General features: G+C 39.0%; 3 protein-coding genes and 1 pseudogene across 4 annotated transcripts; all 4 read right to left on the reverse strand.

The window, feature by feature from the left end:
* Positions 1–31,234: 31,234 nt before the first annotated feature.
* LOC146323172 (histamine N-methyltransferase A-like) lies at positions 31,235–37,328 on the reverse strand. Of its 2 annotated transcripts, XM_084725416.1 has the most exons (7): positions 37,178–37,328; positions 36,916–37,058; positions 35,999–36,051; positions 34,960–35,067; positions 33,585–33,715; positions 33,079–33,172; positions 31,235–31,780 (listed from the first exon to the last, which is right to left on the reverse strand). In XM_084725416.1, the coding sequence occupies exons 2-7, from the start codon at positions 37,047–37,049 to the stop codon at positions 31,428–31,430; spliced, it is 873 nt and encodes a 290-aa protein (XP_084581542.1). In that variant the 5' UTR covers positions 37,050–37,058; positions 37,178–37,328; the 3' UTR covers positions 31,235–31,427. The 2 variants fall into 2 exon arrangements, with proteins under 2 accessions (XP_084581542.1, XP_084581541.1); XM_084725415.1 differs by lacking the exon at positions 37,178–37,328 and having other exon boundaries at positions 36,916–37,076.
* A 6,148-nt stretch (positions 37,329–43,476) lies between these two features.
* LOC146323173 (histamine N-methyltransferase-like) lies at positions 43,477–61,160 on the reverse strand. Its single transcript, XM_084725417.1, has 7 exons — positions 61,015–61,160; positions 59,150–59,296; positions 53,386–53,438; positions 51,486–51,593; positions 47,465–47,595; positions 47,189–47,282; positions 43,477–44,300 (listed from the first exon to the last, which is right to left on the reverse strand). Exons 2-7 carry the CDS (start codon positions 59,284–59,286, stop codon positions 43,939–43,941), a joined length of 885 nt encoding a protein of 294 aa, XP_084581543.1. The 5' UTR covers positions 59,287–59,296; positions 61,015–61,160; the 3' UTR covers positions 43,477–43,938.
* Positions 61,161–70,138: 8,978 nt separating this feature from the next.
* Positions 70,139–393,410, reverse strand: thsd7ba (thrombospondin, type I, domain containing 7Ba). Its single transcript, XM_084725418.1, has 30 exons — positions 393,189–393,410; positions 327,415–327,751; positions 319,737–319,913; positions 254,374–255,250; positions 245,906–246,154; positions 244,806–244,975; positions 233,209–233,367; positions 216,740–216,936; positions 210,138–210,141; positions 192,713–192,904; positions 186,765–186,996; positions 177,568–177,683; positions 176,021–176,153; positions 172,044–172,147; positions 153,106–153,297; positions 137,887–138,153; positions 132,707–132,885; positions 106,156–106,289; positions 104,359–104,515; positions 93,783–93,927; positions 93,004–93,119; positions 91,653–91,770; positions 89,867–90,012; positions 87,788–87,956; positions 82,310–82,483; positions 78,814–78,909; positions 76,558–76,640; positions 73,881–74,076; positions 72,283–72,370; positions 70,139–71,976 (listed from the first exon to the last, which is right to left on the reverse strand). The coding sequence occupies exons 3-30, from the start codon at positions 319,894–319,896 to the stop codon at positions 71,895–71,897; spliced, it is 4,935 nt and encodes a 1,644-aa protein (XP_084581544.1). The 5' UTR covers positions 319,897–319,913; positions 327,415–327,751; positions 393,189–393,410; the 3' UTR covers positions 70,139–71,894.
* On the reverse strand, positions 154,844–154,997 carry LOC146323175 (5.8S ribosomal RNA; annotated as a pseudogene).
* Positions 393,411–526,061: the final 132,651 nt, after the last annotated feature.

Here is a 526,061-nt window from a genome sequence, read left to right on the forward strand (position 1 = left end):
CATCACAGATTTTGGCGATTTTCCTGCTTCAGCACAAGACCTCACCCCCCTTGTAACCTCCCTGCACAACTATTTATTTGCTCGCATCCCACAAACATTTTGTCAAATTATCTTAGTGGCCTACACACAAGTGCCTTTAAACTCTGTCTGGGTTTTACTTACTGAAGCGTTATCGCACACAGCTGTCTCTACAACTGGCAGGTAAAGAAAACTGTACAGATTCAGGTGCGTCTAAAATCAGTTGAAGAACTCGCGACCGTTGCCGTGTCCTCTTTTGAAATATCAATTCTGGGCAGGAAAAACTGTTTTTGTTTGCCTGTTTCACATTAATTAGATTTCAAATTAATACATAATGTTTGCCAAATGAGTTATTGTCTGTTTATGAGTCATGCTTGTTTTACTTTCAAATTACCAATTCACACTAACATCATTTTGAATAGAGAGATATTTTAGTATTAATAGACGGCATCCAACCTCTGTTTTTTTTTACTTTTCCTGCAATTATTTTATGTAACATTACAGCTACCATAAGGAACTTTCATATTTTGTTGATTTTGGAGGCTTCTGTGGACAAAAGTGGTTGTGTTTCCATTGTAATAACGGCATAATATGACGTCAAACATAAAATAATCCAATCCTTTTAACTGGGTAAAGTGCCACTCATTGTAACTTTGCCTGGGAAAATGTAAACACGGGCTGTTTCTTCTGATTTCACTGAGAATTTGACCTGTTAGTGGGCATTAAAAACAACGATACAGACAAATGTCTCGCTGATGGCTCATGTAGGTCATTTGGAAGCTTCAGTATTAAACTGACCAGTTATAAACTCCTTGTGGTAGTTTTAAATGCAAAAAGAAAACAAATTTTTACCTCAGCGCAGCACAGGGTCGGTCTGCATCACTGCATCATGTTAGCTGTATCGGCTTATTGCCTCTTTTCAGTACTTCTGATATTACCTGCCAGTCTATTTTTTTATATTTTGCAAAAGACTGAACCAACCTGAACCAACAAAAGCATGAAACAGATTGTAGAACCCTCTCTGTGACAGTCCAGTTTTATTAACATTAGAGGATGTCATCACAGCTAAAATCACAGCCGTGTGTTAATGAGAAATTTCTGCGTGTATCATCTTTTAAAAGGGAGCCATTATCAAAAGCGGTAAAACAAATGTGACAGCCTCGAGAGCGTCCTTTCTCCCCGGACCCTCGTAAAGTCCCCACAGGGATGGTGTGATGAACGATTCAAGGCCAGCTCTGGCCCAGGGATGCTCCACTGAACCATGCTTTGATCTATCATCCGGCCTTCCCATATTAATGATGAGGTCACAGCGTTGAGGGTCACGGCATTGCTGATAAAAGCGCAAAGCCTGCTATTTGTTATGAGCCCAACTTGACTGATCATAACTCTTTTGATGAAAGGGGACATGATTTCACACCTCCGTGCTGTCACACCCAAGACATGCCCGTGTTCCTCATAATATAATGTCGTTTGAGGATCACAGTGAATGAGCCCTATCATAGTCAATGTAGAAGTAAATGAAGTGGTTGTTATCACTCATAGGACGTGGATTATGGTCTTCAGGGGGCAGTTTGCAACTCTGACCCTGCTGATATAACACATACTACCTACTGTATGCACTGTTAAAAGTTTCTACGTTGTGTTTTGTGTTGGGGCTCATTTACGCCCAAAGGTCCGTGCCCAGTTGCATGAAACCACTTAGGCTGAAGTTTACCTCAAATAAAAAATAGTTGCATTAAATTACCCTAAGGATTTTGCAAAGATCTGGAAACAAATTTGCCCAAAATAAGTTTTTAAACACTGGAAGAGAAAACAAAGGGGAACATTAAAAGTTTAGAGACCAACTTCCTGGTTGACTTTACTGTCACTGAACGTGAACAGTTTTCTTGTGAGCCATTATTACTGATGGTATCCAGTTGGTAAATCACCCTTTGCTAACACTGCTACAGTAGGGTCACGGCGGGTTATTCAAAACTTTACTATAAATATTTGTAATCCTGTTCTTTAGTTTGAACTTGTAAATGCTTTTAACCTTTGCCGATGCAGTTTGTCTGTGCAGCATTTGTTGATTTTGCACGCTGTTCTCTCTGACATGTAAAATAAATCTGCAGTGTGTTTTTTGACTGATGTTGCAGCAGTTTGAGCGCCGATGATCTGGCCTCTTTGGAGCTCTTTCAGATGTCTCACATTGCTTTAAAAACAAAAAACAACAAAAAAAACCCCTCACATATCCAGAGTGCTGTTTCTAGCTGACAAATGCTGCACACTGGCATTCACCCTTATTTGACCCACTTTAGTAACAGCCACTTTAAATGTGATTAAGGTACTTCAGAGTTAAAGTGTTTCTCAAGAGGTACTGTACCGTCATACAGTGACTCTCTGCAACCTACTGAAAAACTCAAAATTCAACTGTGCCACTTTGGGCTAAATGTAGTTTGTTAAATCTGTATAAATGCACCTGTTTGCATGGCTACATTGACGACAAACCTTATAAATACCTTATTTATTAGTTTCTGACTCTGGGGAAGTCCCCCAAAAATCCCCCTAAACTACTGGATCTCTGAACAACTTCTGTAACCAAATGTAATAACTCATGTAATAGTTTTTCCACTTCCATTCACTTCACTTGCAGCCTTCCATGAAACTGTTTGGAGGCCCCCTGAAGAGACCTGCCGCCCACATCGAAAGCCTCACAAAACATTTAAACTGGCAAGAAAAAGAAAAAACACAAGCATTGTCCCTGGCACTCCTGAAATCTAATTGGCCCCCTCAAGTGCCACCCCATTATCATCAAGTACGATTGGTTATTTGTCCATCGAGAAGTGGATTCTTTGTATAGTTTTACTTTGTATGTGGCCTACTTTTACTTTTACAAGGTTAATTTATCCGGTTTAATAAATTATTAAATTGTTTCAATAATAAATCAGAAAAACGGGAGTGTGGAGGATGAATTCTCACAGTCTGAGGACAGACGTGCAACAATTTCCCTTTGAGGACTTAAAGAAAAAAGTATGGAGGCTTTATATCATATCTGTATGGTGTCACTCTGTTGTGCTGTGATTAGTATAGACTATAATAAGAAACTATAATAAAAAACTTTAAGGTACGTCCATGTGTGCACACGCTTCATGCCACCCCTGCATAAGTCAGGGTCCCAGCCCTGTCGAAAAAGTCTGGAAACATCTGTGTTATTACTTTACATAACATCACCTGTACACGCAGTGTGTGAGAGTGTGTGTGCACGAGTTCTGATAAACTCTTTCTCGTTTTGGTACTTTGTGCCACAGTATTGTGCCTAATCAAGCAGCTAAAGCTAGTTGTGATTGCTGTCACATGGAACAATTACTGTGGAGCGAAGGATTCTCAGACAAAGCACTCAAGCTCAAGACTTGGGTCAACAGGACACTGGACAGCAAGTGGAGACTGTCTCAAGCTGGGACGCCTGAGGGTCCAACAGCAGCACCATCACCTGAGAAATGATTTCAAAATCTTTATTATTTACAGGCCAACAAAATAACTGTTCAAGTCAATGACACGCCTGTATCTGTGTCAGCTTGTTGCAGTTTAAACAGATAGTATTATGGTTAAATGTTTTAAATAGTAGTAAATATACTGATATTTATATTTCCAAATTGTCATGAATGTTGCTGTTTTATTATACAGCCCTTTTTCTGCCTCTAAATCACCTAAATTTGAGTCAAAGCACTAGAAAAAGATCACCGTCTTTGCTCATGTAGTTTTGATAGTGTGTCAGGATCATTTGTCATGTTCCTGAATCCTGCTGGAAGTTTATTTTTCACGAGTTAGACTGTGGCTGGTCAGCAAAACATGATCTTGGACTTTTTCAAACAGAGCCCTGGGTTTCCACCGAGCTTCAGAAAAATATCACCCTGATTTTCTGCAATATGGATTTTTTGTGAGGGTCGCAAAAACATCAACCTGATTATTCTGGAAAATACTGAGAACCACTGCCACAGACAAACCGTGCAGTATTGAATAATTTTGCAGTGTTTATAATCACATTCATCATAGCAGAGGCAGATGACAGTGACTGCTTTTTGTCTTATATTTAATAAAAAGCAAATATTAGCCATAAGTTTGCATGAGTGTGTGTGTGTGTGTGTGTGTGTGTGTGTGTGTGTGTGTGTATGTGTGTGTGCTGTGACAGACAGCAGTGTACCTGTAGCGCCTGCAGAAAGAGGATCCCTGCGGTTGTCTCTGAGTCACTTCACTGACTGTCCTTGTCCAACATATGGCCTCATCCCCGGGGAATCAGATCTCACCTGGACTGGTGATGAGATCTGCTGAAATATCCTAAAGCAGTTTAGATCAAAACAGGTATTAAATGAGAGCTAAACTGGACGTGTCCAACTAACATTTTGATGTTGAGTATGAGGTTGAATGAAAGCACACAGTTCTCTGTTTAATATATTTATACAATTATATTTACATACACATATCTCTCCTTAATATACATAAAGGATGTACACATACCAAATGTGCAATCCTCTGTTTACTGTCATTCTTGCTCCCATCTCATCATATTTTTATAGTGTTGTTATAGACCTACACACAAAGTGCAACACCTGTAGACATTCTGTATTAGTATCATTTATTTCATTTATATCTGTTTATTTTAATCTTGTTTTATATTTACTTAGTGCTCTTGCTGCTGAGCTGGACTGTTCTTTTCTGTCCAGACTGTACCTGTGTTTTCCTGTATATGAACTGTCTTAACATGACCAATAAATCGAACTTAAACTTGAAGATTTATTTATTTAGACATATGGAAAATTTAAAATGCAGCATATAATAATTACAAGGGAGTGTGAGGGAGAATTGCTTAAAAAGCCTCCAGGGGCTTACAAAGTGCCATTCTCCAGACAGCACATTACAGATAATTATTACAGTAATGTACTATTTACAATTATGTGTCAATCAGTAAATTTAAAGCTGAGACACAGTTTAGCATAGTACTTTACAAATGCATCCCATAAACACCAACCTTTTACACAAATACAGGGATTCAGTCATAGTCATGAGACACACACTGTCCTCGGTCAAGATTGTCAGATTTCCTATAGTTCAGTTGTAGAGTCAGAGGACCTGCAGAACGTCTCTCCCGAGGCTGCAGCTGCTGTCCAGCATCACCTGTCCTGATCACCACTTTACACTGTGAATGCAAACAGCAACTGTCCAATCATAGCTCAGCACATATGGATACATGATACATATGAACATGGATACGAAAAGGAGCAACAGCCAAAAATTACACATATTTCCACTGTGTAAAGTAGGAGCTAGTAATCAGGGAGAAAGTCGCTGTCTGCCAAGCCGGGAAAATTTAAGGGTTAAGACACACTCCAAGCAAATGCAAAGACTTGTGAAATTACACTGACACAAAACAGAAGATAAAGTGCAAGGTGCCAACACAGCAAACCACACTCAACTGTGTAATACAAGGAGTTGTTACTCCATGTACTAGACCCCAGCTCGAACAGGCTGACGATCTGCTTTCTGAATCACACTCTGGTCACACAGAAAGAAGCAGTAAGGTGGGCAGATGGGAATTAAAGGCACCTCTACTACTTTCAAACCTCTAGCACAAAAATAAAATACATAAAGATAAAAGTTCCGCAAAATAGTAGCCAGCAGTGCTAGGAAAGAGAAAAAGGACAAAAACAAACAATTACAGTTAACAAAAACTACTAAACAGGTATTAAAGGAGGGTTTCATAGGTTTTAAACGTCACAAATTAAGTTAAATCAGCGTTCACTGATGGTTGGAACAGACCGTCGATGCTTTACCATCAGCCATGAAGTGTGTTGGCAGTCAGGGGGAAATCTGGCCTGTGACATTAAAACAGCTCATAGAAATACATCAAATTAACCCACCATACGGACGAGGGTCAGTGTCTTTGCAGCCCGAGTGTTGTCCTGGTTTATAGTGGAGCATGAATGAGTTTCACCTGCTGCTTATTGTGACCTGATCAGGTCTAATTAAGGTGGACTGACCTTGAAGGTGGATTGGCTCATCCCACTGACCCTACTACAGTTTATTGAAATTAAGCACTTGTGTAAAAATGTACTTAGATAAAATAAGATAGATATATTTCGGTTAATATAAATTCGGTTTATTCAGCAGCAAAATACTGGTAGCTACAAATGATCTGTGAGTGCGGTTGGTTCAGAGGGATGGCACCTTATACCATCTGCCCAATGGTAACAGCTTGTATGCACTAAACAGGGGATGTGCTTCCTCTCTAATAATTGTCTGTCCCTTCCTCGCCACTCTGGACTCACACATCATCGTCAATAATCATCGTCATTAATAACTAACTAATGACTTCTGGTTGGAGAAATATTGGTTTCCATCACATTATTTGTGTTTTCCCAAACATCATATTCTGATTCAGGTACATCCCAACATGCAAGAATATACACTAACCTTATTTGACAGATTAAAGACAAATGAAGATGTTTTTTAAGTCTGTAGAATCTGATTTGTTGGACAGGACATCCCCGCCTTACGACAATCATTAATTTGAATGTTTTTTGATGCAGATTTTGCTTTTACCAAATATTGTACCTCCTGCAATTTGAAAGTTGCAGGAAGCCACATTGCAGTTTTGATAAAATTTTCGATTAACTGTGCAGCCCTAGTGTGTTTCCAAGAAAACAGAGGTAACAAGAGCAAAAAGGGTTTTTTTTATTCTGAGAGCAAATGACCCTACAATTTTATTTTATTTATTTTATTTTACCTTTATTTAACCAGGAACTCCGACTGAGATTCAGAATCTCTTTGAATAAATTTAGATTTTTTGTTGTAAATCTGTTGTACAATCGCAGTTTTACTCTCAAGGGTTAGCTGTAATGTCATTATTTACATTTCAGTGATGTTTACAGACCTCCATGGAGGAGCCTCAGTCCTGCTGTCGCTGTCGTGCTAATAATGATGTTAAAGCACACCCTCTTGTGTAATATTGCTTTAACAAACAATATTCATAGTGGGCCTTTAGACTTGATCTGTTTTGACATTGAAAATTGGTGCAAATACAGAACCAGTGTGAGAGTGAAGTGCTGGCCTTGATGCTACATGCACAATCTCCAAGGTCAGGACCTAAATGACTTCAAAACATAATCTAACATAATATGAATTTATATTGTGCCAGGTCATAATAAACCAGCTTGTATTATCAGAGAGTGTGTGCATTTCTCACACCAACTAGAATTTTAAATAACTGTGTCTAAAATCACTACTATACTAAAGGAAACACTGTGAAACACAAGAGACATTAGAGAGAATAAGCCACGCCAGCGTGCAGCTTTTATATTAACGCTCGAGTTAAGCTTCCTGCATCCTTCACTTTCCCTCCTCTTGCTGTGTGGATGGCACAGTAGGTCAGGTAATATCTGAATGCTGGAGTTACTTAGTTTCCTAATGAAAGGATGAACGCACCGAGCTCTCTAACAGTTCGCTGTGAATGTCAGCGGGGACAATAAATTAAGCTGAGACACAGCACTCTGACCCACACAGGCATGCCTTCCAATCAAGTGGAAGTCATCTAATGGGATCATAGCAGTTTATACACATTAACTCATTTATGTTTGGTATATTCTGCTCTCAGCATTAAAGGAGAAATCTGTAACATATTTGGTGCAATAAATCATAAAATGACCACGATATGTCATCAGAGTTTAAGGAAACATGCAAGCTGAAATAACAATTTTTCTGACAACATCGCTACGTCCCATGAAATTTATATTCTGGTCCAGATCTGTGTTTTGCCTGTTTCATGTTAATTAGAGTTGAGAATTACTCACACGATGTTTGCCAATTTAAAAGACTATTTTAAATGTCAAGAAGGTCACATTTGTTACAGAGCTGTTGAACTTTAAGGTCGTAAAGATACGTACTTAGAGCGACCACACACCTAAGAGACTTCAAAACCGTTAGTTGCTGAAGTTACATTGCCTGTGTGTTTTTGTACCGGGATGTAGTCACACAAGCAACGGATCTTATGTGTTCTTTCTCTTCCTGGCTGATAAAAGGATCGTGAGTTACTAAATAAAACACCTCAGGTCAGATAATGTTACAAAGGACGGCAATATTGTGCAAGATGAGAGATGTAGTTCACTGAGCGGCTTTACACAGAACTAAACTACAACAAACTGCGATCAGAAGAATATATATCAGCGTGATAGGAACTATCTAACATGACAAAAACCATCTTTGGGAAAAAAAACTATTTGATGTGTATTTTGATGTGTTAGTTTAGCCCGATGCGATCTATTAACATTTGGAGGAAGGATTTATGACCTATACTGCAGCCAGTCACCAGGGGGCGACCAAGATGCTTTGGTTTCACTTTCCGGGAGCAAAACAAAAGCCCACTGCTCTGAAAATACACACTCTGGAGTTCAGTGTCTGCCCGTCTCATTGCCTGTAATTGAAATGTCAAACAGGACACTGCAGTTGTTGTTGACAACTGATGGCATATCACTGTCTTTTTTATATTAAATTACAGTAAATATATTAACGATTTCTCCTTTTAATAGGATTTCAACCTATTTTATATATCGTCTATGGCTGAAACTGGCTATTTGGATTGCAGTACTAATTTTTGGACCTGTAATTTTCACATATTGCTCCTTTAAAGGCTGGGTTTTGTCATATGATTCAACTGATCTTTCTTGAGAAACACACGCCTTACATAGAGCTGTTTGACAACAGAGTCAATTATCAGCAGCTTATGTTTCTGTGTGCACACAAGCTTTACTAAAGGCACACAACATGGTTGATTCAATAGCCTGAGACAATGTTAAAATGTTACCTGCATCACTCTGTGAAATCAGGCACTACTGTAAATGTCTTTCTATCTATCTTAATACCCTTTCCGGTTTCTAAATCCTAATGTGAACTTTTAATGTAGCATAAAAAATGTGTTCATTTGAACTGACATTAAACTCGGCCACGTTACAATCCACTGAAAGTTGTTTCTTCACCAGCTCTGTATTACCTTTCTTACAGCATCATCTTCATACATATTAAACCCTGTCTATCAGATCTACCATAAACTGCAACCTACTCTCTCACCCTCAGGGATCTATTGGGGTTCACTGAATGAATCTCAAAACATCAGAGCAATCACTGCCTGTGCTGAGTGGCATTCCTCTCTGCGCTCTCAGTCTAGCAGCCATGTTCCGCTTCATTTGAGCCGACATCCGGCCGGAGAATGATCTGAGTGGCCAGAGGAATCTTCCCAGCCGTTTTGTGGGCGTCTGGACGTCCTGGGCTCCTCTGTATTCATTAGCAGGCTAGTCACAGCGGCGCGATGGAGCGTATCCTCTCAGCGGCCCGCAGGGACTGTCAGCAGAGTGACGGAGACGGATCGCAGGTGGACCAGCGAGGAGACCTGCCATAGATTAACTCGTCTGCCAGCAGGGGGACTCCGTGGTACCATTTGTTTTCAACTCAACAGATAATTTTTCTAATTAACCTTTAAATGCATTGCTTGATGTCGCATCCACAGTGTCAAAAGACCACTGAGCACCTGCCAGACTTTTATTCTGGTCCTATAAGAAATGTCTTCTGAAGTTTAAAAGACTAGTTCTTGAACTGTTTGTCTGTGCCATTGTAGGTCAGCCCTCTTATATGAACATATGTGCCCATTACTGCAAAATGTCATCTTGGTTTTGCTGCAAAAGGAAACAATCTAATATCGATCCAGCAAATATATTGAAGGACCTTTAGATGTCACAAATCTTGCTTGTCTGTTACTTAACAGAGAGAGAGAGTGTATCAACAGTATTCCAGATCAGTTCATATTAACACAACACTAACACTGTTTTCACTGTCATGTTGCAGTGATTTTACTGCAATGTGACATTATGAGTGCAGTAAAATTGCTGCAAAATAATGTATTAAGTGTAATGTTGCAGTAAAATTGCTGCAAAATAATGTATTAAGTGTAATGTTGCAGTAAAATTGCTGCAAGGTAATGTTTTAAGTGTAATGTTGGAGTAATGTAGCAACAACATAATATTTTAAGTGCAGTAAAATTGCTGCATCTAACATTTTAAGTGTAATTTTGCAGTAAAATTTTTGCAAATTAACATTTAAATAGTAATTTTGTAGTAACTGCAACTGCAGTTGCTGCAACCTAATGTGTTACATGCAGTAAAAATCGCTGCAACATAACATTTTAAGTGTAACTGTATCAACATTTTGGGAGCTGCAGTAAAAGTTGTGGTAGGCAGTTTAATATTATATTGGCCATATTGGTTAAAAGTTCCATAATTGCCTTCAAACATGATGTAATTCAAGTGTCCCAGGAGAAATCTAGACTTCTGCTCCTCCTTTTGGCTCTGATTTCGGGCATTAAAAAACACTAACCTGTGATAAGAGACTTTGGCCAATCACAGACTGGTAGGACAGTTGATTGTTCATCCCCAAATCGCTGGTATTTGACAACCTGGAAATGAAATTCGTCAATAAGTAATCTTTCCCCAGAATCATTCACCCCAGGTTTAATTGGTGGAGAGTGAGGTTATTAGATTGATGTCCACTCTCAGATCTGATCGTTAAATATGAAGCTGCAGCCAGGAGACAGTTAGCTTAGCACAAAGACTTGAACCAGGGGGAAACAGCTGGCCTGCTTTGAGCTACGATACAGTCACACAAACCATGAGCAATTGTTTTTTCCACAAAATGTGCCATGTTGAGCTTTAGAGGTGTTCATGTCCAGATTTTGTTTCCAGGTTTTGAGCCAGGCTAGCTATTTCCCTGATCCTGATAGTCTCTGTGCTAAGCTATGCTAACCAGCTGCAGATATGAATGTGGTATTAATTTTCTCATCTAATTCGCTGCCAGAAAATGAATGTGTATTTCCCAAAATGTCAAACTTTTGAAAAAAGTCAGTAATATTTAAGGATCAATATTTATGCCATTAAGTTTATTTTAAAGCTACCACAAGGAGTTTTTAACTGGTGATGAAACAGTCTGAAGTTATTATGGATGACTCTATATGAATTACATAAACAAACCAGACCATCAGTGAGAAGATCAGCTATTCCTGTAGTTATTCTTAATGTCACCAGGTTTGATTCTTCTTAAAATCAAATTAAATGAGCCTGTGTTTATATTTTCCCAAAGCAAAGTTACAGCCTCTCAAGTTACAGTTTATTTTCATAATTTTATTTTTGACTTTATATTTTGTGGTTATTACAGTGGAAATATTACTACATCAGTCCTCAGGGGCCTTCAGAATCAACAAAATATGAAAGGTCCTTGTGGTAGCTTTAAACTAACCAAAAACATAGTGATTATTTGTTCAAATCACCAGAGTTTGTGAGTTTGACTTATCTCTTAGAGTATAACCGAGTGGACTCAGGACATTCAATGTCAAACTTCATATTTATCATCAAATGTTGCCCTGAGGGCAAGAGACTGTCTCTTCTGCAAATAAATCCAAAATGGCTATCCCAAGAAGATTTCCCCAAGCCTAGAGAGGTCCATGCTTTAGATTAAAAAATGTGTAATTCCATAGCCATCTGGCTCGAGAAAAGGAATTTAAGAGCTGTGTGGATGCCAGCCCGATGCCACATCTTGGAATGGGCTATTGCTTTCCAAATGGCTCTGGGCTGTGGCCCCTTCCATGTATTTGTGCAATATCATTAGCTTGTTTTCTGCCTGCCCTCCCCTCTTCCCAAAGTTTAAAAAGTAATCTTTTCTCAGAGCATGGCTGTTTTTTGATAAGGAATCTAAACTGGGTCAAGGACTCAGAGTAAAGTCATTGAACAGTAATTAAAGCAGCCGCCAATGCTACAGTTCAAACTGTCTCCACCATGAGCTTTGAGATAGAAATCCATTCAAGGATTTGGAGAGCCATTGTTTCACTTTCCTCATGAGTAAAATCATTTTCTTGCTTTTTTTTTTTTTCACTGGGAAGCCGAGTCTGTAATTAAGAAAGCTGAGTTATTATCAAGCCACTGGAGGGAGTGCAGAAGTGCTGCCTGTTCACCTATAATGTGCAATGTCCACTCGATCAAATGAATAACAGTACGCTGGAGACGGTGTGGTCACTACACAACTCCAACTTGTACTTGAAAACAAGTTGACAAAAGGACTACATTTGAATTTTAGTACAGATTTATATGAAGCTCAATGGTGAGGTTCCAGATATTAAAATCCCATTCACATTCTTAAAATAGGATTTAGATTATTAGTCATAATGTCTTAAGTACGTTTTATTTGGAGAAAGACTACATTACCCACAATCCTTAAGTGTACCAGCAATGTCTCTGATTTGTGGAGTTTGCTGTTACCATGGAAAGCCAGCGAGCTGGATAGTTACGACATGAGTCATAATAATAATGTTATTATCTTGCAGTGAATTTGATATATATAAACACACAACACAAGATATTACTTGCTTTTTAATTACTTTACTTGCCCAAAGTAATTTTTTTCCTGCTCCTCCCTTGTTTTATTAGCGGCTATTAAATAACAACAAAAACTAAAGTTAATTGGCATGTTGAAAGTAGGGCTTTAACGTCTATAAAATGTCCTTCCAAATTTCTCAAAGCCAAAGTGACGTCATTTTGTCTAAAACTGAAAGATAATCAGTTTAATATGGTAATAAACAGGGAAAATGGGTAATCTCCATTTGAAGGAAAAGTTACTTTGCTTTTTAGTAAGCAAACAATCCTTCTTCTTGAGACCTGCAATGGTTTGTGGGATGAGTAGTTCCTTTACTCTTAAAATAATTGTGCACACAGCCATGCAGCCATACAGTCTTTTTTGCTCCAAATTAACTGCTTTATGGTCATGATTCATCTCGTAGTTGTAAGTCTTTATATATAAGGATTTTCTGAAACGTCAGTGGAGTGAATTAATGGAAAATTACTTCAGGAAATGGAGCTGTGGAAAAAGTGGGCGGTCACTATTGAGCTTTATTATCCTCCCACATTTACAACATAACAAGGCTGTTGAATGGCTCCATTTTACAGGGTTATATTTGTCTATGAAATTAAAGCTTTTTAAACAGCTGGTGTTGTGACATCATATCAGTCATGTCAAAAAACAAAAGGCACAAGTCAGTGATTCATTAAGTTTTCAGTTTCTGCAACATAATCATTATGTGGAAAATAGTCATTCTTATTATTATGATTATTATTATTATTATTATTATTGTTATTATGAATTCTTATTATAATTATATTTGTTTCTCTCTGTTTCGTGGTCTGAAGAGATTTGTTGATGCTATGTGTTTTGATTATTAAGGATTTTGAATGAGTGAGCTGCTGCATGTGACTGTAGACACGCTTCCAACACAGCTGTGGACTATCATGCAATTATGGGCTGTATTTAAGCACTGTGTCACTTTTTGATCGCTATGTCTTGACACTCCTTGACACCTTTTAAATAAATCAGTGCCGAGGTCATAAGTCTGATGGTGCATATAAAAAAGTAATGGATGAAAAAAGATACAAAAAGAAAAAAAGTGTGTGCAGAAATTGACTTTTTTTTCTTTTCAACATGAAAACATGGCCAGAATATTTTCAACCAGGGACTTAGTGGTATTGATTCCTTGTGTAAGTCATAATGAACATGAAGGTTTTATGTAAGAAATTAAAATTTCAAAACAGTCCGCACAATACAGTCAGAGCCCAACCAGGGCTGAGAAGTTGTGAAAGTCAGGAAAAGAAAAAATAAACAGAAATATATGCAGATCTGGAGAACAATATGTGAACTAATATTCTCACCAATGGGACCACCATTGCCTTGTGAAATTCATAATCCCTCTCTGTAAGAAGATGATATTTGGCAGCCACCTCCATTTACTGTAACATTGTGCCTGTGGTCTTTTTGTTTCTTTAGGAGAGCCTCTGGCTGAGCATTTGAAGTTTTTAATCTGGCGTTCCAGAGACTAAGGTCACCTTTCACTATCCTCCCCTCCTCCTCTCTCTTTTATTTGCTCTTGCTTAGTTCTGGCAACCCCACTATTTCACACACTATTAAAAGAAATCTCCTAATGCAAGGAGCAGGGTCCTTGGCTTGTGGAATGGAAAATGATGGCATTTCTGAATTCTGTCTCTCTACAAAGACCCTAGGCGTCTTGTGCAGGGTTTATGACCCTAAGATTAGTCACTTTTTGGAGCTGGATGTACTGCCTCGGGCTATTTCTGCCAGAAACTGATTTTCATATTGATGTGCGACGTTGAGCCCTCTCCAGTCCACATATTGGCTCATGCATCACCTGGACTCTGCAGCTGTCAAGCCTCAGTGATAGCAAGTGAAGCAGACAATTCCTCTGTTAATAAATAAACAAGTGAGACACTGCTAGTACATATTATATTCCTGAGGCTAGAGGCATCCGGCTACGCACCGCACATTTCATTACCATTAACATTGCATGATGTTCAATCTCAATTTTCTCCTGATTTCCTTTCACAAAGCACGATTATGACATTTTTACGGATTACTTGCACAGCATAAACACTGCTAATGAATAACTGAACAGTACACTCTAACAACAAAAAATTAACACAATAGTTTGCATCAATATTTCTGTATCATGACAACATCTAATGAAATTAAAGGGACTCTTTACCCCAAAATCAAAAATACAGATTTTTCCTGTGGGCTGTAATGCTATTTATACATCTAGATTTTTCTAGTGTGAGTTGCAGAGTTTTGGAGATATCGACCATAGAGATGTTTGCCTTCTCTCCAATATAATGGGACTAAATGGCACTTAGCTGTTGTGGTACTCAAAGAGCCAAAAATACATTTGAAATCAAGATTAGATAATCCTCAGACCTTGTTGTGAGTCATCTGATATAGGAACTACCTTATTTTTAGTAGGAAAAAAAATAGTTCTGGTAAATTCTTAAGTAGTCACGGTAGATTTTATTGCAGAATTAATAGAATTAACATGGACATCATGACGTCAGATGTTCATATAGTTAAAAAATAGAAGTTCAACGGTACATGATGCAGTTTTAATTTCATGTAATCCACAAAAGTAGACTTCATCACTAAAGCAGAAATCTGAAAAGGACTCGATCAAAACATTACATCACTTCAGCTACTGAAAACTGTGTATTAATTAAACACATGTATTATTATTATTATTATTATTATTATTATTATTATTATTATTCCCAGCATTATTATGTCAACACAACTCATCAAAATAATGTTAGCAACTTAAAAGGTTGATCAAAATCAATAAATTAGAATTTTTATCTTGTAACCATGCATTTAATTAAGTGGTGGTCCCCTAAGTTATTTTGGAGCTGCCACTGATTATTGTATTTTGGTCACCAGGGAACATTAGTTTTTATTTGGCTTGTCTTTTTAATCATCCAAAAAAATGGACTAACAAATTTAAAGGTAAAGTTGAAGTTCAAATCAAAAATCTATATTTTTCATTTGGCCTCTAATGCTATTTATCCATGTAGACTGTTTTTTTGGGGGGTTGCTGAGTTTTTGAGACATCGGCCGTAGAGATGCTCGACTTCTCTCAAATACAGTGGGACCAGATCAGCTTAAAAACATTTTTAATTGAAAAATTCAGCAGCATTGTCTATTTTCAGAAATCATGACCTTGTTACTCAAGACACCTTGTTGTGAGCAGTTTCATGTAGGAACTACTTTCTGTCAGCAGTAGAATCGACCAGAAGTAAATTCTTTCCTACTATAGAGGGGCCAGGGGGAAAATATGTATTTTTGATTTTTGGGTGAATTGTCCCTTTAACTATTTGAAGCATGATCAGGGAATGGGGGAGGAGTCTTGAAATCCTGAACTCAAGGTGGAGAAATATTAAGATATCTTCAAGATAACTTCAATTGACACAGAAATTTAAATCGCACACAATATTAAGTTTGCATTACTAACATTATTATGTCAATACAAGTAATCAAAATAACTTTTGCAACTTAAAGGGTCTATCAAAGTCAGTACATTAGAATTTTTGTCCTGCAACCATGCATTTAATCAAGAGTGGTCACAGATTTGCTTTTATTTGCTTCTATTTTAAACAGACTTAAAATGAAAACCTGTTCTTAAGCACCTTCTTGTACTTCTGTAAGTCTTGTTCTCTCTCACACTCATGTTTAAGTCACTTCTGCAACTCCTGACACTGGCAACATTACGAGTACGTTAAACAAACATGCAATATACTTCATGCCGCTGGCCTTTTTACCCTTCTCAGGGGGAAAAAAGAGCAGTTGAGGAATTACATGGAGCAGAGCTTTGCATGTATTACACAGTAGAAGACTAAGGAGAGATTATCCAAGGCCAGATGTGTCTCTCTCCAAGGAAAAAAAAAAAAAAAAAACATGCTGTCCGCTAAGAAGCAGCCATATCCTGCCGCTGGTAAGCGTCAAGCAGCAGGGCGTCGGCGGTCGGCTGTCTGGAGCATCACGCCGGCTGTCTCTGAATATGCAAGATTTCAGGTTTAGGAAACGGTCGCCTTTTAATGTTGTCGACACATCATCCATCATACTTAAACAAACATTTACCAAGTTGACTGATTGACGGTAATGCAGCATTAGCCTCTGTTTGCTCAGAGGCAAATGTCATGCCTGTTTATGCATTTCTGAGTGGGGAAAATGTGGAGTTCAAATTTGCTTGTGAAAAGACCTGTAAAGCAGCAAGAAGGAGTATGTTGCACAAGATACAAGAGAGCATGACAGGACTAAAGCTCTGTAAAACAAAGCTGATATATCACTCTTTATTCCTAATATCATCACACCCACTTTTTTTCTGGCTTAATTGTGAGGAGAAAACGTTCTTTGAGGAGCTTCCTAAGCCAACGACACCTCGTAGTTCATGAGCTATGACTCCAGAGCAAAGAAACCAGCGTGCTTCTCTCACTACAGATTGCGTTTTATTGAACCGGGGCTTGTCAGCATTTTTGGTGAGCTGGTAAAATATAATTGTGTCATCCTTTATAAAGCAGTGTTGGGGTGACAGCACCCACAGAAGCTTCATTACTCTGCTTTTTATTGGGGTGTGAAGAAGGGACATTCTCCTGGTGATGAATAACGTCTCTCTCGCATGAAGTCAAGGTAAAACACACTAGCAGCGGTGGCGTGCTCCACTGGATGTACATGGATCATTTAAAATGAAATCAATTCAGCTGAAGAATTAGAGCTGGTTGCCATAATGGTTTTTATCTGACGCCCATCAATACGTGTATTGATCCGCCGGTGGAATCGAACCTTGTGAGAACTGAGAGGAAAAAAATGCTAAACACACAAATATCTGAGCAACGCTGCAACAAATGGGGCGAGATGTGACATCTGTTAATCCATCATGATTTTCTTCATGCTGCTCGCAGGTCCAGACGCAGGGAAACCCAGCCTAAGTATTGTGCATGTTTAAAACCCAAATCACATTATGTTTTTTATAATAACATCAGATACATGCATATGTTCATAACTTGGTTGCCTGCGTTTATGTGCTGCAAACCATCCACCCTGTTTCTATGCAGGAACTTAAAAGAGGAATCTGTAATATATTTCCTGTAATAAATCATAAAATGATCCTGATATGTCATCAGAGAATAAGAAAACATGTCAAGTTGAAATACACAATTCTCTGACAACAACCCTACAGCTGCAGTGCCCTCTTTTGAGTTTTCTATTCTGGTCCATAACTTATGTTACTGTTTGCCTATTAATGAAAGTTAAAACGGAGTTAAAATTAATGCAGACAACATCAAAACTGATTTCAACCTAAATGGATGGAACAATAACACGTAGAAAAGACGATTCTAAGAAAAGACCTAACAAGACAACAAACGTGTAAAAGATGGAACAAGAAAAAGTAAATTATGAAAAAGATATAAGCAGACGAAAAACAATGTAAAAGACAAAAGAGGACGTAAAACAACTAACAAGACAAAACAGACAGCAAGAAAAAAGGCTTAACAAGATGCACAAGATATAAAATGTGAAAGGCCTAACAAGCAGCAAAAACCATATGAATTAGACAAAAAAAGTCAACAAGAAAAAAGGTGTATCAAAAAGTAAAAGACAACATGTAAAAGGCCTGACAAGCAGCAAAAGACATAAGAAGATGTAAAAACTTCACAAGACAAAAAGCCAGATAACAGGCTTAACTTTACATTGACAGACAACAGACTGTTTTAAACAGCTGATCAACTTACAGTTTACAACTTACAGACACGTCCTCTCTTGTTGTCATAAAATTACAGTGTTATGCTCTTCTTGCCCTCCTGCAGTGATCCTGCAACCTGCCTGAGCTTCCTCAAGTCTGGGGAGGAGGGGGTGCGGGAAAACAACTCATTTCAACCATAGATTGTTTTTTAAATCAGATTTCGACTCATTGAATATACAGTCTATGGCTCCAACTTGTTATTTGAACTGCTGTACTCATTTTACATATTGCTCCTTTAAACACCGATTCAAGCAGTCAAACAGCTCGGAAAAAAAATAAAACTATACAAAGAATATAGGCAATAAAACACCACTATTTGTGGTTTGCATTGATTCTCACTGGCAGTCAGTGATGCAGGGAAACTCCTCAAACTGCCCCAGTCTCTATTAGAGGTGAGCTAGCTTAAGAGTATGAGATCGCAAATACCCCCATCCACCTGCACAGTGAATTATCAAGTTAAACAACCATCTTTATTGTGTTCAGATTCTCACCAGGGCTGTAAACAGCCTTTTTTATGGATGGAAAACAGAACAGTTTGACAATTTAGCAGAACATTTCATTAGAATGGGTTTAGCTGGGAACACCGGCGAGGCGAAATAAAATGGAAGGACCCGGGGATCCTGATCGTAAGTTATTAAGACAGAGGGCTTGCTCCGGGGACCCGCACTTTAAATAGAGCTCCAAAGTTTCCAACTTCATTTCCTATGCACAATCAAGCCCACACCCCTGAGAGGGAGGATATTTAAGATCCAATGAATGGATGCGAGCCAGAAACGGCATTTAATAAAAGCAAAAGACGAGAGATACTAGTTGATTAATGCACTGAAGAATAATAAAGCCATAGCAGATCTGCAGGGAAATGTAAGGTCTTATTTTCTTTTTCTCATGACAGGGATTAAGTACAAATATCCCCGCTACTGGTATTAACTTCTGGCAGGACTGCTCTGTGTCATGATCAGTTTTTTTAGAGCAAGTCCTGTATCTGTGCACCAACATAGCTGCAGGAGAGACTGACATCATCCGCTGCAATAACAGTAATAAAAAACAGCTGATATCATCTGTGGGGTTTAACTGATAAGGATTTTTAAAGGCCTCTGCCGATACACTGGACTCACTGATAATCACTATGGCGATATTCAGTATTTTTAATTTGAGCATTTTTTTAATGCCAGAATACATTGTTTACTAAAGATTTCCATGTGTGTCCTCTGCAACAACATCACTAAACCACCAAACAAGAACTTTATTTTCCCTTGAATCTCAGACTAATTAAATTCTTGTTGGGTGAACAGCTCCTTAACGCAGACTGACCCACATCACCAAAGCAGTGATTAACTCTGGGATACATTAAAGTTAAATGGAAAATGACTTTGTGATAGTCAGCCGTGGGGAGTAACGGATTACAGGTAACAGATTTATGTAAGTAGGATACAAAAAAAGGTAAATGCATTACATTATAGGGAAAAAAAAAAGATGTAAACGTGTCAGTTACATATGGGGATTATTAGCAGGATTACAATCTTAAAATACATTTTCAGTTACAGATCGATACCATGCACACACATTACAACACAACAACATCATTCTGGTCTCAGTGGAACCAGCTAATCTTACAGTCAATTCATTATCATGGCCTCCAGAGGAAAAATGCCTCACTGGGTGGAATTTTTCACCATTATTTTTTTGGCTTTAAAAAGCTGAAGAGAGGAACAACATCACAGTACAGTGACAGTTCTGCCTGTTGGGACTGTAGGTGGTGATGCTGGTGACCAGGATGGTTAAAGGTTAAAGTCTGGGTGTGAAACATGGATGTCATACTTGACAAAGTACATTTAAAAGAGCATAATTATGGCTATTAATCTAAAAGTGCTTTTACACATAAGAGAAGAAGGAACTGAACTGAATTAAGAATTAATAAACCAAACAACGAACATAAAACCAACACACTAGGGTGGGGAGGCTCACTTTAAAATGTACTTCAACACAGTTACTAATTACCAGGGGTGGAAGTAACTAATTACAAATACTCAAATTACTGTAATTACATAGTTTTTTGGGCACTTGTACTTTAATGAGTAGATTTTCAAGTCAGTACTTTCACTCATACTTAAGTATGCATTACAGGATGTAATCTACTTAGTTACTTTTAAAATCATAGTTGAGTACTGAGCACTATTTGAATTAATACCCAAGCATTTCATCTACATTCTAGTAGCCAATAATGTGATCTGATTGCAAACAGGCTGAAGAAAACAATGACACATGGATGAAAAACAATATAACATTTTAAAAATTTGCAACCCTAGTTTGGAGAAGTGACTGTAACATCAACAGTTAAAAGTAACTAATACTAGTAGTTTTTGCAACGAATACTTTGTACTTTGACTGAAGTATACTTCTAACACCAGTACTTTGACTTGTAATTGAGTATTATTTTAGTAGTGTAACAGTACTTGTACTTGAGTACAGATTTTCAGTACTCTTTCCACCACTGCTAATTACACATTAAATGTAGTCACTAACCTAATTCTTGTATCACAGTGTTAAAGTAATGTAACTTAATTACATTCCATAACTTTCAGATTATCTCAATAACTCAAAATGCTGCAACATTTTGAATAAAAACACACAAAATATGAGATAACTGAAATTTAAGTTAAAATAAATTTTGACTTTCTTATATTTCTGTCTCAGTATCAGCATGCATGTAGCACGCTCGTACGTCAGCCATGAAAAGCAGTAGTTACGAGCTAAACTGTGATGGCAAAACAGTAAGCAGAGGTAAAATTAAGAGACTAAAAATAAGTGCTTCAAAAACACTGCAATCGTGGCTCCAGATGGGAACGATTACAAAGAGAAATGCAGATCAGGAGGAGATAATTTGATGCTGTTGTGTTGAAAATGAAGAGGAAGACAGTGAACTTTTACTTGTGTTAGTGGCTATTTAAGAAGCGCTAAGTGTTCACGGCACCCATTACCACCAAATCGCACAAAACAGTTAGGTGATACCTGGAGAGCTGAATGTTTTCTGAGGTGGTACACGGTATAAAACCTCTGAGGAACACTGATCCAAGATAGTGGTTGTCCAACAGTTCCTTCCTTTGTTATGTGTGAATGCATGTTTAGATTAATAGATGACATGTGAATTTAAATGTACATTGTTAAGTAACATTGTGCTATCCACACTTCACATTCAAACAAGTAAACTGATATAAACTTATTCTAGAGCTGTGTTTTTAACCACCTGTCCCGGTCACCAGCATCACCACTGACAGCCCCAAAATATTTTTCAATAGAAGTAATATTGACAGGTCAGCTAGCTGACTGGATTTCTCTGTAGCGAATGTTAGCAGTTAGTCTGACCTGTAAATCTTTAAATTAGACTAGTGAACTGACTTGTGAAGTGCTATAATGTGTGCACACTGCACATGTTATATAGTATCTTTGTTTTTTTTTAATAATCCTGCTAAAAATCCCCATTTTCACCCAATGTATGATTCTGTTTTTTTCTAACTGCAGAGGATTACAGTTCATTTTTTTTGCTTCCAGTTCATGTAATCCTGTTAATTGTAACCCATTACTCCCAAAGCCTGCATAACACATTATGTTAGGATGAACAGTGTCTCATTTGCTATTGAGATAATCCAAAAGTAATGGAAAGTTACATTACACTTATATTGTGATACCTGGATTAGGTTACTGACTAACTTTTTTAACAGGTGATTATCAGAAACACACATCTGCGACTGCAGAACTCCACAGATTTTAAACAAATAGAGATGCTGCTTGTAAAACTCAGAATGTTATCAAGCCCCCAGCCAGTTACTAATTAATGTATTTGTTTGTATATGTGTAGAAGTGGTAATTGTTGGGAGATTAATTATTAATGGTTGGTGGTTTTTCTCTCTCTGCTCCACGCTGAACGTTGTATTTTGATAGCGTCCTACATTGTATGCTGGTCTACTTATCCAATAAATGACTATAACTGCTGTAGATGAAAACGCCAGATTTAAAGGTTCTACTATGTTATATATTCTGTTAAGTTGTGTACTTTTCATGAACACAAACGCTCCAGCAAGTTGAAACCCAAAGAAAATCATAATTAATTCAAGGTAACAGTGAGTTTCCCTGCTAACTTTTGCTAGCTAGCAGCTAATTGCTATTATTATCATTATTATAATTATTTTAATCTGAGGGAGAGCCCTTATGACAAAATTTACATATTGCATGTTTAAATCAATATTTACAGAATACATTTTAATATATAATCATATTAATATATAATCAGGCCTAAATAAACATATGAAATTTGCTAAATTAAAAAACAGAGATTTCTTTAAAACTAAAAATCATATGTTTTTTGTTGGAAGCTCAATCACATCAGAGGTAACAGCTGATATCTGTCCGTTAATGAAAGTGCTCCATTCCTGATAACCAACATGTCGATCTAACCTGAGTCATCTGAGCAAAAACTACATGAGCAACACAACTGACACTGCAAGAGGCTTTTTTTTTTTTTTTTTTTTTTTTGCATTTTCTCCTCCATCCCTCAACAGTAAATGACAAGCACAGCCCCAAACACTGCAGCATGTGAGGGGAATTTGGGTGTTTAGCGAGGGTAAACGTCACTGAGTGTAATTAAGGAGGCTCTCGCCCTCAGGAGCTCTCTCAGTTGACAAAGTGAACAAGTGACAGTAAGAGTCACTGTCACTTTTATCAAATGAGCAAATATGGGCTTAAAAGAGCATGGCTTAGAGTCAATATCAAGTTGCTTCTCAAAATTGTTATCACCGTTTGTCAGGCACATGTAAAATTCTTTAGAAGTAGCCTATTTTTCACTTGAACTTTTCCTCTTCGACAGGAGAAGTTTCGCAGTTGCAGCAGGAAAACAAAAGGCCTAAATTAGAGCGCATAATTTATGAATTCTCTAAATGTGCCGTGTTATCTGTAATTGATCGAGATACGAGCAGAAGGGGTCAATTAGTGGCATTTTTGGCCTGGTTTATCTCTCACACGACTGGTGCAATATGTGGCACGCAGAATAAATACGGTGCCATCGCTTATCTGTGGCAATCCTCCATATTCACACCCACAGGAACCGTCCTGAAAATCTCACTATAAGGCCTCGAATCACTAGATTAATGAGACAGACAAAGGTAAACTTGATTAGAGCAGAGTCACTCCGTTGGACCCTTTCTGATTTGTGGTTAATCGCCTCGGATTGATTTAAGCCTGCGAGGCTATAGGATCACTTTTATGCAACACAATTCAACCTCAGTGACAGAAAAAGACTGAATTCTGCAGCTCAAATTTCCACCTTGTTTTATAGTGATTTAACTGACGTATGAAAGAACTTTAAAAAGGGGGGAAAAAAACTCCAAATCGTCAATCAAATAGCCTTATTCCGCCTGACTCAGACCTGTGGAGGACAGCTGCTATATAACAGCAGCTGCTAAACAGGACTAATTCTCCAGAATGAAATACGCCGCAGAGGCCGGCCATTTACAGGACTGGTATCAGAGCCATATTTCAAGGCCCGGCCGCAGCCTCGGCCCATTAAAGTGTGTGTGATGTATTTTAGGGCCAGTGTACGTCCTGCTCTGGTCTCAGAGAGGTCTGCACGCTGACATGATGGCTGATAGAAGACGCCTCTGCTCTGATGCTGCCGCTCCATGCAGAGGGAACCACAGGCGAGGAGGCGTATTAAAGAAGATAGACATCTGAAGAGTCAATTTGGTGAAACTGCGAGCTTAGAAACCAAAAATACCATCATCGTTTTGTCTTCAGAAATATGTGGGATGTAGGCATTCATATAATAAATGTGCAGATGATTGCCAGGATTAGCTTTACTGAATATTCAAACAATTTGGTAGGACAGGGCAACATGGCCTATAAATAACATCTCAATATTTTTAAGCTATTCTAATAAAGATCTCAACATACAGATTTTATCTAATATAGTAAACTATACCTGGGCAATATGGACAAAATCAAATATTACAAACATTTTGACCAAATGCGTCAATATCAATATTGCAACAATATTGTAGTGATGATAAATAATCAACGTTAATATAGATATAATGACTAAGTGTGCAAAGGTAAATAATATAGGAACTAGAACAGTCTGGTAAGTTCAGAAAATTACATTGCTTTACTGTAAAGCAGCCTTAAAAAACAGGAAAATAAAAGTCTTACATCATGATATATAGCAATATCCTGAATATACGACAATATCTGGTCTCATACCACAACATTAATATAATATCGATATTTTGCCCAGCTCTTCAATTTGGTATCACAATTTTTTTCGCACTTCTGAAGCCACTTTTTCAACACTCTTCATTTATCTTCACCAAACAGTTAATCTCACCTCCAAAATTCACTCAAACCACCAAAAACACTTCATACATGTGTCAAAACAAGATTGTTTAACAGGTGTTTAATTGTAAACTAATTATTGAGGTATAAGTACGATAAAATGTTGGAACATTTCGACAAAAGCACAGATGAAAAACAACGTTTCACTAAAATCTGTATCATGTAGCTACTACTGTCTGTGCACTACATTACTGTGTTTGGTACATGCATCCCCTGTTTGAAGCAGTCCCTACTGCGCTGACATTTACATATGTTTTGATTGGTCCACAGCCTGTGATGTGGAGGGACAGCTACAGCCAGGACCAGCTAGACGAAGACATGATGCTTAGGGTTTTTGTAATTCATGCCTTCTTTTTGTCTCCACAATAATTTTTGTTGTGTTAATGTAGCAAACTTTTTTCTTTTGTTTGTTGTGTTTGGTCAATATATTCATGCACTTTACTGTAACAACACCAGTAAAAAAAATGCACTAAAAGAAAAGTTGAAGTGTTAAAAATGTTGTAGGTTGATCACAGCAGTGTGTAACTGGTTGAAACAGAATCTGATCATATTAATCTTGCGTTTGCCATACGTGACAAAATTGTTAATTTTACAAAATAGTGTATCGTTTTGAATGAAGTGTTTTATTTTGCAAAAGATCTGAGGTGTTCTGCTACAATCATAAAAAAAACTTTTTATGTCTTTGCAGATAGTAATTTGCTTGTTACAAATAGAAAGATGAAAAAAACAACAACATTAATGAAATTCCAGCAACAATAACATAATTAGAAAAAAAACAGAACATCACTCAGTGTTCAGTACAGTGCACTGTCCGCTTCAGTCTGTTTGTTAATGAGACTAATACAAACTAGTACAAACAGCAGCACACCTGGGGTTTCAGATGAAGTTGCAATCAGGTCATTTTACTGACCATACTCTACTTTCCAAAATATGGTTGCTGCAGAAATACACAAAAATTTTCAAAACTTTTCAATCAGTCTGCATCACCAAAATGTATCTTGGCCAAACAGCTAATGTCACTTCTAAAACTGACTCAAACCACCAGAACACTTCATACACGTCTCAAAATGAGCTTGCTGGACCGAAACACTGTCAATAATTCACACCCAGAAAGCAAACACTCACTTAAAATCAGTTTGAGTCACTTCTTATGAAAAAAAAGTCAAAAGTCTCTGACTCCATCTTCGTAAATGTGAATATCTTTTGGTTTCTTTCTCTGACAGTAAAGTGAATATCTTTGGATGGTGAGCAAAACAAGACATTTGATGACGTCATCTTAGGTTCTGGGAAACACTGATCAACATTATTTATCAGTTTTTGACATTTTATAGACCAAACAATTATTAATCAATTAATCAAGAAAATAACTGCCCAATTAATTGACAGTATTTTATTATATAGAGTATAACACATTTTCACTTTGTTGCCTGTACTTAAGTAAGAAGAATGAACCAGAAACCGAGCAATTTGCTTCAAAATCCTTCGCTGTATTTTTTCTAAATCTTTGAATGTAGTAATTTACTGGTGAAAAAAATAAAAAGCCGACACAAGGAACCTTCCTGAAATTCCAAAGGTGCAACAACGATACAGTATGATTAAAACAAAAAGCATGTATCTAATCACTCATACAGTGCAGCACTGTGAGGTTTCTAGTCATCTCTCTCTCCTGCATTTGGCCACAGGAAGGCTCTCAGTTAATTATTATTTTATTTAACATTTGCCATCATTCTGAGTTGACTGTGTTTTTAACAGTTTTGAAAACAGTGTGTTAGCATTTGAAAAATGAAAAAAAGGGTTTGACTCCTGTTTTACCGACTGTGTGAAGGGTTTTGACAATGTGACTTCAGTTTTGACCAAAGCATGTCAGCAAATGGAAAAAAAACTGTACGGGTGGTAATTTATTTTAATATGCTTTGGACCTAAAGGATTATTAGGAGACAAGTTCACAAGTGAGGAAGGCAGCAGGTCATTTCAACCTTCATGTTTTTTGTTATATAAGGGATATCAATGAATTCTTTCTGCAGTATCAGTATCTATTCAGTGTCAAACCATTAGCTCTTGAGTCACATACAACATTTCTTCCTTTCATACCGGCAGTGGTTTTGTTAATCCAGCAGGCATTAAGGTGTTAGCTGGTATCAAGACGTTAATGTTAGTTGGTGTCAAGATGCTGGTAGTGATATTTTAAGTGCTGTCAAGTGTTGTGTTTGTGCAAGTTTTTAAAAAATAAACTGTTTAGATGTTGCTTTTTATAATAGCGTGTCTGTGTCCTTTTGATCTCAAACCTTGATCTTTTATTCATTTTTTTCCAGGAAACCTTGGCTTACCTGAAGTCAAGTATCTTCCCTGCATTTAGCCTCAGCTCTGAAAGACAACAAGCAGACAAAATGCAAAGAGTTTTCTAGGCTGCTGCTCTCAGAAAATCATACATTTTAAACCAAAAACACATTTTAATCAATGGGCCATATACAGCACAATTTGATGTTGTGTGTGCCGGATCAATAAAACCAGCGCATAATAACCTGTAAATAACAACACCTCCACCTTTTTACTTGTTTCAGTCTAAAGAACATTTTGAAAACATTCAAATATCATGAACAATCCATGAACAAAATAGATGATGCACAGCCTGCGACATCTTGAGAAAACGTCTCAGTTTTTCCACATTCAATCAGTCGATTGTCACTACATGACATACAATTTACAGATCACAGTGGATCTACAAATGCACAAAACATTTATATGTGTTCATGTCATGAAACTCTCAGTCATATATGTTTTCTTCAAACTAAAAAAGAAAGAGAGTTGTCTCAAGAGAGTTTTGACTCTTAATGCATGCTGGGAAGTCTGCTAAAATGCTGATCATATTTCTTAAGAAACCTGACTGAATGAGTTGATTGAACTCTGTACAACATTCATTCAACTCATCTTTTTAAATCAAAAGATTTCAAGTTAAAATGCTAAAACTTTACTTGATTTGGATAAATAAATCATGGATATTTAGGTCAAGTTAACAAGAAAAGATGAGTTGATTCCACTAAATTCCTGACTGATTTTTGTACAGTGTACTGAAGGTCTGTGAGCTGTATGCATGACAGCCCTCTTTTAAAGGAGCAATATGTAACAATCGCACGTCCAAATAACAGGTTGGAGTCATAGACGGTATATTAAATACGTTGAAATCCCATTTAATACACAATCTATGCTGAGGTGAGTTGTCCCCCCCGTCCTCTCCTCCACAGACTCAAGGAAGCTCAGGCAGGTTGCAGCAACAGTGCAGTAGCACAAGACGAGCGCAACACTGTACTTTGAAGATACCCACAACTGTCAATTGTCCGTCAATGTTACATTAAGCCTTGAATCATGAAAACAAAAGCTCACTGCTCTGAAAATACACAGTCTGGAGTTTGATTTCAGTGACTGCCTGTCTCACTGCCTGCCGTTTTGCTTAATTTAACCGTTATAAACATCTACTCCTTCTACAAAATTATTAATGTTTTCTTATGACTCAGAAACAGACACTTTCAGCAACATTCTGCACTGATTTGAACTCTTGCTAATCTGAAACAGGTAAACCAGAACACAAGTTAGATGCTGGAATAGAAATTTTTAAAGGACACCATGGCTGTAGCATTGTTATCAGAGTAATTCAGCAATTCAACTTGGGATATTTCTTTAACCTCTGATGACATATCGTGGTCACTTTATGAGTTATTACAGTACATAAACTACAGATTTCTCCTTTAAACTAAGCTATTTAGGCGTGCAAACAGTGCAAATTGCACATACAGCACACACAGACTGAACTGTTTTTACTGTGTGAGATACACTGAGGTCAAGACAAAATATAATAATAGTATTCACACTTTGAACACATGGCTTGTTTCTTCATTACACTAAAGATGAGTGAAGGTGCACTGATGAGCACCTCAGAGCCAGAGGCTGGAGGTTCAGCTCTGATAGCTGATGGACAGAAGAAAGTTACTTTCTTTTCTGCTTTTTCACAACCATGTCAACATTTTGGAAAAGCTGCAGCATGTGATCTGAACACAGTGGCAAAGAAGTGTTTACAGATTCAGTATTTCATGCGCAGAACACTGTTTTCACAGCGTCGCCAGCAGCGAGGTTCACATAAGGAAGTGTAAATGTACATCAAACACCCTGCAGAGATGTGGGCTGTCATTATGTCATCAGCTAATGAGCAATTGGCAGACAGTAAATAAAAACAATATGCAGCTAACAATGTAACAATATCCAGCTGTTCAGTACTTCTAAGTGTAATCAGTCAACTCAGAAACAAGGTGATGTGCGAACATTTCATCACATTTATCTCACAGAGAACTTCGTCTATGATAAGACACCAACTGGCATGTGAAGTAAATAGTTCTTGAAGAGCATTAGCGGCAAACAGTGTCTTGAGGTTGATTATCTCGGTGACTAATGCTCTGTCACTCTGTGGTATGAGAGGGCCCAGCGAGGACCCCTGGTAATGGAGCCTGAGCAGGTGCTGAAAGCCCACTGACATCAGAGGGGGGGGGCGCGCTGACAAGAATTTCTGATGAATTTCAATTACTGATCTATTAGAGCTAATGAGGTAAATGAGCAGCCAGAATACATTTGCTAGATAGCTTGAGACAAGACCTCGGCGGTTTGACGTGATTTTGTGCGCGCGTGCAGCAGGCAGACGCTGTGCGTTCGTGTCAGAAGTGTCTCTGTGTTAACCTGCTGAGTGGGAGCTTAAAGTACAGGAGACAAATAACAAATGGCTCCAGAGGAATCATTTCCCACACATTAAGCGTGCAGGTTTTGGTCATGTTTAATAAAAGTTGGTGTTTTCACTCTTGGCTGTAGAGTCATGTCTAACTGTAAGACCAGTGTGCCATCTGCAGGAGTTCCTGCAGTGGAGCACAGAGACAGCACCACCTGTATTATCAGACATGTAGCACCATCTGCTGGCTGTAAGCTGAACTGCATCATGAAGAAGCTCAGCTGTTAAATGTGTATGGTTTTTATTATTAACCCAGCTCTTTCCATGATACCGAACATCTATAATCCCGATATTTGTCAAAAGGAAAAGCAGCAACAGTCTCATCATGGTTATCTTTAAATCAAGTACTTTTGCTGTGAGCACTGCAAGAACATTTAAACAGTTGGTGTAGATTTGGCCAAACAACCAAAGGTGCTCCCAGCTTCTGAGAAAACAATCTCCAGTCTGGCACTCTGGGAAAATGGATAAGGTTTCAAATAATCCTTCAAAAAACTTCATGGCATTCTTTTCATGCTTTTAAGTAGTTTTTAAATATGGGTCAGTGGCAATGTGCCAGGGAGTCTGAAAAGTTTTCAGATTTACTTACTTAGTTTTACAAAAGCCCAAAAGCCCATAGTTCAATTAATATTTTAATTCTCCAATCTAAAAAAGATTAAATAAATAGAAATAAATAGACCAGGCTCTAATCTAACAATTTATTATATCTTTCAAACACATTTTTCTACTGTTGTTCTTTCACATAACTAAGTACAAGTGTTAAAAAATAAACTAAGGGACATATATGAGGCGGCAGCGGTCAGTCACTGAATACAAATTACACAGAATTTAGTAATGTAATCCATCTGATTACAAAAAACTGTAATTGATTTAATTAATGGATTACTTCTAAATCAAACACATACATACGTATACATTTTTGCACAAGGTTCTTTTTTGTGAAGCAATTGTCTAAGAAAGCAAGGTTCCGTTCCATTTAGTGTACCAGAGCATTTCCAGTGAGCCAACATTTTAACAATTTAGCCTAATAGACTCTGGACATGGACAGTTGTTTATTTCCTTCTTACTCTTTTGGCTTCTATTTCTTGTTTATCCACATTGTGGCAGACAGGTGGACAAGATTGAAAGACTATAAACAACTGCTCCTAAGTACCTGACCTGAAGTCTTATAAATCCAAGTCCAGTCTCCCTGTCCTGACCTGACACCCAAAATACTGGCAGAAAACACCTGAGCCAGCTAAATCCTTCAGTACACAGTGTGTGGACACAACACTGGCATCAACTTTAATGTTGATTTTGCAAACTTGTTAGTCAATATTCACCTACTTACACATCCAGCACATACAGAGCAAACAGAGCTGATGCAAGCAGAACTTCTGACCACCTGAATAAGTTCATTATTCACTTTACTTTTAGCTCTTTTTAAATCTAACAGGGACCAGAACTACTTTCTTTCTACAAGAAAGAAAGTACTTCCTACATGAAATTGCCCACAAGGTTTGTGGATGATATTGTGTAACCAGGTTATGATTAATGGAGAAGGAAACTGCTGTCAAGTATTTCAAATGTATTTTTTCACACTTTGAACATCACAAGCTAAGTGCCATCTAATTTCATTATATGCAAGAGAAGGCAGACATCTCTATGGCCAATATCTCGAAAAACGTAGGAACTCACCCCAAAACAATACAGATGGATAATGTCACTTACAGGCCAGAGGATGAAATGTCCCCTTAACACCTGAGGGAAAGATCTGGCTCTTTACAAGCTAAATCCTCCACTATGATCACCAGCCTGCCACTAACTATGTCTGTTTGCCATTTTTATAAGCAAGTATAAAAATTAACTTATATAGCCCTTTTGTAGATCCAACACCATGAAGTGCTTCACAACTTTATTGATCATATTAGTACAGAGTAACTGAGGTGGATACAGGCTGAAAAGACAGACAACCACAACACTTGGTAAACGTCATCTTAGCAACAGGCAAACACTATACTTTTGATCAGATGGCACGCTAAAGTGAATGCAACCAGTAAAATCAGAACATGTGAATAATTTTGGCTCAACTCAAGCATGAACAAGTATGCAGCTCAAAGTGCTGTTGAAGAAAACTTTGCCATCTTTTTCAGTACTGCACTTGTTTTTGAGCAGGTCCAACATGCCTGTTCTGATCTCTGGGGTGAAGGACTGGGAGAAGTGGTCTCTCCCTGTCATGAAACTTAGGAGACGTTCTCCGGACTGGCTGCTTGGGTTGAAGCACTCAGTGATGTCATACATGTTGGGAATGACGTGCTCGTCATACTTCAGACCCAGGCCTTTCAGGCAGGTGATAATCTCTCCTGATGAGCGGTACTCTGTGATGGCGTCGACGCAGAGCTCGTTCTTGTACGTCTTCCACAGGGTGTCCCAGCCACCGTTAGCTGGATGGTGTGAGATTAAACAATATATTTATTCCAGAAGAAATATATTCTTTGTTGTCTTATACAATATTAGAAATAAAGGTTCCAAAAGGGTCCATCCTAAAGGCCTGAGGTCCTACCCAGAACCATTTGCTTCTGTAGAACCTTTTTGTGAAAAGTTGGTTCATCAAGCGTTCTTTGTAAGACTAAGGATTCCATTAAAAAACATTTTCATCCAAAGAATCCTTCTTGGAAGAAGGAGTTCTTCAGGGATTGGTGAAATCCTTGAAGAACTTTCATCAAGGGTTCCTTGTACCATCATATAAATAGGTACTTGGTAGAACCCCCTGTGTGGGGTCTAGATAAAACCTGAGGAGTAAAAAAACCTTCTTGGTTGAGCCCCCTAGGTGGGTTCGAAATAAAACCTTTGGAATTTAAAGGGGTTCTCAGTATAACACTGCTAGGTAGGTCCTAGATAAAACACTTGATTCTCTGCAAAACTCCCTGGGTGAGTTCTAGATTAAACAATTGGAATGACAGGGGGTTCTCAGTAGAACCCTCTGGTTGGGCTATAGGCGAAAACCTTGGAACAAAAATGTAAAGATTTTCAGTAGAACTCCCTGGGTAGGTTCTAAATAAAAATTTTGGAATATAAAAATATTTGTAGTCGAACCCCTTGGGTAGCATCTAGATAGAACCCTTGGAATGTCAAGGGATTCTCAGTAGAACCCCCTGGGGAATTTCTTGATAAAACCCTTGGAATTTAAAAAAGGTTCTCAGCAGAACCAGGTTCTAGATAAAAACACTGAAATACAAAAGGGTTTGCAATAGAACAGCTTCATTGGGTTCTTGTTAGCACCCTTAGAAGATGAAAAGATCTGGATAGAACTGAGAGGGACGGTTCTTGGTGGAATTATTTTAGAACTTCTCATCGAAGGTTTTGGGTGGACCCTTTTACAAATGATTCTAGGTATAATCCTTTATGTTGGGTTCTAAGTGGAAGTGGGGTTCCAAATGGAACCTTTATAAAAGGGTACTCCTATAGGGACAATTACTTTATTGTTCTAGTTAGCACCTTTATTTTTAAGAGCGTATAACAGTTGAGAGCTGGTAGTCTTCAACACAGCATTTTTCTATGTGTGCTCCGATATCTACTGAATTTTTTACAACCTAAAAACCCAGGAGGGTGCGGTTCTTTCAGCACAGGCAGAAATAAATAACCATCACCCTGGATAAATGAATTAAAATAGACACTGATACATGGTTTTGCCCTTCAGTTAAGATTAAGTCAGAGGTTAGGAGGAAGAACTTCTACTTACCAATTTCAACAATGATCATGAGCCTGCCGTTGTTCTTCAGGAGGCTTTGGTAGAACTTGATCGTATCTGCAAGGTTATCCACATAGTAGATCATCTGTCACAGACAAGAGTTGTGGTTAAACTTTAATTTGACCTTTTGGATTGAAGCTGGCATCCATTCAAACCCACAGTATGGAGTGTTTTCACTCACTGTAGTTCTGTCAGGGACACTTGTGTCAGGGGATACTGTACACTGTATGACTAATAATAGTGGTAATTGTTATACACGTGTTTTTGAGAACAGCTCTACTGAGGCTCCCCAGTGAATTGAGGCAGCAGCGGGTTTAGTATGGAGCTAAATAAATCTCATTTACAGAGAGTGAGACAGTGACGTTCTACAAACAGTTTACAGTAGCCTAGTCATTCAGGACAACATGGAGAGAAACTGCAAAGTCCAGGGGCCAGAAAGTGAAACTTCAATGTTCTTGTCATTGTTTTTAAATGTCCAAAAAGCAAAGTCATATTACCTGAATCATGTGTATGAAGTCAAATTTCTTCATGTCTCCTTTTGCTTTGACTTGCTTCACATAGTCCTCACTGTTCACGATACGCCAACCAAATGGGATCTTCTGAAGGTTGGCAGTCTTTGCTACCAAAGCTGTGAGTTGGAGATAAAACAAAACATTTATATGCAAGTATATAACAAACCATGACCTCAGCACAGATTATGGTCAGGTATAAAACTAATACAAAGTTTGGCTGCTACCAAATTATTCCTAAATTGCCCCTCAAGGTGATGTGGGTACAAAAGTTAGCGCTACGACCAAAAACAAATGTTATAGTTCACCTTTTTTCTTTTCCTTTTCCCCAAACCATTTGGACCGGTTTCAATGACAAATAATAATGAGGTGTGGTCAAGCTGTGTGTTCTGAAAATGGCATCACTGTGAGGTTCACATGCACCCACTGGAGTAGTTAATTATGGGGTGAGTTTCTGTGTGCGAAGCATGTGGCAGCTGAATAAATGAGACACCATTTTTTGGAAAGCCCCGCTGAGGACACATTACAACTGCACCATCCTCCAGCTCAAATACTTTTTGTTTGAAAACCAGCTGCTTTATTTTGTTGGACTCTATCCAATACCAACCTAAACTGAACTGAAGGAACGAGACAGAGCCTGCCACTCATGAGAGCAGAGACCGGCGTTGATGAGGTTTGGATTGAGGACTGCTAAAATCAAATCAGAGTCCTGCACAAGTACAGTTTTGCAGGTCCACCCCCACCCACATCCACAAAGCTGAGAACCAGAACCACACCACCACCACAATTTGGTTTCCTCTGCTGACTGTTAGCCAGCAGCTAGCCTACATCACTGTCAAATCAAACAGTGATGTCCTACTGAAAAAATTAAAACGGCACCAGCTGTGAAACAGTGAAACTGATTCAACCCCCACATACAGGCTGTCCTTTGCAGCACCTGTGGGTTCAACTCTCGCATGTGTCCCTTTGCTGCATGTCATCACCCCATTTCTCTACCCCTTTCCTGTCCTCACTGCAGCTGTTCTGTCACATTAAAGGCATAAAAGCCCCAAAAATATTTTTTAAAAAGACGGCACTGTTTTCTCCATTGGACACTGCACTTCACCACATTTTCTCCACTGGTGGAGTGCTCTAGAGACAGCGCCTCTCATTAGCAGATATCACATATAATTTGTGTTCTGGACTGTGTTTCATGGCAAATTGGGAATTTTGACAGATATCATGGGTTTGTGTGTGTAAAATGTCACATACGTAAATCAGTGTTGTTGACAGGAGACTATTTCTACTGAATATGATACTGAAATGTTTTTTTTTAAATGCTTCATAAAACAAAAACTTTTCACTAGTGGTGTTCTGTCAATACCTTTGAAGTTGTCTGTGAGCTTGGAGCTTCCCTCCACAATGTCAGCAGTGATGGGGACAGCAGGGAATGTAGACTGCAACAGAGTGAGAATCTGGACGTCCACCTCCCCTGGAATAAACCAGGAAGAAGTATGAAAAAAAAAAAACATGCCTCAAAATTTATTTGTTTGCAATAATGCAAACATTTCTGAAACATGTCAAATACATTCAATTGTGTGAAACAGAGAGGCAGTGTGAGTTTGCTCCACAGTCTTATCAGTTTGGACATGAATATGACTTTGATGTTGCTGCTATGCAGTAATCAATGTAATCTCAGTCCTAAACTGACCTGTATTGAGTCCCTGTACAAACTGCAAGAGTTTTGACTTAAGTGTCCTCTTACAACTTATTAATGCCTCCTGATACAACCCTTTTAGTTCCATATTTTATATTTTAGTTCAGTGTTTGGATAGACTGAGATCCTGCGCACAGACTAATATTTTAGCATTTAGTTATAGTCCCACTCTTCACCGACTATGGACATTCAAAAACACCCAGAACCAATTTATCATCATCATTATTACTATAGAATTATTAATGGTTTGATTAAAATTTTGCATAACTTTCAAGTCTGTCTTAAATCATCAGGACTAAGACACAATAGATTAGAAATTGTGCGGTTTTAATCAGGATACATCTTAATGTGCTTCTAATGTAAGTGAAGAGGGATAAAATTTGCAGTCATACTTAACATTTAGTATATTGCACACTTATATTTATTTATGTTTTGAGACAACAGTGACAGATTCACATTGTTCAAAAAAGGGAACTGCTAAAACTAAGTGGTGGCAAATCAATGATGGGTCTATAATTCAACTTTGCTTCAGGTACACTACTATATTTCCCTCTGCTCGACAAATATAACTGCATTTTAAACATAAACCACACATTAATATAACCTGTTGCACTCATGGATCATTAGCATTGCACAGACTATACTGTACTAACCACAAAACATGTGCTCATACAACTGTTTCCAGTTGCTGTATTTCATCACATACCTCCACCACTTCCAACACCAAGAACATCTAGTCTGCTTTTATCTGCTCCAGCCCTGCATCAACACATGAGAGATGGAAAACTGATAATAAACAAATGAAAAGATTAAATGTTAACTATAAACAATAAGAAATTCTTCGTTTTTTGAGGTTTTTTTTTTACAATTTTAGAGCAATAAATTGGCAGTGCCTTGGCCAGATTGTTCAGATCTCTGACTTAAAATAAAATTCACTCTCCAAAAAGACAAAGAAACAAAAAAAAAAATCTAATCTAAAAACATTTTAAAACTAATATTTCAGCCCTAAGTCTAACAGCTGTCTTAATATGCATTATCTTCTTTGTAGACAACTATCTGACTTTACTTACACATATTAATCCTGCTGATGCTGCATGGAAACAAAGTACAGTCATCAAAGAAGAAATAACAGTGCATTACATCCTACAAGCTGTGGATGTATCATTATCACTCATTAATCTAAAACAGTGTACACTCTATTTAAAATTATGTTCTGTTTATCAAAGTGAAAAAGCCAAAGTGATAACAGTATTTTATTGTCTTTTCTGGCCACACCGCCCTCCTCGGCTTTATTAGGCTTGTCATGGAAAATAGGCACAAGTTCAAAAAAATGGACTTTTGTCCAACGGAGAGAGCATTACAGCTGTCTTGTAACATTACTGCTGGCTTTGAACCTGCACAAAATTATTTCATCTCCCTTTGAAAGGACATTCTCCAATTTTTGAGAGAACTCCTGGAATGAAATCTCAGTCAATGGAATAAAAAAATATATCCTCTGTATTAAAATTGCACAAAGAAGGCATCCACAACCTCTTCTGAGTCTGGGGAAAAAAACAAAAAAAAAAACCAGATAAAATCTAGCACACTTATGCCTTGTAGCACTCCCAACCTTTCCTCTTGTACCTTTTAAATTCTCCTGGCAAGATGTCGTGAACACACTGGAGAATAGCTTTGTGTTCTCCTGAATGTTCCAGGTAGAACTGGAAGCTCTGGACAGAACTGCCCTCATAACAAGTCTGCTTTGCTTCTGCAGCCATGACTGCTTCCTGCAATGCATTACACATGATGGTTCGCAAACAGACAAATAGCAATGAATTATGCATACAAAAACTACAGCAACAATTCAAAAAAAGGTAAACATCACTTGCTGTAAATATTCAGTTACCTTGAATGTGTAGAGAGTAAGGGCAGAGAGTTGGTTGTTCTTCCACTCTTTGAGTTGCAGTGTTGCTCTCCCCTCCTACAGTCCGGATTCCCTCTCTCCTCCCATGAGCTTTTATTGCGTAACACTTGGAAGGTGAACTCGCATGAACTTCACAGCAGAGCCAGTTGCAGCTGTGCTGCCAGATTCCTCTCCATGCATGTATAACAGTAGCTATTTCGACATCAGCCTTATCATGAGCCTTATCACTTTTCTGAGAATCCCAGGATCTCAACAGAAATTTGTCCCAAATGAGTAATAGTTCAACTTTATGGTCTAATGTGTAAGATTTACAGGGATTTATTGACAGAATATGGTAATGTTGGACTATAACATTTATAGCATGAATATAACCTCCCCACAAAATGTCTTAAGTACAGTCATTTGAGTGGTTTAATTAGTTACTTCCACCCCTGACCACTAGATGCCACTAAATCCTACACACTGCTCCTTAAACTACTTAACATCTCTTACAATTTTAATGTAATATATAGGCTACCCACTAGTGAAAAAGCACAGGCATAATCTACAATATTTAATTTAAAAAAACATATCAAAAACAAAATCTGCATTGTTTCACATAATGAGGAGTTATAATCCTCTGGCTGGTTGGAGCCTTTTCTTAGGGCGCTCCAGTTTCCTCCCACAGTCCAAAAACATGCAGATGAGGTGAATCAGTGACTCTACTTTGCTGGTAAGTGTGAGAGTGAATGTGTTTGTCTGTGTGTGCATTTCTTTGTACTGTGATGATACACTTCAGGGTCCCACATCTTGCTAAATGCGAGCGAGGATTGTTTGGTTTTAGATCAGTCTCTTTAGTATTAGACAAATGTCACGTTACATAACATGACATTTGTTTGTGAATACTAATGAGACTGTTTTAAACCCACAGGATTGGCTCCAGCCCCCGTGTGATCCCAAGTTGATTGTTCTGGATCCAGATCTGACACAGGGATCGGCAATCATGCTGATTGGCTGATAGCAGACAAGAATTTTAGAAGAATACTAAATCCTGCCCAGATTTATTGTAGCTTTGTAAATGTGCAAATTCTGATTGAATCATAGACTTCTGAGTTATTACCATTTCAAATTTATTACTAGAGCTGCACAATTATTTGCACTATTACCAAAATCGTGTACAGTATCCAAATCACAGAACCAGAACAAAATTGCAATTTTTTGAAAAATGAAAAATGTGTGAGAAAAGAGCATCATAATGAAGTACTATAATGCGGTAGAGATGACTGTGCCTAACCATCTTGTTCTCCAGATGAAATAAAACATTTTTATTAGCTACAGATCCCAACAAATATCACATCATCATGATTTTAATAGTTGTTTTTCAGTGAAAATGAAAATTATAATGCAAAAATGATCACTACCACCAATCAAATTAAAATTTTCTGTCAAAATAATCACAATATGACTTTTCACCATATTGTGCAGGCCTATTTATTAAAACAACAACTTCTGAAATATTGCAGTTGACTCACTTGATTAACTTTGATTACAATTTTGGACTTCAATGTTAATTATTACAAATGTTAAGCAGCATCTAGAATTGTTTTGTAACCAGTTATAGAAACATGGAATCTTAGAATCTACCAGGACTACTTTCTAATCCACCTGAACTGCATTCTTTCTAATACAAAGAAAGTAGCTCCTACATGAAATGGTTCACAACAATGTCTGTGGATTATCTTCAGTAACCAGGTCATGATTTGTGGAAGCAGACACTGGTTTTGAATTTTTTTACTTTTTGATTCTTGGATTAACATCCTATTATATTGGAGAAAAGGCAGACATCTCTATGGCCATTATCTCCAAAACTCCGGAGAAAATATGTACTTTTGATTTTGGGGTGAATTGTCTCTTTAAACTTGAATATTTATACATGAATCAGAACAAACAAATTAATTAATATGAATGAGCAAGGGAAAATATTACACACAGCTGCAAAAATCGTGATGCAAGATAAGATAAAATAAGCTTTCTTGATCCCACACTGGAGAAATTTGCATTTTACAGCAGCTCCAACAGTACAGATGGAAAAGGGAATGCGTGACAATAGAATACTAATAGAAGAAAGAGAAAATAGAGAAAATATATAAAAGAATTAATAAATATAAAGTACTACCTTTGACAAAGCTATGCACTCAAGACTATATACACGTTTCACTTAGACATATATATGGAAATATTTGGATATTTGGACATACTGTATGTGGTGGTATATGGTATCATGAAATGGTTTCAGTACCTAATTTAATTAGACCTAGATTTCTCCACTGGAAAGCTGCCTTGAGGGCATTTAATCGTGTTTTCTGGGTTGGACAGACACCTCTAATATTAACAAAACAAATCATGAAAGCTTGGGGTCACACTTAACAAACACAAGAAGACTTTATAAGCCTGCATGAAGCATAATATAGTCTTACCTTATGTTGTGAATTGTTAGTGGCTCTGCTTCATGCGGAATCATCCTCGGTATCATCAAAGTACAAAATATAGGTCAGTTGACACGCAACTTAAACGGATACAGTATCTTTACCGTTTCTTGTAACTGAAAAACGTTCATCACAGCATTTGCCACATAAGTATTTAGATTTATTTTCTTCTTTGTTCTGACTTTTATCTCTCCAGCCGTTTGTTTTTTCGTGTCTTTGTCCACTCATTTGTGTTTTTGACTCCATGCCTGCTCTCCTGTGTTAATTTCCGTTGAGTATTTTCCCGCTTCACCTCTGACCCGAATGGACTGGTCCACGTGAAGGAGCGGGGGGAGGTGACAACAGTCGGCACCACAGCCTGCACCTGCCTCACAGTAGTGAGACTACGTAACACCCCCATGAAATGGACTGCGCCAACATCAAGCGGACTGTGGTTGGCAGGTCAAATTTATTTATTTTTTCTATATTTTTTCTATTTTTCTTAACGTGGCAACCCCCTACATGGACAGGCCCATCTGACATTAGTTAGAATTGGCAGTTCCAGCCTGCATGTAGAATAAATGTCCTCTGTTAAACCCAAATCTACTATAGTACTCTTACCATGTAATTTAGGTTCTTATGTACATAAAGTAAGCATGTAACTCACTTTACAGCTGATCAAATATATTTGTATTATTTAATAATTAATATCCATATATTCAATATTAATATAAACGTGACCATTAAGAAGAATCACAGTAATGTTAACACTTTGTTGTATTAATGCTGAATCCATTATGGTCATAAGCCTTTTCATGTTGTTTAGGAGAGTGGGTATGACATGTCTTTTATCAATTCATTTCCATACAAAATATGGAAAGTCTACATGGTGGCTACCTTTGTCACTTTTAACTGACTTTGTAGACATCTGGAGCTTACTGAAATCATTTATTCATGGCACTTTTTCTTTCTGCAATTGCAAGAAGAAGAGCAAAGTTGTGTTTTTAAGTTTTTGCAACCTTAGAATGAGTTGTTCATATCTTCAGAGTGTCCTCTTCCATGGACGCCACCATGTTGCAACAGTAGCCAACAACAGACAAACTAAACACTGGCTCTGATAGGACCTTTCAGGTATTTTATGAGTTTTGCAGCCACTGTAGGTTCTCTTGCATGCTTGGTAGGGGAGAGTGATGAACGGTGTTTGCTTTCTGCAAGCTCACTGCTATACTCCACAAAATCCTACACACTGGTTCTTTGAAGTTTGTGCAAAGCAACTATATTTTTTTGTTTTTGTTATTAACCAGCCAAATCTGAATGTTAAAAAATAATTTAGTATATGAAATTAGGTCTAATTTTTCCATGGAAAAATGAGTTGTGTCTCCGCTTTGCAATGTTGGGGTCGTGTTCGCTCCTCTGTCTCAGTCTTGCAGCTTTATTGGACATGTCCAAACATATTCAAGCCACCAGAGCCAGAGGACAGTGACAGGATGGTATTTTTTTTTCTTCTGTGTCACATTGTTAGAACTGAAGCTGAAAAGAACTGCTGTGCTGATTTGAACTGAGAGAGGTGGTGTCGTTCCTGTGTCGGTTCGTGGGGTTTAGTGTTGAGGCGCCATGGCTCCGGCACATCACCGAGCCGTATTTCATGACCGCCAAAAAAATCCTGAACACGGAAATCCTGAGCAACAGTAACAGATGGGTTGTTACACAGATGCCAAATCCAGATGCCTCCCACGGTAAGAACAACAGTCTCCCAGTCTAACACACGTTCACATTTTCAGCACTCCTTTTCCTTTACACAGACTTTCAGGAGTTAATTAAGTTCAAGTCATATCAAGTCACAACTTCTCTTTTGGATACCTATACAGATTAAACAAATATATAAATACAATCTCATTGCAGTGTCGGTGGATTACTGTTCATTCATTCATGTGTAAATGAATGTCGTCACCAACCTTTAGAAAGAGGAGAATGACAGATATCAAGCTTGTTTTTAATGTGGTGCAGTGACAAGTAACCTTAAAAAAACAGAAATCAATCAAACAGGCTTAGCTGCTGCTACAGTTAACTGTAGATACGTCTGTCTGTTTGATTAGTGTGTGTGTGTGTGGGTGGGTGGGTGTGTGTGTACAGTTAGCAGAGTCAAGTAATTTCAGGTTAAAGACTGAAAAAACATGTTAATAGTGTTAGTCCTTTCCAGTTTAAATTTATTGCTATTACAGCAGCATTGCATTTAATTTTAGTATTTGGTGTGTGTGTGTGTGTGTGTGTGTGTGTGTGTGTGTGTGTGTGTATGTATGTGTGTGTGTGTGTGTGTGTGTGTGTGTGTGTGTCAGCTCTTTCTCAGTATTTTTGTGATGTTGTAATCAGTGATCTACTTACTTTCTTTATTTGTCCTTGCTCTGCCCACCCATCCATTTAACAGACAGTTACTAATGCTGCCCTCAAGATGGTGCCAACACTTCATACATCAATGATAATTATTTTGGCTCAAGATAAATCGTGAGACCAGTGGCGGCCACTGTGCCTGAGTTTATCTAACCATTTTGCTGCATGTTATCAGTATGTACCTACCACCGGTGCAGGTTGTAAAGCTGAATAGACATGTTTTATTAGAGTGTGATAACATTTATGTTGTTTAGACTTATCAGAGCTAGTATTAAAAATCCTATTGTACTTGCAAGGTTGGTTGATATGTTTAATTTTGCATTTATAAGCCACACTACAGCCACAAAATCAGTGACTAGTAAGCTTAAGTCATCGACCTGGAAAGAAGTAAACTAAGTAAATATCAATCCATTGTGTGGTTAGTAGTGTCTTATGTTAAAATTCTTCTGACAGACTGACACCAGTAAAAAGTATTGGTATAAGCTGCATAACAATCACTTGTTTGTATTTTAAAGTCTAACAACAATGAATATGGAAATGGGACTATATATTTTTTTTATCTGTCAAATGTTAATCCCACAGCAGCTACTATGCAAAATAGGAAAGCCAGCATAAACAGGTCCTGGTTTTTAATTTGTCAAGTTCTCACAGTGATGTAAATACAGCATAATTCAATGTATAACATTCAAAAGCCAAAGGCACAAAATTCAGACACTTCCACATGTGTGTTAAATTTATCTATGATTAACAGCTCAATCTCCATGGAAAATTAAATCTTCAATTTTCCATTTATTTTTATATTTCCACAGTAAGATGATCCGATGAGAGCAGGAGTGTAATGGGGTTGGTAGCACAGCCCCATTACACAGCCCATAAAATTTATATGATGGTGGAATCTGAAGCTGACGTCTGAAGCTGATTAAAAACTGATCGGCCCGGTCTGATCAGGTGACTCATGATAGTGAAGTAAAATGTGTTTAAAAAAAAAATACAATTGAGACGTTTTCATTTTACACAAACTTAGATAAAAGATTATGTAGCATTATTAAATAAAACACCTATTTTTTAGAAACCTCTATAATCTAATCCTGGAGATCAGGTTCAGGTTGTGCAGAAGCAGGTTTGTACAGAACCGATCATGTAAAACAAGATTTACCCCACATTTTATACCAGCTCGTCAATATATTCAGTCAATTACACTCTTAGAAAAAATGGTCTTTCCTGAAGTAATGAGGTTCGACCCAGAACCATTTGCTTCTGAAGAACACTTTTTTGGAAAAAAGGGTTGGTCAAGGGTTCTTCGAAAGACATCATCCAAAGAACCCTCTTTGAAAGAAAGAGTTCTTTGAGGATTTTTTTTAAATCTCTGAAGAACTTTTTTGTCAAGGGTGCTTTGGTAGAACTCCCTGGGTGGGTTCTAGGTAAAACCCTCAGCATATAAACAGGTTCTAGATAAAACCCTTCTAATATAAAAGGGCTCTCAGTAGAACTCCCTAGGTGGGTTCATGCTAGCACCTGTACAAGGTGGAAAGGTTCTAGATAGAACCTCCAGAGAGGGTTCTGTGTGGAACCATTACACTATAGAAGGGTTTTTTTGTAGAACCTCTCATTGTGGGTTCAGGGTGACACTTTACGCAGATGGTTCTAGGTACAACCCTTTGTGTTGGGTTCTAAGTAGAACTCTGAAAGGTTTCCAAGTGAAACCTTTATAAAAGGTTCAACCAGGAACCAAAATGCGTTCTCTTATGGGGACAAGCTGGTTCTAGTGAACACCATTATTTCTCAGAGTGTCTGAACAGGACAATCTGAAACAATCACCCAGTTTAAAATGAATTAATCAACAAACTAAAAAACATCCATGTTATTAATCAGCTGCAGATTTCACATCCGCTGTATTTCAGCCTGTTTTTACTACTGCTGATCTACGACGACCACCTCAAGGTTGTTATTAAAGATAACTTTTCCGTCGGACGATGTGACACTGCAGTCTGGGTGCCGCAGTAACTCCATAACACCAGCTTTCAGCTCAGGCGAGGCTGACTTGCTGAAGTCCAGCACCTCAGTGAGAAAATCCAGCAGCAGCTCTCCCTTCTCGTCGCCCTCGATGAAACACTCGGTGATATCCATTTGGGATGACAGCTCGTAGCTCTGGTATCTCACCCCTTTGGAGTCCAGGAAGGTTTTGATGTCTCCCGTGGTCACACACTGACTTATTTCTTTGTTACACAGCTGGTTCCTGTAAGTCCGCCACAGCTTTCCCCAACCACTCCCACCTGGAACAGATGACATGAGCACAAATGTCTAGTCTACAACCATGCTAGTAGTTCTGCGAGTCTGTACTTTAAGCTACTAAGGAGTTTTTAACTGATTACGAAACAGACTCAGTTCGTTACGGATGCCTCTATATGACCTACATAAGTTACCAAGACCATCTGCGAGAACAATACCTACTTTATATCGTTATCCATAATGTCTGCCACTAGAGTCTTGAATTGAAAATCAAATGAAACAAGCCTGTGTTTACATTTTGACAACCAAAGTGACAGTGAGTAGTATGCTAGCCAGCTAGTATGCTTTGAGCTAAATGCTAAGCATTCTAATATACTCACAATGACATTGCTAACATGCTAACGCAGAGCAGGTATAATGTTTTGATGCAAAAGGGTTTGTTAAGGGTTATCACAGGCAACTGGATTTGCTTTAGTTTCTTGAAGATATTTAATTTCTTATCTGAGAGGCTTCTTCATTTCTAACTGGCTAGTGGGGAGTTTCAGTTGAGGTCATTTGAGAAGGAAAGTAGACAAGGTCAGGCAGCCGCAACAGGAAGTAGAGACAAAAAGCTGCAGTCAGGTTGGACAGTTTCCAGGAGCCTCCAGAGAATATACAGAAAATTACACTAACATTGTGTTAGATCACCTGTAGTTTGCAGACCACGTTCATAGCTGAATAAATAAAGTGCGCTCTTGCACGCTGATTGAAGTTGACATAGATGATCTCCTTCCTGTCACATGATCCTCTGTTCTATTATCTGTCTTGTAAAGCACTTTGTAAGTGTTTGTTTGACAAGTCATATATATAACCTTTATTATTATTATTATTATTATTATTATTACCAACTACAAACTATATGCTTGGTAACACATTAAAACTTTATTGCACAACATAAGACTAATGTATCTAGTTCTAAACATGACAATTACACAGAACATCAGTACTTTATACAACACGAGGTGCTATCAAAATAAAGAGCCAATCAGAGCCAGTCAGCTCATCAATCAGGTGGCAGCCAGGCGCTTGCAGTCTCATGACATTATCACTGCCCACGTGTGCATGACGTCAGAGCAAGCCGGACACACGGTGATTGATTCTGTGCAGGCCTGGATCATTTCAAACGCACCTGTTGACTCACCCTGCCATCATAGGAGTTATTAGGGTCACAAGAGTGTAGAAACACTCAAACTGACCTTGACAACTCCAACTCACACCTTTACTCAGGTGACCCTCACAGCATACTTGATGGAGAACCTAAGCAGGTCCAGCTGCCTGTGATAACCCTTAATGAATTCCATGACCTGGATGACTGAGAATCTTCACAGACATGAAAAACAGTTGTACGTGCAGCAGTGTGCAGCTAAATCAGGCAGCACCACAAAACTTTGCATAAATGCAGCAGGACGATATATCTGAAATATCCCTTTATATTGGACAAACTAAAATGGCTTTAAAGGTCAGTATATACCAGCCCAGCATTCAAAAATGGGTGCTGCAGTCCAAATTCAAAATACCGGAGCAGAGTTCTTTCCTCCAACCCCTTCTCTCCATAATCAAAGCTCAGGCAGGTTGCCTGCAGGGACACTGAACCTACATGAGAGCAAGATGAACAAAATATTGTACTTGAGATGTGACAATGAGTCCTGTGTTCACCATGTTCGCCATGTTAATTTAACTTATTAGCATGCTAACACCTGCTGATCTGCATTACATGCTGAGGGGAACGTCATTAGTTTTGCAGGTTATAGAACAAAGTCTTGGGCAAATTTTTACCTGATGATGACATTATATGAAAAGGATCATCAAAGATATTTAAATTCATCCTGAGGGAAACATAAAAGGGTGAATCAAACTGTATGACAATCCATTCAATGGTTTAACATTTGATTCAAAACCACAAATACCAACCTGAGGCCGGTTCAAGAGAGAAAGTAGCATAAATCATTTGACAACCATGAATCTGTAAAAAAAAAATTTGGGCCAGTCCATCAACTGAATGCTGAGATAGTTTACTTGATAGGTTAAAACTTTGCCTTGTTGGCAGAAGAAAATCCAGGGGTCGTCCACAGTAAACACTGCAATGGACAATTATATTGTTTTTGTATTTCTGTTTGTGTTTCGGAAGTAAATTGGAAAATTACAGTAATTTTTATATTTGCAGCTACATTAAAATGTCTTTACTGGGCAGGATATAATATGATTAGATAAGCTGTTTTTCCTTTAGTAAATAAGGTGCAAAGAGCTGTAATAATAATTCATTTTTGCACTGTCTTGCTGAAGGATTTTTCAAAAAAATTACTTTTATTAGCTTTTACTTGGCTAACAGAAAGTCTGCCTATATTTGCCCACTGTCAGACATCATGAAGGACAATGGTAACCCTTGTTAGGTGCACCGAATGTCATGTAAATCCATTCAATTATTGATATATTTCAGTCAACAGACCAGCACTGCCATCCCTACAGCCATGAAAACAATGGAGGACATCTTATCAAATGAAAGCAAAGCCAAGTCAGCCACAACTGAAAGGATATCTTGTTAATAAATTAAATAAAATGACAATTTTATTCATAATATTACAACTGGATAACATAGTTATGTGACAAATGTGTTACTGTTATTTTTCACAGCAATAAATGTGGATCCAAGATTAATCTGTATAGTATGAACCAGAAGTCGAGATGAGGGTTTTGTTTACTTTTTTATACTAACTCACCACATTAACAGTATTTAATGTTAAACTAGATTTTCTTTTAAACTAGTTTTCTACCCCTGTATGTACAGTATGTATAAGCAGCAGGTACTGTACACTGACTGTACACACTGTAACTAACCCGAGAGAAGAAAAAGATGAAATGTCTTGATAGTTTAAGATTAGATCTATCCACTTACCAGACACCAGAATGATAAGAAGCTTCCCATTCTTGTCGAGGAGGCTCTGGAAGAAGCTGATGGTCGCTCCAGGATCCTTCACATAATACAGCATCTGTTGATTTCACCACAGATAATGAGCTGGTAACTGGATTCATAGAGCACCTAATTATAACGCTATGCTAGACAGATGTTCTAATGGGATTAATTGCTGTGGAGCGCCGCCAAATGAATATGACCTAAATGTGTCAAAAAATACAGTCTGTGGGCCAAGAGCGCCATGCTGGCAACACCGACCTGAATCATGTGAATGAAGTCAGCCTTCTTCGTCATCTTTTTCGCTTTCCAGTGCTCCTCAAACTCACTGGCAGTCATCTTGTTCCAATTAAATTTAATGTAATCCAATTCTGGCTTCTGTGACACCAAAACTGCATCACCAAACACAAAACAGAGTTGATACATCACTGCAATAATGTCCCAATGTCAGAAATCTGAATCTGTGTTGTTGCAGAAATAATGTACTGAAGTTGTCCTGCATAACTCTGTCAGGGATTATTTTGCAGTATTGACCTGCTGACTGTACATTATTCCACTTATTACAAGACCTGCCTACTTAAAAATCAATAATTTTGCACAAAATATTGATTTAAAACTGACGTTATTGATTTCAGAATGATTTTATTGTTCCTCCAGAGTCTATAATCATAACTGTGTCCACAGGAATGGACTGCTATTCAGAAAAAAGAGACCTTAGAATTCTGTAATTGATCAATCAGAATCAAGCGTTTAACAAAGCCATGCAATAAGTAGGGATGCATGATCAATACCAGGACAGATTATCAGCAGATATTAGCCTATCTAGCTATATTGGTCCATATCAGTATTGGTTGATATTAGTCAATAAATATCAACTATACAAATGTCTCATTTGATGGATTATGTCAAAGCAAGCAAAGTGCTCTATAAAAATCAAAGTATATTTTAAAATTTTTTCATTAAGTTAACTAGAAAAAATAAATTAATATTTCAAGAGTCTTTATTGTTCAGTTTTTTGGTTTGGTTTGGTCAGAGCTATGGGATATTAAATAAAAATGAGAAATTATCAGTTATCTTATCAGTGTCAACCAGATATTTCAGATACTTGGCATAAAAGATCACTTCCTGTGTCTGTGTGACAATCCCCTCTTTTCATTTCTCAGTTTGTGCAGCCTCGATTCCTTTCCTCGCCTCCTCTCCTCACGTCTTGGCTCCTCCCACCTGAGATACGACAGGAGGAGGGGAGGGAGAAACCTGAGGAGAAGGGGAAGCTGGGTAACAGGAACTTAACAAAATGAGACATCCTCGCTCTGGAGCCGTCACTGTGAAGCAACATCGATGAAATATGACGTGTGGCAGAGTTGTATTATCTGTCTGTTGTTTTGTTTTAGCTCGCCGCCGTATTTTATCATCTCTGTCGGATGAGCAGAACAGTGTGCATGACAATTTATATATTTACATCTGATCCAATTCACCACATGGCATAATGTGACAGGAATGTATGGATGTCATACATTTTTATTTTTTTATTTAACAAACATACTCATATATACAATAAAATGACATATATATATTATGATAACAAGAAATGACAAAGCTTATTACAGCTCCAGGTGCAACTGTCATCACAGGATTGTTCTTCTAAAATGACATTTGCACACTAAATAATGGGCAATTATGACTATATTATGTCTTGTGGTGGAAAATCTGAAAATAAAGACAGACACAGACTCTGCAAAGGACCAGTGTACAGTCACGCAGTGAAGTGTAGGAGGATGAGTCAGGACGTGCGTACGTGCACTAAAGGCAAAAGTTGTCCACCTGTTGAAGGAGGACAGAACTCATCAGTCCCATCCAGGAAAAGCAACTGTGTGGTCAAGGACGGGATTTAAAAAATTTACTCCTTATCAAACAATCCTGTGAAAAAACCTCCCTCATTTCAGGCTATACTAAACCAGTTCATACAAAGTTCAACATACAATTTTCCCACTACATTTTTTTATTATGAAATACAGCAAATAAGTGCTGAATGCAGGAAAATGTTGTTGCTGATATGATCACTTGTTGAGCAGCTGTTTGCACTTTTTGTCACATTATAGCTGTTGAATTGGATATAGCCTACGTTTAACAACAAAAACAGAAGTAATGTCAAGTGAAATGTCATGTAGTGATAAGAAGGCAGATTTTTTTTTTCATCTCTACTCTCTCTTTCAGATCCATTTTAGCAACTGAGACATCCTTCAGGACGGCACGCTCCGATCGATTTCCGGGTCACAGGCAGGAGGACGGAGGAGGAGAGAGGAGACGAGGGGCCACAAAACAGAGAATAGAGAGGAGCTCCTTCAGGTGTGACAAGTGTGATGAGTCTGCACCGGAGCTGCTGCCAGTCCTGACAAACGCTCATACTTTGCTTGTACCTTGCTTAAAAGACCCTGGTTCTCTAGTCCTGTGTCTTGTGTGAATGTGCCAATCTGCTAATTTCATAAAGCTCTAACATCTAATTTTGTCTCTCAGGAAACAATCATCTGATCAGTATTCATTATTCATACGTAATATACATGTTTATTTTGGTCACTAATCTTTTAGATCTATTCTGTACTGCTCTATATTTTAATATCATTCTCATAAAGGTTAGCAGGAAGACTAATTATCTTCATTATTAATATTCTCTCTCTTTTCCCACTTCCAATTTAGTCAGCTGACTGTGAGCATTTCACTCTTTCAGGTAAAACATAATTTGCCCAACTTCTGTGAACTAATCATCTCATTGCTTTCAAAGTTTAAGACATGACTTTTTTTTCCAATTTCATATTGGTAGTGGGGTTGTTCCAATCCCGATACCAGAATTGGAAAACACCTCCACAAAAGATACTAAACACAAACGCGACAAAAAAATACTGGACTGGGTGTCGGCAAGTATGCAAGTCTACGAGACAGTCCGATACCACGTGACTTTTTAGCCCCAAAACAGGAGCCTGCTAGGATGTGGCATACGCTTTATCTGTATCTGTTTAAGAAAACAGCCTTCTGAGTGCCTTTGCATAGTCATATTGGAGCAAAACTGGTGCACACAGAAAAGGCCCAGCTCAAAAATTCCCTATTTTGGCCACCATGTTGGTAATACGTGAATTTGTTCCCCTCAAATATTCCTTATCAGTTGGGCTTTAATTGGAATATAATGTTGCTGGCAATCTCTTAATATTCATTGCATTCTGCTAATTGCTATAAACCCTGTTGTATTCTGCTATTCTATTTTTTATCATTGTATTCTGTTAATTACTACATATTCATGCTTTTGCTAATTGCTCACATTCATCATATTCTAGAAAAGTTCTGTCGTATGCAGTGTAATCTGCTAATTGCTTCATTTTCATTGTATTACTGCATATGCATTCCTTTCTGCCAACTGCTAATATTCATCGTATCATGCTAATTATTACGTATGTGCTTTCTACCAATTACTCATATTCATTGTTTATGTTAAGTGGTGTCATCTTCAGGTCTGGTCATTTATTGCATCTCAGCACCACAATACTTTTACAGTTACTTACTTACAGTTTATAAAACACTGCACAAGAAGTCTAGATTCCAAATGCATCTTTGTATGTGATATCACTGCAATTAACCAATCACAATGTTTGTTTGCAATAACATCCAGGTAAAGAAATCCCTGCGTCATGTACATGCATTTTAATTGTTATTTCTGTATAACAGACCGTTGCTATGACGAACAGACTGTTGCTATGGATGCAGTTCTGATCCTAGACTCTGGAGGACCAAGAAAATAATTTTTAAATCACTATTTTTTATCAAATTACTGTGTTGTTTTGGTAAATAACCACGTAATAAGTACAGATAAAGTACAGTGAGCAGACCACTTTACCTACACCCTTCATTATTATAGTTGTTGCATATATTTTGTGTGTATGTGTGTGAATAATTGATGGCAGCAGTATAAGACATGTGAAACTGCTGGACAGAGAGCAGCAGACTTGGAGCTGCTAGAAATTCAGTGCTGACATGAGGGTTTGAATGTGGGACTGGTGCTTAAAGGATCATCCCCCTGCTAATACATGAATAACTGTATTATTAATGTATGAGTGAGAAAGCTAAGAGCAGCTTTAAAATGTATTCTCTGCCTTAGAAAATTCAATACAGGGCAATTTATAGCATATTTGCTGTTAAAATAAATATTGAAACATATTTTGGAGGGCATATGAACAGAGAAATACAGTATAAATTTGTAGAATTTGGGGTACGTGTGTGCCTATAAAGGCTGTACCTTTGTAGTTATGTAGCTGCTGGCCGCTGGGCTCCACCACCTCGTTATCCACCGTCACCCCTGGGTGCTTCAGATGGAGCTGGGAGAGCATCTCAAGGTCAATCTCACCTACAGGCACCAACACAGTTTTTGTTTTGAAAAACACCTATTTCTTACAGAACAAAAAACTGTCCAATAATAAAAAAAAATGACAGTACATTTAGTCAACCAGCATTTCATCACAATACTCTGATTCATATTTTCTCAAAGTATGGCATGCGGGCCAATGGCAGCCCTCTTAAACCTTCTGACTGGTTAGGAATGACAGTCCTTGTGAATGCCGTTAGCTAAAGTTAGCCATTTCAGTAGCAATAGTGCAGTAAGTGTTGTGGGAATTACATTCAATTAATTTTGCAAATGGTGTTGTCAGCTATTTCAGTGGCAACTAGTGCTATGAATGTCGTCGGAATTCTAGATTTTGCCAATTTTGCTCATGCTGTTTGCTAAAGTTAGTGATTTCAGTGTCGGCTAGTGCAAAGAATGTCGTGGGAATTACATTCTCTCATCTTTGCAAATGTTTTTACTAAAATGTAATAAGTGAGCAATTATTTGGACCAATATTGCAATTACAATATGATTTGTGATATTAGAGGGAGGGATAGTTTTTGCATCATAATTGTCATTTTTATTGAAAAACATAAAATGATTATGGTGTGTTTTTTGTGGAAATCTGTACCAAACAAAGACTTTTTTTCTTAGGCCTGTAGAATATGATGTGTAGACCAGGACGTCTTTGCAGTATTTGAATTTAAAATGCAGCAGTCTATATTGCAATGTCGATAAATTTTCATTTAATTGTTCAGCCCTGGAAGAGACATGGGAAAGCCACCATGGAAAAACGCTGTAAACCCCTCACTGGAAGATAAAGGTTAATTCGGTGCTCAAGGAATTAAATGTTAAACGCAATAATGAGACCAATCGCAAATCCTACGTCAAGTTCATGGTTTTTCCTGTGAGGCCCTCAATCATATTTTGGCTCCCTAAACTGTCCTTCAGTCATCAAAACTTTGAGAATCCCCGGTCCAATTCAAACTGTGATGAAAGTTTAATCAGGAAATAGCTCATAGCACTAGTCAGTCTGGCAGGAAATTATACATTTCACGTTGCGGGAATCTCAGAAAAAAAAAAAACCTTGACTCAAACCCAGAGAGTTTATCACTGTGATATTCCTTTCAATCTCATTTAGCTACAGGCAGGTGATTTTGTTCTAGTTCTTATTGAAGCTGACAAGTTTCTATGTATAAAGGGATAAATTTAAGTAAAGCAGCTCATCTGGACAGGCGCTGAATCTTTCTGATTAGATTGAATAATACCTTGCGGGGGAGTTTGTAGTCATTCTAATGGATTTTACAGTCCATTAGAGAATCTGTAACATCGCTCCATTACGATACTGACATGACAGCTCAGGTAAATTAAAAGGATTGGATTTGACATAAGTGAAGGGTAATAGCACTCATGGGCCGGTCGTGGGTTTGCTCAGAAACAAATTAGCCTCGCTGTATCACGAACGCTGTAAAATCAGTAAAACCAAGGACTGGTGAGGTCACTTAGTCTGCGACTCAAGTTAAAGATTAATCTGACAGCTGGACAGATGCAAACCCTTGACAGTTATAATAAGGGCGAAGGTTTTTACTGCTGCGGCCATAAATGACAGCGCAGCAATGGGAACAGTTATAGCAGGCTGATTCAACAACGCCTCCTCACCTTCGCTGTCTGCCGCAGCTATTTACTGTGTCACACAGCACATAAGGTAAGTTCAGCAGTTAAAGTGTCCCATAGAGAGAGAGAGAGAGAGAGAGTGTGTGTGTGTGTGTGTGTGTGTCTGTGTGTGTCTGTGTGTGTGTGTGTGTTCACTTCTTACCAGCTCCACTTCCAACTCCAATGACATTTAGATGGGACTTTCCATCTCCAATACTGAAGGAAAAGAAGAAAAAAAACACTTTTTTGAGTCAATTCTGGAAATTCACATCCTCCAACCTGCCAAATGTGGGTCATATTTTTGGGCTTGTAACTGTCAGTTCTGTCTGACACTCGAGTACGTGAGCTGTTCTGATCTGGTGCCTGAAGATTCCCCGACACGGACGCTTTGATTGTCGCAACACTCTCAGAAATAAAAGTCATAACTAGAACCATAAAGGGTTCTTCGGCTTGTCCACACTGGAAAATCCTTTTTGGCTCCTAGTAGGTTCTACCTGCAACCCAGCATACAGGTTTATACCTAGAACCATCTGTCAAAGGTTTCACCAAAAACTCCCTATGTGAGGTTCTACAAAGAACCCTTCTGTGGTGTAATGATTCCTGAACCACTCTGTCCTCTAAGGGTGCAAATGAGAGCCCAGCCAGGGGGTTCTACTGACGATCTTTTTAGATTGTAAAGGTTTTATCTAGAACACAACCAGGGGGTTCTATCAGGAACCCTTTTAGATTCTAAAAGGTTTTGTCTAGAATCTGTCCAGGGGTTCTAGTGAGGACCTTTTTAGATTGCAACGGTTTTATCTAGAACACACTCAGGGGGGTTTACTGAGATCCTTTTAGATTTCAAAGATTTTATCTAGAACCCACCCAACTGATTCTATTAAGAACCTTTTTATATTCCAGATGATTCGTCTGAGAACCTGCTAAGATTCCAAAGGTTTTATCTAGAATCTACCCAGGGATTGTGTTGAGAACCTTTTTAGATTCCAAGGGTTTCATCTGCAACCCATCCAGGTGGTTCTACTAAGAACCCATTAAGATTCCACGGATTTAATCTAGACTCTACCCAGGGGGTTCTACTGAGATCCTTTTTATATTCCAAGGGTTTTATCTCAAACCCACCAATGGTGTTCTATCAAGGGCCTTTTTGTGTTTCAAGGGTTTTATCTAGAACACACTCAAGGGGTTCTACTGATGAACCCATTAAGTTTCCAGTGGTTTTATCTAGAACACACTCAGGGGGTTCTGGGAACCTTTTTATATTCCAAAGAGCTTTATCTACAACCTACCCAGGGGTTCTCTACCAAGAACCCTTTTATATCATTATACAAAGAAGAACTCTTGACAAAAGAGTTCTTCCTTAATACAGAACACTGTCTTCAAAAAAGGGGTTCTTTTGATGAAAATGGTTCTTGATGGAACCCTTAGTCTTACAAACAACCCCTCGAGAAAGGGAAGCAAATGGTTCTGGGTAGAGCCTCAGCCCTTCAGGAAGAACTCTTGTGGAACCCTCACAGCTTTGAGTGTATGACATGTTCTGTCACTCACAGTCTGATTTTTAATAACACTAGTACTGTTTTTTTAACGAACTTGTGAGTCCCTGCAGATTTCTGTCTGTTCTGCGTCTGACAGTCACGGGGAACAGAGCAGGGATTTGGGTTTAGTTCTGTGCAGCGAGACGTCGGCCCTCTTTACAGCTCAAACTCAGACGAAATGCGAGAGGAGAAATTTCCATAAACACTCGCTCATTGTCATTCACACACACACACTCCCTTACTTTGTATAGCCGGTTAATCTATGTACATTTGTGTAGTCAAATATTTGGTTTTGTGGGCGTAACATTAGCAAACAGCATGATGTAACCCATAATATTTACACGCTGTATTGTTCTGGGATTGAGTGACAACAGTGACAAGATTGGACAAGTATCCACAGACACACAGCAGTGATTGGAGTCCATCACCAACAGTTATTCTTTACAAGTGATGTTGTTTTTTTTTTTTGCATGTGATTTTTATCACTTCATTATCTCTGGCAGGTGTGAGACTGCGCGTGTGCACGTGAATGTGCGTGGTCGACGGACCTGGAGCTTGTTGGCAGCTAATCTCACATACTACTGGACCGATCAGCCTCATTTTTTTTTTTTTTTTTTACACGTTCACGACTGTGTGCTTTGGAAACACATTTCCTCCAGTGAAAGAAAAAATATCCTCATTTTAAGTCATAACTGTGAGATAAAAAAAATCGTCCTAATTATAAGATGAAAAAGCCAAGACAAGTTATTATTATATAATTATAACTTTTATCTCATAATTTCAACTTTTTATTAATGATGACCTACCATGGGGAGAAGGACCTCTGTATTTCTTGGATAATCCCATTTTTGTGAACACAGTATCTTATGAACGCCTTGAGGGAATTTTGTCAAACTTGCTACAGATGACCACTTAGACTCAAGAATGAACTGATTAGATTTTGGTGGTCGAATGGTTTTGACCATAACTTAAGAATTCACATGCTAATTATGACTAAATTTCACACAGTAAAACGCTATGTAATTGTAATGCATTAGAGTTACTAAAGAAAACGATGTAATTAAATTACAGTTAGTAATTGAAATGTTGATGATTACAAAGGAGTTACATTCAAATATCCTTTTTGGGTTCCCTGGCATTGATCTGCACTCTACTGAGTGACCTCCTCTAGTTTTTATACTTTAATGGTTTGAGTGAGTTGGTGTATATACAGCACTCCTTTTTTAATTAAATCTGAAGAATTTTCAAATAGACTAATAAAAAATATACAGTATATTAATAACAAAACTGCTTTTACGATCAGAGCTCTGAGACTGTGGAACAACCTGCCTGAGGACATCAGGGCGACAAACTCTGTACTGTCTTTTAAATCAATTTTCAAAACCCACTTTTTAAAAAATGGCCTTTTTAATCAATTCTGTAGTTTTACTGTCCTTGTGTCAATAATGTGCTTATCTATTTTTATGTGTTTTAGATCACTTTCTTTTCCTTCGTTTTAAATGTTTTATTGCACAAAACTACGTTTTGAAAGGTGCTATATTAATAAAGTTTATACCTTGTCCTGACTCTCAGATTGCATGTTCTTGACACTATAAATGTTTACTAGCTAACAGCTAATAATGAGGCACAAATTCACTTCAAACACCTAACACTGTTCAAACAATGCATGGACAAGTTTCACAGATTTCTGTTTTGAAAGAATAAGACACTGAGTATGAAGCTGATCAGTCGTGTTAATTATACTCCAGAAGTTCATTTGTGACAAACTTCTCTTTTCCTGTTTGATTTCAGTTTCTCATTAACTATAATCTGTACTGCTTTTTCCCTCCTGACTGCTTACATGTTGAGACCAGTTCTTGCCTTAATGTAATAGATAATAAGCAACAAGAATGAATTATGCCACATATTTTTCTCCATTTAGTACTTTTACTTTTAATACTCACTAGCAGTAGTTTTAAATTTTCCTGAACATACTTTTACTTAATTAACATTTCAATGCAGGACTTAAACTTGTAACTAAGACTCGACTGATACTAGATATTTAGTGCAGATGCGGATATCGACGTAAAGGAGTAAAAAATATTGATATTGATATATCAGCCAATATTCTTTACTTATATATACCCAAAATGACACAAGGACACTAAAACAGTTAAGTTTACTTATATTTCTTATAATTATTTGAATTTAGAAAAAGTATATAAATAAAATGCTGCCAATAAAAATAAAAACAACATTCTGCATTATTTTCTGTAAAAAAAAAAAAAGATCAGATAACATATACACAGACACTAATACAGACTGATATAGATGTCCTCGGCCAATATTGGGCCGACTGATAAATCTGTTTGGCTCTACTATCTCTCTCACACACACACACACACACACAGGCCTCTAATATACACAGAGTGAATGCCGTTAATAATGATTTGCACAAACAGTCAAATACTGCCCACAGTGCACACACACACACACACACACACACACACACACACACACACACACACACACACACACACACACACACACACCGCAGTGGCTCTCCCTCCAGGTGAACGTTCCAGCTATGACTGCATAGACTATTAATCACATAATGCATATTTATTTGTCTCAGTTGCCTGATGAAGGGACAAACCAGCCTGCTGGAGTTCACCTGTTTTCATTTATGACACAAGACTAACTTGCTCGATGTTAAGCTTAATGTCGGGCTTTTGTCTAAGTTAGTCTGGTTGTATTGGGATGTTTTAATAATGATTTAATGAACAGTGATAAACAATGTTGAAGCTTGGTACAAACACTATTATTATTATTAACCTGGCAGGGTTAATGCCTAACAGCTGCCCTTATTATCTCCAACGTTCACTCTGAAAGGCAAAGTTTGTTTTTCCATATTTTCTGGTAATAACAACAGATCTACAGGAGCTTTGTTCCAAAGAGATATTACCACATTACCATATATGATTTCTACCTAATCAATACTTAATCACCAGCAAAGTTAAAGAAATCTCTTTTAAACTCACTGATAAATTTTATCCAGCCAAAGACTATGTGGGAAAAAAAGATTTAAGACAGACGGTGATGTGAATTGTGGTTTCTGTAATGGATGTCCAGAATCTTTTGTACATTTGTTTTGCCCAAAACAAATGCACAGTTATGAAAAAATTCTGGCAAAATGTGTGCATTTTTAGTGCTGAAAATATTGATGATGGTTTTGTTCTCCTCTTTAGTGTTTGGTCTCCTTGAAGATGGTGCACAGAGAGACTCGCCTTATTATTTTAATGGCAACATTTCATATTCATGAATGTAAAGTTACAGGTTGGAAGCTGGACTTTGTTGTACTCAGTAAGGAATTCAAGCAATACGTTTATTTAATTTGACACTAAGGCAACTAAATTATTTATTTATTTCAAACGCAGTGGTTAGACATTACAACATGCTTTTAATTTAGAATTGATGCAATAGGTCAAATTTAAAAACTAAAATGTAAAAATGTCTTGCAAAAAGGGCATTTATGTTGTTAGAGGCCAAAAAGGCAGATGCTTTAACACCACCTGGGTCTGTCTGCCTGTCTGTCTGCCTGCCTGCCTGTCTGTCTGTCCATCTGTCCATCCATCCGTCTGTCTGTCTGTGCACATGCCTGTGCTGGAAATGTTACTTTAATATATAGAAAGCAGGGTTCCAAAAGAATTTGTCCTGAAGGGCTGAGGTTCTACTCATAACCATCTTCTTATGATGAAGACTTTTTTGAAGAAACAGTTCCTCAAGGGTTCTTTGTAAGACATAGGGTTTCATTAAAAATCCTTTTGGAGGAAACAGTCCTTCAAAGATTGTTGAGATCTTTGAAGAACTCTTTTGCTGAGGATTCAATTTCAATGTAATGTAAAAGGGTTCTCAGTAGAACCTCCTGGGTGGGTTGTTGATAAAAACCCTTGTAAAATAAGAAGGCTTCTCAGTAGAACTGTCTGCGTGGGTTCTTTTTAGCAGCTTTTGACATCAGAAGAATTCTAGATAGAACCAACTGGGTTTGACAGGGTTCTGGGTGGAACCATTACACCATAGTAGGGTTCTCTGTGGAACCGCTCGTAGGGAGTTGTGGGTGAAACCTTTCACAGATGGTTCTAGGTATAACCCTTTACAATGAGTTATAGGTACTAAGGGTTCTAAGGAGAAAAAAGCTTCTATCAGGAACCCAAAGGGTTCTTCTTTGGGAACAAGCCAAAGAACTATAAGCCACCTATTCTGTTGTAATATTTTATATTTAATTTATATGTATTTTATTGTCAATGGTGTGGCCATGTGACTTTACTCATGAAAAGTGTGTGTGTGTGTGTGTGTGTGTGTGTGTGTGTGTGTGTGTGTGTGTGTGTGTGTGTGTGTGTGTGTGTGTTTGATTACCTGGCCAGTATATCTGGCAGCACATTGTGGATGAAGTCCTTCATACACTGATGCTCAGAGGATCGCTCCAGAAAAAGCCCAAAGGATTTCTGGTACCTGCTATCATCATCGACCAGACTCCTCAGTGAAGATGCCATGGCAACTTATCTGGCAAACAAACCCAGCAAATATTTACGTTAACAACAGCTGAAAAGGTCAGACTGGTAATCTGCAAAATACGTGTGCATGTTTCTTTTCAGTGTTTTGTTTATTTTAGCTTAAGCAGAGCTGCTACTGCAGATGAACACATCAAATATGATAAGACCGATACTGGATTTGTGGGCCTGATGCTGATACTGATATGAGGTGGAATAAAATCCACTATGATATATCGGCCATTACTCTATATATAGAGTATGATATATGGAATTTTAAATGCCTTGTTTTGTCTAAAACCTACAAACATTCAGTTCAATATGATGCACAAAGAAAAGCTGGAAATCTCCAAATTTGAGAGACTGAAAAACTGCATTTTCTGCCATTTTGCATGAAAAATTACCAACGATTAAAAGATTATCAAAACAGTTTAATTCTTTTTACCACTTGGCCTGTCCCACAAGTGAGTTGCCAGATTTACTAGCCTGACATGCTATTTTACTTCCCCCAAGAAAGAATATATATCAATATATATCTTGATATACTTATTTTACTGTAAGGCAGCCTTTAAAACCAGGAAAGACAACACTTAAGCCATAGTGGAATATAAAACCAAAATTTGAGACGATATTGAGTGTCATATCACAATAACAATATAATATTGATATATTGGCCAGCCCTAATGTATCCTGATACCAATATCCTGTTATATATTGTACTACAATAATAATATAATTAATAATAAAATAAATAAATAAAATAATTACTTTTTTAGGGGTACGTGTACTTTTATGAGTAGATTTTCAAGTCTGTGCTTATACTTGTACGCATGTACTTGTATGCAGTCCATTATGTAATCGAGTTAGTTACTTTTTAAAATCATGGTTGAGAACTGAGTGCAATTTGAATTAATATCCAAACCTTCCATCTGCATTTTAGGAACCAATAAGGTGAACTGATCACAAACAGGCCGATGAAAACAATGACATTCAAATAGAAAAACAAGACACACTTTTGGACTTTTGGAAGGATGTGAATGATTATTATTCACAATACATTAAACATCAACACTTAAAAAGTAAATAATTCTCTGAGTAGTTTATGAGATGAACACTATGTACTTTTTTCTGGCATTAGTATTTTTACTTGTAAATGAGTAATATTTTAGCAATGTAACAGTACTTGTACTTGGGTACAGATTTTCAGTAATCTTAATTCACAAAAATGTTTTAATTTAGTTTAATTTAATCTAAAAACACCCAGTCAGCCTTTAAAAACTGGTTTTCATAGTTCAGTCATGACGTGTGTACTGTCTGAAGTATGTTTGAAGCTGTAGCTGGACACTGAATGGCGAATATCCTCTAAACCTGACTCCAACACGACACCAACTTCACCCCCGCGGCAGAATGCTAATCTTCCTGTCTGCCGGCGCGCTGAGACTAAACCTGAGCCTCAGCAGGTCTGCAGCAGCTGGAGACACATCTGCACAGTCACGACAGACATGCCGCTCGTGTATTTATTGACAGAAACGTTTCCACGAGCAGCGGAAACAGAAACAGCCCCACGGAGAGCTCGTCCATCCGTCAGTCCGTCCGTCCGTCCGTCGACACGTTCACAGCTGATCGCAGCGTTCAGTCGTCGCTTCTTCACAGCCCCTGATTTATTTCTACTGTATTCACTGTGCGTGTGGCGTTTGAGACAAAACGCGACGTGTTTTTTTTTTCACTTACATGAAGGCCAACGTGCAGCAGTGAGTCTGTCCGTGGATCTGCAGGCTGGAGTGATAAAACCCTCCCACAGCTCCGTCCGTTTTAAGGAGGGCCAAAACGGCAGAGAAGAAAAATCAATCCAATGACAAAACACTTGTCACACTGTGGTCTCTGAGTCACAGCCCACTGCACACTCACAAATGTAACTGAACAGTGTGAAAACATCTGTTTCTGAATGTTGCACAGCATTAATAAGAATATATTAATAAGAACAGGGACAGCTGCACCAGAGGTGACTGCAAAATACCATTTATTTTAAAATAATAATAAGCTGTAACACAGCCGGTATTCAGGCTAACCTGTGATTTACCATTACAGTCATCATGCAGTATGCATACATTGGGGGAGAGTGGGGCATCTTGTCACATGGCTAAGTTGTCACACTCTCCAACACAAGAGGAAGCTATCTTTAAAGAAAAAAATCTTAACAGTTGCATGTGCGACTCTCTGTTCTGGAGAAATTTTGCTCTTGACATGAAGAATATGTAGCAGTAATCTGAGGTGAGAACAATATGAAAATTTTCCAACCACAAAAGTAGGAAAAAAGTAAACAGCACTATTTATTTAATGTACTTTGATAAGCTATCAAAAATGAATACCTGTATGAAATGATAAAATATATGTGGTGAAAAATGTAAAGAAAAGGTCACTGTATTATATAATTCTAAATTTTGTTTGGGAAAAAAATACTTAAACATACAAAATGCAACTTAATATAAGTTGATTAAATAAAAAAAACAGTGCAAATGTCATGTGGTAAAAGACCCAGCTATGACTCAACTAGAGGCTGAGAAACATTTCTGAAGCTGGAACAAGTGAACGTTTTTCTTTCCTGCAACGCAAATTAATTCCAAATGGTTACTGAAATAGTTTTGCGTGAAAGGTTCGGTTGTGCCGTGTGTGTACCAAGAGGTTTAATATCGCACCACTTGTTTTAGGAGTTTAGGACTGGAAGGATAAAGGTTTGCAGGGCAGATGAGTGAAGGTGTCAGAGTCTGAGGGCATCTGGTGGATGGAAGGAGACTGGCAATGATGACAAAAAAAAAAAAAAACAAAACATGAGAAGAGCGAGCGACTGAGGCGGACACTGTGACAGAATCTGGTTTCCATTCATTTCACTGTGAAGGATACAACTTACTTGACTTGAGCAATCCATCATGTCACTTCTGCTTTTGTCAAACATACATTTTTCGTCTCATATCAACACAATACAACACCGCACCTCTGCATCACCACACAGAAGAAACGTGTTTTTGATAAGAATGAAAACAGACAGTATTTGCAGTGATTTAATTCAAATCTCAGCAATCTGATACAGTCTCCTCACTGTGTGGAGACCAACGTCTGGAAAGGTCTTTTTAAAATCTATAAATTCAGCATCCTTTGATAAGGTCAGCAGAAATATACAGCATTGTAATATTCTCTGAAAGACTCGTATAAGAAGGACAGACTATAAGAAATATGATGAATGATGGTCAGTTTGGGATAAAAAAAAAAACACAACTATGTGGTTTAATTTCGAGGAACGAGAGTGAAGAAAATGCCACGTCTCCATGGCTCCCAGATCTCCCAGTTATTATAAAGTCAGGCAGGAATTAGGCCAAGAACCCAAATTAGATTGTAATTAGGCCACAGACCCCATCTGATAAGGTTTTAATCCAGGGAGTGAATCCCGAGAGGAGAGTTTAGTCAGATATGATTTAATAGCCGGTGGTCTACAGGGTAGTTGTTTAGATAAAAGACTAAATCAATATCAGTTTTTATAAATTTACTACGACGGTGAAAATACCTCAGTGAACCTCCTGACACTCACTGAGGAGAACTCACTGACCTTGTTGTGGACACTCTAAGAAATACAGGTTACAAAAGGGGTTCCTCCTGAAGGGCTGAGGTTCTATCCAGAACCATTTGCTTCTGAAGGATCCTTCTTTTTTTTTCTTTTTTTTTTTTTTTTGAAGTAATGGTTCCTCAAGGGTTCTTTGTAAGACCAAGGGTTTTGAATTATTCAAGGATTGTTGAAGTCCTCGAAGAACTATTTCATCAAGCGTTCTTTGCTCCACAATACAAAAGGTTTTGCACTAGAAGGGGAGGATTCTAGATAAAACCACTGGAATATAAAAGGGTTCTAAGTAGAACCCCCCCGTGGGTTCTAGATGAAACCCTTGGAAGATAAAACGATTCTCAGTAGAAACCCCGGGTGGGTTCTAGATGAAACCCTTGGAAGATAAAAGGTTTCTTAGTAGAACACCCTGGATGGATTCTAAATAAAACCCTTGGAATATAAAAGGGTTCTTGGAAGAACCCCTGGGTTGGGTTCTCGATAAAACCACTGGAATATGAAAAGGTTCTTAGTAGAACCCCCTTGTGGGTTCTAAATGAAACAATCAGAATATAGGAAGGTTCTAAGGGTTCTAAGTAGAACTCACTGAAAGAGTTCCACGTGAAAGCTTTATCAAATGTTGTAAAAAGGGTTCTCCCACTGGTACAAGCTGTAGAGCCCTTCATGGTTCTATTTAGCACCTTTCTTTCTAAGAGAGAACAGTTCTATTGCAGCAGTGGTTTGTCAGAGACAGTTTTTTAAACTGAATTAAAGAATGACCTTCATAAACACAGTGTGTTGTTCTTGTGTTGTTCTTGTGTTGTTTACTTGTTGTTTTAACCTTAAAAACTGACAGAAATGAACAGAAATCCTCATCATTCCTCCATGTTGAATATTCTGTCCTTTGTTTAAACATTAAACCTTCAGCTTATATAAAATATTGTTTCCAAACTAGGAAAGTTGATAATTACATCAATTTGTCCTCATTTCACGGGTTCAGAGTTCAGGCCAGACTGAACTTCAAAGTCTCTTTATCGATTACGTGAGCTCGCACCATCTTATCTCTCCAACCTCACTGTTCTCCATGTGCCACCTCCGAGTCCTCAGATCACAGGAGGCCGGACTTCAGGACAATCGTACCTAAACTCAGGGAGACAAAGTGGGCGGCAAAGTATTTTTCTACCAGACTTCACATTTTTGGAATCAGCTCCCTCTTGCAAACTGCAAACAACTGTAATTCACAGTACTCATTAAGATATCAAGGTTAGCAACTGTCTGTCTGTCTCTTACACACACAAACACACACTCATACACACACATTTTTTATCTGTCTGCGTGCAGCTGTATGTCTCTCCAACTGGTAAAAACATATTTCCGTGAGAAAGATGAGCAGAGTCTATTTAAAATGATTAAAATAAAAACCTCATTGTATCAGAGGCAATGCAACGCAGAGGAGCAACCTTTCTGTAAATCTAACAAATCAAGTGTGTCCACGATCCTGCAGTTAAAAAGATGCAGTTAATTAATTCAGTAACAGTTACTATAATCCTGGATAACCAACTGCATTATATGCACACCAATTGCAGACATTTCCTGCCACGACTGTTGGGACCAATAAACATTGAGGTTTGATTTTAGATTTTATTTGGATCTCTTTTAGCCACATAGATCACATTTTATGAGCAAATTACAAAACGACAGAGTTATGTATATTTCTTTCTTTCCTCCTGATGGTCTGAGGGACTCACTGGATTGGTCACTAGTTGCTTGTTTCATATATTAAATATTTTGGCGGTAAAATGACACCCATGGCTGTGGGTACTGTAGACAGTGGACCAAACCACTATGAGACATAACGAGGGGGAGCATGCAATCTTTCAAAACTTGAAAATACATTGTTTTGCATATATAATTATCACAGGTTTCTGATCAAAACTATTGCTAAAGACAATTCAGTAATCCCTGGATATTTGTAGGAAAATGTCCCACCATTCCCACTCAGTTCTACACCCTTGGTGCACTGGGTGAAGTTGGCGGAGGGCACTACTGCGCATATTCACTGGGCTATATAACCAGGAAGTAAACCCAGACGCTAGAAACCTCTTTCAGCTTGTTCACCAGGCGAGAAACTCTCATTGGACTGAATGGGTGCCATCTTGGCTTTCACTATCTCGTTCATTATATCTATGACTTTCAGTTTTGTTTGAAAACACAGCTGGCTCACAACAAAGATGTCTGTGTAGCAGGTAAACATCCCCCCCAACTCTGTTCCACCTGTGTGACGCATCTGTGCTCTTTGTATTTTGGCTGTAACCTTAAAACTAACCTCGACTGATCCAAAAATCTACTTTTTACTCCACTGGGTCCACAGCTTTTGTCTCCAACTTGACAGGCACCCTCAATGGACTGGTCTTTCAAGCCATAAGCCATAAACAAACACACACACACACACACATACACACACACACACACACACACACACACACACACACACACACACAGTTTATGCAGGACTCTTGAACCATGATTATATAATGCTTTGCACGACAAGGTCAGGACAGTCTGCTGTCACACTCACAGCTCTGTGAAGCTGTACTATGTACTAGTACTAGCTGTACTATATACAAACATAATGTTTACCCCAGTCAGTTTAACATTAATTCACTCTAAACTAAAGGAACCACTGAGTCTCACTTTGTAAGTGGACAGATGAGGTTTTGACCCGATGATGGGTCAGTAGAGTTGTTACAGTTCATCCTGAGGGGGGCGTGAATGTACATCCCAAAGTTCATGACAATTCATCCCACAGTCACAGACAAATGTCAACCTCACATTTAAAGGAGAAATCTGTAATATATTTACTGTGACTGATCATTAAATGACCAGGGTTGGTCATCACAGATTAAGGAAACATGCTTCTGGAACACAGCTTCTTATTCTTAGAAATAAGGTTCCAAAAGGGTTTGTCCTGAAGGGCTGAGGTTCTACTCAGGACCATTTGCTTCTGAAGAACTCTTTTAAGGAAGAAATTATTTGTTAAAGGTTCTTTGTAAGACTAAAAGTTCCATTAAGAACTCTTTTCATCCAAAGAACAATTTTTACATGAAAGAGTTTTTCAAGGATTGTTAAAATCTCTCTTTGGTCAAGCGTTCCTTGTACCTTAATATGAAAGGGTTCTCAGTAGAACCCCTTGGGTGTGTTCTAGATAAAATTACTGGAATACATATGGGTTCTTGAAAGGACCTGGGTGGGTTCTAGATAAAACCCTTGGAATAGAAAAGTTTCTGAGTAGAACCCCCTGGGTGGGTACTAGATAATAAAAAAAATGTTCTCAGTAGAACCCCCTGAATGGGAAACCCTCGGAATGTAAAAAGGTTCTTAGTAGCACTCCCTGGTTGGGTTCTAAAACCTTTGGACTATAAAATGTGTCTTGGCAGAACCCCCTCGGTGGGTTCTACATAAAACCCTTAGACTATAAAAGGTTTTGGTAGTAGCTCCTGGGTGGGTTCTTGGTGAAAGCCTTGGAATATAAAAGGGTTTTCAGTAGAACCCCTTGGGAAGGTTCTAGGTAAAATCGTTCTTGGGTGAACCCCTTGGGTTGGTTATAATAAAAGCCTTGGAATATAAAAAGGTTCTTGGTGGAACCTTTCAAGGGTGCTAGTGATCACCCTTGAAAGAGGACAGGTTCTGGAAGGGACAAGGTTCTAGAAACCCCTGAGTTCCCCTGGGTTCTGTTCTCTATAGAACCTCGCATATGGGGTTCTGGGCAAAACCTTTAACAGATGGTTCTGGGTATAGCTCTTTAATGTATGTTGGGTTTTACCTAGAACTCTCTGAAAGGGTACCAAGTGGAACCTTTGTACAAGGATCTACCAGGAATCAAAAAGGGTTCAAAGGACAAGCTGAAGAACCCTTTATGGTTCTAATTAGCACCTTCACAGACATCCATTTGATATCTGCAGCAAATTTCAGGACAGTGCGTCTCTGGAATCTTTTCTTTTTCTTTACTAAAGTCAAAGGCAGCTGCAGTTACTGTGTGATGCTGCAAACATTTCATTATTCGTCCAGCAGGTGACTTCTGTCGCACGGGTTCCCATTCCTGTTGTTCTCCACCATCAAAAATTAATGCTCAATAAAAGCTAAAATCCATAAATACAGTCCTAAAGATTCATTTCAGGAAAACAAAATATCACCAGCAAAGTGAAGAAAACTGTAAAAATTTCATCACTCTGCTCATGTGCAGACAAGCGCATAATAAATCTGTAATAAATTATAATAAACAGTCATTACTTTTAAAGGTTATGCATTGCTCAGACTAAATATTCATTGAGCTCTCACTCTGTTCTGCCAAAATACACATGCAGCATTTTATTAGAACGACCCAGCTCGTGATAACAGAGGAATGCTGATTAAAACTAGACGCCGCCATCATCAAACTGTTCACATATCTTCACTGAAACCTGCAAATATGTCCTGAGAGCTTCTAAAATGAGATAAATTAGACATGACAAGATCAGCCCACGTCTTCGCCACCGATCAGATGGCCATGACACAAGCGTTTGGATTCAACCGACTCTTAAACAAAAGTGACAGTCTTAAATAAATGAATTAGATGAGACAAAAGATTTAAACACTGTTTCCCCCCACAACCTGCGAGCATCCTGGGATTATCAGCCTGAGAATCTGACTGGAGGGCAAGATGAATCTTATCAGCTGCTTATATATTCTGGGCTCTGCCTCGGAGCCTGTATCAGTAATTACAATTTATCAGGGCTCGAGAGTCAAGGAGCCGATGAAAATCACAGCAGGAGCAGAGGAGCATCTCTCTTGAAAAGATTTCACTCAGTCTGAACTCTGCGACAAAAGAGGAAACGATGCAGCCTTTTTTACTTCCACATAGTTCCACAATTTATTTGCATTTTTGTCCAGCTCTCCATGTACACACAATAGTAACACAAATAGCATGGTACTGTAAACAATGAGTGAACATACTTTTAGATTTTCTTGGACATTACCCAATAGAATCCTTGTAAACACTTCATATAAAGGTGCTTGTAATAAGCATTAATAGATAATAAGGCCCTTATAAGATGCTTATTAAACATTACTGTGCACAAATTAAACGATATAAATGTTAATAATTGCATGTTTATTGTTGGATTACAAGACTTTCATAAGCAGTCTTATCAGAATCGTGTTAGACTGCTTGTGAATATTAATAAAAGCACAATGTAATTGTTAATAACAGCATTATAAACACATTTATTGATTTTTAACTATGATTTCACCAAATTTTTGTTGATTTCTACATACTTCATTATGTATTTATTAGCTGTTAACTATGCACAAATGAACACTTAACTACGTATTTTGGGGGTACTGGATCTACAATGTGAACAGTGCTTATTAAGGTTAATTGATCCTTTATTATGCACTTGTTAACAGTTACCTGGTTTTTTTCAATTAATTACTATTTACCTCTGCTAATAAATGCATAATAAAGGATGCATTTTTTTTTTTTACAACAAAAGCTTAATAAAGGTTTAACAGTGATATAATAGGTACGTTAGTTAAGCCCAAGAAATCCGTTTGTACTAAACATTTCTGAGAAACTCATAAGGCTTTTATTAACATTCTTAAGCAGTCTATAACCTGTTAACAAGTAATAACAGGTAGTAACAAGTGCTTTTAAAAGTCTTATAATCTAACAATAAACATTTATTATGCTATTATTAACACTTACATAGTCTTATTAACACATATTAACGTAATAAGTGTCTTATAAAGGTCTTATTATCTATTAAGTAACACATACTAGAGGCACATGAATATAAAGTGTTACAGAATCATCTTATCAGGTCAGAAGTTGGCTGTTCTTCATTTTATAATGGAAATGTGACCAGATAATTGTTAATTAGCTGATTGTGTTCATTAGAAATCATCAGTATTTCACGATTGGATTTTACATTGACTCAACATTTACCGTATTATGTCTCTTTGTTGGCCGAATATTAAAAACGCTGCCTAAAAGAAACTACTCTAAAATGTTCTGCAACTTGTAAAACAGAATCTTTGCAAGGCCACTCGGAGCACTTTCTGCCAAAATGGATCAAGCATGCCTACATACAATCAGCTGTTGAAATACAACCGCTACGACACGTAACAGCCGTATTTGCACAGCCATTAAGATTATAGAGTTACTGGTAAAATACATTCAGAAGGAGGTCAGATAACACAAGACCAAATCTTCAGTTTGTGGAGGCAGAAAGAGAAACAGCATAAACTCTGGTCAGTGCCAAAACCACCAAGTATTATTAGGACTTTAATTCTCCACTGGGTCGTATGAATAATGCACTGCAGGATTATAGGGGAGACCGGGGAGTGTTGTAACACTGGGTTATTTGTAACGCTGTCAGGAGAAGTAGCATGTCTCTGTGAGAAAAACTGTGGATTTTATGACCAAATAAACAGAATTTTCAGGTAAGAAAGTACTTTTTTTTAGTCAAAATTGTTGTTTGTCTGGTGTTCATTGTATTGTACATACAATAATTTGACTTATATAACCTAAAGTAGCAGTTTCTTTAGTTTAATTTGATGCTTTGCATTCATGCTACCTTCAAGCCCACATGCTAAAACAGATTGCTGTGTTGCTTGGGGTCGGGATAGTTGTAACATTTCTTTAAAAGATTTCCTCATGTGTATGAACGCTTTGCAAACTGAAGGCAAAAAGAAGTGTGGGTCAAGTGTGTACTTTTTAAGCTCTGAGCCCCAAACAGCATGAAAACCCTGATTTTTGGCCCCATAAATGCCCGCAAATATCCCTAATTCCTGAGGGTCCACAGCTGTTTACAGCCTGTGAAGTTTATTCTTTTATTTATTTTCTTATTCTTTTACAGATTTGTTCTTTTTTTATGACACTCCTATGACTCCATGCATCATATCATACTTACTTACATATGGGGGAATCTATTCAAGCTATAATTTTTTTTTTTTTTTTTTTTATAGTTTCTAATTATATTAAAGTGTGATCTGATCTACTGTATTTATACCAAAGATTTTCTCAAAATGGAGTCAGTACACTTTAGAAAAAGGTGTAATCTTTTTGATAATAGCTGAGAGGCAGAAAATATCATTTTCTGCAAGTTTTTGCACGAAAAATAACTTAAACAGTAAATCAATTATCAAAATAGTTAATTCTTTTCTACCTGGCAAGTGAGCTGCTGGATTTTTTTTTAGCTCAGTTTGACATTTTACTTGCCTTGTCCTTATTGTTGAGTCCTGTTATGTGACACACAAACACTCAGGAATTCAGCCCACAAACACACACATATTTTTCTCACTTTAAATTGTTCAATTTATCCAAAATCAGTAAAGTTTGCTCATGAATGTGGATCTTAAATCAGCAAATTACCTCTAATTGTTAAATCTATCCCCAGCTAGTGTTACAACTTACCCCAGTAGTGGGGTAGGCTGTAATAACTGTACTTGTCGTACAAAATCAAAGTTTGAGAGATCTAGCATGAACAACCACTGAGTTATGGGTGTAAAAAGTGTCACTACCGTCCCCAGTCTCCTCTACTTAATGCAAGACTGTTACTGCAAATGTAACTAAAAATCATGGAAACCTTGTACTGTGAGAGAATTTCAGGGCTGAATAAAAGAAAAGTCTTTATTTTTGTGCACGATTTAGAGAAACAGAAAGACGGCAAACTTAATTAATCACGTGCTCACAAATATTTGGTATTTGTTGTCTTTCATGTTTTGAGCCCTGTCTTCATGGTGCAAAAATAAAAAGAAGAAAAGGAGAAAACACTGTCAGAGACTATTTTCTCCTCTTGCTCTGTATCAACTGACCTTGTATTTGGATGTAATGGTGTGAAAAGAAAATGGTGTATTGGCATCTTTGTGAAAGAAATAAAGCATATTTGCTCCAGTGGATAATTCTTCATTTCTATTCTTGTATCTGTTTGGGTGATCAGTGCTTCTTTTGTTTTGCATTTGATGAGAATGTGTGTAGGAGGTATGATCTTTATCATGCTGGTATTTGATAATTTGCATTAAAGGTCTGTTTGTTGTTTTTTTTTTTTGTTAATTATCGACTGCATTTGTAGCCAAAGCAGTCTGCCAGGTTTCCATACAAATTCCACCATTTTTTTCTTTTTTGAGGTTGTTTCTTAATTTATTCCTCAGTGGCAGGGAGTCTTATGGGCATCAGGGAGAAGAAATTACTGCATCGTTGTATTGTTAAATTCAAGGCAAGCCTGCTTTTGGTTTCCACATATACACAACATATGGCATCATCAACAAAACACAATCTGACAGCAACAACTTGCATTACAATTAAAACACTAGAAAAGTCATTTGAAAGGAAAAAAAACATAAGTGAATCAGCACTAACGTAGTGCATAGAGCATCTTGTTTATTCTCAGAAATTCAAAAAAAGGCTGTTTCGTTTACCCAAAAGGCTTGTGACATTTGCTTTTACAAAGATCCAGCACTGATGAGACGAAGTCAAATGTCAAATGTTCTGTTGTTCCGCCTTTGAATGTCATGAGTGACTGCTGACTCGAGATGTTCCGTCTCCCTCACGACACGCCTCCCACCGATTCTTGACACACACAAAAACCTGTGGATCCGCTTTGTCTTCGCCTTTTTCAGGAGTCCTTGTGATTTGTAGGGTGAAAACAGCGCTTCGGCTCTGTGTTCACATTGCTAGCTGTTAAAAAAAGAAACCAGAGGTCCATTTATTTCCTGTGTCTGGGGACCTTTTATCTCATTTTCACCATGTTCGGCTTTGGTCCCCGCAGGAAGCCAAAATTCTGCCCTTCAGTAGCAAATCCTGTGCGATCACCGCTGTTTGTCCGCTGCATATTTGCAACACAATTGGCACTAAAGCGAATAGTCACCCAGCTCGACCTGGCCAACAATCAGTGGTGTGAGATGGACGTGCTTGCTAACAATCTGAACGCAGTGAGGAGTCTGTCTGAGGCCGGGCGCGTCCTTGTGAGGTATAGCAGCCTGGTTACATATCCATGTCACCGTCGTAGGCCAGGGTCAAGGGCTTCTGCGGAGGAGGAGACGTCTTAGTGGTTTTGGATGGCTTACTGAAAAAAAGAAGCACACCAGAAAGAAAAGCTGACAGTGTATCTGACATGGAGGGCCAACTTGATTTCAGCCTTTACAAAGAATTCCATTATCTGATAGCAGCAGCGCACAGCAGACCAAATATTGTGAAGAATATAACTCATACTTGACAAAGTTCTTTTTGGGGGGAAAGCAGATGGTTTGGAATTTGCTTTGCTTCTCTGTGTTCTCATCTACAATGTGTGTGACCTACAATGGAGCTTTTGTTCTTAAAAACTGCACAGTGCGCAGTGGGGAATCTCTTAAGAAAGTAATATGGTACATACCAGACCAGGAATGATAATGCAATAATGAAGAGTATTAAGATGAATCCGACGGCAGTCACGGCGTAAACCCACAGCTTTACTCTTCCATCTGTGCAATCAAAAAGCAGTTTTAATACAAAGTTTTAAATATAAGTACAATCGCAATCCCAAAAAAGTTGAGTAAAATGTAAAAACTTTCCAACCTTTTCAACTGAATTTGATGCCTGCAACATGTTCCCAAAAAAAAAACAAGTGTTTGGGAACTGAGAACACTAATTGTTGAAGTTTTGAAAATGAAATTCTTTCCAATTCCTGCTTGATATACGACTTCAGGTGTGCAACGGTCCGACGTCTCTGTGGTCGTATTTTGTGCTTCATAATCCACCACACATTTTCAATGGGAGACAGGTCTGGACTGCAGGCAGGTCAGTCCAGTACCTGAACTCTTCTACTGTCAAGTCACGCAGTTGGAACATGTGCAGAATGTGTCTTGACATTGTCTGGATGGCAGCACGTGTCCCTCCAAAACCAGTATGTACCTTTCAGAATTAATGGGTCATTCTCAGATGTAACAGCCATGACACCCCCGTACTGTCACAGATGCTGGATTTTGAAATTAGTGCTGGTAACAAACGTCCGTGATTTCCAAAAACAATCTGAAACGTGGACTTGCGTCTGTCCATCTCAGTTGAACTCGGGTCCAGAGAAGTCAGCGGCGTTTCTGGATGTTGTTGAAATATGACTTTCTCTTTGCAGGAACACAGATTTTGGAGCAACATATGCTGCCATCCAGACATCTTTTTTTTTTTTAATCAACTGTGTTCTGATGGTTTTCCAGTGGTCCTTAGTCCATGTTGTCTCCGTTATACAAGTATGTGGGTTTTTAATGCAGTGCTGCCTGAGGAGTCAAAGGTCACAGGCGTTCAATGATATTTTTCAGCCTTGGCCCTTATGTGCAGAGATTTCTCTGGATTTTCTTAATTTTCAACATTATGGATTGTAGATGATGAAATCACCTTTAATATCATAATGTCATGATACTGTCACCTCTTACCAATTAATCTGTTTACCTGTCGAATGTTCCAGACAGGTGTATTTGGAGCATTCCACTACTTTCCCGGGCTTTTCCTGATCCTGTCTCACCTTCTTTGAAACATGGTGCAGGCATCAAATTCAGAATGAGTGTGTATGTTTACAAAAAAGAGTAAAGTTTAAGTTAAAGTTCTGTTAGAACATTAAATATCTTGTACTGTTTTCAGTTGAATATAAGTCAAAAATGCTTTGCAAATCATTGCATTCTCTTTTTATTTATGTTTTACACACAGACCCACTTTTTTTTGGAATTGTTGTTGTAGATTTATTCTCTTTTCAAACATACTGCAGAGGAGCAACTAGAATTTCTTGACACTTTTTATGGTCCATTGAGTTTTCTTTTCTTTTCTTTTCTTTTCTCTTTTTTTTTTTTTTACAGCATATAATGATGAGCCCAAGTAAAAACGTTGACCTAGAACGGATTCCACCCCCGGCCCAGTGATCCTAGAGCTACAAAGACCGGTTCAAAGGCAGGAATGATCTCAGGCGCGCTGGTCGAGCTGTAAAGATGATTTCCATTTCAGTACCTGGGCCGACAGGTCGTAAGGTCCACTCGTTGAAGAGGTCCTGCGCCTGAGACGGCCCGGGTTTTAATCTTCCAGAGTTGGTTTTCACATCAGCTTTCTTGTTGTTGTCCACCCCCGGGGTCCTTGTGCAGTAGTCCAAGAAGCCGTGCGTGGTCATCACTTCAGTGTAACCCTTCTCACACCCACACACACCGCTCTGCATGGGGGAGGGGGAGAGCAAGGCCAGAAGAAGATCATTTACAGCCAACACAAGACGGTGGCGATCGTTACTTTGCCATTGATACAAAACGCTGCTGACAGAACCGTCTGCCACGTATAGAAACTGCTCTGCTTTACTCGACTCTTTCAAAAGACTTTCTGCTATCAGCGCAGGTTGATTTATCCCAGTGCTGACATTAAACTGTGCTCCTCGGGGGGTAGATTACACAGACACTTCCCCAGGAATCTCATCTGCATTAAACATCTATACTAAAAAAAAAAAACTTTATCGCAACCCCTCAGTTTTTCCTCCCATTTTTCATGAGTTGAGGTAAAAAAAAAATCAGCTTCCTCAGTGCACACAAAAAGGTTTACTTCTCTCCAAACTTTGTTTACAAAAGAAAATGTGTTAGACAATTCATTCCCTGACAGATGTAGCTGAGATGCTAATTAAACAGCATGATTGTCAAGGTGTGCTTTAATTAAAGGCCACTTTAAAATGTGCAGTTTTATTTTGAAAAAACACTTTTATTATGCGATCGGCTGTTTCACATATGGCTATAAATACTGTTCAATATATTGCTACACTGTGAGAAAGTGATATATTGCTATTTTCTTAATCTAATTTCTAGGAAATCTGTCACAGTATGAAGAACACAGCGCCATATGCATCAAATTTGAGTTTAAAAGTAATGAAAATGCAATCTGAACATGGAAAACAGACAAACACAATACAAAATGAACCACTTACATGAATCGTTTGTGCCAATGGTTCAATTTGGTAACAAAGTTTAGAGAAAAATAAACCTTTCGCTTGTGAAGAAGTCTTGTTTTTTTACTTCAACTCATGAAAAATGGGAGCAAAGAAAGTTGTGCAGTGATATTTTTGTTGAGCATAAACTGCTATTGAATAGAAATGTGGAATGGAAGAGAATAGAACACAACTTTATTGTTCGACAGTGTGAGATTTAACAAATGTGGCAAAACAAAAAAACAAAAAGCAAAACAAAACACAAAGACAAACTGAAAAAGTAAACTGACAAAAACAATCTTGAGTCTAGAGCAGTGGTTCTCTAACTTTTTGAACTGTGACCCCCCCAGAGAGATCAGGTTGGTGCTCACCCCCCCCCCCCCCCCCCCACACACACACACACATCCATCTGGCCGACATTGATCAGGGATTAATGCATCAAGCCAAGAAAATGTATTCCAACACTAACTGTATCACAGGTGCAGGCGTTATAATGTAAAAAAAGACATCTCCTGCTTGTGTTTGTTCAGAACATTTTGGTTTATGTTGTTAATTGTGTGCTAATTTATAGTTTTAAGGCGACTGTTGCTTTTCTTGATGTCAGCTGTGTTTTGCAGATTCTTGAGTGCTTGTTCCTCATGTTGAATGTCATCACGAGGCCGACATCATGTGTTGTTTACTACAGTTTTATCATTTTTTTAAAATCCTTTATTTAAACACGTAGTCTCATTGAGAACAGAATCTCTTTTCCAAGAGAAACCTGTGTACAAAAATAAACACATACAGTTTAAACAGACAGACAGATTATTTAATTCATTTCTTAAATGTAATCAGAGACAGCAGTTTTTGCAGTGGGGCTTTCTGGACGGCCAGGAATCATCTTGCGTCCCCCTTGGGAGTCCCAACCCCCAGGTTGAGAACCACTGGTCTAGAGTACACTACAGTATCCAAATAAAAACTAGAAATAAGAAACCTAAAGCAAAGCATTAAACATTAAAATAAAACACAAATGCTATGTTTTTGAGTTTAAAATGCTGATTGCACTCGGAATAAAAGAGTTATTATAAAAATTTCGGGTTGCCGAAGGCACCCTGCAGCAGCTTCCGGAGTTCTTAGTCTCAAACCGAGAAAAATAAAGGATGAGAGCAGTCTGTCAGAATACTTAAGGCTTTAGGGCTCTTTTGTTCTGACGGTATGCCGCTCACCAACCTTCATCTGGGGGCTCCCCAATTATTTTCACTGGCAATTCCAACTATTCCAGCCAGTTTACTCCACAGTCTGCAAGGCATGAAGTCAAGTGCAATGTCAAAACGCTCTTAATCAGCAAACAATGTTTCTAAGATCGACTCACACACTCGAAAACTGACGTGTCTCCTAAAAAGATGAAGCTTCAGTCACTGCTTTGCATTTTTAAGTGCAGTTACATGCAGGGTGCTCAGAGGGGCAGTAAAACTTCAACCTTCAGCTGTTCTTTGACATTTTCATGGCTGCTTGTGTGCAACCCCCCCCCCCGCCTCCCCCCAAAGCCAGGTGTACTCCCTAACTGTCATCGAGCCCACATTCATTGGTATTAATGTGATTATCCTTTAATGGCAATTAAAAATGTCATCTGTCAAAATCAATTTAACTCCTCAGCGAGGACGTGGCAGCAGCAGGAGACAGAAAAAAAAAAAACACAGTGAGAATTATGGAGATCACAGCAGCCTGATCAAAGTGCAATGATCTTACCGGTGTGCAGTGTGAGAAGGGTTTGGTGCACGGAGGATGGCAGTGTCTGACCGTGGTCGGCCTTTTCTGCGGGAAACACCCCCCTGGAGGAAAACAACAGGTTCTTATTTCTGTTCCTTCGCCCATTGATCACTAAATTAATGTACTGTCACACCTGATTAATGGGCTCAGTTGCCTATCAGGGTCCCTGATCAATCTGTGAACATTTTAATTCCAACATGGAAAATTGCATGTCAAAATATCAAAGAGTAATGCCTTGGGTTCTTGCCTTCTCTGCAGAGGGAGGTTATTCCTCCTGGGCTCATATTTGCCAGAAACACTTCCTTACAGCGATAAGATCACATTCACCCGCTATTTACAGCACATCAAGCTCGCCTAAAGCTTTCGTTCCCACAGCACTATTACCTTTGTTCTGTTTCTCTACGCCTGCTTTGCTTCCCACAAATACAAATGCATGATTATATTTATATGGATTGAAAGCCTCCCAGCTCAGAGTCTGGCTTATTGATTACTTATGTTAAGAGGGAGAGGAGAAATCAATAGAGGCTGCACTGAGAATAGGCAGATCAAATAAGGTGTTAAATTCAACTCGAACACTATACTAAAATTATTCTTTGTGTGTGTGTGTGTGTGTATCTGCATGCTGCAGGCTGTCAGGCTCGATTGTGAGAAGCTGCCATCAGATTTTTTTTTTTTGCAGCTGGGTGAAGCAACAGATCAGGATATAACCCGTATAAAGAAAGCTAATATTCTAGACTGAGATTAACAATTGTGAAAGACATAACATCCGTTTTTGTCTCCACCCGTCTCACTTGCTTCCAAATGTTTCAATTATCTCCCGAGCCAACAAGGACATCCATTCTAAATGTATTTCTAAACCACCTGCTGCAACCACCTCTGCCAACATCACCAGTGTGACAGCTCCCTCAGTTTAATAAAACAAGATATTACTGTCATGGTAATGCCTACAAATTTAGATAAAAAGCAGCAGCATGCACAACTCCAAATCTTGATTAATGTATAAGGTGCAGGCTCAAAACGAGGATTAAAAGCATTCAACATGGACTGTACGGATCCAAACCAGTGGCAGGGTCACACAGTTGACTTTTACATGATATCTGTCGTTAACCTTTTATAGCACAGTGCTGATTCTACTTAACACACCAGTTTTTGACCTTTTACCCTCAATTATGGTGCAATATGTCAAAAAAAAAGAGGCAGGACCCTAAGGAAAGTAAAAGCAGCGTTTTAATTTGTCACATGACTCTCTGGAGGTCATGATGGATCCCCTTCAGCTGGTTCAGACAGGGTCTAAAAATGTCTTTTTCTGTCATTTTACAGTCTGGACTTTAATGTACTTTGTGTGTTTAATTAAGTAATTAAAAACTGTTAAAATATAAATGTCACCTTGAAGTAACACTGTACCATTATGGATTCCCAACATTACATTAATGTATTTAGGTTCATCTTTTAAGACAGGTTGTAAAATGCATTGATAACTAGTTAATTAACTGGTGAGGTAACTGAGTATTTTTCATAACTACTCTGATGATTTTATTTAAATGTTTGATTCCTTACTGTTATGACACAATTTTGCTTTGGGGTGTAACACCCTAAAGTTCAATTGTAAATTTGTTTTTTGTTTTATGATTTCTTTAAATCATGTTTACTTGGTCTATATTTTGACAAAAAAAAAACATCACTTCTTTTTTTTGTGCCAACTGGCATCATAATGATTAGTACAGAGGGTTGCAGCAGTATTGACTCTCCTTTTCCCTTCTTTATATAACATCTTATCCTCTTTTCAACAATCGACTGTACGGGACTTCTTATGTTCTCCATGCATGCTCATAATACAAGCTTGTTTAAGCCTGGCTTGAAGTTAGCCTTGACTAGACCAGGCTAAGCCTTGAGTGGAAGTTGAAATTAGTTAAAGCCAGGCTTTTGTCACTGAAGCTCAGATTTCATTATCAGCCCTGATGGAAAACTATTTCAAATATCTGATATTGTGGCACAAATCCATGTGATCTCAACCGAGCTGAAAAATGTGACTCCATGCAGCTTTTTTCTGTTCACATTGATTCAAGTCATTGCAGGGGAACAGAAGCAGAACTGGGACACTTTCAGCTGCAGTCTGCATTAAGCCGGATATACACAGATATTCATATTTATATAAGAATGTGTGTCTGGGTGTGTTCCCATGAGCGCTTTTGCACATCCCCTCCGGGGTGGCCAGAGGACACAGCGACGACTCACCTGTGACGTTGACGCCGTCTGAGCGCTGACACCACACTGCTCTCTCATTGTTGCTCCACGCTCCCGTCCTCCACTGGTAACTGTGGCACTTTCCTCCTGTAGCAATGGCAGAGACGGCGCTCATTAGCAGTTTGTTTTGGGCACCCAGCCCTGTCGACAGGCTCCCGTGGACGTTAACCAGCACTTCTGTTGCTGCCCTGCTACTTCACATCATAAAGTAAGACATATTATGTTTGTGGGTAAAGGAAAAAGGGCACATTCTCCTCTGAAGCTTGAGCCATGAGACAAAGGCATCTTTGAAGGGAATGAGATGGTAGAAAGTGGTTGGAAATGAATGAAATGAATGAAAGAAACCTCTTACGTTCTAGGAGAAAGGCTCTTATTTTCCTGAGAGGGAGCTATAGGAGAAGATTGATTTGAAGAGAGAAACAGTCAGAGCCTGATTTTATGTGTTAAAGAAAATCTAGCTACATGTGTGGTGCTGAATTTTATTTTTTATTCTAAGATCACAAATAGACAAATCACCACAGGAAAGGAGTTTAAAATACAGTATCTAGATTAAAGGAGCACATTTAGCTGCACAGGTGTGCACTATTAAGATGAATGACAAGCACCGGACAATTACCATTTTTAATGCAACTTTTAAAAGCAGCTAATTAATGAGGGAAAAGAAAGCTGGCAGGAGCCCACATACTTGGCAGCTGATTAGGTACATGAAAGTATGCAGCAATCAAAAAGTACAGGATTATATAAAGAAACTGGGGAAAAGTTAAGAAACTTTGGATAATATATAGTGAGCTAAAACTAAAAACACCGCAGACAGAAACAAATAAAAGAAATGGACACAAAATGACTGTTAATAAGTGGTTCAGAAACAATAAATACACAGTTTCCCCCTGTGGAACACACTGAGGGTGTCGCAATTTCAATATTAAATCAAAAATCAATTGAAATGAGCTTTCAGTTTCAACAATCAAATGAAAAGGCAGAATCAGCAATTTTCCCAGTATTTGTTTGTCTCTCCACCCTCGCCTCTACATGCAGCATCCAGCGCTGCAAATCCAGAGAAAAACACACACCGACACACACAGAGTTTACCGGCTGTTATATCACACTTCGAAAGAATTTGAAAATGTAGATGACAGTTGTCAGGGTATAAAACCAATGATCTGTTGATCTTTATAAATTGACTTGATACTCTTACAATGGTAGAGCTGTCACATTTTTTTTTGAGTTCATATATAATAATATTTTCAGTAAATGCAACTTCACCCCTCTCACTGCGTTGTTAATAAAACTGAATAATCCTAAGTATAAAAATCAATTGATAACAATGATACAAATAATCAATTTGAGCATTCAGTTTTACAGAGTACATAATGTCTGATTTGAGCTCTGGCAGTGTGAGTTTTCTGTCACGGTACAAACTCTGCTCTCATGGATTTCCAAGGTAATAGTGCTCCAACACACATTGATAAACACTGGAGGTGCGGCTTCAAGGTCAGCAGGATGAAATTTAAAAATCTTTCTGTGGACCTCATGAGTAGATCTGAAGCTTATTGAACGTTTGTTAAGAAGACGTCCACCTCATTGATCCATCTTGGGGATCAGAGGCTTTCCCTTCTTCAATATTCGATATTCTAAATCCCAATAGATGCTGTGTAGCAGCAGGGAGGAAGGAGGAATTAAATGTGTTCTGAATTGAGGTAAGTGTGGGCCTTCGAGGTGCTTGGTATTCACATGATGTTCAGCTTGTGACCCTAATTGTTTGTCCATTTTATAGAGAGAACAAAGATCAAGTTAACACCAGTGAAAACCTTGTTTTTGCTGACCTCCAGTGATGTAAAAATGTATTCAGGGTGCATCCAGTACACTCAGACATCACAGCTGGGTGTGGTAACAGGCACAAAAGCCCTAAAGCATTCTAACACACAAGGCCAGTAAAACCATTGCAGCTTAGTGTTAAAGGGATAGTTTGGATTATTTGGTACTTATCAGCAGTCAGTGATTTACCCACAGTGATGCTAGTCGGATTGCCCCGAATTTGGAGAAGCAGAGAGGAGTACCAGCATGGAAGCTAAGCAATGTACTGCTGCGGCAGGGTCAGCAAACAAAAAGTATTTCAGCCACTTAAAAAAGGTCCACCGAAAAAAATCTATATCATTTTAATAGTATGCTGTACTTATAATATTTACTCCCACCTCACCTTTCTCTTAGACTGCCTTTTACAAAGGGAGGCCACAAGTTTAGTGTGCAGAACACGTGAGTTACTGTTCTACTGCTGCTTCCTACTCCAGAGCTCCTGCTGCTTCCCAAAACTGGTGGCGTGTTGACCGCCATCTTCTGTAATTAATACACTGACCTTTTTGGATGATATGATTAACATGTTAGCGAACGATTTATCATTTAAATATCAAGCACAAACAAAACAGCATTAGCATTAATTTGATCAGTCGTCCTGTTAAAATTCACTCTGAAGGAAGTATCTGTTCGTTAGCTGCTAAGTGCTCCACTATGTTCAGCAGCTAGTGGCTAACTGTGTACGTCTGCTGTTTGGTGCTGAGCAGGTAACCTACAGCGAGTTTGTCTGAGCTTTTTCCACTGAAACTTATCAGCCACTTAACTGATGATTAAAACTTTAAACCAGAGGAGAAATGAGAATTACCAACATAAAATCTGCATTTTGGAACATAAAAAAGCAAACTTAACACAAACTCAGTCCAGCACCTCGTTTGTTTAAAAAAGGTCACATTTAAATGCATGATGGGAAATGTGGGGCGTCGCTACAATATTTTAACCCACATTACAAACTGCAGCACAGAGCAGAACGCTCTGCTCCGCCTCAGCTGCAAAATGTAGATACATATATTTAGTCAGTGCCTTTGTTTTTTTTTTACTGGGCATCAACCCTGTGTTTATGTGCATATTGTACAAAAAAACAGACTTGTAGCGTAAATTAATGCTTCAGATCGTGGTTACTCCCATGAGACACAGCGTGCACAGTGAGTCACTGAAATGTTTTTTTTTTACCGTAAGTGTTGCGATATAGGGGCATTTCCAGGCATATTGCTTTGAAACAACATTACACTCATCCATTTTGTAATGCCTGGCCTGTCTTCAGTGGTTATTTTGATGACAGGATCACAAATGTCCTGTAAAACATTAGTCTACACGGACAGTAATATTGAAAAGTAATTTATTACTTTAAGATGAAAGTGGCTAGAAAAAGTAACTTGCCAAACACTGGTCATGATCAGCCCTTTCAAAGAAATTGTTTAACCCCTGAACATTTGATTCCACGTCACAAAAAGCTCTGCTCCGACAACAATGAAATCCTTCCACATATAAGAAGTCATGTGGTCCATTGTTGAAATAAAAATAATGATCATAGTTGCTTTAAGCAAGGCTCTCAAATCAGGTTATGTTAAGACCACTTCCATCACTCTCAATAAAGTAAGGTTTTCTGACATTTGTATAGAAATGGATTCTTCAGTACCTTTACAGGGCTGGGTCTCAAAGACTTGGTGTGGGCAGCTGCCCTGGTTCTCCATGACCTGAATGATCACAGCTCTGGAGCGAGCCTGGCGCCCGGTGGTCTCAAAGCTTCGCCCCTCCAGGCAGGTCAGCTGGCAAGAGCTCCAAGAAGACCACACAGTCAAATGGCAGTCTCCTGAGGGCGGAAAAGAGAGACAGAAAAAGCAGCGCTGAGAGGCACAACTTGGGTCAATAACACCGCCTAACACTTTCTTTTCAGATATTTCAGGATGGTTTATATCCAGTTTGCCGGCACTATTTCAGGGATCATTTTATTGGCTCCCCTGCTAGCTCCTGGAACATTTAAAAGACATCGAAAACAACTTCACCACACATCTGCGGCTGATAATGTACCAAATGCACAAACAAATTACCCAGACAGCCCAGTGGGTATTCAGAAGTAATAGACCAACCAGAGTTATAAATTATACAATACAAGCTATAACTCTGAGTCCAACACCCAATACTGAAACGAGTCTCTCAGGAGAAGCAAAACTCATTTGATTTGGGAAATGCTTTTAGTGGATAAAGGCTGGTTGTGTCTCCAAATAACACGCCAACACTTTCTTCTTGGAAGGTCAAGCATTAATATCCTATGTAATCCTTGATGGGGTCAGCTTGTTGTGATAATATCCACCCGCTGCCACAGCTCCTCAGCCAGAACAACCCTCTGATTCTCTGCCCTGAACGCCCATTAGTGACTGTCTGTGGATTGACGCATCTCATTATCTTTCATCTTTATACGGATCCACTCAATCAGCTCTTCCCCCATGCTGCTGTGGCTCTGGAAACACGCTGTGGCAAAAGCTGCAGAGTACAGCAAACAGCAACACCCATACACACACAGCGTGCATCGCATACATGTCGACAACCCCTCCCTTGGCCGCCTTACGCCTGCCACCTTCACACCAACACAAACACACACACACACATACATCTGCTCTGGCCATCAAACACTTCAGATCCTGAGCCAAGGCTCACAGCAAAGGCGAGTTGAGCGATGAATCAAGGCGAGGATCAGAGGAGAGCCAGAGACAGATGAGCAAAAGCAAGCAGTTCAAGATGGTGTCTCTTCATAGTGAAAGCTAACAAGAGCCTCGCTTGGCAAGAAGCATGCCAAAGGAGATCACAGTTGTCTTTTTATCAGATGATAATGATTGTGTTTCTCTTTTAAAAATGACACAAAAAAAACCCCAGATATATTCTGTGATACTGCGATAGCCGGCTCGCACGTCAGCTAAGTTTTGCCGAAGGACAATAAAAGGTTCATTATAGATTTTCAGCGTGGAAAGCCTGACAGTGACAAGCGATTTAGGTCATAGCTGTCAGCTGGCCAGAAGCACCCTGACTAACAGCAAATGCTCCGATCACGAGGTGGTCTAAAAATGGATTTAAAGGAAAAAACACTAGTTGGCATCATGGGATGTCAATTATGATCTGCTGGATTCTTGTTGCTGTGGTGATTTTTATAACGATGAGATCAAACGTTTCACTGTGCACAGACTCTGATATTTTAGATTTAAATTAAAGCTGCAACAATAAATCGATTATTAATCAATTATTAAATTAATCAACAACTATTTTGACTGATTTGATTAATCAGTTTGATATTTTTTTTTTTTAGAAAAAAAGTCAAACTTCTCAGATTTCAGCCTCTTGAGTGATAATATTTTCTTTATTCCTCTCTGACAATAAACTTAAAATCTTAGATTTGTGGACAAAACAAGTAATTTGAGGACGTCATCTTGCACTTTGGGAAACAATAATCAATATTTTTCACCATTTTGTGGCATTTTATGGACCAAACAACTAATCAATTAATAGAGAAAATGATCAAACATATTATAAGAAAACAAAACAGAATGTACAAGTAACAAATATAACAAATGTAACAAGTAAGAAATGTACTTAGCAGCAAACATAAAGCAGAAATAAATAATTCATGTGTGAAAAGGAGCAGGAAGAAGTGAGAACTTGTCAAGTCCTAACCTCTTTTTTGCACCAGTTTTCCCCAAACGTACCTCAATCAAATCAACAGATGTGAACATTCATAACACAGCAAGAGCAACAAAGCAGAATAAAATAAACAGAACAGCACAAATCAAAATTAACCTAAACATCTTGTCCTCTGTTCTTACTTTGCCAGTTCTCCTCTCCAATCATCCATGTCATATGTTCTCAGTGTGTTACGGATACAGTAAAATGGTTATTCTTCGTGTTATAGAACCCTAATTTCCTCAACAAAACGATCGGAGCAGTGGGTTTTTGTTTTCAGGATAACAGGCTTAACTTTACATTGACAGACAGCTGACAGTTATAAACAGCTGATCAACTTACAGTGGAGGACTCATAGTCACTTGTTATTGTCAAATTATGATCTTGCACCTGTCTTGTGCTCCTGCAGTGTTCCTGCAGCCTGCCTGAGCCTCCTTGAGTCTAGGGAGGAGGAGGCAGGGGGAAACAACTCGCTTCAACCATAGACTGTATATTAAATAGATTTCAACCTATTTAATATACAGTCTATGGCTCCAACTCATAGTACTCTCATATTTTGGACAAAGAATTGCTCCTTTAACAGTCTTCTTCTTTGGAGGAGGAGACTTAAACAACAGGAACAGTTAAGTTACAGTAGATAATAATATATTTTTAGAAGAAGTTTTCACTGTCAAGTCTTCACTGATAAGGTACAGGAAGTGCCAAGATGCACCGAGCTTTTTTTTCCCCTTTTTTTTTTCACAGCTACACTCCCGGCAGCACTCTGCGAGCACTGGTGCACTTTTATCATTATTCAACAGAAAACAGCGTGCATGTGGTGGTGTGATGTGTACCGCAGACTGCCAACAGTGAATGCAGCAACACTGTTAAAACTGCAAAAGAGACAAGTTTATCTAGAGCCTTTCCTGTCACATATCGACAGCAGTGGCTGCGGTTCAACAGTGTAGTTTAAGCACATGCACGTGGAATCTCTGTGTAATTAGCACTTCATTTACTTAGTAAGTATCAGGCACAAAGAGAATCAGTGAATTATTTTTGTCTTTTAGTTATCAGCGGTGTTTCAGACTGAAAATCTGCAGAATTCTACTAAATGTTTTTTTTTTTGCTTGAAATATGATACATAATGTTTATTTAAATTAACAAAGCAAAAATAATCACATAATTCAACCTTGACAACTTCAAATTCCACCAAGCAGGGCTCAAAGAAATATTTAGTAGCACTCAGTATATACAGTATACATCCTGAGCCTGAATTATTGCCCTGGACAAGTGATCTTCAAGGACCAGTGTGCAGGATTTAGTGGCAGTTAGTGAGTTTGCAGACTGCAAACACCTCATCTCACCCTCCCCTTCCAAGCAAGTTGGAGGGTAAAAGAGCCGCGCTCATTGAACGAGAACGAGAGCGCCGTTCACTCCTGAGACAGATAACGACGCTCGCATTGTCAGAGGAGAGAGCAGAGAGTGCAAAGTGTTGATGTGATATACAGTAAAATCTGTCTTTGATCATGCAGCATGAAGTGTGTGAACTAGTCTCTGTCACAGAGACAGTCAGTCAGACAGATCCATGTTACACACACTCGTCTCCTCTTCTCGTCTCCTTCGCAGTTCTCATTTATTATGGTGCGTTCACACAGCTGGGAAATTGGCATTTCTGAGTTTCCGTGTCAAAAATTTCAACAGTATGCTGGCGTGTTGTTAATAACTATTAGATATAAATTATCCTGGGCAGTCAAATTAATACAAAAATATGAATATTGCGCACACAGTTATGACATGATTTTATAGACTCCAGCTTCCATGGTAGGAGGAGGATCTTTTAAATAAAAAAAATAAAGGAAATAAATGTGAACTAGTTCATTTTTCAAATTCAAAATTAGGAACTATGAACAAGAACTGGTTCATTTTAATCTCTGTGAACGGAGCTTGTGAAGTGTAAATGAGCACAACACTGACCACAGGATTATCATACAGAACTAAAATGCTAAATTTAATGAATTACTGTAGAGCTTTGAATTTTTAGAACGTGTCAGTACTTCTTAGTGTTTTCTACCTGCATACTGCTTTAATTTTTCACGGTGTTTTGCGGCTTAATAGGCTTTAACACATCCCCTGCAGCTTTCATGACACAGAAATGTAATGAGCATAATCAATAACTAATTCCAATTTAAGCTAGTTGTTATTTGCTTGTTAAATAAGCTATTAAAAAACACTTATTTGATGACGAAGGAAGCAAATCTTTTCTTACTTTTAAGATGATGGGTCTCCCTCCAGGAAATCAAATTAAATATGATTAACTTTTCTGGAGACTCCAGTGATGCCTTCAGTGTTGGACTGTAATTTTGCAGATTTCAAATAAAGCTGTGTTGATGAGGTTCAGGAGCGACTGATCTGGCTGGTAGAGGGACAACACATGCAGCTCATTATTTTCAAGTGCCCCCAACATGTCACTCTTATACCTCTGGGTACCATCGCTGCTTTTAACACCGGCCCACACTGCTGTGCCGGCACTTGGTGCTGCATAATGATGTGCTGCCATCACCTTGTAAAATCACCATTCTCAATTAGCTTGCTATTGTGATGCTAGAGGAGCAAGCTAGAATAAACCAAATGAGATGATTTTATTTGGTTATCTCATACGTTGCTACCACACACTGTGTTTGCAGTAGCAATAAACAAACAATACATGTGATTAAACCAGCTCTTATTTAAAGCTACTTTCATTCCGATGTTGCATTGCTGCTGGGGGAAAATCATTGCTTTTGCACTGACACACAAACTCCCCATGCAGAATTCCTATCACCGGTAATTGCGCGGTTGTGAAAGGCAGAATGTTTTGTCTCAGCAGTGTGATCGGTTAATTGTTCCAGTTAGCACAGGGTGATTTTTCACTTGTTGTAAGCCTGGGCTGCAGCACAGCGTAGTGTAAAAAATCAATGTTGCTGTCGTAAAATCTGTCTCTTTTAGTCACTCAGTAATGACTTTTGCAGCATTTCTGCTCTTACAAGTACTATATTAACAGAAAGTATGAATTTTCTTTAATTATTTATTTTTAAGTGGACATTGTGTCTTTTTTTTTTCCTGGGTGTTACCAGACTTGCTCATCCAGAAAATGTAGAGCTAAATGAGTCATTAGTTAGTCTATGACTTCTATTGATTTTACAATAATTATTTAGCAGCTGAAAATGTCAATGGATCGAAAGAGGAGTGTTAGCAGGTTCCAGCAAATGGGTTTGCACTCAAAAACATTATTGATTATAAAGTAAGTGACCCAGGCCACATAATTATTGGCATTATGAATCCAGAATGACAACAGTAATAAATAATTCATGTCATCAGAAGATTACAAAACTATAATATACTGTATATTTCATTAATTATAACATTTCATACACTGAATGCCAACAAATGTGAAAAGCAGAGATGTTAATCCAGCGTGCAGCTTTACCTGGGCAGGGGACGAAACAGGGCTGCTCCATCTCCTGTTGGATCTGCCGCCTCAGTCGGTCTCCGCAGAGCTCGTCCTCCACCGGCTGAAGAGGAGACTCGGGCCAGTCGCCCCAGTGGACGACACACGACAGGTTCCGTCTCCGAAGCCCCTCACCACACTCTGCACCCTGCACGCACAAACACACAAACATGACCTATAAGAAGCATTTACTTGGCTTGATGAGAATGAAACGAACTGAAGCTAGGTGGGTGCTGCTCCTGAGTATTATTAGAATTATTAATATCTGATTCACACCAACTTCATGGGCTATCTAATATATAATTTATTGGAGTTATTTTTCCAATTCAGTGTAAAAATACCACATATATATCTTGCCTTTGGTCCACGTGGTGTTGACTAGAACACACTTTTCTGGGAGGTTTAACGCATCTCATCTCTTCACCATTTACAAACCTGGAGAGGTTAAAAGTTCCCTCCAGAATTTTCTAGCAAACAAAGTTTAAATTTAGTGTAAATTACAAAATGTATTGGCTGTATTTAAGCTCTAAAAACTTCTTCTAAAAATTTCTTCATAACACGTTTGCTGTTTTGGGATCATTTTGAAAGTTTCTGTGTTTACATCCATGTTTACTTGTTAGCAGTTTGTTTTTCCCCTGAGTTTCTCAGAGTGCTACCACCACCTGTACAGCAGTGAAATGTGAAACCTGAGACATATTTTTTAAACATTATATTTAATGGTTTTCAGTTGGTTTTCTTTTTGCAAAATTGAAAACCAACCCTGTGCTCCCTCCACCACCCCATCCCTATCAACTGTGTAGAGAATAAAGAATAATATAAATAAATTAATAAAAAATAGGTAATAAACATTTTTCTAATCAAGACCAATTATACATTTAGCTTGAACTGTACACATTTCTATAAGTCTAACGTTATTCCAATCAGCACATATTTGAAAAAAGTGATGCAGTTTATGCTTCTTTATTCTTTTAGTGTATTTTGCAAAGTTGTGAACATATTAATCGTAGAGTCACATGTCTGCCTTCTCTCCAGTATGAAGCTCAGCGTGACCATCTTCACACCTCATTCATTCACAGCTCTCTCTCTTACTCTCTTTCCTGCTTATTCTCTATCAGCTGATTATGGGCGTTCACTTGTCAGTTACCCAATCAGACGTAGCCGCTGTCTCCATCAGCCAATCATGTCGTTGCCGACAAACTTTAAATCTGTTTTGCTCTCTGCTGTTGTCAGCTGTCATTTCAGTGTGGAACTGTTGCGACCCTCCTCCACCCCGTTCACCTCCAGTTCTTCATATTCAGAGCCTCCTCATCACATCCTGACCTCCAGCCATCCCTTCACCACCACCGGTGTCTAGACTCCATCAAGGGGATTCCTACTTTAATCGCAGCTTCACTATATTCCCTTATACACGATGGGGTCGAATCGCCCAAAGACTTTCCACATTTCGCATCCAGACTGTGCACATGTCAAATAAATATATTTTGCACACTCAGACTGAAGTCTCTCCTGATTTAAACAGTGGGAGTAAACAGCATTTGGCTTGTGGTGCTTAAAGCACCAGCGTCTGCCAGTGACTCTTTCCAGAAATCATGATCCGGTTGCTCATTATAATCCGCAGACCTTGTTGTGAGCAGTTTCAAGTAGGAACTAGTTCCAGTAGATTCTACTGTAGATAAAAAGTAGTTCATACATGAAACTGCTCACAGCGAGGTCTATGAATTATCTGGAGTAACCAGGTCATGATTTTTGGAAGGAGACCCTGGTTTTGAATTTTTTAAAAATATCTTTTTTGTTGCTCTGAACACCACAAGATGAGTGCTATTTAGTTGGAGAGAAGGCAGACATCTTTATTTATCCAAAACTCTGAAACTCAAATCAAAACAAAGTAGATGGATAAATGGTACTACAGGCCAAAGGAAAAATATGTATTTTTGATGTTGAGGTGAACTGTCTCTTTAAAAAAAACAGGTGCGTGTGAACACCCTTTGTAAATCGATGGCAGCACATGGAGAAAGACAACTGTAACCTCAGATCTCACATTCACAGTGCAGGTCATACCTCTACAGCGCATGGCGACCAGTCACTCAGCAGCCACGTGTAGCAAGGCTTTATGGGACATGGCTTGGTCTGGGTGAGCTGGTTGGGACAGGGACGACCCTCCTCATGTGCCTCTTGCAGGATTCTTCGGGTGCGTGCAGACTGACCTGCAGGAGATGACAGCCGACACACCATCAGATCAGAAACCAAGGTGCATTAGCAAGCTGCATTTATAAAACTGAATTCTCTTTATAACCTTTGTATGTATGAATCTGGAAAATAGCTTTTTTTTCAGGGCCACTGTTAATATGACAAACTTTTAAAGAATAAATAATGTGTTGATAAGGAAGAAAAACACTGTGACATTCACACACTCACACTAAACCACATGAGAGTCAGGGTGAGAGAAATAACTGCACCACTGCACAAACACAAGACCCCATATAATAACACTTAATAAAATGAGTGGCTGAGATGAATGATGATCATTTATTTAGGAGTGAAAAGAGGCTGCGCCTTCTCTTTAGCCTGTGAAATATTTTCCTCACGACAAAGAGGAATTAGTGCAACAGTACCATACGTCTGTGTCACCGTGCCACTTTATGCTCGCATCTAAACGCTTCCTACACAAGTGCTTTGTTCAAGTGCGCCATTAATAATGTGTGGAAGAAAAAAGTTCTGCAAATGACAACAGCAGAAAGGACCGGCCACAGAGCGGGAGTGTTGTGTAGTTACAGCTCAGTGTCTGGGTCCTTCGTCAGCCATCCAGAGAAGACAGAAGCCGCGTGTGTTTGTGTGACGCCGGGGGAGATGCTGAGCTCCGCGGGCCCCAGGCAGACACAGCAAAAGGACGTTCAGCTCTGCCATCTCAAAAATCAAACCCAAAACATTAGCGCTCCCATGGCATCCTGACAAAACAAGATCCTTGCGTCGTCTGACACAGATACGACGCAAATCCCTCATCAGGGCTGACAGCTGTGTTTCACAATGTGCGAGAAGGAACTGAGAGGGTGGCGGTGATGGAGTCACAGCGGCAGTGACAGAGCAGCAAGAGAGTCTTCAGTTTAAATCCCCAGCTGAAAGCCAGAGTTAGTGTGAGCTGGCTGGAATGAGGGGTTAACTGCGAGGAGACAGACAGCCAATGACAAATTAAAATTAATGAACTTAAGAAGATACTGTTGAGGCTCTAATTAACAGAATAAGAGGCTGGCTCTCGGGGAGATTGGCTTGGGGAGGCCGGGGAAACAACGTATGCATCCGGGTTAAATCATTAACTTCTGTACACTGCATGAGGTTATAACATGGCAGCTCTCTCAAAGTGGCGCCGAGCCTGCCACAGTTTGGTGATTACTAATTGCATTTTTTAAATCATGCAGAGGAAGGGTGTATATTTTATTTACGAACACTGAATCATTTATGACGTCCATAAAGGTCAGCTGTATAAAATTTAGTTAAAATGAACCAGCTGTTTTTAAAACATAACCTCACAAAGCAAAGTTGCCTGGATTCATTAAAAAAAACAAAACAACTGGGCTTCATACAGAATGATAATGATGTGCGAATATTAATATATGTATATATATTATTGGGAAAAACTCACACTGTTTCGCTGTATAATAAGGCTTTGGATTACACATACTCGTAAATATTTTAATGCATTTAAATGTATTCATGCACAATTCAACATCTTGGTGAATGCCTGAGTAGACGGAATAATGAGGCGCCTCACATGTGGTCGACTCTGTGTCTGTTCATCAGGTTGGCGTTCCCATTGGATGAACTTAAGTTTGTTTGCTCGTATGTTTACCTTGGCTGCCGCAGGTGTGCGAGCATTCCGCCCACGGCGACCAATCAGAGAGTACACAGCTGACAGGGCAGTCGACCACGCAGCTCTCCGACAGCCTCCACTTGTTGATCAGACCAAACTGTAGAAAAACGAGAGCAGAGCTGTGAGGACGGCTGGTTAATGCTTTCCACTAACAAGAGAGAGGGAGCGCCCACATTTCCATATTTTAAAGAGGCTGCAGTTCATTTTCAGGACAGCGGAGACGCAGCAATTAAGCAATTTCACAATTAACCTTGCTTAGTTGTTCGTTCTTTGATTTTTTTATGGGAAGGGAATCACACAGAAGTCAACATCACAGCCTTTTATCCCCATGAAACTCCTCACACTCTGCATGGTAATAAAAGTCTGGATGTACCAGAAATGAACTGCAGGTTGTGGGACCAGACTGATATCCAGTTCACAACCCACCACTGAGAAATGTTTCAGCTACTACTGTTATTGAATTTACAGTAATTTGCAGCATCTTCAAGACCACCATCTGTCTTTGCATGATTAAGTCAACGCAGCAAGATGAAGTTGTGTTTGGCTTGGTGGCAAACAGCTTAGTGAAACATGAAGGTGTTAAGACATTTTCACTTAAATAAATTGCAACTGGGCTTTCAATAATGCATAAGGCAGTGGGAACAGAAGAGGATCTGGAGAACTGCTGCATAAATCAATACTTCATATTATATATAAAAAAAATCTCTCCAAAGAATTTGGTAGTAAAAGATTCCAATATTCCCTTTTTGGGGGGATCTCTGTCATTTGGCTCACTTCACCTGCTGTTGGCTCTTTCCCATCTGTGATGGTTAAAATGTCCAAGTTCTTTTCAAACAGAAATTACTCTGTTATTACTTGTTTCAAAGGTCAGCCTTCGGAAAAAACTTCTCTTTGTTGTGAAAAACAACAAAAAACACTGGACTGATAAAAAAAACCTGCTTATTTTTCTTGGTGCATAAACAAATATTGACTTTAAAATAATTATATGACTTCAAAAACTTTTGTACATTCAAGATTTAAAGGTAAAATCATAATAACAATAATATGCAACGTTTTCCACAACAACACAATGTACAGACTTACTGTGTATGAACCTAATCCCCTTCAATCATGATTTATAACCTTCTAGAAGCATGAGAAGGCACCTGTATCTGCAGACCCCCTGCCCTCAACCTGTAGTTTCCTAATTTTCTCATTATGTCGATGTACTCTGGACACTTTACCAACCCACAACGTTGATATTTTATGTCCTGGAAATGAGACTCAACTATCTCTCTAAACTAAATAGCAGACTGTCATTATGAACTAAAGGTCTGATGGCAGTGATTACCTGCTCGCACTTCTGCAACTCCACGATCTTGCCATCGCTGCGAATACAGTCCAGGAGACGCAAGCGTGAGCCCTGACCACAGATGGCATTTTCCCTCAGTTGACACGTACTCCAATCTGCAACACACACACAGACAGAGAGACACACACATTCAGACATGGACTTGTGTTGGTATAAGTGTAGGGACCTGTCACTGACATAATGCATTCCCTAGTCCCTTGCCTTAACCCTACGCATCACGACTTACTGCTCTGACCCTAGACCAGACACAGACAGTGTTACTGCTGTTGTGTTGCTCCTACCAGCCCTATCTTTCTGCGCTCAGTTTGCAGAGGAGTTGTGAAAAGACTTTTAACCGGCGAGCAGTTTGTTTTTCCTCTTGTTCAACAGAATTTTTAACACACAAATACTGCCCTTCTACACAGCCTTTGATTTTTTACACTGAACCCCACCATGCTGCTGTAAAGCCGCTGTGTGATGTGAAAGTATGCTGGGGTTGCAGAACTGAAAGGGGTGTGATGTAACACAACGGCTCGCTGGTCAACTTTTTATGTGTTCCTGGATAAACGGGGCATCGCCTCCTCTACATGAATTCAGTTAAAAAGATCAAGTGATGTCATGATCTGTAAGGAGGATTTCTCTCCTCTCACGCTCTTATTTTGGGAAACTCTACTTTTGTCAGCCTTGTCTTGGCCGAGCTCACGTACTTCACATTCATGCAGCTCAAAACATTTGCACTGAGATTAAAAAAAAAAGGTTTATACTGTCCGCCCTCGTACCTGAGACTCTGTACTGGTAGGTGAAGCAGGTGCTGTTGAGGACGCAGGGCTCTGACTGGACGAGCTCTGGACAGGCCGAGTTTTCTGCGGCTGGGAGTCGGAGGATGTGTCTGCTCCTGTTCCTCGCTGTTTCTTGGTCACACTGCTGCGCAACAATAACAGCATCAACAAAAACATGTCATTGTCAAGGGCACAGGTTTAGTTTCAGACATGATGGGGGGGGGGGGAGGAGGAGGAGGGGGGTGAGATGAAGCCAGCTGGAGTCCTTCAGCAGAAAAAAAAAAAAAAGCTGTCTCAGGCATTTACATTCAGTACCTACCCACCGGCTCACACATAATGATTAAATTCTCATCAATAATAGTGTTTCTTTTTAATATATAGAAATATTTGATTAAAATCCTAAGAGAATGAACTGATAAATAAAAAACAGTTATTCTTTATTGTAAAATGTTATATAACACGTTTATTATTTATTGTCTTTGAAAATATTTTGTTTCAACGTAATTATATATGTACAGTGTCAAATCATAACAAAGTTATCTCAAGGCACTTTGCAAACAGAGCAGGTCTAGACTGTACTCTTCATAAACCCAACTGAGTTTATAATCACTTTTACTATATGAAAAAGACCAAATTCATGCTTTCAGTATTCATTCTCAAGGATAAACTCTAGGAAAATGTGGTGTAAAATAAATGTTAACTTATATAAGTAACTGACTGCTAATGTAGATACATAATATTCGTAATGTTTAGTTAGCGCCGTCTCCTCTTCTTAAAACTTTAAAGTAAGCAGGTTCATCAGTCGTCTCAGCTTCACTGTTGCTGAGACAGGTGACTTCTGTAGACTCACTGTGAAGTTTCTGACAGCAGTGAAAAATGAAAAAGTTGTGGGGGAAAGTAAGAGGGAACAGGTCTGTGATTTCGCTATGAGCCGTTATTATTTCAGAGAAAAATCTGCGAAAAATTAGACTTTTGTGGACTTGAAGCCTCAGGGATGGCAGGAGCTAAATCTGGTACAAAGCATGCCCTCCTTCTTTGCCATAATTATTATTATTATCTTTGTTTGGCCCCTGAAAAACACGTTTAATGAAAGAAAAAATAAATCAAGTGTGTCACTTCAAGGTGAGACTCTTCTCTTCTCTTTACTCGGGTGCTATCAAAGCACAGATGTTCGTAACCTGACTTCCAACATGTTGTGTCTTCTTTAAACCAAATCTCTATTGCATTTTTGTGAAGACGGAGCTAAAACTACTGCCTCAATTGTTGCTCCTTGACAGGCCTTTTCTTGTTTTTAAGAAAAAAAAGCAGTATGACAATGACATTGATGGATCATGGATTTCAAGAGGGTTGATTTTTCTTACATTTCTGAGAAAATATCCAGTAGATAAACTTAAAAAAAAAAGAAAAAATGACAGAAAGTCACCAACGATTGTAAAGCGCCTCTGGATAACTGCTGCGGGTTTTCAACAAAAAGACGAGCTGCTACTCAGATCAAATAACACTGATTATTTTAAAGCCATGGAGAGATTATATCTTACTGGAAGGAGTAAAGAAACTTGTGGAAATTGTGTACGAGAACCATTTTGAAATAATTTTATCTTTCAATACGATCAAGTGGAACTTGTCTTTCCTTTCCCACCGTTCATAACCATAATCTGAGCCACTGAAAGAAGCAAAGGCAAACTTTGTACAGCAAGAGCAAAGCAAAGTGAATACTAAATGTAAAGAGGATATCTTGAAGCCTTATTATGCCTCTTTTGCCAACTAAACCTCATCATCCATTTCTTATAATAATGTTTTCAAATCTGGCATCTAGTTTCACTCTGGTAACCTGGTGTAACTGGTCAACGACCTGCCAGTCTTGTTTTCCACCTATAGAGAGCCATTTCTGCACATGGAAATACTAAAATATGAGATAATAGGTCTCATGCAGCAATATATTTACTCTTAATTTCTTGTTAAGAGGAAACTAAGAGAAGTCAACTCCAGATGCACCAAGCTGGTGTGCTGAATGATAAATCCCACTGATCGTAACCTGAAGGGGGCGTGGTCTTGTATCTGTAATTAGTACAGGTAACGCCTCCTAAACACTATATGAGACCAGGTGTTGTGCTGAATGCTAACACCTGGAACATGTCCAAGAACTGGAGGGACTCCGTGATTAAAGGCTGTACGAAGACGAACTTCAACAGTGACATGTTGACATGTTGTGTCAGCTGAGGAACAAAGAGTAACTGAAATGAGAGACTGCAGGAGCTAAAAAAAATAAGACTTAATTACATAATATCTTTTTAAAATAATTTTAAAGTTTTAAAGTTTTATTTTTATTTTGTTTGATCACATGGTTGGTGTTAAAGAAAAAGGAATTCAAAGCTTTTTGTTGCCAACTGATTGGTACTTAAACAGAAAGCTGCATGTCTTTTTACACTTTAAAATATTTAACAATTCTAAATTTAGTAATATTTTTGACTGATCATTTTTTTTTATTACATCATCTATCAAAAATAAGATGATATAAAAAAAGGCTCAGAGAGAGGAAATAAGTGAAGCAGGAAATAGCTGTTCTCTCTAATTTAGCAGAAGAACAACAGTAAGAAAACACTGGTGCTTCCAGGAAATCAACAGGCCTCATGCATGAATGTTTTCTTACTTTTCCCTCTTATTTGTCCTTAAACAAAGCACTAAGAGGTAAATACGAAAATCCTACGTGGGACTCATGAAATGTGTGCCGACAGCCAAACCTCTTCTTAGACACCTTTGATCTTACGTTGGATACTCATGTCAGGAAGTTTGTAATTAGCATATGGAAACACCCAAATTAATCAAGATAACGGCAGGTGATGATAAACTCAGAAAGAAAAAAAAAGAGAAAAGGATGGAAAATGAATTGACAACGAAGGACAGCAAAAAGAAACAGACACGGAGGAACGGATTGGAGCATCACTGAAGTGACTTCGAGAGGTTTCCCTGTCGGGGGGTGCAGCAGGTGCCGCCAGGTCACAACCACACAACCCCGGTCACCAAACTCTGTGTGGAGGGCCAGGAAATCGACAGCAGCGAGCGCTTGCAGTTGAGGTGGAGTTGATCGTTTTGTCTCTGGTCTAAGTTGAGGCTCCATAATCATCTTTAACAGTGACAGTTCTTCTGTGTTTCATAAAGTAAATGACATTTTCTTCATCATTATTAATATTTCACAGCCCAAAACACAAGTTGTTTTTTATGCACACTGGCTTACGAGTGGTCTGGAGGAATCTGAAATTTTGTTCTAACCTAAGAACAAATAGGAAAAAGTAGTATTGATGAGTGCCACAAAAGTTCTTAAACTGTTTGCACACACAATTTAAAATTAAATTTGTGTGTACAAATGATTCATGCATGAGGACCAAACTAAATAAGAACAAATCATGGATACGAACATAAAATAAGACAAAGTTTGTTTGTAAATGGTTTCTTGTGTGAGGCCAAATATCACAATGTGTTTGGTGTGAACAGGCTGAGCTTTTTCTGTGAAGATACTGCAAATTTATCGATACAAATCTATATAAACATCCTTTTACGTCCCCACCGAGGACGCGGAAAGAACTAGGACACTTGTTTGAACAGAATTCAACATTATTTGACACATACACGGGAACTGCTGCCTTCAGTGTGCTAAAAATACTGTGTTTTCAGGCTGAATGAATAAAATCCTGCGAAGTGGATCGACCTGAATTTACTGAAGTATTGACTTCAACGTGATGCACGTGAAGGCAGATAAAGACAAGTGTTATAATAACTGAGAGAGTAATTATGAGAACTGCAAAAGGACATTTGTCAAGCATCCACCAAGGGACAGTGGTGGTATGAGGAGAATTTGGAAAGTGCTCACTTCACACCACATGTGAATGGAAATCTGCGAACTGAGGAGCAAAAGATGTGCGAGAACGTGTGGAGGAATTGTCAGCTCGTTCCCCGAGGGAAGACGAAAGATGCGACTGATGAAGCTCTTTGCATTGAGCTGCGTTTGTCCCTCCGCTCCTGATGCATCACGACTCACACCTCGATCACTGTCACCTCATAATGAGGGACCTCCGTGTGGGGCTCATGAATCAGCTGCAGTCATTGTACCCGTAATGTTTTCACGCCACCTGTCATGCAAACGCACATACATACATTTGTATGCTATATTAAACATGAGCTTTTGCAATCTGCAGGCTCATTCGCATCTTTGGTTGCTGACAGATTAGAACCAGGTGCAGAACATTTTTCACACCGTCTTAAGTGGCACTGTAAAATAACAATAAAGCCATTAAGATCACAAAATCAATAAATTCAGTCTGGTCATTTGCAAGCTGTGTTACCTGAAGTGCTAAAACACTTAACATCATGCACAGCTTTTGCACAAGTGACTCACATTTTCACCTTTTCTCTAATCACACACACAATCATCCATACAGTAAGGCTGGGCAAAAAGGCTTATAAATAATATCTAGTATTTTTAAGGCTACTCTGTGATATAGAATATAAATCTTAATTTACACAAATCCTCAAATAGTTCAAGCATGTGATGATCTTATAGAAAATTAGATTAAACTACATTAAATGGTATTTAGAGCTGGGCTAATATGGATATTGGAGCTTTCATGAAATATTAATGCAATGAGATTTTTGATAAATAATCATCAGTAATGTGGATGTAATGAGTAAGTGGGTAAAGGCAACTAATACAACAGTCTAAGTTCAGAAAATTACATCACTATAATGTGATGCAGCCTTTAAAACCAGAAAAAGACAACATTTATATTATGTCACAGTATTTTAGTGTCCAAATCTAAAGCTATATTTAGTCTCATACGTAGATATCAATATAATATCAATATATTGCCCAGCCCGTCCGTAAAGAACTGTTCCTCATCATCCATATTTATAACTGGAAGCAACAGTGTGAGGCTGAGGGCTAATCCTGACCCGAGTTACAGGACCTCGCCTCACTTTCCTTTTCCCCTTAAGTTAACCCCAACCCTAACCCTCCCCTCCAGATTCTGAGAAATAATAATCAAGTAGCTCTTCAGCTACATTTGATAGATCAGTGGACACACCGGTCTGTTTGTGTCTTTGGTCCCATCGTCTCCTAATCTCTCTTGCTTGGAACAGCAAAACCCAACAGGGACAAGATACAATTACCTTTTCCCCACAGGGAGCTACAGTATGGCCTCTGACTTGAAAGTGTTGATTCTCATTCTGACCATTTCACATTCATCTAAAATCCACCACAAGCTGTGCTGGAGGAAACAGCTTATGAAGAGACGTGTTCTTGAATATGAATATAATGTTTTGCAAAGAGTAAATGTGTTAAAGAAACAGTCAGAAAATCAAAAATACATATTTTTCCTCTGGTCCGCGGTGCTATTTATGCATCTAGATTGATTTGGTGTGAGTTGCACAGTTTTGGAGATTTGTTTGTCTCCACTTGAATATGATGGGAGTAGATCGCACACACAAAAAAAAATACATTTGAAGAACTCAAATGCAATTTCTCTTTCCAAAAATCGTGACCCGGTTACTCAAGACAATCTAAAAATCTTGTTGTTTGTTTCATGTAGGAGCTATTTTCTTCATACCATACAAAGAAAGGTGTCTCTTCAGCCCAAAACTCAGATGAAAACACTGAGGCACACCTCAGGACAAGAAGGCTGTGGGTACGAATCCTGGTTCAGACACGGGGTTCTTTCATGTCTTCCCAGAGTCTGCATGGGTTTCCTCTGAGTCCTCCGGTTTCCCCCACCATCAAAAACATGTATGACAGGTGAATTCTCCAGTCAGTACCCAGACCACGGTGCTGACTAAGAACTGGAGTTGGTCCCCGGGCGCTGCGCAGCTTCTATTACTGGGATGGGTTAGATGCAGAGAACTGTGCTTTGTGTGGTTGTACATGTCACTATAAATTTGACCTTTACAAATCTACATGGATAAATAGTAGAAGTGTAACAATAACTCGATCTGGGTAGATTTAATGTTCAATGATCCAATATAATCGCTGCAAAGTGAAAATATCGATCTATACTGCCATCTTTAAGATATGCATTTCTTTTGAAATCCCTCAGAAAATTGTTGATTCATAATTTTGTGGCATTTTCTGGTTGAAATACATGAAACTAAATTTGTTAAATGTACATCTGATATTGATCACAGGTATCTTTGTCCAAAGAATCGATAAAAAGAAACCCAGCAGGACAGAGCAAAAGTATGTATTTTTGATTTTGGGTTGAACTGTCTCTTTAAATGTTTCTATATATTTTTATTCAGAAAGTCTATGGGGAAAAACCTCAGGTATACTCCACTGAAAATCACTGCTGTTCACAAACCAGTATTTTAACATTATTTTCAACCCTACAATTTGAGCATTTAGTTACATTATTGCCCAATAATTCCCAAAGCACATGGTGGTGATGTTCGCTGAATGTGTTTTCCTGCCTTCCGGGTCAAGGTTAGCAAATGTGTTTCTCTTGATTTCGGTTCAGTGTGAAATCTAACCTGAAGCCACCGAACTGCACGTTCACAAACGGATGACTGTTTTCTAAAATCCTCTCCGTGGAAATCATGTGACAGATGAAAAAACATCCACTTTTAGTGGCCAGGTGGAGGAATAATGTTACAAAGGCTTCATTTCAATGAACCTAAGAGAGAGTCAATGAGCTGTGTGCATGGAAATGCACTTCACTGCTGGAATCCTGTGTGCATAAAAACTTTAATGCAGTGTTTGTGCTTCACTATTAGAACTGCTCTGGGTTTATTCTGGATGCTATGTGATTTGTGTCTGGTTCAGAGGGTCTTGGAGGTAAATACAATCCCCCATGATTGCATTTTATTGACAAAGTTGGCTTTAACCTAGCTAAAACAAGGCTACGGGGGATGAACATCATTGGCCATCATGCCACTGTGAATGTATGGGGACAGTGTAGGGAACCATCACAGTGTTATTAACCAGGATGTTTCCTTTATCACTTTGCCACCTCTGGACCCCACAACACCGCTGATCTCATCACAATCCTGCACACACTACACAACATCCTCATTCCAGCTGAGTACAGGAATGACCCACGGCTATACAACTATCTCTGATTACAATGGACCAGCATATTTTACACTAAGCGCTGCTGTTTTGTTTTTGCCAACACTTAAAAAAAAAGAAAAAAAAAGTCTCCTACGGAATGTCAGGAATTGAGACATGTCTTTTGAAAATCTCCATCTCTCATCAGTGTCAGCGGAGCACAATGTCCCAGACATCCTGACAGGTGAGGGTGAGACATGCTTGTCTGAGAGGAAAATGGAGACGCAGTATCAAGAATGATTCAGTGACTGCAGGGGCATTGTGTATGAAAACATGGCGGGTTCATTCTGCTCCTCGCGAAGAGATTTGGCTGTGGAGTTTTGCCACCGGTTAAAGAAATTGTTGAATACTGCGAGTACTGTTCAAAACCTCTGACTTTCCTCAGTCGGATTTTGGTAGTTTGCTTCCAGCAGTGACTGCAAATCAGCTTAGAGGTGATATATACGACATTTACCCTCCTAGAGGTCGCTGTGGAGCAGCTGCATCTCAGGCAAAAACAAATGCACTCTTTGTTTTTTCAATAACAAATATAGATTTAAAAAAAAAAAAGTTGTCTAAACTCACACTACTCACAAAACTCAGATCAAACTGTGAAACTAGGCAGTGCTGACCAGATATGGATCAAGATTCTGTTACTCCATTGCCTATTTCTTGCCTAAAATGTTTTCAGAAACACATTTTAATGACTGTTTAGATGTAAAACAAGAAAGATTGTAACCTGGTGGCTGCCATTCCAGCTCCTGCATCTACAACAGAACCACAGACCCACGAAAGATCTCGCAAGAATTATTTTAACCCAAACTATGAGCTTTCTCTAACTCTAACCAAGTGTCTCTAAACCAGCCTAGATCTCAAACAAACTGTTGTGACATTAGAAAAAACAATGAGTTTCCGTGGCGTGCACAATGAACAAACAACGCATAAAAATCTCGCCAGAGGTTAACAAAGTTTCGCTTCTCGACACGACTGCTTCCAACGGCGACTCCTGACACTCAGATCAAACACGAGGAACTCGAGCACGACTAAATAACAACACAGCAGCAGGGAGCGTGACATCATTCTCTGCTCGGGAGGGCATCACTCTACACTATATCTTTACACTGCAAATAGTTAACACAGTTTCTCCCCCATTTAAAAAATGTATTTATTTTTTCATTATCATCGACCAAAATGTGTAAAATCTCACATCTCGACTTTATCTTCAACATCTCACCATTACATGAGTTCCTCTGCTTCCTCGTGTCAAAAAATCAATTGATGCAGCTCGACCATGTCAGTCTAAACCACTCTGAGCTCTTATTATAAGCCCTGCTTACTTCACACTTCAGACATTTGGGTTCCTCTATGCAATAAGACTACTTTTGGAAATGGTTGGTAATTAGGTTAATAATTAGGTTGCAAACACTTTATAGATTATTCATAACCAATTATAAACAAATCATAACACCCAAGTGTGCTCGGCAAAATCCAGTTAGTGCTGACTATTAATCAATCTTACTAATGAGTTACTGCCATTTATAATCTGCAAACAGGACCCTTATTATAAAGTGTAAAATACATCACCATTTATTAATGGCTTATGTCATATCAGCCCCTCTGATAATAACGAGGAAGGTTTCTTCCCAAACGCCACGGCCCAATTTGAAATTTGAAAATACTTTGTGGCCCACCCAAACACGAGCCTAAGACCCTGTATATGACCTTTTTTCATAAACAGAACAATTCTATTTGAATGTGGGAAGATGACAGCACGGCGAAAACTGATAATACTCCCACTGTGGTTGTGTTATCAATTTTCATCCACATACCATAAGAATTTGTAAACTTGCATATCTTTCCATTTTAACTCCTGACAAGGCAATGATGGAACCAGAAAGAACTATGATCACCAGCTACTTATGAGATGTATCATACATTTTGGTGTTAATGTGAGGGGTGTCATCAAATACGGTGTTATTAATCTGGTCATCTTTTTAAATGTTAACACTTAATTATAAATATTTTAAAATAATTTCAAACTTAGTTACGAAATTAAAGTTTTAATGACCTGCAGTACCGTCACGGTCCACCAGAGGGCTGCAGCCCGCACTTTGGGAATCCCTGAGCCGGTGTATGAATCAGGTAATTTGATATGCTAATTAGATATTCCAAATGAAACATTTTGACTATTAAAATATGATGACGCTAATTAAATGCAAGTTACTTATAAACAAACGTGATGAAGGCGGTGATGAAGGTATAAATGCTGCTGATGGAGAAGATAAAATCAGCTACACCAGCTCTGAGATCTGAGGCTGAACAGATAAATATGGGCTCAGTATTTAGTGAGCAACAGGTCGTTGTTTCTTTTTTCTCTAATGTGTTGTAAAAGCTTATTAATGACCTATAAAGTCTTTACAGCCTAATTATACAGTACATAATTTATAAATAAGGGCAGTCTCATAGTAAATATGATATTTGGTTGAATGAACGAACAAATAGAAATATCATCATCTCCACTCATTCCTATGGTGCTACATGAGTAAATGTTTCTTGGTTGATTTAACAGCAGAAACAACTCATCTATAACAGTTTTATGTGGCTGTTACAGTTTAATTGGCTTTCAAGTAAACAGTTTTTTAGCATTATTTTATCACCAAATGCATCTGACGGCTGGCATTGTACTGATGTTAATGGTGCTGCCAAGACTTGCAGATTGAATGATTGAAAGAGACAAAACGTCCGTGGAGAAAACTCAGTCTAATTAAGAAATCTCTATATCTCTTTTTCCTTGTTTCTGTTCTCTCTCTCACTCACTCCAATGTTCCAGTCCACTGAACTGTTATGTTTGACAGGAAACCTATAACACAGCTACGTGGCTGTGTGACCAGTAGCCTGTGTCTGAAAGCGCTGGGGAACATATGTTACATAGTTTTAGCCTGAGGGCTAAACTCTACCAGAAAATGGAAGCACATTAGGCTCAATTTAATTTGCAGCATGCAAGCTGTAATTTCAAAATGCACAAGGTTACAAAACAGCTGAGAGGATGCACACAAGAGCTCTTTATATTATCACTAATTCTATATTTAATGAGCTTCTATTACTAATCATACACTGATGTATAATTGGAGTGTGAATGTTGATGTTTTTATGCTATGTCTATTTTTTCAAAACTCAACGCTTTAACTCTGTGTTGGGTAGATATTTAAATATTACTGTAACTGCTGATCCTTTTAATCGATACATCTATGAATTTTTTTAACTAATGGAGTCCACAAAGGACATTAAAAATCATTAATGAGAGTCCAAACTGACCATTCTAAATACATGTATGCATGTTTATTATTGGTCATAAATGTCACACAAATTTTTATCAAATCTGTTATTAAATAGAAAAAATAGGAAAATCTCTATTCCGTATCTCTCATTGCAAATAGATGATGACAATAAATGCTCTGACTTAGTAAACAACAAGTCAACCGACCGAGAAAACAGCCCGCTTCTTACCAGAGGGCAGTTGCTCCACGGTCCCCAGGGTGTTGTGACGCAGTCGTTGGGGCAAGCCAGAAAGCAGACCTGGGCTCTGGGTGGCATTTCCTCCTGATCACACAGACTGTCCTCCACACTGCTGGCCTCTCCACTCGTTGTTCCCTTCTTCACACACCTAGCAGGGCAGCAGTGATACAGAGCAGCTGTGTAACTAGTCTCTGGGGCACTCCTAAGTTTCTGACTTAAAATAGATGACGCTCTCTTTTTTTTTCACAGGTGAGATTTGGCTGCTCGTTTATTTGTACTGGGTCTCTACAGTTTGTCCCATGTGTCTGGGTTCTCTAAACTTTTTGTTGTATAAAACTGAAACATGGATTCAAAAAGTATATTTTCTTGTTTTACTGCATAAATGACAGCATTGGCTTTCCAGAAATCATGATGCGGTGACTCAAGATAATCCACAGACCTTGTTGTGAGCAGTTTCATGTACCAGCTATATGACTGCTCAGGAGGAAGCATGAATCTACTCATATATGAGAGTCCAGGGCTGTGATGGTGACTGCATTACTCATGTAGTCATGTGATGCCTACCATGTGGCTCAGCTCACCATCATCATCGCAAATTTTCGCCTCTGTGTATCAGCACAGTCAGAAACAGAGCCTCTGATTGGTTGACCGACTCAACCCAAAGCATACTGAGATTGCCAGTGAAAAACTGCGGTGAGTTGAAGTGAACTGTTGGGCTGATTTGACTGAGAGAGTTGCTGAAGGTACATCCTTACCTGACACACTGTAACCTGTACTGGACATTTACTGACAGACTAACAGCTTACTGCTAAGTTTAAGTTTCTGCACCACGGTAAGAAAGAATCCAAACTGTCACAGACCTACGAGAGGCTTGTGCCTGTGACAATGCAAGATGGCATCCTGCTTGGCTAAGCTGTAATGTTAACACCACTGAGCTAGCTAGCATGATGACACAGTTTGGCAGGTGTAGTTCTGTAGAAAGAAAGTAGTTCCTGCATGAAACTGCTCATGAGAAGGTCTGTGGACTATCTTGAGTAACTGGATCATGATATTTTTTGGCGCTCTGAGCACCAGAAACCAAGTTCCATTTAAATGCATAAATAGCACTGCAGATAAGAGGAAAAATATGTATTTATGTATTGTTGATTTGGAGGTGAAATGTCCCTTTAACCATAAGGATGTAAGATCAGAAAACTCTCATGGAAAGTACTAATAAAGATTTTAGTGTGAGAAACTGTCCACAAATCTGAATGAAAAGAGTTTTGTCTTAGCAAATGTTTCCTCAGCAGTCCTTTTTCATTGAGTGAACAGATAAAACCTGAATGCAAATTCTTGAAATGGAGAAAAAATGGTAATTTTTAACTCCTAGGAAAAGGCCCTCTGTAAAAGAGCTCCTCTGAGCAGCTGACTGGGGCCAGTTTTAGATCACTGGTTGTGGTTTGCACTTAAAGGTAGGCTTATACTCAATGAGATCACTTCAGTTGCTTTTGACACTGCGACCCACTTGCCCAATTTGGCTTTTCCCGTTTCTGATGGTGCATGCAAAAAGTCAACACTTCACTGCTCTCCTCTGTGGCTATTTTAAGTACTGCTAAAAAGGCGCTGCAAAAAAAATCAAACAACACTCATTAGGAAGCAGTATTTTGTTTTGACTGTTTGTTTTCCCCTGGCATTGCAAGTGTCAGGACCAGTGTGAGTGCCAGCTACAGGACCGTTGCCAGTCTACTCCTCCCGGTGTGTGTTGCAGTGCCAGCCGAGCAATCTGCCAAGTCTAACCCGCTCACTGACCTGATCTTGCGGCTTTGGACTCCCTCCCCGCAGGCTGGCAGGTCGTCCACAGTGTTGATGGTACAAATGGACCAGGGCTCGATCCTCCACTCGTATTGGCTGCATTCGCTGTGGCACCGCACGGCCTCGTACACCTGTACGCGTGAATGTGCAAACACACACATACACACAAGGAAAGGGACACACATGAGGGATTATAGAGACAAAGCAGCTGAGTGTGTTACCTGATTAAATGGACTCGCATATAAATCAGCACACACACACACACACACACACACACACACACACACACACACACACACACACACACACACACACACACAGACACACAAGCATGCTACATGTATAAAGTTTGGGCACAGACTTGCAGGGAATGCAGAAGTTATTAGGGACTCTGTTACGTTTCATAGTACACTAATGAGAAGTCTCTAAACCAGTATTCCTTATGGATTTTCCTTTGGCAGATTTGTGCTTTCAGGTATTATTTCTTGCCTTAATCCAGGAGCTATACGTGTCAACATGCTGTTTTTATAACAAGACTCCAGCTTAAGAACACAACATGTGCTCGCATTATCTTCTTTTTGCATTTATTTTGAAACATCAAGCACTTGTGCAGTTATGGATGTGCATATTGCTTCCCTGGGATGTTTTGAAGTCTGTACAGCTCCCAATTAAAGGAGGAATTATTTAGCGTTGCCAAAGATGCTGGAGTAGGGGAGGCCAGGGAAGGGAGTAACACTTTTTATTTGAATATCAGTAAGTCAGTGGTTGTTCGCTCTAGATCTCTCAAACATTCATACACAACATCCCTATTTGTCTACAACAAATAAAACTCACGTGGGTGTCTACTGTTCAATCACAGATTATGTGAGTTGATGTCAAATACAGGGAGTCCTGCTGTTATAACCTACCCCACCATTAGCGTGAGTTGTAACACTAACTGGGAGAGATATAACAATGACAGGGAAGTTTCTATAATTTATCAAAGAATTTTACTGAAGAATAAAACAGTTTTGAAGAAACCAAACAGATTTCTGATTGCTGAATTAATTGCTTTTCATATGTATCACTTAGTCTGTTAGCTCAATGCTAACAGAAATGTAAATTATCCCTAAAGAATACAGGTCAGCAAAACTTTTTTTTAGCTTGAGTTGGGCTTAAAACTTGCAGTGAGTTGGACATATATATATTCTACATTCTGCACAAAGAAAATGTGCAAATATCGATATTATTTGTTTAACTAATATGGGTACTGACTTTGGCCCCCAAAACTTCTTACCTAAAAATAAGTTTTTTGGTCATAAGATCTACAGTGTTAATCACAGACACACGCCACACCTCCTTTGAGCTCAAAAAGGAAAATAGGAGTGTACAATATTGATAACATCACCAAAGTTCTTTTCTGTTTGGTTAAACTGAGAGCTCTTACAACAAACCCAGGGTTACAACACTCTCTAGTCTCCCCTATAATATCAGTATAATGTCCCTCATATTTCATACATTCAGAGTATAACTGCCTAAAAATATAACTTAAGGCATAGGAACAGATTGTGAATAAAAGACGTTAAAAGGTGTGTTCAATGCCTGAACTGAAGAAAGTGCACCTTTCATCACAGAGGGGCTCTGAGCTAACTGAAGGGTACTTAACACACCACCACTGCCAAGAAGGAAAAGAAATGATTAATTTCTTTGAGGCTGAAATACAATGTATGCATGATATGAAGAGAACAGCACGGGGTGCATAAAACGACAATGACCATGGCAATAGGCACTTGAGCTGAGGATGTAATTGGCTGGATGTTGAGCCTATTCACTTCTCCCCACTCACCCAGTGACTCTGGCATGTGTGTATAACCAAGGGAACAGCCAGCGCAATGCTCCTGTAAACACATGTTTACTCTCAATCTATGTAACAGTCTGCCGCAGTAAAAGGTATACTCCAGAGGACAATTTGTGGAAAAAGCTATGACAAGCTGTAATGGGTGTCTGTAAGTGTGTGTGTGTGTGTGTGTGTGTATGTGTGTGTGTGTGTGTGTGTAGACTAGAGAGAGGGAATGAGTGTGGAGTATTCCCTCCCCTACGGGCCACACAGATGCCTATTACACACCCTCATCATCTCCCATCTGTCCCTGCAGATGCCCCTGCTGGGTAAACTGGCAACTGCTCTGCTCCCACTTTCTCCACCACTACTGTAGTAACACAACCACCAGAAAATTGACTTTCGAGTCACTTTCCATGATATATGCACTATTTAATCTATTTACTTTCACTAACACTGTTTGTTCAGTGAGGAATCGCGTGACCGTAGCACTTACCAAATGGGTTACAGTGCTGCAACACAATGCGATGTAAGATAGATATTTTATTGTTTGCTGGCAGATTCAAGCTGGTGTGCTATGATACACACAGGCGGCAGAAAATACAGGATTTGCTACCAAGTAGATTGTAGGTCAGACACATTTACAACCCTGTTTCCAAAAAAGATGGGGCATTGTATAAAACGTAAATAAAACAAAAGGCAATGATTTGCAAAAAATTTTTGACTTGTGCTCAATTCAATACAGTACAAAGACATGATATCTATATTTAATATACACTCTTTCTGAATTTGATGCCTGCAACACATTTAAAAAAGTTGGGACAGGGGCAGCAAAAGACAAACTGTCAAACTGTTTTCCACTACATGTTTGGAACATTTCACAGGTAAACAGATTAACTGGTAACAGGTGATAGTATCATGTTTGTGTATTAAAGGGGCATCCTTGAAAGGATGCATCGATGCATGGATGGGGTGAGGTTCACCACTTTGTGAAAAATTGTGGGGCAAATAGTCCAACAGTCCCAGAACAATTTTTCTGAACACAAACCTGCAGGAATTTAGGGATTTCACTATCTACAATCCATAATATCATTAAAAGATTCAGAGAATCCAGAGAAATTTCTGCACATGGGGTGCAAGGCTGAAAACTAACACTTAATGTCCTCTGACACCCAGACGGCACTGCATTAAAAACTCCAAATTCATTGTATAAAAGGTACTACAAGAGCTTGGGAACACTTAAGAAAAATGCTGTCGGTAAACACAGTTTTTCGTTGCATCTACAAATAAAAGTTTAGACTCTAACATGCAAAATAAAAGCCATATATTTACAACATCCAGAAATGCCACTGACTTCTCTGGGCCCGAGCTCATCTGAAGTAGACTGATGCAAAGTGGAAAAGTGTGCCATGGGCTGATGAGTCCACATTTCAGATTGTTTGCAGAAATCATGGATGCCGTGTCCTCCAGGATAAAGAGGAGGAGGACCATCCAGATTGTTACCAGAGCAAACTTCAAAAGCCAGCATGTGTGATGGTATGGGTTTGTGTTAGCTCTCAAGACATCTTGGGTAACTGTCACATCTGTGAAGGCCCCGTTAATGCTGAAATGTACGTACAGGTTTTGGAGCAACATATGCTGCCATCCTGACGAGGTTTTTTTAAGAGACGTCCGTGCTTATTTCAGCAAGACACATTCTGCACACGTTCCAACAGCGTGGCTTCGTAGTAGAAGAGTTCAGGTACTAGAGTGACCTGCCCGCAGTCCAGACCTGTCTCCCATTTAAAATATGTGGGACACTATGGGGCAGAAAATATGACAACAGACACCCCGGACTGTTAAGCACCTGAAGTCGTATATCAAGCAAGAATGAGACAGATTTTCACTTTCAAAACTTCAGCGATTAGTGTCCCAATCAATCCCAACTTTTTCAAAACGTGCTGCAGGCATCAAATTCAAAATGAGTGTGTATTTCCAAATGACAATAAAGTTAAATAAACTTGAAAATAAGTCAAAATGTTTTTTGTAAATCACTGCAGTCTGTTTTTATTTCCATTTTACCCAACATCTCAGCTTTTTTGGAATTTGGGTTGCACAAGAGGAGGAAAGAAGAATAGTCGATCAGTCAGAATCAGCTGATACAGACTGGATTTTGTCACTGGTTATATGTGATGTGGGCGTTCTCTATCTTCTGCTCTTTTGTTCTCTGTTAGAGACTTCTAAGATCAAATATATTTTTTTTAAATATGAGCCATACAAGAATGATATTACCTGGCTTAAATTCTTTAAGCACACTCTCAAAAGTTTTACCGACATTTAAATGAAGTCCTGACGCTCTTTAGGAAATGTCACTCAGTCCCTCCGGTTAAAAAGCAGATGGAATATCATCCAAATGCACTTCACATAAATTATCTCCATCCATGTAGCACTCTCTGCAATCACACTATTGTTCTTTCTCTCGACCAAAAGGGCCACAGGAGTATATGTGACTTGGACAGATCTGGCATGCATTTTGTCCTCATTAGCTAAAGCAGAGTATATATGTACAGAATGAACGGCACTGACCTGAGCCTGCGTGGATGTCCAGATTAGCAGTGCATGACAAGCCAGAAGTTGGGCAGGGGAGAGAAGAACAATGATATGATCATTAGTTTAGATTTTGCCTGCAGTGACAGAAATGTGTAGTTTTGCTTAAATTGGATTTAAAAATACTGCATTCTGCTCTGTGTTTCATTAATGGGGGTAAAGGATGATTAAGTACTTCATCATCTACAGTGAATCTAGCAGTCCTGGATATTTTGCCAAACTGAATGATTCATACTGCTGAGAGAATTTTAAAGTGCTGCAGTTGGCTGCAACAGCTGTGCAATGGCCAGACCTGCAGCTGAAGGCAACTCCGAGAAATTAATTTGTCTGGAGATGGTGAGAGGGAAGTCGGCGTGAATGAGCATATGCTCAGAGAGGCTGTGTGCTCTGTATCCAAACAAGGTTACTAAAAGTAACTGTTAGGTTGTTGACAAGAAACCGCTAAGACTGTCCAGATATATTTTTCACAGTAAAACAGTAAAACATTTAAATAAAATCCCCTGACCCAAGACAGCCCTAACGTTTTCTGCAAACATAGATCTTTGAACTGGACTCACAGTATGCTCGTTTGAACCAAACACTGTATGCTTCATGTAGTGACAAATAGTCACAGCAAGAACAGGCATCCTTATTCGTTCAGTCCTTAATTCATTCATGACTTTGCATATCTGAATGTGAGAAGCTCAGGATCAGGTTAAAGCCACCTCCATTTAAAGGGTAACTTTAGTATATTTCAATGTAGACAATATGTTCACAAAAAGGATAGGATAAAAGGAGACAACAGTTTTTGAAATTGGTCCAGTATTGAGGGAGAATGTTGCAGCCCCCCAGAGGAGAAACTGAGCTACAACGTAATCCGTCTGGGCAACTGCACGTCAAAGTACGTCCACTAAAAGTGCCAGGCTCAGAAGAGACTGCTACAGAAGAAGTTGTTTTACTTAAAGAGTAACATACATTTTGTTTAACCAGGAACAGTTGTTTTATTTAACAATTATTTTGATTGTTGATTATTACTCAACTTATCGTTTATTTTTTTGGTCTATAAAATGTCTGAAAATGGTGAAAAATCCAGAGATTTTCAATTTACTGTCATAAAGAAATAAAGAAGCCAGAATATAATCACATTTAAGAAGCAGAGAATCAGAATATTTGACTTTTTTTCTTTAAAAATGACTAAAACCAGTTAACTGATTATCAGAACAGTTGGTGATTAATTTAATGATCAATTCATAATCGATTAATAGTTGCAATTCTTGTTTTATTGCTGTTGCCAAACCAACCAGACTCGCTTTGCAAAACTGCTATTTTACATTGTCATCTTTGGTCAGACAGAAACAAAACAAAATGCAACATAAATGTCTTTTCACTACTCAAACAATCACCAACTATGTACGGCATGTTCTTGCGGTACATGTTTTATCTCCTCTTCTTCTCCGATGTCTGACCTCCCTCTCCCTCCCTCTTATTGGAACAGTGGAAAGATGAGGCAGGATGGTTTTGGTGGGATTTTATTTTGTTATAATGTTTCATTTAGATCAAATGAAGATGATGATAATGCCGTTAAAATTATAGTTTTGCATACGGAGTCTGAATAGTTTGGCAAAAGCAAAAAAAACGGCTGTTTCTGGTTACGCAGAAAGGTTCTTACTCTTTAAAAAAGTAAACAGACTGCATTTATATAGTGCTTTTCTAGTCTTTCAACCCCTCCAAGGGCTTTACAACACATCACATTTACCAGTTCACACACATACTGTAGGATACTTGCAGACTCGAGGGAGCCGAGGAATTTAACTGCCATATATGTGGATAAAGGTAAATCATAGAACAACTAAAACAGTTTGATAAGTTCTGAAAATTACATCATTTTACTGTAATACAGCCTCAGACACCAGGAAAAGACAACACTTTATGCCATACGTTACTGATATATTGCCAAGTCATATTTCCAGACTTATAGAAAAAAAGGTGTGCGGTGAAACTGCCATATGCTTGGCACAGGAACTGAACTGCTCCATTGTTAAATTCCCTCAGTTGCTGTATGAGATAATGGTACTGCTTTCGTCCATAAACATACATACGTGCAAAGACTTGATGAGAACCCCATGCAGACAGACAAACATAAATGCATACTGTAACTGCCTACACAATGATGCATGTGCATATATTCGAAGAAAACATACACACACACCCATACACAAAAAAAAACAAATGGACACATCAAGTGCCAACAGACCCTCCTGCAGGGGTGCCATTTTATTGTAAACAGAGAGAAAATGGGACAGAAAGCCTTAAAGAGGAGCACTCGCTTCCATAAATCTCTCTAACTGTCATTGTGTGTCTACAACTTCAAATAAACTGCCCTATTACTGTCAGCAGGCCCATGGATGAGTTAGAAAACAATGGCTCCTCTGAGATACACAGTGGGATCTATTCCCATGTGATGATGACCTCTCAAATACACTCATGAGATAAGTTGAAAATGTGCCAACATATAATGCAGCCATTAGGATGACTGCCTTTGTCAGTGAGACATCTATTTGTGTTTTTCAGAAAAGATGTGCAACACTGCTGCAAAAAAAAAAACAATCTTTGCTTCTGCTGATAAAAGCTTGTGTAGATGATGAGAAAAAAATAAGGTGAAATGCAGCCACAAAGCCTAAAACATTTTGCAAAAAATTAGTGTGATGGCTGTCCAAATAACCAACACACTGTTCCAACAAAACAACTAATGCAAAAGCTATTAATTTGGAAAACCTAAATCACAACAACAAAATTGGCAAAAAACAACATTTGTGACTTTGGGCGACAAGGGACTCTGTATGAAGGCAATAAAAAGTCTAGTCTCTAGCATGAGTCATCTGCTCTTAAGCCCAGCTGACTCAGTGATCCCTTCACAACTCCTGACGATTTAAGACCTGTGGGCTAACATTGATGAGCTCTGGAGGGGGGCTACACTGAATGGGATCAAAGCAGTCATGATATTCTACATGCAACTTGAAATATCTTAAGATTTTCCTCTGTGTAAGATGGTGCTTGTGGCTGCTTACTCTCTCACTGCGTTTGAAGCTGCTGACAGCAAACTAAAGTCTAAATGCACCACCAGGTCTGGGCTTCACCCTGTGCATAATTCTGCAAAATGCTAAAAAAAACAAAAACAAAAGTGGGTAAGGGGCTGAAGAAGGGGCAGGGCGGTGTTGCACAGGACAATCAATATAGGGGACGTGAAAGGTAAGTCGGAGATAAGGAAACACCGACCAGAGTGAGACTGAGCAGCACTCAGTGGAGCGGAAACAGCCAAAACTAAGTAGCCATGAGCAGCTGCTGCTGGATTCTCTGTGCCTGCAAACAAGTAAAGCCCGCTGGAGCTATGACAGTTGCTATAAAGTACATTCACGGCTCTTTACTAAAGTTGTTGTAGGTTACCTGTGTTGCAGCATTGACGTATACAAAGTGAGCAACATGAGAGCATCCTTAAAGCGAAATCAATACGTCTCAATCGCCCCCTGGTGGCTGGCTGCAGTATATGTTATAAACCCTGCCTCCCCAGTGTTAATAGACAGGACATGGGCCAAACTAATAGCATCAAATAAATTTTTCCCAAAGATGGTTTCTGTTATTTTAGGTGGATCTTATCATGCTGATGTTTGTCCAAGTGGTAATTTTTCTCATCAGTTTGGTTTTAATTAGTTATTTGAGTCCGCCGGCTGTGTCAGCGGGAACTCGACAGCTTTGGTCCAGTGCTGATCCTCACTGTGCAGACTCTCCCTCTAAATTACATCACTAGGACAAGATGTGCCAAATCCGGGATATTTCGGCTTCAGGTTTGTGCAGCAGGAGAAAGTGGAGCCATCTTTATTTATGTCGATGTGCTGTTGTTTACCGGTTCAGAAGGGCTGAGAGGCTCTGTGTCTGTGGAGGAGTGTCATTACATAGCCATAGCCCTACTTTTTATTATTTACCATCAATCGAGAGGAGGAATGCTCTCTGGTGGTGCTTCATAGCCATCAAAAGCACAAGCCAAAATTTTAAATAAATATAAATATAGTAATAAAATAGCCTAAGCTCCTGTGAACGATGAGTCTGGATCAGCAAACATCTGAAAGTAAGCACAGTTTCACAGATGCTCACTGAAGAGCAGGTGATGGGGGAGGTGGGCAGTCCAACTGTGACTCTGATTAGGTAGCAGAGTCAGGAGACACTGATTGTTTCGCCAAACAGTTGTGTGGGCGGATAGCAACGGTTCTTTGGGGATAAAAGCAAAATTAAATTCCAAACCAGCAGTGGCCAGTCGCTATGCATATTTATAACACTACAGAATTCGAATAATTTAGACCAAAATGTCAAGATTTGGGCTTGAATCAATCAACAACACTACTAAATACCCACATACATTGGCTTTCAGCTGAAAACAAAAGTGTTTTGGGGGTTTAGTTGCTCTCTAAATTCACATAATATCCTTGTAGCTTCGTATCACCAATTAAAACTGCATATTTTTGTGATTTCATTGGCTATACCAAGAGTCAGCAGCACAATCTGCTCCAGTTGGCTCAGTCTTTATACAACAGAAGAAGTGCAGGCACTTTCTTTCCATGTGGACTCTATTGTAGGCTACGGACAAGACATGGAAGCTCCTATTGGGTCAAGTGAGGCATCAATCAAAAAGGTCAGCTGCCATTTTGATACCAAGATATAGCTAATGCAGAATATGTTGTACTATTGTACTGTAGGATTGTATTAAACTGTGTGTTGTTTCTCAATTATATAACAGACGTTGTGAACTTGCATTAATCAATCAAAGATAATTTTTCCATTTTCCATCGGTTTCATACGAACACCTACACATGGCCTCAAGGGACACGACTCTGACTGCTCTAAAATTGATTTCAATCTTTGACAGCTGAGTTAGTTTACATTATCATTATCATACTCTCTCCCTCCTACTGTCTTCCAATTAGGATTCTCACTATGTCAATGAACCAAAGGCCTCACAAGATTTATGTCCGACATCATCCTCGGACCCACAGCTGTGTTGGCTCGTCTGCAGGGCAATGACGTGACTTTCCATAATTACACATATTACTTGACCATCAAGCTCAACTTCCAGCTCTGGAATAATCTTCTTTTCTCATTTACTTTGTAATCTATTACCAGGAGACAGCTCAACAAGACAGGAATGCATTAGCGGGGACATTTCACAAGCACTTAACCCTGCGCCAGCTTTTAATGAAAGCTTTTTTCAAAGATCTTTTTCACATATAAGTGCTTGGACAAATATTTGGAAATAGGCTCCATGATCATACAAGAGCCAATCCCTCTCTTTCACAGTTCAAATAAGCACTGTATATGAGCAGGTTGCACATCAAGGAAAAAACACTTAAACACTGCTAAAGTCACTACAACACCTTGAGGCCCATCTGTGCCCTTTTATCTGAGGTTTCTTCCTGTTAATTGTTAATTTCACTGTTTGCCTCTTTGTCTAGTATTGTTATCTCCAACAGGTGTAAGCCCGGTGGGGATCATGTGATCGCTTGCATGTGTGTGCGTGTGCATGACTAATGGAGGTTTTCTGCAGCTATTCTCACATGCTACTGGACCAATCAGACTATTTTCTGTGCACATCCATGACTGTATGCTAAAGGACCTCTGTGGTTCACATTTTTTGAAAAACCTTTTATGCCTCCATACTGGTGACAGCCAAGGCCACAGGACTCATCTTTTTGCATCATCTCTTTCTTGTAAATACAATATCTCAAGAACACCTTTTAGGAATTTCTTCAAGCTTGGTACAAATGACCACTTGAAGGATGAAAGGATTAAATTTTGGTGGACGTCACTGTGACCCCATGTCCGTCCCATTCTTGCGAACGTGACATCTGAAGAACACCTTGAGGAAATTTCATCAAACTTGGCACAAATGACCACTTGGACTCAAAGACGAACTGATGAAATGTTGGTGGATAAAGGTTAAAGGTCACTGTGCTCTGACGTCCATCCCAGTCTCTTGAATGCAATATCTGAGGAATACTTGGAGGGAATTTCTTCCAATTTGGTGCAAAATGACCACTTCGACTCAAGGAAGAAGTGATTTGATTTTAGTGGTCAAAGATCACAGGTTAAGGTCACTGTGACCTCACAAAAACGTTTTTGGCCACAACTCAAGAATTAACACAAATGGAACTAGCACTTGGACTCAAGGATGAAGTGATTCAGTTTTGTTGGTCAAAGGTCAAAATCATTCTGACCTCATGTCCGTCCCCTTCTTGTGAACGTACCATCTGAAGAACGCCTCGGGGGAATTTAGTCATATTTGGCACAACTGTTCACTTGGACTCAAGGATGAACAGATTAAACTTTGGTGGTTAAAAGGTCACTGGAATCTCAGGTCCATCACACTTTTGTGAATGCAATATCTCTTGGGGCTTTGCGGGAGTTTCTTCAAATTTCCGTACAATGGCCCGCTTGTAATCAAGGATAAACTGATTAGATTTTGGTAGTTGAAGATCAAATGTCACAGTGACCTCACAAAACAAGTTTTTAGCCATAATTCATTCACTAATTATGACAGTTTCACACAAATGCCTAGCAGTGCTGGACAGTGTCTACTTACATGTCAGCAGTTACATGTAATTACAAAATGAATGTTACTGTAATTCATTACAGTTACAATAAAAAATATCTAGTTAAATTAGTTACTAATCAAAATGGCATTAGTTACAAAATGTTGGTTTGCACTCAACTGTGTGTGTGCCTCTAGTTCTAATAAGAAACATGTTTTTAAATAGAAATTGGGTACCAGACTGAAAGATAAAGAGGAAATGAATTGCTAGATGTTAATACACTGTAAAATAGAATGACTATGCAGTCAAATTCAAATAAATAAATAAAGGGTTTTTTATCGAACTAATGCAGACACAAGCTTGGTGGTTGCAATTAGGTTTTAGTAGATTACAAGGCTGACAGCAAATGTGCAGCAATTGTGTCTTTACAAATATCATCCCAGTTATAAAATGAAGAGCATGTATTTAATATTCACCCAGCCACTTAGTACAATTTGCTTTTCTAATTACCGATAGAAGCTGTGATTAACCTTTATATCTCAAGTAAATGCTAAGGGCCATCTGAGTGGCTGGAAGCTTTCAGCAAAGATATCGAGGCTTCAAAATGTAGCCTTTCTTGGTGGTAGCACTTCAGACTGCCTTAACAATATGCATGGTTTATAATGCAAGGAGACACCTCGCCTTTTGGGCTGGCGCTACAGGGAGAGAATAACACATGCCCAAGCACTGCTCTACCTTAATTACACTTCATTGGCCTCAGGAAACTCCATCAGCCGCTGGTTCCAAAAGTCTTTCGTTCTAATGAAGGGCAGAAATCAGTTTAGCACCTGGGTGCACTGTGCTAAAAACAAGAAATCTGATCTTTTATCTTTTCTCTGATATTGTGTAGACTCAACCCACTGTGCTAGAAATTATGTTTGTATATTACTAAATCATTTTCTTAATTACATTGTGGTAATAACAACTCCTGCCTGGATTATGTTCACAGACATTTGCTTCAAACATTATGTTTATATAATGCGCTGATTTTAGTAACACAGTCCAGGATCATGCCCTGACTCCTGCATAATTTTGGGCAGGTTTTGGCAGCAAAAGCACTTTGGTTAAAGGTTAGGGTCATTTTAGGAGAAAATTAATGAATACATTTTAAGTCACTGCAGACCAGTCACTAAGACTGGACAGTGTATTTCATGATCACTTAGTCTGGCAGAAAATAAATCAAATACACTGTCAGTAAACATTTTACCGATCAATATCAATATTTTTTAACAACATAATGACTGAGTTGAGGCGTGCTACTGTCACGTTGATTTTTTGGTGTAACCCATAATTTCCAATGCTTCTGAAAAGCTGCTCGTGGATGCTGCATCCCTGCAGAGCACGGATCAGAACCGTTGTGCAGGTGGAATCAACCGGTAAGGTGATCCTAAAACTCAGTCTGAGCTGTCTTTAGCTATTCTTTTACTTGTCTTGACATTCTGATAAAATTAAACATGTTCTGCAAGTCTTGGCTCATACCAATAGTGAAGTTCAGAGCAGACAGAAATCTTTAATCAGTTCATAACTATAAATATGTATTCAGTGTTTTGATGGCTTCCTTGCTTTTAGATTATGTGATTTAATTGTACAAATTAATGGGCCGGGCGGCACGGTGGTGCAGTGGTTAGCACTGCCGCCTCACAGCAAGAAGGTCCTTAGTTCGATCCCCCAGCTCTCCGGCTGTGCGGAGTTTGCATGTTCTCCCCGTGTCTGCGTGGGTTCTCTCCGGGTTCTCCGGCTTCCTCCCACAGTCCAAAGACATGCATGTTAGGTTAACTGATGACTCTAAATTGCCCGTAGGTGTGAATGTGAGTGTGATGAACTGGTGACTTGTCCAGGGTGAACCCCGCCTCTCTCCCAATGTCAGCTGGGATAGACTCCAGCAGCCCGCGACCCTTACAGAATAAGCGGTTACAGAAAATGAATGAATGAATTAATTAATGGGCCTCGCAAGAGCGAGGACAAGACCAAAATAATCAAGTTGTAGTCTTGTACTCTTGTAAATAGCGACCCTGCAAATTGTCTTTAGATGTTTGAGGGTGTCAGAGTGAAGTCTATTCAAATTTCTTCTATTGTATGATAGGGATTAGTTGTATAAAAAACTTCATTCCTCAAAAACAAGGCTCAGTCTGCACTGTTGTTGGCTATTGACAAAGGGACAGAATGCAAATGGATGAAAGAGACAGAGAACATTTTATTACGATGAAATTTGTTGTGGACATTAATGGTTCCAAGAGGATGCATTGTAATTTCTTCGGGAACCCCCGACTTCACCCACGCTCCAGCCTGCGATTCAGATGCAGTTGACGAGAAGAATGAAATCCATTGAGAATTTACTTCAAAGACTAATGAAACTGTATCAGAGGACCAGGTCAATTATAACGTAGGGTAAATTAAAAAGCAGCTACAGTACAGTAAAAGCAGTGAAGACACAGTAATAGGGAGTAATATACATAATAAAAGAAGCATTATAGAGTAATAAATACAAAAGTAGAACATATACAAGTTAAAGATTAAAATGATGACGTGGTTCAACAGAGTCTCACTCATTTTACTGTAAAAACCTCAAAACTCTTAGTGAGCTGGAAAAAACTGCAGTTTAAATCACCTGGATTTCGTACTTCAGGTTTATTGTGGTCCACTGCAGGTAATGGTGGTTGTAGAGCCACAAAACAGCAGGAAGGAGGTGGCTCTTTCATATACTTATAGGTGGAGCATCTGACCCCGAAGGAGCTGCCAGAAGCACTTATGGTCCTTCACAGTATGTGAAAGGTGTAATAGAAAGTTTTGTCATCACTCTTTCAACCCCACGTACTCGAGGGAAGACAGCCAGCCTCCCTCATTAATGTTTTTCTCTTTTTGTCTGTAGTCAAGATGCCGCTGTCCCAGCTGACCACAGCACAGCAGATAACTAATGTCACCACACATTTAGGGCTGCCTTGCATACCGCTTTGGTCTCCTCAACAAGTAGGGCAACACAGGCCCTTCTTGTGCACAGCATACCTATCCATGTTGCCAATCTAGGCCACTTGTTTTTTTGAGGAAACATTATGCTATTTGTAAGAGTGAATAACATGTAGGCCTGTGTGCAGGGTTTTTGAGGGAGTTTTATGCCCCCCCAACATAAAAGATGGAGGCTGCAACCCCCCAATCCTGAGGCAAAGCAAGAAAAAATGCAGATTTAAAACTGCCACTGACAACTATAATTGTAATTCTTAATATTTAAAGTTAGAGTCGGAGTAGGATTTGTCATAGCTGTTACCTTAAAAAAGTGCATTTCCTGGGATAGTGAGCTTCTACACCCAGGACAGAAAATGTCTAATTTTGGGAAAAATATTAATCCCTGCTCCTCACGACATCACACCATCATACATTACATAGGCCAACATTTTTGCCCCCACCAAAATCAACAAAGAGAATACAAAAAGAAAAAGAAGACAAGCATGTTGTTCTCCTTGAAGAATATGGAAGGCACAAACACATAATCTAGAGTAATTTTAACCAGGAACCATAAAAAATATGCATAAACAGAAGATGTGTCAAACAGAAACTGACAAAATCAAGGTGAGAACTCTTGTGAAATGAACTAATGAAGGAATATGAATATATTACTCTGACAGCAAGAAAGAAAATAGCTAAACTTTGAAGGTTATTTAACTTTTAAGAGACTGTTATGGCTCCCTTAAAATGTTATGAGGAAAATGGTTGCTTAGGACCTTCTAACAACGCAGACAGAAAACTAAACTAAGGGTTTTCCCTGACGGCATCCTCAGAAAGTCCTGATACTGATTTTCTGCAACTTATTTTTTCCTAAGGCATCTTTGGATGGACATTTAAGGGAAACCACTGTGGTTTTATGGAATCAGACACAGATGAAGACAGAGAATTGTAAAGGAGACAGGACTCCAGACCATCCTCATGATAGTGACCACTTCATTCACCCTGATGCATGGATAGTGGGAAAGCAGCAGGAGATACATAGCTGTGCTCACCATGCAGGGGTCTATGATGAGCCTCTCCAGACTCTTCATAAGCTTAATACTTAATACCATGTAGCCTTTCCTTAATAACGTACCACCAACAGTCAAGGGAAATCTAGTGAACTGAAGAGAATAGATCCGCCTGACATGCAGCTTAATGCTGAGCCACTTCCGTTTTGCAGTAGATAATTCATTAACTTATTCAAATTACGAGCTCAAGAGTTTTGGCTCGGAGGAGACAAACTCTCCTCTATGTAAAGCAGCACTGATAAACAGCAGATGGCCATGAGTTCATTGAGTGTGATCATAGTCCAACAGCTAATCCAGAGAAGTTTAACAAGAGCTCAGCTGTTGATTCCTAATTTATGGTATATGAACAGAAACGCAAGCTGTCTCAAAGCTCAAGGTTTCTTTAATGATGATGCTGGTGTGTGGACAAAATATGAATATGATGGCCTAAAAATCATGTTTGTTTTTTTTGCTTTGAAGCCAATTAAATAAGCAATAGGTCAGGATTAAGGATTAAGGGTTTAAAGCAAATATATATAATTCAAGGGTTTTATGTAGAACACACCCATGGGGTTCAACCAAGAACCGTTTATATTCTGTAGGTCTAATCTAGAACTCACCCTGGGTATTCTACAGAGAACCCTTTTTATGTCATATCACGGTATAAAAAATGCTTGACAAACTAAGTTAAAGAGGATTTCAACAATACTTGAAGAACATGCAAAGAACACTTGACAAACCCTTTCTTCAAAAAAGTGTTCTTCAGAAAGCAAATGGTTCTGGGTAAAACCTTAGCCCTTCAGGAAGAACCCTTTTGGAACCCTTATTTCTAAGAGTACCAGCAGGCACCATGACGTATGAAGGAATAAAAACCCTTCAGTACATTAGTGCCTATAATGAACAGTATTTGACTCTTTTCTCGTCTCTTCTAAAGAGGCACAGCAGAAAAGCTAAGAGTGCTCTGATAAAAACAGCCAGCAGCATCGTCGGTCTCACTGCTTTCTGACATTTGCCAAGAAGACAAACACCCAGCTGAACAGAGCCAAGACATCCGGTGATGATATGTGAGCAAGCACCAAATGCTTAATTTGGTGAAGTAAAGCAGCGAGCTTGGGAACTCACAACGGTGATACAAACGGTGAATAAAACCATTTGTAAGACTCGCAATGATCCCGAGCCTAAAACAGCACGGGCAGAAAAACATCGACTTCTGCTGTGAAGTGTGTGTTTTCGGGTGACCAGCAACGACAAATATTAGACTGGTCATTGCTCTGAGTCACACAATGCTGTCAGCAGCAGTGAGTGTCGAGCACACACATGACAATTTCCTCCCTGAAGTGGCACGGTCAAACTTTTGGCATAAAAGCTTACTGATTAAAGGCTATTTGGAGCATCAGGCACTACGTCAAGAACAAGAGTGAGGCAGCTTCAATAGTTTCCAAAAAGTGTGTTGCATATGCATTGTAGATAGCATCATACAGTAAGTCAGTTCTTGCCAGTAGTGCTATTTAACCATCTGGATAGTTTTGGTGTGAGTTGCAGAGTTTTCAAGATATAAGCCATATAGATGTCCGCCTTCTCTTCAATATAATGGAACTAGATGGCTACTAGATGGTTCCTGTTCCATCTGGAACCCTTTCAATGGGGTTCTTGCACAACACAGCATAAAAGGGTATACCTAAAACCAGCTGTGAAAGTTTCTACCCAGAACCCCCAATATGAGGTTGTACAACCCTTCCATCCTGTAATGGTTCCACCCAGAGCCATCTCAGGGGGTTCTATCTAGAACTTTTCCACCTTCTTAGGGTGCCAACAAGAACTCATGCAGGGGGTTCTACCAAAAACCTACTAGCTTCTAGTCTTTTTTCCACTAAAATAGCTCTTGTTCTTCAACCAGGTTTGTTCAAGATTCTCAGAACACTGATGCTATTGAAAGAACCAGTCCACGTTTCCACTTTAAAGTGGAACCATTGCAATCAAGGATGTCATCATAATGCCAACAACCTGGAGAATATGACATACATACATTGTTTTCCAGGAAAAACCTGGTATTTTTTCTTTTCTGAACCAATTTATTTTTCTTGGAAATACTCAAAGTGGTTCAAAATAAAGTGCTTGAACCATGACAGGACCAGTTCCATGTTCGTTGAAAAGGCCTACATGAGAGGTTCAATGGAGAACCCGTTTTTGGTGTAATGGTTCCACCCAGAACTCTCTCTGAGGTTTCATCTAGAACCCATCCAGGAGGTTCTACCAAAAACCCTTTCATATTCCAACGGTTTCACCTAGAACCTGCCCAGGTGATCTAAAAATTGTTAGGGTTAGGGTTTGACTTATAACTGTCTTGTCTTCTGAGGGGTCATAATTATTAAGTACTGATAAGTAGCTGAACTCTACTGAACTCTACTGTAGCTCTGACTCTTATGAGGACTATTTAGCAGAAATATATTTATGACCAAGAGGTCGCATAAAGGCACCACAATGCCTATTAAAAGCATTATAAAAACCTTGTAAAAAAGGTCGTCTAATTAAAGCAGATATGTGTGGCATTCACAACACAAAAGCCTTCAGTTTGAACAGACATCATACTCAATAAACCTTGTTTCATTTCTCCACTGATCTGCAGTTGCAACACATCAAGAAAAACACATGGATTGATTTTGTTGTATTCCATAAATAGGATAGTGTATTTCTATGGAAATGAGGATCTTACATTGACAGCATAGGGTCATATTCTGAGGCAAGAAATTCATATAACGTACAACCGGCTATTTGCGCCACACAACCCCAATTAGCAAAATAAACAGGACAGCGTGTGAAAACGACTATTCTACCAATACAGCACAGGCTTACAAGATCATTAGAGAAATTGTGAGTGTGTTCAAGCTGCTGGTATTGTAAATTGTCCAATTATGTACAGTGAGAAGGTCATTCAGGGTGATTCAACACAGCACTCCAGCATGTCAGGGGTTATTTCACAATAATGACCTGCTCACTGGACATTATCTGATTTCATATTATTACATGGCCAAACTAATTAATAATTTTAAACAATTTTATACATTAAAAAATGATTTTAATGCTCCTCCAGAGTCTATGTTCATAGCAACAGTATATTGTATTTCACAAGGTCACGTAATAAATATCAAGATCAACACAGAATGTAAAACCTGCAAGAACAAACTATTAGAAACAAACAAAAAACAAAACAGCACACTGTAATGATCTGCTGTAAGTTTACTGTGATTTTCCAATAGTATCTCTCAGTATTTCATAATTCAGCCTTTTCATGCTTTACATGTAAATTAAGAGTTAAAGCAGCTGTTTAACCATAACAGTAGATAACTGAAATTTATCAGCATAATGCAGCTCTCAGCCTTTTCAAGTCCTGTCACAATCCATCAACACTGTACTGATGATTGTAGGCTAAAGTTTCTGTTATGATACCAAAGATTTTTAATTAATCAAACTGCTCATTTTTCAGTACCACAATATGACTGTCTATTCCTGAATGTGACGTTGGACAGCACAGCGTCGGTGTGTCATCATCCTAACAAGAGCAGTCCATGTGGAGCTCAACGAAGTGAAATTTGGGAGCGTTCAGTATTGTTTTGTCTGCATGATCATTAAGCTGTTGACATTTCAAGTTTCATTAGGTCTGTTTCATTAAGTCAAGTCCCTAATGTTGGTAAAGCAAGCTCTGGAGCTAGATCGGGCTCAATTAACTGTAGTAATATGAGCCAATTATCAGCAAAGTTAAGGCATTAATGCAGACCTTTGTAAATTTTATTTAACATTACCAGTTTTCCAGTCTGTCATTAAGTATTTTTGTAAATGAGGTAGGGTAATATTATCCATGGACTCAACTGAAGCCCTAAAAAATAGCCAGTAAAGTTAAAGGGATAGTTCAATCAAAAATGAAAATTCAGTCATTATCTACTCTCCCTTACGCTGATTAAGGTTTGGGTTTATTTTGTTAGTTTGCAAAACTCTGCTGGAGTTTCACAGGAAAACACTGTTGCAGAAACTCAAAAACAATGGATGTGAAAGGTGACCAGTTTCAAATGGAAAAAAAAAACAACTGGAAAAGAAATGAAATGCCTCCGTACTACTTGTCTGGCATAATCCAAGTCTCCTAAAGCCCAAACATGCTGTTTGCACACCGTCACACCACATCGTGTGAACGTGGCTCTACGCTAAGGATCCACAGTGAAGATTCAGGCTAAAAACATGGTGTAAGTAACATTTTTTTTAGTCAACTTCGCATGTCGGGACTTTAGGAGACTTAGATTAAACCAGACGACCAGTATGGAGGCATTTTATGTTTTTTTTTTTACATTTGAAAACTGGTCACCATTCACTTCCATTGTTTGGGAGATTCTGCAACAATGTTTTCCTGTGAAACTCCAGCAGTGTTTTGTGAACTACATTACTAAACTCAACCCACAACCAGAAAGAAGGTGAGTAAATAATGACTGAATTGTCATGTTTGGGTGAACTATCCCTGTTATTAAAGCTAATTCTGCAGTGTGAAGATTCAGCCAACCAATATATACCGTTCACTCCCTCCAATAGCCTGTTTCATATTTTTATATTTTATCAAAGACATTGTGTTGCTCTTTTTTTTTGTTGTGTATTTTTTACAGACACTCATCTTTAATGATAGAGGGTAGCAGCCAAATGCAGTCTTGTCAGTTCTTGACACTGTATTTTAATAAAATTTCTGAGGTGGTGCTCATGAGTTCAGTAAAGCCTCTCACCTGATTGTTTTGCAGCCTGATTTTATTGGGGACGCCTTGTGAGTTTGTTATTACAAATGTTCGGTTGTATAAATGATTGAGGACTTACAATAGAATACAGCTCTATTCTATTGAAATCTGACATTGTCTGTTGTGTTTTCTACTTCTGTATGTGTCATGCTTTATAGAAATAAATACAAAAGTAGATTTAATTACCTTTTGTAAATAAACAGTAACACAAGGGTACATACTGTAAAATTATAGTAAATCCAATATACAGAAATATACTGTTCAAATAATTACAGTAGGTGCACTGTAAAATAGTGAAATTGTAAGCAGTGCACAAACAACACACATAACACATCAGCAAAACAGTAAAAATAGAACAATCAACTAAATCTACAAAATAAAGTTGTTCCATAAGTTGCTTGCATAAGTTGTTTTTCAGAAGCTGCATAACACTGTTTTTCATAAACTGAAAAACTAAAAAAGTGAAGTCACTGTCCCATACCAGCTCATCATGCCCACCAAGCCATCTGTCTTGTTCCCTTATAGATCTCTCTCACACTCACACAAGTCTCCCACCACACACACACACAGACACACACCATACAGCCAGAGCATCATCAGTGGACACAGAGCAGAGCCACAGTGGATGGAGTAGAGGCCCCCGGGGGTTAATAAAATGAAAAATAACTATCTGACTGGCACAGTGGCTGGCAGACAGTCAGGACAATTCTGTTGTATTATATGGAAATAGCACAGATACCACTTGATATCTCAGCATTTGGCAGTAAGCACTTGTGGGAGTTTTGATGAAATTCAAATGTCTCCTGTAATTATAGACCCAGTTTGTGTGTTTCTCTGCGAGCTCTGCTTTGGCATCTTTGAGCTCTCTGTAGCAGTCTCTCAGGGAATCTTGCATTCAGATATGGGCTCCAAAAAGCTCCACTGTAAAATCAATCTGTGAAGATCCAACACTTTATATGGATGTGGACAAAGTTTCTGCACACCAGAAGGTTTTATTGACAGATGCATGGGAAGAAAAGACCCTCCTGAAACTAGCAACATCCTGCACAACCTTCATCACATATACTCTCACTTAGAAAGTGTGCAGGAGTAAAACATCCTGAATATTTCACTAAGAAAAGAAGTAATTTATTCCTACAAGCAGGGCGGGAATTTTACACTTTGGCCTTATGCTCCTCAAACAGTGATATGCCCTGCAGCCACAGTGGCCTTGTTGCCCTTCCCACACTGCCCCTGCCTCTTTCAATATGGATTTTAGACACCAGTGTCTTTTGCTGAAATTCTGATCAAGTGAAACGCTGCGCACATAATCAGTGGTGGAGCCTAGTGAAAACCGCCAGAAAACCAACGGGATATTTAAATGTGATGACCTGAAGCAGAGATCGAATGTCCACAAACAATGTGAGACAGGGATCCTGCAAATATGGAAAGAAGAATCAATTTGATATAAACTTCTTTAATCATGAAGCCCGATGTTACTCTACAAGTCTGCGGTTTACACTGCAGACAGGAGTCTCTGTTAACAGTGACAAACAGCTGGATTCATGTTACCTACGCTCGTCTCCAGGTGCTGGTTCTGAGTATGGAAGCCCATTTCTGCCAATGTGATGGAAAAAAATGCAATAAAGTGATGCGATTTTCTGGCCTTACCAGATCGTTCTAATGTTCAAAATATAATATTGATTTTGTCCATACCTAACTGCATTAGTAGTTGTGTGTAGGATGTAGTGGCATCTAGCAGTGAGCTTGCAGGTTCCAAACACCTCACCCCACTCTCCCTTTCCAAGTGTGTGGGAACCTATGGTTGCAAAATGCTAGAGACAGTGTTTGGTCCATTCTCTGCTAGTGCAGAAACATGGCAGCCTCTGTGGAAGATGTCCTGTGCCTTCTGTAGATATAAACAGCTCACTCTGAGGGAATGAAACTGGATTACACTGATAAAAACATACTTGTGAATATTATATTCAATTTCTGCCATAATCTACCGATAATTCCCTATAAATCTCACACACTGGACCTTTAAAGTAAAGATGTTACAAGTTTGATATTCAGCAACATGAGTAACAGGTGCATCGAGTCAAACTTTCCATAATCAAGACACTAGACTTGCACTTTAAGAATATGCAGCTGTTTTTCTTCTACAAAGAAGCAGAATGAAATGTGAGTCTGATAATTGGCCGAGCAAGACAGTGGCTATGCTTTACGCCTTATTGTCTGTATTTGTATATAACGCTATTTTGGATAATGAGTTAGGGCGGGTCTGCTGGAGTGTGAACTTCACCAAATCTAATTAAGAACAGGCCAGAGCAGATTCGTAGTATAAGTCTTATTACGGAGTCATGCACGCCGCTTCAACATGTGGAGAAATCAAAATCTTGACAGGCCTGCTGTGTGTGTGGATTACAGCTGCTAAACTATGACTCCTGAAAACAGACCTGCAGCAAAATTAAAAACATTACACTGAAAAATAGTTCTTTCATTATTGTTTTCCCACTTTAACACTTGGTTCTTAGAAACAGAAATACAACAAATGGTTCTTCAACTTGTTCAAGAACCCTTTTTGTAGAGGTTCCACTTGGAAATCTTACAGAGAGTTCGACCTAGAACCCAAGGCAAAGGGTTATACCTAGAACCACACTGTGTAATGGTTCCACCCACAACCCTCTCTGAGGGTTCCATTCAGAATTTTTCCACCCTCTGAGATTCTACCCAGGGGGTTCTATCGGGAATCCTTTTTATATTACACGGTTTTCATCTAGAACTGAGAACAATAGTTTTATGTTCCAAGGGTTTGATCTAAAACCCAGGTGGGGGGTTTGACCAAGAACCCATTTATATTCTTAGGCTTTTATCTAGAACCAACCCAGGAGGTTCCACCGAGAACCCTTTTTTATTCCAGGAGGTGCTACTGAGAACACGTCTATATTCCAAGGGGTTTTATCCAGAAACCACTCAGGGAGTTCTACCAAGAACCAAGAACAATCTTCAAGGATGTCAGCAACAACATTCCGAGGGCTTTATCTAGAACCCACCCAGGGGGTTCTACTGGGAACCCTGTTACATTTCAATGGTTTTATCTAGAACCCAACCAGGGGGTTCAACCGAGGATCCTTTTTCATTCCGGGAGTTCTACTTAGAGCCCTTTTATATTTCAAGTTACCAAGAACCCTATAATATTCCATGGGCTTTGGTCTAGAACCCACCCACGGAATTCTACCAAGAGTCCTTTCATATTACGGTACAACAAACCCTTGACGAAAGAGTTTGTCAAGGAAACCAGACAGGGTTTTTCAAGGATCTCAGCAAACCTTAAAGAACCTTTTCTTCTTAAAAATAGGGTTTTTCCCAAGCAAATGGTTCCGAGTAGAATGTCAGTGCTTTTGGAACCCTGTCTTAATAGTGTAGGGGACCAAGAGATCCACAGTGACATGTTTCCAGTGAGATGATGCATGAATTAGTCATCTCGATTACACTTTCTCTTAAATGCATTTTACCGATGCAGAAATCTGACGGACTACCTAATTAACAGCCACAGTTTACTACATGGCCCGACTCCTACACAGTCTGTTCGACTGTGTGTTCGAATGTGGCCATTTCTGCTCGTTATTTTCATGGTGACACTCTTCCCTCTCTCTTTTCCTCCCTATCTCTCTCCCTATCTTTCTTGCTCACTCAGCCATGTGATGAGAGGATGTGTTGTGGTGCACTGTAAATTTCATCTCTGTCAAGCCAGTCACTTTCTGGCCGCGGCTCGAGGGGAAACATCTGCTGGTGGGAGCGAGGCCACACTTTGGCTAGAGAGTAGTTCACAGTGGGCGATAAGCGAGCAAGTGTTTGAGACAGAGCAGGGCAGCCATTAGGAATGTGAATATTCTCAGGCTAACAGAGACTAAATGAAGCATTAAGGGCCAAATGTAAGCACAAAGGCTGAGCGGTGAAGTGCACCGGCTCAAGAAGAAAGCAAGCTTTTTGAGAACATGTCAAGAAGTCACTTGTGACCGTCCAGGAGTTTCCACGCTTAGCATAACAGCAGCGCCTACTGAACTAGAATAGAGGTTATAGTATCTTTCCGCCCACACCTTGGCTCGGACAGATGTACTTCACTTTAAATGGCCAATTTGATAATGTTAACAATGATCCCCTGTCCACCCTCAGGATAAATCCACGAGGGCATTGGCAATAGCGAGCTCCAATTTCAGTGCCGAGAGTTATTGCAGGGTATAACTACAGGGGCCATATAGACCTTGTTAGTGGGCACTTAACCATCTGTACACAAATCTCCACTAGAACACACTGGACTATTTTTCACACAGCCGAGCCTCATTTTCACACTGACCTCTACAAACTGAAGTGTCCTTTCAAACCCATTCAGGCATACAGGCAGCATTCATAAAACACTTCCCCTCTTTAAACCATGACCCCATGAGAGATATGCTGTCACAAAATATTCGGCGCTACGGATAAAAAACCTGACTACGGAATATCAAAAGCTCCCATCTGTCCACTTTTCCCTCCCTGCCCCCCTCCTTCTTTTTGTTACTTAACGGCGGCCTGTTTTTATGTCAAGGAAAGGGCACGTCTTGCAAGGCAAATGATATGGTCTGACTGAAGATGCCAGAAAATGAACAGGTCACCCAGGAGTCCCACTGGCTGATGGGTAATAAACCTTGTCATTGAAATGTGAGCAGAATGCAACAACCCCACTGTGTATTTATGTGACAGCACTGGGCTGTGACACAACCAGAGCTGCAGGAAAATATATTCTAAAAGCATACAAGAGATGTGTAAACAATTAAGATGCAAACTTCCGCATGCACATAATGTTCCCAGTAAGAGAATGCTGTATGTTTGTGTAAAACATGGCGCTGTATGAGCACTACAGTGGAAACCTCTTGTAGTGATAGAGAAGCTTGAAATAGACGGATTCACTTGAGGTCTGATATTTTTGTTTAGAGACTTTTATTTTGAAATTGTATTGTGAAATTACGCATTTGTTTCCGCTTCCTGTCTCTCCAGGAGGTTCACGTTGCACAGTAACTTGATTCTCTCTCAGCTGTTCATGATGCTGCACTGTCCTGTCGATGTTAAGTGTATTCAAAGTACCGTTGTAATGTCGGTAAAGACACATTTCAGTAATTAGCCAACTGAGTAGCCCAGCTATAGAGTTGGGCACCGAAATTTGGCATGGCAGCACTTCCTATACAACTGGTACCTATTGGACCGAATCACAAAACAGATTATTTTACCGTCTACTTGAATCCTTGTCCTTCGGTGCGGACGTTACAGACGCACAACTAAACGTGTCTCATTAAAATTACAGCAACTCTACTTCTACATGGCTCTGGCACCAAGTGATCTGATGACTGGACTGTATAAAACAAATGCATTAAATATGAAAGCTGACTGTTTCATTACATTATATTCAGTGTGATTTAGATGTGATCAGCATGAGAAATAAAAAGAAAAACAATTTGGTCAAATAATGATCCGCATATTCTGATCAGTGTGACTAAGAGAGACATCACCACTGTAAGAGATTTCCACTGTATTTGGAATATGTAAACTAATTTGTCTACATTTAGCGTGGCTTTCTTATTGCATGTGCTATAGAGGTGACCAGTGTGGACTCGGAGTATAAATTGCCCTCATCTGCATTCTATTATACGTGTCCCTGGAAACAATCAAGTCTGGGAAGAAGTGACTTGAGGACAATGTAGATGGATGATGAGGTCAAACTTGTACTGACATATTTGCTGCGTCTCCATATGAAAACTAAAAATGCATTATTCTAATGTCCATAAACTATACATGGGTAACTGTATTTTCTTTCTTTGGTCAGTCAAACAATGGCTCAAAACAGCTCTGAATATGAGTTAATTTCCTTTCCACTTGGTAACATTCAACTTTAAGCAGTGTTCATAACACTGTCATAACCATGTTGTGACACATGTCATGAATATGAAGGAGTCTTAATGAATCTTTATGACTCTTGTCATTAAAAGTTATTCAGTCAAATATATCACTTTTAATGTAAAGTTGACATTGTTTGATAAGTCTTTCTTATGACAACTGGACATTAATCAAGCTAGCAATGTCTTTGTTATGAAAAAATTTAGTAAGACACCATAACCTGTCAGTGTCTTTAACATTATACACTGACATTATCGAAAGGAAACTGTTCAGCTTTATGTTTTCACATACAAACAGTTTCTTTATGTTTGATAATGTCAAGTTGTCATAACAAACACACTGACAGGTTATGGTATCTTGGTTAATGTCAAGTTGTCAAAACAAAGTCACTGACAGGTTATGTTGAATTAGTTAATGTCAAGTTGTCATAACAAAGACGTTGTCTTGTTTTACATCAAGTTGTCATGACAGACACTCACAGGTTATGTTGTCTTGGTTACTCAAGTTGTCATAACAAATATATTTTTTATCTTTGTTAATGTCAAATTGTCATAACAAAGACATGTTGTCCTGGTTAATGTCAAGCTGTCATAACAAAGACATCTCAAACAACGTCAACTTTGCATTAAAACTCATATTCGACCAAATGACACTTAATGACAACTCATAAACATTTATAAAAACTCCTTCATGTTCATAACAGACGTCATGACATGGTTATGACATTGTAATGACAGTCTTATGAACACCCCTTTAAATAAAGTGTTACCTTCCAGTTTGAAGATGGACTGATAACAGAGACCTCAGCATGCTGTCACAATAACAGTTACCGGCACTGTTGTACTGTTCAGGATGCTACGAGCACACTGGTGCGCGTCTTACCTGGTTTTTCAAGTCCAGTCTTGGACATGGGCGTCCCCCGTTGAAAGCTTTTTCTCTCAGCCACTTGGACCTGATCTTCAGCCCGCTGCCACAGGACGCGCTGCAGGCCGACCAGGCCGACCAGTCGCTGAGCTTACAGTCTAGGGGGCAAGGGATGTGGCAGACCTCCACCATGTAGCCTGAAATTGAACATTGGCAGACAGGAGGCGAAGGCCTGATTCAGACTTGGTCAGCGTCTGCAGTGAGGATCACATTAATAATGTCAGACAGACATGCCACTGGCCTGCGCTCCGCCAGACCTTGGACTTGCTCACCGTGACACTAAGAGCTAATTATCTGACTAATGAGTGTCTCATTCCTACACTGAGCCAACACGGCATACTGAAGCTGCTTAAGGGTTTTCACACTGTGTTCTGTATTTTGTTTGTCTCTGGATAACTTTATTAGCATCATTCAACCAGCTGTCTTTCACACATAAATATGCAGAAAAATAGGACAAAGATGCAGCAACTAAATATTTTTTTAAAAATTACCAACTAAACTCAACTTCCTAATCCATATCCAGACCATACTTGCCAACACTACAGATTTTTTCATAGCCCTCTCTTGGTTTCCTCCACAATTCTCCTGTTTTTCTCCCTATTCATGACAGAATGACCTTTTTTCCCCCTTTTTTTTGGCACTGCACAGTGTGCATAAGCCCCACGACTCTAAGAGTGTATTGTTCCAAGCCTCTTAAGACGTCCATGCTGGCTCCTTGTCCTCCAATTTCAGACATTCTGAAAAGAAGCGTTCCCATTTCTTACAGAAAGTTTCATAGGAGAGGGGCACATTCTTTTAAGAGCAACCTATGAAATAATATCAGGTACAGTTATATGTTATAGGTAATCAGTAGGGATTTATTTGAAAAAAAAAGTGCACTTATTATTTTGTTATTTTCATTCCTTAAGAGTCACCAGAATGCAGGAGTCTATGAAACAAATCTGTCAGGGAAAGGACCCCCAGACTCCATGGTTTGGCTTTGAAAATCCCTATTTTCGAGGTCTCAAGGTTGGCAAGTATGATCTGAACCAAACGGCAAGTCAATCTGAACCCAGCCCATACCTTAGACTATGAATATAATACATTAGAAAGTGTAATGTTTTCTATTTTTAAATAAAATGATTAATACAGTGCTTGTGATGTTGAATATACAGTGTGGGTGCTACTTAATTAACTCACTTTGAACTCTGGAGCAACATACATCCAACAGGCAATTAATTAACGTCACACGTCTGCCCAGCATGAAACCGAGGCAGACATGCTCAAACAGTTAGTTCACTTATTTCTGAGTCAGATACATATAAGTGTCTTGTTCTTTATTCTATATGAAGGTTTGTCATTTCTACATGGAACATCAGTTCTAGCTTTAACAAATGTAAACTAGCAGACTCCATACAGAAAAGAGATGCACTGTGTTTTTAGGCTGTTCAGGGTGACATTAGTTGGATTCAGTAAAGGTTCAATAAAGGAAAAATATGAAATTATCCAACTGTGGAATGGTTTGCTTAATATGTCAGAAAACAGGGTCAATCAGAAGGTAAATCACACAATTTTCCACGGATCAAAGAGATTCATGCTATTTTTGAGGAAGTTGAATTATAATGTGTATAATAACAATTTATCATGCAGTATGATCACCGTTAGATGAATTTTACTTAAATGGTATTTTGTAAAAACCAACATTATGAACATATTCAAATCAAGCACAATTATGCCTCTGAATTTTATGTTACAGCAAATGTCTTCAGCTGCAAGTGGATTTAAAAACACTCAGGAGGACGACAGGTCTACAATGACTGTCCAAAACCCAGATGACGTGATTCTGTAAGGACAGAAGTGAGTGGTTGTTTAACTTTAATGTTTGTAAGTCGGCTACCTTTGTTTCTTGAGCTTGGTAAAATGTCAGGATGGTCATTTATGTAGCTACTGTTTTTCTAAATAAGTGTCTTGTAAGCCTGTTTGGGCTGTTTGTGCATGTCACGATAATAACAAATAATGAAAAAAATTAACTCAAATGACAGATATGGGTTATTCTACATATTTCAAACCGTCTCAATCATGTGTATGTCCTGTTTTAGTGTTATTAATTATTTGTTTATGAACTGGATCAAATATACAGAATATGCTTGTTTTGTGTTCATGGGGCTGTGCATGTGTGTTTGTATTCCTGGATGTCTCCTAGAGCAATATTTGAGTGAGATAATAATTCATGTTGAAATGATGTTTATGCTTGGATGATGCTGATGTATTGTGCTGTTCGATGATGACGGGTTAACATGCCAGAACATTTTGTTTGTACTTGATGTGTCTGAATAATCCCATGAGACATAAAATTTAAATATTTATTTATTCAGTCATTCATTGATTCTTACAATTACATTTATGATGTGGACTAGATGAAGCAGAGCTGATTTAGGAGCTGATTATAACGTTTAAGTGTGAACTCGATCAGCAACGACACACAACGCTCTGACCAGCAGGTGATATTGCCATGACACGTCTCAGGAGCCGGAGATCAAATCAGTCTCGTCTAGGACACGATGTCTTCATCTACTGTAAATTTAATCTTGAGAATATATCTAAGTCAGAAATAAGTGGGCAAACTGTCTGAGCCGTCGGTTTCATGCTAGGCTGTCATGTAACATTAATTAACTGCTTGATGAATGTACAGCAGCACCTAACAACTATTTTTAAATGTTTCATCTATCGATTATTATTTATTATTTACAATGTTTCTTATTATTCAATGACATAACAGTTAATTTACCTAAAATACATATCATAACCTAATGTTGTTAATATTTAAATATTTTACTCAATCATAATCCTGGCATACTTTAAAATGTGTCTGATTTCCTCCCTATTTAATAGACTCCATGTCAGATGCCTGAGAAGAAAAATACTGGACCTCAAATTCAAAAGGAGCTATGATGCAAATGAATTTAATAACTACTCACTGTCAACCCTTCTGAAGAGTATTCTGGAGAAACTGTAGTTTGACTCAAAACTGGTTCTGACATGCAGTTATTTCATCACATCATAGTTTTTCATTTTTCTGGCGAATGAAATTAATTACAGACAGTCTGCAACGTTATTTTTAGCCGTTTCTGTCTCACACGTGGCTGATGAAGTGAACAGAATACGTTACGACATAATATGACATAAGACGGTGTAAAGATGCAGACATTACTTTTAACAAGGCAGTGATGAAGAAACTTGTGGAAAATCTATCTTAAGTGACATCTACTAACAGAAACATGATCCACGTGTTGATATTCCTCATATATCGTGTTTGGGTGCTGATAGAAAGTAAACAGGATGATGCTGCTGCTGCGGCTGCAGGAGGAGGACAGGTTCGCTCAGTGCTTTGCTTCCAGCACTCATCCAGACTGTTGCGTGTCCGTCTAAGACACTCGCACACTTCAGATGATTGCGGCGAGGCTCTCTGCAGCTTGTTCTCCGGATTAATCCACGCTCTGACCGGGTGCAACAGTTCAAAACGATGTACGATATGAAATTCAATGTATTTTCATAACCGTTGATGTCGATGACGTCGACGAATCGCCTCAGCCCTTGCTGAATATATGTTGACTCATGGTTTTAAGTTGATTAAATGTTATTTTGTTATCGTCAATCACTCAGGACCTCTGACATGGAACAAATCTGATGCAGACCTTTGATTAACAAGTTTGAGAATCCCTGCCCTACAAGATGACATTAAAATAAGTGTTTCACCAACATTACAATTTTATTTCTGGTTACTCTGACAACTAATATCTACTCTACATATGGCAAGTACTGAATATGCTGCGTTTATTTAACTAAATAGACTATAATAAGTGGTTATCTTACCCAAATTAAACATAAGGGTTTATTAGTCTCCAGCAGAGAAGTTTTCCATAAAAAATGCTCTGAAATGGCAGTGATTTCATTAAAAATAGCTGATAGCTGCTCAAAAAAAAAAAAAAAAAAGAGTCTGTAGGAAGCATCTTGCACATTTGATAAAGTCCTTGAAACCAATACAATGCTGTTATTCTGGTTCCAGACCTCTGAAATGCCGCCCACATCTGAGAATTGTTCAGTGATTTAAATATGTCTGGTGCTGAGCCCACTGATGGCTGTTTCAGCCTTGCGGGGACACAGTAAACTGCTTCTTTGTCAAGAGAAAATGATGAAGGACAGATATGTCACTCGCTACTGATTGGTTAGAGCAAAAACAGAAAATCAACCAAAAAAAGGAAATCACAGAACACCAACACCATGCCAGACTGAATAAATAAAAGTAAAACAAAATGCTGATTGAGTTGAATTATCAGGCTTCTTTTTTTTAGGCTTATCAAGGGTCGATATATGAATTTCCCATTTTGTGCAATGACAAAGCCCAGATCCCAAAGTTCTGATTTTCTAAAAAACAAATAAAAACACAATGACATGATTTGGAAAGATTGTTTTGACTTATATTCCGTTGAATATAGCACAAAGACAAGACATTTAATGTTCAAAGTAATTAAGGTTTCTGCAGTGTTTCTGGATGTTGTTGATATCAACTTTCTCTTTGCATATTAGTCTTAACTTGCATTTATACTGTAGATGCAGCAACAAACTGTGCACACTGGCAGAGGTTTTCCAGAGTTTTCCTGAGCTTATGTAGTATCCTCCATACAATTATGTGGTTTTTAATGAAGTGCTGCCTGAGGGATGAAAGGTCACAGGTATTCAATGCTGGTTTTCTGCTTTGACCCTTTACCTGCAGAGATTTCTCCAGATTCTCTGAATCTTTTAATGATATTATGGATTGCTGATGGTGAAATTCATAAATTCCTGCAGTTTTGTGTTGAGAAATGTTTCACAAAGTGGTGAACCAGTTACCGATTCATCTGTTTACCTGTCAAATGTTCCAAATTCCACAACTTTCTCAAGTCTTCTTTTACCCAGTGTTTTTAAAAATGTTTTTCAGGCATTAAATTCAGATTGAGCGTAGTGAATGAGTATTTACAAAAAACAATAAAGTTCATCAGTTTGAACAATAAATATCTTGTCTTTGTACTGCATTCAGTTGAATACAAGTCAAAAAGTATTTGCAATACATGCGTTCTGCGTTCATTTGGAGTTGGTGTTTGAATTTCTCTGAGTCTTACCTGACTCTGTGCAGAGTGTGGGGTTCACCAGGTGTCCCTGCTGGTCAGTGCAGGCCACGGCTCTGTAGCGCAGACCTTGGCCACACTCCTTTACCTCCCGGTGGCTCATCCAGCCCTTCAGGGACCCCAGTGCGGAAGGATCAGGGAGGATGCAAGCAGACCAGTTCCCAGAGGGCTGCGACAAAAACTCATCACAGGGACAAGGCTCTGTCTCCTCCAGAGGGTACAGCTGCTCATTCAGGCAATGCTCCTTCTTTTTACTGCGACCTGAGAACAAATGGACAAAACAACGGAAAGTTACTGAGCACTGAGTGGATGATAAACACTGTATGACTGTTTCCCACGCTGAAATAGAGTATGAGCTGCTGAATGCATCAATAGATTTTTCTTTGATTTAAACATACAGTTGATAGAGAGCCAAGAAAACAATTCATCAAACAAATGGCAAAAAAGTACTCTGATGAAAATATAAATAAAACTACACAGTACAATGGCTTCTTTTGTTCATTTATTTATGATCATTCATAATGCATTTATAATCTTACAATGTCAGCAGGTCACCAAACTAGATTACCAGCAAAACTGGAGATTAAATGGTAAATTTGTGTCACTGTGACAGCTGATGACAGAGGCCAGATACAGGCAGCAGCAGTCCATCAATCACTCTCACTGCCGGTCCAGCGACTTCTGCAAGGACTTCAGTCAACCAGGACTTTTAGTGAAGTGAAGAATGTTACATCTATATGAAGTTTTTGGTTCTCACTGGGAGATGATCCATGCCAGGTCATAGCTAAATGTCAAACAACCATGTATTCTGTGTGGTCTTAGCACAATCTAATATTCTGCCCTGTATAAAGTGCTGCGGGGGTGGGGGGACTAAGATGCCATTTATTTTCAAGCTTTAGTCATCTGAATTGTGCTATGCTATGTTTCGTTGCAGTTCAGCCACGCCAAGTGTTAAGCTAACCAGCTAGCTTACCCTGTATTATTGTGAACACACAGTTAACGTGGTTACTGCAACAGCTGTTTATTACTCACACAGTCCCGCAGAGGATATCGTGGAGTCATTTTACAGTCCTGACCTGCTAAAAAGCAGTAAAAAGCTGAAATCCAACTGATGACTCTGTTCTCTGAATGGAGCCCTGAAGTGGTCAGTCCCTTCCCACCCCTTCACAGCCCATCAGCATCCCTCCAAGTGTACAAAAACACTGGATTCATACTTTATCCAAAACACTTTTGGGTGAAAAACTGGCAGAGATGGCAGCAAATGACAGATTAACATTCAACAGTAGAGAGCAGCAGTATCCCCCGAAGGATCTGTCTGAAATCTCACACCGAGTGAGTGAGAGCTTTTTTATAGCTTTGCTTTTAACTCTGAGTGATCAAAGTGATCAAAGTGATCAAGTGATGACTTTATCAGGCCGACTAAATCTAACATCGCTGGGGTCACGCGAGTCGCACCAGCAGCCTCTGAACGCAAACAGAATACGGAATCCGTCTCAGCTTAATAGAATGACTTTGAAAATGTCAAATGACTTCCTTTAATGAATTTCTTTGTTTATACAATGAAGAATTGTTAAATATCACTTTGATGAGGCGGCACAGACAGACAGTGACAGATCACAGGCTGTATTTGGCATTTCATCCTCCCAGCTGTTGCGAAGTTAAAGCTGCATGCATGGTTTATATTCTGTTCATTGATTTATGTTGATGAATATAAATGGCATTCTTCTGCCTTAACTATTATTGATACCACCAAATAATACACTGAAGCAGTCAGCAGTCAGTCAACTCCTTGTTACATATACTGTGCATTCTTATACCCATACTACCATACTATTTAGTAGAGAAAAATATTAATTATGTCCATACCAGGATGTCCTGCTGGATCACATGTTACCATTTTACCATACGCCAGCCTACATTCTTTTCTGGCTATTCTGATCTACAATCCTTTGTGGATGGGTGTCTGTGCAAGAAGTCCAATCTTATGAGGAAGTAGTATGTCCTGAATACAAGCACAGTGCATGCAACAGTACATATTGTATGAGGGCGGCTGCAGTTCATACTAAATGGCAAAAGAAAACGTATGCAACTCACAAGTCACAATTTGCCTCGGGGTGCTTTACAGTCTGTACAGTATGCGACACCCCCTGAACTGTAGACCCTTGAATGATTGAGGAAAAACAATCCTCAAAAACCTTTTTGATCAGGAAAAAACATGTAAGAAACCTCAGGGAGAGCCACAGAGGTGGTGTCCCTCCCCCAGGATGGACAGATGTCATGTGTACAGGACAGAGCTGCAAAACTGTGACCATTTCACAACGTTAACCACTACAGGTTACCTTGTGCATCAGTATAAATAAGAAAGGCAGAGGGGTGTGACAAAGTAATCTGTATTTGATGGGGTTTGGGCTCTCTAAATGTCTGGTTACACAACACACATTGCTGCCACGATATAGAGGTTGAATTAATTCATTCACTCGTGCTCTGCTTTTCCCTATAGTTTGACTTTAGAGGAAACTAACATGAATTAAAAGCCAATCAGTCCTCCAAAGTGCTCCATGACCAGTGGCAAGGAAGCCCTTTTCTCTATAATGCATGTTCAGAAAGCACTCAGAATGACCCTGGGGATTGATTAGTGCTATTTGAAAGTATATTAAATTTTAATTTTTCTCTTATTCTGAGGCTCTTTTGTGCACACTTAATGTCTGTGTTACATCACTGCAACTACGCACTGTGAAGGTTAGACCTCTGTAATTGTTTTTCCACACAATATAGAAGACAACTCATCTGTGCAAGTAGAATGCACAATACAAACAAGATTATTCTTTTATTCAACTGAAAGACCATTTCCAACTCTTGTATGTCATTTGTATGCAAATGCACCATATCTCGGCAGCTTACACACAGCACAGACGATGTGTGTTACCATGAGAAAGACTAAAAACGGCCGCAGCTGTGTTCTCTTGCCGAGCAGGAAACACAGACAGACAAGCTCCCTTAAAAATCTTCTGCCTTTTTTTTTCTCCTGGTGCACATTAATTCCCTCTCGTCCTTTTTCATCCACGACTTCCTACCAGCACACAGTGGTCGCTGTTTATTATTAATGATCTACGATGCACAACCAGCTTTTGATTCAAAGGGATGACAACAGTGGAGAAATAGCAGACAATGGAGAGCTGCACAGCTGTCCACACAAGGTTATATCATTAGTCAGTGAAGTTCAGCTATGCAGGAGCTATTTTCTGATTAAACGCTGTAATTCTCTTTTTGGTGAACCCACTTTCCCTCTGCCTGCACCATCTCATTTTATATCACTTAATAATGTCATATTTTTCCCATAATGCTTTTGGTAACCTCTAGAAGCTGCAGGCTACTAACAGAGCAAGAGAATTTTTGCAGTATTATCTGACTAAAAAGCGAGGAATCTCTGTCTGTGTGTGTGTGTGTGGCTCATATATCTCAAGAAACGTTCATCTGATCTGCTCCAGACTTGGCAGGTGTGTTTCTGGGGAGCAAAGGAAGCACAGAGATGAATTTGCTGTAATTTGGACATGCAGCATGTTCAGTATTTATTTATTTGTTTGTTTAGATCCTCGTTAGCCACTACCAAGGTAGCAACTACTGAGACAAAAGGAGACAAAACAACAAAAAACTACAACAACTAATTAACAGTGAATAAACTACCAGTGACTACAGTAAGAATAATGGCATTACGTTCCTACATTATATCTAAAAAATAGTTATTTCATACAGCTCAAAGTAATAATAGTACCATTGTAAGTATCCAGTGACTGAGAAAATAATGTGAAAATAAAAATCATCGATATATTAATAGGCGAACATGTTCTGTAGTATGACAGTCCTGAAGAGTCAAAGAACGTCACTTATCAAGCTCACCTGGTTTGAGAAAATGCTGTAAAACATGGTGATAAAAAATGTCAGGGTGCTTATTTTTACAGACTCTAAATTGCCAGTTTTTACACCATCTTAACGCTAAAACACTGCTTTACGCCATCAAAAGCCCATAAAAAGTTGCTTTGTTTACAGCATTCTGGTGTGATACATTTAAAATGGCACTTTTTATGCCATCAGAAACTTGGGCTGCACAACATGGTAAAAGTCATATTGACTGTGATTAGGGGGAATAATCATTTTTGCAATGCATTTTTTATTTTTACTAGAAAAGAAATGATTAAAATTGTGATGATGTGACTCTTATTGAGGTCTGTACCAAACAAACATGTTTTCTTACATCTGGAGAACAAGAGTTTTAGGCCAGAGAACCTCTGCAGCACTACAGAACCACATTCTAATGCTGTTTTCTTACATTTTTCCTTTTCAATACATTGCGATTTGGTTCTGCGATTTGGATATAGCACTTGACCATACTGTGATTTCGATAATGCGATTAATTGTGCAGCCATAAAATAAAAAAAATTAAAATTTAAAAATACTGTGCTGTAAAGACCCCTCCCTAGTGATTTGCATGGCCAGTATGTCTCTGTAACCAATCAGTGAAGAGTAAAGTCAGACCAAAGCAATGCATCGCTGAAAGGTGTCTTCAGTTCTTAGGCAGCAAACCCGTACTTTATGAATTTTACAGCAGGTTATTAGAGGAAATATACTGATTCATGAGTGCATGTGGTATAAATAAAAAGAATGCATGTCTTAAATATGATGAAAATATGATAGATAATAGGAATAAAGAATAAAGGGTATGAGTGTTGTAAGATGGCGATACCATGAGAATCCTTGTTCCTTATAACCCACAAAATACAACATGTCTTTTGGGTTGCCACGTGATTGACTGAGGCATCATTTGATGGAGAATTTAACATGTTTTTGTGGTATCAAACTACACCAGAAGCATCATGTCATCACCATTTATCAGTGGGCGATGCACTGTGGACTGACAGCTATTGTTTCAGCTGTGACTTTTTTTCCCTTTTCCAACTCCTTTGTCTAATGACGGTGAAAATGAATTTTTTATTTCAAGCTGAAGACCTCCATTAAGACCTCCATTATGACTATTAGAGCTAACCTCTCAATGCAGTTCACTTCAGGCGTCAAATAATTAGTCCTGTCCATTATATCTGATGAGTATAATAGATGAGCATGAGCAGAAAAGCAACACAGCAGCCGAAAGGCATGTGTTCGTCTCAGACACTGTCACTTCTAATATCTGGACGAGTAACAGATACAGCCTGTCAAGATGTCCAACTGCTCAAAAATCTCTCTCATGATTGATTTGTCTGCTCCGCATCATTAAATAGTTTTATATAACAGATATGTGTTCTGTTCTGCTCAGTTATAAATACTTTGCTTTTATCAGCATACCAAAATGACTTCAATATACCGCTAAAAGAACCCCTGTCATCATGTATATGTCATTGCAAACCAAACAACACGTTTGATAAGGGCATCTACCACCAAGCAGAATCTGCATTCAATTCACAGCATGTAACAGAGGATGTAATAGAGAGCCCTTCATAACACAGAGAGACAATCCAAGCTACTGGTTGGACTGGAGATTGGCAGATAAGAGCTTTTACGTTCACAATTTTTGCAGAGCGACTGTTCAAATCCTTTGTTACTGTTTTGTTAATTTGGAGGAAATGTCTTTGAAACATTACTCAGATCATCATGAATAACGAACGCTGTCCCTTGAATCACTGATGAAAATTCCTTTATGTTCCTTAGTGTTTAAATGAAGAACATGCAAAAGAACTCAGGCAACTGAAGGAAGAGAAAGCAAACCTCAAGCACGTGACTGGTGATTCCTTAACTTTTCATCTAGTGTGCAGGGTGTCATGAAATCGTTTGTAGGTACATATCAACACATCATTGTTTTTATGCCCTGACATCTGTCATTTTTGCTTTTAGTAAGTAGACAGTTATAATAGACAGTCCTAAAAGTATGGCACTAGTTTAGTGGTTCACTGAGGAATAATTTAAAAACATGTAATCAAAATACTACAACATTTGAAATGAAAACAGATAAACTCTGAGATCACTGACATATCATTTAAAGTAAGTTTTGTCTTGTAACATTTGTGTTTCAGTATCAACCTGCTAGTCACATTCACGCATGTAACAAAAATAAACTGAATGAACTGTCTGTAGCTGAAAAGAGTTGGTCTACACTACTGTATTTTAAATTCAATCATAAAGGTGGTACTTGGAAGGCCTATTATTTTCTGGTGTAAAAAGTTCGAGACACTGGTCCACATGGCTACTGTGTAGCCTCACAGAGCCACTAAACCACTGTAGACTTCATGGACATACTGAATGTACGTAGATGCCTTTAGATCGTACTTCAACGTCACCTCCATAACGAAAAGTTCAAGACTGACCTGTGAATAAATACACATAAACTTGGGAGCTGCAGTTTTTCTACATGGAAAAAAAATGTGCCATTTTTGCAGATTATGAACCCCCAAAGTGGAATAAAATATCATCATCAGCCAGATTAGAATTAACAACACATTTAAAAACAGTCCATATGAATAATTTCTGCTGAAAAGTGGCCTGTTTTCTTTAATATTCCAACATGTTGTTCAGTTGCTTTAAAGACATCATAATTAGATGACCTTAATGTGTGCCATGTCTTCTGGTGATTTATGCTGTGTTTACTGTTGTGATATAAGCATTAAATTATTTATGTGACACGCTGACATGTGGTGTAACAGGTCAGCAAACTGGAAACTGGGAATCCCACGGGATGCGGGATTCCCGGGGGATTCCTGCGGGATGGCAGTCACTATTTATCACAGGACTGGGATGTGACAGGAGAAGAAGTCAGTGTTAGTGGGCTGTAATCAAAATGAGAATAGGTTGCTTTTTAAACATATATTTTCCCTATGAATAAACACTATTTTCTTTATTTTGAACATAATACTAGTTGATCTGTGTGCAGATGGTGGATTGATGGGAATGGGATGGGACAGGAGTCATTTTTCCGGGATTGGGCTGGGACACGCAGGAATTCATCTTTTCAATCTGTCATGGGACTGGGACGGGACGGGAGTATTTTTGTGGGAGCGGGATCGGAGAGGTGTGAAAATCCACTCCTGTATCACCCTCTATACCAAACCAAGTAAGGCTGCAACAGCAAGACCTGCCAGTGTCATGAATTGAGGAAGTGTTTTTATTGTGTGGAAATGAAACTTTTAATTTATGAGAGGAAGGGTATTATTTTCCCCTTTCAAAGGTTATAGTGTCTTACTTTAAAAGGAAACAAATATGACATAAAGTGCTGTATTTATCAGGAAACAGCTGGTACTATACTGCTTTTATGTTCATACACAATTGCTTTATAAGTGGTTATTTCTTTGTTGTTTGGTGAAAATGAATCCTGCTGGTCCCAACAGAGCAGAGCCAGTCATCGCTTTGTGCAACATCCCCAAGTGCTGCTTTAATGAATTGCTGTCCCAACAGAATAAGCAAATTACTATGTAATTGTCATAATTAAAGCAAACATCTTGTTTCTGTACTGTAAAATAAAAGTCACACACATCTGACGCACACAAACACAGAGCCTGGTGAAAGAGTTGCTGTGCAGCTCTACTAATCCTGCTACACTCGTACACCCCTATTTGTTTCATGGATCCTGGGTGTCCTCGGCGTCCTGCGCTTCCAATGAGCAGCCCATCTGTTTCTGAAGTGGGTCTGATTGCAAACATTCCTCACAGAGTGTGAACTCACTGCCACCACGCTGCAATTCACCAACAATCTGTTCAATCTACGCCACTGCTGGTGGTTGATTGAGGAGCGCCAGTGCAACATCACTTCACCCTGACAACTGCATTACAGGCGAAAGCAACACACAGGCCAGCAGCCACCGCAAACAATCTGCATTTAAAACCGCAGCCTCCAACTTGTTTTAACATTATGCATTTCAATTAAACATAACTTAATCTCAAGCTGATGCTCCATTCGCAGCCATAACACTGTGCAGTCTTCTCTGTCTCTGTAACTCTGCCACAAGTGTCCTCTAAGAAGAGTCTGCAAATGTTGCGTGAGTGATGGAGCTTCAGCTTGGTGCAGAATGGTCAGGCCACGGATGATTTAGCTTGACAAAGACGTCAATAGATAGACAAAAGTGAATAGTGAAATGTCAACATGACCCTTTCCTCCATTTAATTGGATGAATGCACCACGCCTTCGTCTGCCATCGATCGGACTCCAATTTTCAAACTGCTTTTAAAAAAAAAAACACACAGTGGCTGTTCTTGATAGAGAGTCATGTTTCGGTTTTCATCTGCAATGCTTAGTTTCTAATAGCTGGTAATTAGGTTTGCAAGACACATTATCACCTTAATATTTAATTATTGCTTGATGCATATCTGAACAGGCTGAATTGATTCATGAGGATTTGTTTCTGGAAGGAAAGAAATGAGCATGTGTGGGGCTGCTAACTGACAGTACAGTAATGAGTTTCAGTGCAGTAGGTCTCAACATGGAGAGCGACATACAGACGAAACTTTGACCCTTCAGCGTCTGGGAGTGTCCATCAATTTAAAATAATTCTCAGTCTATTAAAACATGTAAAACCAAGTGCTTTGTGTTGTAGACACTTTAAAGTAGTAATATGTAGGCACTGCAGGTCCAAAAATAAGTACAGCAATGTAAAGAGCAAGTTGGATCCATAAGCTGTATATTAAATATGCTGTAATCCCGTTTAATATACAGTCTAAGGTTGAAGCAAATTGTTTCCCCAAACAAGGCGGAGACAGCCAGGCTGCAGGAGCTCCGCAGGATCAGCAGATAAATTTACAATAACAAGCAAGGATGAGTCGCCCCCTGAAAGTTGATCAGCTGTTTCTAACCGTCAGTTATCTGCCAGCGTAAAGTTAAGCCCATTATCCTGAAAACAAAAGTCCACTGCTCTGAAAATAAGTGGCTGCTTGTCTCACTGCCTGCCAAACCCCATTAACATTTTGCTCATTTTAACAGTCAGTGAACATCTATGCCTTCTACAAGATTATTAATGATTTCTTACGACTCATGAACAGACATTTACTAATTTTAGGGAAAATTCTGCACCAATTTGAACTTTGATTAACTTGAAACAGGCGTACAAAACCAGCTATTCCAGTCAGAATGGAAAGGAAAAAATGGACAGGCTTCTAAAAACCCTTTCTGTATATATTTTCTTCTACTGTTTTTATATTTTTCACATATGATATCAGTTGTCTGTTTTTCGATTCATGCTTCTTGCTTCTTGGCCTTCATCTTTCCTTTACTTGTACTGTACTATGTTTATTCTTATGGACCGACATACCACAGCAAATTCCTTGTATGTGAAAACCTACTTGGCAATAAACCATGATATTTAGACCTTATATTGCTACATATTATAATATCTATAGTTTACAATACAAGTCAACAGCCCCAGAACAGCTGACATAAAAGTCATGTCATAAAAGAACAAGTTTCTTTAGTCCATTGAAGTTCACCTCTTGTGTAATATAATGCCTGCTAGTAAAATCCATGTACTGTGAGATATCTGTATAATAAATCCCAGAGAAATCCTCTCCCTGCGCTCAAGCCCGGCGCTATATGTTCAATTCGTATAATGTTGTTTTTTTTCTCACCTTTCTTGGAAGTTAGAGTGGATTTCTTTGGAGTGGAACCAATTAGTCAATCAATCTTCACATATAGTCGATAAATCTAATTCTAATCTATTTATTATCTAACATGAAATAAAGTAGAAATAAGTGCAAGTAATTAATTGAATGAAAAATGATACCGGGCATTTTAAAAACAGAACTGAAAAATGAATTCACAAGACAGAAAGCAGAAGAAAAAAGATTCACCTCCCTATAGCAAATTGACCATTAGAACTACTGTATTTCTATAAAGGCTAAAATGATACACACAGGGTACTTAAAAGCTTAGTCTGACAAAGAAGCGAGTCGGAGCAATTTTGAATGGCTGAGTAACAAAGCTGGATAGTGTAGCTAAACCATTTATCTGCAGTTAAGCTCTTACAGATACACACACAAACTCTGCTCTCTGATCTGTGGCAGAAATAATTCACAGAACTTAACGTCTGAATAACCGTACAACAGGCAACATGCTGTTCGAGAGAGAAATTAGTTACAACTTAATACTTGCCAATAAAGCGAGCAACATTTTTTTTTTCCCCCAGCCAAGTCAAGTCATCCTTTATTCTGACAGCAGGCAGATTCAGATTACAGCAGCGTCTGCCTGAATGTGTATCATTTAAGCATCAATAAATCATTACCTTATTAATGTTAAGACATCGGTATAATTAATGTAAACAAATTAGAAGACATGGCATCCGTTCTGCAGTTTTTTTCAGGGTAAACAGTTAAAGTTTTCAGAGCTCTCGACAAGGAGAGACATCATAATTGCGACAGTCTCTACAGAAAATGAGATCTTAATTTTGTGTTTTGATAGGAGGCTTTGAATCTCCATCAGGGTTGCATCTACTTATTGTAAATATAAACATATCAGGATCAGTTAAAGATGATGTATGATGTTTGAAAGTGTTTCCGTTAACATTTTCAAAGATGCAATCCTTCTGCCAGGGATCATATTTAGTAGGAAGATATCATTTTTGCATCATCATTCTCATTTTCCTTAAAAAATGTATTAAAATGAGTAGGGGTTATTTTTCTTTATTCTATATTTATTTTTCAATCTGCACCAAACAAAGACGTTTTCTTGAGTCTGTAGAATATGATGTGTAGACAGTGGGCCACTCCGGAAATCTCGCTGGCCTCTGCATTATCCTCAAATATATGACTGGTTATCTGTCCAATCAGAGGCAGGACCCGACCGGTTGATTCCACCCACCACGGCACGTCTGCACCATGGTTCTGATCCATCCTCCACACAGATGCAAGCCCCCCCAGCAGCATTTCAGAAGCATTTCAGCAGCGGAGCGTTTTGCCCACCTGATTTTGTCAATTAGGTCCTCTTTCTTTGTTCTTTGTGCTCTACCGTGTATAAGCAGGCTATGTGGTTAAATAGCTTCTTTTCTGTCTGTCTGCATGGGGTCTTTTATTTTGAAAATTAACCGGATTCTCCCTGCCTTTTGTGTCTGACTTCCTGCCTGTTTGATCTGCTGTGTGCTAACGCTGAGGCGCCGCTGATGGAATCACAAGCACGACACATGTTGATAATAGTTAACAATAATTGAAAAAATAACGCTATTACACAGTACAACAACAACCTAACATTTGTCACAATATTGAATCTCACTACGAACATATCAGCCACGTAATTATTTTGTCTTGCAGTAGGCCATGTTACGATTTTGCTTAAATTTTGATTAATTGTTCAGCCCTACTCAGGTCTATCTCAGCACGCACTGAACAACAAGCATGGAAGCAACATGCCAAACAGGAAGAAGGAAAGTGAGGTGGTGGAGGCATACAGATGGTGGGTGTTCTGGACAGGACAACAGTCCACCAGCAGACAGAAACACACAGACAAACATATTTACAGCTATACAGGCAATTTAGAATAATTAGTCAGCCTAATTCTGCTTGTCTGTGGGAGAGAATTGGAGCACCAGGAGGAAACCCGCAAGGGATAAACATGCAAATTCCTCACAGAGGGGCAGCAGCCTCCCTGGGGACTCCAGAACATTTTTGCTTTAAAGTGACAGTGACAGTGCCATCGCTGTCCTCATGTAAATACAATGTAACATATACAGTGTGGTCTCATTCGCACAAATGGGGCATTTTTCAGTGATTCACAGTATTTTAACAGCTGCAGGAAAACCAGACAAAGACGCACAGAATATCAAAACCCAAATCTATTGAGTGAGACATCTAAAGTAAGAGGTGTAACAAAGTAAGAGGTGTAACATCAAATCTGAATGTGTGCGTCTGTGTGTGAAGGAGTGGGGGGACAGGTTTGGGTGTCAGAAGCTGACAAAGTTAACAGTAACACAGTGCTGAGGCATGACACCACTGTTTTAAGGTGATAAGAGGCATGATATGAGGGATAACAACAAACAACATAACAGAATTACATTCCTGGTGTTGTGTGCTTTGTCCAGCACAGACAACATGACAATTTCAAACCTAATTTCCATGTATTACTGACGTGGCTGTTGTGTTTTTACTGTGACATTCTCAGCACTTGCTGATCTTCTTCTTCTTCTTCTTCTTCAACTTTTACTTCCAACATTTTAACACAAATATCTGTATTTTCTTCTTCTTACTGTCAAAGTTTGTGCCTTTCCTTCCTTCCTCATGAGCTGTTTTCCCCCTCCTCTTTGTTTCTTGTGGTTCCTTGTTTGACTCTCTCTGTGTCTGTGGATCTGGGCGTGGCTCTCATCAGTCCTGCTGCCAATCAACTCCTGCTGCCAATCAACCCCAGCAGTACAAACACCCCGGCTCTGCAGTCCAATCTCCACCAGGTTGTTCAGTCTGGCTTGTGGTACTAATTACGGCCTACTTGTTGCTTTTTTTTCCCCCTTGTTTTTTTTTTTTTTGTCTAAACCTTGTTTCTCTGTGCCTCAGATCCACACTCACCAGGCACTGTTTGCCTACCATTCCAGCCTGCCTGAACTAGAGAACTGACATAACAAGATGAAAAAAACATAGCAAGAGGAAACATGACGTGACGTAACATGACCTCAGACCACCAAAAATGATGAGAAGTAGCACAACCAAAAATGATAGAACGAGGCAAAAACCCCAAAAGACTTAACAAGATGAAACATGACATAAAAGACATAACAAGAAGAAAAAGATAAAAAACAAAGAAGAGACAAAAAAACAACAAGACAAAAAGACTTAAAAAGAAGAAACATGATGTAAAGACGTAACAAAGACAGAAAAGACTGAAAAATGACATAATGAACTGAGCGAAGACGAAACAGCCATACAGGGAGACTTGACTGTGGAGAAAAGCCAGGGTTACTCAGCTTTGCTCAGAAATATCCTGCAGAGGGAGACTTTTTACTTAGAGCCTGCACTTTTTCACTTTTACTTAAGTTAAGAAAATCAGTACTTCTGCTTTTACCAGTCTTATTTTTATACAAGTAGCTGTTCTTTGACTCGAGTAAAGAATCTTCTGGTTGTTGGAGCTTTCACTTTTTCCATCCACTGACAAGTACTGACTTTAGTTGATTAATTTTTTTTTCTTTTCTCCACTTGTAGGAAATCCAACAGACTTCTGGACCTTCAAACTGACTTTCAGTTTAGGCTCGAAAACTATACTGTTATAGTCCAAGAGGCTTTTCAGCACAGTTGTATTATCTAAGCAGGGGCTTTGGTGAGCTGCCAACCTCCTTAACCACATACCAGAGCTTAAAACCCGCAGTAGGTTTGCTTCCTATCAATTTACCTGACAGAGAAATTTAGGGAAGTGTTAAAGTCGGTGTAAAATTGTTGAAATACTGATCTATTATGACCATTACGACCCTCCGAACATGAGCACACACACTTTCCAAATAAAAACCCACCACTGAGCTGAGGCTGATTTCATGTGTTAGATTCTAAGAGCATTATAGAAGGAGACAGGGTATGTTTACTACAACCCCTCCGGCATCGGATCAAATATTCATGAAGACAAATAGTATCCAGCCTGGTCTGCAACCGCAGCATGTAATTCAGATTTTGCCATCTGCACTGAAATAAGGGATTACAAGCTGTGAGAGACCTAATTTAAGACCTGACATAACACTACAGGGACAGTACAAAGTTACAGTAACAGAACCAGAAGGAGAAAAGAGGTTGGACTGGATTCTGGTTTATTATGTCACAGCACAGCTTTTCAGCACACGAACAACACACTGCAACAACAACGACCACCCTGAAGATGAGGGACTGTAGTTACTTTTGGAATGAGTGCATAAGGTGACAACTTTATGTTACCATACTAATTTTGTTTGTAACGTTTTAACTGTTTATTGGCTTGCATTTAGCTTTTGTTAATGCAATTCAAATGGTTGTGGTAGTATTTTTATTTATTTATTTCTATGCTCCTGTAAAGTACTTTGAATTGCCTTGTGTCTGAATGGTGTTATATAAATAAACTTGCCTTGCCTTGGCAGATGGCAACATATTGTCATATAGTGTTAGATTTTCTATAGTTAAGTCTGAAATTTCTGTGAAAATAATATTACAACAGGATAAACAATATGATCCAAATCATATATATCATAAACATCCGTATCATTGCTATGGCAACGGCTGCCCACATAAGATGCAGCGGCTGATGGCTCCTTTTAATTTGCCCTTTTTTCAACTTTATTGACATGACGTGCAACAGAAATACACTCACAGGCACTGGAAAATGGAGATGTGGGGTTTGGATTAAGATGATGAGATGATTAACAAATGCAGTCAACATCTTTCAAACATGCAGTGAGATCTGCTGGATGTGCCGCTGCGGGTGACCGCAGGTGACAACCCAAGGAGAGGAGGTGAGCGGATAAGAGCGGTGCTACAGGTAGGACTTGAGGCCGCTCAAGGATAATGAAAATGAAACGGATGAAATAGGACTCAAGTTGGCCAAGCAACAGGAGATCAGAAACTACTGTGCCACATTTTACAGAACCTGCTCCTCAGCATCCTGGATCCGGCTGTTCGAGTTGACAACACTACCAGCACCTCCCCTTTAACTCAGCAAAAGAAAAAAGTTTTCTAAATCAAAATATTCTGTTTTGTATTATAAATAATATAAAATGTCCCTCAGTTGAAATCAATATTCTTTTTTTAAAGGTCTTTAACTGACAAGACAGCTTGTAGAAAGACAGGAAAATGTGAAGAGAGACAGGAGAAGATACCTACAGCTGCTGGCCCCTGTACTGTATGTGGGCCACATGATGCACCAACTGAGCTACGGGTGCCCGAAAGGAACAATCTTAAACTGCAGTGATGCTATGTTCACGTTTCTTGATATGTTAATCTTGCACTCCACAGTACTCACAATATAATACATGTATATTAATATTCTAATATATTCTAATATCAAAATTAAGTACTTGAGTCAAAATGTACTTAGATGTACATAAAAAAGTACCTTTAGCGTTATAGCATTACATTTTTTCCCCATATAATAAAAAGCAATTTTGGACAGAATAAATATCTGTTTCGATCACATTGTTTGTGCTTTCCCAAAAAATGTATTTGGATTTGGATGCATCCCTATGAGGAATTCAAACATTCCACAGATGAAGAAAGTTTTCACTTGATTTACTGTGAATAAAAGTCAAGTCTTTACCTGTGAGTGAGCGTTTGCGACCGCGAGAGCTGCCACATCCAACGCACTCAGAGAACTTGGACCACCCAGTTAGAGTGCAGTCATCCCTGCAGGCCACCCGGCAGGCTCTGATCTGAGGGGGCAGGGGACCGGCCCATCGCAGGCACTCTGTCATATTGGCCGACTCGCCGCTCTCTCCAACACAACTGACTCCTGTAAACACAGAGGGAGGCAAGAATGTCACTCCAATTACACAGACAACGCACACACAACAGATATCCAGGTTAAATCATTCAGTTCAGTCACTGGCGTTGTTTTCATGGTCACCTGTGCAAGAACAAGACTGACTTAAACATGAAGTTGCATTCATATTCACAGTTTGATTGACCAGGAAGAGAAAGGCAAAGATCTATTAACTGTTTAATATCGTTGTCAAGTTGTGGTTTAAGGGCAGGTACACTTTCCCCACCTGAAAGAGACTGATCCATCTACACACAAGTTTTTTTTAACCGGACTCCACTCAAATCCAAAAGAGCTTTTTTCTTTGCTTTTCTTTTGTTTTCCTTTGTAGCACTTCAATTTGACAGTTCCATTTGTTCTATCAGTTTCACTTGTCATAGGCAATAAGCAATAGGTGAAAAACCTTTGGATGAATTAAAGAAAACTCAGAAAATGATGTTTCTGAAAGGACATTTCAACCGTTTGGAAGAGCATATTTTTAGACTGTTAAAAAAACACACCTCTGAATTTTTTTTCAGCTTATATGAGGGATGATATTTAAGTCATCATGAACATTAAGATTTTTTTTTATCTCATAGAAAATTGTCAGTTTTAGCTTAGCGTCATTATGTTATCATGAAATAATAACTCAGCTATTTTGAAGAGCCCGTTTTCAGAAAGGTAAAAAAAAAAAAAAATCATACTTACGAAGTTATTTCAGTATAATGGAATAAAATTAAAGACATTATAACATCAACGGTGGATGATCAGATTTTTTTTTATCTTGCAGTAAATTTCTTGCATTAGGTTAGACTCCCAGCCTTTTGTGTGGCCCTCACCTGTTCACCTCTCAATGGCTTCGTGCCCTCTTGAACCCTCTCTTCAAAGTTCTTTTCAACTGTCCCTTAAGGTATTTGTGTTGGTATTAAGCCTTTCGATCGAGTTTACAAGCCTCTCTGGGCTGCACTCACAAATAAACAAGTCTGGGCAAACAGTCTTCCGTACTCCATGTTTCCCACATCTGCCCATTGAACAGGAGTTCGGTGGTGGGCTCTTCCCTCTTTGCTGCTGAGGAAATCCTGGTTAGTTTCTTTTCCTAAGCTTGGTAATATGCTTCAATTCAGCAGGTTTTCTCGTCTGATCTGAGGTCGTAGTTCAATGGGGAGCCCCCTGGCCCCCATTTGGGAGGGTGGGACAAAGAGCGTGGCGCCTGCGGCAAAATGGGAGGCTCACGTGCTCTGGAAAGCAGGAAAGCAACACCGGAAGCGGTGTGTGCCGTGTCAAGCTGGGGGTTCCCCCCTCACAACCGCCGACCCTGAAGGCAACCCCCGTCAGACCTCCGCCAGAGTGTTCCCACTGGACCTGAGGCTTTGCGTAACACGGGCAGCGCAGAGAAAGAGTTGTACACTGGCAGCTGCGCCTGACTCATGCCTGGGGGTCGGAACAGGAGGTGGGGAGGAGGGGGGGGGCAGAAGCCAACGAGGAGCACAGCCACCGGGCAAATTCCCAGCAGTCTGCACTTAGGGGGACGAAGGCAACAGATACCTGCGAGAGCCCCAGCCCCTGGTTCCTCAGGAGGCTGCAAGGTGCATTCAAAGTGTCGATGATGAATTTTTCCTGCAATTCACATTAGTTCTCTCAGGTAGCTGTGTTCCTCACTGACGCACAAGACCAGTGATCCTCCGCTAAGAGCTGTCAGAGTTTTTGTTTGGTCAGATTTTTTTGTTACATTATTCTGTCTTGTTCTTGTTTGGAGGCAAACTGAAAAGACATGCTCCTATTTAACAAAATTGTCAATAACATCTACTGACCCAAAATGTTCTCTACCAAATAGCTGAGCAGAATGTTAATTAATCTTTTTTTTATGTTTGGTTAAGTGGTCTCAAAAAGAAGTAGCAGCTCATCATTGCATAAGTCATAGCAGTGAAGAATATTTGTTTGCAGCTTTGATGTTCAGATCTAGTGAGATGCTAATTCAACCTTCAAGCACAAAACCTTTATCAGACTTCTAAAGATAAATATGATTTATGAATAAAAACAAAGCATTCATAATATCTGATTCACATGAAAGCTAAATACCTGTGACAGAATGATGTATGCACCATCTAATCAGAGTGCCAGTATCTGATCAATGAGGAATGAAGACATCACAACCCAGTACTGTAGCTGCAATATGTGCTAAAATGTGTGTGCTATGAATAATTACTACAAACACACAGCAAGAGCAGATGGGTTACTAAACACCTGATGTAGCACTCAATTTACTGGAAACAGACTTTCAGTCCAGTGGGGCTGCTTTTAACTCTGGAAAACACCCCTGAACACTTTTTTATTTTTTTCAATTCTGTTATATCTCTTACATCAAAATGACAAGAATCAAAGAAGTAAGGGCACGCTTTGTCAGAGAGGACGGAGCTGGCTGTTGTTAGGAAGAAAGTATACACTTAAATACAAATTGAGAACAGGAGGCAGGATCAATACGTGAGGTACATCAGAACCACTACACAATAGAGCGAAAGCTTGTCTTTAAAACATGAAAACACGCCTTGTTCTCTTTTGGATAAAAAAGAAATTGAAAAGAAAATGTGAATTTGGCATGTCACTTGCATGTGTGAAGCTCATATCCCGAGACTCCAAACTACCGTACAGTAATTCTTTCTTACACCACAGGTTCCCTCTGTAGAGTAGATGATTCGATTTTGGAGCGCCTTGCTGCATATATTTACATACTAATGAAGGTTCCTGTGACACTAGTACAATGTCTTTGCTTTAAGATATGTATTTTCTTAACACATTTGTGTCAACATACAAATATTTGTTTATTAGAACATTTTAATTAACCTCTTTGCATAGCGGGTTGGGTTAATTATACAAGAATAATTATACACATGTACTTGTTGTTTTGTAATGTAATAATTTATCCAGCTGTCTGTCAGGCATCCCTATTTGATGTCTGCAGACGCTGCTCTTACTTTCACAAAAACTGAATAATGCATTTGCTCTGGGCTTCAACATTTGATAAATTGTGCACCTTGGTCTAATGCCTGGCTCGACATGCAAGCTGGGGACACAAAAGATTTAAATTTCCATCTGTGGAAGGATATTTAACCAGTTTCATTTCAATAAAATGTAAAGTGATGAAGATCAGCCCGGGCCTCTGTATCCATTTTGGGGGGGGGATTACGTGTTACACGTTTTTGTGATAAGATACTTACACATAATTTATGAGACATTATGAATGGAACCAGTTTAAGAAGCGAGAGCGAGAGAAACATATGATCTCATCAGGTTTGGGGAATAACAGATTACACTATGTAATTAGGATACAAGAAAAGGTGGCTGTACTCTATTACAATTACAGAAAAAGAAGATGTAATCAGACTACAGGCACATTCAGTAAAAATTGGGAATATGAGCAGATTACAATTTTAAAATACCTTTTAAAATAAAGAATAATAAACTGCCATGGACAGCGTGTACATGTATAAAAACTTCATGAGACTCACGACACTGCAAATCTTACAGTCAGTTAATTATCATGACCTCCAGAGAAACCACGCTTTCACTGGGTGAGAATTTCAACATTATTTTGTCTTTAAATGAAAAAAAGAGGAACAGCATCATAGTATAGTGCAAGTTCTGTCTTCTGCTGTGAAAACACTGCCACCATCCAAGAACACAACATCTAAAGAAACATTTACAGGCAAGACCAATCGCTAATCTCAGCTACATAGACCAACTATTAATGTTAGCTACATGGACCAATGGCGAACATACACAGACCAACGGCTAATGTTAGCCACACAGACCAACTGCTGTTAGCAACATAGAACAACAGCTAATGTCAACCCTTTCAGGATGATTCAAGACCCCTCTGCGTTGCGTTGAGGTCCTGCATCACCCTGTCAGGGTTTATCTCACTGCTCGCTGTACATTATCCAGATTGGTCAGTTACAGCAGTTTCAGAACATTGCTATGAAGACCAGACCGTTTCTGTGGATGCAGTCCTGATCATAGTCTCTGGAGGAGCAATAAAATCATTTCAGTCATTATTGCAAAATGACCCCTTCAGGATGACTGAAGTCCTGCGTCACCCTGTCAGGGTTTATTTCACAATAATGACCTGCTCACTGTACAATTTCCTGCTTATTACACAGCTACTTACTTAGTGGTTTGATACAAAATATTAATGTAAAAAATATTTCATTGTTCCTCAGGAGTCTATAAGAACTGTGTCCATAGCAATGGTCTGTTCTTCATAGCAGTGGCCCATTATATAGAAACAACAGACCTTGGGGTGCTGTAATTGACTAATCAGAATCAAGTATATAAGTGATAAGAAAGATAAAATAGGGAAAATGTACAGGTCTTTATGAATAGGTAGGTTGGGGTTAATGAACAATCAAAGTGCAGGCGTTATCTTTGTGTACTTTTTAAAAAAAAAAAAAGATTTAATTATTTTCTGATTCATGATTTTTTTGGCTTATCAATATCTTGGTATACCTTTATCTTATGGTACTGAGTCTATTGTGGAAAATAGGATAAAAACTCTTGGCGCCAAGGAGACTCACACTAAGGTATCATAGTGACAAGCCCAAAAAAAGTGTTATTTTAGCATGCTTTGAATAGTGACAGTAATGTTGTGAATCAAGTGGCACACTTAACTCAAACACTCCCCAGGTAAAAACACTTTCCTAATTTCCAGCGCTGATGTTTCAGTCTGCGTGGTGCTTGGCATGGATGTTTGCAGGAATAATCATTTGATGAGTGCCGGAGCAGTGAGTCAGCCCTGGCTACGAGGGAAGCAACAAAAAAATAAAAGCCTCAAAAATAGCAATAAACCTAATTAAATAAATCAAATAAAAAAGAAAACAAAGAATAAATGAGTAGGTGTGAGGATGTTCTGTTTCTGCAGTCTGCCGGCTGACGAGAGAGGAGGAGGTGGAGGATCTGTCAGGTGCCACTGATCGGAGAGAAGCAGCTGATTGGACTGAATCTTTTTTTTAGGTCTTGTCTACACGCATACAGATATTTTAAAAATTATTTTTCATTTACACTCATCTACATTTTGGCCCCTCGTTCCACATGCACAGAGAGTTTTAGGTCACTGGAACAGATATTGTTGAAACCTTCTAAGGTGCAGATTATTCAGATCTCTGGTTTCTGTGTATCCATACATGCAATGTTCACGTACATGTGAAAGAGACCAATGATACTTTAACTGACATACAGACAGACAGAGACGTGCACAGACATTATGGGGGCAGTGCTCAAGCAAAAAAAAAAGCCCTCTTCTGATCATGATATCCTTCATTTATTTCCAGTGGAATCTAACTAAGTCCATTTAACTTTTTTTGGTACTTGTACTTTACTTGAATATTTTCATTTGATGATTTCTTCTTCTGCTCTACTACATTTTCAGAGGGAAATGTACTTTTTACTCCACTACATTTATCTGACAGTTTTAGTTACAAGGTACAAGACTTTATGAGAGATGATGTTTTACTGTAAATTAAGATACCCAACAGTTTATGCGAGTACAGTTGAAACAGTCAATCGGTTAATCAGAAAATCAGTAGTAGAATTAGACCTTAAACACTGCTGTGGGCATTACAGCAAACTTTTAATTGATTAATTAGGTAAAATATAAAATTGGAAAACAAAGGAGGAAAAAAGCAGCTAGCGAAAAAGGCGCTAGCGACCCTTTTCCACTCGCAGAACTGGCCTGGCTCAACTCGGTTTGACTCGCACTTGAAGGTGTGTCTTTTACCTGAAGATGAGCTCGAGGAGGCTCGAGTGGCGGTGGATAAATCGTTCATATACATCTCTGGGATAAAGACGACGTTTCCCTAAATTTTTCACAATAAATGTCCCGGGTTGTTTTATTATTTAAAGACTTAAAAGTGAATACAAAACGGTAAAATAATGCAGATACCTGAAAGTACAAACCACGAGAGAGGAGAGAAACTACATTTCAAAACATAAAGATTTTGTTAGAAGCTGCAAAAGACTTTAAGAAACGTCTTTCTCTCTGCTCTGAGTATCACAGCACTCTCTTGTTCGAGGGGAAGAAAGAAGGGTCATCACGGGTTAGCCGTGCCCAGAGAAGGTCCATGTCGGGGGCAGCTTGGCGTGCTGAAAGTGATAATGGGAATGCAATTCAGCACAGTACGGTTTGGCTCGGTGCCGCTGGAAAAGGCCCGTAAAGTCCAAAAAGTGCTTGAGAACCACCTGAGATCAATCTGTGCACGTGTCTGTCCACAGAGCGCTGCAGGAATGAGTCCTAAAATATGGATATGAGTTAGCATATCAGCACCTCATCCCTCATCCCTCATCCTGAATTCAGTGGATTTTCATTTTAGTTTCATTTCATTTCAATTTATTATCATACGGGAAAAAGATTAAAAGTAACATAATAAAATCAATTTACAATTACAATTAAACGGGCCTGACTCTGACTCTGAAACTGGTTTACAGCAGGTTTCTGTTTGGTTAGAACTGCTAGACTGTAAGCCAGAAGGGCTCTAATTCAATAAAGGAGAAAAAACAGATGTCAAAAAACAATAAGGTAATAAAAAATTAACTACTATTGTTTGTGATTTTAAGTTATCGCCAAAGGTAAATAAGTTCACAACACAAGCTCAGAATGTTCTTCTGTGGTACTTTATGTTTGATTTATGTAGATTTTACAGCCACCCACCGGTCCTGCATGCTGACAGAGTGTTGAAGTCGTTTTGGATTCTCGTCCGGAGATTGTGGAGGTGGGTGTGGTTGGCAGTCGGCTGCGGCAGAGAGAGGTGTGGGGACGACTCATGACAGCAGTGCCAGGTGAGATGATTGGCACAGCTGGCGCTTGTTTGCCAATTATACTCCCCCTTTTAATGCAGCAGTGTGCTGGAGCTCTGATAAATGCTGCTCACTATAAAAAGACGGCCCGTTGGGTATTGGCTTGCCGAAACGACTGGGAGTATTGTTTATGCACTGTGTTATTAGACTTAAAAAGTGACTGGACCCCGTGTGCCAGAGAAGTCGGGCAGCCAGAGGCACACGGTAAGGAGTCGTTTATTTAAGTGTTTATGAGCAACGGTCATAATAAAAGGACATTGCCTGCGAGCAGACTGTCTGCTCTGTGTTTTGTGTTTCGTCAAGCAGCAGCCCGACCTGCAAGACAGATATTTTGTAAAACAAAGACTGATCCATTTTCAACCTTTTCAAATGGACTGTCAACTCTTAGACTGACACGGCCCTGAGCAGCACATATCAGCTCGCACCATGCAGAAGTAAGGGAGAACTGAAATCCTAAAAGGTCTCATTGACCTGACCTGTTACATCACACACTACATAATAATTTCCCACATCTCCTGTCACAGTGACTCTCGCTCTGTGTTGGTGTTTTTTGTGTAGATGTGCCTGTTGGTTTGATTGTGCATTGGCAGTTGGCCAGAGGCATATTTGTTAATTACAGCTTGAGTAAAGTAGACTATATTTTGTGTATCCATGCATTACATGAAGTTGGGGCTGCTGCATTGACTGAATGCGGACACACGCAACATGGCTAATGAGGCAGAGATTTCACTGCATGTTACGGATATCCACATATGTGTAGACACGATTCCAAACAATAAATAAGAGCAGACAAACACAAGACATTATTATACTATACTATACTGTTCAAATACACAGTCCTCGCATGGACATTATGGAATTTAAAATAAAGCAATGCTCCCAGCAAAGGAAACCTCTCCTCCCCCAACAACTCAATGTCTTTGAGAATTCACAAACATGCCTTATCGATTTCAATTTGACTTTTAAAAATTAAACTGCTGATTTAAAATGAACCGATTCCTATTTTTAACGTGGTAAATGGGAAGCCAGTGCTCTTGTTGTATTCACATGACCTTTTTGGTGCTCAAGGAATAAAATATTTAGAGCCACTATCAGACTCATCATGGAGAAAAACACAAGAAGTCACAGGGACAACTGAGAACAGAGGAAATAAATGAATTGCTGGTTGCTTTGAGGAACTGTTTTTAGCCAGAGGAGATTAGCGATTAGCAGCTGGGAGAACTAGCTATCTTACTGCTAACGAAATAGCATCAGCATCAAATCCATAGTCTGAGGGTGAGTTTGTAAAGACATGCATGCTAAAGGCTACAGAAACTGTGTGCCCTGACAGTTTTTTAGTTCTCAGAATCAGAGCTCAACAACAAAGATTGCCTGCTCACCTGGGGCAAGTAAAATGCCATGTTGGGCAAGTAAATCTGGCACCTCACTTGCCCAACCAGGCAAGCGTAAAAAAAAATAATAATTAGTAGTTAAAGTAATTTTTGAAGCCAAAATGGCAGAAAATGGTGTTTTAAGCCTCACAAATATGGAGGTTTCACACTTTTCTGTATTTATTATCATATTAAACTGAATAACTTTGGATCTTAGACTAAAAGAGACACTTAATAACAGTACTTTGGAAATTAGGAAGGACATTTTGCACTATTTTCTTACATTTTATAGATGTTTAAGGCCTATATTTAATGTGGCGATTAACTTTGGTCTTTGTTATTTGATAACCACTAATAAATAAAACAATGTGTACAGGGCCAAGCAAAAAATATCCGACCTCAAACAAGAAATAAGAGCAGACAGATGCACAACATAGGGCATCACACAGTTCAAATACACGGTCTTCTCGTGGACACTATGGGATTTAAATAAAGCAATGCTCGCGGTGAAGGAAACCTCTCCTCCCCCAACGCCTCAATGTCTTTGAGGATTCACTGATATACAAACATGACTTTAATCCATTTTATTGATTTCAATTTGACTTTTAAATTTTGCCCTCTGACAAAAACGGTTGGGTTTCTACATGTCTGCTGAGAATGTGTGGGATGGTCATTTACATACAAGGCCTCTACAAAGGCCGCAAAAGGGAGATGATAGCTATTACTGAAGTGCATTTATGTAACATTCACAATCACAGCTGTAAAAAAAAACAGATCTTTCATTTTTCAGTGTGTGTATGAGGTTAAAGAGTGATCATATTATGACGAACCTACGAAGGTGAATCTTATTTTCCTCTTAACAAACCCGTGTAAAAAACAACAAATCATTAACAGCTGCAACACGATTAGTCCAATTAGCACCGCTGTGGGTATAATTGCACGTCGCTGTTGTCATTCAGTTCAGTCCCTTTACCTCGAATGGTCCTCTTGCTCTTAACCAACCTACTCAACCAGTGACAACCTCATTCTGTCATCCCCAGTGTCTTTTATTAGCAGAGCCCAGCACTGCAAGTCCTGACATTCAGATTTTGAACTGGATGGTATCCATTTTTAACATAATAATTTCAGCCTCTGGTTGCCCAAGCCCATTTGCGTGGCCTTTCACATCATCTCCTCTCGCACATTTTTGTCACGGTATCTCCACCGCTGACAGGGATCGTCTTTAATTATACAGTCACTTAGCAAGGTGAACATTTCTGAGGGTCAGATGAAAGGAGACGCTTTGAAGAGGATTGTCACACTCCAGATTTTTTAAATATCAATTGATAGCTTTTATCATTTCAACCCAGAACATGCTACATTTTATATAATTACTTTTAATGCTGGGTTTCCCATCCAAATAAATAAATAAAAAAAACTACCATCAAATATAATCTTTATGTTAATTCAACCATACTGCTTGTATACTGCTCTGCTTTGAGAGGGGTAATGTGGATCGGATTCATCACGGCCATTAAGTCTCATTTTTCCTGCAGCAAAAAATCATCAGCATGACTCATTTTCTATTGAATAATTTCAGAAAACAGTTCCAGTTCTACTCAGGGAGGGATATAACACATCCAGCTGGTTATGAGCCACAAGTTGGCAGAATTTAGACCCAGTGTGTTGTAGTTAGTGTGAAATCCATTAGCTCGTTGCACGCTCCAAGTTATCTGCAACAACTTTATACATGCTTTTCAGAGTTGCCTGTTCTATTTAGTGGAAGATTTCCTTTTGGCTATGTTACGACTCCTCTTCTCAAATCTTGTCTTATTTAGTAATGGCCTCTTATCCGTGACCTGCGGCGTGTCAGGTCAGCGCATGTACCACAGCTTGCGCTTCATTTTACACCCGGTCAGACATTAGCATTCGTTCAACATGCAGCCTTGCATCCGACAAGGGGCCAGACACACACTGGGATGGAAGGAAGCGTTTGCTCAAGCCAAGGGCATGTTGGCTCTGTAAACCACAAACCCAATCACATGGATGTGTCAGAAACTTGGCCCTGATTCTGACCGTACAGTACACGTCTGAGCCAATATATCCAGCGATCAGACAGCTCCTAGCTGAGCCAAACTGCTCTGTAACTGCTGTTTTACTGTTTCATCATCACTAGCCATCTACCAGTTACCCAAGGCTGTACAGTATTTCCAGCAAAACTTCCAATTTTCAACTGTAAGTCTCCCAGGAGAACCAGCATGGCCACAAAACTTCTTACCTCAGGTAAAACAAAAGTTGTGTTGACTGTCCATTAGTGTTAGTTAAAGGAGCGATATGCAGCAATTGTGTGTGCAAAAGTGAGCACTGCTGTCCACATAGTGAGTTGAAGCCAGATGATTTATTAAATAGGCTAAATATGGTTTATGCAAGTTGCAAAATGGCAGAAAATAATGTTTTAACCTCTCAAATAGGAAGATATCAATGCTTTTCTTTGTTTATTATCACATTAAACTGAATATCTTTTTATTTTAGACAAAATGAGACATATAAAGATATCACCTTGAACTCTGAAAACCAGGATATTTTTCACAATTTTGTGACATTAACGTTGGACCTTGGTACCATAAGTATACTTGTAATTACTGTAATGGCAGCACTGCCGCGTCATACATACACATGCATCACAGACTGTGCATAGGGCGCCATGTGCCGGAGGAGGGCAACATGACAGCCTCTCAGAGCTCTACCTACCACATTCATAAACTCGACGGGGACGTCCTCATCCTCAGCCAACATTACTGTGTTTCGAATGGTGCAGACGCACTAAATCCATTGACGTATGTCAAGTCAACAGATCCATTCCATCAAAATCTGCCATCGCTGGATTTGGTATGCCTGCACCATAAGAAGAAGGCTCGGTTTTGAAGGTTGTATCTGAAACTAGACCTCAGCAATCTGTTGGTATCAACCATGTGATGCTAGTTTATCAGGAAAAGAGCTACATAATGCTCCAAAACAAGGCTAAATTTTAGCAAGGTAAAAACTGGCATGGCTTTTCAGAGTTGGCTGTTCTGTTTAGTGGAAGATTTCCTTTTGGCTATGTTACGACTCCTCTTCTCAAATCTTGTCTTATTTAGTAGTGTCCTCTTATCCGTGACCCGTGGCATGTCAGGTCAGTGCATGTACCACAGCTCAGACATTAGCCTTTGTTCAACATGCAGCCTTGCATCCGACAAGGGGCCAGACACACACTGGGATGGGAGGAAGCGTTTGCTCAAGCCAAGGGCATGTTGGCTCTGTAAACCACAAACTCAATCACATGGATGTGTCAGAAACTTGGCCCTGATTCTGACCGTACAGTACACGTCTGATATATTCAGTGATCAGACTGCTCCGGCTGAGCCGAACTGCTCTGAAACTGCTGTTTTACTGTTTGGTCATCACTAGCCATCTCTACCAGTTACCCAAGGCTGTACAGTATTTCCAGCAAAACTTCCAATTTTCAACCAACATTCCTGTAATTCTCCCTCGAGAGCCAACATGGCCACAAAAATTCTCACCTCAGGTAAAATAAAAGCTGTGTCTCTGGTGCTGACTGTCAATTAGTGTATAAGGCAGAATGTGACAGATACTAACACAAAAACTACCCAGGGCTCAACAATAAGGACTGCCTACTCACCTGCAGCAAGTAAAATGCCATGTCGGGAAAGTAAATCTGTCAACCTGCTTTCACAACGCTGCAAGCAGCAAAAAAGAATGAAGCTATTGAATTAGTTTAATCAACTAGTTTTTTAGAATTTTTTCATGCAATGCTGTTTTTAGCCTCTCAAATATGGAGATTTCATTGCTGCTCTTCGTTTATTGTCATTAAATGTAATATCTTGGTGCCACAGACATAACAATTTGTACAGGGGTAGATAAAAATAGACTTTGGGCAAGTAGATTTCTGACCTACTTGGCCAACCTGGCAAGTGAGGAAAAAAAACAAACCAAAAAAAAACCCATGAACGTTGAACCCTGGCTACCGTAGGTATACTGTAAAGATGTAGGAATTACTGTAATGGTTATAATAGTTTTCAAAGAGGTCTCTTGAACTCACCCCTCAAGATATTCAAATGGAAATGGGTTCTGTGGATACCCAAGAGTCTCCCCGTCACAGACCAGACATGCTGACTTTATGCTAATCCGATGCAGTCTGGGTTTTCACTTGCTGTTATTTTTGCCCAGTCTAATAATGGTATTTGAGTATTTCTGCATGCTGATCTTAAACTGGAAAGCTGAGACTTTTGTGAATTCAAGGAGACCAAGTGTATTCATGATAGTGCCTACAGCATCTCTTTCATTGTAGTGAGACCATTTTTTGAAGCTTTTAGGTCTACTGACGAAAAGGGAGCCCCTGAACAATTTCTATCCAATTGTCGAAAAAAAAGCAGTTCTTAAAGAAATCTACAAATGTCAAAAGTTTTGATACCGAATAACAGCATTATTTTTATTTTCTATGGCGTTCCTCAAAGTCTTCTTTTGGAGGTTTTTAACCTTTTTGTTCCTGTAATAAATGGTATCAACCCAAAAAATTGCTGAAACAACTTGTGATACATATTTGATCACGGACATGACCATCATATACTCCCATCATAATGCTCTAAGCCCTTATCCTCTCTAAACTTTCAAAACTTGACTCAATGCCTAACCAAAACACAAATGGACAGCTGCAGCCCTGCATAACGCAGAAACAATATGGTCAGACCAAAGTTCAGAATAAAAATGATAGTTTATGGCTTGATGCATTTACATTCACTGCCTCGTGTCGATGCAAACCCCATTTTCAGAGCAAATGTGAGAAATTCAGAGACATTTGAATGCAGCATGAATATAAACAAAGCCAATGGAAGCATGCAAATGGGAAGCAGATGCAGAAGCAGCACAAACAGAGGCAAAGGTGAGCTGAAAATATTTTGCTATGAAGAGGAAGAGTTGGGGTTATCCTGAGGTGTTTGACTCCATGAATGAGCAGAGGCGGGAGCAAAACAAAAGACGTCCTCGAGGAAAATTTTTGGAAATTGAGGTTCTGGTAACTTCTGAAATCAGCCTGTCTTGAGCTGCGACACACAGAGTCACAGAAAATGTCAGAGCCGTCAGACAGAGAAGACTTCCACTGACTATTTGTTGCCAGAAGACAGACAGGCACACAGTAATTACTCCCTACAAAAAATAAAAATAAATATGCCCCTTAAATGTTTTCCTAATTCATTCATATGTTAATGTGTGGTCATTATTAACACCGAATCATCTGCAAATGTTTTGTTCGTATAATAACAAATCATAGTCATTTACAAATGTGTTAATTCCTCCATCCATCCATTATCTATACCTGCTGATATGAAGCGGTGGTACTGAGTACACAGACACAAATACGTGGACCCTGCATTGGCATTTGGATCATGTATCAGTGTGAACATATGTGAAGAGAGGAGCTGCCGTTTTTTTTGGAATAAAGAGCACTATGACATTCACATTTCTCAGCCGATTTCAATGAGTCATTTTTATAATCAGAGGTTCAAAATCTGTGTGGAATAAATTAAACTAAAAAAATCAACTTTTTTCCTCCCTACACCATGTAGATAAAAAATGCTAGAATATAACATGACTCATTGAAAGTTGGTTGAGAAATGTAAATGTTATTATACTGTAAAAGTGAAAAAAGTTAAGAAAACTCAAGAGAAAAGCGAAGTAAGAGAAACACAGAGTTCTGAGCTCAACTCAAACTCTGAAGTTTTGAAACTTTACCAACTAATGAAGTTTTGTTGAGATAATTTACTTTTCTCCTTCTGATAATCTTTGAGTTAACTCATTGAAGTGAACATCAATAATGGTTAATCATTTAATATTTTCAATTGCAGCCCCCAAATAATGATAAATCTGCCCAGCGCTCTGAATGTCAAAGGAAAGAAATTCAGTGACACCCTTGTAAACAGCAGGAGTAACTATGACTCTCTTAAGGTAGCCAAATGCCTCGTCATCTTATTAGTACTCTGACCTCGCCACCGACTGCAAGCAGGCCAGCTGGAAAACGGCTGGAACGTCGGAGATCGGTGGCGCCCGGCTGATGACCCTGCAGCCAGCCAATCTAACGGTGGAGGCGCATCACGCAGCATAGCCATAGCAGTATATATAATGGACGAATAAGATTCCCTTCAAACCTATCGACTATCTAGCAAAACCACAGCAAAGGGAGCGGACTTGGCAGAATCAGCAGAGAAAGGAGACCCTGTTGAGCTTGACTCTATCATAGTAAAAGACAACAGCTGATACTGAACTGGAATGTAGAGTTTACTGAGTGTTTGTGACAAGACATGTACAATTAGGTGGGGTGTGTTTGTAATGAGAATGGTTAATGACTAATGAAAAGAGGTAATGAGAATAATAAATGATATGTGGCGATGAATAATAGCAATGATGAGAGGATGTGTTAACCATATGAGCCAGTCACGGGCCAGTCTTGACGGGACCAATACGGCGGCGACATCGACGCAACGCAGCAGCGGGCCGAAGCAGTCAATGTTGGGTCTATGTCATGAGCCAGTCACAGGGCCGACACACAGACACACGCTCACAATCACACTGCAAATCAACATGGAGACAAACGCAGGCACACGATTGTTGATAATTACTAATAGTTATTATAATGTTGATTTACGACTTGTAAATGACAAAACAGTCACATATTGATATGAGAAACATTACAAATTGCTATGTAAGACACGTTTTACTAATTAATTTAATCATAAGGTTATAATTAAATTGTGTATTATTGGAAGAACAGCAGTGAACAGGAGTGTTACCTGTAATAAATGTGAGCCTGCAGTGATTTATTGTTTGACACACCATCACTTTGGACTGGGAGAAGTTTCTTCTATGTGAGGTGTTGGATCTGAATGCACCACTGACTTTTTAGTGCTAATATATATTCATATATATATATACAGTATATACATAACACAGAGAAGACATTGAGAGGCGGCCTACATTTTGCAGTAGAACAGGATGAATGTCTGACATGATAAAGCTGCACAACTTGCTTCTTCATATTCAGTTTCTCAATGAAGAGAAATGTTTGAAGTAGATACCATCTCTCACGCACACGCTCTTCCCACTGCTGTGAACGGAGCAACTACAGTGAATGCTGAGCGTATGGAAAATAACACGATGCTGAATATTATGAGCGTAACTGAAATTCATGTCAAGCAAATTTCAATTTCAAACAGCAAAACGGAGCAGCAAAAGGGAAAACAGAAAATGGACGAAGCGTTATGTGCAACTGGACGCATGATGAAAACATAATTATGGAAACGACACATTTACAAGAGTAATTACAGGATTATAATAAAAGGACATAAAGCTACATCATCTTATCAGTAGTGATAATATCTAAATCAGACTATTTGTGCTGAATGGGTAAATGATAACATATAGAGAGCCCTGGTCTGGTGATGCAGTATCGTTATAGGTCCTTGAATGACATAACTGTGAAAACCGTACCATTAAATCTTTGATATGCCCTTTTTCAAAATTTCTATGCCCCTAATACAGCCTTACTCCCAATTATCGTGTCCTAATTATACCCCAATTTGACATTTATATGTCATTTTCATTGAATGGGTTCAGCCATGCACAGAGTACAAGAAAACCCTGGACAAATTCTTTGTTGCTGAATATATATATTTAAATTCTGTATTTCTAGAGAGTGCAAATTTCAGACTTATACTTCAAATGTCACAGGTATTTAACTTAGTCATTTTCTAATCATATTCAAATAGGAAGCTCTAAAGGTCAATGAGGGCTGCTCTTAACCTGTGAACACTACAAGCACTTCTCCCATCCTCACCAAAAAGTCACAGAAACTCACTTGAGAAATGTCAGTCATAATTATACTGCCAAGTAAAAGTGAGCAACGGTGAGAGCAGAAAGTTCTCCAGGCAGCACAGAAAGCCACTGAAAACTTCACTTGAAATTGCATCAGTAAATTAGATAGAACAGCCAGTTTCAGGGATTTATTGGGACATTCGCTTTCCTGTAAACGAGTCTGAAATGATCCAATTAACACTCTGGCTTTTTAACGATTTGGGCCAGTGGCAGTCGTTTTCACAACTGCACTCACAGAAATGCGGTTCTTTACAACGGACAGTACACAGTCCAGAAAACACACAACACAGTCACACACTCGTAGAGCACAATCAATTACAGGCGGTAATCACAGGGACACAACACAATACTTAAGATATGCTGCCAACAGTAATGATTCTCTCATGATGCATTCTGCTATATGGGGAATACTCTGTCCAATCATCAACAGCGCCGGGCGCGATGCACCCGTGGGTGTTAGCAGCGTTGTGACACCCACACGTTCACAGAAACATGACTCCGCCGCCCCCACTTTTTCCTGATATAGTCATTGATGAAAGGAAACTACAATCTGGATTAAAATTTGCTGGTCAAGTTAGATTAATGGAACCCAGCCAATCACAAGCATCAGGCCACGGCAGAGTAAACAGCTGTAACTTAAGTGCATGCATTCAGAAACAGAGCTTCTGTCTCTCACCGGCTGTGATGACAGATTAGGGAAAAAGACAAACTGAAACAGATGTTTAGTTCGTAATGCAGACTTCTCTCCTATAACTTTGTCTTGTTATGTGATGCGTCAGCAAAAGCTCCTGTGAGAGTAACAGGAATGGCCGACTTTAGCTCAGTGACATTTTCAATAAATAGAGCTATACTGGGATATATGAGTTTAAAATGTGGTCTTCGTAACTGTATTCAGTCTTGTAAGTGATATCTCTGACCTATAAGCCTTTGAGGGGCTCATGTGATCACTTGCGCACGTGTGTATTAGTTTGCCATCACTTGTATTATTTTTGTTGTTATTAGTTTTGTTCTGTAAACGTCTAATCACACATACCAGCGACAGTCATGTCCAGAGGCATGAGGTTTTCAGGTCATCCAATTCTTGTGAATCTGATATTTCAACAACACTTTGAGGAAATTTCTTCAAACTTGGCACAAGTCACCACTTGGACTCAAGAATGAACTGATAACATTTTAATGATCAAAGGTCAAAGGTCACTGTGACCTCACAAAACACATTTCTGATCATAACTCAAGACTATCGTATCATCATCGTATCGTAACATAATTAAACTAAAATGACTTTTTTCATTTTGTGGTGTGAAAAAAGAAAAAATTATGAATTATTTGCATATGATGGTGAAGAAAATGCAGAAATGCATGGCATTCATTTTGATTTGGCATGTTGTGAAGCATTTTAAATTTGCTGCAACAACACATCATAATCAGTTGTATAATTTAGAAAAATATCCACAAATGAAAAAAAAACTCACTGTCATGCACAGCAGTGTGGGCTGGCATCGGTTTCACTTTTTACAAACACCAAGGACAAAACACAACAAAAAAAGACTTAAACTGTCAGCAGTAACAAAGGAAAAACCTATTAAAGTAGCAAATTACCTATCAAAAGAACAATGACATCTGTACCTGTTATTAATATACTTTATTTTTTTTTGTATAAAAAGCAAAGAGCAATACAGAATCCCACAACATTTACAGCCTAATTTTGTCCCCACTAATATAGAATATCTCAATGTACACACTATACTGTGTATTCACCTAGAAAAGAATAAATGCACGAGAATGAGTGGCAATCAAAAAATGTAAATAAAAATGTTTGGGTAAGAGGTGCTTGTCATGGCCTTGTCATGTCAAACCTTTTTAAGGTCTAACATGACGACGCCATGACAACAAAAGCATTTTAATTGCTTTTAAAGAGGGTGCCTTGGAGGTATTTTTGAAAAGTAAGTGGCAATTCATAATTCACATCCAGTAAACCGTATGTCCTGATATTTTGCTAAGAAAACATTTACTGAAACATTTTACAGTGGCTGTGTTTGTTTGTGGAAATGAAAACAGTCACTTGTGATTTGTAAAAATTGAGTCTAGGTTCCCCTAAACAGATTAAAATGCAAAACAATTAAGTTTATTTCTGTGGATTGTGAATAATTCCTGTTTATAGCTTTGCTCTTATTGTCTTCACGCGCCGTAAAGCACATATTCATCATTTCATCAAAAGACTCCGTTTGAAGGGCACTGTTGTGTGAGACAAACAGGTTTTTAAATAGTTTTTTAAACTTAATCGTGCGAGCTGGTCGACACATGTGCCTGTGTGTAACGAGGCCGATTGTTTCTTTCAACCTGCTGCTGTGATGTGTTTTGGCAATCAGACTTGGTGCATTCATTAATAAGAAACTGTTGTTGTGATGAGATCATCAAGACAACAGACGGAAAGGTTCATCTTGTTACACTCTCTGGACAAATTGCCTCTGTCTTTTATGTTTCCATCACGCGCTTGTTAAAGGAGCAGTTCTGAAAGGGCTATTAGGTCTCATTAAACAGGGATAGTAAATAGATGGAAGAACAAAGCTTAGAACGGTGATACAGCAGCTGCTGACAAGTGAAGAGAAAGAAAACACTTGCCTCTTGTTTCTAAACCATTTCCACAGGCCTCCTCTGGTCCAGATAATCCCCGTCGAACAGAATCTGGAACCAGAGTACAGCTGTGCCACTTGTGAGTCCTCCATCTGCATGGAAACACAAACACGGAAAGGCATCATTTACACAGCAGGCAAAAGTTTCCCCAATTGTGTTCTGTGTTTGTTCTGTAATAGACCTTTTTCACTAAAGCAGACAGGCACAATAGCAGCAGCCTGATTCTGTTTGACCCGAATGCTACAGAACAGTAGTTAGTGTGCTTATCCTACTATTTCATGTTAAAATGTCAGCTGTGAAAAAGGTCTGCTGGTGATCTGGACCACCTGCAGCCAACATGTAACCTCTATTTTAATGGATGATACACAACATTATGAATTCACTAAACACTAAACAAATGTATAAACATATAAACTGACTACACTGTAAAAAAAAAAAAAAAATGAGACAACTCGAAATTTCAAGGTAACTGTCCAGTTTTAAGTCCAATTCAAATTGGATTTCAAAAATTTCTCACATTGACTGATGAACCTTATCTATCATTATTTGGGTGTCTAAAAAAATAAACAGTTTACAATGAAAATATTTAAATATTAACCATTATTCATTTTCACTTTAATGAGTTCACTCATTTTCTGGGGTTTCTAGAACTTTTTCTAAACAAAGAAAAGTAAATGATCTCAACAAAAGAGTAGTAGTTGGTAAAACTTTTTCAAAACGTAAGAGCTGGGGTCAAAAATCTACTGCAGTAATTTATCATGAAATGTTAAGTTTTCTTAACCCCTTTCATTTTTACAGTGCATAAATTATACTTGTAATTGATCTACACAGCAATGATTGTGGAATGTCGATGAATAGTTATCTTGACTTTAAAAGGTTTGTGTTCTTGCTTGTTTTCCTTGATTTTTTTAAAGTGTTTCATACATTCTAAAAACTAAAAGGTGGTAAATTACTAATTTTGCACTCCTTATTGTTCATCATAAAAAAAGTCCCGCCCCTTTTAGCAAACCTGGTACCTGTGTCAACTTACTCCTTTTCCTGTAAAACTGTCATATAGGATCAAAATCATATAGGATTTAGGTTAGCTAGTAATAGCCAAACACTCGCTAACTAGATAGATAATGATTGGTGTTGTCATGGTAATGGGTTTTTGAAGTAATTTCCTGCTTTATTTTGTAGTCCTTGTCATCCCTTGTGTCCTGTCTCTACTTCCCGTCTTTGTTCCTTTTACCATCCTTTTGATTTCTGATTGTCTGATTTCTGTTGCACACAGCATATTTAAGCACAGGAAACAGGAAAGAGGAACGTTGACTGAGGTATCAAACTCGCTCAACTGTCATTGGAGCACTGAGTGAACAGGGGCGGGACTTAGGAAGGGTCAATGGCTTTATGATTAAATTAAAGCCTTCTGTAATTTTGATGTTGATTTATGAAACATTTACATATGCATGAATTTCTGCGGGGCCTAAGGCACCAAAGTTACACCCTCTATGGGATTTAATTTAGACTGATTATGTATTTGTCAGATCCTGATTAAGACCTGGAGTCGATGCGCATAGATCTGTTTGTTTGTCTTTGCTTGAAGAATAGATTCATAGCATCATTTAACCAGTGTGCATGACTTTAAATCAAGCAAGACTTCCTGGAACTTGTTAGCTTTATCTATATATTCTAATTTGAAAACTGAAAAAATGCCATTGTTTAGCAACAACAAGAGTTTAAAAACAGAAAACTGTTTTTTTCCAGTTTGCACATTCTTATTTTAATGTCAACAATTTCTTAAAGCTTTTTAGTTTATCAGTAAATTCACAGTACATACCATCCATATATTATTTAAAGTGTATACGTAACATGGTTTGTACTGGCAATGTCAAATGTTTGAATAAAGCTTACAGGAAAAATTGGAGGTCATTTATATTTTATAAGCTTCTAATTAATCATTAATTATTGATACTCAATTTCAACAAGGGAACACCATGAAACTGAATCCTCCAATACTAATAAAAATAAAAAGTGATATTAGTCGTGTTCTACCTGGGCCTAGTGTCAAGTGTCATAAGCTGTATTTTGTATTCTGAACAGCAGATATAACAAGTAGTTACAGTTCACCCCAAAATCAAAAATATATATTTTTCCCCTTCCCTGTAGTTCTTTTTTCTTTTTTTTCTTTTTTCACCTTGCAAGGCTAAAAAGGCTTCAACTTATCAGTTTGTGTCTGCACCAAAAGTGAGTGTCCTAAAGGAGGACTGCTGGCAGTTATGGGTGTGGGTTTTGGTGTGACGGCGGCAAGAAGTGTCCATGGAAGCGACTCGTCTCGAACAAACAAGGCTGACTCCTGGAGAGGTTAGCGTAGATACTGTGATAGCATCAGTTATATCAGAACTGGAGAGTATTTCTTCATTGAAAGAAGAACAAAGAACAGCACTGAAGACTTGTCTTGATGGAAAATAAGTTTTTGCTCGGCTCCTGACGAGTTTCAACAACAGTTTGATCTGATTGGTTGGAGTTAGCCTGTGTAAGTGACAGACGGATGGTTCATTCATCACTCTTCAAGTGTTTTCTGAAAGTGCCTGCCCTTTTCCAAACAGTTTCTAAGGAAGGTTCTGTGCAACAAACAATCTGGTGTGTCAGGCTACTACTATTGATCCATCTAGATTTTTTCAGAGTGAGTTGCAAAGTTTTGGAGATATCAGACAGACAGCATAAAGATGCCTTCTCTCCAATATAATGGGACCAAATGGCACTCAAAAAGCACCCCAAAAATACATCGGAAAACTTCTAAATCGGTGTCTTTTTCCAAAAATCATGACCTGGTTACTCAAGATAATTCACAAACCTTGTTGTGAGCAGTTTCATGTAGAAGCTACTTTCTTAATACAGTACAATCAAATGGAACTACTTTCTTTTCTACCATCAGCACCACAATTATACTGAAGAGAAGACAAGCATCTCTATGAAGGATGTCTCTAAAACTCTGCAACTCTCATCAAAACTATCAAGGAAATTACAGGTCAGGGCAAAGATAGTTATTTCTAATTTTAGGGTGAATGTTCTCCTGAACAAATACTTCAGAAAACCTCAATATATTGCTATCCTGAAGGTTTTGTGTCAGCTACAGTTTTTCACTCATTCATTGTCTGCTTATCCTTGAAGGGTCGTGGGAGGTTATCCCAGCTGACGTTGGGCGAGAGGCGGAGTTCACCCTGGACAAGTCACTCGTTCATCTCAGGGCTGACACGTAGAGACAAACAACCACTCACGCTCACATTCACACCTACAGGCAACTTAGAGTTATCAATTAACCAACTAAACTACAGCAACTCAGATATTCAGCCAAAACTACCATGTACCAGTGAGAAGGTTGTTAGCCTGTCATGTCAGAATTTTTTTGTTCGGCTTTACTTATTTATGGATCAATAGACTTTTTTCACTGCAGCCATATTGATATGACACAGAAAGGTAAACACGATGCAAATTAAGGTCGCATTCCATTTAGTGTAGGAGAGCCTTTCCAGTGAGCCAGCATGCACAGTAGCAGCACCCCGACTTTGTTTGACCTAAATGGAAACCAAACCAATCAGCAGTGTTAAGGAGCTGTACAAATGGTCGTGTTATATTCTAACAGCTTGTGGCTACATTTACATGTAATTTTGCATCTTTTTCCTTCTTCTATACAATGTGTCTCATTGAGCACAAAAAATGCAGCCATGTTTAACATAATAACGTTCCACTGTGAGCAGCATGAGAGTGTCAAATGTCATGGTATCTGTGGATGATGCTGTTATAAAAGCCTAAGCATGTGTCTCAAGTATTTCATAAGATTGCTCCACCTTTGTGACACTGATTATTCAAACACTGGTTGCATCTAGAATACACTCTCTTCACACACTGTGCTATCATACAGCAGATGCATGAAGACTTATCCTTGGACAAGAAAGGAAAATGGCTATAAAGTAAGCTTTTACCTATACACTGGGCATACTGGACGTGATTCACACTCCCTCTCCTCATACAGTGTGTCAGGACACTCTTGACCTCCATTAGCAGGCCTCTGAATGATGGTCCTGTAGCGAGACTGTGTGGCGGCGGTCGCATTATCTGTTGAACGAGAAACACAATCTTCACAAAAAAGGTTGCGTTCGGTGGCAGATTAGTTGCACAGTTGGAATTTAAGTGAATGTTTTCCGGGAGGTAGAGAAAGAAAAATGATACTGGGACAAACGGCTGACATCGGGGACACCAAATAAATGGTGGCACCATATCACCAGCGCAGACTAATATCTCGAGGAGGTGGCTAAAAAACAAGAGGTCTCAGAGTTGATTAGCTTGCCCTTGTGGCTGTGATGTCCTCCACTTGACTGCAGTCTGTTTTCGGACACACCACACTGTAATGGCTTCATTTGGCTCATGCTCTAAGGCTCATTACACAACACTAATTACTAAACATTGAAAATGGTGCAATTAAGAAAGTGATTACATCATCAGCGGACCCAATGGACTACAGCATATTTACAGAGATGCTGCTCAATTCTTTCAGAAACAATTACATACTTTTTGATTTCCATGATACTTACAGTACACATACTGAAACCCATTAAATATACATTTTCCTCTTGATGTGTCAGCTTAATGTAATGGACAGTTAACATTGTCATTTACACTTAAATGTAATCATTGAATACACTAGAGACGTCACGGTGGCATGTTTGCATGACAACATTTCAAATCTCTAGTCTCATATATACACATACTGTGAGCCTCTCACCTTATGAGGTTTTTCTTATACTATATCTGCTGTGCTTTTTTGAATATAAAATTCACACTTAACACTCAAAGTAAACTGAGATAAACTTATGATGGTGTTGTGAGACTCGTGAGGGGTTGTAATGTGTGCGCACTGCGCATGATAGCATATCGTTCTTTATTCTAAAACATATCTTAAAATTGTAATCTGATTTTTTGTAACTGTAACTGAATACTAACATGCACAGTGCACACACAGTACAACCCCTCACGAGTCTCACAACACCATCATAAGTTTATGTCAGTTCATAATAATAAAACCAACAATGAAATATACAATGACAATAAAATGCACAGGTGGGAGAAAAAAAGAAAGCCCTGAGGGCTCGTAAAATAAACCCACCTAACATTAAAATTAAAGACACCTACAATGTCACAAATTTATTTGTATTTCTAAATATTAAAACACCTAAAAAAGAGGACAGAATGCATTTTCACAAAAAACGCTACAAATAAAGAGTAGATAAAAAACAAGGATTATGATATCTTATATCAACAATATCTTTGTACTGCATTCATTTACTATCATCATACCTCTTTAACATAGTACTATACTTCTTCCTCTTAAAAAAACTGTTTCAGATTGTCTAGTGATGTTAACTGTGTATCTGAGACCTTGATTTGATTTGATTATGTAATCCCGATTACACCCTGGCTCTATGACAGGCATTCGTCCACTGAGTTCATATAAATTCATTAGAGGAGGTACCTGGCACACAGGTGGACGGGCAGGCTGACCATTCACTGAAGGGTGTCACGACGCAGTCTTTCTTGCAGGGGAGCAAACAGGGTCGGACGGTTTCAGGACGAGCAGAATCTGAACACCTAAACACACAGACAAACAGTGGTCTTAAATTCTCTTCATCCCTCAGGCGATGAATGATGAACGTCCTGAGCCTCGCTGGTAAGAGGACAGTGCAGTGAAACAACTGCCCTGTCCTTGACATCACACATCTCCCCACAGAAAACATGATTGATTACATGTCCCCCTGCCTGCACGCTCAGGCAAAGGTGGACAAATATAAGAATTTACAGTTTTCTCACATATTCAGTTGCTTCCCAGGGTACAAATATTGCTCTATGAAAAGAAAAATCCTCCTGCTATTCAAGTGCACAAAGTGCCTGTATTTTATGGTTCATGATACTTTGTCAGTTTTAAAACCCAATTATCTCAAAGCTGCACTAATAAAAAATGTTTTATATCAACTATGGATCAAATGCACTATGTGTAAAGTGAAAGGAGTGGTTTAGTCACGAACTATCGCCCAGCATTGCAGGTCCTCTCAGTTCTATGGAGCCTGTTAGTCTGTTTTCAATCACTGCTTTCAATTTCCATCTTGCAACTCACCATCCCTCCAAAATCTGTTTTACGGTAAAATCTCTGACTGACCCATTGTACACTACTAGACCATCACCATCATTTTTCTTACGAGAGATATAATCAGAGCAAATGAATCCAAATGAATGCTAAAATTGCTGCATGTACACAAACTGAGGTCAAATCTATTGCATCAAGATAAAGTCCTGGAGATGATTTGTCTCGTTTTCAAGGGGGTCACCGACAGCACAAGGCAGAACACACAACACAACAACACAAAGGGTAAAGTAACGTAATCTGCACAATAACTAAATCAGAGAAGAGCTAAAACTCTGGGATGGACATTAACACAAAAAAAATCACACTACAGTCAGTTATAGCATTACTGTGAACACATGCAATTTGTTTTAATATAAGAGAATAAAGCATTTTAAATGAGCCAAACTAAGAAAGACAATGAATATGCACAGGTAAATTATCCCAGCTGGAAGGAGCCAAAGGGGAAACTGGGGAAATTACCAGTCTTGTGAGGGAGTGTGTACCAAGCATCGGTAAACTTCTGAGGTCTTGTGAAGTGAATCTCTTTGACATTAGATGTAAAGCAATTGTCTGGAACGATACAGAACACTAATTTCTAAATTAGCTTAATTTATAATGTATTGAGTGTTTGAAATGTGTTTGAAATTTTTGAAGTCAATCCATATCCATAAATACTTAATTCTGTCAACTTTCTGGAGGGGCGTATCAGCTTAACAACCTTACACTTACATTTTGAATTCTCTTACCGGGGACCATTGTATAATATTTAGTTTTTCAGGCAGTAGTTTTGTTTGCTGAAAACCAAGCTTGTAGAGCATTAAAGTCAGATTGTGAGGCCTCTTGAATATGCGACTAAGACGATTTTGGTATAAATATAATAGTATCATCTACATATAATTTAGCAACACACAGAAATATATTAATAGTAGATAATTTAATATAAAAATGTAAAACAGAAATGTTCCTGCCTTGAGGCACAGCTTTGAAGCGAGTAAGCAAATGTGATTTACACCCCTACACAAACACACATCACTTTTTGTTATGATGATACAAATTAAGCCAGGATGCATGATGGGAAAGGCCAACAGCACGGAGCAAGAGAATAAAAACACCACTGTGGAAACGTCTGATCTAAAACTAAACTGAAGTAGGGTTATAATGATATAATAAGGCACTTTTAACATTTATTATAAATATTTTGTAATTTCTATGGTTTCTTAGGCTGGCTAACATACGTTGTGAGCATAAATCATCCGTGTTTGTGTGTCTGTATCAGTTCGTACAGATCTGATTTTATATTTTTGTCTGTTAAAGTGATTGTGGTGTTGCTGTTTGTTCTCTGTTTATTATCTTTATTCATGTCATGTTTTGTTAACTAACTGTCAGTAAAAGTCAGGTTAAGAAAGCAATACATTAAATTGCTGAATCATCATAAAGCCAGTCAGGAATTAGTAATTAATATCAATTACATTTAGCATTTCTGACTTAAATCTGGTTGATATTTCTCCGTTGTCTATGTGTTTATCAATCTTTCCTTGTTTGACAAGATTTTGTCCATCCGTCCTTTTGCCTAAAAACATATGAGTTGAGAGTTTATTCAAGGTAAATGTCTCTCCTTAACTTTTCAAAATTTCCAGGGGACATGTTTATTGACCACCCTGGTGAATTTGGAGTAGAAAAAAATCCCCCCGTGTTTTGACTATTAGGTATTAAATGGAATCTATCCTGATAAATATTTCTGCTGGATTCACACACAGATAATTCATTTGCTGACATACACCAACTTAATGAGGTGATAATTTGTCTGCTGTGTTTTCTGTATTGCTGGACTATAAACATTTAACAAAAACTTGCTGTGTATTGTATTTTTTCTTACTTCATTACTAATCAATCACAATATTTAATATATAAAAAATTACAGTATTTGCATTTATGGAAAGGTACACAATACATGCAGTGCATTACAATTACCATATTTGTGACCAGGACTGTGTTGGCAAAAGTAGGAGAAACAACTTTAGGTTCAGTTTAAACAAACAGGTGAGTGCATTTATCTCTCCGTATACATGTTCAAAGCAGCCACAGTTCTCTTTTGTTGCCACCAAGGAGACAGAGTGTTCTAGGAGGAAAAATCAATCAAAGTCCACAGCATGGCTGCTAATTAAACCTGAGAAAAGTGAGGATATGCAAACTGTTTACCAATGAATCATTCCTGCCACACCAAGGACACCATTACCTGGTTTTAAGGAGCATTTCACAGACTTATGTCTTCGCCTTAAAATAGAAAATAATCACGTACTTCCTCTTTATTTCAGCTGGTACATCTTGTGTAACATATCTGTAATGTACCCTTTGGCTGTGTTGCATTTTGTGTTGTGCAACCTTGAAGTGTTGCGGATTAATGCAGCTATGTAAAATCAAATAATTCTTAGCTTTGATGTCTTCATCAACACCCCCCCTCCCCGACACACAAACACACACGAGCACACACACATAAACATCCAAATTTTTTTCCTGAGTGACTGACTTCCTTTGCTCGACAACCCGATCCAGGTCTCACTAGAGACCCAGCGTGGTGCCACATCCTAGCAACTGCAGAAAGCCAGCACGCACAGGAATGAGATCAAAGTATGCCAAAGCATAAGGAGGCAAGATACATAAACCCATCCTTCCCCGGCTTTATCAACCCCGCTCTCTCTGCCTCTTTGCAGTGATGCATGCCAGAGGGCATGGCAACGCAACAGAGCAGCTGGGGGAATATTGTGTGTTATGCCCAAAATGAGGAAATCAGAGTTACAGTCAAGGCCATGGTGTTCAACTGAGACATGTTAGGAACATTAAACGTCTCTGACATGCTGTGGATATCTCTACTTCATCATTTTATCATAATGCCAAGTTAGTTGAACACACAGTATGTAAGTTCTGCAGCTAGCTATCACATTAAAGTAATAACAAAAGACGTAGTTTTATGTCATCTGGAGTACGGATGTGAGTGATTATTGAACTATTGTTAAACTATTTAGTTAACTGTTGCTCTAAGACGTTATGCAGCTGCCTGCCCTTAGTGAGGGGATGCACCTCTGGCAGAGGCAGCCCTTCTCTCCCTGCACTAATGCCCCTATGAGGCTGTGTCAAAATAAAGACATAAAGGTATACAGTATAACCACTGGACTGGAGCCATGTGTAACCACACACGACACAGGCATTCAGACAATAACCTGCAAGCTGGTGCTAGCAACGCTAATGTTAGCCTGTTGGAAAGGTTTGTGTCTTTTTTCAGTGTGCATATTGTACAAACTGTTTTATGATGTGAAAATTATTTGTTTAAGATCTAGTAAGGTTTAGAGACAGAAATACCTGGTTATGGTGAGAGAAAGCTCATAGTTGACTACTCTGATGAGACCTTTTGTGGGTCTGATGTGACTGGCGGACGCTCTCATTTTGCAGCTAAACAATCACTAAAATGTGTTGTGTCAACTTTTAAGCAAGACATAGGCAATGTAGCAACAGAATCTTGATCTATACTTGATCAGCCTAGATTGCCTAGTTCGACAATTTGTGAGCAGTGCGAGTTCAAATGACACTTTCGCCCACAACTTTGCAGAAAAAACAAAGCGTGCATTTGTTTTGGTCTGAGGTGCCGGTGCTCTACGGTAACCTCTGGGGTAAAAGTTGTGTACTGCACCTTCAATGAACTGTGCTCAGTTTAAATGTCTCCTGGTTGCTTTCTTACTTTTAGGCTCATCTAAATTAAAATTTCCATTTAATCGACGCAGAAATTAGTTTCCAAGAACATCCCTAAAGAAGATCCCCGAAGTAGCGTGGGATCATGGGAGTTGTTGTCTATGTTGTTAAACAACCATCATTGCTAATGAAAAGCAATCCCTGTCTTATTCACTTCATGTTTAGTCATGTTTGCTAGTAGGAAATGCATCGTTACCTTGAATAAAATTATGTATTTCTGTTTCTTTGGAAACATCTGGATAATCTAAGTACAAAGCTCAACACAGGAGTAGCATTTTTAGACAGTTCAATGACGGAATGTTACATATTATACCTTTTAATACTTACAGAGTTTCATATTTGAATAAGTATTTATTTGTTATTACAGCCCAGTACCCACTGAGGGGTGATCAGAAAATTAAATAGTCTATCTTATGTATCACAGATAATATTCCTTTTATTTTATTCTGATTTGGCCCAAATTAAAAGTGATTCCCATATATAGCTTTCCATTATAATGAACTAGCTGTCACGTGATTGGTCCATTTTGTATGGAAAAAGAGCCCCAAACAGCCCTTTTTATGTGAACGCACTCGGCGCCCGAAGATGAACGCCTGGATTAACAAAGAAAGCTGATAACCACCATCACGACACCCCTTACCTCTGCCTGGGGTTTTAGGGTTTTGTCGAGCCACTTCACACAAAGATAGCCTGACTGTGTTGAGCTTCTTTCAGAGTACAGCCCTGTGATGTGCTTTGTCTACTCTGAACAGAGTTAATCACAACAGCATGACGCGAAACAAATAATAAAAAATGAATATGAAATAATACTGTCAGTATTTCTGGGGACGATTTAAGTGTAATGAGTGTTGACATTATCATTTACAAGTGTCATTACACGGTGTTATTATGAAAAAAAGATTATTTGGTACCCAACTGTAATAGCTAGATTCTTATTTTCACTGCAGCAGTCTGTTAATGAATATATTATCTTCAATATGTGACAAGCAGAGATTAAAGTAAAAATCAATCTAGTGTTTTCCTGAGGGCTCTGTTCTAATACCAAGAAACACCTACTAACCTTTTATTGAGCCACTGCTCACTATGGAGATTATTGCCGAGCATGAAGTGCTTGGATGTTTACTGACTGAAGTGACCCCTCTCAAGAAGCTCAACAGCAAATATATTCAGAGAGCGTCTGATCCTCAGATGGGAGCGATCTAGAAATATTAAGGACATTCCTGTATTTCAAACACTTTTTTAGAGATAAACAGGGGTTAAAGTAATGGAAATAGCAGAATCTGAACTCTCCCATCAGTCGGGGAAACGTGTGGCCGTAGTGTATCTGTGTTCAGTCTTATATAAGGCTTGAGAAATTATGTAAAGTCTTCGCTGCTCTACGTGGACACGTGCACAGCACATGTTGACAGCAGAAAGGCCCAGAAACTTGTTTCTGATAGTCAAAATCACCTATGATGAATAGCAACATGCAGGGCTATGTGTTAGGTGCTGTTCCATTAAATGAACACTGCGGCGAGATATGAATAGCAAAGGAGTGATTGAATTCACAGCATACTGTACAGGCGAGATCTGTTGGTGGAGCAGAAATGACAGCTTTCATTAAAGCCTCTGTGGTGGGAGATAGGACGTTCATAAGAAAAAAGCCTCTCCATAATCCACTTTATGGCCCTGTCAATAATATATCGAGCTAAAGAAGGGCCAACTTTGTGAATTATTTATAAATCTATCTTCCTGGTGTGGGCTATAACATCATTACAGTGACAGCACAAAAGCCCTTAGCAGTGTTTGATATTGTATTGCTGAAAGAGGAGTAGATAATGGCGGAGCATAAGCAAAATCAATCTCAGGTTCACATTAAAAAAAAAAAAACCCTAAACATTGGCTGAAAGCACAAAAGAAGAGCTCAATGCACAAAACTCTGGGGATATAATTTCACAGTGCATCAAATCCTCTGGGTCATTTGTCAGTAAGTAAAAGCATACACAGTTTATATACATCGAGATGCTTCTGGAAACTTAACTTAATGATTTTTCTGCAAAAGAAACATGATCAGCTCTCAGCTCCTCCCTGAGATTGTGCAAAGCTCTTTTTCCCCTCACCCATAATTCTACCATTCATCTCTCTCGAGACACATTTTCTGGATTCTAAAACTTAGCAAAGCAGCAGTGTCAGACAGGGACAGAAGAAGAAAATATTCTGTCAGAGTGTTATTACACGAATGATCCAAGACTATATACTTTAGTTGGCATATTTTAGACATTTAATTCTTGTTCAGAACAGATAAAACACTGATTCAGCTGTTTTCTTTATGACCAAATGTGATATTACTTGGACATATTATTCTAAAAAACACCTGTTCAGTGCATCATAGGTCTGGTGTTCAAGTGAAGAGATGACACAAAGTTTGACACCCCCTCTGAGGACAATAAAAAAAAAAAAAATCTATCATATGACAAAAGTAGACCTGCAAAAGTCTTGTTACCGAAATGCGGCAAACATGTGAACACTTCCGACTCAACACCATCTGAAGGTAAATGGGAGAAAGGAAGGAGGTAACTTATTGATCTGCCTCCCAACAGACTCCGAAAAACATCCCTGTGACAATATGCTCACAGAAAAACGCATTAAACACAGAGTTTCCCTGAAAGACATCTCGCTTTTCATAGAGAAAACTCAAATATGAATACCTTGGTAACTGGTTTTTGAAAGGGTGTCCATGAGACTGATATAACACTGTCATAACCATGACATGACACCATGAATATTAAAGTTCCCAAGAAGTCCCAGAATCAGCTAGCTGCATGATGGGAAGCCGTTTCATGAGGAAGTTCTCACTTAACTGGGACCATACACAGCCTCTGTGGGTGACGAAGGCCCGTTTGACGAAAGGGAATACAGTACTGAGCTGGTTTTCTTGCCAGGTTAGGCTTCCGGCACCCCGGGGCTAAATCAGCTAGTTAGGCAACAGAGCTAACAAGCTAACAGCAGCTAATGTTACAGCTAGCAATAGTTCACGGTTACTTTAGCTTTATCAGAAAACTCCTTAAATTACCTCTGTACTATATCCCATGTTGTAAACGTGGCCTTATAACATTTAATGACATCTTAATGAAATGTTCCTGGTCAAGGGAATCATTAATGACACTGTTATAAAATCATTAGACAGTGTGCTAAAATTTAATGGCATCTTTATGACAAGTCCAAAATAGCAGCAGCTTAGTTGAGGTCAAGGGAAATATTCACGACAGAGTTATGAAATCATTTAACAATATAATAAAACTCAATGACATCTTTATGACAAGTCCAAAATGTCCCACTGTGGTTGAGACCAAGGAATAATTCATGACACCAAACCAACACAAACCAACCACATATGACTGCATTAAACATATGTCGCTAAATACTTATAGTTGGTCCTGCTGAAGTATATTTATGGTGCATTATGTTGTCTTGGTTAGTTGTCATGACAAAGACATTGTTGTCTTGTTGTTGTGGAAGTTCACAATTAAGAAGAGTTAGCTCAAAGTGTAGTGGGCAATACTCATGTTTTATTTTTGTGTCAATGTAAAATAGCTTTTAACTCAATTCAAATAATTCAAATCTTAGACAATTAGTTCATACTTCTGCAAGCAAAGAAATACAGTTTTACTTTGAATGCTGATGATACCTCATAAAAGAATTTGAACCACATACAAAAAAAATGACAGAAAATGTAAGTAACATTATTAGATACTACAGCAGTAATGTTTTATGGCTTACTCTGAAGAGTGCTTTTATTTGAAATACAGTGGGTCAATATATCTTATTTTTTCAGTGTTTTAACTGCCCCAAACAGCTGAAACAATTCTCCTCAAGGGGGGCAATGGAGACTTCTTACAAGAGATTTCATATTACAGTCTTGTCTTTACTGGTGAAAATATATCAGTCGTATTGATATTGCTCCTGGTCACCCCATCTTAAAATATTGAGGTATTATCTCAAAATAATGAGATACATTCTGAAAATAACAGCACCTCTAAACACTGACTTAATATGAAGATTCAAATTAGTTTGAGATATAGTGTTATAAAATTTTGAAATATCGAACCATTATTGTGAAATTACAAGACATTACAACAAAGTTTCTAATTTTAATGTCTTACAGGACGTTCTTGTTTCTATCATTTGGTGGAAATGGGCTTTCATGCCTACAGATGTTTGGAAACGAGTTAATAACACCGATCTGTTTCTCACTGCTAACAGACTCCAGCCTGCAGTGTAGTTCATACACTTCACTGATACACCACAGAATAACAGACAAACATGAGGCTTGTGTGATCAAAGTAAGTTTTAATATCATGTCAACACTTCTGTCCATATTTGCGCACTCTCTTTCTTTGTTGTGATCACGCTTTGTTTTAATTAGCTGACGATGTGAGCACTGTCATCTCTCTGAGAGCTGAACGACTCGTGTTCACGTTCATTAGCTGCAAAATGATTTGTTCAGTTCACAAAAAATATGAGTACATTCAGTGAAGGCCAGAAGTTGCCATAAGGATGACATTATCAGCTTTATTAATGCCAAATAGTCATTAGATTCCTTCGTGTTCATGACAGAGGTCATGATAATGTTATTACAGTGTCATATCAGTCTTATGTACACCCCTTTTGTTACCAAAGTCTTAATGTTTATAGAAATGCATAAGTGCGCAAAAAATCCCAGTTGTGAGTTATGATATTATAGAGTTGGAGTACATTGCATTCAACTTTGGAATATAAACAGTATGGATTAAGACGCTTCAGAGGTGCTTGTTCAAAGAGCGTACCTTTTACTTATGACAGGTCCAACATTCATCTTTATGCAGCTGACTTTGCGGATCTGAACACCCACAGCGCAGGTGGGGGTCCCATTCCAGAAGCTGGTCCCATTGAGATCCATGGATGAATCCTCAATACAGGGCCCCCAGGCTGAGGCCTCCCAGTAGAACACCATGCAGGGGTGGTCATTGCAGACTCTCCACTCCTCCAGGGCAGGAGCAGCTGGACACCCCTTCCCCTCTGAACACCAGCACAGAAAAAGAACCACAAGGTCAAAGACAAAGTTTTGCTGCATTCATAAGCTGGCTAATACTATACTTCGTTCAATACATCGGCATTATTATGCAGTTTACATATGATTTGCACGAAATCTAAAATAAAAGTAGTTTCTAGAAGTCAAATGCTAATATTATCATTGACCGCTGGCTGCTTAGCAACAAGACAAATGTTTGTTCTGGTTAGCTGAGCAGACATTTTACAAGTTACAACTTGTAGAAGTTTGAATTACAAATGAAAAGTCACAGTAAGGTCACTGTGATAGAATTTACAGGCCATTTTAGACACTGCCAACAGCTACACCATTACAATCTTTTCCAGTCCCTGCTCCCTGTATCCTGGGTGTCATATACAGTGTTTATTTATTATCTGGACACATGGAGTACAGTTCTATATCTGACCTCAATGACAGCGCAACAGTGAAAGCATGAAATCTGCGAAAACCTCTATTTATTCACCAATATGGTGTGTATGGCTGTGCAGTAGGGTACCACAGAAAAAACGTAATATCACAGTCCAACATTATTACTATTGTGTGACTTTTTCGCTCTCTATTTTCAGATGCTGTCAGTTGAATGTAACCATGGTGAGGCAAAAGCTCACAGAAGCATGTAGAGAGTGTGCAAAATGTGTGATAAACGAGCACATTATCACACATTATTATCACTGTAGAAATAAGTAATTGCAACCTTTAGTGTTTCATACTGTGTCATTTTTCAGTTTGATACTTTAACAGCCTGAATGTATTTTTTTCTCTATGTGGTTTTAGTTTAGTCCTACCGTGTCATTTCAGATCTGTGCCTTCATGTATTGTGTAAATATTTGCACACCCACACACGCACATAAATACAATCACACGTAGGTAAACATACTTTGTGTTTGTATCAAATATACATACAAATACAAATGTGTGTAACACTTGCACACATTAAAGGGCGTGCTGAGATTTAACAACCCAGCGAGAACCAACCTCAGTGTTGATATCTAGTTGGAAATTGAGTTATATGCCATTTCTGCATCCTGCTGTAATGGAGTTATGATATAAACATGTCACAAAACACAAATTTGTTCAATCATTTTGATCATTTGTTCAGTTATAGGTTGAAAGACAGACAATACTGATTAGTGTGATGGTGTCTCTTCAAAGTCATATTTCATGGGTAGGTTTAATATTTCATGTAAAATGTCATAAATATGGAGTCCTATAGGCTGTATGCTGCACACAAGAAGCTTCCAGGACATCATGATGCGAATTCCGTACATTAATATAAAATAAGAAGTTAAAAATACTGCTGTGGTCTAACATGCATGCACGGTACTTGGGTTACTGGTTACTACCTTGAAGGTTTATGCACCAGGACACATATATGCAACAGCCTTTCTGCCAGAAAGCTTTCACAGATGTGGTGGAAAACCACGTTAAACACAGAACTTTCATCCATGTGAGAGTCTGTGTCTGAGTGACTAACAGGGCTAGAGCTTATCTGCAACTAATCTTGCGTACTTCTCCTAATAGGCTTATTTTCTGTCCACATTTATATTCAGGGACCTCTTATGATTGTGAAACCTTGAAAAATAAAACCTACATACAACTAAAAATACCAACTGCTAACTCCTTTTTACTGGTAGGGGCGCAACAACTGCTAGGCTTAAACAAGGTTTACCTACAAGCAGTGCTGAGGAGTAACTAGTTACAATTTTGTAATTGAATTACAAAAGAAACGTTTAGGGGTGACACGATTTTCAACTTGACTTCACTTTTAAGGTCACCATTCTATTTGATTTTTCGTTTAACTATTTAAACATTTTTCCAGCACTGACAGCCGAGCTCAGCAGATCTTTGGTTTTAAGCTGACAGCTGTCATTTACATTTTCAGATTCTTTTTTTAAAAAGACGAGCGTGTAGGTGTTACCATTGGAAACGCTGCAGTGAGGGTTTGGAGCAAAGATCAATCAAACGAATGGATACATCTCTGACTCCATCAGCGAAACGTGCAGCTGCAGGCTACAGGTAAAGCTATGCTGTATCCTCCTTGAAGTTGATGTTTTTATTCCCTCCAGACATGCAAGGAGGCGGGGGTGGAGAAAAAAAAAAATACTGGAAGAATCTGATCCTGATGCTTTGGTTTGGATCCATTTTCAATTTAGAACTCAAATTGTGACACCCTGATACATGTAATGGCAATCTGCTGCAGTTACTGAACAAAAAAATCTGTAATTATTTTACAGTTACAAACCAAAATGTTGGTTATTACATCTGAATATTCTTTTGGGGCTTCCTGGCAGAGATCTGCATTCTGCTGAGTGCACGCTTCTAGTTTTTTCTGGCTTTCAGCTAAGAAATTTGGACGTGGTTCCTCAGGCTCCCAAGTGATGATAGGCTGTTATTTGCATATTGTAGAGGATGAAAAATCACGGTCAAATATGGTGTAAATGTGCACATTCAACCAACGTCCTTAAATGGTAAGTGAAAAAACTTTTAAACCAGTTCTGAACGTCTTTTCACCGGGGGCCATTGTCACATAATGTGCACCATGACTACATCGGTCAGTGCAGCGTCTGTTCAGTCTAAATTGAGGTAAAACAAGGGACAGTTCGCATAAAGCAGGTCCATAGGTGTCATCTGGAGAATTGGTAAGAGCCCTAAAGTGAACTGTGACTCACAGAAGGGCTGGAATGAGTTTGTCACTGAACCACGACCGAATAAACACCTGCACCTTCCAGCCTGTTTTGCATTCTCCAGCTCCTCTATACTGTCACACACAGTCTCACAAACAAGCAGGCATATGAACACAAATACAGCAGACGCACGCACACACACACACACACACACACACACACTCACAGCACCTCTGCCAAAAAGCAGATATCCAGCAACATGGTAATAAACAACACAGTTTGGAACCTGACTTAAGCTGTGAGATTCTTTCATCAGCTGTTATTGCAGATATGTGTTTGGTTACAGGGATTAATGGGTAGTAACTGGCTGCCAAGGCTCTGCTGTCTGACTTAAAAACACACTTGCAGAAAAATCCTGGCCAGAGAAAGAGCCCTCGATAATGGATGTTCAACTCAAACCTCAAATGTTTTTGAAATGAAAAATGTCTAAATAAGCCTCCGTCAGAAATCCACAGAAGTAACAGCCGCAGCGTTGGAGAAAGTGTTCTGATATAGACGTTGGCTCGATCAATCTTTTTTTTTTTTTTTTTTTTTTTATTCGCCGAGCTGAGCTTTGAGTTGGTCCATGGGATTCATAGTTATGATTCGACGTGACAATATAATACATCCTGCAGATTTTTAAGTTCTACATTTTGAAGAAACACCACGGTGCAATTTGTTTTCTCATCGCAGAGGTTTTTGTAAGTAAATTTGTTTTCAGTGTTTTTCAGAAATCATCCATCCGGTTTTCCCACACTCTCTTTTGGCATCCAGTAACAATATTACTGTGCTGTATATATGAAATATGTACCTTTTAAAATCACACTTGGTAGTGAGTTACTGAATAGTTTAAATTATTTCATTCCTCCCTAACCTCTTGCAGTCTTCAGGGAATATGTTTGTATTCAAACCCTGTGCACGCTTTATTTGACATGACAGTAATTAGATGTAACGAGCTGCACTTTTTGTTAAATTAGACAAGATGAGAAATATTTTTTTCTGGCTTAGACATTAAACAAACACAACATAGACACTATACAACTAAAGTTACACTAGCAAGTAACAAGTAATTTTGTATGTAATTAGATAAAAACTGACAATATGTTCTTTATTTGACAGTATTAGACCCTTTATTAGACTTTATTAAAGTAATTAGTTACAGTTACAGTCACAGTTACAATAGAACTGTAATATAAACTAAACTCTTGTTGATTAGACTTTTTTAGAGGGTAATTTAGGTCACATTACAACAGAACTGCACTGTAAACCAAAGTGAAAGCACATATCTGCTTTTTCCCTTGTTAAAGACAATATGTGAACCAGATCTACCAGGTAAAAGCCAACATTACAGAGGCTGAGGAGTACTTTTATTTGTCTTTAGGTGACTGCACAGATTTACTGTAATACTGTAAGCAGATAATGTGATTTAATCAAAGAAGTTGGCATCAGTTTTTGCAAATCTGCCAATTGTATGGGACCAGCTGCTGTGTCTTGAGTAGCAGATATGTGATTTCACTTTAGTTTACAGTACAGTTCTGTTTTAATGTGTCCTTAATTACTCTCTAATGAAGTATAATAAGGGTATAATAAAGGGTCTAATACTGTCTAATAAAGATAAAAAGTACAGCTTGTTATGTCATGTGTATATTAAAATAATGTATGTTAAGTGATCTGATCAAAGAAGCAGGAATTGATCTGCAAACTTTCCTATCAAAGGAGCAATTTTTACCAAAAAATAGAAAAATAATCTGCCTGTAGGCACAACTATCAAATTAACTATTCTCTCTATTAAGAAATGCACCAAGCTGTAGATGTAGGCCATTGGTTCCCAACCTGGGGTCCAGGCACACCTTGAATCACAGGTGGTCCCCAAGACTTTTTCTGCTCTGAGGTTCTCAAAATCAGATTTGCACATCAACAAAAATCACAGTTTCAGGGTTCAGACACTTTTTCCAAAGTCAAACACTTTTCAAGCATTTTCAATCTTTTTCAGCAACTTACAGCTGTGATAAAATTATTATTTCTCCTCTTTATCACATTAAAACAGATGTTATTGTACTATTATCAACCAAAATTGTGTTTTGTTGTAGAATTCCACAGATGGGTGTCAAACTAGAGAAGTTTCATATTTCAAAATGTGTGACTTGTCTTTAAGTAAGACTTTGCTTCCTAATTTTGTGCATTTTCCTAATCTTAATCATCAATAACTGATAAGATACAAAACACACATTTCTTCTCTTTTTTGTCTCATTTCTTTCTTGTTTTTTTCACTCTCTTTTACTTATTTAAATTTTTTAGTTAACTTCTTATTAAAGTTTAATTTTAAGTTTTGTTATCCACTGAATGTCTCCGACAGACAAAACAATGTCAAATGAGGCAAAGTTAATACCATTTCTAGACTACTGATTAATTATCAATTAATACATGTTTAATTGGTTGAATTCTTATTTGGCAATTCATCGATTAATGATTAATCATTAACTTCTTATGTACATATGTGAGCGTGTCTTTGGGCTGGGGGGGGTTCAGTTTTCCTTAGATACGACTAAGCGGGGGCTCCTCGGAAAAAAGGTTGGGATTCACTGATTTAGGCTATGATGCACATTTTAGTTGATGAAATATTAAAACTTTTATTTATTATTCTGTATTAGACTACACAGTTTTACAGTTGGAGAATGTATAAATCACTTTAGGTTGAAAAATTAAAATGATGATGTCAAAAAACAAGTGTACTGTAAAGGTAAACTGTAAGTGTGGCTGCAAAACTTCGAAATGTCCGCTCTTAGTATTTACAGTAATTGGTTTGCTATACTTGACAAAATTAAAAGCTGTAAAACAGAATTTTGATCTAAGTGTGTGTTCAAAGCAGTATTACCTATAAAAAGCTAAATAGAAAAATAAAACCCCAGTTGAGACATTTTATTTTCTGGGAAGGTCGGCATAAAAACAGCACAGCAAATAAAATAAAAATACATTAACACAGGGTGACGAGCCAAAGAAGGCAGAGCGAACACTGCATTACCTTTCCCTGGTAGGGCCAACACTGTGCGAGTGCGGCTCTGTCGGCCCTCCGCGTTCTTGGTGGCACAGCTGTGTGAGCAGGGCGACCAGGACGACCAGGAGCCGACCACACAGTCTGCAGAACAGGCAACCTCACAGGCCACCTCTGTGGGGGGAGGGTCGCTTTCGCAGTGGGCGGCGGGCGCGTCTTCCCCTGAGAGAGGCAAGTTGAGATAAGATACGACTGAAATGGAGACATCAGCTTTAAGGGTTTAAAATGAATCAAGATGGAGTCCTTTACACTTCATGTATCTTAACCTGAGCAGACAGCAATAAGATAGTGATACAACCTTGTGTAAATCAAACACACATTGGGGCTAACGTCAAATCCCAATCCAGGTGAAGGATGCATGAAATCCCAAGTGTATATGAGAAGGAGAGAGAAATCTTTGCGTTTGGATCAGATTAAAATGTACAGTTTGTTCGTGCACACATAAAAATACACACGTAGATGTAGATGGATTATGATCCAAACACAGAAACTATCTCCATCAGCGAGCTGGTTTTCATTCCGATCACACCGAAAGACATTTCTCATACCAGAAATACATGGTCAGCTACTTTGACATGCTGTGCTTGTCTCAGTCGTCTAGTGTTTCGGTTGTTTACTATTTTCTGTGATGCCTGCATTTTCCTTCAAGGGTAGAGAGGGATGTGGTCCTGATGAGGTGCCCAGTTCTGACATGGACATAGATCATGGTGGGATCTCACTGCTGACGCATGTTAAAGAGCAACTCCGGTATTTTTGCACCTGGATCCAATTTTCCATGTTGTTGTGTTTAAGTGACTAAAGTGGACGACAATTTGGTCCAGTATTGAGTGAGATCAATGCAACCATCAGCCAGTGAAAAGCGCTGCAATGCAATCCTTTTGGGCAATTGCGCGCCGTCAAACTACGTCCATTTCAGCTTGTTTTGTCACAGACAGGCGCAGATTGTTATTCTATTGAAGGGGTGTTATTCTAACGTTATGGGAACATTTGCTGTAGAAGTAGAGTAAAATATATTTTGTTTAACCAGAAAAAGATGTCTTATTGCTCTTGCCAAACCCACCCTTTACAGAAACAACAATTTTATCACTGTCATCTTCATTAAAATTCAACAGAAACAAAATAACTGTCCTCTTTTCAACAACTCTTACATGGTCTAAGAGTTTTATTTTGTTTCTGTCAATGGGTCAATTTGGCGAAAGCAACAGCTGTTTCTGGTTATACAAAACATATCTTACTTTTTAAATAAAAGTCTTTCTCTGAAGCGATCTTTTCCATAATGTCATCAGACACTAAGAATAGCAGAGGGAATATGTTTGTACCTTCGTTACTATCTTACTTTATCTATTTTTATTATTCTTAGGCTGTTTTATTCCACTGCTTATTACTGTTTTATCCTGTTGTTTACAATGTTTTATTCTACTTTTGATATTCTTATTTATTATCTTGATAGCATCGAAAGGAAGTTGCAAACATTATCTATGTATTGCACTGATGAAAACATGACATGGCATGGCAGAAGCAATGAAGGCTTGTCACGACTGTTTCGCTCTCTTTTCATTCACATGTGCATCAGCCCAGCATGGCAGAGTTTATACCTGCTTGAGGTTGCATATTTAACTGTCACATGTTTGTCTTCAGTCAAGCCTCTGAACGGTGGACACAAACAGGAAAACATTATCGGAAAAAAGGGTACAGGATAAAAAAAAAGAAATAAAGGAGCCCTTTAATGCCAGATGTAAACATAATTATAATCTTAATATGAAAACATGATAAAGCAGATGAATAAGAATGCCTGTGTGGCTGATAATAGTAGCAGGTTTAATTTTTTGTAGCAGATGAGGAGTTTTTATTATCCTAAAAAACTGTTTCTTCTATATTGACAAAGTTTGCCAATTGCAAGACAATTTTGATCCTTTGGGGAAAACAAATTTCCTCCTAAATAAAAAAAAGTCAGACCAATCTGGAGCAGACACCCTTCTAAAGTGTTGAAGAAATTATGTCAAACACAAATAGAATTTCATTTAAATCTAAAAAAAAAAATGGTAAGCCTATCCCATTGGTATTCTGAGCTAGTTTTAAAAGCTATCCTTCAGCCTTCATCTTGCAGTCATGTTATGAAATATTAATCAGAGCTCCCAGTTAACTTTTCTGTCAGGACTGAAACAGCAAAGGCAAAGACAGAGCCTTTTTTCTTTCTACTGTACTTCCATGATAATGACTCTCTTATTGTGTGATTAAACACTAAAATTACAGAAAAACATTCTCACATGAATGTTGATGAGTGAATAATACCCTTAGTAAAACACCATCCTCTGTATTTTCAGACTTGGCTCAGAGTTAGCACAGTGCCACAGTTTTCTCTGAGGTCTCCTGTCCAGGAGACACAGAGAGAGAGATCAATTTCAGAAACAGGGATGCCATCCTCATGTCAAAACAATGCCAGCAGCAGCTGAAGCATTGTTTTTGGATATAGGCTCACACACAGCCGTATCATTAACTTGGTTGAACTCTGCCACTACATCATGGAATATGGTTTAACAATAACAACCCCAGGGCAGATTTGTCATCAATTTGTCTTTTGTTTCTCTCTCCAAGTGAATACCCTTGATGCAGAGGGTGACAGTGGAGAGAGCAAACGTAGGTATCGCCTCATCAGATAGATGTGAAAGACTCCCCTGGGGAAGCTGAAAACCTTTTGCCCATAAAGTTAAAGCATCAGAAATCTCCAGCCATCAGAGTGCATACAGCAGACAACGTTAAGCTGCTACAGTCTGCTGCATTATTAATGAACATACTGGACATGAGCACAGGAGCTCTACAGTTGAAGTTCACAAACAAACTATTTTCAAGCATTTCATGCAACATATAGTCTCTGTATTGACAGCAAAAGTGTGGACAGGTCACATTAATTGGACTCAACTCGGACCTGAGTCACAAGTTTGACGACTTTAGACAAAATCAAAAAAAGACTTGCAACTTAGCATTTGACCAATGACTGGTGACGTCACTTGGACTTGAGCCTCTCGACTTAAAAATACTTGATACCTCAAGCTCAAGGAGAGAACTGACCCAACAAACCAAACCAGCCAACTAACTAGCCAACCAATGCATCCACCTGAACACTCTTCCAGCCACCCTATCAACCAGCCAGCCCACCAAAAAACCAACCAACCAGCCCTTCCACCCGTCCACCCATCCACTGAAACCATCAAACAACCAATCAATTTACCCACCAACCCCAACCACATGTTCACCCACCCACTCGACCAACCAAGCAACGTTCTGTTTCTGAGTGCCAGCTGGAAAAAACAGTCTGTTCTTTATTCGCAACTTGTCAAATACCAACCCTTTTTCACTTACCTTCAGAAACTCATAGAGGCACACACGGTACCCATTAGCAGCTCAAAGACACACACGGGGGCTTTCAATGTAGTGAAAAAGAGGGAGAAGGTCTGCACTTGTGACATGAAATACAATGACTTGGTCCCACCTTTGATTGACAGTGTGGGCCCTGTCTGACACCCGGTGCAAAGCTGCCCACTGGTGGCGCATGTGCCATTTTTGCCACATCTACAAGATAGCAATGTGTGTGGTTTGTGCAGCCATGGGCAGGAGGTCTAAAAATGAAGGCAAAACAAAGGCGTGGCCTGGTGCGTTTGCTACCTTGTGCTCAGTGCATTGGAGTAAAAACCACTTGCGCCTTAGTCCGGCTAAAACCTGGTCGATGTGCAAAATCAGGTCTGAATGCAAAAGACAGCAACCAGCGCGTTTGGCCAAGGCGAGAAGGTCTCGCCCTCTCGTTGAGGAGCGCACACACATCTCCATAATCATCATCTTTCATTGTGCGTCTGTGTGTATGTGTGTGAGTGTGTGTAAAATTATTCTCACTAATAAGGAACCAGAAATTATTATTATAATTATAAAGCCCAGTAAATCTCAACAGACCTCCAAAGTGCGCACAGGACGGAATCACAGCTGTCAGATCATCTTTAACAGATCAGTCAGCATGACAGCTGGAGCAGCTGGAGTGTTTCTGTCTGCATGTTTATTGGGATACAGAAAAACAAGTTTACACAATTATGATCTATAATAATAAAATGTACAAGACATTAAATCTGAATGCATGAGACCGGCCCGACCCAGAGAGAAAAAGGTCTGTATGCTTCTGTCAGAGCTGGTGGGATATACCCATGTGTAATTTTGCACACTTCAAACTTCAGAAACAATTTCTGATTTTGTCTCCAACACCCACAGCAGTGTTAGCAGGACAGAGGAATGAGGGTGGGAGGAGGAGATGAGGATGAGGAGGAAGAGGAAGAGGACAAGGAGAAGACGAAGAAGCACAGACAGCCGCATAACTGCTCCTCAGGTGGGCCATCTGAGCGAGATTGAGATGGCAGCTTTGCGGCCAGCCCGGATCGGTTCATTCGCCTCTCCTCTCGACCATAACATCTCTCTCTCAGACTCCTCACTCCTCAGCCAGCGGAGCAACATAATATGATGATGATAATAATGAATGATAAAATACTACACAATTTCAGGGTGTTTCAGTGTAAAGCATAACCAGTTTCATATCTGCATGGCATTTACTGTTCATTTATTGTACTGCTTTTTGCAGGCGTTCATGTAAAACACTTTATACATGATGCTGTTTATAGACTTCCTGCTCTCTTTATGCTGCGCACTCTTGTGCTATCACTTTTTGAACCAGGAGATCTGATTTTCTGTCTGAAAATTGTTTCTGTGCGCTGGTGGTGCAAGAGGTGGGACAGGGCAGGATACCCCTGTGCCCCTGACACAAGACGGCAAAGGTAGATTTGGATTTGAATAAACTAAATCCACTGCACCTTGCGCGTTCTCCACTCGCGCTTTAGATCAGCGTAAGATAGGGATCTTGGTCTGAGGGAAAGGGAAACAGTAAGGAATTACACTGTTGGTGATGAAGTTAGTTTTATAAAATGCAGTAAAATTACATTTAAAACTCTGAAAAGGAGTAAATTACTTCTGGGCAACCAGGAATAATTTTTATAATTATATATCTCCACATACACCAACTGAGCAAAGATCTGGAGGCTGCAGCACTTGAACAGGAATTGTGAGTGCTTATGCTTTACATAATTGTTTTGAACTGGCAGGGTGATTTTAAATCGTAGGAAATATATTGTCTTGGTTCACCATGGCTCCCATCCAGGTAATTATTTCAGCCGGCCGTGTTTTATACAAAGTGGGCATAAAAGGAAACGAGGTATGCACCATAGATTCTGTGAATCAACCTGTATGACCCACATTCAGAAGGACAGACGCTGAGTGCTGTATCCCCACCATCTATACAGTTTCTGTGTAAATGTTTTGGAGATAAGAGACCTATTTTGCACTTGGGATGTAAAAATGGACAATGAGATACAGCAAGACAATGTTTAAAAACTTTAAATGGGAACTGCAAAGTAGAAAGTTTTATAGTTTTATTTAAAGTTGAGGAAACATTTATTACTTACAATAGTTTGACAGGAGTGACTGGAGAATACCACGCAGTAAAAATAAATTATTTACTTAAACTTACATGGACAGCTCACCCCAAAGTCAAAACATTTTTTTTCTCTCGGCTTCTTGTGCTGTTTATCCATCTAAATTGTTTTGGTGTGAGTTGCAGAGTTTTGGAGATATCAGCCGAAGAGATGTCTGCCTTCTCTCAAATATAACAGGACTAAATTGTACTTGGTTTGTGTTGTTCAAAGCACCAAAAATACATTTGAAAAATTCAAAACTAGTGTCTCATTCCAGAAATCATGACCCAGTTACTCAAGACAATCCACAGACCTTGTTGTGAGCAGTTTCATGAGGGAACTACTTTCTAATGCAGAATCTACTAGAATAAGTAATCAAGTCATGATTTTTGCAAAGAGATACTGGTTTTGAATTTTTCAAATGTATTTTTTTGGCTCTTTGAGCACCACAAGCTGAGTGTCATTTAGTCCCGCTATACTGGTGAAAAGGCAGACATTTCTACGGCCGATATCCTAAAACTCTGTAACTTGCACCGAAAAAATCTAGATTGATAAACAGCACTACACTTTCAAAAAATTGGTGTCCGAGCTGCGTTAAATTTTTTTGACTAAAAAAGTTGACTAAATTTGAAAAGTTGAGGTTGAAATTATTCAAAAGAAACAAAACTTTTCTTATCAAATAAACCTGACATTATTTCAGTTGAACTTGAAAACATATTCAATAAGCTGCAGATATTTAGTCAAACCAACATTGTTTTAGTCAAACTGACCAACATTACAAACAAATTTTGATTTCCTTTAACGGTACGTTTTTGTTTTTTTTTGTTTTTTTGTTTTTTTACAGTTTGAGAAGTCAGTTCTTCATTTCACTCAGATAATTTTAGCTGAAGCTTCTCCTGCTGGAGTTAACTTTCTTCAATATGTGAAACTGCTCCCAGTGAATCCAATTATTTATTAATGAAAGGTTTAAGGGGATTAAATTCAATACTAACCTTCATCATGGTCTGCAGTGAATTTTTTATTTTTATGAAAACAAGCAATATCTTAAAACATATTGGAAACACAGAAAGTTTCCATATTTCTTTTTCTTCAAAACTATAAAAAAGAAGGTTCTCAGGAAAGTTTAAACCCTCAAATGATGCAATATGCTGCTAATATGCAGAACATGTTTCTTAATTTAATGAGTTGATTGAACTCTGTATAGTATCAACTCAACTCATCATTTCAAGTCAAAAGTTAGAACAACTCATGTTTAGAATTTCTAAAGTGTTCTGAAAATAAATACTATAAAATACAAAAAAAAACACTTGTATGTTATTAAGAAGAGATTAGTTGATTACACTAAATCCCTGTTTGCAGGGTTCCAACACATTTTCCATTTCAAAATTCCAGACTTTTCCAATTTCCACCAACCAGGCCTAACATTTTTTGCTTGATTGTCAAGCCCATCCTTGGAAAACTTGCATTTACACATTGTGGCTGTGCAGGATGTTGGACAGCTCTCCACAAACATCTCTGCCTAAAAAGGAAGTAAAGTAACCGCCACTACCTATACTTGGATAAATAATATTTTATAATTATCACCCCCATATCTTTTAGACTTTTAAGAAGAACCAAAAATGAGCTGAAAAAGGTTTAATAATTTAATTTTCACAGCGTCTGTGGAGCTTTCCTATTTCTGTGTCCATGGCAACAAGGATGAACTCAACCATAAAGGTAATATTTGACATGACTCCCTGAGGCAGAAAAAGAGTCTGTTTACTTTTGTGATAACTACATCACTGCATTACACATAAACAGGGATTTCTATTCCTTCATATACATTGATTTTTACTATCACATATTTTAATTTATTTAATTTGCCTAACTCATTGTTTGTAAATAGCGTTTAATATTTAAAACCACAGCTAATTCTCACTGATCAGAACTTTGGTAATTAAAAATCATTCAAACATGACTTGGGGTCCCTGACATTAACATATATAATGGGTCAATGGCAAAAAAATACGTAGCATTTTTAACTGTAAAATTTCAGTGTGAGGCTGAGGCAGAGCCCACGTTTTCCTTATACAACATAGACCTGTTACTTTGAGTTTGTGAGGTTTGCATTTTCTGTTGTTTGTCTTATTTGGATTATTTATTCAAACTGTCGAATCAATGCCATTCAAAAACACTGTATTGTAGCCCTGAGGTGCAAAGCCCAGCGCTATTGAATAAAACAAACAAACAAAACAAAACAATAACATTTCATAAAATCCATGACCAAAGAACAGGGATTTCAATAAAATTACAAAACCTAAAACGAATCTGAGCAAAATGACCTTTCCAAAAGACAAGCCAACATTTCATAAAACAAAAACATAACAAACAAAGAAAATAAAAACTTAACACTGACATTTCAGTAATTGGACGATGGCATATCCAATGCCGTGCAAATTTGTGCTTTTCATCTTATGCCGTACACCACAGTACATCATCTCTACAATACTTCAGATAACAATTCACTCTGACAAGCTATGAAATCTTCCACCCACTGTTCCCCACATGAGCAGTGAATTAGATTTACACGTAAGTATTGCTTTTTAATTCAAACTGTACCTGTGATTGCTAATTATAAGTCACACTTTATAAAAGAGTTCTCTTTCACCGACTTGGGAACACATGGTGAGTCATTACCGACATACTGTTATATAAAGTTTTATACTTTCAGCAAAATCCGCTACAAGAAGGAGAACAGAAGCCGGACAAAATCTCACAAGCTCACTCTTGTCTCTGAGGTATCATGTAGTCATGATGCAGAACCACCACTAAACTTATGGGTAGCTGATAATACCATCTGACTGCTTAAAACCTGATAATCTATTGGCTACTTCCTTTTTTATGGCATGATATAGTGTACAAACTGGTGTGGCTGAATCTCAGAGCACAAACAGACTCTATGTGCAAGTAAAACCTTATAATTTCGACACATTTACAATTATAACCTTAGCCTGTAAACTCATTACAGACCATTTCCATATTCAGTCTGACATTGTCTCCACTCTAACCAGTTTCCCTGAGGGAGGAGGGATTTGATTTTCCCTCTTGTAACAATTACAAGAGACCAAGGTCATTTTAAATCGACATTGGTGCGTTGTTTTGCCGACATACTTTGTTTTTGCCCCTACAGTCTTTGGTTTTCTGAGACAGTGAGGGATGGTTATGTTACTTTAGTTGTAAGCCATAACCGTCTACATAAGCTGTGTGTTGTTTTTGCTGCCACACAGAAGAAAAAAGAAGTCCCTGTATTGTTACCATGGTGTCTTCAGACTTCAGACTAGACTTCTGTCTACAGCAGAGTTGGTCCACACTGTGAAAAGCTGATGTTAGCTACTTAGAAGCAACGGGTCATGCTAAAGACAATTAAAACAGCCTAAAGCTGGAAGTTGCAGGTAGAGTAAAAAATGTAATCAGATGATTGATCAAGTTTTGTTTTGGTGGCAGTTGCCATGAAGTTAAGTCATAGCTGCTAATTAGCTAGCTCTGCTGCTGCATAAACACATTACATAAACAGGGACTTTTTATTTCTTTTCTGTAGCAGAAAACACAACACAAAGCCTTTCAGTAATTATCATGCTACAACCCAAGCTTAACTAGACACACCTCTTCTTTAGTCAATCTAAAACTCAACACCGGAGTCCCCCAGGGCTTTGAGCTCAGCCCCCTCCTGGTCACGCTGTCCCCCCATGACTGTAGCCCAAACACTGCAAAAACTCTATTGCCGATCCAGCTGGATTTCAAACAACCATGAGACTTCATGAAGTGAGGAAATCAGTCTTGCAAAGTCGTGCACAGAAAACAACCTCCTACTCAACATCAGCAAAACCAAGGAGCTGATTTTTGATTTTTGGAGACAGGAAGTGAAGACCTGGGAATCAACAGCACAGAGGACCTGTCATGGACATCACACACTGGTAAAGAAGACCACAAACCGACATCATGGGATGGACACAAAAACTCCACAGTGGGTCATTAAAACTGCCCAGAACATCATTGCTACCTAGGACTGTGGTATGGATTTTTTCTGACTGTGGTGACAAAGCCACATATTTCCATGACTCCCTTAACAATTGTGCTTGATCAAACTTTATCAGCACCTACTGTCATAAGTATGGTGCAGCTGCTTTAATGAATAGGGCAGTATGTAAGTGGGTGCAGCGTGCCATGAGGTAGAGAGAGAGGCAGATGTGTGACCGTGCTGCTCATAGCAGAGCAGAAACTTAAACTTTGCAGCAAAATCTTGGTGCAATCATATCCCTTCCAGAAGTTTTGTAATCCAACCTTTAACTGCAGTGTCTCTTTTGGAGACATGGTAAAATAAATCTGTAATGATAAATCCAACACCCACTGTCCTCTGTAGTCGTTTATCCATTTTTCCATCTTGAAAATAGTTGTTATTGTTGTTAGCAAGCTGTTAGCCGCCCACTGGCAATCCCAAGATGCCTTAGGTTGAGTCTGTCAACCAATCAAAATAAAAATGACGGCAGTGAACTCCACTCTGTGGCAGGCAGTATTGCGGTGATGTCATTATTGTCACAGTCCTATTGATACCCATCTGCAGACCATCAGTGATACTGGTGAGGTGAGTTGCCTGTACAAAACCCCAAAGGATACGAAAAGACAACACCCACCCCAACCACAGCTTGTTCATCCTGCTGCCATCAGGCAGGATGAACAGAAATACCTGCTGCTGTACCACCAGACTGAAGAGCAGCTTCTTCCCTCAGACTGTGAGACTGCTCAGTTCATCCTCAGCATCTCACCTTAGAAATTAGTTTAATCCAATCAATGAATCAAAGAGAGAACTACAACAAAATCTCATTTACTGATAAATAAACCACCTTGTATCCTTGTAAAACAGGCTTGATAGCAGCCTCTAGCTTATCGACAGCGGTCACCATTACTCCTCTGTGTTTAGTCCACCTGTGGCGGTCATTGAGCATTATTTTTTTTACTAAAAAAATGCTTTTACATGTCATGATTTCAGACCAGAGAATCAGTTGACTCAGTGGAGTGGGCGGATTCGGAGGTCTGGACCCAGGCAATTCCATCCTTAGATTTTACATTAAACAAATACACAGAAGAATATGGAAGTATGCAGCATCAAGTAAAATTCAGTGGGCCTCTTTGTGCTGGAGGCACATTTTAAGAATTGTTTAGATGTATTATAGCCGACGGTAGAAGTATTTGCTGTCTCTTTGCAAACACTACAAAATCAGTAATTATTCAACAATTGTTCTGCTTGTAAATCACAAAGGACTAATGAATATGTAAGCAAACAAAACTAACAAAAGACTCACAAAGCGTTGCCTGCCTGGAAACATTGCCTAAAGAAAAATGGTATGATAACATGAATCCAGAGTCACACACACTAATGTGTCTATGTATGTGTGTGTGTGTGTGTGTGTGTGTGTGTGTGTGTGTGTGTGTGTGTGTGTGAGTGAGTGAGTGAGTGAGAGTGAGAGAGAGAGAGAGAGAGAGAGAGAGAGAGAGAGAGAGAGAGAGAGAGAGAGAGAGAGACTCCATGTTGGGGGGGGGGGCTCTGCAAATAGATGGCTGCCCTAGGGGTCCTTTTGCATTATTAATACAGGGATCTGTAGTTGGGGCTCTTACTCAGATATAATATCACTGCCTCCTGCATACAATTTCAACATGATTTCTATTCTGCTCGCCCACCCGCCAATTAATCTTCTTCATTGTTATTATTCAGGTAGATATAGAAAAAAGACTAGAAGTCCTCGCCTTTGCTTAAAAGTTAATAATCACATCCACACTCTGCGGGCAGCTTTTAAGAGTACGCTGGTGGGCAAAAGCAACAAGGCAAATTGGACAAAATCGCTATGAATATCAAAGTGGCCTCTGACGAACTAGCCTGGGTCACTAATTAATGTTTTTGCTGTATTCGTCATTTCACCATTAGAGACAGTCAGGCAGGCAGTTAATCGCTGCCTTAATAAATATTATTAGCCAGCGGAGCAGACGTAGTTCAGGCTGGTGGTAAACATGCTGCTCAGTTATTGTTGTTTAGCTCTGAGATGTCATAGTGTCTGTAGGTTTGGGAAGGTCACCCAGCATGCATCTATAAGGAGTTAAATCCATCGTGTGAGCTGTCAGTCACAGGTTCACGCAGTATGTTGGAGTCAGCGTGCCCTGTGGTTGGTAGTTAGTTAAGGAGATCTGGTGTGAATGGTCACTGTGCAGCGAGTGGAAGCTGTCAAAACAACTTTACTATGCCTGAGGCAAAAAGTCAGTGGGTTAGGCTAACACAGCATTTTTCAAATTTATTTTTGCTGTGGTTTATAGCCCAATAAAGTTATTGTGGAATATAATAAGTGCACATTAACTTCCCATGTGGGAGAATCCATATTATTTTTAACTGATTTTGCACTAGATGCACTTCCTTCCAGCTTAAAATTGCATGCATGGCAACTTCTTATTCACAAGGCCAGGGCTGGCCCAAGCTTTTATGGGGCCCTAAGCAGAATTTGATTTGCCCCTGACAATAATGTCTTGTTTAATACTGAAAAACTAAATAAATATATAAATAAAATTTCAAACTTTTGTGGGGGCCCTCTGTTGTCCACAGGATTCTTAGTTTGTTTATGCTTTGGGCCGAATCTGCACATTGCTAACATGCATATTATGGTGATCATTGTGTTTTTTACGTAGTTGGGGTTTTCTTAATTTGATAGAAGAACCTAACTCTCTCTGCTGTCACCATAAGAGCTGCCATATGTCAGTCATAACCCAGTCAAGCTAACAGACAAAAACAAGCAAATGCACATCTGATTCTCAGAACTATGCACAGGAAATACAGCTAATATTTTACACACATACAGTTCTCTCGTTACTAAAGAATGAAAGATTTATTTTTTTTAAAAAAGACTAATTTACCAAAGTAAGAGAAAAACTGACAATATGAGCATTACATGAGATTGTTGTAAAACAGTAAGTAAATTCAAAGAAACAGACTGAATGCTGCAACAGTGAAATATAAAAAGCAACAATTAAATGAGCTTGATTAAAAGAAAAAAAAAGAAGAAGAAGAAATTTTAACGTGCTTTGAAATTAAAATGTAATTCCCCATGGTGCTGAACACATCAAACAGTCAGACAGTCTCATTAACTCCGGGCCAAAAATCTCTATTTGGTTATGCTATGCTTGTGCTAAATGTACTGCTAAATCACACTTCAACAATCATACTAATGTTATCACTGTCACATTTAGTCTACTGAAACTTCACTGCAAGCTTTAGAAGTACAGTAACCCACACTGATATTAATTTTAAAGGCGTCACTAGCAACAATAAAATATGACTTCTATACATACAGTGAACGTAGAATGAAGGCGCAAGTGCCTGAATTGTAATAATGTGTAATACTTACAGAGATTATTTCAATATTATGCTGTATACAGTCATCATGCTTTTTGTGGACTAGCCCCTTTTACACTGGACAAAATCCCCCAACTAAAGCCCATTAAGAGCTTCTGTCTAGATCTGATCGGTGGTGATCGAATTTTGACACGGTGGTGGACACGTTAATTTTCGCTCCTTTCCTGTCAAGGTAATGAAAGCTTGTCATTCCTGTGACTCTTTTACCCCTTTTTCATGAACATATGCTGCTCGACATGACTCAGTTTGACAGTTTTATGACATGCTTATCTTTAATCAGGCATATGAACGCTGTAGGATTTATTTCTTATAAATTCTTTGCAATAAAAGTCCCCTAAAAATCTAAAAACTTTAATTCTGAAGCAGCAAAATAAGGAAATGTTGGGTTTTCATCAACAGAAATTTAACAGAACTCTTACCAGCAGAACGCGAACATGAAGAACAGTATAGTACCAGAATGTACAACCAGCGACGCAGGACAGAAACTAAACGTCAAACCACAGAGATTCAGTTAGAAACAAAGAACTGAGAGCTGAACATACACACGTTTAAATACACTGTTCTCTCTGCTCTCCTGCACAGACATGAGGCTTGACATCACAATAGAAAAATGGTCAATCACCTATTTTTAGCCATAATTAAAAACCTTCATTTACAAACTAATTTAAGTGTAAAAATGGTATGTCTCTTATCTACACAACTGTGAGCGGACCAGCAGATTACAGGTGAGGATAAGGATAAACATAAGTAAACTGAAAATGTGTCCAGACTGTCTGAATTTTTTTTTGCTCCCTAAGGATCGATCCCTGCGGTTCATCCTCCGGGCTGAGCCCCAAAATGTCCTTGAACGCTGGTCTATTCAATACAATCCATACCTGAGTGGTTTTAGGAATTACTTTATGTATTTGCTAAGTAATAAAAGCTGGCGTTCAGGCAATAGAGATTGTTTTCTGATTGCTTGAGCAGGCATAGATAATAATTTAAATCCCCATTAGATGAACTTTGCAGGGAAAGTGCTGTCTCATGCTCTCTACAGGCGCAGACTGTCCTCGGCTGAGTCTTCAGGCATGAAATGCAGAGTAGTTTTTTTTTTCAGGGAAAATTGGAAACCAAATGCTTATTCAATCAGGGAGTAAAGTGGAGAAAACACTCCCCGTCTCTTGGGCGCCTGTCACTTCACTGAAGTTCACAATCTTAAATGTACCTGCCAGTTCAAACACCTACTTTGCTTATTGAAGTTCTAGAGTATAAATATACAGTATGTTAACATCAACAACAATTAAATTCTCTGTAATATCTCGATCCAACGCAGCTATGCACTGAGAGCATTTGTAAATCCATGCTCCAAGTGACTCAACACACTCCAGACAAAAAGCTGAACCATTTAAAAAAACGTCAGCGACTCTGACGTTCGCAACTTAAAAAAGCATGCTCCAAATGGAGAAACTCCTAATGGATGGTGAACAAGCTTGTCAGCTAGAAAAAGTCTGGCCATAGCTGACCTTTCCACAAGAATTGGCCCCAAGCAATCAATTAGAGTCGGGCACTTTGTACTGTAAGGGTTCATCGACAGAGACGTGTCTATTTAAGGATTTCAACACACACATACACACACAAACAAATCTTTCACCACCAACATTGCCAGAAATAGGGTCACAAATTTTGTGCATTTTCCTTCAACGAAAGTTGACCATGGTAAAAAATAATGAAACATGTTCAATTCAAACAGAGTAATAAAGCAATAAGGCTTTCTCTGGTAACAAATGGCTTAGCCAAACAAAACAACATCAAATGGATCCCAATTACTGCAGGGAGACCAAACCAAACTGTGGGAAAACCTGCAAGCTACAGACCTTTACTGTTTAATATATTTTATTCAGGTAAATCCTAAATGGAAATTGATTAACTAAACATTAATCATAAATATTCAAATTCACCACTTATCATTGTCATCGTAAACAGTTGATGTGAAACTGATAATATAAGCAAACAAGCTGTATTTGTATAGCAATTTAACAGAACTTAATTTCAACTAAATAGAAGAGAAAAAGCAATAAAACAAGCCAGTTTTTTAGGTGTAATTTGAACCCTTTTAAAGATTCAGACACTCTTACACACTGAGACACATTATTCCAGAGGTTAAATCCAAAACTGCAAATGCTGTACGAATGTACTAATGATTGGGTCGAGGTTTAAAGCAGGTTTTAAGTGAAAGAGAGAGGAAGGTTCTGCTTAAAATACAGACAGCGTGAAACTAGACCTGGGCTAAAGGCACTGACTTACTTGGTGGGTTCCTTCCAATTAACACCAGAACTACCAAGGCAGTCAATTTAGCTGATTTTAAATTTTGCAAAGTAGAAACTTTTTTGAAATAAAGCCCATGTAGCCAAGGGTTTCCTAAATTTGTGCATATTTTATTATAACATTGCTATTTTATTAAAATTACAAATCGGTGTTTCTACCTTGAATGGCCAAAGCAGCCATATTAACAGAATTATAAACAGTAATCATTTCATTCCTGCTGTTGAAGTCACCTTTGCAGAGCAACTTTTTTTCCCCTAGTTTTTTGTAGTTCTGGCAAAGCTAAAACCTAGCTTTAACTTTGAGCTAAAATCAAGGATTATAGAGAGCCTTGAAAATCAGAATGAAAGAAATCTCAGCAAGAAGGACAATGACCAACACAGAGACTTTAGCCGAATACGAATGAAGCTTAAATGCTGCACAGCTTTTTTTTCATGTCTGTTCACCTGATAATTCTGCTTCAGATAAAGATGAAGCCACATCAATTTTATAGCTGGGCTGATGCACAATTTGTTGAATTAGATGAAGTGGTGACTGCGTAGGACTGTTTTCAACTCGTGTGAGCCAACATTTCCAATAACTCCAGAGCACTGAAAAGTCAAAAACATTGAAAAAAGATAGATACTAGATAGACAGTAATTATTTCCAAATTTCACCACGTTTTTATCTAACGAAACATTCTGCTTATATAAAAGATTATTCGAAGATTTATTTATTTCTAAGGGGGGGTGACTTTATTAAATATGATGACATATTCAAAGCTTCAATCAAAAATCTGAACAGGTGTTTTTTTTGGTTGGTCATTTTAATAGTTAGAGAACTCTGGGTAAGACCGGTTAAATCAGGACGAGTTGGATTGCAGACGGTCTGTTTTTCTCCACCTTAGACCTTTCACTTCGTGTCCATAAACAGCTTTAAACTACGTCTGAAGCATCTTTGTTGAACCCTGGGAGCACAATTCAAATCATGTTTTTGCAGACAAACAGGTGGGTCAGCTAATTTATTTGTGATGATTAGAGGACCAGCTGCTATTATTAAAAGATATGCACGTCCACAAATATGACAGGTGCTTACTGTTTATGACAGCGTATCATATTATTGTAAACAATCCTTTCATCTTTGCAGGTATGTCACTCCTGCCTCTCCTTTCTCTCTGCTTGTCTCGCGCTGTCAAATTTTTATTTTATTTTTTTTGCACTTTTGGAAAAAGGGAAAGTGATTGAAAACAAGCCAACAGTAGCTACACACGAATCATCCGTGCTCTCTAAACATCCTGCTGCAGCAGCTCCAGACTCCCATGGCTCTCTCCACAGAACTGTAAAATACTGTAAAATATTATTGGAAAATCTTCACAGAAACCCAAAGATGTTGCAGATAACGCCATTAACAATCCACCTCCAGGGATGGATTTAGCTTGCTTTGATTGAAGCTGCAGTGAAAAATAATAATTAGGATGAGTTCAGTGCTTCATAACCATCACTAATTGTTTTAAAATATAAATACTGTATTGACTTCTGTCATAAATGCAGGCATTAGAAAGTCCAATAATCAAATTCTTGTTGACGTGAAATCATCTGCTTGTCCTATTTCATTTTAATCCACAATAGAGTCCACAATATACCAAAATGTCTGATTCTTAATGCTCCTCTGAGTATTTTCTTAAAAAATTATGCAATAAAGCTTTTTCAGCCATTTTGACATAAACTAGTCTGGTAAACACAGGTGGTACTAATGGTACTAATTAAGTTTCAGTTCCATTCAGGTCAAACTGAGTCAGAGTGCTGCTGTTGTGCATGTTGGCTCACTGGAAAGGCTCTGCTAATGGGACCTTAATGAGTATCACTGGTGACACCTGTGTTACTATTTCATGTTTATATGGATTCTGTGAAAAGGGTCAATATTTTCCTATAGTTTCTGCAGCAGAAGTCATGTGCTACATGATCTGAAGCAAATGATCCATTCATTAGCATTAAACATTTTCTTAAAATCTTATGTAATATACATTTTTCACAGCAGCCAGTTTGACATGAAGTAGTAGAGTAAACACAACTCTTACCAATCATACTCATTAAAGTTATGCTCTATTCAGGGTGCTGCAGTTGTGCATGTTTGCTCAGGCTGCACCTTAATTAGTATGATTGGTAACACCTGTGTTTACCCTCCTATTTCATAATAATATAGGTGCTGTGAAAAGGTCTACATTTTAAATAGAGCAGTTCTTGTGTTACATGATTTGATGATTTAATTTTTTTAGTGAGTTAGCGCTATTAAATCCTACTTTATATACAGTCTATGGTTGAGGCAGGATGTTTCTCCCCGCCCCCTCCTCCCCAAATTCGGGGAATTTCAGGCAGGCTGCAGGAAAACTGCATGCAACATCATAAATTTACGATAACAAACAATAACAACTTGAAGTTGATCAGCTGTTTATACCTGTCAGTTCTCTGTCGATGTTAAATTAAGCCTGTTATCCTGAAAATAAAAGCCCACGGCTCTCAAAACACTCACTCTGGAGTTGGGGTTCAGTAACTACTTGCCTTACTACCAGCCAGACCAAACAGACTTTTAACATGTTGCTCAATTTAACAGTCATAGACATCCACTCCTTCTAAAATATTAGTATTTCTTACTACTCACGCGGCAAACATTTAGCATTAATTTGAACTGTAATTAACATTAGATGTCCATCATCCATCTTCAACCGCTTATCAGAAATCGGGTCTATCAAGGGACCCCAGACATCCCAACTGGCATCCCAACATCCCAGAATCAACTGGCTCCTTTCTAGGAGCAGCGGCTCTACTCCAAGTCCCTCACACATGACTGAGCTTCTCACCCTACCCCTAAGGGAGATGCCAACCACCCCCCTGAGAAAACCCATTTCGGCCACTTGAATCCACAATCTTGTTCTTTCGATCATGACCCACCATTCATGACCACAGGTGAGAGAGGGGATGAAGACTGATCGATAGATCTTTGCCTTCTGGCTAAGCCCTCTTTTCGTCACAACGGTGCGGTAAAGCGAACGCAATACCGCTCCCGCTGCTCTGATTCTCTGGCCAATGTCACGCGCCATCATTCCCTTGCTCGAGAACAAGACCCCGAGATACTTGAACTCCCTCATTTGGGGTAAGGACTCATTCCCTACCCGGAGCAGACAATCCACCAGTTTCCTGCTGTGAACAAAAAATTATTCTGGCCCAGAATAGAAATTTCAAAGGGGCACACTGTGTCATACTGTTGTCTGAGAAGCGAGTATTTCACATTAAAGCATGTTTCCTTAACCTCTGATGACATATCATGTTCATTTTATGATATATTACAGTAAATATATTTTTCCTTTAAGGTTCTATTCAGGTCAAAAAGAGTCAAGGTGCTGCTATTACGTATGTTGGCTCACTTGAAAGGCTCTGCTACACTACAATGGAACAAGACCTTAATAAATATCATTGGTAAAACCTGTGTTTATCCCACTATTTCAAATCGATACTGATTCTCTGAAAATGGCCTTTATTTTCCTAAATTTTCCGTGGCAAAGGTCATGTGCTACATTTATGAAAAATAAAATGTTATTTTTATAATTGGAAATTAAAAAAAAAAAAAGGGGCTAAATGGATTTTCATTTGTCCCATTTTTTCTTCTTTCTGTTGTGATTTTCATAAACTTCATAAACTATTGATTTGTTTTCTCTCTTATGTCTCCTCTGATAACAGCCCTTTCACAAATGAAAAAAAGCACCAAACTTTGTAGACTGGTTCCAAATAAAATACTAGACACAGACAGTGTCCATCATCTCTACATGCGTTGAAGCTGACAAGCAGAGGTTGAATGCGATGAGCCTGAATGTGCAGACAGACCGGCAATTAGTGTCTTCTTTCACCGAGGTCGACTAAATTTATATGTCAAACATAACTAAAAGCATATCCTATCTAGAGAAAAACCTTACCACGATCAAAGAGGGTCACTAAGATGTTTGCACAAAAAATCTAATAATCATAGCAACAGACGTTATTCTGCCAGTCTAATTATCTAAGTTCCCATCTGTCCACCACTCGATTCATTACAGAAAACATAGCAATACTGGGTTTTAGTCTGCACATGGTGTGGTTTTTATTAGGTGTAATGAGCATGTAGATGGTGCATTTTGTGTGAATAAAATGAAGTGACACTGTTTGTGTCAAGGACTGCCAGCCTGCCAAACACAGCATCTCATTAAAGTAACATTTCATCAGAACTATTCATAACAAAAATCAAAAATAAAAAGTCATGTCTCCAGTAACATGTATTTATCAAATGATATGACACGCCATTTTAACATTTTTAAATAATTTTGCATTTGCTTTGTGTAGATATGACAAGCAAAGGTTTTTAGCCGACCTCATGGATGTGAGAAGACAATATGTAATGACAGGTTTGGCTCAATTCCATTAAAAATCGACCATTTATTTCAATAATTGCAAGTATCTAAAATGGAAATATTTCTCTTGCCATGTTTTTAATTGGTTTTTCATGCAAACAGCATTAGCTGTCAGATTGTGACTCACTGTAGTGCTCAGTGATGTTTGTAGTCCTTACTGACACTCTTAGAAATGAGGGTTCCAAAAGGGTTCTTTATGAAGGGCTGAGGTTCTACCCAGAGCCTTTCACTCCCGAAGAACCCTTTTTTGAAGGAAGTGTTCAAGAAGGGTTCTTTGTAAGACTAAGGATTCTCTAAAGAACCCTATTCATTCAAATAACCTTATTTGTAAGAAAGACTTCTTCAGGCAGTTGTTGAAATCCTTGAAGAACTCTTTTGTCAAGAGTTCTCTGTACCCTAAAATGGTTCTCAGTGGAACCCCCTTGAGTGTGTTCTAGCTAAAATCTTTGGAATATAAAAGGCTTCTTGGGTCGGTCCTAGATTAAACCCTTGGGATATAAAAGGGTTTTTAATAGAACATCCTGGGTGGGTTCTAGATAAAACTCTGGCAGAACCCCCTGAGTGTGTTCTGGATAAAATCTTTGGAATATAAAATGGTTCCTGGTAGAACCTCCCGGATTGTAGAACCCTCTGAGTGGGTTCTAGATAAAACCCTTGGGATATAAAAGGGTTCTCATTAGAACATTCTGGTTGTGTTCTAGTTAACATTCTTGCAATATAAAAAGATTATGGGTAGAACCCCCTTAGGGCCCTTTTCCACCAATTTAGCTCTGATTCTTGAACCGGTTCCATTTAAGATATATGGAACCTTGGTTCTGGGGATTTAGGGATCCAGACTAATGTCCCACCAGTTCTGAGTGGAACAACTGTAATCAAGGAGGCTCGTCAACAGAGAACGCTGCACAACGACCTGTACAACATGACACGTCCACTTTGGTTCTGAAAGAAAACGCTGCAGGAACCGTAACAGAGTTTTATGTTGATGGAAAAGACTGTGGGTCTGTGTTGAACTATTACAACATAGAAGGGTTCTCTGTAGAACCTTTCATGGGGGATTTTGGGTGAAACGCTTCACAGATGGTTTGAGGCATAACCCTTTATGTTGGGTTCTAGGTATAACTTCCAAATGAAACCTTTATAAAATATTCTACCAGGAACTAGAAAATGTTCTCTGATTGGGGCAATCCGAAGAACCCTTTTGGTTCTAGCTAGCACTTTTATGTTAAAGAGTGTACATCACTGCTATGGCGACCTTTGGTGCTATATTGTCTGAGTAAACAGCGCTCTTTACAGGATTTTGCATCACTTAACAACTTGACACGTTGTGAGTATGTGAGGAAATAACGTGCTTGAATGGAAACTCCGATAAGCCAATTAAGGAAGGAACAGTGAACAACGTGTCAACATTCACTAACAATAAATCCGCTGCAGATAATTTCATAAGCCTTTTTCCTCAAACCCGCCAAAGCTCACATTCTTCGTCGTCCTGTCAAAACTCATTAGACTCTCTTGTTGGCTAATACATTTGGACCCTCCACTGCCTTCCTGATAAACATACACATGATCCATTGTGACAGAATAATAAAACACAGGCAAAAAAGGATGCAATTAGGTTTATAATCTATGGAGATGAGCAATTAATGCCTGGTAGGAAGCTGGGATTCTGACTTTTAATCAGGCCAATGTTTTCTGTGCCCATAAACTCTGTGATGGACCCTCATGAATAATGCATGCTTCGTTAACACTGATGTTCCTATCATCTGACGTGATGATATGGCTGAGCACAGTGGATCACATTATACCTGATAGTTCATGCGTCACAATGTTACTGATAATATTACGTGTCTGGACCACAGCACTGATGGCTCTGCTATGGCCTGGTGAATTTTACAGCTACATGTAGATCTAGTCTAATTATAATTATGAATAAGTGTTGCAGACTATGGTTGGCACGTTTTAAGGTTATAAAATTCAACTCTGATACTGAGCAATGGCAAACAACTGTAGCTGTCACCTAAAGGAGAACAGAGACTTGCAAAGATTAATAAACATGTTTTAATTTGACTGCTGAGCACAAAGACTGTGGCTGAGACAGAAATTCTGGTGGTCATTTTTATAACATTTGTGAATTCATAGAGAATAGTTGGATATTGGGGGAAATATACTAATTCACTGTTTTGCCAAGAGTTAGATGGGAAGATCGATCCCACAAGGATGAAGCTACAGCCAGCAGCTACCTTAGCTTAGCTTAGCATTTAACAGAGTGTAACACTAGCCTGGCTCTTTCCAAAATGAACAGAAAGGGTAGTATCAGTCTTCTCAAGAAAGCAAGCAACCATACTTCCTAAAATGTTGAAAATGTTCCTTTAAAGAGCTGTAATCGAAATATTATTACTGTATTGTCACACACACACACACAACACACTGGTGTTAATTGACATTTCTTAAGAAATTTATAAAAATCTGTAATTCATGTGCCACCGACTCCTTGAAATCATCCTGAAACTTGCAAGGCCAATGCTGAGATAGAGCTGACCATTTGGGGGGCATTGTCATGAAATTTATATAAAAAAAAGTATATTTTCATATATATATATATATATATATATATATATATATATATATATGAAAGGGCAGCCTATCACCCTAAGCCCCCGTTCCTGAGGAGTCAAACATACAGTATGTTACGAGACTCATCGTTCACACAAGTTCAAACAATTTTTTGTTAAGCCTCTACCTTGTATTTTTATATTTGGGCACTTCTGACGGCTGTAGAAGCACCGCTAGGCTGCAACAGCAGTACTGCGGCTATGGACTGACACTCTCCCTCAGACAGAGACACACACCGCAGAGAGCAGCCGCTCTGAGCTACTGGCATTAGCACAGAGACAACACAAGTGTTTTCTAAAAGGGCCACAAATGTGCATCCAGTGACTGTCAACACTCCTTGCACCTCTGTTTGTTTACAGTGGCTCTCCGTGGACACAGAGAGTCAGACTGTGGCTGCCCTGTGCTGTGTTGGTTAGCTCTGACTATTAGCAGTATTCAGTCTGCCTCTCTGGTCCACAGTCTTATTACCTATGAGGCCACGCCCTCTCAACTGCTCTTTTTTTAAATTATTATTTTCCAAAATTATGTAGTGAGTGGAGTTTGGCTCAGACTTGAGGTATAGTGAACACTTTAATAAATTATCAAATTTTAGAAATATTTGCTGTCTGGATGCTGGATGACAAGTAGGCTGCAGTCAATCAAAGGAAAATCTAGGTTGACTGAACTTGGTTGACTTCTACGTGATATACAAGCAATCGCTTTGGGAAAAAACTGCATGTTATTTCTAGATTTAATAAATCAGACACTTAGTGACTTAACACTGTACACAAAACGGTGCTAATCAGAGTAATACAATGTTGACAAGCAAATGCATTCCTGCAGTTTGACCATTTCTTTTCCACATGTAGCTATATCATCACCTGTCTGTCAAGTAAATTAACATTATATACAGCTGCAACACACACACACACACACACACACACACACACACACACACACACACACACACGCACATACACACAGCATCAACCAGAATCACAGAACAGAACCAGACAGCTTCTCTACAACACCACAGCTAACACGGCTAGGTATGAAGCAGAAATTTTCACAAAACCAACACGAATAAAAAAACAAACAAAAACCCTGCTACAGCATCCAACCAACTGGTTGTCTTAAAAAGAGGCTTAACATTTACATGATTCTCTTAACTGTTCCTCAATATTAAAACATTAGTCCAACTTTGCCCCAGTCTGTAGGAGTAGCCACATTAGCAACATGCTAATGCCAAACTCAAAAAAAAAATTGCCAAATACTAAAGCAACATAAGACATGGCAAAACTTACAGCTTTAACTTTGAAGTCAGGTCATGAATAGCTGGTGTTTCTCCATCACTGAGCTTGAAATGTTAAAGTTTATCATTTCTGCATGTCCCGCCCCCAATGATAATGGATTAAGAAGCACTTCTGTCCTTATTAAAGTAACACAAATGGTTGTACAACCAATGAGAATTTTGGTCGGACAAGAGCTCTCGATTAGTACCCCACATAAGAAGGTTTAGGAGCTAGATTATCTTAGTTTAAGTTGGCATAACTGAGATAAAAGAGAACATGGTAGCCTGAGTCTGTCCAAAAATAACAACATAGGTTGTATCATATTCTTTTAAGCAGGCCTTAGTAACTGTAGAGTGAAATTGCACTAAAGAAAAACTCACTCTGTATTTAGTGAAAGGAAAAATCTCCATGGTGTGAGTGAGGATTTTAATTTTGATGCAAATCAAGAGTATTACCTGTCACTGCACTGACACAGGTCACATTCTGGACAGCGGTTCCAGGGCCACAGGAGCCTTTAGTGGGAACGCATCTTTCTTCCTGTTTGACCTGCCACAGGTAGCAGGCGGGATCTTCACAGGGGACGGACTCCACCAGATGAGGACAAGTCTCCAGAGGACTGCTGGACTCCCACAACACCTCTCTCCTCCTCTGTCTGAAGCCTGACAGAGAGGAGAAGAGAAGGGAGGGAACAGAGGAGGGTTGTCAGAGCAGCAGTTGACATTCCTGCACAAAAAAAAAATAAATAAATAAATAAGGCAACAGTAAGCATCTTGTCTCACAGAGAGTGCAGAGGACTCCTCTCACTAATCAATAGAATACAGTTTTAAGATGTTAGCTTCACTGGGCATTTTCTCAGTGATCAATTATTGAGGTGTTTCATCAACTGCACTTTTGTCAGCGGCAGCGCCTCCCAACAAAAGCTATCATGTCTCACTGACAACCATTAAAGGTGAATAATGAGGAACTTGAGTTAGAAAGGAGAAAAGGCGGAGGAGACTGTTTGTTTTACCTTTGTTTTTCAGTGCCACCCCACCATGGATCTTTACAACAAAGCTGTTCTTGTTTAAAAGGAATAGAATTTTGTTAAATTTCTTTCTTTTTTTCAGCATAGTAATGTTTTTGAGACAACATTTTTTTTGAACACTGAATGAGATATCTTATAATGGGAAATGCAAGCGCTACATCTATTTATTGGATTTCAGCGTTAGGAGCTGTCCACATTATCAGTGTTGTGCAAGTTCACGCTCAAATTCACAGAGATTCAAATGAACTAGTTCACGTTCATTTCATCCCTTTTAAAAAATAAAATAAAATAAACCAGAACTTCCTCCTGCCATGGACACTGGAGTCTATATAATGCTGCTGTACTAAATGGAACAGTACTGCAGTATTCATGTTTCATAAATACACACACATCAGTAGTGTTTTTCCCTCTGAAAGCCCTTTTCCACCAATAAGCTCTGGTTCTTTTACTGGGTCTGTTCAAGACTCTTGGAATCTTGGTGCTGTCTAGTGAACCAGCGCACGTTTCCACCAGTTCTGAGCAGAACCACTGTAATCGAGGATGCATCATCAAGACAGAGTGTTACACAATCTACAGCAACCTGTAGAATATGTCACACCCCCTTCTGTTCACAAGGAAAACCTGCTAATTTTTGGTTGGTTCCAAATGGGAATCAGCTTTAAAGATTCTGAACTACTTTAGGTTTGGTTGAAATGCTCTGAATTGATCAAAATTAGGTGCACAAACTGGAACAGGGACAGGTTCCATGTTGGTAGAAAAGGCTTAAATAAAAATCCGGATTGTGACTCTTATAAATATATATAAATATGCTGTAATAACAAATTCTTAAAACATATTAAGAACAATGATATGCCTAGTCAGGGACTTGATAGGTCTACATATTTGTTTGTGGAAAGGAAACAGTTTGTGTAAATAAGCAATGATTACTGAGCTAAGTGCAGGCTATAAGAAAGTTAACAGATGGATAAACAGATAAATAAATCATTTATAAATTATCTTGATAACTGAAATGAACTAATCTGAAAAATGGTCCCCCTGGCAGAGGGCCACAAACCCCAAGCTGAGAACTGCTGTATTAAATTGCTTGACGCTCTCTCTCTCCACATGAAAAGTATTAGTATTATTTTCAAAGGATTTGACTTGGTATTTATGTTGTTACATTTTTATGAAACTGTTGTTAAAGTTTTGGTATACCCAAAGAGAAAATTTTGGAAATAATTTTAAATGGTTTAATCAACTTTATCAGGCTCCTGTCATCACCATAATTCTTGCAAACTTTATTTATCTTGTCAGTGGTACGATCCGTGATAAACTGACTGATCTTTGCATTTGTTACATCTCACATTCTTCCACATTTCCTTTTTGTTTCCCACAATTTTTATCAGAATTTTAATATTCAAGACAAATACGGGAAAAAAAATACAACTGCACCAAAATTGATTATTAAATAGAATAGAAATAAAACTCCACTTGGATCCAATTTCTCAGGTGAGAAGACAGACCACAGGAGGTGAGGAAGATAATGACTCATATACGACACGGCAAAGGAGAAGGTGCTGGTGGAAAGTCGGACTGATCGGGGTCAAATTACAGTAGCCGGCGAGATTTTCACAGTGACACCTGTCTCTCCAATTACTGACTCTCACTGCCTCGTCGCTGAAGCTGCTGTTTCTGTTACTAAATTGGGGGCTGCCAGCGGAGGCTCTACACCGGCAGCGACTGAACATCTCTGTACCGGCAGAAGTGAAATGTTAACAGCTCATCTCAGCTCAATTTCAATCTTGGTATTCATTAACACAAAAGAGTGAATAGCCAGTGAACGGTGAGACAAACAGTTGAACACGAACATTTTGAAGAAGCTGAAATCACTCAAAAATTCATTCGTTTAACTCCTCTAAAACAGAGCTAATGCTGAAATGAAGAAAAATACAATAAACTCACTGTTGCTTGGTGCTACAAATGATCTCACACACTATTTTTACTTGTGAGACTCATTATTATATCGTCTAGTTCTTAGGTTCATAGTTTAGGCGTTTTATTTATCGTTCACCACATTCACATGACGGTTATTTTCCACTGACATCAGGCTCTGGGTGGGAAGCTCAAATGCTGTTTTCAGCAGAAGTGCAATGTAATTGAGTACAAATACTTTTTACTTTAACTCCCTACCTTTTAACACAAATATCTGTACTTTCCGCTACAGGCTTGTTACTTTAGGTTTGATGCATTTGAGGGAAACTGTTGATTTCTTTTATTTTGCGTCATTGTATGCTGCCTTCCCAACTTCAAGACTGATTTCAACCAAAGTGAATGGGACATTAACACATAGAAAACATGATTCCTTTGAGCACCCATCAATGCACATCACACGCGACAGATGTAGCAAGACGAAAACAAAGTAAAAGACTCGAAGATGTAAAAAAAAGACGTAAGACAAAAAATGGCACAAGAAGTAGAGGACATATTTTATTAATCCCTGGAGGAAATTACACTTTTTCACACCTGCATAAACCAAGCCTATAGACATGCATCAGAGAGATGTCAGAGCGAGGGGGCTGCACACATACATACATACATACAGTCAGGAGCCCCAAGCAGTGGGGGGTCTGGTGCCTTGCTCAAGGGCACCTCAACAGTGGTGCAGAGGCGGACTGGCGCCTCACCAGCTACCAGTCCGCACTCTGTACTTGAACCGGCGACCCATCAGTTCCCACAGCTTACAGACTGAGCTTCTCTGCCACCCCATAACAGACGTAACAAGACCAAAAATGACATAACAAGACAAAGAAGAGCTAGCAAGATGAAGATTGATGTGAAAGACGTGACAAGACCAAAAATGATGTAGCAAGACAAAAAAGACTTAAGATGAAAAATGAAGTAAAAGACATAACAAGATGAAACAGAGAGAGGCACGGCCGCAGAGAAAAGCTGAGGTTCAGGTAGCTTTGCTCAGAAACAGCCAGTAGAAACGTCCTTCAGAGGGCAACGTTTTATTTTATACAACATTTCAGTACATTTCAGAGCTTGTTCTTCACTTTTACTTGAATAAAGAAGTTGAATCAGTACTTCAGTTTTTTTTTTTTCTTTTTTTATACAAGTATCTGTACTTCTTGAGGAAAGAATGTGTGCTTTTGCCACCTGTGGTTATCAGAAGGTTAAAGGTGTACTGTTGTGTTTCAAGGTGCATGTCATGTTAAAATAAGATAGCTGACAAACTGTTAACTGTTTCTCCGCCTCCGGATTGATCAAGCAACTTACAAGACAATGGACAGCGAAAATCTAGAGGGACATCAGGCAATATTTAGAGCTGAAATAAGATATTTCTTAACCTAGATTTTACCTATTGTCTTGTCAGTTACTAATCATTTGAGTATGAAGTCAGAGGAAAGTGGCCACCATGTGAATACGGTGAATTATCATCACTTAGAATTTACAATCACAAAATCTTCTCCAGGTCTCGCAGGGCAGAAATGTCACACAGTGTATAATAAATGTAGTAGCCTTCAGCAGCCGTTAAGAATAGGATTAATATACACATCTAATTTCTCATATGATGTAATTTAGATATAATCTGACTAAAATCAAGACCCAAGGCTGAGCAGTTAACCTGATCTGATGGTAAAATATGAACCAAAAAAGTCCTCTTCTCACATTGTAAGTGAAAGAAATGATGACTTAATAGTAGTGCAGTGGCTTTGTGCTGAAAGTGGACAAGTGATGATTGCATGACCAGAGCCAGAGAAATAAGCAGTAAAGATCTGCAGTTTGAAGCAGTACGGAAACATAAAATATGCTCTCCCATGGGACAGTGTGGTATAACTGTGTAGCTTCCTCTCAACCTCTCAAAGTTTCTGTAACATGCGACTAAAACTGGGAATGTCACAGTTAGATGGGCAGACACGCTGTACCATAGACATATATACACAGACGCCTCATTGCCTTTGGATCGGATGTCAACGTTGGTGCCATTTTGGGCTTGTTTTTCTGGATAAAAGCACACCATCCGGTTGTCTGTTTCCAAACCTGTCTAAAATGTAAGGTCTTCAGCTGTGTATGGGCTCAGCGAACAAACAAGGTAATTCACCATTTCAGGATTGGAAATAGAAGGCCAAATTGTTGGGTTGTCATTCCAAGAAGAGGGAGCCAGCTCGTATGGACCCCCTGTTAACCTCACCAAGTCCTTTCCTGTTAGTTTCAGCAGCCTGCACACCTTTTCCTGAACTTTTCTGTGGTTTAGAAATCCTAAAGTCGGCTTAAACAACATAATGTAATCTATTCTAAATGGCTGCGCCTGACCAAATCATGAGGTTGGTGCAAACACTCAGTGGACAAGTCTGTGGACATCCCTACTCATTATTGAGTTCAGGTGTTTCAGCAACATCCATTTCTATCAGGACCATAAGATCCAGTACATATCCATGAAATCTCCATAGACAAATATTTAGCATTGAGAGTGGGTCATAAAGAGCTCAGAGACTTTGGCACTGTCATAGGATGCCCCCTGTAGAACAAGTCAGTTTGGGAAATTTCTGCCGTATAGATCTGCCTGTTCAACTCTAAGTGCTGTTATTGTGAAGTGGAAACGTTTAAGAGTAACAACAGCTCGAACAACAGCTCAGCCAGAAAGTGGTCCACCACACAAACTCACAGTGGTGGGCCAACAACTGCTGTAGCGAATAAAACTCTGTCATCTGGTGCATGACTCAATACAGAGTTCCAAACTGACTCTGAAAGCACGATCAGGACACAAACTGTGCCCAGAACTTCATGAAACAGGTTTCCATGGCTGAACAGCTGCATGCAAGCTTCACATTACCACAAAGAGCAAAACATTGGAGGTGGAGGTGGAGTGGTGCACAGCACACCACAACTGGACTCATGTTCCTTGGAGAGATGAATCACACTTCACTATCTGGCAGTCTGATGGACGAATCTGGGTTTGGCAGATGCCATGAACTCTGGTAGGTCGTAGAACACTACTTACTAGAATGCATGGTGCCTACTGTACAGTTTGGTAGGAGGGATGATCAGGGTTTGACGTTAACTGTGGCCCTGTGACCAAAGTAAGTTACTCTGTCGCCATAAAAGCATTCCATGTAGGTGGTCCCAAAGTTTTATGCTCGTGCTGTGAGCACCCACCAACACAACAGTACAGTTCCACAAACATCTTTGTTCCTTCGTACCTTTTCATTCAACGTTCTACGAAAACAGGTACTCATCACCGGCTAGGATTATGGGTTTACTAAGACTTCTCAAACTGCTAATGTCATTGTCACTGAAGAACCAGAAACACAGAAGTTGGTCCATGAAAAAACAAAATGGTGACAAAAATTTGGGGGTGAATGGAAGAATCTGACACATTCGATACAACATGATGTACTGTGTACTGTGTTTTCAGGGTTTGGGCTCCATAGTTCCAGTGCTTCATCATGCTACATTTTAGCCGAAAAAGGCCCCTTGCGGTTCCTGCATGACTGTACCTCTGTGTACAAAGTGAGGTCCATAAAGACATGGTTAGACGAGTCTGGTGTGGAGGAACTCGACTGCACAGAGCCCTGACCTCAACCCTACTGAACACCTTAGGGAGGAATTAAAACGCCAATTTGGCCTTTTCGTCCATCAGTGCCTGACCTCACAAATGCCTTTTTGGCTGAGTGGGTACAAATTCCCACAGACACATTTCAAAATATTGTGGAAAGCCTTCCCAGAAGAGTGTCTGCTGCTACAGCTGCAGAGTGGGGTCCAATCCATTGCTGATTTGAACGGGATATCCATTAACCTCATATGTGTGATGGTAAAGTCAGTTGTGCACTGACTTTTAGCCATATCGTGTATTTACTGAGCCTACTACAAATTGTTGTCAGGGGTGTGAAACTGCATTTTTTCAATTTACCAAGATAAGATTACAGATGTAAATGAGCCCAGCTGCAGTTCATTAGATTTGTGCCGCTAATCTATAAGATCTGATGCTGTGCATGTCTGGAATGCAATAGAATGAATGAAAGTCTTTACTGATGCTGGCATATTTTAACGAAAAGGCACTTTTTACTGTAGAATTACAATCCAATGATGTTGGAGAAAATATTAGCTGAAAACAGCTTGATGTTGTTGGCTCAACAAAAACAGTGAAATAAAAAGACCTCCTGGAGTTATGAAAAATCCGCATGGGAGACTTTTGGTTGTTCTTAGAACTTTGACGAGATTATGCTGTAAACAGATAAAAATCTCACACGCCTTCCTAATGAATTGGCTGATTCAATCATATCGCACTACAACAGACCAGCTGTGAGCCATTAATAATCAGGAGAAATACCACATTCAAAGAGGAGGGTAAGGAGGCAGTGGGAAAATATGTGTGAAAAACAACACAGTGTTGCCTCATTGCTGGACTTTGGACTTGTGTTGTGAACAGAACCTGAACAGAGCTCATGTAAAGTGACCTTACATGTATTGTACAATTTGCCATTTAATGTATAAATTTCTATTCTGTCTTTCCATATTTTGTGCCTACATTGTAATTTATATACTTCTGCCACTTTAAGCCATGCCAGTTGTCTTCCACTTACCTGTGCAAAGCCTCAGTGTGGACTTTTGGTAATCATGGAGAAAGAGAAATTGGGCCCTATTAACATGATCTATATTGCATGGTCTAAAGTGTATGGCGCAAGCGCATTTAAGGTGTGTTCAATTCCACTTCTCTATTCAAAGACGGCATAATTGCAAAGCAAAGTGCAAGTTGCAAAGAGGTTGTATTTAGCCTCTTATTTACTCAAAGGTTGGATGTTACATGAATTAAACCAACCAGTGTGTCATATCCCACTCCCTTCAACAGCCTAACTATTTAAATGGCAGATTCAGCAAGTTGGAGAAGTGCACAAGGATGCTGAAATGACCCACTTGTAGTGCTGCAGACACTGAGGTCACTCTGCAGGTCAGGCAGGCTGGGTCATAAAAATTAACATGATGATTAATGACAGATGGTTTGCAGGTGGGTTAAATAGGATGATGCTCTCTCTATTAAGAGAGACAACCTGCGCATTTACTCACAAGGCACAGCAGCATGACTGTTGTGACATTACTGCATGCATGAAAACATTTCTATGTTAATTACTGAAGCAGCCTATCTACTTATCAAAATAAACTTTTAAAGAAAACAGTCATCAGTTCAACACACAATAAAGAAATCACCTAGAAAGCTTCCGCTGATCAACATAATTTAACAGATGGTTCCAGGACAGAGGAAACTCTACAGAGGAAATATTTTTCTGGACAGCTCTGATGGAACTGAGGATTTATATGGCTGCTTTACTCCCAACAATTTCACTGTATGAACTTTAATTGCGTGAAAGACATTTTGGATGTGTAGAAGAAGACAGAACATTAATTAACATTAGATCTTGACCGATGCTGTCAGATTTAAACAATCTGCGAAGTTACAGCCGCTGTGCCTCATGCATGAATGTGTACGGAATCTGTCTGGGTAGTCGCTTCACCCTATTTCACACATCTGCAACCCATCTGCTACTAATCTGAATGTTAATTTTTATGGCCCGCGAGTTAAGTGTAGTTCCACATAAGTGTACATGAGAGTATGTGTGTGTGTTGTGAATCTGCCTAATGAGGAGCATCTTACTAGCTGAATAATGTGTCTTTTAAATAGCAGGAAAATACTACATCATTGCATTTAGACCAGGTTTTTGTTGGTCAATGGTCCAATCACTTTCTGTTGCAATAGCAGCAATAGTAATGCACCAACTATGCACCAGGCATCAACTAGTCTCGCATAGCCAGACCTCTCTCCACAACGCTCAGCACTAGAAGAGGTCTGGCTACACATACACACTTTGCTGCAGGGGACAAAACTCCCTACCTTGTTTGCATTTCTTTAAATCAATCACAAATGTCTTGGGCGGCGCTAAGTCCAGGATGCAGCGACCGTGATGATGAAACACTTGCAGGTCAGGAGGCGAGCTCTGGCATTAAAATGATTACATCACTGCAAAAGAAAAGCTAGCAGCTGTTAGCTTGTTTATGATGGTACCATTAACATCCCAGGTGCTAATTTGCTGTTTTCAGCGTGTATGTTGCAGCTCAGAGGCTTTTCTTGTTTCCCTGGGACTTTGAAAACATAGATAGCAGACGGTGCGATGCCGCTTGAAGCTAGCGACCAATGGCAGGATCCACAGTGTGCATCTGCTTAGTTACACTAGGCCACACCTAATTCTAAGACTAACAAGCCAATGGGATCACAGATGGGTGCAAGTACATTTGCTATGTGGGCACTGGGCATTAAAATGACAACTGTGTCAGTCAGAAAACAGCAATGGCAGCTGTTCTGCACTATGAGTCTCTTGCACCATGCAGAAGATCGAGTCCATTGACTGTTAATGCCTAAAGAAGAATTCTTCATGGAGTGGCTTCTTAGACCACTGATTACTACATCCCCCACTGCCATCTTTAATGGGATTTACCTTAAAAAATCTTGAGTGGTAGTAATGATATGGCTAGACAGACTCTATATTCAATCATCTGTGTCCATGACATGCTCAGTTTTTTTTTTTTTTTGTTCCTGTCTTTTTAGTCTTTATTTGACAGGACAGCTTGTAGATAGACAGGAAATGGGGAAAAAGGAAGGTATGACACACAGCAAAGGACCACAGGCTGCAATCAAACTCACAGCCATGACTGAGGACTCAGCCTCTGTACATGAGTTGCATGCTCTATCAACTGAGCTACCAGGGCACCCGATATTCTCTTTTTTTAATAGAAAATGACAATAGCACTGAGATCTGAAAGGGGATATAACATGACATGAACAATAAATAGCTCTTAATATGATTTAAAGATGCAATTAGCAAACTGTCCAATAACATGATCAACATTTTGACACAATCATTATCATTAAGCCAATTACCTAATGGATTACCTAATTGGCCCACTTTTGATTCATGTCCCTCTCTCTACAACATTGATTCTCTCAAAGCTGAATTTTCATAAAATATTTATTTCTTAATGAAAAGGTTTTCACCAAGTGGACACCTCATCTTCTAATCTACAGTCTCTATCGACTGCTGAGCCCTTACAATTCCCCGATGACACAGAAAAATCAGCTTCTAGATGAAAAATGGTAGGATCAAAAAGCTTTTTTCTAGGCTTCAGCACCTCCTCCTGTAAATGTCCATGACACTTGAGCAGCAGCAGCTTTTCTTTGGTAGCCATACTCATTTCACCACAGCTCTGACACTTGGCAGAAAGGTCCACCATTCTTTCCCTCCACAGGTCCACCTGTCTAACCCCAGGATACCCGCTCTACAAATTACATCCCCCGACCATCTACTGTTGTGAGGTGCCAGTTCAGGTGCCTGATCCGCGGAGCTGCCCGAGTGTGCTCTCCACAAACAGAGACTATGGATCGATTGCAGTGCTGCCCAGAGCACTTACTGCTACTCACATCCAAAGCACAAAAAACAATTTGGCATGGGCATGCCCCCGTGGATATTAATAATGGAAAGGTTTCTTGGTCATACCAGGTTTATTTCAAGGAAACAAGGGCCATCCAGTGATTTCCAGCACACTCTTATTCACAAACACCCCATCCTTCAGCTCCATGACTTCTAGTAAAGGCATTACTGAAATTCTATCCAGTAACCTCCCATGTTCAATTCATTTTCTCACATAGCTGTAAAATATGATAGGCCAAGATAACATAGGAAAAAAAAATGAAAAGCACATAAAACTACCGCAAGGCAATTTAAATTTGTAATTTTCCGGAGAGCAAAGCTGGGGCGGCATACGCATCTCTGCAGGTCGGCTCCTCTACCTGAACACTGGGATCCCACGAGCCTTTCGGTTAGAGACGGATCACAGCGTATTCTGATGTTGCGGAACATAAAGGCTAAGTGCACATTCAATAGGAGCAAGAAATTCTCTGCAGCTCAAGGACCACAGGCGGACGGCTCGGCTCATAACAATGCCTCTTCAACCACCATTCAACGCTCCCAGAACCTCCATGACAGGTTTTAAAGGGGAATCCTTCCATGTTACAATGTTTTTATCTAGAACCCGTTCTGGGGGTTCTATCCAGAACCTTTTCATCTTCTAAGGCTGTTACCAAAAATCCACCCAGGGTGCTCTATCATAAAACCTTTTGTATCCTAATGGTTTAATGTAAAACCCACCCATGGTGTTCTGCTGAGTACCGTTATCTATTCCAAGGGTTTTATTTAGAACCTAGCCAATGGGTTCTGCCAAAAATCCTTTCATATTCCAAGGGCTTTATCTAGAACCCACCTCATGGGGTTCTACAGAAAATCTTTGCCCATCAACCACTGTACAACAAGTAGAAGAGAAGTAAAGCTTGTTCTGCAAGAAAATCAGTCTTTTCTCATCCATTTGTCAACTGAATTAACTCAACTACAGGATGACAACAAACAGGTGTGCTATGAGTAGGGCGTATTTGGTTGCTTGGACTTTTGTGGATGATTGTTAAGCAGCGCAAACAGGGAGCAACCTGAAGAGGGAATCCCAAAGTCTTGGCTGAAAAAAGGTGAATGTACCAACTTTTAGTATATAGACAAAATTAGACGGGAAAGGTACATATTCATGTTTATTTTGGCCAGGAAAAATACAGGAATACAGGGTATGATTTAAAAAGTAATAAGTTCAAATAATGTGTAAGACACCATTTTAAAGCAATATTCGGGCACTACTTTGTGTGCTGCAGCAGGGTTGCAGCACATGGTGCAAATAGAACCCTATTTCATTTTTGCTGCATGCTGCAAACCTGCTGAAGCCACATCTGGTTTAAATGCACACAATCCGCTACCATCTCAATTAACAGATTTTGGCTGCTGTGGACGCTGTGCAGCAGACGTACAGCAGTTGTGCTTCAAACATGCTGCATATGGTGTAAAATGGGAGCTACAAAGAACCCTTGACGAACCGTTTCTTCAAAAGAATTTTTTTTCAGAAGCAAATGGTTCTGGGTAGAACCTCAGCCCTTCAGAATGAACCCTACAGGAGCCCTTATTTCTAAGAGTATGCAAGGGACTGTCTGTTGTTTCATACTCTTACTCTTATCGTACTCTCTTCATAATAGTCTGCTGTGGGCTGTGGATCTTTATGAATGCCATCAAAAGACAGTCTGCCACATGAGAGCTCTGTGCAAAACAGCATGCGCTGTGTTTTTTCCACTCCTCGAAATATATTAATGACACTGTCTGTGAGAGGAGCTGGCTCATCCCATGGAGATCCAGCGTCGGAGAGTGTGGGCACTGACCTGAACAATCCACACTTCAGTCGCTCCCCGGGGGGCTTTCATGCACATTTACTCACGGCAGGGGCGAGGTCATGCTGCCCTTTTAGCGCAGCGCTAACACACTAACAGCTCCGCCAATTGAAACACACACTGCACTACACACACACAATGCGTAGCAAAGCAGTCAGATATGACACGCGTTCACCTGTGAAAAAAGACAAGAACATTCAGACAGCACGAGCTCGCTGAATACTTGAGCACACCTACTCAAACACACACACACACGCACTAGACATAAGCATACACACTCAGACAGGAAGCATCTTGTCTGCTGATACTCCCTTCACCCTCCTGGGGACTGAGAGCCAAACTACAGGTGTGCTCTCTTTCTGTCTTTCGTCTGCTGCGGTTTCTACGTGTTCCGCCTTCCTCCAGAGCACACTTCCTCTCAGCCAGTTGCTTATCAACAAACAATTTGCGATTCAAACATCCACCGCCTCCCTCTCCTCTCCTGCTCTGACAACATCGCTCTCTCGCAGTGTCATTCTTGCTCTCAGCCTCCGTCAGCCTCAATAGCTCTCTCTCGCTCAGTTTCAGCGTTGCCAAAGCATGACACACTATTGTTTCGACATTCAAAACATGCTGCAATGCTAAATTGAAAACATTAAACAAGGTTAATATAAAGGCCCTTGTTGACCATATTGAAGGTACTCAGCTCTTCAGCAACAATTGATGTGAACAGCTGACTGTAAATGTACTACACGGCGATCTGCAATAAAACCCAACAGTTAATTGTTTTTTGACTGAGTGCCTGTGATTTCACCACTGCTCCATCTGTGCAACTATCAGTCTCAATTTTAAATCATATCAGCTTGTTAGCTAGCTATCCGTAGAATCTTTTGGATGGGTTGGATGTGTCCGTCCATCTGTCAAACATGATTCTGAGAAAACAGTATTCTGCCTCTCACAACAGTTGGAAGGATGATATATATCTTGAGATAATTTCATGGCATTTAAAAGAATACTTAATCTCATCTATTAGGGTTGTTACGTCCTGTCACAGCTTATTCAGTTGGCTCATGGTGATGACTGGAGCTAACTGTGGTCAGTGATATTAACATCAGTTACTTTGTTAATTTAATCCTCTGGGTGGTGTTTTAGGCAGAAGACTAATCTCTGACAGACAAGAGAAGATGGTTTACTATGTCACAGTAGCACAGAGTTACCATGACTCATTTCACACTGAAATGTGAACTACTACACTTACAACTGGGCCTCACTGACTAATTACAACTTCACAAATTACTGAAATTAAATTTTTGGCGGTAGTTGTTTCAGGGATTTTTTTTTTTACTCATACTCATTTAAAATCATAATTAGCTACTACAAAGAGTTTCAACTGGTTGTGAAACAGTTTCAGTTTAATACTGATGCCTCTAGACCTACAGAAGCAAATGAGACCGTCCGTGAGAAGATTGGATATTTCTGTTTAGTTATTCTTAATGTCTGCCACCGGGTCGAATTCTCCTTGAAATCAGATTAAAAAAGCCTGTCTTTATATTTTCCCTAGCCAGAGTTACAGTTAGTCGTACTTTAGCCAGTTAAAAAGAATAAGGAGGATATTTTTATTTAGATAATTCTATTTCTGATGGTTTATTTTGTGGTTCTGGCAGAGGAAACATTGCCGCTTTTGTCCAAAGGGCCTACAAGATCAACACAATCTGAAAGTTCCTTGTGGCAGCTTTAAATACTGAGTAGGCCTCGATATGAATTAGCTTTCCGTTCACAAACAGGCCAATGAAAACCATGGCATACCAAGGAAAAAACAAACAAACAAACAAAAAAGCTGCTGCAATTGAAGATTTGGAGAAACCCCTTTTGTGCACTAAACACCAATGGTTAAAAAGTAACAAAGAAAAATGAAAAATACTGCTCTTTCACTTGATTATTTTTGAACACCAGTGGTTTTCCTTATACTGGAGAAAAACCTACTGTTGATAGTTTTATTGTTATATGATCCTACCAGCAACATGGCACCACTCACTCAGTGTCTGTGTCTGCAGAATATATCACAGACATGTAAAAATAAGGTGAAGGACAGTATTTTTCAAGTGGTCTTTTTTCTTTCTCACACACTGCTTTCTTTCCTCTCTTCAGCTTTTCTGCAAACTCGAAGTAGAGGACGGGGCTGGCAGAAGCAGCGCTGCAGCAGTGTGGGAGCTGCAGCAGTTCAGCAAGGTAGCTGTCATGCACAGGTACACATGTGGCTTGTGTACATGTTTTTCAGCTGTTGGTTAAGTGCAAAGTATTGATTTGGTAATATTAGAATAGTAACTTTAAACTATGTGAAAACCATAGAGGTCTTTGGAAGTGAACATGGGCATTTGCAGCAGGGCTGGGGCGATTCGTCAACGTAACTGACTTGATCGATCATGAAAATGCATCGATTTGCATCAACATGTCAGTATGAACTGCTGCACCTGGTCAGAGCACGGATACATGGGTGAGCAGACCTCACTGCGATCATCTAAAATGTGGGAGTATTTCAGACAGAGATGCAATGGCATGGCTCTCTTAAAGCTCTGGCTCTATCATCTGGCAGTGGTTGCCATCCACTACAAAATGAAGAATGCCTCAAACTCCGCATGTCCTCATCTCTACCTGCATCACATAAAATGTCAAAGGAACCAGCACCAAAGCAAATGACTCTGGCGTCTTCGTTTGCCAATTCAGTCCCGTATGACAAAACAAGTCCAAAATGGAAAAAGATGATGACTACAGTGACAAAAGACAAAGACATGGCCCTGGTCAGTGTTGTGGAAAAGCCAGGATTCAAAAATCTCATTAAGACACTTGACCCAAAGTATGATTTGCCTGGTCACAATTTTTTTTTTTTTTTTTTTTGCAGAAAAAGCGTTACCAGAGCTGTACATTTCAGTAAGAGAAAAGGTGGCCCACCAGCTAACAAATGTGACCCACTTCTCCACAACTATGGATCTGTGGTCCAGCAGAACCTGTGACCCTCATCTCAGCTTAACAGTACATTACATCAACAACTGGGAGTTGAAAAGTTTGGGCTTTCAAACGAGCTTTTTTCCTGATGGTCATTCAGGAGAGCTCATTACACAGGGGCTGCAAGATGCTCTCATGGAACTTGTCAGAAACTTGTCAAGTGTGCATCACCACGGATAATGGGACTAACATAATCAAAGCTGTGAGCCTGAATGAGTGGAAAAGACTGCAATGCTTTAGCCATCGGCTGCACCTTGCAATTGGTGAGTAGGTTTGCCTCCCTCTAATGGGAAAATAACAATCACTCTTATTATCAACAATGGTAAATATAATTAAGACTGCATTTCATAATTTATCACTTGTAATTAAAAACTATGTCAAAACTATGTCTCGTTTTTCATGCAGTTACAGTATAACTGAGCATGTTTTTAATGATTTTTTTCATGCACTTACAAACTGTGTGTGTCCGTTTAATGCATTTATTAAGTATGTAATATGTGTAAAGCATATATTGCATATACACACATTCCCACTCCTCCTGTGATGTGACTGTTGTTGTTCAGAGTGGTTTTCGCAGTCACAGCCTGGACTACTGCCTCTGTGGTTTTGCTCACAATGCTTTTTTTTTTAAAATGATCTGTTGTTACAAACATGATCGAGCAGAAACGAGCACTTTAATTTATATAGATTTGAAATGTCTTTCTCTGGGATTCTTGTTGAATGCCCTTTTTTTTGTTGCTTTGAGCTCTGTTTTTGTTAAGGGTCTTTGAGAACCACAGTAGAAAGACTTACCATGCCATTATTTATTTTTATTTTCTTAAAAGCTTGTGAGTGCAGCAGCCTTGCTTGAAGGTTTGCTAAACTTAACTTGATTGTGATTTCACCCTTTTTGCAAAAAACTCCAATAGAAGGGTCGACTTGAATTATCATACTGGTGTCATTTTATGCATCAAATGGTTGAATTTAACATTTATACAGCGATTTAGAGGATATATCAAAATATCAAGATATATATTGTGTATCACGATATAGCCTAAAAATATCAAGATATTGGTTATAGGCCGTATCATGCAGCCCTAACTGCGAGCGCATAACAAAGCCTTTTTAAACAAGTTATAAATGTTTTCTGTTCATATCACTTTAACAAACACTCAGTGAGGGGAACATGTTCGTTCTGCTCTCAGTGAACATGTATTTTAAGGCACTGTGGTCTTTTGATGACATTTTGGGAGACCGTGACATTTCATTTGGACCAAAACTATTCATTTTACAGTACTGCTGAACTTTTACTGCATCAAGCGACCACAGCAATCATCATCATCCACATCCATCACGCCTGTATTCCACTTCCTCTTTCAGCTTCTTCCTATGGGGTGGCTACATCGGGGCTTGGGACCAGCGATTAGGAATGCACTGGCTTGTGCATCCCCAGTGGGTGAGGAGGAGGGTTCAGTGTCTCGCCCAAGGACACGTTGGCATGTGGACAGGAGGAGGTGGGGACTGAACCACCAACCCTCTGTAGACAGCACTGTCTCCTGCTGCCTTTTTCCACACTTCTGACAAATTTACATGTGGTTCTGCAAATCTCTCGAAAAGCCAAAACTTGTCCACTGTCACATCCAGTTTACTTCATCTTACCTTTCTTCCCCTGTGGTTCTTTGCAGTTGTCATGTAAGCAGGCGCCCCAGGGCGACCAGTGGGAGAGAGAGCAGTGGTGCTGGCAAGGGATGGAGCAGTGCTGGACGGCCGAGGGGGGCTCTTCAGCAGCGCACAGCCTGGCACTCACAGGCCTGGACACTGAACAAAGAGAAAAGGAACACAAGCAGGGATACACCGGGCTTAAGTCAAGCTCAGACACACACAGGCGGCAGTGAAGGGTATGCAAGGTTTTACCTGCCTATCTGACTCAAAGGTGGGTCACCTTTGTATTACTGGCTGCCACCTTTGTTGACAATTACTGTTGTCCATTCCATGCTAATATCTTTGGGCTGATACCCTCATATTAATTAAAAAGAATGACAAAACAATTGTACTTAACTGATCTCATGTAGCACATGATTGCTAATTCATGACATAAAGATGTGAACAGAAATTAACAGCACTTTTTTTCAATAGTTTGTGACTCAGTGACTCCAGATATCAAACATAAGTAAGGTACTACACTGGATAAAAAAGGCACACCTCTTTTTATTGGATTTTAGTGCTTCTTCTATGGTATATAATATTTTTTAATCCAAGTTTTGCATTTTTTGACCCACCTGTTGGTGGCTGTGCACTGTGTGTGTTTGCATGTTTGTGTGTGTGTGTGTGTGTGTGTGTGTGTGTGTGTGTGTGTGTGTGTGTGTGTGTGTAAGAGAGAGAGAGAGAGAGAGAGAGAGAGTGAGAGGGAGAGAGAGAGAGAGAGAGAGAGAGAGAGAGAGAGAGAGAGAGAGTGATTTCTATCAAGTAATATGTTTGGAATTGGAATACAAACATCAAATTAATAATCATCAGTTCATTATTTTACATCCAAAAACAGAAAAACTAAATATAGGATCTGAATTGTTTTCCATGTCCAATCACAGTAAATTGTATAAATCATATATTTCTGCTGTGTGTATTACACTGTAATTTATGGAAACACCTCAGTTACAGGTTTTCATGCTATGACGGCTTTAAGTACAGAGACTGAAACAGGCAGGCTGTAATTTACTGTACATATTTGCACAGTGCATACACATAGTTACTATCAGCAATAAAACAGGGCTGAGTTGGCCTATAATTTTTTTTTTTTTTTTATATTTTGCTCCATCTTGGTATATCATATATATATATATATATAATTTAAACCCCTATGGATAGTTTAGCCTGTCAAATCATGATTTTCTCACTTAAGCGCACCGTGTACACTGTGCCTGCCACACAAACATTCTCCAGCCTTTGCCACATTTATCTCAAAAACATCCTGGGAAAACCCTGGTGGTGTGCAGGGTGTAGCGTCAGTGCGATTTCTGTCAAGTAATATGTTTGGACTTTGAATGCAAACAGGAATAAATCCTGAATATATGCTGTGAAGAGAGTGAAGAAGATGAGGAAGGCTCAGCCTCTGGATGAGAATGTAGTTCTCATTGGGAAGACAGTGGTGTGTTCAATGGTAAAGGCCACATCTTCAGATATTGTATACTGTGGTGAGAAACACGGTAGATTTAGCAAAGCTTATCGTGGAGTAAAGAAAAAAAAAAGAAGGAGAAAACAGAAAGAACAGAAAGAACATTGCTCTTCTCATCTTGCGCCCGGCTCAGGAGAATATTAAATAGGGGGCAGCGGCCAGCTGAGGGAGTAAACAGGAGCTGAACAGGGAGATATTAAGGCAAGACACGGTATAACCAATTCACTGCTAAGCAAGGCTGGTATCATTTGTAGATCACAGAGAGCTCAGCCACCTGTAATGGGCTCTGACATTAGTCTCTCACACAGAATGAGGGGGTATTTTTTGCCTGTCCACAACATGGGGATTTATTCAATCTAATATTCCATTTTGATGCACCTCCGCACATCAGTGAGTGGCAAATTTCCATTTAAATGAGAGCCCAAAGAGGAATTCACTAAATGTCCATTGTGCATTTTGTCTTCTCACCGAAAGTAATTTACACGGTGTTTGATCTCCTTTGTAAAAATGAGATGCTTGCTTAAACACATTCATAAAGTGCGCAGTACAGATCTTTCTGCTTTGTTCCCTAAATTGTGGCTTCTCGTGTTTGTCAATGGTCTTACTGCAGTAGACATCCATCAGAGGCAAACTGTCCTCCACGTCACGCGATCTCTATGTTGTAGCCACACCTGTTTACATTAGCTGAAGCTGCGAAGGTCACGTCAAGGGAAACATTACAGTTGATGTATTGATCTTTTGTCCCTTGTATCTGTTGCCTCAAGGAGCTGCCCTCATTGATATTCTATATTCAGCAAACATATTCACCATTCATATTCATCTCTGCTGAGATAAAGGGACAGTTCGGTGTTTATGAACCATCCAATGAACTGTGTTTTTATTAGACTTTTTATGCAGCTGTTTTATTCTCGTCGGGGTATTTTTTAATATTTCCATGTGGATGCTGCTTTGAGGACACACCGCGACAAATTCCAATCAATGTCTCATTGAGATGGTAAAAAATTGTTCAATCTTAAATCTTGATCTTGAAAATCAAAATACATATTTTTCCCCTGGCCTGAAGTGATATTTATCCATTTATATTGTTTTGGTGTGAGCTGTAGAATTATGGAGATATCGGCTGTAGAGATGTCCACCCAGTATAATGGGACTGAATGGCACTCAGCTTGTGGTGCTCAAAGCACCAAAAATACATAAAAAAAAATTCACACCAGACAGAGTTAATCCACACACTGTGTTGTGAGCAGTTTCATTTGATTCGTGCCAGCAGAAAGAAAGTAGTTCCAGTAGATTCTACATGAAACACAAGGTTGGTAGATTATCTTGAATAACTGGGTCATGATTTTTTGTAAGAGACACTGGTTTTGAATTTTTCAAATACATTTGAAGGCCAAAATTTCTAAAACTCTGCAACTCACACCAAAACAATAAAGATAGATATAAAACACTACAGGGGGAAAAGGACTTTTGAGTTTGGGGTGAACTGTTCCTTTAACCAACCAGAGATGTATTTGGACAGTTAATCAATGAAAGTCCTTCCAGTAGATTCTACTGAAAAGAAAAAGTAGTTCCTACATGAAACTACTCAGAACAAGGTCTGTGGATTATCTTAAGTAGCTGGGTCATGATTTTTGGAAAGAAACACTAGTTTTGAATTTTTCAAATGTTTTGTCCCGTCATACTGGAGAGGAGGCAGACATCTTTACAGCTGATATCTCCAAAACTCTGCAACTCACATCAAAACAATACAGACGGATAAACAGCACTACAGGTCAGGGGGAATATGTGTGTTTTTGATTTTGGGTTCAACTGTCTTTAACTTTAAAGGGGCATCCCACAGCAAACACCTCAGCTACGAAATGAAGTCACCCCTAGACTAATCAAGTCGGCAATGTAAGAAAACACTGTTGAAGGGAGATTAATATGTTATTCTAAAATAAATGGTTATGTTTATTAGGCAGGAAAGAGCATGATTTGCAAAAGAGGACCTTATAGTTGAGAGCCATTAAAAACTACCCACTGTGCTTAATTAAAAAGATAAATGAAATACTTGGTATTCATGTGCTCCCAGTATTTTTTTTTCTTGTAGTGACTGATTTTATAAGCTGAAAACTTTCATTTTGTTTAATTTGAATTTTGTAAAAGAATATTACTTTTTAGCACGGCCATTTGGAGTTCACAGTAAAACTGGTTGCCTCGGTGATTCTGGCATGCGGTTTCATCTCTGTTTATATTAATGTATTCACAAAAAGTAATTAACTTTGGCTTCAAGTTAAACCTGGTTAACCTGTGGTGTTTCTGGGTCATTTACTCAGCTAATGATACTAAATCTTTGACACGTGGAGTACATGCTGTACTGTATATCTATGATGTTACTCCGCTTTTAGATTTTCTCTTTCATTCCTAAGTTTTAATGAATGTTCTCTCCAAAGAAAAAAACTCCCACTACAAAGCAAGTAATGAGTTTTATGATTCCAGCAGCACAAAGAGCAGTTTGTTTGGAATAAAAAAGAAGGAAAAAGACAGAGCGAGCATGCAGAATGAGAAGAGCCACCACTGCTGCAGCGACCAAAAACCTGAGAAACACGTTCATAAACTTTGCAGGGGTGGCAAATGTGAAGAAGGTTAGGTCAAAGTATCAGGATTATTTCCTTTATTTGTATTCTTTGCACCAAGTTAAAATTGGGTAGGGCCAAGTGCAGAAGAATGAAAACACAGTAATGCACGGTGCAACACAGCTGAGAGCAGCAAACAAACATAATAAAGGCATCAAGCTGATTTGGTTCAAGGGGGGGTTCAAAGGAACATTACAACACAGATATATTATATATGATACCTGCATGTTTTACCACATCCATCATGGGGGTTATCACAATGAAATAAATCTTACATTTGTGCCACTGGCATCACACTGTGATCTTGTTATTATGGAAACACCTTAGTGACAGATTCTGATTCATGCTATTATAGCTTTAAGTACAAAGACTGAAACAGGCAGGCTGTAATTTACTGTAAGTACTTGCACAGCATATATACATTTATATACACTATCAGTGGTAAATAGGGTAAATGTGGTGGTAAATCTGTGAGGGAGAGTGAACGTGTGTGATCAACAGACCTGCTAATCTTGTGTACCACTAGACCGATCAACCTGACCGGGTGACTGTTGTCATCAGGGGAGTTTGCCCCTTTGACGGACTGGGAGTAAACTAAACCACATGTTGATATTTATACCTCCTACGGATTACAAGTGATGGGTGAGTGTTACTCTGTTTAAGAGAGATAAAGTTATTGTGGTGTTTTAATTTTTTGTGGCTCCATGCCATGAAAAGTTGGAAATCTTGTTTCAGCTTGTTCCAAATCTCTGACACTGCAGTAAGTGCTTCACCATCTGTTACCTGGCGGGGATTTACATTCTACTGAATGCATGCTTCTACTTTTTTTTTCAATCCAGTGACAAAACAATGGAAGTTTTGGTTCTAAAACCTGACAACCATTTTTTTGATGCTTTAATTATAGAAATATAAACATGTTTTTTCCTGCAAAGCCGTTTACTTTTGACAAAAACCTAAAGTCGTCAAATAGATGTCTGAAAACAAGTAGCTGCCACTTGATTACAACTTTGACTGACTGTTTCATCAGCCAACGCAATGTGTTGGCGCATTAAGCCTTTGACGGACTAGGAATAAACTAAGCTATGTGCTGATATTTATACCTCCTACCATTACAAGTGATGGGTGAGTGAGTTTGGGCAGTAGATGGTGATGTTGTGGTTCAGCGTTGACGACACACAACACACATTTGTGTTAATGAACTGAAGGTGGTGCACTGATAATGTTGTGGCTATACTTTATCAGTTGGAGTTGCGCAAACTGGTGAACACTGTTACATTAACTGTGGATGCATGTTTTTGTGTCATGTGGTGTGTGTGTGTGTGTGAAATCTTGGTTGCTGAGTGACATAAATGAAGATCTGGTGGTGATGCTGCAGTGGCTGCTACACTGCACTGCGGTGCACACCTGTGCTGTGGGTTTTAAAGATCGACTGTCTTGAAGGTGTTTATGCAGCAGTGGCTGAGTGTCCAGTGGCTGGCTGTTCAGTTTGTTACTGAAGGCCCTGACTGAAACCCCACGGTACGCTACTGATGACATGTGACTCAAGTTCACACCTCTGGGTCCCATCCTGCAAGTTTCAAGAACTCTCAAGAACAGTTCATTAAACTTTGTACATCTTTCCCCTCACCTGTCCCCCAGCAGCTGTGACTTCATCATTCATCTCGTGGGATTTATTGAAAAAGAAGAAGAAGGAGCACTTTGGCTGCACTTAGACTGACTGTCAGCACTGCTGACAGACCAAAACCACAACATAAGAGCGGTTCACTCTGCTTTTGATTAACTATAGTAACTTTCATCTTCTCTCACTATCTCTATGTAATCCCCTACATTGACTGACTTTATTATCTTATGCCACCTGTCTACATTCTATTATAGCTTGTTAAATCTGCATGATACTGACTTAATGCATAATAAAATAAACATAATTCACAGGGGGGATGAGCAGGCTCTGCTCAATGTTCAAAGTAAACAAATTCATCCCCTTTTAGCTGATGTAATGATATTTAATTTAATGTGAAAACACACTGCCCTGCAAGTCTGCATCAGCTACATTTCTCAGCCTCGTAAAACTATTTTACCTGTTTTGTGAAAGTGCCCATTTTCTCCTACAATCCAAGCCAGACGCAATTACACAGATGCTTGTACAAAATCCAAGGTGTTCAAGCTGCTGTGTCCACCCCCACATTAAAGTGATTTAGTCGCTTAGACTTCCTGCACTAACATTAATGGGAGAGGTAAGACTGAAAACAGAAGAAATTAGACGCTCAAACTTTGGCTGTAATAATGTCTTTCTTTGTGTGCCTTAGATTATACATGTGTCACCACAATGGCAGAGTTTATGAACTACCAGAGATTTAGGTGACATTTCCACCCTGCCTCAGTTAAGAATCTTATGAAATATTTTTCCGAGCTAGTTGCTGGAGATGACCAAAGCCCACCAGCCAGCTGCTGGTTCACTTCCTCCTGCTGTGCAGATGCTTTGTGTGGACTCTAGCACAAAAACAGTGGGGGCGAGAAGGAGACAATAATAATGGTCTTGCCTAGAAGTGTTGGCCATATCCAATGTTTTGAACAACAGTGCACTCAAAGAAGAGTATTTTCACAAAGATGCCAAATAGATATATATAATAGAAATTTGAAGACTGATACAATAAAAATAGTCTTGCACAGCCAGACCTCACTCCACAGCACACAGAGCTGGAGAAAGGTCTGGATCCACACATGATCATTCTGCGACAGAGGAATAAAAGTCCTGCCTTGTTTGCATTTCTTTAAACCAATCACAAACGTTTTGGGTGGCGCTGAGCCCAGGATGTAGCAACAGTGCTGCTGCAAAGTAGTGTTGAGGAGGAACTTGTGTTGCTTGAACATTGTGAACTCTGGCATTAGAATGACTACATCACTGTAAAAGAAAAATATAACAGCTTACTTGCATTCAAACCATTACCGTCCCAGGCGCTAATTTTATGTTTTCAGTGTGTAGATTGCAACTAAAAGGTTGTTCTTCTTTTCTGTTGACTTTGAAAATGTAGATAGCGGATGCCATGATGTTGCTTGAAGCAAGCGACCACTGGTAGGGCTTATAGCCGCAATGTGCATCCGGTGAGTCAGACTATAATAAAAATGACTGTTATATTAATGTTAAAATGTTATTTCTCTGCAATCTATTATCATCCTTTAATAAACACTAATGTTGGTTTTATTCTTAGGATAAGGATCTTAGAACATTAAAGGTGCATATGGTCAGACTTGAGTCACAAGTCGCAAATTTGAGGCGATGACTTGAAACAACTCGACTTGTTTACTTAAATATTTTAATTTTTCTAGAGATTGAGAGAAGTTACGTTTTGCTTTTGAATAATGATTGGGTGATTTATGGTGCAATGTGCGTAACCCTGGCAACCTACTAGGACGCTGTAGACCAGCATAAGCTAACACAGGATGGAGTTATCATGGAGCAGGCTGGTTGAAAAACAGTAACATCATCCATTGCTATAAAACACTAAGAAGGGTACATGAATGTGTCTTTTTAGCTATTGGCTGGTCAAAATTTTGCTAGAAAGCTAACATCAAGTCTAAGCTATGTTAGACTTGGCTTATATTGTCACTTTCAAACCGTTTAGAGCTATAAGGCTATATTGCAATTTAAATTTCCTTACTCTCTATTGTTGATTGCCACAAAATGTCAAAGATAAGATGAACTTTCCTCCCTATGTGTACTGGAGCACATATGCAGGAACCAACTCATGAAGCTAAACTGGCTCCCCCGGGAGTCCAGAGTGACTCAGGTAAAACTCTGTGAAGCTGTAAATGGTGCAGCTCCAAATTACTTATTAAACTTTGTTGCACAAGTCAGAGAGGCTCACAGCCACAACACCATGTCCAGTTTAGTACATCTGACACTGCTAAGCAGCCAGATGGGTAAAGGTTCTTTAGATACTTTGGCACCCAGGATAGAAAACCAGGTTCTGAATAGCATTAAACAGACCACAAATCCAGGCATGTTTAAGATATAATTGAAACACTGGCTATTCGACTGACAGTTGTATTGGCAGGACTGATTTAGTATTATAGTAAGCATATATTTATATGTTGGTAAGTTTGCACAAGCACACGCACACACACACATCTCTACACCATCCAGTTCCAACAAGGACAACAATGGAAGTAAGTCCTGTGACTTTCTTGTTGTATCCTTGAGGCTCTTTTAATTGTACAAGTACTGGTGTTGCAACCAAAAAACTGTCCTTTTAAATGACGTATAAGGTGGAATTGGGCTGCAATAGTTTTTGATAATGTTGAAACAGATTTTAATGTGGAAACTGGGGCAGATCAACAGAATTTCATGCGACTTTCTTGACTTGATTTGACTTGCTTTACTTATAGCAGGGACTCGACTTGCTGGACCAGAGAGACTTGGGACTTGCTTGTGATTTGCACATGTGTGATCCCCTCTGCTACATGGACTTTTTAACTGGTTATGAAACAATCTCAGTTCAATGCTGACGCCTCCATATGACCTACATAAGCAAACGAGGTCATCAGTGAGAAGATCAACTATTTCTTTAGAGTTATTCTTAATGTCTGCCACTGGGTTGGAGTCTCCTCTAAATCAGATGAAACACTTTCCAGCTTGCAGACTGGAAGAGCCTGTGTTTACATTTTCCCAAGCTAAGTTACAGTGAGAATTAGGCCAATGTTAGCCAGTTATATTTTGTGGTTATGGCGGTGGAAATATACAGTTTTTGTCCACAGGGGCCTCTAAAATCAATGCAATATGAGCACAGCACTTTTCAACCTGAGCAGGAAAGCCGTTCACAGTGTCTCTTATTCACCTATGTACTCATGGATGGTGGCAGAACTGTTGATCATCTGAGGTAATTTGGTCTTCAGTGTTGTGCACAAATATTTTCTGGTGTGAACATTACTGCTGCACGAGGCCGCAAGATATCTTCCTGTGGGGTTACAACTGCGCTCGGGCCATCTGGTGTGTGATCCTAATTGTACATATGCATGTACAGAGAGGAGATGGTTGCACTCAGGAGTGATACCATTTAATAAGCTTTTACTCCTTCATGTCTGGCAGAAAGTTACACGGAACATTTTTGGCCATCCAACGTTCAAAGTCACAAATCACAAAACTGAGGATCTAGTGTGGCTCAACCGTAGAGCCTGGTAAGCCTGAAAAGTGACTTTTAAAATGGGAATGTGAATGTATTTAAGGACCTGAACCCTAAAGGCTCCAAAGATTTAGGTTTTCATTCTTGTTTGTGTGTTTATTTACTTTTTCATCCAGTGTCCCTGACCAGACGTAAACTAAAACAAGTTATAACAACTATCACAACGAAAAGGCATGCTAATTAAGTAAAACTACCTGTGGATTTAATTTAAAAAAATGTATACAAATCACTACAACAATCTGTAAAACATTAGGACAGTCATTCTCTTTCTCTAGATCAAATCAATAAAAATATTAATGTATTATAAATATTTTGAGATGATTTAAATAATGAAATTTGTAGTATTTAAAATATATCTACAACTATCTGAAAAAAATCTAAATATCATAAAAAATTATTAAAAATGTTTTATTATGTTGAATACTAGATTTCAGATGTAGCATGTAGTCATGGAGGACGTAACAGACACTGGGCTGAATGCTGATGACCAACTCACTCTATGTGAGAACACAGGGATTAACAACTTCTTTCACCTGGTAATTCACCTACTGAAGCAGTGATTGTATGCTTCTATGTGCACACAGCGATAAAGGCCGGATTGTCATAAACATTTTGTGTAACTTTCTGCCAGATCTGAGCAAAATATTTTATAGTTGCTAAAAGCATTTAACTAAACTCTAAATACAGCAACACACCTGCATCACATCACACATTTCATTTAATACTAACTTACTAATTCTACATTTTAAAAATGCAAAGAAAAAGTTTCTCTTCATAAATTAACTCTTAAGGCAAACTGGCAAAACGGATGCAGTGCTAACTGTTTAGAGTCTTGAAAATGTGATTACAGATTTTCTGCCTGATTTTACTCCTGGGTGCGACTGTCTTGTCTCTATATATAGTTATCTTCATCACAGTGATGTCAGGCACTCCAGGAAATGTACCACCCATACAACTGGATATAAAATGTGTTAATTAGCTTGTGTTTAAGTTTTAGAGGTGCTAATCCGTTGACTGTGTCGCCGTTGGATGTTTTTTCCCCGTCTTTGTGATGAACTGAGCTAACCAGCAGCCGGCTATAGCTTCATATTTACTGTGCAGACAGAACAGTGGTATCAATCTTTTCAGCTAAGTGAATATGAGTATTTCCTGCGAGGTCCAACTATTCCTTTAAGAGGTGTTGCACTGTTGTTGAATTCCTGGATGTCCTCATGGGACATGCAATCACTTCCATGTGTGTGTCAGTCAAAATTATACACAAATACCTAACAGGATAAAAGGATGAGGTGGTGACATTTTATTCGCAAAAGCTCTCAATAATAGTCTCTAAGTGTAGACAGCATGTTTCTCACTGGGAATTATTCACTGGGATCACACGTATTGTGAGAACAGAGTCAAAAAATACACTTGAAACCTTTTATTCAATTCCTTCACGACAGACATTATAAGTCTGTAAAATATAAATATAATATATAAACTGTAACTTGACTGGTTGAACAAACAACTATGAGGCAGTAATTCTATTTTTTGTCTGCTCTGTTTCATTTGACTATTAACAACTGATGTTCACTCTTGTTAACCGGCCACTAGGGGCCTCAAGTGACCGACAACTGCTTCAGTTTGAAAACTCCTTTCAGCACGGGACAACATATGTGGAGGTCATGTTAATTTCGGCCGAACTTTGCAAGTCTCTGCTGGTTGCACTCTGCAGTTGTGGTGGCATTGCAGTAGGTGCTTCACCTGCACCTTCATTTGCACTCTTCTGAGTGACCTTTTCTTGTCAAAACCATCAGCACGTCTTCTGCTCTGTGGTTTGCTGGGTCCCAACACGAGAATGTGAACATTTTCTATGAACCTGAGGTAAAGAAAATAACCTACTTCTGATGCCTCACCCAAAATGTTGGTTGCTCCCATGTCCTTGAAACGCAAAAAAAAAAAAATTAAACCTTTAGAGGTAAAATGAGCTACTTCTCATGCAGAGCAGCATAGTGGATCCCTGCTGTTCAAAGCCTATATTGTAGTTCAAGAAAACACAGACTGAGGAAAGTGATAATCCTTATTGTGTACTTGCACTTTGAACATGCCGAGGCTACAGCAACACAGAATTGTTTTTTCGCCTGCATAACCAACACAATGCTATGCTGCTAACTTTCACTTTAATAATTTATGCTTACTGCTTATATCAAAACGCACCACTGAGTTTACTTGGAATTTATTTATGGTGTATCTCTTGAGTCGCCGTGTGCTTCCAGCGAGCCCTGGGTCAACTGCGATGAAGGTGGATTTTCTTACCCTCTTTCCTGTGATGTGGTGCTGAGTCATCAGGGACTTGAACACAGTAGGTCTTTCTGGTCTGGATCCCCCCTCCGCACAGAATACTGATGTTCGCCAGCCGCCGGTCCTGCTGGCTCAGTAAGGGGTGGATGCGACAGTCTCCCCAGTCCGTGGTCCTCCACACATACCTGACAGAGCGCGCACAGACACACGAACACATATGTGATGTGAACAAGCAATTAAATGGAGCCACTGTTTGATATGTCTTATGAAGCATACAGGAGTACTGTTGTTATGTATTTTCAGAAACAAAAAAGAATAAATCAATGCATTGAAGAAAAGATCAAGTATTAGTATACACTCAGTTGTTTCAGAAAAGTAACACAAAGCAAAAGACAAATTAGCGCGAGCAGTCTCTGGCAAGCGTCTCTCTCACAGTGTGTCAGGAGGAGGGGGGCATGATTATTTTGATTTCAAAACTTCTAAACAAATGTTTGGTTTCAACTATGAAAAATGCAGTGGTGCATAAAGCAATATTATTGGAGGAGTTTACCAGAACAACAGCCTGTAGTAATCTATCAAATGCTTAATTTCCGTAATGAGTTTTCCCTAATCATGTAAATCCTCTGCTCTCAGGCACTCTGTGTAGATTTAGCAAATAAAACAAAATCTAGGGCCTACCAGCAGGGAAAATAATTCTCTATTGATTATTTTGTTTACTGCGTGTACTATCAGGCACCAGCCCAACTTGACTCAAACGCTCCTAAAACAATGAGCTTCTGTCAAACACTGTTTGTCATCCATGTCATGTCCATTGGGTCAGGAACTCCCAGCAGTACATGAGGTTATTGCAGGTGTCACAAGATAACTGAGGTAATGCAGAAAAATATGCACAAAGTAATTCAATGGTGAAATCATGAATATTTGCAGCCTCCAGGCTTCCTCTGATAATCATTCAGGTGAAAAAGCACAGAAAAGCAAAATTAAAAATGATTATTTGTTTTTAGACTTTGACATTTTATGCTTTTGCATCTAGAGATTCAGCATCAATGGAGCTTTTGTTTCTTAGGACTGTGTGCTCAAAATTAGATGATAACCACCACCGTTAAAGGAGCTACCTGGGGCAATTCGGAAGCAAATCTCCGATGATGTTGCAAGCCTCTTTTTCCTCGAGGGCAGGACATCGTTTGCCCCCACCAACCGGGATCTGCGTCATGATCCGTGACCGGAGGCGGTAACCAGGAGACAGGTCGGTGGAGCGGCAGGTCTTGGAGCAGAGACTCCATGATGACCAATCGGATGTCTGACAGTCTTTGGGCATCACGCAAGCCTGGAAGGTCAGGGGGGAGCTGCCCTTGGTACAGAGACTGCAGATTGAGAAGGCAGAAAGACACATCAAAGAAACTTTATTTCGTGACATAAAATCTTTGTAACCCCTTCACTGCTGAGAGTCGCTACAAGCAGTGTTAATTTTCTTGACACATTTTTTGTCTTAGTTTTCATCAGCAGCATATTTTCATTGACATAAAGAAAAGAAAGAGAAGATAACTGAATAAAAACAAATCTATGATGACAAAAACTGTGATGAAATTTACTGACAGTTGAATGAATAAAATGAATGAATAAAACACACAAAATGTTAGGGAGGGACAAGTTGGGAAAAGATAAATTCAGAGCTAATCTCTGTGTGAAAGTAAGATGCCACAATTAATTTATTATTTAAACCAACAGTTGAAAACTCTATCAATTGATTAATCATTAATCAGATACAAAACACACATTTTTTGTCTTGTTTTATGTTGAAGTTGAAGTTTCCTTACTTAACAAATGGCCAGAAAAGACGATGTCAAATAGGGATGTTCATAATGATTAATTATTAACATCCCTATGGTGACTTATGCTGAACTCATAACCTTGTCCACAGCAGGTTATGTTCAGAGTTTCAGATTAAATCAGCCGTATAAAGCGCCGGTCTTTGACTCATTCTTTTCGTGATGACGTTCTGTAAGAGCGATGAAGATTCTCAGCTGGAGGAATTGGTCATGTATGCAAAGTTGCTGAGTTGCATTAGTGATGCATTAGCGATGTGACAGAATGAAGCTGTGTAATGAAATTACAGCAGAGAAAACTGTATGCATCATGTTGCCACGGGAACCTCTGTTGATGATGCAGAAAATCTTTTTTACCCCCCCCCCGCTGTTTGCTTCAGGTCATATTAACACAGTCTATCATCCACACACTGATGAATGATGAACCAACTGCAGACACTCTGAATGATGTTTTCTGAGCTCCATCCTGATTTCGTTGCCAAGTCCTCTTTGCACTGCTCACACTGCTTTTCAGAACAGTGATTACAACATTGATCAGTCTCTTATTTATCATGGGAAATTTTCAGTCAATAAAATTCATTTCACCTCGATTTGGCCACAAAACTAAAACGATTTCCATGTCTCTGACAGTTGGACCTAAGTATCACGTTTAAATCTGCTGTATCAAGTCAAATTGTTCAGTGTGCTTTTGTCACATTAGAAATAAATGACAGGCATTAAGAGAGCATTAAGTCAATTAGTAATTAATTGCCAGCACTCTTTTCATGCCTAATTAATGCTTTTTGTTGTGCTGATTTTTGCTGTAATATCTTTCCTTACATTCTCCATAGCTCTCCGTTCTCAATTATAATGACTTGTTCCTCTTGACTGAAGTAGGCGTCACACACACACACACACAAACAAAAAAGAGACACACCAAATGCCTCTTTTTTATGTGAACACACACACAGCCTGTAGAAGAAAACCTGACTTAACTTGAGTTTTAGGTTGTGTCAAGCCAACTCATGCAAAGAAAGCCTGGCTTTGTAAACTAACTTGCACCTAGTTCACAAATTTTACATGAATGTCATCGCAGGAGAAAGAGGAACAGACATATGGACAAAGGAAAGAAAAGACCCTTTGTAAACTGTGTGGAAGGGTGAAGATAGAGATTTCTCCTGTGGTGGAAGTGGGGACCATGATTCGACTTTCAATTTTTCAGTTTGAATTTTCTATTTCTTTTAGCACTGATGGTTCTGACTTTCAAGTGTCGATTCGTAAAGATCAATAAATCACCGGTTTTATGCCCCGACAAATGTCATTTACGTCTTCAAATTATCTTTTAAACAGATATAACGCCCAGTCAACTATGCTGTGTCATCTTTAAAGTGTTGTTTTCCTTTTTTATCTTCACTCACTCAAAGCTGCAAGTAGGCGGGAGTGGAGGAAAATAAAGATACTGGAGGATCGTCAACTGTGCCTTTGATTTTATGTATTAAAACTAAAAGCTCATCTCAATCAATTTTTGATTTAATATTGAATTTGTGACATCCCAAGTGACTACAAAAGTGAATGAATTAACTGACAGTAAGGGTTTAAAGTTTCACTGTCCTTGATTGAAACAAATATATACCAAAACAAAAGAAAAATGCAGGTCAGAAGAAGTGCAGTACAGCTAATGTTAGACAAACTACATGATGGGAGAAAGGAGCAGAAATGCAGCATATGTAATGTTAATAATAATAGTTCTTTTAGGAGTATAATGAGCAGGAAAAACCAAGACACCTACTGCATTTAAATAATGCAATAAACTTAAAATAAACTTGTCAGATTTTAGTTGACTAAAATGTTATAATTTAATTTAATGAAGCAGAACTAGACTAATACTAAAGTAATCAAAACATGACTAGAACCGAATCCAAATCTGCTGTCAAAATTAAAACTGGCTACAAGTATAAAGAAAGTGTTGGAGAACAGAAGATGTTAGGCGCGGTCGGGATTTAAAAGGATTGGTGGAGAGATTTTATGAAGTAAAACTGACATTAATTGTAAGAAATACCATCTGCTAGGAGAACCTGCCAGTGGATGTACTGTATTGATTCCCTAATAAACAAAAGACCTTTGCTGTTTCTACTTCTATATGACAATAGTCTGAGCTGCTATAAATCATAATGAAACAGGTCTCAGACAGAAAGGCCATCCTTTACAGAAACGGTACAAAGAGCTGATACGCTCACTTAAAAATACAGAACAAGTGCATTCGTCATGTAATTACAGCTCCCATTGTTTAATTTGGACAATTTAATTAGTTAGGTTATTAAGATCTGAGTACAATGCTCATTTTAGAATTTTACTTTGTAATTAGGCTGTAATTAGAAAAGCAGAATGAGGCAGAACTCAGGTGGGAAATCCATATTCAAAAGCCTCTTAGTAAATACCATGCTAATCAGGCACTGTACTGTAAATGGTCCCTCCACACTCGAGCCATAAAGCCAGTGAACCTTGCGCGCCTTGTCGGGGGATAAAAAAAACATGCGACTACCAAACACGTAACAAGATACCCAATTTTAAGCCGCTTCATCCAAACGGCATGGGACAAACAAAACTCATCACTTCAAAGCTTGCATGATACTTAATTCAATACTGAACATGAGAGTCACAATCCCTAAAGCTGCCACTGCTTAGCTTTTATTTATCTGCAACTCGCACAGTCTTCAGAACTGGGACAAAACTGTATTTTGAGGTGGTTTTGACTTATACTCTTCAATTATGCTGGAAAAATATCAAACTCTCAGCTGTTAAACCTTGTAATGAGCCATGTGGCTGAGGACAACTCTGTCAGACACACAAAAAACAAGTAAGAAATGTTTAACGGTTTTTGTTGCATAAGTTTTTAATAACTCCTCATAAACAGAAATTTGACGAATATAAGAGAAAAAGCTCCTCTGTGACAGAGTTGACATTACTTACAGTTTTTTCACTGGTTGGCTCAAGTGTTTAATTTAATTTAATTAATTTACTTATTTATCTAATTGAAAGAAAATAATCATCTTCAAAGACATTGTTCAATTATGAAAGAGAAGTTACTTCACCTCCGTCAGCATAGATGTCAACTAGGGCTGCACAATTAATCGCAACATTATTGAAACTGCAAATAAAAGAAAAATATGCAGTACAAATGTTATAATGAAATACTGTAGAGCTTCAGAGATGTCCTTGCCTACAATTCTTGTTCTCCAGATGTAAGAAAACATGTTAATTTGGTAGAGACCCCAACAAATGTCACATCATCACAATTTTAATTGCTTTTAATTCAGTAAAAATTAAAATTATGATGCAAAAATTATAATTTCCCACTAATCATGAAACAGAGGTCCTTAGGATGCAGCTAACAATTTTTTATGCCTGATTAAAATAAAATTTTTGTAAGGATCTGAAGGGGTTTGGCACATTTTACTCCTATGTTATCAGTAGGTATTATTAGTTTTAGACTTTAAGGGTTTTTGACACATTTTGTAATAGTTTGAAGTTGTTAATTCTTGCAGACCAAAACATCTTAAAAATAATAGAACAATAAATTACATATATTTTGCATGTATGAATCCTTAAGAACAATTTTAACCAAGTAAATAAAATTAGAAGGAATAAATGTTGAGGTTTTATGGTAGGACGTGATTTGTCCCAATTCTCATGAATGGGTGGACCGTATACATTTAAAAGCAGTGTCAAAGAATAAACATGCATCATTCCAACAGCATATTATTGATAGGTGGTTATCTATCAAAAACTCAGAACAGCAGTCAACAGCTGATTAAAACAGTCAACTAATTGTGTCATTTTACACCGAGGAGATGGTGTAGTGGCATTTAGTCAATACAATATAAGTGAAATGATTTTCTCTCTCCTTGAAAAGAAAGCATGAGATGAAGTCTTGATTATTTCTGTGTGTGTAGGTACAGATGTGTGTGTGTGTGTGTGTCCAGTAATTGCTTGCTTTGTGTGCAAGCATGTGCAGAAAAAAATCCATTCTTATCAAATCCAAATACCAGAGTTTACTCAAACAGCAGGGACAGGAGGAGAGCAGCACTTGACATTTACCACAATGGCGCCTCACCACCATGCTAATATGCTGGAGAAACACCAGCTCTCACATAATCTAGTTATAATTGAATAAATAACCACCATCGATAAAAACCATTTTGTTTCAGTGAAAACACCTCCACGTGAAGCAAATGAGCCACTGGGAGCGTGGGGAGGGGGGCTGACCATTGATCATGTCCCTGTCATGTTACAAAACAATGCGAGCGCGGTGGAACCGTGAAAAACAATCAACTCCATTAGGACTATTTCACCTGACTCCCACGTTCAGCTGCAGAGCACTTTTTACAACTCACCTCATACACCGCACCGCTAGAAGAAGAGATTAATGTAAGACAAATCCAGTTATCTGTACAGGTCTGTTCCCCAGACAACTACGAACCAGCTCTTCTCACACAGCAACCTTGCTTTCATTATAATCTTGCAAGGACTTATCTTGAACCTTAAGAAATGCCCTGTTTTTCACAGTGTATTCGTGGAGTCATCTCAGGTTCACCTTTTATTCTCATTGTGTACTGTAAAATGAGCGGTTGACTGAATTGAATTAAAAAAAAAAAAAGGACCCTCCCTAAGTCCCGCCCCTTTTCACTCTGTGCTTCTGTAAGAGATGAGCAAGCTTGATACCTCAGTCAACTTCCTCCTTTCCTCTTTCTTGTACTTTAATATGCTATGTGCTCGGCTTGTCTATGTTGACAAGAAAAACTAATTTTGAAGATGGTTGAAAGATGTTGTGGGGGGAACCTGAACCTGTAAAAGCACTATGAAAAAAAGACATGCACACCCCTGAGGCCCAGTGGGTTGGGTGCTGGATCACAAAATACTGTATCAAAGTATAAAAAGAGAAGAAAAGATCTGCACACCAAAAGACTGCAGTCTGAGGAAGAGCTGATGGCTCGAAACCTCACGCCTATAAATTTTCATATGGGAGCTCTTTTGGTGTGCGGAACCTAAAAGCAACATATATTCACATCTTAAATTGGCTTATGTCAGAAAAATGCTTGTTAGTTAGCCTTTTGCTAATTTAAGACATAACAAACAAATCTGATTTCCTTTTACATTTTCTTAGCTTGAAAAGTCAGTTCTTCATTTCACACAAGAACTTCAGACTCATCTGCTCCTGTTGGACCTACTTTGTTCCAGGCCTGGATTTTCATCACTTCAGGGGCAAAGGCCCTTGGTTACTGTTTTGAGGGCACGAGAACCAAATTCCAGGGCAGCAAAGCCATCGAATAAAACAATGATTTTAATAGAAATAATTAATTTAATTCAAAGGTTAAGGATGGGATTATATAAGGATAATACTTTTATTGATTGTTTTTCCTTACTGGTTAAGACTAAGTACAGGGACACTTGAAGTCAGTCAGAGGTCAGTCTTTATAATGATGTCATACTAAACAGTGCGCAATAAATAATTAGTTAGTATCACAAAGTGAAGAAATATCTTAAAATTAGAGATGCACCAATTTCAATTTTCCTGGCCGATTCCGATTTTGTCTGATTCTGATTTTCAGTCTTTGTAAGAATTGTAATTGACAGCATTCACAAACATTTTTGCAACTTTTCTTGTAAAATTAAATTAGATCTTTACAATAAAACACTGACTGTCAAATACTCATTAAATACTATTTTACATTTTCTCCAAAAGTCCCCCAGGTTACAGCCAGGCCTTATTATATTATTATATTCTGATTATGTACTAGAGGGAACACAATCTTGCAACATCTCATGGAATCTCCCGGGACTTCGCTGAATGTAATTTCATGTGATCTCATGTGGAAGCAGATGTACACTGACACGGTGTGACAGTGAGAAAAAACAGAAGCAGAAGTTAAACGAGTCTGGATGAGAAAATGTTTGAGGAGACACATCAACACAGGTTGTTTATCTTCAGTCAGAACAGGAGGTGAGATTTTAACTGTCTCTCTGTGAACAGTAGTCTGCTGCTGGCTATGAAGAGCTAGAAAGTTTACAGATGTTCTGCAACATCATCCGCTGCTCTGCTGTTCCGTCTCCTTGTCTGTCCGTCTTCTCTCTATCCTGTTCTTGGAATCTGTCACTAACACTGACTTTATGTCAACATGTATCTGAGTGTGTGTGGCTGTGATCAGCCCTTTTGTGGGTGTGATGCTGCGTCAGTTTGTCTGCTGTGCGCATGATGTGACCATCATGCAGAACATGTGTGTGAATAAGACGGATATGTGAATCGGATATGTGACGCTGACCGCTGACAGCACGTTTAGCAGCGCACTGAGGAGGAGATGAGATTATAGAGGGATGACACAGATCTAGTTGTCACTGTGACTCCAGTGTGCAGTATAAACCACACGCATGTAGAGTAACATCAACACTTCTGTCCATATTCACACGCTCCCTTTTTTTACACTCGTTCTGACCGGTTTCACAGCAGTTCATAACAGGTTCAAAATCTAACCCACCACCGCGCGCAGCGTTTCTCTGATGCTGCCTAATCAGAATCTCAACAAAACTCACTGGTGTCTAAAACTCACATTGACAAGAAAAAGGCAGATGAAAAAGCAGTGAAATGAGTGAGGGCAGTGCGGCCGGTGCATCAAGGCCACTGTGGCTGCAGGGCAGATAATTTTTTGAGGCACATAAGGCCAAACTGAGGGGGGCACAGTGGCTGTGAAATTCCTGCCCTGTTGGGACAAATACAAGATGTGAAACTGCTCCCAGTGAATTTATTACATTTTAAGTGTAAGGGGGTAGGGACTGAATTCAATATGAACCTGCATCATGGTTTGCAGTGTTTTCAGTGTTGTGAAAACAAACAATCATTACTTATTTTTAAGTGTATTAGAGACACACTTCAAGTTTTCATCAGCTATAAAAAAGAAGGCTGTTGGGAGAGTTTTAACTCTCAAACAAGGCATGCTGGGAGGTCTCCTAATACGCTGATCATTTTTCTTTAGAAATTTAATTTAATTAGTTGATTGGACTCTGTCAAAAGTCCTCTGTCAAGTTATGAGATCTCATGTTTATAAGTTCTGATAATAAAAATAATAAGTCGTACTTAGTCTTTTAGCTAAATGATAACACAGCTAACACACAATAGGAATTCCCATCAATGTGCTAACAGACATTAGCATCACAGTAATATAACAAACAGATCCATTTTACTTCCTATGCTTAACATAAAATGACATGTGCTCAGACTTTAACCCATAAATGTCCTCTGCTCTACTGAAACAAACGAAGAGCTGCTGATTTCACATTGCTAACTCAGTCTGCTACTTAGGCTTCAACATCTCACGCTAACCAGCTAAAGCAACTTCAAACAGTCAAAAGTCAAACTGAAAAAAACACAGTTTCAAAGTTCAATTTAATATGTGGCTGAATGTTATTTTTAATGCTCTCTGTCCAGTGAGAAGCTAAAGTTTACTTAAAACAATTATTGTATTTACTACTTTTACATGCAGTATCAACTGAGGTTAATTGCATTTCTAAATATGACTCATGATACACAATCTCTTTTTTACTTTAGTGTTAAAAAAGCAAACAAAAATGAAAAATAAATTGTAATATCCAATCTCAAAACTTTTAGCCCTAATATATATATATATATAAAAATGAGAAAAGATGAGTGGATTTCACTAGATTTCTATGTGATTTTTACGGTGTATGAAAGGTGCAGCACCTTGCAGCACTTGTGATTGGCTCACCTCAGCATCGCATTCTTGCCGTCACTCCGTGTGCAGCGGACTTGTCTCGTCTGGTATCCCACCTCCACTTCCCATGACATGGGGTACTTGTTGTGCGCATGGAGATGGTGCTGGTGCTGGTGTGGGTGGTGGTGGTGGTGATGGGAGTGGTGGTGAGGAGCCTGTGTGTGCAATGTGACTGTGTTGTTCTCATTGGCGCCGGAACTTAAGTCCACTGTGGTCCTGCCACTTAACAGGGCGTCCTTGTGATGGGGTAGTCGGCACTCGCTCCAGGCCCCGACTTTAAGGCTGTACTGGTGCTCGCCCTCCCCAGCAGGGCAGTCGACAGGGCTAGAACAAGTCCTGGTCTCTGTCAGGTTGGGGCAGTTTGCACCTCCATACATCGGCGTGGCCAGGACATGTCGAGTCCGATGCTGCAGGCCAGCGCCGCAGGTTTTGCTGCAACTTGACCAGGAGGTGAAGTCTGACACTACACAGTCCTGGGGGCAGGGGATGAGGCATGCCTGCTCCACAGGTGGCTTCTGGGAAAAGAACTCGCATATCCGCGAGGTGACTGTGGTGCGGTTGGAGGTGCGTACACAGTGGACTTTGCGCCTCTGGATGCCATGCTGCGCTGTAATGCACTCCGCTGTCCTCAGCGTGAGCTCGTTGGCAAAGAAAGGGACGAGAACACAGCCCCCCCAGTCTGACACCTCCCACTCAAAGAGATCCTGGTGCCAGTCACAGACCTTAAAGCAGTGCCGCTGGCTCTCTGGCTTGTCCATGTGCTGGCAGTGACTGTGGTGGGTAGTCCAGCCCTCCATGTGGACGCACCATATCGTCCTTGTCTGAACCCCACCAGAGCCACACTCCTCGCCGATACAGTGACCCCACTGACCTGCAACCAAGACAAGACACATGCAGAGGGCATTTTCATTAAAACCAGAAGCTTTAGAGAGAGAGAGAAAAAAAAGATGATTTAAATTGCAGCTATCTGGCAGCTTGCAATCAAGCACAATTCAAGGCCATTCACTTAACCTCCATGATTGCTTTATTCATGAACTGAGGAAGAAAGGAACACAAAGTAATCAAACCACGAGCAGACATCAATATGAAAAAAATACGAGGTTAGTTTCTCGGTCACAGAGGACGAGATTCACAAGGGTTCTTGATCCCAAACTGATCAATATCTTAGGCTTTGTAAGACAAGTGCAACCGCAGTCTCTGTTCGGTCAGACAATATTGTAAGATATGCTATCGTTTTTACTGAACTCAATAATTCATTAATTTCAATTCAAGAAAGCTACTTCTTCAACAGTGGAAGCATCTTGTCTGCAAATATGAGACACGGACCATGGAAGAATTTTTTAGATTTTTTTTAACAAAGACTAGTACTATTGATTTTCGTTTAAAATAGCCCAAACCAACCAAGGACATGCCAGGCATTTTGCGGTGGTCTGACTCTCTGCTCGCAGCACAGAATGTGAGTTATCTTGAACGTGCATTACCATTGCTGACTGCAATAATTAAAGAACACAATCTGGACTTTCAGCAGTAAAGGGATGTCTGCAAAAGAGAAGAAACTTAAAATAAAGCGATGCTGCCCTTTATTGAGTAATTCTCAGGGTACAGAGCAAAAAAAATCAACAGCCAGAGAGAAACCCAATTTTCAGTTTTCTTCTTTTTTTGTCCCTCTGTTGATAACTTTTGGAACTGCTAACATCACAGTTCAAAAATGGCAACTGGCAGACGTGCTTAATTACAGCTCATATTTCACAAGTTCTGACAGCTGATTCAGTCAGGGCCTGATAGGCCTGTTTGCAATGTTCAAAAACAGGGTAAGTGGTAAATTATCAGTTCATTTGATAGGCTGAGCCATTTGTCACAACAGCTGCTTCGTAAGTACATGATCCTTGTAAAAACTGTCAAGTATTCTGAAGCAAGACTCTGAAATACAATATTGTGGACACAAATTATGAGAACATTTGAAGCCTAGACCACGGAAGTGTTAACCCTGTAGACCTGGAATGTTACTGCGGTTTACTGAGAATCCTCACATAACTTCTTTAACTCTGATGGATGACTTACACATACATACACTGCAGCAAAGTACTGTTCAAACTACTGCTGGAATTTCTAGTTTCTTTACAACACCTTGAAAAATATCGACATTAGGTAACATTTCCGATACCTCTAGGAAAAATCTGAAAAAACAATGAGGGCATAACATTTTAGATTTGTATTTAAATATGGATATAATAAAGTTATGACAACGGATATAGAAATTGAGATGAGGAAGTGATGAAAAGAAGAAAGCACTGTGGGTAAGTGAAGGGAAACGGGACTGTGTGGGCACAGCAGCGGTGAAGAGCAAAATGACAGTAGACTGAATATCTTTGGGTTGTAGACAAAACAAGGCATTTGAAGCAGTCATCTTGAGCTTTGTGAAACACTGATTGACATTTTATAGACCCACTAATCAATTAAGAGAGAATGATCGACAAATTAATTGATAATGAAAATAATCGTTACAGAAAAGACTTGAAAAACAGGTCCAAACACGTCAACACAGACGTACATCAAGGACAGACTTTAATTTAACAAACTTCAACATTCTGAGTTTAAGGTGTTAAATTAGCATTTTCCTACTGAACAACAAATATCTCTAACTCAAAAACAGAAAGAAACAGCCAAAACGACGATACCAACTGCATGGCATGTGTAGCATTAACACTGCTGTAAGTAGCTATGATGAGATTAATCTCAGTCTGCCTAAAAAACGAGAAAGTAATTTTTAACACACAACATTTCTCTCCGTTTGCCTCCTGGTTCAACATTCAGAGTCTGACAACAACAGATTCTGCACTGGATAAAGTGGGCTTTCAAAATAAAAGAGAAATGCTCCACACTTTACTCCGCACACACTCCATCTCCGGCAACGAGAGCCGCAGATGGAAAGTTCCCACTGTTAGCAAACAGCAGGACCTCCCCAATCCCACAGATCTCAACAATGAGTATTTCCAGCTCCAGTTTAATACACTGGTAATGATTTTAAAATGACGGCAACTATAGAGAAATATAGATTGTAGTAGCAGTCATTTATTTCCGTCATAAGTAACCAAAAAAAGTCATTAAATTGAACAAAAAGGTGTTGACTGAAGCTTTAGCTTATTATACCTGCCATTTTACATAACATGTTCTTGAAAGCAACACTTTGACTTAGATGAAGTATATTATTCTTATAATGGTTTACCATCTTATTTTTAAAGGTATAATCTGAAACATTTTCCTGCAAATAAAACAATGTACACAATCTGTTTCAGTCATCACTTGTGGCCCACCAGAAGTGTGTTGGTGGTGGCTGAATCTGCAGACTCTGCCCTCTGTCTGCATTTACTTATTTTTTCTCACTGTTTTGCTGTTTTTGGGACCCAGAACGTTGGTATTTGACGTCCTGATGCATTTACAAGCAGCCTGGACAAACCCCACTGACTCTACCTTTACACAACATTTAAATTTACAAGGTGAACCACATATTCTTTCTTTTTTTTCTTTTTTTCCACTGCTTTTTTAATGTCTGTTCTTACCTTTTGCTTTTATTCCCCTGAGCTCATACTGGCTGGCTCTGATTTCAAACCACTTCTGAATAAAGTTTGGAAGCTGATTTTTTTTTTGTGTGCGGTTTGTATATTATCTGCAGTTTTAACATCAAGCAAATCAGAATTTTAATGCATTTAAGTAAGTAAGTAATGCATTCTTTGGTTCACAATAATTTGATCTAGTTATAATTCTTATTGCTCTCCTCTGTGAGGTGTAGAAGGAACAACTAAAACTAAGCAGACAAGTTAAGCTGCAGTCACTAAAGTTTAAAATCCCATCTGCACTCTGCATGAAAATTCTCAGTTCAATACATTTCTCAGACTTAAGCTGTAAAAGAGATTGGCAACTTCATCTTCAGGTATTCCCTATTATATCTGAGTGATGATGTGGTCGAGCCCCGCTGAAACAGAACCACACTCTGCAGTCACTGCTGTTACATGAAAGTATGTGTGATAAAAAACGCAGTCATTTTCCACCTCTGACAAATATTGGAAAGTAGAATCACTCTGTGGTCAGAGAGGGAACAAAATTGCTGATAACTTTTTTTTTTCCCCGTTGTGAAAACTTGCATCGGCATCAAATTGCAGCTTTCGATGAAATACTTAGACGATTTCAAGCTGACCACAGCCTCTATTTCTGTGAAGAAAACTTTTCAAAGCCCCCTGCAAGTTTACAGATGACGTGATACTCAAAAAAATCGAACTTCAGGTGTTTCAGTTGATGTAATCCATCTTAAAAGAAAAGAAAGCTCACTGTTTTGTTTATTCATACGGAGCAAAAACTGTGTTACATGAAAGCTACTGCAAAGGAGGTGTCATAGTTTGTTGATTTTGGACAAAAGCAGTGGTGTTTCCACAGTAATAACCACAAAATATAACCTCAAAAATAAAATTATCTTAATAAAATTCTCCTCCTGCATCTCTTTTAGCTGACTAATGTCCTATTCACTGTGACTTTGCCTAAAAAAATGTAAACAGGCTTGTTTTACTTGATTTCACAAGAATCCCACCTGATGGAAGACATTAGAACTATACACAAATTGTGAGTTTTCTCAGCTTTTTTGCTTTTACGGTGTAGATGCAACCACTACCGCATACTGCTAGTGGGTCATAAGTGATGATTTAGAGGGATCGTGTTTGCATTCAAGTATGAGTCTACACATTGGGCCTCATGCAAGAACCGCTCATAGGAACAGATTTGTTCTTAAGTGGTGCAGACGAGTGATTTAGGAGAACTTGTGGCATTCACCATTTTTCTCGTATTTTGAATTTTCTTCCAGACACAAACACAATTTCCGAGTGGTCCAGACCTGTCGTGGAGTCATGTGCAGTCAGTCTGCTGGTATCCAAACAGTTTTTCTGTTTTTCACCAATGACTTTATATTTCATTAGTTTGAAGACATTTTGAGTTACAATTACGTCGACATGATCCTGTTTGACTACATTTCAAATGTAAATTTACAGAATTCATTCAGTGGTCTATTATGACCTGTTGTCAGGTGTACTGGCCATATATCTGCACATGCAGGTTTATTACCAGGCGAACATCCTCACTTATTCTGTTCTCTGTCTCCCAGATGAAAACTTCCCCTTAACCCTCTCCTATGGCTGCAGTCATCGGTCGCCCCCATCTGTGGCTGTGGCGAGTCGTTCATTTTCCCTGAAGTCATTTTCATATCGAGGCATTTCTTCTTTATTTCAGTAACAGTGTGACCCTTTGGTAACACGGCATTAAGAGCGCTCGCTTTTCCCATTTCTTTGCTTTGGCAGGTATTTTCATTCCACTGCGGACGCTGTTAATATGACTTTACTTTATGGATCTCTGAAAGCAGGACATCAAACTTCAAACTCATAAAGTTCATATTTTTTCTCTTTGATGCCATTTTCATGAATGAACACTTCCTGACATACAGAGCAGGAAGCACAGCCATATATGGTATTACTGGAGCGTTAACTATGCTAATTTACAAGTCTCATGCACGTGCAGTCAGGTGGATAATTTACACCGTTTGCTGAAGATACGAGCATTTTATGAATCTGATGTGGTGTGTTTGTATGAGCTTTTTATATGAAAAAAGTAAGAGAAATTTAAGACAAGAATATGAGGATGTTCTTACATGAGGCCCACTGTGTTTTTTTTGGAGGGGGGAGGTGTTCCATACTGTGTCTTTACAGTGACGGGTAAAGGAGGGTGTTATAGTTCAGTCTTTAGCGCTGTCACCTCACAGCAAAAGGTTTAAATCAATGAGCTGGCTGCATGCAGTGTGATGTGTACTAAATGTTGCTGTCAGACTCTTCCTACACACACGGCTTCACTTCCTTCTGCTGTAAAAGATACAACACAAACTGATGTTCAGTCTTGTGAAAACAGCTGTCATCATCTGTAGCCTGTTGTAACACAATTTGGTTAACAAGAGGTTCATGTCCCCGGCCTATTAAATAACAATAAATTTGGAAATTAAACCTTCATAGAGAGGCGGCTGCCACATGTAAGCAACCACATACTGCACTGTTTTCTTTGGCTATTTCTTTTTCTGAATCTAACTCCGCATTCTTGACATCAATACGTCCTCCAATCTGTATCAGAAGAATATATCATGATACAGTGTGAGCAGGATGTGTGGATTAAGGTTATTAAAAAAGGCTAATTAAATTGCAATTTTATGAAATGCTAAATTAATTTGTGATTCATAAAAACCTAATCCAAAAAAACGGGTTTGTGCCATGGTAATTTAGTTTTTGACCCTTTGTCCTCATTTTCAAAAGGAGCAGACATCTATCAGAATGAGAGAAAAATGAAATCAATTTGCTGATATGCGGTTATCTACGTCAGTCGCGTTCACTTCTCATCCAGTTATTTTGCCACATGCTATGAAAAGGATAATTTGATTCATTTCTTCTAATTGGAATTAAATTGATGTAATAATGAGATCCTACTGCTTCCTAAATTGCTTTCAAATGACAACTCGCTGAAGCTGTTTTATGCCTTTTCGTGCCGGAGAAATCTGTTGTTAACACTTTCTTCTCTGGCCAATCATCAACACGACGGAGCTGTTGCTTTCTGCTTAAGGGGGCAATATTTCAAACTGCTGAATTGTTTCATAGTTCACTGAAGCACATCATTGAGTTTATCCGTCCTGGTTTTGCAATGTTAATGGGGACTTGCAGTGTAACTAACATCATTATGTTCATATGATCTTTCTGTCAGCTGAACACACCAATGACAAAGCTCAAAGGATTAGAAATCACAATCATTACAATTCATTACTTTTGTGTTTCTTTTACACTGGAAAGGGGATTATTGGTTTATTCACTGGTTTAACTTCAGGACCTATATGGAACATGCAAATAAACATAAAGAGGTGCAGGAACTAAAAACATGACCAGCTATGTCTGACACAGTGTGAGACACATTGAGGCTACTCCAGCAGATGCACCATGTGGTGCCAGCCCGGTCTCACTCCCACTCGTCAGATGCAGAGTAAATGTCACCAGCCTTCGGCGACTCATACAAACGTGGAAAGTGCCCCTTTGTGGCCGTGTTAGACACCCCAGGCTGTTGGCGTAGTATAAAGAGGAGCGTCGAGTCCACACACGGAGGAGGTGGGGCGGAAGTGCGGCTTAAATAACCTCAGGAATTTCACCCAGGAGACCAGGGTTCATGTCCCATGTGAAACCAAAACATCTTAAAAAGTTGTAAGATGGTAACCTCAAACATGGTATTATACTAAACCTAAACATGTCGTTTTTGTGCTTTATCATAACTGTTTCACAGCATTGATCGCATGTTAATAAGGGCTTTCTGACTGCGTGAGACACTGCAGCTACAAGGTACCTTCTACCTTAGCATCAGATGCTGAGGGGAGGTAACATTTTATTGGAGCTGGAATGAGAACGCGTTTGTGGTGCTGCTGGTGCTCCATGTGGACGTCGACCCCCTCTCCTCCAGCTGCAACTGCATGGCTGGGACACCACTTTGCATCTTGCATCACAGCAGGATTTACAGTACAGGAACACCTAAAGCCAACAGCACAATAAATCCACCCGTATCTCAACAGCGCAGGATTTACAGGGCAGGTACACTCAATTAAAGCCAGCAGTTCATTAACAAAACGCGCGGCTCTCAACCACAAATAAGAGTGAGCCAATAAGTTTGAGTCACCTTTAATATGAACAAAAACACAACCCAAAAAACATTTCACAGCAAGCTGGCGCCACCTGACTTACAGTATAGGTTGCCTAAAGACAATTTTGGGACCCTGTCACCCCAAATCAGATGGGCTGTTCCCAGCATCAAGAGGGCCGGTGCTGTTTGGTGTAATAAAGGGAAGCTGTCGGCCTCGCCCCCCTACTTCAAACGTCTATGTGGATGCATATGTTGTATGTGGTGCAGACTGAATGTCACACCAATTATTACCATCCTTTTGTTTTCCTTTCTCATACAAGATCTACAATTCCAATCAGGATATGTGGAAAAATCTGTCCTACATCTAACTTGTATTGAGCCACTCAAGCTGTAGTTTTTCAGTGTTGCTGTCACTGTCAGCATTTATATTATTTACCTTTTACAGGATGTCATTAATCGGTTTCTGCCAGCATTGCCAATAACATAGAAAAATCCACATAACATCTTCACTGTTAATGTTACTTTATAGTCTCACGTCATCAGAGGCGTGCTGCTATGGGCAACACTGCCGATGACAGTGGTACTGAATGCAGATCTATTAAAAGGTCAAGGCGAAAAACATTTGGTCGCATTAGCCTTCTAAAACAAAACACCATTTTTAAATGAAGGTTGGCTTTTCAGTATAGGCCACGCTGAAAATGAGCGGCATGAAACAAATTAGCTGAAAATAGAAATACAGGTGCATGCTCAAACTCGAGCAGCTTCTGTGTGAAACATTTTATTGCCATAGCTCATTTGCTTTAAGTTCGTGCATTGCCAGAAGTGGACCTTGACTGAAAAATGCGCAATTTAAATGGCATATGTGCTCAGATTCCCTGCATATTTTCAGTCATTAATATTTTTTATTGTTGTGTTTTATGTTGTTGTTGTTGTATTTTATTGTTGTATGCATATTTAGGCTGCAGTAGGGTTGAGCAATATATCAATATTTTATTGATATTGTGATAGGGGACTGGATATTGTCTTACGTTTTGAATCATCATGTTGTAATGTGGCGTAAGTGTTGTGTTTTCCTGGTTTTAAAGGTTGCATTATAGCACTCATAGCACTTGAGAACTGGGACAAAAACATATTTATGCTGGGGAAATATATCCTAAAAGATCAAACTCCAAGATCCAACATCCAAGTGATGAATTTTTTTATTAAATGTAGACATCAAGTCCATCAGATGGAATATCTGGCAGAAGTGACATCTTACGGAGTTGACAAAATGTTTTATTTTTTCATTTCACAGCATAGTTGTATTGAGTAGCCCTTTTATTTATTTTTTCTAGTAGACAGAAAGTGTTCACATGAAGGTCTGTAGATTGTCTTGAGTAACTGAGTCATGGTTTAGAATTTTCCAAATGTATTTTTGAGCACTGCATGCCAAGTGCCCTGTAGTCCCACTACATTAGAGAGAAGACAAACAGCTCTATGGCCCATATCTCTAAAACCACCAAAAAAATCTAGATGGACAAATATCACTACAGATCAGGGGGAAAATATGTACTGTATGTGATTTTGGGGTAAACTGTCCTTTTAAAAATACATCATATTTATCATCCATATTGCCCGGCTCTAGGCTACAGCATGTTGTATGAGCTGAACTGACATGTTGAATTGACAGTTTGAGCTGTGGCTTAAGATGAAGTGAAGTGCCAGGCTATTTGTTTACAACCTGAAAGACACTTGAAGCACTTTGAGTAGGAGAGACACGTTGTTACTGTCAGAGAAGAGAGGCTACAGGAGATCACTCACTGCTGTGAAAACATCAACATTGGCTCATATGAAAAGATCTTAATTTGACAGTAAGGTATCAGTCAAATCTAATTTTAAAGCGTAGTCATAACCCCACTTCCAACATTCCTGCTCTGTAATGTGCTTTAAAGAGATGCTCTCAATTCACTCAAAGCTGACAAGACCAAAAAAACCTTATATGGGTTACACCCTAAAATAGACATGAAAAGCCCTCCACAAAAATAAGATATGAGCAGCAATTCACAGCTGAGCTTAAAGACCTTCAGCGTCAACAGTGAGCAGCTGAGTGCGGCGTGCTTGTGTGGTCACTGATGGCACTCTCTCCTGATAACCACTCTTTCATCAGCGTGGCCACCTTTGCTCAATGGTGCTGTTCCCACACTGTGCCAGGATATGTGCGCTTGATTTATGGAGGTGTGATTGGGAGTGATTCCGCTGCCAGGGGAGCCGGCTAACACAAGCACTAGTTCATCTCCAAAGCTCTGAATAATCACTCTCTCGATCTGTCAGCATCAGCATCTGTCAGCCCCTCAGGAGGAACCAGTCACCCACAGCTCCTTCATTCCTGTCGCACTTAGTCGCCTTGCTTACACCTCCGGGGGGCTTCGGTATCCCCGGTGGCCTCTGCTATATTTACTATTCCATTTACGTCCTGGTATGAGGCAAAAAAAGACACACAACTGACTTGGTAAGAGGCTGAGCGTCCTATACTACAACACAGGAAAAGACAGAAATTAAATTTAGCCGGTGTAGCGTGACTGAATACGTATTCTCCTTCTCAGCTGTGTTCAGTTCAACCCTTAAGTTGGACAAATGATAGCAAAGCTGTGCAACAATACCAAGGAACACAACAAAAGCAATCTCCACTATGCCCCGAAACCAGACAGACGGAGACAAAGAACAAGCAAACACAAAAGCAGTAAACTGTCGTTTAAACATCAGCGAACAACGTCTCCGTCTAAAGAAAACTCCATTCACCACCGTTAAATCATTTGCCTCTCTTGTCCCTTTAATTACATTTGGCAAAAGCATCCTTGAGTCAGGTCAGTGAAGTATACTGAACTTTCTTAATGCTGAACTTTGAAACTTAATGACACCATGGGGCTGTTTAAGGGATAGTTTGGATTATTTGAAGTGAGGTTGTATGAGGTACTTATCCATAGTCAGTGTATTAGAGGCTAGCACGCCTCCACTTTGGAGAAGCAGAGAAGAAGCTGAGCAATGAACTGATGTGGATAAAAGCAATCAGTCCAAAGCAATCAGTATCAGTGTAAGTGGTATTACAATCTACTAGGTTATTAAGACAATCCAGATAGTATGATTTTTAGCACTATCATAAATAAAGATGCTCTTCATTCTATTACACTGATTCCGAGATGTTGTATTGTAGTGCATCGGTTCCCACCCTGGGGTCCGGGCTCCCTTTAGGGGGGCACCAAAGATCACAGGGGGTCCCCAAGGCTCTGTCTGCTCTGAGGCTGTCAAAATTAGATTTGCAAACATTATTTAAATCGAAATTTATACAAATGTCTGTATACAGAAGTATTTAAAATATAAACTTCTGTCTTCAATCAAAAATAACAGACTACTTACTACTCATTATGAGCGTGTATAAGTTTACTCTGTTGAGTTGTTAAAAGAAAAAATGTTAGAAAAGAGACATTTACCAAAGGTAAAGGCAGAAGAAGTGGAAACAGTTATACCTGACTGTTAAAGTTTGGAAATAATAACTTATTCTAATTCTTTTTCCATATGTACAGGTGTCTGAGCTGTGGGGGCTCAGCTTTTCTTAAATTGCAGTAAGGGGGGCCTTCTAGAAAAAAAGTTTGGGAACCACTGTTGCAGTGCACAGGGGGGATAAAGTTACAGGGTAGTAAAAAAGAAAAATCTCTCTGCCCTGGGAGTATTTGGGACTTAGTTGTGATGACAAAGGTAAGACAGTGAATGTTGCAGACCACTGATGTCAGAGTAGCGTAGCATAGTGAGTGCGTTACTTTAGCAGGCATGAGAGAGGCCGAGTGGCATTACTGTCCACGGTGGCAGAGAGTGACGGTGAAAGTGTGCTGAGCAGAGGGAACGGTGAAGTTGTCAGTCTGGCTGTAAATGTACCGTGACGGAGCTGTAAATGTACAGTGAATGTTTGGGTTTGTGAGTGAATAAAAGCTGCAGCTTCTCAAGACTGAAGCAGAGCTCCTGGGTGTGTATGTTGTTTCCTAACTGCCACTGCCTAACAGTGTTGATATTGATGATCAGCTCTGCCGGCATTGAGGGAGTGCTACCGTTTAACACAAATACCGCCATAATACCACAAACCCTGTTAAAATGTTAAGAAGGTATGACAAAATAGATACCACCAAAGCCTGTGGTGACCACTTTGCCGTCAGACAGACTTTTCCTATGGAAAACAGCTGTTATGTAAGCTAAATATCACTCTCTCTAAACCAACTAAACTTCAAATCAGTAATTTTACTTCATTATAGAAGAGAGTTGCTGGTCTCGATCAGTTAGTTTGTTTGCGTTATTATGCAGCTTGGGTGAATGTGAACTAACTTTCTAACGCACTAATGTCACACATTAACACAAACAAACTAGCCGATAGAGCCAGTGTACTGGCCCCCCTGAGGCGGCCTAGAGCCACTGCAGGGCTGACATGGATGACTGGGGAAGAAATACAAAGTGAAATAAGGCTGACTGAAAATAATTTATGTCAGTTGATATTATCTAGCTATTTCACTGAATTCAACTTGAATCCTTTGCTTTTCCGATCAGTCGGTTGGGGTGTTTGGCAACCAAGAGTCCAGCTGCTTTGAAGAGAGCGATATTTGGCTCACATGACATTGGTTTCTTGTCGGAAAACAATGCCTGACAGCAAGGTAAAATGGTGACATTATTCTAAACACAATGCACGTTTAAATTGATAGGTTTTTTTTTTTTCGTGGCAGACCTTATTTTTAAGTAGCTAAAGTAATTAATTTTGTTGCTTCTCCGATGTGGGGGCGTGCTGACTTCCATTAACAGTGCTTAATTCACTATCAATAAATACATCATACCACGCCATTAGAATAATCTGAACTATCCCTTCAATGTGCAATATTTACTGGAGCAACTTAAAACTTTTACACACAACAGCTCGATCTGACACAGCCAAAGACACCACTGAATGAAAGGGTGATCTTTTTTTATCCATGACTCTTATGCATTCAATGCATCACAAAGAGCAACATTTTTTAAGAACATTTTTTGATGGTATTGATGTGTGTCTCTAGCTACTGAACTTGAATTTCATAAAAAAAAAAAAAAACATAAAACAAACACATCAATTACCTCAGTTATGGGGAGATTTCTCCGTCAAAAGCAATTAATACTCAAACTTGATCTGAACACCAGCAGCACCACACTTTTAATAATACTACAGTGACAGATGCAGAGAGTACATAATAACTTTCTCTCCACGCCGCAGCTTTTTTTGCATTTTCTTCACAAACATCTGCTGAGTTTACTCTCCATCCATCTTCAACTTCTGTGCCTGAGTTAAGTTTGACTGTTTGGATACATGCGTCTTTTGTCACAACACTTTTTAATTAAATGATACCTATGCCACTGAGCCTCATTATGCACAGAGCCGTCCCCCATGTCACACTTCCATCAGTTGTAATTTATGAGCAGCGAGGTGCATCCTCAATTACAACATTCATATATGCAGAAATTCATCAGATTATCATCAGGCAGTCAATCCATCTCCAGAAGGCCTGATTCAGCTCATTTTAACCAAGTGTTTATGTAGCAGGTTAGAGGGAAATCTGCGAGCAAAAGGAGTTAAAAATCAGCGCCAGAGGACAATTCATAAGCAAATTAAGTGACAAAAAAAAAACTCATCACCTGCAGCTAAAAATAATGTGTGGTAATAAAAAGGATGAGCAGCTACTGTGAGAAGTTTGACCTTCCTGCTTGAATATAAATCATAAATTTCCATAAATGCTCAATAAGTGAATGCATTATAGTATTTGTGTTTTGGCTTGACAATGAGATACTTATTGCAGCTTGCATTATCCCACGGCAAAGCATCAAATGCAGCTTCAATATCCCACACTAATGAATTACGTACCCCGGGGCTCCAATACCATACACATGGACCCACTGGGCTTTTGTTATAATTTAGCATTCAGCCCTACAGCACCAGTGCCAGTCCTACTTGAATACCTAATCACTAACTGAATGACCAGCAGTATAAACAAGACAACACTCACACATGTTGCATCCATTTAGTGATATAATCCTCATTTGGGCATTTGGGTCAATCAGTAACTAACCAAATAAGTGCTATAATTCAAACCCACTTCAGTCATTTTAAAGTGCCAAATACTCGTTTCCTTCCATTAATGAAAATCTGATTATTGGTGTCCGCGATAGTATGCATGATAAACAAACACAGAGACTGGGACTAATCAGAGTCTCTAGTCCTGATCTGGACACAGGGAGCAGATCTGGCCAACTGATGACTCCATTTGGAGCTGTATCTTTATTTACTCCCGGCTTTATGTCCGCGTGCTTTTTACATTGTTCTTCTTCTCCTCTCAATTTTCTGATTTTCCCCCTGCAGCTGAGCCACCATTCTCTCTTGGTGAAAGAATGTTAAGTCTAATGCAAGACATACCAAGACATATGGTCCACCTGAATTGCTTAAATTGTGTTCGAAGGTTGTGTTTGTCTAAGTTTTTATGAACACACTCAACCAAAACCAACAAACGTTTGATCTGGCTGACGTTAGCAGTATTAATTATGTTTAACACATTAAGATTAACATTAAAAAAAAAAAAAAAAAAAAACTTCTCCTGAAACCAAACTTTTAGGTTGTTAAGGAGCAGTATTTTGCATCTGGGTAAAGCAAATAATTCAGCTGAAAAACTGGAAAATTTGACGCTAACTTGCTTTAAATTTAAGTTGCATGAATGCAAATTGTTAATTTGAGAGCAGTCAGTTAATTAGATTAATCTGAATAATTCCTATAACTTGTTAACATGATTTGGAAAACTTTATTTGTTTGCACAACTTCTTCAAGTTGGTCCAGTTGTCTTTTTCTGTGTATACAGCACACTTCTACAATACCATTATTAGATCAGGCATTATTAGGAGTTTGCAGTATCTGTGTCTACCATTAATACCAATCCAATACTGAAATCTTATTTTTAAAAAGTAAAATGCTTGCTAACACCACAGCCAGTACAGTGGGCTCTGTTAATATGTCAGGTGTGGAAGATGCTTAACTGTATTGTACAGTAGCTGAGTGGCAAAGATAAGTGGTCATCAGAGACTTCATCCCTTCCACTGAGCAAACTAAAGTAAAAGCAACTAACTCTACTGCATTTGTGTCTGGCCCCTGGCAGCCTGATCTATTTCTCCTGTGGCCCCCCCATGGAAAATAATTGCCCACCCTGCTCTAGCCTGATTTCACCAGGTGTGACAGTTCAAAGAGCCGTTCTCACACTCTGTGTACTGTGTAAAAAAAAAAAAAAAAAAACACTACAAGCTCCTCTGCTCTGATTTATCTCAAATCAATACTGCGGTAAATCATGAAGTGGATCATTTTAATGCCAGCATGAAGACTTCTAAGTGAATAATCAATCATCTTTAGTCGGTATTAGCATGATTCCTTCAGAGAGTTATCACAGTGTGGGGCGGGGAAAGTGTTGCACAGCAGTCAGACAACACTGTCAGGTGGACCCACAAGAAATAAGCAATACTTTCTGATAAATTCACTTTCTGTTTTCTGGGGATATTTGCCTCTTCAGCCAGAGCAAAACAAATAACACAGCTGCATGAATATTCCAGTGATTCATATTTATATCCAATCACGGAAGGTGGCGATTCAGCAGCTTTGATATAACCAAACCCTGATGCCGGTCCCTTCGTCGCACTGGCCGCCACTTTGCCCAAACACACGGAATGTTATAAAACATAGCATCCAAAAATCAACCGCAGCAGAGAACATTTGATCCAAGCATCGGGATATTGATTGCTGATTGATTGAAACTGTGTCTACAAACCTCAGGCATCACCACAAAATACAGTACAATGAAGGTAAACAGAGATACGACTTCCATGCAGGTTCTTTCTGTGTCAGGAGTGTTGTCATGCAGAGCTGATTTGTCGCTCAGAGGAAGTTTCAGGCTATTTTCTAAACTGTAACAGTACTTGTTACTTGTGTGCCAAGAAAGACTTACTTTGCACTAACATCGATTCCAGATAAGACTACAAAAATAGATACAGCTGGCTTACAGTATATCACAAAATCAGCCAAAGGCAAATTATTGCAATATTACTGTTTATACTACAGCTGATCAGGTAATTTGATTGGACATGAGGCATTCCATGAGTGCTGATACAGCATATAACAACAGGACTTTTAACTGCATGTATCACTCCACTTTACATGTGAGCCAAAAACAGTTTAATTAACAGGTAGTATGAGGTGTCAGTACAGTCATGACTGTGGGCTTATTACAGTTGGATGGTTGCCACACTTTTTGATCTGACAGAGTACACAGAGTTTTAACAGCTTTTGAGCTGTTAATCAAGGGAAATACTTGTACTACTTGTACTTGTTGTCGTGGTTATGACATGATTTGCATGAATATACACGTGACTTATACAGATCAATTATAAGACTGTTTCCTGAATAGATTTCACGATCAGCAGATGGATTTATCTGTGGTTCAGCTTTTGAAATCATGCTAAAATCACATATCTGCCATCATAAAATCCTGTGGTTGGCTTGTTTGCTTAAAGACCACAAACAAGTCGCAGCAGAGCCCACTTGGAGGTGGACCAAGACCCTTTTCAAGCAGTCACAGTGGTTGTTCAGTCCACAGATCATGAGTGTCAAAAATATAAACATGGCCATTCAGTCCAATAAGAAGACCGAGCTGAATACAACAGTCCTGAGGCGGTTTTGTGGCTCCATCTGGACAACTAAAGGAGAGCTCTACTGCAGCAATGTGTAGACCTGCACAGAGTAGCTAGCAAGCTAATGTTGGTGTGCAGGAAAATGTTAATGTGTTGCTTGGCAACAGTCCAGTCCCAGTCAGTGGTGTCAATTTGTTATGACGGGCCCCAGTGCACATTAGTTCCTAGTCCTCCTGTCCTTTTCTCTCGTGTCTTTTCTTACTGCTGCTTTTATGTTTAAAAGGCCATGCCTGCTTGCTCAGCTTGCAGATTTGCTCAGCTTGTCGTTCTTGACAGACATACTAGCTACCATATATAGCATCACATTGTATTGCCTTGCCTAATCTCATCACATGATCAAATACATGAGAGTGGACAACATTAAAATACATATTACCCAGCAACCATCATTGCATATCTTACCAAAAATACCAAAAACAATATGTTTTATTTTATTTTTATTTTTATTTTTTTTGTTCTCCTGTATTTCTCCCGATTTCTGACAAACTGTTGCACCTTTTCTTCTTTTTCATTGTCTGGACAGTGTGTACCTGTATAAGCCCTAAACTCAAAGTCTTCCGTTTCCATCTGGACACCACAGCTACACCAAATCAGACTTCCTGAGAAAAATTCCTGTTCTTAAGGTTAAATTTTTTTAAGAAAACTAGCATGCATTTTTTAAAAACTGCCACATAAATTTTCTTTTAGGGGGGCAGGGACGAAAAAATACATGAATGAAAGAAAACTGATGAATGTTAATTCATGCCAGAGATTTATGCCAGTTTAGTTCGCATAAGAGGAACAAATTACTCTGTATTTTTGCTGTGTACTTTGTACTTTTGCAGTGTTACTTTGATGATTTTATTATTTAAATGTCACAAAAATGCAGGGAACAAAGTCTCTGAAATTAACTAGTCCCTTTACATCTCTGGTCCCAGTCCAGTTGCACAACTATTTGTTGTTATTTGCAGAGCCAAATGAAAAAAGAAATCATAATCTGTTAGTTATTACTGTTTACTAATGAATAGCACATGTACAAACTGTTGTATAAAAGCAACACCACACTCGAGGTCACTCAAATGTTACTCACTCTTTGGCACTCGGCCCGCGGCCTTGTGTCTACGACCAGAGCCGAGCTGATATTCAGTACAGCAGTGCTCCCTCTCATGTGATAATGCCTTAGATTTTTAGTGGGTACACATACTAACTGTGAAATGAATATGAATGTGTGCTAAATTCATAGATGTGAGCTATAGATGTTTAAGCGTACCCACTTTCAGCTGAAATGAAACTTTTGCACACTGGTGGCTTGAAACAGCTTCATACGAGTTCGTGTGCACAGATGAAGAATAAGCTTGCATTTCTTATTTTCTTCTCTGCTTGATTATTGTTTTTTCCGGGTCAGTGCTTGAGTCACATTTGTCTCTGTTTCTACCCTGTATATGCCAGCCTGCCCACAGCAGCGGGCTGTCAGAAAGTTTCAAATGGGTGCTGTTGAAAACACGGGCCCTTTTCTGTTAAGCCAGGACAAGGTAGGTGGATAAATAATTTAAAAACAGCCGGCGTGAGCATCATTTACCTGGGTTTCTATGCCTTCATGATAAAGATTCTGGACTAAGTCATTCCAGGTTACATATTGACTGGATTTCGTGAAAGAGCTCTGAGTTTTAGTGGAAAATTGGTGTTATTTTTCCAGATTTGCCTGTCGCTTCTATACATTTAGAAAACGCTTTCCTTTCAAATTGAATTGCTGATATCTGGGGACTTCAGGGACACTGCTGGAAACAGCTCTACTGCTAAAATTAGTTGCTTTGAAATACAGTTGCACTGGAAACTTACATGCTGAATGCTCATGTTGCTTTCCCCGTCAGACTCTGTTGTGAATCAATTAACTCGGTGAGTAAAATGCTATCATAGCTGAAAGGTGTAATGTTTAAACTGTAACAGCCTGACAAATGGTTCTCAATTATGTGTAACATCATGTCAGCACAAAACAGCAGGGCACTAGTTTTTCTGTACTCTGGTTCGACAATAAATCCCCTTCCAGTGACATTTCATTTTTTCCTAATAGTGCTTGTGGCATGTCCCGCTGTCTTGGTAAATATGCTCATGGTCAAATCTAGACAAGGCTTCTTCTCTCTGAAATCAATGTTTGCCTGTTCTATTAACTGTTCTATTAACTGGCCTTGAGAGCGCCAGTAGTTCATCTACAAAGCGGTTATTGTATTTCCTCTAAGATCTCGTTTATACATATAGATCCCACTTTGATTTTAGGCTGGAATACCCCTCCAGGGGCTTCTCTGTGAATCAATGTGTTTACACTTATAAATGCCATGGCACTTTAGTCCGTATCACTTTAAGACATGAAGACTACAGCGGGGGCCAGCCAGAGGTGCGCTATACCTCTGCGGTGATCAGAATCTTTTTCCATGTAATTGCTTGTCTCATGTGGTCTCCTCGAGTCTCTGCACCAGCCTGTGTAGAGGTGACAAGTAATTGGATAGGATGTCATTCACTCCTCTGTCTCACTGTCTTCCGCTGACCTGGGATTTCGCTCCCGTAAGCACAGGAGCAGAACTAATGGCCATATCTACAAGCAGCAACCTGAGGAAAGACCCGGGTGTTTTGATAATGCAGGTGACAAGGGCCAGGGCAGGACAGAGATAAAGTGACAATTGTATCTCTGGCAATGCAGCACAAACCGAATGATAGATCTGCTGATTATCCTCTAACAGAAAAAGGAAAAAAGTTAAATCCGGCAGTGAAATTCTAGCAGTTAAAGGGAAAATTCAGCACTTTTCATGTGGATGTCCAGTCAATGTGGATGGCAAATGAAGTCAGTTGAAGCAATAAATTCCTCAGTGCTGCTATACTGACTGAGAAAACAGAGCTGTACTTATGGTTGGGCAGAATGAATGATGCCTCACAGTTATCGACCACTGAGTCCTTTGCTATTATAATATCAGGTTTTAAAGCAGGGCATAACCTTCCACACTACTATGCACAAACAGCCCAAAATTAAGACCCTACAGGCCAAATGTGGGTAGATTTTGTTACTGAAAGTGTAATTAAAGCTTCATGAGTAAAAAAGATTGTGATAAAATTACTAATTTATCAAAAATTTAGTGCTTTAGAACTGATGAATAATGAGTGTCAGCCAGAGAGGAAAATGAAGGATGGGTTCATTATTTTAATTATTTTTATGGCTCCTGGCAACTGATTTACGAAAGGAAACCGTCTTATTTAATCATACTATTTATGGGCCTATGAAAGCATGTTTTAATTTAGGTGCAGACATAAAAAATATTTTTAAATCTACTATCTTTTTTGGCTTCATTGCTGAAGTGCCAAAAAGAAATTTCATTGATGGACGATGGATATTGTGGCAGTTTGGCAGAAATCTGTTATTACGCCCAGCAGGGATTATGCAATCGCTTGTGTGTGTGCGTGACGGCTGGACCTACAGCTTGTCCGCAGATAATCTCAAATACTACCGGACTGATCAGCCTAAATTTTTGTGCACACTCAAAACTCTATGTTGAAGGACCTCTGACTCAGAATTAAAAAAAAACAAAAAAAACAACTCTTTTTTACTCCTCCAGGCCAGCAGCAGCAATAGCCTCACTAAAGACATTTTTGGCCATAACTCAAGAATTCTTACTCTAATTATTACCAAATTAAAATTATAAATACCCAATTTTGCTTTTCTTAACTGGCCACAGGTGGCCGAGATTGATCAGATTTCAGATTTCAGTTAGGGACACCATATGTAAAGGTCATGTTAAAATCTCTCCTGGTTCTATCTGGCAGTTGTGGTGGCATTGTAGTAGGTGCTTCACCATCTGTTGCCTGATGGGGATCTGCCTCTTCTCTTTCTTCCTGCTTCCAGTGATGTTTCTAAACATAAGGGAGAACTGCAGGGAGCAGATCGAGGGAGCGTGCAAGATGAGTGTTTCTGTCACCTAACACTATGTTTTGGCGAACAAAATAATAACTATATGCTATAAGGTCACCTGCAATGCATCCTGGTACATGTAGGCATAGTTGCCCTGCTCCGTGAGCAGAAAAACTGTCAATATAGCACATACTGAGGAATTTATTGCTTCAAATGAACACATTTACCATCAAAAATAATGGAGGCCTTTGTCCCTGGTAATCTGCAATTTTATCCACCAAAAGAATGAATAAAAACTACTTATTTGCTTATTTACAATTCAGGATAATTGGACAGAAACCCTGGCAATTTATCTAATGCATTAATAACAATGCAGGTGAGTTCATGTAGGTCAATTAATAGACTTGAAAAGTTAAAATAAGAGAAATATATTAGGTGGTTTGGGAATAGCTGCATGAAAGAACTGGGAATAAACCGACTGTGGACAAGGTTATGAAGCAAACCTCCTCATATCTGTTTGCAGGGAGCCCTGACAAGGTTGCCTTCATGGTTGAACATCTGCTAAAACTTCATTTGAGCCATGATTACTGATGCACCCCAGAGGTTTTCCTTGAGCTGCACTCAGATCAAGCAGCGATTCCCGAAGTGCTGCTCTATTTCTGCTCAAGTGTGAGGTAAGGGCACTTCAAACTAAGGCAGGCAGTTCTCATCTATCAGAACAATGTAAACCATGCCTGGCAAGCGCTCATACCTAAATGACAAAAAAGGTTCGTCAGTGCTTAAAACAAACCACACCAGCTTGCTCTTATCTGCTTCTGCCATTACAAAGTTAGAGTTAGACAGCCAAAACTACTCAGTTAAGTTCATGGAAAGTAATGTGAAAGAGGTCACTCAATAGCGATGAACCCACAGAGAATTACCATCCAACTCCGCAGATTCCCTTCAGCTCTACAGAGCATTTCAGCCTCTTTTATGAGTTTTACCGTTTGAGTTCAGTCTGACAACTTCCATCTGCAGCAGGCAGCAATTTTTTTTTTTTTTACAAAAAATCTCTTATAAACCCATTGTACACAACAGTACCTGCTCAGCACCAAAAAGCAAACAGACAAAGTTACTGTAGCAACCAGAGGGTGAACACAGTCAAACATTCAGCTACTAAAGCCATATTTTTCTCAGGATTTTGTGGAAAGCAAAACAGAGCTACAAATTAATTCTAATGTTTCTCGGTGTCTGCTAAATGCACAAATAGACAATTGTGTGATAAGACATTCACCATAGCAACTATGTGGTGATAATATTCCAATTTGAGTTCACAGCTTGAGCTGCTGTCCCCATGTGACAAAAAAAAAAATAAAAAATCAATAAAAAATCAATGAATGAATAGTGTTTTAGGAAAGATTGGCACTGTCACTTAAGTCTAGAAATTACATTTGTATATTACTAAACTGCTTTTATAATTATGTAATTCTTGCCAGGACTATGTTGACAGATGTTTCTTTGACACAGTACATTTATTTATTACATGGCTTTGTTAAATACTTGATTCTGATTGGTCAATTTCAAGAATTTTACGTTCTTTTATTTTTGTGTAGTAGACCGTTGCTATGAAGAACATACTGTTGCTATGCACACAGCCTCTGGAGGAACCATAAAATCATTTTTAAATCCACAAAATCATTTCTAATTTCTAAATATTTTGTATCAAATTATTAATTGTTTTGCAAGTAAACATACAATTAGTGGGAAAATGTACAGTGAGCAGGTCTTATGTGATAAACCACTTCAAGATTATTCAAGAGCTGGTCTGAATCATCCTATCAGGGTTTATTTTGTGTACCGACCTGCTTACTGTATATTATCCCTTATATAACATGCTGTGTTCACAAGGAGGGGCCTTGGGGTGGATGGCTGGCATACAAAGTACAGGACTTTAACAATGCAGTCCAGGGTTCACATCCAGACTCCTGTACCAAAAGCGTTTTAGTTAATTTAAGGAATTATTGGGGTTTTTTTTGGTAGGTCAGGTCATGCCTCCTCTCAGGAGGAGAGGAGGCAAAAAAATGCAGACATGCAGACCCAGCTGACCCACCCACGGAGGACTCTGTGTTTTCATCGATGATGCTTTGTGCTCAAACACGGTCAAAGCTGATGGACAACATTTACAAGATGTCAAACTTTTTATGTGAAGATGTCAATCCCATTATCATCACTGTCTTGTTCCTGCTGTTTACATTCCAGCTGCACTACAAAATTATTTCCTGGGCTTATATACTTATATGTATATATGCAAATAACTGCATATATTGCTTGGCTTTCTATTGTGAATTTAATCAATTGTCTGTAATGTGTGTGTGTGTGTAGCATGACAGAACTACAGCTCTCATTTCGTTATGCAACCCTGTGTTGCGTAATGATAATAAATGACCTTGACCTGATTTACTGTACCAAGAGACATGACTAATGTGGAGGACTCCATTGTCAAAGTCTAATACCTCCACACCCTCATTTCACCCTCATTGTCACTGTATGTATGCATTGTTAAAGACAAACTGCCAAAGATCTGATTTCTGTCATTTTCTCTTTAATAACAGTAATTAAAGAGATGTTAATTAGTTAAACACTGTTCTACAGTTTTTTTTTCCAGCATTCCAACTCTTTAAAACACTTGTTATAGAATGTTATAGACATGCCATTTAGCTCAACTCAAAAAGCCTTAAGTGAAATCCAGAATTTATGTAACTCCAGTCTTTGTGCTCTTTCTAGCGAAGTGGTAGTTGAACCAGCATTCACATCATCAAATTACCTTTTTTTTCTTTTTCTGAGTGTGTGCAATGAGTAGATGGGAGAAGCAAGGAGAAAGTATTGTTGCTGTCCTAGATTTTAATTGGCTACTCTTCAAAATACTTCATTTTGTGATTCATTTTAACTACTTGTAAAAACAAAAAAAGCGTTTGGTATACAGCATTTCTCTAAGGTTAGATTCCCAAACGGAGACATCAGGATCAAAAGTGTTACTGATCTTCCCATCCAAACAAACATCTGCCTCGCTGTCACTGAGAATGGATGGCGAGTCATGAATACACTGCTGTTTTTGAAAGCATCTTTGTCCACAGGGTTTTCATGTTCTAGATTCATTTCATGGTGCAGACTTAAATCAGAGCAATTTGTTTTTCCCTTTAATCAACCACAAAATGGCCCAAGAGCTGAGCTGAGTTGAATTCAATGAGGACCCTGAGCCAAGAGAGTTTCTCTGACACAAGAAGCGATTACCTGAGTCAGGTAGCCTGCAGAGTGTGACCTGCAGAGGCTAAATACTTCACCTACCCTCCATCTGTCATTCGAGTTCCCTTCGTCCCTCAGTTATTAATCAGATGGTGCCTCATTTTGTGGTCATCTGTGGGAGGTCAAATAAACAATGACTGGACGAAATAACATTTACCATCATCTCGATTACTGCTCATCCAAGCTAAGCTAATTTCATCTAAATGGTAAAACAAGAAGGAAGGGTCGCACTTTATTTTACAGCTGTACATTTGTCAAAATAGATGAAAAATATAAATATGTTCATTATTAGACAGCATTAGAGCCTGTATTAGACCTTTTACTGAACTTTCTTTGAGGGTAAAATAGGGACACATTACAACAGACCTGTACTGTAAACTAAAGTGTATTATTTCCCACTGTTAGACCTTTGTTAAACTAGATCAGACAGTTATTTAGGATACATTACAACAATGGTGCTGTAAACTAAAGTGTATTTTTCCCACCCTTTATTAGACTTTATTAGAGGGTAATTACCAGAACTGTAAACTAAAGTATGTTATTTCCCACTGTTACACATTTCTTACACTAGATTATAGGATAATTAGGGACACATTACAACAGAACTGAACTGTAAACTAAATTGTGTCCTACTGTTAGAACCTTGATAGAGTTTGGGACACATTACAATTGTACTTACTGTACAACTGTACAGTAATCTGAAGTGAAATTTGTCCCTAATTTCCCTCTAATAAAGTGAGATAATGGTCTGATAAAGGGTCTAATACTAAAGTCTAATAGTCTAATAGTAAAGTACATATTACTTCTAGTATTTATGAACAGCTTGTTATATCTAACATCTTATTAGTGTACCATTTGGTATATGATTTCCAATTAGGGCACAGCTCTGTTTGTTTACTGACAAAGAAATAACATTATTTCAGATTTGTTTGATTTAATTCAAAGTACAGCTTGTTAAGTTTTATTATTGCAATGTAATAAAGTGCAAGGCTTCCTGATGCCAAAGCCAGCAAAGGCTCAGGGTTCAGCTTACAACAGATGCACCTGTTTTGTTTTTTTTCTATTTTTCACTTCATAGTGAAAGTACAACATAGAAATAATACAGTACGCTCTCAAATGTGAAATTGAAAAATCGCTCAATATACTCTGTAAGACTGCTGTATGCTGCTGTACATTGATACCCACACAATCACCTCAGCCAAAATACACAACACCACAGTCTCTAGCTCGTCTTTATCAGCGATCCAAACAAAGCCATCAGCCACTGTGAAGCCACGGTAGCTGTTATCACTGAGTCCATTAGAGATGTGACACCTCAGATCCCATTCCTCTGGGAGACTTATTGGAAAGGACGGAAAACTAATGGATAGTTCGGGAGTTCTGATAGTTGGAGGTGTACCTTACTTCATCTCCCTCAGACAACATGGAGGACACACCGACTGCGGTGTGCAAATACGGCAAAGTCAGATATATGGGAGGAATGTACTCACGGCATAAATGATTTCATTATTTTTGCTGGTATGTTGGTTGGTTTGAATTACTTGGTCCACCATTTTGGTCCTGAGTGAGATGTCTTCCTTCAGAAACAAAAATATCATGTTTGACAGATTACAACGTTTATTGTCTTTCAACTAGTTCAGTGGATTTAAATTTTGTTCATTCATGGTCACAGGAGGATGCTAATCACTTGCTAATAACTATTGACTTTGGTGATCCCTGACTTTCCATCAAGCGCCACCTGCAGGTTGAAACTTCACATAAAAAATTCTTAACAAATATTGCCATTAAATTTTGTACAGGCATTCGTGTTCCCATAGGGTGAGTTGTGAGAGCTTGATCCCCTGATTTTTCCTCTAACGCCATTATTGGGTCAATCGGTTTGTGCAGTACTTTGATTTTTAACCAAATACCTGCACTCTTAGAAATAAGGGTTACAAAATGGTTCTTCCTGCACCCAGAACCACTTCATTTGAAGAAAGGCTTTATGAAGAAAGGCTTTGTGAAGGATTTTTTGTAAGACTAAGGTTTCCATTAAGAACACTTTTCATCCAAAGAACACTTTTTTGAAAACAGAATTCTGCAAGAATTGTAGAAATTGCTGAAGAACTGAAGGGTTCACCAAGGGTTCTTGGTATCATAATATAAAAAAACAAGGTGGGTTCTTGATAAAACCCTTAGAATATAAAAGGGTTCACAGTAGAACCCCCTGGATGGCTTCTATACAAAATTCTTGAACTATTGAATGGTTCTCAGTAGAACCCACTAGGTGTGTTCTTGTTAGCAACCTTAAATTCTGGGTGCAACTATTAATTATTTAACTGTTAAGAAGCAATATTAAGTATTTGATAATTATTACTAATGATTATCTGCAAAACTTTTAAGCAATAATTACACAGTAACACTTTATAATAATTACTTTGGAAACACTAGAGATGTCTAATTAAAAGTTGCAAATGATTACAATTCCTTGGGTCAAGCCAAGAACCCTTTGTGGTTCTAGGTAGCAACTTTATTTCTAAGAGTATACAAAATTAAAGACATTCACTTCAGCCTAAACTGTGTGTTTATAGCTACTCTAACCTCATCATTCTGACCAAGTTAACATGACAACCATTGTTACATTTGCTTTATTACATCTGGTAAGGACTAACTAACTCTGGAACTCAAACTTTATTCATCCGTACACAAGGTCTATGCCGGCTGCACAGTGAAAACAGCATGTCAGTAGCACAGCAGCTTATATCCTTCATCGATGTCTATACAGGATGTGTTCAAGCACAGTGCTTGGTGTACTGCAGGTCAGCACTCAGAGGTTAATCACTGTAGTTACGAGTGGAAAATGGATGAAATGAAAATGTAAAATATGCTTCAGGTCACAACTATAAGGCACAAGTAAAATTCAAGCCATTATACAGCCTACGTACAGAGATATATTGGTTAAAAAAATTATCTTTTTATCTGTTCTGTTCAGACACATGTGAGAGAGACAACTGAAAAATGAGAATGGAATGCTCCCCGACTAGATGAGCCTTTAGTCTTATGGCAGTTGGTATCATGACAAGAGCACTTGGTGGGGGTTGTTTTGCTGTAGGGTCAAGTGTTCCTGACTAGACTGGTGACTCAGAGTCACAAAAGACCAGTCAGTCAGTGAACAGCTCAAAAAACCCCACACATATCATATGAAACACACCAGTAATCAAGGCTTGTTTGGTATCTGTAAACCAAGCTATCACACCTAACATTCACCTGTCACACTGTGATGCAGCTGTGTGTTCTGAGTCCTTGACTGATCTGTTGTCAGACGGCTCAGTATTGTTTCTTTCATTCTTGAATACACACAAAATAAGAAAGGCACTTATGTAAGCGTGGGCACACATCAGGGAGAGGCGTGGGTGTGATGCATGGATTTTAAACGACATTAAACCTGCTGCAGCCCACCCTGAGAAGCAGCTGCGTGGCTTGGATTTTGTGTCTCATAACTCAAGGCAGAAATTGAGACGAGGCATTCACTGCTCTGAGCATGAATTGAATATTCTCTGCTATGCACGGTGCTACCCGTTTGTTAGGTACACCTTCAATAAAATGTAACGCAATCGCCCAGCAGCAAATTCTATCTTTATGAATTATTATACATTCAGTTTTTGTTGATACTAAGTCAGTGAGGAGTGGATTCAGGTTTATGGTCATTTTGGATGCTCTGATGCTCAGGGCTGGATTTCATTCCAAATATTAAGATACCAGTACCAATACTGATACCTCGACTTCGATACCAGTTCCTGAACAAAGCTTTTTTTCTAAACAAAAATCCTAAAATCTTATCTAGAAAGGAAGAACCTGTTGAAAGACCTGAGAGCAGCTGAAGAAACTCTGCACGCTTTAATCAGTCCGATTAACTGGGCTAAAATGAACAAAATGAATAAAACCATATATATAAATAAGCTCAAAATAATGTCAGAGGGAGCCTTAATAAGAAACAGTTGTCTGACTAATCCAAAGAAGAACACAGGAATGACTGCATGTTGATGACATGTGTGGTGCTGGGAAATACAGCTCATTAGTGAGTTTCCAGAAATAAAAATCACAGTCACATTCTGAATATAACACAGTCCGCTTCAGCTCAAGGTTATCTATCACTGCGGTGGCGAAGAGAAGATGCATGGCGCATCGTGATGAACAAACTCCCTGACGAGCTAACAGGTTAGCTGCAGTGGGTAGTTAATAAGTGGCACTTAATTCACAGAGTTATATGTGCAGATCATTTGTGCAGATGAGTAGCATGCAGCAAAAACAAACAATAATCTTCATCTCTGGGCATAATGTCTGGTTTGTCCTGCATGCCTCAACAACGTGTAAGGCTGGCTTTACACAGTAAACTTTTGTGCAATTAGTTGTGTGTTGCACAGTACATGAAATATATTATTATAATATATTTTCCATATAACCTGGCAGTTAGATAAAGCAATTTTTCTAGTACTGTTTCCCGCTAGATTATATCAAGTGGGAAGTGTCTTTATAACGACTACTTATTTTGTACTATTTCCCTGTTTGATAATATCAATCCAGACGTGTTGTATGTTTTTTTTCTTCTGGCACTTCCTGCACAAGTTGTTTGATGGTGAATATCCCAGAGAATAGAAGTGGAGCAATCAGTGCATTCATGCTCATTGATATGCTATGAATAAATATATGATATAAATATGTATGATAAAACCTGACCTACTGGTTACTCAAAAGAGAGACCAATGGATCATTTCACATTCCATTCAGGGAGCTCAGGGCTCAACATTAATGTTTTCACTTTCCCTGTTGGGCAAGCGGGTCAGAAATCTACTCGTCCGAGGTCGATTTTTATTTGCAACTGTAAAAAATGTTTTTATTTATTCGAAGTTATCAAATAACAGCCAAGACTAAAGTTAACTGCCATGTTTAATCTCAGGCTGCAGCATCTATAAAATGTCAGAAAAAAAAAAAGTCCAGGGTGATGTCTTTCAATGTCTTGTTTGTCAGTCGAAAACCTAAAGGTAATCAGTTTAAATGATAATAGAAAGGGGAAGCCACGCCCCCTCTGGAGGACCTACCATGTGCTGTTTGGCAATTTAAAACATCAACTTACAAGTCCAGAAAGTCGCTGTCTGTCGTAAAACTGTTGAAGTACACAGTAAGACTGTGAAGATGTGTAATTAGAAAGACTACAGACCAAGAAGTTGCATGTGTGAGGTCATGATTTTCTCCCTCCAAAAGATAACATCAGCCATTGAAGCTACAATGCCTGTGTGTTTTTGTACCAGGATGCAGTAACACAACAACAGTTCTTACTTGTTCCTTTGTTCCTCAGCTGATAAAAGGACCAGGAGTTGCTGAATAAAACACTTCACGTAGGATAATGTTACAAGGAACAGTGATGTCGGTGCTGGTGAGTGCATTCACCATGTGATTCAAGAAAAATAAATAAATAGATCTAACTAAGCTAGCAGTAGCAACTGTTGCATGCTAACTGTAATGTAAACAAAGTGCTGAGCTCATATTTATTTGTTTACAGCGTTGCCAACCTCACATGAAGTCTATGAGGAAAATTTCCTTATGAAAACATCCTGTTTTATTATTTTGTTAATTTTGCTGATAAGCTGTTGCCAAGTTGAAATCAATCAGTATAGATCGTCTGATACTTTTGATGAATGATGTCATCATGTGACATGTTAACAGCATTTTAATTTAAAGTCATAAAACTAGTTTCACAAAGTTAAGGGGTTTTGCAGCTGTTGCAGCTTAGTTTCAAACATGTTTCAAGTGTGTTGCAGAGGGCTTTACACCACGCAACTCTACCGCATCATTAGATCTTGGTACAAGCGCACTGGATGACGCTGATACAGAACGACGAGGCGTTTTTCAATCCCCACTAGAATCGAAGCAACTCTGTTGGTGTCTTAAGAGTATCAAAGTTTCGTATCCAGCTGTAGTGGTTCTGTTGAATTTTATTGTGTCATACTGTTTTTTTTTAGTGTACAGTACAAAACTCAAACAGCAATATGACTTTTAAAATCCACATCCTGAGGTATCCAGCCTCAGCTGTGTGAACATAAATCTGGCTGTAGCCATGACACTGCCAGCAGCTACATTCACTTATCACATGCCCTATTGACATGGTACATGGTGGAAGAAATAAGGAGGATAAGTCTGTGTTGCTGAGGCTCTCTTGTGCGAAAGTTCTGCTCACACACTGTTCTCTGCACAGATCAGGCAAACAATATAGAGAATACTTTAGTACTACACTACAGAAGAAAACTATTGGGAACCTTCTGCTCTCCATAGGCATCCAAAAGAAGTAACAGAAAGCTGCACACAGACTGAATAATGTCCATCTTATGATGCCCAACTCATGCAGTCCCAAGACATTAAATATATCATATTTGCAGTGATTACTACAGTGCTAATTGTGGTCACAAAAATCAAATAAAATTTGTCAATATTTATTCTTGCAGCCTTGATTATGAACAAGCAATCAACAAACTCTTGAAACTGACTGTTTTGAATGTTTAAGGATGCGTTTTGCAGCATTTTTTTCTGTGTGGAAATTATGTACAAGCTATTTAATTAGCATAAATGTTAAACAGAAAAAAAAACATTTCAACAAGACAGTTACATTATACTTGGTTGTGAATGTGTGGAGACTGGTCTTGGCTGAAGTGAGGTGATTCCAGGGGCCTGTTGTATAAAAATGCATCTTGTCTTTGACTTAAATATAACCTTAAAGTAGGTCTGAGTTGCTGGTAGCATAAATCTTCCCTATGAGTGACCAATGAGTAGCCTGTCGCACAATGCATGATGGGTGAAAGACATAGAAGAGAAAAGGCAGAAGTGAAAGTGATCCTTGCAGCAGAGGATCAACACACACGCACATAAAGGCAGAAAACATGGTAAAAGATGCAAAGACAGAAACGTTCAAAGAAGAATTCCTAAAACAGGAGGAGGGCCACAGGAAAAGCTTAAAGGGGACCTATTATGCTCATTTCTAGGTTTATATTTTCATGCTGAGATTCCACTACAGTTTTCTTATTGTGGCCCTATATGGAGTCCCTCACCCTCTGAAGCATTTTTTTTTTATTATGAAGCAGCACAAACAGGAAATGTTTTCATTTGGGGGTTCATCAGCAGTAACTTAACACAACTCTGACACAACTGAAAGAAAAATTAAACAGTAAAATAATGCGGATGCCTGACCGTCACAGGAGAGTACCTATATTTCAAAACATAAAGATTCTGTTCAAAGCTATAAAAGCACTGACAGCTGAACATAAAGAGATTTTAAGAGATTTTCCCTCTGCTCTACTGCGCAACTTCAGTATCACAACACTGGCTTGTTCGAGGGGGAGAAAGGAGGCTCATCACGGGTTGGCTGCGGCTGGCGAGACGTCACTGCAGCCTGCTTGGAGGCGGGTCGGGTTCACTGCGGGTCCATCTCGGACGTGGCTCAGCACAGCTTGGCACGATTAAAGTGGTAATGGAAATGCAAATCAGTGCAGCATGGTTTGGCTCAGCATGGCCAAAAGTAGGTAGAAAATCCCCATTTAAGGCTCCCCTCCCTAAAAGCCCACTTTAGTCTGATTGGCCCTCCCGGCCCAGCCTGCAGTACCCACTGGTTGTGTGAGCACCAAAGCGACAGTTGTAGTGCGGACTGTTGGCTGCCGGGCTTTACTGATTTTGGTAAAACTGGATTATATTTCACTGAGAAAATTTTCTGGTCTTCAGTGATGTCCTCCAGCTGCTCTGCCTGAATTTTCAGTAATTTGTGCTTCATAGTTTTCTGATTGCCAGACAGATTTACATGTTGTTAGCAGCTACTTACCTGGTCTGCCTGTGTGGTACTACAGCACTCTGAGTGCTCCTGAGAACTGTCTTGCCATGAAAAAAGCAATTTAGGACACTAAATTTGATTAATTTACTGTTTATCAGACCACAAATAAGACAAGAATTAAACTGGAAAAACTGAAGAGGCAGCCAGAGTCGAGTGTTTCTAGGGACTGATTATTTTACACAAGCACACAATTTTAAAACTTGACAAAATATTTTCTGTTTCCCCCTGATGTCCTCAGGCTTTTCTGTCTCAACTTGCTGTGATTTATGGACTTTGTTCATGGACAAAGTTTTACTTGTGGTTAGCAGTTAGCTACTGCTAACTACTAGTTAGCTTAGTTAGCCACACAGCTGACTCTGCCTGGACTGGGAGCTCAAAACAGCGGGGGAATGCACAGCTAATTAGCTGCAGCTGATTGCTACATTAGCAACAAGTAAAGATACCTGTCCATCAGAAACTGTGTAAATCACAGAGAGCTGAGCAGCAGCAGCACATCAGAAGGAAAAACTTCAAACATGTAACTTCCCTTCAAAACTGAAAAAGCCCTTTCTGTAAGACATACTGAAAAAAAACATAATCCTGAGCAAAGCAGCCAAATGATGACAGACTGAGAGGGTGGGTGTGGGCTGCTGTGTACGCTGTGCTGTGACGGGAGCAGATGACCATAAAGGAATCCACGATGTGCCAACGTCAGCCTGTCACATCAAGTCATCGAAAGTAGAAAAAACTTTGAAAACGTTGCATTCAGAGCAGCATTTTTCTCCCAGGGATTACTATTACATATGTTTCCCTCCTTATTTGAAGCTTTGGATATGTTTAAAATGAGCATCAGACATTGTAACATTATAGAAGTGGGAGAAAAAGCACCACAGGTCCCATTTAAAGACACAGATTGTGCTGAAGATGTTGAGGGCAGAAGCCTTTGTTTGCTGACAGCAGCTCAATGAGTCAAAAGGCAGCCATAGAGGCTAATGACAGCCAAGATAAGAACATAGGTGACATAAGGCCAATAATGTCCACAGTGATTGTTTTAGAGGCATCACTCAAAACAAACAAATATTTTAGTTTGTGACAGTGGTTTTCATGTACTTATGTTGGCAGTGTCATCTCATAGGAGGGCCACTTCAACATTCAAGTACTGCAAAAAAGTGCAACATTTCTGAAAATGTACTTTTTTATTTCCATTTTTAACAGTCACTTTGAATTGGTCAATAATACCCCTGATGAAAATGTCTGGTTTTGTTTGTGCTTTCATCAAATGCCACAAGTAAGAGGTGGAAACTCTTTGTCGCATAAGTGATGGTAAATGTCACTTGATTACCTGCGAACTCTGCCACTGTGTTTGCCGGCAGAGAAATATTATTATTTTTTTATTATTAAAAGCTGTTCCTTTCTGGACAGAGAATATCAGCAAATTGCAACCTGCAATCCTTCAGAATACAATACATTTTTAATAGAACTGTGTTTTTATTTCAGTTGTATTCAATCAAAGGGGTAGTTTAAATAAAATAATCAAATAAAAAAAAAATTTAGCGGGCTGGATTTTATTATATTTTAGACATCAAGGAACAAAGGAGGGTGCAGAAATGGCTCCCTGGCATTTGGCAGTTTGAGACCCCTATAATCTGATATTCAGAACAAAGTCGTGTTTTCTGTTTATTTTTCTTAGCGACCCTGTCTTTGGACGGTCTGAATGAGACAGCAGAGGGGGAGGAGAGGCAGGGAGCAGGGGAGAGGAGAGGACTGGACGGGAGATGAGGAGACAGCTGTATCTGGTCCGAGCAGAGAGGTCTGCCCACCAGGGAACAGCTGCAACTCTGTCCATGGTGCTGGAGCTAAACAAACAATCCCCAAAAAACCCAAACTTAAAGAAAGAAAATTGCTGTGTGAAATCAAAGTCATATAGTTTCAGGGAGATAAATTGAAGTTGGAGATGGAGTTAATTGAGGAGCAAATATGTTTTGTGCTTCTAATACCTTGAAGTTTCTGTAATTGAGGCAAGTTTTAATGTTAATTTACTGCAGTACTATATTTCATTTTGTCACATTATTTAAAGAGTTTCATCTGCTACTGCTCATTGTTATTGGGGTTTTAATTGAGTACAGTAATTATTTATTAATTCATCAGAATAATTTATTGAATGAACATTATATATGTATATATGTTAATTGTCTTGTGAGAAACTTAAAATGTGTTCTTGAAATGCCTGAATTAATGAAATAAACTCAGACATTATTTCTTTAATTGCTTGTTTCTTATCTAAATTCCTTTATGTAACTGAATGAAAAAAACATTTTCTATCTTCAGCAGAGTACGCACTGTGTCCTCAGAGAGCTGCTCTCTCATCAATATACAAATGAATCCTCTCTTGTACTCTTTTGTTGCAAAAACAATCAATATACCTGCATCTTTGTGTCTTCTAACTTAAGTCCTTACAGAACGTTGCCATAGCAACAAAACTCTCACCTCAGGCCCAGCCACATGGTTCACCCAAAAATGAACACCCAGTCATTATCTACTCACCCTCAAGCCCATTGAAAGGCGGGTTTAGTTTTTTTAGTGCACAAAGCACTGCTGGAGTTTTACAGGAAAACAGTGGATGGTCACCATTCACTTCCCGAACAATGGAAGCGAACAGTGTGTGTGTGCACATGAACGTGGCTCCAAGCTAAGGGTCTACAGAGAAGATTCAAGCCAAAGAAACATGGTGTAAATGACATATTTCAAGTCAGCTTGGCATGCTGGGGCTTTAGGAGACTTGGATTACACCAGACGAGCAGTACAGAGGCACCATATGTTTTTATTCTGTTGTTTTTTTACGTTTGAAAACTGGTCATCGATCACTTGGGAAATTTTGCAATGCTGTTTTCCTGTGTATCTCCTGCAGTGTTTTGGGGACTAAAAAACTAAACCTGACTTTTAATCGATATGAGGGTGAGTAGATAATGACTGAATTTTCATTTTTGGGTGAACTATCCCTTTAAGGCTTAATCAACCTGACCAGTCTAAGGCCAAGATTAGTTTTAAACTAAGTCTATTCAACGAGCCCCTGGCCTGAATTATTATCCCAGTTCAGTCCTGCATTGGACTCAGTAACCTTTTAACACAATGATTATTCATAATTGCCTGAGAGATGCTATTATTTAAATGGCAAACTTGCAGTATTTATGTTTTTATAAAGCAAATAAGCACATTGGTGTCATGCAGAGATATAAACATGTCATCTGAGATGAAGAAAAAGTTATTTTTTTTGTATTGGTACCAAAACATTAACTACACTCTAATTAACATAATGGCAAGATGATCATAAAGTTCCCCTCCGGACATGTTTTAAAATGTGTAAAAATACTCCGTTATGATTGTGTTTAACATGTTTTTCCACGTAAAAAGTAAAAAAAAAAAAAAAAAAAAAAAAAAAAACCAACAACAACTAAACTCTGGATGTGGCCTCGCCTTCCGCCCACCACCGCTGTTCGCGCTGGGTCAGAGGTTTTCAAAGTGGGAGGCGAGCCTCCCCAGGGGGCTTCAAACAGTTTCAGGGGAGGCTGAGTGAATGGAAGTGAAAAAATGGAACATTTGGTCTTACAATAGTTATCAAAAGGAACTCACATAGAACAGCCTACATGTGTGTGATATGTTTAAAGAGACAGTTCAGACATACAGTACATGGCAAGTTCACTGGCTTTAAGAGTTTCCTAAAGTCAGAGTCTAACAAATGCTTAGGACAGACCTTTTTTATCTATCTGGTGTAATCTGAAGTGAAGTAAAACAGATACATTAGGCTATCTTGATTCAACAGTTAAATGTCTATGATATCAAACAATGCAATTTTGATCCTTTAAAGGGATAGTTCACCCAGAAATGAAAATTCAGTTGCTATCTACTCACTCCATGCTGACTGAAGGTCGAACACAATTTTTTAGTCCACAAAACACTGCTGGAGTTTCAGAGGAAAACAGCGCTGCAGAATCTCCAACATAAAATGTCACCATACTGCTTGGCTGATGTAATCTGAGTCACCCAAAACCCTACGCTGACTTGAAAGACTTTGTTTACATCATGTTTTTAACATAAATCTTCACTGTAGATCCTTAGCTTGGAGCCACATGTGCGTGCACACCGTCTGAACTGGGTGTGTGTGGTGTGACAGTGTGTGCATGTAAGGGCATGTTGGGGCTTTAGAAGACATTTTATGTTTTTTTTGTTTGTTTGTTTGTTTTGTTCCATTTGAAAACCTGTTTTTCCTGCTGTTTTCCTGTTAAACTCCAGCAGTGTTTTGTGGTCTACAGAACTAAACCTGGCATGAGGGTGAGAAGATAATGACTGAATTTTCGTTTTTTGGTGAACCATCCCTTTAAGCCTACTTTAGACCGGAGATTCACAACGAGTCAAAACCGTTTTAGAACTGTGCAGGGAAAAGTTGCAGCAGTGTGAGTCTCCGCTCGACTCAAGCCGGCTGATAGCCAGCTTGTCAAGTCGCCAGCGCCTGGCTTAAGGACATCAGCTCATAGCAAACTCAGCTGGCCAAGTCAATAACTGTCACTGATGGCAGAGTTTTGGACAGTGGAAGAAGAGAATCCTCATCAATTTCTATGAGGAACAGCTGTGTCTGTATGACACAAGGCTTTAGGTGATTAGCGCAAGGCTCTGTGGTGGTCTGAGTGGTGTTTCTTTGTGCTGAGAACGTAACCACTGTTAAGCAATCAGAAAGTAACGTTTTATTCTGTATTCTGATTTATAGGCTATCCTGTGACCAGCACTCAAACACACTCCCACATCTTTTTAAGTTTTCGCAGTTTAATCAATACTTGAAATCCAACTGAAACAGTAACTCACTGCCAATGTGCTCATTTACATTTTAAGATGCTACAAATGATATCCAGCTAAAAAAACAAAAAAACAAAACTGAAGTAAAGAGAGTGGTGATGGAGATGATACATCGTCCCGTTTAGTCTCGTTGGTGTAAACTGGCAGGTTTTCATAACATTGTAGAATGACATGTTGCCACTAGATGCAAGTTTCATCTCGTCTTGTTGCAAATCGTTGGTCTGAACCGCGTCCAATGTGTTTGAACTCAGTCTGAAGATAATTTCTGGCGGTGTGCTTAAGTTTGACTCATAAAAGATACTGAACATAAAAAATTTGGCTTTGTAACTTAAGCACCAGTGATCTATAAATCTCAAATCAAACTGACAGCACGTGTCTTACAATCAGTGATATAATGCAGCATAATGAAGGTTTAATCAGGAATAACCATGGGCCAAAAGAGAAAACTGACACCAGATAACACGGATTATACGGTAAACTATACAGTAGGTTGACAAACAAAGACAAACATGGGGCTGAGGAGTGTGTCGCTATTAATTCCTCATACTTTAATTAATAAAACCTATGACATTGTTCATAAAGCTAATGCAACGTTCACCACAAGCTGCAGTATCCTGACATAACCAGCAGGTAAATCACTTTAGTCAAGGCTTTGCTTAGAGATGAGATCATTTCAAAGTCAAAGTAAGGTTTTATAAATAACTACATATACATGGTTTTCTGCTTAAGTCTTACTTAAGATGGGGAGGGGGGAATAGGGTATGGTGACCAAAATGATCACTGTTATCATTATTTTTGCTGCATTGTTAAAATGTGCTGATTTTTTTCAGTGCACACACTGAAATCATATCACCAACTTTTACTTTGAAACCCTCCCAAAGATTTGAAATGGCATCATGTCCTTTGTAAAGTCAGTGTTTTCACTGACGAAAAACAAACCCACACTGCTGCTGTGCCTGCTGGACAGTATTTATGTGCCTTTTTCAAAGCTTGGTAATCAAACATAGTTCTTTCAATGATTAAAATTTGAAAGACTAATCGGTGGAAAATGTATCGTCGTTCATCCTAAAATGGATTATTGTTATCTCCCCCTTTAGCAGAGGAATTTGAAAACACCTCTCGAGTGACAAATTTTGCACAGACACAAGTCAGCATAGTTAGGGTCAGACATTTTAGGGGACGTAAGTAAAAGGAAAACACATTTTTGATTGGAGGGGAACTTTGATTAAATACCCAGCCCTATTGTTGGTAGCTATAGGAAGCAATCCCCCTGAAAACACATTTTGGGATTACCTTTGAGTCAGCGTTGTGCAAGCTCTTTGGATCACAAAGATAAATGCCTTTCATCTGTTTACAGCCAGGCAAGTTAGCACTCATTTAAAAGAATGCTGACATTTTAGGGTCCACTGGACGCTAATAAAGAGTATTTCCACATTAGTTTCTGAGTAAAAGATTAGAGAATCCCCCTGATCAATTTCCTCACTCAGCTGGGCAGAGAGTTTTAGAGCCAATTATGTTTTAGAGAGCTCGTCTACTGGGACGTTGCACAGATTCCACCTGTCCTCTGTTGGAAATCTGCAGCCGTCGTGTCAAAATAATAAGTCACGCAGATTCAAAGACAGTCGGATAAGGAAAAGTCTTAAATATCCCTTTCTGATTTAGAGGTAGCAGCTGCTATTTCCCAGTGGGTTGCCCTAAAAAGAACATGATTTGTCATTGTATTTTCAGTTCCTCCCCAATACACTGAGCACATTACACAAAAGGAACACTTGAAAACTACACAGCTATTATTATTAATGAGTTTCTGCAGACACAGAGAGGACTGTTTCTGGATCAAAGACTGAAAAATAAAATAATAAGACAGGACTCAACAGCTGAAAATCCAAGTTGAAAGAAATGACTGTCACTGCCTCTGTTCCTGTCCCCAGAAGACAGACCGTGCAAGGGAGGGAAATATGGGTCCAGGCACCCCCTCTCCACGACAAATAGACAGTTGTCCACCTCAACATTTAATAATATGCTCTGGAAGCACTTGTGTTGATTACAGACAAAAACAATTTTTAAGTTTAGAAAGATTAAAAGATAAAACTTTCTTTGATCACGAAGCTTGATGTTCCTCTGTAATTCCGGGACGTATCACCGAAATGTTTAAACTACACTGAGAAACAGACAGTGGTGGACAGTAATGAAGTACATTTACTTAAGTACTGTACTTCAGTATATTTTTTGAGTATCTTTACTTGATTATTTGTTTTTTTGGAAACATTTCAAAGACAAACCTTGTACTTTTGACTCCACTACATTTCTAGGAAGGTTGTCGTTACTCATTAGTATGTTTAGACTACGCACAGCTTTGAAGTCAGCTGTTGCTTTTTTTTCTTCTTTTCTAAAATGCAGTTGGCCACACGCTGTGTTCCTCATAGAAGGAAACTCATCACAGTATCCGCTCTCAACTTCGGACTGATGTAAAAGCGGAAATACGTCATCCAGGCGCACTCTGTAACAAGAGCAAGCAAGCTCTCCCTCTTTCATTCAAACAAAACCCAGTAATTGTGACGGCAAGAGAAAGACAGAATTAAATCTCAAGATGTTATTATAATTAGAAAAAGAGAAATAATTCCAGGTAGGCTTTTAATGTTGGGGTGGGGTGAAAAATACCACATAATTCATGTATGTACTGCCCCTGAGGCTGGAAAGAAATCTGAGTTATTTAACAGACTTGGAGAACTACTTACAGTTGGCTTCAATCTAATTTTATGAAGTGATTTTAATATAGTTACATCAGAAAATGACAATAGCTGTCCTTTATGTTTGTTTTTATAGGTGTTTCTATAGACTTTGTGTAGCAGAGTGGTTCTACAGGCAAGTTGGTGCATCATTAGGTGGTTTCAGAGAGTTACAAGATTCTGTAAATGCACTGTGAAAACAATACAGCAATGTACTGATGTTAGAAAACGTACTTTGTACTTTTGAATACTTAAGCATGTTTAAAAGCAAGTACTCTAGTACTTTAATGTGAGTAAAATTTGACTGAGCAACTTTCACTTACAGTTAAAAATCATCACAAAGCATCACAAAGTAGTTACGGTTAAAACACAGAAATGGGCGGCCCTGCAAACATCAGACATATATATTTATATAAAACGTGTTTTAAAAGTTATTGTAAGAACTTTAATGGCATTATTAAGTACTTGTATCTGCAAGTACCCAAATGTAAGTATTTGTACTCGGTCTGAAAAAAAGTGATATCGGTGCAACGTTTTATGGCTACTGCAAATTTATACTGAGACTATGTCCTTGATGGAGACAACACCCATATACGGTGTACCATTTCCACCTACTGGCCATTCTTGGTATTGCTGGTGGAACACACAACAGCCTTTATAGGCTATTTGACCGAGAACTCTGCTATTTTATTATTACCATTAACATAATTATTTAAAACATTTGAATATGCTGGTGCGACCCTTATCAATTATCAAGTATATAGTAGTAGCAAGGGTGTCCTCTACATACATTAATACAACAGTACTTTGGGGACACTTTTGGTGTCCCTCTCAGGAATTACTTTAGAGAATTTTTTCTGTTTATTGTCCCCCCGAACAATGAAATGAAATATCCACCCTTGAGGCCATGGGGATAACATTATATTATTCCATCATAGTGGCAGGTCTGGGCAAATATTGCACCTGGGTGAGCAATAATTCAACAGATTCGGTCATTAATTTGAACTCTCTGTGACACGAGGTAAAAGTTGTATGGTCATTAACCTCAAAAGGTGTCTTCCTGTCGGCAGCATGAATGTGCACAGCCAACGTCTGACATGCACAGAAATACAGAGGCCATCATATTACCTCGCCTGTGAAGGTAATAAGATCAAACGTCACTCCACAAAACCTAATTAAAAGTTCACCAGGCTTCTTTCCTCATGATTAAGGTCTGGGCGTTTAGAGTAGGAAAATGATGCATGGCATATCCAACTTATATTAATTAGGTGCTATGAGTTTTTTGCTCATTTACACCCTACATACTTACAGTTAAGCGTCTTTCCTTGTATAACACTTTTATAGTACACGCCAAAACATAATTTCAGCCGTTCAGGTGAAGAATGTGTGCTCATTTTTTTGTAGGGATTAATGAAAATGACTCATGTCTCAGGAGGACAGTGGGCTCTTTAGATATTCTGATAAACACAAGGAGAAACACCTCTCCAGAGAGAAACTGAACCGCATTATTATCATTATTTGTACTATTTGTACTCTGGTAGTTATGGGAGAGAACAGTACAAAACTGAAGCATTGTCTCTCTTCAGTTCAGAAATGTTTCCTTCAGTTTAAGTCACTGTGACATTCTCTAGTGTCTTGACACAAAGTATTGACTGCATTCACTGTTGCTTTTTCCCATTTGAAATTCAAAACAAAAAGCCTGTCAGTGGCAAATTAGACTGCAGGCTACACAGTTGGTACAGGATATAGTCTATCTCTGTCCTCATAATGAGTTCAGCTCGTTAGATCAGCGCACATTCACTCCCTGTAGCACCAACGGTCAGCTAATGACTAGGATGAGCTGATTGCCACCGAATCATCACAGAAGAGCTCTGCGCTGCTCTGGATGAGAGCGTCAGCCAAATGTAAATGTAATATTTGTTTTTACCTTTATAAAAAGAAGAAATCTGTAATATATTGAACACAAACTCCAGAGTGAGTATTTTCAGAGCAGTGGACTTTTGTTTTCAGCTTTTTTTTATTTACAGTTATGAACAGCTGATCATCGTACAGTGTGGGACTCATTGTATGCATTGCCCTTGTCTTTTTCTCTTTAAGTGTTCCTGCAGCCTGCCTGAACTTCCTCAAGATTCGGGGGGGGGGGGGACTCACTTCAGCCATGGACTGCATATTAAATATGATTTCAACCTATTTCATTTACTGTCTTTGGCTCTAGCTTGTTATTTGGACTGTGAAACTATTTGGACTGGTATGCAGTTTGGTGTAATCCTAGTCTCCTAAATCCCCAAGTTGACTTGAAAGACGTTATTTACGGCATTTTTTTTGCCTAAATCTTCGCTGTAGATCCTTAGCTTAGTTTGGATGCACACTGTCCAAACTAGGTGTGTGAGGGTGTGTGTGCACAGGCAAACAGGAGGTCGGGGCTTTAGAAGACTTTGATTACACCAGACGAGCAGTACGGAGGAATTTTGGGGTTTTTTTGCTGTTGTTTTTTTCTGTTTGAAAACTGGTCACCATTCACTTACATTGTCTGGAAGTTTCTGCAATCCTGCTTTCCTGTGAAACTCCAAGACTGTTTTGTGGACTAAAAAAACTACACCTGACCCTCAATCATGGCTTGGACAATGCCTGAATTTTCATTTTTTAGGTGAACTATCTGTTTAACCAGGCAATTCATTCAGAACAAAATCTTATTTACAATGGTGGCCTCACAAACAGCAAAAACCTGTTGAGGAAAATTGGATTTATAAGCTTTTAGGACACAATTCAAAGATCAACGGACTTTCTATTGTAAGATTATCCAAGTGTCAGGGAATATAATATTCATTTTTAAGCACGCTCACAGCAATGTGAGTGTGTTTATACATGTAAGAATAGGTTGTGTTTTTATGTCAAGGCTGTGTTTGGTTATCATTATCTGTGAGGTGAAAGTGAATGTTGACAGAAAGGTCCTTTAGGCTCTACACATATTCTTCATTTATAAAATGAATTCTTAATGCAGAAAAAAGAGTGACTAAGAATGTTTAACTGTGCTCACGATACATTTCTTATTATTATTATCTATGGCAGTCTGACATCAACTCTGCTGGGGACAGAGTGGTGGGTTGTTTTTCAAAACTGTTGTAAAATAATGCATAAAAGCCTCTGGAAATGTTGCTTTAAATAGTAAAAAGTACATATATGATGCCACAGTTTAGTTTCTGATCAAGCATCAACAAAGATATGAGTGAAAATAAATGTCTAAAGGCTGCTTAGACCATTTCCCAAGACTGTATGGATGTCGCAGATCATGTTTGATTGACAGCTGCCTCAGGAGTTGGTAGGTTTTAGTGGTTTAAAATGGACCGCCAGATTGGAAGGGTGTGATTGCGGTGCAGCTCGAGTTGACAGGCTGAACTAGCTTGCAGGCTTCGCTACATTAGCTGTAATTAGTCGCTTCAACCCTGGCAACTGGATTTTTTATGACTATTTCATGGAATTAACTGTATCATTTTCCAATTCAAACCCAAAACAAGAAAGTGAACATTTCAAATTTCAATTCAAACTAATTTCTAATACTTTTAAGATGAATGTTATTATGCACAAGATCATAAATGACATGGTGGATTGTGGATTTAAGTTTCCAGAGGCTTTTTATGGACTGAAGAAGTCCACAAATTTCTTGTAGAGCTTTAAACAGACTGATTATTAGTGATGGCAGTACACAAGCTTAGCTGACACATGAGGCTGAAATACAGCTTTAGCAACTTTCGAGTTTCTGCCTTTAACTAGCTTTTCAGGCCTCACTTCATTTGAGATGAGTAGCTCCTTTGAATATTCTGACTTTGTCACTGAGTTGCCGCTGCCATTCTTCAGCTCAGGCCTCACGCTGCCAAATCAGCCAGTCTGAGAGCATGATCCCTGATCAAGGGAAGCCCCCCAAGCACCCCTACAGCAAAACCCACCAGCGCCCTTTTCCCATCGCTGTCTGTTTATCATTACACTAGTGTTCTCTCCCCCTAGTTACACCTTATTGAAATGCAACTTTGTGAGCGCCTCATTTAAATCTCTGTGAACTGCACTCCCACTTGAGTTCCACACAAGTTCAACATTACAACTCCAGGTTTGTGAAACTCAATAATAATTTTTTCAAGAGGATCGAGGGTTTGAAGGCTGAGGAGATGTGGTCCTGAGGTAAAGTCACTTTGCTGGGATGAATAATTATAAAACCATTTGTGCTAACTCTCCCTAAAGACATTAAGAGACTTCTGAGGATCTGCAACGTGGTATTATTTCAACATAATTTCTGGAGAAGGATATTTTGGAATTACTCTTCTTATAATAAAATTAGTCATATTTTCACAGTAAATAAAACGACTACAATATTGTTACAGGGGCTTTTTTTCTCTGGGGATATTAATGCTCATCCGTCATTTGGTTGGTTGGTCAGTTCACCACTTTGGTCCAGACTGTATCGGAAGGATTCCATAAAATATTGAACATGCATTCATGTTTCCCAGAAGATAAATTCCCTGACGTTTCTAATAGCACTACCTACACAGGTTGACATTTATGGTATTGAGTTTAATTCTCATCAACTACTGAATGGTTCAACTTGAAATTTGTTCTAGAATTTCATGTCCCTTTCAGAATTAATAGCAATTGTTTTAGTTATCCTGACTTTATCCTGACTTTTTTTTTTTTCAAGAATACTTTACTTTATGACCAAATATCTGCAATGCTCATGTCGCCAACCAGGAGATTCAGCCTCTCCTCTTCTCTGTGTCTCTCTAGTTTGCATGATATCCCGTCTCCACCTCCCTCTGCATGTTTGTTTGTCTCTCTATCTGTGTAAATGTTGTGCCTGTCTCCTCTGCGCTCGTGTGGACTGTCCTTTTTCCAGGTTTCCACGGTGGAACGTTGCTCAACGTACTCATTTAGCCGTATTTTCTTCATATTTTCTACATATATCTGTATTTTTGTCAGCAAATTCTGTGATTTTTGTTGTTGCTGATCTATTCAGTACACATGAAATCTGTTAAATGTTTGTTCATCCTGGGAGAGGGATCCTTCCCCTGTTGCTTTTACTCATTTTCTTCCATTTTGCCCCATATGAAGGGTTTTTAGGGGCAGTTCTTTGTTATCTTGATCGAGGGGTGTAAGAACAGAGGGACTTGAATGGTGCACAGATTGTGAAGCCCCTGAGGCAAATTGTGATTTGTGATACTGAGCTCAATAAAAATTGACTTGACTTGATTCCCATTAGTCTCAGCTGTACTTTGTCTATAGTGCTAATTAGCAAGCATTGGCATACTAACATGCTAGACGCAGATGGTGAGAATGGTAAACATTATATCTCCAAAGCATCAGTACGCACTGTTGTGCATGAAGGTGCTAGAACATGCTCGTGTTTTTAGTGAATGGTGAACTGAACATATCCGTATGCAACTAATGAACATGAACGTTAACTCTCGTAGGAGTTAACAACGCTCACACACTGTGTTTTATGGCACCCAGCATGCCGGCCCAGCGTGGCATGTGCGACTGGCAATTCAGACGCTGCTACTGATACTGCTGAAGCCAATTCACATGAATATTTGAGTCAGTTTTATGAACAAATCAGTACATATTCCAACTGAAAAATCTCACATTTTTATGAAAAATGGGCCCAACTTGTCTGAAAAAAAAAAAAAAACATATCAGAATGTCAGCTATGAATCTGAAATGAAACATCACGTTGAAGCATCCGATCAGTCTTGGGGAAATATCTGAAGCGTATGACACAAGTTAACAAAGGATTAACAAAGGATATGACCGTGAGCCAACAGCTGCAGTTACTCCACCCAAGTCAAACTACTGTACATTTTGTGAAGGACCAGTTAACATGAACTCATTCATTTTGGGGAGCTCGCTCATTGTTAGCATGTTAGTGTTGTAATTGTGAGTATATCTGCATGCTGATTTTAGCTAACTGAACTGCTAAACATGGCTGGAGAAGGTGCAACAGTTCTTCAGTGAATAAAAGTTGTATTACTAAACTAAAACAATCAAGCAGTTTTGTTTTACATCTGACTGGAATAAACTCCTGCTTGTCTTGGCTTGGTTGAATTGTTTTTTTCTGACTGGTTGGAGGTGTGTATTAAAACCATTAAAGACTGGTTTAGTTTAATCACTACCCTAAATTAAAATACAGCTGTTGATTCAAGACTACACATTGACAGAGTTATCATTTTCTGTAGTCCACCCTTCACTCCATGTGTTCCCTTTCTGACACGGCTGCACTATATGCTGTAGGAGATGGAGGACATCAAACAAACAGCCTTTATTCTGTATAAAAAAAAAAAAGCATTAAAGTTCAGCTAAGGCTAATGCTGCATTCCGGATAACTCAGAACCCATAAATCTCTGACATACCACTAGAAAAAATACAATGGAATGCCAAGGTCCTACTTGTTAACTCGTCTGACATCACACAACAGTGGTATCATCAAGTGAAGCCTAAAGTAATAGATGCTATCATGTAATAAAACCCTCTCTGCATGTAAACTGATATCTTAATAAACTGCCAATATTCTAAAGTAAAATAAAATGTATAATGATGTCTGTTACCACAGGCATTGTTTTCCTCCTCTGTGTCGTTTGTGCAAGGAGGCTGCACTTCTGAGGGTTCACTTGTGTGTGCACTTGCCAAAGAAACTTATTAACTTGTCAAAGTCAGCCATGTTTTTTTGTTTACTTTTGGTGGCGGGCACCTGGAAGGCTTTGAGGTCAGAAGTCGGAAATTTCAACGTTTTCTCGAATGCAGCATTATAAGAGGCTTCAGCTGTCTGAGTTACCCAAATAAAACGACCTACCAATATTTATCTCCTTATTATCATGAGTACTGAATAATTATTGGAAGTGGTAGTGCTTATTTTGCCTGGAAATTGTCTTGTTTAATTGCTGCGGAATTTATTTCCTTTTCCCATTTAGGAAATGACACTCCCTCACCTCTTAAGTACTGTACAGAAGATTGCAAAGAAAAGTCCACGCCATGATTAAGAAGTCACTCACAAAAAATGATTCAACAAAAGCCAAGCATCGGCTGAATTAATTTGGTTTGGTGTGCTCACGGAGTCCAGCAGGTCAATCTTTCTCTGCCTCTACTCTCAACAACAAAGAATTATTTAGCTGCTCATCTCAGAGCAGGGTGAGTGAAATGAACAAGTGGTAAGGCTGAAGGGAAAACGTGACACACTGCAAGAGACTTAAGTGGATGGTGGTTACATCTCTGCATTCTGGCCAAAGTACAAAACGACAAACCCTTAATGCAAATTAATTTACTGCTGCATAAAATCCTCAAACTTCATTTATAAGTTATTGTATCAATCAAAGCTGGGATATGCATTGTTAAAGTCATCCAGCCTTGGTTACTTACTAATGTACCATCAGTCATTGGATGCCAGTACATTCTAATATCTTTTTCTTTTTATTTAACTTAGAAAGGAGGCTGCGCTTCAACAATGGGACTCTCAGTGCTAGACCAAAAATCCAGGGAGCATATTGAAAAAAATTTAAAAGGTAGCACATCTCAAGTCTTCAAGTCAAGGAGGACAAAACACTGACATTTCACTTATTTATTTGGCTCACATCACAACAAACAAACGCTTACACATTTTGGCACAAAGCCTTCATCAGAGCGTTTGTAGTTCTGTGCAGGTTCAATGTGGTGATATAAACAAGGGCAAACAAAGCACACAGCTGGGGGCTGGACCAAATTATTTAGGAACTTTTCTTTTTCCATGCCTCAAACTACAGGTACCAATCAAAGACAACCCCCTTGCATACACCATTAAGCTTCACAAAACATTATTACTGGCCATCATTTTTATTTACCAATATGCTTGATCGTCCTGGTGTTGGAATACCCACTGCATTTTTTTTTAACTGCAGGAAGCACACCATTTGTTAACAGCAAAATTTGTGTGACTGCACCTGCAGAGACGTCCTGGCCTATATTCATATTATATTCCACAGACTAAAGAAAAAAATCTTTGTTTGGAACAGAGTCCCACAAAAACCACATCGTAATAATTTTTAACAGGTTTTCCAATGAAAAGCAGACAAATGATTATCACAAATCATACTGCAATTGCAATAGCCGTCAAAACAATAACAATTAGATAATTTTTTTCAAAATTGCTCAGCCCTGGTACGAAGCATTCAGTGAAAATTGTGCCCCATGCTCGAAACACTTTATTGCAGCTAGTGTGAGAGCATTTTTATGACTCCCTGTATTATTGTTGTAAATCAGTGAGGAAGAAAAAAAGTGAATAATGAGTAATCCTGAGGTTACCAAAATATGCTATTTTGAGTGTTTTATGTTAACAACATGCCACTAAACTCTACAGTAGATGAACAGGATGAAAAATTAAACATTCATATATTGGTATCTTTAGTAATTGTAATAATTCTGAAGTTAAACAGACATGATTGGAGTCTCAGAAGATTCAGAAGACATGTTCTCCTCGATTTGAAAGGATTAACGTAACGCACATGCAAGACTCTGTTCCAAGAGTCAGGTTTATTAAAAGCCCTGAACAACCGTGGCAAATTCACATAGGTGATTTTGATTATTTGGGATGATTAGATCTCAGTTCAGGGCTGTGTTTGTACAGATTATATGACATCTGCCTGACTCGACTGTTAGCTTTGCTGCAACTGTCGGAGTGGGACAAATTATTTATGGACACACTGGATTTCTCTCCCCGTTGATTTCTATGTGGAACAGACATTCATTCTCCTCATCTCACATTCAGTCAGACTTTAACATGCAAAGTCACGAGGCTCTCCACTGTTCAGCCAGTCTGAGAACGTCGGTGGGATTGATCTGTCATTCAGGAAATACTGACTGTTAATATTCTTGTTTATTTAACTCAGTGGTGAAATAATACAAGCAGCAGAGGCTGGGAGGTGACGAGCGTACAGTAATTCACAGCTGTCACAAAGGGGGAAATTAGCTGTGGTGACCAAAATCCTTTTTTGTATCAGGCTGTAAACAGGTTTATTTCTGCTGCAAAGTTAGGACTTTTAATAAAGGGGGGGTTTGGGAGGGGGGGGGGGGTTCTGGAGTCAGTCTCAAGTTGCCACTCGTTTACAGTTTATGGTACTATCGCTTTGGCTTCACTTTTTAGACCTGGAGCTGCTTGAAAAACAAAAGAAAACAAAACAGAAATTCTAGTTATAAAATATCAATTTGTTTACCCATTAATATAAATGCTGCCTGGACTGCTGGGAACTTTTTTTAGATGAAAGAAGCATCTGTCATATTCTTGAAAATCAGATAAAGCTACAAGTTTTGATCACGCCACAAACGTTCCCCTGAAACACATTTTAGTGTACTATTAAGCGGCAGTTCGATAGTGCTAGTAGGTCAACATTTTGCATGTCTCACTCACTGTTCACACATGTTCATCACATGTGCCGTTGCTCTAACTGTTGTAGGTCTGTCTAATTGCATCTAAAGGCACTGGGCTCTACTGGCTGATAACAATCCTTGGTAACTGAACATGACCTGAGAGAGCCCAGACTAATTCAGTGGTGATGCCAGGCTGGATAGATTGTGGTATCAGTTTAACATCAGTAAAGACGGAACACATAATTTCTCATGCGAGTGATATCAGTACCTAAACATAACCTTAACAATGTCTAAATATGCTCTAGAACACACACTGCATTGTAAAAACTTGGAAGACATTTTAGAGAAAACAATTAAAATGCATAACTGGTGAACTGATACATTCAGTATCAAGACTTTGCACCTTACCAGATGTGTTGATTAACAGCAATTCCCTTTTATGTTGATTAAACACTCATCTATGCCGCATTACATTTTCCTCCAAAATTAACTTGCTGTTGCAAATTAGTAATTTCAAGGAGACGTGATTGGCACAGGGCTGCTCATCCACACGAGTCATCCAGATGACTCCTTACATCTGCTTCTCGGAACAGACACCCACATTCCATATATGCATGTTTTTTTTTAAGCCCTAAATTTTCTGTCAGATGAGTGACATGCAGTGTGTCATAATTCAAAACTTGTATTTTGCATCGGCTACCGCATTAATACTGGCAGGGTAACTCCACTGCAATTCCTCCCTCGCAGCTTCTCTCCTCTCTATTCCACTTTTCCCTCTTACATCCTCTGTTGTGACTAGTCTTTTTCAGCACAGTATTTGATCAAAGGGTAAAATAAAACAAGCACTCTTGATAGACAGTGCTCTGCAATCAGAAAATGACTCATATGGGAGTTTCTTCTCAGGTAAGAATAAAATCCATTTGGTTTCACCCCGCTGTCTCTCCAGTGTGTTCCCCACTGGGTCAAATACACAGTAAACAGAGTAGGCTATTTTAACAGGTCTCCGTAGAGGCTGCTGTTCAAACACAGAGAACATTATTAACATTTCCCTTTTTCTCTTACTGTGGGTAGAGCATCAGTAAGGAGTTCCCATCCTCCATTATTCTGACATCTTTTAAGTGAAGCGAAACATCCACCCCAGGTAACAAATATCATGTCATTAATTATCAAACAAAGAAGGATATAGTGATAGAACGGGAGTGGAACTTGCAAGAAGAAATGAGAAATCTTATCAGTTGGTAACCTATTTACTTCGAGCTCTGTCTGTAGGGGGTATAAGCACTTGTGCTGACAAAGACAGAGCACTCCAGCATGGAGAGCAGCTTGTCAAGGAAACTGCACCATGAAGAAGATGAACACAAAAGAGTTTTTTTTTCTTTCTTTTTTTCTTTTTAAGCGTTTAGGTTTTAGCTCTCCTGTGTATCCTGCAGCTTCTCCCTGGTCTCACACTGACTCAGTCTGGCTGAGACCTTCAGGCTTACAGTTTTTGTGAAGCTAAGAGGAGTTCATCTCATTAAAACTACTGTAATTATAACAGGCGTGTTATGTTTTGTTAAAGCAGCAAATAGCCTTTTTCTTTTTTTTTACAAACCGGAATTATGATGAAGCCGACTCACTAGAGAGCATTTATGGAGCATATTAAGAGCCCTGACAAAAATGAGGAGTAGAATGATAGAGTAATAATGCTATGTGACACTGAGGCTTAATTTATTTTGTAGTGTGCAGCAGAGGATGTCAGATGCTTTGTCCGTTCATTTCACGCGGTGACAAATTACTTTTACGGTCTCTTTATGTGCCTGACCTTCACACGGTCATGTATAACAACCAAAGTACAAGGTCATTCATATCAGGCTCGAAACTCAATACTCAGAACTTCTAGAAAGACATCAAAGAAGACGACATGTTCCTGCCTGGCTCTCATCGTTGCTGATTTACTGAAATCTTTTGCACTTGGGCCAGTTTGCAGCAGTGGAACAGAAGAATCTCCCGTCAGCAGGTTTATCTCATTAGCATTAAAGGAACTGAAGCTGTTGACTAATCACATTTGAGTATTGTGACTTCTTTTGCTTGTGAGGTATCCCTAAAATTCATTCTAAATAGCTCATATGGTTGAGTTTTTAATTCAACTAGACTCATTTAAATCGTATCAAAAATTAGTGCCCCTGATTGATCTAATGGGGTTTGATTCGTGCCGTAAGCTTCATTACAGACTCTGAATAGATTTAACTGTATGGTTGGTGCTGCACACACAGACAGACAACACTGACTCTGAATGTGTCTGTGTACTTCATGAAAAAGTGGAGACATTCAACTGGTGTCCAAAAAATAAAGTGTCTCTTTGCACAAACACACAACCAGAACCCTTAGTTTATTTATTATTATTATTTTATGTTTTTTTTATTGTTAGCTTCAGCAACAAAACCACTTGGTTAGATTGAGGCAACAAAACAACTAGGTTACAGATTTAAGAAAATGTTTGTCCACACCATGTGGATGTAAATAGCCACATTGGCTATTCTACCCTGGGTGCAAATGGCATTTAGTTAACTTATTAATTTATTATTTTCAGTTTCCCATCACCGTTTAATAAGGTTTAGGAAACAAAATTACATGGTTAGGTTTAAGCAACAAAACTACTTAGATATTACTTGTATGTAAATAGCCACATTGGCTATTTAGACCTCAGGTGCAAATATTATTGTTGACTACTCACACCTGGTTGCTTATTTCTGCCATCCTAGGCTATACACACCCGGGTGCAAATATCTAATTGCTGTCTACAGACACACACACATAAATAATAATTTTTCGACAGCCATCATATTATCCAAATTAATTTAAGAGTGATGTATTAAAGAAGGTATTCCGCACACATGAGGCTCTATCAAACAGAAATTAGAAGAGACGCTTTTATATATTTCAATATCAGTATTAATTGAAGCTGCAGGAGCCACTCAGTAATGAGATGACCTTTTATCTTTGATTCCCATCTTTAACACAATGGCTGGTAATTTTTAGTAGCTACAGGAGCTCTCTATAATTACTTCAGTGCCCAGTAGTCAAAGTAGTCATGGCTGTCTGTCTTTCCCTGTCCCCCTTCAAGCCTCTAATGGAAAAATTCAACTGTGGGAGATTTGACCAGAATTGGAACGTTTTGTATGTAAGGGTGATGTGAAAGCCCAGTGCTGCTTGAAAAGGACTTCTGAGCGGAGAGCTGCTCTGAAAGCTAACTCCTATGTGAGGATATTCTCATTGGATTAAGGATCTGACTGCTAGGGATCTCCTGCCTCGTGGCTCTCGTGAGACTAGGCGCCAGCTTTTATGACAACCTCAATCAGCTCCCTGCCAGTCAGACAGAGGGACACGAGTTCAAAATGAGAGCTCAATTGCATAATCAATGAAAAGGGCTTTTGAAGAGACAAGTCACATTTTGTCAAGGTCGCTTTGATAGCTGGGATACGCAGTTTGCCATTACAAATATGGTGCTTTCAGTGCTGATCAAATTTAAATTAAACAAAGCAGAGCATCCGTTTGTCATTCACTTTATTGGTAATGTTTTCTGTCAACGGTATGCCCAAGGCACGATTTTAAAAAGCACAGAGTGGATGTGGGATTTGCTTTTTTTTCCTTTTTTTAAAAAAGGAGCAAGAGATATAAAATATCTAACTGGTGAAACCTCTTTAAGGCTCAGATCAATAGTCAACTTTGAATTTCATTCACCTTGATCCTAATCAGGCTGACTCTGTGTACTAGATTTAGCCTTCCCAAGGGGAGATATGCATGGAGGCGGGTAACAAACCACATTTCTTTATTTCAAATTTTAATGAGACAGCATTTGTGCACGTTTGCAGGAATTTGCTGAATTGTAATGCCACGCTGCATAATTGATACTATATGGATAGAAGAAGGGAAACATCTTGAAAGCTTTACAGTGTTTACAAAAGGCAGGGGAAAAAACTTAAATCAAGTGTCTGTCACAACAAATGGTTGTGTGAGAAATAGGTTGCATGAAAGTATTCTATGAAACCGCCTCACAACTCCAGCGTTTATACTGAAGTTGCTGGTTTTGTCACCATTGTACAGAAAACCCAGGTGACTCTTTGATGTATTGTACATGCAAATGGCTCGCTAGCCCACTAACTAGATTGACAGATTTACAGAAATAAACTGATTCTCTTTGTTATCCGCCTTTTTTAGTACGCTAGCCTAAACATATCTGGAAGAGCTGAGAGTAAATCACACGTGTGCTCAAGTCTTAACCTTCACATCTCAAGAAGGTCCCAAGTTACTGTAGTGAGAATCAATCCAAGTCAAGTCATTCATTGTTCAGGTCAAGTAAGCCATAAGTCAATTTCAAAATATTCTCTGACTTAAGCTTCTTAAATGTGACTACTTTCTGTTTTCTTTACTCCTATATGACAGTAAATGGAATATTTTTGAGTTTTCTGCCTTTTTATAGACCAAACACCTAATTGATAAATTGAGAAAGCAATTGACAGATTATTTACTACAAAAATAATCAATAGTCGCAAACCCTAAAAGACAGTGATCATCAAAAGTTGAGTTGTATTCTCAACTCCTGCTGTCTATTTACACTTTATCAATCTTACTGATAAGATATTTTGTGGCATCAAAAGCCAAAGACAACTTGAATCTTTGGTCATTTTTAGTCAAGCAGGTCTTAAATCCTAAAACCTGTGACTTAAGTCTGGCTCAAGTCTTGTTATGTTCCCCCACCTGCGATATATCTGGAATCACTGTACATAAAGGTAATACTTGTATTTTATAGCTGCTACCCAAAGTATTGGGATGGAATTTTTGATTGTTGCATGATTATATTATCGCAAACATTGAAATCACAGTAATTAATGTGTAATTTCTTTGCTTTCTAAAGGTTTAATTCTTTCCTTTTCTTCTTCTTTTGTGTCTGATGGACAGAATCATTCAACAGTGATTTTAAAACAAAAATATTTTTACATATACATGTTAGAATGTGGCAGACTTAATGAGAGGAAATTGTATGATTTTAATGTGCATTTGCATTCAAAAAAAAAAACATGTGACTGTTCTGAGAATTTCCATTAGAAACAGAGATAATGGAACTCACTCATAATTATCAAACATAATAATACTGAACTTGAAATTTTAGCTCTTGTCTTTGTTTATTTGTTTCAATTTTACATTTTCTACAGCTACTGTTAAGTGTCTCTCAAATGACTGTCACACCAAGCTGTGACGTCCCCGATCGGTGTGTTGCAGAAGTTTTGGAGCACAGAGAGTAGTGCAGCGGCAGTAGTTTTCTGTCCTGCGTGAATCATCGCTTATTTATCTTTAAAGCTCTCTATGCAGCAGACGAAATCTCACTTTGACAGGGATACACAGCTGTTGTCAAACTGCTGACAACACCAGAGCCCACAGGACAAATCACCTGGCAGCAGTCATTGCTGTGATTACATTGAAATAAACAAGTGAGTGTGGAGAGTGCAGTTTCCAAAAAGTTGACAAACATGTCATCTCAAATACATCTTGTATCTTTCCTTCAGAGTGGACCGCAGTCAGTCTATTAAAAGACAAAATCAGACTGATGAGTGACTAAATATGAACCTTGTTATACAGCATCAATATGAGCAAAAAGCTTAAAGTTATTCCATATAATGTGTTGTCTGTCCACTGAGATATTTGGATCACTGAAGGGAAGAGAGGCCTGTTGTAACACTGTTAGATATCATCATGAAATAAATCATTAAGTAATGAACAATTTGAAAGCATGAACCATCTCTGATTGAGTGACTGAAATGTGAGCAAGCAAACAAACCTTTATACTCACACACATTCATTACTGCAGCAACGAACTAGCACATAAGACACACAAAGAAGATAGCAAGCATTGTTACTGCCACAGAGATACTGTTATATATTAACGTGGAGCTGATTTAACCAGTTTATCAGCACCAGGGTGGAATAAAAGGTGCACTTGCACATCCCCTGGATGAAGTTGTCAGGATCTGTGGCTTTATGGGGGTTGAAGTCTGATAGCTAGATGAAAGAGGGGGATCTGTTTCAACTTCACTGTAAAACTTCAACTAATCTTCTGCCATTAACCTGACATAAGTTTTTATTCCTTTCAAGTTGATTCAACTTAAAACTTACAATTCAGACCACTTCAGAATGTGAATTATGTTGTCTTTTAATTTAAAATGATGAACTGAATGAAAGTACTGCTGAGAGTTCACTTAACACATTAAATTAAATTAATTAAGAAACATGTTCTGTGCAACACTGTTTGAGAGTTAAAACTAGGATTGCAAATTGTAAGCACTTTCCTTAATTGATCACTGTTAAAATTAGTGATCAAACAATACCAAAGTAATTTTTCCCCTCAATCAAAGCTTTATTTCCACAGCAGCACATTGCAGCTGACAGCAATACACTGTCTGTATAATATATAAAGACATAAAGGCTTACATATTAAGCACAAATACTTGAATATGAGATGACAGGCAAAGCATGTTCATAAGAATAATCTATATATTTCTGGTGTTTATTGGATAGATTAAATTTTACTTGATCGATCAGGGTCTTAATTACCAAATAATTCATCATAGATTAGTCATTATCATCCCTGGTTAAAACCATTGACACGTCCCCAAAAGTGAAGCCAAATTCCTAGATCATCCCTGATGACTGGCCGCAGCATAGGTCATAAACCCCGCCCCCTTTCATGTTAGGACATGGGCCAAACTAAAAAAATCTAAATACACATCAAATATTTTTTTTTTACCAAAGATAATTTCACTAATTGTAGGTAGTTCTTATCATGCTGATGTTTGTCCAAGTGTTAATGTTTCTGATAAGTTTTAACTCGTTAGCGTAGCGCAAGAAAAAGCGGGTTTCATGTTATGATTGGCACCTGAGCCCTGCTCATGACTAAGTCAGCTGAGAGTAACCGCTGCTTTAACTACTGCGCAGATTCTGGCTCCAAATCCAAAAGTCACCAGTGCCAGATGGGATATTTTTCACACAGGTGTCCATCTTTATACAGTCAGAGGTTAAAATTCTCCATAGCCCCCTGTGTTTTGTTGGTTGACGAATATACATTTTGAAAACTTGCTACATATAGATATAAAACAAGTTAAGTCATTAATGTGTCTTTTCATAATAAAGAAAACAACGCAAACCATGAAGGTTACACATTATTCCAATGTGAGGTCACTTGGAGTGGCCTCACATGTCGCCTTCATAAAAACTCTTGTTCAAAGTGTCACCAACAGCAGCAGCCACAGCTGCAGATTCTTTGTGTCAAATAAAGAACTGAATCTTCAAACAAATGAAAATGCTCAACTTTTTTAAGGCAGCAGAGTACCTTATGTTTTTGAAATGAGCTCAGATGGTTTCACACTGGTTTGGAAACATCCTTGACTTTGATTGAGAACTCTTGATCAGTTAAACAAGCCGACCCACAGAGTGCTTCTCAGGTAAGCATCTCTGGGAGCCAGATGGGACGTCCCATCACTGGGGTTGAAGCAGATGTTAAGGGCCTGATGACGTTTGTCTATTCATTAGCTTTGCGTATGTTGTGCTCAGGGCTGCAGATGGTGCAAGATTTCAACTTGTTTCTTATTACTGTCAAAATAGTATTTTGTAATACTTGCAAACTTTGTGCAACATGAACACATTTTCTTACTTGAATTATTTTATTATTAATCTACAAGTTGTACTAATAGCATGTCTAAATAAAATCTAAAATCATCTGAAATGTATGTATGTTTTCAGTGCTATACATCACAGCTCCACTTTCAGTTCAGTCCTGGATGATCGACTCCTTGCGTAGGTGGTGTTAAAGGTGAATGAAGATGCCTATGCTCAGTTTCCATTACATGGACATCGTGGTACAGATTCTGACAACTCTTGTCAAGGCACTAGTCTCGCTCAGAGTGTGACTTGTTGACCAAATTACTGTATAATAGCAGCAAATTTGCCCGACAACAAAAACTAGGGATGCATCAATCAGCTGGCCAGAGACCAGAACCAGTTTTCAGCATGACTGGCCCTGACCAATGATCGTTTGGTCAGCATCGCATATCCAATTCTGTATTCACATACATGTGCCGCAGGATGGTCATGTTATAAGTGCAGCAACACAGATAACAACATCACAGCCACAACAGCGCTGGTCACAGCCACACACAAACATGCTTGTGCAAAGTCAGCATTAGTGATACATTCCAAGAACAGAATAAAGAGTAGGCAGAGAGTCTACAAGGAAGATTTAAGCTAGTTTAAGGGCTAAGCTAACCTGGCGTACATTCACGCTTGCAACTTACGTTAGAGCAGATAAAGTTAAAGATTCAATTTAATGCATTCCTGACACGTATGCTCTTGTGTTTTATGTTCTTAAAGGACTACAAAAAAGATAACCCCCTTCAAATTTCTGAAACATGAAGCATTACTCTTCTTAGCACCCCATGCACACAGCCTCAACATGTAGAGCAATGCCTAGCTTAACAGGCCTGCAGCGCCTAGTTACGGTTGCTAATCTGTGACTGGACAGTTGCTGTCTGGAGGAGGGGCTCAGCAAAGGGTCAATTCAGCCCCCATTTCTGTTGAGGAATAAGCTTATACGGAAAGGTTCTATTCTCCCCATTCTCATGTCAATACGAGACTGCTATTTTCAGATCAAGTCTGGAGAGCATTTTAGAAAAGCAAGTTTTTGAGGAGAGAAAAATGCCTTTTTAGTGTGAATGGAAAGCCAAAATAGAGAGGAAAGGATGTTTTTGTAAATTAAGCCGGCTTATACTGTGCACTTGTCCTTAATAGGACATTTCCATGACAAAGTTCAGTATGGGATCACTAGGACGGCAGTGCAGTGAGATGAAATGAAAGAACATCACTCATAGCTGTATAAAGATCTTTTCAATCCAATATTAGAAGGAAAGATGCAAAAATAATTAAGTCTATGGTTTACCGTTGGTCCCTTGTAACTTTCAGACTCATGCACACAGGAAAGAAAAACTGTGTGCTCATATTAAAGCTTGGATATGCCAGACTCAATTTGAATTAAGCTCCTTGCGAGTAATCAGTTATGGCAGTGCATGTAAACACAGTCTCCGATTTCCTACAATAACCTGATTTCTATTCAGCCTGTCATTTGTTATTTACAGCTGATCAGCTCTGTGAAGGATCTCTGTACCTACAGCACTGGTCACATGAGACCGACATTCATGAGTTATTGTTTGTTTTATTCTCTGCTGCTTCATTCAAAGCCTCAAATTTCAAATGAACACACCCGCTGGCCAGTTCCGTTCAAAACAATCACTATGCATAGTCAAGCTCCCAAGAGGAAGGGACCTGTTGGAGCCGGAGAGCGCTTGATTTTTCCTCCAGCACCACCGTCAGGACAAGCTTTGACTCCTTTTATAAAATCCATTTAATCGCCCACGAGGTGTAAGATTGACTGTGACAGTAACAGCTGACAGGGTGGTGAAACTTTGCTGCAAGAGGCGGCCAGTATGAGGGTATCTAGATGTTGTCCACTTACCAGAGGTGGGAAGCAATTACGTACAAATACTTAAGTCACTGCATTTTTAGACTTTTACTCCCTACATTTTAACACAGTAGTATTTTCTACTTTGCACATTTTAAAAATAGGCTGGTTTTAATTCTTCTGAGGAGAATTATTAATTATTTTTATTTTGCATCATTGTCTTCCCAACATCAAGACTGATTTCAACCGAAATGGATGGAACTAACAGAAAAAATGAACAACAGATGTAGTAAGATCAATAGAACGTAAAAGATGCAACAAGCTGTAATAAGATTTAACAAGATGAAAACAATGGGAAAGACATAACAAGACAAACCAACAAAAAAGATGCATGAATACAAAAAGAGACGTAACAATACATAACAAGAAAAAAACAGTTTAAAAGACGTAACAAGATGAAAATTACGCAACAAGACGAACACAACGTAACAAGACAAAATCAGTGTAAAAGACACAAGATCAATGTGACAAAACAATAATTCTTAACATGACAACCACGTCAACAATGCAACGAGATGAAAACGACACAAAAGAAAAGATGTAAAAGACACGACAAGAAAAAACGTCAGAAAAGACATAAAAGGACGAAAAAAAACCAAAAGATGCAACAAAATGAAAATGACATAACAATAAGTAACAAGATGTAAAAGATGTATCAAGACGAAACAGGTAGAGAAAGGGAGACTTAACCACTGAGGAAAAGCGAGGTTCAGTTAGCTTCGCACAGACACAGCTGATAGAAAAGTCCTTCAGATGACAACTTTTTACTTTTGTACTTTGAGTACATTTCAGAGCCTGTACTTGAAGTTCAATCAGTACTTCTACATAAACATTTTCTTAAACAAGTATCTTTACTACTTGAGTAAAGAATGTGTGTACTTTTGCCATCTCTGCCACTTATCCAGCGATGCTAAGCGGCAAAAAAAAAAATCACATTTGCCTAATGTGATTCTTTTCCTTTGTCACCGTAAAGTGAAACAGCCCTGTGTAAATTATTCAGTGCCATTTGGTTTAATGTGAAATGGTGGTAGACTCCATCCCAGCACACTGCCTCCTTTGAGCTTATTTTTCAGAAACAACAGAAGCTCACTGCAGCAGTGATGTTTGATTTGAGCTTTGATGGTGCAACAGTGTGGTGAAATTGCAAATAAATACACCCAGACCCTGAAATGAAATGTAAATGTTGCCTGGCTGTATCACTGCACTACACTGCACTGCACAGTCACAAGGCCCCGGGAAAGACCGGGTCCTGGGGCTCCAGCCCTGTAAGCTCTTTGAATAATACAGCAGGAGCTCAGATCCCTCTTTTTATGGAAAACCTTTATTGATTTCTCAATCTTTTGAAAATCATTGCCCGTCAGCTGATTCCTACAGCTCAGTTCCCACATAATTTAGATGAACAGTAGACGGCTTAATTATTCAATCCTCCAGACAGCCCAGGCAGGATTTATCAAAACAACGACACATATAATTTTATTTTTACAGCCAAAAATGAAATATGAATGAAACACGCATGTAGATGGGGAACAACAGTTGATACATAAAAATAAATGTATTCTTTTAATCATAGCGCTAACTACAGCCAGTACTGTCTCTCTGATGTATTGTTAAATTGTGTTGGAATATCGCATTTGTCTCCTCAGAGATACAGATACCTCACTTTCCCCAACTAGTTGGATTCCCTAGTCAAAAAAGGGAAATTAAAGTTTTTTTTTTCTTTTTTAGCAGAAAGAAGCTCTGATGCACAATACAGTCCCATCTGGGATGAGCTCTTGTATCTAAGAATAAAGCGGCTCTTCTTCTGTTTGTTAATCTACACCGCAAAGAAAAAACCCAAAATAACTTTTGATAGGTGAATCCCAGTGTTTTAAAGACCTTTTACAGAGAAAAATTACACTCATCTCAGAGATGACAAATGAAAACCTGGGAGAGAAGATCTTACTTCTGCAGTAGACTAAAGCTGACACTGGATGAGCACAGTGTCGCTCTGTCGTGTTTTAAATGCAGATGCTTATGGAAGTCGAAATAAATCCAATTTGAACGCTCTGTTTTGGAGGATATCAGCATCCTGAAGCTAACAGGGCTGTATATGATCTCCTGAATTTCAAAAACAAAATTTAAAAGGCAAAAGCTACAGTATGTAAATTCTTACTAGTCTGCGATTATATTCTAAAAATCAATTTCCTCTACACATAAACTAATTATATGCAATCTACAGCAGTGCAACAACCCCAACGTAATGAAGTAAAACAAACACATACAGAGCAATGCAAATCACACTGTGCAGTACCAGGCGACAGCACTGATGCGTAGTCAGGGTATTTGCAGCGGGAAGCATCCAATCCTTATGTAATTCACTGTGGCATTTTTTGCACACAGAATTTGACATCAGATGGATACAGATAACTGATTGCTACCATCTGTACTTGAGCATAAAGCCTTACAAGCTTTCTTAGTGCTTTGTGCCTCCTATCACTGCCTCATAGTTTGTGCTGTTCGGTCTGCAGTGAGTTAATGGTAACTGTGTAGTTCTCCGTTACAGTCGAGATTAAATGAAAAAATACCATTTTAATTTTAAACCTAGATCACACCAACAATCATATTGTTTATCTATTTAACAATATTTGTAAAAAAAAAACAAACAAAAAAAACAACATTTTAAAGTGGACTGTCTCAGTATCTACCGTTAGTTATATGAATCATACGATAGGCTAATTAACATTACCATACAAAAACAAATTCATAAAAACAAAACGTAATGACTTTATTCACTGATTTGGGAGAAATCGGTTTATATTTTATGGAGAATATGCTTCCTGCCTGAGTTTTTGCTAACTTAGCTGCCATTAGTGGGCAACCAAACCAGGCTCAGCAGCCTCCCAGTGCACACAGCCTCTAAGACTTACACAAAATAAAGTACCAGGGTCATTTACTTAGTTTCCTGACGCTCAGTTAGCTGTGCAGCTGATGCTAAGTTAGCCTAGTTAGCTGAACAAGCTGCAAGAAAACCACTGTTGTACTGTGTCTCCTGTCATCAAACCTCGATCAGTCGCAGATGCTGTGTTCAATCTCAGTCTTTCCCTGTCTGCTCCCTAATTAATTACTTACTAATTACCAATTACTTGTCAATGTACTCAGTAACCTAATCCAAGTATCACAACATCCAAATAGCGTTATTTGATTGCTTTCCGTTATTCTTTTTTCGATTACCTCAATACCAAATATGATGAAACTGTTGAGCCTAATAGAATTTTTTATGTTTGTTGTTAGGTTTATTGTTTAAACTAACATAAAACATCAAAATGTATTTTAAAATTATAGTCTTTAATCTCATTGCATGTTTTTTCTGTAACTGTAATGGATTAGTTACTTTTTTTTGTGTCGTAATTATATAATCCCATTACATGTAAGCCGTTACTCCCCGAGCCTGCTGGTCAATATGTGGAAGCGAACAGCCCCCTGATTTCCGTTTCATGTCGACTTCAAAAAGGGGCAAGTATGGCTGTTTAAAAGTGACTGTCTTTGAACAATCATATTAAATAGTTAAATAATAGTCCCATTAGCTGCAGTGTTTCAGCGCTCTATTCTGCTCTCCAAGACACTGATGAAGGTCAAGCTTAAATGGCTCCAGCTCTCTGTTTGAGCCAGAGACTCCCAGCTTAGCCACAGCTCTGGGAACCGGCTCACACAAAAGATTTACCCCACAATGCTGCTGGCCTAGATAGACCCACCAAACACACAATGGGGTGGCTGTGCATAATTTAGAGCACATCTTTCCTGCATTGACAAGTCCAAAATTAAAAAGGGAGCTTGTCAGCCAAATTGAGTATTCAAATATATTATGTCCATGGTCGACATGGGGAAGTTAAATCAATATTTGCCCAAATGAATGTAATACTTGTAACATAAAGCCTGGAACTGCTGCAGAAACTGTGAATGTGAAACAGATGTTTGGCCCCCAATGACTGTTTTCTCATTTTTATCTTAACTATAGCAAATCTATCCTTATACTGTAAATCAACACCTTTGCAACATACTGAAGTTCCTGTTGTTAGATTTCACTTCAAAGCGTTGTGTTACAGCCCCTCGGTTTCTCCAGGCATCTAACAGACATTAGGAAAATATATTCAGAGGTGAGGCATGTTATGTTTGAGATTTCCTTTCTTGTTTCTAAAGTGGTTTTCATTTCCAGTTAAGCAACAACTCATAAGCCATCTTAGCCCTGCAAGGATGTCAAATCCTCACACTTGGTGTCCCGGTTACGTTCCTTTTGAACATACGCTCTTTCAAGTGAAATTAATCAATCTCTTTATCACTTGGGCAGTGTCATTACCCAACCACAGAGTGAGAAATGAAAGTGCTAATCGCACAGCAAGTGGGGCTTTTGTGTGGGAAGGCCAAGTTTTCCTCCTCAAGCTGCTCTGGAAATGCATTTTCAATTGAATTTGTTAAGCGAGTGAAGGATGAATCTGGAGATTACTTCAAATTCCCTTTATACGCAGTCGAGGTATGATGTGACTTTCAATACAGCTTCCAAAAGGTGATTCACTCGCAAACATGATAACTGGTTTATATAAAATATTGCATGGGTGCATATAAAGGTTTTTGTGATGTATAAAAAACAACATTCACAGAACACTGCATACACTCAACAGAAATATAATAACACGTTTGTTTTGCTCCCATTTTTCATGAGTTGAAGTGAAAGATCCAAGACTTCTTATAAGCACGCAAAGGGTTATTTCAATAAGATTTTGTCCACAAATTTGCTGAAATCCGTGTTAGTGAGCACTACTTCTTTGTCAACGTTCTCTCTCCTTACCGTAGTATGCCTTGGATTGGTCACATTGAAAGGACGCTCTAAAATGTGCCGTTTTATCTTGAAAAAATACATTCTCCAGGCACTGAATTCTACTTTTATTACTTTATTATCTGTCACAGTTAAATACTTGATTAAATTAAATTATTATTTCTATTAAATTAAAGCATTCTAAGGTTTGTTATTTCTGTATAACAGACCATTGCTATGATAAACAGACCGTTGCTATGGATGCAGTTCTTATCATAGGCTCTGGAGGAACAATAAAATCAGTTTTTAAATCTGTAAAACCATTTTAGAATTTATATTTTGTGTCTAATTATTCATTTTTTTCTAAGTAACAATGTAATACGCAGGTGGATGTACAGTGAGCAGGACATTATTGCAAAATAAACTTCTTCAGGGTGATTTCAAGATCCCTGCGTCGCACTGTCAGGGTTTATTTCACAATAACGACCTGCTCCCTGTACATTGTTCCTTACATATTACTTTCATACCTTGTTGTTGAACCAATGATCCAGTGAAGTTTTACCACCCAGAAGTAAACAAGAAGTAAAGAAATAAGTAAATATAGTACAGATTTCTCCTTCAACATACATTTCAACAATCTCATAGTATTTTCATTTGAAACTCAAGTACCATCAGTGGTTCTTAAAACATTGTGATTAGTTAGGCCTTAAACTACTTGTTACTGGGTAGAGTGAAAGTGATGAGTTAATGAGCAGACATTACTGTCCAACACTGCTAACAAATGTCTTTTTTTTTTAAGATGAAACAGCACATTTTAGCATGGCTCTTTATTGTGATCAGTCCAAGGCACACCTGAAATAATCATGATGTATAATCAGCATCTCTGTGTGCCACACCTGTCAGGTGGATGGATCATCTTGGCAAAAGAGAGGTGCTCTCCAACAGAGATTTTAACAAATTTGCAAACACGTTTTGAGAGAGGAAAATTTCTGTATGAACAGAAGAAGTCGCAGATCTTTACTAAAATGCAAGAAAAATGGGAACAAAAACAAAAGTGTAGCATTTACAGTTCTGTTGAGTGCACATGTACGGTATGCAGCATGCTGTTCATTGAAACCATTCCAACCCGACGTAACTAGGGCAATAAATCCTCTGCAGAACATACCAACACATGATTATTTATTGTGCACCGATGTCTCATTAACCGTGTCACGTTACCACAGTATACACATCATTACGGCTCCGCTTGTCACCACGGGGCTAGGGATGGATAGTCCATCAGAAAGGAGGCATTATTATGCTAACTGCACAGGCGGAAGGGCCCTCTGGCTTCATGATGTCCAATAGCAGCCCAAGGTTTATGCTCCCAACAATGTGTGTCACACAGAGGAGGATTACTTTCCCAACAGAACTGGTCATACTGAGAATGAATGTAGTTGTACAGTATTTTTCTCCTATAATGAGAAGTAGTAATGACTGTCTGACTCTGGTGTGTGTGTGTGTGTGTGTGTGTGTGTGTGTGTGTGTGTGGGCCACCACACGCAGCATATCCAACTGTATGAACCATAACAGGTTCAAAGAGGTCTGTCTTGTTAAATTCTCACAGTTGAATGGAACACCATAGAAGCATCCCCAGCAAATGAAGAGAGAAACGAAGTCTAGTTTTATATCTGAATGTGAGGAATCATAACTGACCTCCTAAAGTGATGTTTCTCCAGAGATGAAAGAGATTTGACCTGGAAGATTCAATTTGTACGGTCAGAAAGGGGCGTTGATTAACACACTCTTAGAAATAAGGGTTCCAGAAAGGTACCTCCTGAAAGACTGAGATTCTACAAAGAATCTTTTGCTTCTGAGGAACCCTCTTTCAAAGGAAAGGTTTGTCAAAGGTAAAACTAAGGGTTCCATTAAGAACCCTTTTTGGAAGAAAGAGTTCTTGAAGGATTGCTGAAATCCTTCAAGAACTCTTTCACCAAGGCTTCTTTATACCAAAATATAAAAGGTTCTCTGTGGGACCCACTCAAGGTACTCTATTCTTGGAATATAAAAAGGTTACTGGTAGAATGTTGGGTGTGTTCTAGATTAAACCCTTAAAATATAAAAAATCTCTCAATAGAACCCCCTGGTTGGGTACTAGATAAAAGCATATGGATTTAAAAGGTTCATGAAACTCCCTCAGTGTGTTCAAGATAAAAGCCTTGAAAAAAAGGTTCTCAGTAGAACCCCATAAGTATGTTCTAGATTAAAGCCTTGTAAGGAAGAATGTAAAAAAAAGTTCTTAGTAGACCCCCCTGAGTGTGTTCTAGATAAAGATAGAAAGTGGATTCTACATAAAACCCTTGGGATATAAAGAAGTTCTAAGCAGAATCCCATGTATGGGTTCTAAATGGGTTCTCAAAGAACCATCTGGTTGGGTTCTGGCTTATACCCTTGGATTATAAAATGGTTCTCACAGAACCCCCTAAGTGTGTTCTAAATAAAACCTTGGGTAAAACTCTGAAAGGGTTCCAAGTGGAAGCTTTTAAAGGCTTCGGGACAATCTGAAGAATGCTTTATGGTTCTAGTTCTAGCATCTTCAGTTCCAGGAGTGCACATTCATAGCGAATATGAGTAATTAAGCATCGTACCTGCTCTCCATGAGAAGTGATGCTCCTTATGAAACACGATGTCTGACTGGACGGAGACGGAGAAGAGTGACAGGAGGAGGAAGAGGCTGAGGTAGTTCCCTGCTCGCCGTGTCCACGCAATGACCCCAAAGTCATCTTTTAGAGTCATAGTCCAGCCCATTGCTTCCTCTCTTACTCCTGTGGAAAGAACATGATCAGTCATCAGCTTCTCACTCACCAAAACAAATATGGAGACGTGGGCTGGATCGACCAGAGGAAGAGACGTGCGTGTCTTTAAAAGTGGGGGAAGCAAAGGAAGGTCTCAGACGCTCTGAGGCGGCCGTGCAGGAAATGTCCCACTGAAACCTCCAGCCCAGAAAACATGACATTCAGTGTCACCTTCCAGAGTGCATAACACTCATGAATCATAGTGTTGCATTTTGTTAAATCCGGCATACGAGTGCGATACTGTGCCCGCTTCCTCCTCCCACATAGACCAAAAATAATTAGTCAGAGAGGCTTGAGCATCTCCAGCCTCCCAAGGTAGAAGTGGAAACATGTATTGAAGGAAGGGGAGACTTTAAGCTTGGAGTAATACAGGGTATTAGTACCTTTTTATTGCAGCTCATTTATTCCTATCTCTTGCTACTGTGATTCATGTCCTAGGAGTGTTAGGGATTAGTCCTGGATTCACTAGGCCTCTAATTGTGTTGCACCAACAGCAAAATTAATGAATATGGAATTGAATCTGTAACACCTGATGCTTTGAGAGACTGATGTTATGGTGTTCATGACTACGGTGATTCATTTTCCAAAAACAAATCTTGCCAAACTGTAGCACTTGGGTATTGTGAGATTTGTTATTATTGGCTTATCATCCCACATCACTCCCTGCAGTTTTTTTTTTTTTGGTCATTCTGCAATCATCGAGCTTGACGTCAAATCTAAGACACTGTCTGATTCACAGCAAAACTTAGAATTGTACCAAATAACTTGGCACAAAATTAGATTGCTTGAAATGTGCTTCATAGAGAGAAAAAATAAAAAATGAACACCTGAAAAAGTTAGAAAGTTTATGCAAACTATATTTATTTACAAGATAGATATTTACAAGTTGGCATCATCGCCACATAATACATATTTTCCTCTGCTCTCTGGTACTATCTATCCAGTACGCATCTAGTTTGTTTTGGTGTATGGCTGCACTTCTTATTGTGGTGATAAAGCTACATTTTCCTGCAGGATGGCAGTTTACTGTCACTGCTTTAATAAATACATTTCATTGGACTTTACTGATGCATACTGTCATAAGGAATAGCAGTAACGGAGACATTGCGAGCAGCTGGCTGAAAGCAACAGTAAGGCAGTAAGCTGTCACTCTGGCAGTAAATGTACAGTTCAGGATACAGTATGTCAGAAAATAAACGCTGCAGCTTCTCAAGATTGAGAAAAGTCTAATCTGTTGTTTCCCAGCTGACGTAAAAGCAACTGGGTTAGGTCCAAATTAAGCTGTGCAGGAGAGGCTAAAGTTAATCTGAAGCAAATGCTAATGCTAACACTAATGCGTTGCACCTTGATGTTGGTCCTGGAGCGCCTGTATCCCTTTTGAAAGCTTTGTAATCCAGCCTTGAACTGCAGAGTCTTCATGAAGACATGGTAAAATAAATCCATAATGATAAATCCAACACTGACTGAGGCTTCATAATAAAATTTGAAGTGACAAGTTGAACTTTAGGGAGCACAAAGCATGTCCGTGGTGTCAGCAGCTGCCTGTGGAGTAATCCAGCTTTAATACCTATTTAACAGAGGACTGGGATATGCCTTGTCTTGCATAGACAGACAACAATCTGGACAGCGCTCAGTGCTGAAGAACCAGTTGCGGCGCTAAGGACAGGATGAAGAAACGTTCCTGCAAAATAGTGTTGAGAGGGATCTTGTGATCGTTTCTCTTCTGTTTCTCTCCATTTCTCTTCATTTGTTAACATTTGTACTGTTCCTATCACCAATTGCTCTCTGGAACATCTCAGTAGCCAGGACTTTTGCAGTTAAATTGGATTAGATCATTTTGTCTCCAAAACGGCACACAGGTTTTAAAAGAATCTGTCTCAGTAACCTAGTCATCTTTAAGTGTAAAAATTTAAAATTATTAAATGAATAAAATAAATTTTGTCTGTGATATGAATTACTTTTTTGTCATAATATTTCACAGTATAAACGCAAGTTGTTTTTTGTGCATATTGGCATACACGGAGTATGAAAGTAGTGATGAATGCCACAAAAGTTCATAAATTCTTTGCATGTGCAGTTTAAGATAAAATCTGTGTATGTGTTTGATTCATGCATGACGCCCAATGTATTTTTCCAAAAACCATAACTCAGTTACTCAAGATAATCCACAGCCCTTGCTTTGTGAGCAGTTTCATGAAGAAAGGACTTTATTTCTATGTTATAAAGAAAGATAGTTCCCATATGAAACCACTCACCTCAAGGTCTGTCGATTACCTTGAGTAACAGGGTCATGATTTCTGTAAAGAAACATTGCTTTTGAGTTTTTCAAATATATTTTTTGGCACATTCAGCACCACAAACCGAGTGCCTTTTAGTTCTATTACAATCAAACGGTCAATATCTCCAAAACTTGACAGCTCACACCCAAACAAACCAAATGGATAAAGAGGCCAGAGAAAATATATATATTTTGCTGATTTTCAGGTAAACTCTCCCTTTGGGTCAAGACGTAACTGTCAAGTGGTGGATTGTTTAAATTGTTTTCTTCTGTTTTTAACAAAAAAGCATTATTTTTACCTACTGCATTTAATCATGCACCAGGACATTATAAAAATCTGTTCTTAATTTAATTTATCTTTTAATGTTACAGATCACCACAACACAGTAGGTTCACATTTTATCTGGATAACTAAGTATCAAAGAGAGATTATGATGGGAGATTAACTACTGAGAGAGGCAGCAGGCATTTGAGATTTAGGATTATTTACACATGGTGTGTCTCTGAAAACGGTGGGCGCTAGATTATTTTTTGCTTGACTTCATTCAGGGAAATTAGATTTTTACTTTGCTGCTTTAGCTGTGTTTTGGTGGGGGCAAAATTTATTTAATGAGAAAGAATTGCAGGGGAGACGTGGCTTGGTGCCCAGAAGTGGGCTGCCAGATGCCCAGTTTTTTGATGGACTGTCCAATTTCCCTCCGGGTTTGATGTGTTATTCTATAGTTGTCTGAAGTGTTTTGGTCTCTTTGTGTCAGAGGCTTTTAAACTCAGAGCAAACACAAATTCAGGGTTTGGCATTTCAACATAGAGCTCTTATTCCTATCTGTCCTCCATTCTAATCGTTCATACTATTCAGGCACGTCTCATTGGAAATCCGTCAACCTGAAGTTAATTGTTCTCTGCTTTAAATAAATCCACTTTTAATGGAATGTATGCTCTGTTTTATTTTTATTATTATTGCTAAAGCGGCCTTTGTCTCACATGTTTTGATGGCCAGAGAATTTATTCTATTTGGATGAATGAGCAGAGTAGTCTGGCACTTACACAGCCATATGCCAATTAGACACCTCTGGTTGCTGATTACTAGCCAATCTCTCGGGCTGCACTGCTCTGGAAGCCATACCTGACTGCACCCAGATTACATCCTCCCTCCAGCCAGTCTAATTTGACTATTCATGGGACGAGCAGCGCTCTCCATAGGCTGACAGAACATGTCACAACTGATTGAAAAACACGGCCTTGAACAAGAAAACAAGCATGACCCCCGGGGGCATCACAGTATTGTTTTTCAAAGACGGACATTCGATATTACCATAGCGTTAGATATGGTTTGCAAAATCAGATGACTGGTTGCTTTTCTTCAGCCCCATCACTTTGAGGAGTTAGCGGCAATTGTGTTCACACAGCTCAGGCTCATCCAGTCTGTGCCTGTCAGAAGAGGAGGAATACAGGCTATCCTGAAAATCTTAAAAAAGAAAAGCTCTTAAGCTGCTAAATATCTGGGTCAAAGGAATCATGCCAGGCTCTCTGTGGCCACTGAAAACCTGGCAAACAGCAGCGGGGCTCAGATGCTGCTGTGCATCCTATTAGATACTCCATGATCTGATGGAATGCAATCTGCCTCCCTGTCTCTTGTGGTCCTTGTTCGGGGCTCACTCACTGGATTCAGAAAGTAAGGACCCTGCAGCGACCATAAGGGAACAGACAAGCAACACTCCACAGCCTTCTATTTCACAGGTGGTCACAATAATTAATGTTTGATTAGATCTCTGGCAAAAGCTAATTTGGTGTGCCAAGGCTCTGAACAATCACCATGCGATCCTCCAGCCTCTCTTTAAACAAGCCAAACAGCCAGTTCTGTCTGGAGTGGAAACAGAGGCATTTGATCCCAGCGTTTCAACCAGAGATGCCGCCCTCTTCCCCGGGTTTCCACACAATTATGTAGCCAACCAGCTTGTCCTGTCCTCACATTCTCGGCTCAAATTCCTGCCCGTATCCCTGTGCTCTTCTTTGTGTGCCGCATCCAGTATATTCAGGTTAACACAGCTGCAAGTGTTTTCTCCACGTTGTGATTCATGTAATTGTTTTTAATTGGGTTTGGCAATATAAAAAGAGAAATCTATCCTCACCCAAACAAGCTGATTTTTGCAGATGTTTTCATTGGCAGGAAAGACTGCACTGAAACAATCACAAATGCAACACACATCACAGTTTTTTTTGTATTCCTTTGATCACAGGCTTGTGGGTGCAGCTGCATTCATCTGTCACTGTACGGACTGATATTTGAGAATATTGCTGTCCATATCCATTTTGTTTCTGAATTCTTTCGACACATTTTGCCTTGTTCTAATCGACTGTAACAAAGACGACTTCCCAATTTTGTTGGCTGAACAGATGACGACATCCCATGTATTTGATGTTTCCAAAAAGGTTGAGCCTCTCCTTTTCATCAGGACTGTACAAAAAAACAGGCACTGCACACCAGGAATTACATTAATATTGGATGAATCCAGGCCTCACATTTTACATCCAGTACCAAACAAATGGCGCCAAAGAAACGTAGTGTGTCCTATACACAGCAAGGCGAACTGTAAGGATTTGTAGGTTGAGGTGGTGGATGGATGTGATGCGTGTGCTTTTCATGCAGGAGAATTGAGTTCTCTCCCATCATAGACGTGCAATTAACATTTGCCTTTTTAGCGACAATCACGATCCTTCCCTGACCTTAACAAGGTGTAACTTCATCTTAATGAGGCCATCTTTCCCCAATCTTAACCACACTGCAGCTGCAATGCAAAGACACTGAAGAAATTTTAAAAAGAGAAGAAAAATGCTGTCATTTAATCAAGGATTCTGCAGAATTGGTTTGGGACCAGTATTAACACCTTATTTTGATATTTTTGTGTGATATTTATGTTTTTTTATTCACTTCATTTTTGTTAGTATTTCTCATGTTTTGGCAAACAACACCTAACGATATTTTATCTAGTTTTCGTTCATGAAATCATAGGCCATTTTTGTTATGCGTTTTTAATTTTCATGTGCCTTGTTGCATGCAGTGCATGGTCTGAAGGGCATGCTGCACATGCATTAAGGGCTCGTGTCCAGTTCCACTTTGCTTTTTAAATGGCACATAATCTGGGCATTAAGTAAAGCACAAAGGAGTTGTATTGTCTCATAATTAATCATAGGTGCGTTTTCAGTGTAGGAAATAAAGGAATTAAATCAATCAATGTCATCTCCCATTCCATTTAAGAGGCAGGTGCACCTGCCTCTGGCGCACTGCAATTTAAAAGACAGAGTTTGCAAGTTGAAGAGGTGAATAAATGAAAACTGAAATTACCCAGTTGTGGTGATTGAGGCACTATAGGTCGTTGAGTTATAAGAACTAACATTCTGATTAATAGCAGATGATTTACACAAGGGTGAAATGCGATGAAGCATCTCCAAATGTCCAAACTGTGTGTGTGTGTGTGTGTGTGTGTGTGTGTGTGTGTGCATTTACACATGAAGCTCTGCAACATGACTCCTGTAACATTACAGCATGTCTGTAAATGTTTCTATGTTAAGTACTGAAAGCAGCCTCTCTAATCATGTAAGTAAATAGCTAAAGACAGAAAGCATACATCAATACAACAAACACTAAAGAAATCACCTGGAAAGCTCACATAATTTAAGACTGTTAAATGATTAGAGAGGCTGCTTTCAGTCCTTTTAAACATTTTCATGCACACAGTAATGTCACTGCAGCAAATACTGCTAATATTTAAGATGGAAAACTAAAAACTGTAGAGCTAAAGTTGACAGGACAGAGGAAACAGAAAATATTTTTAGACAACTCTGATGGAAGTCAGGATTTATACGGCTGCTTTACTCTGAATAATTTCACTGTATGAACTCCAACTGTGTGAGATGTTGTGGATGTGTAGAAGAACACAGGACATTGATTAACATGAGATCCTTTCAGATTTAAACAATTAATGAAATTACAGTGGCTGACTGTCATGCGTAACGGTGCACACAGGGGGCTGCTTCTATCCCAGCAAACCTTAGACATCTCCCAGACATGCAGATCGTGTCTATTATTTATCAGAATGCTAATTTTTATGACTCCTGGATTAACTGCCATGCCCCAGAACCAGCAAATGGAGGCATATCTTACTTCCTGAATGAAGTGTCCTTTAAATAGCAGGAAAATACTGTGTCCTTGACCAGGTTTTTGTTGACCACACGTCATATTAAGACAAATACACTTGGCGTGAAAATGCTAACTGCATCGTACAGAAAACAGCAATGACAGCTGTACTGTGCATCACTTTGCACCAGGCGGACAATAGAGCCCCATGTCCTCTAAGCATTTTGAGGCAACAGCTGCCTCCATCTTCAGTGTTTACTTGTTTGCACACACAGTGTCACAGACATTCTGATCTGCATTAATCCAACAGCCTGACTCCCCTCAGTAAATCTAGTTATCATTTTTAAACTCTTTGAACAGAACCACTGTTTCTCTGTTGTTCCCGCTGGCCTTCCTGCGCTCCCCCCTACAGAGCAGCAGTCATTTAGAAGCTGATTCACTTACTTATTAACTAGTTCAGTGTCTGAGTTTAGCTTGAGAGGAGAAGCTAAAAGGTCAGATCATATAGTAATATTTCTTTAGTGAACACATAAATGAAGATTTTGATGGTGGACAGTCCACACTAATCCTGGAACATAATCACCGTCTCCAATAGCAACACGAAAGATAGCTGACTGAAAGTATTGTTAACATCCCATCCACAGCACTTTTTTCTCATTAACGGCAGTGCAACAGGTCAAGCTGCTAAATCAATTTCTGAACAAGAAATATTTTGGGGCGGCAGAGGAACCTGTTTTATTAATCACAAGTTAGAGGCAGCAGTGTGTGACTTCACAGATTCACGCAGGTTAGTAAATGAGAGTTTGGATTAAAATAGGAGGCTAATTAGTTCATTAGTTCATTCATCTCCCCTTCACAAAACAGCTTAGCTTTTATTTGTTATTCATTATGTCACATCTCGTTTCCAAAGGGGACTTCTAATTCAGCTTTAGTCTCATTTCAGTTGTGTTTCAGCATAGTTTTTGTTGACAAAATGAACACTTGTCAGGTCAGATATGACAAAGGGATGTAGCTGCATTCTATAATAAAAGCCAGAAATTACTGAAGATACACCTTACCTGAGCAAGATGACTTCCAGTCATCCCTTTGGGCGATCTGCTTGGTGCAGTGGCAGATGCTTTTTACTAGTTCTTCCACAGAGGACAGGAGCAGGGCAGAAGAGGCCACCAAAGACGTTAAGTCTGACAGGGACGGTAAATCAGCTGCGCCAGCCCTCCCGCCTGAAGCATCATGCAGTGGCTTAATCCTGTGTGAATCAATGTGTAGAGGGCTGGGACTGTGTCACACCTCCAGCAACACTGAGTGGTATTAACTCCCTGGTGCTGGCTCTGTCAAGCACCCACCCACTGATGTTCCCACTGGGGTTGGCACAAGAGTCAGCCTGGGCTACAGGGTCTGAGATAGAGGAAGACAAAAAGAGAGAAGAAAAAAAAAAGACGCTGATGTAAATGTTGATACCACAGCACAGTAAAAACTGACAATTCACGCTGTGACATTCTCAAGATTATATTTCTTTCACATGATGTATTGTTGATAGATATCTTGCATCGCAGAGGTGTGCAAAAGCTACAGGCAGCAAAAAGGAATGAATGACAGTGTGTAGATGCAGGGAGGCTTCATAAAGATGCATGGTCTGCAGCGTCCTTTCACTTTATATACTATCAGCGGTCCAGAGGTATGACTTTGCTGTGATTTATAATCCATTCATCTGTTCTGTCATATTCGTTCTACTATTCATCTTAGTGGAAAGTTCTCAGAGAAAGTTTCTGCGCTTATAAAAAAGGATTATTATATTTCCCATAATTTGACTTGCTGCAGTTATAGAGGGGAAGGGCAACGTCACTTATGCATCATATTAGCGCAGGGTTGGTTGTTGTTTTTGAATTTTACAAGAAACTGCAAGGCTTACATGATTTGTCACCACCTGTGTCAAATTCTGACAGCGATATCAAAGACAAGAGTGCAGTCTAAGAGCCGCAGCTCGGGTTTTTGCTTTACTATGACATTCAATGATTACATGTCAACCCTCCAGCCAAGCCTGTTCCGAGAGCTCATCCAGAGGAAACTCTGATTCTATTAACACTTCCTGCCCTTGTCTCCCTTCCAACCCCCCAACCCCTTCACCACTGGTTCCACCTCTAAGATCAGCTTCCTTATTGACCTTCCTGGCCATGCTCCTGAAAACCCCCAGATCCCAGTAACCCAGACCTTTATTTCCCGAGGCCTTTAACTGCGTTGCCTTACCATTCCATTGTGGCTAAAATGAGCCTGTCTCAGTAGCTGCACTTCTCCTCTGGCCGGCTACTAAGTAAATAAAAGCCAACAAATAGGATGGAAGAAAGGTGTTCCTGGTGGAGTGAGCAAAATCAATTCCAAACATGCCGTTTCAGGTAGCGACAAACAATTCATTTAATCTTTATTCAATCTCAACTGAAGACTTCTATTACAGTCAAAGTGCTCGTGGTACCTCTTATTGTTTTTCACCCCTTGTGGATTTCTGTACGGAAGCCAAGAACGGCTGTGCAATTATTTTTTAATGCCATGTTATCTCTAGATTGTGAGTGAATTATTTCATTATCTTGAGATAGCAATGATTGTTTTCTCATGATGAGAAGCCAATTTATCCTGTTATCTTGAAAAAACCAAAGGCTGATTTCTCAAGGAAATGAGTTAATTTATCACAAGAAAACACAAAATCAAAGGTTAATTATGGCGAACCCAAAAAAATGAGTCTGGTTCATTTGATCCCACTTGACTTCTGCCTTCAGGATCACTGTTATGAAATTTAAGCATTGATACGAATTTTATCTCTAAAATAAAGACACAATGAAGGTTATGACTGTGTTAGACCTTGACTGAAGTACAGTGTGATGAGTTAATAAATAATGGGTCCTCCTTGATCTGACATTTTCAGCTTAAATCAGTTGCTGCAGTTGTCAAGATGCCAACTATTAATGCTGGCATGGCACTCCTGATGTCTGATAAACATTAGAGGGAATGACCTTTTGTTTTCTCATGATAATGTATTGATTATCTTGAGATAACAAAGCTCTTTTTTTTAATATAACAGCATTAAGAAAAGTAATTCCAAGCACGGCTCTGGTTCTGTATTTCTAGTGCAATACTTCTTGTTGTGTACCAAAAAAACAGGCAATGTCTAAGAATCAGAATGAATTGTTTGAACAGAGAGTATCTACGTTTTTGCAGGAATAGGGAAAGCACAATAATAAGGTATCTGATAATTATGGCAACTTTAGAAAGGAGTGTTTAGTGACAACACCATTTTTTGTTGGGCAGCTGTTGAACCGCTATGGTCCAAACTGAAATATCTCAAAAGCTATTGTACAGATTGCCAAGAAATTCAGCTCACACATTCCAAGTTCCCCCATAGGGTAGTCTTGAATAGCCAGACCCACTCTCCACGGCGCTCAGCACTAGACAAACGTCTGGCTCCATGCATACAAATTCTGCTATAGGCGAAAAAAAATGCCCTGCCTCGTTTGCATTTCTTTTAAACAAATCACAAACGTGTTGGGCGGTGCTAAGCCCAGGAAGCAGCGACAGTGCTGCTGCAAAATAGTGTCAAGGGGGAACATGTTTTGGAGGAACATTTGAATGTCAGGAGGTGAGCTCTGGCATTAAAATGACTACATCTCTCTAAAAGAAAAAGTAACAGCTGTTAGCTTGTTTGCATTCATACCATTAGCGTCCCGGGCGCTAATGGTATGAATTGCTGTTTTCAGCAGCTCAGAGGCTGTTCTTGTTTCCTGGGGACTTTGAAAATGCAAATAGCGGATGCTGTGATACCACAGCCACTGGCAGGACTTATACCCGCAGTGTGCATTTGTGAGTCAGACTACACATAGGAGGACTTTACTGGGGTTGACTTTTGGAGCCAGCCTCAAGTGGCCGCTTGAAGAACTGCAGTTTTGTGCACTTCCACGTTGGCACTTAACATTATAACCTTCATGACAGTAGCATTTATATTATAATGCAGTTATATTCGACTGGCATTCGTTTTATGCTTTATGATGTTCATTTATCCTACCATATCCATTTGGGATAGTGTCATATAGGCCTGTCCTCTACATCTTTTCCTGCTCCGCTCCTCAAAGTTCAGCCCAAAGACAGAAGTGTTTGCCAACCTCTAATGACTTCAACCTGCCTCATGCTTTGCACCTTTCTTCCTGGAGCTGGTTATTTCACCTGGCTTAGCACTATCTTCCAGTTCCACAGCCAAAAGCTCAACTACAGAGCTTTTTACTCGACATCACATGCAATGGTTTTCTTCAGTATCCATCCCAGACAGTGCATTTTGCCATGTACCCCGTCTCTGTGGTGTCTAGGCTGCCAGCGTCTCACCATCTCACTGCATATGCATTGTAGTTGCAAGACATTTCTTTTTCTTTTCAAACCTCCGCAAGTTAAAAAAGTTCAAGACATCTGCAAGCTGGTACAAAACATCCCAACAAAATCTTAAAATTACCCAGCTCAGATTTTATAATGACATGAAAACTTGTACTATTACAAAAAAAATAGTATAAACACTGAAGCAAAGTGAGAGTTGAGATTTCTTCCAGGGCTGCCGCCTGCATCATTCTGTGAGATCAAGACCTAGATATCTTGCTAATATTAGTTAGGACAGTTATATACTGTAAAATAATATTGTGGAAATGTTGTGCTCATGTGGGTGGATGTTGAACTTGGCAATCTCCAGCACATTACCATCTGTCAAATGATTTCTAGCTGCGTTCTCTTACAATTCATTGTTTATTTTTAAAAAATTATTTGGAACTTAGACTTTAATCAGATTTGTATGAATGAGAATTCATGGATGACATGAATGTGTCTCTAAATAAACTTGTTTTTTCATGAATAGGCATGGTTAGTATTCATAGATTTAAACATTTCTTATACATCATAAAACACTTTCTACCCCTGTAACCCATAAACGTCCAACTGTGGTGCTTTGCCAATAATGACATCACTAAAACAGGCCATATATTTTGCAATCCTTCCAGAAATTCACAACCATTTTCCCAGACTGTTAAGATGTTGTATGTGGCTGGCTGTATCTGAAAGAGAGAGGTATCTCGACTCTGCCAGCACCTCAAACAGTCTGGCAGCCCAAGCAGCTGCTCCTGAAGCCAGGGTTGTGAACTCAATCAGCTGCATGTTTATCGTCGTGGCACCAAACATACTATGGCTCTTTCTGCCTGCCTCCACTCGCTGTAGGTGCAATGGTATGGCTAGTTAAGCAAGCTGACAGGGTCACAGCATTGATAACGACGGAAGAGAATTTTAACTCAGCCATGCCCACCCAGCCTCGCCACACAAAGATCAGTTAAATGATACCATCCATCTACTCCTCAGTAGATTTTTTTCCTCACAAAGTTGGGGGATTGAATTGAGTTTGGTTTTAAATGGTTTTTAGTCTCTCAACTCAACTCAGCTTTATTTATACAGCACCTTTCATACAAACATGCAGCCCGAAATGCTTCACATAGCAAAATTAAGGCAACACATATAGGAAACACATAAAAACAAACAAAAAAATGATGCAACAACAAAACTTACAACAATAAAATGCTTTAATTTTGGGTACGGAAATTTGGTACTTTCATGGCACCAACCGAATTACTTCAAAACTATTGAGTATTCAAATTTATATTGAGAAATTTTAATACCTACTAATACAATATAATAAAGAATCATAAACATCAATAAAAAAAGAGCATGGGTATCAGTATAGTATTGGTATCAGTAGATATCCAATTCAGATATCAGCATTGCACCGAAACTGAAAAAAAAACTTCTGTAAGATAGCTTTTATGGCAGGGGATACTGGTCAGATTGCACCCACATGTAGTTCCTCATGCTTAGCCTAACAATGCCCCATAATGGTTGAAGGATGCCATTACACAAGTTATATGACACAAACTACATAAGCTTTCCAGGCTGAACTTCAGCTTCAGCCTCATGTAATCTTATAACTACGGCTACCACTACTAATAATATCAACAAATAGGTTTTAAATTTCCCATTATTGACATTTCTGTATTGATTTTTTCAATAGAGAATCAGGATGCATTGACGAATCCATTTCCCTCCATCCCTATGTTGTGAAATTTTCTTTTTTTTTCTCAGTCTTTGAATGCTCATAATAAACAGCTTTGGGTTGGATTGGAAATTAAATCATTGAATTAACTGGCCTGGAAGCACTTGCTTCTTCACAAGATTGCTGAATTACAGTGATTAATTGCAAAGCAAATGTGATCAGATGGTAAATTTTAAAAAGGCAAAAATGTGGCATCAGGATGTTTAAATATGGACAAGCTGCAGTGAATCTCTTAATCAAATTAGTTACGTCAGATTTTATTAGAGGGAGGAAGTCTTTACTTCACTACACTTAAGTGTATTTTTCATTTGAGTCACAAGCTGCAAATCCCTAAATAATCTCAATTACAGCATTTCTTGGAAAGTGATAAACATCTAATGAAAGGAAAAAATTAAACCAGGCAAAGCTGAAGCCCACAGCTGTGCTAACAAACAAGCTGTCCCACTATGTCGCTCAAAATCAAATATCTGATCCAGTATGAGAATCAGCGCTAAGTGATCGATCGCTGCTCAGCCTCATATGTTGATCAAAACGATCCAGAGCCGGTAAGAGACGAAGGCACGCTTAAAATGATAATTTGATGTACGGGCTGTTAAAAGACCCTCATGTTTAACAGAGAATGCCTTCACACATCAACGCTGCTTTAAGGATAAAAGGTGTTTAATTTCATAGCTCGATATTCATGCACCATTTACTCGCTCACACATTTCCTGTTCAAAGCGAATCAATAGCCTTCAGAGTAAAATGACGCTAATTGATGTGGTGCCTAAAACAAAGCCACAGAGCATTGTGTTGTTAGTCAGATAATTCTCACTGAATATTTTTATCACACCATAAATATTTCATCAAAGACATGAAGAGGGATATCAGAGAATGTCAAATTAGTGCAAAACAATGGCAGAACAAAAGCTGCAAAATGATAAGCCTCTTTCTATTTATTGGTGTGAACATGCTTGATAAGAAAATGACAAATCTCAGAGGGGAAAAAAAAAACAGCATAAATGGCTCACAACTGTTTTAAGGACATCTCTCATCTTACTCCTTATTTTAAATCGGGTAGGTTTCAGGTAGTTCATCCTCAGTGTGAAAAATAAAGTAACTACACCCCCTTGAGAAGCTGCGACAGCATGTGCAAAATAGAGCAAAAAAGGATTTGGAGCAGAAACAGACACCAAAAAACAAATGTCTCTGCTTTCTGAAGCGGAGCTGGGAAATTATTCCACAAAAAAGACAGAATGAGAGAGATGGAGAGCCTGAAAGAGAAACAAACCGTTTCCTGGATAATCGGATTTGTTTTGTGTGGCTGTTCCACCTGGCCTCCCAGCCTCTACCTCCCCCTTCATTAAAAAAAGCTTATAATTAACGCAGCGCTGGCTGTAATCCTGGTCACTCCGTCTCCCCCTTTTTGAATTGATAGCAGAGTCTCGTGGGGCCAGGGTATGCAGGTGAGCGTGTCTGAGTCCCAACTGCTAAGGGACCAGAGGGTTGGATTGTCGCCCAGAGAGAGAGCCATCAGAGTGAGCGCGGGGGGCGGCGTGACGGCGTCAGGATTAATTTTGAAGAGGCCTGCTTGCTGAGGCAGGCTGATAACATGGGTCAGCAGTTGCAGAGACACCTGGACCCTGAAGCCACGAGTGTCTCTCTGGAAAATAACTGTTAATGTACTGAGAGCTGTGTGTATTTATCTGTGCGTACGTGTGTGTGTGTGTGTGTGCAACTGTCTGTGTGTGTGGGCGGGGTAGAGGAGGGGTTGGTACCTGCCTAGCCTGCAGAAGATGTCCAGAGATGGCTGAAACCTGCAAAAAGTCAATTATATAGAGGAGAAAAAAGTGGAGGAGAGGGGAACCATGGGTGAAATTAAAAGCCTGCTCCTTGTGATAAGTGGCAGCGATGTGAAGTCTTCACCAAAAAAGTGGTAATCTGGGGTTTTGTAAAAAAAAAAATGTCAAAAATGTTCCACCACATTGGCGAAAGAAGAGTGTGTGAAAGAGAGCTAGAAATGTAGTATTGTAGCTTGGCACAAGACTGTGTAGCTACTCTAGTTTTAGTTATAAAAATCAATACAATATTAAAGGAGCAATATGTATCAAAAATGGGTACTGCAGACCAAATAACGAGTTGGAGCCAAAGACTGTATATTAAATAGGTTGAAGTCCTACTTAATATACAGTCTATGGTTGAAAGGAGTTGAATAAATAACCACAGAGATCATCAGAGATCAAGGAAACATGCTAAATTTAAATACTTCAAATGTTACAGCGGCTGTGTTTTTTTTTTTTTCATTTTGGACAGTAACTGTTTCGTATGTCAGTTTCCCGAATTAATAATGTCTGTTAATGAGTCTTAAGAAATAATTAATAATCTTGTTGAAGACGTAGATGTTTATAACTGTTAAATTGCAAAATGTTCAAGGACCTTGGCAGGAAGTAAGACAGGCAGCCACTTAACTCATCATCTAGAACGCTTTATTTAAGAACAGTGGAGTTTTGTTTTCAGGATGAGGGGCTTAACTTCACACCGACAGGTAACTGACAGTTTTAAACAGCTGATCAACTGACCATGGACTCATCGTTGCGTACATCCTGCGCTCCTGCTGAGCTCCTGCTGAGCTCCTGCAGCCTGTCTGTCTCTCCTGTGTCAGGGGGAAGAGGCGTTACAGGGAAACATTAATTACTGTTTAATATACAGGGTATGGCTCCAACTCGCTATTTGGAGTGCTGTAATCATTTTTGTACAGACAGTTACTACATATTGCTCCTTTAAGTAACTCACTGCCTGCCAGGTTCCATTCACATATTGCTCTATTTAACGGTTATAAACATCTATTCCTTCTACAAAATTTCTAATGATTTCTTACAGAACAGATGTTTACTCATTTGGTGAACATTCTGAATTTATTTGAACTCCAATTAACATGAAATGTACAAACAAAAGCAGTTATTTCCGCCTGAAATAGAAAGTTCAAAGGAGGATAACACAGCTGTAGTGTTATTGTCAGAGAAGCCAGTATTTTAACTTACCTTGAGCTGTGATGACATATTATTGTAATTTTATGATTTATTACATTAAATATATTACAAGGTTCTCCTTTAACAATTAACAACAAGCCTTCAGAGGTTTTATTTACTTTGAATAGATGAAGACTACAATAAACTGACCTATTCACCGTCCAATATGTGTTGCAGTCTGACAACAACAGATTGTAGGAGGAAATTATTAAATTCCCCTTTGCCACTTCAAAAAGGCTTTGCATAATAAACGTGTACAATTTAGTCTTTAAAGCAGGATTGCATATTTTTAGATCAAGGCGCAGTCGAGACATTGCAAAGATTTGAAAATAAAGTCTGTCAACAAGGCCATAACAGGTCAACCAGCACAAGGCAAGGCACAGACAGTCAAAACAAACTAAACTAGGTCTTGAAAAAACATAAGTTAGGACTTAACATTCAAATATTACTTTGCGGATTCTAAGAAGAGACTTTGATTCATGCATAAATAATATTTTGAGTCATCAAAAACATTATTATTATCTTTCCCACTCTCAGTTCTAAATGTCAGAACATTATGTTCACTTTGTTCACTGACCTTTCCAAACCCATCAACACTGCCAGCATCACTAATAACCCAGACAGGCACAGCTATGTTTCTATCTCATACTGTGCTATCTACATATTTGAAACAATGAGCCAATTGCTATGCGATGAACTATTGTGTTTATAAATGTGCTGAAGACAACATGTGTGTGTGTGTGTGTGAGATATCATCAACCCAAAGCTGTGGGGTGGATTAAAAGCAAGAAGGCACCACACATCAGGGATGCACAGTTGTTTTCCACCTAATTGAAAGGAGCCTTTATCAGAGGTCTGCCATGCACAGATACTCAAATCAGTTAATTTCTTTGGTTTATCAAAATCAAACATTTACAACACCTGCCCACAGGCACCAACAGAGTCAGAATTTCCCTTGCCTTAAAACACAAATTCCAATCGAAAAAACAACACAAAGTCATGCTAATAGGCACAGCCAGCTTCAACACAAACACACAGAGGCTGCACGATTAAATGTAAAAAAAAAAAAGAAGATGATCTTGATTCACACATCTATGCGATTTAATTTCTAAATGACGATGATTCACTCGCCCCTGTTCCCTGGTGGGCTGTGAAGGTACTGCAGGTGAGCCACTAGATATAATTAAAAATACAGTTTTTAACTTGTTACTAAAAATAACTGAAATAAATATTAAATAGTTATAATTAACATTTGCATTTAAAAAGTTTAAAACTAATATAGCCTTGAGATTGAAATTCTGTATTATTCTTCATTGATCTTACAAAATATTTGGTGACCACTCACATTAACTCTTTAACATATCTTATAACTCATCATTAGTGGGAAATCATAGTTGATGGAAGACTTAACCAAATCCCATTATAAAGCCAGCTGAAATATGAGCTACTTTTTGTCATGCACTGTGAATATATTACACAATTTCCTGTCTGCTGGTGAACAACACTGAGTGTGGCTAACATCTGCAGTGCAGCTGCCTGCTCTTCTTGCAGGTTGGCGTGCATGCCTCTGCGTCAGTGTGGTTACTCATTGTTCCAGTCAAGTGGTTATATGAAAGTTTATTCTGCCACAGCCTACATACACCCTTATTTTAATTTTCTGGATCAAAATGCTGATAAACCCCACTGATTGTACTTGATGTTATGTCCAACTTTGCTGTAAGAACATCCAGGCCATGAGGGGAGAGGGGCTGCAGCTCCAACTAGTGGCAGGCAGCTGCATAAAAGCTTAGAGACAACAGTTAACTGATGTCGTAGGTACAAAGACCATTGACAATTAGTTTAACCGGCTAGTATGTCTCATGCCGACTGGTGAGGGTGGCAACACATCAACTTATTGTGCACATTCCTAGCGGTAACATTATTGCAGCACCACAAGGTAGCAGAACAAATCTCTATAATCACCTCAAATGTAGTACATGTCTCAGGTGCGTTTTGTTTTTACTTGAGCATCTAAGAGGGCAATTTATGATTTAGTTGAAAAAATAAGAATAATGTGAAAGAATCATGACCTCAATTCTTAGGGAGAAAAACTGTGAGTCACATTTTAGCAACACACACGTACAGATAACCCAACCTAACACAAAGAACTTTTGAAGTCTGCTCCATGAAATGGTTAGAGTCTAAGCTCCAGTGCGTCAGAGCTCAAAGTTCACATTTTGAGGGGTGAGGGGGAAACAAGTTGGTGCTTTGTGCTTTAAGGAGGCACCGGTATTGTGCCGAGAGATAAGGGCTCAGGACAATAGAGAAAGGCTGCCTGGGAGACCGGATGCTGAGTCTGAAGCTGTCTGGATTATCAGAGTGCAGCCGTGGATGGAAAAGAGAGGAGAGAGGACGAGAGGAGGCTGGCCCAGGGTTCCGTGTAGAGGAAAGGCACTCAAACGGGTGACTTCCTGTATTGATTGATGGGCGTTCCAGGGATTAAATCTTAACCTCATATTGATCCAGTTCACTTTGCGAGTGTGGATTCAGGGGAATGGCACTAGTCTCAAGACAGCTGTTACGTTTCCCCTCGCTGGTTTCTCAAATTTAATTGTTGCTACCAATTTGTCCTGTTTGTATGTGCCAATACACCATTTTTGAGCCGACGTCATGATTACATCACTGTGTTCACTGGAGGCAAAACAAAGGCAGAACTGGATGCATACTAGAAAACAAACAAACAAACAAAAAACCCTATGGTTAAACATGATAAGGTCAAAGCTGGTAGATGTGTTGCAAGCTGTCACAAAATAAACAAAATGAACTTACAAAATGCCAAGGAAAGGACATAATCTCACAACTACTTTCCTTATTAAACAGAAAAATACCAAAATCACTTCTGAATTCAAGTTTCACGCTCTCACCAAACTAAAACAAACATTAATTGCCTCGTCACTTAAACTCTACAGACAGAAACAAAATAACTCACCAAAAAACGTCTCAGCTGGTTTCCATTATTACAATGAAGAACAACAACAATCACCAACTCTGGTTTGGTTGAAATAAATCCTTAATTCACCACATTAGATGTGAGAAACATCTGCTTCTGCAGGCTGTTTTCCTCTCGCTTGTCCTCGGGCTCAGTGGTTTGTGCTGCTGAGTGAGAGTGTGTTGTGGAGCAGCACCTGTCACTTGTGCATAACATTTAATTAGCAAAATAAAATGAAAAAATACAACCAGCAATTTATTTGTCCAATCGTTGTAAAAACTAACATTAATTGTCATGTTTAATATAGGGCTGCAAATGTCAGAAAATGGTTAAAAAAGTCCACCTCCATATGTGAGAGTCTAAAAACAGCATTTTCTGCTATTTTGCATGAAAAATTATGATTGATTGTCAAAATAGTTCAATAGTTTAATTCTTTTCTAGCATTTGCCCAGTCGGACAAGTGAATTAGCAGATTTTCTTGCCAAACATTCCACTGTACTTCCCCAGGGCAAGCAAACAATCCTTATTGTTGAGCTCTTACGTGTTTACATAATTGTTTTAACTCCACCTAAGCTCCACCCACAAAAAAAAGGCTATAACATATACCAAGAGAAAAGGGATCTATAGAGAGGCAAAGTCACACCCCTTCTGGTGGACCATAATGGGACCCTACTTTGGAAAAAATATCAATGTTTAGTCAGGAGACAAATGATCTTTTGATCCTGTTTGAACAGTGCCATGACTTGTAAAATATAATTTTACAAGTTTCAGAACGTTGCTCTTTGTTGAAAACCTGTTTAAGTATAACACTGTGAAGATGCATAATTAGAAAGACTACACACCCAGAAGTGACGTCATGATTTTCTCCACAAGCTAATGTTTGCTGCTACAATGTCTGCAACGGGTCTTTCACTTCCTGATTGAAAAGAGGACCAGGAGTCGCTGGATAAAACACTTCAGGCACAATAATGTTACAAGACACAGTGATGTTGGTGCTGATGACATAAATAGCACGAGATGAAAGATGTAGTTCACTGACTGGTTTCACACAAAACTAAACGGCAGCAAACCTGCCACGAATGGCGACTGCGTGTAATTCATGGCACAATTCAAACAGGAACAAAAATTATATGTCTCTCGACATTCATGATTAGTTAGGTCCCACGGGGCTCGCTGGAAGGTGAGGGACTTCGCCTCTCTATAGGCAGCATGCAAAAAAACATCTTGAGAAATCTTTTGATGACTGAATTGTGGTGCCGTAGTAAATTCTACCTGTCAGGTACTCCAGCAAAGAAAAAAATTATTATTTACAAACAATGTCTGACCCAGATCTGACAAGCAGCCAAACGCACTGCAAATAAGACAGTGCTGTTCACTCCCCAATAAGATAACTGATGTCACTCACAAGTGTTGGCGCTACACAAAGTTGATGAGCAGAAAATGGAGATGATAGAGTGTAATTTGTCAGTCACTCACTCACTTACTCCACGGGCGCTATGTAGGGTGTAGCATGAAAGGGAATAAGTGCCTACTCCAGTATCGAGTACACAGACAATGTTTTGGCAGCTGCAATTAGGCTCTTGGCTGAGCGTGTGAGCATTTGATAGGAACTGTCTTCACTCCTTGCAGCCTTTAAAAGAATACACAACAATTTGCGAAGATTAGTCTGTGAATGATGGCAACATAATGGTGACAAGAAAGGGCGACGCTCTTCAACGAAGGCAACATATACATTAAGTTGTTCAGGTCTTCCTGGTAGATGGTTGGCCCCAGCACTCAGCACACACTATGGCTGCATCTAATTTGCATGAATTAGGGCACTGATTTCCAACCTGGGGTCAAAAATTACAGCAGTTTCCTGAGGCTTTGTGTGCTCTGAGGTTGTAAAACTAGATGTGCACGTTGAGTAAAATCACAGTTTATACAAAAGCAAATAAAATGCAAAAGAAAAAATATTACTATTAATATTGCCTTTAATTTGAAATTGCAGTGGCATGTCTGTGTCACAAATGTTTGGAAGAGTTCAGTCATAAAATTGTCAAATCATAATTTAGCTGCTTTTTATGCGCTGACATAAATGTAGCTGATTGTATTAACGGACATATATCATCATCTAATATCGATCACAGACCCCTGAACTGAATCTAATCGGAATTGTATCGAGGCAGACATAGGCAGAGGTGATCATGATTTTATATGTGGCCTTGTGTCTGTTCTGTCTTCCCCTCTTCCTGCTCTCCCATCTGAAAACTCATTTATGACGACCGTTTTGAGAAGTGCAATATGGAGTTTTAGTGCTACAGCCTAGGTGGAAGAGCTCTAAATAGCATTGACTTTACTCTCTCTGGTTGTCCTTCATCACTCCATATTCTGTCCACAGAACCAGATGTCTTATTGGCGGATGCACAAGAACACAGTCAATACAGAAATGATCCACTGTGTGAAAATGTTGAAGGACTCCTGCTGCATTCTAGCATTGTCTTCTTCATATTGCTTGTGTTCTTGCTTGCTAAGAATCTGGCATCTTCCCCTGCAGACAAATTTAGATTTTACGGCTGACAAAGATGGTGGCGATCAGCACATTAAATCCAGGCTCATAAATTCTAATCTGTCATACTTGTGTCTATATAATTATAATCTTTAGTAAATTAAAGCTCAAACGATCTCAAATGTAGACCATTATGTTGATGGAAACTTTTTAAAAAGTCTTATTCTACCTTGCCCTAATTGGACAGGATTAACGGCATAATATAAAAAAAACATCATACAAACATAATACGTGTTAATCTTCACTTATGACCAACTAGAAGTCTGTGGTGGTGTCTGTATCTGCAGAGACCCTGTCCTCTGCATTTAACTCTTGTTTTCTCATCATATGCTGTGCTCCATACACTTTACCAACCCAAAAACGTTGGTATTTGAGGTCCTGGAAATAAGACTTCACAACCAACTACTGCTCAGGAAAATCCTGCTGACTCTACTGTTAATATTCCAGAGGAATGTCCACAATAAAATATTTACCCAGCTCCTCTGTAACTGAGGACCTTGTTCAGGACGGCATTGACGTTGCCAAAATATAAAGGGTGGTTCCTTAAAAGACGAGTCCCACAAGAAAGGAATGGCTTTCTGGCTTTCTGGCCTAACCCTATTAGGATTTGAAGATTCTAGCGACTTAGCATCCACAAGTACAGCAATGTTGTTCCCTTGACAAAGGTTCTCTAGTAGTACATACATATTCAGCTCAGGCTATGAAGAGAATGCCATGTCTCAGCTTTTCAGAAAGATAGATGACTGAAAACACATCATATAGAAATACACTTTTTGGAACAGAGCTCGGAAATGGTTTTGCCTCTCTGTATTCCAGACATGTTCAATCTTGTACCAGTCACGCTGTGCGAAGTATGAGGGTTTGACAGGCAGCTGTCAGACTTTTCTTTTGTGTTTGAAAAAGTGGGTAACGGATAAGGTGTTTCTGTAATTCCATTGTAAAGTGGTTTAACACAAAGAAATAGTGGCTCAGGTCTAGCTTAAAGAAAATGATGTCGAACAAAAATGTTAACTTGGCAGCTGGCTGAGACAATTATACAACATGTCAGCACCCGTGTGCATTGTGAGGGTAGGAAAGTAAAACTTTAACATTTTGAAATATTATAACACTATATTAGAAGTCACAAAACATGATAATTCAGTATTTTATATGAATAAATCTCAGAGTCAAGACCTCACTCCTATATCAGGAGAAAGAAAGAGAAGAGAGATTTTTATACTGAATGCACCATCAGATACCATTAATAAAATCAATACAAACAAACAAGCAAACATATTTAGTGAATAAAACCATTTTACACACTAAATACTTCTAAAAAAAAACAACCAGGTCACCTGTATCACCCTTTCTGAGTTGCTTGAATCTTCACACCATGTGATGAAAAGAGCATGAACAACATTTCACTCACAAAAAAGGACAGTTGTACACATTTGAAGAAAAGGCTGCCAGAGCACCTGACCTTGGATGTGTATGGGAAGACATTAGTGCCAGCATTATAATGACAGATAAACTGAGAAATGGGACACACTGTCAATGTGATGAAAGGTAATATTGAATTCAATCCCTACCTCGTTACACTTACAATTTAATAAATTATACCTAATTAATTAATGTTCTTGGTTCAACTTAATATCTTGGACTCGAAAATTTTATTTTTAATCATACAAAATTATCTCAACTTATCTTTTCATATTCAGTCAACTTAAAAATGTTGAGGCCGCAAGGACACCAATTTATTTTAAGTTATGGCAAATAGTTTATTTTTACAGGATATAGTCTTTTATTAACTATAACAAACATATAGTATAAAAAAAATCGGTCTCTTCCTGTAACTATGCAGAAAAATAAAATGGTTGAAAAATGTACTTGAGCTACTATAATGTGTGCTTTTATGTTCTGTAAGTGCAGAGGCAGTTGCAACAGACATGCTATATCTCTGTCACGGACACAGTAAAGAGCATCTTCACTCTACCTGATAGAGATTCGGATGTAAGAAAGGGCACAGCAATTCTAGTCCAAGAAAGGCCAGTCATTTTTTTCTGTACTTCATGTTACAAAAATTGCACCTATTGTATTTGCTGTAAAGGCTTGTACAAAGTGGAAAAGATGCACAAAGGAAGGTTTCCTTTCTTAACCAGTTAATCCTCCACACTGCAGAGACAGAGCACGAAAGACAGATATAAAATACCACAGAAAATCGTGCGTTTCCAGCGTGGATAATACGCAAAAATGGCACGTAAAAAACAGCCATGTTTCGATGGAAATGCTGGAACGATGCAAATAAACATTTGTTACATAGGTGGCTGGATTTTGATTGAAAATGCAACTTTAAAGTGACATTTGATATGGCAGTATGAGTATGAGTATGAGTATGAGTATGGCAGTAGTTATTTAACAGGTTATTAAGCTGCTATAATGATGGAAATTTATATCACCCATATTTTGATTTCACTTATTCTTTATGTATTAGTAACAGCTTAACCTCCACATAAGACGTCCTGTATTACTAAGCCACATCATCTTTAAATTGGATGCATTCCTTTCCAAAGCCTAACAGTAACAGTAACAGTTTGTTCTACAACAGACTCAGCCTGTCACTGCATCATGTGATTGTATCACATCTCTAAAATAAGCCAGAGGATTTGAGTCTCTTATGTACAACTCCCATAGGTCTGATGTAGATGTAAATACTGTTAGATCCAAATGATTAAAAGGACAGAAATGTCGAATTGAATTGTGAAATGTATGATCTGTAATTAAAGAAAATGAAGTCATTTTGATTTGGAAGACAAAGGAGGATCTTTAGACAACATTCCCACTGTGTTGTTGCTCCTCTAAGGATTACAACCTTGTAAATGAGTCGACTATGTCTGATAATCTGGAGCACATATCAGCAGACTTTAGAGAAATATACATATGAATGTTTTGTAAAACAGCGGATAATAAATAATTTAATCATGTAGGCTTTTCTCACTTCATTGTCAGTCCAGGTTTGTCCCCTGTCAGTCAAGATTAATCAGTAATTACTCGCTTATTAAATTAACTGGCAACTACTTTGATACTTTTTTTTGCTCCTCTCTGACAGTAAACTGAATTTCTTTGGGTTGCGAACAAAACAACACATTTGAGGACGTCATCTTTGGCACACACTGATCAACATTTTTCACCATTTTCTGATCATTTATAGACCAAACAACCAATCGATTAATTGAGAAAATAAATCGACAGATTAATTGACAATGAAAATAATCATTAGTTGCAGCCCTGTAGCAAACATCTAGTTTACCAACCACCAAAACAAGAAGAGGAAAACATTTTTTAGCCAGTGAAATGACGTAAACGACCAGACCTTTGAAGCGACCAAGAAACTGGTTGGTCGAGTTCAAGTTCTCACCAAACTAAACCAAGAAGTTAAATGCACCAGGCTACACAAGGCTGGAGTGAATCTGCCCTAAGTCACATGCAAAATATCCAAGACCATTATGTAATTTTGGTTTTTGGATTTAAAATTTGGATTTACAATAATTTACAACAAACTAGAGCTATGCACGCAAGTTTGAAATGTCAAACCTCATGCATCAACACAAGACTCCAAGACTTCTAAACTCTACGCACAATCTCTTTGTTTTCACTCAAACAGAAATTCTAAGTCACATTTTTGCAAACGTCTAAGCACAAATCACATCATTTAGCACGCTTTGTTTGCATGAAAAACACTCACTTCTCACCTGTTCATTATCAATTGGCAAAACGCTTCAATCGTGTCAGAGATAAAAGAGGCCTCAGGTGACCTGTGTTGAAGAAAAAGATGGAAGAGATGAAGAACAGAGGAGGAGGAAGAGGAGGGAAATGAAATCTGCAACTCTGGTTGACCATGTGCTAGATCATGGCTTAACAATGACCACAGCTGGATCACTACACCTGCAGAAAGACAGTCTAAACATTTTCTTACCATAGTGTATCATTTCATTCAACGTTACTGCAAATTTGGCCAAAACAGGTAACATTTGTGCCTCAGAGCTCCAACAGTGTTTCAGTATCGACTGTAAGTTTACAGTCTGACTGAGTTACTGTAAGCTCAATCAGAGCTCCTTGGATATGCACAGACGTGGATTATAGCCTATGCTGCTGTGTCAATGCAATATTTATCTCACATACCGACAGTATTTATATTTCAGTACAATACAGCAACAGTCTTTATACCGTATATAACCAAAATGTAACCTATTTTGGGACAAAAAAATCCCATAAATAAACAAAAAATCAATTTCTACACAATTTTATACATCTGAATCAGACGACCTCATGATGTCAAATCCTTTATCACACCAGTCTTTAAATTGATGCACTGAGAGATATTCATATGATAATTGTGTGCATTGTTATAGTGGAATGAACCAGAGAAGAGAGAACATGGTTTTGAGTGTAGTGTTTCATTTTGCAGGGGATTTGTAGAGTTTTGACAAAAAGTTTAACTGTTTTCAGTTTTATGTTTAGAGCTCAGAGAAACTGGGTTTCAGTTTCAGGAAATGTGTTTAAACAATTGAGGAAAAACTATAAGTAAAAGCAGGTAATCTGACTAAACTCTGGGTCTCAGCAGAGCAGCAGTAAAAGGTTTTCAACTTGACTTGAAGTCTGAGGAAGGAAACAAAGGACTTTTGGTTGAGGTAATGTACCATCCTGTGGTGGTACAGCTCCTTGTTGAAGCACAGAGTCAAAAGGTCAGTGGCAAAAGACAACTCACAGGTTATTCCTGTTGACATACGTTTGTGAACTGGGCTGTGTTTGGCCTGTAAGAATCTCTCTCAGGAATCAGGCTGAAAGTTAAAGTAGCCCTGAAAGTAGTCCTCTGCCTCAGACTTGGAAATGACAACGAGCTGGAGATGCAACCGCACAGCATGAGCTGGGACTTGAATCTATACATACATAAAGAATCTACATCTCCAATTTGCCTCTGACCGGGGCACCCCACCACGGCATAAATCTTTCACGGCTCCTGCTTTACAGTACAACCCAGAATTCAAAGGCTGTTTCATGGAAGCAATTCTTGTTGTACAGAGAGGCTCCTAATGCCAGTGAGGCAAGACAGAATCAGGTACAGCGGACCAAACAATGCTCACAATAATGGTACTGTGTTCAATAGCATTGTGATTCTGACTCATAAAACTGACTCTGATCTCATGCCAATGATCCATGAAATCATTCTGAATCCTAGAACATAAGTGGAGCTCGGAGGATAATTCATGGTGCTTTGAGGTGTGAGCACCAAGATGAATGGCTATGCTATTGCTGGTGCTGACTTTATTCAGAGCTGCAACACCGGGTACGAGGAACAACCAAATACACAGATGTTAAACTCCAAACTCCGCTCAAAGAAGGCCTACTTTCCGTGTCGTTCATCTACCTGACCCAGACTCATTTGGGCTGTTGTTAAATGCAGGTTCAGATTCTGTATTGGATTTTCGCCTTCCACATTTTTCACACCACTTAAGGGGATAGTTGAAATTCTTTGAGGTGGGTTTATATGAGGTAGCAACGCACTTATGTGGATAGGGTCAGCAGCAAAAGCTATTTTAGCCACTTAAAAAAGGTCCACCTTCAAAATCAATATGAGTGCAAGTATGCGCTATGTTTATTTCTTTTTATTTCAACACATTACTTTGCAATCAGACAGCCTTTTCTAACGGGAGACTGCCATTACATGACGCTCTCTCTCACTCTCTCCGAGTCAACCAAACTCAATTGGTGAAATCATTAATTTTATCTTGTAGAGAGCGGGGTTAGTGGTTTACCACTGCCAGTCAATGAGTTTTTTTTTTTTGTGTTACTGTGTGACTCTGGTAAATCCAAACTATCCTTTTAAAACACTAAAGTTACACAATAACACAAAGAATCTAACAGGTTGAGGCAGCAGTAGAGCAGAAACTCCCATGTTCTGCAAGATAAAATTACTGAATTCACCAATGGAGTTTGGTTGGCTTGGAGAGAGAGATTTTTGGTTTATATATCTTAACGGTGGTTTCCGGTTGTCTGATTTTGCCTATATAACTGGGAAGATCTGGTCACAGGAAGCCAATATATTAATGCTGAAATAAACTCTACACAGATTATTCAAAGTGTACCTCACAGTGCAAATCAAAATCTGAAGTCAGAAATGAAGACTGGTGCAACACAGTTGACCACAGGGATCAATGAAGTTTATCTGATCAAGGTGTAGGTGCAGATTATACATGCACACATGGGAAATTGGTAAACAGTGTTATTTCATTGTGACTTGTTTTGCATGTATCTATTTCAGATTAGCGATGTGAAGTTGTGAAGTCCAATGTAGCAAATTTACACATTTTTAATAGTAATTTGAAGAATGTCAACCTTATAGGACTGAAACAACAACTCAAGAACCTTTACCATTCCAAATAATTCAAAACTTTGATTCAAAATATCTTTTGAAGTTTACAATGTGCAAGGACAAGAAAAAATAGCACAGAGAGCTGATGCCATGTATTGATTGTGCAAGTTAAAAATGCAGCAAAGAGAAAAGGGGTAAAGCTCAAAAGAAGAGTGGCAGTAAAAAATACATTAAAGTAGGGGTGTCGCAATTTCAATTCTAAATCAAAATGAGGGTTAGACTTCAATGTCAAAATCGAATTTAAATCAAAGGATGTATGTATGTAGTTCTTCCTGTATTTTTTTGCATGTCGATCTGGTGGCAATTATTAATTAACACTATAGAAAGAGGCAGTATTCAGTATTAAACTTAGGCAGTTTCATATGCAGTTTAACCTCCTACATTTAACCACACCCCTTTCAGGTTACCCACAAGGCCACCTTCCCTAAAGGGGGGCAGGTGGATTTTTGTCAAAGTCTGACAATTGAATAGCCTTAATTTCTAGAAAGAAAATGTTTAAAATGAAAATCAAATCAAAACGTGGATTTGAAGAGTTGTGACATCCCTGCATGGAAATATCCATATTTTGGAGCATTTCAATTTGAAAGCCATCAAAGCAGCCAAAAGTCACTCGTGGTTTGAGGTTGGATCTGTCAGAGGAACACAGTGTCAGCACAGCGGCAGCAAAGGCACCAACTGAACTGCAGTGCCATACTAATGCACACTGAAGCAACATTCACATTTGTTGCAGCAATTACAGCTTGAGGCAAATTCTTGTCAGTTATGAATTATACATGCTTTTAAATTAACCTGATTTACAGAAAGTCAGTCAAACCTCACAGTTTTAATCTTACCTCTGCAGAGAGAAAATTAAATGATTGACTGGCACGTAACAAGTCTCTCAGCCTGATACGGGTCTAACCTCAGAGAGGAGTTGAAAAGTTTCTAGGTGTGTTGTGTATGCGTTCTGACAGGGGCTGTGCATCAGCAGAGCGCTCTGTCTGACCTTCCCTGCTGTTGAGCCCATTACGCTTCAATTAACGACAGCGGCCTGCTGCGACCAGAAGGAACAGCTGCTGGGCCCACATGGTGGTAATTCAATGAGAGTGCCAGACAGGGGGGGACACAAAACTTGATCCACCAATCAGACACACCTATGCACAAGGGGATACGAATTTACTCTGCTGTATTGAGCCTTGAGATGGAGGAAGCGAGAAGTGCGACCTGGACTCGTTGAGCCTCTCACAGTGTGCAAGAGCTGGTCGGAAAAACTGCTGAGCTTCGCCATATGGGTAATTCAATTTCACGTGCAACAAAAAATCTGATTAGTGGCTGTGCTCTCAGCTAATGGATACTCAAAGTTCATGTAAAAGCAATGCAGAGATTCTTTTCAATTGGGTTTTATAATCATTTGAGTGGGTGATTATGGTCTTGTCTTCTAAATGGGCTGCCTGCTTGTCTTCTTTTAACCTCATAATAACGGTTGACAAAGTCAGAAATGTTCTTCAATAGATGCTTCAAACACACAGAAAACAGCTTGATGGACTGGAGGCAGCGTCTGTGCGTAGTTAGAGTAATGGGTGATTATTGCAAATAATGTCACTGCTTATAATAAACACAGTCTAAGGTGCAAGAGAGTCAAGAGACTCTCCATTCTGCACATGTTTATGCAGGTTAGAAAGTTTTTAATAGATGCATTCTATATTAAAGATGTTAGAAAAAGTATACTTTGGATAAATTAGGGCTGGGCAATATATATCAATATTAGATCGATAATGTGATATCATCTTAGATTTTAGATATTGTTATATGTTATATGTTGTCTTTTCCTGCTTTCAAAAGCAGCATTACAGTAAAGTGATGTAATTTTTTGAACTTACCAGATTGTTGTAGCTGGTCTATTATTCAACTTTTCCCACTAAGACATTATATCCACATTACTGATGATTATTTATGTGTTGAAAACATCAATAATAATTCCTACAATATTGGCGCAATTCTGATATCAGGCATTTGATCAAAAATACTCGTATCTTTGATTTTGGCCATATCGCTTAGCCCTACCTCCACTCTAAGTCAAAGTTCTGCTAAAGCTTAATAAAAGTATGTATTATTATACCAAATTTTATTCAAAGTTGTCACTCAGCAGTAAAACTGTCCCTGTCAGTATGTGGATTAATATCAGTGCTGCAATAATGTGTACTGTGGGAAATGAATGACATACAGTAAGAAGTCACGGAGTGCGACAGTATGCTCTGCACAGCTGATCTGCTGCTCCAAGGAATAGTTCATTCTTTTCTTTCAAACAATCAACATAAAAGACACACATCGATCACGGAAGGCTTTTTACACCACCAACTTCTAGCACTTAAAGTCACCTTGAAACTTTGTGCTTATGATGCAAAGCAACACCCAATCCTGACAATGCAATTAACATGAAAAATGTGAAACAATATGTTTGTGTAGACAGGGTTTCCCCAGGTCCCGTAACAATGCCTACACCTTATCTGTAACTTGGCCAGGAGAGTGTAATTACACCGGGACCCGCCAGCCTGGGACGGTGCTGTTGGCCTGATTGGATCTCACCTTGACTTGACCCCTTCGACCCGGGGTGACTGAAACAACTCCCTACATCTCCACGAGGAACAATGCATTAGTTAATCAACTGATAAAAACTCCAGATAAAAGTGTCCTGATCCCATTAGAGCTGGAAATAACTCTCCACTCTCTGCTGGCAGTTTTACTGTTGCTAAGGATATAAAGCCAGTATCCCTCACAATCGGTTGAGCTCTTAATAAGCAACTTTTTTGAATGTGGAGTCAGCAGAATGTGTTCAGAGGGCAGACAGATGCAGAAATGAAACTTTGTAATCTAATCAGTGTCCTATATCAGGGTCGCCTGAGAAAACTGTTGTTTTATGTGTACAGATAAAATGGACAAACTGTTATTTTTTTAGATGTAGACAATGAATCCTAACTTCATTGTCCCTGCTTGCACTGTTCCACTTCTTTGTCCCTCCTTATACACATTCTTCAAGAGCTACCACACAATCAGGCAAGAAGGTGCTGCTTGCAAAAAATCAGTTTAAATGAAAAAATATCCACACATCCTCTCTGGTTGTCCCAGACTAAGACTTTTTTCAGTCAAATCAGATTTGGTTGTCCAATACAAATATTCAAAGGTTGTTTTCTTTTTAGTTCAGTTCAGCACATTACATTTCTGTATCAGTCTACACGAGTATGTTTTACCAGCAAGAGGTAATAATCAGCGCACCGGAGCTCCTCTGCAGCTATTGTGCAGTGTCACCGCACTCCTTCATGCTGTGAATTCAGGATTTTCTTTCCCGACCAAACCAGAGTTGGTGATTGTTGTAACAGAGGAAAGACAAACCAAGGTGTTTTTGTTGAGTTTTATTTTGTTTCTGTTGAGTTTTAATGAAGCTGATGATTAAGATACTAAATGTCAAAATTACAGTTTTGCACAGGGAGCCCGGTTAGTTTGGTGGGAGGAATAAAAGAGCTGTTTCTGGTTACATCAAAAATCAAACATATCTTACTCTCTAAAAAAAGGTCTCTGCCTGCCAGGCTAACAAGTTACCAATGCTTGGAATTGCTGGCTAAGAGACTGTTGATTGCTAATATCCAGGTTGTCAGATACTCACACACATACCTACTTCATGTATAATTTCCCTTTGTTTTTTATGCTCTTTTAAATGCTCCTGTAAAGCACTTTGAAGTGCCTTGTGTCTGAGTGGTGCTATATGAATAAACTTGTCTTGCCTTGCCTTTCATTTTGGGAATGCAACTCAACAATCAAGTATCTTTCAGACCTGTGATTAGCCAAAGTCTTGCTTCACAAGCTAGATTTTTTTAAAGCCGGAAAACACAGCCAATAGGAGGAGAGAAGTCTAGTTTTCTCTCAGACCACTTGAATTACAATATGGTTAAAGTCCTTGTAAAGGAAAAGGGGAGTCTTTCTTCTAAACACATAGAAAATAGTTGCTGAAAATGTGAAAACGCTGAGAGCTACGTGGTACTCTATTGTGGAGTTTTTATTGTGTTTTTCATGATTATTTCTGTGTTGAGGAGTTTTTGGGCGGACCTGAAACACGCCTCTGCGATGTGCCAGAGAACACGAGTCCAAATCAGCCCAGCAGTTCACTTCACTTTGAATTATGTTTTCTAACTTCTACGATAGTATGAAGAAAGCTTTAAGAAAAATAGCATCATCCTGCCACTGTTGGTAGGAGTAGATGACTCCTTGTTAGAAAGATACAGGTGAATACTCTCCAGGGGGACTTTACCAGCATGTGACTCATCTGTCTCACAACAATCTACAGTACAGGGACGGTGAGGCTGTCTTTGTCTCCTTGAATCTCATAATCTACTCAGACCTTCGGTAGCAGAGCGTTAAGACAGCTCCTTCACAACTGTCACATTTGAATAAACGAATCTGAAGCAGGAAATGGAGTCTTGGATCAACACTCACTCAACAAAAACCGCTGTACTGAATAATGCATTCCTCATAACAACAATGTGCCGCAAAGACATGTGAGATCGAGGAGGGGAGGGCACTGCCTGCTGTGAATTAGATGGTAATTGAAAACCTGACAGGTTACATTGCTCTCAATTTCCAACGTATTAAATACAGAAATTGTAGATTGTTTGTAGATAATAATAAATAAAAGTTATGTGGATATCTCAGATATATTGTAATGTGAATAATGAGACCTTTATTTAGAATAGCAGCATTTCTGTGCTGCACAGATAAAACAAACAGATGAAACATTGAGGGGAGACCTGCAGGGGCTCTGGCCAACCCTAACATCTGATTGGCTACCCCAAGTGCCACCCCATTATGCTCAAACATGATTGGCTATCTGTCCAGTGAGAGAAGCGACAGTTTGAACTGACTGTGTTTGATGAATATTTTGACATGTGCATTGTTTTATTTTGTGTGTAGCCAACTGGTGATTATTTTATAAGGTTAACTGTCAGCCTGCACAAAGTGACAGCTGTTTTTGCATTAACTTTACATTGTGGATCATTTTATAACACAGGGTTGTATAATGAATTGTGAGTTGTAGTTCACTTTATGCTACTCACAAAAACATACACATACATATTGTAAACAGGTAAATAAATATTAAATAATGAATTCATAAAACTTAACTACTTTTCATAGCGGAATGCTTTTAAAAAAAGATGATATGGTACATGGCACGTGATGTAAATGTAGATTTTCGTTGAATCTGGACAGAGAATATTTAACAAAATAGCCATAAGGCTAACATAAGTGACCACAAGACAAAGATGAAAATGGCTTTGATGTGTGAAGGTGAAAGACTTCAGCACTGGACAGCACCCATGCAGCCACAATTAATAACACAATACATTTAAAATGTATTTATTTAATGTTATATTAAGTATAAACCAATGCCAAACACCATAGCATTTACAGCCAAAGCTAATTTAAAATGCCAATCCTACCTGGGCCTTTAAGATATCAAAGACTCAGCAACAAATACACAAGAGACAGTACAAAACACATACAAGAAAATACAGATTAAATTAAACACACACATACTATAATACAGTAAAGCACCGCGATATGAGAAGCCTAGATTACTCATGACTACATGAATGATCCCTCTTGAAAAATTGTTTCAGTTCGAGTTTAAAGTGGTCTAAATAAGAATCAAATCTGACATTTGTAGGTAAGAAATTCCACATGAAATTCCCTGAACAGCGAAAGTTGTTTATCCAAATGAGGATTTACATATTGGCACCTTACAATTCCTACTGGATGTTCCACATCCTCTGAGTGGAACCACAAAGTCACTGAGCACCTCAGGAGAAAAGAACCAGAAATACTTTTATTCCACATGTATAAACTGTGCATTGGTATTAACATTTCAGATGAAATGGCTATCACAAGTGCAGCTAGAACGAGCAATGAAATGCATTTAGCCTATGCTGGTTTACAGCTCACAAACAAAACTTGCAGGCCACAAGACCACAGCAAGAAGTGCACAACCCACCCACCACTGCAGGTAGTGCCATGCTTGTGCACACAGGCCTGACAGTGAGATAAACACATAAAAACAAAAAGCAAAGTTCCAGGTTTACAAACTAAGTTTAAAATAAGGCTTTAAAAAAATACAAAGAATTGCTCTCCCGATCTCCTACGAGACACAATTTCAGAACTTTGGAGCCCTGACTGCAAAATGCCCTGGTGCCCTTTGTCTGCCGCATGGCCCTGGTGGAAGTGAGCAACAAGAGATGAGCAGACCTCAGGCTGCAAAAAGAAGTCTAAGGACAGAAGGTGCCGGGAAGATCTATGCCTGCAAGACTGTAAAATTGATTCTACAAGCAAAAGCAAACTGGTGAAGACAAGCCAAAATGTGGCAAACGTGCGAAAAAAAAAATTCTACATCCTGCGAGCACCGTCTCAGCTGTGCTCTCTGTAAGATGCAGGTGGTCAATTGATCTCTGGAGCAGTCCCAAGAATAAAGAGCTACTGTAATCTAATCGGGTGGAGACAAAGGCATGATTAAGGGTTTGTGCATCTTGGAATGAAGCGAATAATCTTATCTTACAAACCCAATGGAACTGTAGCATGTCTTCCATGCCTCCCATTTACTTTAGAAACAAAGACCATCCATTTAATTTTATCTGCATTTGACATCAAAATTCGTTAGCATCGAAGACAAAGCCTGTTTTACAGCAGTTCTAATGGCTTTATAGATGAGATGAGTATGACTGCATATCATGAGAACAATAGTAAAAAGCAGCATCACTCAAGTAACATGTAGTCAGATTATGAAGAGAGCCTTGAGAATCCCATCAGAGGTGTTAGAGGAGGTGTTCTCAGCTGACAGGAAATCCCAATCAAGTCAGTCGTGAAACAAATACCGTGGTGCTCAATTTGCCAGACCAAGACATCTTTGTCATTTCCCTTCCAGCAGTAAATGTGATTTAGATCCAGTGCAGACTGCGCTGGTTGAGGATTGCCCCTCTGGTGCCCCTGCAGCAAAAGTGCCCCTCTTGGTTGCCCATAAGGTAGATAAAACATAATCAAGTTACCCTCAAGCACTGTTCCAGTGGATTAAACGCAACACAGTCCAAATCGGCTGTCCTACATGCTAGAAAATTGGTTGGCCTCTAAGTGCTTGTAAATGGCTAAATAATTAATAGTTCTCTGTGTGTTTTTATGACAGAGGCATAGTAGTTGTTATACCCTAAGTCACATAATCAAACAATTTAATCTAAACCAGGGACTGGACCATTTCACTATAAATGCATCATGACTTTTATCACTCTGGTGCCTAACTACATACAGCTGGTGCCTGTTTTATTTTTTTCGCCCCTGCCTCTCAGACAGCCTGAGTCCACCACTGAGACCGTGAATCACTTATAAAGTTTTTGACTTCTAGACTGGCATTCATGAGAGCTTCAGGATAGCTACCATCGACTCAGCAGGGATTTCCACAGTGTAAATTTGTTGTGCAGTACTCATACAATGACAGGCATTTATGACACTGGATTAATCCATGAATCATTAAATTGGAGTTTTACATTACATGGAGTGCATTTTTTCCCTGAGAGAGGGCTACTCTGGGGCCAAAAATATTCTGATCGAGTTAAACATTTGCAGAGCAAAAGAAATCAGTTTTTTATAGCCAATGGCAATTCTTCTTCATTCTTGACATTTATGATGAGCAGGCGACAGGCTTGTAACTAAGTTATATAGATATTTAATACAACAGCTACTTTGAACATAGCAGGTACATACAAGTCTTCAATCACATGCTGGATCATGGATGTGAAATCACAAAAATCAACAACTGCCCTCACCTGGGAACTTACCTGATGATTTAAGCAGTGACTGAAGACGTATGTGCACACATCGATGTAGGCCCATTGATGGAAAACGTTTCGTGCGTTAAGTAAAAGCTCATGAAATTGTATTACCTCTGATTGTGACCCTTTGTTCTTAATTCATGGCTATATAATATTAACCCACGACTTACTTACAGGACCTCAGTGTGTTTATAACGCTCACCAGATGTGATGTGCATACCATTATAACCCCAAATATGGTCTTATCCTAAACCTACCCAAGTATTTCTGTGCCTAAACATACCCAAACTACAACTGTTTCACAACGGTAACTACATGTAAAAAAGGCTTTCTGGCAGTGTCTCACACAGCTGCTTAAGGGTACCATGTGCGCCTGTATGATGTTGGGATGAGAACACACTGCAGCAACATACTGCTGGCAACAGAGCAGTTGATAAGAAAGATGTTTATGGACCTGGGCTGACTACAAGCTTGGATTTGCTTCCAAAGGTCATGTCATTGGAGTGTCCAGACTACCTGTTATTAAAATAACTGAACATTAAATTTTTATTTTTAAATACTACTGTCCAAAAGGACACAAACATTGTAACACATGCTGATAATTTTCCTTTGTTCTAATTTAACCCTAATTTAATCTGAGCTACACACTTGTATGTAAGAGTGTATACTTTTCATCCCTATGTGTTTTACTGCGTATTGAAATTTTGACCAAAACAAAAAAGAAAAATGGAAAAGTGAAGTCAGTGCAGATCTCCACAAGGATACAGATGGTGAAGCACCTACTGCAATGCAACCACAACTGCCACATGCAACCAGTAGAGATTTGCATATGATTTTTTAAGGGTTTTTTTGTATTGTATAGTATAGTCCAGGTATTCTTATCTAGATGTATGTAACATTTGTAAGTATTTTTGTATAATAGTCTCTAATAGTTTTTTTTTTAAGCTGGACTGAAATGTGTAATGGTATTGTAACTGAGCGTCCCGGGTTCACCTAACTGTTTAAACATAATAAGGAAGCAATAAAACAGACGATGAGTCCACATGGATTTACAACAATATAATAGATATAGAAATATACATTTCTGGAGAAACTCACAAAGCTAAAATCCTGAACAATTTGTTGCCTATTCATAGGTCGAACCCTGCATGTCACAGTGAAAGAAGAGAAGAAGAAGAAGTGGCTATTCAGGAGATTAATATTTTGGATTAGAGCAGATGAGATTGTGAAATTTACTTCCAGCAAGTAACCATTGTCGTGTTCAATTATTCAGGTTCATAACAAATCAAAGTTCATGAAAACTGGTTCAGAGTTACAGCTGATTTGTAGTGAAGTCTACATCTCTCAGTAACATTATAGCATATTTGTTTAGCAGACCTTTGACACTACAATATAGCAACCACACAGACGCACAGCAGCTCACTTAAAGTCAAGATCACAGCAGAGATTAACGAACAGGGATTTACTCCTCTCGTGCCAAACTTAAGTGGATCATGGCATATTGGGAATGGAATTAATCTGCAGATGATCCTGTTTAATGATGACACAAAACTTAATGGATGCAGTTTTTGAGCCATGACAAAAGCCACAATGTAGCCTGTAAGCATTTTTAGCCCAGCAGCTGCTGATCACTTGCGGACCGTGCGTGCCAGGTAAGAGGAGTCATCAGTCGAGAGCAGTCAGTAAAATATGTTTTTCAATGTTCTTCAAAAATTATGAATCACTGAAACCACAAGAGGTCCTTCAGCATACAGTCATAAATATAGATAAAAAAAATACTAGGATGGTGGGTCCAGTGGTGTGCGAGATTAGCTGCGGACATAAAGGACAGCAGGTCACACACTCACTCACACTCAACCCACGCATAGTGGAGATAAAAGGGAATCAATCTTCAATAAATAAGAGGCTGCATGTGTGTCAAAGATCAGCACATAAACCACAGTCAAAGATACTTCTTCATTCACACGCATTTGATTTTAAATGCTGTCCTATCATATTTATTTATTTGAGAGAGGAATCCACAGTCATGAAAAGGAATCAGTGTCTGAATCAATAGACAGCTTCATTATTTCAACTCAGTTTCCATTTCCCAGTCACATATATAATTTCTTCAGTTTCATCAATCTTTTATTTGCTAGACAAAATAGAGGATTATACTGTTTGTGTTGTGTTTTTGTTTTATGTTTCATTTCTTTTGCAGTTCGTATTCTGCAGCACACTAAAATTAGTGAAGAGGTCTTAACAAAAACACAGCCCTTGTTCTGGGAGGTGTTCTGCCACCAAAGGCAAAGCAATGTGCTCTTTCAAAACTAAAGAAGATCAACGCTGGGATATCTGGGTGTGATGTTATGGAAATGATGGAGTTGTATAAACATGCAATTAAACCCAGAGCAGCTGACATTCATTAAACATGAGCCTCTCTAAGAATAACTCTGCGCTATACGGTTCATAAAGCCCAGATTAGCTGTTTATGTCTTTGTGAATTATGTCCTTGAGCAGCTTTTTCAAAAAAAAAAACAGGAGACATGAGGAACAAGGTGGTATAGAGTTCAAAATATGGTCTATATGTTTATATATAGCATGTTTTACTGCCTCATATTACTTTCATTTACAGAGCAGACACTGAACAGTGAAGTCTCTTGACCACACTGTGTTTGTATTCAACTCTCAACCTTTCTGTGAACAGAAGTATATTTCTGTCTCTGCTGCTGAGCTCCAACTTTCAACCCTTGTTCCTCTTTGCTGACACAGTTGTCCATGTTTGGCATATGCTGTCTTATCATTGAGACTGTTCCCACTGACATGTTAAATTATTCCACAGTTTGTGTGACCTGTGACTGTAATTCAGAAACACTGGGGCCATTTTGAACTCTGTTTATCCTTGTGCAGCCCATCACCTTTAACCATAAGAACGACATTAAACATAAGAACTCGTGCAAGATGGCCGCCGCCACATCTGCCTACTGAAGTCATCTGTGTTATTTTAATGTTTCTTCATCATTTTAACCACTGTTTTAACCTCGATTTCAATTGTTTTTTGTAGTTTTAAGTTTGTTTTATTAGCGCAGCTGAAATCGAGCCAAGAACTGAACTAATGAAGGCTATCTTTTAACCAGACTTTAACAGACTGCAGCTAGCACTGCTGCTAGTATACCAAAGTTAGCACAGACACTGAGAGCTAGCATTCACCATGGCACTACTCACCCTGCCAGCGCTGCCTTTGGTTGAACAAGAAAGTCGCTGAACTGGAGGAAAATAGCCTCTCTCTTTAACCAGATCGGTAAGGAGCATATTGTCCCAGCATATTGTCCCAGCACTGCAGCAGATGAAGGCGATGCCACTGGCGAAGAATTGGATGCCACAGTACCTTGCCACAGTACCACAGTACCACAATACAGCTCAGTCCCTGACTGAGGACCAGTGGTTCACCACAGCAAAAAACATGGTGGTAAACCAGGGAAAACATCTCCCTCTTGTCGTCCTCCAACCCAGCATCTTTGCCTCTCCAACAAGTTCATGATTCTGGATGAACAGGAGTTTCCTCAACTTGCTGGATCCATGTAGACCTGGACATAGACAGGCTGCTCTCTCCATACCAGCTGCTTGCCCCTGTGCTCTTTGTAAGGCTGCAGCTCTCTCGTTCACTCCACGCATAAATACTCCAACTGCTGGTTTATCATCTGCTCAACCTGTCTCAAACCTCTGGGTATCTCCTGTGTCCAGCAGGACCTCCAACCAGTCAGGCCCTGCAGCTGCTATCACCAGAGACCCGCAGCCTGACCGGACCCACTACAGTCATCATAAGAGACTTCATCATCAGGCATGCTAAAACACACTCCTCCACAACTCTGTGTTTCCCTGGCGCTATCATCAACGAAATCTCTGCAGAAATCCATGGAACACTAGAGGCACACCCCACGCTGGTGGTTCATGTGGGCATGAACGATATTCCACTGCAACAATCAGAAATCTCAAGACAAGATTTTATCTGGCTCTTTAACATCGGGCGGTGGTGATAGGGCGGTTCTCCAAGCTGCTGAGCCTCCACACCTGGCTCTCCACAGCCTGCTGGGAGCATGGTGCTGCTTTTATTGACAATTTTAATCTCTTATGGGAGTGCAGGGACTGTTCTAACCATGAAGGCCTCCATCTGAATTTCGGAGGAGCACGTCTGCTTTCCTCCAACATAAACAACACCATCTTATACCACATGGACAATCAGCATGCAGCTATCCAGCTTCAAACACCTCCGTCATCATCAACATCCACCTTCTCATGTGACTACTGACCTCACATGATCCAGATAGACTCTCAACTACACTCTATAGCACCATTAGCACCCCCTGCAGTAAACCCAAATATAGTAATTATTCAATCATTCCTGCCATAATCTCCAGCAGACCGAACAACACATGAACCAGCAGAGTGAATTTCAATAACCTCAGATCTCTGTCCACACATAAACCAACAGCTGCTAACTGACCCTATGAGAAAATTTTTGTGTATCATTTCTGTGTCTTTTTTACTATAAATGTTTTTATACAACAGGATATCCCAGGACGAACTGTCAGGAAACGCTGTCTTACTGCTGAAGTGGCTGCAAGTTTTATTGAGCTTTTGAGTGACACCTCTGCAGACTTTTTACCCTCGTCCTGTGATTTTATTGTAGATATTTTTAACAGTAAACTCAGACAAACCCTTGATAAAGTGGCCCCACTAAAACTGACAGACTGCTACCAATCCGACACCCCCCAGGAGAAACAAAGATTTCAACAATTCAAGAGAAAATGTCGAACAGCAGAAGGAAGATGGCAAAAGAATAAATTAATAGGTGTTCCCCAAAAATTAGAAAATTAACTGAGTATCTACAATACAGCAATTAAACAAGCAAGATAAGAACATTTCTCAAAATTGATAAATGACAACCAGAACAACCCAAAAAGTCTTATTTTCAACCACTGATCATTTAATTAACCCTGTTTTTATAAAGTCCAGCAGTATGTCAACCAACTCTAAATGTGAAGAATTTGCAGTCTACTTCAGAAACAAAACAGAAACTAATCTAATCTAATTTATGTCAATCCCAGCCTGTGAATTTTAACACCCCAGAACCTTTGTTTATATGTGAGGAAACACTAGAGAAGTTTGTCCTGATTGATGCTGAGATGCTTGGTAAAATTATTTCCCAATTAAAACCTGCAACCTGCTTCTCAGATCTTATTCCTGCATCCTTTTTTAAAACAATTCATAGCTTTTAAGAGATTAAGACGTTCTCAACATTGTAAACTACTCACTTCAGACAGGTGCGTTCCCTACTGCTTTTAAGACTGCCTTGGTTACACCTCTTTTGAAACATTTATACGACTCAGTACTTGACAACTGCAGACTAGTCTCCAATCTGACAGTTTTAAGTAAAATTTTAGAGAAGCTTGTTTTTAATCAGTTTAATGACTTTATGATCTCTGACAATATTTTTGAAAAATACCAGTCTCTATTTTCTCTTTTTTCAAGCCAATCACAGCACACAGACGGCACTGGTCAAGGTTGTTACCAAACTGAGGTCAAATATTAACATGAAAAAACTCTCTGTATTAGTACTACTCAATCTTACTGCAGCATTTGATACAGTCGACCACTCAATTCTTTGTTTTAACTGGTTTAAATCTTATCTTTCTGACAGAGGATTTTATGTAACAATGGATTAATGTTCATCAAAAAGCTATAAAATGGACTGTGGTGTCCCCCAAGGTTCAGTTTAGGTCCAACACTTTTTATTCTTTACATGCTGCTACTCTGAAACATCATCAAGAGGCATGGGATTAATTTCCCCTGATGCCCAGATGCCCTTTTTAACTATATTTTAGACATAAAGTCCTGGATGGCAGAGAACTTTCTCCAACTCAACCAGAACAAAACCAAGGTCTCAATTATTGGTCCTGAAGCTCGGAGAGAGGATCTCAATGCAAAACTGCAAAAGCTGGCACTAAAACCCCGTCAACACATGAAAAACCTTAAAGTTTGATTCTAATCTTAGTTTTGAACCACATGTTAGAAGTATAACCAAAACTGGGTTTTATCATATCAAGAACGTTGCCAGAGAGTTTCTCTGTCAAGCCAACAAAGAGACACTGATGCTTATATCACCTACAGAACTGATCACTGTAATGCTCTGCTTTCTGGTCTTCCCAAGAAAAATGTTGCTCAATTACAATTTTTTATAAAACTCTGCTGCACGTGTGCTGACAGGCACCGGAAAGACATCACACATTACACCAATTTTAAAGTCTTTACATTGGCTTCCTGCATGTTTCGGAATTGATTTTAAGATACTGGTTTACAAAGCTGTTAATGGTCTTAGTCCTACCTAGCTATCAGATTTGCTTTTATCCTATGAACCTCCTAGAACCTTCAAGTCTTCTGGTAGTGTCCTTTTAATTATCACCAAAGTTAGAACCAAAACCCACAGTGAGGCATCCTTTTATTACTATGGTCCACATCTGTGTCCTGTGTATGTATGTATTATTGTGTATTTATCTGATTTATTTATAATTATGTTTTTCAAGCTGCCACATCCTTCTATTTTATCCACTGATTGTTAATACCTTATTTATTTACTTCTTTATTGATTGATTTCAAATTATTTTCTATTTTTAGCTTTTATCCTACCTCTGGTATTTCTTCACTTATGACAGCATTTCCTGGGTTCCTGTTTTTAATGAGTGCTGTTCTTATTTTGGTCTTTACCATAACAGTCTTTCTTGTGTGTGTGTGTGTGTGTGTGTGTGTGTGTGTGTGTGTTGTGTCATTGTTCTTATTCTGTAAAGCACTTTGTGTTGAATTCTGCTTTGTATGAAAAGTGTTATATAAATAGAGTCATATTGATTGATTGACTACCTGTAGCTTCATGTGCATTAGTAGTAAAAAGGGCTGAGGCTGACTTTCTCTCATGTTCTAGTGTTGAAAAAACAAAACAAACTGCAATAAATTGTAATATCTTAGCACAATGCTTGTAGTATCTCTATGCTAACGAATCGCTACATACACACACACATATATATATTGTGTTGGCACTCAAGTATCATGATAGTATCAAATCGGGAGATAAGTGTACGGTCTCAGCCCTAGATCACAATGCTAATTTCCATTAGCGAGTTAATGGGAATTCCAATTATGTGTTAGCATTGAGGTAACAAACTAAGCAATAGTTATTTACATATTTACAAAAAAAAATGATTTAGCAAATCCAAACATTGATTCAGGAATCATAAAAACAGATTAGATTCATAATACTTGCAGGTATTTTCTTAAAGCAAACACTATGTAAACTACATTACAATCATCACTTATGGCCCACTAACAGTGTGTGGTGGTGGCTCTATCTGCAGAGACCCTGCCCTCTGCTTGTGTTTCCTTAATTTTATCATTATATTGCTGTGCTCAGGACATTTTACCAACCCTGAACATTGATATTTGATGTCCTGATGCATTTAGGAACAGTTCAGAAAAGACCCAAAGTCATTTTTCCCCCACACCTACTAATTAACTTCAACACTCTGATGTTATCCATCCATCAATTAACTGATCTGAACAAACTGACAACTAACCAACCAAGACTACACTGCACAGAGACAACTTCAGCCTTACATTCTCACATTTCCCTGAACACCTATTGAGCTACTATATTTCCTATACATTATATATGTGCAAAATGTACTAGGGCCCTGTTGCACAGTCAAGAAAGATCATCTTTGATGTGAAGTTTTAATATTCTAGTTAAGATGTATAAAATATTAAATAATTCTCTCAGCTCCAAAGTAGGTTATGTTCAGAAATCTGCTGATAATACAGATACAGTCCCGCTGAATAAATGCACACTAATAAAGGATGAAACTTCACTGAGAAGATGTAGCCACAAGTGGGTTTCCATTCTTACCGCGTCATAATTAAATGTCGCACTTTGATAGAACACCCTCAGGACCATATTACACATTGATAACAATTAAAAGAATATTTAACCTCCCACACTTGAGCTCTAATTGTTGCTCTATCAGCTCCTGGGTGGGAAGATGCTGCATGACATATGGACTCGCAGTGTGAGCGCTCTATCTCCTTTGTTGGGTGAGGCACTTATCTGATTGTGCTTCCCGGATAAGAGGGGAAGAAGAAAAAAAGGGAGGGAGGGGGGGCCTGAAAGTGGGACTTTATTGAACATTCTGTCTCCGTGGAGAACCCTGGGCTGGCTCACTTTGTGAAAGCAGAGACCTCACCGTGGCCAAATCCAATCAAATGTTTTGAGGGCTGACAGGTCCAATCAGTCAGAGCCTGGTTGCTGCTCACCTCTCCGGTTCAGTTTAGAGGGAAAGCTTCTGGTTTAAGACTTTCACAGAGACAGGGGCGAAACAATGTTGGTGAAGAATTACTAGACGAAGAACAGGATAAAACTGAAAAGACAATGTTTCTCTAGCTCTTCCGCTATCTTGATGGCATTGTTTTTTTTTTTTATTGCACCATAAAAATTGCATCGTTCCATCATTCCAACAAGACAATTTGCTTGTAACACAGCGAGTATAGTTTGGGAGCGGTTACACCACCATTATAGTAAGCACAAACATAATCTTTTTTCATATATATAGCATCTTGTGGCCATTTTTTCAGATCTGTGTTGTGAAATCCATCCCTCTAGCAATTCAAAGCATTTCATAGGGGTCTTTTCAAGATCTTTGTATTGATACTGTGCCGAGCAATGCCCCTACAGACTTCCCATCAATGTCTTTTATTAATAACGCCTTAGGCTGCAAACAAGATTACACATGGAGAAGATATGAACCTGTCTTTGAAATCTAGGTCAAAGTACATTATGGATCAGCAGGTGAGTATTTTATTTTTACAGAACGACAATAAATGGAGCTTGAGGTCTGCAGCAAAGGTGCAGTCACACATGTTATTCAACATTCTTTCCTTTTCAGTTTCAGCCACCAGGTATCAATAAATGCCTTTCCAGGCAAAACAAAAGAGCTGCTGTACTTAAAAGGACCTGTGGTGCACTTCATTGGGAGTGAAAATACTTAGCATTTCAAACACAATAGTATCCAGACTCAGTGCACTACAAAGAAACTTTGTACTACCGTTTGTTCATGTTTTTACCAGTTAAAGAACATCTCAAAGATCAGGTAGTTTCTCAATCGGCCTGATCTCCAGAAGGTCACCCATGTGGTTATTTCATCCAGGTTGGATTATTGCAACTCAGTGTGTTCAGGGCTGAGCCAGAAATCCTTTAGCTGATACAAAATGCAGCTGCCCATCTTGTGAAGATCACATCAGCCCTGTTTTAGCGCTGGTAACCAGTTAGATTTAGAAGATTTTACTGCCCACCTTTAAAGCACTTCATGTCTTAGTTCCCAGTTACATTGCTGAATTGCTCCTCCTCTGACTGAGTCTTTGCTGAAGACTAAAAGCAACCGGGCTTTTGCAGTCAAGGTCCTCCACTGACGTCCACATTTAATAAAACATTAAATAACTAGGAGGTTCAGGCCGTTACAAGGTTTAATAGCCTAGAGTTTGATGTTTAAAAATATATTTTCCCAGCACAAATGAAGAGAGAAAATCAAATCACCCCCCCCCCCCCCAAGAAATACAGATTTTACTTGTCCCACTCTCCATTCAAGTCACGATTCACTACGATTTCCAATACTGACTTCACCATTTTTCCACTTTTTTTTTTTTAACAGGGTGAGCTGACAGCAGACAAATTATGGCTGAAAAATATTCCTATTATTAGTATCATTATTATTATTATTATTATTATTAGTAGTAGTAGTAGTAGTAGTAGTAGTAGTAGTAGTAGTAGTAGTAGTATTAATATTATTATTATTTCTCAGACAAAAACACAACATGTCTGAGGTAGGGTGTAGCTGCAAAACACAAACTATGCAATGAATGTATATTTTAACATATATATTTAAATATATATAAACTGCAATACATTTTCTCTGATCTTTAACAAATTGAACAGAATTCCTTTTATTTATTTATTTTTATCTCTGAGGTAAACTGCAAAAAAAACATACTCATACCCATCTTCTTAAAAGTGAAGACTGAAATGACATTTTATCTTAAATAACAAAAACTAAACAAAAATTGGATAATACAAATAAATGAAATCTCTTCAAATAAATAAACTAAGGCTTGCATGTGTTCCTAGTCTGAAAATCTGCTTGTCAGCATGGATTGTCCTTTTAAGAGTTTCTTTGTTCAGGCAGTGTTGACTTGAGCTTCTCACTATGGTAGCAGGTGACGTGCTGCATCATGTTGGTTGCGCTACTTGTGTAGGTCATCGCCCACTTGTAATATTTGCACCTAGCCTAGCCTGAGTCTTGTCTGTGATCTTCTCGCCCTCTTCATTTTTGAACACAGGGGGCCCCATCTTACACTGATCTAAAGCGCAAGTTGATAGCGCAATGGATTTAATTAATTTAAGGTGTGTCGTTGGGTTGGGTTTTGCCGTCTTGCACCAGGGGTGCAGGGGTATCCTGCCCTGTCCTGCCCCTTGCACCACCAGTGCACAGCGGGATAGACCTTTCAGGTGTGCCCAAGTCCCCTCATTATTTCACTGGCAAGTTTAGACTGAACATGCAATAAGCAGACCAGTCGGTTCTCATTACCTTTAGGAAGCAGGTGCTCCAGGAGCGCAAGCAATGGCAGCATGATGGCGGATTTACCAGGAGGAAACAAAGAGAAAAGATTTTCAAAGCCAGGAGACAGATATCTTGGTTTGAGGAGTGAAAGTGCGAGAGTGTGCAATATATGGAGACGCCAGGACATCTCCAAAGCAGCTTCATGTGGAAATTACGTGAACACTTGCAAAAAGTACGACAATAAATGAACCGGAAATGTCATGCAGATATGTAACTTATGTTTTACACTGAAGCACCTTGAAAATGTGTTGTACCTTAAAATTCATTATTATCATCGTCATTATTATGCAGCTCCGCTGGCTGAGGAGGCGGGGAGAGAGATGGTACGAACCGATCCAGTCACCTCAACGGAGCAACTGACCATGATCCTCCTTTCCTCTCATCTTCCTCCTCATCCTCATCTCCTCCTCCCATCCTCTTTCCTCCATCCTGTTAACACGACAGTGGATGTAGGAAACAGAATTTGAAAGTGTTTCTGAAGTTTGGAGTGTGCAAACTTACGCACGGTATATCCACCCAGCTCTGTCAGAAGCATCCATACCTTTTTCTCTCCGGGTCGGGCTGGTCTCATGCAGTCAGATATGAAAGTAGATTACGCGGTCTGCCCTTTAAAAATGGCATCAAGATTCTTCATCTAAGCCAACTTCAGTCGTCACACATTTGTATCGCTTTTTAACTGTCTCACAATGCATTGTTACTAATTATTATTATTATTATTATTATTATTATTATTATTGTTATTATTATTATTATTATTATTATTATTTCTAACACTTTTTTTCAATATTTCAGATCATTTTCTTGAAGTCAGAATTGTTTGTACAGTCACAGTCTTGAACCTTTTCTGCCAGATCTCCTAGCCAGATTGTCAAAACTCCGTCCAATAAGGTTCACTTCTGCAGTGTCAACATACAGAAGCCAAAATATACATGCAACAAATGTTTTCTTGTAAAAGAAAACAAGCTTGTGGTGTGTGTGTGGGTGTAGGTGTGATCACACCCTGCTAATCACTACGATAATAGCTGTGATAGACCAAAGTGAGTGAACAGAAGTCCTTATTTCCAAGTAGGTGGCAAAAGAGAAAATTATTTCCATGACTGTTAATTAAGTCAAGCATGTTCTAATGATTTTCTTAACAGTGAAGTTAAAGTGTAACTTCATCATTTAATGCTTGTTAGCTGCCAAGATGTGGACAGTGATTGCCATTCACAGCAAGTAACGGTAAGAACAATTAATTTTTTATGATAAACACTACATACAGCACAGCAGAAGAGGCACATTCACATTTTATGTAGGAATAATAAATTATATCAACAATAATAAATAATAAATGGCCCTAATGGTTCAGTTTGTCCATCACATTAAATGCTGCCGCTCCATCTGGCAGTTATAGTCAACCTGAGCCACAATCAATAGACATGCTAATCTACACTCACATCCCCTCTGTGGCTGGTGACCACCCGAATTTTCCACAGCTCGCCCAGGACAGTGATAAAAATCAGCCCATCCTCGAAGACAGTGGCACAAAGAACTCCAACGATTTTCTGCTACGCTCCATCCACCCCATAACAAGTACTTGAAAGAGCGGTAACAAAATAATTCACTGTGTGTGATAAAACGAAAGGCATTCCAAGCTGAAGTCTTATGTAACTTGCTTGATCAATGGTGAGTCTGGCTTTTGTGCTTCTGCAGAATGTGATGTGTGGGAAAACAGACAAAACGTAACGTAAAACTCTGAGTAACACAACCGGCTGAGAGACATTCAAATGAATACGGATTTTTACCTTCACCGGACTTGTTACCTAGCAACACCCCAACATGACAACACCTGTCACCTGCATTGTTTTCATTACAAAGCAATAAAATAACACTGAGATTTAATTACTTGCTTTGTTTTCTAATTTAACACAATTATTTTTGTCTTCTCAGGGTAGAAACTCCACGGTCACAAATATACAAGATGAGTCTTGTGGGCAAGAATTTGGTTGCAAATAATGTACAAATAAGATACAGCAGTAGTATACAATATGTGTCAGATCTAAGAGGAGCTCTAAGTACTGAACGCCTTTACTTTAAAAATAATAAATTACACAAAACTAAAACAATCAACAACACAGCATAAAATACTTCATTAGAAGTTCAATTTTACTCATGCACATTTAAATCTGCATATAAATGAACATCCTTTATTTTTGAGCCCTTGCAAAATGAGTAAAAAAAAAAATTAAGCCAATCATCATCAGTTTAATCTCTCCTGCGTGGGTGTACCAGTTGGGACACATTTTATGTCACAATACAATAAAGATTGCCTGCTTGCTCAGGACAGGTCAAATGCCATGTTGGGCTAGTAAATCTAGCAACTTACTTGCCTGGCTGGGCAAGTGGTAAAAAAGAATCAAACTATGAAATGATTATTGATTCTGAGTAATTTTTCATGCAAAAATGTCAGACAGTAAAATATGGAGATTTTCAGCATTTCTATTCATATTAAATTTAATATTTCTAAGTTTTGGACCGGCAAAACGAGACATTTAAAGGCATCACCTTGGACAATGAATAACTATGATGGACTTTTCACTGTTTTCTGACATTTTATAAACACTGCAGCCCTAGATTAAACATGAAAATTAATTTCTGTCTTGATTGTTATTTGTTAACAGGCAATAAATACACCAGTTTGCACAGAGGCAAACAAAAATTGACTTCAGGTAAGTAGATTTCCGACTCACTTGCTGGAAGAAGAGGGGAGCAACCGTAGCCTACAGCATGGCACGTCAACCGTGTTTGTGTAATTACTCTTACTGCCAGGAGGGGGAGACAAAACGTCCCCACGGCAGGTGCATTAAAGCACAATAAGTATGTTTTTCATGGGAGTTGTTTTCTCCATTGTTAAACAACCATCGCAGATGAAAATCTATCTGACATGACTCAAGCAGAAATCATGTTCATGGACAAGGTAATGTAGTAAGTTTTATCCATGTTATGTTTAGTCACATTTGCCAAATTCCTTCCTCACTCTCTGCTGTATCCCATGTTTCCCCGTAAGTTACAGCAACTAGTGACTTGCAGGAAACACACCGTAACCATGAGAAAATAACATATTTCTCAGGGTTTGACATTTGTTGGAAACATTTGGGATAATAAGTGCACAACTTAATGAAATACATAACATGTCTAGCATTTTTACACATTTTAATGCATATCTACAATATATCATCATCAAAGTAAGTAAAGTAAAGCACTCGTGCAGGGGTAGAAATAGAAAAGTAGCAGACACTGAAGCACTGCAGGCATGTACCCAACAATATAGCCACACTATGTTCCTTTGTTTAATGAAACATTTATGGTGTTTTTTTTTAGCTGGTAGCAAAATGATCCATGTGAAATAGTTAAATATGCATTAAACTTGGCAGCAAATTTAAATATTTTACTGCCATTTGGCCTTAAAGCTACAAGGAACTTTCATATTTGGTTGACTTTGGAGGCCAAAGTGCCATGTAACCACAAAATATAATGTCATAAATAAAAATGATCTAAATAAAAACCTAACTTAACTAGCTAACCCACAACTCACTGTAACTTGAAAATGGGAAAATGCAAACACAGGTTCATTACATCTGATTTCACAGAGAAAGTGACCCCGTGACAGGCATTAATAACTGTACAGAAAAAGCAGATCTTCTTCCTGACGGCCTTGTTTGCTTGTGTGGGTCATATAGAGGCATTAGCATTAAACTGAGACTGTTACAAAGCCAGTTAAAAACTTCTTGTAGTATCTTTAATTTTATAGTAGTCAGTAGAGAATAAACCCATCAATGTATTTACCACTCAAAACTCTTCTTAATGTGTTTTATATATACATATAATTAATTAAGACTTGTTCTGAGCAATATGACATAAAATATTGATACCTATATGTGTTTTACATTACAATACACACAGTAACATCACAGTATAATCTTTTCTTTTTTTTTTTTTTTTTATATATTGTTTGGGCTTTTTGCCTTTTATTGATAGCGAAAGCTGAAGGTATGACAGGAAAGGGGGGTGAAGATAGAGGGGATGACACGCAGCAAATGAGCCGCAGGCGGGATTCGAACCGGCGGCTGCTGCAGAGGACTAACGACCTCAATACATGGTGCGCACGCCCTACCGACTGAGCTATAGGGGCGCTTACAGTATAATCTTTTCTGTACAAGCTGATTGTGATTAAAGTGTAGTACAATGAATGTCACGTAACTAAGGATGCTCCTGCTGACTAATTTCCCTGTTGATTAAACACAAAATTTAATTTAGACTAGTCAACTAGTCGAACAGTAAGAAAACACTCAGAAAGCAGATAAAATTGAGCACAACCGCTTAACTGATAATGTTAATCACTGTCAGAAAAAATACTGTGTGTATTAAGAGCCATTTGAAGCCACTAAACGCAGTCTACAATTGCCCAATTGTTTTTTATATGCTGGTGAAATGGGGCACTGTGCCGTTTAATATTAACATCGCACATTAACCTAAAAAATATGACAATAATTCACTAACTGCTTCACCTTTTCAGATCAAAAAGGATCACAGTGTCTGGGGGTAAACAACATTGTTTACCTAGAGCTGATGATAGCCTGCAGCCTGCTATAGAGTGTGTGGCTAACCTTAGCAGAGCTAACAGCAGCAGTCTGTTCTGCCTGCAGGTTAACGTCAGTGTCTATGCTGAATGTGGTCAGACATCACTCCAGTGGTTATATATCAGCTTATTCTGGCACAGACTACATTCAGCCTTATTTTCATATTCCATATAAAAACACTACAAAGTCACACTGACTTTATAAGCTGTCATCTGTCCGACTTTGCTGATAAAAACATCCGGGGCTGCGAGGGCCATCAAGGCATGTGCGTTTGGCGGGATGAGCTACCACCTGATGGGGCCGCAGCCCCGACTAGTGGCAGGCAGCTGCATAATACCTTAGAGGCAACAGTTTATTGGCATCATACATGAAGAAAATATTGATAAATAGTTGAATCCACTAGTGTTTCTGGTGCCAACTAGCGAGGGTGGCGATGTTTAATCATGCAGTCAACTAATCACGCACATCCCTGGTGATAACCACTGGAGTTGCTTCATTATGACTTATCTGTTAATATGCTTCTTATTAATATTTGTGGCAGCATCATGGTAGATGCTGAGATCTTAAAACACTGTACAGCTGGTGCCATGTGTGCATCTGTGTATGTGAGTTTTTACACACACACACACACACACACACACACACTCACACACACACACATACACATACACACAGACACACGCAACAGCCACAGTTAATGTATTACAGTAGATGTAAATTATGTTCCCTAGACAGTCTGTGTGTGGTTTCCTAATAGGTTCACTACTCAGTGTTTGCATCACATAAACAAAAATCCTGTAATACTGTATTCTCAGTGCTGTTTCTATGAATCAATGTACAGTATGTTGCGAGATATGACAGAGCTGCAAATTTGCTAGTCAAGGACTTATGCTTATATCCACTTCATCTCTGATAATGTATCATTCATTCCTGTGTCGTGCATGAGCATTTTTTTTAAAAATCTTTTTGAATCTCACAGCTCATATGGCAGATGTTGCTGCTGTTTAGGAGAGCAGCATGCAGGTGTTTGTTTTGGATGTAGGCTGTAACCCTGGTGAGGAACACCTCCTCCAAGCTATGGTCACACAAAGTACCACTGAGCTGAAGACGTCTCATAGCACAGAATGTTTGTTTATCATTTTTCATAGTCTGGACAATGGCCATAACTTGGTGCTATGGAGTCTGCAGATGAAAAAAAAAAATCCAAGAAAGAAACAGAATTACCACCTCTGCATGTCTGCTCACTTATATAATGTATGTAGTGAAGACTTTAAATGAATTTAATAAAAGGTATTGACAGAAAAGTCTGTAATATATTTATATTAAATACTCACTTCTCTGACAACAACGCTATAGTCACAGTGACCCCTTTAAAATTTCTACTGAGGGCCGGAATAACTGTTTTTGTACGTCCATTTCACATTGATTAGAGTTCAAATTAATGCCAAATATTCGGTGAATGAGTAAGTGTCTGTTAATGAGTTGTAAGAAATGTGGCAGTGAGACAGGCACTGACTGAAGGCAAACTCCAGACGCTGTATTTTCAGGTCAGTGGGCTTTTGTTGTCTGAACAACTGGCTTAACTGTACACTGACAGACAACTGACAGTAAATAAAGAGCTTACATTGCAGAACTTGCTGTTGCCCTAACCCTATTGCCAGTTTATGATATTGCACATCTTGCACTCCTGCAGTATTCCTGCAGCCAGCCTGAGCTTCCTTGAGTCTGGGGGGAGGCTTGATCGTTTTATTTAGACATTTGTGTAAAATTTTGTCATAATTAGCGAATTAATTCTTGAGTTATGGTCAAAAGGGGTTTAGTGAGGTCACAGTTACCTTGACGTTTTGACCACCAAAGTCTAGTTCATCCTTGAGTCCAAGTGGACGCTTGTACCAAGTTTGAGGAAATTCCCTCCTGAGGTATCACCTTCATGAGAAGCCACAGTGACATTTGAAGAACAAAGTGTAATCAGTTCAATCTTGACCAAGTTTGTACCAAGCTTACACCCGGTGGGGATATAAAGTACTTTCCTACATCTTTGCAAGGTGCCACTGGCAATCACCATGTTTGGAGCACTGTGTAACTGTCAGTTAAAACTCATTTCAAACCAGAACGAATGTTATAGACAATCCATATCATGCTGCATCTGTGTACTGATTTGTCGTGTGTACCAGTTTATTAATCCCCACCCATATCTGTCACTTGTAAACAATCAGATCAGGCATGCCTGATTAATCAATTAAAAGACATCACTTGGCCTATGGACTGGAAACAGCTTTAGTAATTAGATACTGCAGCTGAACTGATGGGTCTGTAAGAGGATGATGCAGAGCCAAAGAAAGTCTGTGATATTTTTAATGTGTTCAGATTTGAATAAAACAACATGCCTCCGGTCTATTGGAAAATTCCTTTGATGAAAGGGTAGAATCTGGGGTAATGCATTATAACCGTTAGAGCATGTAAAATAACATGCAAACTCAGTAATGGTCTTATTGATCTTACAGCTCATGAAAAATTGTATTTTGCTGTGCATGTATGGATCTGAGATTATGCCCGTCAAAATGTTCAATTTAAAGGGGCAATACGCTTAATATTTCATAGTGACTTTCAGAGGGGAAAGCAAGCAGTGAAATTAAAAACACACTGTCGAAGAGGGTTGGGTATTGTTTTTTTTCCCTCAGATACCGGTGCAAAATCTGTACTTTTAAAACAGTAGCAGGGCTCAACGATTGGGCTTGCCCACTCCCCCAGGGCAAGTAACATACCATGTCAGGCAAGTAAATCTAGCGACTTAAGTGCTGAAAAAGAATTAAACAATTTAACTATTTTGATTGATCTATTACTGGTAAAAGCAGTTTTTCTTTTGGCAAAATTTGCCCAACAGAGGGCAACTATTTCAATCAACAGCTCAGGTGTGTGGCACTGAAATGAGGCACCATAATCTGTGTTGTGATTTGGTCTGGTAGGAACTGTTGCCCTATTGACACCACATTTTGTTACCCAACCCTACTGCCAGATGGTGAAAACATGCCACATTTACCTCTAATAAGTCTTAAGCAAAGCATCAGCAGCAAGCTTATGCTTGTATGTCTTTTCCTGTACATGAAGACACTTGTGATGCACAGCTATGACTTAAAAAGCTAAATCGCCTTGAGTTGTTGAACCTCAAATAAGAACTGTCACTGTAAATAGTCTGACATCCAACCTGGAACATTAGTGTTATTTTCTTAATTGGCTGCAAACATCAGCATGTGGTGACATTTATCATATGCGAGGTTTCACATTTAAATGGTTGTCAGAGGAATCTTAATATCCGATTAAAAAAAATAAAGGATTCATAAGCCTGGAAAGAGATTTGCTCCAGGAAGTAAGAAGCTATTTGAAAGGGAATCCACGGGGCTCCACATTTTCAGTGAAATACTAAGGGGAATAATCCTCAAACATATAATTTATCGAGGTTCGCCATGGCATTGTGTGGAGCTGTGACACAATCACTTAGGGCTCGTTTTCATTGAGAAATCTTGCATCTCTTTTCATTAGGGCAATCATGTATTTTTTCAGTTATAATCAAAAAGCAAGCCACCACTAAACCCACATGATTCACAGCACAAGCCTTTACACACGTGGAAAGCCAATGAATGGCCCAGCACAGCTCTTAAAAGTCAAAATTACTTTTGATTAGACAAAATTACTGTAGCTTATTATGTGGCATGAGATCAATTGAGGACAATTTTGTCACTGTGTGATATTCATTTGTAACTGTCAGTCATGCTTGGTGAAATAACATCCTACAAAAATTTAACAGCTCTGAATTTCATACGCTGTGTTTTAGTGCTACATCAGTGAAACACTTGTGATCAAAGTGGCGAGATATGTCAGTGTGACTATTGTCATTGCATATATTGTCATTAGTGTCTTTCAGACAGTAAGCTAAAGTGGACAACAGGAGTTTTAAAATCTTATCATATTTTGAAATGTGGCTGCATCACACATGTAAGGAGAAGCTTCACAGATTCTCTTCTCTCTGATCTCAAACATGCACACACTACAAGATATGAAAATAATACCACACCGCGGACTAGAGGATACTATTAAGATTACTGTACTAGAGGAGAGAGCACGATCTCATGTGATCTTGCAAGATTTTAACGGGCACTGTGATCTCACATGATTGTACGTAGCAGAACACTTTGCAGTTTGGAGTTAAACTAGTCTGTATAAGAAAATGTTTAGAGAGACGCGGTCAGGCGTAACATGTTGTCTAGAGGCAAGATTTTAGCAGTTTTAGTATCTGTCAACACTAGTATGCTAGCTAACGTTAGCCACAAGGGATAGATAATTTACAGTTGCAACATCTTTGCAACATCTTTCTTCCACTTCCACAGTGACATAATCATTCAGGTTTAAACGGTTTGAAAATGTATCAGAGCAAACCAGATTCTAGAAGCAGTTTGAGGGGGGTAAAGGTTGGACTTGATTCTTGGCAGGGGTGAATCTGCGGAAAAACACTCCTGTAGTGTGGGACCAGCTTAAGTGGATATACAATCTGCTGGAGCATTGTGTTTGTTGTGACTAATACTATTTAAAAAGACTTTTAATGGCAAGATCAAGAACATGAATGACAGTAGTAAATATGACAGGAGTAAAGGAGTAAGGCAACATTTTAGAGCATCAATTTAGCGATGAGACCCGGGAGGCTGGATCAGTCAGCAAAACATCAGACTTGACCGTGATCGTTTCCTAATCTTTCGGTATGCAACTTCCTCAAACTGGCATGCACTGTGACCGAAACTGTCCAAATGTTTACAGCTACTTCACTTAAATGTAAAACATAAATTCTAGAGTTTTACCTGGAAGTCACTGGTTGTTGTGTATCAGCTGCTGCATGCAAGTTTGCTCAGCCTGATTATTCGAGCTCATGTAGTGTCACTGCTCCTCATAATTACAGTGACAATTAAATGGAAATCAGTGTCAAACTGTGCATCAACATCGTCCAGCTGAAGTCGGCTTTATCTGTGGAAACAAGTCAAACTCTGACTGCAGATTCAGACAAAAAGTGAAAACTAATATTTCCTGAACAGCTTGTGCTTGTTTATGCAGAACAGCACAACAGAGTCTTAGGATGAAACATTACTACCATTTAGGGCTGCAAATACCGATTATTTTCATAGTCGATTAATCTGTAGCTTATTTCCTCAATTAATCAATTAGTTGGTGGCTCCATAAAATGTCGGTAAATAGTGAAAAATGTCGACCACTGTTTCCCAAAGCCCAAGATGACATCCTCTATTGTTTTGTTTTATTTACAACCCAGATATATTCAGTTTAGTGTCATAGAGGAGTAAAGAAACCAGAAAATATTCACACTCAAGAAGTTGAAATCAGAGTTTTGACTTTTTTTCTTAAAAATTAATTAATTAATTACTCAAACTGATTAATCAATTATCAAAATAGCTGGCAATTAATTTAATAATCTATTCCTAATCAATTATTGCTATAATAGCTCCTGATGTTTGTTATATATTTCTGTTATTTACTTTTTCTTATTGACAAGACATCCATTTCTAATTGCCTTAACTGTTACAAAATTATAGACAGTCACTGCTGAATGTTTAATTTTTCTAAATAAATAAAACGTTAGTTTCTACATTTTTTGTTTTCCCTGTTGCACCGAAAAGTGCTGAACCATGACCTAAAACCGGAGTATGTACCAAATTGTGAATTTTGTGTACCTTTGACCTTTGTTCTGATGATTACACCACTAGTTGTAACCATCAGGACAAAGGTCCCATAACCTTAACAAAGTATTAATTTTACCACAATGTTTCTGTCAACCTGCCCAAATCAGTTTACCAAAAACATAACCAAACCTTAACCACAGCACTGTAGCATCATAAGAGAACACTCATATGTGATGGTTTTGGATTCACAGAGAAATGTCGGGCAGAGAAAGCGATGTTCTACCAATAAGGGCATCAGGTCAGAAAATGTTTCTATGTGATGTTCTAGAAGGCATTGGCAAAAAAAAAATAACAATAATAATTTTGTTGTTTAATTTGGAGGACTTTTTCTCCTAAAATCTTCATGGAATAAAAAGTTGAGTAAAACATTTAACAGTTAAAGCATCAACTTCTCTGGGAAGTGGATACCCAATAAGCACCAGCCGGCTCTGGCACTCATAACTGTGCCGCATTTGTGCAAGGAGTGATTCCCAGTCCTAGGCTCTGGCACTTGGCCAGGAGGCACTCAGCACCAGCACAAGAAACCAGCCAGTGCCAGTCATTATCCCATTGTTTAGAGGCACACAGCCTGTCCTAATTAGATGCAAAAGAGCAGAGAAACTGTATCTAGTGGCACTGCAAATGAGGATAGAGAAACACGTCACACAGCCTGCTGCTGCAGGTCGGACTGTAATGAAATAATGAACTACCATGGGATTTTTTTCCTGTGGAGAGCAAAGTACACCAACAGGCAGCCTTTTGAACCAGGCAACTGCTGTGGAGTGCAAAGGTTCGGCACAAAAAAAGACCTGCAACACTGATCCCAGCACCCCAGGCGTCGGGGCATGAGGGTGAAAAGTCATCGATAAAAACTGATCCTCACAGCTGCTCATCCACACATCTTAAAAAGACCAAAACAGCATCAGACCAGCTGTAAACAAAACCATTAGGCTGGATTCTTCTCAAGACTTGGCATCATGGGAGGAATAATTTCATTGTCTTTACTGGAACTTCATATGCCTGTTGCCCCTTGAGTGGATATCACAATAGACAGGATGATCACTGAGCTAGCATGCATTTCTAAGGGTGCCAGAATGTTTTGTTGCATACAAAACATTCAAACAAGATAAGCACAGCTTAAAATTGTAACTATGTTGTGTCTGTCAGTTCTGCTTGCCATTTAGGCAGGTAGCCAAGACTTTGCTCCAATACTCAGTTTATTCTTAACAGTATTTTTTTAGCTACTAAATCTAGCTCGTAAAAGAAATTCTGCACCCACTTGTCAAAGTGGACGGCTGATTAAAAAGTTTCATGGCCTGATTACATGTACTCAAGTGTAAGAATGGGACTGGACTTAAAATACTCCACAAAACCCTCTACTTCTCGCCTGAGTGCGAGTTTATTCGCTCTTCAAATTAATGGCTGTCTGTCGTTCGGCACATCCAGACGGACGAAAGACAGAGAAGCTACAGGGAGAAAAAGTGCATTAGAATATGAAGGAGGGAGAGACTGAGATAGAGGGAACGCTAACATCAGTAGATTACCAACTTGTAAAGAGCAGGGCCCTGGGCTAGCAGGGCCTTTTAAACACTGATAGATATTTTAAAACTGTAAAACTGAAGGTGAGGTCTCATTGGCAAAACACTCACGTCATAAAAATGTTCTTTCCAAAGTGAGAAAATGTTATGAGGGTTATTAAAATACATCTGTGTCTGAGTATGTTTGTCTGTTTACACATAATGACAGTGCTGGAAATGTGGCTGGTAATTAAGTGTAACTGATTAAATAGAGTGATATGGATAACAATATTTAGCTATTTTTAAAAAATGAAACTGTACACATGGGACCCATTATAATAACATCATCAATAGGAATGATTACCAGTAGAATTCATGCATTGTTGGTTTTGGTATTTTTATGGGAACTGTTGACAATAAGAAAAACCTTGAATAACACCAGCCTCATAGTATTAATTTAATGATCCTAGTATTCTCCTGCTAGAACCCCCTTTTCCTGTTGATTTCTAATATCAACATCTTTTGTACTATAATTTGATAAATTGCTGGACATGTGGTGTTGTAAATGTTGAAAATGTTAAGGCAATCGGTTTCCCATTATTGTCCAAGTAATGCGAACTCGTAAACTTGTAAGGTTAACTGCTTTTCATGAATACTGAAAACTTAACTGACTGTATGATTTGGAATTATCTATACTGTTTGTTGACTGACATGAGTTGCCTAAAAGCTCTTTTTTTAATGCTTTAGCAGCATAAAGTTGATGATCTACTTTACCTGGACATTTTGAGGAGATCAGTAAAGTTACTTATTACAGTTTACAGACCAAGTCCCAAATCAAGACAGGTAAGTCCCAAGTAAAGTGCCAAGTCAAGACTGACAAATCCCAAGTCAAGTCCAAGGCTGACACTTTGAGTTTTGAGTACTAAACCAGTCATAATGTGCAATTCATGTAATGTAACATTATTTTAATAAGCCAAATGAGCCTTGACTTACTTTTCTTTGTGCAACTTAAAGCATCAGACATAGTTGAAAGTTGGTGCTTCTCCATCTTTAATTGTTTGACATGTGCATAGTTTTTGTACATAAATGAAGTTATCTTTTTTCCAAATGGATCTCAGTTACGTAATGTTAGTTCCTCATGGTTCTCTCCTGCAACTTGATTGTATGTTGTCGGATTAGTTCAAATAAAGTGGGTCTGTGGAATTAAGTGCTGATTTGCTTGGAAGGCAAATTCGTTGATTTATGGCACACTTTTTAAATGCCACTTTTTAATCTTTTAGTCTCGGTGTTAATTCCAAGTGAAGTAATTTATCACTGGTGTTAAAGTCAAAGTCGACTTGCAAGTCTATTTTGATTTTGATACAGTACTTGCCTGTATTACATTATATCTAAAGTATAATGTGTGTTTTACCTAGTTGCTCTAAATTGTGCAAATAACCATCCTGACCCATGATCTTACTCTTTATTGAACACAGCATTCAGTCCCTTGATGACAGTGTTTCGCAGAGTGTTGTTGTGGCCCAGATCTGAAGTGAATCCTGTGCCATGTGGGCAACATCAGTAGGCAACTCAATTTCAAGGAATTGTGCCAATTATTCTTGGTGAAAGTTGACACACTCGTTCCTCTGACAAGAAGACTACAGCCGCTGTGTCCTCCTTTGAAATTTCTATTCTGGGCCACAATGACTGTTTTAATCCATCTTAGAGTTTAATGCTGAATGTTCGCTGAATGAGTAAGTGTCCGTTTATGAGTCATTAGAAATCCTTAAAAATCTTTTAGTAGGAGAAGATGTTTATAATAGTTAAATTAAGCAAAATGTTCATGAAGTTTGGCGGGCAGTGAGACAGGCAGTCACTTAACTTAGTCCAGAGTGTGTATTTTCAGAGCAGTGGGCGTTTGTTTTCAGGATAACAGGCTTAAATTTACAACATCAGACAACTGACTGAGTTACAAAAAAGCTGATCAACTCACAGTGTAGGACTCGTCATCTCTTGTTAATGGCAATTTACAATTTTGCACTCATGTGCTCCTGCAGCCTGCCTGAGCTTCCTCGAGTCTGGGCTGGAGGGGCAGTGGGGAAACAACTCACTTCAACCACAGTCTACATATTAAATAGGATTTCAACCTATAGCTCCAACTCGCTATATGGAGAATATTCTGGTGAAACCAAATGGGCAATATTGAAGCATTCAAGAATCACATATTACATATTCCCATCTTATTTGTAATTTCCACTTGGAGGCAGCTTCTTATCAAGGTAAATCAGACAAGACTCGACAGTGGCATTAAAAAGAGACTCAGTGAATCAAAATACCTTTCCTTTTAAGCAGCTCCAATGGGATCACTCCATGCGCTCACCTCTTCAGTCTGTATCTGCATTACTGAGTGGCAACGTATACATCTTCCATTTGCCAGTCATTACTTGTGACATCCACTCATGTAAAATATCACCTCGTTCTGAATCCATAGGATACAAAAGGTTGTTTGAATTCAAACCCAGCGCCACCCCCTGAATATCAAAGTGGGCTCACATCAAATCCCACCGACTGCAGCTGCACACTCCCATTAGAGCGATAGCAGGAACAGCGTGTTTTCACCAGAGGTCATATGTTCTCTTCAGGTGAACAACTCTTTTCCCTTCTCATTAGATGTAATTACCAGTGACACCTCAGAGACAGCAGGAGAATAACAAAAAAAAGATCACGTCAATTGAGACAGAGGGTCTGCACGGGAGGCGTGGAAAAAAAGAGACTCATTTGACCATCGAGAGGGAAGTGTATTGCTGCACTAATTCTATTACGTGGAGGGAAGATTTATTGAATATAGCCAGTGATCCAGACTTAATAGGGGTGAAGGAAGAAGGAGATCCGAGCTAAAGGCCAGTGGGGCTGACGGGAGGCTGACCGGGTTTTGTGACAGCTTTCTTCAGCTGCCTGACACCTGCATAACGGCCAAAGAAGAACCTGTGCAGCCACTTGGAAAGAGCTACAGACAAATAAGCCGGTTACTTGACAAAGACCCTTGAGATAAGGCTCCTACATTTGTATTCCAAGTGGGGTGGGGGGTGTTGGGGCAGATGTAATTGAAAACTGTTGGGGTGTTGGGGGTCAGCAAATTCAGAAGGCTTGGTTTAAAAAAAAAAAAAAGGAGAAAAAAAAGAAGTGTTTGTGTTCTGAGTAGTAATGTGAAGTAGCAACAGCCCAGCTGAGCATAATGATTCTTCTGGGCAAATAACAGCTTCCAGATCCTGCCCTCCATCAGATTGATGTGAAGTGGGATGGGAGCATGAAATCATTGCCACTAACTATGTCAAGGGTAACGCTCCATAAAAGAGGTTCCCTCTGAGGAGGATTTCTTTATTTAAATACATTCAGATTTTTTTTTAAAGGCACAGTAAAAAAGGAAAAAAAGGTGACAATTGTTTACCATAACCAAGCTTAGATAGAATTTATCTCTGGGGTCTTTGATTTCTGCTGCATAGTAAAATGTGGAGCAGCAGCGAGTGACAGAGCAACATACGTTGCTTTAAGATGTAGAGTAAAACATTCACTGCTGGAGAATACAAAAATGAATGAAACATGCAGAACATATAAAAAAGGAACGCATCACTGAAAGGTCCACCTCGAGTGATCTGACCTTCATCTGATGTCGATCTGATGCTTTACTGCCCTGTGTCAGCAGAGGTAATGAGATCAAAGAATCCCTGGATGCTCCCATCACAGTTAATCACTTGATGAACACACACACTCTCACATAAAAACCCACATACACACACACACACTCAAATGTTTACTCATAAGGTATCTATAAATCCCAGTCCATAAACATGCGACTGCGAGTGTTGACCATCGTGGCAGTTTGTTTCATTAAAGGGCCAGTTCACCCCCAAAATCAAAAATACTTATTTTTCCCCTGGCCTGTCGTGCTATTTATCCATCTTTGTCGTTTTAATGTCAGCTGCAGAGTTTTGAGAGATATCAGTCTGCCTTTTCTCAGATATAAATGGACTAAATGACACTCGGCTTGTGGTGCTCAAACTCAAAAAAAACCCTCAACAGCAGTGTCTGGTTCCTGAAATCATGACCTGGTTGCTCAAGATAATCCAAAGACCTAGTTATGAGCAGTTTCATATAGGCAGCGGCAGTGCAAGGCCCTGTTCACATGCATGCGTATGCATCTCTAACACCCACATATTCTAGCTCTACTGCATTCCAGCACACATAATCTCAGTGCAATACATTCTTGTCCAGATATAATACTAGTGATGTTGCAGCAGTGCAGCTTATGATTTCTCCTTCTGCAAATGACTAAGTTAGGTGTCTATTCATAATGTAATGAGCCAGCTTTGTTTCTATATAGTTAGAGTACTATTAACTTACTTGTAACTCCAAACAGCTCCCTGTTTTCCTTCTTAAGTTGGTCCTTTTAGGTAATATTCCCACAAAAATGCTGCTGTGAATCAATAAAAATCTTCTCAACCGTCCTCCTTGTTGACTGCTTTGATGATGGGAAATTTCAAGGATGTGGTTACCAGCATTCATCCCCTTGCGCTGAGGCTCAGTCCTCACCAGTGGCTGTGGGTTTGATTCCTACCTCTGGCCCTTTGCTGAATGTCTCTCTCGCCCTCTCCTGTCTTCACTTCAACTGTCCTGTCCAAAATAAAGGCATAAAAAGGCCCCCAAAAATCTATATATTAAAAACATAAATTTCACAGATGTCAGCACTGATCTTGACCAGGTAAAATATTTTGGAGGTGAGGCAAGTGCATAAAATAAAGTTGAAGCAAGAGCCTGTGTGTTCGCACACTTCGCACAGACTATGACACCATTCTGCATGTAGGAGCTACTTTCTTTTTTATAGTTGAACTACTTTCTTTCTGCAGTGTAATCTACTTGGACAAAGGTCTTTGGATTTTCTTGAGTAACAGGGTCATGATTTCTTGAAAGAGACACCAGTGTTGAATTTTTCAAATTGATTTTTTTGGCGCTTTGACCACCACAAGTTGAGCACCATTTAGTCCCTTCATATCCAAGAGAAGGCAGATATCCCTACCTGCAGTGACCGCAAACAATGGATGGATAAGTAGATAAATAGATAAATGGATAAATAGGTAACTACAGGTCGGGGGAAAAATATATATTTTTGATCATGGGGTGAACTGTCTCTTTAAGCTCTTTGCTCATTAAAATCCATATGGAAAACCTTGATGTCTGTGTGTAATTTCAATATCACATGGGCATATGGATGTGGCATTTAAATGAGTTGTTCATACAACAACAGCATTAATTGAACAGCTTCCTTTCTCTATTTCTAACATTTCTATTTTGAACATTCAGCTAATCCCAAAGCATGTTACTCATGGTGAACATGGTGCATATTAAAATGTTATGTTATTATTCATATTCTATGCATATAGTATGTTTACTCTGTAAGATCCCCATGTGATGTGAAGATATTCTCTTGGTGGAGCTGAAACTGTGTCCATCACTTCCTCCGCTAGGTCTGGTTCCAAGACTAAGTTTTATTTTCTCTATGCACTCCACAGAGTCTGGTTTAAACTTTGTACTGAAATCATAGGCTAATGACAGTAATTTATACAAAAAGAGCGGGAGTGAGGCTCTCCAACATGAGGAAACCAATACACATGTTCTAAAGGACTGAAATAGAAGCAGTACTGTTGCAACCCAGCAATTTTAGCTGGAGTATTGCTCTCCAGGCCGTGGTCAGATCTTAATGATCACAGTAGTAGGTCTACGGCTGTAAAGCTTTCCCATGAATGAACCAGAGCTTCAGAATAAATGAGTTTAATGATACGACTGCATGGCTCAGCAAGAGATTCAAGTAAAGATGCACTGAGCGCACAGTTCAGCAACATTTTCAGGTGCATCACACCTTTTAAGTGGTTCTGTTGGTTTGCAACTGCATTGGATTTCAGTACGGTGTTCATGCTGGAGATGAAGAGGTTGTTACGACAGATCCACACTGACACTTCTCTCCACAAAGTATTAAGAAAACCATCAAAGGAAAGCTGTGACGCTGGTTATATGTTCTTAATATAGAGCTTTTTATCTGTCAAGCATATCTTAATTACGTTATAATGGCTTGCATTGGATTCACTATGCAGATCTATTATTGAGGAAGAAAGTCAACAAAATATACTTAGGTTCATGTCTAGTTGAACTAAGGCTAGACAGTACATATATATATATATATATATATATATATATATATATATATATATATATATATATATATACATATATACATATATACATATTATATCAATATTGTGATAGAAGACTAGATATCATCTTAGATTTTTGATATCATTACAAGTCTTTTCCTGGTTTTAAACAGAAAAGTGGTGCAATTTATTTTAAATTTACAGTATGTTATTTTAGAATAAATGTATATATCGAAATATATGTTGCATATTGCAGAATAGCCTAAAACATCTACATATTATTTAACAGCTAAATCGCCCAGCTCTAGGTTGAACTTAACGCTGGAGCGTCTACCCTCTTTAAGCGTTTCATTTGGGTTGGTTTGAAGGCAAAACTGTGCTGCGTTTCATGTCTGGTCTGAAGCATACCGTTGTGTTTGTCATTTCATTAGTTAAATAACGTTTTCTCCTCCTGCTTTGGTGACTGTGACCTAGTAGCATGTTTGCTACGAAAATGTGCACTGGCAGGGCACAAACCTGGAGTCACAACCAAGTGAGCAATGCCCGAATTATTAAATTATTTAATATTCGCTGTCTCATGAGATGTTCTTATGTGCAGTCCTCTAAAGTCTGCTGACATGCACTCCAGATCAACACCAACAGGTCTCAGGTCTGCCTTTGTGAATGCAATCCTCACTTTAGGTGTGAACATGTCCTTAAATTAAGTTGGATTTGGATACACATTCAGTGTTGCTGATGACTGCCTTACTGATCAAACTGAAATGACTGTATTTTCATGCATATGGTCCTATGCAATCTCCAGTGTCAAATCTGACCATGGCAGATGTGTAAATCAGTAAACTGAGCTCTGACCAATCCTGCAATGATCTTATGGAGATCAAGAGCCTTACAAAATAAAGACAAAGAAGAACACCAAACTTGACAGAGCATCAGTTGCTAACTATCATGAATAATCTGTGCATCACTTACTGCATACAAGTTAAAACAGGTAAATGTTTGTGCAGAAAATTTACTTTGTTCAGAAGTTTCTAAAACAACGTGGGTGTTGGACTTTCAATGCTTCAGTATTATTGTAATGTAATTCTGGTTTCAAACAATTCAAAACAAATTAAAATTTGAGCAAGTGATTATAAATATGATTATAAATTAATTAAAAATTATAATAATGATTCTGAAAATTGTATTGTTTTATTCAAATGAAAAGTTCTGTCCAATTAAACATAAAACAGTGGAAAACAATTTGGTGCTTTGACTGCTTTATGTGATTTTGCATCCTGTCACATCACCATACAGCACACATCAACACTGGAAACTTACACTTACATAATAATGGAACATTTTAAATCATGTGTTTATGACAGCCTCAGTATTTATGTAAGTGATTTCTAACAAATGCTGCGATATCGGTTGATTGATAGATTTACTAATAGACTGATGTTTTCCATTCAAGTCAAGTCAAGGCTAATGTTATTTATACAGCCCATTATCACAAATCACCATTTGCCTCAGGGGGCTTTACAGTCTGTACTGTGTACAACACACTCTGTTCTGCAGACAATCGAAAGAGTAAGGAAAAAAAATCCCCTTTAACAGGGAAAAACACAATCTGATAACTCATATTAGGCATATCTCACAATATGGCCAATAATCAATTTTCCTAAGGAGAAATGTGATTACACAATTTGTGTCCAAAGCCTGTGTGTGAGCTCTGAAACTGTGTGTTGCAGCGATATGCATATTAACGGCAAACGGCTCTTTTGAGCGCTTTTCAGATGCATCTAATCCTATTAGCAGAAGGACGTCGTTGACAAATAGCTCCCCACTTGCTCTGGCCTTCCATTGCATCATATCAGGACTGAGATATACTGTAATTCAGAGACTCCTTTGTGCTAAATGTGTATGCACTAAGCTATCTGCTCCCTATTCATCTTTTTCTAACAAGCACAGAAAGAAGACAGTTGTGTAACATTTTATTTGCACCACAGAACACCTGCTCGGTTCATTACTTATTATACTGAATACAGATAATTCATTGGAAATCACTTAATAACAACAGGATTCTTTTTGCCTTTTGAATTGGCCACTAATTGCAATTGCTCTTAAGACAAAGAAACTGCATCACTGATTATGAAAGTGCAAAGAACAATTCTAATGTGCCATGGATTTTATTTATGAAAAAAGCCTTTGATTAGCACTATTATTTGAAATACCATTAGGGCATTCAAAGATTACATACGCCTACTCGATGTAGAAACTGCACTTAGGTAAGTTGTAATCACTGGAAGTGCTTTTGATCGTGGTAATAACACTGTATGTGTTAGGCTTGGAAAAATAACACTGGTATCTATTCACAGATTCACAATGTAAAATCGATGTTAAAAAAAGGTACTGAGCAGCTGTCACTCTGAGTGGGATGTGGGGCGGGGGTATTCTCAGACTTTTCTGTGTAATGTTTTTTACTCTATTTTTTTCTAAAAGTTATTATTCATGGTTACTGTTTCATTTAAATGGGTTTTATTTGGCTGAATTTATTTTTGATATCTTTTATTTATGCAAGTTATTGTCAGAAAAGTCATCTACAATATGTGTTTTTGTATGTCCCACACATACATAAATAGAAAATGTACCGTTCATCTCACTACACATCATTCACTTATGAAAATTATCAGTCAAGTGAAAGTCAAAAATGCTTCATAAATGTGAATATTTTCTTGTTTCTTAAGTCCTCTATGACTGGAAACAGAATATCTCTGAGTTTTGGACAACAGAAGACATTTGAGGACATCACATCAGGCAGGTGGCAGCTTGGCTCTAGGGATGCTAGCCTCAGCAGGTGTACCACTTTGGTCCAGACTGAAATATCTGAACATCTACTGGATGGGTTGCCATAAAGGGCATTTATGGTGCCCAGAGGGTGAATCCTACTGACTATGTGATCCTCTGACTCTTTGTCTAATTTTTCAATTTTCCAGTAAAATATCTCTACATGTACTGGACGGACTGGCATTAAATTTTGTACAGACATTCATGGCTTCCAGAGTATTCCAAAAAAGACCAACCTTTTTCTACAAAGCTGCTAATAAAAATTAATATTAAACTAATACTCCTGTTAACACGCAGCCATGCTCTATTTTGTATCATCATATATCCAAGTCTTTCATAATGTAGATGTATTCCTCCTTGTGGTGAGAGATGTGGCTTTTGCACATTCATCTCTACCAACTGCTCTTGTGTGCAAAACACTGCTGGAGTTTCACAGGAAAACAGTGTTGCAGAATCCCCCCAGTGTAAGTGAATGGTGACCAGTTTTCAAATGTAAAAAAAAAAAACGCTGGAAAAAAAAAAAAAAAAACATAGAATACCTCTGAACTGCTCGTCTGATGTAATCAAAGTCTCCTAAAGCCCCAACATGCTGTTTGCACACCATCACACCACATACACCCAGTTCAGACGGTGTGCATGTGCATGTGACCATGGCTCCAAGCTAAGGATCTACAGTGAAGATTCAGGCTGAAAACATGGTGTAAATAAAATTTTTTAGTCAACTTGGCATGCTGGGGCTTTAGTAGACGTGGATTACACCAGACAAGCAGTATAGAGGCATTTTATGTTTTCACTCTGTTGGTTTTTTTTTACATATGAAAACTGGTCACCATTCACTGCCTTTGTTTGTGACATTCTGCAACATAGTTTTCCTGTGAAACTCCAGCAGTGTTTTGTGGACTAAATAACTAAACCTGACCTTCAATCGGCAAGAGAGTGAGTAGCTAATGACTGAATTCTCATTTTTGTGTGAACTATCCCTTTAAGGGACAGAAAACACCTGGTTAGGGAGAGAGAAAATGATCACTCTCGCAAGATCTTTTACAAGTTTGGGTTCCCTACTGGACATGGCCAGCTGAGAGACAGTCACAATTTAACATCAGAATTTTACTGCCACTGCCACCTGGCAACATGCCAACGTGACAAAACTGTCTTTTTTCTACATTTTCTATATTTAATTAAGTGCATCGCTGTCTATATATTGAACACTTCTGTTTGTGACCATACACTTGCTAAACTAATGGCATCCCTGCAGTCTCAGCTGTTCTCTATGTTTGGAAATGTTATGGAAATGTTAGTAAGCTAAACTACAACGGTGAACATTATATACGTGTACCCATTCAACATCAGCCTATTAGTACTCTCACCAGCAGAATGTAAGCTTGTGGATGTGAGCATTTAGCTCAAAGCGCAGCTGTGCTATGAGTGCAGCTTCACAGACTCTTAGTCTTGTTTGTTTTGTGTTTGAAGAGTGGCAACATTATCAAAACACTTAAATGCTAATTTCATTATATGAGCCAATGGACGTGGGTGCTTCATAAACAGCATCAGCAGATGGATGTGTAAAGTGAAACTGTGCAGGGATGTCACATCATATAGGAGCCCACAAGGGACAAATATATAATAACTGGGATCGTTCCTGCATCCTTTAGCTTTTCTCTGAGCAGATTGGCTGCCAGATGAAGTCTGTTTGCCAAGAAACACTCTGCTCTACTGTACAAACTGTAATGTAATCTCTTGGCCTTGGCTCCTGGTTATGTGCCCTGATAGGCTTATAAAAGATTAATTATCACATAAAGTCTCTAACATTAGTACAAATCCCCCATGATGCTGTAGGAGTAAAATTAGCACACACACACACACAACCCATGTCATGCTTTGCATCTAAAATGTTTGTTTTCTGAAATATAATCATCGATTTCTCATAGTTGTAGAGTTACGTCGTCTGGTAACTCGACCGTCAACCTCAGTGAGTGAAACATACTGCCTGCCTCCAGGAGTCCAATATACCACCCTCATATTTCAATCAATAATCAGGGTGGGATGCAATTAGTAACTTGGAAGGGTTGCGAGAGTCACGTGACAGATCAATCGAGCAGAGAGGCGGCACACTCATTGGGGTGATTCACAGCCCAACAGTTTGTCCCCCGCTCAGCCTGAATCCATGCCGTCTATCTTCTTTATATGAAGCATTCAAGGCTGGAAATATGCATCTGTCAAACGTCCCCCATTACTCCGGCTGCCTGTCACACCTGGGGCAGCTCACAACCAACCAGAAAAAAAAAGAAGACGGAGTGTAGCTGTCAGCAGAGAACCCTCAGTGGACTGAAAAGGCACCGGCTCCCCCCATTTCTCTGACTCTAATTTCCTCAAAACGTGGATATTTTTCTGGGTCTCTGGCTGAGTGCTGGGTTAATGACAGAGGCTGTGTCAGGCATGGAGCTGAGGCAGCTTCTTTTTGCTCCAGATAACATGAACACATTGTTTTATTCCAGCATATGTAAAACCAGATGCTCGATATATCTACTGCACAACACAGCAATACTATTACATCTCTGGGCTGGTGGCTATGCAGCTGAAATTGAAGAATGTGTCGTTGATATCACAAGTTGTTTGTCGTGAGAAAGCCCATGCCAAGGAATCTTTCTCAGTCCTGTGTGCAGCAGGATTGGGCCGATGGACAATGGCTGACAGTCAACGACCAGAGAGCCCTCTACCATCACAACATCATGATTTAAAAGCCCTCTGTATTTGAGGTTGTGTGTCCTTACAGAGTTGATGTAAGGCAGCTGTTTTATTCTGTTTTTGACTTGTGGGAGACGTTACGTCTCCATGTCCCGTTTTTTTATTGTATTTTTAAACCTGCCAGTTTATGCAAAACCAAGGCGTTTGATTTCTTTGGTTGCAGTGGTGTTTCTTTTATTTGGGCTGCCGTTAGTGTGTTTCTTTCTGTCATGCCACTATTGTTGTCATAGCTTAGCCTCATCAGTACAACATTATGGGTTAAAAAATAAGATCTTAATAATTTTGGCTATTCCACAATATAGAATATATGTCTTGTTTAGTGCTGTTAAAAATATTGATATATTGATAAATACTTATACTGAATATTTTTGGAATGCTTTCAATAGTTATTTGCAGTATAGATGGGCCGGGACCAGCTGCACTTTCTTGCTCTCTCCCCTCACTGACAGCGAGTAACACATCTCGCTGTAGTGCCAAACATAATCCCACCTCCTCTCTCTTACTCACAGTACTGTTTTCTTTTTAAATTTCTTTTATATTCATTGTCATGCTAAAGCATTGTTACATTTATCTTCTAATAAAAACACTACACTACTACACCTGATTTACTGACTGAGCCTCGCCCTTTAACGGGGTTTGGTGTGAAAGTGAGCAAACTTCATAGCTGCTACGAGTCTACGAGGCTAAAGACAATTAAAACAGCGTAAACCAGGGGTAGAGTAGCAGGTAGAGTAGCAAACACAATCAAATGTTTGATCGTATTTCATCATGTGATTTTATTTTCACCACAGTGAAAAAAAGAATCACAACTACTCATAGCTACCACCTAGCTAAATTAGCTTTTCACAGACCAGCCCTACTGTGAAGGGAACAAGAAGACATTATACTAACTTTACATGAACATGGACTTTTTATTTCTTTTCTGTGGGCACAAACACAACACACAGCCTTTCGGTAACTATACTGTAAGTAATTATGTTGTGTTCTGAGCTGATCTACACATTTTACGGTTTACTGAAGTGAAGTAGCTGCCCCTCAGCAGTGACCAGTGGGAACACTGAAAACATGAATATGACGATATGGGCGTTATAACAATAGCAATATGTTCAATACTTTCACTTAAATCTATTGATGAAAGAACACAACAAATACACCTTGGCTCAGAAACAGCCTATCATATCCTTTGATAATGGAACGTGCTATGAGTAATACGCAAACAACCAATCATTTAAAAGGTGTGTTGTTTAGTTGTTTAGTTGTTAGTTATGTAACACAAAAACAGAAACAGCATGGAGTGAAAAAAAAGTACAGATGTGGAAAAAATCAATTATACAATGGACGCATCACTTTGCCAGCATGCAGCATGGTGAGCTCCTGCTTTTATTCTTATTCATTTCAATTTATTTGTATTAAAATTATTGTTTTTCATTGTTGTGTCAACATTAAAAATGTTATTTTTATGCACTGATAAATAAAATGGTTAAAGTCAAAATAAAGTGGTTGAAATAAATTTTTTTCTTCTGGTCTCGACTGGAATAAAACATTTTACTGTGATCAGTTTTCCGACTACATTGGCCAGCACTACAACATGGTCAACTACTATATTGCACATTAATTCATACTCAAAAGAAACAGATATCTCTATATCGGCCAGCCCTAATATAGCTATCAGGCACAACTAAGTTACGGACATGTGGTGCAGAGACAAAGACCCTTTTAAATTCAACACAGAGATGTATGCACTCCCCTGGCAGGGATATGAGAGTTTCTCTGCCTGCTGCCTTCACTGGAGAGTTTATTTCGGCTGAGTGAGATAGTCGGAGGTTGCCATCAGAGTGACAGTGGGAAGCGGAGGTGACTACAGTGGTGAGCAAGTCGGCTTTTCTGTTAGGGACAGCCAACCTCCCCAAGCACAACAATGTCACTATCCATTGGTGATGTTTCACTGTGGACATCGTCATGTGCCAGTTTGGTAAACATCACCCAGCCCAAGTGTGCAGCGTGGATTGCAGTGCCCACCAAATGGCACAAACACCACAAATTCCAAGCTACACTGTGGCTCTGTGTTTGTGTCCACGATGGTTAAAATGAAGTTATGTGGCTCCTTACAATTTAAGTGCAGCTGATGTTCCAGCTCCTGTTATTAATGCTTCCACTGCAGCGTGTCTGGATGTTCTCTCATCTCAACAACCAATGTCTTTTCACATCACAAAGCTATTTCTCTCATTTCTCTCCACAGTCCAAGAGAGCGCTGCAAACTATGTCATGAATGAAATATAAGCACACCGCTGTATTACTTATGAGACCTAACGCAACTTTGCTCTGAGCTATTTTCAGATTTCATTTAAATTCATCAGGGTGATTAATATTCTCACACCACAAACACAGGCGATGGGCATCAGTCTGTGGGAAAATATTAGCTAAAGATGAACTTCAGAGATTACTTATCAGCAAAGACCACCTTTCAACTCACCAATAATGTCCACATCAATCATTACAGCAAAAGTCGTCTTGCAAAGCGCCTCCAAGTGATTCTAAGGCAGTGCAAACACCAGCTGAGCCCAACATGAGACATGATTCAAGTGACACTAATGTTCTTCAGTGTTGAATTCCAGATTAACACTGCATTGCTCTATTGTTTATTTAAACTACAGAGGCTGCACATTGCTCATGGGCAATCTTAAACCCATTTTCACATACATGTCTAAAATGAGAGCGACAAGAAGAAAGGGCTACTTCAGTCATTTATGCACATGCACATATTCATTTCAAAGCCTGAAAGGGACTATTTTGACAAATACTATAAATATCAATGAACAGTAATTACTTTATAACCTCCACTATGACCTAACCTTTTCCTGTATCACCCAGCAGTGTAATGAATCCAATTATCCTCTTTCTCGCAGTTTCCAGCACATTAAGAGTTAATGTTCCATGCACACAGATTTACAATTCCTGTCAATTAGTAGAAGGGGATCCATTGAGCCGCACATGTTTAGACACACTGAGGGTCTAAACATGCCCTGCATCCTTTATTCCTGCAGTCTTTACCTCAGCAGGTTTTCTTTTCTGCTCTATATGAAGTCACATCCAAACACTCCATAAATATACCAAAGAGACAATCTCCCAAATCAGCTCCAACAGATTTTTTTAGCCTCAGCTTAGTTCTGGGAGGACGCCAGCTTCAGATCAATAGAGAGTCCACTCGTCACCTGCTGATCTGTGAGCGTACACCTGAGCTCATGCTCCCGCAACTCTTAACTCACTTCCTACCGTCGGCTTTGATCAGCGACAGCCCATTTGTCTCCCGTCTTGTATCTTTCTCACTGCATCTGCCTCTTTCCCCGTCTCTGTCTCTACATCGTGTCTATGATTATACACTGAAGCCAGATTCCAGAAGTTGTCACTGTCACAGCTTACCAGCCATTTGAGTGCTTCACTAAGGCATGGGACAACTTAAGATTCCACTGTCCCTCCTTACACTACCAGATCTCCACTTCAAATTCATCATGGCAAAACAGAGCATGGAGACATGTAGAGAAATCAAGCTGTGCAGGTTGGACAGCGAGTGATGACTGTTTTCAGTGTTATAGCCAGTCAGCGCAAAGTGAATAAATCACAAAAAAAAGGGTCTTACCTGCGCTCTTGGTCAGGCTGCTGCTGTTTGTAACAGATCCTATCTCTGCCTATGGGACAGAGTCAGAGAAAAAGAGAAAGAGGAGAGGAAGAAAAGGAGGGGCGAGGAGAGGGACCACAAGCGCAGATACAGAGAGAGGGAGCGGAATGAGAGAAGAAGGTGAGAAAGTGGACAATGAGAGAGAAACAGAGAGGAGAGCAGAGAGAGCAGTGACAGTGGTGCTCTCACACAGCGCCGCGTTACACTGAAGGGGATGTGCTGGCTGTGGGAGGTGGTACTTCTCAGTCAAATGACATCTGCCTCACTCTTAAAAACCATTGGCTAAGAGGGATGATTTCCTAATAAGCCATCCCCGCTGTCTCCAAGTGAACACACCCCCTCTCCTTCTTTTCCACTGCTTATGCATACGCAGAATCATCCACACACACGCACACACCGACACACACATGCAGAGATATTCTTTTACTGTGCAGCCTCCAAAGATCGTCTTTGTCATGGCTTTTGTCTTCTCTCTCCTCTTCCCTTTCTCTCCCCCAGCACTTTCACATCTCTTTATTCTCTCAGGTCCTCTCCTATATGTGCACTCTCAGTCTTCACAATTGTTGCAGGAAGTGTTTTCATCTTGCAATTCAAAATTCCTCCAGCTCACAATTGTGTTCTTCATTTAAAGGATACTTCCAGCCTTTTCTGATGGCTTTCAAAAACTGGAAAAAACAATAGCTGGCTTTTCATGTTTTGTACTGTATAATGCTCAGAGATACCCTTTTAAAGTATGTAATTTTTCAGCTATCATAGACAGAACCGATCTTGGTATCATCACATATTCTTTGCTTTCAGTTGCCTTCCACAGATGCTTAAGTGGCAGAGATGCATTCGAGTTTCCAGTGTTGTTATTTTTAGTTAGTTGTTTTTTTAATCAAGTTTGGGCCAGGTAAAACAACTTCTTGAGGTTTAATTAATTATGCTCTTAAGTTTTAACCAATTAACCTATTAAGCCAAATTTTTAGACTTGTTAACAGTCTTAGTAATTTACATGTGTGGGAGGAAAAATTAATAGAAAGCTGGATATGAAAGTGCAAATTAATTTAAGTACCGTCATTGACTTTAATGAGTAATTATAAAGTGGCTCTTATCGCCTACTCACAAAGCAATTGTTATTTGAAGATCTGGGGAAACAAATATGCTTCAGTGCCCTTCCACAAGAAACAATCCTAGACTTCAGGTATGTTGTGTTTGAGATATAACCTGAAAAACCTTTGGCACGTATTTTATATTACACTGCCTCTATACACTGAGATTTATAAACCAGAAGTTATAAAATGTGGCAAAGGAATTACTTACTGTATCCTAGAACTAATGTCGGTAAATACTGCACATATACATTTTGATTTTTGAGACTGTACTTTCTGCAAACCATTTTCACTTTCAATAATCGTATAGTGACATCTAGTGGTGAGCCTGCACATCACAAACACTTTGCCTCACTATCCCCTTCCAAGTGCGTAAGAGAGTGTATGGTGGCTGCACAAAAAACAAGAGTAGTATAAAATAAAAATAAAAAAAAAACACTTTTGATAAAGAATAGAAAAAAGAAAAAGAAGTCATAGGCACAAAAATAAAATCATTTTCTTATTTTTTTTTTAAACTTACAACCTGCGCACGGAGTGCTGGTACAAAAAAAAGTCACTCAGCACTATCTGGTTTTGCTTTGCTGCAAGCCAAATTTCAGGCAGGACAACAGAAACAGAACTGAGATCTTGAACGAACACTTTGATCTTTTCTTTCATTACAGCTTTGGTGTTTTCGATACCATCAAATGTTAGTACTGCATTGTTTTAAACAATGTGGTTTTGAAAAACTATCGGAGTATCAATAGTACTGACAAACTTAGTATTTGCTTTGTCTATTCCGGGCCACCGTAGAAACATGGCGATGCAACAGGGGACCTGCACACTATCAACGACTCTATCTAATGCAACAGAAATGCAATGATTCTTATTTTCAGGTGAACACACCCACGAAGCTATATAATGCTGTGTTGTTACACATTTCATCTTGATCAAAAAATTTCAGGTTCTGTGATTTCGATAATGCACTTGGCCATGTGGTGATTTCAATAATACTTCAATTTACTGTGTAGACTTGTCCAAATTAATGTTGCTCAGTATCTGCTGGATAGGCAAGTAGGCAACTATTTACTGAAAAAGGGCAGTAAACTGTAAATTATATTCATCTTATGCATCTAAGTCTGTTTGTGTCTGCCTGTCTGTCAGTCTACTTGTGTTCGTTTGTTGGTCTATCTGTCTCCTCTGTCTCATTCATCTCATCTGTCTACTAGCCGTGTTCCTTACTGTCTGTCAGTTGTGTACTATAACTATACACAAGGGGACATGGGGAGGGGGGCTTGGGTGACTAAATCAGTTTTTGTGTGTTTGATTTTTTTTGTTTGTTTGTGTTTTTTTCTGCTTACACATTGTCTTGGTTTTGGAGTGATGATACCTCTCTATAATGCACAAATTGACTTAAAAAAAAAAAAAAAGTTTGCTGAATTGTTTACCATGTCAACTTTGTAAGGTGATAATGTCAGTGTTGTGTTAACAGCTTGCTACGCTTCCCCCCCAAATGTCCAAAAAATCAATTATGCAGGTCAATGTGTGGTTTGTTATAGTTCACAGTCTGATCTGAATCCATAACAGTTCTTTTCTCATCTCCTACTCTTTATCTTCTTTCTCCCCCTGTAAAAAAAAATCTATGGTTGTCTTTTTCTTATCATTCACGAACACACCTGCAAAGTGCTGTCATGTTGACTCCCATTTAGAAGTATGAGTCAACTATAAAGGAGATCAAACAAGCAATTCAAGGAGGCCACTACATATATGAAGGAGGAAACATCAAACTGGCAAAAGAAAAGTAGTTGCTCACCAACAAAGATGGGTCAGCACTTCACGGCATACTGCCACAGACGCACAGCCTTACCACCATTGACAAACCTGGCCTGAACAGCACCCAAACAATGGAAAAAGTAATGAGTCATACCTCTGTATTTTCAAAATCTGTAGGGGTCTCATTTTTAGAAAGTCAAAGGATGCCTGCAACCCACAATGTGTTCTGCCAGGTGTTAAACATGGTGGGGAGATCTGTTGTGGGCAGCCATTACTGGGCAGCCACAGCCATTACACTGTCTATATGGTCGCACAACAGCCAAGCAATATGAGACCGCCGTATGGTGCAAACACTATTCCCTCAAGGTGTTAACACATTTACTGATGATCATGCCCCACATTAACCATCACTTAGCACATTCAAGACTGCTTTCAACACCAAGACAAAATTGAACTCGCCAATCACCACATCCAATCACTGAACATTTTCCGGCACACAGAATGCAAAGTAGATTTACAAACTACTAAGTACTTGCTAACTACTCTGCCGTTATTAGAGTGCTGGAGTGAATTTGGGGCTGAAGTTTTATATGAGCAACCACAGTAGCAGCAGGGCTTTGAAACAGTATTACTCCAGACTTTGAAAATGAGTTTTAACAGCTTGAATAATACCTGTTGTTAGATGGATGCTGTTGAATATATGATGCAGCAACAAGAGTATGTCATGAGTGAGTGAAGTAGAGTCTGACTGCTATGAGATTTCTTAAAAGAATACAGATTTTAGAGGGGGGGGGGATTCACAGATTACTGATATGGTGGCCAATATGGTAAATGTTTTGAGCTGGAATAAAAATAGATATGGATTGTGCACAGATTTTGCACTGATATAACTATGCAAAGGTGCTTAAATAAGTATACTTAAATAAGTATTTAATTTAACATGTCAAATAACTTAACATGCACACTGTCAACAAATTGTAGAAATGAACACAGAAAATAAAGACTAAATAAAAAATAAAATAAATAGCTAAATAAACATTAGTACTGTTCAGTATTAGTTAAGTGCTGAATATTCAGTTAGGGGCAGACTGTCACAACTCAAGAGTCAAAACTCAAACTGCTATTCATTCTTCTATTCAGCCACAAGCTGCTCCATGAGTTCACTTCGATCACAAAATAATGAATGAGATCGTCAGCACTTGCAAGCAAGTATGTAACACCTTTAATATGGCACAGCAGCAGGAAGTGACGGTTATGTTTCAGCCCCATAATTATGGGTGTGACCCTTATCACACAAAAGGAAAGCCTAGGGTTTAAACTCATCCATTTCTTTTTGCTGCTGTGCAATTTTAAAAGGGTAACGCTTACTTGTAAGTGCTGACGATTTAATTTGCTATTTCATGATTTTTGTGTCGGCGCCCATCACACCTTAAAGACATTTAAGTTGAGTATGACAGTTCTTTTGTTCCACTTCAATCCCCAAAGCTCTATGACACCTCTGCTAAAGACAAGCCTCTAACTCCCAGGATTCTTATTAAGTGTCTTGTTCCCCCTACAGTCACAGGACTGCGTTCACATCAGAGGACAGCAATCATTAAAAAAAACAGAAAATGCATTGTGATCTAATCTGTCAATTGTTTATCTGATGACTACTCAGGAAAAAGTGTTGAAAATACACAACAATACAAAACTATCTTGACCAAGATGGTGGATGCCTTGATGCATTTGCAGATGAAGATTCCTTCTTACCCAAACAATTCAAGGATAAAGGTAAAAGTCTTATTTCCATTGTATAATTCTGTTCTGGAAAAATTACCTTCCAGTACCGCTATTCCAAAGACTTGTGTTTTTATGATCTGCTGTTTAAGTCTTTTTGATCACATATGTATTGCAGTATACATCACCTACACACCTGTATATGCTCCAACACCAACAAAAAAGTCATTTTGTAGATATTCTCTGGAATTTTTTTATAGTAATTCATAGTTTGTCTATTTCTCAAAAGCAATTCAAACTGTTAATGACTCATTCTGCACTCTGCAGTATGCACTAGATTCACTGCAGTCGCTCTGTGTTCAATTTGTTTGACAGTGAAATTGATTTCATTGCAATAAGAAAAAGCAATTTTGGCCATATTTATTCATATTATTTATCTTGTAATACAAATTTCATCTATGTGTTGGCACTGACATTATTTCCTATTGTTACTCTAAAAATACTTCAATATTTTCATGGCAGGGTCCATGCCCCCCAGACTCCCCTAACCAGGCTGCGACTTATGATATCAGTATTTCTGAAGTCCTGCCTACAGCTCTGCTGGCAGCATAACCTACATTCAGCGCACTGGCTACTGGAAAATCCATTCACTGCCAGCGAGAAGTCCCTCCCTAGGTGCTTGTTTTTACAGAAAACACATAAGCGATGGACGAGAGCAGCCATACGTTACATCCCGCAATCATGCCTCCCTTTGGGTGAAAACAAGCACTGTAAAAGGGGCCAGTCAATATGTAAGTCATTGGCAAACACTTCATCACACATTAGCTTATGATGTTACCAAATGAATAACGTTTGCCAATCGTGTCTGTAGATGAAAGTGAAAAATATGGCCCTGCCATTAAACACCTGCTTTTATAATGGAGTTTGGTTCAACAGCAGTAAAAGAACAAAATAGTGTCTTAATGACTTAAAAAGTGACAAATGTCTGAAATACATTATCTCAAACTACCCCTATTTCTTTGACTTTTTATATGTAACAATGCCAATCATTAATCAGCAACGACAATGCATAATTGCTCACCTCACTAGCAAGAGGACTCGAGCTTTGAATTGCTGAATATGTCCTTTTTATTTTAAGGCATTAAAACTGTCAAAGACCTTGGAATTTATATTGACTGCCAGTTAAGTCAGAGTGGTTGCTCAAAAAGGTGTGGGGGTGTAACACAGGAGCAAAGTACCCACATGGGTTGCTCTCATACATAAGTACTCCTCTAGCTGTCTTTATGGGTCAGAGAAACCAACTCTTGATGCCGAACCAACTGTTGCTAGAAGATGGGACCTTAAAGAAGATGGTGAGGTCATTTAAGATGTCTGAACACATGATCACTGCTGTTTAATCACATCTTACATCGACACATAAATCATCCTAAAAGCCCCAACACGCCCACACAGGTGTGTTCACTTAAGTCGTCTTATTAGACCTCCTCTCTGGACTGAAGGCACATTCAGATTGGAGGCTGACTGAATTTAGGGCATTTTCAAAAAGAAAATCTGATACTGCCTGATGAAGATCTGTTAGGTTTAATTGTTAAATTCAAATTAATGAGAGCTATCACTTTAGTATACAGATTTTTCGTCTGACTTTGACCTTTTAGTGTTGTTTGTTTTGCACTTGATAGCTCTTGTTAATATTTTTGTAAACTAGAATATTTAAATGGTATTACACCAATTTTACAGTGCAGTGACCAAGGTTTTGGAAAAATAGTCGCAGACAAGCTGATTTCTCATATGAATGGGAATGGTCTTTTTGAGAAGTTTCAGTCTGATTTTAGAGCCGCACATAACACTGAGACGGTTCTGGTGATCAATGGTTTGTTCTTAGCTGCTGATGCAGGCAAATCCTCAGTCATAGTTCTTTTAGATTGTACTGCATTTTATCTTTTTGAATGCCTTAAAGAGTTAAAGGTAAAATAGGGATTCTGGAGAAAGATAAATGATTGTTGAGTCTCATTCCCATGTTGTGAAATACTGTTGTTTTGGGAATGAGACTCGACAGTCAAACATGCCAACCTACGATTGGCCCAGTGTCTCGCATCATGGGTTATATTTTCTGAAGCCTGAACACAGAGCAAAGAGGAGGTGCAGAGGACTTGCCTTCTCTCAGATCATTTGAATTAAATTATGTTTTAAGGTTATTATTACTTAGATTATTATTACTTTTGTCCAATGGCAAAATGAAAAAATCCCCACCCCAGCTTTGATTGCTTATTATTTACAACCTTGGTGGTCTTTTTTAGTTGCTCTTAAAATAATACTGCATGATCATGTCATGCAGAGTGCATCAACTAGTTTTAGTTTGGGGATCTAATTTTCCATTTATCTGAAATACCATTCTAAAATATAACATCAGTTTTCACTGTCATTTGAATGCCATACCATTACATACACATACAACTCAAGTAATAATAAGAGGAATATCCTCCTGTGTTTGACATTTATGGTATCTGCAGTTATGGTAAGCCGTGACAAAGACTGCAAATAACAAACCTCCCCCACATTCCCACATACATCTAATGGATAGACCCTGTATTAACTGGTGGATGGAGGTTCCAGGTCCAAAAAGTGAAGCTAATGCACAAGTGCCCTAAACCTGCATTCTTTCTAATGGCCAGCAGGGACTCACCTGGCTACAAAAAGAAGTCAGACTAAATGTACGCTTATGGCAAGATGGCCAGTAAACAGCTTCCAAATGAGTTTATGGTCTCAATCATTAGTTTCAAGTCATCTTCGCTACAGCATGATGTTTATTTTGTAAATTTTGCTCCCATTTAGAGTAAAACAGACGATGAAATAGGGTGTGCTTTAGTTCTTTAAGTAATTCTCAGTGTGCCCATCCAGTGAAACACACAGGACTCACAAAAACTCAGATCAAACTGTCAAATCAGGCAGTGTTGATCAAATATGAACCAAGATTCTGTTACTACATTGCCTATTTCCAACCTAAATTGTTTTCAGAAACATATTTTAGTGACTGTTTGGCTGTAATACGAGAAAGATGGCAACCAGGCAAGCCGCCGTTATTTCCTGGTGAACAGACAAGCCAAATCCAAGCACTGCCCAAGTCACAGCATGTCACCCACCAGCTCCACACTCTCATCGCTACTGCACCTGGTCTGGTTGCAAAAAAATAAGATGACAACTAGAACAGCGACAATAACCAAATTACCGCAATACTGCAGTCATGTGATTTCTACCTCAGGGTTGAGCTCATTACCGTCATTACCATAAGTTTGAAGGGTCACTCATGTTGAGATCAGTGCATGGCTCTATTAATACACCTAAGGATCAGCGCTGTCGCACACAAGTCAGGATAACAGCCTCTGATTGGCCGATAGACTCAACCCAGGGCATTTTGGGATTGCCAGTGGGCAGCCAACAACATGCTAACAACAACAGCAGCTGTTTTCAGGAAGCAAAAATGAACAAATAACTACAGAAGAAATTGGGTGTTTGGTTTATCATTATGGATTATGTCACCACATCAGCTGACAGTGACTAGTGTTAGCATTAGCTTATGGTTAGCCTTTTGTGCCCAGCATACTTCAAGGCTAACCTTGACAATTTTCCAGTAGTTGGGAAGTCACAGACAAGACTTTGCTTGGCCTTGAGAAGAGAAGAACATAACCTGATTTGTATATTTACTGCCAGATTGACAACTTACTGGTAAGTTTAAGTTTCTGCTCTGTGCAGCCCTAAAGGCAACCCTTGCAATGCCCAATTCAAGGCTTCAAAGCAGTAGTCCAATGAGTGATGTTAAAGTTCATTCACACTTGATCGAGACATCCTTAGTCTGTAAAACTCTATGCTAAAAAAAATGTCTCCTGGCCCAAGCCAAGACAACCCTGATGACATCTTTTCATCTTCACAGACTTTACAAAACTCAGAGGAACCTTAGAAGACATTTTTCACATTTTTTGCCAGTTGAGTTATGCTTCCTGTGACTAGAAAATTGATCTTGATGTGTAAAATCATTGAAAAGCCCCTTTAAGCAAAATGTCGTATTGTTGTCATTGGTCACACAAATGATAACATTACTGTGTGTTATATTTGTCATTCCTGTCCTTTCATTTTTCAGAACTGTCTCTGTTCTATCTTTTTTTTTTTTTTTTTTTCTTACCATATTTTGCATTTTAATATGCTTATTAATGACCAGATGTGTGGCGGCATCACCATTGTCCTCTCTCTGTATCAATTGTGCTGTTGGAATATCTCACTGTTGGGACACAAGCTTATCTGTTGGCAGTTTCATGTCCTCCATAATTGCATTTTTGATGGACTCCTTTTGTTTGACCTGTACTCTTCTTTCTGACCCATTGTGGGGTAATTGGCTGAGCTAGTGATAACCCCCTTGAGTTCTGCCATTCTGCCCTGACATCCCTCTGCCACCCCATACTTTTATCCAAAGAGAAATATAACCTAGGATAATTGGAATTTTTCTCTCTCTTCTCCTTCTGTCAACTTGCTTTACTTGCTCTTCAGAAACAAGAAACTTTCCTTTTGACAAGAACTGCAAAACAGCTGACCCATTACACAGTAATGTGTGTACTGCACAACATCTAACAAACTGATTACAGATGGAACAGCGCTAATTAATCTGACAGCAAATGAGCATTTACTCCTGATTTCTTCAGGTATAGAGGGCCAAAAGAGAGCACAATTGCAAATTTGAGAAGCTGGAGGATTATCAGACAAAACTTTCATCTTCAAGCAGTGAAAGAAAAAAATCAGAGCTAACTTCCAGTGTTGTCCTCTCTCTTCTATTGTTAACACAAAGAATTTCACTGTGATATTCACATGTCACAAGGCTGTACTATATAGTGCAAGTGGAAGACATGACTTTCTTTCTTGAGGTTTCCCCCTCACAAAATAGCACATGCAGAGAACTCCCACAGTATTCTCCCCAGCTACACAGATTGGAAAACACTCTCTGAATAATCAGTCACAAACCGAAAAGCCACAGACCAAATCGAAATCTAGGGATGGCATTAATCCTGACAGTAAATTCAAATCACCCGACGCTGCTGGGGCTGATAGCTGCATCTCTGCCTCTGGATGCTCTTTTCCATCCATGGAATTGCGCAGAGCACTATGGCTGGCTGCCTGCGGTTTGCTATCTGATTATGCGTTTTATTTAAAGCTGTTCTTTCTAAGTACCAATCAGGCTTTCCATCAGGTTGCCTGTCTGTTTGCCTTTGAGCCATTTAACCTCACGTCAGTGTCAGCCAGAGGGAGGCTCCTGGAGCTATATCTCAAAATGGTTGTGGTTAAATTCACTTATCATATTAAGTACTATTGGAACTCATTGTTATCAGCTTCTTCAAGCAATGGAATATCTCCTTAATTACACCCCAGCTATGGTGAGGGAGATAGCTTATCATCTACTTTTAAAAAAGAACACATCACCTACCCCCTGACATTTACTGGAGTAATTAAACTCAAACAAGGCAGCATGTCATCACAACACAATATTTGCTTGAGAGTTCGAGGGATAAATAACTTGGTGCAAAATATTCGCTTGTTTTCAACATTTACACATAACTAATCTCTCTAACATGTAATTCAGTTGGCAGGTCTCACTCAAAAATCTTGTTAAATAAAAGCAATGGGTGGTTTAAATGGAGTGAAAAATCAAAGCGTGAATTATTTTATGAAATTGCTCAGAGCAGCAGCCAAGTTTTAGGTAATAACATAGCTTTAGTCTTAAAATTGTCATTTCAGGAACATAAGAGTAAAATGTAAAATGTAAATGTGATAAAAAATAAAAAAAAAAAAACCCATAAAACTACAAGTGCCCTGTTAAGTGTGATAATATTACATGAATTCATTAAACATTAAGAGAAGATGCAATTATGAACCATTTCAGGTGTGATGATTTCACCACCATTTATCACTTTTCATTAAATTGTAGTAATACTGTGATAAAGTGAAAGATAAAAACATGGATCAGTGGAAAAAGGGCGAGGATGGATGGTGAGACAGAATGACAACTTTTTCTCATAGAAATTACATTTTGCTAAATTGTTTTTGACACAACATTTACATACCATACATACCAGTCTCAAGCAGATGGGTGGGGTGGATGCCTGGCGTACAACATGCTGGACTGTGACACCAGAGTCCAGGGTTTGTGTCCAGTCTCCTGTAACAAAAGCACTTTGTTGAAGATAAGGAAAGATAAAGAATTTGGGTAGGTTTTGGCAAGAAAGGCACTTTGATTAAGGTCAGGGAAAGATTGTGATTTTGGTTAGATTTACGCAACAATAGCGCTTCAGTTAAGATAAGGAACAAAATGTGATTCTGGTTAGATTTAGACAACAGAAGTACTTTGTTTAAGATTAGAGAAAGTCATGACCTTGGGTAAATAAAACTGTGTGTGGGGTGGTGACAACACATTGGTATTTGACGAACTGAGAATGAGAACAGCCTGGATAACCCTGATGAAATCACTCTTCAAACTCAGAAGAACCACTGAAGACAATATTCGGTTGGGACGGATGGCTGGTGTACAAATACAGGACTGTGACACTCGACCACGGGGTTTGTGTCCAGACTCCTGTAACAAAAGCACTTTGGTTAAGGTTAGGGAAATATCTTGATTTTAGTTAAATGTTAAAAAAATGTCTCAAGTCACTGCTGGCTTTTGAATAATGACTGTAGTCCAGGTGTTTTCAAAGTGGGAGGGGGAGCTTGCAAGGTGGGCTCCACAGTTTCAGGGAAAGCTCAGTGAATGGAAAATCTGCCAACTCACTTTCTCAACCAGGGAAGTGGTAAAAAAAAAAAAAAAAAAAAGAATTAGGCTATTAAACTATTTTGACATTCAATTAATCGTTAAAATAATTTTTAATGCATAATAGAATAAAATGCTGTTTTCACCCTCTCAAATATGAAGACTTCACACCTTTCTTTGTTTATTGTCATACTAAAAGGAATATCTTTGGGTTTTACACTGACAAAGCAAAACATTCAAAGACATCAACTCAAGATTCTGAAAAAACTGCGAGGGCCATTTTTCACTATTTTCTGACATTTTATAGACATTAGATTAAACATGACTATTAACTTTGGTCTTTGTTGTTATTTGATTACCTCTAATAAATAAAACTATTTGTACAGGGACAAGTAAAAAATAACCAAGCTCCATCTGATGGGAGGGCCACAGTCTCAGACCCTGAAAACTCCTGCTGTCATCATTATGACAGGGTCGTGTATATCGTAAGATTGCCTATTTTGGCGGAAAACAAATGAAATGCATTGTCAGCAAACATTTTTCAACTTGCCAAGTAGGTTAATTGACATTTCCTCATTATGCTAATAGAAAAAGTGATTCAATTGACATTATGTTTCCCTCAAAACGGTTTTTGCTTTTGTTAATTAGCTGTATATAAAAGTAACTTCCAATAATAGTAAACCTGGTAAAATCAAGTAAGTGATCCCCATATTGATGATTGAACCTTCAAGCTCTACTTGATTTTTATTTAAGATACTCCTGTTAAAGGGTCTACTTACATGTTTGGTGTCTACAGAGTTTTAGCCACATCTTGTAGCCTTTATCATATCTGTTGTCATGGAGATCATTACATAACCTAAGTAGACAATTTCAATCACTTGTTTGGTCTTTGTTTTGTTTTTCTTCTCGAGTTGCTATTTCCAAGGTCAAGAGTGAATATTCAGGCTGAACACAATATATGGATTTATGGGAATATTGTTGTTGTTATTAGTGTGTTTGTTTTCATACTGCTACTATGCTACCATGCTTTTGTAGCAAACATTTGATAAAAACAAAAGATTGATTGATTGACGGAGTGAGTGGGTAGTCTTCGTTGAACCGTATGTAATGGGATATGGCTGGTTAGTGAGGGTGGCAACGTGTGCTGTCACTGTGGTTTGATATGGCTATGATTGAGCGAGACCACCGACGTGGTTCAACAGCAAATTGTTGGAGATTTTGGGCTCACTGATGTTGGGAAGGAGCAGACAGTAGATCAACTGCGCCTCGCTGGATGATGCGCCACATTTTGTCCTTGAACTAGAGAGTCACAGTGAAGATGATGACTGACTCTTTTATGGCTGTGTAAAAATGAACCAATGCTAGCCTGGAGAGGTCTGACTTCTTCTGTGGCCATACAAAGAACATACTCTGAAAGGAGCTCATGATTTTAAGGATGATGTCCAGCACCTCAAGGTCCTAAAAGCAAATCTTTTCCGAAACTTGACTTGATGAGGTTGACTTATGGTTGAACAATGTATGAGAAGTGATGGAAAAATTTTAATCAGGGAAAGGAAATTGAGTAGTTGATGTGAAATGGTTTGTTCCTTTTCTTGACAAGGTTTCAGTTTTTACAGCAACTTTCTATCATCTTTATTGCAGATTTTCTTAACAATACATAAGCTTTTCACCTCAGTAAAGCAGGGATAGATTTGCAATATTTAGCTGTTTTTCCTCCCTTTTTCTCATTTCCTCTAAACATCATGCACACATTTCAAACAAGTTGTTCATGCACTATATTTTTTACACCAGCCTCAGACACTTTGAATTCTGTATAATTTCACATGAAATAGCATTTAAATACAAGTCAGTTTGAGCACTTAGTGTGATATCACTGCTGTGGTAAACATGAGCAAAGTAAACACTGTCATTACTCGGTATAGCATATAGCATAATAAACATCTCTTAGTGTTCTAAACACTGACAACAGAAAATTATATGCTTGAGCACATGTGATTTTTCTCACAGCGTGTGTAATGCTCAGTCCAGAGCTGACATTATTCTGAATAACTCACTGTTTTGGAGAAATAAGTAAACAGGTTTAGGGAGTAATGGATTACATGTAATGGGATTACATTATTAGTCTCGAAAAAAAGTAACTATTCTTTTTACATAATCAGATTACAGATATAGTTAATAAAAATGATGATTATTAGCAGGTTTAAACTTTTAAACTATATTTTAAAATAAAGAACAGTACCAGTATACTATATACTACCACTTCATGAGTCTCACAACATCACACTGGTCTCGAGGAAAAACCAGCTAATATTACAGTCAATTCATTATCATGACAACTAGTGAAAAATGCTTCTCTGGGTGGAAATTAACCAATAACTTCAGCAACACAGAAATCAAGTTAGCTAGCTCACCTGTCAATATTACTGCTGTTTGAAAATATTTTTGACTGTGACTTAAGATGGCCCCAGACTGAAATAAGTTTACGGCAGTTCACTTGAAATTTGAGCGTGAAGTGCGAATAGCATACTTAACATATTAGCCTACATTAATATAAATATGCATTTACACAAAGGAAGGAGTATCTGGACAATAACTAATACAACAACGAACAGAAAACATAACATATATATAGACTAAACAATTTCACCATATTTGGTATTGAGATAATCCAAAAGTAACATTATCAAGTTATGTTATTTTAATATTTAGATATTTGGTTTCTTAACATTTTTTAATGGGTAATTAGTAACCAGTTACAAGCTAAAAAACAACACAAACAAATAAAAGATGCTATCTACATTTATAGTTCTGATACATCTGTAGTATTTCGCCAATTCTGATGCACAAAAGACTCTCATCAGAGTCTGACTCAAACATCTCTTTGATGTTTTCCCTCACGCTAACACTAAGAACCTTGATTCACCAGTCAGCCTAGCGCAAGCAGCAAGCTAGCTCAGCTAACACAGAGCTAACAGTCAGCTAACTGTCTGGTTCATTGGGTGGTAGCTGTCATGGCTGATATATAGTATTTACACACAGCTCTGATAAGGACAAAACTTTTTCTATCTATGAGACTTACTGAAAATATGTTTTGCCTAGAATGTTATGCTACTCACCCTTGTAGAGCAGCGCTTTAGGCATTTTCAGTGTTGAGAGATCTGTGAAGAGACACAGTAGTACACAGATGATTAAAAATCACCTGATGAAAAATAGCAGCAGCATGGTACTTAGCTGAAAAGGCTTTTCACCACAATCACATGATGGCCATGTTCCTCTGACATCATACCTGCTGTGTTCTTGGCTGCAAATTGCAGAAAAGTAGAGAATCTGATAAATCGCTAAAATTTCACCACTTCCTGATTGATGAAAAGACAATGGATACAAGCTCCCATGAGACAACAGCTAATGTTAGCATTCAGCCACTTCCTCGCAAACATTACAGTTTGTCGGTACGCAACAGGTTACGAGATGAAAGGAGTGAATTAATTCTGAACTGTACATCTTGGACATATTTATTTAAGCCCAGAAGTCAAACACATTGGAAGTAGTCAAGTTTGTGATGTAATGTTAAACTAGTGTCATGCTATCTCTTGTCAAGCATGTAAGCTGAGCAGCTAAAACAGGGTTAGTGGTATGTTGGGTAAGAACAAAATAAGTCTAATTAACATTTTTCATCACCATACTTTTACACTTTTGTGTTGGCTGCAATCTGTATCAACAGTACAAAGAAATATATACTCAAGTGAACATAATGTCACATACCAGTAATGAATTAACCAGAAAATTTCTGGGGTCAAGTGAAGAGTCAGCAAGACAGTTAACATTAACGCTAGCCTACATTACAACCTTCATTACATTCAGTGTATTTTACTTCCAGGATCAAATAAATCTATCCAAGATGTACACTGATATTTCTGAATTGATTGACACCTTTTTCTAGTTAGCTAGGAACTGTGTGAATGCTAACATTAGCTGTTCTCTCACAGCAGCTAACTGGTTATCAAGTATGTTGTTTTACCTTAAAATATGGTCCCATGTCCCTCTAGATTATCACACTTTTTGTCTTTCAGTTGCCGTTCAGTCAGGAGGCAGTGAAATGAACGGCTAACAATTTGTCAGATTCTCTACATTTATACAACTCGCAACCTGGAACACAGCAGTACAACATTTGAGCAACCCATCCTGAATGTGACACGAGAGGAAAATGGCCGCCATGTGAATATAGTGAATGGCTTCAGTCTGTTTCAAAGGGGAAAAGAAAGTCAGCAATGCACTCCACTCGACCTTTTTCACAGCAGCCATTTTGACATAAAATAGTAGGGTAAACTCAGGTTTCACCAGTGATACTAATTAAGGAGCATTTCCAATGAGCCACATGCAGAAAAGCTGCACCCTGACTGTTTGACCTGAATGCAAAAGAACCTTAATTAGCGTCATTGACAACACCTGTGTTTACCCTACTATTTCATGTCAAAAGGTCTATTGCTCAAGTCTGCAATCTGCACTGATGGTTAGCAAACATACTATTAGACAATGTGACATGTAATTAATGAAGGCTGAATTCCATTTAAATGCTTCAGTTTCAGGCAGATGTTGGTCATGACAGACATTTTGACTTGTTGGAATGGCACAACGGAAGAAATTTTGTTAACAATAGCTCAGCTCCGAGGAGTGTCAGAGTGAGCCCAAATGCACAACACCAAGACCCTGGAACCTGCCCTCCTAAATGTTGTTTTTAATGTTATCTATCTGTTCTTTTCCTCTATGACAAGCCAGAATGTCCACTGTGAAATAAGCTCTGTTCTTCATGCTGGCTCACTGTCACATTGTCAAGTAGTGGGACACTTGAACAGAACCGAAATGTTATTAGTAACACCTGTGCTTTTACTACTATGACAACTCAAAATGTCTGCTGTGAAAAAGGCCTCTAGGCTATAGCAGGTACTTGAAACCGAAGCCGTTAAATGGATTTCAGCCATCATGAAGGAAAACAGCAATAAAATTGCCATCAACTGAGAATCTGTTACATTATTTAACCTTAAAAGATGAATTAATTACTTTCTGACTGCATTAGCATGTAATTTTTAAAACGCTTGTTATTTATTTACATTTTTTAATATGCACCGCCACTATTTTCCATGTCACTCTTAAAGAATTAAAGGGTTGTATAATTGTATTTATATTTTCTAAGATGCAAATTGAATCACTCTGTTTTTAATGTATGAAGTAATCTATCAAGCCTAATCCTCCCAGCCTAGCAGCAGTATCAATCAATCAGAAGGTGGAAGCCAAGAATGTGGCTGAAGAGGAGGTCATCAAAACATCAACATAAAGAGCATACATTTTAATTTTTTTTTTTTTTTTTCCCCATGGAGCTCATTCTAAAGCGTGTAATGAAAACAGTGCAGGCCAGAGACAGTGAGTAATTGCAGGCTTGGCAGTGTTATCCATTACAGCTGAGAGTACCGGGAGGAGGGTAAGCTCACCCAGAAATGCTGTTCCTATTTACATTTAGACAAGCCTGTCTTTGATGCCAACCCCCCTCTCCCTCATGACGGGGTTAACAGTCTTTTAATCTGCTGTTGACGGCAAAAATCATGTGACTGATAATCCAGGGTTCAAGTCAGTCTACATGGTGCCCTGTTGGTTAAAATGAACACTTGTACAATGTAGATTTGCCTTACTAACTGGAAGTCATAGTGTCGCATTGTTTCCCCAGCCATATTAAAAGCAGCTTGTGGAGTCATACTGATTTGCTGCTGAGTGTAATCCATCATTATAAATAGCCTGTTTTACATTTTTCCAGGTACAATTTATAAGGTCATCCATAATCATCAGAGCTGCAATCACATCAAAATTAATCTCATTCTACCAGACGTGTGATGAACGGCTCCTTGCATGACTCCACCAACATGTTTTTTCTCTCCTTTGTGCCTTAAGTTTTGTTTTGACTTTCGACTGCCAGTATTCCATTTAGTGGAAAATGCAAAGGAAAAACTCTCTTGAATGAATGATAAAGCAGCTTTTAATGAGCAGATCTTTTTTTAAGATAAAACTAAGCCAGAGAATAAAATATTTTGGGTAACAATATACCAACACTGACAAAGAGCAAAGGTCTTAACTTGAACAGACCTCAGTAAGCCACATTTTTAAAATAAGAGTGTAAGAAAAAAATCGATCTAACCTTGAGTATTGAAATATTATTTTTCTCAAAAACACTATCATGATACAAGTTGTGATACTGCTTCATTTTGTGTTGTGTTTAAACACAACTGCTAGATAGGCCTGTGCAGTATACCGGTTCGTACTGAAAACCGGTCTTTAATTTCGTTATGACATTAATGTTTCATATAGTGCCATACCTGTGAATAGCCCAAACAACGTCCGGAACGTGCGTGGCGGGAAAGTGTTTTTAGCGGGGACCCATTTCACTGCTGCACACCAACACCACAGGCTTGCTTGCTTGAACGTGTGCACTAGGGATGTTCCTGGCGACTAATTTCCCTGTTGATTAAATGCAAAACTGAATTTAAAATTGTGGATAAGAACACTGTTACATGAAAAAAAAATACTGTCATATACTGTGAAACCAATATGATTTTTAAAAAAAACATGATATGAAAATTTTGTCATACCACACAGCCCTACTTGATAGTAGTGATAGTAGTTTTCTATCTTCACTGTTCTAACTGCATAAAAAAAAGTTTGTTTTTCTCATATTTAATGCATATGGTGGTGTGTTCTTTGTACTATGACAGTTTTCCTAAAATTAGATGAAAAAATAGTAATATACCACATTGCTTACAGTATCACAATGTGTCAAAATAGATTGAATTGACATGTTTCTAAATAAAGACAAAATTTTACAGCATTTATCTGTACAGTTTTGTCTGCAGAACAATTAGCTTGTTTGCTTTAGTCATTCATGACCAACTGTTACTTCTGCATTTTTTAACGTGGACCCTGATTTTCCATGTTTTGTGTTTGAAATTGGTCCAGTATTGAGAGAGCGCTGCAGCTGACAGAGGCTAAGCTAAACTGCAGCGTTATCCATACAGGCAATTGCACACCGTCACTACAAGAGCTTGTTTTTGCCAGGTTGACAATGTTTTTGTAAGTGTCCAACAACATTATGGAGAGGACTGCTACAGAGAGAGCCCTTTATTTAAAGAGTAATATATGTTTTATTTAGCTAACCAGAAACAGCTGTGTTATTTCTTTTGCCAAGCTAGTCAGACATCCCTTGCAAAACTGTAATCTTAAAGTTCATTGTCACCTTCTTTCAATGCAACAGGATCAAAATAAAACTCACCAAAAATTACTTGGCTCATCTTTCAACTCTTCCAAAAATCACCAGCTCTGGTTCGGTCAAAATAAACCCTTAATTCACCTAATCAGATTTGAGAAACACAGGAGTGTGAAGGAGGTCAGACCGCAGAGAAGCAGAGTAGAGAAACAGCGTGTACAGACAGAGACATTTTTAGTGAGTATTATGTTGTTTCTGTCGCATTTGAATGAAGATGACAATGGCAATGTTAAAATTACAGTTTTGAAAAAGGATTTCTGGTTAAACAAAAATATATCTCTTTAACAAAAAGGTCTCTTTTTGTAGCAGTCCTTGTCATAATGTTGTCAGACACTCATAACAACCATCCGAGCCCATCAGTGGACAAAAAAAGGCACTTTAAATTGGCTTTTCCACTGGCACTTTAGGCTGCACTGAGTCAAACCATGCTGAACTGATTTGTATTTCCATTACCACTTTTATCACGCTGAGCTGTGCTGAGTTGTGCCTTAGAGGGGCCTACTATGGAGTGGGGCCAAAGCGAGCCCAACCTGCGTCCAAACAGGCTACGGAGACATCTCACCAACTGCAGCCATCCACCTCAAACAAGACTTTGTTGTCATACTCAGTTCATCTGTGCGCAGGGGATCAGACAGAAAAACGTTTCTAAAAGTGTCTGTGACTGTGTGTTCAGCTCTCAGTTCTTTAGAAGCTAATCTCTGTGGTTTGAAATTTAGTTTGTCTCCTATGTTGCTGTTTTTATGTTCAAGTATCTGCTGTATTTTACTGTCATGTTCACTATGAGCCGTATAGAAGTCGTGTCAAATTACTGCCGATGAAAAACAAAGATTTCACAGTTTTGCTGCTTCACAAAAAAAGCTTTTGAATAACAATAACACAGGACTTTTATTGTGATGAATTTATAGGAAGTTCAGTGTTAATTAGCTGTTTCACAGCTGTCCAACTTGAGCTAAGCTGCAGTCTCCTTGCCTTCAGTCATGAGACACACCTTCAAGCGAGTAGCCCTGTCGTAATGGAAATACAAATCCCTACCATGTAGGGCTAACATGCCAAGTCAAACCAAGCCAAGCTAAGCCAAGCCAGCACATGTGTATGGAAAAGGGGTATTAGTGGATTTACTCTGACAATTGCACCTTGTCAGATTGCAGGTTCAAAAGTATTGAATCCTCCAGAGTTCTAGACAGAATCTCCATGTTCATAAAACACAACTAAATCAAAACAAAAAGTATGTTTGTGTGGGACAATGTGAGCCACATTACTAAATGCTAAGAGGTAGTCTAAATATCTGATTTTAAAAAAATAAACACTTCTCTTCTGATCCTTGGCTCGTACCATCTTTGCTCTCTGGTTGATTTAGCAGCACTCAATAGACAATAGTAGTTTGGAACAAGTAGCTGCATTTCATTTTCTTTGTGGCACTTCAGTCATATTCCGCCTTAATTTGCATAACTTGTGACTTTGTGGTGACTCACAATTTTCCCTGTTGGGTGTAGGCAGCAAAGACAGTGATGGGATAACCTCCTCCTGACCCACGTGTGTGTGGTTTGATTGACAATTTAAGACAGCCCCGTGATGACACTTTCTTCACAGTCATTGGATAAAAGCCAGATTTTAGAAAGGTGTCTGTGCTGCAGTGGTTTGACATTTGAAACCTAGAGCCAATCAAAATGTGGGACATGGTCTCAACATGGGACAAGGGATAAAATTCTGTGCAGTCCCACATAAAGCAGAACACCTAGTCACACTATCCAAAACAAAACCTGTGTCTCTGAGTCCTGTTTCTATACCTTTACAGTCATCTTTCCCAATAAGTTTTGGCTATTTTGCATAATATAAATGCACTGACACACAGATACCATCAAATGTCACATGGACTTGCACGTAACCTCAATACTCAATATGTTTACAAATTTATAATATTAAACCGTTTCCAACAAAGGTTTCTAACAAAATTCCAAAATACATCTATTATTAAACTACAGTCTCTCACTGTCACCTACTGTCCAAAAACTGCTATAGCAAAATAGTCATATGTCGACAGTATTTTAAAAAGAAGCAAAAATAGGTAATATCATATTATGAAGCACAATAAAAGCAAATCACTATATTAATACAATTGTGACTTTTTGTCAATTAGTCATTAGTCATTTAGAAGAGTTATCTGTTTTAAACCAAGATAACTATTGTGCTAATTTCAGAAGATGTAGTCACTATGACGCCACATTGAGCGCTGATACGTCGACGTCGCTGCCATATTGGATGTGGCAAGAGCTAACAGAGATGTTCATTCATTCGTGCAGAGTTGGAACACACGGAAAAAGCTGTGCAAGACCATTTCTTTCCCAAGCTTTTCAGCTTACAAACACACACACATACAGACTGTAGTTGTATAGTTACAGATATAGATATATGTATGTATATATGTTCATCAATGCCCCCCCATACAGATAGATATATGCATGTATACATGTTCATCAATGTCCCCCCTGTACAGATATATGTATGTATATAGGTTCATCAATCACTGAATATCAAAATGATTAATCAATATCAGTTAAATGTAAACGTTCGTGCTCTTTATTCTTATTCCAAAAACCCACCTGTCACATCTATGTTTCAGGATCTGGTTATTATAAACACAGATGTTTAATATTAATATTTCAATATTTATCATCACAGTAACAGTGTTACATACATTGGTAGCTGTAAAAACTCCTAAAAACATCCGAAAAATACATACATTGGTTTGGTGCTTACCTATGTCCTAAACATATAAGGAGTAAACATTATAATCATCACATTAAAAGTTACATACGTTGTTTTTGATGACTGTTTGTTTCCCAAATATATTAGTGTGTGTGTGCGTGTGTGTGTGTGTGTGTGTGTGTGTGTGTGTGTGTGTGTGTGAATGGGTGGATAAAAGACATTAACTTAAATCACATTGTAGAAAGGCGCTTTATGAAGTTCGGTCCATTTCCTTGCATTAGTTTACGGGACAGATCTGCCACATCCAATATGGTGGACACGCTGACGTATCGCATCAACGGGCCAACCCGCTCAATGAGGCGTCTACGTTTATATGTCTACGACTATGACAACCACAGACTAGACAGAGACCGCAGGTTACCAATTTAGCTGGGCCACCAGTTAAACCGAAACACCTGTCACAACTTAAGCCAGCTCCTATCCTTCATTCAACACTGTTTCTAACAAAACTCTAACATATTATACACGTTTAAACATGAAAAATAATTCACACGAGCCAGCCATGATACAAACATTGTGCAAATACCGAAGACGTGAAGCCCAAGCTAAGATTTTACCACTAGCATGGTAGCTAACAACGTCAGCGAGCGCTCAACCGCCATTTTGGCGACCCACTGCTGGCGGCACTTCACTCTTGAACTAAAACTATTTCTCAGCATAAGTCAAACAACAGCAGTTTCAGCAGATTTTGCTACATTACAAACCTGAAATACAGGAAAGGGCGACGAGACAGGGCGTCCTGGCTTGATTTTGTTGACTCCTCCAGTTATTAAGAGAAACCGCACGGTCCTTGAAGTAAAGCACGGTCTCACACTGCCACCTACTGGCGAAAAATTGCTATAGCAAAATAGTTATGGTAGTTTAAAACCCAGATTAAAAACAGTATTTTCTACTTCTTATCTATTTTCTTTCTTGGTTACTGTATATTCTCACAAATGTTATCCCGCATAAAATAGTATTAAAAATTTATTTATATAGCATTTTTAATAAAAAGAAACACAACTTAAAGTGCTTTTACAAGAGAAATAAAATTAGAGAAAAAAAATACAAGTAGTAAAACAATCTTTAAACAAGGTTTAAAAATATAAATAACAAAAACAGTTTAGTTGACATAAAAAAGCGAGAAAGTCTTGAGCAGTTTCTTACAGAAGTTGTTTGTCCAATGTGTTTGTGGGAGTGTGTTCCAAACCTCTGGTGCACAAAAACAGCCATGTTTTTTGTAGTTCATGGAATATTTAGCAAGTCTGCCCTACAAGATCTAAGAAAGCATTTGAAACATATATTCAGATAAGTAGTCCTCAGTGTATGGAGGTGCTGAACCCTTAAGAGCCTTAAAAACAAGTAAAAGGATTTTAAAAATCAATCCTCAGTGACACAGGCAGCCTGTGTAATGATGCTAAAACTCTTTCCTGGTTCTCTTTTCTATCTCTTTTTCTGTTTTTTGTTAAATCATTTGCTGCTGAATTGTGCATCAATGTTCCCCCCAGTAATCCTGAATAAAGTGCATCACAATAGTCCTGGTGAGAAAATACAAAATTACAAGACAACTTTTTGTTATGTTCCAGTGTAAGGTAACTAGCAAAATTTCTTAGTTTTTTTTTTTTTTTTTTTTTTTTTTTTTTCTGTACTGCTATACATCCAAGTTTACTAAAAGTATTTTTTACTCTGCTCACTTAGTTCAAAGGAGGACCCAAACTGGAGACAGGACAGAAGTGGTAAAAAACAAAAGAAAAACTTGCTGGTATTGAACACAAAACAACAAAGGGTGGCTGGAAGTCCAGGTAAAATGAAGTCCAAAATAGAAAAATCCAAATGCAAAACAGCAAAAAAAAAATCATCCAAAAGTACATCAGGAGCAAAAACAGGAATGTTAGGGAACAAACAGAAGACAAGGGGTGCTTTTCCCTCGGTAAGTTCATCTCCTCGTCTTCTCCACTCACTTCCTCTCCTCATGTCTTAGCTCCACCTGGGGAGCACGGAGCAGATGAAGTTGTGAAATGAAAAATCCTTGGTTCCTTTTAGTGTCAGTCTGAAGTGACGACAGTTACTGATGACAAGTAAATAACAGCTGTATCAGCTGTCAGACTGATGGGTACAAATGTCCACAGAAACACTTATTTAAGAACATTTTCAGTTCCTGACAGCTTTCATTTAGATCTGTAAACTGTTTAACTGTGTGTAAACTGTTTACAATAGCTGAATATTAATAGTGTTCTTTCTGGTGTTAATTTTAATCATTAAATATTCCTTTTAAATCTTTAAATTAATATCGGCTACAGTTCAGTGCTATTTATTTACTTGCATTACTGTCATCTGCACAATATTACACATATAATCAGAATCAATAAAGTGCTGCGGAAACTTCCATCAGTCAGAATTTGATTTCCCTGCATGTGTCCTGATGATGCAGGATGAAAGTCGCCAAAACTTTCCAGTCAGCATCACTCCTGTAGACAAAAGACTTCTGTGTAGGATACACTGGTGTGTCCTCGCTCGGAGCTCCTCCAGGAGCGTCTTCTCTCCTCGCTCCTTGTCTCCTCCAGGTGCATTTAAGCAACTGGAAGATCTTTCGTCACGGCGGAGGGGAAACGACTTCCAGGTCGGCGGAGGAGAGAGGAGACAAGGAGGCAAAATTCAACGTAATGAAAAGCACTCAAGGAATGGATGTAGACAATCTGACACTCTTTAAAATACACAAAGGGCTAATTAGGGGCAGGTGGAAACCATCGGTGACAGGAAATCAGAAATCAAAAGGGCAGGAAAACAGACATAAGTAAAGACACAGAAACGAGGACTTCAAAATAAAACAGGACATAACTAACACAAAAACTTGAACCATGACATAAGGGACATCACACAAAATACAACCACAAAAAAATATACATAGACACCACTATTAGCTTTGGATTGGATGTCAGCGTTGACGGCCATATTGGACAGGGCAAGAGTGATCTGTGAACAAGTGCAGTCTTACTGCCAGATTGATGTTTTCCACCATTTTTCACAAACAAATGATCAATCAATCATGAATAAAAAGGACAGATCGATCGGCAATACATATTTTCAGTCCTAAACTTGCTGCATGTTATTGCAAACATATATACATGTTCAATATGTTCATATATTTATTTGGTGACCCAAATAAACTTTCCTGTGGCCCACCTGTGGGTCCCGACCCAGTGTTTGGGAATGACTGCCCTAGAATATCAGTTACTGATTGGACGCTGCAGCTGATCAGACTGATCTGATGGATCACATCATCACTGGAGTGAAGACAGATAACAGATTAAACCAAAGTGTATCACTCCCACGTTTCACATTTCATTTGTTTCCTGATTCACCATCCAGTTAAAAATCTGTGTTTGTTGCAGGTCTGTGATGCCCAGATTGCAGTTAATCTGCAGATCTGGTGGAGCCAGTTCATAAAAATTAACTTTATGATTAATAGTGGAAGGATCGCGTGTGGAAGCGTCTCTTTCCCGAGAGAGGTGCGAAATTACGCACTTGGCGCAGGAGCTGCAGTGACATTACTGCACGTACGGAAACATCTGCGACGGCCTCTCTGATCATTAAACAAATCATTAAACACTCAGACATCAAAACAACACACAGTAAAGAAATCACCTGGAGGCTCTCCTCTGAAATCTGAGCAGATAAAATGTTTGGGTGGTGGCGGGTGGATGATTTATGCGCACATGCAGATTCAGATGAACTCAAACCCGATTCATTCATCACTAAACATTTCCATGACCTGTTATTTATTATTATTTTTTAATTTTTCTAAACTACGATTAACCCTTGAACAGGCACACAAAGAAATTAATGTCCAAAATATATCTATTTTTTTTTTGTAAAATTGTGTTCCTGGCTCTACATTTAGCAACTTTTCAGCTTTTTTTTCCCCTTGGATCACCCAATCAGGAGGCAGACATGCAAATCAACCAGCTGGTTGACATGACCTTGTAAGGACTGGGTTTCCATGGAAGTTTTCCATTTGTGTAACTAAAGTTGAAGTTTACAGAGAGCTAAATATGTTAACAATAACAATCAATTTATTTGAGGAAAAAAATAAACCTTGTCTCATTATAACGCACATAATAAATGATGTAATGATGTAAAAAGTGCAATATTCAACATAATGGAAATAAAAATCTTTAAAATACTATCCAAATGCAAAAAGGAGAATCTACACTTTTTTAAACATAGATTTATGCTATTCTGTTCATCTCAACATTTCCACTGAGTGGATATAATTGGCATTAGACACTCCATTCACTCAGGATAATAATGATAAATGGGCAAACATGGCTTTTACTGACTTTTTAAATACAGAAATGTGTTCCTTTGCAGTTACAATGTTGTTAAATCATGTGAGGCTGATCATTCCTGAGCAACGACAAGTTATACAATTTTAGTTTTCCCTGACACATTTTGCTTAATAAATCATTTCTAATGTTCAAAAGACACATTGGTCTTTTTCAGTTATTCAATAGTGAATTCACAATTAGAATATCAATAAATATAGATAGAAATAATCAATGAATAATACAAACACAGTAGAAATGATTTCTGCAGGACACAGTCCACAATATGAATACAGAATGCAGGCTGTAATTCACCTGCATGTACAGGTAACAGGTTTATAAAGAGAGAAAACACTGATAACTGTGTCTTTATTATTATTAACGGCTCACATGTGTGCAGACACAAACCTCATCAGAAGTCTGTACAGCTGTTAAAGCCGACTGACAGCTGATGAACTGTCAATCTTCATCACAAACGGACGTGGCTCCACGTGACGCTTCAGAGGACAGGACGTCTCGTTTCTTTTAAACACATTTCTCCCCGTCCTCTCTCCTCGCTCGGGCTCTTTGCGTCTCTCCACGAATCCTCGGTTGGGAGGGACTGAGACACAAGGAAAAGATGCAAGTGAGGGATGCAGTTTAAGAGACTTTGGATGTACCTCCTGTCCCACCGCTCACATCCCCTGACCTCTCCACCCATCTGTTCACCTGTTCCCCATTTCACTCATCAGTTTTGCAGCTGCAGAATATTCCCTGCCTTTGTTCTGCCTGCCTGATCTACAGATTGATCTACATCTTTCTGCAAAGTGTTTGTCTGATCTTTGACCTTTGCTTGCATTTTAATTCAAGCAAACTTTTATCTTAAACTGTCTGCCTGTGACTCATGCTTCTGGGCTCAAGCTTGCTGTTTTTCCTGAGCTATTATGAAGCCATCTACCCATATTTCACAGGATCTATTCTATAACTAACAGAAAAAAGCAAATAGTAATGTCATCTCTCTTTCTCCATTTAAAACCATTCTAGGAGAAGCAGTATAGCTACTGTAACTAGCCTTGATCAAACACTGAGCAGCACCACGGTAGTAGATTGCTTTGGTCTTGGATCAAGGCTAAGTTAACTGAGTTTATATGATGACACAAAAAGAGTGGTCCTCACTGAACATTAAGCATCACATGCACACAGGTGATTTTCTTTTACACCACTTTTCTGTCATAAAACAGGCCCTAAAACCAGGCAGTTTCACCAATTTGCCTCGATGACCAAAAGCGAAACTTCACCAGCTGGATAAATCCTCACAGAACAACTCTCTTTGACCTGAAAAGTTAGCGACTTCTAAAACTCAGAAGTATTTTATTATTGAATGACTCTTTCTGGCTCCGAGGTAATACAAAATTGGTGCCGGTTTCCTTTCTTTGCATCTTTTATAACTCTTCTTGCCTTTGCCCTTAGTCTCCTCTATTCCACTGGATGACTTTCTAGAGGGCTTAATTTTCTGTGAGCTCTATTACAAGCACGTTCAGCAAAACAGTCATCTTTTCCGCTACTCCTCTACCTCCTCTAGACCGCTCATTAAACTCCTCCCACCTCGCCCTGTGTAATTGAATCTCTTTGATCTATGATCCTGTTTACTCACTAATGGTCTAACAAATTTACCCTCTTTTGTCATTTAAGGCCAAGTTCATGTTTATTCCTTAAAACTCTTTGAGCACAGTTCCACTACAATCCTGGATTCTTACCCCCCAAACTGAACTATGTCTACTGAAAAGTCCATTCTCGGTGTTACAGTGTCTTTCAGCTCCTTGTTTTGGTTTTCAGATCCCAAAAGTTACCATGTTGGTTCACTCTTGGTGCCGTTTCCAGCTGCAGCAGGCAGATGTTTTCTGAAAAAAACAAAACAAAACAATGTACGCTACCTGCTCAACAAAGTTTACCACTCACTGATAAACTTTGGCCATGACTCCAAATTAGAGTCTGACCGATACTTTGATTGACTGGTATTATCAGCCCAATACTGACCCACCACAACTTTATTTTTTAATACAGAACATAATGCAGGATGATTTTATTTGTTAGCTTTAAAGACAGCATGTTTATTTGATTCTTTTTTTAATTCAGATTTTTATATATACATACAGTATATATCTATGCCTATACTGTATATTTCTCTATTTGTGTTTTATTGTTTATAATGATCTATAATTATTAAAAAATACCAGTGAAGATCTACTGTTTTTGTACCCTGGTGTCATATTGGACAATAAAATGTATTGTTAAACTGCCTCCACTGCATATCTTTGTTACAAATGTTAACAACTTTAGAGAGATCATTGCAAAAATGTGTATTTATTCTATATTCTGTATATTATATTCTGTATAAAGAATACAGACAAACAAAATTGCCAAAAGTGTAACTGCACCCCTGGGTCTGAGCCGAACTACGCCCACTGCATAATTTTGAAAAATGCCAAAAAAAAAACGTGTAAGGGGCTGGGGAGGAAGGTGAGGTGGGGGTCCATGGGACAACCACTGTAGGGGGCGTGGCCTCGAGCCTACGACCAGAGAGACCAGTTGCTGCTCAGTGTAACAGTAGCAGCTAGCCGTCAGAGCTACCCAACCATAACCAGAAGACAGAAGACTCATGGAGCTTTGACAGTCACCAGAGGCACATCTGCAGCCTTTTTAAAAGACTTCCTGTGTCACACCTTTGCTTTAGCTTGCCGAGCTAATGCTAGCAGCTCAGAGAGGCTGAGAGGCTCTAAGAGTGTGTGTTTGTCTGAACGGGAGTGTCAGTGTGTAGCCAAAGCCCTGCTATTTATCATGGGATCATCATTAAGTGAAAGAATGGAATCCAGTGGTGCTTCTGTGGCTGTCAAAAGCACCAAAAATGGAAAATACCAAGTAGAGGATTGGCAAAAAAAAAAAAGTAGAGTAAACTCCTTTGAACGATGAGCCTCAATCAGCATTTGAAATTTGAAAATGAGAGCTGTTTCAAAGACTCCCACTCAAGAGCAAAGGCTGGGGGAGGTGGGCTGCCCAACTCTAATTAGAGGGTGTTAATGTTCTTTTTTTTCTTTTCTTTCTTCTTCTTTTTTTTTATATAAACATCATGGCGCAGTCCAAAATGATCGACTAGCCTAGCAAGACTCAAGATGATTTAGGTGGTGTTTTGATACATTTTCAATCAATGAAATGGGGATTTTTAAGAAGTATGTTAAGATATCTCAATATTATCACCAGCATTGATGCATTTAATGACACCACAGTAATAAAATAGTTTACAGCTAAAAAAAAGACATGTTTATTTTTTAAATATACCAGTTTTGTGTTCAGTCAAATGGCCAAAGATCATGATCAAGATCATGAAATTCATCTGTGAAGAACACTTAACATCATCACCGTATCTTTGTTTGTTTGCTTGAAAAGGAATGTTTTCTGAATTCATTTCTGCATTGGTACTCACTAAATTTTACACAGTTAAATTGCGCTGTTGAAGAGGTTTGTTTTTATGTTTATCTATATATTCTCTTATCTTGTGCACATGGATTTATATTGTCCTGGGTGAGAATAAAGTTTATTCTATTTTATTCTGTTCCATTCTATTATACTCTACAGGACAGAGGGTTATAACTGCATTTTTTCTTGCTGTGGAACCATTACTAGATGGATTAAATTCAGAAGTAGTATTCGCAAATTCAGGGATCCATGAAAGATGCATTGTGGGATTCCCTATGCGTGCATGCATTAAGTATTCTTATTCACGAAGGCCATTTTCTGTGATGTACCATTTCATGTCTGAGCCATAAGAAGAGAGACAGGTATGAAAGCTGGCTACATGTGAGAAGAGAGCTCTAATTTTCCAACCGCTGCTTCCATCCTTCCATACCGGCACACTTACACTTTCACATTTAGCATACAGAACGTAACTCCCCGTGCACCTCCCGATTCACGTCCTTGGTGATGCAAATGCTGTCGCCGAGCAGTGCGCAGGGCTCATTTGTTTTTGAAGATGCAGATCAAGATTGAGAGCGTACTGAACACTACAGTGTCCTTGCAGCATCGTCTTGGTGAGAATACAGTTGCAGTTGAATGTTGTAGAGCTACTGTATCTGAGCTCAGCGCCAGTGAGGTGTAATTTGTAAAACACAGACATCCATTTCCTGAGTGAGCACAATTACAAATGTGTTTACAGGGAATGTACTGTAGCCATTCCAATTACTCCAATGTACCAGAAAATAACTTCTATTAAACAACTACTCTGTCTTACTTGCATGGGCGCCTCTGGATCAGAAATTCATCCCTTTTGTTCTGTGGAGGATTGGTATTCCTTTGGCACAGTAAGGTATGAGTCCCTCAGAGGCCAGGGGTGAGATGATTAAAAAGCTCCATCTCAAGGAATCATACAAGGAAACTTACTGACAACTTCACGTGGTCTTTGCATCTGTGGAACATTACAGAGTACTTCACTTTAGATAAGACATATTCAATGCTACACATCCATACAACGGCGTACATAAGAATATAACACAATACCTTATTGACAGAGAAGAAATTCATCTGAAAGTCCACTTCAGACAAAGGCAAAGCTTGCATAGAAAAAAAAAATCAATAAAGTTGAGAGAAACAGCAACATCTGAACACACTGTTCACAGAACTCAGATCAAACTGTGAAACTAAGCAGTGCTTTTCAAATATGTTCAGGATTGTCTTACTACATTTATCACCTAAAATGTGTGTAGAAATACAGTCTACTGTACTGTTTAGCTGTAAGACTAGAAAGGTTGGAACCAGGCAGCTGCCATTGGTAAAGGACCCTCCAAAAACCCTGATCTAACTGTCAAACTATGCAGTGCCAATCAAACATGGATAAGGATTATTTTAGTGTACCATTTGGCTGTAATGCAAGAAATATTGTGACACGACGGTGTCCATTTTGGGTCTGGTTTCTAATGGCTGCTCCAAAAACTGAGATCAAAATCTCAAACTATGACAATAGTGACCAAATATAGATTAAGATTAACAGAGATGGGAAGTAACTAAGTACAAATACTTTGATGCTGCTCTTCTTTTCGGGTATCTGTAGTTTGCTTGAGTATTTATTTTTATGGCTATTTTTTACTTTTATACCCTACAGTTTACAATACAAATATCTGTACTTTCTACTCCTCGCATTTTCAAAACAGGCCCGTTACTTTAGTTTTAGCTTTGGAAGGGAAATATTGATTGATTTCAACCTGAATGGATGAGACAATAACATATAGAGGACAATTTGTTGGTGTACAACTCGCAACAAGATGAAAAATGACATGACGAAAGGAGAAAGTCAGAGGTGGGGTGGTTCAAACAAACACAAGACTTTCATCAGGACTTTCATGTCAAAACTAAAACATTATTTCATTTCTTTATTTCTTTATTTATTTTTATAATTCAATTTTTTATTGATTTTAGTTGGGTTGATACATTTTTTCTTAAAAAAGGAGTAAATACAAAAAATATCACTCTTCCAGACCACAAGACAGTGCAAAATAATTCCAAAAATCCCCCCAGATTGGTCCTTGGTCATGGTTAGTCATCCTAGTCAGCATGGATTCATAAGAGGCAGTTTTTGTCATATAGTTGATCCATTCTTTTATTTCTTGAGGTTTCGTTGACTTCCAATACCAGCAGCTCTAATGACTCCAGCCATAACAGCTGAAAACTCGTCCTTTGACATATTTTGCACTTGTGTCTCCCAATTAACATAATCTAAGACTAAAACATTAAGTATTAAGGTATGTGAGGTTGCATGCATTACGTGACTTTAATCTTGTATGTTGTGTCAGTGACATGACATGACACACGTAACAGGGTCTAATTCTAAGCGTAACCAAATAGTTTTGCTGCCTTATCCAAACTGCTACTGTTTGACTTTCTGGCTGCACCTCACACAGCTGCTAAAGGGTACCTTGTGCTTCAGTGCGAGATGATGAGATACGGTGGCACAGCGTCAGCATGTACAGCAAACAGGGATGAGAAGGTGTTATTTGTTTTGCCTATAACTTGCTTAAAATATTTCCAGAAAGATATTTTAGTGCACTGTTCAGGCTGCCATATTGAAACGCATGCAGGGAGGACAAAGAGGGACTCACATGACCTCATTCTCTGCTCAACACACCATTATTTATTTATTTATTTATTTACTTAGTTAATTATTCATTTGACAGGGACGATACATGTAGGCATTATTACATTTAAGTAAAAAAATGCAGGTGATGCAACTTTCAAAGGTCTTCTAGCTTTAGCTAATTTGCAGTCCTTTTCCATTCTGTGCTTGTCTGAAACTGTGAATTCTGTCTAATATTCTCTGCAAGATCATTATAATTTTCAAATAAGCCGATTTGTTCCAGAATCATGTTATTTTAATAAAAACTGCATTTATATTTGGAAAGGTTCAGGTCAAAATTAGACATGCTGAGTTCAAGAATAAAGTAAGATTTAGAAGGCTGAAAAAAAAGACAAAAAAAACCAAAATACTCAGCGAAAAAAACAAAAACAAATTTGTGAAAACATAAAGACAGACACATCTTTATTCTGCAGCCATGATGAACATGCTGCTGGATAGCTTTCATCAGTTTCTGCAAAGTGCTTTTTGTGGCTACTAAAAGCACAGTAGTTGTCAAAGAGGCTCGGTGTCACACAGAGTGTTAATGCTGTGCGAAAATACAAACAAAACTAAAAGCCGGAGAACAAAATGAAGTTAAAAGGAAAGCCTTACAATGGGTGAATACATTTCTGCATGAAAGAGTCTATACTAAAACTGTATAATTCATATTTTGGGCGAAAACATCAGAAAAAGTGCCGGTAACTTCAAGGTATCTCATGTGCTGCTCTTCAGAGCAGAACAAGGAGGAGGGTCATCGGATTGATCTCCCAGCAGGGGCACATGTTTTTTTCCCTCCCTGGTATGATGCTGGAATGAGCAGAACATCACACAGAGGGATAAACTTTGATTTAATGATTCAGCTAGGTCCATGTTCACTCTATATGGGCGGCTCTCTGCAGCTTCTGCGGCGTCAATCCTGCACCAACTAAGAATGAGGGAAGAGAACACATGCAGTCTCTTTGAAAGTCAAGACTCATTTACTGATTTTCCTTGTGAGGGTGATGGAATGTGTTGAGGAAAAGAAAAATATCAGATTTCCTCTTCCAAACCCTTCACACATCTCTCCATCGTGTGCATGGTTTATCTCCTTCTTTCCACGATGCTCTGTCTGAAAAAAATATTGTTTAATCAATGTCCCGAAAGAACTTTGGTCATATCAGCGGATCCACCACCACCTCCCCAGCTCCCCCGACAGTTTCTAGGCGACTGTTTGTCCCATTATTTCATCTCTGGTATCTCCTCCTCCCACGTCAGGTGGGTCCACGGCAACATTCGCGCTGCAGTCAATCTCACCTTTGTGGTGATGCTGCGCAGAGCGAGCAGGGACTAGTTTGTGGATGTGTGTGAAGCCAGAGAGATTGACAGGTGAAGGAGAAAAATAATCAGGTCACAAGGTGCGATAACATGATGGGGAGCGTGCAAGAAACAAGAATACTGTAAACACACAGTGGGGAGTAGCATCAAGTATAGCATACTGTCAAAGAGTTTAAAGTCAGTGAAAAAAAAGAGCTGATGTATATTCAACAAAAAATATAGATGCAACACTTTTGTTTTTGTTCTCAAGTTTCATGAGTTGAAGTAAAAGAACTCAGACGTCTTCTGGGCGCTCAAAATATTTATTTCTCTCAAATATTGTTCGCAAACTTGTTCAAATCCATGTTAGTGAGCCTGTCTCCTTTGCCAAGATAATCTGTTCGCTTAAATGCTGAGGATGTAATGCAGATTTGGGTGATATTGTACACATGTTTTGGAAGTACACATGCTTGAAGTGTCATTGGAGTAATCGGGTCATGATTTTTGGAAAGACACAAAGGTTTTGAATGTTTCAACTTTATTTTCAGCAGCATAAGCCAAGTGGCATTTAATCCCATTACTAGAGAAAAGGCAAATATCTGTACAGCCGATATCTCCAAAACTCTGCAACTCACAACAAAAAAATCTAAACAGATTAAAGGCACTACAGGCCAAGGGAAAGTATGTATCTTTGATTTCAGGGTGAACTGTCTCCCTATGTATATTCTCCTTCAGTAGAGCAACTGCTCAATCCCTTTATCTGCTTTCTATTTACTCAGTATTTTTTGAACATTTCTGCGTGTGAACTGTGGTTTTGATGGACGGCTGCTGGCAGTTTGAGAGGATGGTGTATGTATTGTAGGTATATGTTGGGGAGAAGGAATGGGATACTGGAATGAAAAATTATTTTTGATGCAAAATGAAGGAATAACATCACTAAAAAAGAGAGAGTAGCTGATTCAACAACTATTATTTTTACACATGTGCCTTGTAGTCATCACAATAAAATACGACTGATGAATGCATTTACTGCATTTATAGTGCAAAGCCATGACTCACCCTACTCTGCCTCTGATTGGCTTGTACTTGTCGCTCTCATTGGCTGGGTTTAGATATGATGAGTGATTGGTGAGGGTTAGAGAGGGTAAGAATATCAGGATTAGCCAATCAGAAACACAGTAGGGAGGGTCATGATTGTTCCCTCCTGAGATATGAACTGGTCTCTGTAGCTTATGTGAAATAGCCATCATGCAGTTTCTAATAAATGTCTTGTTTCAAGATAAAAAATGATCATTTTAGAGTGCTCTTTTATTGTGACCACTCCGAGACACACCTGTACAACAACCATGATGTATAATCAGCATGTCTTCATGCCACACCTGTCAGGTGAATGGATTATCTTGGCAAAGTAGAAGAACTCACTGACAGGGATTTTAACAAATTTGTGACCAAAATGTGAAAAAATTAAACCTTTTAATTAAACTAATAAAAAACAGGAACAAAAACAAATGTGTTTTTGTTGTTAGATTTGGCTGTTTGCTGCACAATTTCTCTGTTAAAGACAGAGGAGATACTACAGATGGATAATTTTATGGCGTGTTCATTTCCATGGGCCAGCTGCTGTATGACAAAGCACACACAAACACACACACACGCACACACACACACCCTCACACATACTACATTGTCTCTTCCATGTAAAACCATTACCCCACAGCTTCCTATGATGTAACACAAAATTAGCAAATGTTTTGTATCTCCGTCTCTTTTTCTCACTCCTCCATGACAGTTGGTTTAGTACAGCGTGTGTGATGCGTCTTATTCTGTCCTGACATCATTCACTATTAGCATTTAGCCCTCACAGCTATAGTCTGCGGCCACAGCGAGACAACAATTACAAATGTGACGTGTGGTTCAGGAAATGCCCATTTATAAACCGTAGAGGGGCTTAAATTTAGGAAACGCCCTCCTAGTCCTTCCTCACCCTGCCAAGGCAATTTCCTGTGGAAAAGGGTGGTTGTAAATATAGTTAATGTGCTGAGGCGGCGATGTTACACCAACATCCTGTTAAAACAAGACATGAGCTATTGGAGTGATTCTTCCCACAATTGGGATGTGAAATCCTGAACCATAAACTAGTCTCGGATGGGATTAACCGGGAGAGGACCGCCAAGAGTGCCTTGTTTCAAATTAGCCAAAATGTGCTGAAGCATAATGAGGAATTTATTTAAACTCGATCTGAAGTCAAACTGCACACAGCATGCTAATGTTGACCAGCTCAGCTGGTCTGTGATGCTCAGAGAAGCACAAACAGAAAGAAGACAGAAAGACAAGACAGCTAATGTCATTAAGAGAGCTGCTAGCTTTTTAGGCTACAGATCTGGGTGTGAGATTTGATTTGGAATATAAATTTGGTAATTAAGGTAGGAATCAACTTTCTGTTCTGAATTTTAAGATGGGAGTGTTTTTGTGAGGAAATCTCGCTTAGTGCAGCTTTCATGTGTCATTTAATGAGGGAGGTAATGTCTGATGAAAGTGAGGATAAGTCTAGATAGTTAAAGATAAAAGGAGAAGCAGAGACTCATCATGAGACATTCAACATTCAATACATTGTTTTAATTTCTAACCAACATGAGAAATTCAAGAATCATTTCTGCAGTGTTAATTTTTTTTAACCTTTATTTATTAGGGAGAATTTCACTGAGAGTGTGACAGATTAATATTTTTTTTTTGGATTGTAGGCTCATCAAGTGTTTAAAACAGTCATTTAAAATGACATTAAAAACAGACAGAGACAGAAAAATCCATTAATAATAATTCATGGCTATAAATGTCCTATAAAATGAAGTCCTGTGGAAAAAGAGGTTAAAATGGTTAAAAATGTAAAAGTCCTGCAAGAGGGATTAAAATGCTTTAAAACAATTAATATGGGTGAAAAAAACAAGTTTTAAAAGGTATAAATATACCTGCCTTATTAATATCTTGTCTTTTCAGGATGTAACGAGCAGCTCAGGAACGACCTGATCACAGTTACACTCGTTCACAAAGCTGCCCAGTACGACCACAGTCTTATTAAGCTCTGCCTTTCACTGGTCGGGGGATTGAACTGGTGACCTTCAGGTACCAACTCACTTCTTTAAACTTTAGGCAACCACTGGCTAGTTTATCCTAAAGTACTAAGTCAGAGATAACTGGAAACTGTAGGTATCACCGTCCGTGACCTCTGGGGGGTTATTAGAGTTGCTGCAGGGGACTTTTTTCAAAAATTTAATTTCATCTGAAAATACACACGGACATGAATCCAACATTTCAGTAGTAAAGATAATCTGGTTTATTCATCAAAAAATATAGCATTGACAAAAGGCTACACAATCCTTGTGTCATTATGTGAGCTAACTAACCTACCAAATCACTTTATGGCATCTGTCCATAACAGGTAACTAGTCAGCTGCCTATTTGTTTCATTATTTATTACTATTTTTATCGTTTTGTATCTTCACAAGTAAGAGACTCTGCGGCGCCTTCTACCTCAGACACCACCGAGGGAAAGTGCAGACGATGATAACACACCTAACAACAACAACTTCTGCTGACTCTGCAGACTTAGGGTAAGAAACACAATCGGGAGAAGACCCAAAAATATTCAGCACAACATACTGTATGTAGCAGGGGAACTCTGCTCCGCCTGCAATGGGGTCCATGGCCTGAAAAATGCTGAAGACTCCTGACACATAGACGACTGAGAACGGACGCATCTGACGTATTTAGAGAAGATTGTTCACGTCCAAATAATCTTGAGGCTATGATGCCTGGTTACCTTGTTCCATTTACTAGATGTCACAAATGAACAATCTCTTGCCTCACATGAGTAAGTATTTAACAAAAACTTTATATATACAGCACCTTTTTAAACACAGATTACAAAGTGCTTTAGAACAACATCAATACGGAAGAGCATAAAACACAAAAGCGCAAGGTGAAACATTCGAGGATGCATACAAACACAACCCACAACAGAAAAAGAGAGAGTGACTTGTCGTCTTGAATGAAGGGTTACTTATTTTTTTGCTATTAAACGACAAAGAGCCACTTTTGTAACAGTTCATCTGTTTATTAAAGAGTCTAGATCTTCCCATCACTGCATGCAGGAGAGAAAGAGCGCACACCGAGCAGCAGGATCAGCAGCTTGGAGAGCGCATGGCAGGTTTGATTAATTGATTGGCAAATATTTTTGCGGGTCAGATGGTGTAGACTGGCTCTCATAACAGGTCAGGTGAGTGCAGATTTTAAAAAACACCGACCTGTTTGTGGTTACGAAGCCGCCTTTTACTATGAGAGATGTAGCTCCACCTCCTACGTTACTTGCTACTGTTTATAAACTTTATTATTAGAAGGTAGACCAGCTCAGTGTGGTCAGTCCATCTACAGTAAATCACTATTGAAAAGAGGTCGATTTATTTTCAAAATTGGACTGATAGAAACTTTTTTTTTTTTGGAAGATCCGCACAGTGACAGTGGAAATATGTTCCTCAGAACTAAGGCATTCACGTTTTCCTTTAAGGATTATAGTTCAGTAAGCCAGGCTACACCCACAGGCAATTTATGAAAACTCAAGCAGGAGTTGAAGAGAGAAAATAATTGAAATTATTAATTGAAATTATATCTCAGTGGAATATTATTAGAAAGTCCTAAAAGCCAAAACAAAAATATTAGTGAAATTGTTCAGAACCAAAATAGAGTAAAGAGCCAAGAGGGATTTTTTTTTTTTTTTATTCTTTATTTTAAGAGGTGCAGTGGAAAAATGTTTGGCTTTTGCCCTTCAGATTAAGGGAGATTCAAATTTTGCATAGAATATATTTTTCAAATTTACACAGAGATCAATGCCAAACACAGTTTTTGCAATAATGACACCGAAACATTGGTACACTGATTTTATGGATGATATTATTCCATGAAGCTGTGGACAAACTTGGAGGAATTTATACTATACAAACTTAAGACACAAGTTAAAATTGAATGTAAGAATGTCATCACTGGTTTTGATTACAAAGATTTGTTAACCTGATGATATTACTGGGAAAATAATTTATAGGTTCATACGCTAAAGTTTCAAAAATCCAAACACTGCTCTCATGGGGAGGGGGAGATTGTTCCAAAATCTGTGTGCAAGGATTTCTGTTGGTTGACTGAAATCGTTGTGTAAGGGGTAAGAAGCTCTGAAATGTAGGCAGGCTTTGCAGAGTAGTGACTTATAAGTAACTAAAATTATCAGTCTAGAACTTCCTGAACACGTCGGTGCAGCGAGACTAAGACAGGGGTGATGTGCGATTTCCAGCCGGCCTCGCTGGTGCATTTTGTACAAGAGCAGCTTTATTAAAGTAAGTGAAAAGGTCGATGCAGAAGTTGAGACAGGAAAGAATGAAGGTGTGAATGACACATTCTAGATTACTAACTTATAATAGAGTTCTGATTTTTGCAAAGTTTCTGTGATGGAAAAAAGGGGAAAATAGAGACAATATATGCAATATAAACATATGCACTATAAACAAGAGACTGAGAATTCATACTCAGAGCACACATTTATCATTGCTATAGACGAACTTAAAAAAAAAAAAGATGAACAGGATCAGACACAATTTGTTGGCCTTTTATTTTCGCCTGCATTTTATATATGCGTCCCAGCTGTTTCTGCTCTTTCCCAATACTTTTACCGGTCATGCTTGCGATTCTGGAAAGTCTGTTTTTGTTTTCAGCCCCCCGAGGTGTTTAATTTCCTGATTAGATGCAAGCGCTGCATTGCTTTTTTAAAATTTAAACTGTATTGGCTATAAAACTTGAAGTGCAATCGAAAAAAAGGTTCCTAAATATTTAAACTCCTTTAAAGCTTCAACAGGCTGATCGTTAATCACAACAGGTGGGAAATAATGACAGGAATTGCGCTGACTCACAGTAACCAACTGTTTAGTCTTACTTTTATTCATAAGGAATGACACTTTCTTCACACCACTTGAGCTCACCAATATGGTGGAAATATGTAGACTAATAAACTGTGTCCCTGTGTGCATATGACCAAATCATCAGCATATTAGCATATTAAATATGTATGTATTTATATATAATATTACATATATATTCTACATCCTATATTATTCTACAGGAGACTGTGCTGGGTAACATTACTTTTGAAAAGTAACTTGTTACATTACAGCGTTACCGACTGAGGAAAGTAACGCTGTATATTAGAGTACTTTTGTGTACCAAATATGCTCTTTTCATTTCCTTGCCCATGCTGGTTGTATTATCCTGATGATCTGACAGTGAACTGGCCAGAGGCTACAGCAGCCTGTATGAAAAAAATAAAACAGCTCATACAGTCTGTGGTACATCATCGACATGCAACTAATGAACCAGTTAGCTCCTTAAAACACATGCAAACCTACATGCAAACTGTAAAAGTGCACAGACCTTTCCAAAAAATGTAGATTTACCCAACAGATGCTCTCTATAGTTCACTCTTTTATAATGCAGGAGATGTTTTTCAAAATGTGTCAGATATTTGGTTCCTCTTGGGGGACGGAATAAGACTCCAAGGCTAAAAAGCCTATCCACAGGTGCTCTGGATGGTGTCGGAATTTTGAAGAGTTTCTGAAACGTTTTCCGGTATGCTCCACCAAAAACAATTTTGTTTTACTAAGGGCATAACGTGCAAAAAAAAAAAAAAAATGCACAGACCCATATAAACACAATCCCTCTAAATCATCTCTTGTGACCCACTAGAAGCATGTGGTGGAGTCTTTATCTGCAGAGACCCCTGCCCTCTGCCTTTATTTCCTCATTTTCTCATGTTTTGCTGTTTCTGATGCTTCTGCTTGTTTGACAGTGGTGTGCAGCCTCCAGCAAGTATAATGCACCGGTCGTGAGGTAGGAACTCTGTAACAATGTAGCAACCAACAGTTACACAATCAGCTCATCATTAAGCCTCTGCAGAAGCCTGTTCTTTTGAATAAGGTGTGTTGGAGCAGGGAAACCTCTAAAACATGCAGGGCAGTGGGCCCCAAAGACCAGGACTGGGAAACGTTGATTTAACTTCACCTGCAGTGGCTCTGTGCCCCACCAGTGGGGCGCACCCCACAGTTTGAGAATCACAGGAGCAGTGGGGTTGAAGAGAGATTTGATCATGGTAAAATTTGTTCAAAACATCCATCTCGAGACCCGACTTGAGATACTTGATAGATTTCAGTGATTTCAGTGTCTGTTGAGACTGAAGACTGTCTATCCTCTGCTTCAAATGCAAAAAAGTCTCCACCACTGACAGGCACAACAAATATAAGTTTTTGAGTACTTGCATTGCAAATCTGGGGAAAACTGGGGATTTCCACCAGAAGCATCACATGTGCGCCGCAGTTTTACAGTTCCCACTGGCAGCATTTCAGAAGAGTTTCAGCAGCGGAGCGTTTTGCCTGTCTGATTATGTTTACTTGCTCTAATTTTGTTGATTAAGTCCTCTTTCCTTGCTCTTTGTGCTTCTACCATGGATAAGCAGGCTATGTAGTTAAACAGTTTCTTTTCTATCTGTCTTTATGATCGTGAGTCTGCACAGGATCTTTTATTTTGAAAATTGCCTTTTCCATGCCTGATTTCCCGCCCGTTCGACCTGCTCTGTGCAAATTGACACGGCATCCATCAAAAATAGACTTGGCGCGTATTCTCTGTGGAATGGAGCGCTGAGCTGCTTCTGGGAAGTGTCTGAAACATGCCAGGGCACTTCTGGTGGAAACACAAGCATTGTCTAGAATGACCACCAATTGGCCTGAGTGCAGCGGCGCAGCTGCGCCTGGTGGAAATTAGGGGTAATACGTTAGTTATCTCTTAGTACATTAGGTAATTCAAGCAGGCTGGGAGATCAGCGCATTTTTAGGAAGCTTCCAGTCTCAGCAGCCTAGAAGAGAAGAAGCACTGATCAGCAAAACTGGAAATCCCCTCTTGATATACTGTGCTTATTTTGTGCTAAGGGCCAGAAGTGACCTTTAAACAAACACAGTAGTGCAGTTAATGGCTGCTTTTGTGGTCATTTTACAACCACTTTGACATCAGTAAGCTCAGGAATCAGGAACTTGAGTAATGGTATATAATAAGGCGGTACAGGGCGAAGGCTAAGTAAACCTAACTGTGCACACTGTGACACAACCATCTCCTGCAGTGTCTGGCCCGATGAGTTGTCTGTAGCGGGGTACCATGCATCTCAGTGACAGGAGACAGATGGCGTTTGACATAGGTCACCCAGGCTGCACAATCATGAGCCTTCTCCTGCTGTGGCAGTTCTCAACTTGTCCACCTATTCATTATTCATAAAGAAGTCGCTGAAAAGAATGTAATTGCCACAAATTACAGTCTACTGAAGCTTAAAGATGATGCAATGTAAGTTTGGAGACATTGTGTTAATGACTCATCAAACTAAGGAAGTGCAAGCTGGCATATGGCTAATGTAGATTCAGAGAGTCCATTAAAGTGTTGTCATTTCACTCTATTTCATCATGAAAAACACTGTGCAGTTTGAAACAGTGTCTCCCTAATAGGAGGAAATCAGTGTAATTTAAAATGTTTTTGGTGACAGGGCTGCGCAAAATGTTGAAAGACGTGCAGTGACAGGCGGGAAGCAAGGTATTTCACCTGTACTTCATTAAAACGTGGAAAGCTGGAATATTGTGGGCTGAATATTTTGAATATCTTTCAGTGACAATCATACTACCTGCCTTGACCACAAACTCAAAAGAGGGTTCATGTTCGAGGATTTCTTTTCCTTTAATTGTGCAGAAAAATTACAGATATCCTACAGTAACACCATGTGTCAAAATCATCTTGAGTTTTGACAGATTGTTAGCGGGTTATGTGTGGATTTCTTCGGTAAGAGCTGAATGTGATACAGATGTCACATCAGGTGGGCAAAGCCTGTCAAATTAGCTTTTGTGCTCCCCTAAATTGATCAAAATTCATTATATTATAATAAAGCTTGAATATTATAAATGTGTATTGATAAATAATTAAACATTTGCAAATGAATTCATAGGATAAATGTATCATTAATATTTTATTCATGTACAATACTGGTTAACTGTTGAATTTAAGATGTTGCACAGCCACCACCATCAGCCGGGGCTGCAGCCCCCAGAGGAGGTTGGTTAAAAACATCTGGATGGCCTGGATGTTTTTATCCAGCAATTGACAAAAGGCCTCTTTACACTGTTATTTTTTCAGCTTTATTGCTGAAACACTTGCCACCTATGGCAGAGGTATTGGTATTGGAAAAAGAACAATAGAGTTCAGATTAAAGTGCAGCAGATGTTGAGACAATCAACAAATGCAGTTGGCGTCTTTCAAACATGCTGTCAGATTAGCTGGATGCACTGCCGCGGACCACCCCGGGAGGAGTGGAGGAGAGCGGAGATAAAAGCCATGCTGGAGCCATGCTCCTGGGTAATGTCCAGTGAAGAAAATTAAAAGGATGAAACTGGACTCAGGCTGGCCAAACAACGGGAAACCAGAGTGGCCCACTCCACCACTGGATCATGATGTTATGCTTCATGGAAAGATTGTACTCCAAACTGATGGGTGCAACATACAAGACTCCAGCAGGATGAGGGGAGGCAGACCTCTGTTTTTACATCAGTGATGCAAAAAATGTACTACAGAATTGTGTATACATTTAGTTTATTTTGTTAAATCCATTTTCATTGTACAATCCTGTGTTGTATAATGATAATGGCATAAAACCAGCGTGGTTTGGCAGCATTTAGATCTAGAAAATAAGGTTATATGTAAGCTGTGTCCAAATAAACTGGTGTATAACCACTCCACTGGAGCGATGAGTAACCACATTCTGCACAGGCATGTGGATGTAAAGCTGGCTGCTAGTGCTAGCACTGCTAACTCTAGCCACACTCTGCAAATCAAGAGACAGTTTGGTATTTATGAGAGGAGACTGTGATGCAAAACGGTCAGTTTTTGTCCAACCATCACTTTTTGGTTGTACACTTGTTCAGGAAAAAAATAACTGAGGACTGATATGATGCAGAAACACTTCAGGGCACAGCATATCATAGCTTGCTTTAGGCTTTGTTTTACTTAATATAAGAGGGGGATTCTGACCAGTGTCTTGTTTGCATGCTCCACCCTCAAATACCTTGCAGTGGTTTGGTCCACTACCCACCTATAACCACGGGTCTCTTTTTACTGCCAAAATATTAAATATATGAATTAAGTAACTATCCATTGTCCAGACCAGTGAGAAGTATACACTTATTTATTATTTTTCTAAATTATTCCCTTGCAGACTGTAATCTCAATCAGCACTCCTCTGGCAGCAGCAAACAGTGTCTCTGTCTCCTCTTGTACCGTGCATCCCAGGCTGGATACTGACAGCTTTTACTATGCTTGTGGGGACACTCTTTGTCCCAGCCCGCTCTGAAAGTTTGTGACAACAGGCAACAGAAGAACAGAGGGATGACACAGACGGAGAACATGGTGGGTGGTAGAGAGCACATTGTTGCAACAGACTTGATGAGAAGAAGTAACCCGGTTTGTTTCGTTCACCCTTGATGCGTACTGTGAAGATCCTGTGTGCCCTCACTGGCGCCGGCGCTGTTTTAATAGTTAGCTGACTGAGAGAAAGAAATGGTTTGGGTTGTAGACCAGATGCCCACTCAGCTATCAATCAACAAAGGGACTCCCCTTTCAGTTATGCTTTTATATCACCACTACTGGTCTATTCAAATGTTGTGGAGACAATAACGAGACTTTCCTCAATTTCACAGCAACCTTTACAGCACCTCCTAGCATTAGCAGGCATTTGTGATTGTGCCTGGTAAGCGTTTCAGCACTAACTATGCTCATGTTTTTACAATAAAGGGAAATGAAAACAGCTGAATCTTGGTCTGATAATGGCCTGTAGAGCCACAAAAGGGGGTAAATGAGTGAATGGGAGATAAAAACCTATAGCCACCAGAAGAGCTATTTAAAGGGCTGCGGCAAGATACAAGGGGACTGTGACGATGGCAGATCTTTTGTTCCCAACCTTCAATGCAGCGAGGGCTCCATTCTCTCTCAGTCTGAGGCCCTCTCCCTCCATCAACAGCACAGATAAGTGCAGGTCCCACAGAGAGATGAAGGAAGAAACAGATTAGAGAGAAAATCTGATGTACAGAAACACCAGCGGCTCCCCCAGGACAGAGAAGGGCTGGTTTAATGTCAGCTCTGCACCCCGTCACTCTGACAGAGGAAGAGCGTCCACCATCGCAATGAAAGAGGATTCACTCAGACAAGTAGAAATGTAACACTAGCAGATATGCAAATAGTGTGGCTGAAAATGTAAAATTATGGTAAAGTTTTTGCAAAAACATCCATTAGTGATTAATGTTGCAAATTTATAAAACAGACAGCATTGCAATATTTCCCATACTGAACTTTTCTCTTTTTTTTTTAGCTTTAGCGTTGTTCTCTGGAATCCAAGTTAAGATTTATGAAAACAATTTCATTAAGCAGCTTCACAAAGCCAGACGAGTGGACTCTTTCGCTCCTCAAAAACCTTGAACCTTACACAACTGTTAGATGCTGCAATAGTAAAACGAAGCACAATATTGCAGTCTATATATCAAGGATAATAAGTGACATCAGTCTCAGTCAAAAGCATATTAAGCCTGGATGCCATAGTGTCATAATGAATAATAATACCTTTATAAGAACATATAAGGCGAGGCATATAAGCAAAAAAAAGCTCATTTTGAGTGTGTCTGCTGCTTGGAGCATATCCCAGTAATCAGTTTTTGGTTTCTGGGTGTTTGCCAAATGGATGTGCATGGTTCCCTCACTGTGGATGTGATGCTAGATTTCAGCCAGGAGTACCTGAAGCACTGTGGGTGACAGTGATTATGGCAGTGATAGTCTACTCCAGGCACTGATATGTGTGCTAATATCACTAGCAGAAATAGCGGTAGCTCAATCACAGAGGTTCATATACTGTACATCTTTATATCCATGGCAACGGCTGTGCATGCAGATGCTGCTGTCAAACTTGGTTTACTTCAGTCTGTTATTTTTTAGGCTTTGATCCTGAAATACCTACAACAGAAACACACTCATAAGCATTATAAAAGGAAGTGTGACATTTGGATTAAAGAGCAGTGGACCTTGAGACGACAATACACACAGAGTCTTTCAACCACCCAGACAGATCAGTCGGACACACTGCTGCGGACCAACCTGGAGGAGAAGTGTGGACGAGAGACACGTTGACACAGCTTTACTCTGTAAAGCTTTATACATCTAATGAATGCCAGAAAATTCAAATGTATTAAAACTGTAGCGTTTGTTGGACTAGAATAAAAAAATCTGTCATATCCATATGATATTTTGTTTTTCTCATTTTGATACATCAAGTATGTATAAAAAAATCACTGATTCATTTAAGAAAAAAAAACAAAACTTGTTTCATCTCAGTTGGTTTGGTTCTATTTTGACAACAGGATCCTTTTTTATTTCACCTTGTGCAAATAACAGCTTGATCAGTATAATCTGAATAGATCAGTATCACATACAGATTATAATGGCCATTTCAGTGAAAATCAATTAAGAAGACTTAACACTTGCTAAAAACTGTTTCCAACATCAAAGTGATTATAATGAGAGCAGATTCCACACATATATATATATACATAACACATAAATATCTCAATTTCCAATTTACAGTTATCTTGAGATGAAATTTCAATCTTTATCTAGTTTATTTATCAGTGTATTTGTGATTGTGGTGGGCAAAGTGCAGACTGCATCATGAAATTTGATAGAATAATGATTTGAGGATTCACAGATGAATGAGAGGGGCGGGTTTGAGCTCTGTTCATGACAGGCTCCATTGTTGTGTAGATTCAAATTACTCTTTTTTTCATATTTTTTATTTATATAGATTTTCCATTTAACATACAAAACACTGATGAATGTTGTCATCTGAAGTTGCAATTATGTGGAAAAAGATAAAGGATACTGGAAGGTAACAAAAATAGAAATAAATAAATAAAATGAGCAACAACCAAAACAAACAGATCATGTTAAGAAAACAAAACAAGGAGAAAAAGAAAATAAACACGCACACAAAAACAAATAAGCACAGACAAAAAACAGAACTCATGCATCACAGTGCATTCAAGCATAGATTAGACAGTCATATAGTCTAATAATGGGTCGCAGGTTTTATGAAACCTCTTAAAAAAAAGCAGTAACTTTCTGTGGCTGAGCAAAGAGACTAAAATCACATGGAGCTGAGAGCACGCCAAAAATACTGATAATGGGGGAAGGCATAATACTACAGCTGTGTGCCTTGGAAACAGTGCCAAAAAAAATGATGACCAGAAAGAGGCAAGTTTTTGGGCGAGACCAAAGCATGTCTGCACCTGTCACACATGTCACTAACATCTGGAAATATTCTCGCAAGTTTAGCTTTGGAGAAGTGCAGCCGATGTAGCGCTTTGAACTGTATGAGGGCATGTGGAGGAGGAATGGACCCTAGAAAGGGCTGTGTTCCATTCCTTATCTTACAGTGGGACCCCTAGGTCATTTTCCCATTGTTCCTGAATGTAGGACAAAGAAGGATTATATCTATCCATAATCTTAGCATAGATCACCGAGACCCTGACCTTGTTTGTCATATTGACTCCTAACAAAGAAACCAAGCAAGATAACAGAGGGATAGTTGGAAAATTAGTAAATTTGAAAAAATGAATGCTAGTCAGTCCAAATTTCCTGGCTACTTCTTTAAAGCTGGTGAAAGTTTCATCAACATATATGTCCCTGATACTACGGATACTCTTATCATAAATGAATCATATTTTAACAACATTTAGTAGAATCACCAAGTTTTGTTTATGCATATGTTGGCTTTTCTGTGTTGAACACCAGCCCTTGTGCTTTACACAACATGCCCACCAATTTAAGTAAACCCAACTCAAATCTCAGTCAGTTATTATTAAGGCCTGAACAGGAACCGGTGTCATCACCCTCACAGGTGGCAGACAGTCCATTAACACATTACCTGGAATGGCACATAAAACTTTACAGCCTGGACATCTTCCATTTATCAGACGGTCACCTCTGGTTTAAGGCCTGGCAGAAGCCCTGCGCTCTGACAGCTCGAAGCTTGATTGAAGTCTAACCGTGTCCTCTTGGCAAAACTAGAACAATAATTAATGTTTATTGCGTTTTAAAGAATCCCCTGTCACTCATCGTCATCGGCATAAATTCTTTGATAATCCCAGGATCATCCGGAGTATTTGTATCTGTTATATTAGCAATCTGATTTGTAGTATTGCCACTCATTTATATATGAAGGCTGATAGCATTTTCAATTTTAGCTCACCTTGTGGTACAGCGTTAATGCAGCCTCTTAAATGCAGGTAACATACAAATTGAACTGGACCTTATCTAGAAAGCAATTTATTTATCAATTTCTGGGTGTGCTTGCAGCATGGCTCGAGGGATGGCAATGTCTGTCTGTCAGTCTGTTGACCCACTTTAGTCCAGATTAATCCTGATGACTTTTTATTTGTGACTTAAAGTCAAATGTCTGTGACCAGGGCACTGGACGGTTTACCATGAACCTTGGTTAAGACATTCATGGTATTTTCAGCATGAATTTTAGTAACTTTGATCCTCTGACTTTTCCTCTGGCGCCATCATCAGGTCAAAATTTCAGTTTCCCAGTACTTTGGTTTATGATTAAATAACTGCAAAACTAACATTTCCATCAGTCTCAGCTGTACCTTGTGTATAGAATTAGGGAATGTTAGTGTAGCAGAATAATGTGTGTTGCATCTCTGTTTGGTGTAAGTGGGCATGTACTGTGTGTTGTCTGGCTTTCTTTGGTGATTCATTAAGGTAATACCTAATACCACCATGCACTTGAGACATCAGCATGCTAAAATGCTAACCTAACCTGATGATGGTGAACACGGTAAACATTATGCCTGCTAATGCTTGCACTGTCATTCTGAGAATGTTAGCATTACTAGTACACTAAATGCACAGCTGTATGACTTAAGATAAGTAGACAGGCACAAAAAAGAAAAGATTAGCCATGCTAATGTCTTTGTGAGGCTACAGAGCAGCTGGCATATGGTGACCAACATCCTGGTTTGTCACAAAACCCAACAAATATCTGCAAAAACACTAAAATGTCCTGGTCTTCAACATTCACTACAGAACTGTCACACTTTTTGCCACAAATAAAACAAGTCAAGTTCAGCGAGGTGCACCGGACCCTCACTTTAATATTTTGCATCCACAGTTGAAGTCTGAATAATAAATACTAAGCGTAAGGTGTTAGGTCTTAAGCACACAAACTGTGTGTCTCCGTGCACACCTTTTACAGTAATTCAAATATTCATGCATGTGCAGCAGCACAGTGTGCCAAAGGGCTGGATCAGCAGGTGTTGTGATTTTTAAATACTCTTGCAGCCAGTCATGTACTGCTCACTTAGATCTGAGCCAGCTGTCACATTTAAATGTGATAACAACAGCTCAGCAATATTAAGAAACTGATTCAGTGATGATTACACCAGACTAATGGTTTTTTAGCAATAATTTTAACCTCGTACATGGTCACAGAGTTTACAGCTTTCAGTATGTTTCAAGGATAAAAAAGTTGGAGAGGTTATGATGAGTCATAGTAATATAATTTTAAAAAAATAATAACAAGCTGAATATCTAGTTATAACTGGCTAGTCTGATGTGTGTACAGGTCTGTATGGTTATACTGGAACAGCCTGGTTTTGTTTTCAGGTGATTTAATGAAGGTAATCACAGTGAACAGCGATGCATAACAGCACTGCACTCTGGCATAGCACTTCTCAGAGGACGATTTAACAGCTCTTCTGTCTTCAGATGCTGCAGGGATTTCGTGAACTGAAGAGAAGCTTACAGGACAAAGCAGCTGTGGACAGCTGTAAGAATCACCCATGGTCATTCAAAGATGGCAGCTATAAGAATCACCTACATTCATTTATAGATGAATGTAAACTGATTTTGCTGCTTTAACCACACTGAATGCTATTTTCACTGCCATTGATTTCAGATGCACCTTAAGTCATTTTGCTCTAGAGGGGAGCACGTGGAGCATACATGTGCAGCGAGCACGAATAAAAACAGACAAAATACTAACAGTTTTATATAAGAGAATATGCACTTCAGAATTCACAACAGATGGAAATGGAGCTTAAATGCAGCCTGGATCGTCATCATTTTGAAGAAAAAGAGTTATCACCTTGCGCTCTCCACCTCCCACCACTTCTCTGCTGTCACCTCCCACCACACATTAAATGCATTAACATAGAGAGAACTGCATCATGCAATTCCTTTCTCATTACAGCACAACGGCACACACCTGTTTTCCTTGACATTTGCCTAAACGCAGGAGTAAAAGGGACATAAAAGATTGAAAATCAGTTTGCAGTGTAATCGCACTAATTTCAGCACTTATCTTCCCTCCATACGTGTTCTATATATGTTCATCCTGCGCAGAAAGCCAGAGACAGTTCACACTTATATTCACTCCTATGGGCAATTTAGAGTCACCAGTCATCCTACATGTCTTTGGTCGTGGGGCAAAAACTGGAGCATCCAGCGGAAATCATGCAAAAAATGTTCACACTCTACAAAGGCGTTTAAACAGTTTTATACAGAATTATAAAAAAAAGCTTTGTATCTATGCAGTACAAATAGTAAATGAGGATATAATAAGAATCAGAAACAGGGTTTTTGCCAAGAAGGTTTTCATACAAGGAAATTGCAGCAGGCACAAAGTTTTCCAGCCTCCTGGATATGCAATCCACTGAATATGTACAGCAGTGTTTCCCCTCTTGCCCCGCCCAGCCCATAGACTTTACATTGTGATGACATCAGAGACTTAAATCATGTTTCTTGGCTCAAGGAAAATTATAAAAACTACAAAAACTCCATTGATCGAGAATGAGTGTTACATTATACATAAATATGATAAAGAGAAAGAGTCATAAAGAGAATACCCCTGTTTATATATTACATCTGTGGTCTATACTTATGTCAATATTTCCTGGTTCATACAAAGCCCTCAGGAAGTGCGCTGGATTTTAAAGACATTGTGGCCAAACCATATTATGATAATGTCACATGCATGCACTGCAACCCAAAAAGATTTTTCCCCATAGACTTAAATTGTGAATTGTACATTGTAATTTTTTTTTTTTTTTGCGTCACAGCCCTTCACAAAATTATTTCGTTCTCTATCAGAATTTAATCCATTCAGTCCAATAACATTTGGACAGTCTAAAAGAGCAGTACGATTAAATCAATTTACCCCATTCAAATTAGCAGAGGGCTAAATTGGAAGTTAGCTGCTCAGCCGAAGGGAGTCTCCACTGTGCCTGCTCTATGGGCCGCACATAGGAATAGGACGCCCACCAGCAACACCACATCTTTTAAGTCTTAAGTCTTAAGTCTTTTTAAACCATTACCTCTTGAGTACCTCAGATTTCTTCCCACAATTCTATAAAATGCTTGTTGAAACAAATACGCGCCTCAGATTCATTTGACACAAGGATGGGGTCAACAACAGTATAAGGAGGCAGGTCTGAAGAACAAGAATTGGCAGAGAAATATTTTATGGTTTGCTGAAATCTCATAGGGTCATTCACACTGTCTGTGGTGTATAAATAATCATCTGTTTGGCTTTTTTTTTTTTTAAATGGAAGCACTGCAGCAATTATTTAGTTGATGGAAACGTTGCCCGTCAGCCTCAGAGCCACACTTCCTGGGTTTGACCCAGAGCTGACTCCTCTTGTGTAAGAGACCGGCCAGCTCAGAGGTTAACCAGGGGCTATAACCACCGCTCTCCCTGAACCAGCAAGGAGTGGGAGCGTGGTTGGTCATAACATAACTAAAACTGTCATAAAAAAACATTCCCAAGCGAGGTCAGCATCGCCAATCAATAAAATATGGTTCCATTAAAACTTGAAATACATCATGAAAGAAAGATTGCACAATAACGTGTTTATGCAGCAGCCATTTGACATGAAATAGTAGGATAAACACAGGTGTTACCAATGATACTAATTAAGTTTCTGTTCCATTCAGGTCAAACAGAGTCACGGTGCTGATATTGTGCATGCTGGCTCACTGAAAAGGCTCTGCCATGATGATTATTAGTATCACTGTAACATCTGTGTTTACGCTCCCTGTAAGCAAAGTTATTATTTTGAGAAAAAAAAAAACATGTAATTGAAAATATATATAGGGCACTGCTGAGGTGCACCTGACTATATGTATGTGTGCAGCCCCCTCACTCAGATGCATGTCTATAGGTCCTGTTTGTGCATGTGTGTGTATTTCAAGCTTCTGTATGTATGTGCAAAATTACAACAAAGAGAAAATAATGTAATTTCCCCTCAGGGATTAATTAAGTGAAATTGAGTGCTCAGTAGTGCTGGGCCAGTCAGTAGGTGTAGTGCAGGTCTATGGCAAACACTTCATTATAGGTTAGTTACTGAGTAAATTACGTGTGTGCTGAACCTTAGTGACGGAAAAACTAAAGATTTAACTGAGAAAAAAACAAACTGCTTTTAGAAACTTTTGGAGTTTGGCTTCACTGTTTGTCCACAGCAAAGACCAACGGAAGCAGAGGGTATAATGTGAATAATTCACATAAACTGAGATGACCTGCCTTCCCGTAATGAACTGATAGGATAGGATAGTTACTGCTGATGAAAACCCAACATTTTATGATCTTTCTGGTCAATAATAAAAGCTTTTGTACAACAAAAGAATGGGGGGACTTCTATTGTGAATTGAATTCAGAAAATGAAGAGTTTATTCACCGTTTTACCCAGTACCCAGATGGGTTGCTGTCCTCTATAATGGCGATGCAAATCCCACCTATGGAATGACGTGCCAAGTCAAACCAAGTCGAGCCAAGCCTACACATGAGTACAGAAAATGGGTGCTACTGTGACATGATGTTGTGTTCTATATTTAGTATCATAATTTCCTTTTATGTGTGAAAGAGTTAAGTTCTGTCACAGTTAGACAGTCTGCAGAAAATCTGCTTGCCAGAAGGAGCTCTACCACATCCATGTCACTTATTGTAAAATTATCCATTTTTGTCTTTTCAACCTTTCATGGGCGAACAGAAAAAAGGGGGAAAATTACAGCAGCAAACAAGCACAGTACTGAGAGCAGCGAGACATTTTGTGCACAGCTTGGCAGTACAAATGCCATTTCATTAGGAGGAGAAGGTCAATTGTATCCATCACCCTTGTTGAGATAAATGAACAATTGTGTGGCAACTAAAAGATCATCAATTGATGAAAGACTAACATTGATCTGAAGAAAAAGGCCTCGGAACCCTAAAACATTAGTTAGGCTGTGTTTCTTTAACAAAATCAGCCTCTGAGGCACAACCATAAATGCTAAGCCTTTAATTAGCATGTTAAATGAATGCAATTCTGCACTATTATACATAATTAGCAGGTGTCTGAGATAAGGGCAGATTATTCATTCGTTTATCTATATTAATTAGCACAGGGGTGACCTATGAAGAGTCATGTTTATAACGGTATTACATCCGTAGACTACTAAGACGAATCCAGAAATATATTTCAATACTTATAACAGTTTGCTTTAACACCAGGCTTGTGTGTTGTTTTTTTTTTTTTTGATTGATTATACAGTTTTGTTCCTAAGACCAAAGGAAGACACCAGGTTTATTCTGAACGCTACCTCCCTATAAATATGCAGAAGATAAAAATAGTGTATTTTCCCTCCAGGTATGCTCTTTAGCCTAAGCAACACGGACACAGACACAGGCCGGCGTAAAATCTCTGAGGGAAGTCTAGTTGGGGAGAGTCGTCCCCCCAGTCGATGCTTGAATAATGTATGAAGAATCTGGAGACATCACTTAGAGATGCTGTCAATATCAGCTGGGGCCCTGCCCACCCCTGTGGCTGCTGCCCTTTACCACAACCTTTAAAAGGTGGATTCCCTTAATGCGGACGCACTTGTTTTCTAAAACACCCAAATGATAAAAACAAAAATAAGCCTTTCAGCTGCCACAATAATGCGCACGGGTGTGGGCTTTGTGGGAGGACAGGGGAACATTTCCTTATCGATATATATATAAATAGAAGGGGGTGAACTGGTACTCCAGTCGGTTCTCCCTCAGTTGTGTTTACTGTGTTCAGCAAAACACCAAAGATAAAGGAATAGGAGCATAATTCTTATAAGTTCTGAATTTTTTTTACATTTACTGGTAATGTTCTGAGTGACAGCTGGGAACGTGATGCAAACGACACTTGATACCAGTGCACCCAGTGCGGATTAGGGTTAGATGACAAAAACAACTGGATAAGGACGGGGAAAGACTGTGGTTTTGGTTAAATATTTAAAAGTCAGTGCATCACATCTCTCATATCTGTCTAAGGAACCAAACCAAGCGCACTTGACCAAGGTTACCCACTTTACCAAGTGCTTAAAGGAGCAATATATAACAAGAGTGAGTCCAAAAATGAGTACCACAATCCACATCCACATGGCTGCCTGTCTCACTGCCTGCCAAACTCCATTGACATTTTTCTCAATTTAACCATTATAAACACCTATTTCTTCTACAAGATTATTAATTATTCCTTATAACTAATAAACAAACACTCATTCTGCAAATATTTGGTATTAATCTGAACTCTAATTTATGGGAAAAGGGCAAACAACAACACAAGTTATAGCCTGTAATAGAAATATCAAAGGAGGACGTTGTTGACAGAGAAGTGAGCATTTCAGTTTAGCTTGTGTCCTTAATCTCTGATGACATATCATGGTCATTTTATGATTTAGTAGAGAAATACATTACGGATTTCTCCTTTAAGCTACTTGAACATGACAATTAAAACCTAAATCGCACTTCAGTTTCCAGGAGTCATTTTGTGGATTAAAAAAAAAACACATAATCCTGGCAGCATCTGAATTGAATTAATTATCTGTGTATATTTTGTAGCTATGCAAGTGTAGCATAAAGCATTGGTTCCCAACCTGCGGTCCGGGCCCCGGCCTCCAGATTACCTGAATACCTCAGTAAAATAAAAAACCCTGACAATAAATCACAGCAGGAGAACAAATATGGATGGTCAGATAATCATAAAAATTCCCTCTTTGGTTAAATTACCATCCAACACTGTAAAAGAGTCTCAGTCAACACCAACACAAGCACACCTTCCTTTTCAAATTCTTGTTCATATGTGATACGCCTCCTGTTCTTTGGTTGGTAAAAAACTCCCTGTCCTCTCACTTGCGCCTGCATATTTTTTCTTATATGAATCCAAATATTTCGTGGTAGATGTGGTTGCACTTATTCCTTTGTTTACAGCCCAAAAGTCAAGGCACATTTAACTGTTAAGAGAGATAAAAGCTGATGTGATAAATCTATTCTCAGTTGCTCACATAAATGTTTAACATTTAGCATCTCTGGATGAAAGGTAAGTGCTCTATTAAATCGCAGCTCTTTTGGGGGTTGATTCCTGCAGACCTGAAGAGTGAGTCTGCAAGTCTGGAAAATATCTCAAATTCAGCTTTAACTCATGCAAGTTGCAGCAGACACAAGGCGCCTCAGATCAATAGTAGTGGTTTCTAGTAGAAGGTTTTTCGGTTGTTAGTTTGTCTAATGTGTTGCGCTTTAAATAAAACCAGTTTTTCAAATACGACCAAATCGGCGTCTACATGGTAATTATCTGAGGGCTCCCTGTAAGCCCACTTTGTTTTCATGTAGTCATCAGAGTATATTAAAGATGGGGTAGGAAGTTTATTTTTGGTGTTATTGGGCAAAAAAAAAAGCCATAATAACCTTTAATCGTAATCTAATTCAAGTGGTCTGAGAGAAAACCAGACTTCTGTTCCTCCTCTTGGTTCTGTTTCAGCCTGTGACCAGAAACTTCGCCAATTCACACGTTGGTGAGATAGTTACTGAGATGTTGTTGTTATTTTTGAATCTCATTCCCAAAACATCCGTATTTGACAACCTGGGAATGAGACTCAACAATCAGCTATCTTCCTCCGGAATCACATACCACATAGTTCAAACTAGTAGTAAAAAATGACAGTTTTTTGAAATAAAAATGAAAAAAAAAACAAACAAACAAAAAACAGTGTGTGTCCAGCACTCACAAACACACACACCCTTGCTGATTAGGAACGAGGGGTAATTGCTTTCAAAAGATTATTTTTCTCACAGCTTCACAAATTCACTTTATTTGCATGAATGTTTGGTGAATAATATTGCCAAAACACTAGGGACATTATTACATAACACAGAGGACATACAGTACATTATTATATTACATTAATATATATGTTATGATTGTATTCTGTTGCATCCCTGAACGTGATGACATGGCTCTTGTGTTGTAGTCTGGTTTGTCTCGGTTCATGTGTATATCTGACGGCATGTCAAGTCCAAAGGAGTTTTTCTTTTTACCTCCTCTGTTCCTTTTCATTCTCAGACAATGAAGACTGTATGTAAAAGCTGCAGGAGGACAATTACATGACTGATCAAAATAGTTTCACCCACTCAGACCGTCTTGAGATATCTGGTGTGTATTTAAACAGTAGGGGGGTAAATACTGTAGAGGGAGCTGCAATTAAAAGCCTTTATAGAGGATGCAGCTGAATAAATGACACACAAGCTGTGGGAAGGTTTTCAGGAAATTGGTGGGAACTGCTGCACTTTGTCTCCGAGAGAAACTGAGGAAAGAATAAAGACAAACCTTTGAGTCAACAGACTCACAAACACAGTGTGAAAAGCTGTGGTGGGATCTTGATTTCACGTTGGCAGGTAAGTCCAAGATGAGAACTAAATATAAATACTTTGTTACTGTTTTTACTTTTATTTCCTATATTTTAACACAAATATCTGTACTTTCTATTCCTTACATTTTCAAAACAGGCTCGTTACTTTTGTTTTAATCTATTTGAGGGGATTTATTGATTATTTTTATTTTGTGTCATTATGCACCAACACCTACACTGATTTAAACCGAAGTGAATGGGACAATAGCACATAGAAAATATGATTTCATGGTGTGTCCATCAGTGCATATCATATCAGCTAGACTGATGTCACAAGATGAAAATGAGATCAAATGAAAAAGCTGTTACAAGACGTAAAAGATGCAACAAGATGAAAAAGACATAACAAAAGATGTAGCTGGACCAAAAAAAAATCGAAAAACAAAAACAAAGAACAATGTAAAAGATGTAACAGGACAAAAAGACAATAAGATGAAAAATATGAAACTAGAAAAATTGATGTAAAAGACAAAATAAAAAAGAAAGTAAAACACGAAAACAAGACGGAAAAGACGTAACAAGGAACAAAGATGTAAGAAGACAAAAAGACAACTGGACAAACAAGACAAAAATGATGAAACTAGAAAAAATGATGTGAAAAGACATAAGCCTAAAAACAATGAAAAAGACAAAAAGATAAAAAGATGTAAGAAAATAAAAAAGACATAACAAGACAAAACAGATGTAAGAGGACAAAAAGACAACAAGACAAACAACATGTAACAAGACAAAAATGATGCAATAAGACAAAAAAGACGTAGATGAAGAGAAAACATAAAAGACAAAACAAGACAAAAAAAAGATTATGTTAAAGACATAACAAGATAAGGCTTTTGAACAGCTTTGAACAGAGATGGACAGTAAAAATGTCCTTTAGTAGAGGACTACTACTTACTTTTGTACTTTAGGTACATTTCAACACCTGTACTTTTTACTTTTACTTGAGTAAAGAAGTTGAATTTGTACTTTACCAAAGTCTTTTTTTTAATCCAAGTGTCTGCAGCATGTGTGTATTTTTGCCACCTCTGTCCAAATAAAGCCGTTGCATCTCCTCATTCTGTAAATACAGAACACATCTCGGTCAAAGAAATAGAAATGCAGCATTACCCCGGCGGTTCGACAAACCATCCTGTGGCAGGAAGGTCACAATTTCCAGCGAGCCTCCCCTTTTAAAAGTCAATGTGTCTGTCTCTGCGTGAGCACTTAATGAAAACCCAAACCTGCGCAGGGTCTATCAAAAAGCCCACCATGCACTCTGCACTCTCAGTATAGCCCCTCTCTGGCTGAAGTGAAGCTATACTGCATTATCAGAGGAATCTGCAAAGCCGGTGTTATTATCACTCTGTATCTTTAGCATGATAGTTGGATGTTCAAAACTCTACATGTGCGCACTCTCAGCTCCCAGTCTGCCCCATTTTAGCAGATTTTCTACCAGTCACTGAAACAAGTTTTATACATCAGGGACCCGCGTCTACTTTGGCAGAGTCTGCAAGATTAATAGCGTGTTAATAATTGTTATTCTGACTCTGAGCTGCATTGTTTCCACTGACAGATATGAGTTGCTGCTGTTCACTCGGGCTCATTAGAATTATATTAACAAAGTGAATACAGGCTTCCTTGTGGATCAGCCGCCTAAAGTGAATGTGTTAACTTTGACCTTAATATTTAGTTTAGTTTGTTGCTTACTGAATATTTTAGTTGGTTGAAGGCACATTTTACCCCAAAATCAAGAATATATTTTTTCCCCTGGCCTGCAGTGATATTTAGTAGTTTTGGCAGATTGTAAAGTAGCTCCTGTAGATAGAAAATGATTCCCACGTGAACCTGCTCACAACAAGGTCTGTGGACTTTTTTTTTTTTCAAATGTACTTTTTGGTGCTTTGAGCACCACAAGCTGAGTGCCGTTTATTCCCATTACACTGGGCAGAAAACCGACATCTCTACAGCTGATTTCTCCAAAACTCTGCAACTTGCACCAAAAAATATAGATGGATAAATAGCGCTGCAAGCCAGAGGAAAAATATGTGTTTCTGCTTTGGGGTAAACTGTCCCATTAAAGTGACATTTTAGTGTTTTGTTTTTGTTCAGTTTTAGTCAAGATTTCATCCATGCAGTTTTAATTTTAAGCTAATTTTATTCAATGTTTTAGTCATAAATTTAGTCAATGTTTAAGTCATAATTTTCTCAGACAGTTTCATGGTACTGTAATGGATTTTGCTGAAGGATATTTCTCCTGCCTGTAAAAATTCCAATGAGATGTTAAGCAAGCCTGGAATCAAGGCCGGCTCCAGGATTTTATCCCTCCTGGTGCTAAGAGGGGGCTTGACCCATATGTGGGGTGCTGAGGAAACAGTCGATTTTTATGAGTTCAGAGTTACTTGATACGGAAGTTCTCGTTTTTTTAATGAAAGGAGATATGGCACACAGCACATTCAATATAAATGTAGTTTTTCAGCAAATTTGGCCGAAGACTATTCAGCAGAATAGCTATAAGTCAGATGAAGGTGAAAGACTTCAGCACCAGTGTCCATGCAGCTACAATAGGAGCACAATACATCCAAAATGTGTCATAACAAGTGTATTCATTCCATATGCATGATCAGACGACTGTGCATTGGTAATAATATTTCAGCTATCATGTCAAAAATGAAAGGAGTAATATCCGCAGTGCAGCCACAACATGAAGCACATTTATCCCTGTGTCTATCAGCTGTGCACACATAAAATGAGCTGCCTGGTTATTCACTTTCACATATTTCTTTATTTAAAAATACAAAAATAATTAAACATTCCTAACTGAGGCTACACAGGTATGTGGCATGGTCAAAGCCGTCCCCAGTCCTGGTGTAGCACAGTGCCTGAAACTCTAGGCTGAAAACAAGGTGTGTTACTGACACATTCCTTCATATCACATAAAACTGAAAGCAAAAGTCATTATTGATGCTTCATAATTGGTTATCAGACGCTGACAACATAAACAGACTGATCTCCCCTGTGTTATGAGATTTGGTGCCATGTTTCACACAGTTGAACTCTGATTTAATAAATAATTTAGCAGTTATGCTGCAGACAAGGATTATCTGGGAAACATCACATTTATTCACTCTATATGGAGCTAAAATCAATACTGAATTATGTTAAAGGTTCCCCAAATGAGTTTGTGTCCGTTTATGAGTTTACGAATTTGGCTCTGTTACATTTAACAATGTGTTAACAGAGCAAGGAAAGTTAATCACTGAAACCCCCCAAGCAACAAATAAGTTTGAGCTATGCTAACATTAAATTAAGTCCATAAAGGGAATTAGAATTAAGAATAGAATAGAATAGAATAATAGTAAATTTAAGCATTCCTGAGGAGAAATTCATCCTCAGCGCAAGGCTTCAGCCTTTGCTTCACTTTAACAAACAAACAAACAAACAAACAAAAACTAAAAACATATCACAGAGACATAAGACGTGTTCAACACAATTCTAGACAGTCACATTGTATGACGCATCATGGTTAGTCATTTTGACACTGACCGCACGGCATGAATCAAAAAATTGTCAAATTGGTTGTGTTTTTCCACACATCTTTAATCCACGATGCACACCTCATTGGGAACGATACACATGTGCAAGATGCATTGTCACGCTGTCACATCAGGAACCCGGGACCAAATCTGAGAACACTGTGTACTGTACCCGAGCACGGTTCATTGATCAACATAAATGTTGTTTAAAATGTTTTTTAGATGATGCAAGTGTACATGGGTACAGAGCAACACTACTACTGTGAAGGCTGACTGGTGGGTGATGTGGAGAAGACACAGTACAAAGCAATCGTGCCTAATGTGAAAACACCCTGAGAGAAAAGTGACCAGAGGTCGCCTCTCTTGATTTTTTCTCTGTTCTTCCCCACCTGACAGGCCAGTAGCAAAGATGAGGTATTCATCATTTGAGTGCTGGTTGTGTTCAGCTTCTTAAGCAAGATAGATTTTAAGCAGGCTATTTGCACCCAGGCGGGAATAGCCAATGTGTTTATTTAAACCCTTGTGTAGACAAGTGCATATCCGTTTCCATCCATTATCCGTAACCGCTTATCCTGACGGGTCGTGGGGGGACTGGAGCCTATTCCAGCTGAGACCGGGTGAGAGGTGGGTTGCATCCTGGACAAGTCGCCAAGTCATCACAGGGCTGACACATAGAGACAAACAACCACTCACGCTTACATTCACACCTACGGGCAATTTAGAGTTATCAGTTTCTCTGTTATGCTGCTTTGGACTGTGGGAGGAAGCTGGAGTACCCAGGGAGAACCCACATGGACACGAGGAGAACATGCAAACTCCACACAGAAAGGTCCCGCCCCTGCCACAAACTCCCCAGCCCCCCGGCTCACTGGGGGATTCAAACTCAGAAGCTTCTTGCTGCAGGGCGACAGTGCTAAACACTGCACCACTGTGCAACAGCACTATTTGCACCCAGGCTTAAATACTTAAATTGGGAATGTGGCTTTCTGGACCATCATGGCAGAGACAAACCAAGGGCTTTCCCTAAACCTAACCAAGTAATTTTGTTGCCTAAACCAAACTGCCACTTAAACTGAAAATAATCATTAAAAAACTTTACATACTGATGTGTAATTTCTTACTAATGTCAAATTCCAGTTCCAATTCCAATCAACCACCACAACTTCACAGTGCAGGTGAATTTGTCACTCTTTATAGCTAAAACTGTGCCTGAATTAAATGGAAATACTTACCACCAAAATGTTCACTGACTGCCTGACACTGGTGAACATCATGTGACTGTATCACTGAGGTAAAGTCTGCTACATCTTAACCAACTGTCTCTGACAACTTGGCACAAGAAACCCTTATAAAGCACAGCTAAAACAATCTGTATCATGGAGTCAATTTGTATTCACATTTGCAACCCAACGAAATCTTCTTCCCCTGTCTAGGAGGAGTCTCCCGGAGAGACAAAGAGGGACAGTTCAAAGTACTCTCATGTTAAAAATCAAATCTTCTCTGTGTGTTTAAATCATCCCTAGGCTGAACAAAGTAACAGGGGAGTTTCACGCAGAGTCAAAAAAATAGAATGCCTTTAAGCGCAGTCCCTTACTCTCCTTGACAGGTGCATGTTTGTTTTCTTCTAGAGGAGGCTCTGTTTATGGAGCTCCTTTAAAAAGAAATGAGTCCCATATTCCACTTCTTGCCGTGTGCAACATTACTGAATCAGTTTTTCCCATCGCTGCCATACTCATATTGTTATTGCTCGTCATCATGTCAGTGCAAGATTTGCTGATGGCTGTTTTGGAAGCTGCAGAGTGGTGAGTCGAGTGCAAAGTGTGCCCAAATTGGTCCAGCATTGTTTTACTGGGCAGACAGATTCTGTGACAGCTGTTGTACTTGTTGCAGGCCTCAGTGTTTCCTGAATCTCAAATCACGGTCTTGACTTCGCTGCTCCGTGACAGCGGAGAGCAACTTGGCTGAATTGACCTTTCGCTAGGCCCCGCCCTCCTTAGTTACTGTTGCTACACCTGCAAAGCTGTCCATTCTCGCACTGCACGTACGCGGTTTAGAGTGATAACAGTGGGTGATTTAACAACTACCCACCTACACTACCTGAGCTTCCTCCTGGGAAGATGGGGGGGGACAACTCACTTCAACTGTAGATCTTCTCTTAAATAGGATTTCAACCATCTATGGCTCTAACTTGCTATTTGGACTGCAGTACTCACATATTTTGGACATGTAATTGCTACATATTGCTCCTTTAATGGCTGCGTAATTTACATGATACAACATTAAACCAAAAAAACTGAAGCTAAAGCTAGATTACTCGGCAAACACCGGCCAGACAGTGAGATACAACATGTATATTTATATGATAGCCAACAGAAGTACATTCATTGACACTGGAAAAGGTAGCGCAGGTATTAGTGGGCCTTGAGACGGTCACCCTGCCAGACCAGCTGGACCGCAATTGCCTCAGGAAGAGAGCTGGGATAAGAGCTAAGCTAACGAGACTCAGACCTCAGAGAGTGAGCCAGACAGTGATGTGATGGCCGCCCACCTTTCATAATTCAGCAGCCAACATCCTCCTCCTCCAACCTCCCACATAACAAATCCCAATTCAGCCCTTTGGAATAAACCACAAGTCTGCCAAATGCAGGATACTGCAGGTAGCAAGCTAGTTAGTTAGATATGCTAAAGTCTGCAGCTTATGTTAGAGCAGACAAAGACAAAGTTTGATCCTTTCCTCACAGGTGTGTTCTTATGTTTTACGTATCTGAAAGACTACAAAAAAAGATGCCAAAAGATGAGTATGGCTCTTCTTAGAGCTCCATGCACAGTGCCTCAACATGAAGAGAAATACAAAGTTTGACAAGCCTGTTGTGCCTTAGTTACGGTTGCTATGATTGGACAGTCATTGTACAGGGCAGAGGCTTAGCAAAAGGTCAACTAATAGGAAACACTTCCAGAAGTATGACTTTAAAACTCATTAAAAATTATAATAAATGTTGTTATACAATAATTAAATCCAGGAGTGATTGCATAAGGCTATGATCTCTTTATTCTGATTGTTTGTCTGCATTTCTTTGTGAGGTTTAATTTTGCACGCTGAGAGCTAATAAATCTGGCACTTTCGTCTTCAAGCAAATGCAGAGAAGGAGACATTTTGACAAGTCTGAAGTCAGGGCTGAGTGAAGCGGCCTGGAAGATCTAACGGAGTCACCCGTGTAGATTTGACAGTTCAACAGTGGCAGATGATTCGGCGGAGTTGAGGGGGGCGGGGGTTCATTATCTCCTAATTACACGAGATAGAGCTGAGGCTTACTGAGCTGGAGCAGGAAAACACCTGCAGACTCAAGTGTGTCCCCAGATTCCAGCGCCAAGCCTGTAAAATGCTGCATACTAACCAAAGGATTACAGAGCATGTTATTGCCAGGCACCTTTGGAGACGAGCAAATGAGAAGCTAAAAGCAGAGGAGAAAGGGAACGATGGATGTCGTCAGTTAAGTACGGGAGACTGGGGGCAACTGTAACATTTCTACATTTGTCATTGTAACTCACAGAATACTTGAATTACACAAGTCTTCTTTTGATATAAGAAACATTTATCGATAGAATTCCTTCACAGAATAGAAAAGAATTCCTTTATTTTCATTGCACTACAAAATTGAGTGGCAGTCCTTTGGGTGAAAACAAAAATTAAACTCTTATTTTAAATAGAGAAATGCATGCAGAATGCTAGCTAGCTTTTGCTAACAAGAAATGTCTACAAAATGTGGTTTTCTTTTCAGCATAGATGAATCTACCACATAACAGAGGAGGGTCAATTACTTGAATTGAGTTAAAAGTAGTTAAATTTAGTGAAATATGTTCATTTAATGAGATATGTTAATTTTCCAAAACGAAAGTGTGTCAGCACAGACAAGTCCTTACATTGTGCCATTCTGTATGCTAGCTAGTAACGCCTAAAATAATTTGATGAAAAATTTGCAGTCATCTAAAGTATTTCCCACAGGAGAAAAATACCATACACCCAAAAAGTAACTTTAATACCTAAAAATCTGTTTTTTGTTGAAAACCTCTGCTGAGGTAAACTGACACTGCTCCTGTTCCACTGCCTGCAAACCTGAGCATGTGCTCATCACGCAAGTTTATTTCTGCACGGGGTAACTGAATGTGCTACAATTGTCCCCTGTTTGCCCTCAGTCTTTCCCGCATTCAGCCAGTCCAATCAGTAATTGAATAAACATGTGCCTGCTTTTCTTTTTTTTTGTTGTTGTCATTTTGCTTTGTTCCCATCGGCCAAAGCCCCATTGTCCGCCAAACAGATTCAGCCGCTGCAATCATGACCGGGAAAGCATCTGCTCTGTGGCCATGATCTTTGAGAAAGTGTCAGACACATCTGGCACTGAAATAGCCACGGGACACGGTGCGCTCTTCCAGCTTGACTACGTGCAATGCTGGATTGTTAACAAGAAAAGGTTATTTGTTTCCAGGCCGGCTAAAGTGGTATAGTAACTTTTCTTTTTCCTCAAGCACATTTATACGGCACGGCCAGCTGCATGCTTTTGTGAGTGGCTGACACTATGACAAGGATAATATCATTTGTTGGAGCTGAAAATGTCTGAGGGGAAAAAAGCAGCATAGTGGCAGCTTGTTCCAGATGTTTGTGTAAATGCATCCAGTGGAGAAAAGAGAGTGTAGGAAAGTGCTTTCTTTGTGAAATGCTGGACTTTACCTGCATTACTCCATTACTCTGTCCTCAGTCAGAGACAGCTCTGGCACTCTTCCCCTCTCTGCTACAGACACTAAAGCCACGTCTCCACACAAAGGAACAATGCTTGGCTGCGTAGAAACACTAAAGTGTCACTTAAATTTTCATCTAAGGATGCCTTTGGAAAAAATGAGTAGCATGAAATCACCTGAAGGATTTCCTTAGGATGTTGTAAGAGAAAATATTTTATTTGCCCATAGCTTCTTAAATATTCCCCATAACAGTCCTTTGAAAGTGAAATAATGCCAAAATGAATTTTCCAAATAGAGAAAACCCTCTAGATGTAACATCTAACATCTTTGTAGCTAGCTAGCCAAAAATTAACATAAATCCCACATATTAACAATGTTTTTTTATTAAAACTCACTAGTTTTTGTTGACGCCTGTTGATTTTCCTTGATTGTCATACTTCTTCTGTGATTTGTTTCACAGCAGATATTCCAAGTTGATTTTGTCAGTTAGCTTACTTCTACACATCTTCTGTTTATGTGTATTTGTTATGGCTACTTGGTTAAATTTACGTTGGATTATGTGCTTGTGCTTTCCACAATTCTTGAGGAGAACAACCTTTTTATTTTTGTTTTCTGTTTGTATTGCTGATGAAGAAGTGATGCCTGTTTTTACATTTTGTTTGCATTATTTGACAATGATGACAACGTCATATAAAACAATGCTAATTCTACACCATTAGTGGTTAGCATTAGCATGTGGCTAGTGATAGCTTAGCTTGATTGTTGTATACCTTCTTCTCAACTCAATGTTGATGTGATGCAGCACAGTGAACAAAAAAAGTCCTACCTCCAGAGTTACAATACTTTTGGAAAATACGAACCCCTGAGCAGGGACTTTTTTTATGGTGGGGGGGGGGTAAATTAATGTCCTTGGAACGTCATTTAGACACCCCCCCATCCCCCAAAATAAAAAATCACAGGGGGTACCCAAGGCTTTGTCTGCTTTGACACTGGCAAAATTAAATGTGCATATGTTAACTAAAATCACAATTTATACAACAGTCTTTGGACAAAACTATTTCAAAAATTCAAAAAGTTTTTGTCCTCAGTCATCCACACCTCTGTGACGTCTCAAGCTCTGTGAAAATATACATGAACATACTCTGGTGGTTTGTTCAAAGAAAATTGTCCAGCTTATTTTTGAAAAGAGAAATTTACCACAGGTAGAGAGTAGAAGGTTCTAGGAACTGAAACAATTATTATTCGTGTTTTTGAAAGGAAAGCTTTGGACTGATTACTATTCAGCTTTTCTTAGATATAAGAAGGGGAGACTCAACAGAAAAGGTTGGTAATCACTGATTTAGACCCCGGTCCCTGCAGTGCAAACGCATTAAGTTCCTCTAAAGGTTCCTCATCCCTGGAGGGAGTTCTGTGGTGGAAACGCAGCTTAAATCTCTAACAAAAGGAGCACAAAAGCAGAGCATCTCAATCTGTGACTGACCTGAGAAAAAGAAACTGACTCAATAGTTGTCCACTGCAATAAAGGTCACCAAGATTTATCTTTTTTTAAGTGGGATCTGGTTATGATAGAGGCCGCATGGTGACAGAATGATTCTTCATCCACGAGCAAGATTGGAGGAACTAAGTTAGCTGTACACAAAAGGTTTAAAATTGGATTGCAGTGTCTCGTGTGGATATAGGCTCCTGTCACTGAATTGAGAGCAGCCCCCCCTCCACTGCTGCTGCTGCATAATGAGAAGACGCTGTGCCATCTAGTGGTCGGCCGGAGAACAACACCGTTACGAGGCTCTCAGTGGAGTAAACAAGTAGCTGTGTGCATCCAAGCTTTGCATTTATTTACCAGCCACTTCTATAAAACAAATCCGTCTCTCCAAACAAGACTAAATGATACAGCTGACTGGTGTAATGAGGCAGGAACAGAGGACAGGAACACAGAGCTTAATCAGAGCGTGTTATTGCCCGGGTCTGCTCATCAGATTTTGAAAATTGGAAATGGCTTGAATTTATTTGAGTATTTACTTGCACCTGTCTGTCTGTGCCGAGCTAAAAGAGAGCAGATGAATAGGTTTCTAAAGAATAGGCTCATTCATCACAGAGAATGCATGCTGGTTACCTTGATGCAGCACTGTCGACTGGCCTCCAGTTTTTTTGTTCAGCACAGAGACCAAACAGGCTTGATTGTGTTCGCGGGGCTGTGTTAAGGAATAAACTTCACTCTTTTTTTCTGGACTGTGAACCGAAAAAACATGAGACTCTATACAGAAGTATACACTGACATCAAAACGCCCGCTCTCAAGGCTTGTAGAGGCAATTCATTTGGTTCAATACCAGCCTAGTTCAGAGAGTGAAATTACACATCATGCCAGCGCTGTAGTGGGACATATTCTCTATTACTTAATGGAATACAGTTTGCTGAGTTGCAGGAGTGCAGGAACATAAGAGCCACAAGTAAAGCACCATGCAGGACATATAGAACAGCAAGAGAGCTGTAATGGAAACACTTTAAAATACTGCTCCAATTTTTTAATGCACAGATCATCATGAGTTAATGCTCGACTCATGGAGAACTAAAACATGCATTAATGTTTACTGCATCAGCAACTAATCGAGTGTGATTAACAAACTGAGCCATATGTGAATTATTATTAATTGAAGGAGCAATATTGCATGTGCAAAGAGGAGCGCAGCAGTCCTAATAGCGAGTTGGAGCCGCACACTGTATATTAAATAGGCTGAAATCCTATTTATTTCACAATTTATGGTTGAAGTGAATTGCCTCCCCGCTCCCTCCTCCCTAGATTGGGGTAAACTCGGGCCAGCTGCAGCAGACACTGCAGCAGCGCAGGATGTGTACAACATCGTAAATTGACAACCGCTTTAAAAGTACACACTCTGGAGTTTAAGTTCAGTGACTGTCTGTCTCACTGCTTGCCATTAAATTTAACTGTTATAACAACATCTATGAGATTATTAATGATTTTTTATGACTCACAAACATGCTTTTACTCATTTGGCATTTTTTAGGCATTAATTTAAACTTTAATTAATATGAAATGGGCAAACAAAAAAAGTTATTCCAGCATGTTCACAGACACGGCTGTAGCATTCAGAGAAGTGAGTATTTCAGCCTAACATGTTTCCTTAATCTCTGATGACATATCATTATCATTTTATGATTTCTTACCATAAATATATTGCAGTCATTGATTAATTCCCCATCAACATCTAGCATGAATTAATACTGTTGATTCATGTGTTAATTACCACAGACATTTTTTGTTGCTACTGTCCAAATCATGAATAGCATCTGTTTTAATGAATCATCAGCTAATGATGTGTGAAGATATCATTATTTAATGACTCTACACGGTGAGGATCATGACTATTAACTAATTATTAAGTATTACGTGCGGTTGTGGTTATTGGTTTTGTAACAGGCTGACAGGGCACACGTCCACACTAATGTCTGAGGTCTGGTGGGCAGTTGCACAGGGAATACTGCTGTGAAATAGCAGCAGCCAAACTGCAGTGTCCTGCCTTTGAATCTTGGGACCTCATTACTGAAACTTGTCTTAAATCCTATCTTATCTCAATGTGGGATGACATTTAAGATTATTGGTATCACAGAAACATGTTTCTTAATTGCATTTAGGAGAAAATTCCGTCTTATCTTATGATAGGGATTTAGTTAGGATGGTATAGACTGCCAAAATGGCAGCACCACTGTTGTTAGGTCTGTATGGCAACGATACTGAAGCTGGGGAACAACATGGACGCCTTATGAATAAAACGCTACTCAAACTGAATGATGATGCTTTAAAGTTCGCATCTTATCCTCTTCCAATAATTGGGAAGTAACACCAAAAAGGGTTAGGGTTTCCTCTCCTCTACATCACAGTTAAGTCTGTGACATGTCAAAGCAAAGTCTGAACGCCCGTATGTTCTTGTTCTAGACTAGTGCCAGCTGAAGAATGGAGTTTACTAAGGTACACGGTCTAAGTTTGGACTGGGCACAGTTTAGAGAGCTTAGGAACTGCTTCCATAATGGGAAGATATGATTTTCCCTATCTTGGAAACTTAAGATAAGATAGGACAAGCACTTAGGAAACTGTTCTGTAATGACGCCGCCAGAGCCTCAACCAGAAACTGTCCCGCAAACAACAAGGCATTAGGAAAAGGACTGAGTACAGTGGCATCAAAGCTGCAGACGGCTGGAGGTTGTGTGGAAGGGTGGATGTCAGACACGATCAGAAAAGATTGTCTATATGGTATGAAGGGGGATATAACGGCTGCTGTGTCATCTTGAAGCCTTTTTTTTCTTCGGACACACACTGGATGCCACAAATAGACAGTGGTGGAAAGAAAAAAAAAATACTGTGAGAATCGGTGAGTCTGCCTTTGGATACGATTCTTGAAACTGAAAGTTCATTTCGATGCTGATCTTGATCACGATATGCTGATCAGCCGGTAACAAGAAAAATAAGAGCAGCACAGCCAACAAATATCCAGTCCCTGCAGGAAGCTGCGATGTAGCGATTGTAACAGTTAACACAACTTCAACCAATCCCTGTGAATTCTGCACGACCTTGCAATTTTGTCCAATGAATGCAGCTTTTTCACTACTTTTCTTTTATTTGTGCTTTCTTTCTTTATTTTTCTTAGTGCATTCTTACTTATTTACCTCGGTTATATGTCACAGTGGTATCTCACATCTTGGGAAAAATAAAGCTAAAGAAAAACTAGTCAAAGGTTCCAAAAAGAACACAAGGTTTGTCATTGATATTGACATTTATCGATGCTCGGCTCACTTGTATTTATTACATATCCTATAATTTTGTGTGTTCTTCAGTTTGAGCTCCAAAAAGATTTTGCTTCTTTGTGGAATACCTCCCAGGTGCACTTATTCATTTACAAAAACTTTTTGTAATCTCAAGCCTTTTTTAAAAAGGCTCCTCGGAACACTCAGAACAAAATGCAGTTTTATTCTCACCAGAACAAGTTGCCTTTGATTTTTAATGAACTGATATTTTTAAAAAAGTGCCTTTTTTTTTCTGGCTATTTTAACTCACTCATACGATTTCATTGCAAACACCTAAAAAAACTGCAACATGCAGTTTGTGGTAACTGACACATAAGATAACAATATTAATTAATTATTAATTAAGTAATAGTAATTCACATATTACGACATTACTAGTTGCTGATGCATATAACATTAATGCATGTCTTAGTTCTTCATGATTCATACATTAATATCATGATGATCTTTGCATTAGTTTAACTTCAATCAATGCACATTCGTGAAGTGTTATAAAGTGTTACAGCTATAATAGCACACTCTTTTTACCTGATCTCTCCTCTCTAAAACATATCCATAGTGGATTTCACCCTGTGAGACACTAATGGGAAGCAGCAGACACACCTGGGTCACAAAATTGACAGCGAACTCCTGCCTGGTCAGTGCATCCAATTAGCAATCATGGCAAAGCCTCAGCCCGAGGCTAATGGAAATGTAGATAAGATCCTATGTACAAATTGGAGGTAGGATATAATAAGAGGCTGGCAGATGGAGACCAGGAGCCTTGAGATGCTATCTGACACATGTGCTGGCCGGCCATGCTTCTGCTGACCAAGCATTTACATCAGCTTTCAGCCACAGAGCAAGAAGAAAGAGAGATAATTATGTCATATAATAATGAATTACGCTGGCGCCGGTTCAGAGGATTGTAGATAGCGTTTGTCAGCACACCACTCACTTTGTATGGCTTCCAATTTGGTTGAGTCAAATAAAACTGGCGGTGGGGAATCTATTCACACGTGCTCTGCTGCTTTTTTTTTCTTTTAGAGAAGAATGAAGAATAATCGGAGAGGGGGGGGTGGCAGTCTCAGGGTGCCAACACTTTTCCATTACAATGTCTGAATTCAAGCCGCCTTGGCACTCAAGTGGAGACCAAACTTTCTGCTTTGTGTGCTGTGTCTCAGGGCAGCATGCATATTTCATGTTAATTCCTTTCTAATTGCATCAATGAGCAGTGAATGGAGAATAGTGTGTGGCTTGCAGTGGCTTGTGTGACTACAGGGCAGGAGTTAAAACATGCAGCGTCCTGCTCGGCAGAGTAGATCGCTCAGCCCCGACTCCCCGAGTGTAATAAAGCTCTGGGCGGCTCACCGGGGGGAGAAGGGGGGGCGGGGGTTCACTCTGCATGGTGATTTGTCAGTATGGTTGAGAATGTGGGGATATAAGTGTGGGGGCGGTTCAGAATCTGTGTGTGCGTGAAGATGGTTTTCTCTGTATTTCATCACCTCGAATTATCCTTTGTGGGCTTCTTCTCTTTTTTTGTTGTTGTTGTTTGTAAGCAAAGAATTGATTTTTCTTTTTTTTTTTTATTGTGGGCTGATGAAGGTTTCTTGTGTGTTTGCTTTGTTTCTGCCTGGTTAGATAAAAACACTTCAGCTAAGAATTACCTTAAATGTTCATCTAAGGACACCTTAAGAAAAAATGGCTCTAAGGATTTCCTTAAGGGAGAACCTTTTAATCCCTGAGGGTTATACCTAGAACCATAAGTGTAATGTATCACCTAGAACCCCCTGTGTGAGAGGTTCTGGAGAACCAAGTTATGGTGTCCACTCTCTCTGGGTGCTGACAAAAACCCACCAAACAGGTTAGTCTGAGAACCTTTTCATATTCCACAGGCTTTATCTAGAAAATCCCTAGAGGGTTCTATAGAGAACCTTTTTATATTCCAAGGGTTTTCTCTAGAACCAACCCAGGAGGTTCTATTAGGAACCTTTTTGTATGTCAAGGGTTTTGACAAGAACACACAAAGGAGGTTCTACCAAGAACCTTTTTATATTGATTTTATCAAGAACACACCAAAGGAATTCTAATAAGAACATTCAAATTCTTATATTCAAAGGGTTTTTATCTGGAATCCACTCAGGGGGTTCTCTTGAGAACATTCAAATGTCCCAAAGGCTTTATCTGGATCACACTCAGGGAGCTCTCCTGAGAACATTTTTATGTTTCAGTGGCTTCAGAACCCACCCAAGGGGTTCTACCACAAACCTTTTTATATTTTATTGGCTTTGTCTAGAACATCCCCAGAGGGTTCTACAGAGACCCTTTTTATATTCCAGGGGTTTTATCGAGAACCAGAACATGGAGTTCTACTGGGAACCTTTTTGTATTTCAAAGCTTTTAACACACCAAGGGGATTCTACCAAGAATTTATTTATATTCAAAGGGTTTTATCTGGTTCTCCTGAGAACATCTTCATGTTTCAGTGGTTTTATCTAGAATTCCACAGGCTTTATCTAGAACATTTCTAGAGGCTCCTACAGAGAACTCTTTTATATTCCCGCATCCCACATCTTCTGCATAATTAAATTTACTTTGGATTGTGTGTCTGTACTTTCCATATTTGAGAGGAAAAAAACATTCTCCGTCCATTTTGGACACGTTCATACAGGCTAACTGAATGTGTTAGCTATGCTGGCTAACAACTCACAATCATGCTAACAGGTAAAATTAAAGAATGCTGTGAGTGAAGCGTAACCATGGTAACTGGTATGTCCATGTGCTGCTGTGTCTTAACATGAGGAGACAACCTCAGAAGCTTTATGCGACACTCACAGCTTAGGGAAATATTTGCTTTTAGGGGACAAACTTAAATTTGACACTTGCGCTCCAGTGATTAATCAGTTAATTCATCAATTATATTCTCTGTTTTCAGCCACTTAAATGTGAATAATTTCTTGTTTCTTTGCTCCCCTCTGACAGTGAACTGAATATCTTTGGGTTGTGGACAAAACACGACGTTTGAGGACGTCATCCTGGACTGTGGGAAACACTGATCAACATTTTTCACCATTTTAAAAACCAAACAACTAATTTATTAATGGAGAAAATGATCAACAGATTAATCCCTGTTTGAAACTTAAGGTGGTTTATGAAAGCCGACCCTGAGGAATGAGGTGTCCTCTGAGCATCGATTCAGCCACTAAAAAAAACACAGCCCTCATAGCCAAACCCTGATTGACTGTCGGGACCTAAATGCAGTGTTTGCTCTGTAATGATCGAGATGCTGGCACTGTAACCTCAAACAAGCTAATGAGTCCCCATACGTTGCATTGCACTGCACAATTAGAAACTTTTGTTGGTTCATTTGATTGAGATAAACTGCAAAGTAAGTGTGCCAGATCTATTAGTGTAAGTGGAGTGTTACATCTAATGAAGGTAATTAAACAATACTAATTAAGCGTCTTGAACAAACAGCTAATTACCTTAACTCCCAGCGTCTGTGAGATAAAACAAAGTTGCAAAGTTGCACGGCGGCTGAGGTGAGGTGGAAAGATTAGCCAATTTTCATGGTTTGATACAGCCGGCATATTCCTCACTCAGCAGCCCGTCTGCCTTATAATTAGAGAACATCACAGAGAAGACGCAGCTAAGGCAGATATTTACCTCAAGCAGCTTTTCATTTAGCCATGTCTGAGCTGCATTCAAATCTTTCAGACTCTTTGTTGCCAGGCAACATGAACCTGAGGTACTTTATGGCATTCTAGTTATAGAGTTTTCCCTTCAGGCTTTGACAATTCATATCTGAGATATACACTGACATCCACGTCTTTTGACCTCAACAAAGTCAATCTTCAAGATTAGAACCCTGCTGTGAGATGTGCTGCTGATAACAGCCATGCATGAATGAGAAGGACTTCCTGTGATTCACATATGGAGGAATATTTACTTATATTCCTTATAACTGGATGTGTACAGGACAAAGGGAAAGAAGCTAAGAAATTGTGTTCGATGCAAAAGATCATGTCTATATAACCTGGTTAAAATCACCAAAGTAGAATGTTGAATTTGAAACATTTCTGCCAATACAAAGAGGCAAGAAAAGGTTCCTCTAAATAAAAAAACATGTATTTTAGAGGCAGACATTTTTATTCCAATGAATAGATCACTTTATTGTTAGGCGACCCCTAGTAGACGTAAGAAGGACGGGTGGATAGATCAAACAAGGACAGGACTTTCACCCAGGAGACCAGAGTTTCAGTCCTGTGTAAAACAAGACGTGAACATACAGGTATTTAAAGTTTTTGCCAACTTATGCTGCATGAATGACGTCACACTCATCATGTGACATGTACATGATGTTAACCCAAACCAAAATCTTTTTGCAAACCTAACCAAGTAGTTTTTGTGCATAAACCTGACCCAGCTGCAATCATTTTGCAATGTAAACCATGTGTGTCTGACATCACTCTCGTGCTGATTGAAGGTCAGGTCAGCTGGAATTTCACAGGGAAGCAGCATTGTCGAACCTCTCAAACAATTAAAGTGAATGGCCAAAAATTTTGGTTGTTTTTAACGTTTGAAAACTGGTCATATTTCACTTAAATTGTTTGGGAGATTCTGCAATGCTGTTTTCTTGTGAAACTCCAGCAGTGTTTTATGACCTTTATTCGGCATGATTATGAGTAGATAAAGACTGTATTGTCATTTTTGGCCGAAACACTCCAGCAAGCCCGTCACTGCTGGTGTTCACCTCCAGTAATATATATCATTTTGAGAGTAACTGGCAATCAAGCTATTCTGTCGTGGTGGTATGAGGATGTGTTGATGTACTAGTATAGTATTGGCCTCATATTATGTTGTTTATTTCACAGAATGTAATGCAGATATTTTTTTAGTTATATAGGTAGCATTTTTATCCTTTTCCCTGATGCAATTTATGATTATATATATGTAAATAAAGAATATCTGCGGACATATCAGTTTTTTTACTCACTAGTAGAATGAATCACTGTGAGATCAAGCTAACAGCCATCACTTCCAGGTACAAAAGTGAATCTGTCTTTATTTCCAGCTTTAACAGTAACACTGTGGTCTGACCTATCTGATATTCCTGCTGGGCTTATTATCACCCAACATCGCGGCTCAGGCTAAATCAGCCTGAAATATCAGTGAAACCAGGTGCCATCCAGAGTTCATGGACCAAACAATGTTATTCTCCCACTTGTGTCCTTTCTTAGTTTATTTTTCGTGTACCCAGCGCCGACGTCTGGGTCTGGCTGCAGTTTATGCTGCATAGCGTCACCAAGAAGTTTCCTTTGGTATGTGTCCTTTTCTTAGAGAGAGAGAGCAGCAGAGCAGTGATAGCGAGACAGCCAGTGAATCAGAGAAATAAATGTTATTTTCTGATTATTTCACAGGTGTTATGTTTAAAGCGCAGCACCCCCTAACCTCCCACACTGCCGCACAACCCTGTGCTAATTGCCACCATGCCTGATTTTGTCTGAATACAGTCTCACTGTATCTAGTTTTGGGTGAACTCATGCTGTAAATTTCTTTGGCCTGAGAGAAAAGGAAATATTTAACATGCTGCTGTTAAATTATACATGCGTGATGGGGTTTTCTACCTAGAAGTTATTGTGATTCGTTCTATATCATTGTCAGCACCAAAATCCAGCATCAGTCGGGCTCTGATCTATTTTTAACCTCGTCACTGAAGATCCTGTCGCTTCCCATTGGCGACTAAACTCACGTTCCTGGAATTTGGCAGCGAGCCAGGCTGACACGGGCGAGGTTAGAGGAGTGTGACTGTCTTCACGCAGAACTGTGTTGAAAAGTGACAGTTTGGCCAAGTCTCACTCTCTCGGGGTGAGAGATGAACCGGAGTGGGCCTCTCACATTGTTGGAAGCTGTCCAGATTAATTAGAAGACATCTGGGAATACAGAAAGCAGACTCCAGCCGCCAGCTCCTCTTCACCCCTCATCTGACATGGACGCCATCACGAGCGGACGTCTATCCGGGGATCTCGGCGAGCAGGAGGGCCGCCTGATTTATCAGGGATAATTTTGCAGCCTACCTGCTGAATTTGTAAACAACATTGATCAATCTGGCGTAGTGTTTTTTTTTTTTTTTTTTTTTTTTTTTACAAATGGCTGCAGTTTCTAAAAATGACAGATCATTACAATAAAGGTGCAGGGGCAGGAGGGTTGCTAATATGGATCATGGCCCGGAGATAAACTAAGATAGATTCTGAACAGCATCATTGATTTTCCATGCATCAAGAAGAGGACCAGCAGCACAACACAGAACCTCACAATGGGGAAGAAAAAAAAGTGTTGAAAAAGATGTACTGGAACAAACCACAGCCACTAGGACAAAGACAGCACATAAACCCTTTGTGATTAAACAGACACTGCTTCGCTCTTTGTGTTTTATAGCACCAGCTCCATGACAAGTGTCTAGCCCACTGTGCTTCTGTTGAATTCTCTTCTCTGCATATCAGCTCCTTAATCTTTGAATGTGGCATTTTAATACTGCGTGGTGTTGAAGCGCAAACTCATAACACCGTCTGCACAGATACAAAGACTGATATTTTGGGTGTCTTTTTTTCCCCACTTGAGAGAGATAATTTTCTGAAGCAATACATTTTTTCAGGCTTTGATTCAGCATAGAAAATGGGACCAGGGCGGGATACAAACATATGGAATAGAAGAGAATAGAAATAAAATGGAACGGAATAGACCCTTTTTAAGCACAGTTTGTCTTCAACCTTCAACGGAGCCGTAGAGCCTGAGAAGTAGGGCAGTGCAGTTTGCTTTGCATGCAGCCAAATGAACTGTAATTGCCTGGGGAGCTGGGAATCAGACTTGAGGGTACAGACAGGAAGGCAAAGCTCATTCAGTACTCTGATCAGCCGTGATGACTGGCAGGTCATTGTTAACATTCAGAAAACAAACAACTCCTGCATAAAGAGCCTCACTGCTCAACAGTGCCGACAAACAATGAGCTGGAAGTCACCAGAGACCAATGATATAACTGTGTAGGAGTAACGAAGCAATGGGCAGGAGATTTAAGATTATTTTGATAATGGAGATGCATTGGGTTTGTATTGAAACAGAACAGAGGACATTAAAATGTACTTAGTGTGGATGATCACATCTATACAATGCAGCTTTGTTATTGGAGTTTAAGACGGCGTATGGAAGATTTAGCTTGTGATTTTGTAAGTAGGTCAAAGACATGGTGGGAGAGTGAATTTATGATCTATCAATTCCCCATATGCTTTGTTCTCCTTGTATTTAGCGCAGTGTATTTTATCTGGGCTGTAAAACAAAAGCTCCTTTCTAATACAGTCAGCAGCTCCCACACCACATGTACCCATATGGCTCAACCATCCACATCCGCTTTTAAGTCCACATGAAACGGACAGCAGAGTGCTATTAGCTTCCGGATATTTCCATTTTTCCTGCAGAAACAGGCAGCTACAGCACAGGGAGGGTCTTGTCATGGTAGCCAACAGCGCTGAATGAGTGTTAACACACACACACACACACACGGACATGTATCTGTTTTATTTACTGTACATTAAAAATTACAAAGTGAAATAATATTTTACGTGGCAAGAATGACCGGGTAGCTCAATCGTATTGTGCTTGTTTTGGCCAACAGAGGGCGCTGCTCGTATAGCAGCTTCATATCTGACTACTTGTTTTCACTAGTGTTGCTGCGGAAAACTTGGCCAGAAATTATTTTAGCTCATCTGTCCTCTTTGTCTTGTATGTATAGAAACTTTAGCACACTGTTTTGAACCATTGTAGTTTGACCATTGTCTGTATTGAGTGTTACACAGTTAGCTTCACTCACCATGGTGGTGTAAACTATGATTTTTCTGACATGGTTTTACAAAGTTAATGGGAAGCTCTCTGTGAACAGACCAAGATTGGCGAGGTTTGAATGAATACAGACGTATGGCTAAACAAGCTAACTGCAATTAGCGGTTAGCTATTTTTGCAACAAGCTATCTTCTAACAGGAAACTGTAAATGAACTCGGCGCTGTATTCCCCATCGGTCTCACAGGCTGTGTCTAGTCCTGGGCCCATTCTGTTGCCTGCTAACAGCAACTAAATTAGCTTTTGTACAGTGATACACCTATCATGTGCACTATGTAGCTAACGTGGTGAAGCAGTCCACTATAAAATCCTTCGCTCACAATCTGCTGTCACAGAAAGTTCTCTCACAGTGAATAAATTCTCATCAGCGGGCTGTAACCGTGGTATTTTGGGGAACAAGAACAAGGTCTGAGATGAGTAAAATCTTAGAAGACACAACGACAAACCATCTGTTGCTAGCAAACTAACTAATGAATCTACCTTTGCTCTGCACAACTAAAAATTGAAGATTGGTTGATGAGTGGATGTCATGATGTTATTGGTTGAAATTGGTTGGTTGCATAAGCATGCATCATGTTTTGTTTTACAAGAAGAAAAAATGACTGGATTTTGATATAAACATATTAAACTGGGGGTGTGATCTGTGATCGATGTTAAAGCTGCCTTAACTCATTTTCTGGCCACAGGGGGGCAGCACAACAGACCACAAACACAACACCGACACTATCACCTTAAAAAGTTAATATGGCAAACATGCGAGCAAACAGTTGCCTTAGGCTACACATCCAACAGAACACATCCAGCAGACTGAGAGCAACATTTGCATTCATTTTGAGTGTTTGTCTCTGGACGTTCAATATTCACTCTCCTTTTAGTTCTATTTTGATCTGAAACTCCTGGAAAAAAAACATTCTCAACTAAATTCTCCACTATATGTTCACCAGCCGAATCTTTTCACACTGCAGCTGAAGACGAAGTTGATGGGAGTCTGTGCATTCTTCACTTTGAGCGACACCTTTCACATTGTCTTTTCCCATTAGTTATAGAGAGATATTGGTAAGTGCAACTTCATGCTGTAAGTTAATGTTACGTTCCTCAATATCGGTCCTGGGGATGAGGGGAGTGAAAAATAACCCATGGGGAAAAAAAGGAATCTTTATTAATAAATTAAATTGAACATTAACTGAACACAGACTACTTACGTTTTAACACACCAGTAAACAACCATTCTGCAAAAAGGAGGAAGGCTGCTTAACAGGAGGATAGCAAAAACACACTGAGACACCCTCCCTCCCAAAAGTTAAAGGTCAACTTTATTGTGATCATATGATCATACAGAGTACAATTATACAGTGCATTCTCTGCATTTAATCCATCCTATTATTAGGAGCAGTGAGCAGCCACAGTACAGCATGCACGGACCAACTGAAGCTCTAAGCCAGCACCCTGGTCAGGGGCATCGACTGGAGAAGTGAGTTTGCCGACCCCTGCGCACACCAGCATCGTGTTAGTAAAAGCAGATTAAACTGTGATCAGGCAGACTAAGCTGCTGCTGCCACTGACGACATCTTGCAGCTCTCTCCATGCCTTTAAGCTCCAGGTCCTGATTAGTGACTGCACACAGCTGCAACCAGTCACTCACTGCAACTGCAAGGAGTGGGAAGACAATACCTGCACACAAGAAGAAGCATATGCAACATCAGTATATGGGGATTAAAAACATTTAAAATGGAAAAGGAAATGATGTTGTACTTCACTGTTTTGATATGCAATAATAGTTTTTCAATCATTTTAATAAGCAGGACAAATGCAGCAAAATTTAACAACTTTCCTTCTGTTAATACTGTGAGTTGTTATGATGAGGTGAGAAAGCAATTTATATCAACTTTAGATTAGACTTTTGCTGATTTGCAGCAGGATTCAAGGATGCTATATACAGGGTTGGGTCAGATTATTTTAAAGGGACAGTTCACCCCAAAATCAAAAGTACATATTTCCCACCTGGTGCTGTTTATCCATGTAGATCAGTGTTTCTAAAACTTTTTACACCATGTACCTCTTCAGGAAGTACAAAGCTCTCCAAGTACCATCTTATTCTTTGCACCATTTTGTCCTAGCGGGACTCTTCAGTGCGCCACTTAATTAGCCACTAGCACTTGTCCTCGGTTTGCTGTCGTCCACTTCATTTTCAATATTTGAAATATTCTTCCTCTGATTGTAATAGTTTAGACGGTTACAGTGTTCTTGAAAAATTCATTTTCAATTATTTAATTTTACCTCAAGACAAGACGTATTTTAAATTGCATTTTGGTGATCTTATATTTTGTCTATTTATATTCTGTTTTTTGTAGTATTTTGATTGATTTGTTTTTAAATGAACTAACTTTATTTGAAAAAATATTCGTGACACTCCTCCGCTTAACACTAGAGAGAATTCATGTACCACCAGTGGTCCACATACCACAGTTTTAGATTTTTTTTTTTTTTTTTTTTTTTGGTGTGAGAGTTTGAAGATATCAGCCAGAGAAATTTTCCACAGTTGGTCTCAAACCAAATTACTTTTATAAAAAAATGTAAGAGGTGCACTTACTCAAAATCTTAATCTTCCATTTTCAGTTTAAATAAAAAGGAATAAAAACTCCATTATCCATTAATCATCATTAAAAACTAGTTAAGTCATCATTAAGAAAACTGGCAACCTGAGATAAATCACTTACTTTGATATACAGAAGAAGACATTCAGCCTATATATCATATTCATAATAAAGGATATTTCTTATTAGGTTATTCAGCTTATAGATCACATGTACAATAAAAACACTTTTTTTCAGATGTAATCTGGACTGACTGTAGTTGCTTATTTTTTGTTATCTGTTCCCAAGCCTGGCTGTATAGGATCTTATTGGTCAGTCAGTAGATCTGTTTGTTGACTTATCCATTTGTCCAGTAGTCTGTTTTAGAGGAAGATGTCCTCACAAGTACCAGCTGCAGTACTAGTGAATGTGGTATGAGCATGCACAGTCCTCACAGGATGATTTTTAATGATCACGGTGACCTACTGACTCTTCCTCTCCCTCCACTCTCGAGACAAACGTTCCACTTGTACACCTCTCCAAACCTAATGTGCAAATTAATGTAATTTAGTGAACTCTCTCAGCCAGTGAGTGTCATGAGGCGTCCCAGTTAAGTAGACGGCTGTTGGCATGGAAGGTGTGCACTGACCTCTGCAGAACATTTTGAGTCAATGATACTGTAACCATGTAATATACAAATAAAACAGAAAGCTGTGTTGATGAAACTGCCTCTCCTGGGCGCTGCGTTTGTTGACCTGCTGGGGGAAGCGCTAAAACGCGCCGCATTTGTTTCACTTAGTGAGGAGGAGTGTCTGTGGTGCCGTTTGGGAAGGGTATAGAGGCAGAGGGCGTATGAGTTCATTTAGCTTCATTAATGTGTAGAACACTTGAGGTGAGGGGGGGGGGGGGGGCACCATTCGATATAAATTCCAAATGTAGCTGAAAACATATGGAACATAAGGAGTCCCCAGTTGTTAGTTAGTGTTGGACAAAACAAACAACCAAACAAAAGAGTATTTTAAAAAAAATTATTCATCTGCGAGTCTGCAGTGGTGAATTCGGCTTCCAGTGAGCTGAACCTCCCACTCCGAGTCCGACAGCAGCTCTATCCTGAAAGTTGCCCCCCTCCCCACCACCCACCCACACAAGCAAGCTTAGCTCTTTCTGTGTAGCGTCAGTGCGGAGACAAATGGCTTCTGTAAATTACCTAAACACACACTGCCAATAATGGCAGTGTAAGCACTGCAAGAATGATTTACTGTAGGCTAAATCAATCTGAACAATACAGTTAGTGTGGCAAACTTTTCTACAGTAAGCAGTCTGCTTTTGAGCTCTATTGCTCCCCTCTCACTGCTCATCATTCATTACTACACTATACATACAGCAGCAGTGGTCCTGAATGCTGCAGGTACATCACCTTTGTTTATTTGGATTTTCAGGTTTATATTTCCTGTATGTTGATTTCTGGCAGGTATGTTACTCTAACCTACAAGGGACAGTTCACCAAAAAATCAAAAATATATATTTTTCCCCTGGCCTGAAGTACTATTAACCCATCTATTCTGTTTTGGTGTGAGTTGCAGAGTTCTGGAGATAAAGCGGGAGCCTCTTTGACTCTCTCTCTGATGAAGACGCAGTGCAAGCTGAAACGTTAGTACTTTGTGTGCTCCAGTGTATTTTGGACCAGTCTTCCAATTTTTCTGGACATTACTTTGAGCACCACCAGCCAAGTGCCATTTAGTCCCATGATATTTGAGTGAAGGCAGACATTTCTAGAAGGCTGCAGTTTAACATAATCCAGGCTTTCTTTGCATGAACTAGCTTGACAAAACTTAAAACTCCAGTCAGAGATAGCTGGTATCAGGATGGTGGTTATCAACTCAACAGCTTTGTTAACCCAGGGTCTGTGCATGGTTGCATAAAAAGGGACGTTTCGTGCATCATCCGACTCTTTTCCACACAAAGTGAAGCAAAGTGAACTGTCCACTTCAGTCAAGATGAACAAGTTGTTATAATGGAGAGCTATAAAAACATCTCACACTGTTCCATAATGAGGGATACGTGCAAATCACTTTAGTTTTTGGTGAAATCAGAGTAAAATGGTACTGATTGAATATTCCATGGTAAACAGGATAGACTAATCAATTTTCTAATCAGTGTTCTGAGTTGTTATATCAGCTGTATAAAACAGACCTGGCAGCTAATTAGGCTCAGGCATAAAAACAAAATTAAAAGTGTTGGTAGCTGTTTCATCATTCTTTTGGTGTGTGAATGATCGCATGTGTAACATTTAAAGTGCTAATATGAGCTACCATGGTTACCATGGTGATCTAGCCAGGTTAAAGGTAAGCCACTTTCATGGCAATGAAAACTTTAGACTCAACATATCTTTCTAACCCTTTAATCATGCTTTGTAGAACACCCCTGACAGCTAAACTCCACCAGGCGTAACTGTGTCGCATTATGGCTGCGCCACGTCAGCTGGAGCAGCTGATTCCACCAGCAGCGCCTCCAAGATGTGGCTCACCGTTCTGAACTTCAAACATGCGCAGAGTCTTTTTTTGACGGATGCCGCATCAGGTAGCACAGAGCAGATCATATGGGCAGGAAGTCGGACACAGAAAAAGCAGTGAGAATCTGATTCATTTTCAAAATAAAAGACCCTGTGCAGACTCACAATCATAAAGAAAAAAAGAAACTATATAACTATGTAGCCTGTTTATCAATGGTAGAAGCACAAAGAGCAAGGAAAGAGGACCCGATCAACAATTTCTGAGCAAGTAAACATAATGAGGCGGGCAAAATGCTCTGCTGCTGAAATGCTGCTGGTGGGGCTTGCAGCTGTGTGGAGGATGGATCAGAACCGCAGCGCAGACGTGCCATGTTTGGTCAACCGGTTAGGGCTCATAGCACACCAAAACAATCGATGGAAAATATGTGTATTCTTTCAAGTGTTTTGTGTTCCCATATGATGATCATAAAAACCATGACATTGCTTTTGCTCCCAGTGGCAGATATTATAATTAAAAACGAATGAAAGATGTTGATATTAAACATCGATAACATGTTCAGTACAAACATCACAACCTGCATCACAACAAAATGACATCACATGAAACACGTCTTTGCAAATTAGGAAAATTAAAATGTCATTTTCAGGAGACAGGGCTGCTCATTGACGGATGGACAGACAGGCAAGTCCCCAGGCAGCAAAGGTAGTAAGCTTTTGAAAGAGAAAAGTGTGTAGTTTTCCCCAGCGGACCTCATCACATTTCAGGATGTCCTCTGGAATCGTTTCAACAGGAACCTCCCTCGCATTCTCATCTTCTCCAAGATAAATTGGCTGCCAGCCAGCTGGTCCGGATCATTCGGGTCTAAATGAAGAGTGAGACAGAATAGACGGCCTTGTCAATTTGTTCCCAATATCCTGGCTCACAGCGCGCCACGACCTGCCCACTTCAATCCTCTACACTATTAAGAGCATCTCAATCCATGCAGAAAGGAGCAGAGCTATTAAAGCAAAGTCGTGTCAAGTCACTCAGCTTTAATTATTAGCATATAAAAATTAAAACCCAGATATCTTGCGCAGGTGATGCCAGGTGAGAGACGTTTATTAGATGCGAGGGGGTGACTTTATTATGCGGCAAACTGTGATGCGTGGTTTACTACACAGTGGCTGTGGTATATACCTGTCAGGAGACTTTCTATTTCATTCAGATAAATGCTCCTGCAGCTCCTCCAACACGCTGTCTTCATCACTTTACTCTCCTTTTGGAGACTTTATGGCAGTTTAGCAAATGGAGGCAGCACCCAGACAGGGTTTAGAGCAGGAGAAATGGGCGCCATTTCACCAACAACAACTGATATAAATGCTGACAATGTAATTTAAAGGCTTGTGTAACCTTTGACAAAACAGTTTGGTGAGACTACCGGTCCCCAAATAGCTTTGCTGACATTAGGAAAAACAATCTGCATTTACCTTGATTTGTGTAAACCCATTTTCGTGGACAAACCGCCTGTAGCAAGAGATTAATGAGTTAATCCCAGCCGTTCTCTTGTCCTCGCGGTGAATAAAGGAAGTAAATAATCATGAAAGTGGGCGTCATTATGTACTTGGGGTCTTTAGTCCTCCTGGATGTTGAGGAAAATGAGAGAACTTTATCTCAATTGCGGTTGATAAACACCAAACTGTTTGTGGAAACAAGGAAAAATGCCTCAATGAATCAGGACCACGAAGACGCTGGAGTGTATCGGAGGCCCACTTACAGTAGCCACTTATGGTTTGTTGATGTTTCAGATGGAGCTGAGTCATACTTCATCATAATGTGCTGTAAGTTTTTAACAAATAATTTCATCCCTTTGTCGTCTGATGTGGAATTATAATTATAATTATGTATCAAACTGAAAATGCACATCAGCAAGTGCAAAAAGTGATAAATGGTGATATGATCCAAAACACAGTGGCTGCAGGCGCAAAACAACTCCGAGAAATAACGGTGCTAATTAGAACCGGCTTGTCCCCGTCAGAGAACACTTCTGGTTCCTATTAGAACCTTTAATAGAGGTTCCAGCTGGAGCCCTTCCAGAGAGGTCTACTTAGAACCAAACATTCAGAGTTAAGCCCAGAACCATCTCTAAAAAGTATAACCCAGAATCCCCCATGAGAGGTTCCCTTTTGCATCCCAGTGGTGGTTCTAATGGGAATGTTTTTATATTTCAAAGGTTTTTATATTTCAAACATTTTTATCTAGAACCCACCGAGTGAATTCTACAGAGAACCTTTTTTATATTTCATGGATTTTATCTAGAACCCACCAAAGGAGTTTTACTGAGAACCTGATATCTTGCAGTGGTATTATCTAGATCCCACTCAGGTGGTCCTACCAGGAACCTTTTTATGTTTCAAGGGTTTTTTTATTTAGAACCCGCCCAGTGAATTCTACAGAGAACATTTTCATACTTCATGGGTTTTTATCTGCAACCAACCCAGGGCGTTCTACAGAGAACCTATTTATATTTCAAGAGTTTTTTTCTAGAATACATTCAGGCGGTTCTACCAAGAACCTCTTTATATTCGAAGGGTTTTATCTAGAACCCACCCAGGGAGTTCTACTGCAAGCCTTTTAATATTCCAAAAGTTTTATCAAAAACACACCAAGGAAGTTCCACTGAGAACCCATTTTATATTCCAATGGCTTTATCTAGAACCCACCAAGAGAGTTCTACAGGTAACCTTTTGCTATTCCGAGGGTGTTATCTAGAACCCATCCAGAGTGTTCTATCGAGAACCTTTTTATGTCACATGGGTTTTTATCTAGAACACACACAAGGGGTTCTACAGAGAACCTTCCAATGGTTGTATCTCGAACTGACCCAAAGGCTTCTACCAAGAACTTTTTCATATTCCATGGGTTTTATGTAGAACCCACCCAGGGGATTCTCTCGAGAACCCTTTTATATTATGTTACAAAAAACCCTTGATGAAAAAACCCTTCAAACTTGGAACTCTTGACAAACCCTTTCTTCAAAAAGGGTTCCTCAGAAGCAAATGTCTCTGGGAAGAACCTCAGCTCTTTAGGAAGAACCCTTTTGGAACCCTTATTTCCAAGAGTTTAGCTGCCAACAGTAAAAAATGATCTAATTAAGACAAAATGAAAATTTCCTGCGCCGTACAACAGAACTCCGTCACAACACTGCGATTGTCATAATCGCATGATCCCGTGATGAAACGGGAATAAGAGCTCAAACAGCCGACTGACGTCTCATTTTCATGTTTTTGTTTCACGAGAGTGTCAATAATCTAATTCAGCACCATTTACATGATTGCATGGCTGTTTATTTACCCTGCCAAGATTCAAATACAAATGAAATTCTCCCCTCGCATTTTTATTCTCAAACAGGCTTGTACATCACGCTGTGTGGGCGGAGACGGGAAGAAAAGGCTGCTCCGTTCTTGTTTATCCCAGTCAACTAAGCCTGGGTAGATCTACATGAACTGATGCAAATTGGTGAACAAGCAGACAGATCAGAGACGAGGAGAGAATACGAGGAAGACAATGACGGAGCGCACAGTTTGACATCCATCTTTGGGATTTAGTCTTGGTTTAGGCTTCTGCCCCAGACTGAACATGATGACAGACAAAATCTGTGGACATACAAGCTTAATATAATTTAGTCATATGTTCTCTTATATATTCTCCCAAATCTAATAAAATTAAGAATACTTTTAGTCCGAAATACTGCAGCTAACTAGAATTGGCTTGTCCCCATTAGAGAACACTTCTGGTTCCTATTAGCACCTTTTATAGAGATTCCATCTGGAGCCCTTCCAGAGAGGTCTACTTAGAACCAAACATTCAGAGTTATACCCAGAACCATCTGTAAAAGGTATCACCCAGAATCCCCCATGAGAGGTTCTACAGAGAACTTTTCCTGGTGGTTCTATCCAGAACCTTTCCACCTTCAAAGGGTGCCGGCAAGAATCCACTAAGGGGTTCTACCAAGAGGCCTTTTAATACCCTAAGGGTTTTCATTGAGAACCCACCAAAGGAGTTCTTCTGAAAACATTTTACATTACATTTTATATTTCAAATGTTTTTTATGTTTCCAAGTTTTTATCTAGAACCTACCCAGTGCATTCTACAGAGAACCTTTTTAAATTTCATGGGTTTTATCTAGAACCTACCCAATGCATTCTATTGAGAACCTTTCATATTCCAATGGTTTTATCTAGAGCCCACTCAGGGGGTTCTACAAGGAACCTTTTATATTTCAAGGGTTTTTATCTAGAACCCACTAAGGACATTCTGCAGAGAACCCATTTATATTTCATGGGTTTTATCTAGAACCCACTCAAGGAGTTCTACTGCGAGTCTTTTAATACTCCATGAGTTTTATCGAGAATCCACCAAGGGAGTTATACCAAGAACCCATTTTATATTCTGATGGCTTTATCTAGAACCCACCAAGATGATTCTACAAAGAATCTTTGTATTCCAGGGGTTTTATGTAGAACCTACCTGTCTCTGGTCTCTGACCTCTATCTTATCAGAAACCGGCCAATGAAAACCAGGAGGTGCAAATGAAAAGTGAAACAAAACACTGCAGCAGCACGGGTTTGGAATAAGGTTGGTAAATGTTGATTAATTATTAATCATTAATTGATTAATCACCAATTAAAAATGTAGTCATGGATATTTAATCAATAGTTATGGCAGTAATTGCATCTCATTTGACATTGTTTTGTCTGGTGGAGCCATTGTTGAATAAAGAACTTGGTAAACTTAAAATGTTTTCAGATAATGGTTAATAAAAATGCACAAAGTTTGCAACCTCAGTTTGAGACGAGACTGTGACCACTGAGCAGAACAGAGCAGGAGGATTTAAACTGAAGCTTCAAACAAACAGAAACTCTTATTGATAATGTGTTAAATATTAGTACAATAGTAACTAATACTCTTCAGACAAATACTTTGCACTTTTACTTAACTATACTTAACTAAGAATACACCAAGTACAGAGCACCGAGTACAGATTTTCAGCACTCTTTCTACCTCTAGCTTATATACTGTATGTAGCACAGTAAAGTCTGAAGATTGTTCTGTCTTGTGCTCCATACTAGTAGATGTCACACTTTACAGTACACCAATAAGACACAGAAAGTCACACATGTAATTAAATTAGGCAAAAACTACAAATCATAGTACAGACTTCTTATTAAACTTTAATAGAGTGTAATTAGGGACACAATACAACAGAACTGAACTGTAAACTAAAGTGAAATCACATTTCCACTACTTCCCCATTTAAAAACAATATGTGAACCAGATCTACCAAGTAAAGTCCAAATGTACAGAGGGAGAAGAATATTTTGTCTGTGGTTGACTGAACAGACTTACTGTAAAACTGTGAACACATAACAGGATTCAATCAGAGTGTGATGTTGCAGTGTGTTCTGAATGGAGGAATTTTGTCGAGAGAAGTTAACCAGCGTTCTCCGAACATGGAGCGGGGAGTAGAACAGAACGCAGCTCAACTTGTTTTGAGTTCCTTTACGTTAATGATGTGGCGCCCACTCATCATGAGCAAATAACAGGCTAAACAGCGGACCTTTTTCACACCGGCCATTTTGACAAAATAGTCGGGTAAACACAGGTGTTACCATTGATACTAATTTAGATTGAATCAGGTCAAACAGAGTCAAGGTGCTGCTGTTGTGCATGCTGCTACACTAAATGGAACAGGCCCTTAACCGGTATCATTGTTTACCCTATTTCATATAACGAAGCTGTGACATGTGGTCTGTTGAGAAGCGCTTGTATCCTGTAGAGATTCTTTGTGACACGTTGAAGAAAATGTAACCTGCATGTTTCCCTCTGAAAGGAATGCCCTGATGTGAGAACTTAATGTCGGTGTTGCCAACAGACACGCTGTCACTTTCTGTAACTAACTGGGATGTGACCTTCGATGATACAAAGTGTTCTCTGCTGTACAGTCTGTCTGTTTCTATCTTCGTGTAAATTGTCCTTGGAGCTGTGTGGAAGCACACTGACAGTAAGCTGATTCTGATTCTCTTATGCCACGTAGATATTTACCTTTAGCTCTTAAAAATCAAATATTCGAGAGGACATTTTTTTCATTACTTTATTGCAGGTTTTCCTATTACAAGTTATCAAGTTCAGCACTTCCACATTTATACAGCTTTTGTGTTTTACAGACAGAATTAGAGGAATAAAATAAAAAGCATAAAAAGAGAGAGGAAAAGAAACGAGGGGAAAAAAAGGCACGGCGACGGGGTCCTCCTGTACGCTCTTAGGTATAATTTATTTATTTAAGTTTTACTATTCCACTCCATCTGTTTCTTTGATCCATTTACTCCAGTTTCTTATGAATTCATCTTCTCTGTTTCTCAACCGATAAATGATTCTTTCCACTTTTTTAAAGTCTTCAACTGTTAATTTCCAGGCGTTAAGAGATGGTGACTTAACATTCGTCTGACTGCGTGTAATTTGTTTTAATGCAGCTGTATGTATTACTGTATACAAATATTTATCTCCTCCGCTCTGTGTTTCTCCTGGAATGATTCCTAATATAATATTGAGTGGCTGTAGTGGTTTCTTTGAATACTTGTGGTTTTCTCCTGAATTGACTCCCTAAACCTTCTCAACACAGAAGTAAAAACAATATAAGAATGATGCACTTCCTGTTCCCCACAATCCATCCAACATTCATTGCTACCTGATGAAGACATTAGACACCTGCTGAGAGCTGTTTGTCTTCCAAACATTTCCACTGATACATTTGTTTTAAAAACTATATTAGCACAGACACTGAGCTGCTGCAGTGTGAGAATAATGCAGAGTTAATTCCTTGAATTTCATTTTTATCCACCAACAAGAACTTTACCTGGATCCTCACTTTTTGTTGCACTTTAAAGTCAGTTTATAATATATAATTTCATTTTTAATATAATTTGAAGGAAATATGGTTGCAAAAAGACACAAAGGAAGTATTTTTTATACTCTTCATACAATCATAGTATCATATTTGAGTGTGTAGGATGTGTTTGCAGTTTTGGGACAGCTGATTCAAATAACAGCGACTGTAGTTTCCACTCAGCTGTCACCAGAAACTCAGTAAGGGGTGTCAAACATATGGCCCGACAAGGGATCCGGTTTGGCCCGCTGGATGACTTTGCAAAGTTTAAAAAAACTGCAGAGCAGACATTAATACCAGACCAGAATGTTGAAGATTGTGCAAAATACTGTCAACCAGCAGCTACACAAAATAATCTACATCAGACTTCTATCTTAAAATGATATAGGTGGGAAAACTTCACCTACTTCCTCGTTCCACTGTAGCGGATGAGGAGTGGCGTTGTGTAGCTGGTGTTGTGTGATGCCAGGATTACTACACAAAATGGAAATGTCTGGATCTCAACAAGCTGTTCCAACAACATAAAACCTATTGTTGTTCAGTTACTAAATACATGAATGTTTGTGTCGCTCCACTGTGCTCTGTATATTGTAATGCACATGTAAGGACAGCAGACTGACTGAATGTGGTAAAACAGAGATGTTGAAACTGCACTTATTTTCCTAAGACACTTCAGGCTGTTGACGATCTGTTTGTAAATGGATGCTTCATAAACTGTGAACATTCTCAGAATTTATTTGCATTTCTTTACACTGAAAAAGAGCAACATTTGGAGGTGTTGTTATTTTTACGTTATTATGCAATGGTCAGGGTGACTGGCCCGGCCCACTTGAGGTTGAATTGTGTTGTGTATGACCCGTGAACTAAAACGAGTTTGGCATTCGTGCTGTCGACCTCTCACTGCCGCACAAGGCCGTGGTGTGCAGAGCTCAGCTTTAAACAGCTTCAGTGTAGGAAGCGTCTGTCCAGGGATCATTACTCATTGTTTTATAATGACGTTTTATTTTCACCCAAATTAAAGCAGAACAAAGATATCTTAACTTTCTCTGCTGCTACATAGCCAAGCAAATTTTTTTTTGCATGTTTTAAGATACATGTCTGAATTCTGCTGCCACCCCGGTGCAACGGAGGTGAATAAAATTTCATTTGAGATGCTCACCGCATCGAAAAACTACATTTAAAAATTCATTAGCGTCGTCTTTCCAGAAAGTGTCCCACTTACTCTGAGTAAATAGCGTGCAGTCAACAATTATCACAGGGATTATTTCTTCAGTACAAACTGTTCTGCAAATAATTCAGACTAAAATGTTAGAAAATTCTTTAATGTTTAATGACCAACTTTTTCCTCCAGTTTTGTACCCTGCTGCTGAAGAAACAATATGGACTAGCAGGGAACAATTTGCCTTTCCTCAAAAAAATAAGTGTAAATGGTGGAATGGGAAGCTGGACCTAAAAATCACTGTGCTGTGGACGAATGACTCGTCTGCTAAAGTAGCTCCAGAAATAAACTTCACTGCATCATTTATAGTGAATTCATTTTATTTTAAAATTCATGTACCCGCAGACAATGCAATTCAAACAATGAACACCTTTGTATTATTCAAAGGCAGGTCCTCCACCTAGCATGACGAGCTGGACATAATGGACTGCACGGTGCACATGAATGATTTTAATGCTCTTAGTGTCTAATGTTTGTACCAAGGCACGTTTTGACATTTCTTAAACCGCGGGTCCTCAACAGGGGGTCTGTGACTCCTCGGGGGTCCTCAGAGTAACTGCAGGGGGTCCCTCAAATCATTTTTTAACCACATTTTTATTTGAGGAAAAGAAGCATTGCTCACAAGTATTTGACAACAAAAGCATTCCTTGGTTATCTCGGCATTGAAAATGTTTTTTAAAGTGTCATAATCATCTGAAAGTGCTAGCTGGCCTCAACAGCATGATATCAGTCATTTTTGTTAAAGTGAGACCACCAGTTGGAAACAGTACCACCCAAAGTAACTGTGGCCCATCCAAAATTGAAATCCTGGCACCGTGCCTGCTGTAAGCAATCCAGATGAGCATTTTTCGGTTAAAAAGAAGTTTAAAAGACGACTACGGTCACTGCTGAAGACACCTCTAGTGAAAGTTTTTGAAGATGTTCCTTGAACATTCACACTTAAACCATATGGTCACTTTGGAGCCTAATTGAGAAATTACAACAAAATCTCTTGGTTGAAAGCCAGAAAAAATCAAATATGGGTCTCCAGGGTGTGAGTCTTGTGACTAACTCGACCACAACCGCTTCTTATCCTTTCTAAAGGATCGCGCTTTCTGATACATCCCTGGTGCATATACCTTGGGAATAAAAGTAGGTCTTTTTGTGCATTCACCTTACAGGCAACAACAAGAACTGTGATTTCCTTTATAATGTCCCAAAAGCTTCCTGTTGGCAGCACACAGTTTATGAAATTTTACACAAAACAATAAATGCGTTGCAGTTGCGTCTTCTTGTAGGTCAGATTTCACTCAGCAGTGAAATAAGACTTTAAGAAGATTATCAAAATCATTAATTAATTTGACAAATATCAACCAGTTTCCAATTAGAAATCCAAGTTAAAATCCCTGTTGGTGTTCAGGACCATTCATTTATGGAATAACTGGGTTGACCCTGTTTTGTCTTTTCTAACTTAAGGAATAACATCAGGTCCTTCATCCGAGCAGAAGCTTCGTGTGGATGTTGTCATTCACTAATTCCTTGATTCGCCCGGTCAAATGATTCAAATAAAGTCCAGAATACAGTTGACCAAAAACTGTTCAGCCAACAAGTCCAGAACATATGGATCAGGTATCGTCTTCTCTGTAACTTTAGGTTAGACCAGTGTTTCTCAAACTTTTTACACCATGTACCGCCTCAGAAAATACTGAGCTCTCCAAGTACCACCTTTACCTTCTTGGTTCTAGCAGGTGCTTTTTGAAGCAATCATTTTCAGTCTCTTCATTTTACCTCCGCTTACTAACTTGCCATCAGTTTAGCTCAGTTATCAATGACGTAAGTGAACGCTACATACGCTACGTTTTTATGTGTTTTCTTTCAAAATTTTGCAGTGTTTTGATAGTATTGTGTTTTCACTTTACCTTTTTATTTCATTTTTAAAAATTATTCCTCCGCAGACCACTAGAGGGAGCTTGCGTACCACTAGTGGTACATGAACCACAGTTAGTGAATCTAGGCTGTAGACAATTTAATTTAATTTAAAATACTGGTATTTTTTTCTGTGATCATTATTATTGTCATTAATTTTTTTCTTAATTAAAATATCTATGCAAGTACACATTAGCATGAACCTATCATATTATTTGCAAACAGCAAATGGCACATTAATTAAAAGCCCAGGACATTGTTGAAAGGCTACCTATTAATCCTCATGCAAAACATGTCACTGTGCTGTGTCACTGAACTGTTTAGCTATCCATTTGTCAAACATTTCAGCAATAGCTGCATTACTAACTCCGTGTGCAGACACTCTTGTGAGCCACAATGGATCATTTCGTAACTTTACATGCAAGAGATCCTCATATAACCTCCACCTCAGAAACTACCAGCAAAAGTGCAGCTGTGAGTGAGCAAAAATTAAAGAAGTCCTGAAAATATTAAATGCAGTATATGTAGTAGGGTGTCTCTGCTCTGTGTCTTTATCAGCGAAGGGGTCCTTGTCCTGAAAAACATTGAAGACTTCCGTCCAAAACAAGAGAACTGGCTGTAAGCCCACCTGTACATCTGGTATTTTAAATTACCGCTCTGTCCTCACCTCAATTTGTGCGTAAAACCTGTGTATTGTAGTCAAATTGGTTCACTCAAGGACACAACCTCCGCTCACTTGCGCAAACAACCATTTCCAAATTTATGTGGTCGGCGGTTTGACTTTGTCTTTTTACAGGTTATTTACCAGGCCAATTTTATGAAAATTTGACTCACCGTTTTTTTTCTTTTGTTCTCTCACAAGGAGAGAGGCAATTAGGCCATCAGGCAATCAATGGCAGCTGTCCAAAACTAATCACTTTATATTCATCTTAAACTCTAATTTGTTTCCCACAAATGTCCATGTCAGTGGAAATGATTCAACAACAACCACTGATTGGGGGCGATCTGTTATAATGAGTAGCTACGGCCGTCCACATGGAGCCACGTTTAGAGGTGAAATAAGTGACTGTTAACATGTAATCTGTGGGAGAATCCATCTGTGTAATGACGCACATGATTCCACTAGATGGCCCTTGCACCCAGCTGTGCTGCCTCTTCAGGAGTCATGTTTCATTAGCACTTCATCTGATTGCTGCTTAATTCTTCCCCCAGAAAAGGAAAGCAACTGACAATAGCATCTAACTTTGACATTAAGTGACCCAGAACCCATATTTTAACTTAAAAGCAGAGAGTCTAATTAAAAAAACAAACAAACTTGTGATTACAGGCCCAAACTTCACTGATGAAAACATCAACAACTTCCCAGTGAGCACAAACCAGGATTTCAACATCAATTTCTCGCTGAAAACCGTTTGGTATTCTTTCTGAACATCTAAAACCTCTTTTCAAAATGTGGTTGCGACATCAATATTTCACAAAACGCAAATTTGTTTAATCATTCTGGCAGTTTGTTCAGTTGTAGGTTGAAAGAGAGCAGATATTGATTAGTGTGAAGGTATTCCTCTGAAGTCATGTTTCACTGGTGGGTGAAAGCTGGTCTACATGAAGATGTTATCTCTACACATTTAATGTTTCATGTCATAAATACAAACCGTACAGTCGGTGTGCCGACAACAGGGAGCTTCGGGACATCATAACGGGAAAAGTTCTTCATGCAAAGAAAGCTGTAGCCTCACGCACAAGTACTTAGATATACTGGTTGCAGCTTTGACCGCTCCATATTGAGATGTGTTATAAAGAGCCACCATGACGGTTTAATGAATAGGAAGATGAAGATGGATGTGTGGGTTAAAAACAAGACTGTCACCCAGCCGACTAGTGTTTGAGTTCTGTGTGTAGCAGGCTTTATCTCTCTTTTAACTTTAAACTGAGAAATTCAGACAAAGTTTGAAAGATGTCAGTTTCAGATCGTCTGGATGGCAGCATGTGTTTCTCCAAAACCTCCAAATTGCAAATGTGAACATCTTCCCACCAGTAATAGCAGTTTTTTTTAACACCTTTTCAACAAAAAGAAATGCTCTCTGGGTTAGATTTATTCATGCTGTGGTGTTTTTTTTTTTTTTATCATTATTATTATTATTTTGTAAATTGCGGCATCAGGGATGCTTTTTGTCCTAATTAAAAAACCTGGTAATTACAGGCCCAATCTTACAGATGTAAACAACAACTCCCCGGTGAGAACCAACTGGGATTTCAGGGTTGATTATTTCTAGTTGAAAACTGATTGATATTCGGTCTGAACGTCCAGGATGTCTCCTCACCCTCTTTTCAATCAGATAAAAAGCGGTTGCAACATCAGTGTGTCACAAAACTCAAATTTGTTTCATCATTTTGATCATTTGTTCAGTTAAAGGTTGAAATAGAGATGACATTAGTGTAAAGGTGTTTCTCCAAAGTCATGTTTCACTGGCAGGTGAAATCCGGTCAACATGAAAACTTAATTTTGACGTATTTACTGTTTCATACAAAATGTCATAAGTACGAAATGTCTAGGCTGTAATTGTGGTTCTTGCTGTTGCCTAATATGCATGCATAAGTAGATGTACTGGTTACAGCTATGGCTACTCCATATCCACCGGGACGTGTTACTGAGGGAACAAAGACCCTTTAATGAAAAGGGAAATGTGGTGGATGAGTGGATTAAACACTGGACTTTCATGCAGATAGCATTTGAGTCTTGTGTTTTTTATCTGGCTTTCAACTGAGCAATTTGGATGTAGTTTGAAAAATGCCACCACACCTGCCAACTGTGAGACCTTTAAAAATAGGCAGGATTTCAATATCGAAAAGTCTGAATTTCAGAGACATTGTTTCCTGCATTTTGGTGACTTTTAAATAATGAAAATAACAAAATAACACTTGACAGGTGCACAGCGCTCTGCAACAACATTCATTTTATTTTACTTTGCAGGAATTCTCGGGAAAGACCGGAGAATAATTCATCCCTTTAACGTGGAGTTGACATAAACTAACATTCATCAGTTTTTGCTCATGCATTCATTTTTTGCCCCCCGCCTCTAAATGGAAATTGATGCGGCAGATTTTTAACAATGCATGTCCTTTTCCATTAAAATTTTCCTTAAGAAGTTCTTCCTATGAATTCTGGTTTGGTGTAGCTGAATTGTTGTCTGAGTGAGAGACAGAAGACTTTTAGAGTCGTGTAGGACTTTTACACACTGCACAGTGTCAGAAACAGTTCATGATGGTGACATCAGTACAGGAGAATTGTGATTGGTGGTGATGGTTTCAAATTGTCTGCATGGTGGCATATGTTGCTCCAAAACCTGTAAATACCTCCAAACCACTAATCTGAATGTTTTTTTTTAATGTTTGTTATTATGTAAAATGTGGACTAGGATGTGCATTTTGTTCTTCTTCATGCATGAAAACATCAGAACCTACGTAACAAGTCAGAAATAGCCCTCCTCATAGAAAAAACAACAACAGTGTGACGCAAAGTACAATATGTTCCCCTAATTTGAGGAAGTGGTTTGCTCACCAGACTGTGTCACACGCGATCCTCATTTAACGGCTGACACTGAGCATTTCACTCAGCAACTTGTAATCATCTGCTCACGAGCAAAATAACCAACTGCGATTGTGTGCCCAGATGAACAATGGCCTGTGCAGCGGCTGACAAATTCAGTGAACTAAAGCCAAGAAAGTCTGTTTGCAGGATGGGAGATGTCAGTCACTATCTCGTGTCGGACATAAATTGCTCTCTCTGCGATGATGGATTTCCCTCCCAAGGCCTCTCATAAACATCTCAGAGCTCAACGGCTTTTTTTTTTTTTTTTATCCTCTCCACAAGTCAGCCTGTGGGCTCTCACTCCCCGCAATATTACAAGCTTTCTTTTGTTTCTTCTGGCAGCGTGGCACCCTGGGATCCGTCCACACCGTCCCACATGGGGATACTAGGTGTCAGAGGACCGCTCAGGCTTGACGTGGCTCCGAGGCACTGGCTGAGCTGTACTGGTGGGGCTGGTACCATTCCTCTTGGTGATTTATGGGCTGGAGACGATGATAAAATAACGCAGAGGAACCGATATTCTTCTAAAGGAAACAGTAGACAACTCAGGGAGTGAGAAAGGGTGGACACACTCTTCGAAATAAAGGTGCTAACTAGAACCATAAAGTGTTTTTTGGCTGGTAGAACCCTTTTTGGCTCCTGGTAGGACCTTGAGAGTTCTACCCAACAGGAGGTTCTGCAGAGAACCTTTTTATATTTCAAGAATTTTATTTAGAACACACTCAGGGGGTTCTACTGAAAACCTTTTTTTTAAATATCCCAAAGGTTTTTATCTAGAATCCACTCAAGGGGTTCTACCGAGAACCTTTTTTTTTAATATTTCAAGGGTTTTATCAAGAACACACCCAGAGGGTTCTTTCTATATCGTAAGGGTTTTTTCTACCAAGAACCCAAGAGACATTGCAGAACCCTTAACAAGACAGTTCTTCAACAATTTCAACAAACCTTGAACAACTCTATCATCTATTTTTTTTTTTTTTTTTTTTTTTTGATGAAAAGGGTTCTTAATGGAACACCTAGTCTTACAAAGAACGCTTGACAAACCCATTCAGCAAAGAAGGGTTCTTCAGAAGCAAATGGTTCTGGGTAGAACCTTCAAGAAGAACACTTTTGCAACCCTTATTTCTCAGAGTGTAGCGAGGTGGAGGGGTTTCGTCTAAAGCCAGAAGTCATCGGCTGGAGGGCAGGGTGTGAATGGGAGTGTGTGCAGGTGGTGTGTGTCCGGTCCTCAGCCTGGCTGGGTCAGTTTACCTCTCCGTCCCCACACACACACTGACCCTCCAATATGGGATATACCTCCTCTCCTTTCACCCCTGCTTTTATGGCCCCCATGTAAATCTCTCTGCGGTAACACAAGCTTGTCAGCCCTCCTCTCGCCCCTTTTCTTTTCAACACATTCATCCTCGTGGAGGATTCAAAGAGGCGTTGCGGTGGGGAGGTGGTATGCGGACTTGAAATAGATTGAAAAAGGCTGAGGGCATGATCAAAAAGGAGAAAGTCCGGAGCGAAACCTTAGACATGGGAACTGCCGGCCACTCGAGTGGGCAAGAAAGCCCCTCACAGATGAAAGGCAGTCGTCCATCAATAAGTCATTAAAGCAGACAGAAATGTAGACCCAGGAACAAGAACGCTGACAATCACGGTCGTCTCAGCCGCTCCGAGTGTGAGCGCGCGTGAAGGCGTAGAGGCCGGGTTGCAAGGTGATACTGGAGCTTGCCCTGGAATTAATTAAAGATTATAGGGAAACTGAGACTGAGGCAAATGAGGAAGTGATGAGCACCATCTGCTGGATTTTGTTTTTTATGGCCATAACTGCCTTTTATTCACTCTGCGTGTGATGAGGAAAATACCTACAGGCTCCAGGGGCTTTCTATTTGTAATCAAGCTCGATTGCAGCGGTGGAAAGTCAGTGTGAGGAGGTCACTAACTGCTCAGACAGGATTCCCTTTTACAACATGATGCTCGGCAATAAAATACCACCCAGAGCAGTCTGTCAGCTTTACATCCTCAGGGCTGTTTGTGCACTATTTATAGAAGGAGAGAACTATGGATGGATAAGCAAACAAAAACACTTGAGGTATAACAGTTTACCCAGCTGGTGAATTTGTCCGTGTTTGCAGAGATGGGCAGTATGTCAATTAAATGCATTTAAAATACATATTTAATTACTTTTGCGTGTTTTGCATTGTATTTTGCTGGGAAGAAAAAAAAAGATGTAATTTGTACCAAAACACTTTAAGAGCTGGTATTTATGTGTTTGAAATGCCTAAAATACACCATTTAATGTGTAATTTTATTCTCAAATAAGGATTAAACTGTACATATATATATATAAACTAAAATCAGCTGTCGCCCCTTTTTGCTCTGATCTCTTGTTTATGTTGAAAAGAAAGCCAAATTTTGAAGATGGTTACAAGATGTTGCTGGAGGTCCTGTAAAAAGTGACATATAGTCACACTTAAGTTGGCTAATGTTAACTAAATGTGTGCTAACTAGCTAGCTAATCTACATCACTCATTAGCCAGCTAGTTAGCAAGTGTTTAGCTAACATTTGCTGGCAAGTTAGGTAGCATTTAGCTAACATATGCTAACTTAAGTTGTGACCCTTTTAGATAGGACAGAGTGAAAGTTGACTGTGCTTGCTCAACTCTTATTGGAGCACAGAGAAACAGTGGGCGGGGCAGTTAAACCAATCACAGTCTTTGGCAGGTGAATCACATGTCCTGTCAGGTCCTGCAACCTGCTTATTTTGAACGTTTGTGTTCCTCGTGACCGGTATTGTGAGAAAGGAGCTGCTTTTGTGTTTAATGCACATTTATCCAAAGATAAAGACATGTAATCAAAATATGAGCAGATGTTGCAGCCGAGGCAAGCTTACTGACTTGCTGACACTGAAATACAACAGAGAGAAAAGAAATAAGCACATGTACTCTAGAACTGGAAAATATACTTATAAAAACTACCCAGCATGCACCAATGAATCTGGGGCCTCCACCACCTAGTTATCCTGATTGGAAACTTAAAATCTATGTTGAAATTAGCAGTGTTCATCTTTTTAATGTAGATAAAACCTCCAGGAAGAGCGACGTGCTTTGAAGCCAATTCGACATGGTGGCCAAAGCATTTAATAACAATGTCACTTGATGACTCCTCCCCAAAAGACTTTTTCTCATACCGCTTTTTCTGAGACAATTTGCTGTAAAATGGTAGATACATTTTTTGGAGCGTCGCAACCCCTGCAAAACGACTCTGTTCACTATCAGAATTTGATCCGTTCAGTCCATTAACATTTTGAAAGTCCAGAGGAGCAATCAAAATCATTTTATTGCCTTTCAAACTGGCGGAAGGCTAAACTGGAAGTTAACAAGCTCGGTCAGTGGAAGTCTGCAGCCGCGGCCCGTAGAGCATGTGTGTCATACGTTCATCCAGGTCATTTCTTTTGAGCTAGAAGGGGCTTTTTAGGATTTAGGCCCCACTGATCAGATTACATAAGAACGAACAAACCCTCACCTCCAGCGCTGTTTCCAGTTCTCCTTATAAACCCATATCGATGTAACTAAACCGTCCGATGAGGATTTCTCAACTGTTTTTTTTTTTGCAATGGCATTGTGGGAGCAAGTGAAAATTGTAAATTGTATAATTCAATAACAATTAAAGGCAACTTTTTCAGGAGAGAACAAAACTTCACTCTGTTCTGAGTGTTCTAAGAGATAAACCAAAAAAAATTCTAACAAAATACGCTTCATTTGTAAATGAACAAGTGCGCCTCCGGGGGTTTTCCACAATGAGGTGAAATCTTTTTGAGCTAAAACTCAGTTAAAAATATAAGAAAGTATATAAAGGTGCACAGAACACTGATAAATGTCATCAACAATGACAAGCCTTGTGTTCTTTTCAGTATTTATGACAAAACAAAAAAGTAAAAATACACAACAATTCTATATAATAAAACAGTGAAGTTGGTACATTAAGACGTACATGTATGATGCTTGCGCGGAGGGCTGCTACGATTGGTGGAACTCGCGGGAACCTACAGCAATCGGTCAAATTTGAGGAAAAGTTGTGAGGACTGGCCAAAATTACAACGTCGTGCAGAATTCACAGTGATTGGCTGAATTTGCGCAAAATCGTTTTCATCAAATGCAAACCAACCAAAAAAAAGCACAGAAACAAATAAAAACAGAAATGAGGAATCATCCACTGGAGCAAATATGCTTTACTTGTCTCACAAGGACACCAATAAGCCATTTTTTTTTCATACCATTACATCCAAACACAAGGTCAGCTGACACAGAGCAAGGGGAGAAAATAGTTCCTGAAAGTATTTTCTTTTTTTTCTGCACCACAAAGACCTCAAAACAAACAGCAAATACAAAATATTTGTGAGCATTAAGAAGACTGTATTTTTGCATTTTCAAGTTACTTGTATTTTCTATTAAAGACTTTTTCCATACCCGTGTTTTGTATTTGTGTTTTGATCATTTGTTGAGTATTTAGATATAAGATAAGATAAGATATTCCTTTATTAGTCCCACAGTGGGGAAATTTTCATTTCCCCACAAATTTTGATCTTAATGTGTTTGTGCCCATCCCTGGTTATTTGTTGGTGTGTCTGCATTTTGTGCATGCGTTTGCGTGACCCTGTGAAGGAAAAGCGAGGCAGCATCCTTTAAAGGCCCATAATTTTATCACCGGCTGTCCAAACAACCATCTCTGACCCTGATCTGTCTTACTTAACCAATAAGAGATATAATAGTCTGACAGGGGTCACGCCAGCACTTATTCATGTTGCTAATGTCACATGTTGAAACAGGAAGCTTCTGGAGGGAAGCGCATAACAAAATTTACTGGGCAGTAAATCCAGCTGGTTTAGCTGCTGTAGTGACAGCACAATGTTGGGTTTTATGCTATAAAATCTGAGCACTGGGAGAGTAAACCCGCAGCAAAGGCACAGGAGTTGCTACCACATAAACCTATTTCATGATGTTTCACACCTGAAATGATTGCATTTTCCCTGCCATTCCAGTGTGATATCAACCTCCGGACGCACCTTAATAATTTAAATAGTGTTGTGGCTGTTGAGCGTTGTTCGTATCACCTTTCTAAATTGCTTTGTATTTTCTCTGTGAGAGGGGGTGTTATGCATCACTTCAAAATTACAGAGAAATACCTGCACTCAACAGACCTGTGCGCCGAATCCCAGTCATCCGATAGCCTTCAGCTAACGATTTGGAGTAGCTTTGTTGCACTGATTGTGTAAAAAAAAGACTCAGCACCAAACAAAGTCATTGTACAAATGTCTCCCCCCTTTCAGCCATTAGCTGTGGGTCACTTTAACTACTTACTATCAGGCCTTTCATGGCTCTGTGCTTGTTAGGGCTTTAATGACTTGAAATTCCCTGAACAAACAGAGTCAGTGAAGGGGTCACATGGCTCTCCTTTCACTCCTTCGCTGCAGGGTCGGTTTTGTTTGTTTGTTTGGAGGGTTCTTACAAGTTTGACACAGAAAACACCAACCTAATTATGGATTAAGGACCTCAATTAACCCCAAAATGTAATACCATTACTTCAAAAATCCTTGCGACTTTCTTCTATTAAATAAATTGAAAAGAGGAACTTTTAGAGCTGAGAAGAAAGACATCATTTCATGTCATACCTGTGGCACTGTATTTGGTCATCACGATGAATTATATGGTGGAGAGGACCAGAAGAAGCCAAAATAAAGCATCTTAACTTTGAATGTGCAGGTCACTGACCTTTCACCTGCACTTTAAGATGAACAAAATGGGCTGTTGTGCCATTTAGTTGAGAGAAAACCCGTCTTTGTTCTTGAAATAGCTCCATTCAGTGTGCAGGAGACTCGTCAGCGCTGAGGCTTTCAGCAGCAGTGGCAAGCTTCTCTTGGCCACTTCCAAAAGGGCTGTCAGGGGGTACAAGCGATTCTCAACCTTCAAATGCAATTCTGTTTTTTGGAAATTGGCTGCGTTTCTTGTCCTGTGCTGTGGATCAGTAGTTTCATTAGTTTTTTATTCTTATTTTGTTTTTATTTTATTTTTTGCGCTTTTTAAGGCTGAGGACATTTATGTTTGCCTCTGCCTTTTTGTATTGCTTTATATTCTTTTGACATTTTTGTAAAATCTCAAGAGGCCACCTACATGAAATATTTGGTGGCCACAGAGTGACATTTTGTGGTCATGGTTAATGTTAGATATGGGTGGTATTAGTCAGGGGGAAGATTTAAATTAAGTCCTCCTCATGCTTGTTTTTCTGACAAAACTAGTCTAGTTTTTATTTTTAGTTTAGCTTAGTTTTAGTTAAAGCAACAGTTCACCCCAAAATCAAAAGTATATATTTCTCTTCTGACCTGTACTGCTGGTCTTGTATGCAATCTTTTTCTCTGGTCTCTTTTGCAAGAGAAATCTTAACTGAGCCTTCCTGAATAAATAAAGCTGTACTAAACAAGTATCTGCATACAGAGCAGAGGATGGTGCCTTGGTAGAAATGGCTGTTTTTCTTCAGGCGGCCAGTGGAATATTTCTGTTCTGCAGTTTTGTCATTTCAGTGACCAACTTCCAGAGAGCTACATGCTAAATGTGCGCAGAAAACACCGAACACGGACACAAGTCTTTCATCCATATTGGTGAACATGGGCTCGGCATGTTAAGTGATGCATCATGAATGACTGGCAGTGGGACAGCGCTGTAGCTGGTCTTTTCCTGCCTAGTGAGCAGCTAATGGTGCAGAGAGCATAGCCCGGTGGGGGAGACAAACACTGTGGCCCTGCTATGATGCCAGATGTGCTGTCAACTCTGTATTGTCAGCAGCAACAAAGCACACACACCAGGCTCGCCGCTCGTAGGGTATTCACATTCGGAATGAGATGCTCCGCTATTAACGCTTCTGCCGCTTGCTCCTGCCCGCCTACTCTGAGCACTGCAACACAGTTTTACTCCCCTATTCAGCATTTGAAACTTGTTTTCCTCACAACAAGAAAAACACTGTCAGTGGAGTGACATAATTCCACATATCCCTGCTGCAGTTTCCCTCATTTCAGAAATTTACATCAAGTGAGTGTAACAGTCGTGACAGAATATGGCAGATGGGGCATTATTATCAAGAAAAATGGCATGTAATTTGAGAAATGTCTCAAAGAAGTTGATTCGAGTTGAAAACAGGTGGAATTCTCAGACATTTCTCACCTGTTTTAAAGGACTGGTTGGCAGGATTTGAAATAACAACAATATTCATAAACTTTATTTATATAGCACTTTTCCCAACAATGTTACAAAGTGGTTTAAAGAAGAAAATAAAACCAGACAAGCCAAACAAAACAGAAATAAAAGCCAAGGAAGAGGAGGGAGTAAAAACAAACAAAACAGGATGATTGAATAGGAGGGAAGAATAAAGAATAAAAAGGGATAAATAAAAACACAAAGCAAACATATTCAAAAGCGTTCACGTAGAGAAAGTTTTAAAAAGAGATTTAAAGGGACAGTTCACCCCCAAATCAAAAATCCATATTTTTTTCCTGGCCTGTAATATTTATCCATCTCGATGTTTTGAGCGTGATGTGCAGAGTTTTAGAGGCATCAGTGTGGCTTCACTCCAGTATAATATCAAAGCACCAAAAATAAAGAAAAATAGCAAAAACAATAGGTGCTACATTCTTCTTCAGTTATCTGGTTACTCAAGATAACAGACCTGTTGTAAGCAGTTTGATGTAAGAATTACTGTCTTTCTAGTAAAAAGAAAGCAGTTCTGGTAGATTCTACTGCAAATTAGTAGTTCCTACACGAGGTCTGTGGATTAACTTGAGTGACTGGGTCGTGATTTCTCTGGTTTTGAATTTTTAGATGTATTTTTTGGCATTTGCGCCACAAGTCGAGTGCCATTTAGTCCCATTATGTTTGTGAGAAAGCAGAAATCCTGTGGTCGATTCATCCAAAACTCTGCAACTCACACCAAAACTATCTAGGCGGATGAAAAGCACAACAAAGCCAGGGGAAAAATATGTATTTTTCATTTTGGGGCAAAATGACCCTTTAAAAGGAGCTTCAGATTGGGTGTTTACTTGGCAGAGACTTCCATAATGTGGGAGTCCTAATAGGAAAAGCCTGATCACCATTGGTCAGAAGTCATGACCTGGGAGTAACCAGCAGGGCTCAAGCACAAGACAGTGAATCAGAAATATAATAAAGTGCAAGGTCATTTAAGGTTTAATAGTGAACAATACAACTTTAAAATCAATTTGAAAACTAACAGGGAGCCGGTGTAGCACAGGGGTGATGTGATCGTGCCTCTTTGTCCTGGTGATAAGTCGAGCAGCAGGATTTTGTGCCAGCTGCAGGGAGCCCTGGCTGATACCTGAGTAAAGTGCATCGCAGTAATCAAACTGAAAACAGATAAAAGCATAGACAACTCTTTGGAGAACAGTAGATTATAAAAAGCTGAAAGAAATGTGACTGAACAACACTTTTGACTTGATCATTAAAACACAGGTTAGCATCGAATGTCACACTTTGATTCGTACAGCCTGCTTGATACCGTCTGACAGGTCGCCGAGATTAGCACCGAGAGAGCTTTCAGGGACCGAGCAGAATGACCTGAGACTTATCACCATTGATTTTATGAAAGTTTTGAGACCTCCAGGATTTAAAGGATTTTGGAGGATTTTAGTGGTATCTTGAAATGAGCTTTCAAACTGTGCACAACTCCCCTCACCCTCCCCTTCCAAGCACGTAAGACGGGGGTCTGCAACCTGCAGTCTTGCCCTTCTCCACATTTAAATGGAAATTATATGGAAATTAATTATAGTATTAGTGTTTTAATATTTTAATTTTCATTCATCGTTGTTGTAGGCCTGAAGTGATTCTAACATGTAAGAATGTGTAGCCCTGAAACACAAAAAAATTAGTTTTAATAACTGGCCAACTAAAATGTGCTTCATTGTCCAAATCTATGGCTCAGTGCCTTTTCCTCTAAATTTTGCCGGTGGCTAGTCTTGAGTCTCCCTCAGCTAAAAAGAAAAGTGTCAAAGGAAAATAGAGAATTTAATAGTTGCAACTGCGGACAGGTTTCTTTTTTTCTTTTTTGGACAAAAACGTTTTTGTGACAGTAGAGGCTGCAGATCCCTGGTTTCGAAGAACCTACTCGAAACTTGTGAAAAACACAAAAGGCCGTATCTAGAGCCAGTTTTTGGTTTGTCCGTTCTGGGGTACTGTACTGTAGAAACATGGCGGTTCAACATGGAGGAGGACCTGCGCCCTCCGTAGATATAAATGCCTCTATCCAAGGTAATGGAAACACAGTGATTCTTATTGTCAGGTGGTTATACACAAATGAAAACACTAAGGGTTACCGTAGGCAACTGAACCTGCTCAGGGTCGGGAAGATGTTTCACTAAATATATTTTAAAACATTCAAAACCAGTGTCTCTTTCCAAAAATCATGACCCTCTTGCATGAGTGGTTTAACATAGGAACTACTCAGGAAGTACACTTAGTTTGCAGACACTCCAAATCCAATGATGACGGATCTCGATGCCCCCATGTGTATATGATTCAGCCTAGTTTGCCTAATTTTGCAAGTTTCGGAAATAAAATTAGCCTATGCTTTGCCCCAAAAATCCCCCACAAATCTTACACGTCGGACCTTCAATGAGAAAATGGGATCACAAAACTCGATAATAAAACAAATGACCTCTGAACCGACCACACACACACATAATGAGACATAAACACAAAATATACAATTGGGAACACACCGCGACACACCCAGACACACAAACAGAGATAGAGACACACAAAGAAATCCTGGCACACACACACACACACACACACACACACCATCCCCCGTCGCTGAGGGAGGGGCAGCCATCTGCCCTCAGCAGCAGCAACACAATGACCAGATCAGAGGAATCCACTAATGAGACTTTTTCCGCTGTTAAAAATTCATTTGCTGCCTCGTGCTGTCAAACAGCCTCTGCAGCCACATCGCACGTTACATTACACATTTGTCCGAGGAGGCTGCTCTGTTTGTCTCCTCAGCGCTCCGCTGCTCTGCCGCAGAGCAGATGACTTAATCACCTGTGGCTTATTTAGGTATCTCATCACAGAGGTCAACTCCATGCTGACTTGAAACTGTTGATTGCATAAGACGTTCATGACTAAACACTCCGGTGTTTTGACACAGTCTGACGCCAGACTGGCAGCGCGAGGAGACAAAAACAAGCGCCTCTCTGCACCAGTCGATAGTTCATCTTTTCAAACCTCTCACGCAATCCGAGATGAGGGAAGTGCGACTCTGGGCAAAGCGATGGCTGCTCTGGTGTCTCGTGATCCGTGGCAGAGTGGGGGTGGAGGGGGTTATTGATCTCACCGTGGACATCTGTGGCATCTATCAGGAGGGCTGTCCGTCATCAGAGAGGGGAAGTGAGGGCAGAGTGGAGTGGTTTTATGTACGTGTGATGAAGTTGGCAGACAACAGCAGCAAGGCAAAACAGGTTCACTAAGAGTTCACCCTGTTTCTCTAGCAGCCAGACACGAACAACTTGTTGTTGTTTTTCTCTGCCCTATTTCTATTTCTCCTTCCTTCTTCCACCCCCCTCTCACCCCCCCCCCCCCACCCCACACCTCTGTCTGCTGTTCACACTGTAAAAAAAAAAAACATACAAGACTTTCATGGAATCAACTAATGTTTTCTCTGTAACAGAACATATAAACATGAGTTCTTCTAACTTGACTTAATGAGTTGAATGAATGCACTGCACAGAGTTCGATCTACTCATTAAATTTGGTTCTGCACATTGACAGACTTCCCAGCATGCATTGTATGAGAGTTAAATCTCTCCTGAGAGACGTCTTTTTATGCAGAAAACATTTGCTATGTGTCTGTAATATACTTTAAGATGTTTACTTGTTGCACAATAATGAAATCAATGCCAACCATACTGAAGCTTGGTATGAATTAGTTAATTAAAACTTAATAAATCATAATACATTTTGAATATTAAAAATGTTCGTCGGTGTGACTGAAGAGTTGTTGGTTCAACTTAATCTCTTAAGCATGTCGAACATGTTTTTTGTTTTGAATTACTACAAAACTACCTCATCTGATCCTTTCATATTTAGTCAACCTAAAATTTTAAGGCAACCCGGACACTAACTTTTTAAAATTTAAAACAAATAATTTATTTTAACAGTGTTTGCATGGCGTTTCTGTACTGTATTTTCAACACAAGAAATCGTGTGTGTCTTTAGTTATCTGCAGATTCTTCACTCACCAGAAGCAGATTCCCTCACACATGATGAGTTGAATGACTGTGCAGATGTATTGTTTGATTAATATATTAAATGCTCTGAAGAACCATGATCTGCATGCAAGTGATAAGAGAGTGGGAAGTCTGTAAGATCAGGCATGAGCTAAAACTTCTTCTTCCCCTTCTTTTTTTAGAGTTTGATGAAAACTTACATGATGAAAACTCCCTGTGTGTCTTAACTGGTGCTGTCAAAAATATCAGGATATTGCTATATATAGATACAGAGTATTTGAAATGGTTTCAATACTCTATTTTCACAGTATTGATACTCCGGTGCCAGCTGCACTTTCTCGCTCTCTCCTTTCTCCTACAGGCAATTGATCCACATCACTGCAGTGCCTGCAAAATCCTGCTTCCTCTGACTTCTCACAGTGCTGCCTTCTTCTCTTCTCTTCTCATTTGCTAATTCGCGATATCCATTGTCATGCTTTAGCTTTTACTACTATGGCATCGAAAAATGGTATTGAACATAGAAATTCCAGTATTCTTACAAACACTAGTCTCATAGATTTTCAGATAAGTCATAGTTGCTTCTTATCCTGCTAACATAATTAGTGAGCGGTTTGTCTGTTTGTGCATGTCGTGCGTTGTGTCCCGCCATTTCTCCGATCCACATTCCGCCAATCCCCTCCATCCCCTACAAACCTGCTCCAAAAGATGTTCACTTGCATATAGTGTTTTCCAAATACTTTATTTTGAAAAACAAAAACAAAATAATTCATTATGAAATCCAGAACTCACCCGTAACTACTTTTTCCACACTAACTTTTGCACCATGTTAATGAATCTGCCTCTGAGCCGACTCAACAACGGGGAGACGAAGCCACTCCGGACTCCTTTGATACAAACAGTAATTTTACCTCACAGAAATCAATATCAGTTTAGCATTTTCACCACTTTACTTTGCCATTTGGGCAGCTTTTTACGACAGGAAACAGAAGCCACCCTCTATGCTCTCTTCAAAGCCACTAAGACTCTTTGGACAGGAGCAATAATGGACAGGACAAACTAACTGATCGAGGCAGCGTTGGACCAGAAACTCCCTTATCCTGTGAGGTAAAATTACTGTCTGTCCACAGAGTCTTGGTGGCTTTGAAGACAGCACAGATGGCTGCTTCAGTTCCCCTGTTGCAAAAGTTTGTCGGCAAAGTAAAGCAGTGAAAATATACTAAATATAGTTGTTGCGCACTTAAACTGACGTTGATGTGTTTTCAGTGGTCCTTTTTTTTTGTATTTTCAAAATATGATGGGACTATCAATTAAAATTTTGAAGCAGCCCAAGCACTCTTTTATTAAGTTATGTCAAACTGTTTCTGAACATTGAATATGTGTGTGAGTGAGCTAAAGTGTTTACTCGCATGCAAGGAGTTAACAAGATGTTCTATGAAAAAAAAGGCGGTAGCAATAAAAGAGATAAGCGGTGTATCTGCAGCCTTCAGTTAATTATCAAGGCAGTGGAAAAATGGGCTTGCTTGGGCCAAAAATCTGGTGCCAACAAAATGCAGTATTGGGCTGATGCTTCACATTCTTGGGAGATGCAGCCAAGTCTCTGGCTCCATATGCGCTTATTTGTAAAAGGCTTTGTCCGGACTTTTGCCTGAAGTTAAAGAGATTATCTGATTATCTGAAAGGGGAAAATGCTGCAACATCAGTAAACAGCAGCACTCGCGCTCTCACAAAACGTAGATTCAATAATTCCCCTCTTCGCTGTGCACAAGTTCGGGTTAGATTCAGAGATGTTTCTGAGAGTTTAGAATGAAAGCATCTTATATGAAACCACATCACATTATTAAAGGACAGAAAGGAGACAGCTTGGAGATGGATCGAAGCACTTGTCGGAGATATGCATTATAAAAAACTTGATTTATGACATCTTGCTGCCTCAGTGTAACAAAGCCGGTGTGCTATCATTATCTATGTAGGAGAAATAGAAAAGCCTGCAGATGATTTAGAAACTTGATGATGGAAGAAACTATCTTTCTCAACCTATTATGATGGCAGCCTGCCGCTGGGCATTCCAACACAGTAAATCTAATGAATCATGGGAGATGAGAGAAGGAGAGCCTATAAGGAAAAGTAGCTGTGCGTGATGCCGGGAAGAGAGAAAGGTAAAAAGCAGTGGGAGTTGCATGAGTCACCATTACTGGAGCCCGTCAGAGACTACACTCAGTGTTAGGTGAGTAAGACTAATAATAGGTCTGAAGAATAGAAAGGTGAGTGTGATCATGTTACAGATGTAGGAGAAAGTCTGTTGCTCCATGTTTACCTTGACACTTCATCCTTGTCATGCCTGTGAATACATGCAGGGAGAGAGGTCCTGATTGAGCTGAACTGTTTACTTGATAAGGTCTGATAAATTTCCATGTTAACATTTACAAAACTAAAGAATATGCCAGCCCAGACATAACAAAAAACAGCACCTTGTCTCTGTTAATCATAGTCAATCACCAAATGAACCAGAACTGTACTCTTAAAGGATTTGGCTGTTTAATATTTTGGGAAATAGGCCTATTCACTTCCACATAGATTTAGATGAGAGAATCAACACTGCTCTCACTTCTGTGCATTCAGTATATAGAGGTCTATAAAGTGCTGCAGAATTGAGTCCGAAAACCCAGAAATGAGTTGACATATTCCCATTTCCACTTCCCTTGTTTCGAATTCCTGCGGTTTTGTTTTTGAATGGGTCGCTGGTTAGACGTCTGAAACAAGGTCTGGGAGCACAAGCGCAAGCCTAAGAGTGTTTTTGATCTAAAATATGTCAGTGAACACCCCACTTGTGAATTTTGAAGCTTTTGTGCATCTTAAAAAAATGTGGTTGCTAACAAGTGGTCACTGCAGAGGTTGTCGCGGACATTAAATGTCATCACACCAAACACTTACACAGTCTTTACACTTACAGTCAGTTGTGGTGATGCTAAGTTATGGTACTGTAAGTGGCAGGGTTGGAAGTAACTAATTACAAGTATTTGAATTACTGTAATTAAGTAGTTTTTTGAGGGGAACTTGTATTTTTATGAATAGAGGTCTGTACTTTTAGTTATACTTAGGTATGTATTAGACCATGTAATCTACTTAGTTACTTTTAAAATCCTAATTGAGTACTGAGTCACATTATTAATTGAATTTCATCTGCATTTTTGTAGCCAATGAGGCTGTCTGATCACCCACAGGCCAATGACAACCAACCTCATTGGTTGAATAAGGAAATGTCAATTATCACAAAGTAACTAATACTCTGAGTAGTAGTAGTACAGATATTCAGTACCAGCACTGGTAAGCAGTAGTTCATGTACAGCCTAACATTAGATTTTTACCTCTGACAATTTCATTTATGTTTCAAAAATCATAAAAGTGGTGTTCATTTATGAAAATTATCTTGCTGAATAAAATGTGTCATAAACTTTTGCTCGTTACGGCGTTTATTTTCTGCTCTGACCCAACGTTCAGTGGAAAAATCCCTTTAGTGGAGGGAACAAAGAGATGCTAACCTCTGGGCTAATACAGTGGTTCAGTATTTTGTGAAATATGCTTATTCCCTTCCACAGAGAGTGAAATAAGAGTCAACACCACTCTTACTTCTGTGCATTAAGTGTGGAGCTGGAACAAAACCGTTTTCCCTTACATCCCTTATGCTAACTTAACTTTCTCTCAACTGTAGCTTCATAACTATAGGCAAGAACGAGGATAAGCGTATTTCCCAAAATGTCAAACTTTTCCATTGAGGATTAGACAATTAAGTCAAATATTTGCTCTCTTTTAGCTCTGTTTTTGCCCTCTACTAACTCCTGAGGGAAATATCAGGCTCTTTAGCTGCTAAATGCTCCTCTGTGTTCATCAGCTAGTCACTAACTGTGACTGTGCTGAGTGGATAGTGTACGCAGGGTTTTTAGAGCTGTCACGTTGTCATTCGTTCATGTCATTCACACTCTGCGGTTTGTACGACAGCTCTGGCACCATGTGACTTTGTTGGGTGTGTTGCAACAAGTGCGTAATGCTTTATGGCACAAATTCACACACCACAAACTATGCCGTGGATCGTATTTCATGGAGAAAATGTTTTCTGGTTTTCCCTCTAACGTCCCCCAGCTGCTCTGTCTCAACCCTCTCTGATTTACAGAGTTTCCTGATGGGTGGGGAAATAACCTGCTGCTAACATGTTGCTGCTGTTAGCTAGTTAGCTCAGCCGTACTCCCCGGACTGGCAGCTCAGAGCGACGGGAGTGGGGGGTTGTTGGTGTTTACACCGGTAGCCCCGGAGCTTTGGCCTGCTGGGAGGAGGGGGTTTTCAGGCTCTGTGTGAGCCAGCGGGGGAATGCTTATGGTGAGCAAAGCCAGTGTCATACCAGAACTGGAACCGGCCGAGCAGGCAACAGAATCGGAAACTCGGCGGCCTCTTTGACCGAGAAAGAGGCCGCTGAGCATGAGTAAACTTCAGACTGTTTTTTTGTTAGTACAGAGAGCTTCATGAAACTAAGACAGACGGCAAGCCTGGCGTCTTGCTGTTGGACTAGTAAGTCATATTAAAGGTAAAAGGTAAAGGTCAACTTTTTATCGTGAGATATACAATCATACAGGGTACAGTTACACAGCAGAAATCACTTTGCACTCCATTACTTTCCAGACATGTACACCATGCTCCCCTGACAGTGATCCACTTCAGGCTTAGTGTCACCCTCAGTCTTTTTTCCAAAGCTCAGGAGAGTTTTTATTTCAGGTGGCAAAATACAATGAACAATGGCTGAATTTTATGATTGTTTTTGTTCTTAACTGTGGTCTCAATCGGGGATTGTGAATTGTGGCGTATCACTTGCGCTCGTATTGACTTAAAATCATCCCAACAGTGGTGTAAAACTCTCTGCAACCAAATTGCAAGAAATGGCAAACCTTTCATAATGTCACTTTTAAGTATCTAAATAAAGATGTACAAACAACACAGGGGAAGTGAAAGTCTTTCCTGATTTAATGTTTCCCAACTGAGTGAGCTGTCATGATAAGAGCTGAAGGGCTTCAGGGCTTCTCCTTTAGCCAAGAACACATAAAACCCTCTTTTATGACAGAGAACTGAGATTTTGCCAAAATTCCTCGCTGTAGCACCAGACAACTACATTAAGTCGGTGTTCCTGACTGACTGATTTATTCTGTGAATTTTTAAAGCAAGGTTTTGGTTTTGAGGATAATACAGTACGTGTGTTTGTCTTATTTGAACTTAAATAACTTGCATTTATTAAAGGAGCAGTTTGTGCTGCGTTCAAGTCCTGCAGTACGAGTTCTGTAGCCCAAATAGTGAATTGGAGCCATAGACCGATATTTGACAGGTTGAACCCGAGTCAATGAAAAGTTAAGCCTGTTATCCTGAACACAAAAGCACACCTCTCTAAAAATACACTCTTTGTGGTTGGAATTAAGTAGTTATTGCTCAATTTAATCGTTATAAACATCAACGCCTTCTAAAAGATTATTAAGGATTTCACATGACTCATAAACTGAATGGAAATATCAGAGGAGGACACCACGTAGTGTTGTTGTCAGAGAAGCAAGTATTTCAACTGAACATGTTTCCTTAGTGACATATCATGGTCATTTTATGGTTTAATATAGTAAATAAATTACGTTTCTCCTTTAAAAGTAAACACAGACCTACATTTTCTATTCTATTCATCTTATAAATAATGAGCTTGTGGTTTTATGTGATTTTATTTTGCTTTACTTTGTTTAGAAAATAATTTATTATTTAATGTGTGTGGTAGATTTATGGCTCTTCATGATCCGCAGCAAAAACTGATATGCTGCAGCAAAATCAGGCTGTCTGAGGGGCAGAGCCGACAAAAATAAAAAGGGCACCTGCATGCCAAAAGTTGTGACGTGCTGCTTTATGTTTTATCCACTGGAAGAGTGTCCAGGAAGACACTTTAGAGGGCACTTTATCACATTTTGTCCACTGGAAGATAACCCTAGAGCACATTATCCTGTGTTGTCCACTGAAGGGGCACCTTAGAGGGCATTTTATCCCGTTTTGTCCACTGGAAGAGCACCCTAGAGGGTATCTCATCACACTGCCCTAGACACTAGGCCACTCTACAGGGCCTGTTTTATCGTTACCGAAGGAGAACTTTTGATGCAGTGTTTTTTAAAACATCGATGCACCGGGGGATTACCAGTACTTTTATACTTCATTGGAAAAAGGCATGTCATCTTATCTTGTGACAACAATGGTCATGAAATGAAACAGGAACTAATGTTTTTGTTTATTTGGATCAAGGGCTGGATGTGACTGAAATGCCATGTCTACAGTTTTTCCAAAAACGGACGCAGCAAACACCGGCAGAAGACCTAAAGTCACAGGACTTTGGGGACATTTCAAAAACTACATCATCATCATCATCCTGTCTAACATTTAGCTGAGAAGTTACTTTTTTCAGTGCCCCAGACAACAACTCTAGACATTTATTTCCCCCAAGACACTTAGGATATCAAAACAGCCTTATCTCCAGAGCATCCCGTCTCAACATCTGCTTATATATTGCCGATGTCAAAGTCTCGTTTTGTCAAATAACATATAAAACCAGATGGAAGGCTCCCAGGAGGAACAGGGGTCCTCTTTAATTCTATTACTCTGTGCACGCACACACACTCTCTCTCTCTCTCTCTCACACACACACACACACATCAGTCCAGGACATAAGCAGCTAGCTGGTGCCACAGAGAGCAGTTCTTATAGATTCAAAGCTGCCCTGAAGGCAAGAGGCCCATGATGGATCAGACATTGATTTGATTTGAAGTGAGTGTGAAAGCTGCCGTCCGTGCCCTCTGCCAGAGAGGTGAACCATGATTGAGCAATGGCTGTCTGGAGGGTTCACTCAGGAAACTGTAAGTGGACAGGCCGGACCTGCTGCTAACAATCACCTTTTGTACAAATCGGCTGGAAATGAATTGTTGATTCACAGGGTGGAAACAAAAAGCGAGCCCCAGCTGTCAGCCAGTCCACCACTTTATTTCTGAGCTGTTGCTTCTTGTGCTCACAAATAGATACACAGAAGATTTCTATAGAGTTTAATTTCAAAATATACCTTTTTTTTTTTTTTTTTTACAGTCAAATCACATGAAGGAGGAGTGACCCATACCTGAGATTCTCTTGTTTACCCATAATAAACTCCTGGTGTCAGCCAGGTTACTCGTCTGAAACTTCTACCGCCCACACAAAGTGATGAATCACAAAACAAAAGTAAAATCCAAATCTTTCAACGGTGCAAAAGTGAGAAGGAGAGACAACGAAACTCTGTCGCCCACAGTTAGAGCAGTTCTCTCTCTTGTTCACACAAAGCATCACAGGCAAATTGGGTTGTTCACATGCTGCATGGAGAGGTGGAAGAAAAAGTCTAGAGTACTTTTCATGTTCCTTTTTTTAAAGTGTACTTTCACTCTTTACTCGCCATTTGCCATTTATTTGTTACAACTAGTCTGCTCTAAATGCTGGGATTGATACTGCTGGGTTATTGAATCTAAATTATACACATTTTAAAATGGTTTTTAATGAAAAAATCTTAATCTCAAATGTTTCTTAGGCCTGAAATTGTTGCATAAATGTAACAGAGAACAAAAAAGTACAATTATGGTTCCTTTGTAGTATGGAAAAGTATGGAAAGTATTGCAAAAAGAAAAGTGTGAAAGAGTACAGATAAATATTTGTGTTTCCAAACTATTTGGTCCTATTCTGTTTTCTAAGACAGAAAATTCAGAATTTCGTAAGCACGGTGGTTTTCTTGGTGTTGGGAGCAGGCAGACAGCACAGGCAAAATTTTTACCACTGAGAGAATTTGGAACAAACTGTGTTTAATGTCATCAAAAGCAATGGAAAAAGTGTGGTGTGTAACTGAATTCACAGAGCTGCCTCCTCGCCTCAATATCGCAGCCTGCAACACCGAAAACTGAACCAAATATGGGCATCCACGACCAAATTGGCTCGAAAGAACTATAGACTGTACACGTAACCAAATTTTAAGCTTGTCTGAACAGTTATGAGTTATGCAGTGATGTGGTAATCAGAAAAGCAAACAGACAATCTTTTCAGCGTGGGGAAACCATATCTTTTATGGCTGCATTCATCATCAATTTCCATGGACGCAGCAAATAAACAAGGCTGCTCAGATGTCATGAAACTTATTTAACTTTTTTCAACCAATTGTCAATTCTTTTACAAATATGTAGTAACAATAATATTTATTCAATATGTCAAAGTAAAATAATATCAGTGGGCTGAATGGCCACAACAGTTAAATGCAATTTTTTTTTTTAAAGCACTGGCTTGACATTACCAAATACAAAGCCTGGGTGGCAGCGGCTCCCAACCTATTTTTCTTGGAGCCCCCCCCCCATGGTCTGTAAAATCTACTGAGAAGTCTGGAAATTTGAGTCTGGCAAGTGGAGTAGAAGTATACTGTAAAGAAGCAAATGGCACTAAAATGAAAATACCCCAACATCTCAAAATTCTTCCCAAGACCAGCCGTTTACTAAATGTGCTTCAAGCGGAAACCTCTGGGGCTGAAAATTAAAGCCAACGCAGAAGAGCCACAAACAGCGGCTCCTTGAATGGCCACTTGATGCAGCCTCCAAAAGCGAGTCAACACTCACAGATCTCCATATTAAAACAAACACGTTACAGCCTGGTATCTTCCCCCGTTCATTTGGCCACCTGAACCCCAGCTTGTTTGTTCATTTTTGGATTAGCTGGCAGTAAACTGAGTCAAACAGTGCCAAGAAGACGGCCTGAGCCACCACACTGTGAGCTTCACAATGCCTCCTCAGAAACCTGTAAGTGATGTCACTGAGGCTCTATCCAGTAATTATTCTACTGTCTATGATTACAATCAATTTCGTTTCACTGACGTCATGTCACACGATGCCTCTAATTTAGGTTCACTTTCTGATGAATCCAGGTGCTGAGCTAAGTGCTCTGCATTTCCTTTCTATAGATGAATCAGTTTCTTGTTTCTTTCTTTCTTTCGACAGTGATTCAATCTACAACTAGTTCAACAGCTTTTACATTTACCATTTGCATCACAGGGATTTTCCTGCGATAGCCTGATTCTAAGGAAGTGGCGTGTTTTGCACCTGCAATTAGCCTGTTAACAGAAACCAAAGAAAGGAAACTAAAACCAAAGCTTCATCAGCAGATGCTAGAAACATCCCAGCACTGTCTGTCTGCGCTGTCTGTGACTGACAGCTGATCTCTGGGATAGAGCACTACAGAAACACTACAGAGAAGAGCGCTTAGCAACAAAGATGGAGACAAAATATAAACAAGTGAAGAAGATTTGAAGGATCGGCACGTGAAGGAAGTAGGGCAAGGGGGGTTACCAGCTGGTGTGCAGTAAACACTTGAAAATACGTAAAGGTTTATCTGGGTACAAGACCAAAGTAAACAGTGAATCACAGCAGGGCATGGAGCTAACTGCAACGCAAACACTGTTCTCGCTGTCATACAGATGTTATTGATGATAACCCAGAAGCTTTGTTGACACTCCTGATAATGACACATTCTGCCTGCTGCCTTGAGGCCGTCCTCTCTGGCCGCCGCTGCTCACAGCAAATATCCAAGTGTCTCGCTGCTTGACAGATAATAATCAGTCCAAACAACACGAGTTCATAGGAGCCTGGTCCCACCTGAGGCCTGAAAAACCCTCTGTCTGTCCCCAGAAAGGCGACACTTTATCACGTCCAGCTCGTCAGGCTTGCAGCGCTGATAAGTCATGTGCACTTGCTGCTAATAATTCATTAATGAATATTTCCTGTCTTGTTGCTTGTGTGTTTTTGGCCCAAATCGGCCTGCTGAGACCAAGAGGAGATATAATTTCCACCAGCATAATGAGAACAAACAGTGCAGTTTTCCAGACACAAAACAAACACTGAAACAAACAGCACCTGTCATATCCTGATCAATAGCCCTCCTGTGGGAGTACTGTGCTATTAGTATTCTGACAGAGTGACCAGCACCCGTCCTATTTCCTGTCATAAACAACTCTAAAGCATGGCCCGCTAAATAATCAAAAAGTCAGAAGACCGGATGCTGGGCTAGGCGCAGCAAAATCCAGATGTATTATTTACTCCACGTCTTTGTTTACACAAAAACACAATAATCCTCGAAGATTTGGGGCAGTGGGGGGCAGGAAAGGAAACACTCTATATCAGCGGAGGGATCTACAGTCTTTGCAGTCTTTAGAAAAGAAAAGAATTCAGCAGTGCCGCGAAAATAAACCCAAAGGCAGCCGAGTACAAAGGGCCGCGGGTCCCAAGCGAGCGCCTTTAGGATCCGACCGAAGAGTTGGCTCGAGGAGGAAACTCTATCATAGGGCTGAGGGAGCACAGAGGGTTGGTTTGTTTAGGAATAGATCTGGTATTTTTTTTTTTTTATTCACGAGGGGCACTCCCTGTCTGCCTCGATACAAACATGAGGGGAAACTATCTGAGACTGCTTTCTCCGGTATTATGTTGTTCTGCTTTTTTTTTTGAAAGAAAACACATTTGAGGCTAAGAGTTTCTTTTGTTTCCACATTCTCAACATCAGTGGTGGGAAATAACAAAGTATAAATATTGTGTTACTGCACTTAAGTAGATTTTCAGTACGTTAGTGTTTGGATTTTTTACCTTTACCACCTGCAATTTAACAAAAATATCTGTACTTCTGCTCCTTACATTTTCAGAACATGCTTGTTGTTACAGATTATTTTTATTTTGCATCATTGTGTGCTGCCATCCCAACATCAAGACCGATTTCAACCTGAAACATCATTAAAGATATAACAAGACAAAAACAACATAACAAGACAACAAGACAAAAAACACGTAAAAGACATAATAAGACAAAATCAATGTAAAAAGACAAAAATTACTTTAAAGATGCAACAAGATGAAAACACTGTAACAAGACGTAGCAAAACGTAAATGACATAAAATACATAAGATAAAAACAACATGAAAGACTTAACGATGTAACAAGAAAATTGTGTAAGAGATGTAACAAGACAAAAAAGACAGAAAAAAACAACAAAATTATGTAACGACAGAAATAACGTTAAAGACCTAACAAGACAAAAACAACATAAGACGTAAGAAGACAAAAGAAAACACAAACAAAAATAATGTATGTAAAATTATGTTAAAGATGTAACAAGACAAAAACAACAGAAAAGTGTAACCTGACAAAAATGACATAAAAGATTTAATAAGATGAAAACAGCATAACAAGACAATAATAATGTAACAATACAAAAACTAAATAAAAGATGCAGCAGGGACAGGAAGACTCGACCACAGAGAAAAGATAAAAACAGGACTGCTTATTACATTGACTACATTTCAGAGCCTGTATTTTTTTCACTTTATCCTGAGTAAAGAAGTTGAATCAGTATTTCTACTTCTGCCAGACTTTTTTTTTTTCAAACAAGCATCTGTACTTGTACGTGTGTAAAGAATGTGTGTACTTTTGCCATCTCTGCTGACTCAGTTTTAGCTGAAAAGCATCAGTAGCAATGGAGAAAACATTTAGCAAAACAATGAATATACCTGTATTTTACCCAACAGAAAGTTGGCACGTCGTTTGAATTGCTTCACAATCGGCTCCAGCTTGATGAGTAGACGATGATTAAGTCATGTGACTCATCACCTGAGAGCCGGAGTGAGAAAAACAGTTTTTTGCTTATTTATTTTCTTTGTTCTGCGTTAGAAGACGGCAACAGGTTTTACAATCCACTGGTCTTTCCTCTAGGAAGAGGGAAATAAAACAACTATTTGTTTTCTCTTAGCTTCAGGCTGTCAGTGTAGACGGTGTCATCTTTTAGACAGGGAGGCACCGCAGGGGCGGGAAAGCGTCCCGCTGGCCGAGGCTGATAGATGCTCCTCCACCGGTGCTTTGTTCTGGTCCGGTGCTGGACGCTTGGCCGCCTCGGTCCAGACCACAGCCTTACGTCACTCGTCACAGAAATCTCTGTCCATCGATGAGGATGCTCCACAAACCAAGCTCGCCGGTTTTCCATCGTCGTGTTTAAATAATGAACGAACCCTGTCTTTTTGCGCTGACTGGTGCTATAAATCAGCACTAAAAGCAAAGAGCCAAAGGCCAAACGCACAGAGCCTGTCTGGAAAGGTGAAAATGTGAGGTTTGCTTGAATAACCTGACACTGAGAGGAAATACTCAAGTGTTGCTATGTTCACACGGGTGTGCCACTAAAAAACATGCTGAGTAATTGAATAAAATCAGCCTGTCTGCCTATGAAACAGATAACAAACTGTGAGTAACAAAATAAATCTAATTATATTATTCAGACACATACAGGCGCTCTAATGGGTGCTGGAAGTCCTTGAGAACACCTGAATTTTAACGCAGTGTTTTCAAGGTTTGAAAGCTGCTTGGGATTTGTATAAAGTGCCTGAAACTGCTTGAAACTGTAATTGCATTGGTTTCCTAACAAATCACTATCTGACTGAATAGTTTGCTCTTTGAAATAAAGAAATTAAAGAAATTTTGCACAAAATGAAAACGACTCTGCTTGAGCTTCGCTTGCCACTCTGTGCAAGTGTGTCATTTCAATGAGAGTTAGCTTTGTTACTCCTCTTTAGAATGGCTCACAAAACATAACTGTGGTTGAACAATAACATCTGATTTAATGTGATGAAGAAGTTAAATCATTTTATGTATAAATATGTAATTTACAACAGCTGTGAGGTAACGGAAATGCTGGGGAACGCACCTTGTTATATGCTTGAAAAGTGCTTGGAAAAGGTTTAGAAACACTAAATGGATCCTTTGCATCCTGAAATCCTGAGGTGAGAAGTAACAAAGTACAAATACTTTGTTACTGTTCTTAAGTTAAGTTTTTCAGGTATCTGTAGTTTACATGAGTAATTATTTTTCTGACAACTTCTTGCCTTTACTCCCAACATTTTCACACATTTTTCTGTACTTTCTACTCCTTACACTTTCAAAACATTTGAGGGAAATTATTCATTGTTTTTAATTTGTGTCATTTTGCACTGCCTGCAACATCAACACAGATTTCAACCTAAATGGTTGGACAACAGCACATAGAAAAGAAGTGTCTGTTCGCAGTTTTGCAGCCGCTTGAATCAAGCTAAGCTGTTTAGTTAAAAGATACATTCACAAGCGGGTAGCCCTGCACACTGAGCTGACGTACTGAGTCAAACCAGGCCAGTACAAGAAGTATTACTGTATACATTAGTGAATATAACAGACAACAGATGTTACAAGATGAAAATCATTGCAAAAGACATGACAACACAAAATAGAAAAGAGATAGAAACTGTGGAGTAAAGGTGAGGTTCATGCAGAAACAGTCAGTGGAAATGTCCTATGTACTTTTTACTTTTATTTTGTGAGTAATCTTCTAGAGCCTGTATTTTGTCACTTTTACTTGAGTTAAGGAGTTGTATCATTACTTTTACTTTTACCAGAGTCTTGTGCTGTTTTGCCACGACTGTTGAAATCCAACCAGTCTGTACATGTGCCTGATGTCAAATAATGTTTATGACGATCAATAAAAGTGTAAGAAGCTAAAGATAAAACTCCGGTGCTGGCCGGTGTTTGTGAGATAAACTGCTGCTGACGTGTAATTTAGAAAGATTCAGGACTTCAAGACAGTAGAGGTAATGAGGTGGTCCGGCCTGGCAGCAGGGTTTATCCCCCCTCCTCTCCCCCTCCCTTGGTCACTCGACTCTGGAAAGCTTATCTGCCGTCATCTGGCCTATTGTCCCCGTTATCTGAGGTGATCAGGGCCGAGCTTGATCCTCTGTTAGCATTTGAGGCTCCTCCACCGTCCGCTCGGGCCAGATGGAGGACCTCCACCTGCAGAGAGCCTCAAAGAACACTTGCTGTGGTCTTCTGTCGAACACGAATGAACCAGAGGGATCTCCCAGTGTCTGGAGGAAAAGAAAAAAGTAATAGGAGGACTTCATTCAGAACTTCATTGAAATTCTCTTTACAGTTTCTGATCTTTTGAGGCAGTGACAGTTTTATAACCTTGTTTCTTTTAGAAAATCTGAAAAGAACAGCCCTAAATTAACATAAAATTCAAATCATTTAAACAGAGGTGGCAAAAGTCCACTCATTCTTTACACGAGTAGAAGTACAGATGCTTGTGTAAAAAAACACACCTCTGGTTAAAGTAGAAGTACTGATTCAACTTCTTTACTGAAGTAGAAGTGAAAAAGTACAGGTGTTTCTGTGCTAAGGTGACTGAACCTCAGTGTTTTTTTCTGCGATAGTCCTTGACATTGATTTCAACTTGTTACATCTCCTTATGTCATTTTGTCTTGTTATTTCTGTTATGTTGGTTTCATCTCATTACGTCTCATCACGTAATTGTCGTTGTTTTGTCTTGTTACATCTTGTTATGTCTTTCACGTTGTTTTCAACTTACTATGTCCTTGACGCTCCCTTCAACTTGTGACATCTTGTTACGTCATTTTCACCCTGGTAAATCTTGTTATGCTATTTTCATCTTCTTATTTCTTTCATGTTGGTTCTGTTTTATTATGTCTATGTAATTTCGTTGTTACATCTTGTTACATCATTTTCATCTATTTATGTCTTTATATTTTTGTCTCGTCACATTGCGTTACATAGTTTTCATCTCGTTATGTCATTTTCATCTTTTTACGTCACTGTCATCTTGTTACATCTTTCACAGCGTTTTTGTCTTTTATCTCATATTTGGCTTGTTACAACTTTTGTCTTGTTGTGTCTTGTGCACTGTTTGTTACATCTTGTTACATCCTGTAACATCTTGTTATGTTGTTTTCATCTAGCCTCAGGAACTGTCTTGTCTTTGTGTTATTGTCCTGTCCATTTAGGCTGAAATCAGCATTGATATTGGGAAGGCGGCAAAATAAAAAAAAAAAACCCCAAAAAAACCAAAACAATAATTTCCTAAAGTAATAAGTAATGGGTCTGCTTTGAAAATGCAATGATTAGAAAGTACAGCTATTTTTGTTAAAATGTAGGGAGTAAAAGTAAAAATTTGCCAGAAAAATAAATACTCAAGTAAAGTACAGAATACCTGAAAACTCTACTTAAGAACACTAACAAAGTATTTGTACTTAGTTACTTCCCACCTCTGCATTTAAATCATCTAAACAGGCCAGTTTGAGCTGCATTTATATATTAAAGTTTGCAGTCATGACAGATAAACCTCTATCAGGCCCTGGAAGTGGTTTTGTGCTCATGCTTTAATACTGTTGCAAGGCAAAACCACAATGAAGACGTTGGTGAAAAGGAAAGGGAACCCCAGTTGCGTTTATCATGGACTCAAAGAAAACACCCTTCCTATGCAACAACAAGCTGATTTCTCAACCGGCACAGTGACTTGCTTTGGATCCGTGCCACGTGTGGATATATATTTCTCCCCGAACTGCTCGAGGGCAGTGTCACCCATTTCAGTATTTTTTTTTTTTTTTTTTATTGGTTCATGCCCTGTTGTCTAATTCTGCAGGGACTCCATGTCAGGACAGGCAGCAGCAGGATCCAGGCTAATCAGCGTGAAAATGTCCTGGAGTAAAAAAATCAACTCCCTACCAGTCATTGCCCACCAACGTTGTCAGACAAGTGGCTGAGGAGTAAGCCTGCTGGTGTTCCAGTGAGAAAAAAATGAAAATATATCAGTTATGTATTGCTGTCCCGCTGTGGCCCCAAAATAACTTTACAGCACTACAGTATGTCAGAATGATGAATATATTTTAAACTGTCTATGGACCCTCAGAAACAGATTTTTACTCCAAAATCTTTTTTTTAACTGAGTGGCAAGTGTTTAAATGACTTTCCTGTGTAAAACAATTGAACTGTGGACGTTTATGGCTCTTAAATATCATGTTACAGACATTGATGCAATAATGTAATACCTTTTTATTATTCTGGAATATCCTCTATTAAAGGCTTCTATTATGGGTTTGTACCACAGGGGATTTGAGGTTGTATGCTATGAAAGTGGTTCCCCAACTTCTTCTGGAAAGCCCTGCTTCAGAAGCTGAAAAAAATAAATCATAAACCATATTCATTTAATTTTATTTCACTCTACGTTTTTGCAGTGGAGGTTTGGTAACCGCTGTGCTAAAAGATTACAGACAAATTCAAAGTCAAATTACTAAACTCATAGATATAAAATGTTTCCTATCTATGGGTAAATTCATGCATCCATCCAACTAGATAATACAGTTGACCCTTCTAAGCCCCGCCCCTTTTTGCTCTGTGCTCCAAAAACAGTTGAGCAAGCTTGGTGCCTTGATCAACTTTTTCTTTTCTAGTAAAAGCAACATATAGTCACATCTTATGTTAGATAATATTAGTGAAATCCCAGCTAACTAACTGTCTAATGACTGATGTAGGCTAGATTAGAGAGATAGTTAGGCAGAAGGTTGGCTGAGTAGCTAATGATCTATGTAGATTGGCTAGTTAGCGAGCCTTTCAGTAGCAATAACGTGCAATATGTAAGTCCTGCCGTTATGGGTCTCTCACATTAACAAAAGATATAGTTTGGTGATACCATGAAGTAGTATGGGATCATGGGAGTTGTTTCCTTCATTGCAAAATAAGCAATGAAACTGGTAGATGAAAACCTGTCTGACAACACTCAGGTGGACAGACAAGGTAATGTATTAAAGTTTATTCATGTTTTATTACATGATTTGTAAAATGCAGATCTGATCATAGACCCTGGAGGAGCAAAAAGAACCATTTTAAATCCATAAAATCATTTTTAAATCAATATTTTGGGTCAAAATATTTACTGTTTGGTGAGTACCTGTGTAATAAGCAGGATAATGTACAGTGAGCAGGACATTATGAAAAAAAAGCCCTTTAAGGTGATTCGCATCAGGATCCTGCATCACCCTGTTGGAGTTTATTTCACAATAATGACCTGCTAACTGTACATTATCACTTACATGTAGTCATGTTTGCTGACTTCCTTTGTCACTCTCTCATGTATCCAACCTATTCTCTTTTTACAGCATCTAACAGTGAGCAGGAAACGTACTGTTACCTTGAATTAGTTATGGATTTCTTTTGGTTTTGACCATTATTAACATCTGAGATCATATAAGTACACAACTCAACAAACTATATAACAGATCTGACAGAATTTTTTTTGACTTTACTATATAACAGAAATGTTATATAGTAAAGCTTTAAGAAGTGAATACATGTTGCTTTTACAGGTCCCCTAGCAACATCTCTTAACCATCTTCAGCATTCAGTTTAATTTCATTTTATTGGTAACTGTTGGAGCACAGAGCGAAAAGGAGCAGGGAGGGCAAATTCCAGACGTTAATCTGATTTTGAAAAGAATGACTATAAAACTAGTTGGTTATTACTTCAGAGCAAGTCATATAAATGGAATGGAGTTAAGCACACGGGCTGTTTCTGCATTTCATATTGAATTCACTGGGGCAACGTGACCTTGATTTAGGTCAAGTAAAGAGGTCTTTAAACGGGCCAATGGCACACGCAGCACCCGGCCAAGTAGGAAGTTTAAAAGGGTGCCTTCCAAAGATAAGAAGCAAGCTTTGTCCTTAAAGTGGGTCTATTGTTCAAATTCAAGCCCTCTCTTCAAACACAAACATTTAAGTAAGCAAGCAAGCCGGATGCTTTTACAAATATTTTTTTTTTCTCTGTGGAAATATAATCATTAATATTTGTCCGTGCCAGCTTTGTGCAAAATTATTGCTTCCGCTGACAGTGGCAGGTAGTACGTGTCATTCAAATCAAGCAAAGACTCTTGTGAGGTTGTGGTCACTTCCTCTTCAAAAATCTATATTCTCTATTACAGTCTTGTGATAAGTTGTGTATTACAGTGCGTTTTCACCACATTGACCTGGGACATTATTTTACACCTCCAAAAGTCCCTACTTGTTGGAGTGCTACTTTCCAAAAGTACAGCAAAATTTGGGGACAGGGCTTGCAGCACTGAATATTAACATGTAGCCATCACTTTTTCATACATCAGTGCATCTAATTTGCCTGAACTTCATGAGTCTTTAGATTGTGGTGGAAAGGCAGACAGCAAAGGACTGCAGGGACATTTTAGTTCCTTTCAAAAGTAGTTCCTAGGACTGACCTTAACCAAGTGTTTTTGTCCCCAAATTTTTAGTAGATCTTAACCACAGCATTGTCACGTCATAAAAAATGTCCAGTGGAAAAAAAAAAAAGCAAGCACACACATTTTGCAAGAGTTTTGCAAATTAAGGGTTTCACCAGAATGCAAAAAGTTGTCTTTGGTATTTAAAATTTCCTAGGGGGGAAGACTCCTTGACCCCATAATTCATGTGCGTCCCCCCGGTGCTGAAACAAAACCTTCGCCCTTGGGTGTCATGTTTTACTCACTCTGGCTCGGTGCAGCTCGCCTTGACAGAAGACAAAAAACCCAAACAAAGGATTCAGAGAGAATGAGGGATGAATGTCTCATCTCGGGCTGAGGACCGCCAAAGCTCCCCCACGCACCCACCCACCGACAGCCTTCTCCCCTGAGCAGGCTTCACACACCGCGCATAAAGAGAGGGAAAAACACCACCACCCTGATGGAGCCATGACCGATAGATAGATAAAGAAGTTATGCATTCCAGTGTGAATAATGAACAAAACTCTGTGCACAAACACGCAGAGGACATTCTGATCATCTTAAGCCATTTAAAAACAACAAAAATTCACACTTCAGCCCCCCTGTTGACACATCAGAGGTCACAGCTCATCAGTAAGGTGAGAAAATGTTCAAATTCAAAACTACAGATTCTTTGTATGACTGTGACAGTGTGAATAATACTGTGTGGGTTGCAATATGAGACTGAACAGTACTTTAATAAGTAGAGGATGTTTTTGGTGCACTAAATCAAACTGTCAGTGAAAAGGAGCACTACAAATATCGCAACAACACAAGAAAAAAACTCCTCTCTCCCTCAAATATGTGAGTCTACAGGCATTGACAAGCATGCACACTCCTTCTGTGCATACATTGAGCTGAAATACACAAACCACTTTTCAGAGCTCAGACAAGAGATTAAAGGTATTTTAGTTACCCTAAAACCTGTGGTGCATTTACGGGCGACACCCAAAGTCAGCCTCAACAACAAAGGCTGGATGTTATTTTCTATGTGGTGATTTGAGAGGAAAAAAAAGTGAAGGTGATATTTGAACACGGGTATCATTATGAAAAATTATCCCGTGCCGACTTGCTGAGGGGGCCGGGATGAGTTGGAACTGGAGGGCTGGTGTTGACTGAACAGCGCTGCTCATTCTTCTCTTTATCTCGCTGGCATTCTTCTGCCTCATTTCAATAGCCATTCTTCACTGAAGAGCCCCCTTCGCTGCCGTTCACACTTCTTGTGATTTGTATTCGAAGTAGCTCACAGATCTTTTGTATTCTGGGCCGATAGCAATCTGAATCCTCATGCTGACAGTGGAGGCTGCAGATATCCTGTTGCAGCTCCCCCCTCTTGAAAAAAAAGGTCTTATTTATTATGAGGAGTGAAATCTCTTTTGTTGAAATCCTACTAAACGATAAGCTCCATGTACACACAGACTCCAACAGATGATGAAAGGTAAATTGCAAAAAGCAGATTGATTTCAGTGCACTGATTATACCTGAAAAGCTACAAGACGAGGTACAGATGTTTCACTGAACTTGTTTTTTTTATAAAGGGATTCATCTTGGCCCTCTTTTTAAATGCATGACATTAATTATGCTTAAATCAAAAATTGCAAAATTTAATACCGAGAATACCATCTGGGCTGCCTTAAAATTTTAAGTTGACTGAGTAGTAAGTTGGAGTAATTTAATAAATATTCAAAACAAATAAACTTTTCTAATCAGATACACTTAACATTAATTCAACTGTACTTCAGAAAACATGTTCAATAAGCTTATGATAAAAAGTTGACTTGAATCAATACTAACCTTCATGATGGTTCACGGTGTTGTCGTTACTGTGGAAACAAACAACTATGATTTATCTTCAAGTGCACACTGTAAAAAGTTTATTCCAGTAAATCCTGTTCCCTTAACCTGCTATTCTTATTTCATTAACATCATGTCAGTCAGGTTTCTCTTATCTGATGTCATGACATGTGTGTCTTTTCCACATGTGTCCCTTTACAACTGAGTCAATTTCTCTTTGAGACTGGGAGAGAAGTTTAAATTTAATGCAAGACAAAATTATATTTTGTGATGTTTTGTTTTCGTCAGCTCACTGAAGGAACTGAAGTTCAGTCAGGCTAACCTTAAGTATTGCTAACAATCAACTTTGAATTATATTCATTATATTTAACAAACTAAAAGAACACATCTGTTCTTAAAACACATCTGTTACTGTAAAAAATATACCTTTCCTGAAACCATTCTTTTAGGCTGTTAAGGAGCTGTATTTTACTTTTGTTAACACAAATAACTGAGTTGGAAAATTGGAAAACTTGTAAGCTGACCTGCCTTAAAATTAGGTAGCATTAATTCAAACTGTTGATTTGACAGCAATCAGATTATTAAGTCCATCTGACTTAAAGCAATTGTGTTCATATAACTTGTAAATGTGATTTGAATAAATTTAATTAATTTTGTGTTACAAATTGAAATATTTTTAAGTTGGTCCAACTCTTTTTTCAGTGTATTGGAGACAAACAAGCAAGTATTCTTTAGACTAGAAGGATTTCAGAAGGGTTTTAACTCCCAAACAATGCATGCTGGGAAATCTGCTCATATGCTGATTGTGTGTCTTTAGAAACTTGATTTACTGAGTTAATTCAACCCTGTACAGCACCTTCATTCAACCTGAATAAATAAGAGTGTGTGTGTGAAAAGATTAGTGTATTCCACTAAATTTCTGTGGGATTTTTACACAATATTTTATTGAGGAAGAATGAGTAGGAATTTTCAGAGCTGTTCAGCTTTAATTGCAGGCATTATGTGCTGGTAAAGTGTTCAGAGCACAGCAGAATAATGAGAAAAATCTGGAGGGCAGGGTCTCTGCAGATGCAACCACCAATACATACTTCATGTCAGTCATAAGTGATAATTAAAATGGATTAGATTCATATGAGTCTGTACTTTGCTTTTAAAGAAAATGTTGCATATATTACCGTTAAGAACAAATACATTCATCTTTGTTGGTGGGGATTGTGTTATTATTTTAAGTTGAGATGAATTCTGCTGTAATTATGTGTAACATTTTGAGATGTTTGTTTCATGTAAAAAGTGATCCAACACTGTGCAACTGGATCATTTCAAAGACCTCGCAATTCAAAACACATAGCATTGAATGTAAAATCAGCCCTGGGAAATTCAAGCAAAACGTGTGGCTTTATGAAACTGTGTTGATGCTTCAGATGGAAAACTCAAACTGCAAACAAAAAAAAAAAAAAAAACCTTCAAAAAGCAAGTCAGTGGAAGTCCCCTCTGCAGTGAAAGTGATTTAGGGGTAGACTAAATAAAATGAAATGTAATCCAGCACAGATGAAATCCAGGAGTTGTGCTCGCAGACAGATAAAAGAGCAACTGTCTGTGTCTGAATGATGTTGATAAGAACATCATACCCATACAGTGGCCTTTCTCTGAGCTGCAGATTCTCCCTGTTCCTCTCCTCAGGAGTCCAACTGCAGGATTAGTCCACAGGCTCTCTGATAAGCCCCGGCACATGCTTATTATTTGCATTTAAATCCAGTCACTTATTACATATTAGTGTGAATGCGGAATGACTACTGATTATTCGATTATAAATTCATTCATGTTCTGTTGATTTTTGTCTGCGTTTGCTCTTAAATTTTCTAGCATTTATTTTCAGAACTCATAAACGTGAGTTCTCATAACTTGAGATCTTTTGAATTGAAATGACGATTCAGATGAAGGTAGTAGAGAGTTCAGTCAACTCACTAAATTCAGTTTCTAAAGAAATATGATCAGCATCTTAGCAGACTTCCCATAATGCATAAGACTCTCCAGAGACTCCTTTTCCTTAATAGTGTCTTTGTGTCTTAATAGACTTTAAGATGAGTCACGGTTCCTCGGAACAGAAATGGAAAACACTACAATCCACGATGAAGGTCAGTATTGAATTAGTCAACAAAAGAAACATGTTTGAAAATGTTTGTCAGTGTGACTGAAGAGTTGTTGGTTCAACTTACTAACTCAAGCTTATTGAACCTGTTTTCTCAAGTACAAGTTTATTTGACTGGAACAGTTGTTTGTTTTGAATTACATCAACTTGCTTTTTCAAATTCAGTCATCTTAAAATATTAAGGCAGCCCAGAAACTTTTTCAAGCTGGAACAAATAGCTTTGTTGGTGTGACATTTCAGCACAGCATTTTCACCAGAATACGTAAAAACACTACAAAGAACTTTCATATTTTCCTGATTTTGGAGACCCTTGTGGACAAAAGCAGTGTTTCAACCATAATAACCACAAAATATGATGCTCACTTACTACTGGCTGTAACTTTCCCTGAAAAAATGTAAACACAGGTTTGTTTCATCTGATTTAAATGAGAATCTGACCCTGTGTTTGGTATTAAGAATATCGAAACAGCCAATCTTCTCTCTGATGGTCTTGTTTGGTTATGTAGATCATATAGAGGCATCACAAATTAGCATCAGTGTTTCCTTAGTTCCCTGCAGATGCGTCACATGCACTATTCTCAAGTTTCCCTCACATCAGGGGATTTTAGTCGTGCAGAAGTGAGGAGCAAATCCTTCACAAAGTGGCTGCAGACTGATTCATGATAATGTCAAAATAATGAAAAGGAGCAGGGCAGCTCTTGCAAAAGGTCCAGCTCCATGTCAAAAACACTACAATCATCTGAAATTATTTCACACTGGAGTTTATATTCTGAGCAAACACAAAGATCACTTAGTCAGCTATAAATTTTAGTTCTCAAGAAGACGTGCAAGAACTCGTGTTGCAGTTGTTTTTCATCTTTTAATCGTAGTTGGAGTTTTTTTTATGATTCAGGCATGACTGTAATCTTTTCTTTAACTTCCTCAATTTGATAAACACCCCATTGTATAAATTTTCAAGTCATCTCACTGCTGATGTTTTGAAACCTTGTGGTGAATTTGGGGGGTTTCAGGCTGTGAGGTTTTAAACGAATTGTCCTTTGAACCGTGGCCGTTAGTAAACCTCAATCGTACCTTAGATAACCTTTCATATTGTTGAAAAAAAAAACAGTTGAGGAAAGATTTCAGAGCCGATATCAGAACGAGAATCAGGCTCAGAAATATTTTATTGATCCCTAGAGAGGATTGTTATAGATGTTTCCTTTAAAAAAAAGAAAAATATATAATAAAGCACAGAGCAGAAAATAAATATGAGGTTCGACCCAGAACCATTTGCTTCAGAAGAACCCTTCTTAGAAGAAATGGTTTATCAGGTGTTCTTTGAAATTCAAAGAACCTTTCTTAGAAAAAAGAGTTTTTCAACAACTCACCAAGGGTTTCTCAGGAGTGCTTTGTACCATAATATATAACGGTTCTCAGTAGAACCTCCTGGGTGGGTTCTAGATAAAACCCTTTGAGTATGAAAAGGTTTTTGGTGTGGAGTGTGGAGTGGATTCTAGATAAAATCCACGGAAAAGAAAAAGGTTATTGGTAGAACCCCCTGAGCGGGTTTTTGTCAGCACCCTTAGAAGGTGGAAAGGTTCTGGATGGAACCTCCAGAGAGGGTGCTAGGTGGATCCATTGCACCATAAAAGGGTTCTCTGTAGAACCTCACGGGGGATTCTAGGTCATACCTTTAATAGATGGTTCTAGGTATAACCCTTTATGTTTGGTTCTAGGTAGGACTTTCTGAAAGGGTTTCAAGTGGAACCTTTATAAATGGTACTAACAGGAGCCAAAAAGCATTCTTCCATGGGGGTGAGCTAAAGAAATTTTATGGTTCTACACATCATCATAACAGCAATATGTATAGGGAGAAAGAAATAGAGGATAAAGAAATAAGAAATGAAGAAAATAAAGAAATTTGAGAGTTATGTAGAAAATATACATCATGGCACAGAAATCTATACTGTATATTAAATAATAATGCTGTTTGCATTGCAGATGGTTGAGTTATTGCACCATATGGCTGCTCTGTCTGATAAATTCAACAAAAAAGCGTTCTCTCAAATCATAATGCAAATCAGATGCATATAAATGCAATCTAGAGAAGAAAAAGGGGTTGTTTTTGTTTTATGAAAAAGTGGTCACATCCTCATTCTTTCAAAAAATGTTCATATGCAGCTCTAAGAATCCCTTTTTAACACAAACAGGAGACATCAATCGAATCAATGATGCAAACTGACTCACTGAATCGATCACAGCTCTCGTATATCAAAGACATGAAGTAGTATTTGCATGCCACATGGAGGATATTCGGTTTCAGACAACCACCGGCCCTGTTTGAGAAGAGGGCGGGGGGTTTCGTGTGGCACGGTCTTGTCATCGCTATACCTTAACTGAAATCAGAGAGGTCTGGTAGAGCTGTGAGAGACTGAATGTTCTGCACACCGGCTGAGGCTCGAGAGCCGTTTGACAGAGATCCCACATTATAGGGTGTGTGGTTCCTTTTCAAATCTACCGGGGGTCATTTAGCAGCTCAGACATAACAGCACTTGAGAAGTGACAGGGTGTGTATAAAGGTGAGGACAGATTCAGACCTCCGCTGATGAAAACTGTCATCAGACACAGTTATAAAGTGATTTGTAGAGAGAAATACGAGGCTGGGAGAAGACTCTGAGCAGCCAATCTAAATGTCAGAGCTGCTCTTCTTGCAGAATGAGGAGGGAAGTGCAAAGTGTGGAGCTGCTGAGCTGATGATATAGAGCCAGAAAAGCATGTTATCCTAACATTGCTCTAATTTTCTGACAACTCTCCTGGGTGGACACCTGTCAGGACTTAATATCATGGCAATTACTTGTGACCTTATTGAACTTTAAAGCACATTATTTGCTGTGTGATCATTGCAACCCTCCTTGTATTCCTGCAGGGGTCTTCAGTGCACTTAATGATGGGCTTATAATTGTTAATCGCACTGATATTAATCTGTTATTACATTCCAGTAAAGCTTCTTGTTTAGGGTTTTATCATCATTGTTGACATGATAGAAGTCATTAATACCATGGCATCTCTAAACAGTTTTTAAAAAAGTTGAGTTCACTGGATTTTCAAGTTTTGAATCAAAACTCAAATTCTTAAGTTTTGAAATAACTAAACTATAATCTTTGGCCAAGATAATTTACTTGAATACTGGAATGAACTTGATGAATTAACTTGAATCTTTGTGGTTTAGAAGCCCAAAGAAAGGATTCTTTCACCAAGAGCTGTGAACCTGGGTGCCTGAAAATTAAATAGTTGGAATTGAAAATATTAAATTATTAACTATTATTCACTTCATTTTCACTTGGAGTGTCATAACATCATTTGTTGGCAAAACCTTTTCAAAACTTAAGAGCTGAGCTTGAAACTCAAAAGTCTCTTGAAGTAAGTTGCCTTGAAATGTTGCTTTTTCCCAACTTTTTCATTTTTACAGTGTATAAAAAAAGTACACATTCTTCTTTCTTCTTGTCTGTATTTGTCTTGTTGGCATGATGTTTTTACTCAACAGATTACTTATAAACCAAATTGTTTGTGTTGTCTTAGTTTTAATATGTGTACTCTACTCCTCTGCTACAGTAGAGGTACAGATTCCTGTGTAAAAAAAGGAAAAAAAAGAAAAGAAAAGACTTTGGTAAAAGCAGAAGTACTCATTCAGCTTCTTTACTCAAGTAAAAGTGAAAA

The sequence above is a fragment of the Lutjanus erythropterus genome, chromosome 8 (assembly GCF_056507025.1).
Source record: "Lutjanus erythropterus isolate fLutEry1 chromosome 8, fLutEry1.hap2, whole genome shotgun sequence".
Taxonomy (NCBI): domain Eukaryota; kingdom Metazoa; phylum Chordata; class Actinopteri; order Lutjaniformes; family Lutjanidae; genus Lutjanus; species Lutjanus erythropterus.

Excerpts from the sequence above, each read along its gene's own strand:
- LOC146323172 (XM_084725415.1), bottom strand. The coding sequence starts at position 37,076 with ATGTGTAATGCATTGCAGGAAGCAGTCATGGCTGCAGAAGCAAAGCAG. Across the intron at positions 35,068-35,998 it reads TGGTGTTGGAAGTGGTGGAG|GGGAGGTGGACGTCCAGATT; the intron begins GTATGTGATGAA and ends GGTTTATTCCAG. Across the intron at positions 33,716-34,959 it reads GCTCACAGACAACTTCAAAG|CTTTGGTAGCAAAGACTGCC; the intron begins GTATTGACAGAA and ends TCCAACTCACAG.
- LOC146323173 (XM_084725417.1), bottom strand. The coding sequence starts at position 59,286 with ATGGCATCTTCACTGAGGAGTCTGGTCGATGATGATAGCAGGTACCAG. Across the intron at positions 47,283-47,464 it reads ACTTCATTCACATGATTCAG|ATGCTGTATTATGTGAAGGA; the intron begins GTCGGTGTTGCC and ends TGAAATCAACAG. Across the intron at positions 44,301-47,188 it reads TCTTATCATTCTGGTGTCTG|GTGGGAGTGGTTGGGGAAAG; the intron begins GTAAGTGGATAG and ends CATCTGTTCCAG.
- thsd7ba (XM_084725418.1), bottom strand. The coding sequence starts at position 319,896 with ATGGGCTGGACTATGACTCTAAAAGATGACTTTGGGGTCATTGCGTGG. Across the intron at positions 106,290-132,706 it reads GACTGGACTTGAAAAACCAG|GTGTACGAGGCCGTGCGGTG; the intron begins GTAAGACGCGCA and ends TCACGCGTACAG. Across the intron at positions 82,484-87,787 it reads CTGTTTCGTCCCCTGCCCAG|GAGACTGCCATTTGACTGTG; the intron begins GTAAAGCTGCAC and ends TTCCGCCCTCAG.